Source organism: Mustela nivalis (assembly GCF_964662115.1).
Source record: "Mustela nivalis genome assembly, chromosome: 17".
Classification (NCBI taxonomy): Eukaryota; Metazoa; Chordata; class Mammalia; order Carnivora; family Mustelidae; genus Mustela; species Mustela nivalis.
The window spans coordinates 42274897-42775481 of record NC_139036.1 but is presented as its reverse complement, the minus strand read 5'-3'; the positions used below and the strand labels follow the sequence as shown (position 1 = coordinate 42775481).

The 500585-nt window shown below is 51.3% G+C and overlaps 24 protein-coding genes and 2 long non-coding RNA genes across 64 annotated transcripts; 17 read left to right on the top strand and 9 right to left on the bottom strand.

Annotated features, from left to right (window-relative positions):
* Positions 1–320: 320 nt before the first annotated feature.
* LOC309851221 (signal transducer and activator of transcription 5A) lies at positions 321–21041 on the bottom strand. Its single transcript, XM_082706113.1, has 19 exons — positions 20757–21041; positions 19775–19912; positions 19285–19441; positions 18010–18099; positions 15327–15501; positions 10468–10598; positions 10048–10199; positions 9470–9625; positions 8867–9046; positions 7085–7172; positions 6852–6974; positions 6391–6483; positions 5465–5671; positions 4763–4857; positions 4538–4668; positions 3927–4082; positions 3178–3229; positions 2736–2843; positions 321–1681 (listed from the first exon to the last, which is right to left on the bottom strand). Exons 2-19 carry the CDS (start codon positions 19900–19902, stop codon positions 1519–1521), a joined length of 2385 nt encoding a protein of 794 aa, XP_082562239.1. The 5' UTR covers positions 19903–19912; positions 20757–21041; the 3' UTR covers positions 321–1518.
* An 8869-nt stretch (positions 21042–29910) lies between these two features.
* On the top strand, positions 29911–98352 carry STAT5B (signal transducer and activator of transcription 5B). Of its 4 annotated transcripts, none has more exons than XM_082706114.1 (19): positions 29911–30078; positions 73874–74010; positions 77108–77264; positions 78890–78979; positions 80088–80262; positions 82983–83113; positions 83383–83534; positions 83974–84129; positions 84553–84732; positions 85123–85210; positions 85291–85413; positions 86196–86288; positions 89418–89624; positions 90406–90500; positions 90603–90733; positions 92567–92737; positions 94772–94823; positions 95157–95264; positions 95783–98352. In XM_082706114.1, exons 2-19 carry the CDS (start codon positions 73883–73885, stop codon positions 95907–95909), a joined length of 2364 nt encoding a protein of 787 aa, XP_082562240.1. In that variant the 5' UTR covers positions 29911–30078; positions 73874–73882; the 3' UTR covers positions 95910–98352. The 4 variants fall into 4 exon arrangements, with proteins under 4 accessions (XP_082562240.1, XP_082562243.1, XP_082562242.1 ...); XM_082706117.1 differs by having other exon boundaries at positions 29913–30078; positions 77136–77264; XM_082706116.1 differs by lacking the exon at positions 29911–30078 and adding an exon at positions 30190–30280.
* Positions 98353–105408: 7056 nt separating this feature from the next.
* GHDC (GH3 domain containing) lies at positions 105409–109736 on the top strand. 6 transcript variants are annotated; one of them, XM_082706155.1, is made up of 10 exons: positions 105415–105538; positions 105727–105811; positions 105997–106289; positions 106590–106711; positions 106841–107345; positions 107738–107930; positions 108023–108094; positions 108172–108305; positions 108643–108728; positions 108979–109736. In XM_082706155.1, exons 3-10 carry the CDS (start codon positions 106010–106012, stop codon positions 109195–109197), a joined length of 1611 nt encoding a protein of 536 aa, XP_082562281.1. In that variant the 5' UTR covers positions 105415–105538; positions 105727–105811; positions 105997–106009; the 3' UTR covers positions 109198–109736. The 6 variants fall into 6 exon arrangements, with proteins under 6 accessions (XP_082562280.1, XP_082562281.1, XP_082562279.1 ...); XM_082706151.1 differs by having other exon boundaries at positions 105442–105538; positions 106560–106711; XM_082706154.1 differs by having other exon boundaries at positions 105409–105811.
* Positions 109737–111450: 1714 nt separating this feature from the next.
* HCRT (hypocretin neuropeptide precursor) lies at positions 111451–112673 on the top strand. Of its 3 annotated transcripts, none has more exons than XM_082706176.1 (2): positions 111451–111530; positions 112257–112673. In XM_082706176.1, the coding sequence occupies exons 1-2, from the start codon at positions 111510–111512 to the stop codon at positions 112629–112631; spliced, it is 396 nt and encodes a 131-aa protein (XP_082562302.1). In that variant the 5' UTR covers positions 111451–111509; the 3' UTR covers positions 112632–112673. The 3 variants fall into 3 exon arrangements, with proteins under 3 accessions (XP_082562302.1, XP_082562301.1, XP_082562300.1); XM_082706175.1 differs by lacking the exon at positions 111451–111530 and adding an exon at positions 111844–111967; XM_082706174.1 differs by lacking the exon at positions 111451–111530 and adding an exon at positions 111988–112144.
* A 2198-nt stretch (positions 112674–114871) lies between these two features.
* KCNH4 (potassium voltage-gated channel subfamily H member 4) lies at positions 114872–132428 on the top strand. Of its 3 annotated transcripts, XM_082706091.1 has the most exons (17): positions 114872–115186; positions 117097–117330; positions 117645–117791; positions 117918–118045; positions 118867–119110; positions 119412–119569; positions 122652–122859; positions 123903–124097; positions 124526–124725; positions 126124–126373; positions 126959–127203; positions 127833–127871; positions 128062–128414; positions 128701–128807; positions 129425–129498; positions 130716–131092; positions 132199–132428. In XM_082706091.1, exons 1-17 carry the CDS (start codon positions 115111–115113, stop codon positions 132392–132394), a joined length of 3231 nt encoding a protein of 1076 aa, XP_082562217.1. In that variant the 5' UTR covers positions 114872–115110; the 3' UTR covers positions 132395–132428. The 3 variants fall into 3 exon arrangements, 2 of the variants coding, with proteins under 2 accessions (XP_082562217.1, XP_082562216.1); XR_014304675.1 differs by lacking the exon at positions 132199–132428 and having other exon boundaries at positions 127657–127871; positions 130716–131316; XM_082706090.1 differs by lacking the exon at positions 132199–132428 and having other exon boundaries at positions 130716–131316.
* A 1578-nt stretch (positions 132429–134006) lies between these two features.
* RAB5C (RAB5C, member RAS oncogene family) lies at positions 134007–158566 on the top strand. Of its 3 annotated transcripts, none has more exons than XM_082706169.1 (6): positions 134007–134159; positions 153617–153871; positions 155418–155569; positions 155777–155899; positions 157052–157145; positions 157640–158566. In XM_082706169.1, exons 2-6 carry the CDS (start codon positions 153706–153708, stop codon positions 157753–157755), a joined length of 651 nt encoding a protein of 216 aa, XP_082562295.1. In that variant the 5' UTR covers positions 134007–134159; positions 153617–153705; the 3' UTR covers positions 157756–158566. The 3 variants fall into 3 exon arrangements, with proteins under 3 accessions (XP_082562295.1, XP_082562296.1, XP_082562297.1); XM_082706170.1 differs by lacking the exon at positions 134007–134159 and adding an exon at positions 136487–136636; XM_082706171.1 differs by lacking the exon at positions 134007–134159 and adding an exon at positions 148522–148638.
* Positions 158567–159309: 743 nt separating this feature from the next.
* Positions 159310–159890, bottom strand: HSPB9 (heat shock protein family B (small) member 9). Its single transcript, XM_082706173.1, has one exon. It carries the CDS (start codon positions 159817–159819, stop codon positions 159331–159333), a length of 489 nt encoding a protein of 162 aa, XP_082562299.1. The 5' UTR covers positions 159820–159890; the 3' UTR covers positions 159310–159330.
* A 1174-nt stretch (positions 159891–161064) lies between these two features.
* Positions 161065–169156, top strand: KAT2A (lysine acetyltransferase 2A). Of its 2 annotated transcripts, none has more exons than XM_082706095.1 (18): positions 161065–161480; positions 161621–161744; positions 162086–162231; positions 162338–162427; positions 162716–162897; positions 162998–163189; positions 164023–164129; positions 164318–164428; positions 164520–164656; positions 164742–164950; positions 165122–165248; positions 166799–166909; positions 167318–167461; positions 167728–167842; positions 167934–167970; positions 168050–168113; positions 168230–168314; positions 168432–169156. In XM_082706095.1, exons 1-18 carry the CDS (start codon positions 161142–161144, stop codon positions 168623–168625), a joined length of 2514 nt encoding a protein of 837 aa, XP_082562221.1. In that variant the 5' UTR covers positions 161065–161141; the 3' UTR covers positions 168626–169156. The 2 variants fall into 2 exon arrangements, with proteins under 2 accessions (XP_082562221.1, XP_082562222.1); XM_082706096.1 differs by having other exon boundaries at positions 161112–161480; positions 164517–164656.
* Positions 169157–169809: 653 nt separating this feature from the next.
* Positions 169810–178061, top strand: DHX58 (DExH-box helicase 58). Its single transcript, XM_082706145.1, has 13 exons — positions 169810–170016; positions 170175–170342; positions 170543–170744; positions 171377–171567; positions 172244–172360; positions 172936–173062; positions 173216–173407; positions 173986–174242; positions 174732–174881; positions 174970–175131; positions 175830–176020; positions 177082–177178; positions 177461–178061. The coding sequence occupies exons 2-13, from the start codon at positions 170175–170177 to the stop codon at positions 177644–177646; spliced, it is 2040 nt and encodes a 679-aa protein (XP_082562271.1). The 5' UTR covers positions 169810–170016; the 3' UTR covers positions 177647–178061.
* A 1838-nt stretch (positions 178062–179899) lies between these two features.
* On the top strand, positions 179900–231757 carry ZNF385C (zinc finger protein 385C). 12 transcript variants are annotated; one of them, XM_082706140.1, is made up of 9 exons: positions 179900–179981; positions 203178–203429; positions 222696–222841; positions 224680–224790; positions 226386–226551; positions 228398–228694; positions 229230–229423; positions 229726–229821; positions 230326–231757. In XM_082706140.1, the coding sequence occupies exons 2-9, from the start codon at positions 203180–203182 to the stop codon at positions 230560–230562; spliced, it is 1497 nt and encodes a 498-aa protein (XP_082562266.1). In that variant the 5' UTR covers positions 179900–179981; positions 203178–203179; the 3' UTR covers positions 230563–231757. The 12 variants fall into 12 exon arrangements, with proteins under 12 accessions (XP_082562266.1, XP_082562263.1, XP_082562262.1 ...); XM_082706137.1 differs by having other exon boundaries at positions 229726–229836; XM_082706136.1 differs by having other exon boundaries at positions 228395–228694; positions 229726–229836.
* Positions 231699–235824, bottom strand: NKIRAS2 (NFKB inhibitor interacting Ras like 2). Its single transcript, XM_082706172.1, has 4 exons — positions 235678–235824; positions 234635–234742; positions 233969–234210; positions 231699–233331 (listed from the first exon to the last, which is right to left on the bottom strand). The coding sequence occupies exons 2-4, from the start codon at positions 234726–234728 to the stop codon at positions 233092–233094; spliced, it is 576 nt and encodes a 191-aa protein (XP_082562298.1). The 5' UTR covers positions 234729–234742; positions 235678–235824; the 3' UTR covers positions 231699–233091.
* A 2341-nt stretch (positions 235825–238165) lies between these two features.
* Positions 238166–267635, top strand: DNAJC7 (DnaJ heat shock protein family (Hsp40) member C7). 2 transcript variants are annotated; one of them, XM_082706159.1, is made up of 14 exons: positions 238166–238441; positions 250411–250499; positions 251225–251349; positions 251732–251845; positions 252495–252569; positions 257464–257582; positions 258285–258438; positions 258966–259130; positions 259974–260065; positions 263286–263359; positions 264163–264309; positions 264525–264677; positions 266794–266856; positions 267290–267635. In XM_082706159.1, exons 1-14 carry the CDS (start codon positions 238365–238367, stop codon positions 267325–267327), a joined length of 1485 nt encoding a protein of 494 aa, XP_082562285.1. In that variant the 5' UTR covers positions 238166–238364; the 3' UTR covers positions 267328–267635. The 2 variants fall into 2 exon arrangements, with proteins under 2 accessions (XP_082562285.1, XP_082562284.1); XM_082706158.1 differs by lacking the exon at positions 238166–238441 and adding an exon at positions 242591–242742.
* Positions 267636–268876: 1241 nt separating this feature from the next.
* CNP (2'',3''-cyclic nucleotide 3'' phosphodiesterase) lies at positions 268877–275922 on the bottom strand. 2 transcript variants are annotated; one of them, XM_082706161.1, is made up of 4 exons: positions 275743–275922; positions 273855–274524; positions 271672–271811; positions 268877–270342 (listed from the first exon to the last, which is right to left on the bottom strand). In XM_082706161.1, exons 1-4 carry the CDS (start codon positions 275743–275745, stop codon positions 269893–269895), a joined length of 1263 nt encoding a protein of 420 aa, XP_082562287.1. In that variant the 5' UTR covers positions 275746–275922; the 3' UTR covers positions 268877–269892. The 2 variants fall into 2 exon arrangements, with proteins under 2 accessions (XP_082562287.1, XP_082562288.1); XM_082706162.1 differs by having other exon boundaries at positions 275580–275828.
* A 1096-nt stretch (positions 275923–277018) lies between these two features.
* Positions 277019–300639, bottom strand: ODAD4 (outer dynein arm docking complex subunit 4). Of its 4 annotated transcripts, XM_082706148.1 has the most exons (13): positions 300417–300639; positions 297957–298088; positions 297578–297728; positions 296942–297003; positions 296480–296645; positions 295966–296025; positions 294951–295175; positions 294579–294786; positions 287746–287832; positions 285873–286069; positions 282363–282463; positions 279156–279240; positions 277019–277748 (listed from the first exon to the last, which is right to left on the bottom strand). In XM_082706148.1, exons 1-13 carry the CDS (start codon positions 300528–300530, stop codon positions 277186–277188), a joined length of 2151 nt encoding a protein of 716 aa, XP_082562274.1. In that variant the 5' UTR covers positions 300531–300639; the 3' UTR covers positions 277019–277185. The 4 variants fall into 4 exon arrangements, with proteins under 4 accessions (XP_082562274.1, XP_082562275.1, XP_082562272.1 ...); XM_082706149.1 differs by lacking the exon at positions 295966–296025 and having other exon boundaries at positions 300417–300637; XM_082706146.1 differs by lacking the exon at positions 297957–298088 and having other exon boundaries at positions 300417–300607.
* Positions 300640–310393: 9754 nt separating this feature from the next.
* On the top strand, positions 310394–353853 carry ACLY (ATP citrate lyase). Of its 2 annotated transcripts, XM_082708273.1 has the most exons (29): positions 310436–310618; positions 314818–314999; positions 316114–316236; positions 317935–317997; positions 318449–318639; positions 319138–319217; positions 321097–321227; positions 322018–322136; positions 322997–323133; positions 323893–323954; positions 325186–325303; positions 327014–327168; positions 327941–328031; positions 329023–329052; positions 331541–331682; positions 331936–332104; positions 335137–335241; positions 336048–336244; positions 339235–339316; positions 339969–340079; positions 344041–344168; positions 344768–344861; positions 347424–347578; positions 348851–349001; positions 349202–349345; positions 350495–350608; positions 350973–351055; positions 351786–351862; positions 352885–353853. In XM_082708273.1, exons 2-29 carry the CDS (start codon positions 314841–314843, stop codon positions 352977–352979), a joined length of 3306 nt encoding a protein of 1101 aa, XP_082564399.1. In that variant the 5' UTR covers positions 310436–310618; positions 314818–314840; the 3' UTR covers positions 352980–353853. The 2 variants fall into 2 exon arrangements, with proteins under 2 accessions (XP_082564400.1, XP_082564399.1); XM_082708274.1 differs by lacking the exon at positions 329023–329052 and having other exon boundaries at positions 310394–310618.
* Positions 353854–354863: 1010 nt separating this feature from the next.
* Positions 354864–366383, top strand: KLHL11 (kelch like family member 11). 2 transcript variants are annotated; one of them, XR_014304667.1, is made up of 3 exons: positions 354864–355892; positions 360963–362621; positions 364498–366383. XR_014304667.1 is itself a non-coding variant. In XM_082706034.1 (2 exons), the coding sequence occupies exons 1-2, from the start codon at positions 355348–355350 to the stop codon at positions 362542–362544; spliced, it is 2127 nt and encodes a 708-aa protein (XP_082562160.1). In that variant the 5' UTR covers positions 354864–355347; the 3' UTR covers positions 362545–366383. The 2 variants fall into 2 exon arrangements, 1 of the variants encoding a protein (XP_082562160.1); XM_082706034.1 differs by having other exon boundaries at positions 360963–366383.
* Positions 366384–366536: 153 nt separating this feature from the next.
* KLHL10 (kelch like family member 10) lies at positions 366537–372566 on the bottom strand. Of its 2 annotated transcripts, none has more exons than XM_082708271.1 (5): positions 372234–372566; positions 368986–369475; positions 367650–368267; positions 367193–367342; positions 366537–366968 (listed from the first exon to the last, which is right to left on the bottom strand). In XM_082708271.1, exons 1-5 carry the CDS (start codon positions 372425–372427, stop codon positions 366594–366596), a joined length of 1827 nt encoding a protein of 608 aa, XP_082564397.1. In that variant the 5' UTR covers positions 372428–372566; the 3' UTR covers positions 366537–366593. The 2 variants fall into 2 exon arrangements, with proteins under 2 accessions (XP_082564397.1, XP_082564398.1); XM_082708272.1 differs by having other exon boundaries at positions 369436–369475.
* Positions 372567–373452: 886 nt separating this feature from the next.
* NT5C3B (5'-nucleotidase, cytosolic IIIB) lies at positions 373453–382342 on the top strand. The gene is made up of 9 exons (XM_082706168.1): positions 373453–373535; positions 373780–373878; positions 374475–374544; positions 374631–374677; positions 377141–377226; positions 377797–377886; positions 379839–380001; positions 380789–380989; positions 381837–382342. The coding sequence occupies exons 1-9, from the start codon at positions 373524–373526 to the stop codon at positions 381969–381971; spliced, it is 903 nt and encodes a 300-aa protein (XP_082562294.1). The 5' UTR covers positions 373453–373523; the 3' UTR covers positions 381972–382342.
* A 1867-nt stretch (positions 382343–384209) lies between these two features.
* On the bottom strand, positions 384210–392745 carry FKBP10 (FKBP prolyl isomerase 10). The gene is made up of 10 exons (XM_082706088.1): positions 392108–392745; positions 388954–389099; positions 388334–388523; positions 388071–388216; positions 387540–387729; positions 387215–387360; positions 386453–386645; positions 385927–386069; positions 385561–385724; positions 384210–385275 (listed from the first exon to the last, which is right to left on the bottom strand). The coding sequence occupies exons 1-10, from the start codon at positions 392350–392352 to the stop codon at positions 385090–385092; spliced, it is 1749 nt and encodes a 582-aa protein (XP_082562214.1). The 5' UTR covers positions 392353–392745; the 3' UTR covers positions 384210–385089.
* Positions 392746–393472: 727 nt separating this feature from the next.
* On the top strand, positions 393473–399810 carry P3H4 (prolyl 3-hydroxylase family member 4 (inactive)). Its single transcript, XM_082708270.1, has 8 exons — positions 393473–394014; positions 394285–394437; positions 394536–394707; positions 395548–395676; positions 396540–396685; positions 397337–397420; positions 398902–399046; positions 399360–399810. Exons 1-8 carry the CDS (start codon positions 393535–393537, stop codon positions 399380–399382), a joined length of 1332 nt encoding a protein of 443 aa, XP_082564396.1. The 5' UTR covers positions 393473–393534; the 3' UTR covers positions 399383–399810.
* Positions 399811–401275: 1465 nt separating this feature from the next.
* Positions 401276–404505, top strand: LOC309851009. Its single transcript, XR_014304587.1, has 3 exons — positions 401276–401455; positions 402237–402307; positions 404202–404505. It is a non-coding gene; the product is annotated as an uncharacterized lncRNA (long non-coding RNA).
* A 6027-nt stretch (positions 404506–410532) lies between these two features.
* On the top strand, positions 410533–433330 carry JUP (junction plakoglobin). 5 transcript variants are annotated; one of them, XM_082708470.1, is made up of 15 exons: positions 410533–410713; positions 420786–420998; positions 422568–422827; positions 423016–423254; positions 423965–424166; positions 424969–425113; positions 425256–425359; positions 426489–426827; positions 427969–428124; positions 428324–428443; positions 430858–431008; positions 431119–431240; positions 431725–431764; positions 432025–432190; positions 432488–433330. In XM_082708470.1, the coding sequence occupies exons 2-14, from the start codon at positions 420794–420796 to the stop codon at positions 432174–432176; spliced, it is 2235 nt and encodes a 744-aa protein (XP_082564596.1). In that variant the 5' UTR covers positions 410533–410713; positions 420786–420793; the 3' UTR covers positions 432177–432190; positions 432488–433330. The 5 variants fall into 5 exon arrangements, with proteins under 5 accessions (XP_082564596.1, XP_082564597.1, XP_082564598.1 ...); XM_082708471.1 differs by having other exon boundaries at positions 410553–410713; positions 420789–420998; XM_082708472.1 differs by having other exon boundaries at positions 410573–410797.
* Positions 433331–444583: 11253 nt separating this feature from the next.
* On the top strand, positions 444584–452835 carry HAP1 (huntingtin associated protein 1; the record flags this gene model as incomplete). Its single annotated transcript, XM_082706771.1, is given in 19 exon segments — positions 444584–444687; positions 444904–445168; positions 445392–445601; positions 445603–445687; positions 446369–446578; positions 446655–446694; positions 446696–446750; positions 447127–447243; positions 447361–447405; positions 447409–447513; positions 447742–448088; positions 448656–448717; positions 448720–448775; positions 449159–449233; positions 449533–449634; positions 449638–449688; positions 449820–450179; positions 451117–451431; positions 452537–452835. Coding segments are annotated over 19 exon segments (2865 nt in total). The 3' UTR covers positions 452798–452835.
* Positions 452836–458035: 5200 nt separating this feature from the next.
* On the bottom strand, positions 458036–460290 carry GAST (gastrin). The gene is made up of 3 exons (XM_082708541.1): positions 460257–460290; positions 458479–458694; positions 458036–458350 (listed from the first exon to the last, which is right to left on the bottom strand). The coding sequence occupies exons 2-3, from the start codon at positions 458687–458689 to the stop codon at positions 458247–458249; spliced, it is 315 nt and encodes a 104-aa protein (XP_082564667.1). The 5' UTR covers positions 458690–458694; positions 460257–460290; the 3' UTR covers positions 458036–458246.
* A 10129-nt stretch (positions 460291–470419) lies between these two features.
* On the top strand, positions 470420–473680 carry LOC309851213. The gene is made up of 3 exons (XR_014304674.1): positions 470420–470658; positions 470824–473315; positions 473395–473680. It is a non-coding gene; the product is annotated as an uncharacterized lncRNA (long non-coding RNA).
* EIF1 (eukaryotic translation initiation factor 1) lies at positions 472756–474896 on the bottom strand. The gene is made up of 4 exons (XM_082706079.1): positions 474686–474896; positions 473818–473981; positions 473570–473671; positions 472756–472974 (listed from the first exon to the last, which is right to left on the bottom strand). The coding sequence occupies exons 1-4, from the start codon at positions 474714–474716 to the stop codon at positions 472930–472932; spliced, it is 342 nt and encodes a 113-aa protein (XP_082562205.1). The 5' UTR covers positions 474717–474896; the 3' UTR covers positions 472756–472929.
* Positions 474897–500585: the final 25689 nt, after the last annotated feature.

Here is a 500585-nt window from a genome sequence, read left to right as displayed (position 1 = left end):
CACCCCCAAGGGCTTCAGGATTGCCTAAGCAATAGCTGATTAGGAGAGGCCCAGACTCTGGATCTTAATGCTCCTGGCCCCTGCCCCAGAATTCCTGCCACCCCCCACTCCAACGCCTCCAGCGGTAGTCATTTTGTCTTCTGAGGAGCACAGACTGCGTTCCAGGGCTAGTGGGCACCCCTAATCCACGGAAGAGGGAGCAGAGTGGTAGCTTTGGAAACATGACAGCATCAGCCACACGGGAGGGAAACAACAAGACAGGCCCACCACTGGGGGTCCCCATTACCCAGGTCTGCCCACCCAGGAGCCAGGCCAGCAAATTTATGAAAAAAATACTTTATTTGAAAACACTGTTTACACAAATATGTGGCCTATGTACAAAGTACACAAGGATCCCTCTTCTGGTCCCCACCTTCCCTTGGGATGTTTAAACCTCGGACTCTGAACCTATGCCACCAGCTGCCCCGGCTGTAGGTCACAGTGCCCCAGAGGGACGAGCACTCGAGGCTGGAAGCAAGGCCTTCTCAGACCTCAGCGTTCTGCAGCTGTGATGAGGCCTGGTCCGGGTCCACCCGGCAGAAGGGAACGAGATCAGCTTTCACCCCTCACTCAGCATTCCACAGGCACGTAGCAAGTGGCTCTGCGGCAGTCTCTCACTGCAGGTTTTTTTCCCCAGGAGGAGAGGGGGTCAGCCCCACAAGTCCCTGGCCCTCTGTTCACCGCCCCCCGCCCCCCCCCCCCCCACGTCTTATATCAGCTCCTGCCCCTCTCCTACCTCTCCTGGGAGCAAGGTTGCAGAGCCTCAGGGAAAGAAAGCTGTGGCCTGATGGAGGGGAGGCGATCACGGGAAAAGACAGCAGGACTGGGCAACAGCACCACAGACATGAAGCACAGGTCCCCTGGCTGGAGACTGGAAGGCCCGGAGGCCAGGAGGCCCGGAGACCAAGCAGCTCTGACTTCGGAGCAGCTCTGACAGACCCGAACAAACAGTCTCCAGTCCATATGTCATTAGATAAAATACAAAATATTACTCAAAACAAGCCCAGCCTCCCTCCTGAGGGAAAGAAAACCAATAGATCAACACACGTGCATGACAATGGACAGCACACCCAAAACACGCACACACACGTTTGGGAGCCAAAGCTGCTAACTCCGGAGCATGACTTAAGCTCGGAGGCATTACCGAGCAGGAAAGGACACCCCCCCCGCCCCCCCCCCCCCCCCCCGGCAGGAACAGGGGACCTGCATCGCCTCGAGTACCTGCGACAGCAGCAAAAGCAGAGCCCCTCCCCTAACAGTCACAGGCCCGGTGGGCTCGTGGGGACCTCGATTTGAGCAGCAAGCTGGTGGTTCCTGCCACCGCAGCCCAGGAGGGCGAAGGCGAGGCAGGTACACCTCGTGCGTGCGTGCGCACACACGTGCACGGGCGGAGGCATCAGTATGCACAGAGACACTAAAATCCCCATTAACACGACCCCTTCACACTGTGTTGTTTCCAAATGCGTGGGATTCGAATGTTCATGAGAGCGAGCCTCGGGCCGAGGTGAAAAGACCAGCGGGCGGGGAGAGGCGGGGGTCCAGACCGTCCATCCGGCGGCGCAGGAGTTCCTCCACGTGCCGGGCCACGTCCATGGTCTCATCCAGGTCAAATTCTCCATCCTGGTCGAGGACGGCGTCAGGGCTGGGAGAGAGGGGGAGAAGGAGGTCGGAGGGAGCTAGCATGCCTCTGGCCCCCTCCCTATTCAGACCACGGTCTCATGGGAACAGGACTGGCTCTGGTGGGATGCCCCTCCGCCCCCCACCCCCACCCCCGACCTCAAGCTGAAACCGTGTCATGGCTTATTGACAGACAGATACTCAAGCTCTAGTCTCAACTCTCCCTGCCTCACTGAGGGGGATCAGAGTCCCTCTCCCCTGTTCCTGTCCTCCTCCGCAAAACGAGGTAGTTGGGCCAGTGAATCCTGCCCACTGAGAGGCTAGACCACTCAATCATGGGCTCCAGGTGCCGATCACCTGCAAGGGGCGGGGCCTTTAAACCACGTGACCCCAGTCCTTAGCCTCCCGTTAAGGCCCCGTATTTGCTCAAACTCCACAGAGGGGGGACCTGAGACTCGGCCATGTCTGGAAACTCGCTCTGGGCCACCTGGCTGGCAACTGGATTCAGGACTGGAATTCCAGTCTTTGTGACTCTCAGGCCTACGGTCATCCCAGTGCAGCCTGTGCCTCCCAAGCACCCAAACACCCAGCTGGGGCCACCCACAGCTCAGCAGAGAATGAATTCTCTGGGACCTCCAGAAAGGAGCAAGTGATACCCCGTTCCCATCCAACTCCTGATAACAACTGCCCCCTTCCATAGCTACCTTTGCAACAGCCTCCCAGAGCTAAATGTGTAACCTGACTCAGTCCCGCCCCCCCCACCCCTCCCATCCCATGGGGTAGGTGTTCTTGCCTCCCTTTTACAGAGGAGGAAACTGAGCATCTGGGAGGCTCAATCATTTCCCCAAGGTCACACAGCTAGTCAGCACCAAAGCAAGGACCCTGCTACATGTAGCTTATGCTCTGCATTTTTACTGGCTGATCTCCCTCTCTGCTCCTGAGCATGGGCCTGAGCCCTGCCTGGGTGGTCTCGAACCCACAGGAGCTCTGGGGCCCTTTGCCCACCAGCCCTCTGGGGGCCCGGCCTGAGACCAAGTGCACAGTACCTCCCCGCAGAGCCCCATCAGAACACAACTTACTTTTGGGGGTACATGTTATAATGAGCCGGGGGGCACACGGCTGGGGAGGGGGCCTGGTCCATGTAGGTGGCGCTGCCCCCCGCAGAGTCAGCAGACGCATTCACAAACCTGCAGGAGAAACACGGCAGAGCCTCAGCGGCCTCCGGGCAGCAGCTGGCCTGGGGAGGGTTTGGGTGAGGGGGCCTTTTTACATTTTTAGGGGGGTGTGGAAGGGCAAAGTGCCCACTGGGCCTGGGACTCCAGCTCGAGTGAGGCCCTGGGTCCTGGTCCCATTGAGACTAAGCCCAGTTCCCTCTCCAGGGCTAAGCCAGGTTTTAGGGGGGAAGAAAGGGCTGGGCTACACAGGGCTGGTGAGTGGGCAGAGCAGGGCTTAGCGGTGAGGGGGGCTGGGGGAGAGAGAAAGGAGGCAGCAGGAGACCAGAGCCAGACCCTGGGTACTTACTCAGGGACCACTTGCTTGATCTGTGGCTTCACATATCCATCCACTGCTTTAGCTGCCAAGGGGGGAGCGTGATGAGAACCAGCCTCAGGGAGCTCCCAGGTAGTGGAAGCCCACGGCATGCGGTCTGCCTCCTACCCAATCACTGTGAGGCCTCAGCGGTGATGAGATTTCCCCAGACTCCTATAAACACCTGCCCGTGGACCCCGTCCAAGGGCCACCCAGACCCCTCACTCCAATCTCCTCCTTCCTCCTCCTTTCTTTTCTGGTCCTTTGCTCGCTCTCTCATCACCCCACCCCTGCCAAGGAAGCAGAACCAATGCCAAGCAGCAAACGCAACAGTTGGCTGGGGACAAGTTGAAGAGGAAAAACCTGTCCATTTTGCTTCCCTTATTCAACCTGGGGGCAGGTTTGAAGGTGGGAGCCATGAGAGCAGCTGATGAAGACGGGAGTAGTGCATTATCTGTGGGTATCATTATCCTGGCCAGCTCTGCCCCTTCGTCCTCCAAGGGTGCAGAAGTGAGAATCCACCCAGCTTTCCACTTTACAGAGAAGAAAGCTGGGTCAGAGGTTTTGTTTTCCCTCTCGGTTGTGAGCCCTGAAATCCCCTCTATGGGCCCCACACCAAGCCACCGACCAAGCCCATGGGGGACATGGCTCTGGGGCTCTTCATGGGGAGTCCCTGCTGTCTTGCCCCAAGAGCTTTGCCCACAGGCTGCGGAAGGGCCCAGGAGTACCAGGGCAGGACGCACCGAGCACAGGGGTGTAGTACTTGGAGAAGACTTCATCCTTGGGCCGGTCGGGAAATACGTAGATGAGATAGCTCAGGTCCCCTAGTCGGTCAGCCAGCGACCGAATGGAGAAGTCCCGCGTGGTGAATGGCTTCAGGTTCCACAGGTTGCGGTCAGCTGTGAAAAGAACGAGCTCATTCCCACTACCCACCACCCTCGGGAGAAGGGTCAGGGTTATGGGGTTTGAGATCTGGTGTGTGGAGACATCTGGGTTTTTACTAGTCTGCACTGCAACCCTCCACCTTGTCTGGAACTCCTTGGCACAGGGTGAGCAAGTGACCAAGGGAACATTCTCCCAGCGAACCAAGCAAGTAGACGCCAGCAACACTAGGTCAGAGCAGAGAAGGGAGAACTCAGAACCTCTGAAGGAGTCCCCCAGTGGCTCTTGGAGGCCACAAGGCCAGTGATCTTAAGTTCTCCATGATGGAAAATGGTAGAAAGGGAATGTATTTCTGAGCAACAGTTATCCCCTACTTCTGCGTTCAGTTCCAGTCTTTCCCCTGGGGAAACCATTTAAGGATGCAGACCTGATGGGGAATGGGGAGCAAGGAAATGGGAGCCAGGGCACTCACGAGAGTCAAACTTCCAGGCAATGGTGATGCCCCCGATTTCGGAGTCGCTAAAGCGTAATAAAAAGGTCCCATCGGGCTTGTTGATGAGCAGGTCATGGGCCTGTTGCTTGTTCACAAAACCTAGGATGGCCCTGGGTGCACGGAGCATAGAGTGTCATTACCAGTCCAGCATCTCCTGTCCCCTGAGCCCATGGCCTCCCACTCCTGGGGCCCCCCATTCCTCACCCGTCATTCCAATGGGGCTTGTGATGCTTCTTCAGCACCTCCATGACCCCATCAAACCACTGCCAGAAGGTGTAGTTCCAGCCCGGCAAGTTCTCCTGAGAGTCCCCAGGAAACCCCAAGTCAGGGTTTGTGGCCCCATCATCACGGGTGACCCAGGGAACAGTCTGTGCCAACTTGTCCTCAGGGAAACCTCTCCCAATCCCTCACCCTACTCGTCCTGCACTCCAGTGGGCCATAAATGGACACAGCCCCCAGCCTGCAGCCTGGGAACGAGAGACTAAACCTGCCTCTTGCCTCTCAGGCACAGGGGCAGGGGTAGGAGGTGTCCAAAATTGTGCAAGCTGAGACCTCCAAAGTCACTTCTGTCCCCAGTGGACAGAAGGGGAAACTGAGGCACAGAGAAAGGAAGGACCTGGCCACTTAGTTAACCAACCTAGGGCAGGAACTCAAGGATCCAGACTCCCAGCCCCGGGTTCCTTCCACTGTCCTGCTCTGGCTCAAAGAGCTCCGTGCAGTTTCCTGCTACCCCTGCCTCCGTTCCCTGGTGTATTAGCCCCCGTCTCTCCTGGTTGTAGGAGAGGGCAGGTCAGGATGGAGAGGGGGTTTGCTGACCGAGGCCAGGAACGAAAGTGTCTGTGAGGTGGGGAAAGCCTGGTGGGGCACAGGTGGCCCCGGGCAGGCAGCTGGTGGCAGGTCCCTCACCCTGTTGAACTGGGACCAGGACACGGACATGCCATTATAGTCTTCAAGGTGGCTGCTGCTGATGTTGAACAGTTTCTGGGCCAGGAACACGAGGTTCTCCTTGGTCAGGCCGCGGTTGCTCTGCACTTCGGCCTTGAATTTCATGTTGAGAGCCTCACACAGCTGCGGCCACAGCACTTTGTCGGGCACGGCGAATGGCACCCTGCCCTGAGGCGGAGGGAAGAGAAAGCAGACCGAGGGAGTAGGAAATATTTACACGCACGCGCACCCGTGCACACACCCACACTCTCAGGCCCACAGACACCAAGAGACAAAGAAGACTAAGAAAGAGCCAGAAAAGGAGACACAAATACAAGAAAAAGAAAGGCAAGGCGGTGGGCGCCTGGGTGGCTCAGTCAGTTGAGCATCTGCCTTCTGCTCAGGTCATGATCTCAGGGTCCTGGGATGGAGCCCTGCACTGGGCTCCCTGCTCAGTGTGGGACCTGCTTATCCCCACCCCCTATTTGTGCTTTCTCTCACACATGCGATCTCAAATAAAAACAAAATCTTAAAAAAGAAAAGAAATGAAAAGAAAAAAGAGAAGAGAAAAGAAAAGAAAAGGCAGGGCAGCAGGGGTGGGCAGATGGTGATAGAGACCGAGACCAGGGGCCTGGGATAGAGGTCAGGGACCCAAACCATAAGCAGAAGGAAGATCAGAGACCAGAGCCCAACAGCTAAGCTCATAGACCTAGGAAATCCCCCTCCTGAGACCCGGAACCCAGACGAAGCCTAGGGACATGCCACAGGCAACACGCTCACATGAGCTGTCCCTTACCGCACCTCAGCTCCAGTGGGGCCCTAAGGTTGACAGGGGACCACGGCTTGGGGCCGATCCAGGGAGACTCCAGGATAGGGGGTGCTGAGATGGGGGTCCCATGAGGACTCACCGGCTCGGCAAAGGCGTTGTCCCACAGCACGGTGGCGGTTGCATTGTGGTCCTGGCTGCCGTGAACGATGACAACCACGGGAAGGGACAGAGTCTAACGGGAGTCACAGGAATGAGTGTAGCAGGCACACGACCACACCGAGCCCTCATTCCTCACCCTCGATCCCACCCACGAAACCTCCCAATGACACCAAAGCAAAACTAAACAAACAAAAAAACCCCAAACCTAGTTCTTCTTGGCCCATTACTTAAGCTCTGTGGCCGGCCCCAGATGAGAACACAGCAAGCACGCACCAGCAGAGTGAAACAGGTTTTCTGAGAGCCTTCTGGGCTACATGGGCCAATGGGCCATGACCGTGTGAGCATTCTGAGCTCTCTGGCTTTCCCAAACCAGTCAGGTGGCCTCAGGGAAGTTTCCACCTTTCTGGGTGACCTGTGGGGGATGGGAGAGCGAGGCCTCACCTTCACCTGGAACACAAGCTCATTGCTGCCAACGCTGAACTGAGACTCAAACAGGACCGTGAATTTCTCCTCGGTCACAGACTCCGCGCCCCTCCGGTCAGCCCGCTTAATCCTCTTTAGTGACTGTGGTGGGGGAGGGCAGAGGGGGACAAGGAAAAAGTGGCTGGTTACGGGGACTCGGCCCCGGGGGGCGGGGGGACGGACCCCCCTCAGGGGTCAGGCCCTGGACTCACCATGTTCCTGAAGTGAGCGCTGAGGGTGCCGGTGGCCTGGTGATACTCCATCACACAGCAGTTGTTCAGGATCTCGCCACTGCACTCGCTGCGAAGGAGAGGTGACCCCCACAGCCACGTGGGCCCCAGGCCAGGGGGGTGGCTCTGTGTGTGCCCTGGGCCCAGTGTTCATGCCCGAAAGCCCAGCCATGAGAGGCTGCCCCTCCCCCTTCCCCTTTGAGTGTTCCCCTCTGGGCGCCTGGGTGGCTCAGTCGGGTAAGTGGACAACTCTTGATTTTGGCTCAGGTTGTGACTGCAGAGTCCCAGGATCAAGTCCTGCGTGGGGCTCCCTGCTCAGTGTGGAGTCTGCTTGTCCCTCTCCCCTCTGGTTCTCCCTCTGCCCTCTCCCTGCTCGTGCTCTCTCTCTCCATGTCTCAGGCCTGAGTGTAAAGCAAAGTCTTCAAGGGTGGGCTCTGGGTCTCTATCATTAGGTTAGCAACTCTGTCGGCATTGAGACTGATGCAGGGGCCTTTGGCTCTGACAGCTTCTGGTGCAGCTAAAATAATAACCATGACCAGGGGCGCCTGGGTGGCTCAGTGGGTTAAGGCCTCTGCCTTCGGCTTGGGTCATGATCTCAGGCTCCTGGGATCGAGCTCCGCATTGGGCTCTCTGCTCAGCAGGGAGCCTGCTTCCCCTGTCTCTCTGCCTCTCTGCCTACTTGTGATTTCTGTCAAATAAATAAATTTTTTAAAAAATGAAAAAAAAAATAATAACCATGACCACAGCCTACAAGGACCCTAGAGTCAAACCCAGCCTGGCTCCCTGGCCTCTTGGGTTCCTCTCCCCTCACTCAGGACAAGCAATCCAGGCCGCCTTATCTGTTTGCCGAACACGCAAACAGGTGCTACCTCAGGACTTGGTGCTACCTCAGGACTTGGGCACCCGCTCTTCCGGGTGCCCCGAACCCTCTTGTTTAGGTCTCAACTCAAACATCTCCTCAGAAAGCCCTTCTGTGGCCCCTCATGTGGTGAGGTAACATCCATCTGGATGCCATGATGTCACTGCTTTCATTCTCTTTCTAGAGTCTATCACTTTTTGACACTGCAAGATTACCACAAGCATAGAACTGTCTCCTTCCCCAGCCAAAATGTAAGCTCTAAGAACAGGAGAACCTCTCTGGCTTCTTTATCATCCTATTCCCAGATGCCACAGTAGGCTCTCAATACACACGACCCAGTCTCCCACTTCACCCAGTAACTCCCTCATTCACTGCATCCTTCGTGCGGGCCTGCCCTGATCCCCGGATCCTGCCCTGGGTTCTCCAGCCACAGTCATCTTTCCTACAGTCTCCTTTCGGATAAGGCCCATGTTTTCTGAGAGTCTCCCCGGCCGCCCCCGCACGCTCTCCCTAGCTGCTCCCATTCATCCCACGACCTGACACTGTCATTCTGCCCCGCCCCCAGCGCGACCCACTTCCACGGTGCCTTCTGTCTCCCCTGGTGCACACTCCCCTTCTCATGACCACTGCTAGCTCTGCGGGGGCTAGGCGAAGAAGACAGAGCCAAGTGCGGTGTGGATTGCAGCTCTGTCCCAGGGATTAGCACAGGTACCAGAACAAGCCAGCAGTGCAATCCATGTTGACCTACTACATGTCAAGAAGCACAACGTGTATCCCAGGACAGACAGAAAGAACCGGAGAGACACTGCACCACGGCTGTAGGGAGGGAGGCTGAGCTGCTTCCATCACCCAGAACCTTAGGTACAGAATAGACAGGCACTCCCAGTCCAGAGAGAAACGCGTACTTGCGGGTGTTCTCGTTCTTGAGCAGCGACTTGGCCTGCTGCTCGCTGATGATGGTGGCCTTCACCTGGGGGGGGTTCATGTGCACGTTCAGCTTCCCGCCCACCAGCAGGCGCACCGTCGCTGCAAACTTGGTCTGGGTCTTCAGGACCTGAGGGGGCTGCTTCTCAATGATGAACGTGCTGCGGGGACACAAGGGACCAGACCACACATGATGCTGACTCAGGGGACAGGGTCTGCCCACAGACGTGGGGAGGCTACCGGGGCTCGGCAGGCAAAGGAAGGGCACACGGCACAGCTCCTGTTCCCAGGGAGGACACCGAGAGTCAGAAGAGGTGGTGGGAGGGGAGGCAGTGACATGACTCAGCAGCTGGCCCAAGCTGGGGGGCGGACAAGGGTAGTCCATGGAGCGTCCACAACAGAGACTGGGCAAGGTCAACACCAAGCAGCCACTGCAACTGAGGACAGAGAGGGATGGGGACCCAAGGCAAAAGAGACAAGGATTCCAACGAGAGCCTCCCTACCACAACCCCGGTGGGCAGAGCATCCCTGGCCTGCTCCACGCCAACCACCCAGGAGCTGGGCGTACTGGAGGCAGCAATCACCTGGTCACCAGGGCTGAGATGATGTCTGTGATAGTGGCGTTGACCTCAGCCAGCATCTCCTCCACTGGGCCGGGGATGGGCAGCTGCTGGCAGAGGTGCTCAGCCCTGCGGATCTGCTGCCGGTTCTGCCAGATGATCTCGGCCAACTTCTCACACCTGCACGGGAGCCCCAGGCCACCGGGAGGACAATGGTATCACCCCATGCCCCAGGCTCGACCGAGAGGCCCCAGTCTGGAGAGAATGCCCCAAGACCCAGCTCCTCCCTCCTCCTGGAAGGTTCTGCACCTCAGCCACCACTCCTGACCCCAAAGCCTTTCAGGAACACAGAGCTGCGCGGGACCAGCACCCCGGAACCGGTCTGCTCCGCCTGAGGCTCACTCTGCATACCCAGCCCTGTCCCCTCCCCAGCACAGGAACTCCCTTCCTGGGCACATGGCACATGATGGGGGCCCCAAAGCCAGCATCAGGAGCCAGAATCCTCGGTGAACTAAGCCTTGCTACAGCACAGAGAGAGCTGGCTGCCCAAGGAGTCACCAGAAGCAGCGCCCCTGCCCCCAGCCACCCCCAAACACCATTACCAGGACTGCAGCACGTCCAGGCTGCCCTCGGGGGGCCCTCCGTTCCCTGCCAGCTGTTGCCGCCGCTTCCACTGGATCAGCTCATCGTCCAGAATGATGGTCTGCTGCTTCCGCAGCAGCTGCAGGGTCTTCTGGTGCTTCTCGGCCAGCTCCTGAAGGCAGGTGGAGACAGCAGGCCCTTCTGGGTTCCCACAGAACAGCCCTCACTCGGGAGGCAGGGCTGGGGACCAGGCCCCGTGCACAGGCCCTCCCCCTCCCAAACCCGCTCTGCCTCACATGCTCCCCACAGTAAAGAAGGTTCTGGCCTCCAGCTCTCCAGGGTCCCGCTCTCCTCCTGGCCCTAGCCCTCTCTTGGGCTCCCCGGATGGCCCGGGATGTGGACCTCCGCGCTTGGGAGCAGAGGACGCAGACCGCACTTACCACACGGTACTGCTGCAGCGTCTGGGCCTCATGCTGCAGCCAGGCCTCCAGGGACACCTGCTTCTGCTGGAGGGCAGTCTCCCGGCTCAGACGCTCCTGGGGACTCAGCTGGTTCAGCCCGGCAAACTGAGCTAGAAGAGGCGATGGGACACCCGCGACCATCATTTCCTGGCTTCCTGCAGGAAGCCCAGTAGAACACCAATACCTGATCTGGAGGCAAGGCCCTGAGGGTCTGCCCAACATCGGACCGATGGCGACTTGGGGCTCCAGCAGCCAAGGGAGCCAGACCTGAGCGGGCTCTGGGCCCTGGCCTCTCGACTGTGATCTCCCCTTTAGGGACTGTGCAGATGGAAACCTGGGGGCACAGCCCCCCCTGAGGCCTCCCTTCCATCTTAGTCTACACAGCTGCCTGCCCAGACCTCCTCACGCCACACAGGGGTCCAGTGTGGAGCCTTGCTGCCTGGTTCAATGTATGACCTCACTGTTTACTAACTGGGGAACCTTGGGAAAATCATTTCCCTTTTCTGGGCCTCAGTTTACCCATGTGCAAAATGGGAGAATCTTGGCCCCTGCCTCAGTGAGCCGACAAGGAATAAGTAAGTGATGATCCACCAAAGGCTCAAGGAACCTCCCGGCTCGTGGGCCCTGAAGGTCAGAGCTGGTCCTTCCTGGGCCGTGGTTTCCAGTGCAGGTTACAGGGTGCCAGAGACAAGGGGCTGTTCAGTCCCACCGCCACAGAAGGACCGCCTAGGGAAGCCCCCGCCCCACAGGCTCTGTCCCCCACCAGGAGCCCAGCAGCCTCTCCTCTGGAACAAGGGGTTTCTCCAAGTGCTGGCAGGGGCCTAACATGTTGGTTTGTCCAGGCTGGGTGACCGTGAGCTCAGCGGACCAACCAGAAGGAGATGGAGAGGCACAGACAGGCACACACAGGGACAGAAGGAGAAGGTGGCGAGAGGGAGGGAATGTCCAGCGCCCACTGGCAGCAACACAGAAACAGCAAGATTCTCTCAGGACAGGGAGGCAGCTTCTCTCCACGCTAGCATGGGGCTCTCATCCATGGCACGAAGAGGGAGTCAGGGAGGCCTCCTTACCGTTCAACAAAAAATCTATTATGAAATACTTCAGACCCAGGGAAGGTAGAAAGAGTGATGCAAGGAACACCTGTGTATTGATAACCCAGCTGAAGAAACCACAGGAAAGCCACCTGTATGTCCTTCCCTGCTTGCAAACCTATCCCGGCCTCCAAAGGTAACCACTGTCCTCCACGCTGGGATTATCACGGCCTGCCCAGCGTCTTGCTAAGTATCCCAGTGTCCTCACTTGGGCTGAGACAAGGAGATGGGAGCATCAGCATGTTGTGGTCAAGGGCCATGTCACACTGACCGAGGCCCTGCCTCATGGACACACAAGCTGGGACAGACGAAAGCAACTCAAGACAGCCCGGGAAACCCTAGCACTGGAGGAGAACTAGAAATACGGTTCTGATCCCATGACTGGGGACTGAGAGAGAAGACTACCGTCCAGCCGTGGCACACAGCAGAGTAGTCTGAGGCCACCTCAGAAATCCTGCCACCCACAGGGGGTGCTGGTGATCCCCATACCTGGGCCCAACCTCCCTAAGGCCAGTGACCCACTTAGGTCTCTCCTGGCACTTTGTGGAAGCGGTCGGGAGATGGAAGGCAATTCTCTGCTCCACTGGAGGGAGTTGAGCCTTCTCTTGCACAAACAGAACAATAGTCTGTGTTTCTGATGAGTCAACTTGATAAATGAGACTGAACTGACATTGCATGATGGGTAGAAACCCAAAGCAGAATCTAATGCAAACCCATAAATAGGAAACAGAAAACCCAAGAAGAGGACTGGAAGTACTATCAACCATCAAAGACTGGGGTTAGAACTGACAGCCTGGGGCAGAACGTGTGGCTTTTGCTCAGGTCATGATCTCAGGGTCCTGAGAAAGAGCCTTGCAACGGGCTCTGTGCTCAATGGGGAGTCTGCTTTTCCCTCTTCCTCTGCTCCTCCCCTCACATGTTCTCTCTCTCTCTAATAAATAAATAAAATCTTAAAACAAACAAACAAACCAAAAACCCGACAGCCTGAATTCTCCTGTTCCTTAATCTACGAAGAGGTCCACCCTTTCTCTGGGGTCAGTCCAAGATGGATTCAGAGGAAGACATGCTAGAATCATACCACCAACATTTACTTAACACCTACTATGATTCTGGCAACGCGTTGAGGAATTCAGAGTATGGGAAACACTGACAGAGCAGGGTGAGGAGAACTTAAATAGTTAAATTAAAACAGCATAGGGGCACCTGGGTGCTTCAGCCAACTAAGCATCAGACTCTTGATTTCTGCTCAGGTCATGATTCAGGGTCCTGAGATAGAGCCCTGCATGGGGCTCTGCACTCAACCAGGAGTCTGCTTCTCTCCTTCTCCTTCTCCCCCTGCCCCAAACCCCGCATGCTCTCTCTTTCTCTCTCTCTCTCTAGTAAATAACTAAATAAATCTTAAAAAGAAATAAAACAGCATAACAGCATTCTAAAAAAAAATTCAAATAGTTTTAAAAAGGGAGGAATGGAAGAAAATAATTAAAAATTTAGGGAGAAAACAGAAAATAAACATTAAAATGTTTAATACAGTGCAACTGTATTAAATAGTATGTTAAATATTAGTGGACTAAACATCTCTATTAAAAGCAGAAATTGTCAGAATACTCATAAAAGCAAGAATCAATGATATGGTATCCACATTTTAAATTTAAAAAACATGTTATCAAGATGCCTTGTGGCTATATAGAATAAGAAGGCTGAAGTAGACTTCAAAGCAAAAGGTATTACCAGAGATCAAGAAGGGCATTTCATAGTTATTATGGTATCAGTCAATCAGAAAGATATTATAATCATAAACTTATATGCATCTAATAACAAAGCTTCAAAATACACAAAATATTTACAGAAATAAGAAGCGGACAATTCCACAATATAATAGGAGATTTTGGTCCTTCTCTTTCACCATTTGATAGAACAATTAGGTAAAAAAAAAAAAAAAAAAAAGAAATCAATCAATCAAGACTGAGATCACAGTGGTTCTCAAAGTGTGGACTAGGGATCTCTAGAGGGTTCTCAAGAACTCTACTGGCAGCCTACAAAGTTAAAACTGTTTTTATGAGGTCAGAAGACCTTACTTGCCTTTTTCTCTTTCAATCTCTTATAGAAATACAGTGACATTTTCTAAAGGTTTCAAGATATGTGATATCATAGTAGATTGAAAGCAAGACCCAGGGCGCCTGGGTGGCTCAGTGGGTTGAGCCTCTGCCTTCGGCTCGGGTCATGATCCCAGGGCCCTGGGATGGAGTCCTGCATCAGGCTCTCTGCTCAACGGGGAGCCTGCTTCCCCCACCCACCCTGGCCTGCCTCTCTGCCTACTTGTGATCTCTGTCAAATAAATAAATAAAATCTTTTAAAAAAAGAAAGCAAGACCTAGGTATCTCCTATTAAGCCTCATATTAAAGAGATATGTAAAAATCTAAAGCAATGCTTCTTACTAAACTTTGTTTTGGAAAATACAGACGTTGGTTTGGGTGACTTTTTTAGTAAAACTTTCTTATGTTAACATTATTTAACTTAAAATTGCTACTTTTAAATGAAACAATGGTGAGACATGCACTCTTTTGAAGTCCACAAGATACATTCACCAAGATACAGTATACACTGGGCCATAAAACATGTCTCAATAAATTTAAAAGAACTGAGATCATTTAGAGTATGTTCTCTGACAATGGTGGAATTCAATAATAAAATGCAAACCAAATCAATAACAGTATGACATAAAAGGGGAAAAACCCCAATACTTGGAAATTAAACAATATACTCCTAAATAATGTGTGGACAAAATAATTATTCAGAAAAGAAATTTCAAAACTGAATAATAATGAATATACAGCATCGTTAAAATCATGAAATGCAGCTAAAGCGTTGCTCGGAGGGAAATTTAAAGCTCTGAAAATATGTATCAGAAAAGAAGAAAGGTCTAAAGTCAATGGCCTACGGCTTTACCTTAAGAAGCCAGAGAAAGAAGAATAAAAGGAAAGGCAGCTTGACAATTCCTGTTCTCCAGAGGATGGGATGGAACACCTCTGGAGTCAGTCTGGAGTTGGGGGACGATGCACCAGGTCTCAAGACTCCTCAAATCGTACTGGGAGTTAATATGCTCTGAGTTAAATTTTCTTTCCCCACACACTTATCACAATAGCCACTGGCTAACTACAGACCTAGGAGACAGGACAATGTTTCACTGTCACCTCCACTTCCCAGTTCCATCTCCTATCGGGGAGGCTCAAGAAGGGGCATTTCTGGAGTCCCACCTCTCCCCAGCCTGGTTCAACCAGAAGACTCCCCACCTAAGTCCTCCCTCTGAGTGGGGAACACTTTGTCTGTGTTCATCCAGTCATTGAGATACTCACTGAATACCTACAATCAGGGGGAGAATGTTGTTTAGTAAAGTACTGGGATTTTACGACATTATCTCTAGTTGAGATCTGGTTCTGCAACTTATAAGCAATCCAGGCCACATAACTAGAACCATCTACAAAATAGGAATAATACAGCTACCTACTTCTTGGGACTATTGTAAAGTCTGGATTGAAAAAGCATGCATGCAAAAGAAAAGAAAAATGCACGCAAAGGGCTGAGCTTGGGGTCTGGCCCACAGCAGGAGCTCAGTAAGAACTATTACTTCTCCAGAGCTTTGGGTAAGGCTCTGTGGAGACAGACACAGCCCGGACCCTGCAGGAGCACACAGAGTGGTCCTCACTCCTGGCCTCGTGACACACACCACCTCGGTCGTGCGGGCCTCACCCTGGATCCGCAGGCTCTCCTGATACTGGATGATGAAGTACTCCTGGGTCTGCTGCAGCTTCTTCAGTTCATTCTCTGTGTCCTGTGTGACCAGCCGTAGCTCCTCAAACGTCTGGTTGATCTGGAGGTGTTTCTGGGACATGGCGTCAACCAGGATCCCAGCTGGAGAATTCCCCTGGGGACATAGCAAGGGGAGAGTGCAGGCAGCACGGGTTGGAACTGGTATGGAGTTGGAAAGGAGGGGGACACAAGGGACCTGGCAGATTATGGCAACTTCATAAAGGATAGGGGAAACTTCTGTTGGTAGCTCTGGCCTCCACCAGAGTCACCCAAACAGGGTCCATCTAAGCCCTCTTTGGAGAGAGTAGAACTCAGCACAGCCAGGGGTTATCTGGGTTTGCAGACTAATGATGGTGACCCCTTGTTCCACATTCGTTCATCGACCCGATGCCATGGACCGTGTGAGGTGCTGGGGACACAGCAGGGAACAAGGCTGTGTGAACACACAGCATCTGTGTCCTTACTCAAGACCTTCTTGTAACTGAGGAAAGTTACAGGGGAGGTATAAGTAAGGCCATTTAAGTGACCCAGTCTGCTCTACTACTTCCACAACTGGCTGAGAGTCAGTCATCAGGGCCTGTCCAGTAAACTGTTCTCAGAATAAAATCCAAACTCCTTCCCTAGCTCTAGGGGAGAGCTTCTGCCTACCTCCACCATTCCCCAGCATGACTGTTGCCCAAGCACACCAGGTACTTTCCGTTCCTTGAATACACAAACATGTTCCCGCCTCAGGGCCTTTGCACTTGTTGTTCCTTTTCTCTGGAACATTCTAACACCAAAACTTCCTAAGGCTGGCATTTCAACTGGCACCTTTCCAGATTGGCTTTCTCTGATGGGCCAATTTCAAATAGCCACACCCTTATCTGAAAGTGTCTTATTCCTTTATGTTTTTATTTCTATTTTGTCTGCCTCCACGCACTAGGATATAAGCTCTCAAGTGCTAGAACCTTGTCTGTCTTGTATGCCACAAAATCCCCAAAGGGTAGCACGTCAGAGGTTTTCAAGAACAGCCTGATGGTTTGGAGAAGGAACGATTTTCCTCGTGACCATGACAACACGTATGCTGTAGACATGTATTTCTTTTCTTTTCTTTTCTTTTAGACATGTATTTCTTAACTGGAGTGGAATTCATTTGTATGTTTACAGATAGTTCTGTGGTGGCAACAAGTCAAGGGCTACAACAGTTTTCCCAGAAGACTCTTTGTGACCTGGCTTCTGCCTCCTCTCTGGCTTTACCCACTGGGGCTCCTCAACTGGCTCCCTTCTCCCCAATATCACTGACCCTTTACAGGTCTTCAGATGTGTTCAGATGGTTCCTGCCTTCCTGCCCACACATATAATACTCTTGTTCCTTTTGTTCACCTTTCCTTCTTCCCCTTTCCCCCCTGTTTAGACACTCCTGTCCTCAAGACATTCCCCTGCCAGGCTGCCCTAGTCTGAGTTGGGTACTTTTTCCAAATATGCCCCCTTAGTACCAAGCTCACCCCTACTCACTCCTAGAGAATCTATCATTGCTTGAATCCCTTTTAGGTAGGGACCAGGCTTTGGTCTGTTTGTCCAGTCCTAGCCCAGTGTCAGACACCACAGGACCTCCATACATGTTAACTGAATGAACTGTAAAATTCCTGAAATCAGCATCCACTGCAATAAATAAATATGTTCTGGGCACTATTCTGTGGTCTTTACCCATGTGCGGCCACTTTATGAAATTCATCTTGTGGGGTGCCTGGGTGGCTCAGTGGGTTAAGGCCTCTGCCTTTGGCTCAGGTCATGATCCCAGGGTTCTGGGATCAAGCCCCGAATCAGGCTCTCTGCTCAGCAGGGAGCCTGCTTCCCCCTCTCTCTGCCTGCCTCTCTGCCTACTTGTGATCTCTGTCAAATAAACAAATAAAATCTTAAAAAAAAAAAAAAGGAAATTCATCTTGCTTTACTCTAGATAAGATAATATTTGTCCCATTGTTCAAGCAGATGTTCAATGCCTTCATGATTAGAGAGCTTGGGGGATGAGTCTCTTCTTGCCTCTCTGGACCTCACCTCTTGGAGCTGACCAGGGTTCTCTTCCAACCCAGACCTCAACTCCACCTCCCCTCACAGACACCACCAGAGAACATTTCTCCCTTCAACCCTAGCACCATTTATTAAACGCCAAATACTTCTTCTCCCTGGTGGCTTGTGATCCCATGTCTAATGAGGGTTGAATTTGCAGGGTGTGTGTGTGTGTGTGTGTGTGTGTGTGTGTATAGGGCTTCCTTTTCTGTTTCATTAGTCTGTTTGTCTATCTGTGGCCCACACAGTATCTCATTTAACCCTGACACTAACTCTATAAGGAAGATACTGTTACTAGCCCCATTTACAACTGAAAAAACAGAGGCTCAGTGAGGTTAAGTAACTTGTTCAAGTCACACAGCTAGTAAGTGACTGAGCAGGGGGGCCTGAAGCCAGGGCCTGAAGAGAAGGTACAGGGACTGTAACTACCATGTGCTGTTGCTTCTCTCACACTTGCCCATGTCCCTTATCTCCTTGGTGTTCTCTTGTCAGCATTTATAGAATACAGTTTTGTCTGCAGAAAAAGGCGTGTAGAAGGACTTCCCAGCTCCTCTCCCCACACCCACGGGACACTCACATTGTTGGCTTCTCGCACCAGCCTCTGTTCATTGTACAGAATATGTCGGATGCAGCGGACCAGCTCCATGGGACAGCGGTCGTACGTGTTCTGAGAGAATCCAATAGCAGTTACAACTGGCCTCCTGACATTCCCATCACGGCCCCCCACGGTGCCATGTGGCACCCCCCCACACTTCCTCTCCTCTACCTTCTGCCTCAGCTTTCCTCAAGAAACCTCAGGAACTGTCACCAGACACCTCTATCCCTCCTTGACTCGATTCCCCTCTACCCAGCTCTTCATACCTGGTTTGCAGTGCATTAGAAACCCAGTTTCCAAAGTTTCCAAAGCTCCTCCAGTCTACTTTGTCTCCTTTGACTTTCAGAGCACAGATTCCCTGAAGTCCACAGAAACTATCAGCCCCATTTTGCAGGTGAGAAAACTGATGCTCAGAAAGGTTAAGTACTTGTCCAGAAACAAACAACTGAGCAGATGACTCAAGACTTGGAGAATCCAATGCCAAGGCCAAGGTACTTTCTACTGTTGCCCTGGCCTTGGGTTCCTATTTTGCCTTCCTCTTCCTCCCAGCTTTCTCCTTTTTCCTCCCTCTTCTGTGATGGACTTTTTATCTCCCTGGCACCCTGCTGCTTGTATTTAAGAAGGGTTCTGTGAGGAATACAAGTAAGTTCCAATAAATGCTTGACTTGTGATTACCACCCACACCCCTTTCCTTCTTCCACAAAAACCTCCTCTCTCCCCTATATCATCCCTGGTACCTCTCTGCTTTCCTGCAGATGAGCCACAGAGAAGGAGAAGGCACAACTGAACAACTACATCCTTCATTCAATGCTCTTCTATCTAGCTCTTGCCTCCAGGGCAATTCTGCTCCTTGTCCACCTGACTTCCGCAGCTCTCCCACCTTTAAAAGAGTCCTGACGTCTGCTTGCCTCATTCCTCATTTCTAGGAGCTTTCAGTCTTCCTTTGTCAAACAAAGGACTCTTGACTCAATCTACCTCCATCCCTTTCACTTGATCTGTTTCAAATGCCACTTCACCCAACTCCCTTCTGTTGGGGACAAACATACCTCACCCTTCGCTTTGTAGCATGCTCAAGGAATCTGACAGGTCTGATTTAGAAAGAGGGGGTGGGGGAAATTGAAGAGCAGAAAAGTTACCGATCAGCTCAGGGTCACACGGTGAGTCAGTGACCAGGCCAGGAAAAAACCCAGGGGTTCGGTTGCTGGAAAGAAAAGGCAGACACTGCTTTCCTGCAGATGAGCCCGTGTTCACACCCACCTGGAGCTGCGTAGCATAGTGCCCCAGCTTGATCTTCAGTAAGAACCCATCCTCCCCGACTTGGTGCTCCGCCTTCTTCTGCAGCTCCTGCACCAGGCCCTCCAGGAGCTGGGAGGCCTGGGCTTGGTCCTGGGGATTCTCCGGGTCGATGGCATCCCTTGGGGGCAGGGCAGGGGAGAGAAGACTACCATGGCGTCTCCTTGGGCAAGGAGGTCAGGCACCAAGAGGGAGTTGGAAATCCCAGGCTCCAGACCAAGGGCACTCCAGAGCCCACAAGACTTGTTCTGGGCAACTCCACAGGCATCACGGTCTAGAAACACCCCCTCCCTTCCCAAGGTCCCATTTCCCTGTTCCCCTTTCCCAGGGACACCACCCCTTCTGCAGGAGGGGCAGAAAGGGCTAGAATCACACCAAAACACAGAGAAGCGCTAAAGGTCAAAGGGCCTGTGGTAAGGCCCCCGCAGATGATCGCCCAGGGCAGGGGACTTACCATGGCTGGCTCTCAATCCACTGGGCCAAGTAGTGCCGAACCTCGATGGGGAAGTGCTGCCCGTACAGCACCTGCATCTGGCGCAGCGCATCTCCCTGCAGCTGCTGGGCTTGGATCCAGCCCGCCATGTCCGTTCACCTAGGGCGAGCAGAGGGCTGCAGAGGATTCTCCTCGACAGGAGCGAGGGCTGCGCCCGCCTCTGGCCCTACCATGCCCACCCGTCCCTGGACGGCGGTCAGGCCAGGCTCCTCCCCTCCCACAGACACGCTTTCCTTTGCGGGAAGAAAGGCCGTGAGGAGGGGAAGGCCGCCCTGCCCTCCAACAAGGAACCCGCTAAGGCTTGGGGAGGGGCTCTTGAAAGTCAGGTGCCCTCCCCCTCTTCCTCTCCCCTTGCCCCACCGGGGCTTCCCCCGAGGGGGGACAGCTAGAAAACTGAAAGAGAAACTTGACGCGGAGGCCCACGGGCCCTCTAGGGAGGGCTGCAAGAACCCACCCCCACCCCGGTCCCCCGCCCAGCCCGGAGCCCCGAGTCCCAATTTCTGGGCGGGAGGCGGGAGGTGGAGGTTTATTCCAGCCCAAACTTAGGGCACCGACGGCTCCCACGGAACGGCTCGGTCCCCGCCGGCACGTGGCTGGGGGGGGGGGGTGAGGAGGGAGGGCTGGGAAGACAGAGGCTGCCTCTTCGGAGCCTCCCCCCGCCCCAGCCGGACCCCCGCGTTCTCCCACTGTCCGGCCCGACAGCGCCCCCTGCTCCCCGCGGGCGGGGACGGCGCCCACTCTCGGCTTCTTCCCGGCGTCCGCGTCCAGTGTCCCGCGTCCCGCGCCCCGCGCGGAAGCCAAAGCTCCCTCTCGGTCCCGCACACCGGTCCCCGCGCCCCCGCCGGCCGTCGGGCTCCGAGCCCCGGGGCGCGCGGGCCCGAGGTGGGAGTCGAGTGCCCCATCTCCGCGCGCGCGGCTCGGGACCCGCTGGCGGGCCACCCACCTGGTGGCGCCGAGCCGTCCGGCGACGGGGCCGGCTGTCCGCCCCGCGGCTCTCGCTCCGGGCCTGGACTCCGGCGGCGGCGGCGGCGGCGGCTGTTACTACAGGAAGGAGCAGAGAGCAGCGATTTCCTCCTCGAAGGTCAGCTGCCTCCGATAGACCATACACAGCGCGCGAGCTCTCGCCAACACCCCTCCCAGCCTCTGTCGCTCCCTCCCTGCCTCCGCCCTCGGTCGCTGGCTCCCCCCGTGAGTGCGCAGCGGCCGCGGCCGGGCCCCTAGCGGCGAGGCTGGGCTGCGCCGCGCGTGGGGGCTGCCCCGACGGCGGGGTCCCCCGGGAGTCCCAGGCAGCCCTCGCCCGCGAGCCGCGGACCGTCGGGCAGCAGGCGCTGGAGTGGCCGGGTTGGGGTGGGGTATACGGGGGTGGGAGAGCCGGGAAACCCCGGCCTCTGGAAATCCCAAACCAAGGCCTCAGTTTTCTCACCTGTAAAAAGGGAGGAGGGGAGAGTTGGACTAGCTGGAGATGACTTCCAGCTCTGCGTTTGTCATCCTTTGAGTGTCTAGATTAAAAAAGTAAATGTAAATGTGTGTGTGTGTGTTTCTGTGGGTTGGGGACACAGCTTTTGTGACCTCAGAGGCAAAGCGGTAGGGAGGGGAAAGACTGGGGATTCCAGAGAAGGCAGCTCACCACCAGGGCTCCACCTTCCATCACTCCCACCACCCTGCACTCGCCCCTGCAGTGGAAACAGGAAAGAACCTTGACAGTCTGAAGTTTCAAATCCCTCCCCAAAATTTTGCAGATAAGAAATGGAAGTCCAGAGAGGGGAAGGAGCTTGCCCAGGGTCACACAGGGGGCATCTATGGCCTGGTCTGCAGACTATGATCCCTAAATGATCCTGACCACCCACTGCTCACCGGGTCCAGTCCCATCTGAGGCTGGTCCTACCTTCAGAAAGGCTGTCTTAAAACCTTACACATTCACAGCTGCCCGGAAGGCCTTGCCAGAGCCGGGCACGCCCTCCTTGAGCCTTGCCTGGGTCACAACCCCCTCCCTGAAAGCCCCCTACAGGGCCTGCTGAATTGGGCAAGGCTGGGCTGGAAGCCTTCCATCCCCTTTGCCCAGCTTCCCTCTCCTCTGGGCCTCCCCTCTGCCTGGCAGCTGGAATTGGCAGCACCAAGGGAGGGCCTTGCTGGGCTAGGACCATGTGTCCTGGGGGGAATAGTTTTCATCCGCCTCCCTCCCTCCCTATGCCTTCTTGGATCTACCCTTTTCTCTGCATCCCCTCCCCCCTCACGTTCCTCCCCCACCTTCTTGCCCCTCAGTACCTTCCCCACTTTCGTTCTTTTTCCTTCAGAGAAAAAGCCAAGTTTCCAGCCCCAGAAGCTGGGATCTCTGGGTCTTGCACACGGCTGCATTCTCTTAGTCTCATAGAGGGGGAAGCACATGGCCTCTCCCTCGCTTCTTTCCTCACTCCCGGCAATTCATTTGGCAGAGGAGGGCCAGAAACACAGAGCTAGGTCACCTGGAATGAGAGTCAAGTGTCAGAGCTGGAAGGACCTGTAAGGATGATTTTACAAAATGGGCAACAGAGACTGGAGAGAAGAAATGACTTGGCCAGGGTCACACCACCTGTCAATGGCAGATGTAAACCCATGGAAAGACGGAGGGTTTGTGCTCTCCAGCCTCTTGCTTCCAGCAGATGGGTAAGGCAGTGGTTGGGAGGAGAGTCCTTGGATTCCAAGTCCTCCGAGCCCCATCTGGAAGGCAGGGGGCCACACTTGCCATGCACCCACTTTTGGGCATCTGGAGAAGGTGACATGAGGGTGGCAAGTCTGGAGTGGGAGCCTTGCCTGTCCGCTTTCAGGCAGCCACCTCTCCAGCCTGCTCCCCAGGGCCTGTAGGGACCTGCTGCTCCAGCTGGCAGCTGTACCCACCAAACATCTAGCTAGATTGGGCTGGGCTTGGCTAGAAGGTGGATAGCCCTGGGTCCTAAAAGAAACTAGGACTAAGGTGCCAGTGAACCACACTGGAGGGGTTGGCCCAAATGGATGTGCCTTCATAGCGTCGGGGAGTCACGTGCTGTGCCCCCCACCTTGTGTTCAGTGGCTGCAGCTGCTCCCTGGGCTAACTCTGGCTCTCTCCCCAATGTGGCCTCTGTGTTTGAGGCTCTAAATCCCAGTGTCCTTCATTGCCTGCTGCCTCCTCTTGCTTTTTTATTTCCTCCTCCTTTTGATTCTTTCTCTCTAGGTCTCTGGTCTCTGTCTGATTCTCTGATTCTGTCTGGGTTTCTCCCATTTCCCTGTACCTCTGTCCTCCCTTTGCGATGCAATGGGGAGAAGGAGGAGCTTTGGAGCTTTCCCAGGATGGGCAAAGGCCACCCAAGGGAGTGGAGAAGGGAAGGGTGTCAAAGCTGGGTTGGGGGCAGAGGTGACTGTGGTCGTGGCTCTGGATAACGCAACTCCCCAGAAAATGTAAAATTTGGGGTTTCTTTTTGCTTTCAGTCCCCTGCTTTGGTCTCTACTATTTCCCACCACATAGCACCCTAGTGATTTTAGGGGCCCAGACTATAGAGGAGAAAACTGAGGCCTATGGGATGGAGTTCAGGAAGGTCAGAAACTGCCTCGGGTCTGGACTGAGCTGGGGTCCCAGGCTGACCTCGGCTAATTGCTCCTCAATTCCCAATTCCAAGATACAACATTACATGGGGAGTGAGGAAGGATTATAAAAATCATATGGGAATGCATTCCCCCAAAGAAGACAGACCAGAAAATATTACTAGGAATAGTAATAATCCCCAGCCTAGTTTGTAGTTAGCATACTAAAGACATAGCCTGAACTGAATCATGGCCCATTGGTACACGAACATCGCTGTACCCTTTAACTCAACTGATCCTTGCAACAACCTTGAAGGCAGGCAGAGGTGCATTTGATTAGCCGGGAAAGGAGAGCTGTCCACAACCAGCTGGCCAGTAAGTGCCCACCTGGCACGACGATCCAAGGGGCCCAGCCCCGCGTGCAGGTCTCAGTATAGCCTTCCCGACATCCCCCATCCCCAGCACGCACTCACAGAAAGAAGACGTCTCCTCTGGCTGGGCTAGCCAGTAACGGTGCTGAAGGACCTCCATCTGAACACCAGTCCGTGCCCTGGTTCCTTTGACCTGTGCATTAAATGAAGGTGGGTTTGAACTGATGGAGGAAGGGAAGAATCATCTCGAGTCCCATTTCTGGCCTGCCCTTGCCAACCAGGTTAGCCCAGAATGCTGTGCTCATGCCCCTTCCTTGGGGAGAACAGATTGAGGTCACCTTGACCTAACCGTCCCCGGGGGGTGGAGGGAGGGGGTACAGAGATGTCTTTGTTTCCTCTGTTCTAAGTACCTTCTTCAAGGAGAGTTCCTGGGGTGTGGGAGCCAGAGGGCAGAGGGGAGGCAGGGTGGGGTGTAGAGCTTTCCAGAGAAAGCTGGAGGCATTCCAGGAAGTAACTCTGTGCCCACAGAGGGAGACCTGAAGCCCTTGGGCTTAACTGCCCTGCTCTCCCCCACCTTGCCTCTACTGGGATTTTCTATCTCCTCTCCAGCCTCAGCCCCCACCCCCAAAGCTCTGAGAAGGGGAGCTGTTGGCCATACTCAGCATATACTGCACCCCAAGGCCACTGTCCCTGCCTCTCCCCTGTCTCTCTATCCTGGTTCCTCCCTGTGGATAGGCTGCATCCATTCTTGTCCTTGAGGACAGAACAGGACCTAGGGAAGGGGTGTGTGTGCAGTGAGTAATTCTGTGTGAATTTGGGGGAGGGGAAGGAGCTTCTGGATCCTGGATGAAGCCTGTCTGCCCTTCCTGCCTCTGTCCCTTGTCCTCTACCACTCTTCAGGGAAGTCAGTTTACAGTGAAGTTACCAAGAGAACACAAGGCAAGCCATCCTGCCTGAGGCACAGTGACTCTCCCCGGTTTCTGGGAATAGGGGCGGGAGGGGCTCAGGCCTGACTGGGTGGGTGGGAGGGAAAGCCTGCCTTCCTTGGTCTGGCTGCCCTAGCCACCTGCCTTGGGAGAGCCACCTATGGGACAAGGAGAAGGGGTTTGCAATGTCTGCTGAGCACACATTTTTTCCCCAGTCAGGAGAATGGGGAGGACCCCATCCTTTGATCTTCCTTCTCACAGCAGGGGGAGGCCCTGGAGCCTAGGGGTGGCGTGGGGAGAGGTGGCACAGAGCTGGGCCTCCGAGGGGGACTGCCAGCTGTCGTAAGCAGCCTTGGGTCAAGTTTGGCTCTCATCCTCTTCCACGAGGACTACCAGGCCCCTCTACTCACTCATTTCTCCTTCTTCCACACCAAGAAATCTTTTTGTGCCTGAGCCAGCGCAGTACCTGACCTCAGTACCCAGAGCCCAGTACCTGCCTCTGGAGAGGACTGGGCATCTCTTTGCCTGCCCCCCCACAACCACTCTGCCACTTTCCTTTGTTATGACTAAAGGGGGTTCCTTTCTCCTGTCTCCATTTCTCATTGTTCCTTGGTTCAATATGTCACAAACCTACCCACACCTTCACTGCCCACTCCCCTGCTCCCAGCCTCCAAAATTGGCTCCACAGTACCCAGAGCAAGTGGGGGATGTAAAGCCAAAATGAAGACTGGGCCCCATCTATCATGGGGTCAGGGTGGTGTAGAGAAAAACACAAAGGCTTTGGAGTCCTCAGGACCTGGTGCAAAGCTTGGATCTGCTGTGTGGCTTTGGGCAGGTGAGTCTGCCTCTCTGGGCTGAACCACCACCTGTGTAAAAAAAGGGGTACAGCAAGACCCGACTCCTAGGATTGCTGTGAAGATTCAGTCCCAGCAACTAGTACATAATAGGTGTTCAGGGACCTTGGCCAGTAGAGCTGGACATTTCCTCCAGTGCTGTCCTATAGCCCTCAATCCTAACTGCAGGCCACTCCTGTGACTCTTCACTAGCTGCTGAAAGGCTGTGTTCCACTGCCTGGTTGATAATAAAGGCTTAATGAAGGTCCTTAAACAGGACAGGGCTTCCCCATGCTCCCGCACTTCAGGGGTTCCCTCGCACTAGTACAAGACCCCTGTTTCCCTTTCACATATCCTGACCCACAGTACCCAGAAGGCTCTCTCCTTTGCTACCCTGGCCCCTGCCTTCTCTAGTCCTACTGACCAGCTTTCCTGCTTAGGGCAGCAGCAGCAACCTCAACTTTGCCTGCTGCTGGGTTAACTTTTGAATTCTTAATCCCACTCACCAAGCCTGAAAGACACCGCCTAGAGCGACACTCTGCTCCCTCCTCTGGGTCAGTCCTGTCCTCTCTGGATAATGCGGCAGCACCAGCACCGCCCTAGGGCTCTGGGTGGAGAGGGCACTGTGACACTGTCCCTGGAGGCGAAGCTGCCGTTGGGGCCCCCTTTGGCTTTCCAGAGAGCCACCCCTTTAGTTCTGCCTGGAAGGGAGCCCAAGTAAGTGAGGTGCATGTGAGCAAGACAGAGAGTGTGTGAGAATTCCCAAGCGAGTCCTCAAGAACCTGCACATCCATCACTCACATCCCATCTCCCTGCCTCCGCCTTGCCCCCCATGCTACCCACTCCTGGCCCAGAGAGCTGACTGGGGTTGAGCTGAGGGAAAGAAAGAGTAAATGGGCATTTATCTAGTACCTTCTGCAAGCCAGGCATGACGATTAGCTACTTTCAAAAAACAGGGTCTCTCCACTTTCTCTTTTTTCTTTTTTAAAGTTATTTTCCGTATGTTTTACTTCTTTATTTTTAAAGTTTTATCTGTTTAAGTAATCTCTATACCCCACATGGGGCTCAAACTTGTGACCCCAAGATCAAGGGGTCACATACTCTTGTGACTGAACCAGCCACACGCCCCTGCCAAATGTTCTAATAGGTAGTCTAGCACCTGCTATAAAACTCAGAAGATTCAAAATGGGAAAGAGTCAGTCTTTCACCTTTCCTGTCCCCCCAGAGCCCCTCTGCAGGAACAACCACAGTTACTCGGGTCTTGGGTGCATCCCAGAAAGATTCTATGTATTTGCAAAAGATAGTATACTTTACTTCCCATGACTCACACCTGAGGGAAACTGAGGTCTTTAGACTAAGTGAAGTACTTTAACTAAGTTTCCACAGCTGGTAACTTGTCAGAACTGGGATTTGTACATGCTCCACCCTCCAGATCGAACTGAAAAACTCGGCTTTTTTCAACACGCACGCTCTGGCAGAGGTAAGCCCTAGCATCAACAGAGCCTCTCCCAAGACAAATCTCCATCCTAAGGTCCCGGAAATCTGGAGATCTGCCTTTCCATCTGTTGAGTGCCCACTGCCTGTATTGACTTAATTAGGAGGAGTCATTCCACTAGGAAAGAAGAGAAGCTCCCGCAAGTGTTCTTCCTTGGCTTCTGTGTGGCTGGTGGTTACCCAGGGACAGGCTGATTCCCAGGGCTCAGAGCATTCTGGAGAGGGAAGCTACGTGAGGATGGGTCTCTGACTAGAGGGGATTATGGTTGTGGTGTCAATGATGTTTCCAGAAAGTGGCCTCACATTCTCCCTGTGGCTGGGCAAGGCTGAGGGAGGTGTGAAGTAGGGAGCTGTTGTCTCTTCTCCATGGTAGCCATAAGCTTGTTCTTGAGAGCAAGGGAAGGAGGCTAGAGTCAGTCCCTAGGTAAGAGTAGGTTAGATGTATGGACAAGGGCTGCCCACCACACTTCTGGGCTGTCCTCAAGCCTCTTTCTTTTCTGGGTCAGGACACGGTCAGCTAGGAGATGACCAACTCTCTTTCCAGTCAGTGTCACTGCATCTGTAGGTATGGCTCTGGGAACTTTCTCTGTGGGCTCTCTGTAGAGCTTTCTGGATCCCAGCTTCCTGTTCAGTATCTTTCTTTCTAGGATTCTTTCTTCATTATCGCCCAGTCTAGTGTCCCCTCCACCTAGGGAACCGTGTGGCTGAGGCCCAACAGAAGAGGGTCTCAGCTCATCTGAACTGGCAAGTAGGGAAAGGTAGGTGTTAGACCTTCCTTCCTGTCTCAGGTTGACAACATTCTTGTTTTGCTGAGGTAGTCACCCAGATCATTCCGTCCTTCATGTCTGTGCACACAGCCAGCCAGATCTAGCTTGGTGCTCAGTGGTCAGTCCAAGATGTGCTGTGAGACGCAAGAACAAAGAGGTGTACCTGCTCCACCCTCCAGAGCATTCGAACTAGCCCCCTGTGGCCATCGGTCATTAGCAGTCAAGGAGGTTGGATGGAATTCTAGACCTGACCAGTCCTAGCAAGAGGGGTGCAAACCTTTGCTGTTTGTTAACAACTCAATAGCGCTTAAGTAATTCGAAGCCCTATACCTGTATACATGGATTACATGGATTACCTCACTTAATTCCGACAACAGTGCTGCAAGGTATGTCCTTTGAGTATTGCCACATTACAGTGAGGAAATCAAGGCCAAAAACTGAAGGTCTCGCATCTCAGGGAGCTGACAGCAAGTCTGGTTTTAGATTCTTTGCCCCTGATTACTACACAGTCCCCCTGGTTTCCATTTCTATTCTAGAGTGTAGGGTTTGTTCCTCAAACATTTATCTGGTGTCTGCTCTGGGCTGGGCATGGGGGTGGATTTAAAGGTAAATGGGATATTATGTGCTATCAGGGGTAGAGACACATGTAAACAAGAAATTGCCCTTCAACATAAGAGGTGCCATAATAGAGCCATGAGCCTCATGTGGTGGTAAACAGGAAGAAAGAGGTTCTCACCTCCTGGACCAAGGGCAGCTACCCGGAGGGCAGGATGACAATCCAGGTAGAAGGAACAGCACGTGTGCAGATAGGAAAACTTACAAGAAGGAGAAATGTGGTGTTCTCGGGTGCCAAAACATCTTGCACAGTGATTGTCAGGTGCCAGACAGCTCAGACCTGCTGCTTCCGTCCAGCTTCCTGCTCTAGCCTGTCCTCCTGCTCTGGCCTCCAAGTGCCCTGCACCTATTCTGGGCAAAGCACCTTGCCAGGTGTTGGCCCAAAGTGTGGGATAGAAGCAGTTGCCTGGGTGGGGGAGAAGAACTCTGTTGAGATCAGCTACAGGCACAAAGATCTTTGTTCTTGGTGTTATTCTGGAGGTGAAGGAAAGGCTGCTGGGAAGAGAGCTGCCATAGGAGGATTATGGGAGAACTTGGGGCCTTGCAGATCTTGGTCATCTCTTGACATGAAGATTTTCAGACTGTAGGCAGGGAAGCTCTGTGTGTGTGGGGGCGGGGCGGGGGTCCTTCTCCTTCTGTCCCTGCAGCTAGGTTTCTGGAGATCTGACATGCCTTGCTTTGGAGCTGGCCCTTGGAGGGTTGCTAGGGAAACGGCTGGCCAGCTCCAGAGATGTAGCCACAGGAGAGTGGGTGACTCAGACTGCCTTCTCAGACACCACACCCCCTCCCCATTACATGGAAAAGGCTTTCAGAGACCCCTTTCCCCTGGATCTTATAAAGGTGATGGTGTTTATTCTTGCCTCTCAATAGAGCAGTCAGTTCCTCCCCGTGGCTCTAACTGGTGGGAGCAAGCAAGAGTCCCTAGGGAGGGAAATGGTGTCAGACACCGCTTTCCCCCTTAAACTCCCCACCTCCCCACCCCCCACTCTAGAACTGTGGACGTCTCCGTTGGCCTGGGCGAATGTAAACTCTTGCTGTGTCCATTCAGGCTTTCCGCCCGGGGGTGGGCGGTAAGCAGCAGTCCTGGCTGAAACGCCCTCCAGGGAGCAAACCCGGGATAATTATTGATGGGGCAGCTGTGGACTTCTGACCTGGGCCTGGGAGGGACAGGACCCGGTACGCGAGCCTCAGCTGGGGGTGGGTAGGGGGCGGATGGCGGGCCACGGAGGGCGGCCAATCAACGCCACCAGAACAGCCTGGCGCGAGCCCTGCTCGTGGTGGTCGAGCCGACCCAAACAAAGCAGCATGTGCTCATGGCCCCGTGGGACCCGGCTCGGGAGCCGAGAGGGGACGCCACTCGCCCCGGCGACAAGGGGCTGCGCGCAGCGCCCGCCCCTCCCCTCCCCCCGTGCGTGCCGGGGGATTCCGGGTCCCTTCAGGGCGGCCGCGGACCGGGTGCGAGGGACCGCGGGGCTCACGAGCGCGCGCCGGGCGGAACCAGGAAGCGGCGCGCGCCGGCGCGGGGCGCGCTCAGGTCTCGGTGCGCGAGCGGCGCGCGCGCCCCCGCGGGCCCCGGCGTGAGGAGACTCGGCGGCCGGAGCCGTCACCCCGGGCGGGGACCCTGCGCAGGCTACTACGCGCGGCGGCCCGGCGGAGGGAGGGAGCGAGCGGGCGGGCGGGCGGCGGCGGCGGCGGCGGCGGCTGGCGCCTCAGGGGCCGAGCGAGGTAGGAGCTGCGGAACGAGCCCTGGCCTCGGGGCGGGGGAGCGAGGCCGGGGAGCCCGCCCGGGCGGGGCCCCGCGCCCCGGCCGCCCAGACGCCCGGCAGGGCCGCGCCGCCGCCATCGCTCCCCGGGCCGGGAGGCGGCCGCGGTAGCTGCGCGCTGGGGGCCGGGGGTGCCTGGAGCGCCCGGGGCGAGGGCGCTGGGGGTGAGCGAGAGGCGTCGTGCTGAGGCCGTGGCGGGCGGAGGAGGTCGAGTGTAGGGACTGTGTTGGCGCGTGTGTCTGGGTGGGCGTGTGAGGAGCCCCGGCGCCGACCCCTGCCAGCGGAGGGGGGCTGCTTTCGGCCACCTCACACCTCCGGGTTGCAGTGCTGAGTAGCGCCTGGCGTCTGTTTGCTTTTCCTCCTTTTTCAAATGAGGGATCTGCGACTCCCTTGGTGGGATGAGCTCGGGGGTGCCCGGTGGGGTGGGGGGTGTAGGCAAGCCTCAAGGAACAGTGCCTTATATGGAGTCAAGACAACAAATACGAACGCTTCGATACGGCTTTGGGGTGCGAGAGCCCACATCAGGACCTGCCAGGCCCCGGCTGGTGCGTGTGGCGGTGGGATGCAAATTGCTTTTTTTTTTTTTTTTTTTTGCTAGCCGGGGATAAAGAGTAAAAAAGTGCCCGTGGGGTCGAGGGTAGATAACGGAGAGTCGGAAGGCGAGTCCTGGTGTCACAAAAGCCGGTCTGGGGCTAAAGGAATCTGGCAAGATGGTTAGGCTCTTCAAAGAGGAAAGAACTTGTATGGAGCAAGAGGCGTCTGCAAACACTTGTAGCTAGCAGTGATGGAAAAGGCAAAGACGAAAAACAAGCGCCAGCTTTTAGGAAGATGGGAGCAATGAAAACCGCAAGAATGTGAAAGGCAAAAGGAGATAACGATCCTTCCCACTTCTTTTTCTTCCTGTCCCCCATGACCCTGTCAGACCTTTGATTCAGATAAACAGTACTAAAAGTGGGTCATAGAATGTTGGAGCTGGAGAGGACCCCGGGATTATGCTGCATTCTCTTATTGTACAAATGAGGAAACTGAGGCCCCAGGTAGATGGAGTAAGTGGCCTGCTCAGTTCACACAGCTGTTCAGTCGTTGTGGGACTGAAGTGTCCATCTGAGGACTCTTAGGTCAGTGCTCTGCCCAAAGCACTGTGGAGCAGTAGATCTTTGCCTAAATACAGTTCCATTAATTGTCTCTGAATGTCCTCGGGGAATGCCCCTTGAAGGGCTAGCGTGTCACCAAATTATTAAACTGAGGTTTATGTCCTTTTCTCAGTCTTCAAATGGTGTTTATCTTCTCCTGGTATCTTAGGTTTCCAAAGTGGTTGGATAGCCGCCTGGGCCATAATAAGCTTTCAGCTGTTGCGTATATATTATCTCAAATAATTTTGTTATTGTTCAGTGAAGATAATACAACTTTGCCATTTTGCTCAGCATTGTTCAGTTATTTGTTTATATGATATTTGTTGTTTGGGCTAGTAGAAGAGGATGCATTTTATTTCGTGTACCTTTCATGTTTTTCTGAGTTTATTTTGTAACACCATGAACGTGTTATCGGTTCTGATAATTTCAAATGGCGGAATCCTATTGATTGACTTTCTATCAAGGCTTTGGGTTTTTTGTTTGTTTTGGTACCAATTTCCACCTCAAGGAAGATTACATTTGTTAGACTCAATAGTGTAAATGGGAGAAGGGGCTGCCGATTTTAAGAAAAATTTACCATGTGACCAGTTGTGATGTCTGTCATGTTCAATTAAAGCAACACCACACCTTTGGTCAGGTAAGTGTCATCTAGTAGATTACTTGTTTTCCATAGTCTTCTGGAGGATGAAAATTTCAGGCACCTGGTTGAGAGATAGGGAAGGAATGAAGAGATCTTTTTTCAAAAAAACAAAACCTCAGGGGAAAAAAAGTTGATTTCTATCACCAGCAGTTTGGTTATTGCATAACTTGGAGCTGAACTACATAAAATCTTTGCTGTATACCTAACTCCATAAATTCTCCTGCCTTCTCCCTTGTCCTGGCCTTTTCAGCATTCATGTGTTTGGAAACAGGATATTAATATGGATTGTGTTAAGAAATTGAAGGTGGATATATTTCTTCGTGGGTACTTTGTGATGAATATGATGGCGGGGGGGGGGGATTGCTATCATTGTTTAGAGTGTTACAACATAAATATTTTGGTCAGTACTTCCTATTGTGCCCCAACTTCTCATTTCATCTTCATTTTCTGGCTCTCAAGTGATTTTTTTTTTTTTAAGCGTTATTTACATATTTAGAAACCACATCAAGACTAGTAAAGGGTGCCACTTATTGCTCTTTTGGTACTTATGTCAAGTTTCTGAAGTTATAATAGTAACTTAGTATTCAAATTATTTGTCATTTAAGCTAGGTTTATATTTATGAATGTGCTTGTGGTGGTTCATTTGGCTTGTTTTTGTGTAGGTAGGTGATAGAGGTAGTCTTACAAAGGGAAGATGTTATAAACAGGTAAATAACACATGGAAAATTAGATTGCAGGTTGAAGGTAGAATCTAAGGAGACTTAACTATTCTGGTGCCCTGTAAACATGTATATATCTCAGAAGTGTTCAAAGATTTCTGGATGTTCTAACTACCAGTGAGATATTTTTTCCCCTTCTTTTAGAATATAGATTACCATATTATTCCTACAAAGGGGAGCAAAAAAAATTAATTTGTCTTGAGTATTTGAAACTTATTCTTCTAAAAATTTATCTGACAATTCCAGGTTACTGGGCTCTTCAGGAGAATAATATCTCTTTACTGCATAATAAAGTGTCAGAATACTTTGGCTCTGGAACGGAATAAAAATAATGTTGAAAGTTAGCTCTAATGTATCAGTGTCCCCAATTTTGTATAGTGGTTAAAGGGAAAAAATTTTTCTTTAAATCTTAGCTTTGTTAATAGAAGTGTTCTAAAATCGGAAGTATTTTTTTCCCCTGCAATGTTGGAAATACAACAGTCTTATGTTTATTTCTGGGAATAAGAAAGTCAAATTTAACAATCTAGTTTCCATTGATCAGACTGTTTTTTGTACATTTAAATCATGAACATCACAATGATAAAAACTTTTTTTGAAAATTGTATTCATTTTTAATTATTGTGTCCTTATTTTAAGTAGAATATTGACATTGGATCTTTTCTTGTTAATGATGATCCTTTGTTACCAAAAAACTTAAGCCAGTTTGGAGGAGATTTTACAAATATAAACCTATGCTATTTTTACTAATCAAAGAGAGGAGTAATTTACAGGTGTTAGATTTTTAATTGGTTGAATGAGACCCTCACTTTTGGTGGTTTCAGGGTTTTAGATGACGTTTATTACTTTTGTTAGTTTTGGTCACACCCATGACTTCCTTGGAAGGTATCTTTGAGGTTTGGTTTCCTTTTTTTTTAATGGTAATATTGGGGTGGGGGTGCTTCCTGTTTGTATTTTCAAAATTAGGTCCACATGTTAACTTTCTTGTAGTGTCACATTTTTATTTTAAACATGTAAAGACAAGTATCAGAAGCCATGTGGTTTTTCTTTGTCCGTTTTACTGCTTCATGACAGCCTTAGTGAGCTCAGCCTGAATCCTCAGTTGGGAAGGCAAGGCATTCCTGAATCTTTTCCCAACTCTCTTGAAGGCATAGCAGCCTCAGACAGACTCTTAAAACAACAACAAAGGTGCATTTAACAGAAAAATGGGGCTGTTGCTATCTGTCTCTTTCCAGGTACCTAGATAATGTACAGCATTAAGACAGAGTTGAGGGGCACCTGGGTGGCTCAGTCGTTAAGCGTCTGCCTTCTGCTGGGACCATGATCCCAGTGTCCTGGGATTGAGCCTCACATTGGGCTCCCTGCTCAGCAGGAAGCCTGCTTCTCCCTCTCTCACTTCCCCTGCTTGTGTTCCCTCTCTTGTTGTCTCTATGTCAAATAAATAAAAAAAATCTTTGAAAAATTTTTTTAAAAATTAAAAAAAAAAGAGTTGAAACGTGTTATATGGAGCCTTGATTGTCAAAGTTTTAAAGGGTTGCCTTGGACTTATATGACCTAGAACCCCACATATTAAGTAGTGACTATAGCAGTTTTTCTGATTTCACTTAAGTCATACAGAATGTCTTAAAGGCTTTAAGTAAGAATTTGGACACATTTAGGGTATGGCAGTAGAACTTAGGATAAATCGCCCTCAGCTATAAAACTCTTCTTTGACCTTCCTGGATAATTTACCTGGTATGTCGCCTTTTTTTTTTTTTTTTTTTTTTTAAGAGGTTCTTTATTGTTACGCAGGCGCCTGAGGGTGGTCAGCAGCTCCTGCTAGCTGAGCACCGGTATGTCGCCTTTAATATAAATATTGGAATTTGAGTTATGTGGACCCTTGAAGAGAAGTATATCCTTGGAATGAGTACATATCATATTGTTTTCCTGGTTAAAGCAACTGGCCTTTTCCTGGCCCTCAACTAACTTTATTCTAAGAAGTATAAAGACTAAATACGCTCCTGGGCGCCTGGGTGGCTCAGTGGGTTAAGCCTCTGCCTTCCACTCAAGTCATGATCTCAATGTCCTGGGATCCAGTCCTGTGTTGGGCTCTCTGCTCAGCAGGGAGCCTGCTTCCCACTTTCTCTCTCTCTCTCTGCCTACTTGTGATCTCTCTTTGTCAAATAAATAGTCTTAAAAAAAAAGACTAAATACACTCTGAATTAAATTGGTATTCAAATATGTTTGCAGTTTAGGGATACTTTATCTCTCCTAAATTTTCTTTTGGATCACCTTAGTAAAGGCAATACTGCATTAGCATGTTGCACAGTTACGCATAATGCACTTTGTAGTTGAGCTTAATACCGAGATTTTGACCTCCCATTTCCCCTTCCCCAATATTTGGTAAAGGAGAAAGCATATTTGTTACATACTGGATATTTTCTTTCTTGGACTTATTCATAATAATTACACCTGTTTCCTATGTATTATAATACTATTAAGATGAAAAATAGGGGCGCCTGTGTGGCTCAGAGTGTTAAAGCCTCTGCCTTCGGCTCAGGTCATGATCCTGGGGTCCTGGGATTGAGCCCCACATCGGGCTCTCTGCTCGGCAGGGAGTCTGCTTCCTCCTCCCTCTCTGCCTGTCTGTCTGCTTACTTGTGATCTCTGCCTGTCAAATAAATAAATAAAATCTTTAAAAAAAAAAAGATGAAAAATACATATATTGATTGATAAGAACATTTATCTTTTGGAACCTAGCTTGCAAAATCTACTCTAACACTCACTCTCCATTTATTATTCCATTGCTTTTGGCACTTAAAAAAAAAAATGTTTTTCACACTTTTATTATGAAGAGAGAAATATCTCCACATTCAGGGTACTGCTAGTTTTTTGAGGTGCTTGTGCTGACTCATTTTTTAAAATTATACTAAGATATAGAGTATGGTTTGAGAGCAGCAATGAGATTCTCAGAAAATATGAAAACTTTCCTTTCTGACTAGTTAGAGAAAGGTTGGGGAAGACAAGGGGAAATACATCAATGAACCAATGAATTATTGTTATTTGTTGGGATTAATTTGATGACTAATATTTTTAATGCCCATCAGGCTAGTAAAATGAATTTGGCTTTACCCTGTAATGATAATAGGCAAACTCAAGTATTTTCTAATACTGCTTGTTTTCCCCTGTAGGGGATTTTTTTTTTTTTTTTTTTTTTTGCGTATGGGAAATCAAGCCAAAGTTACCAGTAACAGCCACATCCACTATTTGTGTTAAAAACAACTGTTTATCTCTCTGGGCTATTGCTCTGCCTACCGTGAGCTCATCTGGGAGGATATACTAGTTACCTGTATAAGAATTATGCCATCTTCCAAAAAGTGGTCAGAAAACTAGTTAAAAAGTACTTCAAATTATGTCCAAAGCCTAAAAGTAGAAAGATAATAAAAATAACAGCTAACACTGTCTACATACAGTGTGCTAGGCAGATGCTGTTATAAGCTCTTGCCATATTTTAACTCATGATCCTCAAAGGGGAGGGTATTATTTTCAGGTGAAAGATGAAGAAATGGCCACAGAGAAGTTAAGTAACTTGTCCAAGGTCACATTGCTAGTAATAATGGCAGAACTGGATCCAGACCTAGGCCAAGCTTATTCTGGAGGCTGTGTTCCTAACCACTGCGCTGCAAAAGACAGCAGGCAACGGCAACTTTGCAATAAGACATTTGGTTTCTTTAAGGCTTACATTTCTTAATTTGTATTCCCAAGTGGACTCTTGTTTATTTTTAGTGGAAAATGGAAAAATGTATAAGTAATCAGAAATTTTTAGTTTATGAATGGGATGATAAGTATTTTTCTAACTAAGGGATATAATCCTGGTGGAAATATGTTAAAACAAGGAAGGTCTTAATTCTAATAAACTGCCCTTTGTTGTTTTGCCATTACCATTACCAAATACATCATAGGAGAAAAGCTTTAAGATATCTCCTTGGCCGCTCTTTACAAACAAAAGGATCACTTGCACCAGTTTAGCACATAACTTGTGTTTGTTCACTGAAAATGCAAGTATCTGGCTCATTTTATTTACAACTTTATTTCGAAGGGATTTACAGCCCTTTTCTTGTTTAGCTGAAGCTTTGTAGAGTTACTAATTTTGATTTCTGAGGTAGGGGGACTTAAGATTTTAATTTGGGGGTTATTTTTTAAGGCAACTGAAACAATTAATGTGTGTTTAGATCTATGCGAAGGCTATTAGAAACTAATTTTAGAAATTTATTCCTTTTTATACGTGATGGTCTCAGCATTTTTCCTTGGAGGTAGATTGTGAAGTTAAATCTTGGAGACAAAATTCACTACACTGAAGTGTAGTGATCTGAATTTGAGAGATCAAGTTAAGGAGGAAAGAAACTTCAATTCCCTGAGCAGAGCATATAAACTTGTTCAAATAAACAGAGGATGTTGTCTTCCAGGATTGTCAAACTGTCACCTTTGACCAGGGTTGAATTTTCTTTGAATGTTGACAGAAGTGACAATGTCAGTGGAAAAAAGCTTAATGTGAAGTATCTATCACTCAGAATTTCCTTATGTTTGTGTCAGTGAGATCCTACAATTAAAACTTTTTTTTTTTTCTTCTATGTCTGATAGTTTTAAAAAGCCTACAGTGGGGTTTTCCAGCTTTTAGATGAGAGTAAATTAGAAAGTTTGTGAGAAATTATTTTGTGTTGTCTAAAATTCAGAGCCTGTAACCTGTGGCAGATCATTATGTTTTCATAAAGAAGGGGACTTAATTCAACCTGCAGAAAACATTTTAAATAAGCTACATTCACAAATGCCATTGTGGCATTTATAAATAGAAACTGTTGAGCCCTTAATCTGTTAAAGTACTAAAAAATGGAGTTTTTCAGCTTTATAATACAGCATTCTACAAGATAGTCCTTTGTATTTTAACTGGATAAACCATTCTCAGAAATAATGTTAATTCTGTGTTTTCATTTTGCCTCGTGTTTCTAAAATTTTGGTAATCTTTCAGTTTTGAGAAGAATAACAAACTAGAGATCTACAGAAATATACAGCTCTTTACAAAATGAAACAGTCCACCCTGTGGGTTTATGTTTTTACTATTTGTGATCTCTTTCTGGTAGAAAGCGAGGGAGAATTATAGTGAGAACCGTACTCCAAAAGGTATAGAAGGCCTAATACATAGAGATGCAGTGCACATATTCCTTCTCTTTGTGTTATTGTTAATGTTTGCAATTATGTAACGATATATGGAAACCCCGAACATATCCTAAGCGTATTTTAAAGATAAGTTTATTTTGTAATTAGTTTAAACATCAAGTAAAAATACTTGAGATATATATACATAAACACACACACACATATATATAAAACAAAAGATTATAGGTTAATATTATTATTATTGCTTTTAATAAATATTTTATTTATTTATTTATTTTGAGAGAGAGAGGGTGAGCTCAAGCAAGGTGAAGAGCTTAGGGAGAGGGACAAGAAGAGCTGATCTCAGGGCTTGATCCCATGACCCCAAGGTCACCGCTGAGCTGAAACCAAGAATTGGATATTCAACGGACTAAGCCACCTAGGCGCCCCAGATTTTGGGTTAATATTAATATATAAAAATATATATACCAAAAATAAGGAAAAAAAGGGCTCCCAAAGGGAAGATGAACAGAAGAGTTACAAATGCCCAACGATCATACAAAATTAAGTTCAGCTGCACTAGAAATCAGGAAATACAAACAAAAACAATGACATAATTTTTCCAATTAACAGATTTACAAAACTAAAAATATTGAAAAAAAATAATGTTGTTTAGGAAAGTGGGGAAACTGGCACCTTCCTATTAATTGGTCAGATGTAAATTGGTGCTTAAAAAAAAAGGATTTTATTTATTTGAGAGAGAGGGACCAAGCATGAGCTGGAGAGAGGCAGAAGCAGACTCCCCACTGAGTAGGGAGCCCAAGGAGGGGCTCAATCTCAGGACTCTGAGATCATGACCTGATCCGAAGGCAGACATCAGGTGCCCCTAAACTGGTGCTTCTTTTGAAGGACAGTTTGATACATGTATTGAAAGCCTTGAATGTGTGTATACGTTTTGACCTAACAATTCTGTTTAGATGACATAATCTGAAATATATTCAAAGATTTATGTATCTGTATATAAGGATGTTCCTCATGGTATTGTTTAAAATAGGAACAAATTGGAAACAGCTTTCTTGTTCAGCATTAGAGGATTAATTAACTAAATTGAAGAGTATCTTATATAATGGAATACTATTCAGCCATTTCAGTCATGGTATAAAACAATATTTAATGACATAGTAAAGTTTATAATATATTACTAAATGAAGAGGCACATTTGCAAAACATCACATGTAGTCATGCTTGGAAAAAGTATAGGTATTGAACTGCCCAAATAGAAAGAACTGTGGAAGCACAAAAATTGTAACTCCTGGACCATACTTTTTGAAGGCATAAAGGAGTGTGTTAACAGTGGTCGGGATGGCATTTTAAAATATATTTTCAAAATTCATTTTTGGTTTAAGTAAAAAAATAAGTCCTTTTATCTTGAATGTTTGAATGAATTGATACATATTTAATTATCGGTACCACATTCTTATTTGTATTCAAGCAACTTAAAGAATGTTAAATCCCTATAGTTACTTAATGAGGACAGTGGGCTCTACTACAGCCATTAAAAAATAATTCAAACAACCCCCTAATAATGTTGGTTTTGTTGGAGGAAGTATTTTATAAATACTGTATTCTGGATAAAAATATGTGGATTTGAGCAATAAAGTAGAAACTATTGTTATACTTTACGTTCTGAAATTTGTGTTAATGGATAAAATATGGATCAGATATCCTAAGTATCTCACAGCACATTTGGCTTAAATGCAAATAAAAATAGTGATGTGTTTGTACATTTAAAAAAAAAAAAGTATAGGTATTGAAAAATATTCTGGGTTATAGGATTCTGGGTGTGTGCGTGCATGTGTGGTTTCTAGTGTCTTCCCATTTTTCTATACTAAATAATAAACAGAATACTTTGTAATCAAAAAAGTTATTTTTAATGGATCAATAAAGAAAATATGAGTATTATTTAGCCATAAAAAAGAAGGAAATCTTGCCGTCTGTGACAACATGGATGAATCTAGAGAGCACTATGCTAAGTGAAGTAAGTCAAAGAAAGACAAATGCTATATGACCTCACTGATATGGGGAATCTTAAAAGACCGAACTAAAAAACAAAACAAAACAAAACAAAAAAACAAAACCAGATTGGTGGTTGCCAAAGACAGGGGAAAGAGGACTGTGTGAAGGTGGCCAAGGAGTACAAACTTCCAGTTATCAGATGAGTAAGTTCTGAGTATGTAATGTATAACATGGTGACTAGAGTTAACTGTATTGTATATTTTAAAGTTGCTAAGAGAGTAGGTCTTAAGAGTTCTCCCCAAAGAGACACACATACACAAATTGTAACTATGTGAGGTGATGGATGCACTAACCAACCTAATTTTGGTAAACATTTTAAGAGATATATATATATATATGAAATTACTATGTTATATACCTTAAGTTTATATAATGTTTTATGTCAGGTGTATCTTAATAAAAGATAAAGGTGAGGGAAAGTTATTTTTAAAATGACTTTTGTGTATTAATTTAGAATGAGAAACTTGTTTTTATTTTCAGTTAGTATTTCCTTTTTAGGAGCAGAAAATGAGTAGTTTGTGATGTTTGTGTTAGATATTTGGCATAGTATATTTATTTGGTATCATTTATGACATCTTTTGTTGAAGAACTATATTAAAACCATTCTAATTATATATAACATTTTCAGAGTTAGCATAATTTGAACTTGAGGACTGAGTTATTTCCTGTGCTTGTGGAATGATCCACTTTTTATATATAAGTTGATAGTGAATTATATTTTATAATAAAGAGATTATATTGCTTTATTTGTGTATGTGCCCTGCTTAGTTATCATTCATTTCATATTGAAGATGTGTGTTTGTTTTTTCTTCAACTTAAAAAAAATTAACATATATTATTTGCTTCAGAGGAACAGGTCTATGACTCATCAGTCTTACACAATTCACAGCACTCACCGTAGCACATACCCTCCCCTTTTTTTCAACTTAAAAAAAAAATAGGTCTAGTTTATTTTAACTTCAGGTAACCCTGTGAACATTGTATTATTTCATTATATTTTGTGTATTTGCTTTTGTATTGCTCTCTCTTTTATGATAATACCTACAAAGATTGCTAGGTTTATGGATTTTTTTTCCTTGTAATTCCATTAGTCATGCTTAATGACTTCTTTAAATGTTTATTATGGTATTCATTTGGGAATAGCTGGTAAAGGAAATCTCTAGTGAAAGATACTTTCTCTTGGGTATATGTCATTGCTAATAACAAGAGACTTGTGTTCTGCCTTAATTAAATTCACATTAAATAGTTTCTTCGTAACTAGATTTAGTGTTCAAAAGCTTTTTCACATTTTAAGAACTTTAAAGAATAAAAATGAAAATAAATTACAAGTTGATGTTTTAGGAGAAATATGGAGAACAAGTTTTAGGTCTTAGCACTTTTGCAGCAAATAAAATTACAGTCTTAAAAATACATACATAGGGGCTCCTGGGTGGCTCAGTGGGTTAAAACCTCTGCCTTGGGCTCAGGTCATGATCTCAGGGTCCTGGGATGGAGCCCTGCATTGCATTGGGCTCTCTGCTCAGCAGGGAGCCTGCTTCCTTCCTCTCTCTCTTCCTGCCTCTCTGCCTACTTGTGATCTCTGTCTGTCAAATAAATAAATAAAATCTTAAAAAAAAAAAAATATATATATATATATTTGAGCCCAGCAGAAGACTTACTTACTTTATTTTATTTTTTTAAAGATTCTATTTATTCATTTGAGAGACAGAAGGAGACCTAGTACAAGCAGGGGGAGAGGCAGAGGGAAAGGGAGAAGCAGACTCTCCACTCTCCACTGAGCAGGATGCTGGACATGGGGGTCCTGGGTCTATCCCAAGACCTAGAGATTATGACCTGAGCAGAAATCAGATACTTAACCAACTAAGCCACTCAGGTGCCCCAAGATTTTTTTTTTTTTAAAGTAATCTCTACACACAGTGTTGGGGGTTGAACTCATAACCCCAGGTTCAAGAGTTGCATTTTCTTCCAGCTGGGCCAGCCAAACACCTCAGGCCTACTTATTTTGTAAAAGTCAGCTTGGTAAAAGTTTTCCTTAACCTGGATTATGCCTAGTAATTTATTGTAATGGAATTTGCTGTAACAGAATATTTAAGTCCGTTTTGAGGATACTAAAATGTAAGAGAAATCATATGGTACTTTTTAGTGCTTTGTAAACCTAAATCCAGAAGTAGTTAATTCAAATGTATAAAGATAAATAAATATTTTCATGTATTAAAACCATAAACATATATTGCCCAGTATGCCTTCATAAATAAATCCTGTTGATTTTCTGGTTCTTTTTGCTTATTACTTCTTACCTTCTCTGCCTCCTGAACATGTACTCAATCTTATTTTCCTTTGGCTTTAGTGTATTTATCATTGCTGATTTCTCTCTCATCTGTTTTATCACTGTGGCATTTTTATGACCAATTAGAATAATCCCCTTTATTTATTTATTAATATTTTATTTATTTGAGAGAAAGAGAGAGTATGAGCAGGGGGGACAGAAGGACAAGGAGAGCCTTGCTGAGCGGGGGGCCCGAAGTGGGTCTCTATCCCAGAAGCCTGAGATCATGACCTGAGTGGGATGAAGTCAGATGGTTAACCTACTGAGCCACTCAGGTGCCCCTCCCCTTCTTTTATGTGCCCAAATCATATTTACCAAACCATGAGATATTTTAAAAATCATATACATTTGAGGCCTCAAATTTAACATCATATATTTTATAACATGGCATCAGTAAATTACAGAATATATATATATATTTTTTTTTCTTTTTTTTTTTAAAGATTTTATTTGTTGATTTGACAGACAGAGATCACAAGCAGACAGAGAGGCAGGCAGAGAGAGAGAGAGGGAAGCAGGCTCCCTGCTGAGCAGAGAGCCCGATGTGGACTCGATCCCAGGACCCTGAGATCATGACCTGAGCCGAAGGCAGCGGCTTAACCCACTGAGCCACCCAGGCGCCCCACAGAATATATTTTTAAATTAAGATATAGAATGATTTATGTTTTCTTAATTTAGAACTAGTTACTTGATTGTTTTCTAATCTTTACCAGATTTTGGAGAACTTGGTTATTGTCACAAAGACAAGTCTTTCCCAAGTCTGTAAATCTTAAGATTATTTCTTAAAGGAGCTCAAGTATATGTAACATTCAAAAGAGGATAAAAAAATTTACTTCTTTCAAAAGTTAACATTAGTTTTGTTTGAAACTCTTCCGTCTGCTTTTTGTTTCTTAGCTGCCAGAGGGCTTTTTGGGGTTGTGTATGTATGTGTATTTAAAAATACTTCTGAAGTGAGTAAAGAAATTTATTTCAGGGCCGCTTGGGTGACTCAGTGGGTTAAGGAATTTATTTCAAAATTTTCTAGTAATTGGGCTACCAATCGAGGTAAGACTTAGTAAAGTCTTAGTAGTAGTTAAGTAGTAAGTCTTAGTAAAGACTTAGTAAAATCTGACTGTGAATGAATGGGCTGTACAATCATGTGTACTAAATTAGACAACAACTTGCCCCATTAAACTGTACTTGCCAGTGGTTCTTTTTTTTTTTTTTTTTTTAAAGATTTTATTTATTCATTTGAGAGAGAGACAGTGAGAGAGAGAGCATGAGCGAGGAGAAGGTCAGAGGAAGAAGCAGACTCCCCATGGAGCTGGGAGCCTGATGCGGGACTCGATCCCAGGACTCCGGGATCATGACCTGAGCCGAAGGCAGTTGTCCAACCAACTGAGCCACCCAGGCGTCCCTTGCCAGTGGTTCTTAACCATTTGGGGATTAGGGGACCTTTCAAGGCCCTAATGAAACCATTGACTCTCTTCCCAATAAAATACATATACACATAAAATTTTGCATACATTTGAAGAATTTCATGGACTCCGGTTACAAACCCCTAAAATAAACAACCAGCCCTCTCCATTAATGTAGTAGTGGAGGTGGGGTCATGTGGAGAAGAGATAAATAATCAAATTTACAAAATGTGGATTTATTTAAAAACCTCTAGCCGATCTTGTTACCTGGGGGCTCAGAAACTTATTCCCCCATGCCGGGGAACTCAATAAATATCAATCTGTCTCAGCATTCTGCTTCTTCTTCTTCTTCTTTTTTTTTTTTTTAAGATTTTATTTATTTATTTGACAGAGATCACCAGTAGGCAGAGAGGCAGGCAGAGAGAGAGAGAGGGAAGCATACTCCCTGCTAAGCAGAAAGCCTGATGTGGGACTCCATCCCAGGACCCTGAGATCATGACCTGAGCCGAAGGCAGTGGCTTAACCCACTGAGCCACCCAGGCACCCCTGTCTCAACATTCTTAAGGTCTGTATTTCATTGCATAGTCTTAGCATAATTTAGTTAACCCACTAATATCTATTAATGGTTATTTAAGTTGTTTACAGTTTTTCTTTTTTATAAACAGCACTGTTGGTACAGATTCTTAGGTTGACTGGGGCTTTTTTGCATTTACTGGATTATCCTCTTAATGTAAGTTCTAGAAGTAGACTTGCTGAGCAATTTGCATAGATAGTACACCCTCCAAAAAGATCATCCTAGTCAGCATACCTACCAAGAACTTGTGTGTGATGGGGATGACATTTCCTTATGTCTTCCGTAACCGAGTATTGATAACCTTTGTATCTTTGCTAGTCTCTCATATTTATGTTTAATTTCTAGCAAGGTTAGACAATGTTTCACATGTTTATTGGCCATTTTGTTTCTTCTTTGTTGTTTGCCCTTTCATATAATTAGCCTTTTTCCTATATAGCTGCTTGAGTGTTCTCCAAGATCTTTCTGTCTTATGTATTACAAGTCATTTCCTCCCAGTTTTTTCTCTTTTCTTGCCTTTCAACTTTGTGTAGTATTTTTTGCAGTACCAGTGTTAAATTTTTGTGTTGTCTAATTTAATAGTCCTTTCTTGTTCAGTCTGGCTCTTAAGACGTGCTTAGAAAAACCATCTCTACCCAAAGATTATAAAATTTTCATTTGTATTTTCTTTTAGAATATTTTGTGGTTATTTTTTTGCATTAAGTTTCTCCATCCATCTGGAATCTATTTCTGTGTAAGAAGTTTGGGAATGTAGCTTTTTTTTGTTTTTCTGAAAATAATACTATTTATTTATCACTCACTATGTGCCAGACATTGAGCTTAATGTTTCACATCTATTTACAGTTTGTTTGTTTTTATTTATTTATTTATTTATTTATTTATTTAACAGAGAGAGAGAGATCACAAGTAGGCAGAGCAGCAGGCAGAGAGGAAGGGAAGCAGGCTCCCTGCTGAGCAGAGAGCCCGATGTGGGGCTTGATCCCAGGGCCCTGAGACCATGATCTGAGTCGAAGGCAGAGGCTTAACCCACTGAGCCACCCAGGTGCCCCCACATCTATTTACAGTTTTAACCTAAATCATTTCTAAATGGTGAGCCAGTTATCAAAAGAAAAAAAAAATTCACCGTTTGCCACCAGCTCCCTCTTTTTCTACTGATAAAGTACATGTTTAGTGTATATTCTAAGTCCTCATATCTGCTCAGATTCACTGCTTCTCTGTTCTGTTCCAGAGATTAGTGTGTCTCTGAATATACTCCATTGTTTTAATTATTGGACATTTTATTGGATCATTACAGTTTTTTCAGAGAATAATAGAGGTGAGAATTTTCATGAACTGCCTCTGAAATATGCATTAGTATAGACTTTTAATCTGGCTCAACGTGAATTTCACATTCTTTGAGCAGATGGTAGATAATCACCAGTAGTTCCATTAAAGATACACTAGATTTAGTCTTAAACATGTGTTCCTATAGAAGTAGAAACAGAATAGTAATTTTTAAAAACAATCTGTCCACTTTCAACTCCAATAGTGTAATTTCATTCTCACATTTCAGTTAAGTATAGTAAAACTTTACTTTTAAATTTTAATTTAAAAGTTTAGGATTGCTTTCAAAGTGTTCTTCTAAACAAACAGAAGGAAAGTTATACATGTTACAGATAAGACATATATGAACTAGAAAATTACACAGGAGTTATATAGGGATATGTAAAATATTTATATTATGGATAAGCACTGTCCAGATACAAATATAAATGCAATTATTTAGTAGCTAGCTTTATTTTTTTAATACACTGAACGTTATCAAGATGAAGAACTGTTCATCAAAACCACCAAAGAATAAAAAAGCAAGCTACTGAGAAGATATTTGCAACATGTGTAACTAGTAGGTACCTTTAAAAAAGCAAAGAGAAACAAGTGCAATCAATTTTAATAATATATTTTATTCAAAATATATTATTAAAATATATTTTAATTATATTCAGTATATTCAAAATATTGTCATTTCAACATGTAACAAATATAAAAACTACTAATATATTTTACATTTCTTTTTCTGTGCCAAGTCTTTGAAATCTGGTGTATATTTTATACCTATACCCTATCTGAATTTGGATACAAAATTTTCATCAGAGATGTGTGAACTGGATAAAAAATAGATGCACAAACTGTGTTCAGATTTCATAAGACTTTCAGTTGATGAAGTAGATTCACATACCCAGGTTGTCCTAAACATACTTGAGAGTTTTCCAAGAACTAAAGCAAGCATCAATTTTTAAGTTTACATTTAAGTTTATTAAAGTAACAAACTAATGTCCTCAGTCATATTAGCCACATTTCAAATACCAATGGCGTATGTGGCTAGTGGCTGTCATATTGAACAGTGCAGTTACAGGCCTAGTTCTTAAGAAATAAAATATAGGCTGGTCTCCTACTTTTAACATCTAGTCTACAAATAACTCAAATACAAATAGGGTCTCTTGCCCTCTGGGAATAGAAGCCATTGCTCTATAAGGGTGCCAAAGCTACTCTTACCTAAAGAAGATGATACCCCCAACATTTCCCACCAGACCCCCACCCCAAAATACACATACACAGTTGCACTTCCTTTGTATAAAAACAAAACAAAACAACCCACTGCCCTAGGATGCCTGGGTGGCACAGTCAGTTAAGTGTCCATCTCTTGGTTTCAGCTCAGGTCATGATCTCAGGGTTGTGGGGTCAAACTCCATGGCTCCACACTCAGTGGGGAGTCTGCTTCAGATTCTCTCTCCTCCCTCTCCTGCCCTTCCCTCCTGCGTGTGCGCACATTCTCTCTCTCTCTCTCTCTCAAGCAAATAAATCTTAAACAAAACAAAACAAAACTGCTGCACTGAGGTATGGTTGAAGTAAAGCCCTTCTCTTTTCTGTGCTGTGTGGCAGCCGGGATGGAGAACAGACAGGGCTAGAGAGATTATTTGGTTACTAATGGTATTCCTGACTAGAAATTCTAGCCTCTTTTCCTTCAGAAACAAAATTATAAAAGGTAACTAGGTTTTGTAAGATTGTAGATCTATTGAGGTTTGGGGGTTTAGCTAGGTATTTTTCATCTCTTTATAACTTTGTTCTTACGGGAAAAAGTTCCATGTTCCCAACAACACATGTGCAAATGCATTTTGGAATATGATTCCATTTGTAAAGTGACCAGGAAGAAGATATGGGAAAGATGTTGGGTGTTGCCTGTTGTTTTTTATTACAGAAAGGTACAGGGGCTTGAGTATTGAACTTTGATGCATTAGCCTAAATTCTCTCTTATCACCTATATCACCTTACATAAAATGCTGGAACTAAAACATAAAACAGCCCATTGTTTTAAGTATAACTCAACTATCAAATCACTTTTAGGTAGAGTTTTTTGTTATTTCGTTTTCCTTCTCTGTGTGTGTGAATGTGTGTGTGCGCGCGTGCGCGCGTGTATTTAAAACTGAATTTGCCTAGAAAAGAAAATCTCTTGATCTTGGCTACTATTTATTTTTATGGTATACATAAAGTTGATGCTTGGAATTTGAGATATTCTGGTTATAGATGAAACTTTTTCCTTTCAAAGGAGATACTCCCCTCTAATGTTAGTTTAGTCTTTGAAGATACCTAAGGAGGGGAGTAATGTTTAGTTCTCTGTAGATGAGGTGAGGATAACGCCAACTATGTGTGAAAGACTGGACACATAGAGCTTCAGAAGACCAACATGGTACAGGGATTTTGGAACCTAGGTAATAATACCTGAGTCCCACTTCCTGTTGTTCTTCAGGCCTTTCTGCTCTATCTATCATTAATTATTATTATTATTTTTTAAAGATTATTTATTTATTTATTTGTCAGAGAGCGAGCACAGGCAGACAGAGTGGAAGGCAGAGTCAGAGGGAGAAGCAGGCTCCCTGCGGAGCAAGGAGCCCGATGTGGGACTCGATCCCAGGACGCTGGGATCATGACCTGAGCTGAAGGCAGCTGCTTAACCAACTGAGCCACCCAGGCATCCCTAATTTTTTTTTTTTTGAAGATTTTATTTGTTTATTTGACAGAGAGAGAGATCATGAGCAGGCAGAGAGGCAGGTAGAGAGATAGGGGGAAGCAGCCTCCCCGAGCAGAGAGCCTGATGCTCCATCCCAGGACCCTGAGATCATGACTTGAGCCGAAGGCGGAGGCTTAACCCACTGAGCCACCCAGGTGCCCCTATCATTTATTTTTTAAGTAGGCTCCACAGTGGGCGTGGAACCCAACACAGAGCTTGAACTCACAAGCCTCAGGTCAAGACCTGAGCTGATTATCAGGAGTCAGTCACTTAACTGATTGAGCCATCCCGCACCCTTCTACTTAATTTACCTTAATGGTCTTTTTAGATCTCAGATTTTAGAAGAAACCCTTGAAGAAATGGATAGTACTTCCATGTTGCTTTGAATATTGTCTGACCTCTAAGCCATATTAGTTTTAATATTCAATACAAGCTCTGTAGCTCTTACTCCTTGGTAGGCCTTGGGAAACCCTTTATTTTACTTTGGTGCCCGAAGAGGGTTAATTATATTAATTACACGCACACATACAAACACGCTTAAGACATCCTGATATATTGTTGAATATAAATTATTCCTCAATAAAATTGAGGATTATTTCCATAAAGAAAAATTTCCTGGGGCTCCTGGGTGGCTTGTTGGTTAAGCATCTGCTTCTGACTCAGGGCATATTCTCAGGATCCTGGGATTCAGAGCCCTGCTCAGTGGGGAGTCTGCTTCTCTCTCTCCCCTCTGCCTCTCCCCTGCTCATGTGTGTGTACGCACTCTCTATCTTTAAACTCTTTTTTTTTTTTTAAAGATTTTATTTATTTGTCAGAGAGAGAGAGGGAGAGAGAGTGAGCACGGGCAGACAGAATGGCAGGCAGAGGGAGAAGCAGGCTTCCCGCTGAGCAAGGAGCCCGATGCGGGACTCAATCCCAGGACGCTGGGATCATGACCTGAGCTGAAGGCAGCTGCTCAACCGACTGAGCCACCCAGGTGTCCCTATCTTTAAACTCTTTAAAAAGATTTTACATACTTATTTGAGAGAGAACGAGAGAGCACACGGAGAGAGAGAGAGATGGAAAAGCATACTCCCTGCTGAGCAGGGAGCCCAGTGTGGGACTCTATCCCAGGACCCTGGGATCATGACCTGAGCCAAATGCAGATGCTTAACTGACTAAACCACCCAGGCATCCCAAATAAAATCTTAAAAAAAAAAAAAAGAAAAAATTCCTTTTTTCCAAATATAATATGACAACCTGCTTTGGAATATTAAAAATATTTCCTTAAAAATGAAAATTTAAGAGCATGCACAACAATTGTTATGCCCCATGGAATCTGATTCATTTGTTTAAAAATTCATTTTATTCAGGATGCCTGGGTGGCTCATGTGGTTGGACAACTGCTTTTGGCTCAGGTCATGATCCCGGAGTCCCTGGATTGAGTCCCGAATGGGGCTCCCAGCTCCACGGGGAGTCTGCTTCTCTCTCTGACCTTCTCCTCACTCATGCTCTCTCTCACTATCTCTCTCTCAAATAAATAAATAAAATCTTTAAAAAAATAAAATTCATTATATTCATTATTTTATTGAACAAAAGATGGCTGTCTTGAATTGAGAAACAGGTGGGACATTTTCAGGTATTTCAAAATATTTTTATTATACCTAGGTTTTCCTGTGATGGTACTTGCTGTTTTAGTAGAATTTGACCTATATTTTATCCTGTAGGAAAAAGAAGAAACAAAGTGTTTGTTAGCCACCTTCCGCCTTGTTCTGCTATGCATTGATAGGTAGAAACTTGAGTCCTATTGAATTTTTAACTCTGTGCCCTATATTTTTAGTACCTTGTAGAGAATGAATCTGCAAATCATCTTTGAAAGATAAATGACTTGATTTAATTGTATCAAGCAGGAAAACTGTCTTCCATATAGAACTGTGTATCTTGGAAAAAAGCTAGACTAATATCACACTGAAATGATCTTAACTGTGGAATCCTTGATTAGACCTGATTTGTTTTGCTCATACTATATAGCTCTTTAGAGATGATCAGATTTCAATGAGGATGAACAGATGTCCTGGTTTTATCAGAAATTTCACATTGCCATGCCTTTACCCTCTCTGTCTGATTTTGTTGACATGCTTTTAAAACTTTTTATCCAAATATTGATTTGAATACACAGACTTTGCTCTTTACTTGTAAGATTCTCTGATAGTCAGGTGGTATCCTTACCCCTAACAGAACAAAAAGAAGAAAAAGAAGAAAAAGACAAAAATTAGAAAGTATAGCATAGTCTGTATTTATTTGAACTTTAAAGTGTTTAATAGTAGGACCTAAGTTCCATAAAATGTTTCTCTGTTTTGTTCACTGCTATATCCTCAGTACCTAGAATAGAACCTGGCATCTAACAAATGCTCAGTAAGTATTTATACAATAAATATTAACTGTTTGTGTGAGAGGGTTTATCCACTTTTGTTTAAGGTAGGCAGTTACTCATCTTCATAAGCACTGGCTGGTGTTGAAGCTACCTTCATTCCATTTATTTCCCTTTAATCTCAATATAGAGGGGATATCCAGAGACTGCATCAGCCCTTCAGAAGGGTGGAAAGTATTGTCTTTTACTGTGGAAAATAAACGAAGACAGGGGAAAGCCAGTTCCCATTGTTTCCTTTGCATTTTAGAGTTAGAGATGGAAGAAATGTGAGTTCACTAGGTAAGAATTAGCTCCCCCCCCATTAAAAAATGTTTGTGAATAGAATAAATGTACCAGTTTAACTAGTTCAGTTTCATTAAGTACATTTACATTTTCAGGCAACTATCAGCATCCATCTCCAGAACTTTTTCATCATCCCACACTGGAACTGTATGCATGAAACAATAACTTTCCATTCCCCTCGCCCCTAGTCCCTGACAACCATGATTCTACATTCTAGAAGCTTGACTACTCTAGGTACCTCATATAAGTGTAATCCTATAACATTTGTTTCTTTGTGTCTGGTTCTTTTTTCTTTTCTTTCCCCGGATTTTCTGGGTTTTGCTCTGACCCTAGACCTAGCCAGTGATGGATATAAAATAAGTATCCAAAGATGAGTTAATTCAGCAGCTTGTTGCATACCACTAGGGGGTTATATTAAAGCTTTGAAAATGTGATTCCTAATCTTTATGTCTGTAGGCTTATCTCCTCCAAGTCCTGCTGATAAACCTGCACTGACAGTAATAGCAGAGATTAGTCTTTCTCCATGTTTCATAAAACAAATTGTTCTCCTTCGTTTAGCCTGATGATGAACTGGAAAATTACTAGTCCATTGTTGTAATTGTTTATACAGACACTAAGGCAAACTCTACATAAGGGACAGCAACTGCAAGAGGAGGTTTTGATTGCAGTTTCGTTAAGAAATTATGCTCATAACTTGTTTCTTTTCTATTTTTTCTTTGTATCTTCTTTTTCTTATTAGAAAGTTTTAAAAATTATTTATTTATTTATTTATTTTATTTGACAAACAGAGATCACAAGTAGGCAGAGAGGCAGGCAGAGAGAGAGGAAAGGGAAGCAGGCTCCCCACTGAGCAGAGAGCCCGATGTGGGGCTCGATCCCAGGACCCTGGGATCATGACCTGAGCCAAAGGCAGAGGCTTTAGCCCACTGAGCCACCCAGGTGCGCCTCTTTGTATCTTCTTTATTCCTTCCCTCCCTTCCCTTTCCTTCTTTTTCCAGTCTATCCCTTTGTCCCTCCTTTCTTTCCTTTTCCTTCCTTCCCTCCTTTCCTTCCTTCCTTCCTTCCTTCCTTCCTTCCTTCCTTCCTTCCTTCCTTCCTTCCTTCCTTCTTTCTTTTTCATTCTAATCTTTCTGAGTAGTTGCTACAGAGACAAGCAGACCCTATGGCCCAAATAGAAATAAAATAGTCATAGCTCTCTTATCAGGCTACCCGGAAGGATAGGGAGAAGGAGAGTAAGAGAATGAAACTGAAGGATGAAATATCCCTAATTTTTTTTAAAGGCCAGAAACTAACTTGTTGAGAGGAAAAGGAAATACACTGTGAGATCTAATGGGTAAAGAAAGAAGGAGACAGAAAGCCTTGGAGAATGATTTGAAAAGCAACTTATGCAACTTAGATTTCAAGTAGGATCTTAATATATGGACTATTTTAGAGCCTCTTAAGCAGAACATTAAACATAGGACCAGTGAAGAGATGTTCTACCACTGTATTCCTTGCTCACTGACACTGGGCAGATGATTTCTGCTATCCTTGACTTCATTTTCTCAACCTGTAAAATGGAGGGTCACCATTTAACCATAGGAGTTTGGGCTGAAGCCATTAGAATATGAAAGGCATTTTTTATTATATATATTTTTAAAGATTTTATTTTTAAGAAATCTTTATACCCAATGTGGGTCTTGAACTCATAGCCCTGAGACCAAAAGTTGTGTGCTCTACTGACTGACCCAGCCAGGTGCCCCGAAGGTGTATTTAAATTCAATTTTTTGATGTATATAAATGCAGGTGTTACTGTGCCAGAGACAGAAGTATTGACATGAGAAATTACCCAAAACCAAGATTGGTTTCTATTACAAAGGTGGAAATAGTTTTCATGGAATTCAGTAACCTCAGTGTTCTGGGATTTCTGTGACTTTCAGGATGTTAGGAGAATATTCCACTCCTTGTTTAAATAAGAAGGGATAGGGGCACCTGTGTGGCTCAGTCCTTCAGCATCTCCCTTCAGCTCGGGTTATGATCCCAGAATCCTGGGATCGAGTCCCATATCAGGCTCCCTGCTCTGTGGGAAGCCTGCTTCTCCCTCTCACAATCCTGCTTGTGTTCCCTCTCTCACTGTCTCTCTCCCTGTCAAATAAATAAATAAAAACTTTTTTAAAAATTCATAGCAAAAATGGATTTTTTTTAAATATGAAAGGATATATATTGCCATTATTGCCCTGCCCCCACTTCTAAATTTACATTGCCAGTATTTATAAAGTTTACTGGTCACAAATAGATTCTTGTATCTCCCATTCCTTGTTATAGGGCTCTCTTGCAGTTCAATATGCTTTTATTGGCACTTACTTTGGTTTTCTTTACAGCAGCAGCTGCTAATTAGTGACAGCTTTTGAGCAAGCAGCTTGTCATTTTTGGCAGGGGTAGGGGACATCCATAGCAATTCAAGACTATATTTTCACTTACTAAATTTACTTTGCTTCATGGAAAGACATCTCAAGTAAAAAATAGTCTGTAGTCAAAGGTGGCTGTATTTACTGAAATATCTTCCTGAGTTGGCATTTGGTCCCATGATTGAAGAACTCTCAGGAGATTAAAAAATAGGTTCAGTGTCTATCAGACCAATGCCATTAGTCCTGAGTCATCCTTCTAACATTAATTTACATTCTAGATGTAGAACCTCATCATCTCGTTTTGGCACAATAATAAATCTTTCTGGATTTTATTTGGTAGTATGCATGGTAACCAAAGGAGTGAATTGTTGATAAATGTTGTGCTTTCCGTTTTTACTCAGCTTCTTTCTTGAGACATAATTAAAGGAAAGAAACAGTTTAATTTGCATAAAGGAGAAGCTTTCTTTGGAATTTCAGCTTTTATTAGCACCATCGTATTTCATGTAATTCTCCTCTTTGAAATTTCTGCAATGAGTTGTGAGCTCTATTTTACAAACTTGTCACGATGTTTATGGAATGGTACATTGCAATTATATTTATCTTGATTAGCTACAGTGATGAGTCAAAACCTCCGTCACAGTTTCTATAAAGTGTGATTCAGTCCCATTATTCCTGTAATAAGGATTCAAGTTAATGACTTCCACGGTGTCAAAAATAACATCTTAAAGAGAGTAACTGACCTACCATTCATTTCCCCCAATTTAAGTTCTTTTTGTAACATGGGGGTCTACCAAAATTATATTTGACACCCAGTTATTGATTATGTACCAAGTATTGTGTTGAGGAAATCAAAATGAATGAGATAGTTCCTGCCTTGGGATAACTTCTAGTCTAGTAGTTGAGTAACAGATAACTCAAAATTGCTTTGGATCTTATGCTCAGAGTGTAGTATAAATTCTAATTCCAGAGGGGTAAAGCATTCCATCTTTTTTTTTTTTTTTAGGATTTTGTCTATTTATTAGAGAGATGGAGAGAGACCACAAGTAGGCAGAGCAGCAGGCAGAGGGAGAGGGAGAAACAGGCTCCCTGATGAGCAGGGAGCCTGATGTGGGGCTTGATCCCAGCACCCCGGGATCATGACCTGAGCCGAAGGCAGCTGCTTAACCAATTGAGCCACCCAGGCACTCCAGCATTCCATCTTTAAAAAATGGGATGTTCAAGGAGCTCCTGGGTGGTACAGTCGGTTGAGTGTCCAACTCTTGGTTTCAGCTTGGATCGTGAGATCGAGCCCTGTGTTGGGCTCTGGACTCAGAGCAGTTTGCTTGATATTCTCCCTCCCTCTTCATCGGCTCCCCCCCACCCCCTCCACCCCACCTACTCAAATAAATAAATAAATCTTGAAACAAATGGGATGATCAAAATGATAAAAGGCATGGGATACAAGTATTGTGTTGATTCTTTTTTTAGCTAGAGATATTAAAGATTGTATGAGTCACCTTTAATGAGAGTATGGAATGGCCCAGTGCCCTTGTCTCAGATCTTCCCTTGACATGTTGCACAACACTATTAAATTCAGAAGTTGTCTTCCACATCAGAGTAACTACTATTTCTTGGCATGGATTAGTGAACCAACATGATTTCCTAATATTCAATTAATATTCTGCACTGAGCACAGTAACATAATTATTTCTATATTTTTCATATTAGTGTGCATCAATTATCACAGGGATTTATCATTTACACCTTGTCTGTAACTATGTGCATCGGTGTTAGGCAAGTTGATGTTTAGTTATTGATGTAAAGTGAACAGTTATATTGAGATAACTGACTTCAGTAGCTTTTTTTTTTTTTAAGATTTTATTTATTTATTTGACAGACAGAGATCACAAGTAGGCAGAGAGGCAGGCAGAGAGAGAGAGAGAGAGGAGGAAGCAGGCTCCCTGCTGAGCAGAGAGCCTGATGCGGGGCTCGATCCCAGGACCCTGAGACCATGACCTAAGCCGAAGGCAGAGGCTTTAACCCACTGAGCCACCCAGGCGCCCCAAGTACCTTTTAAGATCCCATCTTACCCCCAGAACTTTTCACTAGTCTCCTTTGTATTAATGATATTGTCCCTTTAATGAGAAGTGTTTCCTGCCAGCAGAAAAACCCGAGTTTAGAATGGTCTCTGGTGATGGATAGTAGTGTATCTAAGGGAAACCCAGTAAGGAATTCAGGAACAAATATAACAAATGTAACCACTCTGCTTCTTATAGGAAATGTCGCAGTGCTAATTCTGACCACAGGTGGTCAGGATCTAGGTTTTGGCCTCATTGGAAAGTAACCCACTTCCAGAACAGTTCTCGTTATTCTCCTCCCGCTCTGTTTTACAATCTAAAGCGTTTAGCTGATTTCTTTCTTTCTTTTTCTTTCTTTCTTCAAGATTTTATTTATTTATTTGACAGAGAAAGAGACAGTGAGAGAGGGAACACAAGCAGGTGGAGTGGTAGAGGGAGAAGCAGGCTTCCGCCCAGCAGAAAGCCCGAAGTGGGGCTTGATCCCTGAGCCAAAGGCAGACATGTAACAACTGAGCCACCCAGGTGCCTCTTGTTTAGGTGATTTCTGATTGATTTCGAGGAGTGAAGGTGAGCCACCAAACACCTAATATGGCTGGCTTCCTTTGATTGTGTTTGAAGGGTGGTCATCTTGATGGTCTCTGATCTTTAGGAAAGGGGAGTCCCATTTAAAACATTTTTGGATTGCTAAGTAATTTTTCATACCTATTTGTGAGTTGTACTTTGTAGTATTCTACTTTGTAGCTTTTATCATAAAGCAGTCTTGAGTTACAGATATCATGTCATGCATTAAGTGAAGGGTCTTCGAGAGCATGAGCCCTGAAGGCAGGCAGCCTACGTGTTCATCCCAGCTCCTTCACTTGCTTGCTGCAGGACTTCAGGCAAATTCCCGAACTCTTAAACCTGTTTCATCATCTATTAAAAGGGGGATTATAATAGGTTTGTCATGAGGATTAGCTGAGGAAGCATATAACGTGCACACAACAGTACATAGTGTAGTAAGAGCTCCTTGAATGTTTACCGTGACTAGTATTGCTCTTATTACTCTTCTTAGGGCTTGTACCCTCTTTTTTTCCTTTCCCATGCAAATTCCTTTCTTATTTTTTAAGGTTTGATGATTAAGTACAGGACAGTCTTGGGAATTTAATAGTTTATTTTGTTTCCAACACGAAACAGTTTCTCGTTGGGTAGCAGCTGTTAATTTAGCATATGTAACAAACTAATAAGTTTTTCCTTAAACCTCAGACTGTCTTCGTTTCAGGCAAGGTATTCTCAAGAGTAGGTTACATACTCTCCATCATCAAAGCCTAGAATCTTTAGAACAAGAGCTTCTCTCAGAAAAAGCCTTCTGTCTCCATTGCCACCACAACCTGAAACTAAAGAGGTAGAAGCCACACAGAGCCCTATGACGTGCTGTAGGAGCCCTTCCGCAGGACCCATCACATTTTCTTGTAAGCTATTTGTAGATAGCTACGCCAGGAATCCATCTGGTTGAGAACATTTAAAATGTCTTCATTTGTCCTTCCTTCTCCTTTACTTTTATACTCTAAAGGACTAATTTTGTTGTCTCCAGGAAGATTGAATGTATGGATGCTTGCTTAATTTAAAGAAGTCTGTGTGGGGGGTGCCTGAGTGGCTCATTGGGTTGAGCCTCTGCCTTCAGGTTGGGTCGTGGTCTCGGGGTCCTAGGATCGAGCCCTGCATTGGGCTCTCTGCTCAGTGGGGGGCCTGCTTTCCCCTCTCTCTCTCTGCCTGCCTTCTCTGCCTACTGAGGTGAGAGTGATCTCTCACTCTTGCTCTCAAATAAAAAAAACTTAAAAAAAGTCTATGTGAGAATGCTGTGTTTTTTCTTTGGGGGGTGGTGGGAGATCTTCAGTGTTATTCTATAACTATTCAGGGTCACTACCTAAAGAAGATTTTTTTTCCCTAAAGAAGATTTAAAATCGGGGCGCCTGGGTGGCTCAGTGGGTTAAGCCACTGCCTTCGGCTCAGGTCATGATCTCAGGGTCCTGGGATCGAGTCCCGCATCGGGCTCTCTGCTCGGCAGGAAGCCTGCTTCCCTCTCTCTCTCTGCCTGCCTCTCCATCTACTTGTGATTTCTCTCTGTCAAATAAATAAATAAAATCTCTAAAAAAAAAAAAAAAGAAGATTTAAAATCTTATTTTCTATCCTCTTCTCCTTTTTGTTATTCGTCATATGGTCTTTTTTCCATGTCTGATCTAAGAAACTATATAATTATTGTATGCATGCTTGTTTATGCTACTGGTGGTCAGCACTGAATCTGGCCAGTGCCTTAGCATTTTTGACGACTAATAGGACTTTAGTTTGAGAGGAGGAAGGCTAAAGATTTATTTTTATATCAATCAACTGGGGACCTCATATGTTGTTACATTTATTATGGCCAAAATACCATTTTATTTTTAGGTGAACTCTTGAGCACTAGTATAAAATCTGGACTGGTTCCAATTCTGTTCTTTTCCTCACATTTAAGTCTGCATTAAATCTGGTAGCTCTTAAAAGTTCCATTGCCGTTTAAAAAGTGTAGCTGCTTGTGATCTTACTGTCTTTTTGTCAAGTGAAACACTTTAGCTTGCCTTGGTTCTGAGTCTCACACTTGGTTTGTTTTTCTCTGGAGCTTTACTGGAAACCAAATGCTCTTGCGTACTAGCTGCAGAAGCGGGAGGGGAAGTTGGCAAGAATTAACTGCTTTCTGTTTGGTCTGTCTGAGGCAGCTGACCTTTTGGAAGGAAATCGCTGCTCTTTGCTTCTTCCTGTAACAGTGCAGCCTGTGAAAGAACATACATACCATGATCCTGGCTGATGTCTTGGGGCACAAGCTGTTGGTTAAGAGGCGGGAGTCTTTCATGGCTTCTGTTCTGTGGTGTAGGAACAAGGATTCAAGTTCACAGTGCTAAGTTGTGTAGATATGGTAGTCGATATGCAGCAAGGGAGAACGTGTCTCTGGAAAAAGTAGTTTGTTTTAGTAAAAGTATTTGTATTGTATTGCAGAGTCCCAATGTTAATGCTGTGGTAAACATGGACAATTACTTTGTGCACAATTTTAGTGCATCTCAATGTTGAATGTCTTGGTATCAGTAGTAACTCTTATACTGTACAGTCTTTTTTCCTGAAAAGCCAAACAGTTAGATTTTTTAAAAATGTGAACTCTTTCTTTCTTTCTTTCTTTTTTTTTTAAGATTTTATTTATTTATTTGAAAGAGAGAGAGAAAATGAGAGGGAACACAAGCAGGGGGAGTGAGAGAAGGAGAAGCAGGCTCTGTGCTGAGCAGGGAGCCCGATGCGGGACTCAATCCCTGGGACCCTGGGATCGTGACCTGAGCCAAAGGCAGATGCTTAACAACTGAGCCACCCAGGTGCCCCAAAGATGTGAACTCTTTTTTTTTTTTTTTTTTTTTTACAGAGATGACAAGTAGGCACAGAGAGAGAAAGAGAGAGAGAGAGAGGGAAGCAGTCTCCCTGCCGAGCAGAGAGCCCGATGCGGGACTCGATCCCAGAACTCTGAGATCATGACCTGAGCCGAAGGCAGAGGCTTAACCCACTGAGCCACCAGGCGCCCTGAACTCTTATTTACATGTCATTTCATGGGGTGTCTGGATGGCTCAATTGGTTAAGTGTCTGCCTTCAGCTCAATTCATGATTTCTGGGACCCGAGATCAAGCCCCATGCCGGGCTCTTTGCTCAGCGGGCTGCTTCTCTCTCTCCTTCTGCTCCCCCCACTCCCACCACTCATGCTCTCTCTGTGTCTCTTTCTCAAATAAATAAATACAGTCTTTTAAAAAATATGTCATTTCAGGAGTGCCTGAGTGGCTCAGTCGGTTGGGCGTCTGCCTTCGGCTTGGGTCATGATCCCAAGGTCATGATCTAGGATCCAGGGTCCTAGGATCGAGTCCCACATCGGGTTCCTTGCTCAGCGGGGAGCTTGCTTTTACTCTCCCTCTGCCTGCCACTCCCCTGCTTGCATTCTCTCTCTCTCTGACAAATAAATAAATAAAATCCTCTAAAAAATGTCATTTCACCTCACAATTAGCCTTTTTTTAAAAAAGATTTTATTTATTTGACAGAGTGAGAGATATAGTGAGAGAGGGAACAAGCAGCGGGAGTGGGAGAGGGAGAAGCAGGCCTCCCACCCAGCAGGGAGCCCAGTGCAGGGCTTGATCCCAGGACCCTGGGATCACAAACTGAGCTGAAGGCAGCTGCTTAACAACTGAGCTACCCAGGTGCCCCCAGAATTAGCTTCTTAATGTACCTGCTACCCATTGTTGGACCATGTTTTCTAAGGACTTGTTTTACTGAAACACAGTGAGTATTACACTCCACACACTGACATTATTTTCAGAAGGCTGCAGATAGGTTAATAAATGGAATATCAGCCAGTGAGTAACAAAGGAACTAGCTGATGGGATGGCCCTCTCTTAAAGAGAGGATTTTCATCTTCCATTATTTTAACCAAAACCTATTTAGGTTCATTTTTTATTTTGTTTTTTGAAATGATTTATATTCAAGTAACTCTCTGTAAGCAAAAATGAAGTCGATTATGATTATTGGTAAATGCAGAGAACACAGCTATGTGAAAAGAGGGCAGAATACTGTGTTCTCCCTTAGTTGGGTTTCACTGGATAGGTGTGCTTTTCCATTATATTATTTGTTTCACTCCTAGTATTTGCTGTTGATAGTATAGGTTGTTGGGTGAGCATTAGTGTGGATGTGCAGAAAAGATACAGAGTAGCGTAGGGAGAATTATCTCAGGGTTTCCTTAGGGAGATTTCCCTACAATATTTCTTCTCTGTTTTTGGAAACTGGTCTAATCTGTTCAGCCTTCCTGAGACAGTGAAGTATCCCAGAGGGTGTGCTTAGGCAGTTTAGCCAGGCTTTGGGTATATGTTCTTGGCACAAAGTAAGTCAGTATTAACGTAACAGGAAGACTATCCCGCAGTTCTGTTGGCCTAGGAGCGAAATGAGGAACCAGTGGCTAAGGCTTTCTGGGATCTGGTCTTCTAACTATAATCTTCAGTGGCCTTGAATTATTACCTTTGAACTATCAAGGACCTTTACGTAGGCCAGTTGTGTTCAGGTGCATCATTAGGGATAAAGGAAGTATAGTTTTGAAAAGCAATTCTTACACTGTTGTGAGTGGTGTTCTGTGTATTTCATTCTGTTTACAATTGGTACAAATTTACAGGGACAGTTAGTCATATCAAGGAAGAAAAAAGAGCCAAATATGAACCTAAGTATGTACTATTTCTTGTCTTGAAATATAACTTTCCCAAACATTTTTTTTTCTTTTCTATTTTCCATGTTTCTTTTAGAAGTCACAATAAAACCTCCTAAATTCAAACTCCATTACCCCTGAGATTACTAATCCTAACCTGGTCTAAGTTATGATTTACCCCCCTTCTTTTTTCCCCTATTGGTATTCTAAACATTTTGGTATTAACATTTTCAAACACACACAAAATAAGAGAATATAATGAATATCTATAAATTCATCCCTCAAGTTCAAAAATACCAAAGTTTTATTAATTTTTTTTCTTCTACTCTCCACAAAGACACTCTTTTGTTTCTTCTGGACAAAGGCAAATACTTCAAAGTATATTTTTGTGCCATTTACTTTTATACTACTTCAAAAAGAAGATTTTACTAAACAAAAGAATAAAATGAACAGTTATTGAATGCAAGGCATTTTAAGGGGTTTAAATGAAATATAAATAGATGGCAAAATTACAAATTAATCTTAGCCATTAATAGTCTTGAACTACTATTTGAAAACATATTATGTTGCTACATATTTGAAAGTGATAGATTCGGGGCGCCGGGGTAGTCAGTTAAGCGTCTACCTTTGGCTCAGGTCATAATCCCAGGGTCCTGGGATGGAGTCCTGCTTTGGGTTCCCTGTTCAGCTGGGAGCCTGCTTCTCCCTTTGGCCCTTCCCCAGGTTCATGTGCCTGTGTGCACCCTATCACAAAATAAATAAATTTAAAAATCATTTAAAAAAAGAAAGCGAACTTTTTTTTTTTTTAAGATTTTATTTATCAGGGTACCTGGGTGACTTAGTTGGTTAAGGTGCTGCCTTCAACTCAGGTCATGATCCCAAATTTTGGAATTGAGCTCTGCATCAGCCCCCACTTAGCAAGGAACCCACTTCTCCCTCTGCCTGCCATTCCCCCTGCTTGTGCTTGCTCTCTCCCTCTTTCTCTGTCCATTAAAATAATTTTAAAAATATTTAATTTATCCATTTGACAGAGAGTGAGAATGGGAACAAAGCAGGGGGAGCAGTAGAGGGAGAAGAAGTAGCCTTCCCACCCGGCACGGAGCCAGATGCGGGGCTTGATCCCAGGACCCTAGGATCATGACCTGAGCCAAAGGCAGGTGCTTAATGACTGAGCTACCCAGGTGCCCCTGTACTACTACTTCTTCTCCTTTTTTTTTTTTTTTAATAAAGACTTTATTTATTTATTTGACAGAGAAAGATACAGTGAGAGAGGGAACACAAGCAGGAGGAGTGGGAGAGGGAGAAGCAGGCTTCCCACCAGAGCCGGGAGCCTGATGTGGGACTCCATCCCAGGAGTCTGGGATTAAGACCTGAGCTGAAGGCAGACGCTTAACCAGCTGAGCCACCCAGGCACCCTGCCCCTGCACTTCTTTTTAAAAAATTATCATTCTGAATTTTTTTTTACTATTTCATGCCCTACTGAAATCAGGACTACCTAATTTGAAAGAAAATGCTATAACCTGGATATTGTTTTGTGGGAAATATTTGTTTCTATGTCTTTTGCATGTCCCTTTATGGAACCATCCTATGGGATGAATTATACTAATTGCTCATGCTCATTAAACTTATATTTCAGATCTTACATTTTAAGCAAAATTTAGTAAATCAAGAACTATTAAAAAAATTATACCAAAATGCCTTCACCTAAATGGAACAACTGTTTATAGTTCTCTTTGACCTTTCTCTGTTATTTGTCCTCTAGCATATGTATTGTATACACTTTTCATTTAACATTCTTTTCTTTATATTTTTAAAGAATGTATCTCCATGGCCTTATATTTCAATATTGCCTTTATATTTCATTTAAATTGCACAATGTTCTATCAGATTAATATGTTACAGTTTAGCCATCCTCCTGTTTTGGATTTAGGTTGTTTCTAGTTTCTTACTATTGTATATTACAGGATCTAACCAATGGTTGTCCCTGGGAGTTGACCTAGTACAAGGTGCTCTTCAAAGCAAAGTTTGCTAAGTGAAAACTTAATACTGTAATTCTCAATGGCAAGAGGGAAGCTATGAACTTGAAAGAGGAAAATATTGGGAACATATGTAGATTTACTAATAAAGTGGCCTTTAAAAAATCAAAACAAGAAGGAAGGGATTATCTTTCATCTCAGTGGTACAGAAAATCAGTATATTGCTGTGGCTGGGGAATTTTTATTTCCTGAACTAAAGGATTCAAACTATACAAAAGCTACATTCTAAGATGAGTTGGTCTTGATTAACAGTGTAAAATGGGTCCAGATATAAAACTTCATTAGAAATTCTGAGGCTGGGCGCCTGGGTGGCTCAGTGGGTTAAGCCGCTGCCTTCGGCTCAGGTCATGATCTCAGGGTCCTGGGATCGAGTCCCGCATCGGGCTCTCTGCTCAGCAGGGAGCCTGCTTCCTCCTCTCTATCTCTGCCTGCCTCTCTGCCTACTTGTAATCTCTCTCTGTCAAATAAATAAATAAAATCTTTAAAAAAAAAAAAAGAAAGAAAGAATTTCTGAGGCTAACACAGGGCTACATGGCAGTCTCAGATCATTTCTTACTTTTCCATAATGCAGATGGGCATTATTTGTGGGCTGCGGCAAATGTTTTTAGTTATCTGGAAAATGGTATTGATGTAGCTTCTTCCCAAATGGGCTGTTCAAGTTGCCTAATGGATTTCAACATAGAGATAATGATAATGCATGTGTATTCAAACTGCAGGACAGCTTGGCATGAAGGAGCCTGATTTGTATAACAGTGTCCTACCAGCTTCAGCACAAAGTCTGAGAAGCCCAGATTTTTATATACTGCCAGGGACAATTTCAAGATAGGACTCAAAACTCTACTCTTACTATTTGTTTGTTTGTTTCTCTTTTCTTTTTTCTTTTTTTTTTTTTTTTTGCAATTTTTGCCCTTGATTTTGATTTTGAAAACTTTTAAATTACTGAAAAATTGAAAGGATGAAACAACAAATGCTCATGTACACCTTGTCTACATTGACCAGTTATTAACAGTTGTTGCCTTTGCTTTTTCAGGCTCCTTTCCACCCCCTCCCCTCTCTTTCCTTTGAAAGTAAGTTACAGCCATCATGACCATGTTTTGCCCTTAAATACTTGAGTACGTATCTACTGAGAACAATCCTGTATAACCTCAGTACCATTATCAATCTCAAGAAATTTAATATTGACACAATAATATCCAGTATATAGGCTGTATTTAAATTTAATCTGAATTTAAAATTTTAATTTTTAATTGTCTTTGGGGTGTCCTTTAGAGATGTAGTTTGTTTTATTATTAAATTATACTCTAGGTAGTTATTGTGTCTCTTTTGTCTCCTTTAATCTAGGATAGTTCCACATTTTTCTCTCTTTCGTAAGAGTTTTGTAATTTGAATTTGTCTGATTCCATGAGTAGAGGTGGAACATTTAGTTTGTGTATTCTTTTCAGTAGATCGCATTCTGAGGTCTATGCAACGAGTCCCCCCTTATCCATGGTTTCGCTTTCTGAGGTTTCAGTTACCCATGGTCCTTCTGACATATTGTCAGAAGGTTCATAGTAGCCTAATGTGTACATGATGCTTACATCATGCACCTCAGCTCACTTCGTCATGTAAGCACCCATCCATATTTCACAGGATGGGTGAGTGCAGTGTGATGAGATATTTAGAGAGCAGAAGAGACCACATTCATATAACTTTTATTGTGTATGTTGTTACAATTGTTCAATTTTATTTTTAGCCATTGTTTTTAATCGCTTACTGTGCCTCATTTATAAATTAAATTTTATCTTAGGTATGTACGTGTAGGAAAAACATACTGTTTGGGGTTTGGTATTGTCTGTGGTTCCAGGCATCCACTGAGGGGTCTTGGAACATATGTCCCACAGATAATGGGGGACTACTGTATTGTCCGTTTGTTCCATGATTGGGGATGTTTAATTATTTTGTTAAGGTGTTGTTCATCACCTCTTCCACTGAAGCTATGCCTTTTCCTCTTTAGGAATAATAAGCAATATGTGAGGTAGTACTTTGAGACTGTGTGAATATCCTGTTCCCAGCAAGTACAAACCGATGGTTTTAGCGGCTGTGATGATCCTTGTCTGAGTCTACTCTCTTTATTTTTGAAATCGTGTTTTTGGCTAAGATATCTTATATTTAGGTGAGAGTTTTAAACATGTGATAATCCACTGACTAACACTTGGTCTGTATAGTTAGAGATAGCTCCCCTCTCCCTTTCCTCCCCTCTCTCTACCTGCTCTCCACTTCTCCCTCTCCACCCTCCCCACCACCCAACACTTTCCCCTCTCTCTTCTTCCCAAAGTAGTATGTAATGGTTTGGCTGTGACGTGAAGATTTATGACTGTCATCCCACAATACTATCATCTCGTGTTGCCTGGGCAAATTTTTCCTTGTTTGTCTCTTTGTGAGCCAAATACTATCATTCTCTCTGTTCTCTTCCCATCTGTTTAATAATCTGATTTTGTTAGAGAATTACCTTTCTGATTCCTTATACAGTACTATTTAGAATTTTTTTTTTTTTTTAAAGAGCAGATGGCTCTGGTATTGACCTACTTCTAGATGGGATAGTTATACTCAAACCTTCTTACTTGATTTTAGTCCAGTTTTAATATGAGCAAAGTCTTAATCCATTATTATTGCTATTTAATATTTTGCCATCCTTCCACGTTCCTATTACTAGGTGACCATGAGCTCTGAGTCTATGTAATAATGTTGGTATTGACAGTAGGGCAGTAAACATAATGAAGGAACTTGCTCTTTATATTCTGTCCAAAGTCTTCAGTCATTAAATGGTGCTGATATGGTTAATAGTTTTGAATCCTGGTTCCTTGCCTTAGACTTTCCTAATCAGAAGCAATGTTTATCTGTCTTCTGTTTCATTCGCCAAGTAGCCCAAGCCTTTGCCCAAATCAGAGCCTTGCCATATTTCTTATTCTTTTTTAAAATTATGAAATATAATAAACATGTAGAAAAATACAAAAAATAATATGACAAACCACCGCAAAGTCCTTAGGTCAGAGGCCTCCTATATAGTGGTCTGCCCAGATCCAGTGTGGATGGTGCCCCTCAGTAGTATGGTACCTGGAACAAAGTTTTCACCCCCAAAAGAAACCCATACTTCTTCCTTTTTTTTTTTTTTTTTAAGATTTTATTTATTTATCTGATAGAGACACAGCGAGAGAGGGAACACAAGCAGGGGCGATTGGGGAGAGAGAAGCAGGCTTCCTGCCAACCAAGGAGCTTAACGTGGGTCTCAATCCCAAAACCCTGGGATCATGACTTGAGCCGAAGGCAGATGTTTAACAACTGAGCAACCCAAGAGCCCCAAAACCCATACTTCTTAAGAGTCACTCCACATTATTGCACCAGCCTACTTTGTGTCTATGGGTTTATCTATTCTGGACATTCCATATAATGGAATTTACAACATGTAGCTTTTTTTGTCTGGCTTCTTTCATTTAGCATGTATCACTATCTCATTTCTTTTTGTGTCTGAATAATGTTCCCTTTTATCCATTTTGTTTATTTTTAAAGATTTTATTTATATATTTCACAGACAGATAACAAGTCGGCAGAGAGGCAGACAGAGAAAGAGAGGAGGAAGCAGAGTCCCTGCTGAGTGGAGAGTCCAATGCGGGGGCTCGTTCCCAGGACCCTAGGACCATGACCTGAGCTGAAGGCAGAGGCTTTAACCCCTGAGCCACCCAGGCGCCCCTCCATTTTGGTTTTTAATTTATATCCATATTATCCATCCATTCATTGATAGGCATTTGGCTTGTTTTTACCTTTTCACTACCATGAATAATGCCACTTGGAACATTTGTGTGCAAATTTTTGTGGACATAGGTTTTCAGTTCCCTTAGGCATATACCTATGAGCGGAACTACCGGGTCATATAGTAACTCCATATTTAACCTTTTGAAGAACTGTAAGATTGTTTTCCAAACCTATACCATTTTACAGTCCTGAGCCTCGATTTCCTCATCTATAAAATAGAGATAATAGGGGCGCCTGGGTGGCTCAGTGTGTTAAGCCACTGCCTTCAGCTCCGGTCATGATCTCAGGGTCCTGGGATCGAGTCCCGCATCGGGCTCTCTGCTCAGCAGGGAGCCTGCTTCCCTTCCTCTCTCTCTGCCTGCCTCTCTGCCTATTTGTGATCTCTCTCTGTCAAATAAATAAAAATTTTAAAAAATCTTAAAAAAAATGAAATAAAATAAAATAGAGATAATAATAGTGCCTACCTTCTAGTATTTTTGTGAGGATTAAATGAGTAGATTCATAAAAGCGCTTGCTGTTGTAAATAATATAGTTAGATATTCAGTAAATGACAGTAAATTATAAATCTGGATGGTGGAAAATAACACTAATAAATGTTATTTAATTCATTTTTAATCATATTTCTGAAATTTTTTATTTTTTATTACTTTTTTAAAGCTTATATTTATTTGTTTGCCACAGAGAAAGACAGAGCACAAGTAGATGGAGCTGCAGGCAGAGGGAGAGGGAGAAGCCAACTCCTGCTGAGCAGGGAGCCTGATGTGGGACTTGATCCCAGGACCCTGGGATCATGACCTGAGCTGAAAGCAGATGCTTAACCAACTGAACCACCAAGGCGCCCCTGAAATTTATTTTCATTTATTGGATGAATCAAAATATTTGTTGCTAATAACTCATAATTTAATTAGTAGGAGTCAGATGTGTCCTTGGAAGGAATAGGAAAAGGTACAGCTCCCTGCTGGGGTACATTGGAATGGATGTTCTTTTCTTTTCTTTTTTTTTTTTTTTTTCCTTTTAAAGTTTAGTATACTTAGTCTTACTCTTGTTACACTGCCCTTCACAATTCTTGGCTCTCTCATTCAGAGGTGGGAGAACAGCTCTCCCAGTGCTTTCCCACCACCATCCTTCCATTCTCATCTATACAAGTCCATCTGCCAATAAAATTGACTAAGAAATGGGAATTCCATCTTTTAAAAGGAAGATGAGGTTTATACTGCTGGATATTGGTTAAGGAGAAAGGTAGCAAGAATTCTTTATGGAGGGTTGACTTTGAAAAGGTTTATTGAAGTGAGTTAAAGTTGGAGATGGGGATATTTCAGTCTCAAGAAATTTAACATTGACACAATACTATCCAGTATGTAGGCTGATGGATCATAATTGCTCAATATTGTTCTGAACCAGGTGCTGTTTTAAGCATTTACATACATTAACTTATTTTTTACAATAACTCCCCAAGGGGCGTATTATTAGTACCATTTTACAAATAAGGAAACTGAGGCACAAAGGTGTAAGAAGTTAAATCTTACAGAACTCTGTAGGTGAGTTCACCATTGTCTTCAAAACTCTAACCTCATTTTAAAGACTTTGGTCCTAGGGTGTGATGGGATGGGGTGGTGGTGGTGGTGGAATGGAGAGTAAGAGTTACAAAATGCTTTATTTTTTTTTTTTAAAGATTTTATTTATTTATTTGAGAGAAAGGGACAGATAGTGATAGAGATAGTAAGAGAGAGCACAGGTGAGGAGGGGAGGGAGAAGCAGGCTCCCACTGAGCAGGGAGCCTGACTTGGGGCACAGGGCTCCATCCCAGGGCCCTGGGATCATGACCTGAGCTGAAGGCAGATGCTTAACCAACTGAGCCACCCAGGTGCCCCAGAATGCTTTAAATTATGCAAATGAGTCCAGGGAAACAAATCACTACACACATTTTAACCCTCCCACTCCCACTCTAAGCTAGAATTCATTCATTCAGTTAGCATATATGTGTTGGGGGCTTTCTATTGTCTTGTACTCTATACTTCCCCCATAGATTAGCTATACCATGACTTTGGCCACAGTGTTCTAGAAGTCTTCAAAGAGTGATGTTTTTCTTTTCTTTTAAGATTCTATTTGAAAAAAAAAAAAAAAAAAAGATTTTATTTGAGAGAGAGAGAGAGAGCAAGAGCAGTGAGAGGGACAAGCTGACTCACCGCTGAGTAGGGAGCCTGATGTAGGGCTTGATCCTAGGACTCTGAGATCATGACATGAGCCAAAGTTAGATGTTTAACCAACAGAGGCACCTAGATGCCCCTAGAGTGATGTTTTTCTTGACAGGGTTTTGTATTTTATTTTTAAAAGGGAAAGCATCTAGGGGCACCTGGGTGGCTCAGTGGGTTAAAGCCTCTGCCTTCTGCTCAGGCCATGATCCCAGGGTCCCACGATCAAGCCCCGCATTGGGCTCTCTGCTCAGCGGGGAGCCTTCTTCCTCCTCTCTCTGCCTGCCTCTCTGCCTACTTGTCTCTGGCTATCCAATAAATAAATAAAATCTTCAAAAAAAAAAAATAAAAGGGAAAGCATCTAATAAAAAGGTATTTATTATTGAGATAAGAATATTCCTCAATCCTACCCACTCCTATCATTTATAGACATTCATTTTTATGGTTTTCAATAAGCCTGTAACATTATAAGCTTAGACTTTGGAACTTTTTTTAAACAAGTGCCTGAAGGTCTTCTTTATTTGAGACTCCTAGGATATATCCAGATATGTAGGGTTGATTTCAGTACCTTAGGCTTTCGGAAAGCACAACATTTTATATCCAACGCTGGTTTAGGTTGTTTGGAATGCTTATGAACATTAAGAATGCAACTAAGCAAAGCTCAGCTGGTTCTCATCTTTGGCTAAAAATAAGATTGTGCATCTATTTCCCAGTCTTTAGAGAAGTGCCTGTGAAGATTTACCAAAGATACAAACCACTTCCTTGTCAGAACATCATGCGTTGAAGATGGAGTTGCCTGTAAATGAGCAAAAGAAAGTGTGTATTGAGGACAGGGGTGCAGTTACTATGTATGTGGAGTAGTAGTCCACAGAAGGATGGATACTGATGAGAAAGGACAGAGACCCAGCTCATGCGAGGGGTAGGCATAGCTTAATAATGGATGTGAAGAGTTTGGGCATGTATGAGGGAAAGTACTACTTAGGTTCTAGCTTCTATTGATGCAGTGGGGGATGGGGTGTTTTTTTCCCCCTCCAAATTGCCTGTTTTCAATTGTTACGTGATAATTTCAGTAACCCATTTCATGTTCTGTGTGTATATAATAGTTAAAATGCAAAATGATTCTGTACTATTTACTATACTTTTTTTTTTTACATTTCTGACTAGTCGTAGGCAAAATCTACTTTCCAGCTCTATCAAAGCATTTTTATGTAGTGAAGTTAAAATAATTTGTATTTTCTAAAATAAAGTGATTACCACCTTATATTTATTAGCTGTTATTCTTCAATGGCATTTTAGAAAACAGTTATTACAACATGTTCATATTTAGAACCATAAAAAATATTCTGACAAATTCTAAGAGTTCAGCATTCCACTCTGATAAAAACTAGGAACTAATAAAAAAGAGAAAATAGTGTGACTTTTTTTTTTTTTTTTTAAGATTTATTTATTTGAGGGGGAGAGCCTGTACTGGGAGAGGAGCAGGAGGAAAGGGAGAGAGAATCCCAAGGGGACTCTGCACTGAGCATGGAGCCTGTCATGGGGCTCAGTCCCATGACCGGTGAGATCATGACCTGAGCTGAAAGAGTCAGATGCTTAACCAACTGAGCCATTTAGGGGCCCCATATATGTGGTATTTGTGCCTACATATATGGCATATTATCATCGTACTGCTTTCTCTTTTTTTTTTCATACTTTTTTCTTAAAGCAATATGACACCTGTAATATGCTCAACCAGCTGGACATTTGAGATATTTACCAGATATGTGTTTATTCACTAGCAAATTATGTCTTGATTACTTAACATGGCAAGCCACTTTACTAGGCATTAGGGACACAGTGGTAAATAAATGTGCTCCCTTCACTTGCTGTCCTTAGAGTTCAGTGGGGAAGGTAAACAAAAATAAATTAACAAAAACTAAAAGAAAAAAATTACAAATTAAAGCATATGTTATTTTTTTTTAAGATTTTATTTATTTATTTGAGAGAGTAAGTGAGATAGTACAAGTGTGGGGAGGAGCAGAGGCAGAGGAAGAAGCAGACTCTCCACTGAGCAGGGAAGTCCGACCTGGACACAAGGCTCCATCCCCCGATTCCAGAATCATGATCTGAGTCAAAGGCAACACTTAACCAACTGAGCCACCCAGGTGCCCTGTGGCATGTGTTCTTAAGGAACAAATAGAATATTGTTAATATAGACTCATCCAAAATTATAAAATCTGTTCCATTTTCTTGCCTTGGTATTTCATACTGATACCTTGTTCCATAATAACTTTGAAAAGAGCTGATGGGCTTGACCAAATTGAATGTACATGTTTTTAAATTCAAAAACAATAAAAAGTTTATAGAATGCTTATGTGCCAGGTACTGCTCTAGGCCCAAGAGAAATAATGAACAAAACAAAGTCATTGTGTTCATGGTGATTTTACCCTAGTGAGAAGTCAGTAAACAAATATATGATAAATGTCAGGAAGTGATAAGTGATGTGAAAAAAAGTCAAGTAGACCAAGAGTTTACAGTGTGACCAGAATACAGTGTTGTTTGCACGGACAGAGAGGTGTCTGAGGAGATCAATGTTTTCCAACAGTTTCTCTTCTTTTGTCTCTTAGGTCAGTTCAGTTAATGAATGTGGGATTCAAGACAATTTTTTTTTTTAAAGATTTTATTTATTTATTTGACAGAGAGAGATCACAAGTAGACAGAGAGGCAGGCAGAGAGAGAGAGAGGGAAGCAGGGTCCCTGCTGAGCAGAGAGCCCGATGCGGGCCTCTATCCCAGGACCCTGAGATCATGACCTGAGCCAAAGGCAGCGGCTTAACCCACTGAGCCACCCAGGCGCCCTCAAGACAATTTTTGTATCTGTTGGTATTGTTCATATAATCATTAATACAGCTATGGTGAGGTCCTACTTCTTTTCAATTCCTTAGCACTAAAAGAGATGAAAACCTGAATTATGTTCTTCATTCCTTCATTGCTCTTCCATACACGTAACTACTTAAGCTTCTCTACCCACCCATCCATCCTTTTATCCAAAAAATATGTCTTGGTCTCTGTTCAAGTTTTCTAAAATCTTGGCATACAATTCATCCAATTAAAAATTATATTGTACAATTAAATGTCTTCCAGGTGTTAGATTATAATGTGCAGTTGCTTCTGGAGAGAGCTCTTTTATCCAGGCCTTTCTCCTAGTAAACTCTCAGCCATTGAAATTTGATGTTTTGGATGATCTCACAGTGATCCCAGCCTTAATGTCCAAAAGCCCTAAATAAAATTGTACGCCACTCAAGTGTTCTATAGCATTGCACAAGTCTAAAATAGGTAACTGGCATCCACCCCATACCTCATTGTTGGCTAACTGACTTGTCCCATAAATAGCTCAGTGTTATACTATCGGACAACTACAACTAGATTTTTATTTCCCAACACACATGTGTAGTCTTTGGTAGTCAACAAAATCAAGATCTGATTTACTGGACCCTAATTGTAACATAGTCAAGAAAATGATGGAAATCAGTAGCCAGATCATTTTGGATGGGTTTCAAGTTAGCCCTACCTTCCAAATTCTACATTATGGACCCTGGTATTAGAGTACGATTCAGTTTTTGTACCCTCTTGTGTAATGAAAGTAACGTTGCCATCCCAATTAGGTTGATTCCAGAGAGTTTCTGCCAACTGAATGAAAAATTCTCAAGTAGGTGTGCCTGGGTGGGTGGCTCAGTGGTTAACTGTCTGCCTTTGGCCCAGGTCATGATCCCACGGTCCTGGGATCCAGCCCCATATCAGGCTCCCTGCTTAGCAGGAAGCCTGCTTCCCCCTCTCCCTTTCCTCTGGCTTGTGTTCTCTCTTGTGGTCTCTCTCTCTGTCAAATAAATTTTTTTAAATATATCTATTTTTTAAGATTTTATTTCTTTATTTGACACAGAGAGAGAGATCACAAGTAGGCAGAGAGACAGAGGGAGAACGAGAATGCCAAGAGGAGAGCCCAATGTGGGGCTCCATCCCAGGATCCTGAGATCATGATCTGAGCCAAAGGCAAAGGCTTAACTCACTTAGCCACCCAGGTGCCCCAATAAATAAAATTTTCAGGTAAATCTGAGAGAAGGCATCATGGTAGTTTTATCAAACTTCTTCTAGACTCAAGGGCATGTTTTAAAAACCTACCTACTATTGGAATATAATGGTTCTTGTTCTCTTAGCTGGAATGTATTGTTTTTATGTTGGAGAGGTCTTTTTTTGTTTTTTGGGTTTTTTTAAGATTTTGTTTGTCAGAGAGAACGCACAAACAGAGGGAGTAGTAGGCTGAGGGAGAAGCAAGCTCCCTGCTGAGCAACAAGCCCAATGCGGGGCTGGATCCCAGTACCATGACCGGAACCAAAAGCAGATGCTTAACTGACTGAGCCACCTAGGGTCCCTGTTGCACAGATTTTTAAATACTGTAATTTAATAGATGATTGCTTCATAAATTCCTTAGCAGTAACTCAGAAGGTGAAACTTGGAGCATTTTTCCAGATAAATCTATACCCTTTCTGCATAAAGCATTGCAGCTTAAGTAACTGACAATAATACTTGGGGTCTAATTCATGTTTTAGATATTTTCACTTTTCTTTTACTGGGACTTTTTCGAAATGGCAGCACATTTATTGCATTTCTAGTCAAAATGCCAAATCTAAAACAAGTGCTTTTTTTTTTTTTTTAAAGATTTTATTTATTTATTTATTTATTTATTTATTTATTTATTTATTTGAGAGAGGGACCACAAGCAGAGGAAATGACAGGCAGAGGGAGAAGCAGGCTCCTTGTTGAGGAGGGAGCCTGATGCAGGACTCAATCCCAGGATTCTAGGATCATGACCTGAGCCGAAGGCACACCCTTAACCAACTGAGCCACCCAAGTGCCCTAAAACAAGTGATTTAAAACAACAACAACAAAGCAGATTCTCCGCTGAGCAGGGGAGTCCGACCTGGACATAAGGTGCTAATTATCTTACAGTTAAAATGCTGCTTATTGTTACTTAAAGTTTGGAATAAAAGTAACTATGTCTGTGATACCAAAGTTATAGGCAGTTCTCCTAATGTTGGCTTTGTACTTTCACTTGGAGGATTTCAATATGTTTTATAGTTGGCACTTCGTAGACCAAGTTATATGCCTTTCATGACCACACTGGATGTGTACATTTTGAAACATTTTAAAGCTAAAATTCAGTTCCAGAATACTGATATCTATTCTACCATGAAGGGCTTAAAAGCATTTATTCTAGGTTTTTAAATTGTGACTATTTATTCTAGTGGATTTAAAGGGGGAAGAAAAAAAAAACCATCCAAACCACTGATCACTTGTTTAACAGATTGAAACCATGGCTGTGTGGATACAGGCCCAGCAGCTCCAAGGTGATGCTCTTCATCAGATGCAAGCATTATATGGCCAGCATTTCCCCATCGAGGTGCGACATTATTTATCCCAGTGGATTGAAAGCCAAGCTTGGTAAGTGAACCCAGTTTTTTCTGTCATATTTAGTGAAGCACAAGGCTTTGGGGGTTTGATTGGAAAGAACATGAAGGAGACTTTAAAAGTTGTACATTTTAAAAAAATGAGGTGACCCATGAAAAGTTATTTGGCCCTAGCTTAGATTTTAGAGAGATGGAATAACTCTTGAGATTTTTAAAATAGGATTTTTTTCCTGTATCTTATTTTTTCTTCTTTCCCTTTAATAAATAATAAGTTGTGGCTAAAAGCTTTGAAGTGTGTAAACCTGGCGATTCACAGACCTGTACCCCTGGGGATAAAAATATATGTTTATAAAAAATAAAAAATTATTAAAAGCATTAGATCATTGCTGCTAATAAACCACAGTTGACAAATATGTTTTGAGTGCCTGTAGGGTATAGAGTTCATATGAACAAGAATAAAGCCCTTGTGTGTCCACAAAGAATTTAGTGCTTAATGGGGCAACTCAGGTATGCATATGCATATCATTTAATAAAATGTATTATTAACAAAGTTAACAATGGTGACATTGGTGTTTTTGAATGTATACATACACATAAAGACCAAAAGACAATACACCAAAATATTAACAATAATTACGTTCCTGGTGGCAGATTTTTTTTTTAAGATTTTATTTATTTATTTGTCAGAGAGAGAGGTAATGCAGAAGCAGGCAGAGTGTCAGGCAGAGGCAGAGAGAGAAGTAGGGTTCCCACTGAGCAAGGAGCCAGATGTGGGACCTGGATCCCAGGACCCCAGGATCATGACCTGAGCCGAAGGCAGTGGCTTAACCTACTGAGCCACCCAGGCATCCCTTGGTGGCAGATTTAACAGGCGTGTTTTTACTCTTATTTGCCAAATTACTGTTTATATATTCAGAGGGAAAATTATTTTTAAATTCTTTCAGAGTTAGTATAATGCACTAGATTGACAACAGAGCTTTCTAATGGACGTTATTGCAGGCTCAGGGCCTGTTCTGCTCAGGGCCTGGGAGCATGTTGGGTAGCCAGCAGCCTGTCCTTCTGATCTGAGGGGCTCATCAGCTGCTTCAGGCCTCTGTGGGGGGTGGCAGGGTGGGCAGGGCGGGGTCCGCCCCTGCAGATCCCAGGACAAGAGGCCACTCTACGACTGTCCAAGCAGGCTTGTGTACCTGTCAGTGTTGCCACCTTGCAGTAATTGCAGTTCTGTGTTAGTAGCAGATTTCTGGTCGGAAACTAGAGAGCACCAAAGGAAGGCAATTTTCTGGGCAATTTAAAAAATCTCAACCTCTTGTAATGAAGTGAGAAAAAAATCAAGCTAAACATAAGCACATCAGCTGCACCTTGTCTAGCGCTTTTCCATTTTTTTCATTTTCTTTTCTGTTTTAATGACTTGGAGAGTTCAGAAAAACATTAGTAGGAAGTTTCTGGTGATTTAAAATTTCATTTAGTAGATTTCCCATGTAGTTTCTTATCGAACGAATGTTAAAAGACTGTTGATATTAAAAAAAAAACCTGATTTTTATTTAGCGTGTTTTTTTTAAGAACATAAAGATTTTAATTAATTAATTTTTTAAAAAGATTTTATTCATTTATTTGACAGACAAAGATCTCAAGTAGGCAGAGAGGCAGGCAGAGCAAGAGGAGGAAGGAAGCAGGCTCCCTGCCCAGCAGAGAGCCCGATGCCATGTGGGGCCTCAATCCCAGGATCCTGGGATCATGACCTGAGCCAAAGGCAGAGGCTTTAACCCATTGAGCCACCCAGGTGCCCCAAGATTTTAATTTAAAAAGATGTTCATTTCTTCATGTTTAAGCTAAGAAAGCCTTCCCCCTTCCCCCACTTTTTAAGTAGAGAGTTGAGTTTTCAAGTGCCAGAACCAGTACATGGTTTCTGTGAGTTTTGCACAGAGACCGGATCTTCTCAAGAGTGGGATCCTCAGATGAGGAGCATTATTGCCAGTGGAAACAGAGGTGCAGGCTGCCCTTCATTCCTTCCAGGCTTTCATTTAATACGTTAACTTTACTTAGTACAGAAAGGATACGTATTTAAAATTTGGCTTTCTCTACTGCCTTCTCAGAGTACAGATGTGGGTATATTCACTGAGCTACGTTATCATCAGCGTTTGGGCACACCTGCTTGAGCCTTTGTCTGAGACTAGTTGCTGACTGACTTCAGGGTGTAGAGGTGCAGCCTTTAGCGACCACCAGATCTCGTACTTGGCTCCAGACCCGGTCAGCAGTAACTGAACGTTACTTCAATCTGACAGCTGTTTCGTTTCTTCAGCGAGCTGAGTTGAGCAACTCAATACTGCCCAATAGCAATTGTTGCCTAAATTGTTTGAAAAAAGAGAGTTGGTGAGGGGAGTGGGGGAAGGAGAGAAGAAAGGAAGGAATAAAGAGGAGAAGGAAGAGAGGGAAGGCGGGAAACTGTCCAACCTGTCACCAGTTCAACGGCTCTGAATTAGTACAAAATCTGTAGAGTAGAGTGGTTTCTCTGCGTCACTGGAAGAGTTAGCATTGCTTGGAGGTCCCAGACCTGCGACCAGTGACTTGTGTCTATGCCTGCAGGCACCTTCTGTCTTTATAACTCATTTCCAGACTTCCTTAGAAATGGCAGTCAGTGTTATTGCACCTGTCTTTACTGTAAGAAGTACTGTGTGAAATTAGCAACACACAGAACTAGTCAAGGCTGGCAGAAGCATGTAGAACATTCTTGACCTTGTGCCCCCTTACACCCTTGAGGGGTAACTATAAATAGGAAGTTATCAGAGCCCTTGTTTCCTTCAGAGTACACGAAGCACTTTCCTTTTCCCTTCATTTCCAGCAGATAGTGTAAGCACCAGAGCAAGTCAATAGAAGGAAGGAGAAAGGGCAGTACATTGTAAAAGAAAGAAAGAGAGAGAGAAGAAAGAAGAAAAGAAAGGAAATATATACAGTGAGGTAATTAGTGGATTAGGGATAGATTAATATAGGCATCTAGACAATTTGAATTGGACTGTTTTCTGAAATTTGCCATTAGCATTATGAAGAAATCACTTCAGCTAAAGAAAAGGTGTGATGCGTTGAGACTGTATTTGCATGTATGTATACATATGTATGTAATTTTTTTCCCCTAGGGACTCAATAGATCTTGATAATCCACAGGAGAACATTAAGGCCACCCAGCTCCTGGAGGGCCTGGTGCAGGAGCTGCAGAAGAAGGCGGAGCACCAAGTCGGGGAGGATGGGTTCTTACTGAAGATCAAGCTGGGGCACTATGCTACGCAGCTCCAGGTGGGTGTGAATGAGGGCTCACGCTCAATTCCCTTCCCTAGGAGAGACTCTCCATTTAGTACTTGCCATGGAGCTTTTCTTTCTCTGCTTCAACCCAGTGTTACATGTTAGGTGTATAAAGTTCTTATTGTATGATTTTGGGATTGTAGCCTTGTATTTTTAAACTTTTTATTTGAAAACAATTTCAAATTTATAGGAAATTGCAGGATTGATACAAAGAACCCCTACATAGGCCCAGAAACACCCTTTGTTAATATTTGCTTTATTATATTCCGTCTCTCTCCACACACATTTTTTGTGACTTGAGAGTAAGCTGCATACATCATGTCCCTTTGCCCCTAAGTGCTTCAGTGTGCATTTTCTCTTCCTGCTTGTAGTACAGTTATCAGTCTCAGTACATGTCACATTGACAAAACACTCTTAGGTAATCATATCTATATTTCCATTTTGTTAACTGACTCAATAATAACCTTTATGGCATTTTTTTCCCCTCTGGCCCAGGACCACATATTGCATCTGGTTGTCCTGTCTCTCTCTCTCTCCCTCTTTTTTTTTTTTTTTTTTTTTTTAAGATTTTATTTACTCATTTAACAGGGAGTGAGAGTACTCTCTGCTGAGCCAGGAGCCAGATGTGGGACTCGATACCAGGACCCTGGGATCATGACCTGAGCCAAAGGCAGTTGCTTAACGAACTGAGCCACCCAGGCGTCCATGTCGTGTCTCTTTAATCTCCTGTAATCTGGAACCATTTCAACCTCTTTGTCTTTCATTACATTGCCTTTTCTTTTTTTCCCCCTAAGATTTTATTTTTAAGTAAACTCTACACCTAATGTGAAGCTTGAATTTACAACCCAAGATCAAGAGTTGCATGCTCTACTAACTGAGTCAGCCAGGTGCCCCTGCATTGACATTTTAAAATAATTTGGCTCGTCTGTTTTTTTTTTTAAGATTTTATTTATTTATCTGACAGAGAGAGAGATCATAAGTAGGCATAGAGGCAGGCGATGGGGTGGGGAGCAGGCTCCCTGCTGAGCAGAGAGCCCGATGCGGGGCTCAATTGCAGGACCCTGGAATCATGACCTGAGCTGGAGGCAGAGGCTTTAACCCACTGAGCCACCCAGGTGCCCCTTGTCTATTTTTAAAGATAAAATGGACCTCCTTTTGGGTTTGTGTGATGTCTCCTCCTCGTTAGATTCAGTGATGTTTAAATTAGATTTAGTGATGTTCTGTCCCTCTTAGGATATCACATCTAGAGACATACACCATCCATGTTTCCTGCATTGGTGGTCGTAATTTTGATTACTCAGTCAAGATGGTTTCCAGTGTCTCCTCTGACGTGGTCCTCTTGAAATTTATGTATCTTTTTTCCAAGAATGATGCCCTAGCACTTTAGGCAAATTAAGAGGCAAGAAATAAAATAATCTTGCCTTCTCATTGTAATTGGGTTTCATATGACATACTTTTCTCCTCCCCCATTAGTATTAGAGGAGCAGCATTGCTTGTGATTATGTCATCATGTCTCTAGGAGTCTCCTCCTTTATAAAATCTCACCCCTGTACCGAGGTAGCGTTAGGCCCCATAACATGGTGTGGAACAAAGTGATGTCTGCTGTTGGATTCTTTTAGAACACGTACGACCGCTGTCCCATGGAGCTGGTCCGCTGCATCCGACATATTCTGTACAATGAGCAGAGGCTGGTGCGAGAAGCCAACAATGTGAGTGTCCCGTGGGTGTGGGGAGAGGAGCTGGGAAGTCCTTCCTTGCCCACTTCTCTCTGGACCCAGATTTCTTAACATAATTTGGTGTGCATCTGTTTGTATCTGTATAACCAGAGCACTGTCCCAAGGGGCACAAAAGTAATAGAATGGTCTCATCTTAACTGATCTATAATCTTGATGAGATTATCACCACAAAACAGTGTGGACAAGTGTGAAATAATTTAATCCCAACTGAATGGTTTTTGAGTAAAGCATGCTCATATTCAGGTGAGATTACTTAAGAAGGATTTTTGCTGAGCCCCCTTTCAAACAAGTGTTGAAGGAGTGGCTGAGACCAGGTCACCTAAATGGCTGGATCCATAAAAGCCTTATTGATGCCTCCCCTGTAACTTCATTTTGGGGGTCTCTACGATGCTGTCTGTGAGAGGTTCAGCCTCTTCCCCCAGTTACAAGAAGGTCTTGAGTGAGGACACAGATGATGTGTGTTCACACAGCCTTGTTCCCCGTTGTGTCTCCAGCACCTCACACGGTCCATGGCATTGGGTCGGTGAACGAATGTGGAACGAGGGGTTACCATCATTAGATAACTCCTGGATGTACTCTCTCCAAAGAGGGCTTAGGTGGACCCTGTTTGGGTGACTCTAGTGGAGGCCAGACTGTCACAGAAATTTCTTTCTTTTTTTTTTTTTTTTAAAGATTGTATTTATTTATTTGACAGACAGATCACAAGTAGGCAGAGAGGCAGGCAGAGAGAGAGGAGGAAGCAGGCTCCCTGCTGAGCAGAGAGCCGGACGTAGGGCTCGATCCCAAGACCCTGAGATCATGACCTGAGCCGAAGGCAGAGGCTTTAACCCACTGAGCCACCCAGGCGCCCCGAAATTTCTACTGTGACTTAAGAAGGTGTCACAGTTGGCCAGATCACCTATTTTCCCTCCTTTTCTCCCGTCCTCCTCATTGGTTCTCACAAATGATGTGTGTGGTTCCTCTGACTCAAAATTCCACTTTTGGGATTTCAGCCAGGTTTGAGGTGCTAGCATTGGCTTTTCCTTCATAAGGCTTTCTTCCATCCTCACTGTGGCCTGCACTCTCCCCATTCTGTCTCCAGGGTACTTCTCCGGTTGGAAGTCTTGCTGACACCATGTCCCAGAAACACCTCCAGATCAACCAGACATTTGAGGAGCTGCGGCTGGTCACACAAGACACAGAGAATGAACTGAAGAAGCTGCAGCAGACCCAGGAGTACTTCATCATCCAGTATCAGGAGAGCCTGCGGATCCAGGGTGAGGCCCGCATGGCCAGGCAGTGTGTGTCACGAGGGCTAGAAGGAAGTTCAGGTCAGATTGGAAAAGAACCAGGTTTCTGTTTAGAGGCTTTCTCCTTTCTCTTGAGTAGCAGGAATTTGCCTAAGGTTGGGGCAGGGAGGAAGAGGCTTAGGAAGGAAGAGAGGTCACAAGCTTGCCTTCAGCGAGTGTGGGTCTCACTCAGGTTTCCCGCACGGATGTTCTTCCTGGTCTGTTGGGGAAGACATTTCCACCTGTGGGAAGAAGTTCATAGTCTAGTAAAAAAAAGTTTTGTGTATAGTTGATGTTTCATAAATGCTGCTTTACTGAAATGTTAAATTCTCTAAGCAGAGAAAGTATAAGGGCTAAGAGCTGTGTTTGTAATGACAAATGTTTAATGCTGTTTTGTGTGGTTATTCAGAGGCTGTCCTGGCACCTAAAGGACAAAGCTCCCCTTCCTTGTGTAAATCCTTCTAGGTACCTGGGTATTGAAAACTTCATCAGTAGATTCTGGGTCCCCACTGGGGCCCCCTACTGACTGTGTAGGAATTTGACAGGGTGACTTTAACCCCTCTCCCTGCAAGCAGGCCCTGCAGAGAATCTCTGAAAAGCCTCTGCTTGATCAACCCGGCTATACAGACGCATAGCCATCTCTATCCAAGTGCTTCTCTAAGACTCTGCATGTGGGTCAGTCTTACAGCTGTCTTGATATGATTTATTAATAACTCCATCTCCCTCAGTAGAATATAGTCTTTGAGAAGGTATTATGTCTTATACCTCTGTACCCTCAGGCTCACGCATACCAGGTGTTGAGTAAATGTTGGTGGGATTGTTCCAGCATGTCTTCCTCCATCTGAATCCATCTCAGACTGACCTCAGAGAAAGGGTGGCCCTCTTCCTAGACTGGAGAATAGGAAAATTCAGGCTGTCAGTTCTACCCCAGCCTTTGATGTCTGATAGTTCTTCCAGTCCTCTTCTTGGGTTTTCTATTTCCTATTTATAGGTTTGCATTAGATTCTGCTTTGGATTTCTACCCACCATACAATGTCAGTTCAGTCTCATTTATCAAGTTGACTCGTCAGAAATGCAAACTTATTGCTCTGTTTGTGCAAGAGAAGGCTCAGCTCCCTCCAGTGAAGCAGAGAATTGCCTCCCATCTCCTGACCTCCCTTCCAGAAGCTTCCACAAAGTGCCAGGAGAGACCTAAGTGGGTCACTCGCTTAGGGAGGTTGGACCCAGGTGTGGAATCACCAGCACCCCCAGTGGATGGCAGGATTTCTGAGGTGGCCTCAGGACTACTTTGCTGTGTGCCACGGCTGGACGGTAGTCTTCTCTCTCAGTCCCCAGTCATGGGATCAGAACCGTATTTCTAGTTCTCCTCCAGTGCTAGGGTTTCCCGGGCTGTCTCGAGTTCCTTTTCGTCTGTCCCAGCTTGTGTGTCCATGAGGCAGGGCCTCGGTCAGTGTGACATGGCCCTTGACCACAACATGCTGATGCTCCCATCTCCTTGTCTCAGCCCAAGTGAGGACACTGGGATACTCAGCAAGATGCTGGGCAGGCCGTGATAATCCCAGCGTGGAGGACAGTGGTTACCTTTGGAGGCTGGGATGGGTTGGCAAGCAGGGAAGGACATACAGGTGGCTTTCTCTGTGGTTTCTTCAGCTGGTTTATAATACACAGATGTTCCTTGCATCACTCTTTCTACCTTCCCTGGGTCTGAAGTATTTCATAATAGATTTTTTGTAGAACGGTAAGGAGGCCTCCCTGACTCCCTCTTCGTGCCATGGATGAGAGCCCCATGCTAGCGTGGAGAGAAGCTGCCTCCCTGTCCTGAGAGAATCTTGCTGTTTCTGTGTTGCTGCCAGTGGGCGCTGGACATTCCCTCCCTCTCGCCACCTTCCCCTTCTGTCCCTGTGTGTGCCTGTCTGTGCCTCTCCATCTCCTGGTTGGTCCGCTGAGCTGGCGGTCACCCAGCCTGGACAAACCAACATGTTAGGCCCCTGCCAGCACTCAGAGAAACCCCTTGTTCCAGAGGAGAGGCTCCTGGGCTCCTGGTGGGGGACAGAGCCTATGGGGCAGGGGCTTCCCTAGGCGGTCCTTCTGTGTGGGGTGGGACTGAACAGCCACTTGTCTCTGGCACCCTGTAACCTGCACTGGAAACCACTGCCCAGGAAGGACCAGCTCTGACCTTCAGGGCCCATGAGCCGGGAAGTTCCTTGAGCCTTTGGTGGATCATCACTTACTTATTCCTTGTCGACTCACTGAAGCAGGGGCCAAGATTCTCCCATTTTGCACATGGGTAAACTGAGGCCCAGAAGAGGGAAATGATTTGCCCGAGGTTCCTCAGTTAGTGAACAGTGAGGGCACACATCGAACCAGGCAGCAAGGCTCCACGCTGGACCCCCGAGTGGCGTGAGGAGGTCTGCGCAGGCAGCTGTGTAGACTAAGATGGAAGGGAGGTCTAGGGAGTGTTTGCCCCCAGGCTTCCATCTATACAGTCCCTAAAGAGGAGATCACAGTCGAGAGGCCAGGGCCCAGAGGCCAGGGCCCAGAGCCCGCTCAGGTCTGGCTCTCTTGGCTGCTGGAGCCCCAAGTAGCCATCGGTCCGATGTTGGGCAGACCCTCAGGGCCTTGCCTCCAGAACAGGTATTGGTGTTCTACTGGGCTTCCTGCAGGAAGCCAGGAAATGATGGTCGCAGGTGTCCCATCGCCTCTTCTAGCTCAGTTTGCCGGGCTGAACCAGCTGAGTCCCCAGGAGCGTCTGAGCCGGGAGACTGCCCTCCAGCAGAAGCAGGTGTCCCTGGAGGCCTGGCTGCAGCATGAGGCCCAGACACTGCAGCAGTACCGCGTGGTAAGTACGGTCTGCGTCCTCTGCTCCCAAGCGCGGAGGCCCACATCCCGGGCCATCCGGGCAGCCCGAGAGAGGGCTAGGGCCGGGAGGAGAGCGGGACTCTGGAGAGCTGGAGGTCAGAACCTTCTTTACTGTGGGGAACATGTGAGGCAGAGCGGGTTTGGGAGAGGGGAGGGCCTGTGCCCAGGGCCTGGTCCCCAGCCCTGCCTCCCGAGTGAGGGCTGTTCTGTGGGAACCCAGAAAGGCCTGCTGTCCCCACCTGCCTTCAGGAGCTGGCCGAGAAGCACCAGAAGACCCTGCAGCTGCTGCGAAAGCAGCAGACCATCATTCTGGACGATGAGCTGATCCAGTGGAAGCGGCGGCAACAGCTGGCAGGGAACGGAGGGCCCCCCGAGGGCAGCCTGGACGTGCTGCAGTCCTGGTAATGGTGTTTGGGGGTGGCTGGGGGCAGGGGCGCTGCTTCTGGCGACTCCTTGGGCAGTCAGCTCTCTCTGTGCTGCAGCAAGGCTTAGTTCACCGAGGGTTCTGGCTCCTGATGCTGGCTTTGGGGCCCCCATCATGTGCCCTGTGCCCAGGAAGGGAGTTCCTGTGCTGGGGAGGGGACAGGGCTGGGTATGCAGAGTGAAGCCTCAGGCAGAGCGGACCGGTTCCGGGGTGCTGGTCCCGCGCAGCTCTGTGTTCCTGAAAGGCGGGGAGCACTCTGCTCCCGGGTCAGGAGTGGTGGCTGAGGTGCAGAACCTTCCAGGAGGAGGGAGGAGCTGGGTCTTGGGGCGTTCTCCCCAGACTGGGGCCTCTCGGCCTCGAGCCTGGGGCGTGGGGTGATACCATTGTCCTCCCGGTGGCCTGGGGCTCCCGTGCAGGTGTGAGAAGTTGGCCGAGATCATCTGGCAGAACCGGCAGCAGATCCGCAGGGCTGAGCACCTCTGCCAGCAGCTGCCTATCCCCGGCCCAGTGGAGGAGATGCTGGCTGAAGTCAACGCCACTATCACAGACATCATCTCAGCCCTGGTGACCAGGTGATTGCTGCCTCCAGTACGCCCAGCTCCTGGGTGGTTGGCGTGGAGCAGGCCAGGGATGCTCTGCCCACCGGGGTTGTGGTAGGGAGGCTCTCGTTGGAATCCTTGTCTCTTTTGCCTTGGGTCCCCATCCCTCTCTGTCCTCAGTTGCAGTGGCTGCTTGGTGTTGACCTTGCCCAGTCTCTGTTGTGGACGCTCCATGGACTACCCTTGTCCGCCCCCCAGCTTGGGCCAGCTGCTGAGTCATGTCACTGCCTCCCCTCCCACCACCTCTTCTGACTCTCGGTGTCCTCCCTGGGAACAGGAGCTGTGCCGTGTGCCCTTCCTTTGCCTGCCGAGCCCCGGTAGCCTCCCCACGTCTGTGGGCAGACCCTGTGCCCTGAGTCAGCATCATGTGTGGTCTGGTTCCTTGTGTCCCCGCAGCACGTTCATCATTGAGAAGCAGCCCCCTCAGGTCCTGAAGACCCAGACCAAGTTTGCAGCGACGGTGCGCCTGCTGGTGGGCGGGAAGCTGAACGTGCACATGAACCCCCCCCAGGTGAAGGCCACCATCATCAGCGAGCAGCAGGCCAAGTCGCTGCTCAAGAACGAGAACACCCGCAAGTACGCGTGCCCTCCCCGTCATGTCTGGCTCTTTCAAGGCTTTACAACAGGAACAATGTGCTCCAGCCTCCTAGTCAGCATTCTGGATGCTGCCAGTCGTTTTAGGAGCCCTGTGAGCCCTTCTAGCCTCTTCTGGCTCAGAAAAAACAAACGGGCTTTCCTTCTGTGGAAAAGCACATGATTTTCATTCATTTGGTAGGAATATATCCAAGAACATTTCTTTTATGTTAATGTATGTTTATATCTTATATATTTTATTGAGCTAACATTTCCTTTAAATGATATCCATTTTTACAACCTTCTTTGTTGGGTCCCCCCTAATATATTTTCTACCCTACATTTACTGACACACTGCGAGGGTATTGTGTCTAGTCTCTTTCTGCTCTGCAGTGACTACAGTGGCGAGATTCTGAACAACTGCTGTGTGATGGAGTATCACCAGGCCACCGGCACCCTCAGCGCGCACTTCAGGAACATGGTGAGCCTGGGAGAAGGAAAAGAACAAATCTTCCCTAGTTGTGTGAGGGCTCTAACCTTTTTTATTTGTCTCCTTTGCAGTCCCTGAAACGAATTAAGAGGTCTGACCGTCGTGGAGCAGAGTCAGTAACAGAAGAAAAATTTACAATCCTGTTTGAATCACAGTTCAGTGTTGGTGGAAATGAGCTGGTTTTTCAAGTCAAGGTAAAGCCCTCCCTCAGCGTGTGGTGTGTGTGTGTGTACTTTGTATTACAAAAGAATTGTTTTGATCACATAGTGTCTTAACCTTCAGTGGACAGAAAATGAGGAGGCGTCATCCTTAAAATTGTGTGTCTTAGATTCTCTTAAGTTCTGCAATAATAGGAAATAGCAAATTGAAATAGCTGGAGGGCGCCTGGGTGGCTCAGTTGGTTAAGCTTCTGCCTTCGACTCAGGTCATGATCTCGGGGTCCTGGGATCAAGCCCCACATCGGGCTCTCTGCTCGGCGGGGAGCCTGCTTCCCTTCCTCTCTCTCTGCCTGCCTCTCTGCCTATTTGTGATCTCTCTCTCTGTCAAATAAGTAAATAAAATCTTTTTAAAAAAGAGAAAAAGAATAAATAGCTGGAGATATTGGTAGGAATGAATCAGGGAAACATCACTCCAGATGACTTCAAGTAACAGTTATAGTAATTTTGAGACATTTGTTACTTGCTATTTTCTTCTAGAAATACTCCATACTCTTTCTCTTTTCTCTCTTCTTCTCCTTTTGAGAACCTTACTGCCTCCTTCAGAAGTATCTAAGCCAACACTTCTTAAAATATCTAAAATTTCTAAGATTGCACCACTGTGAAGGGTCCTGTGATTCCTGGAGCCAATCAGGTTTTCTATTCAAGTGTGACACTTACTGAAACTGAAGAGAGAATGAACGTGTTGTGATAAAGAAAAAGAAAAGCAAGAGAGGAACGTGTCGCTCTTGGCACTCAGCCTTTCTCTTTTGTGTTTCTAGACCCTGTCCCTCCCAGTGGTGGTGATCGTCCATGGCAGCCAGGACAACAATGCGACGGCCACCGTCCTCTGGGACAATGCTTTTGCAGAGCCTGTGAGTGGATTCCCTGAGCCTGTGGGTCTAAGATCCTGACACTGGTGTCATGAATCTCTTTCATGTGTTCTCTCCCAGAAAAGCATAGAAAAGCGCAGATTTCTGTAGTGGGAGGCAGAGTAGAGAGTATGTGGAGAATGGAAAGAGCGTGGGCTTGGAATCTGGCCAAGGGTTAAACTCACGCCCCACCATTTCCTCACGTTGTGACCACAGGGAATTCACTTTCTCTCTTTGAGCCTAAGTTTCCCCAAGTGTCCATACCACAGGGATGGTAGTGGTCCATAGTGCTGCTAGAAAGATGAAATTAGGTAACATTCAGGGGCACCTGGCTGGCTCAGTCAGGAGAGCATGCAAGTCTTGATCTGGGGATCATGAGTTCAGGTCCCATTTTGGGCACAGAGTTTACGTTAAAAAATAATAAATGAAATTAGGTAACATACAAAATACAAAATGTTTGTCACATAGTCACTGTTTAGTGAATAGTGTTTTAAATCCTTGGGTCAGGGACACCTGGGTGGCTCAGTTGGTTAAGCAGCTGCCTTCAGTTCAGGTCATGATCCCAGCATCCTGGGATCGAGTCCCACATCGGGCTCCTTGCTCGGTGGGGAGCCCGCTTCTCCCTCTGCCTCCATCTGCCAGTGCTTGTGCGCATGCTTTCTCTCTCTCTCTAACAAACAAACAAACAAATAAATAAACATCTTTAATAAATGAATAAATAAATAAATCCTTGGGTCAGACCGTGAGTGGAGTTTAGGACTCCAGAAGGTAGACCTCTCAGAGCATTCCTTACAGTTTAGCAGTTGCTTCCTGCCCTCTTCCCTCCATTCGATGAGGGTGCTGTTTCATGTCTTCTCCAAACTTGAGGTTCCGTGATTCATACCAACTCACGAAGAATGAGATGCTTTGTCTAAGGGCAGGAACATGGTTTTGTGGATCTGTGCGTCAAACACTCTCCGACCACTCATGTGCGCTTGATGAGCATCTTTAAAACATTTAATTAGGAAGAGCTCTAGGTATCACACATTTCCAGCAGCACATACTCCATGAAAGCCTGATAAAAGGTTCTGGTTGGCATTCAGGATATAGAATTATATCCTTCTCTCACATACTCTAACATGAAGAGTCTCAGTGAGTTCTCTCAGCAGTCCTCTTTACAGGGGCCCCTGGGTGGCTCGGTTGGGCAACTGCCTTCAGCTCAGGTCATGATCTAGAGTCCCGGGATCAAGTCCCACATCGGGCTGCCTGCTCAAAAGGACTCTGCTTCTCCCTCTGACCCTCTCCCCTCTCAAGCTCTCTCTCTAAAATAAACAAATTTTTAAAAATCTAAAAAAAAAAACAAAAAAACAGTCCTCTTTATAGAACAGTATTTTTGCTGCAAAGGTGAGATTTATAACAGAAATTCTCCCATGCCCATTCTGCAGATCCCAAGTTTGAGGCTTCTCTTAAAACTGCCTGCAGCAAGTCCTCATAAGCCTCCTGGATAGGTTTTGCTGCCTGTCCTCTCATTCCCCTCCCTGCCTGTCCAAGCTCATTCCTCGTGTCACGTTGGCAGCTCTTGCAACATGTCATTGCTAAATAAATTGCCTAAATTTAGGCAATACCTAAATAAATAAGCATTTTTAGCATTTTCAGTTGTGTTAATGACTAGTGTACATCTTATGCTCTTTTAAAATAAATACATACTTGTGGGGATTTATTCTAGAGATATATTTCCATCTGTGTCAGATGACATAAGTACGTTGCAGACTTGTTTATAATAGCTGAAGATCACTGGACTGATACATAGATGTCCATCTATGGGGGCCTGGCTAACTATAGTATTGTTCTTCCATACTGTGGAATATTTAGCAGCCACAGAAGAACATGTGTTTATGTGCTAATGTAAGGTCTTACAGATATTAAGTGAGAAAAGGGAGAGGTAGAACATGTGGATTATATGCTATTCTATATATGTAATATATATAATATATATAAATAATATATAAAATAGGTATATATATATATATTCAATCATTTATTTATTTATTTTGTTTTTATTTAGAGAGAGAGTACATGAGCGGAGGCAGGGATAGCAGGAAAGGGAGAGAGAGATTCTCAGGCGGACTCCCTGCTGAGCATAGAACCCAATGCAGGTCTCAGTCTCACAACCCTGAGATCATGACCTGAGCCAAAAATCAAGAGTCGGGTGCTTAACTGAGAGAGCCACCCAGGTGCCCCCATTTATATTTTTAAAAAGGAAAAGTTATATATATTTCCCAGCATGCATAGAATATCTTTGGAGGCATACACAATAAACTAGATTATATGTTTCTGGGCAGAGGAACTGGGCTGCTGGGACACAGAGTTAAGAAAGTGACTTCATGGGGCACCTGGGTGGCTCAGCCTGGTAAGCATCTGCCTTAAGCTCAGGTCATGTTCCCAGGGTCCTGGGATTGAGCCCCACATCTACCTTCCTGCCCAGCAGGGAGTCTGCTTCTCCCTTTCCTTCTGCTGCTCTCCTTCTCTCCCAAATAAAGCCTTAAAACAAAACAAAACAAAAGACACATCACTGTATACCCTTCCATACTTTTAAAATTTTATATTATGTGATTCTGTTGCCTATTCCCCCCAAAAATGTTGTAATAATGGAAAAATAAAATGAAGTGCCATGTCTGAATGGGATGAAAAACAGTTTATTAAAAATCCATATTATAACCTGCTTCTCAATTACAAGTGGTCCAACTCCGTTTCCATTCTTCCACATAAAATTTTTTCACATTGAGCTGGGTTCAAGGATCACACTTATGCACACGTGCGCGTGAGTATGCACACGATTCTCTCTGCCTGCCGCTAGAGAACCAGTCTGAGTCCCGTTCCCGCTTTGGTTCCCGTTTTGGTTCTGTGGCTCTTAGAATATAGGATGAGACTGGAGGTTCAGCAGCTCATTTACAGAACACCATAGAGAGCTTGAGGGTACCTCCTAAGTTGTCTCACAGAGCTGCCTATGTCAAAAAAGTTAGAATTTATCTTCAGGCTCAGCGAGACAAATGTTTGTAACGGCATTGAGCCATCAGTGTTTTCATTTTGCGGGTTGAGTGAATAAATCATGCAACTGTTTTCTCATAAGATTCTGGCTTCCCTCCGCCTCAGGGCAGGGTGCCATTCGCCGTGCCTGACAAAGTGCTGTGGCCACAGCTGTGTGAGGCACTCAACATGAAATTCAAGGCCGAAGTGCAGAGCAACCGCGGCCTGACCAAGGAGAACCTCGTGTTCCTGGCCCAGAAACTGTTCAACAGCAGCAGCAGCCACCTTGAAGACTATAATGGCATGTCCGTGTCCTGGTCCCAGTTCAACAGGGTGAGGGACCTGCCACCAGCTGCCCTTGGATCAGTCCCTCTGAACTAGATGCCTTCCGGAGGCTTCCAGCCCCGGGGCGTTTGTTCTTCATGACTCTAATAAAATGGGCCCCACGTAATAGGAAGCTCCTGAACAGATGGATAAGCACATAATTTTTTATGTAGAAAATTCGGTCTTTGAATATTTAAGTAAACTGGGCTTTGTGTGCAGCTAGTGGATTTTTTTCCCTTTATAAAGGAAATAGAGCAAAGCAAATGAGAGCATGTCTCACAAGAAGTAAAGCTTTTTGTGATCAGAAGTCCATGGTTCTTTCCCATGGACTCTCTGATGCTCCCTGCTACATAATCCTGCAGAGCCAGGCTACCGTGGGACCCTCAGCCCACCAGAGGGAATGCTGAGGGAGGAAGTGTCTCCCCCAGCATCGGGTCATTGAGATGTCCCACCTTTTGTTTCTCTTTGCGTACACCTCCATCCCCAGGTGTTTTAAGTGTCCTAATTCATAAAAGCAAAGGACAAGTCAGCCCAAATCCAAGTGAAGTTGTTTGTAGCAGGGGGCCACTGGGGGTTGGTAACTTCTCTGTTTTCCCTTCTGTCTTCCTCTCTGTCTGGGTTTTTGACGGTAGGACCATTTGGTAAAACTTGGACAAGCATGTTTATTTGTATGATTCTGACATTGTAGATGTTTGTTTTTCATTTAATTTTTTTTAATTTAAGTATTCGCAGGCAATATTCTAGGTGTTACACTTGGCCTTCTTGTGCTCATTGTTGTATCTCCAACCAGGAGAATTTACCAGGGCGAAATTACACATTCTGGCAGTGGTTCGATGGTGTGATGGAAGTGTTAAAAAAACATCTCAAGCCTCATTGGAATGATGGGTGAGAATTGTCATTTCCTAAGTCAGCCAATAGAGTATAAAGCTCTTCTTTCTGCTGTTAAAACATCACATCTGTTTCTCCTCTTTGGCCTCTGTGATCCAGGGCTATTTTGGGTTTCGTGAACAAGCAACAGGCCCATGACCTACTCATTAACAAGCCTGATGGGACCTTCCTGCTGAGATTCAGCGACTCTGAAATTGGCGGCATCACCATTGCTTGGAAGTTTGATTCTCGTGAGTTCCCTCCTTTTTGGAACATATTTTGGGGATGCCTGGGTGGCTCAGATGGTTAAGCATCTGCCTTTGGCTCAGGTCATGATCTCTGGGTTCTGGGATCAAGCCCCACATCAGGCTCCTGGCTCAGCAGGGAGTCTGCTTCTCCCTTTACCCTCCCCCCATCTCAAGTGAATAAGTAAAAAATCTTTAAAATATGGTTCTAGTTAGCTGCTTTTGCTGTAAAATTACTTCAACAAATGACTTACTGAGCACTAATTATGGGGTCATTTCTGATGAAGGGCCTGCAAATGGGTCACCATGGTGCAGCTGGGATAGCAAAGCAGCTAATAAAATCATACCATGGGGAACACAGTTACTAATTCTGAGAGACAGCTGTGTAACGGTGAAGTAGATACCTGTCATACAGCGTTCTGTCCACAATCTGAGCTGCTTCCCTTTTGAAATGTCTGCCTTCAGCTATGGCCATACCACCCTGAACGCGCCCGATCTCGTCTGAAATGTCTGCCTTCTTATTACTGAACCAGAGCTTATTTCAGTGAAGAATTACTTGAATGATTAGGGAGTCATTAGACTGGAAGTAATGTGCTATTTTATTTTACTTTTTTAAAAGATTTTATCTGAGAGAAAGAAATAGCAAGAGAGAGCAACAGCAGGGAGGAGAGGGAGAAGCAGGCTCCTCGCTGAGCAGGGAGCCTGATACAGGGCTCGATCCCAGAACCCTGGGATCATGACCTGAGCCAAAGGCTATGCTTGACCAACTGAGCCACCCAGGTGCCCCAGAGTAATATGCTATTTCAATTATTCCTTTATCCTAATCAACATAAAGCCATGGCCACTGACTATTTCCATCCAAGAACAATTCTTTTCTCTGATCCTCACAATAAGTTAAGGGTAGCTCACTCATTTTTTTGCAACTTAAAGATACTAGCAGCTTTTCATAGCTCTCGTGCAGCCTCTGCATGACGTGGACATGCTTCCTGGCTCTCATGTACTTTTGTACAGGGGTCAAGGCTTGGAGTCAGTAAGAACTATTTCTTCTACAGAGGAACTGAAAACCATTTGAATGAAACTACCTGAGATCATGGACCTCTAGGGAAGTGCCTACCAGCTTATCTCCCCGTCACTTTCTTAAATAATTGAGCCACAACCTCATTTGGTCTTTTTTTTTTTTTTTTTTAAGATTTATTCACATATTTAAGAGAGAGTGGAGAGGGGTAGGGGCAGAGGGAGAGAGATCCCCAAGCAGACTCCCTGCTATCAGGTGGAGCCCAACATGGGGATGCATCCCACAACCCTGAGGTCACGACGTGAGCCAGAAATCAAAAGTCAAACGCTTAACTGTTAAGACTGAGCCAACGAGGTGACCTACAACCTGTGGCTATTTTTAAATGGAGATCTTTATCGGGACAGTTCTAATATAGAGCTTTGATTTGTAGTATATTTGGGTTTTAAGATTTTCTGTTTAGAAATCTGCTTAGACGGAGAAAGACAACTATCATATGATCTCCCTGATATGAGGAAGTGGAGATGCAACATGGGGGCTAGGAGAAGAATAAATGAAACAAGATGGGATTGGGAGGGAGACAAACCATAAGTGACTCTTAATCTCACAAAACAAACTGAGGGTTGCTGGGGGGAGGGGGGTTGGAAGAGGGGGGCGGGGTTATGGACATTGGGGAGGGTATATACTATGGTGAGTGCTGTGAAGTGTGTAAATCTGGCAGTTCACAGACCTGTACCCCTGGGGATAAAAATATATGTTTATAAAAAAATAAAAAATTTAAAAAAAGAAATCTGCTTAGAATATGATTATTCTGTTTATTATTCTAGAGGAAAGGATGTTTTGGAACCTGATGCCTTTTACCACCAGAGACTTCTCCATCCGGTCCCTGGCCGACCGCTTGGGGGACCTGAATTACCTCATCTATGTGTTTCCTGATCGGCCAAAAGATGAAGTGTACTCCAGATACTACACACCAGTTCCGTGCGAGCCTGCCACTGGTAACGGTGTTTGTGCTCTGATTGGGTTTTGTTGTGATTTTCGTTTTCTTTTAGTTTTACGTGTGTATGTGTGTCTGTCTTGCAAAAACACGTACACAATTAGTATTTAGTTATTGGTGTTCAAGCATTATTCAGGAGAATTGTAAATCCCAGACTATATATATTCTTCAATCATATCTGCTGCTAACCCAAATATCAAATGGAAGGGAATGACTTGCTTTTATTATTATTTTTTTCAAATTGTTTTTAAAACAAGCTTAGATCAAGTAAAATTAGAAAGATAAAATTTGGGGCACATGAGTGGCCCAGTCAGTTAAGCATCTGCCTTTGGCTTAGGTCGTGATCTCAGGGTCCTGGGCTTGAGCCCCATGTCAGGCTCCCTGCTCAGTGCGGAATCTGCTTCCCCTCTCTGCTGCTTTTCCTGCTTGCTCTCTCGCTCTCTCTCTCTCTCTCAAATAAATAAATAAAATTTTTTAAAAAAGATAAAACTTGTTTTTCAAAACAGATGGTTTTAGTGTTTCTGTTCATAAAAGTATTCTGTATTAATTATAAAATTTACAGAAAAGTTTGGAACAGATTAGGCATTTATCCTAGGGAAATAGTCGAACAGGATGCATGCACCAGGTTATCTCAGTGAGTTAGTTTATTTATGTACGTGCACATGTATATATGTACGTACGAATGTATGTAGTAAGCTACCCCCAATGTGGGGCTTGAACACCGGATCTTGACATCAAGAGTTGCATGCTCTGGGGCGCCTGGGTGGCTCAGTGGGTTAAAGCCTCTGCCTTCGGCTCAGGTCATGATCCCAGGGTCCTGGGACCGAGCCCCACATCGGGCTCTCTGCTCAGCAGGGAGCCTGCTTCCTCCTCTCTCTCTGCCTGCCTCTCTGCCTGCTTGTGACCTCTGCCTGTCAAATAAATAAATAAAATCTTTAAAAAAAAAAAAGAAAAAGAGTTGCATGCTCTAATGAATGAGTCAGCCAGGTACGCCAGGTTATCTCAATATTAATTCACAACAGAAAACTGTGAATAACCTAAACTGTAAGTCTCTCAAATAACATCAAATCAACATACAGTGGAATTCTATGCAGTCATTAAAGTGATGTTATAAGATTGTATTTACAGACCTGCTCAGCAGGGAGCCCGTTTCTCCCTCTCTCTCTGCCCACCTCTTTGCCTACTTGTGATCTCTCTCTCTATCAAATAAATAAATAAAATTTTTAAGAAAAAAAAAGAGATAAAGAGTCGATGCTTAACCCACTGAGCCACCCAGGCGCCCCCACACCAGCATTCTTAACCAGCCACAGGGCATGGACAATACAGGATGAGTGACCATCTGATTAACCCCAAACGCAGAGAGTGCAGGGAAACAAAAGAGCACAGATACTTGACTGATACTCCCTTTCGTAAAAGAGGAGATACTCAGAATGACTATGGGGACCATCAAGTCAGATTCATTCCTCTCTGATTTCTCGGTACTACCCCTGACAAGTGTTTGTACATCTTCCGCTTAAAACTCTTCAGTGATGGGAAATCAATTTTTCCCAAGACAGCCCCTTTCTTTTGTGGGCAGTTCTAATTATAACAACATTCTTTCTGTGATTGAAAATTTGTCCTCTTCTGCTCACCTCGATTTATTCCCTGGGACACAAAGCAAATCCTTATCACAAAGCAAATCCTTATCACTCTGCTGCATCTATAACTTTAAACTTTTAAAATATTTTTTCTTTTTATACTTAGTGTACAATTAATGCTTGGTTTGGATTTGTGCTGAAGTATATGTTTTCTGTGGTTTGAAGAATTTATTAACACATCCAAGCCAACTCAGAAGATATTTTAATTTACACTTTTAGTATTAAGGCTTCTAGACCAGGTCCTCCTAACAAATTAAAATATTAAGTGCTTTTATCAGATCCTAAGATAGAATGAAGTAGTTGTGTACTATCCAGAGAAAAGATGTGATTCTTAAGGGAGGTTGCATTTTTATTTCATTGAGAACTTTGCTTCTCATCACTGTTTCCCCCCTTGGCAGCTAAAGCAGTGGATGGATATGTGAAGCCACAGATCAAGCAAGTGGTCCCTGAGTAAGTACCCAGGGTCTGGCTCTGGTCTCCTGTTGCCTCCTTTCTCTCTCCTCAAGCCACTCTCCCCTCAGCCCTGTTCCTCCCACTCACCGGCACTGCGTGGCCCAGCCCTTCCTTCCCTGCCTAAAACCTGGCTTAGCCCTGGAGAAGGAACTGGGCTTAGTCTCAGTGGGACCAGGACCCAGGGCCCCACTCCCGCAGCTGGAGTCCCAGGCCCAGTGGGCACTTTGTCCTTCCACACCCCCAAAAAAGGTGTAAAAATGTCCCCCCAAGCCCTCCCCAGGTCACCTGCTGCCTGGAGGCCACTAAGGCTCTGCCTTGTTTCTCCTGCAGGTTTGTGAATGCATCTGCAGACTCTGCCGGGGCCAGCGCCACCTACATGGACCAGGCCCCCTCCCCAGCCGTGTGCCCCCCTGCTCATTATAACATGTACCCCCAGAAGTAGGTGGTGTTCTGATGGGGCTCTGCGGGGAGGAACTGGGCACCTGGTCTCAGGCTGGGCATCCTGAAGGCTAGTGGGCAAAAGGCCCCAGGTCTCCGGTGGGTCTGAGATCACCCAGGCTAGGCTCTAGCATGTACCCAGGTGGGAGACAGATTTGACCAGAAGATATTGGTAATTTAGAGTGCATTTGGGCAAATGTCTTATACTCTCCTCTCCCAAAGTGGAGATTTTTCTTGTTCTGTGTGAGGGCCAGATGGGCTTTAGGTGTGTGGACAGCCAGCGTTAGGGACAGCTGGGTGGGTATTGTAGTTTGAGTCTCTCTGTCCAGATAGCAAAGGATTCTATTCACCACTGTTTAGATCATGAGTGTCTTTTCCCACGAAGCCTAGGCAGGGGGTATAGGCAAGCCTGGGCCATTCACCTGGTGGGGTTTGGGGCTTGGGTTGGTCTCTGCTGCTCATCATCGAGCCTCTGACAGCCTTTCCCTTCCTGTCTTCTTTTCTGTTTTCCTTCGAAGCCCTGACCCTGTTCTTGACAACGACGGGGACTTTGATCTGGATGACACAATGGATGTGGCACGGCGTGTGGAAGAGCTCTTAGGCCGACCTATGGACAGTCAGTGGATCCCTCATGCTCAGTCGTGACCCCCCCACCCTGTCTCCGTCTGCAGCTTCTTCATCCTCGCCAGAGGAGTTACTCTTGTGGATGTTTTAATTCCATGAATCGCTTCTCTTTGGAAACAATACTCATAATGTGAAGTGTTAATACTATTTGTGACTTTAGTATTTCTGTGCATGGTGGCACCAGTGAAGGGAGTGCGTGAGTGTGTGTGTGTGTGCACACGCGCATGTGTGAGTTTGCACATTGGGCTGTTTCTCCCCCTTGCTGTGCAGAGTTCAGTTGCAGCATTGGGGCCACAAACAGAGGCTGTGGTTGTTTCAACCTTGTGCAAAAAGGCAGTAGTTCCACAAACCTTGGAACTTGGCCATGTGTCTGCTCAAGTAAGAGAAGGACATAGGGAGGAGAAAGTACCTCCTCTCTGTGAGGTTTGTCACTGTGTCTGCCAAGCAATTGATATATAACCGTGATCCTCTCTGCTATCCTTTGAAACGTACAAACTGCCTTTTGAAAAAGAAAGCCGTCCTCATGCCTTCCCTCTCCTCCACCCCTGTTTTCCTGAGTAGGGATGGGTAAAGAGGGAATGTATAGTGATTGTTGGGGCAAGGGAGGTCATGGGTTGTCCGATGGGTAGTGGCTTTTTAAATAACACTTAACCCATCTACATGTTCTCTCCTTCACCCTCCTTCCTTCCACTCTGTGGAATTCTGCTCAGCTCTCTGTGTGTATACACGCACCCACACGTTTGATGAATTAGAGAGAGGGTCATGTAACTACAGCTTACGACACTGACGTCCTTTGTGTCGTGGCTAGAGTGGAAGGCCCATAGGCGCTGAGAAAGTTGCCTTGCTCCCTGGGACATCTGCCCTCCAGTCTGCCCATCCTTCTGCCCAAGTGTGGTTACTGCGAGGCTTACTGATGACGGCTGTTTGCACATGGTGGTGTTTTATTTCTAAATTGAGACTTCTTGTTTTCCTCTTCCCACCCTCATGAGATATCACAGTTCTTTCTTCCTGTGGTGGGTCCTGTGCCATTCATACCCAAGTCACCTCGTTTCCCTTCACTGTTCATACGGGCTGTCTTGGGGAGGGGGTGGCAGGAATGCAGTGTGAACCCAGGGCCAACATGTTCCTCGGTGTCATTGCCCACTTGGTACGGGCTGCCAGGTGCCGGGCATTGGTAGTTTGGGGAAATGCAGTCAGTGGATTTCCTGGGATGTTTGGTAAGCTGCAAAAAACAAAATGAAAACAGCTTCAGTATAACGTTGTCCACAATTTCTTCCATAGCTTTATATCAGATGGAAGGAATGGGCTATGGCAGTCAGGTGGGAAGCGAGGGAAGGAGATCTAGCTTTTGGGGTAGGCCTACAAGGCCACTCACCCCTGCCGCCCCCCCAAGAATCAGTGACTGCACCCAGGAGAGAATGGTCCTAAAAACCTTATTTTTATACATGTGAGTAAATAAACATATTTTTTTTACAAAAATGACTTCTGAATTTATCAGTGTTTTGATGTTAAAGGAAAATATTCCTCTGTAGTAAATTATTTATTGGAAGATGACTTTTTAAAAGCTGCTGTTTGCCCTGGCTTGGTTTCATACACTGATTTATTTTTCTATGCCAGGCAGTAGACTCTCTCTGCCTCTGAGGAGCAGGCCGACCCCTCCATGATACCAGCATTGACATAGGATGCGGCTAAGCCCTTTACATGCCCCTCAAGATTTGATTAAAATTCTACCGTGAGGATCAGAGCGGTGGGGAAAGGAGAAAAGGAAGCCGGACCGCTCTCGGACCCTGACCTGCCTGTCCCACGGGCTTCACCAACACTGGCCTGTGAGTGCTGCGCTGGGAGTTCCGGGGGCCCTGACAGGCGGGGCCTGACACCCCTTCAGCCTGGACCGGACCCAGCCCCCGGGAATGCTGAGGGCAGAGTTTGCCCTTTACAGTTGGCACTGGGGTTGCGGGTACTGAAAAGTGTGGCTGCCCCGAGCGTAGGGGTCCTGTGCTTGTACAATTGCTGAGCTGTCCTCAGTTTTCCTGAGGCGGTGCCTAGAGATGGGAGAGATTTTTGACTGTAAAGGTGTGCTTGCTATCTGCGTTATATTTTCTCTTTTCTCCCTATTCCTGCAAACCACAGAAGAGGCACTGGCAAGTTGTACACCTCTGCCTCTCACTTGCTCTCTCTCACTCACACACACACACACACACACACGTGTCATCAAAATATTTCAATGTGTGGAATGTGCAGGGTTTTGTAGGGGGATGGGGAGACTAAAAGTGAATATAACAAAGTAGAAGTATACTTTTTATAATTTTTCTTTTTAAAACTTTGTGAAATTATTTCAGATATATATTTTAGTGTTGAGGCAGATTAGTATATAGCCATCAAAAAAGTATTGTGTACAATTTGGGGCAGTCACAAAATTGTGTATTTTATGTTATAATAAAGACTTCTTCCTCTGAAGGGACAATACTGAGTTCTGTTTTTATTTTTTTCCATCAGGTGGTGAAAGAGGGTAGTTTTGGTTTTTTTTTTAAGATTTTTAATTTATTTATTTGACAGAGATCACAAGTAGGCAGAGAGGCAGGCAGAGAGAGAGAGGGGGAAGCAGGCTCCCTGCTGAGCAGAGAGCCCGATGTGGGGCTCGATCCCAGGACCCTGGGATCATGACCTGAGCCGAAGGCAGAGGCTTTAACCCACTGAGCCACCCAGGCGCCCCAAGAGGGTAGTTTTGATAGGGAAATATTCAAAATCATCAGTGTGACTGTGAAAAGCAGAACTAGTTGGGAATTGGCCTCAGAGAGAATGTCTTCAGCTTTGATGGCAGAGGGGGCATTTCTGAACTGCCTGTTTTAAAAATTAGAATGATAGTCTGTTATCTCCTGCCTCCTGATACCACACTCTTCCTTTTAGAGAGCTGATCCTTAGGGCGCCTGGATGGCTCAGTCAGTTAAGCGTCTCCCTTCCACTTGGGTCATGATCTTGGGGTCCTGGAATCGAGTCCCATGGCACTGGGCTTCCAGCTCAACGGGGAGCCTGCTTTTCCTTCTCCCTCTGCTGCTCCCCCTGCACATGCTTTCTCTGTCTCAAATGAATAAATAAAATCTTTAAAATAAAAGAAAGTTCATCCTTAAACTTCAGCACATTTCAAGTGTCCACCCTGCACAGGGCATGGTATGTAGGACAAGAAATCGTTCTCAAGAGGATTTTGGCTGGGAAAAGACAGCCACACAACCAGTCATGATAGGATATTGGCTTGTGCCATAGTAAAGTTATCCTGAGGCCGTTACTGAATACCAGAGAATACGGAGAAAAGGCACCAATTAACTTGAGCTGACTCCTCTAAAGAACACATAGAATTAAGAAAAGAGAGGCATTCGGCCAGAGAGACAAGAGCAGGCAGCTGCTGGCGATGAAGGAGGGCAGGATCATCTCCGGGTCCTGAGATCGAGCCCAGCGTTGGGCTCAGAGTGGATCCTGCTTGAAATTCTCTCTCCCTCTGCTTCTGCCCCCACCACCCACTCACGCTTTCTCATTCACTCAAAATATTTTTTAAAAAATGATCAGGGCTAGGAGATGTGTATGCAGAGTAGGCTTTAGAACAGAGAACTTCGAATCCTCCAAGGAATGGACTTCTTTTGCAAGAGAAATTCAAGCTTAAGAGTGCTCTCAAAAACACTGGAGGTTTGGGGCACCTGGGTGGCTCAGTGGGTTAAGCCTCTGCCTTCAGCCCAGGTCATGATCTCAGGGTCCTGGGATCGAGCCCCGCATCGGGCTTTCTGCTCAGCAGGGAGCCTGCTTCTGCCTCTCTCTCTCTCTCTCTGCCTGCTTGGGATCTCTCTCTCTCTCTCCCTGTGTCAAATAAATAAATAAAATCTTTAAAAAAAGAAAAGAAAGGAAAACACTGGAGGTTTGTGATGAAGGGCAAATGGCAGGAGAACAATAGCTTTATCGGAGATAGAGCCTGAAACGGGGCCAGGTAGTGTGCTACAGAGGGATGGGCAAAGACAGCGAGGAGGTTCTTTCTTGGGGTCAGAACAAATCTCAAACCCTGGCTGTCAAACTGTCCCTTCAAAGAAGACTGAACTTGATTGGATCAATTTCTGGAGCAACTTACTCCCCAAAGCATTGTGGGTTTTTTTTTTTTTTTTAATTTTTATTTATTTATTTGACAGAGATTACAAGTAGGCAGAGAGGGAGTCAGAGAGAGGAGGAAGCAGGCTCCCTGTTGAGCAGAGAGCCCAATGCGGGGCTCGTTCCCAGGAGCCTGGGATCATGACCTGAGTGGAAGGCAGAGGCTTTAACCCACTGAGCCACCCAGGCGCCCCGCCCCAAAGCATTGTTGAAAAATAGGTAACAATCAGCTAACAGTGCCCGCGGCTTAACAGTTGGGTGTGGTCAGGGAGACAGACCCATCTGTGAAAACCGCCCTAGTTGTGCTAGGGCGACTGTGGGCATTCTTAAGTCTGTCCCGCCTTACAGACCGGCATCAGGCTTCACACTCTGGAGGGGTGTGGGAAGTAGGCAGACTCCCTAAAATGATCCAGCCACTCATTAAACAAGTAAATAACAAGAACAAGCCCTGGAAAATTCACAAATACATGGAATTTAAACAACATACTCCCAAATAACCAACTGAGAAAGAAGATTTAAGTAGAAATAGTCACATTTCACAATAAGCAAGTCAAAACTTACTACAAAGTAACAATAATCAACATAGTGTGATACTGGCATAAGGATAGACATATGGACCAGTGGAATAGAATTCAGAGTCCAGAAGGAAACCCATGTGTCTATGGTCAACTGATTTTTGACAAGGGTGCCAAGACCACACGCAATGGAGTAAGAATAGTCCTTTCAACAAGCCGTACTGAGATGCTGGATAGCCACATGCCGAAGAATGAAGTTGGAGCCTGACATCAAATAAAAAAATTAACTCAAAATGGATCAAAGGCCTAAACGTAAGAGCTAAAACTATAAAACTCTAAGAAAAAAACATAGATAGCTTCATGACGTTGGATTTGGCAATGATTTCTTGGCCATGACACCATGAGCAATGTAAGATGTATCGGGCCTCATCAAAATGAAAACTTCTTTGCAGGGTGCCTGGGTGGCTCAGTGGGTTAAGCCTCTGCCTTCAGCTCGGGGCATGATCTCAGGGTCCTGGGATTGAGCCCCGCATCGGGCTCTCTGCCTGGCGGGGAGCCTGTTTCCCTCTCTCTCTGCCTGCCTCTCTGCCTACTTGTGATCTCTATCTGTCAAATAAATAAATAAAATCTTTAAAAAAAGAAAAGAAAAGAAAACTTCTTTGCATCAAAGGACACTGTTAGCAGAGTGACTAGGCACCCCGCAGACTGGGAGAAAATATGTATAAATCATATGTCTGATAAGGGATTAATAACCAGATTATATAAAGAACTCTACAATAGGAAGAACTTTTAAATGGAAAGGATGTGAACAGACCTTTCTCTAAAGACATAGTCCACATGTGGACAATAAGCAGGCAAGAGATGCTCAGTCGTTAGAAATGCAAACCCACAATGAGATACCACTTCTTAACCATTGGATTGGCCCTTGTCAGAGCAAAACGAAACAAAAAAGCTGGTAGGGTGGGACGCCTGGGTGGCTCAGTTGGTTGGGCAGCTGCCTTCGGCTCAGGTCATGATCCCAGCGTCCTGGGATCGAGTCCCACATCGGGCTCCTTGCTCAGCAGGGAGCCCGCTTCTCCCTCTGCCTCTGTCTGCCATTCTGTCTGCCTGTGCTCGCTCTCTCCCTCTCTCTCTGATAAATAAATAAAATCTTTAAAAAAAAAAAAAAAAAAAGCTGGTAGGGCATGTGGAGAAGTTGGAACCTGTGTGCACTGCGGGTAGGCCCATGAAAAAGAGGGCAGCTGCTGTGAGGACAGCATGGAGATTCCTCGAAAAGTTAAACAGAATGACCATGTGATCCAGCACTTCCACTTCTGGGTATTTTCTCAGAAAAAAGTGGAAATCAGGGACTCAAACAGATATTTGTGCATCTGTGTTTATAGCAGCACTATTCGCAATAGCTAAAAGATGAAAACAATACAAATGTCCATCAGGGGATGAATGGATAAACTAAATGTGGTCTAGACATAATGGAAGGAAATTCTGATATATGCTACGACATGGGTGAATCTTGAAGACATTATGCTGAATGAATTAGGCGCTAAGGGACAATTATTGTATGGTTGCCTTTATATTAGATACTAGGAGTAATTAAATTCATAAAGACAGAAAATAGAATCATGGTCATCAGAGGCTGGGGTGGGGGAAGAGAAAGGGGGGGTTTTGTTTAATGAGTAGAGTTTCAGTTTAAGAAGATGAAAAAGTCCTGGAGATGAATGATGGTGATGACTTATATGGTTAAAACGGTAAACTTTATGCATATTTCATCACCACAAAAAATAAAGACCTATATGTAAGAGCTAAGACTATAAAATGATTAGAAGAAAACATACGAGTAAATCTTCACGACCCCAGATTTTTCTTTTAAATATTTTATTTATTTTTTTTTGACACAGAGAGGCACAGCGAGAGAGGGAACAGAAGCAGGAAGAGTGAGAGAGGGAGAAGCAGGCTTCCCGCTGAGCAGGGAGCCCAATGAGGGGCTCAATCCCAGGACTCTGGGATCATGAGCTGAGCCGAAGGAAGACCCTTATCGAGTGAGCCACCCAGGCGGCCCCATGACCCCAGATTTGACGATGGATTCCTAGTTATGACACCAAAAGCACAAGCAACAAAAGAAAAAGTAGATAATTGGTCTTCACTGAAATTTAAAATTTTGGGGGCACCTGGATGGCTCAGTCGTTAAGCATCTGCCTACAGCTCAGGTCATGATCCCGGGGTCCTGGGATCCAGCCCTGCATTGGGCTCCCTGCGCAGCAGGAAGCCTGCTTCTCCCTCTCCCACTCTTCCTGCTTGTGTTCCCCTCTCTTGTTGTGTCTCTCTCTGTCAAATAAATAAAATCTTAAAAAAAAAAAAAAAAAAAAAAAAAGAGGGGCACCTGGATGGCTCAGTGGGTTGGGCCTCTGCCTTCAGCCCGGGTCATGATCTCAGGGTCCTGGGATTGAGCCCCACATCGGGCTCTCTGCTTGGTGGGGAGTCTGCTTCTCCCTCTCTCTGCCTGCCTCTCTGCCTACTTGTGATCTCTCTCTCTCTGTGTCAAATAAATAAATAAAATCTTAAAAAATAAAAAAGAAATTTAAAAATTTTGTACTTCAAAGGACACTGTAAAGAAAATGAAAAGACAACCCACAAAATGGAAGAAAATATTTGGCAAATCATCTATCTGATAGGGAACTTAACTGTAAAATATATAAAGAACTCTTACAGCTTAATAATAAAAGGACACTAGGGGCGCCTGGGTGGCCTAGTCCGTTAAGCTGCTGCCTTCGGCTCAGGTCATAATCCTGGGGTCCTGGGATTGAGCCCTGCATTGGGCTCTCTGTTCATCGAGGAATCTGCTTCTCCCTCTCTCTCTGCTGTTCACCCTGTTTGTACTCTCTCCTTCCCTCTCTCTCTCATAAATAAATAAAATCTTGAAGAAAAAAAAAAAAAAGACAAATAGCCCAATAAAAAAAGGGGTAAGGGATCTGAAAAGACATTTCTTCGCAGAAGTATACAAATGGCCAGTAGATAATGAAAAAATGCTGGATCATTGGTTATTGAGGACCATGCAAATTAAAACAGACACAAGGGGTGCCTGGCTGGCTCAACTGGTAGAGTATGTGACTCTCTTCATGTTGGGTGTGGAGCTTAGTTAAAACAAAAAACAAACAAACAAACAAACAAAAAACCCCACCAGACTCAAGTTACTTCACACCCCACCAGGATGGCTATAATCAAAAAGTCAAGTAATAACAAGTGTCATCAATGCTGTAAAGAAATTGGAACCCTCATATACTGCTGGTGGGGATATAAAACGGTACACCCACTATGCAAACCAGTTCAGCAATTCCTTAAACAGTTAAACAAAGTTCCTTAAACAGTTAAACAGCTATTCTATTCATTGGAATGTGATAATTCCTTTGCATTCATTACATTTTTATGCAAGAAAAATGAAAACATATGTCCGAGGAAAAACTTGTACACAAATGTCCATAACAGCATTATACATGATAGCCAAAAAACAGAAATGACCCAAATGCCCATCACCCGATGAATGGGTAAATAAATGTGATATGACATATCCATACAATCAAATAGTATTTGGCCATAAAAAGGGATGAACTACTTCTCCTCGGCACTATATGACAGAAACTGGAAAACATGTTAAGTGGAAGAAGCCAGACACAGGAGACCACGTGTTACATAATTCCGCTTGTATGAAATGCCCAGAAGAGGCAAATCTATAGAGAGAGAAAGTAGATTTGTGGTTGCTTATGGTGGGGGTGGGGAGGGGGGAAGGGACTGGGAGTGATAGCTAAAGGGTAGGGGGTTTCTTTCAAGGTGATGAAAATACTATGAAATTGACTGTTGGTATTCCACAGATCTGTGAATACAGTAGAAACCATAGAATTGTCTGCATTAAATGGGTGACTTGTATGGTGTGTGAATTATACCTAATAAAGCTGTTCTTTAAAAAAAAAAAAATCAAGTAAAAGACCTTAACAAGGAATCAAAAGGGGTGAGATCAAGGTGGGGCATCCTGACAGCAAGAGGTGAACTGTGCGAAGGCGCTCCACTGTGGACGGGAGAGAGAGTCCCTGGGAGACTCTCTGAGAGTCCCTGAGGGGTTGATGGGAGGGGTTTTAGTGTTCAAGAGCCTGGGTCCAGAGCAAAGGAGCAGGGAAGGCTTAATTAACCACAGGCTGCAGAAGAACCTCATTCTAGAACAGAAGTTCTCAAACTTCACAGTGGGAGGGTAGGAGCCTAACCGAGGGGGGGGCCTCGTTCCAAGTTGCAAAAAGTCGTCCTGTCATAAAGATGGGAGAAGTTTGTTTTTCCTTGGCATAAACCCCATTAGCTAACACCAGTGGTAACCCCAGTTACCAGGTAAAGTTGGGTTGAGCTACCGGTGACAAATGGTACTGTCAAGTCCCCTTCCTTGAGAACTAGTTGCCGTTTACCTAAAAAAAAAATTTTTTTTTTAAAGATTTTATTTATTTATTTGAGAGGGAGAGAGAGAGAGCGAGCTTGAGATCAGGGGAAGGGATCTTTCCCTGAGCAGGAAGACACACACATGCACACACCCCCTACCCTGTCTGGGGCTAGATCCCAGGATTGGATTGGATTGGAAGAATATTTTGTTTTTTAAACAGTTCTCGGGCTTGAATCTGCTTCTGTGGGGTGCGCCCTTCCCCCAACACAAGCTGTTTCGTGGCACTCTTTTCCACACTCAGCTTTCTATTCCTTCACCTGCAGGAGTTTGAAGACCACACTGCTCTGGCGGGGAGTTTCCTCCCATCTGCCAGCTTGGGCTGGCTGCCAGCACGTGGGCCCCAAGGCAAACTGCCCCTTTAAGAGCCCCCCCCCACTCCAGCTCCTCCCTCGGGTCTGTGGCCGGATTTCCCCATCAGGGCCCCACCCTTTAAAGCCACGGCTCCATCTTTCTGGCTGGCTGTGTACACAAACCGGAGGGCCCAGGGGTTCCTGGGTGCTGAGAGTGGGCACAAGTGGGCTGTGACGGTGCATGTGGGTCATGGAACCACCACCAGGGGCTCAGGAGGGACCTGAAGCTGGGACAGGGAGGGTCCTGGGCTGAGGCCGAGCCACTGGGAAGTGGGAGTGGGCTGGATGGGGCATTCTGGTGGGGCAGCAGTCTCTGTGTGCCAGGCCCTTTCTGTAGCTTCTGCGGAGCTATTAGTGTTCCCATTTTACAGATAGGGCAACGGAGCCCAGAGCAGCTAGCTGACTTCCCCGGGGCTCTACCGCTAACCAAGTAGCAGCGCCAGGGTCCAAACTCAGGTCAGTGTGACTTCAGAGCCTTGATGTCTTCTCCTTGGCATCATCTGGCTGACGGCTCCTGGCTTCTTCCCAGACTTCCTTTCCCCTTGGTTTCTTGTGTGGTAGAGTGGTGTTGGGGGGGTGGGGAGAGATGGGTTATCCTCTCCTCCCCCAGTACCAGAACTTGGGTCCCTTCCTCCTCCCAGGAGCTGCTTGGAGATGCTGCTGCTGCTGCTGCTGCTGCTCCCCCTCCTCCTCCTTCTCCTGCTGCTGCTGCTGCCACCCCTGGCCCTGCTCCGGCAGCCCCAGGATGCCAGCCTGTCCTGGCTTGCTGGCCTCCAGCACCGTATGGCAGGGGGGGCCCTGTCCTGGGCAGCCGCCTGGCAGCAGCAGAGACTAGAGCAGAGCACACTGCACGCAGGCCAGAGCCAGCAGCAGGCCCTGACATGGTGTCTGCGAGAAGCCCAAAGGCCTCTCGGTCCCCTCCAGGGGACCACAGGTGTGTTTCTAAGGGTCTAGGGAGGTGCCCCGCGCAGATAGAAACGCCACGGGACAGTCAGATTCCAGAACCTGGGAACCTCCTTCTCTCCTTCTACTGCCAGCACCGAGGGGCCCAACCCAAAGACCCTACCCAGGCTCAGGATCGTTCGAGATGCATGTTCCATTGGGAACATGGGCCCTAGTAGCCTTGCCCCAGGCCTGTGCTGGGTTCCTTCCTCAAGGGTCTTACCAATCTTGCCTGAAACTTCTTGGGTAACTGTGGCTTCAGGACGAGTTTATGATGTCTTTGGAGCTACAGATACAAGCACCTTCCGGAACCATCTCCCTCTGATCAAGGCCAGCCAGGCCCAGGAGGAGGAAAGTGGGGGGCAGCTCCTACCCCCTACGTCAACCCAGTGCTACGGGGAAGCATCCCTGCAGGTAAACAGAAGGCTGGAGCCTAGCTCCGCCAGAGACCCCTCCTTGCAGCCAGACCTTCCCATCAGTGTGGGCAAAGAACCCCCAACCTGGGGGCTCAGAGGCCAACACCCTCTCTTGTCTCCCCCTCAGGCTACCTTGCTGGGTCTGGCAGCCCTAAGCAAGGCCTTCCCAGAAGTGCTGACTCCAGAAGGCATTGCCTGTGTGACCCCTACATCTCCCTGGCCTCGCGCCCTCCCCTGGCCTTGGCGCATCCTGGACAAGGTTGTTAGTACTCCTGGGGCCAAGCACCCTGGGGCCCTACTGCTAGAGGCACTGAGGTCCCCAGGGCTGCGGGCACTGGAAGCTGGGACGGCCACAGAACTCCTGGATGTCTTTTCTGGCCTGGAGGCCAATGGTGAAGAGCTGGCTGAGGCAATGGCTGCCGGGAACCCGGGGTCTCCTCTCCCCAGCCGGGCAGCAGAGCTGCGGGAGGCCCTAGACCTGGGGCCCCGAGGACTGGCCCTCCGACTCTGGCCAAAGCTACAGGTGGTGGTGACTTTAGACGCAGGAGGCCAGACTGAGGCAGTGGCTGCCCTGGAGGCCTTGTGGTGCCACGGGCTAGCCTTCTTCTCGCCTGCTTACGCCGCCTCTGGAGGTCAGCAGGAGTCAGGGCTAGTGAGCTGCAGGGCATGGGGCAGAGACCGCATAGCTAGCTGCCAAGTAGTGAGCCCTGCATGGTTCACCTCATTTAATCCCCCCAACCCCAGCAGCTCCGTTTTACAGGTGCAGAAACCGGGGCTTGGGGAGGTCGGGAGACTTGCACAGATGGCCCCAGCATCAGCACTTACCCAAGGGTCCTCTGCCCCCAGAGCCACTGCCCCTTCGAAATCAGGGCCTCAGAGTCAGGGCACTGAGCCTTCGGGAGGGGTGGAAGGGCAGCAGTGGGCTCAGTTGCTCAGAGAATCGGGGCTGGGGTCTAGGCCGAGGGGCTATTCCCTAGCAGACGGCCACGGCACCCCCAGCAAGAGGGCTGCTTGCTCCCCACAGGGGTAGTGGGCCTAAACTTGTGGCCGGAGCAAGCCCATGGGCGCTACCTTCTGCCCCCTGGAGCTCCTTTCATCGAGCTGCTCCCAGTCAAGGAAGGAGCCCAGGAAGAGGCAGCCTCCACTGTCCTGCTGGCCGAGGCCCAGAAGGGCGAGGAGTACGAGCTGGTGCTGACCAACCACGCTGGCCTCGCCAGGTGATCACCTGCCTCCCCCAGGTCACCTCAGGCCCTCTGCGACCTTACCAAGGGCCAGGGACATGAGCTCACCACCACCGCTACCCCGTCAGGTGCCGCCTGGGCGACGTGGTGCAGGTGGTCGGGGCCTACAATCAGTGCCCAGTCGTCAGGTTCGTCCGCAGGTAGGTGACTCCCCAGGGGAGCTGAGGGGCTGTCCTTGTGCCCTAGGCTCCTCTGCCTCCCCCTTCCACCTCCCTAGGCTGGGCCAGGCCCTGAATGTGCGAGGAGAAGACATTCAAGAGGACGTGTTCGCTGAGGCCCTGGGCCGGGCTGTAGGGCAGTGGCCGGGGGCTAAACTGTTAGACCACAGCTGTGTGGAGAGCAGCATTCTGGGTAAGCTGTTCGTCAGCTCCTGCCCCCCATTCTTGAGTTGGCTGCCCCCCCCATACTATACCCATCCTGAAGGAAGAGCTCTAGGAAAGAGGTAAGACCCAGCCTCTTTTGCTGCTCCTAACAAAGGTCCTTCCCCCATATCTGACTCCCATTCCTCCTGACCTCTTTCATCGTTCCTATTAGGCTTGGGGTTCCTCTCCATTTCCCCCCTTCTCGGCCAAGAAAGTCCTTTTCTCCCATGAGCCTCAGAGTGGGGTACAACAGATGGGGGCGCAGGCATTGGTGTTGGAAGCTGCCCCGTTCACTAAAGTGTGTGTTCGTGGGGCTTTGTCCTCAGATTCTTCCCAGGGCTCTGCTCCCCACTATGAGGTGTTTGTGGCGCTAAGGGGGCTGAGGAACCTGTCAGAGGAAAATCGAGACAAGGTAAAGGACACAGGGACGGGACGGAACTGCGTGTCCCTTCCACTCTGCATGCCCGCAGGTGCCCTGGGCACAGTGCAGGGAGGGGGACGAGGAGGACCTCCCTGGGGGCTCAGGGAGGGGAGGGATGAGGTCCTCGGACACATGCGTATGCATGAAACACCTGCCACTCAGCGGCGGCCACCATCAGGCACCCCTCAGCCACAGGCCACAGAGCCACGCACCAGCCTCACTCAGGCCCTTCTGTTCCCAGCTTGACCACTGCCTTCAGGAAGTCTCTCCCCACTACAAGTCTCTGCGGTTCCGGGGCAGCGTGGGCCCTGCCAGAGTTCACTTGGTGGGGCGCGGGGCCTTCAGAGAACTCCGGGCCGCCCTTGCAGCCTGCCCCTCGTCCCGCTTTCCTCCCGAGATGCCCCGGGTCCTCAGGCACAGGCATCTGGCCGAGGGTCTGCAGAGGAGGGTGTTGTCCTGAGCTGAGGCCTCCTCCCTGCCGGCCCAGCCCCCTTCATAGGCCACCTCTCTCCTTCCTCTGCGGCCTCTCTGGATGGGAACCCTCCACCAGGGTCTTCGACACTGTGTCACCTGACAGTGGCTCATCAGAGCTGGCAGGCCTTAGGGATGTGCGACCTGGTCAGCCTGTGCTGAGCAGCTGACATCAGCAGATGCCTGCAGTGGCCTGCCCGGAGCCCGGAGGCCCCCTCCAGAGGACCCTGCTGCTAGAAGTCCTGCACACACCACGCTCCCGTGTCTCCAGCCCAGTGCACCGTGCAGGCCGCAAGTGTGGGCAGCTCAGAGCCCTGGGAGTGGCCCTCTGCAAGAAACAGGAGTGCAAGAAAAGAGCCAGGCGTCATGGTCCCTCGAGCGACGGTTCTGAAGTGTATTCTGCGCGGGTTGCCCACCCTGATAACCCTCTCAGTAACACAGCTCTTCCCGGTTTCCTTCCATCCCTCCCATCCCCACTCCCTTATCTGCTTTCTAAGATCACCTCCCAAATAAACGGCTCACTCCAGATTCTTGACTCAGGGTCTGCTTATGGAGAAGCTGTAAGAGTTGGCTCTTGGCTCTGTTTCTGCGGCCGCCTGGCTCCCTGCACCCCCGCCCGCCTTCTGCTCTGGACACCAGGGCTCTCCTTCCACTCCCCACTGCAGGCCGGGGTAGGCCCCGGTGTGTGTGCACCTCTTTCCACTCCAATTGATCTGAAATGTGGAGGGACTGCTCCCCAACTTCCCTGGCCCTGGCTTAGCACAGGTCCTGTCCGGCCCCACACCCACAAATCACTTCCCTGGCTGGGGGCTGTACTACAAATCATGAAGGATCCCACCAAGAAACCATCCCAGAGACCATGGGGCTTAACTGTGCAGCATACCTGCGGGGAAACTGAAGCTTCCTGAGGCTGTGAAGCTGGCCCAAGGGCCCACAGCACCTCCTAATTAACATGGCCTCAGTTGCTAAGTCTTCAGCCCTGCCTCTGAATTATTTCTGGATTCCATGTACCCCCATCGACCCCACAACTCCTTCCTACTAAAACTTCCCATGGCTTCCTAGTGTCCACTGGACTGAGACCATACAGCCAAGCCTGTAAGACTCTTTGACCCACCCTGGGCCTCACTTACCTGTCCAGCCACCTCCCCCCGGCCTGGGACTGAAGCTGCAGCTCTAACAACCACACCCTACTATCCCACAGGAGCTAACCACCATCACCTCAAAGGCTTTGCCTCCCGTGGCAATGCCTTCTCCCAACCTTCCCTGATGGAAATCCACTTTGCATGCCAGGCCTTTCTGGGGCCTTTTCTCCCACTGAGCTATCACTACACCGGGTTGCCTCACCACCTGAACTTTGGAGCTCCAGGAAACCTGGGTCACGTCCAATGCACACTGCTTCTCCAGCGCCCAGTGCAGGGCCTGGCAGGGAGCAGGTCTTCAACAGACATGCCCCTTATCAAAGAGAGACTCTGCTTCAGAGCTGGCACGGTCCTTCCCCAGGGTGGCTCACTCCTGGCTGATAGTGAGATGGGACCCATCTCCGACTCCAAGCTGCCTGACCAGGAAGGAAACTGGGCAGGTCAGAGGACAGCACCAGGTTTGGCTGCTGTCCTTCCCCTGCCCAGGTTTAGTTTCCAAGATTTTCCACCTTGGAGGTTGGTGGAAGGGGTAGAGGGAAGAAGAAAGCTGGAGAGAAGGGAGAGGTGGCTAAGAAGTCTTTTCCATGAAGGAAGAGGGCCAAGGAGCCTGATAGACCCCAGGGGCAGCAACAGGGAGCAGAAGGGGGAGGCTAGCTGCCTGGCTGCCTACCCCCCCACATACACATGCCACATGGATTGTGGAGCTCACAGCTGCCTTTTCTCCTGCCCTAATTAACAGCTGCCCAGCACCCCCCTCATTGTCCCAGGCCAGTGCCCCAGGCAAGGCCTCTTTTGTGCTCCCAGATTCCTGGGTGCAAGGTGGCCTCATTAGTGCCCGGAGACCGCCCCATCTCCAGGGAGCAGGCGGACAGACAAGGGGGGTGCCAGGGGAACAGTGATCAAACTCCCGCTTCTGAGAGCCTTGGCGGCCATTCTTTGGGTCCAACCTGGAGACGGCCCCCCTGCAGGAGGCTAATCTTAGACATGCCTTTGTCTGGCCCCAGAGTGGACGCAAGTACCCGTCTGTCCCCCACCACCTCAGAGCACTATAAACCCTAGGCCCTTGATCAGGGGTCACAGTCAACAGCCTCAAAGTTCCTGGCTATTCGGACCACTGCTGACACCACCTTTCCTGGCTACCCCACTCTGAGCTCCAGACACCATGAATCCTCTCTCTACAAAGGTAAAGGCCGAGGGAGAGAGGGGTGACTCATCATACCAGATGGGCAATGAGAATGCTTATTCAGGGGGCTGGAAAGAAGACTGAGGGCTCTGAGGCAGGGGACCGGGTGGAGTCTCAGTGGAGAGCGGGGTGCTAGCAGGGAACTGAGAGCTCGTGCCTCCAGGGCTGTTTGCACCTGTCTCATGTCCCCCTCCCGAAGCCTGCACTGTAGAAATGATTTAATACCGGTTCACAAGGGAGGACGTTGTGTCCTCTTAGCGCACAAGTGCGAAGAGACAGAGTGCAGTTTCCCGGGAAAGGGAGAGTGCCACGTGGGACCTGCCAGTCGTTGACTTGCGCGTGTTTGTCCAGGGAGGGACTATACAGGGCCTCTGTTTCCCCGAATGAACAAAGTTCTGGTTCAGACAGACTTACACATCTTGTTTTCAGGTATAGTGGTAAGCGCTTTAATGGGGGTACGAGGGACAAAGAGTACCCAGAAAAGAGGGATTCACTCTGTTGAGGGGGTCTCAAAGGACTTCCTGGAGGAGATGCTGTGCGGGGGCTTGAGAGAGGAGCCACCCTCCGTCCCCCGCAGGCAGCCTTGCTCCGCGGCGGAGAAACCAGCGAACACAGTAGGAGCGCAGGCGGGGAGAGGCGCCGAGCCAGCTGGGCGGGGCCTGGGCGTAGCGGCTGGAGGCGGGCGCGGCGGGAAGACCCCCAGCGCCTAGCCTCGGATCTCCCTAGGTCCCCTGGGCCGCCGTGACGCTGCTTCTGCTGCTGTTGCTGCCGCCCGCGCTGCTGTCGCCCGGGGCGGCCGCGCAGCCCCTGCCCGACTGCTGCCGCCAGAAGACGTGCTCCTGCCGCCTCTACGAGCTGCTGCACGGCGCGGGCAACCACGCGGCCGGTATCCTCACGCTGGGCAAGCGGCGGCCCGGGCCCCCCGGCCTCCAGGGCCGGCTGCAGCGCCTCCTGCAGGCCAGCGGCAATCATGCGGCCGGCATCCTGACCATGGGCCGCCGCGCAGGCGCAGAGCCAGCGCCGCGCCCCTGCCCCGGCCGCCGCTGTTCGGCGGCCGCTGCCGCCCCGTCTGTAGCGCCTGGAGGGCGGTCCGGGGTCTGAGCCCCTGATCGTGCCCTGACCTGGCCCTGCCCTCTCCTCGCTGCCCGCCAGGTGTTAGCCCCCCAAAAAGGGCAATAAAGACGAGTCTCTTAGTGTGGCTAGTCTCTGTTCTGTGTGGTCGCATCCCGTCCTGCAGGGGGCGTGAGAGTCCTTCGAACTATAAAGAGCCCGAGGGCCTAGAAGCCTCGCGCTGGGGCACCTCTGCTCTGGCGTTTTTGAGCTCTAAACACTGCAAGAAATCGTGGAAGGAAGCTCCGTGGCACCGAGAGGACATGTGCATACTTGGAGGAGAGGATGGGGAACAGACACGGCTCTCGATGCTCTGCTGGTCTCTGTATCTCGGCCTTTACAGACAGGGAAGGGAGGGAGAGCAAGGAAGGTTGCACAGAGGAGCGGAGTCTGGCCTGGAAAGGGATAGGAGCCGAGCTTGCCCCAAAGGCCAAGAATATAAGGTTCAACATGAATCTTCCAGAATGGCTGCTGCATGAGAGTTGATGGTGTGGGAACGGGGAAGCGCCGGAGGGGAGGCTGTCAGGTTCCTGCAGCCCGGGTTGTGAAGGCCCTCGCAAATCATCAGGTTTTACATTTCATTTTGTAGGTACCTGGGAGTCAGGAGAAGTTCTTAATCAGAGATGGGGTAAGGTTTTCCTGCAACTTTAACTGAATGCACCCTCCACCCCCAATTCACAGGTTGAAGTCCTAACTCCCTCCACCGCACTTCATAAGATGACCTTATGTAGAAATAGAGTCATTGTATATGTAAGTAAGATGCCGTCATCCTGGGGGAGAGTGGGCCTCTAATCTGATATGACTAGTGTTCTTATAAAAAGGGGGATTTGGATGCACAAAAACGCACACAGGGAGAAACAATGTGAACATAAAGACAGAGGTGGGTGATGCATCTATGAGCCAAGGAACACCTGAGATTGTCAGCAACCCACCAGAAGCTACGAGAGAGGTATGGAACAGATTCTCCTTCACAGCCTTCAGAGGAAACCAACCCTACCTTCTCTTGATCTTGGACTTCTATCCTCCAGAACTGAGACAATAAATTTCTGTTGTTTAAGCCGGTTTGTAGTACTTTGTTATAGTAGCCCTAGGAAACAATTATAACACCAAAATAGAGACACAGAAGGATGTAGCACTTTTAAGCAATCTAACAGCCCAGATAATACCCAGCTCAGACTCTGGGGGTGAGGGTGAGGAGCACTGGCCCGAGATGAGTTTTGTCTATCTTCCCATTCTGGCTCCAGCTCATTTGCCCCAAGAAGCAGCCCCTCTAAGCCACCACACCCATCTGCCCTGTCATTTTCTGCTTTTGTAGTGAAAAAGTCCCATGGCTGTTCTCACATGGGTCCTTCTTGATGCTGTATTGGTTCCCTCTGGGAGATAATGGAGATCAAAAAGACCATCATTACACCTTTGGAGATTTGCAAACTGCTTCTGCCCACCTTGAAACTATCTTGTCTCCCATCTTGCCTCCAGTCTCTTTCCACCTCTTTAATGGCAGAAGAGAGAAGGAGGGCTAAATCAAGACGACAGGAAGAGAGAAATTGCTCTCCAACACACTCACTGCGTACCAAAACCATGTTTGATTATATTAAATTCTCACAACCGCATGAGGTGAAAATTATTAGCTCCATTTTACAGATAAGGAAAGTGAAGCTTGAAGAGGCTAAGTCATACAATCAGTGAGTAGCAGAACTGGCATTTTTACCCCATGTACTCTAAAGCTCTTTTCATCCATTCAGCTGCACTCAGAGGCAAAACTCGCCAGGGTGCACTATCCAAAATGAGACACAATGGAGGGTTAAGCCACTCTAGAAGTTGAGTTCTCAGTCTTCCTGCCGATCCTCCACCAACAAAACTAGTCTCTTTAACCCTTGCTGTCACATACTGGAGCTTAGGAAACTGGGGTGCTGCGAAATATCTTAACTCCAGCAGGCGGCACTGTGATCCAAACACCATTTCCAGCGTGGGCGGCGCGCGGGGAAACCCGTGGGGCGGAGCCACAAAGGAGTCGCCCGGGAACCACTCGTGGGGGCGTGGCCACCCCGGGGGGAGGGCGTGTCTGCCACCCAAGCCCCGCCCTACCTCTTGGGTCTCGGCTCCAGGTGGGCGTGCCCCGAATTCTCTCCGGGAGAGACACGCGTGGGCCGCTCCCCTCTGGGAGGAGGGCAGCGGAGAAGGGTGAGGGTGTCGCTGGCGGCCCCTCCCCTTGCGGGCCACGTGGCGGGCGCGGGCCGAGCCCGGGGGAAAGAACTTGGCCCGTGGGGAGGTGGGGGGACCGAGGCGGCGCCAAGCTGAGCCGAGAGCTGCGGGGTTCAGAGCAGAGAGGCAGCGGCGGCGGCGGCGCCGAGAGGAGGGGAGGAGGCAGGCGGGCGCATGGGGCGCCCCGGCCCCGCCGGCAGCGCGCCCCCTCCCGCCCCGCCGCGCTGAACGCCCCCAGCGCCGCGCCTCGAACCCCAGCCCCGAGGCCATGCCGGTCATGAAGGGGTTGCTGGCCCCGCAAAACACCTTTCTGGACACCATCGCCACCCGCTTCGACGGCACGCGTGAGTGGGGAGAGGCTGGGGCTGGGTGTTCGAGCTGGGGCCAAGTCAGCTTCGGCACCGGCGCGGGTCTACTGGATGTGTTGAGACCCGAGGCAGCGAGAGTGGAGTTGACGGTCTAGGAACTCCCGAAGCCGCAGGAAAGGAACAGGACAGGGAGTGCACTGCGAAGGGGGGCGGGGAAAGGGCTAAGAGTGCGGGGGGCTAAGGTTGGGGGTGTGACTGGAGTCAGGAAAGGCTCTTTGTGCCGCAAAACGGAGGAGAGGCCTTGTCAGCTGCCCGCTCCCGGGCAGAGCTCTGCTGGGGGAGTGTGTGGGTATCTGAGACGCAGAGGTGGAACGAAGTGGTCAGGCGCCCTGGAGTCTACTTCCAGAAGGCTCCAGCATCTCCTCCCCTCAGGAAAAAAAGAAGAAGAAGAAGAAGAAAGATAGAAAGAAAGAAAAAGAGAAAAAGAAAGAGAAAAGATCAGACTTCAGCAGCACCTAGCTTGGATTAAGGTCACGCGCCCCCAAATCTTGGCGCGTCTGAGTCTGAGGGAGGTGAGGCAGGCGGAAGGGGGTGGTCCGTGTGACGGAGGGAACTCTCTGCTCGCCCACCCCCAGTTTGGATTCCAGGTTCAGCACCTTGGACAGCCACACTCCTCGCTCCCAGTCTCTTCTCCCGCCTTTCCCTTTCCCTACTTTGGAGCAGAGCAATCTCCCTTTGGCCCCTTCGGGCTCCCTGGTCAGTATCTGGAAAGTGGGGGGAGCGATACTTGCGGGCGGAAATCGAGCCGCCCGGGCCCTAGCCGCCACCCCCCTCAACCCCCCGCAGACACCTCCCTCGTTTCCATAGCTGCCATCACCGGGGCAACGGGCCCTGGGATGGAAGAAGGAGGCTGCTGCCCAGGGCCCAGAGCCTCCCAGGCACCTTCAGTCCCCATCAGCCTCTCCACTCCTACACACTCACCCCCTTAGCATCCAGCACTTGTTGTGTCTCAGACCCCTTCCCTCAGCTGAGATTCTGCCCCTCGATGGCACACAAAGTGCCCCTGTGGCTTCCACCCATTGGAGTCAGAGGAAGCCAGATCAGGTTCTGGTCATGGGGTTGCTGGACTAAAAACTTCCTTGCTCAATATGCTGTCAGACTTTGAGCACTGGGACAGACCCCCTGATATTACCTAAAGAGATGATAAAAAGAGGACCTTTGCTGGAAGGCAGGGAATAAGGACACTACTCATCGCTGTCTCCCTCCCCCACCAAAGGAGATTCGTGAGTTTGGATAATCTCCATCTTCTGGTTTCCGATAAAAAAAAAATGGGTGTGATATCACCAGAATCTGTGCCCTGTCTCCTTTCTAATAGGAGGACAGGATAGCGGCTATGCATGTGTTTTGAAAGCTGTGGGAACGTGGGGGAGTCATTTTACCTTCTCAGTGTAGCACTTAGTATATGTTAGGATTTGTTCTCCCTAGGTAACTTTCTCCCTATGGTAACTAGTGTAACTTTCACAACAGCCATATAGGGAAGATGTATTATGTCCCACTTTGCAGATAAGAAAGTTGAGGCACAGAAGAGTTCATTAACCAGTGTCCTAGGTTACAGTCAGAAAGTGGCAGAGGTGTCGTGCTGGAGCCCATGCCCAGCTCCCTTGTAATAGCTCACCAGCTTGAAGGGAGAGGGAAGGACAGTGTGACCTTCAACCCCCCCAGTAGTCCCTGTCCTGGTTCCAAGCCATCCTTAAGTCCTTGTCCTTTTCCTCTATCTCTTTTTACTCTCATTTCAGAATATCCCAAAGGGGATCCAGGAATCACAAGGAAGTCTGGGAAACTTCTGGCTCTGTGACCTCTGACCACAGTTTGGGGGAGGTACTACTCACCTTGAAGCTAAGATCCCCTCCTGGCCTTGACCTAACCTTGACCTCTTCTTCTCACAGACAGCAACTTCCTGCTGGCCAACGCACAGGGCCCACGGGGCTTTCCCATTGTCTACTGCTCTGACGGATTCTGCGAGCTCACAGGCTACGGCCGCACTGAGGTCATGCAGAAAACCTGCAGCTGCCGTTTCCTCTATGGTCCAGAGACTAGTGAACCAGCCCTGCAGAGGCTGCACAAGGCCCTGGAGGGCCATCAAGAGCACCGGGCTGAAATCTGCTTCTACCGAAAGGATGGTAAGGGGTAGTGGCCCGCCCTGCAGGCCTGCGCAGATCCTGGGCCATACACAGAGTCTGCTTGGCACAGTGGAAGACTGGATGCTGGCCCCATACTGCCACAAGCTAACTATGTGACCCTGAGGGCATCCCTGGTCCTCTCTAGGCCTTGCTTCTCCCATCGGGAAGGGAAGGAGTCTGACATAATCTCTGGGGTTCTTTCCATCTGTAAACCTTTGCCAAGCCCTTTGATCATGCCCAGGAACCTTGGGTGATCAAAGAGAAGGGGTGCCATGGGCTGCTCACCCTTCCCCTCCATCTCTTCACATCTACAGGCTCAGCCTTTTGGTGCCTCTTGGACATGATGCCAATCAAGAATGAGATGGGAGAAGTCGTGCTTTTCCTCTTTTCCTTCAAGGACATCACTCAGAGTGGAGGCCCAGGACTTGGCTCCCCAGGAGGCCATGGGGACAGTAATCATGGTAACTGCAGGTCTGGGAAGGAGGCATGAATGGTCAGAGGTCCTTGCTGAGGGTCACACAAGACATCTCCCTATCTGGCTTCATGGGAAGTGCCCCCACTTATCTCTGCACCCTTCTTTCCAACAGAAAACTCCCTTGGCAGGAGGGGAGCCGGCTCGAGACTTCGATCTGCCAGGAGGCAAAGCCGCACTGTCTTACACCGCCTGGCTGGCCACTTTGGCCGCCGGCGCCAGGGAGGCATGAAAACCAATAATGTGAGTCCCAACATCTCCATCCCAGCCTCTCCCAGCTGTGATTCTGAGGCATCCTTGCTAATGTTTCCCTGTCTCTCTGATATCCCTCCAGTAGACTTATCCCTCTGTCCACGCATTTCTCATGTACGACTTTCTGCTGTGTCCCATGTGCTCTCACATCTTCCAACCCCATCTCCCTTGCTTCCTTATGATTGATATTACTTTACTCTGACGATGTCATAAGGGCAGGGATCTAGGATCAAGTATATTAGCTACCTCTGAGTGACAGTGTTATCTCACGATGGTAGGGGTGAAATCACAAATTGTGATTCTAGGGAGAGAGCTCCCATTGGGGTCCTGGTATCTAGCCCTAGGACCCTGATAAAGCCACGGGATCGATTCTCCTATCTTCTGTGTAGTTTGTGGGGGCAACAGGGGATGGGATGTGCTGTGTCAGCCTCCCTTCATCTCTGGGATATCCTTATCCTCCACAGGGACCCTAAATTCCAAGTGAAACTTGAGGGAGAAGTTAATGACTCCTAGGGAGGTCTAAAGCATGTGTCTGACTTGTCATAATCTCCTTCTCAAGCAGGGTGAAGGTTAAGCCTTATAAATAACCGCCACAAAACATGATTGATCCAAAGGGGGCCCAAGCTGTAGGTTGGCAGAGGAAGGAAGTGTCAGGTGCCGGCCCCTGAACCCCTCTCCCACACCTTCCATCTCCTCTCATGATCATGCCTGGAGCACCCACTCCCCCCTGCCCCCTCCCCTGCCTCTTCCTTCCCTAAGCTTTGGCTCCCCTTTCCCTTAAATGTCCCCAACCGCCACCCCTCTCCCCCTAGAACGTGTTTGAGCCAAAGCCATCAGTGCCCGAGTACAAGGTGGCCTCCGTGGGGGGGTCCCGCTGCCTCCTCCTCCACTACAGCGTCCCCAAGGCCGTGTGGGATGGTCTCATCCTCCTTGCCACCTTCTACGTCGCGATCACCGTCCCCTACAATGTCTGCTTCTTGGGCGACGACGACACCCCCATCACTTCCCGACACACCCTTGTCAGCGACATCGCCGTGGAGATGCTCTTCATCCTGGGTCAGATCCTCTGCCCTGCATACCCTGGCGGGTGGGCTGGGGGAACCCACACATCTAAGCTTTGCTCCGTCCTGAGCCTGCAGGACCCTGGTATTCAGAGCCCAACCTTTTCTGGGTCTTTAAGTCCTAATGGTCCATATGTCCTGAGCCCCGAACCCTTCAGCCTTTAGACCACTCCTCCCTGAAGAGCGGCCAGAAGCCCAATCTGCCTTCCCCATTTCTGCCTCCAATTCCATTCTGGGTCTCGGGCTTATTCCCAGCTTACTCAAAGCCCCTTAGTAACAGTCTCTTGTACCCCCAGATATTATCCTGAACTTCCGCACCACCTATGTGTCCCAGTCCGGCCAGGTGGTCTCTGCTCCTCGTTCCATTGGTCTTCACTACCTGGCCACCTGGTTCTTTGTTGACCTTATTGCTGCTCTGCCATTTGACCTGCTTTATGTCTTCAACATCACCGTGGTGAGTGACCCCTGTCCCGCCTTGCCGCCCAGCCTCCCAAATTCAGCACAGCATCTCCCACTAAGGGACCGACTCCAACCGAGACTCAGCCCTACCCATCCGTCCAGCTGCAAATAGTTGTCCGGCACCTGCTGTGGGCCAAGCCCCGTGCTAGCTGCTCAGAAGGAGCTGGGAGGGTCTGTGCTCTCAGGGAGCTCAGCTCACAATCACTGAGGGAAGCTGAGACAAATGAAAAGCTAACTAGGGCTACCAGGGCGGCGTTGGTCTGATGCCAAATGAGTGGTACTTTTCACATTTTTATTTAACAAACAACTGATGAGCATTTAGCTGTCTGCAAAGCACTGTGTGGAGCATGGTCACTGTGCGGAAAAGGGACAAGGATTCAGCCTCCAGGCAGCTAAGCTGGTGAGGGGGCAGGACTGTTGGAGGGGACAGCAGGAACAGAAGAGGTGAATGGAGAGGAAGACGCGGCCCAGGTATTGCTGGGGGCTGGGCACGGAGCTAGCTGATCCTGGAGTTCCAGGCAGGAAAGTGGGCATGCGTGAAAGTGATCTGATGCTCTGAAATCTAGCCAGCACCTGGGAGTCCAAAGCACTCCAGCTGGAAAAAAGGCTCAGGTGTTCTGGGAAGGGTTCCTGCGGGAGATAGATCAGGGCTAGACCTTAGACAGAGAGCAGGATTTGGCTGGCAGGGGATGGGGAGAGAGCATCTGGGGGGAACATAGTAAGCCAAGACAAGGAGGTAGAGGCTGTGGGGTGGGTTTGGACGCAGAGAGTGCCAGGACCTGGGCCCTCCCTTCTTCCCAGGGAATGCCTGGAGGTACCCTGGGTGGTCAGCTCTGCACTCAGCCGGTAGATCGTAGGTGCTCTCAAGTCCAGGGTGAGGGAGTCCCACCCTGTGTCCCCAGACTCCCTTGGCTGTTGGGTGGGGAGGTGGAAAGCAGTTTCCCTGTGCGCTCCTCTCTCTGCCACACTCAGCTATAGCAGGAAACCACCTACACGCAGCCGGATTTAACTAGCCGCCAACGGGCTGTGGGCCTCTTCTCCTGGCTGTGTACACGTGTGTGCACGCTCCCACACACGTGCATGTGTGTGTGTCTGCCCTGGGACTCCGGCCACTCGGAGCAGAGCAACCCACCCCTCCCTAGGAGCGCACTCTCCCATCCCATGCCCACGAGGCTGTGTCAGCGGGCAAACAACTGTCCCTGGGGAGTGGGAGAGCGGCAGATGGGCTCCTGTTCCTCTTCCCCAGCAGTCCCCCTCCTCTGGTACCTTCAGGAACACTTTTCACGTACTAAGTCCTTTCTTGCACATCATCTCATAGGTGTCTCCCAGTAACCCCTCAGGGCAGATTCTCTTTTTCAGAGGTAGACACAAAGGCTCAGAGAGGTTAAACAGCTTGCCACAGGTCACACAGCTAGCAGTAGCAGGCAGGAGACTGGAACCAGGTCTCCAGACTCCTAGTCTATTCCTTGTTCCATGACACCGCCCCACTTCCCAGGAACACAAGGCCCCCGAGTGGATGATGTAGCATAAGGGGAGATCAGGAGCAGTGCTGGGCTGGGGGGAGGTAGGGCGAAGAGAGAGGATGAGTGGGCAGAGCTGTGGACTGGAAGGAGCCGAGCCCGGGACACAAGCAAAAGGAGACGAGGGCCCCAGGAGAGTGAGGCACAGGGCCTGGTGACTAGATGCAGCCCTGAAGGATTCAAGTCTGGAGGCAGAAGCTCTGGGAGCTGGGGGCAGGCGTTAAGCCCTGGAGACGGTCCATGTGGGGGAAGCAGGGCCACCTCCTTCCCAGCTCCTTCACCTAAAATTAGAGAAAAGGACAGGAGGTGGCTCAGGAGCTGGGTAGGGCCAAGACTACGGGGGACGTTGCTAGAGGCTTCTGGAAGGGCCTTCCTACTAAGTTCCCCAGGTGCTGCCCTAGAGCCCCCAGCCCTTGTTTCCAAGTTGCCCCCACCCAGAGTACCTGCTCCTCATCTCTAAAATTTGGAAGGCTAATTGAAGTATTAAAGACCACAGTGAAAACAGTCATAGTGGTAATATTGGTAACACTTACAAGCTGCTTACTAGTGCCACGAGTAATCACCCCCCGACCCAGCCCCACAAGGGCTAAGACCTCAAAGCCCAAAGCCGAGGCTCCCTCAATTCCTGGTCTCCTTTCCTCAACATTCCGGCATGCCCCTCTCATTTGCAGCTGACCGAGCCTGGGAACAGCCCCTAACCTTCCCCAGTCCCCAGGACACTGCCTGTTCCCACTCTCCCTTGCCTCTCTGTGTCTCGAGGGATGGCTCCCTTCACAGATGCTGGCATTGCCAACAACCAGTTCTTGTCCACAGCTGATTGCGCTTAGGTCTCCGGATGTGTCCAGCAGGGCCCAGAGCTCATTCCCTACCTCCGACCAGGACTTGCTTTTTCACCAGCCCATGCACGGTGCTAGAGGCAGCACAGCACAAAATGGACTTGGGTAGCCGCTCAGATGGCAGTCCCAGCTCCATCATTTCCTTGGTGTATGACCTTAAGCAAATCACTAGCTTCTCTGAGCCTTAGTTTACTCATCTGCAAACTGGGAATGATGATGATAATTGAACTGAAGGCACGAGTTTTTCATAAGGATTATAAATGCTTAGCCCAGTACCTGACACATACGGCAAGTACATATATAAGTACGCATATAGTTATGTATTAGCCTTTTTTTTTTTAAGATTTTATTTATTTATTTGACAGACCGAGATCACAAGTAGGCAGAGAGGCAGACAGAGAGAGAGGAGGAAGCAGGCTCCCTGTTGAGCAGAGAGCCCGATGCGGGGCTCGATCCCAGGACCCTGGGATCATGACCTGACCTGAAGGCAGAGGCTTAAACCCACTGAGCCACCCAGGCACCCCTGTATTAGCCTTTATGAGCTTTAGTATTACTCTCTCCCCTCTGCATTCCCTGGCCACTTTCTCAGGACAGCAGGGCCGTTTTTCCTGCTGCAACTTCCCCTGGTTCCAGGGCATCTGGTGACAAGGCGCTGGGAGGGGCTGTGGGGAGCTCTGAGGAGGTGTGCCTGCTGACAGCCTCCCCCGCCACACTCCCGCAGACTTCGCTGGTGCACCTGCTGAAGACCGTGCGGCTGCTGCGGCTGCTGCGGCTGCTGCAGAAGCTGGAGCGCTACTCCCAGTGCAGCGCGGTGGTGCTCACCCTGCTCATGTCCGTCTTCGCGCTCCTCGCCCACTGGATGGCCTGCGTCTGGTACGTCATCGGGCGCCGGGAGATGGAAGCCAATGACCCGCTGCTTTGGGACATCGGTGAGCCGCCGACCCCAGGCTTCCACGGATACCCATCCGCCAGCCCTGTCCACACAGGCCCCCGAGCTGATGCCTCCCCCTGCACCACACCCACCACTCCACAGTCTACCTTCCATGCAACAAACGTGCATGGAGTTCCTTCCAGGTCGGGCGTGGAAGTACCTGAGTTGAAGACCAAGGGTCTGCCTTGGGCTGACCTCACAGCCTACTGGCAGGGGAGCCGGGCCAGTGACAGGCAATCAAAAGAGTACTGGAAACACTCCGATGGTGGGGAGGGCGTTTGGGGCAGAGGGAGCAATGCCCTGCCTGGACCCTTTCAGTGGCTCTGCGCTGCCCTCAAAATCAAGTCCACACTTGGCCCGCACCTGTGCAGCCCTGCAGCCTTCTCTCGCCCCACCTGGCCTCCCCTTCTCCCCTGCGCCCTGTGCCGCAGCCACGCTGGCCTCCTTCCAGCACGCAGATGTACTGCTTTCTCACAATGGCCTTGAACAGTGTTTTCCTCTCGGGAACCCTCTCCCTCCCTTCTTCCCCTAGGTGACTTTTCTAGTCCTTGCAATCCCCACTAAAATGCTCTGTCCCAATGGAGCCCTTTAAGAACCATAACGCCCACCCCCGACTAGTCCCCGCAACTGGGTTGGCTCTCCCCAACCCATTATGCCTTATTGTTCCTTTTTAGTAGCTCACTGCCCATCTGCAATGTATTTCATGTGTCTCTCCCCTCCAGACTGTAAGTTCCACCAGCACCCTGCACCCAAGGGGTGCTCAGTAAACTACTTGAGAGTCCTCCCTCAAACGGTCAGCAGCTTAGCCCTGCTTTCTGCAACTGTAACCAGCTCACTGTGGGGAGTCCCAGGCCCAGGCTGCTCCTCACATTTCCTGTGCCTGTGGGTGCAAACCTCCCCTAGCCTCTGTAAATACTTGCCCAAGGTCAAGCACATGCAGCTCAAGGAAGGCCAGCTCTCCGCTGGCCTGGGCAGCTGCTCAGGGAAAGCCAGCTCTCTGCTGGCCAGGGCAGCTGCTCCTTGCCTCCCTCCACCCTCCAGGCTGGTTGCACGAGCTGGGCAAGCGGCTGGAGGAGCCCTACGTCAATGGCTCGGCCGGCGGCCCGTCGCGGCGCAGCGCCTACATCGCTGCCCTCTACTTCACGCTGAGCAGCCTCACCAGCGTGGGCTTCGGCAACGTGTGCGCCAACACCGACGCCGAGAAGATCTTCTCCATCTGCACCATGCTCATAGGCGGTGAGGCCGGGCCTGCCAAGCCCCAGGGTGGCCCTGCTAAGCCCCGCGTGCAGATGGGGAAACGGGCTCAGAGAAGGCAAGATGTCCACCCACGTCCAGACAGTCGTACATTCATTCATTTATAGCCGTTTCCTCAGCATCTACTACATGCTGGCCCCTGGGGTGGGAGGGACGCAGGGGCATGCCACAAAACAGGTGTAGCCTCTTGCGAAGAGGGTGGGAAACCCAAGTCATGACCTAGTTGGGGGGAGGGGGCAGGAGAGGAGCCTCAGGTCTGGCCCCTCCCTGCCCCCACCCAAGCCCACTGGCTCTCCTGCCCCTCCTTCTCCGGGAACCCAGATCCGTGGAGGGCAGGGTGGGTTTGGGGGTACGGGAGGAGGTTGTGGGGAGGGGCGTCCCTCACGGGCTGCCCGCTGCCGCCGCTGCAGCGCTGATGCACGCCGTGGTGTTCGGGAACGTGACGGCCATCATCCAGCGCATGTACTCGCGCCGCTCGCTCTACCACAGCCGCATGAAGGACCTCAAGGACTTCATCCGCGTGCACCGCCTGCCGCGGCCGCTCAAGCAGCGCATGCTCGAGTCCTTCCAGACCACGTGGGCCGTCAACAGCGGCATTGACGCCAACGAGGTAGTGCGCGGGGATCCCGCGGTGGAGGCCGACAGGGTCCTGGGAGGCGGGGGAGGGGGAGGCAGGGCGCGGGGGCGCGCACCCACCAAATCCACATCCCTCTCCCTTTGCAATAGAAGCGCAGGAGCTGAAAGGGAGCTCAGGCCTCAGCTAATACCATCCGTCCCCCCACCCCAGCCCGCATTTCCTGAGCACTTGCTTTGGGCCAGCCTCTGTGCGGGACTGGAGAGCTCAGGAATCATGACACTCAGCCCTTGTCCTCAGGGAGACACCGGTTGGGGGAGGGAGGCAGACAGGTAAAAATAATGATAACAACAACAACACAGTGATTAGGACTCTGCGGGAGGGATGGTGGTTCCAATGAGGGGACCTTGTGTCTGGACCCCCATGAGTCAGGGAAGGTGGCACAGAAGAGGGGATTTGTGAAAGGCAAGAAGGAAATCAGCAGAGGCCATTCCAGGCAGAAAGAGCATTAGGAACCCAGGTCCCGGAACGACACAAAGAGGCTGGTGAGTGGCCTGGGGCTCTAGGAGGTGTTTCTGAGACTTGGAGCCATGGAACCTGGTGATCAGCTGGTGGCAGGAGAGGAGCTCAGAATGAGGCTGAGGTTCCTGATTTGGGCAGAGGGGTGTGATGGAGGCATGGCCGGAGGAAGGCTGGACTTAGGGGTGGAAACGACCAGGACGAGGGTGTGATGCTTGTGGGAGATCCAGGTGGAGGCTGCTCCATAGGCAGGTGAAAACACAAGTCGAGACCCGTATGCAGGGCTCCGGGCTCACCAGGAGTAGGGAAGTCATGACGCTGGTTGCTATGGTGCAGGAAGAATGTGGAAAGTTAGTAGAAGAGCCTGGGGAGGAAATGGAGACAAGAGGGAGAGGTCAGCAAGCCAGAGTGGCCTAGGGGGGCTCTGTAAGATGAGGATGGATCTGGGACCATTAAGTTTGATTCTCTGAAGGTCATTGGTAATGTTTAAGGCCTATGGTAAGCTTGCATCTTTACAGATGACGGAGGCCCAGAGAGAGCAAATGGATTGCCCAGGCTCCACAGGGATGTAGGGCAGAGCTGACTGCTAGTTTCCCGACTCCTGGGTGAAAGGTTGACCCACCAGGACTGGTCCTTGTGTGGGGCTGAGCGACCACACAATGAGTGTGTCTGCATGTAGTCAAGTAGTCATAGGCAGTGGACAGACAGGAAGAGACCTAGTCTCTGCTCCAGAACTTGGGTCGGGAGGGAGGTCCACACACAAGCAAAACTGAGGTCTTCCTGAAGGTCAGAAATGGGTCACCTCAAAGCAAAGGGCACATTGGAGCTCTCCCCTGGGAGACAGCTCAGGACATTTGTAGAACTCAACTAGCAGCCGTAGGGGGATGGCCAGAATGACCTATGCCCCTTATGCAGTTACTGCGTGACTTCCCAGACGAGCTGAGAGCTGACATCGCTATGCACCTGAACCGGGAGATCCTGCAGCTGCCACTGTTCGGAGCAGCGAGCAGGGGCTGCCTGCGGGCCCTCTCCCTGCACATCAAGACCTCATTCTGCGCCCCAGGCGAGTACCTGTTGCGCCGTGGGGATGCCCTGCAGGCCCACTACTACGTCTGCTCCGGCTCACTCGAGGTGCTTCGAGACAACATGGTGCTGGCCATCCTGGGTGAGGATCCCACCACCACCTATGACCTACCCTAGAACCTTGCCCTAGAGGCCTTGGGTGTGGCTGGGAATCTAGGGACTGGGCTACCCCTAGTGCATATGTGGAATTCCTGCTGAGGAGTCCTCTTTCCTGGTCCCTTCCTCCTACTACCATCCCTTTTGACCATACCCTCGGATTCTCCCCTACTCCCACTGGCCATCAACCCATCAACCCTCCCCCAGTGACTCTCCCCCATCTCAGTTGGTCCTTTCCCACTGCACCATCTCCCAACTCTACTGACCCTTCTCATGGACCCTCAACTCCATTGACCTTTACCCTTTAACTGACCTCTCTGGCCATTCTTTACTGATCATCCAGTTCCATTGATAACACTGACAGGCCTCACTGACTGTCTTCCAACTTCATCCGTCATTCTCCACTGACTTTTACCCACCTCCATTGGTTATTTCCACCAATCTTATTGATTGATCCATCTTTGACCACCCTTCCAACACACTGACCATCCGTCAAATCCATTGAGCACCTTCCACTGATATCCTCTTGGTCCCTCTCCCCCAGCTGACTCTCCCCATCCCTTACCCACAGGGAAGGGGGACCTGATTGGGGCAGATATCCCTGAGCCGGGGCAGGAGCCTGGGTCAGGGGCAGGCCCAGGCTACGTGCTGAAGACCAGCGCTGACGTGAAGGCACTGACCTACTGTGGCCTGCAGCAGCTGAGCAGCCGAGGGCTGGCTGAGGTCCTGAGGCTCTATCCTGAGTATGGGGCTGCCTTCCGGGCTGGCCTGCCCCGGGACCTCACCTTCAACCTGCGCCAGGGCTCTGACACCAATGTATGTAGACCCCCTATGGCTTCCATCTCCTCCGAGGTCCCCTCCTTCAGAGCAGACCTCCCCCTGCACCTCCTTCCATCCTGAGAAAATCCTTCCTCAATCCCAGGCACCCCTTTCCCTTGTCCCTTCCATGCTTAACATATTTCACGCCCACCTGACCCTTCTCCATTGGCCATCACCCAATCCCATGGACCATCTCTCACCGCTTCTACTCCCAACCCTTCCGACCCATCATCTCCTGTTGGCTCCCCTCCCCCGCACCCATCCTCACTCCAGACTCCTCAGAGGGCCCTCGCTTTGGGAGCAGACCCCTTGTGGGCTCCTCCTCTGTCAAGTCCCTCTCTGAGCTGGCACATCATCCCCCCACCCCGGTCTCCTCTTCTGCCCTCACCAGATACGTCCGGAGCCCATTTTGGCTTAGGCTCTGGGGCTTTGTCTTTCCCTGCTTTTCAGATTGACTTTGCCCCTCAGACGTCTCTGAGCTGGAGTTGGAGGGTATCTCTGACTCAGTTCCACAGAAAGGCCCCACATTCTCAGAGCCCACAGCACCGATGGGTAGGACTAGGAAGTGCTGCGGCAGGCGAGGGGGGAGGTGTCAGTCAGCTTGAACCCCCCCTGTGTCCCCGCAGGGCCTCAGCCGCTTTTCCCGGTCTCCTCGCCTCTCCCAGGTAACGCCACCTTCCTGGGTCGGGTTGAAGTTGTGTGGGGAGAGTCTGGGAGCTGGGGGCCCCTTCCCTTGGCTCCTTTGCTGCCCGGAGAAGGGAGGGGGATGGGGAGCGGCATCTGCCAGTGAAGGCTGTTGCTTAATGAAGGGGCCTATTGTTCACTGTCCTGACACCAGCTGCCCTCTGCCCACAGCCCCGCTCGGAAAGCCTTGGCTCCTCCTCAGACAAGACCCTGCCATCCATCACAGAGGCTGAGACCGGGGTGGAGTCTGGGGGTGGTTCTAGACCCCGCCGGCCCCTCCTGCTGCCCAACCTCAGCCCAGCACGACCCCGGGGCTCCCTGGTCAGCCTCTTGGGCGAGGAGCTGCCCCCATTCTCAACCCTTGTCTCCTCCCCTTCCCTGTCCCCAACCCCTTCCCCTGCCTTGGCTGGCCGGGGCCACAGCCCCTCCCCTCATGGCCCCCCTAGGGGCTCTGCTGCTTGGAAGCTCCCTCAGCTTCTCATTCCCCCACTGGGAACATTTGGACCTCCGGACCTCAGTCCCCGGTGAGACACCAGCCTCCCCTGCCTTCCCCATACCCCTGCTGGCTTCCAGAACCTTCTCTGGGCTCTGTCCCCAGCATTCCAACTAGAGCTTGTCCAGTGCTCGTCCTGTCTCTGCCTCATCTGTCCATCCGCCCTTCCTGATCCACCCACACTTGCAACCCCACCTTTTGTGACCGCGGCTCCTCTCCAGCTCCCTGGCACTGCTGTCCCCAGTTACCCTCTGCCTGCTCTGCTCTGGCCCTTGCCCTCTCCCCACGGGACTGATGATCACTGCCTCCCATCCCAGGATAGTGGATGGCATCGAGGACTCTGGCAGCACAGCGGAGGCCCCCACATTCCGGTTCAGCAGGAGGTCTGAGCACCCTAGGCCCTGCTCACAGGCCCCTCCTTCAGGTAAGGGCCAGCCATAGACTTCATGTCTCAGTCACCCGTTCTTCCGCCATCCACCCATCCCTTCATCCAGCCCATTCCACACGTAGTAAGGGTCGACCATGTACTGGGCTCTGTGCTGGGCATACACAGATAAGCCGGACTTGCCCTACATCCTTAGTGAGCTCCCAGTCTGGTGGGGGACACAACTGTGTCCTCAGATAAATGATTCCAGAGCAGGGTGTTAAGTACCATGACTGAGGCAAGAGCAAGGCTCTGAGGTAGGAGAAAAGGACACGTCTAACCCTCCTTCTTAGAGGAGGGGACACTTGTGGTGGGTCTTAAAGGTCGGGTGGGAGTTTGAGAGGTGGCGCAAGGCCGTTGCTGGAAGGCGTAAAGGCTGGAGAGAAGAGAACCTCGTGTTTAGGTGCTAAATAGAAGCTTCTGGGTATAAAGCTGGGGCAGGGGTGGAGGAAGGCTAGGGAAGTTACAGGGCCTTGTAACCAGCCTGAAGAGTCTGGATTTTCCATCATCCTGAGCCCAGAGCTCACTCTTCCCTTATTCTCTGCCCGCCCGGCCCAGGCTCTAGACTCCTGTTTCCCACACTCGCCCTGCATTCCTTTACCCTTTTCTGCCTGCAGGGACCAGGCCCAGCCAGGAACTGGCCACGGAGGCTGAGGAGATGAAAGAAAAGGTCTGCAGGCTGAACCAGGAGGTGGGTAGGGGCTGGTTCCTCCCCTTTGACCTTGGAAAATATCATCTTGGGAGATTTGCCTCATAGAAGAACATTTCAGGGCTTAAACCTAGAGTCCTGAGTTCACATATTTACAGTAGCTGGGTGACTTTGGGCAAGTCCCATAATGACCCTGTACTTCAATTTCCTTGTCAAAAAATGGGGAGAAGAACCTGTTTTTGCCAGAGTGGTTGAGGATGAGGTAGGAGTGGACCCGTGCCCGGCTAGTCCCTGGTCCACTGGGAGCCCTCATTGACCGCTGCTTCCCTTTCTTCCCAGCTGCTTCAGGCCTTCCCTCCTTCCATGACCTTGGCATTCTCTCCTTTAGGGACCTGCCCCCTACCAAGTCCCTTTCCTACTCCAGCCCTGGGAAGTGGATGCTCAGCAAACCTAGGGGCAGAGGACAGGGGTGGGGGTGGAGGGAGGCAGAGAGGCCTTCAGCCCTGGGGGAGCTGGATCTTAATGTCTGAACCCTGGTCAGGAAGAGCCCAGATCTTGTGCAGCAAGGCTCTGCCTCTGCCTGCTCCCTGGGGATCTCTGAGCTGTCACCAGGGCACTGCCAGGCCCAGCCCTTTGGGAGCGGGCCTTCCCTGGGTTCTGGTAAACATCGCAGGCATCCCAGGAGGGCAGCCCCTGGGCTGGGCGGGCCCTAGGGTTGGGGGCGGGACCAGGGCCTGGTTTGGCCACCTGGAGGGCCAGTCCTGCTTGGGTCACAGTGGTTCCCACACTTGAGTGTCTGTCAGCGCTTGTAAGATGTGGGCTCTGTGCATCACCCAATTCGGAGTATCTGGGGTAGGGCCCAGGAATCTGCATTTCGACAAATTTCTCAGTTGATTCTGTACTCCCTGAATAGACTAGCAAAGCACTGAATAGACACACTTGGGCATGCGTGCTGGGATAGCCCGAGACTAAGCTTGTGTCTGTCACCTCCAGCTTTGTGGCCTCTTCGAGGCCTGCTTTTCTGCCTCTTGTAAAAGTTAGGGTGGGGTGGGGCGGTTGTTGGAATAGCCACTGTTCCAAATCCTGGAAAGCATCTGAGTGTTTCATCTCGACAAAGAGAACCCCTGCCCTGCCCTTTTTCTTGGGGTGGCTGTGAACAGAAGTGGCTGGGAATGTTTTGTAAACTGTTGGGGGAGTGTGTATCTAGGAGAGTGGTGGTTGTTGTGACACCTGGGGAACCACTGGTTATGTTCCAACAGATCTCCCGTCTCAACCAGGAAGTGTCTCAGCTGAGCCGGGAGCTTCGACACATTATGGGCCTGCTACAGGCCAGGCTGGGTCCCCCAGGCCACCCAGTAGCCTCAGCTCGGCCCCCAGACCCACCTGGTCCCCAGCCGAGGCCTCCGTGCATTTCTCCATGTCTATCTGGACCACCACCTAGCCTCCAGGATACTACTCTCGCTGAGGTCCACTGCCCGGCCAGTGCGGGGACAGCAGAGATGGGAGCCACCCTTCCCAACCTGAGACCCTCCACGCTGTCCCCCTACCCCTCAGAGCCTGAGTCTCTGGGACCCTCCCCAGTGCCAGAGGCCTCACCTCTGACCCCACGCCTCATGCGACAGAGCTTTCGGTCCAGGCCAGACACGTTCCACTGACCCAGGCCCTAGGCCCAGGCCTGTCTGGGGTGGGCACTACTGCCTGCCCTCCAGGGAGGGGCTGGGCCCCTTGGCCTCCTGCCTCGGGTCAGCAGCCACCAGCTGGTCTGGTTGGCTCTGCATTCTCTGGACTTTTTTACAAAGCCTGGTCACTTCTGACCCTGTTCCCTTTTCCAAACCTTCCCCTGTCCTTCCCCTCTGTGAGGGGAGCCATCTGAGGCTGTGGAACCCAACAGGCATGAGACGGAATGCAGTGCCGATTAGGCCAGCAGATGACATGTCCTGCTTTCTCCCCAGGACCCGGAGGCAGGTAGATATGGGGGAGCATCCGGGGCTGAGGGAGGGTCCCCCATCCAGCACGGGAAGTGAAGGCTGAGGCAAGAGCTGGCTGGATCTTGGTGTCTAAGGCAAGAGGGACAGATTGCAGATTTCACTGCAGAGATAGCTTTGTGATATCGGGAGGGCTTCTGTCCCAGCCCCCCAGTCCCCTGGGCCCTGCTGGAGACCTTGGAAGCAATGTCACCTTGAGAGGGATAGGTCTAGATGGCTGGCATCTAAGCAACCCAAGACTCCTTAGACCTCCCACTAGCAGCCAAGGCTGGGTGAGCCCACCTCATCCCTCAGCCCACACAGGAAACAAACGATGAACCCCAGATACGTATTCTTCAGTTCTCGTTGGTTATTACTTTCTTTAATAATATGAATGGGGGGGGGTGGGAAAAAAAATAATAATATGAATGAGTTGCCGGCACTAAAAATCAGGAAAGTTCACATAAATATCCCGATAATCCAGCTTCTCTAAAAAAACATGGGGAGTTCTGGCAGTCCTGGGCCAACATTCCACCTGGCAACAATCAGTGTGGTGTTGAGTGGCCACCATCGTCTGGGGTCACTGGAGGTCATCTCCTGACACCGAGCTAGCTTCCCTCATTTGAATTCTTTGGTCTGTGTAGGTATATTTGGGTTTGCAGTTCCTGCCTTAGAGTTTCCTCCCAGATTCCTCTGCTCCAGCGGGAGCTTTATGGGCCCAGCAGTGTCTGTTTCTATGCCTGGGCCTGTCAACATCTCCGTTTCTGTCTTTCTGCAGGCTGTCACTGAAGGTGGTCTCTTCTGTTGCCAGCAACTTCAAACAGTCCCCACAGCACTCTTTATCCCTCCCCCTGCACCAGAGCTCAGCCAAGCCTGTTCTTCCCACATCCAACACGGTCTCGCCCAGGACCCTGACTTCTCACATACCCACCCTGGTCCCCAACTCTCCTTTACCACCCAACACCCAGGGCTGACTTTTGGATAGGAAATAAATGCTTTATTTTTGTAGTTGTTGGCTGTGGATGTTTCTGGGGGTTGGTCTGAGAGCCCCAGGGCTTTGGAGGAGCCTACAGGGCAGTCACTCCCCACCACACCCCAGGGCCCAGTTGCTGTCTCTAGGAAGGGCAAAGGCGCCAAGCAATCCACTTGGCACCACATTCATGCCACCAGAGGCCCCAGAGGTGAGGCAGAAACCTTAATGAGTCACTGTGGGCCGTTTACACCCCCTCCTCCCCCTACCCATCACAGTCTCAGATTCAGACGCAGTATGTGAGAGGGACAGAGTCCCGGCTCAGGCCCACCTCCAGCCCTGGAAAAGGAGCCCATGGGATGCCCCACAGATCCTGTATAATTGATCCTGTACCTGTTGCAGGATAGGTACAGCAGAGGCTGGGGAAAAAGCTTGTCACCAGCTCAGAACCTGCCAGGAATTCCACTCTGCCTTCCTCTCCTTTGCTCTCCTAAGCCTTTCTTCCATCTTAGCTTTTGCTTCTCAGATGATCACTGCAGGGGTGCAGGGGTGGGGAGATGGGGGTTACAGATATTGTTAGAAAGAAGCACCCTGGTGACCAGATGGATCCAGGTGTGGGCAGGCTGTCCCAGACAGGTTGATTCGCCAGCTCAGGCTCCAAGTATGATTGGTGTTACCAAGTGTCCCAGGAACAACGCCAACAGCGCTGAGGGCCTGAGCTTTGATTCCATACAGGTTTTGAGGAGTGTTCCTGGGAGTGGGACGCCAAAGCAGAGGAGATACCGGCCTGTGTTGGGGGATGGGGGTGGGCAGAGACAGAAGTGGTCCTAATGCATATTGAAGGAAGGAAAAAAATAGAAAAATAGAAATAGTCCTGATCCATATGGAGGTCAAGGTGGGGGAGGCAAACAGAAGTGGTTCTAGTCTGTGTGGATGGGGAGAGCCAAAGCAGAAGTGGTCCTGCTCTGTTTTTGGCATCAGAGAAAGAGCTGGTTCTGGTTGGAGGTTGGGAGTGGGGACAGGCAGAGTTAAAGGTGATCCTGGTGTGGCTTGGGGTCCAGCCAAAGGAGGAGGGTCCTGGTTTATGGCTAACAAGCGGCAGAAGGTCTCCCTTTGATCTCACCCAGGAAGTCTCCACAGAACCCTTCTTATAGCACTTGAATCACCTTCCCCACCACAGAATGTCCCCCACAGTCCGGTTTCCCCGAGCTGACTTGGTCGGACAGGGGCTTCTCCGGTTTAGCCAGCGCTCAGGACTGCGGCCTCATGTGCGTATTCATTCACACCATGTTTTTGCTTTCCCAACTCTGCACACACAGCCTTCTGCCCTCTTCCAGCGCTCCGCCATCCTCCTCCCCTCGGGGCTCCTGGAACCCAGGGTGACGCGGTTGGCAGGCCTGGCTTTAAAAAGTTCCCGGTCGGGCTCCGCCTAGCCGGCAGCCGGCTCCACCCAAAGTCTAAATCCCAGGCGGCCACCGGCTCCTCCCAGTTCTGTGAACTACAAGTCCCGCCATCCCTCGCGCGGGTTCTCCCGCCTCACCCATGCTCCCCACAGGCGTCGCCTGTGAGTCGGCCAAGAGCGCCTCCCATTGGTCTCTCCGCCCTGTCAGTCACCTGGGAGTATTGAGGGGCGGGTCTGAGGTGGAGATCCGGATCCGGAGCGGCTGAAAGGCGGAAGTGGAGGCCGGAGCCTGGGACACCGCCGGGGGGAGAGGAGCGGAGACAGTCTGAGCCCCGGCCCCAAGTAACGCTGCAGCCCCGGAGCCGCCGTGAGTGTGCCTGTCCCGAGACCCAGTGTCTCGCTTGCGTTGAAGCCTCTTCGGGGCAGTACTTCCTCCCGCCCAACCTCAGCTTAGGGGGATACTGACCCCTCCCCCGACCCGTAGCCCCCACTTAAGGGGCTCCCCAGGCGTCGGGCCAAAGTGGGGGCCCTTCTTTCCATTTTTTACCTGCCCTTTATGAGCCTTGGGAAACCGCCAGGGCTCTCCTCTGGACTGTCCAGTCCAGTTGTGGAGGGAGAGACCCCAGATTCTGTTTCCTCTGCTCCCAGAACTGAAGGAATCTTTGCTGGGTATGGAGGAGCCTGTCTTCCTTCTCTATAGAGGTGGCGAGGAGTGCTGTCTGTCGTCGTTTTCCTCTCCCCTCGACCCCGTCCCATAAAAACAGTTGTTCCCTCCAGCCCGAGAGAAATTTTATCTCGATTTCCTGGGGGGCCGAGGGGTCCTGGGTGAGAGCCTGCCACACTCACAGGCTCCCACAGCTCCTCACTTCCTCTCTTTCTTCGAGCCAGGGAGCCAGCCAGGATCTCGGCAGAATTTCAAGTCTGGGCCACTTTTTAGAAACGAGCTGTCTTCTTGTCTTGCCCCCTCCACCCCCAACCCTGTCCTCTAGTTATGTTGTTCTCTAGTTGTGTTCTCTGAGTGTATCTCTCTTCCTGCCTCTGAAAAATTTAGCTGAGGTTTGCTTAATCCTTAGCTACAGATCACAGATCAGGGTGGATCTGCCCATTCATTATCTTCTCTGACCCCTCCTCTCCCCCTCCCCCTTGCTCCAGGCTCAGCCCCGTCCTCCCAGAGCACGTGAGTTGTTTCCAAGCTGCTTCAGAGGGACTGCTTCTCCTGGGACTGCGTCTGCTGGTCTTTAGGGAGTAGGGGAAAGACAAAAAATGAGGAGTGTGGTATTGAAGGGTCCTGGCCTATCTCTTTCCCACTCTCAAAAACACACATGCACCTCCTTGATCAACAGGTCTATGCCACTTCTGTCTAGTCTCGGGGCCTCTTCAATCCCTTCTGGGCTTGGACAAATTGTAGATTACAGAGGAGTAAATTGAGACCACAGTGGCACCTCTGGGTTCTTAATGTGCTAATTTTTGTAGCCCAAGGAATTCCCATGCATGCCAGAAAGTACTGATTCCTCCACAACACCCCCTCCCCGCCGCCTGCCCCCGCCCCCCAGCCTTTCCAAGAGGCAGCCTGTACTGACATCTGATCCTTGTCTATTGCTTGGAACTTAGGTGTGTGAAATGGCTGTTGTCTTAGACCAGGCTTGCAGGTTTTGTTATGTGGAGAAAGTACAGGCCAGAGACTGTACCTTAATGAGAGTAGCCTGACTCTTTGAGGCCATGACTGATCCTTGCTATCCTTAGCCAAGGAAGAGAGAAAAGACCATGTAGTCTTGGGAATTTCTGTAGCTCTTCAGTGTTCTGGGCCATCTTTACTGCCCTTACAGTGCTAAACATTTTTTATCTTGGGACCTTTTTGACTAGTGCCTGACACCTACAGACATTTGAGCTAGACCTGGGATGCATTTATTTCATTGGGGGGGGGGCGGAATGGAGGGAGGACGAACAAGTGGGGAGGGGGTCAGAAAGAGAGAGGGAGAAGCAACCTCTCTGCTGAGCAGGGAGCCCGATGTGGGGCTCGATCCCAGGACTCTGAGATCACGACCTGAGCCGAAGGCAGACGCTTCACCGACTGAGCCACCCAGGTGCCCCCATTCATTTCATTTTTATCAGACAACAAGAAAGCCTTCATTTATTAGGGTCAGCTAATAATGGATCACAAGCTCTCTATCTGTGGTCGTCTTTGGAGGGTCGTTGGAGACTTCTGCAGTCAGCCTAGTTTCTCTCTAGTCTGGTCAGCCCGTGCCTCTGAGGGACAAGGCCAGAGAGGCTCCTGCTCACTGACCATTGGTGTTTGACCGAACTTACCTCCTTGGTTTCTGTGGTTTCTGGAACTCTTTTGGAGTCCCAGGATGAGGCTGCCAGCCTTCTGAGGGGACCTTCTTTGTCTGGACATGCTCTCCCAGCTAGGATTCTGAAATAGGTTTTTTTTGAAGGAGAAGCTCTCCCTTTTAGAGAGACGTGGAATGCATCAGTGCCCTGGGTAGTTAGGCAGCCACTTCTGGCATCCAGGGTTTGCAGAGTCCAAGCAGTGATCTGATGTTGCTTGGCAGAAAGAGGGAGGGCTCTGTGTGAGACAGAAGCCTCTCCTCTCTTGCCTCTTCAACTAGTTGGACTTTCCTGCATTCATACAATAGAGAGGAGGTGGTAACAACTGATTTTTTTTTTCAAAGATTTTATTTATTTATTTGACAGAGATCACGAGTAGGCAAAGAGACAGAGAGAAAGGGAAGCAGGCTCCCGGCCAAGCAGAGAGCCCGATGCGGGGCTCGATCCCAGGACCCTGGGATCATGACCCAAGCCGAAGGCAGAGGCTTTAACCCACTGAGCCACCCAGGCACCCCGGTAACAACTGATTTTTATTTTATTATTGTTATTTCTAAAATTTTTTATATTTTTACTTGAGAGAGCAAGCAGAGAGAGAGAGAGAGAGAGAGCATGAGCAGGGGGCAGGGATGGGGCAGAGGGAGAAGTGGATTCCCTGCTGAGTGGGGAGCCTGACACAGGGTGATCGCAGGACCCAGGGATCATGACCTGAGTTGAAGGCAGACACTCAACTGACTGAGCCACCCAGATGCCCCAACAACAGGTTTTTAGAAATCATTTCAAAGTTGCAGTTTTTTAGTCCATGTTTCTTATAGGAAACAAAGTTCTTTTCACACCTGTTCCTCGCAGAGTCCTGGGAGATAGTGGGATTTGTATCATTTTAGAGATGATGCTGAAGGAATTTAAGTAGCTCGCCTTAGGTCTTCCAGTTAGAAAGCTTGGGCTGTTAGAAAGCTGGGGCTTGGGATTTGAGAGTCGATGTGCCTCGTCTTCCCTGAGAGTGAGCCCTCCTTGGGTCTGTTTAAGGAATGAGCACACAGGGTGAGCAAGCAGGGGCCCTAGTGCAGACCCTTCACCATCCCTCGTCATTGTTGCCCCTCCTCTGCTTCCGTTTTCTTCCCCACCCCCCACTCCACTCTCCTATCCTCCTGGATCCCCATCTCCTCTGCCTCCGTGGACCATGGCAGTTATGAGTCCCAGGTCAGTACTCTCCAGGGCCTGACAGTTTGCTGACATCTGTACCGTTAATTTCTGGGAACCTGAAAGCCGTGATGGCTAGAAAATGAAAGTAAAAGTGAGTGGGCTCAGGGGTCTCTCCAGGCAGGGTTATGGGTGATGGGAGCCAATAGAGACTGCTTCTGCTTCACTCCCCTCCACCACCACCACCACGTTCTCCTTGGTGCTGCTGCTGCTGCTTGCAGCTGGGAAGATGGTGGCTCTCCACCAGGAGCTCCTTTTGCCAAAATTTACATGGAAACAGCAAGGTCATAAATTTAAATTTAGCTCCATGAAGCAAGTACTTCTTAGAGAGAACTTTCTTCCTCTGACCCTTGCCCGGTAAACAGTTGGTATGGTAGGGTGGAAAGCACGGGAGCTTGAGAGTCAGCCCCAGCTGAGTTGTCATCCGGACTCCCCCACTTAACCAGTCACAGGGCCTTGGACTTGCTACATGACTTTGTTGAGCCTCTGTTTCTTCCAGTAAAATGGGGATACAAAGTATTTTGCAGAATTAGAAACAGAGGGTAAAGGAGCTAGTTCAGACCCTGGCACAGGATAGATAGACACAAATAGCAATTTTGTGGATTGGTGAGGTTCTGAAGACGAATTATAATTCATCTCTAGGATTTTTTTTTTTTTAAGATTTTATTTATTTATTTGACAGAGAGACACAGCAAGAGAGAGGACACAAGCCAGGGGAATGGGACAGGGAGAAGCAGATTCCCTGTGGATCAGGGAGCCCAATGTGGGGCTCCATCCCAGAACACTGGGATCATGACCTAAGCTGAAGGCAGATGCTAACGACTGAGCCCCCCCAGGTGCCCGCATCCCTAGGATTCTGATTCAGCATCTGTACCAGGTGTTGCTGTGATGCCTAGTGCTTTGCTTGATGGTTTCGCATGTTGTCTCACCTTGTAGATAGCAATCAGAGTTGTTGTAGGTTGTCTTCCCATTTTACAGAAGAGAATGCTCAGCCTTGACACTGCTTTTCCCATTGGTCTTCTCAGACCCTGCTGGGGTCATGTGCTGTGGAGACTCAGAGCCGGAGACTGAGAGAGGGCTTTGCGTCTTCTAGGTCCTTCCATCCTCCTCTTAAACGTTTTTGCATTAAAAAAGTCCTGGATCTGTTACAGATAATGCAAAGTTTTCGTGAATCTAAGCTAAAACAAGAAACTCAAAGGCAATATTTTGGTTGTGGCAGGCTGCTTCGTGTTCAGTTCCTAGATTCCTGGCGTTTTTGCATTTCCTCTCCTCTGACTTTAGTTGGGGTAGTTTTGTTGGGGCTATTTAAGAAGCCCTGCTTCAGATAGGATTTATAAACTGGGATGGCACGAAGGTCAGGGGCTTTCAGGAGCCATGGCAGAGGAGAATTGGAGTATTTCTTAAGGAGCCCTCCTCATGAAGAACCCGATATTTTAAGAGACTAGTTTTCAGATTATATATCTTCGTCTCCTCTTTGTAGGAACAGTAATACAAGTAAAAGTGCAGCTTTTTCAGCTTTGCTTGCTGTGCCACGTGCTCTCCTTAGCCCTTCGCATGTCGTGACTCCTTAATCCCCAGGAGGGCCGCTCTGTGTTGAATCCCCTTGTTGAGGTGGGGAACCCGACAGCCAGCGGTCACAATCCAGTCTGTACTCAGATCCCCATACAGCACAGCCCTTCTGGCCCCATGTCTGGGCTCTGTGCTCTTCCCTTTGCCCAGAGGGCTCTTCTCCCCCTCCCCGGCCTGAGAGCTGCATCTCCAGACCTTGCTCTCCAAGTGCAGGTGGAACATCACTTCCTCTGTGAAGCCTTCCCTTCCCCCAGGGAGGCTGAGGGCTTCTCCCTGCACTTCCTCTCAGCACCCCTTGTCTACTGCATGAACCCTATAGGGGCAGAGATCATGTCCTGTTTTATCCATGCGTCCAGTCCTCACCTGGTCCCCATCACGGATGCCCCGTCCTGCGGTTGTTAAAGGAAGGGGCAGACATTCCTAGTTGCCCTTGAAGCACATGGCTGGTTCACATCCTTGAACACACACTTTCTGAGCTCACACAGCGTGGACCTGGTGAATCCGGGAGTCACTTGCATCCATCTGACCCCAAAGCCTGAGCTGTATCTTTGGCCTATCCTCAGGCAAGTTGCTCACAGATGGGAGACCAAACAGGTGGTTGGAGTCAAGGTTACAGTGCAGATGACACAGGGGTGGGGACAGGTCACAAACTAAATTGCCAGAGCAATCTGCCACTCTCAGTCTTTCCAGTGAAGGGTTTCTTTTCTTTTCTTTCTTTCTTTTTTTTTTTTTTTTAAATATTTTATTTATTTATTTGACAGAGATCACAAGTAGGCAGAGAGGCAGGCAGAGAGAGAGGGGAAGCAGGCTCCCCGATGAGCAGAGAGTCCGATGCGGGGCTCAATCCCAGGACCCTGGGATCATGACCTGAGCCAAGGCAGAGACTTTAACCCACTGCACCACCCAGGCGCCCCTCCAGTGAAGGGTTTCATCAGGAAAGGTGGCCATGGCTTTGGTCGTCCACAGTCCCGTGGGTCACCTTCTACAGTATGAGTATTTGATCGCTAGGCTGCTGCAGTTTCTCGTGCTGAGGCGGCACTGAGGCCAGGCCGGGACTTAGCCATGATCACTGGGAGTGACTTTAACTCTGGTCTAAGGGTGCTGCTTGGCACATCTGCTACGCTCATTCTCGAAGGAGGGAGGTCTTAAGAGAGTGGCATCAGCAGAGGTGTAGACTGGCAGTGGTGAGAGCAGCCTTGTCTATGGAACCTGCTGGCATGGACTTTAAACTCCCAGGCCCTGTGCCTGTGGAATGTGGTTCTTGGGACTGTTGGTGCAGCTCCTGCTGCCCCTCTTCCCGTATGCCCCTTGGGCAGCTCCCTGTAGAGTAAATTAACTTGTCTTAGGAATGTGAGTTTATGGTCACTGGAGTCCTTGGATTTCATTTTGTCACAGGATGAGCCAGTGCCTGCCTTTTTTTTTTTTTTTCTTCTTTTTTAAAAGATTTTATTTATTTCAGAGAGAGAGCACAAGCAGGGGGAGTGGCAGAGGGAAAAGCAGGCTCCCCACTGAGCAGGGAGCCCAATGTGGGGCTCGATCGATCCCAGGACTCTGGGATCATGACCTGAGCAGAAGACAGACACTTTACCAACTGAGCCACCCAGGTGCCCCTCTTTTTTTTTTTTTTTTTTAAATAAACGTTATTTCAGGATAGTTTTGGAACAAGTGCACACCGTAGTACAGTTTTCTCACCTGCCCAGTGTCCACCATTAACATCTTACGTTAACACAGTACATTGGTCACAATGAATGAACCAGCTTGGATACATAATTATTACTTAAAGGGGCACCTGGGTGACTCAGTCATTGGACGTCTGCCTTTGGCCTTGGTCGTGGTCTCAGGGTCCTGGGAATTGAGTCTTGTGTCAGGCTCCCTGGCTCAGTGGGAGGCCTGCTTCTCCCTCTCCCATTCCCCCTGCTTGTATTCCCTGTCTCACTGTCTCTCTCTGCCAAATAAATAAATAAAATCTTTAAGAAATTATTAATTAAAGGCCCGTACCTCATTCATATTTCCTTACCCTTTTCTGTTCCAAGATCCCCTCCTGATACTATACGGAATTTAGTCATCGTGCGGCCTTAAGGCTCCTCTTGGCGGAGGCAGTTTCTTAGATTTCCCTTGTTTTTGTGAGCTCGACCATTTGAGGAACACTGGTCAGGTATTTCTTAGTGCGTTTTTCAGTTGGGATTTGTCTAACGCTTTCCTCACGGTGACACGGAGGTTAAGAGTTTTGGGGAGGCAGACCACGCAGGTGAAGGGCCTCTGTCATCATGGTCAAGGGCACAGCCAACTACCGTGACTTGTCACTCTTGGTGTCACCCTCGGCCACCTGGCTGAGGTGATGTGGGTCAGGTTTCCCCACTGTGACATCATGGTCTCCATGCTGACCCCATGTCCTGTCCTCTTGGGAAGGAAGTCCCTCTGTGCTGTGCACACTGTAGTGACATCCCTCTCCCTGAGGGCCGTGGATCTGCACGAATTATGTGGAATTCTTGGCACGGGGGAGATCGGTCTGCCTTCCCTCATTTCTTCCTTTCTTCATTTATTTATAATGGTCTGAACTCTTGGGTACTTATTTTCGCCTTCAGTTTATAAAATCCAGTACTACTTTGTCATATTGCTCAGGTTGTTCCAGGTCTGCTTCCTGGGGAGCGCTGTCTGTGCCCTTGGGGCCACCCCCATTTCCTTTTTTGAGCACCTCTTCACTCCTTGGTGGTGTGACAGGATGCTCCAGGCTCCCCTTGTCTGCCTCCTGCCCCAGGCCTAGAATCGGCTGTCTCTCCAGGACCGCACTGCCTTCTTAGTAACCATTTCCGCCAAGTATGTCGATCCAGAGCTGTGTACATGGGTTCAAGTTGTGTCTCCTCTTGGTAGCTAGTCTCTGAAGACACTGGAAGTAGACAAGGTGGAGATGCCCCCCGGGGAGATGTGTGTGTGTGGGAATCATGGTGGTTGACCCCAGTAGCAGGGCCGCTGCTTCTTGACTCACGTTCATACGTCCCGTAGCCCTCCCTGATGCTTGGACTGATTCACAAAGGGTCAGGTGTGGTGTTTACTCTGGAGTTTACTGTCCCGTTGGGAAGATGAGCTACATCATCATCCCGGACTTCAGGTGCTAAGCTCTCCAGCCCAACCTTCTAGGGCTCTGGGTCTTACAAGAGAGCCCATGTGGCCTGGGCCAGCGTTCTTTTGCTGCCATTCAAAAACAGACCTCCCCTTCAGGAGGGTTTCTGGCTCTAGGCAGGCCCAGGGCTGTGGCTGTCACTTTGAGCTGTGATCCTGAATCATTGAATAGCTTAAATCCTTCTGTTGTACTGTCAGCCCTCTGAAGTGTAACTTGAGCCCTTCTGGAAACACTAACTTGGGATCTTAACAGGAGTTGGTTTACAAGCCTCTAATCTTTCTATTCATAGCTGCATGTGTGTCCCCTTCAGGTGGCTCTGTCAGAGCATCCTGGGGCGTGGGGGAGGGCGTGGGTGGCCTTCCTCACCCTGGCTGCTCTCCTAGTCATCACATTGCTCTCTGAGCTGCTCGGAGGCTGTGGTGATTAATGACGCCGATTTCCAAACCTCTAGCATTTCCAGCCTAGTTCTTTAAAAGGAACTCTGGTTTCTTTGTCAGCTGTCCTGGTCCTGTCCCCTCCCCCACTCCACAACTGAACTACTTCTTCCCTTTCCTGAAAGAGGCTTTGAAATGGAAGGAAGGGCATTGGGCTTTAAGATGCTTTCTCTTGTGGGGCTCTTTCTTTCTCTCTCTCTCTTTTTTTTCCCTAAGGGGTTATGGTTTTCTGGTAGAGGGTTCAACTTTGCTAGTTTTTCTGGATCATGGTGGTCCCTCCTCCATTCTTGTGGCTTTGGAAGCCAGTCTCCAGAGAATACGTGGTTATGGTTACTGACAGACACAGGACATCAAGGGTGAGCTGGTCCTTTTTCCAGGACACTGTTGAAAGTCATCGTCTCAGTCTGTTTGGGCTGCCATAGCAAAATGCCACAGACTGGATGGCTTATAAGCAAGGAAATTAATTTCTCACAGTTCTGGAGGCTGGGAGTCCAAGATAAGGGTGGCATCCAGCATGGTCAGGTTCTGGTGAAGGCTATCTTCCAGGCTGACTTCTCGCCTCACCTGGTGGGAGGGGAAAGGGAGCCCTCTGGAGCCTCTTTGAGAAGGGCACTAACCCCGATCATGAGTGTGCTACCCTCCAGCCTAATCACTTCCCCAAGGCCCCACCTCCAGATACCATCACCCTGGGATTAGGATTTCAACATACCAATTTGAGGGGTGGGTGGCAGGACACAAACATTCAGACCCTAGCAGTTGTCCTGTTCAGCGTTCTCTCCCAGGAAGGGGCACTGAAGTGTGGGGTCCAGGGAGAGAGCAAGAGAATGAATGTGTGACCCGTGGATAACATACTGATTGAGGATCCGCTTCCTTCGCAGGGACTTCCAGGGCCAGGGGCTTCCCCACCTCAGCACCGTGGACCAAGTGCTTGCTTGGATTTAGGCCCTCTGCTGGGAGTCTTTCCGGGAGCCTCTTCCCAGCAGCTCTGGGAGATGGGGGCCCTAGTCTCTCTGTTTACATGTAAGGAAGTGGGGGCCGTGACACAATACCAGGTCACCCTAGTACATAGTGGCTGCGGGAGTGGAACTGGAGTCGCTCTGACTCTGGCACTGGTGCCCTTAGCCGCTGTGCAGAAGGAACCTAGTAGGTCCTGTCCGGGGGGTAGTGAGGAGGCTCTGCAGCTGGGTTGTGGCTCTGTGGGGTTGGGGGGTAATGAGCCGACTGGCAGGTGGATGTGGATTTAAACCTTCAGCTGCCCCATCACTTGCCAGACCCAGCCAGGCCTATGTACCACATTTATGAGCACATGCTGCACATCAGGCATGACATTAGGTGCTGTTAAAGGAAACCCAGGGACACCTGGGAGGCTCTGTTGGTTAAGCTCAGGTCATGATCCCAAGGTTTTGGGATCGGGTCCCGTATTGGTCCCCTTGCTTAGTGCAGAACCTCCTTCTCCCTCTGCCTGCCGCTCCCCCTGCTTGTGCTTGCTTGCATTCTCTCTCTCTCTCTGACAAATAAAATCTTAAAAGAAAAAAAGGGGCTCCTGGGTGGCTTAGTGGGTTAAAGCTTCTGCCTTCGACTCAGGTCATGATCCCAGGGTCCAGGGATCAAGCCCCACGTCAGGCTCTCTGTTCAGCAGAGAGCTTGCTTCCCTCTCTCTCTCTGCCTGCCTTTCTGCCTACTTATGATATCTCTCTCTGTCAAATAAATAAATAAATCTTAAAAAAAATCTTAAAAATGAAGGAAACCCGTAGTGCAGCCTTTCAGAATTTTGTTGTGAGGTCCTTCTCATCCACAGCAGTGGCCTTAATTTCTCAACATTTTCACTCCTCATCCTCAGGTCCCCAAGTTCTCCGGCCTCGTGCCACCCTTAACAGCCTCGTGATAATTTGGGGCCATGGATTAGTGTGATTCATTTCACTGAAACTCGTTTAGACCCAATCATTGTCTGGTTTCTTCACCTGGCACTATTTCTGCATTTTGTTCAGCAAAGATTAAGAAAGAAAAAGTCAGCCTAAAACATTGTGCTTTGGTCTCTAGGCTCCTGAGAGCAGCCCCGGTCCCTCAGATTTCACAGTGGGAACTTTGACTTGTTTTTTTTTTTTTGTTTTGTTTTTGTTTTGTTTTTTTAAGATTTTATTTATTTATTTGACAGAGAGAGATCACAAGCAGGCATAGAGGCAGGCAGAGGTGTGGGGGAAGCAGGCTCCTTACTCAGCAGAGAGTCCAATGTGGGGCTCGATCCCAGGACCCTGAGACCATACCTGAGCTGAAGGCAGAGGCTTAACCCACTGAGCCACCCAGGTGCCCCTTTGACCTTGTTTTTTGTTCATTGGGTAGCCTCTGACCACAGCATATGTGATGTCTGAGCAAGAGGAATTTGGTTTGCTGGTGTCTGATACCGGATTCTCTTTTCCCCGTATGCCTCCCAAACACAGCCTCTGTCCCCTGCTCTCTGTTTAGGAGCTGAGGGCAATGAATTAAATTGGCTTTCTTTTGTTTTCAGATTTTCTGGAAAGTCAGGGAGGGTTTGTGAGGGGCATCAGTTGCACTTGTTGGTATGAGTAGCCGGATGAACAGGTGTTGCCGATGACCCTGACATTCAGCAGAGGTTCTTGGTGTCTTTCTGGGCCTCGGCAGCAGCCGAAGTGGCAGCTGTCCCAGCTGGTGCTCTTGGTCCCTGCTGAGACCCTCCCGCGCCAGAGGGGAAGACGGGCCCTGCATTGCTGAGATTCCAGTAGTCCTGTAGTAACTGCAGGAGCAGCACCAGCGCAGCGTGTTGTCTACAGGGACCCCATGCCTGTCCTCACTCGCTTTTACGCTACCCTGGCTCCTCCACCCCCCGGGGCCGCAGCCAGTGTGCCTTGCCTGGCTCTCTTCTTAGCATCTCACCTGGCACCGGCAGGTGAAGAGCTGGGTGGTGGGGTATGAACCACCCCTCAGCCTCAGGCCCATCCGCACCTCATAGCCAGGGGGTGTGGCTTTGTGCCGCAGAAGGTGCCAGACTTCACATGGAGCTCTTGCTTGAGGCTTCTTAGAGAGCTGCCCTGGTTGGGGCCAGGCAGTCTGCCACAGCCTTGCTGACTGGGCTGTGCTGAGTCAGGGACTGGGTCCTCTTAGGGAGAAGAGTCTCTTGGGACTGCCAGCCTTGAGTGCCCAGGGCCCCGGGTGCCTCTTAGAATCAGAATGCAGGACAAGCCTTGTCTGGTCGCAGCCTCACAGTCCCCTGTGTGTCTGGCCTTCCTCACTAACCTGCCACCCAAACACCTGACTCCTCTGTTGGCCAGCAGGACCCGGGAATGAGGATCTCAGAGCTGCCCATTGATTCCTCGGGCCCTTCTGTGGACAGTTACAGACAGTCCACACTGACCAAGTCGTGTCAGCAGATAAGTGTTGTAACCGCATCCCCTCTCCCCCCAACCCACCAGCAATCTTCCTGTGGGCATGGGAAGAAAGGGAGCAGGGACTGGAGGTTTCCATCCTCTGCCTGAAAGTTAGCACTTGCTGAGTCAGCTTCTGTCCACCTCTCGGGGACTGTCTGTCGTGGAGAGCTGAGGAAGTGTCGCAAAGCTCAGGGAAGGCTTTCTTGATGTTCTTGCTGGGGCAAGGCTCTGGGAAGCTGGGAGTCTGTCCCTCAAGAGTGGCTTCTGCCTCACTCAGCTTGGCATCTTTCTGCCCAGGAGAAAGGGGCTCTAGAGCCCCAGGTTCTGCCTGGATGGTAGAAAGGACCACTTGGTCATGCGCATCTAGGGTTTAAGCATCCTGGAGCCCCTGCACTCTGGCTCCTTCTGCAGGTATTAGAGCAGTTGGTGGCCTCAGCTGGAGCCCCTGTGGACCCCACCAGTGCCCTGTGGTGGGGAAGTCCAGGCACCCAGCCCCAGAGGGGCATTCTCACTGAAAGGGGAGTACGATGAAACTGACCAGTTGAGGGAATTGGGTGGGCAGCTGGGGGCAGATTCAAGGGAGGGGAGCCAGCTCACTCAGAGCCCCTATCTGGGCTGATTTACCTCGCTCCCTCCTGGAAAGGGAGTGCTCTTACTCTGACCATGGAAACGTGGCACCCCCTTCCCCTCCTGCTGCCAGCTGTCCTAATCCTGAAGCCCCTACTTACCCGTGGCAGGAGGGGCCCTGGCCCGACTCACCCCATCAGCATTCTCCCCAGATCTCAACGTGCGTGGGCTTTTAAGCTTCTGGCTTCCAGGGCCAAGATTCCTCTGTTGCATTCCAGGTGGGACACAGGTCCTCTGTGTTGCGGTCCCATAGTCCTGGTCACATAGAATGATGTTCCTCTCTTTGATTCCATCTCCCAGCCTGCACCCTTATACCCCTTGTTCTCAGCGCACACTCTCCGGACTGGTTGGAGAGTGCAGAGCCCCACTGGTGTAACCTTTCTCCTCATTGAAAAGACATAAATGTCACCTTCTCTTCTTATTATGAAGCTTGAAACAACTTTAAAATTCTTCAGTCCACAGTTAAGAACAGATACATTCTCGGTATGTGCATAGCAGTCCTATTTCTGTTGAACCGTGTTTGCTTGTGCCTTGTTAGGTGGGTTCCTTTGTTCTGTCTTGACCTTTTTTTTTTTTAATTTATTTAAGTAATTTCCGCACCCAGAGTGGGGCTCGAACTCATGACCCTGAGGTCAAGAATCACATGCTTCTTTGAGCCAGTTCGGTGCCTCTCTCTTGGCCCTCTTCTAATTCAGGCATCATCTTTTTGTTTATCTTTATTATTCTGAATTTTGTCGTACTATAGAAGAGGCAGAAGGTGTCTTATATACCTTCTGACTGGTTTCATGTCATTTATAAGCTTTAATTTCTCACCATTGTAGGCAAAATCCTATGCCAGAAACACTCCTTACCTTTTTATTGACCTGGAACTCACACGTTGTAAGATTAACACCTCTCAGTTGGGCAGCTTGATGGGTTTTTACGTTTATGGACATATGTGTGTCTGCCTCCCAAATCAAAATAATAGAATTTTCCCATTGAGCAATATTTTTTTTTCCGGTTGATACAAACTCCGTTTTCTGTTGTTAGAGGCCATATCCTGTGGAAGCCCACACCGAGGGTGGCCGCCCTTCTTATTTGCAGTGGCTGTAATAACGTTGTCAATATTCTTGGGTTTTCTAGCAGTGTCACGAGTCCTGGGCTTGGACTCTGCCACCACCTGGCTGTGACCCTGGGCAGGCCACCTCAGCTCATCTTCATCTCCTCCGTAATTGGAAAGAGGAGGATTAGGTCTTCAAGGACTTTGTGCTTTGACAACCAGTGTGAGTCAAAACTAGTTAGGCCCGAGTAGTATAATAAACCTGTCATTTGTCAGAGCCTCACCTTTAGCCTCATACTGCACGGTACACACTGTATATTGTTGCACTTAACCTCCACAGCAGCCCCATGTGATCAGTATTAAACAATGCTGTGTTCTAGATAAGAGACTGAAGCTCACAGCAGACGCTTGTCTGACTTGGCCAAGGTCACTCGGCTAATAAACGGCGGAGCCAGGCTTTAACTAAGTTCAGTTTCCTAAGTCCCAAGCTGCCACTTGCCCCGGGGGAAGGCTGACGAGTGTCTCATGTGGCTCATAGCTTGTGTTGCTTCAGACCTTTCTTCCTTCTGGCTCTGCTGCCAGCCAGAGGCCGGGGGAGTCCTGCTGTGAGTCTGCCTTCTGGTCCTGTGTGCTGGTCGTGGTGATTTTCTCCTTAGGGGAAGAGCTGTGTTCTTGAGCCTATGGGTGAATCATATCCTCCCCGGCTGATTTGGGCTTTTCAAGGTCTTCCACCTCCACCTTTGAACCCAATTACCTTTCCTCCTGTGCCTCACCTTTGGATCTCCTTAAGGGAACAAATTGCTTCTGCTCTCGCCTTTTCTTGCCCAGCTCTTGTGGTGTTAAATATTCAGGAATGCTTTCATCTAGAGTAGAGTAGAGCTGAAGAGTCCTTGGCCAGAACCACCTCTAGGGGGCCCTGGGCGGGGCGGGTCACTTGGTTCACAGTCCTTCCCCCTCCCCTCCAAGGGCTAACCTTGAGTGAGCCCTTCTCAGCCTCTGGTCAACAGAGTCTGATTGGTTTCCCTCATCAGCTCACTATCCAGGCTGTGCCAGGACTGTCAGCTAGAGGAAGTCTCTGAAGCAAACAGGAAGCACGAGAGACACCCATCAGCTGGAATTGCTCACTCTATTACCAGGAAGGACAAAAAGTATGAACTGGGTGACTTTATGCTTAGAGAAGAGACGTTTCTGGTGAAGGCTAGAGCAAAGGGCAATAGTCCTGCAGCATCTGGTGTTGTGAAGGCCTCAGTAGTTGGCTCCCACCCCCAAGCTGATCCCGCTCTGTTGTCCATGGCGCTGATCTGGGGGTGTCTTACTGTTTTCTTGCATTCCTCCCTCCTTTCTCTATCAGCTCTAGCTCGTGTGCTTGAGTTGGCTGCCTAGAATCCTTGGGGGAACTTATTTTATAAAAACATTCTCTGGACTCCACTTCTAGAGATTTTAATTCAGGGGGCTAGGGTTATTTTTCTAAATGCCCTGTGTGGTTCTAATAACAGAAAGTTTGGTATCCACTTACCCATAGTGTCCAGAGTAGAGAGAAGCCAGGGTAAGGCAGAGCAGTGTTCTGCTCTCTCTCTGGCACCCGGCCCCAGAACCGGCTGGGTGTATGTTCAGGAGCGTAGGTCCTTCTGCCCTTTCATGTGCATTTCTGGGGAAAGTGTAGTGCACCCCGCAGCCCTTGCAGTCGCTCCCATTTCCTGTGAAGATGATGAGGTTGGGGATAGTGCTTCCTCTCCATGACCTCTGAACAAACCAAGGCTGAGATTTGGAGGGTGAGGGGAGCAGCTCATGTCAAGGAGAGTCTTTTGTCATGGTCTGAAGCTCTACCCATTTGAGCAGCTTCGTGAACATATCCAGGAGGAAATCCATCCTACTTACGTGTTTTTCCTGGTGTTGGAGAAACTGGCTTAAAAAATGAAATCTTTGGCCCATTCTATATCTTGTAAGAAACTGACTACAACTTGGGCTCTTTTTTTTTTCTTTTATCATTTAATTTTTTAAAAAGATTTTTATTTATATGCCAAAAAGAGCGTGAGCAGGGGGGGCAGCAGGCAGAGAGAGAAGCATGTTTCCCCTCAGAGCAAGGAGCCCCATTCGGGACTCGATCCCAGGACTCTGGGATCATGACCTGAGCCAAAGGCAGACGCTTAACTGACTGAGCTACCCATGTTCCTGGTTTTGTCTGAAAGAAGACTTTTTTTTTTTCAACAGTAGTTTTGGTTATAATTCCATCACCTGAGCACCCGTGGATAATTCTTGCCATTGGTTCAGAAGATTCCCAGCAGCAGGCAAGCTCAGTGCATGAACTTACCTCTTTGCCACCTGCTAGGGCGCATCCTCAGCTTCCCAGGCTTGGGAGTGGAGGGCAGAAAGCTTCCTGGGGTTCTGGGTGTGGCCTTCACCTGTCTGAATCACTCCCTGGTCTTCATGTGCCCTTTGGGGCAAAATCAGCTTCCTCCATGGCTTTGTTGTCTGGGAAGTTTGAATACCTTTGGTCATGTGACCACCAAGTGAGGCCAGGAAAACCACGTGGCCACGCAGGCCATAAAAAGTACAATATGTGCCTGCTCAGGTGTCTCTGGAGGGCAGGACCAGCATCCAGGCAGAACATGTCACCAGCCTGTGTGTGCCAGGCAGAGCACCTACAGCACTTTATTATTTTTTTAAAATATTTTGTTTATTTATTTGACAGAGATCACAAGTAGGCAGAGAGGCAGGCAGAGAGAGAGAGAGGGGAGGAAGCAGGCTCCTTGCCAAGCAGAGAGCCCGATACAGGACTCGATCCCAGGACCCTGAGATCATGACCCGAGCTGAAGGCAGAGGTTTAACCCACTGAGCCACCCAGGTGCCTGACCTACAGCACTTTAAAAAAACAAAACAAAACAAAACAAAACAGGGTCACTTGGGTGGCTCAGTGGGTTAAGTGTCTGACTCTTGATTCTGCCTCAGATCATAATCTTAGGGTTGTGAGATCAAGCCCTGTATTGGGCTCCCCACTCAGGGGGGAGTCTGCTTTTTTCCTTCTCCCTTCTCCCACTTCCTGCTTGGTCTTTCTAACTCTTTCTCTCTCTCTCTCTGTCTCTAAAATAAATAAAACATCTTTAAAAAGATAAAAAATTTAAAAAATAAATAGAAACTAAGCCCTCCTCCAGACCTTTATCAAAACCTCCAGGGGCTGGCTGCACAGGTGATTTTGACATGCAGACAAGGTCAGGGACCGCTGGATAAGAGTTATTTGTCCCTCCTCCTGGCTTGTTAACAATACCAGGTTCTGTCTGGGAAGGATCTGGAAACCCACTGATTGGATAGGGACAAGACTTAGATGTTATCTCTGTGTTTCTTGACTTGTGGGTGCTGGTTACTCCCCACCCCAGTAGCCCTCAGCCCCAGCTGCTCTGGTTTTGTTGCAATTGGGGACTTCATCTTCTGTCTCCATTCCCTCATACCTCCTGTAGTGCCCCAGCCACACTCTGACGCCCAGCCAAGATGATGTGTCACGTGGATTTGTGGTAATAACCAACTTGTAATTCCATTGTGGTTTCCCTCTGCTGCTGTCGCCCTGCCTGGCCCTGGGCAGCCCCTCCCACTGGTGGAAGTAGTCAGGGCCTGCAAGATCCCTGTGACTGTTGGCGGGAGCCCCACCTTGCAGGCCAGCAAAGCCACTGCCACGAAAAGGGGGGGCTCATTCACCAGCAACCAGACACCAAACACAGGGTGGGCGTTGTCTCCAGCATTCTTCCCACGGGCAGGGAGATGGGCTGGGAGATAAGGGAGCTAAGGGAGCGTGCAGGCAGCCTGTGTCTAGCTCTGTCACCTGTGTGCCGGGTGGCCGTGAGCTGTGCATATGTAACATCTGAGCGTCAAGCTGTTTACCTGAAGGAAAAAAAAAGGGGGATTGTTTTAAAGCTTAAGGGAGGTGATGGTTGTGCAATCACTCAGTAAATGCTAGCTATCTCTCCAACTGATTTCCTTGGTGAGCACTCTGAATTCCCAGTGTGTAAGTAGGCCTTGTGAAGAAGGCTTGCAAAGAAGCCAGAAGCACTTGGGCCGTGTGGGTGGCGCAGGCAGTTAAAGGGGTTGGGTCTTGATACCAGCTCAGGTCATGATCTCAGAGTCCTGGGATGGAACCTGGCATTGGGCTCTGTGCTCAGCAAGGAGTCTGCTGAAGGATTCTCTCTCTCTCCCTCTGCCTCTCCCACCATGCATGTGGGCACATGCTCCTTCACTCAACGCACTTTCTCTAATAAATAAATAAAACTTAAAAAAAAAAAAGGAAGCCAAAAAAGCTAAAAGCATAGACCCTGCCTCAAAGGGCCATAGAGTCTTGCAGACATCAATGACTGGGTGAAAAGAGAACCCCGTAAACTGTAAAATATGGTGGAACTAGCATTTCTTGTCTTTCATCGAGATCCCCCCCCCAGCAATAGTGCCTTCCTTTATTCTTGGGGAAGAGGTGGCTCCCATTTCAAACCTCTTTTCCTTTGGCGCAGTCCAGAAAGGAAACTGTTGTTCCTGGCTAGTGAATCATTCTTCCTGAAGCTCACTTTTTAAATGAGTTGCCGGGAGGACAGGGATGTGAAAAAAGGATTTCAGACTGAACAAAGCAAGCCCTTTGCTGTCAGCTTCTTGCGTGAGCATAGCCCATCGCTTCCCACATATATGTCCTGTTCTTCATTCACGCCCCCGTCCTCTGACTGTGGGGGATGCACTCCCCTTGCTCAGGGGACAGGTGAGGGCTGGACTTGGGATCTGCTTCTAAACACTCTACCTGCATTGACTCCATCATTCCAAGGGTAGTTGAATCAAAACTTTCTCTTTCAGGGAGCCTGGGTCGCTCAGTGGGTTAAAGCCTCTGCCTTTGGCTCAGGTCATGATCTCAGGGTCCTGGGATCGAACCCCGCATTGGGCTCTCTGCTCAGCAGGGAGCATGCTTCCCCCCTCCCCCCGCCACCCACCTGCCTCTCTGCCTACTTGTGATCTCTGTCAAATAAATAAATAAATAAAATCTTAAAAAAAAAAATTTCTCTTTCCAGCTTAGGTTCAGATGCTGTACAGATGCTCAGGACCAAATACCTCTCTCAGCACTCGTCTGTAAAACATCATGTATATGTTCTGTTATTTTTTAGTGTAAATCTTCTGGAGGCTTCTGAAGATAGGCTCATCCTTCTTTGCGCCTCCAAAGCTATCGCTAACAGTGACTAAGCTGTCACCAGCTGCTGGGGGTGCAGGTCTCGGTGTCCCTTGTCTTTGCCCTCCCGTACCTCCCCAGTTCTTTCTCTGCGTCACCCTCCGCCTCTGCCAGTAGAGAATGGAACTGAGGTCTCTGTTCATAAGGGAAATTTGGCAGCTGTTCCGACCGCCAGCAGAGCTCTCTGGCTTTGGTGTGTGTTTTGTGTTTTAATGTGTATGAGACTTCTGGCCCATCACAAATGAGACACCTGAGGGAACAGGTTCAGGATGGAGGAGCGAATGAGGCTTTGACCCCAGTGCACAGTCCAGCCTCAGACTGAGAAAGTTGGGCGGTCCTTCTCGAGATAGCAGGACAAAATGGCTATTTTGGCAACAACTTGCATTGGCCAGGCCCTCCCTAGTCCCCGAGTGCCCACAAGCACTTGAGCTTGAGCTTGCTACTGGGACTCCCCGTGCCCTGGGCAGTCTCACCACTCACTCTGGCTGTGCACAGTGGTGGGCCGAGAGCTTAGCTAATGGACTGCAAGTTCATTATTTGTTCACCTACATCCTGGCGTGTTCCCAGATGATTTTTTGATACCCCAAGGCGCCTGTTAACTGCCACCAGGCTGCCATATGCTCGTTCTCCTGTGTGTGTTTAATTTGTATGCACATGCACATAGTTGGGATCGGGAAGCCAGTATGTTTGCTCAGAACCATGAGCCTTAAAGTTGGGAGACCACTTTCACTGCTCAGATGATTGTAGAGCAAATGGACATGTCGTACATCCTAGCTAGGGCTCTTCTGCTAACTTCTGGGGCCTGGGGGGCCAGGAGTTGGCAGGAGGGGAGGTAGTTAGGTCCCTGGTCGGGGGGCAGAGGGAGAGACATGTGATCGAAGAAGGCCTCGCTGAGCAGCCGTCTCTGGACTGACCGGTACTGCTGATCTCTCTTGCAGTTGGAGGTCCCCCTCCTCCCTGAGTGCCTCTTCGCACAGCGCCGGCCCCCGCCCCCACGCTCACTGGTACCACTACAGCAGGACGGGCCATGGCGGGTCGGGGAGGTGCAGCGCGACCCAACGGACCAGCTGCTGGGAACAAGATCTGTCAGTTTAAGCTGGTCCTGCTGGGGGAGTCCGCGGTGGGCAAATCTAGCCTCGTCCTCCGCTTTGTCAAGGGACAGTTTCACGAGTACCAGGAGAGCACAATTGGAGGTGAGTGGGCACAGGGGAGTGGGGTGGCCTTGGGAATGCCGGAGAAATAACTTGGCCTTGAGGAGAAAGGAGCCGCTTGCCCAGAGAGACTTAACGTGCGGGGGCGGCAGCACCTCTTCCTCACCTGGGCCGTCAGATTGAATCCAGCAGCCGGTCTCCCCCGCAGTGTCCCAGTAGTTCTCCTTCAGAACTTGGCTCATGGTCACAAACTGGCTGCTTCTCCTAATGACGCCACTGGAATATTGTGTGGCCTTGGCTAAGACCTTCCCACTGCCCTGGCCTTTGGGAGGGAAGAGGCTGGGACTGCATCTCTGAGGGTCCTTCCTGCTGTGCCAGGCAGTGCATCTGTCCTGGCCTCTCCTACTTTCCAGAATGGGGAAATGGCCTGGTGAGTGGGCCAGTGTTCCTGAAGCTGACCTTTACCCTCGAGCACAGAGGCCATCCTTGATTTCCCAGTAGTCAGCATTTTAGCACGGAATGGTCTGGACTCGGTCCCCCGCCTTAGTGGCCAGGACAAACCTTGAGGGGCCAGGGCCGACCTTGGGCTTGAGTCATCCTTTCTCTACCCTCTTGGTAGGAGGTTTCCAGGCAGCTGGAAGCTAAACGGGCCGTGTCAGCAGTCTTCTGCTGCCTCCTCAGCACTCAAGTCAGGAGCTGGAGAGAGGGAAGTGAGGCAGTCCCCAGGCCCCTCCTTGAGCAGTGTGTGTGCGGGGGTAGCAGACAAGGCAAGCAGGCTTCCCCACAGGGCTCTCTGGAAGCCTCTGCTGGGTCCCAGGGCGTAGGGGGCTCCCACCTGCCTTGCCCAGCTCTGGGACTCCTCTGAAGCATATGCACAAGCGCTATGTGGTCCCTCCTTGTCTCCTCAGGCCCAAGATAGGGTCATTGTGTTCCCTGAAGGTTGAGCCACAGTATGGCTGTGGCCAGTCAGGAGTGGGTCAAGGTCAAAGCGGGGGGTGGTAGCTAGCCGGCATGGCTGGAGGTGGCAGGGGCAGCTGGGAAGCCAGCCACCCGGCCTCCGCCTGGCAGCAGAACAGCGTGTACTCTCAGGCGTCCCCAATGTAGCTGAGTGTGTGACAGTGTCCTCAGGAAACCGAAGGCCAGTAACACCCCTGGGCTGGAGCAAACTCAGGGACTGTGGAGGTTTCCAGCTGGACTGTTCTCTGTGAGGGGAGGGAGGAGGGGGGGGGAGTGGGTGGGCCCACCCCACCCTTCTGTGCTTGGAGAAGTTTTGCCTCTCCTTCCCCTTGCAGCATTCCTCTTCAGAGGGTGCTCCCAAAATGGCTCTAGGGCGGGCAGATTTCCCCGCTGCCCTTGCCTGGGTGGGTCTGTAAAGCCTGTGCAGCCCCCTGCCGCCTCAACACGTGGCAGAAAAACACAGACTCCACGTACCCTCCTCGGGGCTGCCTTGGCTGTGGGGCTGAGGGCTTCTCTGGGCCAGTCGAAGCAGGGGGCCTCTGAGTGCCAGAGCCCAGGTATGGTACTAGAGACACCTGGGGGCGGCTTCTGGATTCCTTCCTGCCTTGTAACACCGCTTTCCCTCTTACAGCGGCCTTCCTCACACAGACGGTCTGTTTGGACGACACAACAGTCAAATTTGAGATCTGGGACACAGCTGGACAGGAGCGGTATCACAGCCTGGCCCCCATGTACTATCGGGGGGCCCAGGCTGCCATCGTGGTCTATGACATCACCAACACAGTAAAGATTTCCCCTTTCTTCTTGACACTTTGTTCCTGGATGGGGGTGTGGGCAGATTTCCTTTGTCATTTAGGGGGAGTGTCTCACCAGAATCTCCAGGGCGATGACATCTTAAATGACTTGGCTCTGCCAGCTCGAGCTTCTCTAGTGAATGGCCCTGGGCAGAATGCCTCCTCTGTCTCTGACATTCTGGCCTTGTCTTCCCAGGACACGTTTGCACGGGCCAAGAACTGGGTGAAGGAGCTACAGAGGCAGGCCAGCCCCAACATCGTCATCGCGCTCGCGGGGAACAAGGCGGACCTGGCCAGCAAGAGAGCCGTGGAATTCCAGGTGGGGGGACGGATGGGACTTGGGGCCGGGTCAGCCGGCTCCACTTGCAGCTCAGCCTGGGCTGCTCCGGGCCTTTGCCACGGGCCAGGCCGGGAAGTGGCAAGTGAGCTTGTCTCTGCTGTCCTCTCCGGACTTGAGCGCGGGCCTAAAGCAGTTGTTTGCCTCTCCTTGTTCTTTTTTGTTGGTTGGTGACGTGTATGCATAAGAATCGCTGAAGCTGCTGCTTATTTTTTATGTAAACTGACTTTTTAATGAAATGTACTGAAAAAGAATTACTTTTTTTCCATTTATCACATGCACAAGTAAAATTTACACAGTAAAAGAAGGTATATAGGACGAAATGCAAATCCTTAATTCAGAAACTCAGCTTCCCTTCCCCCAAATGCATCAGTTTCTCATTTTTAGAAACGTACACATGTGTATGAATCTCCTCCTCCCCTTTTTTAAAAAAAGATTTTATTTATTTATTTGAGATGACGGGGGGGCGGGGGAGAGCACAAGCTGGTTGGGGCAGGAGCACACTGCCCACTGAGCAGGGAGTGCAATGCAGGGCTCAGTCCCAGGGCCCTGGGATCATGACTTGAGGTGAAGGCTTGAAGTCAAGCCTTGACTTGAAGTCTTGATCTTGAAGTCAAGATGCTTAACTTGACTGAGCCACCCAGGCGCCCCTGAGTCCTGTTCTTAACATTGATCGGAGTGTGCTCTGTGTACTGTACATTTTTACCAGGCCCTAACTGATGGGTCGTTTGTAATATCGAAAGATAGAAACAGCACTGCGGTCAATATCCACAGACTTTTGTGCTTTTTCCATTTGTGCAAGTGCATTTGTAGGATAATGTTCTAGAAGTATTTCCTGGCTTAGTGATTTTGAAGAGTAAGAAGGCACAGTGGACCTAGGGAAACCTGAGTGAAACGTCTGCTAATGTCTTTAAGCTGAGAGGAGCTGTATGTGAAGCGAGGCCCTTGGGGTTGTGGTGCAGGTGTCTGTAGCGGGAGGCACCAGGCAGGAGAGCCCTCGGCCTGAAAACCCCTGCATTGTGTCTGCTGTGTATAAGGCGACTGTGATGAGGGAAGATTTTTATCCTGGGCCCTGGCCCCTGCCAACTGTCATCATTTCCCTCCTACTCACTTTCTCACCTCCATCCAAATCAGGAAGCACAAGCCTATGCAGACGACAACAGTTTGCTGTTCATGGAGACATCAGCAAAGACTGCAATGAACGTGAATGAAATTTTCATGGCAATAGGTGAGTTGCTCGCCTCCCCTCCGCTGACCCGGGTCCTATCACTTGCCTGCTGTCTGTAGTATGTAGTAAGTAGGTCTTTAGGGTCCCCGTATTTAATTCCCAGATGTAGATAGTTCACCCCAGAAGTTTCTAAAGCCTTCCAAAGTCTCAACATTTTACCTTCTTACCCTTAGCTTATCACCCACCTAAAACCCTGCACGATCCTCCCCCTAACCTACTTCTTAGGATTTTTAGGCTTATCTGGTTCCGTAGTGAGTCATCCTGCCCAGGTTCAAATCCTTATTTTATTACTTAACTCCATGGTCCTAGGCAGGTTGTTTAACCTCTTTTTGCCTCAGTTTCCCAAAACACTCAGAATGCACGTGGCACATAGAAGCAAAGCCCTCAGTGGGCTACCACACACCAGGTGGTACAAAGGCCATCTTCCACTCAAGTGGACTTGGAAGGCTATTGGGTACCCCCCAAACACATTTTCCCCCTCCTCTTCCAAACAGCTAAGAAGCTTCCCAAGAATGAGCCCCAGAATGCAGCGGGTGCTCCGAGCCGGAACCGAGGTGTGGACCTGCAGGAGAACAACCCAGCCAGCCGGAGCCAGTGTTGCAGCAACTGAGCCCCCCTTGCCTGCCCACTGCCCCCACCTCCTCCGCCTGACCGACCCGACTGGAATCCACTCTAACCAATCGCACTTAACGACTCGGGCTACCACTGGGGGGGTTGGGGGCAGGGGGAGGGGTCTGCCATGATTTCTCCATAGAATTTTGATCATAGGCCGGAGTGAGTTATTCCACCTGCACCTTTCTGTACAAATACTAATTCAATTTTAAGTCTTAAGTCACTTTTTTAATATATATGATCTGCTCTTCCCACTTCCAGCCCTTTCTACTGCTCTCCCACTCTTCCTTTGCTGGTAGTAGCCACGTGCCCCTGTTTCCCACCTCCCTTGTATGTGTGGAGGCGGGGGTTTGGAGCAGGTACCCTTCTTTCCATCTTGCTGGTGAGCAGACTCAGCAAGAGCATCCATGTCCTTACCATGTTTGGAATGGGCTTGGTTCTGGGTGGTGGGGCAGGCCCTAGAGGCGGGGGAAGGGAGAGGCAGCTCTTCTCTCAGATGGCGGTCACCAGGGCACCGCCCCCACTCACCCCCGGACTCACAGCTGGGAAAGAAACCACAGCATTATCACAGCATTATTGTGACAGCCACCAACTCCTTGTCCACAACCTGCCCCTTCTCCCCGTGTCACCCTGACCTCTGGCTCTGAGCCCTGTTCTGACCAAATCACGATGATGAGTATTTGGGGGTGGGTGGGTAAGGGGGGGAAGTGGGAGGGGATGGAACCAACTTTTTCTGTATTTTGTATTGTATGTTTTCTTCAACATGTAACCAATCAGTATCTTGTCAATATAGTCAGCCGATCAATCGACCTCCCACTTGTCTTCCTTGTCTTTCTCTGGCAGAGTTTATCAGACCATATCCACTCTAGCTTACTTGAAGTTAATTTAAAATGAACCACTGAATCCTGTGGAACAGAGGCTTCCCCCACACCCCCCCTAATGAGGGGATGCTGGTGGTCATGGTAACCAAGAGAATGAGGCCCTTACTGGTACCAGCTCTAGGGGGGTGGGGGTGGAGTAAGAGTGACCTGGGGCTGAATCTCACCAAGTTTGAAACTGAGGGGCCTGCATTTGCCTTTCCCTCTAGATTGTACTGGGGTGATGTGCAGTTTGTATTTGAAAGTAGTTGGTCTCTGGAAACACCAGAAACAACCTCTTTGGGGTTTTTTGGTTAAGTCTGTACCTTGTGAAGGACTGGGTCCTCTCACCCTCTTCCCAGGTGACTTCTGGGACCTTGGGCTGCTCTTGAGGCCTAGGGACTGCACCACACTAGGTCCAAACCCTCTGTCTGGTCTGTGGGGGCCCTCTGGTGGTGATGGAGCCTGGTCCCCCTGCAGGCCTCCTGGCCCTCTGCTGCTCCCTGCTGGAGCTGCTGCTGTGAGCTGCCAGGGGCTGGGCAGCAGGTCCAGTCCGCAGAGGCCTTATTCTTGGTGGACCAACCCCTTAAAATGCCTTCCCTGCCAACAGGGGCCCTCCACTAGCCCTCTCTCTACCTCCGTTATGCCTTGACCTCTGACCCCGACCCCAAGAAAAGACCACAGAACACCAAGGCTGCTGCTGCACACTTAGTTGTTTACTGGGTCAGGGTAGGTTGGCTCTTCTTGGGGCCACGGCCCCGGACTCTCGGGGATGGACCTCTTTGGGCTTCAGGGGGAGAGAGCGCCTGGCACGGGCCTCGGACGTACAACTGGCCCGAGGGGGTCATGCTGCAGGTCATGGAGGCGGGATCCAGGTCTGGTGGTAGTTGCATCTGCCGGTGCACCCTCTGTGCCACGCAGTAGCCGGCCCCATCTGGGCTGCAGCCCTCCAGTTGCCGCTGGCCGGTCACCACCAGACATTGGCCGTCCACTTGCACCACCAGCTCCTCCGGGGCAAAGCCGTAGGCATCCACCTTCATCTGGAAGCCATCCTCCGCATGAACGTTGTTCCGCGCAGCCACCGCCTCGTCCCTGAGCAGCCGTACCGGCAGCGTGGCCACCTGGTTCTGTTCGGCAAGGGCCGCGCTGGGACTGCGGGACGCCACCTGGCTCCCGCTGGGGAGACCGCTACCGACCCGCTGCATCCGAGTGAGCAACTGTTGCCCAACCGCGCGAGGCGCAGGGCGTGGTGCTGAGCGCGCGGCCGCGGCGCGCACACCCGGAGAGGCCTTCCCGCGAGCCGGCTCCAAGCAGCCCAGCTCCGCTCTCCCGCGGCCGGGGCAAGGCGGATGGCGGAGGGCGGCGGGGGTGGGGGGGCACCGCCACACGCGTCCTGCCTCCACAGGTCTGGTTGCGCTGCTGCTGCTCTTATCCTGGCGCCTGCGCCTTTCTTAGGCCCTTCCCCTTCTCCAGGCTGGGACGCCCCTGCGTAGGCCAATCGGAGGCTGGACGTGGGGGTCCGAGCCTGGAACGCTCACCAGCCCAGGGCAGAGACGGGACTGAGCCGCTGGGCTCTTGCCCTTCCAAGAGTCGGGCCTGAGGACAAGGGTCCGTCCCCTGAACAGGGCCAAGGGCGTGTGACCGTGGGGTCTTCCATTCTCCGAACGTTCTTTCTCTGACCGCGCACAGCCCTGCGACACATGGGCTTGGGAGGTGAACAGGGCTTCCTGGTTCCCTTCATGCTTCGGACCCTGGGTCTACTGCGGCAGGCTCAGGGCTTGGCTCTGTGGCAAAAAGAAGACCCCGGCCCTGCCCTCGAGGTGCCCACACTGTTACAGGGAGAGCAATGCCCGCCCACTAGGATGTGCCCGCCTTTACTTCTGCCTCATCCTCACCTCGGTATCGGGTTTTGTGGCCATGACCATCCTCTGGTGCTTTTACAATAATCCTTTATTGCTGAAATGTAACGTAATACAAAAAAGTGCACCAAAGAGTACAGCTGAATTATCCCACAAAGAGCACAGCCGTGTAACCGCTTCACGGGGCAGGAAGAGGAAGTGTTGCTTCTTCATCTCCACTGTAGCTGCAATTCTGTGTCTGCAGACTGGTGGGACAGGGCCGTTGCCGGTGGGGGGAGGTGTGCCGGGAAGCCAAGACAACTCCAGACCCCAGGCTGGCCCTTCTACCCTGACCCTTGGGAGGTGGGCAGACTCCACAATTCCCCTCAACAGAAGCCTGTTTTCTCAGATGCTTCTCCAAGTCCCCACAAAAACACCAATCCCGGAATCCTTCAAAGAGATTATAAGTAAGGAGAGGCCAATCTAGGGTAATGACTCAGGCTTCACTTGTTTGTCTGGAACCTACAGACAAGACAGAAAAGTCTGGAAGCTGGAGGCCAAGGGAGCGGCCGTGGAAGACTACAACTCCCACCATGCTCCGGCGCAGCGACGCCTGCGCATTGAGCGCCGGTTGCCCATGCGGCCCTAGGGCTGGGAGCGCCGCGCCGCGCTCCGCTGCGGGGGAGGACATGGCGGAACCTTCCCAGGCCTCGACCCCGGCCCCGGCCACTCAGCCCCGTCCCCTTCATTCTCCAGCCCCTGCCCCAACTCCGACTCCTGCCCCTAGTCCGGCTTCAGCCCCGACTCCGGCTCCCACTCCGGCACCAGCCCCCGCCCCAGCTGCAGCGCCAGCCGGCAGCACAGGGACTGGGGGTCCTGGGGTAGGAAGTGGGGGGACGGGGAGCGGAGGGGATCCGGCTCGACCTGGTCTGAGCCAGCAGCAGCGCGCCAGCCAGAGGAAGGCGCAAGTCCGGGGGCTGCCGCGCGCCAAGAAGCTCGAGAAGCTAGGGGTCTTCTCGGCTTGCAAGGTGGGGGCGGGGCCTGGGGTGAGAAGGGGGCGGGGCTTGGGGCATCCCGGGGCTCGGGTGGGAATGGGGGCAAATCTGTGGCTGGGGATCGGCTCCCCGTCCCCAGTTACAGGGCTGTTGACGGAGTCTTCTGCCGCCAGGCCAATGAAACCTGCAAGTGTAATGGCTGGAAAAACCCCAAGCCCCCCACTGCACCCCGCATGGACCTGCAGCAGCCAGCTGCCAACCTGAGCGAGCTGTGCCGCAGTTGTGAGCACCCCTTGGGTAAGGCAGGTAGTGCCCTTGGAGCTGGGGTGGGAGCAGGTGCTGGGTCCTGCTTGGATGGGCTTTTTTAAGTGTCAGGGAGCTTTATCTGTGAAACTAAAAATGCCCCCTTAAGGAGGGATTGGTTTGGGAGCATGTATTCTCCCAAGGGAAGAGACAGGAAATCTGCCAGCCCAGAAGAGACAGGGTCCACCCAAGGGTTGACGTAGGAGCAGCCGGTCTCATTGCCCGTCACACTGGTTGGAGGGACTTAGGTTGTAAATTGGCTGATGATGAAGAGGGGCGGGGAGCTCTGGTGATGTGTCCATTCTTCCCAACCCTACCACCTGTCCTTCTTACAGCTGACCACGTGTCCCACCTGGAGAATGTATCAGAGGATGAGATCAACCGGTTGCTGGGTATGGTGGTGGACGTGGAGAATCTGTTTATGTCTGTTCACAAAGAGGAGGACACAGACACTAAGCAGGTCTATTTCTACCTCTTCAAGGTGAGTTTCATCCAAGTGAGTGTGAGTGAGCAAAGAAGCTGGGGCTGGGGAGTCTGCAGCTCTGAGCTCCACTGACCTCTACTCCTCCCCCTTCCTCTTCCTCCAGCTCCTCCGGAAATGCATCCTGCAGATGACCCGGCCAGTGGTGGAGGGCTCCCTGGGCAGTCCCCCCTTTGAGAAGCCTAATATTGAGCAGGTGGGGTGAGGGAGTTGGTAAGAGAATTGGGGGCATCTTGGAGGAGTCAGGAGCCTGTGTTCCCCATCCTCTTCAAGCTGAGAACAAGGGACCGGTTCAGAGAAGGGAGGGAATTTCGGGCTCAAGATGGACATGGGGGTGGGAAGGGGGGAGAAGTTCTTCTTCACCGAGAGCCCCAGAGCGAGAGGTGAGCTTTAGCTCCCCTCAGGAAGCACCAGGTTTTGGGTAAGAAACCCCTGCTGGCTGCTCACATCTCCTTCCTGGTCTTGTGCCCTGCCCACTTCTCAGGGTGTGCTGAACTTCGTGCAGTACAAGTTCAGTCACCTGGCTCCTCGGGAGCGGCAGACGATGTTTGAGCTCTCAAAGATGTTCCTGCTCTGCCTTAACTACTGGAAGCTTGAGACGCCTGCCCAATTTCGGCAGCGGTCTCAGGCCGAGGACGTGGCTACCTACAAGGTCAATTATACCAGGTAGGCCCAGGCAGGGGCAGCGTTGGGGTGGGGGAGGCCCGGAGGCCCAGCCTGGGTCCAGCACCCCCGTTCTCCCTTCCCACCTCCCTGCTGACCACAGGTGGCTCTGCTACTGCCATGTGCCCCAGAGCTGCGACAGCCTCCCCCGCTACGAGACCACTCACATCTTCGGGCGAAGCCTCCTCCGCTCCATCTTCACGGTGACCCGGCGGCAGTTGCTGGAGAAATTCCGGGTGGAGAAGGACAAGCTGGTGCCTGAGAAGAGGACCCTCATCCTCACCCACTTCCCAAAGTAAGGCTTGTTCTGGCCTATCAGGATCTGCCCCAAGTTCACATCCTCCCTGTTGTCCCCTTTTTTCCAGGAAGGCTTCCTGGAGTGGTCTCCTTCCCCTCCAGGAGGCTTCTGGGATCTGGGTGTCTACCTGGCAGACTTGTCTGGGGCCCAGTTGTGACTTGCCGGCATTTGCCTTTGTGTGTACTAGTCTGGGAATGGCAGGGACATGGCCCGTGTGCTAACTTGACCCCTGCCCACGCCCCTGGTAGATGGGATTCATTGTTTCCCACGGGGCCTGGACACAGCCTCAGAAGCACAGAGCGCCGAGAAACCAGAGCTTACGCTTGAGGGGAAACCGATTTCCACTCCCATCGTGGTCCTATCTGTGAGATTTTCCTCTGTTCTGCTATACTTTCCTCCCGTTTTAAACTTGGCTCATAGCTACCTGGTATAAGAAGCCTCCACTGACTAATGCAGGCCTTTCAGCCCCCCTTCTGCCGCCCGCTGGGACTACGAGGGGGCAGGAGGGGATCCTGAGACCCAGGGTGACTTGTGCACTTCCCACATAGCTCAGGAAGGCACCAGCTCAGACCCTGTCCCTCTGTGCCACACACTGTGGTAGGCTGCGCCTCTGTTCTCTGTCTAGATTGTCCTGTTCTGCCTCTGACTAGGGGCTCCCAAGAAGCCGAGGACTGTGTTTTCCCCTAGTCTGAAGGCTGTCTCCGTTCTTCGGCTCCTAATTCTGTGACAGTTGGGTCTCTCAACCTGCCTCCAGTCCTTCTGACGTCTGGTCCAGGCTGCTGCCTTGGTTGGAGGACAGAGTTGTGAGACAGCCTGTACCCTCCCCACAGATTCCTGTCCATGCTGGAGGAGGAGATCTATGGGGCAAACTCTCCGATCTGGGAGTCTGGCTTCACCATGCCGCCCTCAGAAGGGACGCAGCTGGTGCCCAGGCCGGGTACGTGCCCCAGCAGGCTCTGCAGGCTCTTGGCTTGGCCTCCCTAGCAGAGCTCAGCCCTCCGCCGGGAAGAAGCACTGCGGATGGCAGCAGTGGGGACATGCAGGAGGGTGTGTCTGGGGAATCCTTTTTTGGGGACCTACCACCACCTCTGACCACCCCCCATCCCTGATTTCACTCCCTCTCAGCTACAGTCAGTGCGGCAGTTGTCCCCAGTGCCCCCCTCTTCAGCCCCACCATGGGTGGGGGCAGCAACAGCTCCTTGAGCCTGGATTCCGGAGGGGCTGAGCCCATGCCAGGTACGTACTTGACCCCTGACCCCTGACTCTCATTTGGCCCCCCTAACCTCTCTTGCTGTCCACCGGAGACCCTGCCAACCTTCCCCAGCAGGTGAGAAGAGGAAGCTCCCAGAGAACCTGACCCTGGAGGATGCCAAGCGGCTCCGCGTCATGGGCGACATCCCCATGGAGCTGGTCAATGAGGTCATGCTCACCATCACAGACCCCGCTGCCATGCTGGGGCCTGAGGTGGGCAGCCTGGCTTCCTACATAGTGTGGGGAGGGGGCTCACCGGCCAGAGGCCGCAGCTCACTCCCTTTCCTCTGGTGCCCAGACGAGCCTGCTGTCGGCCAACGCAGCCCGGGACGAGACAGCCCGCCTGGAGGAGCGCCGCGGCATCATCGAGTTCCATGTCATCGGCAACTCGCTGACACCCAAGGCCAACCGGCGGGTGTTGCTTTGGCTTGTGGGGCTGCAGAACGTCTTCTCCCACCAGCTGCCGCGCATGCCCAAGGAGTATATCGCCCGCCTCGTCTTTGACCCGTGCGTCCCCACAAGAGCCCCAGCCCCAGGCACCATGCCCGTCCCCAGCCTGTGGGAATACTTGCTCCTCCGCTTCCGGCTCTGAATACAGCCCTGGCCTCCAAGGCTCTAGGGACCTGGGAGGCATTTGGGGACCAGGTAGGGGCCGTGACCTTTCCCCTCTCCCCTTAGGAAGCACAAGACTCTGGCCTTGATCAAGGACGGGCGGGTCATCGGTGGGATCTGCTTCCGCATGTTTCCCACTCAGGGCTTCACAGAGATTGTCTTCTGTGCCGTCACCTCGAATGAGCAGGTCAAGGTGAGTGCCTTGGCCCCAGCCCCAGTTTGCACAGAAGGGAAGCCACAGTCTCCAGTCCCTCTTTCAGTGGCCGGCCAGTTTCTCCCAGCCCCATAAGGGGGCGGTTGTCCTTTGGTAACTGCCTTAAGAAAACACTTTAGAGTTCCCAAACCAGTAATGCTCTTATTTTCTTTTTTTAAAGGTTTATTTATTTTATATAGAGAGAGTGAGTGAACGCATAAGCACACAAGCAGGGGGTGGGGCAGAGGGAGAGAATCTCAAGCAGACTCCCTGCTGAGCGCAGAGTCCAATGTGGGACTCGATCTCACAACCCTGAGATCGTGATCTGGGCTGAAATCAGGAGTTGGCCACTTAACCGACTGAGCCACCCAGACACCCCTACCAATAACACTTTTATTTTTTATTTTTTTTTTTTTTTAAAGATTTTATTTATTTATTTGACAGAGATCACAAGTAGATGGAGAGGCAGGCAGAGACAGAAAGAGAGAGAAGCAGGCTCCCTGCTGAGCAGAGAGCCCGATGTGGGACTCGATCCCAGGACCCTGAGATCATGACCTGAGCCGAAGGCAGCGGCTTAACCCACTGAGCCACCCAGGCGCCCCCCAATAACACTTTTAAATGAACCTGAATTTCTTTCAACACCGGAAAATTCACATATACTGAGGAGTTACTAGTTTTTATACTATCCTGGTGCTGGGTGATAGTCCTGGGTTCTGTCTTAAGTTGGCATAACAGAACCTGGTAGGGTTCCCAGTTCTCCTGGTTTCTGTAAGCCAGATTTGCATGGTGCCACTCGGTCTTGACCTGTATGGGAGATACTCTCTCTTTAGGGTTCAGATTTGAAATGAGTAGGGCCCTTGTGATTCCTCTTCCCCTTCTCCCCTCACTCTGAGGCCCAGGAACTGGGAACCAGTGACATGGGGAGAGCAACTTCCTGGTTGGGATTTCAGTCCTGGCCTTACCATGGCTGGCTGTCTGACTTCGGACACATTTCCTAACATCGTTAACATAGTTGGGTTGCACGTTTTGGTGTCTTGGGGTTTTGTTCTCTGGGAAATGGAGATAAAAATACTCACCTCATGGGACGCCTGGGTGGCTCAGTTGGTTAAGCAGCTGCCTTCGGCTCAGGTCATGATCCCAGCGTCCTGGGATCGAGTCCCACATCTGGCTCCTTGCTCCGCAGGGAGCCTGCTTCTCCCTCTGACTCTGCCTTCCACTCTGTCTGCCTGTGCTCACTTTCGCTCGCGCTCTCTCTCTGACAAATAAATAAAATCTTAAAAAAAAAAAAAAAAAACTTATAAAAAAAAAAAAAAATACTCACCTCGTGGACTGACTTGAGAGGCGGTCTGTAAAGTCCCAGGCACCACACGAGGCCCTGAGTAGGCGCTTAGAAACCCAGTGTCCTTCACTTTCTCCCCACAATCTCCCATTCTTCTGCCAGCTGCCTTTCCTCCTCCCTGTCCTGGGTCCTTTGGCTGCCCCTACCTCCTATGCAGTCTGCTCTCTCCATTCGAGGCTCCCCTGCTAAGCCCTGCTCCCCTCCCCTGCAGGGCTATGGGACTCACCTGATGAACCACCTGAAGGAGTATCACATCAAACACAACATCCTCTACTTCCTCACCTATGCTGACGAGTATGCCATCGGCTACTTCAAAAAGCAGGTGACCCTTGCCTCAGCCCACACTTGCCTGCTGCCTGGGGCTAGAGGTCATCCTGTCCAGCCTGCTGGTGGGGATGGGAGGGAAGTCTTCCGTGCCCAGCTGCCTGCCTCCCGCTGCTGCCCCAGTGAAGAGTAGGGACCTGTAGGCAGGCTGGAAGAGCTGGGAGACTCTGGAAGAGCTGGGTGGTTTGGGAGGGGCAGCTGACCTGGAGCCTTCCCAGGGACAGATTAATTGAGCCCACACAATACAGAGCCCCCTGCCTGCACACCAGCTACCACAGAAGGTGATCCGGGAACCAGGGAGAAGGGGACATGGTCTGCACGGCCCCTCAGGGGGCTTCTGGGGGAAGGGTGACTCAAGTTGGAAGGGCCTTGCTGGTGGGTCAGGTCGTGACTGTCTACTCCCTAGGGCTTCTCCAAGGACATCAAAGTGCCCAAGAGTCGCTACCTGGGCTACATTAAGGACTATGAGGGTGCAACATTGATGGAGTGTGAGCTGAATCCCCGCATCCCCTACACGGAGCTGTCTCACATCATCAAAAAGCAGAAGGAGGTGTGTGTGTGCGTGTGTGCACGTGCGCACGTACTCAGCCCTGGGACTTTTCACATGCATGGGGGGGTGAGCACACGTGTGTGGATATGTGCCACACATATGTGTACTTGTGAGGTGGGCGTGGGCCAGGATCTTGGTTCTTGCTTTGCCTCTCAGGGAAGTTAGGAGGTGAGGTGCCTGGGCTCAGGGGCAGGGCCTCTGCCTCTGGCCCGGGGAGGGTTGCTGCTGGGGCTGGAGTTGGCCTCTCAGGCCCTGCCTTCCCTCAGATCATCAAGAAGCTGATTGAGCGCAAACAGGCCCAGATCCGAAAGGTGTACCCCGGGCTCAGCTGCTTCAAGGAGGGAGTGAGGCAGATCCCCGTGGAGAGTGTCCCCGGCATTCGTGAGCAGGGGTCTTGGTGGGGGAAGGGGCACCCTACTGGGGGTGTGTTCTCAAATTCTTAGGGATGCTCTCCCCACTCCCCACTTTGCAGGAGAGACAGGCTGGAAACCACTGGGGAAGGAGAAGGGGTGAGTATTGTGTGGAGGAGGCGGGTGTCGGGGGAGGCAGAAGGACCCAGGGCCTCAGACATGGCATCTCTTGCCCCAGGAAGGAGCTGAAGGATCCAGACCAGCTCTACACAACCCTCAAAAACTTGCTGGCCCAAATCAAGGTGGGGAGACCAGGTTCCCTTCCGGGAGCACCTGCGCCAGTGGCTGGGGTGGGTGGTACTCACAAGCCGGGCGGAGGGCACAGTGGGCCTGGCTCCAGCTCGACTTTCCTCTCTAGTCACACCCCAGTGCCTGGCCCTTTATGGAGCCTGTGAAGAAGGCAGAAGCCCCTGACTACTACGAGGTCATCCGCTTCCCTATCGGTGAGGACGCTCCATTCCTGCTCCCCAAACCTGCCCCTGCCCCCAAACCTCCCTGGGCCCCACGGCCCTGCCCTCCCCAGCCTCCTAAAGCTGTGCCCTTACGTCCCACCGCCCCAGACCTGAAGACCATGACCGAGCGACTGCGCAGCCGCTACTACGTCACCCGCAAGCTCTTCGTGGCCGACCTGCAGCGGGTCATTGCCAACTGCCGCGAGTACAACCCCCCAGACAGCGAGTACTGCCGCTGCGCCAGCGCCTTGGAGAAGTTCTTCTACTTCAAGCTCAAGGAGGGAGGGCTCATTGACAAGTAGTCTCCGGCTTTGGACCGCAGCCTTGACCTGGAATGTCTCCACCTCGGGTTCTGATCCGATGGCCAGGAGGTGGCCCTGGCGGCCTGGTGCCTCTCAGCTCCAGACGCTCCAGCCCCCAGCCCTGTGGCCCTTCCTGGAACTACGGGTGCCCCCTGCCTGCACACACAGCTTTCGTTGTATCTGACCTTGGGGAGGGGTCTCCTGGGTCCGGGGCTCAGCCCCTCCCAAGTGGCTGCTGGCCAGAGGATAAGCCCTGACCGGCCCCAGTGGCCCCCCAGCCCTGTCCCCACAGAGCCGTGGAGTCTTGGAGTCCTGGACCTGACCCAGCCCATTGTTTCCTTGAGGGTGGGGACCGCACATCTTAGCGTGAGGGAGGGGCTTCAGTGTTTGAAGTTCAACTGGGACTGGAGGGGCCATGCCTCTCCCCTCACCCTGCACTGTTCTGTCTGTCCCCCAGGAGTGGGGGTCCCGGGACCATTCATTTCCTGGCGTTAATCCCTCAGAGGGAACAATAAAGCTCTTTTTTTTTTCCTCTGTGTGATTGTTTCTTTGGTAGGGTCCCCCAACCTTGGCAGGTTGACCCCATTCCTGCCTGGACCTCCTGCAGAAATGGACCTATTAAAGCTCAGATGGATGGGACACCTGGGGGGGCTCAGTCGCTTAAGTGTCTGCCTTCCCCTCTAGTCATGATCCGGGGGTCCTGGGATCAACCCCCGTTCTCAGCGGGGAGACTGCTGCTCCCTGTTCCTCTGCCACTCCCCCTGCTCCTGCTTTCTGGCACGTGCTCTCTCTCAAATAAGTACATGCTTGAAAAATTCCACTGGTGCAGGGGCTACCCTCCCCCACCAGCCTCCTGCCTAGTCCAGCACCTCTGCAGTGATGGCACCTGTGGGCTGCAGCCCCCACTTCTCCCTGCTCCTGGTTGCTCCTGGTCCAGGTGTGGGGGCTGCAGGGGTCCCAGTCTCCACCCAGCCGCCTCGGACTGGGTGTACATGGTTACAACTGGCTCGAAAGACGTGGGGTCGGGGGTTGGGTGGCTGAGACTGCGCAGTTGGGGAAGGGACCAGCAGGAGCCAGGAGGAGTGAAAGGGTACTTTCCTGCAGCTTTGCTGGGGGAGGGGGAAAGAGGAAAGGGAGAAGGGAGATTCCTAAGGCTGAACTCTGCCGGAGCTGACTCCTCCCTCAGTTTCAGTTTCTGTTTTCGATTTCTACTCAGCCCAGGGGCACCGGCATCGGCAAGGGCGTCTGTCGGCATCCGACTAAGCTAAGCTGGCCCTCGCCTAGGCAGCCTCGGCAGCCTTGGCAGGTGTTGCAGATAAGACCCGACAGGGCAGAAGTCAGATAGAGTTTGTGTTACTTCTGCCTCCTGTCTTGGCCAGATCAGGTTCCAGGTAGATCCCTTCCCTGCCTTGCCCCACCTCCCTCAAGCGGGGATGGGGTGGTCTCGGGCCCCAGACTGGGCTCTCTGGGGTGGGGGGAACAGGGGGGGGATTGGGAGTTGGGAGGGGGCTGGGTGGGCCAGGGGTCAGAGTCTCCTTCCATTCTCAAGATGGAGTTGCGACCCTACCAGTGGGAGGTAATCATGCCTGCCCTGGAGGGCAAGAATATCATCGTGTGGCTGCCCACGGGGGCTGGGAAGACCCGGGCAGCTGCGTACGTGGCCAAGAGGCATCTGGAGACTGTGGACGGAGCCAAGGTGGTGGTACTAGTCAACAGGGTGAGTAGCCCACACTCCCCTCGGAGGGGTCTCAGCTCCTCAGGTGTCCCCAGAGCCCGTCAGGAACTCCGGGGCTGCTGTGGCCACCTCTAAGCTCACCTGACTTTTCTCCCATTCCTGTCCCCAGCCCAGTCCTGGGGGGGGGGGGTCACCTTGCCGCCTGTCCAGCTTCCTGCCCTCACCTCATTCTCCGTCCACAGGTGCACCTGGTGAGCCAGCATTGTGAGGAGTTCAGCCGCATGCTGGACAGACGCTGGGCCATTATAACCCTGAGCGGGGACATGGGGCCACGAGCTGGCTTTGGCCACCTGGCCCGGAGCCATGACCTGATCATCTGCACAGCGGAGCTTCTCCAGATGGCGCTGACCAGCCCCGAGGAGGAGGAGCACGTGGAGCTCAATGGTGAGTGCTGTGAGTGAGGGCCAAGGGTACACACCTGAGGCAGCCTACCTGCTGCCCCCAGGACACCCCTTCCAGTAAAGCTGTGGGACATTTGGTGGGAGTGAGGGGTTCCCCATTCACCATACACCCTCAGGGAAGTCAGCCTGGCTATGCTGTGGGATCTGTGGCAAGTCCCCAGAGCCACCCCCGCTGAGCCTCAGTTACTAATGTGTAAAATGAAGGTAAGTCACCCCTGCCTAGGCTGCTCTCCGGAGCCCTGGTGCAAGTTGAGAAAGGAGGAAGGAGCTCCAGTGGGTGGAGTCAGGGCTCAAGGTCAGGTGCCCTAACTTCACACCAGATGCCCCCCACCCCCGCCCCCTGCCCCACTCACCTGGGTGCGCCTGTGGCAGAGGTTGTACTGTTTGCAGGGCTGAGGCCTGAGCTCCTGCAGCTGGGGGCGGTAGGTCTGCGGTGACATGATGCGCCATGTGTCCAGGTTGGCACAGAGCTGGGTAAAGACAAAAGGGTTCACTCGAATGGGGGACAGTCCTGTGAGGACAGTGTGCAGCCTGTGGGGGCTGCATTCAGAAAAGCTTATGGGGGAGGAAGAGCTTTGCGGGTGTAGGTCACAGCCTTGCCCCTCATGTCCCCAGCCTTCTCCCTGCTCGTGGTGGATGAGTGTCACCACACGCACAAAGACACTGTCTACAATGTCATCCTGAGCCGGTACTTAGAGCATAAACTCCAGAGGACACGGCCCCTGCCCCAGGTGCTGGGGCTCACAGCCTCCCCAGGCACTGGCGGGGCCTCCACGCTCAAGGGGGCCATCGACCACATCCTGCAGGTCAGCTTGGCCCCTGTGGCCCTGCCCCTACCAGAACCCGCCACCCCTGCCACCTGCCCCATGCCCTCCCCAGGCTCTCCCAGGCACACAAGCTCCAGCCTCCAGTGGCTTCTCACTGTGCTTAGATTAGACTCTGCCGTCTCTATCGGGGCTTACAAAAGTTCCATGGACCCAGCCTGCCTCTCCAACCTAGTTTCTGGCACCCTCCCCTCACGCCTACTCTACCAGCCTTCTCTCTGGATCTTGAGCATATCAGGTCCTTCTCAGGACCTTTGTACTCGCTCTTCCTTTTGCCCTGAATGCCCTTCCCCCTGCACTTGACCTGTCTGGCTCCTCCTTGTCACTCAGGGAACAGCTTAAATGTCACCGCCTCAGAACCTTCCCCTGCACCGTAACAAGCCAGCCAATTTTATTGTCCTCAGAGCTCATTAATACTGCCTGAAACCCTCCCATTCTGCTAGCTTCACTGGTTTGTCATCTGTCTCCCCAACTCCAAAATAAGACTCTCTGGATCCCCACTACCTACAACAGCCCTGGGCACAGTGCTGGTGAGCAATAAATATTTCTTGAGGAAGTGAATCCCCACTTCCGGTGGCCCTGCTCCAGTCTCAGAGTTCCGCCCACTGTCCTCACAGGACTGTCCCCCATTCGAGTGAACCCTTTTGTCTTTACCCAGCTCTGTGCCAACCTGGACACATGGCGCATCATGTCACCGCAGACCTACCGCCCCCAGCTGCAGGAGCTCAGGCCTCAGCCCTGCAAACAGTACAACCTCTGCCACAGGCGCACCCAGGTGAGTGGGGCAGGGGGCGGGGGTGGGGGGCATCTGGTGTGAAGTTAGGGCACCTGACCTTGAGCCCTGACTCCACCCACTGGAGCTCTGGGACTTCCGGGTACTTGCTTATTTCTCTGAGCCTCTATTTGTCGGTTGTGTGAAATGGGGAAGCTCCAGCCGGTGCCCACAGCCTCTTGTTTGACTCCCTGATGCCTTCTGGGGCATCTGTAGGGACCCTGTGGAATACTTTGCAAACCCTACACCTCCGGCCCTACACCTAGGGCTGAGGCTTTCTCCTGTGGTGTAGACACTGTCTGGCGTCTGCTAGGACAAGGGCTGCATAAGGACTTAGACATTGCTGTCCCGGGGTCAGAGGTCAAGGGCGCGCAGGAGCTGGAGGACCCCAGCCCCGAGATGGGACTCCATATCCCGGCAGGCTTCTCTCTGAGCTCCCTCTTCTCCAACACCGACCTGGCGGCAGGAGCCATGCGGCTTCAAGCGCAGATCAGCTCCCCCACTGGGTGCTCGAGGCTGCACCCTGCACCCTCTTCCCCAGGTGTATGGGAATCCCTTCACGCCCTCTTCCCCTCCAGGACCCATTTGGGGACACACTGAAGAAACTCATGGACCAAATCCACAACCGCCTGGAGATGCTCGAGTTGAGCCGGGACTTCGGGACGCAGAATTACGAGCAGCAGGTGGTGGAGCTGAGCCAGGCTGGTAAGGGGGGCGGTCGGCGCGGAGGGCCTGGAGGTTGGGACCTGCCGGGGCGGAGCTCCCCCGAGGGGGCGCGGGGCGGCGGAGTCTAATGCGGGAGAAGGCCTGGAGGGGCGTGGCCGCGCAGACCTTGAGGCCTTTCCATCCCTCCCGCAGCGGCCGAGGCCGGGCTCCAGGAGCGCCGGGTCTACGCTCTTCACCTGCGGCGCTACAACGATGCGCTGCTCATCCACGACACGGTCCGTGCTGTGGACGCCCTGGACTCGCTGCGGGATTTCTACGACAAGGAGCGCGCCACGAAGACCCAGATCCTGCAGGCCGAGCGCTGGCTGCTGGCGCTGTTTGATGGTGAGACCCGCGGGAACTGGACTAGACGGGACCCCGGCGCCAGCGCAGGGTGGCAAGGGGCTAACGAGGGTACTGGGGCCCTGTTTTTCTAACCGAGAGTCAAGGACCTGGATAGGACAAAAGATGTATGCCCTCATTTTTAAAGGTTTGTATAGACATGAAAACGAATTCATTTAGTTGGGGGGACTGTCTCTTGAAGGTCTGGGGTGTTGTGATACCTTGAAGCTGGGAAAGGGAGGTGGTCAGCGAGTGGCATTTAAGGCAAGAGGCCTCAGCAAGCCTGAGGGGCGGGGCAAGGACCTTTCTGAACAGAGACACCTGAGGTTGAGTTCATCCTGGGCAGCAGAGGTCAGAGATGTGTCTGCAAAGAATTCTGTACTGTAGGCCCCTGGTGTCAGGCTGGGTCGGGGGGCAGAGCGTGTCCTTGAGTGTTGTCTTGGGGGCCCTTCCGGGGGAATCAGGAACAGATAGCTTCAGGCTCCCTCTACTCCTGTCCCTGTGAGCCACACCCTCTCCCGCCCTGCCCTCCCCACCTCCAGGCCTGATGCCTGTGCCTCTGTTTTGGGCCTTTCTGGCAGATTACAAGAATGAGCTGGCCCACCTGGCAACATGCAGCCCGGAGAACCCAAAACTGGAGACGCTAGAACAGATCCTGCGGGAGCAGTTTGGGGGCAGCGACGACCTACCCCGGGGCATCATCTTCACGCAGACCCGCCAGAGCGTCCACTCCCTCCTGCTCTGGCTCCAGCAGCAGCCGGGCCTGAAGACCATGGACATCAGGGCTGACGTGCTGATCGGGGCAGGGAACAGCAGCCAGAACACCCATATGACCCAGGTGTGGGCTTTGAGGAGAGGAGCCAGCACTGGGGGAGTTCTTAGGGGAGAGGGGTGGGGTAGAGTCTTCACGGAGCTGTGGCGGCCTGGTTTCCCCAGACAGAAGGCAGAGAACAGGGGGAGAGGGGTGCACTCTGAGATCCCCGGTACTGAGGGTTTTCCTAGTTTGGGGATCCCTGGGCACAGAGAGGCTGACGCTTGGGGAATCTGCAGGGAAGGAGGTAAGTGCTGTCTTCAGGACAGAGGATCAGAGGTCTGGAGTCCCTTGCTGGAGAAGAATAGGTCCTGCTACCTCCTACCATAGACAGGTGCAGGCCCTTAAGAGTCTGTAGGGGAGGCAGGGGTAGGTGGTTGGTCACCTGGCAAGACGGGCAAGATGCTGGGGGTAGCGGTGGAGACTCAGGCTCCCTCGGAAAAGGGGCAAACTCTTGAACCAGGTGAGGCAGGCAAACCACTTGGTGCCCATCCTCTTGCTCCTCCCCTACCCCAGAGAGACCAGCAAGAAGTGATCCGGAAGTTCCGGACTGGCACCCTGAACCTCCTGGTGGCCACAAGTGTGGCGGAAGAGGGACTGGACATCCCCCAGTGCAACGTGGTGGTGCGCTACGGGCTCCTGACCAACGAGATCTCCATGGTCCAGGTGCGCAAACCCTGTGTTGCCAACAGCCCTCAAAGGTCCTCGTGGGACCACAGGCCCACTCAAGGCGGTGCCCAATCTCCTCCCTCAGGCCAGGGGCCGCGCCCGGGCTGGTCAGAGCAAATACTCGTTTGTGGCAACCCAAGGCAGTCGGGAGCTACGGCGGGAGCTGACCAATGAGGTGCTGGAGAGGCTGATGGAGCGGGCTGTGGCCGCCGTGCAGGAGATGGACGAGGCCGAGTACCAGGCCAAGGTCTGGGTGGTCTGCATACCATGCGGGCTGGGGGTCGGGGCTGAGGGCAATCCACCTGCAAGGCCTCTGGCTGCACGCGCACACACATGCCCCCTGCCCCCCCTTTCCTGGGGACTGATGTGGCCCGCCTGGGAACGTTTGAATGGCAGGGAGGGTAGAGGCCAAGGCTGGGGCTTCCTGGGAAGGCAATGACCCTTCTCCAAGATGCCATGTCACCATGTATCTGTGAGGGCTGCCTTACAGCGCTTCTGGCACCAGGCTTGGGGGAAACAAACAAAGACATGTGCACAAAATAAGCCCAGAACCAGGAGTTAAATCAGTTTCCCCTGAGGCAGGGTCACCATTGTCCAACCTCACCCAGGACGGTCCCTGTGGATCCCTATCATCCCAGCATAATTATTAGTGATGCCCCATGTTACAGTCAAAGAAGCAGCTTTGCACAAAATCCTCCATAGAGGAGGCAGAGACTCGGCAACAGAGCTCGCCCTACTCCCAGCATTGTCCCTGCTCCCAGCATTGCCCCTGGTCCCTATTCTTTTTCTCCACAGACCTGCTTCTCGAAGCTCCAGGGAGGGTGGAGGGAAGTCCCTTCTGGGTACTAATGATCTGAGGTCTCCGGGAGCCCTTAGACCCTGAGAGTGTTCCAGGGGTCAGGCCTGTGAGGCCCCAGCTCTGCCTGGTGTCCCCTCTGACCCCAGATCCGGGACCTGCAGCGGGGCGCTCTGGTCAAGCGGGCGGCCCGGGCAGCCCAGCGGGAGAGTCAGCGGCAGGAGTTCTCAGCCGAGGAGGTGCAGCTCCTCTGTGTCAACTGCATGGTGGCCGTGGGCCATGGGAGTGACCTGCGGAAGGTGGAGGATGCCCACCACGTCAACGTGAACCCCAACTTCTCGTGAGGCCAGGGGAAGGGGCTGGCAGGATGAGAGGGAGGGAGGGGCGTGGTGGGGGACCGAGAGCGCCTCTCATCCAGACCGTGCCCTGAGACTTGGGGAGCTGAAAGGGCATTTTTGACAAGTACCAAGTCTGTATTTTCAAGCGGCTGGCTGGACAGGTTTTATCACTGCCCCATTTCACATGTAAGCAAACAGAGGCTCAGAGAGGCAGAGTGACTTGTCCGGGCTCCCACGGCCACTGGGTGGTTGGGCAGGCACTGCCGTTCAGGACACCAAATGCTGAGAGGCCACGAACTGGGCTCCCCACCTACCTCCCCATCCAGTCCCACCTACTCTGAAGACAGAGGGGCTGCTTGTCCCTGAAGCATCACCCTCTCATCCTCTGTCCCCTTGAGGGTAACCTTCCCCCATCCTCCATCTGTCCATCCATCCATCCGCTAATTAAGTATTTACTAGGGAGCCCCTGTGTGCCAGGCCCCTGGGCCAAGGTTCTGCACACCAGGTCCTCTCATTTAAGGAGGCAGCATTTTAACGAGTTCTTGTAGGACGGATCAGGCTGGCGGGGGGGGGGGGGGGGGGGGGAGGGGATGAGCCGAGGCAGGGATGATGTGCGAGCACTGCCTCTGGCTGGCTCGTGTGGGAAGGACCGTGAAGGCTGAGACCCCGAAGAAGACAGGCTGGCTGGGGGAGAGCCGTGAAGTTCAGGCCTGAAAGTCTGGCCTTTGTCCCACAGGCAGAGAGGAGTCTTGGGTGGATTTTGAGCAAGGGAGTGTCAAGGTCAGATTTACATTTTTAGAAGGTCGCCCTGGCAGTTATGTGATGAATTGGGATGGAAAGGTGGAGCTGGGAGAGGCACCGGGGGTGGGGTGGTTAGAATCATCTGGGTGTGTAGTGCTGAGGCCTGAGCCCAAGCAGAGGGCACGCAATGAGGCCGCACAGGCAGAACTTACTGGAGGGCAGAGCTCCAGGCTCTGCGGAGTCTCTGTGCCTCTTAGCCGGCAGAAGAGCCCGAGGCCCAGCAAGCAGGAGGGCATGAGGACTGACTCCCATTCCTCTCCAGGATCTACTACAGTGTCTCCCGGGGGGCTGTGGTCATTGACAGAACCTTCAAGGACTGGAAGCCTGGGGGTACCATTCACTGCAGGAACTGTGGGGAGGTAAGTGTTTGGACCTCAGTCCTCAACTCCAGTCTTCAGAATCCCTAGTCTGAGAGAGGAGGCCCAGCCTTCTGCCATCAGGACACCCTCCTGCTCCGCCTCAGGAGCCCCCAGTTGGAGAAGAAGGGTTGAACTGCTAGCTTAGGGAGCCCACGATGTGATTGCGGAGACAGCTCTGAGGTGGGAGACACAGGCCGTGCATTCACAGATCCCCCACCTTGAGGAGAGAAGCCCAGTCTGAGGACAGTGACCCCAGCCCAGCCTTCCCTGTTCCACCCTCAGGCCTGGGGTCTGCAGATGATCTACAAGTCGGTGAAGCTGCCGGCGCTCCGGGTCCGCAGCATGCTTCTACAGACGCCCCGGGGGAGAGTCCAGGCCAAGAAGTGGTCCCGCGTGCCCTTCCCAGTGCCTGACTTTGACTACCTGCAGCACTGCACCCAGAACCTGGCGGACCTCTCCTTGGAATGAGCCCCTTGTCACTGAAGTGCCCACCTCCGCCTGCAGGGGGCAGGAGAGTCCGCAGAAGCCACTGTCTTCCCCCTGGCAAAGCTTGGGGCCCAGCCCCTCCAGCCTGAGTCATCAGCTTGGGGGTGCCATGCTGACCAGCCACAGAGGAACCTGGGGCGCCCAAGCTGGCTCAGACTCCCACGCTGAGGAAGCAACTCGGGGACCACAGCTCGCCCCCAAGCCCCCCTCACACCCACAGATACTCAAATGCACTGGATAGAGGCAGGGTTTGGAGAGGAAACAGAGGCAGGAAGCTGTCCACACTCTACTAGCAATGAACACGGTTTCCCTTGACTCCTTAACATTCCTTCCCCTCTATTTTTTGAGGCTCCTCATAAATTGAAAATAAACTAGTAGAAAATTGCTATAGAAAAAATGTGGTGGGGCGCCTGGATGGCTCAGTTGGTTAAGTGTCTACCTTCAACTCAGGTCATGATCTCAGGGTCCTGGGATCAAGCCCCACCTAGGGCTCTCTGCTCAGCAGAGAGCCTGCTTCTTCCTCTCTTCCCCACTCATCTCTCTTGCTATCTTGGACTCTCTCAAATACATAAAATCTTTAAAAAAAAAAAAAGATGTATTTAAAAAATAGATCTGTTGAGGTATAATTGACATAAAATACACTACATATTCATAGCGTACAGCTTGATAAATTTTAACCTATCTTCCACAATCAAAATAATGAACGTAGCCATCACCCTTAAAAGTTTCCTTGTTCCCAAGTAACCCCTCCCCAGCCCTGATCTGCTTTGTGGTCTATTTTTAATGTTAAAGTTGTTTTGTTTTTTAACCACCCCTCTTTATGGTTCCCATGTAACATTATTTGGAGAGCACATCACAAGTTTAAATTTGAGAGCCATCCAGAAGGTGAGCTGCCCCCCCCCCCGCCCCCTCCACCTCCTTAGAGGCTCCAACCCCAGCAGCGCCCCCTCTGTCTTCCCCTAACCCCCAGGCCACCTCCCCAGGCTGGGGAGAGGCTGAGATCCAGGACTGCAGGCATGGTGCTCAGATAGGCACGGGAGTGGGGGAAGTGGTAAAGGCCTAAATTTTCTGTTCTCATTTTAACAAGAAAGAAGAGAAAGAAAGGCAAGATCTAGGTTGATTCTTCAGGGAAAGGGCTATTTCTGTAGTAAGAGGCCCAGCAGGCAGGAGTCACCTTCAAGAGGAAGGGAGGGGGCTAGGGCAGAGATTTGAGAGCAGGATGGCGGTCCTTCCTGCCATCTAACCCCCTTCCCTCCTGCTACATCCTTGGTCCTGCCTAAGGGCTAGACAGGGAAATGAAGCCCTCTCTTTCCCCCAGCACCTTCTGTCTCCGGTCTGTCTCTTGTCTGATGGAGGCTGAAATTCCAGTTCCAGTCTCTCTGGTCTCCGTCGCCCCAGAGGGTATCCCTTTCCCTAGGGGTCTTCCTCCTAATCTCCAGTGTCCCTCAGCCTTGGTTCCAGGACTCTCCCTTCTCCCTGTTGTCACATCTCCGCCTCCTGGGGCCTGTCTTCTGCCCATCCGCCACTCCCACTTCGCCTTCAGTTATCTCCCCTGCCAACAACGTGCCTTTTACAGGTCAATAAAATTAGCGACTGGGGGCCGAGGGAGGGGGGCAGGGGCCCAGGGGTGCTAAGCTCAGTGGCCTTGAATGCGGCTGGACGCACGGAGTCTGGACGCCTGTCATTCCAGGGCTAAACGGTGACAGCTGAGGGGCTTGAGCTGGCGTTGGGGGGGCAGGGGCTAGAGTTGCAGGGAGGGTTGGATGGAGGTTAAAGACGACCTGGGCACCTAATGGTCCTCTCAGTGGTCTGGACCCCTATGCCGCTCTCCTTTGGATGGGGGGCCCTGACTTTATACTGGGTGACTTGTCTCGCACCCACCTTGCCAGGCTGGGAGAGCTTTCTTGAGCTAGAATGGAAGGGAAAACTCGGGCCACGAGAGGTTCCAAAGCATTCTTTTTCTGGTGAAGCGTCTTCATGTGGACCCACGGCCTCCCGGCCATGTGGGCTAGGCTGCCCGAAGCAGGAGGGTTCGTAGAGTCCTCAGGACGCAGGCAACCTACCTTTTTAGCACTCAAGAAGCCAGAGCTCCAGACCTTCCCTAGTGGCCCTGAAGCTCTCCTCCCTTCCAGCCCACCTGAATGAACCCGCCCACCCGGCCCAACCACGACTCAGGGAGGGGCTCCGCCGCAGCTCCCCCTCCCGGACCCCGCCCCCGAGCCGGGCCCCGCCCCCTCCCCCGGCCAGCCCCAAGCCGCCGCGCTCCGGAGCGCTGCGAGAGCAGGTGGCCGCGGCGGACTCCGTCTCTGCCCTGCAGGTAAGTCAGCGACGCGGACTGGTCCACGCTGAGGACCTCGAGGGCAGCTCGGGGAGAACAAGGCAGCCCCCACCACCTGTCCTGTGCCCTGGTCTCAAGACTGGGAGACCCCAAGGGACAGCGAGGACAACCCTTTGGCTCTGCGCAGGGACGCTGGGCAGCTAGCGGGTGGGACTAAACTCTGGAGAAGTTTGGAGGCTCCCGGCTGGTTATCCTTGATGCCCCGGTGGGCTCTGAGGGGTGAGAAGGGACAGAGCCGGGCATTAGGCACGTGGCTTTCTGGAGAGCATTAGGTTGGGGGTACTGACTGCAAGGCTCCTGGTGACGACCCACTCACTGACTTGGGTTCTCTGGGCCTCATCCAAGTGCGGCATCCTTTCCTTAGGGATCGATGGGGGTGACCCAAACATCGTCTGTTCTGTGGGTAAACGAGGTAAGAGTCCACAGCTGAGCCGGGACCCAGGTTTTCTGGTAAGCCCGGGGCAACCGCATCATTTGTTACACCTGGGTAACAAATATGTGTTATGCGTGGGTGAGTTGGGGTGAGGGAGCCCAGGGATCATTCAGACGATCTGGGGAGCCCAGAGAGCCTGGTGACTGCCTGTATCTTTTCTGTGTTCATGTCCCAGAGCCAGGTGGAAAAGGTGATCACCGGAGGGAGTCTTCCTGCGAGTGCATTTGTAGGCTCCATGCTGGGGTTTGGGTTGTAGGAAAGGGGTTCTGCCTCCTAGTACTCAAGGAGGGTTTCCTGGAAGAGGAGGTCTAGGGCCGACAGCTCAGATGTCATGCTCAGAGCCACAAAGGAGAGTCAGACTTTGGGCCTTGGTGCTGGGCTGGGGTAGAGCAGAGGTCCCCAGACTGGAGAAAAAAGGGAGGTCAGGATGGTGCCCTCTGGATCCAGCCAGGACCCCACAGACCTTCTAGAGATCATCCCAAGCCCAGAGACAGATGGAAATCCAACGGAGGTGGGAGGGCTTCCTGTGTATGTCTAGTTTCCCCATTCCGTTGTCTTCTTCCACCACACAAGCTATCATTGTCAGGAAGTTCTTTCTCATATCTGACCTTCATCCCTTCTGCTTCTGTGCCTGCTTCTTGCTTCTGGGAGGCAGTGTGCTATAGTGGAAAAAGCAGGGTTGTTGTGGTCAGTTAGACTTGAGTTCTATCACCTGTACCTACCGTGTGACCTTGGGCAAGTTTCTTAATTAACCTCTTTGAATTTGCTTCCCCACCTGTAAAATGGGGATAATAATAGAGCCCAACTCATAAGGTGGCCGCAAGGATTAAATGAGAATATGCAGGGAGGGCGCTTAGCATAGTGCTTGGCGCCTGGTGAGAGCTCAACAAGTATGAATGTCCCCTCGCATGTAAGACAGCAAAGCCGATCTGCGGGGGCGGGGGGGGGGGGGGGCGGAGTTTTTTTTAAACTTGGCCAGAGAGAGCAATGCCCTTCACCACCACCCCCCCTCTAGCCCCTGCCCCCTGCTGGTCCCTGGATCTCAGCTAGACCCATCTGGGCTCCCCAGGGCCCCTCTCCTCTTTTGGAGAAGAAGGGGGGTGCCCAGCAGGGCAGGGGCCACTGGCAGCCGGAGCCCACTTGGGGCTATGCCTTAAGAGAACAGAGTGGCTTAGAGACCCAACTGAAAAAAAAAAAAAAAAAAAAAAGCCTGTTGCCATCACTTCCCTGCCCTCCTTGCCACCAGAAATCTACAAGTTGGGATCAAGCTGCACTAAATTTTTCCAGGAAGATAAATAATACAAGTGACTAAAAGTCCTGTTTGGGGATTGTCCAAGCTGCCCTCCAATGGAAAGACAGCTTCAGTCCCTGGCCCGAGCTCTGGAGGCTGCTGGGGAAGGCTGGCTCTAGTAATCACCCTTAAACCTGAGCAGGGGAGGGAGAGCCTGTGTCCCCACTGGGTGATTTCAAGGGCTCTGCTTGCATCCCCCTCTGGCCAGCCCTCTCCCTGTGGGCTGAGGGGTCAGCAAGGCCAAGGAGAAGAGGCTGTATGTCCCCGTCAAGATCACATTCTCCAGGGGCACCTGGGTGGCTCAGTGGGTTAAAGTCTCTGCCTTCAGCTCAGGTCATGATCCCAGGGTCCTGGGATCGAGCCCTGTATTGGGCTCTCTGCTCAGTGGGGAGCCTGCTTCCTTCTTTCTCTCTCTCTGCCTGCCTCTCTGCCTACTTGTGATCTCTCTCTCTCTGTCAAATAAATAAATAAAATCTTAAAAAAAAAAATCACATTCCCCAGATCTGTGACTCAGGAGGTCCCTGCCCAGAGGGTCACCAGCTTGCTGCCAGCCTGTGCAAGCTTCTGCCCTGGGCCAGTTCTCAATGCAGGTTATGTCGTTAGCGTGGGCTCCCCTGAACTTGAAGGGCCACTGATGACAGCTAAGGGGCAGCTCTTTGCCAGGCATGAGGACGGAGCCCGGACGTGAGGCTGGGCATCCACACACATGCATCAGTGTCCCTTGAGGTGCAGAAAGGAGCTCTCCCTGCACAGCATCATTCTCCCGCAAAACTCCCTGGAGTGGGAGAAATCTATATTGGAACCTGGTCTTCCAGGTTGTTGTGAGAGCGTCCTTGTCAAGATGGGAGGTTAGAACACGTTGTCATTGAGAGTGTGTTGGCTCGATTTCTAACTTTTAAATATTTAGTCCTGGATAGATGGGCCCCCACTCGTTCTCCTGCCCCAGGCCCTACAAATGTTAGGAGTGGGATTGGCAGCACCCGTGACTGACGCTGCTGTTCCATGAATTCCCTTCCTGCTCACTCATTCCCTGCCTCCCCCAGCCCCATCAAGCAGCACCCCTGCAAAACCAGGCTTAGGACACACCCCCCTGGACCAGAAAGGAGCTTCAAGGTGAAATGGAGACTGTCAGCTGTCACTAATAAGCAGTCCCCACTTGGGCTCACTGACCTCATTCTCCACCCCAAAATTGGGACAGATTTTTTTCAAATGTCCTGTAATGCTTAAGTGGGAATGGATGAGAGGGAGAGAGTCGGTTGTCTCCTGAGCGCGGAGAGGGTGTGGACACTCTCTGGGCCCCAGGAGCTCAGCCGAGCCGCCGCAGCAGGGGGGGGAGGGCTGTGAGGCTGTAGGGGGGGGAGGTCAGGGTTGGATCCCACCACCCCTCCCACCGCCCTTCTCGGAGAGAGAGATGCCCACAGCCAGGAAGGGCCCGTGGGTCTGTAACGTGGGTCCTCCTGTAAGTTAGAATCTTGGGCTTTGGCTGGAGAAGCATGTGGGGGCCAGCTGGCCAGGCAGTGGGGGTCATCCCTGGTGGGAATGAACAGCACATTGGTCTCGACTCCAGTAGAGTGCCCTGTGGCACCTGGACACGCCGTCTGTTCAGAGGAGAGAGATGCACGGCCTTTTTTGTGGCCATCTCTTACGCTCCTCAACTCTGATTGGACTCTTTGAGGACCAGACCTGCCACCTTGGCCCCCGTTGGCGCCCTGGAGGCCTTGGTGGAGCTGGATGCAGGCACACTGACCCTCGGACATTCTCACACAGCCAGGCACACGTGTCCCCCCGCATGAGCTCGCAGATGGCCCTGTCCGCGCTGGCACACCCCTAAACTCTGCTCCGAGGGCAATGTGAGGGATGGGGCCCCTGCAGGCCCATGCTGACACGTGCACCTGGGCCACCCGCCTGCCTCCACCACAGCCACCATGTCACCCTCCCCGATCGGTGACTTTTCATTCACCTTGGGTGACCTGCCAGCTCCAGTGGCCAAGGGTTGGCTTACTCGGGGGTGGCTGGGGGCCAGACTCCTACAGAGCTTCGGTGCTGGGCACAGAAGACAGCAGCAGTGCCCTCCTGGGGCTCCCTGCAAACCTCACTGGACTCAACACTTGGCTCCTCTGCCCCTCCCCCAAATCTGTCTGGAGTGTCCCCAGCCCCTGAGTCTCACTCCATCCGTCTGTCCCTGCGTAGCTCTGTGTGTCTCTTTCTGCCTCTCGGCTTCTAAGTGCATCTGTCCCTGGGTCTCCTGCTTGGGCCTTCCCCTGCGTCCATGCCTTTCATTTCTTTCTGTCCCTCTTCTCTCCCTATCTCTGGGTCCATCTCTTTTTCTGTGTGACTTTCTTTCTCTCTCTCTCTTTTTCTCTGTGTGTCTCTGCCCCCTGTCTTTATCTCTCTCTCTCTCTCTCTCACACACACACACACACACACACACACTTCTCCCAGGCTCTCTCCTTGTCTCAGCTCTGTGTCTCCAAGTGAACGGCATCTCTTGAGTCCGTCTTTCTGTCTTTACCTTTCTCCCTCTCTGCTCTAAGTCTGAGTGGGTGTCTGTCCGATCCCTGTCTGTCTTACTCTCGGGACGTGTCCCAGAGGAGCAGGACAGCCAGGGTGTATAGAAGGCGACGAAACTGTCCTCTTGTCTGGACCGCTCCACTGCTAGGGGAGGAGAAATACCAGGTTCTGGAGAGGACGGATGCCAGCCCACCTTCCCTAGCTGCTCTGTCAGGAACTTCAGAACTTGGGGGCTTTGGCCCCAGACTTCGTCTTCAGCCACAATGTCCACGGTCATAGCTGGGGAGAAGGGCTGGGGGTTCTGAGTCACAAAGAAGAAAGCCCCTTGTCTGTCTGGTTGGTCTGAGCTGAAGGAAGGGTGTTGGGGACGTGGAGTCTCCCTCAGAAAAGGCACTGACCAGAGTGGGGCTGACTTGATACTTTTCCTCGAAGCAGCCAAGCTCAACGCACCCACCCCAGGCCCCAGCTTCCTGCTCCAAACCACCAGCGTACTCCCCACCCTGTTCCAAACACTTCCGCCAACCGGCCCAGGGCTAGGGGCCTGCTCTGCCTCCTGCCCTCTCCCCAGGCCCCCACCTCAGCCTGGCCTCTCCTTACTGCCTTGGCCTCTTGCACAGGAGCAGCTATGTTGGCTGTTTGTTTTTTTGAGTAAGGTTTCCTTGGGTGGGGAGAGGACCGAATCCACAGATAGTTCTCCCCAGTTCAGATGCCCCAGCGAGAGGCCAGCCTGGGGCCTACCGTGTCCCACCACCGTCACTGCCCTCCCCCAGGTTCCCACCTGCCTCTTCTCCATCCTTGGACCTCAGACTTTCCTCCCCTCCTGGTCTCAGGACGGGCCAGGGTGGAGAGGTATGAGCCATACTGGTCACCATCCCCATTCCTCACCAAGGGGAGGGGAACTACCCGGAGACGGTATTGAGAACTGGACCCCTCAGGTTCTTTGGGGGTTCCCAAAGAGGAACATGTCAGGGGTGGTCTTCAGAAAGTGGGAGAAGTCCGCACACCTGCTTAACCACTGTCAGGCCTGAGGCTTGAGTCAGGGCTAGCGTGATACTCAGAGAACTAGTCCTCTGATGGGCTTGTGGCCTCCAGGGATCTGTCCCAGAACCATCTCCCTGGGACCCTGAGGTCTATTCCTAGACTGTGGTACTGTACTATGTACAGCACCATCTCGTCCTGCTCTCTGAGCACCTGCAGAGTAATGATATCCCCGTTGAGACAGAGTCCAGTCTTGAAACCAGGTCTCCTCCCAGGCTTGGGCCAGAGCTGCCCCCCTGAGCAAACAGAACCCACTTCTCTCCACATCTCACCCTCCCCCACATTCCCTCCATCCTCCATGGCCTGCCGGGGGGACTTCTGGTCCCCGCCCATGTGCCTCCGGTTGGAAAGGGAGTGTAGGGGCAGGTAGCATTCTTGTGACCTCGTTCTGAGATCTGCTGTCCTAGTTAGCAGCCTCCTGAGGGGAGAGGGCCATGAGAAGCTTTTAGACATGGTTTCAACCATCTGGGTGCTAACTGGGAATGCGGCTGTCCCTCGGTTGAGGCTGGGACAACTATTCCGGGGCTTCAGGATGAGGTGTGGAGGTGGCGAGGCCAGAGGGGAGATCAGGAAGTTTCCCCAAATAGCCCAGCCCACAGCCAAAAGTGGGAGCCAGGCGGTGGGGGGGGGGGGTGCAGCCCAGCTGGGGGGCAGCTGGCCAGTTGGCACAGGGACCCAGGCCTTGGGAAGCTGGGCAAGGGGCAGGGATAAAGCAGGTCCAACATTGTCTTCTCTTTTCTCTCTTGCTTATGGGCTCCTCTGGAACTTGGTATCATGAGTAAGGGGGGCAGGGGTGGCAACAGAGGTGAAAGGGTAAGGGTATGTCTCTGTCCTGTCCCTTTTTTCTCCCAAGGCCCATTTCCCTGTCCCCCACTGTCATGACACTGATTTATTCATTCATCCCACAAATGTTTATTGAGCACCTACTGTGTATTACACTTGCTAGGCTTGCCCTGGGAATTCAAGGGGGGGATAAGACAGAATGAGGAAGAAGGAGGTCAAGGAGGCAGGAGAGAGATCCACCTTAAGGAGGGCAGTGAGGGAAGACATCTCATGGAGGTGGCTTTTTGGTATCAGCCATGAGAAGGCAAGATAGGGGCCAGGAGGAAAAGAGCGCTGTTTCAGGCAGAAAGAAGAGTGTTTGAGAATGCTCCAAGATCAGGGGCACCTCGAGGTGCTCCAGGGAGAGAAAGAGCCCAGTGTGGCCAGAGTATCCTGAGCAGGGGAGGGAGGCGTACAAAAACATCAGAGCGGCACAGGATCTTGTGACCTGGACATGTGGACCCCTAGGATGTTTTGAATGCAAACATTTTAAACCAAAACATACCAGCTCTGAAGACTTCTTTAGAAAGTGGTTCCCAGTTTCAACTCTTTTCACCCAACTTAATTCCTTGATCCAACTTTTCCATTTTTTTCTATATGGTACGGCTGAACACATTCCCGTTTTTTCAAAATTCCATTTTAATTTTACTGAAATTATTTTCACCGGCATCAGTGCTGTATACATTTTGCCGTCGAGATTTGTTCCATCAATCAATTCGGCATCCACCGAAGGCTCCTGACCTTAATCTCAGCCATTGTGCGACTAACTGAGTAAATGCATCTGATTTTGGAAGAATTTAAATTTTAAGAAACATCCGTGGCCAACACTGGGTTCTTCTGTCCATTTCAGTCAACGAGGAGTTTTTCCTTTATCTGGTTCTAGCTGTTGTCAGCGTTAGCTCTACCGGTAACATCTGTAGCTGGAGAGGTGTGTTTGTAGCTCAGTAAATCTATGGGAGGAATCCAGTGGAAGAGCGAGTTGGAAGAGGAGGAGGGTTTGGAGGAGATGGTCAGAGGCCAGATCTTCCAGGCTGAGGATAAGGATTCTTCTGAGGGGAAGGTGAGGGAGAAGCCCTTGGAGGTTTAGGGCAGGAGAAGGACATGATCGGATTTCCCTTTTTTTTTTTAAGATTTTATTTATTTATTTGACAGAGATCACAAGTAGGCAGAGAGGCAGGCAGAGAGAGAGGGAAGCAGGCTTCCTGCTGAGCAGAGAGCCCAATGCGGGGCTCGAACCCAGGACCCTGGCATCATGACCTGAGCCAAAGGCAGAGGCTTTAACCCACTGAGCCACCCAGGTGCCCCGGATTTTGCCTTTTTTTTTTTTTTTAAAGATTTTATTTATTTATTTGACAGACAGAGATCACAAGTAGGCAGAGAGGCAGGCAGAGAGAGAGTGAGAGAAAGAGGGAAGCAGGCTTCCTGCAGAGCAGAGAGCCTGATGCAGGGCTCGATCCCATGACCCGAGCCGAAGGCAGCAGCCCAAACCACTGAGCCACCCAGGCGCCCCCCCGGATTTCGCTTTTTAAAGGCTCCTTCTGATGTGTGGAGAATAAACTGGGAAGGTAAAAGATGGAGAAGTGGAGGCAGGGAGGCTGGTGAGAAGGCCATTATGCAGTCCAGGTGGTAAAGAGAAGCCAACAGATTGAAGAAAGATTAGGGAGACAGAAAGGGTAACCAGAATAACCTCCACGTCATTCCCCACCCCTTCAGCCCTGCCTGTCCCTTCCTCTGGGGCCCCAGACACCTTAGAGTCTGGCCACCCGGAATTTGCACAAGGTGGAGACCAAGAAGGGGGTGTTTTCCTTGGGGCTGCCTCCCAGTCTGTCTCCTGGCTGAATGCAGCTGAGGGAGGGTCAGGGATACCCTGCGGAGGCTGGGGGGCGGGTGGGGACCGGCAGGGGTGGGGGCAGCCTTCGCGTCCGCCCAGCCAGAGCACGTGGCTGGAGAGGCCAGGACGACCGCAGGCCTGGCGGTGAAACAGCCCCAGACACAGGGTGCTTGTCTGGCCGTGGCTCTGAGCTCAGGGTGTGACCCTGGGCAGGGGTACAAAGGGTCCTCTGTCAGTGCCGGGCACAGAGCCCACCTGGGCCAGGCCGGGCGCCTGAGGAGTGAGGAGTGCGGGGGGTGCAGGGAGAGAGAAGGCTCCAAGGGCTGTAGACGGACGTGAGGTTTGGGTGTCGGCTCAGGGAGTCCCTTCCTCTCCTTGTTCTCAGTTTCCTCACCTGTAAAATGGAATCTTTTTTTTTTTTTTAAAGATTTTTTCTTTATTTATCTGACAGAGATCACAAGTAGGCAGAGAGGCAGAGAGAGAGAAGAGGAAGCAGGCTACCCGCAGAGCAGAGAGCCCGATGTGGGGCTCGATCCCAGGACCCTGGGACCACGACCCGAGCCGAAGGCAGAGGCCCAACCCACTGAGCCACCCAGGTGCCCCTGTAAAATGGAATCTTAATCCCTGCCTCCCAGACCTGCTGCGTTGTCAGGACCCACATCACTGACGGACGAAGCATCACCTTCATAGAATTGTGTGTTTCTAAAATTATTTAACAGACACACGTAGTGGTTACCATGTGCCTGTTTGCTGAACACTTAATGACTATTGGCTCATTTAATCCCCACGGTGACCCTCTAAGACAGGTACTGTTTATTCTTATTTTACAGAAGGGGAAACTGAGGCACAGAGGTGGCCGAGATCACACAGTTAGAAAGCGGCAGAGGTAGGACTGAACCCAGGCATTATGGCTATACCATGTTGCTTCCCAAAAGAAAGAGGTGGCCACCATGCCAGTCCCCTGAAGTGGGGGGGACCCTGATTCTTCAGCAGGGATAGGGGTGTCTTCGGACACGCCCAAGGCTTGGAGAACACAAGTGTGCAGTGTCTCCCATCCCAGGGCTTGGCCCGCAGGGCAGGGCTAAGGGTAGGAGAGGAGAGAAAGAAGTCAGATTCCACAAGAGGAGATGGGAGGAGGAGACCTAGGAGGAGGGATGGAGCAAGGAGCCCTCGGAGCAGGTCACAACCCTGCTGAGCTGTGGGGACAGCTGTGCTGGGGGTAGATGTATTCCTTCAACTAGGATGAGGCATACCCTGCAGGGTGCCAGGCTGGGTGCCACGTGAGAGAGCCTAGGGTCTGGCCGGGCAGGAAGCATGGGCAGAATGGCACAAGGGTTCTGGCCAAGGGGTCAAGGGCAGCGAGGAAACAGATCCCAAACCCACAACAGTGGGGCCCTTCGGGTTCCATGATCAGCCTAGGAGTACACTCAGGACCTTACTGGGGGAAAAGAGGCATTACCCAGGCTGAGGGCAGAGAGGGGTCAGTGTGTCCCAGAGCAGCGGGTTGTCCCCATGGGGGCATGGCTGGAGTTCGTAGTGAGGGGTTTTCATTGCCAAGCTTGGAGCTCAGACTTTGTCCCCTAGATGTGTTTCTAGACCTACCTGTTCTTCCAAATCACCTGGGTGCTTGTTAGAGAGGCAGATGCTGGATCTCACCCCCGTCCCTAAATCTGACCCCCAAGGGTTGCAGCCCAGCCCAGGATGCTAGACAAGCTCCCCAGGTCCCACTCACATGGACAGACCCCTGGGAAAACTGCAGGGCAAGGGGTTCTCACCTTTGCCTTCACATCAGGATCACCTGGGCAGAATTTAAGATCCCGAGGTCCAGGTGGCACCCCAGCCCCTTCCCGTCAGGACCCCTGGGGAGGGGTCCAGTGATCAGAAGCTTTCAGAGCTGCCCCTGTCTGATTCCAGGTTGAGGACCCTGAGGCAGGCCTGTCCCTCACATCAGCCAGGTCTGGGTTGAACTGTCCCCCTCCTGAGAGAGGCTTTTCCTGGTCACTCATCCTCCCTGACCTCGTGTGGTTATCTCCTTAGAGACCGTGACCCATGATCCCCCTGGATCAAAAATTCCATAACAGGGGCACCTGGGTGGCTCAGTGGGTTAAAGCCTCTGCCTTCGGCTCAGGTCATGATCCCAGCGTCCTGGGATTGAGCCCCGCATCGGGTTCTCTGCTCAGCGGGGAGCCTGCTTCCTCCTCTCTCTCTGCTTACTTGTAATCTCTGTCTGTCAAATAAATAAATAAAATCTTTAAAAAAAAAAAAATTCCATAACAGCCACTCACGACTTTTTTTTTTTTTTTTTAAGATTTTATATATTTATTTGACAGACAGAGATCACAAGTAGGCAGAGAAGCAGGCAGAGAGAGAGGAGGAAGCAGGCTCCCTGCTGAGCAGAGAGCCCGATGCGGGGCTCGATCCCAGGACCCTGGGATCATGACCTGAGCCGAAGACAGAGGCCCCAACCCACTGAGCCACTCAGGCACCCCTAGCCCCTCAGGATCCCCTGGGCGAAGAATGGAGGGCCTGGCTTGTGGCTGGTGTCCAACAGATGTTTATTCCGTGAGTTCCTGAGCCCCAGAGTACAGTTCCTGTACTCTGCCAGGCACAAAGGGATCATCTCCCTACATTATCCCTTACTTTTCCCAAGAACCACATGATGTGGATACCATGGGCCTGTTTTACAGATCAGAGAGGTGAAGCCACTCCCCCAAAGTCTGAAGACTCCTGCCCTAGGCCCCACACTGCCTCCCAGCTCAGACCATTGAGCAGCCCCGGGGGCCCGGATGTAGGGCCTGTGGAGCCTGGGACATGTTGGCGCAGCCCTTCCTAGGGGTGTTCTCGGAACCTCTCGGCTGCCTTTGAAAGGCTTCCTTCATGGCCTGTGAGGGCCGCGTGCTTCCGCCCACCAGCCAATTTGAGGGGAGGACTCCTTGATGTGGCCGGCCCTTCTCCCTGGCCAGCAAGGTAAGACCAGGGCCACCACGCCATCTTCCTCCTTCCTGCTCAGGCTGACCTTGGGATCTCAGGGTCATTTTTAGCCTATCCCTGCCTCCATCCTTCTGGATCCAGCCTCTCACACTGAGGAAGGGGACGGGCCCCAAGGTCCAGTGGGTGGGCCAGAGTGGGAGGATTCTGTTGAACAGACTAAGTAAGAGCATCAGGAAATGAAGGGCGGGTCAAGAAAATTCAAAGATCTTAATTTCTGCAGGGTTGATCCTGGCTGGTAGTCAGGGCCTTTCCCGGCCCTGCTCTGAATGCAAGTCTTTAAGTAAGAGGGAAGGTAGCCAAGGTCCTGGTGAGGACCCCCAGGCCCTCAGCCTTTCCCTTCCCTCCGAGGGGCGGTATGGGGTAGTCCCCCCAGTAGGCCGACTGCCTTCTTGATTGTTGCTATTGAAGCAATATTCGGGGGAGGGAGCCACCCTGCTGTGGGCAACCCCAGTTCCCAGCTTCTTCTCCAGCTCTGGCCTCTCCTATACTACCCGGGCAGCTTTGCCAAGCCGGGTGAGGGAACTGAAATAATTTCCTTTGCGTTGGCAACAAACACGAGTTGGATACAGCCTCGGACTGGGAAAGAGGGCGGACAGGCTGGCAGCCCTGGAGGCAAGATGATGGCCAGGAAGGGAAGGGTTTGGTCTGGACATGGGGATGGGCTCCCTGGATGGGGTGGGGTCGGGGGGGATCATGCGTGATGTTTTTGGCATCCCACCCAGGCCTGTGTGCCTTGGCCTCTCTTCTTGCCCCATTGATTTGCAATGCACAGCTGGGAGGAAGTTCGTTCTGTAGTCTGATTGGAGTCCTTCCCTCTGTAATTAACAACGTCATCCTTCACTGTCATGGCTTTTTCTAGCTTGAAAAGGTTGGTCTGTATGTTGTCTTAGTTAATCTCAGCTGTCAGCCTTGGGTCAGGGGCTGTTCTTATCTGTTATTGTCATGGTTATTCCCATTTCACCGATGAGGAGACTGAGGTGTGGAGCAAAGGGGCATGTTCCCAGGCTCTGGGTAGTAAGTGGCAGAGTTGTAATCTGATCAGTGCAGGTTTGCCTGATCCCAACTTATTTGGGTTCCCTGGAGGCCCTCCAAACTCCATTCCCCAAGATAACACTCACCCCTCTGCCTTGGCTCCTCCCCCTCACCACAACTCAGAAGCAGCCCAGGCCAGGAGAGGTCATTCTGTCCAACCCCCTGCCTCTAGCCCGGTGCAGTGGAGCCTCCAAGTGGCCAGGATCTGGAGCTCATCTGGCCACGGTCCAAGAGAGGTTGACGGTGGCAGTCAGGGGAGTTAAGGGTGTCAGCTGCTGCTGCTGCTTTTTGAGCAAAGACTTTAAAAGATTAATGTGATAATCTCATCCTGATCACTAGAAACTGAGGACCTCATGCTTGTCCAAGAATCCATCATTGGCCTCACATGAGGAGCAGGGAGGCACCACTGGGCCCTCCTGCCTCCCCGCCCTGTCCTCCTGCAGGCTGAGGTGGACTGAGCCTTTTGGTGTGGTTTTAGTGGGAAGAAGATGGTTCTAGATCATAGGAGGGATGAATTGGGCCTCCCTACCTTGAGACCTGGATGAGTGGACCCTGCTCTTCCCTTTTACATCTGAGAAGTTAGCGTTCTGGCCAGGTCAGAAAGAGCTACTGGTGGGTCTGGGTGGGAGGCTGGTCAGAGGGCACAGCAAATGCACCCAGCCAGGGGGACAGGACGTCATCACTGCCCCCCATCCCATTTTGCTGGCTGGGAAACCGAGGCCTGCTGCTGTGACCTCCACATCATGCCTGCCCAGAAGTGAACCAATTAACACCGTGTCTGGTTCTGTGTTCCCAGCGCCTGTCTCATTATTTGGGGATTTATGTCTCGGTCACCGTGAAGGACGACTGTCCTGGTTTCCACTGGGGGGAGCCTGGCCAGCCCTGGAGCTCAGCAGGACAGGAGGTGGTGCCGTCCTGCTTGGGGCAGGATGGGGATTTAATTTCAGGGGGATTTGCAACCAGTGGGGAGCCGCCCTGGACACATGGTGGCTCTGGGCTATTTTAGGAGGCAAAAGGCTGGCCCCGTTGGGGGAGGGATCATGGCGGACTGGTTCAAGTCTTTAGTGAGTTTGCCCTTTCGGTGACGGAACAGAAGGGAGCTGTGATGGATGGGACAGGCCCATCTGAGGTTGGGACTTCTCTTACCCTCCTGGAACCCAGGGGCCCAGAACCGCTCTGCATACCCCAGCCCCGGTTGGGGCCATGAGCAGACTAGAAGCTGCTGGCTGGGCAGGGGTCTAGGGCTCCTTGCCTGAGCCCCTTTGCCACAGGCTTTGCTTCAACGGGAGCTCTTGGTATTATTACTATGAATGATTAGTATGACCATCTCATAATTTTGGGGTAGAATTTAAATTTACTGAGCGCTCAGCGAAGGCCCCAGGGGGCTGGGAAGGTCAACTTAAAGGCAGGCACAACCAAGCTCCTGTCCTGTGTAGGCCAATTCCAAGCGGGTACCATGAGCTACGTAAGTCCCATCCCGGTTCTGAGTCCCAGTGCCCGGTCTCTCAAGCGGGGACCCTAACACCTCATTAATGATGTTCCTATTACTAACTGGATGCCTGAGACATCAAATACTCTGCTGGGATGGGCTCGCATTACACTGGGCTTGGTTGTTATGGATTCATTGCCCCGTTTATAGATAAGGAGACTGAAGCTCAGAGAGGGAAAGTCACTTGTCTCAGCCCACACAGCCAGAATAAGAAACCCAACCCATTTCTGGTCCTCGAAACGAGAGCCAGTTCGTTTCTCATATCCAGCAACATGGATTGGTTGCCTATGGAGTGCCAGGCACTGTTCTAGGGCTGGGGATTCCTCATAGACAAGGCAGAGGAAGGGGAGATAACAGGATGATGAGACTGGGTTATAGTGAGGACTGAGTGCCCAACTAGAGACTCGGTGGCTTTATCTGGACTAAGGGTCATTTTTGGGCAGGGATCGAGGGGAAGGTAATAACCCCAGGCCTGAAGCCCTCCTCCGAGGAGTGGTAGGTGGGCAAGGGAGCGCGAACACCACCACCGGGCGCCTCCAGGTCTCATTATAATGAAGAAGCTTTCCGGGTTTCCTTCCTCTTCCCTCTGCTGGTAGAGGAAACTAATTTGGGGGTGTTTTCAGATAAAGCCTTGAGAGGCATCAGGACCTGGAGCAAAGTGAGCCTAGGGCTTAGAGTCAACCAGATGGGTTTCAACTCCTCCCCTTCTAGCTGTGTGACCTCGGGCAGTTGAACTAACCTCTCAGAGCCTCCCTTTCCTTATTTTCAAAGTACGGAGCAGAATACCTACCAACCTTTCCAGACTGTGGGAGGATCAAGGTGTGGGAAGAGTGCAGGATACAGAAGGCCCACAGTTAAGGACGGTGTTTTGTCTGTGTACGGGGTTGGGTTCTGGGGGGTGTTTTTCCTAGGTGTCTAGGTGAAGCCACATCTCTGCTGTGGCACTATGATCGCACCTGTGGTCCTGCTGAATGATTTCAACAGGCCCTGGGCAGAACGGGAGCACCAGCAAGCCCAAGCCTGGGTCCCGAGCTCACCGTTCAAGAAACCACTTTCTTGGCGATGAGGGGGGGAGGCTGAGCTCGCCGACATATCATGGGACAATAGCCCCATGAAATCCCCCCGGCCCCCCAGTTCTGTACAGAGCTAACTCAAGAGTGCACAAAATTAAGGGGTGGACAGCACTCATATAAAACAGGGTTGAGGATGGGGGGGGCAATGATTCTCTTCCTTGTTCTGTTCTAAGGAGGACATTGGAAGCCTGAATCAGTTTAGAGGGGTGGGACTAGGATAATAAAACCCCCAGAAACACATTTTTATTAATTGCTTAGTTGGGCTCAGTTGGTCTCCACGTAAGGTCCTGGGCAGAAGGGAGTAAATAAAGACCTAGTACTACTCGCCCTCAGTGCAGAGGGGTGGCTGGGGCAGGGTTTGGGGAAGACATTTCAATACAATGTGGAAAGTACAGTGTTAGGGACCAACACAAAATGTCCCGGGAGCACACAGGAGAGGCTTCCTGGAGGAGGTGGCCATGTCAGGGGTAGAATAGCTGAGAGAAATCGGTCTCTTCAGCTGGGAGAAGAGACCCCTTAGGAAGAAGCTGCCAGCCATGCTCTGCGGGCTGGGGAAGGTGATGTGTGTTTCTTCTGCGTGACCAAGGAGTGGATCTAGGACCCATGGAGGAACAGTATAGGAAAGTAGCTTTCAGGCCTGCATACTGATGAGATTTCTGTCACTAAGAACCACCCAACAATGGAATATTCTGTCTTGGAAGGCAGGGAACTCATGGGCATTTGCAAGCAAGCAGAGGCCAGGGGGTAGCTTGTCAGGGACAGGTTACCAAAGGGACAGGATGACCTCTAAGACCCCTTCCAAGTCTGAGCAACTGTGACTCTCCATGGACAGACACAGGATGCGGACTGTGCCCAGCAGAGGTGTGACAGGATCAAGTTTGAGGCCGGACGGTGAGGTGCACTGAGACTGTGTGCCCCACCCTGGGCTTTTTTATTGTAACTACTCTATTAAGATGTAATTCACAGAGCATACAATTCACCCCGCTGAAGTGTGCAGTGTAATATGGATTTGCCTTTTTAGAGAGGGGAGGAACTCATGCATTCCTTCAACAACTGTTTATTGAGCATCTGTTAGCTATCATCATGCTTTGTGCTGGTGCTTGGGACACCTGGGAAATAAAGGGCATGCCCTCACAACGGAGACAGGTAAGTAACCAAGCAGAAGATGGACATCTTGGGGGCTACGCCAGGAGGAAAGTAGCCCAGGGCTAGAACAAAGAACAATAGGGCTGGGACAGTGGGGCCCGGGGAGGGGACATTGGAACCAAGGCCTGAGCTACAAGGGAATGAGCCTGTGAAGGTCAGGGGAGCAGTTTCAGGGTTTCAGGTTGAGGGAACAGAAGGGGCAAAGGCCTCAAGACAGGAGTGAGCTGGTGGCTGTGAGGACCAGAAAGAAGTTCTGTGAAACTGAGTGGCAGCCAGGGGCCCTGCCCCTGGGTGAGGCTTGGGCAGGGCTCCTCGTGCTGGGACTTCCCCATTACGGGGCCTGGTAAACAGGAGGCCAGCCTTGAACACAATAGGGAGTGAGTCCCATACAAGAGCCATTTCTACCCACCCCCCTTTCTTTGAGATTCGCTTTCTTACCCCTGCTACTGCCTCTCCATTAACAGAAAGATAGCAGAGCGCTCTCAGAGGGTCGCGCCTCCAGCCCCTGCCTACTGCCCACCCCGGCTTGGCTTAATGCCCCTGCGTTGTTCCGCCACTCGGGGCCGGACACCATGTACGGATGCCCTGGGAGAAATCAGGAAAGATTTCTCCCAGCCGCACACACCGGTGACGTTTCCCCCGCTGGAAAGGGATCCTAGGAGCAGTCTGGAGTTCTCCCACTTGGTGCTCGTTTCCTGTGTGACTTGGGCCAGTTACAATCTTTCAGTTTCCTGGTCTGTAAAATGGGGATCAAACGAGTTCAGGCAGAGTCCTCATGGGGATTGAATGTCATCCCTCCTGGCACCCAGTAGGTGCTCCCTGAACGTCAGCTTCTTCCTTTTCTCCCAGCTTGCCCCCCAAAACAGGGGCAATTTGCCGGAGGTGGGGAGATCACAAAAGAGCCCTGGGAAGTGACCCCTTTGGGACTCCCTTCCCTGAGCTCTATGGCCCCCCAGACGCCAAGGGGCATTCATGCCTTGCCAGCCAGGGGTAGGAATACTCACCACTGGGCCCAGCCCTTCTGCAGGGAGCACTCCTGGGTCTCCCCTCGCCTGTCTTCCCAGGGATCCCCGCCGTGCAGCTCCCTTCCAGGGCTCCCCTGTGCTCCTTTCCCAGCGGCGCGGCTACTGGGCTACCGGCACCTGCTGGGAGCCGGCCGGCCGGGGGCGGGCTCAGTAGCCCTGCGGCTGCCCCGGGACTCGCAGGCCGGAACTCAACCGCAGCGCACCTCCAGGAGCCAGGAATCCGGATCGCCCCGGGGGCCGTGGGGAGCGGGATGCAGCCCAGATCGGGTCGGGAGCGCCCTTCAGGTAGGCGCGGGCGCCGGCCGCGGGACCGCACTCCCGGCTCCCCATCCCGGACAGAGCTCCGCTGGGGCTGAGCGCTTGAGGGGGCCGCGCGTGCGCCAGCTGGGGGTGGCTCTGAAGGGCTGCGGGCAGCCGCAAGGACCCCGCCCCACCTTGTGCGGTGGGGGGTGGCGGGCAGGCAAGAACCGCAATTTAGCCAAACGCCGAGGTTGGGAGAGGAGATGAGAATGATGGCAAGAAGAACTTTCCAGGTCCCCTAGGGGGAGAGAGGCTGGAAACTACAGGGCAGAGAAGGTGGGGCTCCCACCCTCAGGAGGGGACCATTATCTGGAGACAGAGGGCTCGACAAATAACTCGGCTTCTTTTCTTAAGGAGTTTAGAGAACCCCAGAATCAGTCCACCTAGATCAGCCCCTGGGATTAAGTAGAACAGAAGGAGGAGGGGAGATCTCCTGTTGTCTCTTTGGGGGTGCAAAAAGCACACTCGCCAGCCCCCTCCATTTGCTGTCTACACTTCCCCCTTCAAGCCTGTAGCCTCATCTTCCGCAGAGGGCACAGGTGGGGCCCATCTGGCCTGCCTTCTACCCACAACTCTCGAACAGTCTGGGACTCTCAGCCCTCCTCCCTCTGGCTTCCTGGCTGGACACCCTGGCCCTAGCTTGGAAGTGTTGGTCGTGGAGCCCTCTTGGGCAGGGAATGGGGCTTGAGGGAGCTTCCGCTCAGCCTGTGGAGAGCTGGGCCGGGCGAGCAAGCTGTGGATCTGGGAGCCTGGGGACAAGATCCTGGGCCCTGATGCTAAGAGGGCTGGAGGTAAGGGGCTGCCCTGCACAGCAGTCAGGTTTCCCAGGCCTGGCCCGGCACCAGAGGCTAGAAAACGGGGTGCTGAGGCTAATACTACCTTCCTAACTGCCTGTCCCCCTCACCATCTTCGAGGTAGCTTCTCTGTGTGGTCACTGTGGTCCCTGTAAGGAGAGTTGCAGGTTAGATAGCAAGAAGGACTTCCTTCCTGAGGGTGGCGTGAGGTTCTTTTGAGGGAGTACCACTGCCTAGGAGAGGCAGCCCCCACCTGTGGGGGTGTCAGGATGGCGGGAGGTCCTCTGGGACACCCAGCCTATAGGGATGAGGACAGAGCAGACTGGGGGAGGGGAGGTGGGGAGGTGGGGGGGGGGTGACCTCATCTCCGGGCCATGGCTCTCTCTCACCTCCCATGCCCTCTCTCTCCCTTTCTTGGAGCAAGTGTTGGCTTTCAGCACTTCTTAGCCAGTTTACTCCTGAAATCCCCGGCACCCCGCATCTCCCGGGGAAGGTGATGGGCTGCCTCTGTCACCACTTTGGACAGGAAGACAGACATGCCTGCTTTGGTTTGCCCAGGGGAAACCCCCCCACCCCCCGGGCCCTGGCACCTGGAGCTGCTGGTCCCTTGGCAAAGTGGGGAGGTGTGGGCTGGGGGTTGGCATGGCCATCCTAGACTCCTCTAGTGGGGAGGCTTAGGTGTGACCTGGCTGTGATTCCAGCTCTCTGAGCCTACAGGATGGCGGGGGTAGATGCCACCCTGTGGTGGCCAAGCACTGAAGTGGCTAATTTCCCCCTTCCTCACCCTAGAAAGCTGTCAGCCTTGAGAGAGGGGAGGTGACAGGAGAGCCCAGTAGGCTCAGTGGTGGCCCCTCAGGGGCACTGAGTGGGCAGCTGGACCCCGGAGGGTCCACGCTCTGCTAGAACAGGAACAAACAAGACCTCTCTTCTTCCAGACACTTCTTTCTTCGGCAGGGTTGGTGAGGAGGGGGCTGGGGATCCTTTGAGTGAGTGGGACAGGAACTCCCAGGTTGTGCAACCCCTCCCCCTGTGTCACAGGATGAGAGAGGACTGGCCCCACTCACCTGCCTCTCCTTTCGACTCTGAGCCTCAGTTTCCTCACTTGTAATGCCTCACAGGGTTGTTGTGAGGGTTAATGGAGGCTGTTTGCACAGTGCCCAGAGGGCAAAGGGCACCCACCAGGGGCAGTTCTTTCTCCAAACCCACCCCGCCTTTCCCTGGTGGCTGAGACAGACCAATAACACAGCCAGGTCTTCTCCGCAGCCCCACCTCAGAGGCAGCTGCTTGGAGGTGCCTGCAAAGGACCTAAGAGATTAGGCCAGCCCAACACCCCTCTCTTTAAAGAGGGAAAACTGAAGCCCAGAGGGACAGGGACTAGCCCCAGGGTGGCCAGCCAGCCAGGCTCCCTGCTCAGAGGCAGGGCCTAGGACCTGGCTGGGGAAGGTGGGAGGGTAGAGGTTGGCAGGCATGGGGGATAATACCAGAGTGTAATTGGGCTCATTAAGGATTTAGTGAGGGAGCCCTTCATGCCTTGCCAAAGGCTGGGGACAGACCTAGAACCTTCCTCTCCTGTTAACCCTCTGGCAAAAGTGGCTCTTTCCTGAGGACCCCTTCCCCAAGCTACAGCTGGAGCAGCTCCCCACTCTGTGCTGTATGGCTTCCAGGGTCCCTTTCCAGCCAGCCCTCTTGGGACAGGCAGGCCTAGAGCTCCACTCCACTGCAGTGCCCGAGGGCCCCACGGAAACCCAAGCCCCGAAGTCCATTCATCACTCAGCAAAAGTGGTGGAGGTGGAGCCCTAGAGCCCTGCCTGGGTGCTCCCTCCATCCCCTACCTGCTCCAGGTCCCTAGGAACGGACAAATAGGTAGACAGGCAGCAGCCCTGGCCTCCACCAGCTCTGGTGTGAGCCTGCCTTTACATGGTGGCTCCCTCCCCCATCAACCCCAGCTCCCTGCTGCAGCCTTGGCCTTCTCTTAGGGAAGGTGGGAGCAAGAGAGCTTTGTCTGTGCAAATCACAGACAGACACCTGGGTACGTCCATGCTGTTCTGCGCTTTCACTTGGTCTTTTCCAGAACTCAGTTCAGGTTCAGTTCTCCCCGCTTCTTCAAGTCCCTCTCTCCCAGCCTCTCTGGCTCCAGCCCCTTCTTGCCAGGGTGTGGCCCCTCCCTGCCAAGCACTCCAGCCTGTTAGGGGCTGAGCACCCCCCCGGACCCCCCAGGAGTCTTTCCCAGAATCTGTAAACCCCCCTCCCCACCCAGAAGTTCAAAAGAGGAGTTGGCAGGCTTTAGGGAGAGGAGGAATGGGGCAGTGGTTAAGAACTTGGGCTCCAGGATCAGACAAGTGTAGGTTCCCCATATAGCTATAAAACTTCTCGATGCCTGTTTTCTAATCTAGGAAGTGGGATAATAGGTTAATAATAGTGCCCACCTCACGGGGTTGTTATGATGTTTAAAAGAGATCCTATGTGCAAAGCACCTGGCACGTAGTAAGCTCTCAATAAATGCAGTCGTAGGGGCGCCTGGGTGGCTCAGTGGGTTAAAGCCTCTGCCTTCTGCTCAGGTCATGATCCCAGGGTCCTGGGATCGAGCCCCACATCCGTCTCTCTGCTCCATGGGGAGCCTGCTTCCTCCTCTATCTCCGCCTGCCTCTCTGCCTACTTGTGATCTCTGTCTGTCAAATAAATAACTAAAATCTTTAAAAAAATAAAATAAAATAAATGCGGTCATAATTCTAAAGACGTGGCCTGATCAGCTGGGTAAAGAGGGAGGCAAGGAAGCTTCTAGAAACAGCTCTTCACTGTTTTCCACGTCCTTTTTAATTTTTTAAAAAGATTTTATTTATGGGACGCCTGAGTGGCTCAGTTGGTTAGGCAGCTGCCTTCGGCTCAGGTCATGATCCCAGTGTCCTGGGATGGAGTCCCACATCGGCTCTTTGCTCAGCAGGGAGCCTGTTTCTCTCTCTGTCTCTGTCTGCCTCTCTGTCTACATGTGCTCGCTCTCGCTCTGACAAATAAATAAATAAAATCTTAAAAAAAAAGATTTTATTTATTTATTTGACAGAGATCACAAGTAGGCAGAAAGGCAGGCAGAGAGAGAGAGGGGAAGCAGGCTTCCTGCTGAGCAGAGCCCAGTGCTATTCAGGACTTGATCCCAGGATCCTGAGATCCTGAGATCATGACCTGAGCCAAAGGCAGAGGCTTAACCCATTGAGCCACCTAGGCGCCCCTCTTTCCACGTACTTTGAAGCAAGTCCACTCCCCTCTTCTGGGACTCAGTTTCCTCTTCTGTTAAAGAGAACATGGGAGACAGGTCCTGTCCTCGTGTGGATCCAGTGAGGGTGAGTCATGCTGCTGCTTTAGGGGAGGGAGGGCAGGGGGTGCTGGCCAGCCGAGGCTCACGGCAGGGGTCAGACAGATGCGTGTGTGCCCTCAAAAGTGTCCACCCCTCCCCAGTTTCTGGCTGGGAGTCATAGCTGGAGCGTGGCTCCTCAGGGGACAGCTGGGAAGGCTGGGTCAGGCCAGGCAGGTTACAGCAGGCCGGCAGCCCAGCCAGGGAGCACAATTAGCACTGAATCCAGGCAGGCCCAGTGAGCCCAGAGGCCGTATATCACAGAGGTTTAATCAGCCCCCTGGCAGATACTTGTTGCTCTCTTGGGCCGTGTCCTCAGCCCGCCTGTCATAAATGGCACCGAGATTTCAAAGTCTCCCCACCCCTCACTGGCAGGGCAGGCCCGGCCAGGAAAAGCTCATTCCTCTGAAGCTTCTTCCCCACTGGCAAGCTGAGGACCCCCTCCCACCCCGCTTTCAAGCGGTACTTTTTCTGGCTTCTTCCTCCTGCTGGGAGGGTAGGGGAAGACTTGTGCAGGCAGGAACAGAGCTCTGAGGACCTCCCCGTGGAGGTGAGAGTGTGCTGAAAGTAGGTGGGACTCTGGGCCGCCCAGGAGGGGATCGCTCACAAGGTGAGGGCAGTAACCTCCCAGGATGCCCTCTGTGGGCAGGACTGTGCCCTGCACCCACGACACAGCGCCTGGGAGGTTGGCATGGCTCGGGCAAGGGGCGGCAGGAGTGCGGAGAAATGGGTTCCTCCCCGCCAGGAGGGGTATGGAGTTTCCCCGCTTCCCTACCCGCTAGATGGTCGCTGCGCCACCTGGAGCCTGTCGCTGGTACTGCACCTTTGCCGCTCCACCGGGCTTTGGGGACCCGGGGACCGCTGCCCCTCAAGCCACCAGGCACCTCTGAAAGCGCACAGGTCAGACCTCCCATGCACCCGTTTCCTAGGGTCACAGCAACAAAGTACCACCAACCAGGTGGCCTCCACAACAGAAACGTATTGCTTCACAGTCCTGGAAGCCACAGGTCCCAAGTCAAGGGGCCCTCAGGGTGGATTTCTTCTGAGCGCTGTGAGGAAGTCACATGTCCCTAAGCTTGGGAATTCTCTGTCCCCTCAGAGGAGGTGAGGGAGGCTCAGGCCAGGCCCTCAGGGAGCCCCCCCCCCCCCTACCGTGTGCAGCCCGGGCAGAGAGGACACACACACACACACACACACACACACACACAGATCCAGGAAGTGAAAAGGAAGACCATTCAGTGTGAGGAAGAGAGTTGGCAACCCAAGAAGAGAGCAGGTGAGAGCCAAGGAGTCAGGCAGAAGGTTCCACAGAAGTGAATTGGAACGGAAAGATGGTGTGTGGCAGCTGAGGGGCCTCGAAGGGATGTGTGTGTGTGCACGTGTGTGTGAGTGTGTGAAAAGGCTGTGTTCCGTAGACGCGGGCAGCAGGGCCCAGGTCACCACCGAAAATATCAACTGTTGCCACGGCCTGGGTGGCCCCCACAGCGAGGGACATCTGGAGCCACGTGGGCCAGGGGTGGGGATGGTTTCACACACTGTCAACGTTTGTGAATGTCACCGGCCGGGCACTGGGTGTAGGGAGGTAGGGTTTCTGCAGTCAGCCCTCTGGCTAGCGGCTACAGTAAGCACCACATGCCTGCCTGTCACAGGACTGTCAGCGCCTGCTGTGAGACCAAGAATAGGGCCCTGGCTTCCTGCACTGTGACGACTCCCCTAACCTTACTGCTTCCTCTCCCTGGCTGCTCCCCAACATCCAAGTCTTCCTCTCTGAGCCAAGTCCCCAGGTGTCGGCCTCTCGGTGTGTGGACATTCGTGACCATCTTCCAGACCATTGCAGACATTCTTCCAGTGTTTTAATGCTGCTTTGTTTGAAGCGGACCCTGTCGCGCTCCCTTTGCCACCCTTGGGTTGGGGATGTCCAAAAGCTGAGGAGCTTCATCTGGGACACAGGGGTCTGTCCAGATGTCTGTCTTGGGGTCTTGAGCCCCTCTTGCTCCTTCTGTGTGCTCACAGTACTCAGCCTGTTGACTTGTCTCCCTCTCTCTCTGCTCAGGTATGAAGCGGCCACTGAGCCCCTCTCCCCCGGGTGAGAAAGAGCCCCCCGTATCTGGAGCTACGGAGTGCCCCCCTCGGCCCCCAGAACTGCCTAAGCCCAAGCGGGAAAGAAAACGGCCATCCTACACGCTCTGTGATGTCTGCAACATCCAGCTGAACTCAGCAGCCCAGGCCCAAGTGCACTGCGGGGGGCGCGCCCACCAGCGGCGGCTAAGGCAGCTCAGCTTGGGGAAGACCCCCACCGGGCCAGGTCAGTGCGGAGGGGTGATGCTCCCACAGGCTCCGTGTGGACCCTGTGAGAGGCTCTGGGGCTGTGGGCTCTCTTGGGGGTGGCGGGGATGTTGCATCTGGGGTGCCTTCAATGGGTCCTCATGGTCAGAAGTCCCCCTGATATATCAGGACAGCCCCCCATGGGGTCTCTTAGGATCTGAGGGTCTTTAGGACTGAGGACTTCTCTTGAGGTCTTTTTGGGGTGTGGAAGCTCTCCTTGTGAGGTCTCTGGGGGGTCAGGATCCCTAAGCAGCATTTCTCCAGTCTGGAGCCCAGCAGGGTTAGCCTTTCTGACAAGGGATAGCCTGGACCTCTGCTCTAGTCTCTGAAGTTTGGGGTCAGCAAGGTGCACAGCCCTCCAGCTGAGGGACGGACAGGGGAAGCCACTCCTCCTTTGGCAGCTGGACTCCTGGCCAGGATTTCTGCCTCTCCCTGGCTGGGGTGACTTTGCAGAGGTTTGGCTGTGAGCTGAAGGGGCTGCTGGCTACAAGACAGATTTCTGGGGGAAATGGGTGAATGCATTCATGAGGGTGATTTGAGCTGACAGGCACGTGGGGGCCATGGGGGAAACGAGGAGAGGCAGGCTGCTTGGCTGGCAGGGGAAACAAGTTCAGAACCAGGCCCAGTGTGGGAGGTGGGGAGGGCCAGAACTTCTACCTGGTTCTTGGGAGCAGCCACTGGAAACCTACTTTGCAGCCTGGGTCAGGAGCTTTGCCAGAGCGCTATACTGTTGTTTTGGCAAATAGTCACGGGTCACCCACTGCGTTTCTCTCGCTGTGCTGGGGCCCAGGGACAAATCCCCATCGGACTCCTCACCGTCCTACTCCAAGATGGAGTCTTGTCTTTTGGTCTGAGACAGCCACAAAAAGAGCAAAGAGTGTTGTGGGTGCCACGTGTGGGTACTAAGGGAGAAGGGATGATTATACCTGGGGACACCAGGAAAGGCCTCCTGGAGGAAGGGGGACACACTGAGCTTTGGAACAGGGGCATGGGAAGAAAGGACACTGCAGGCAGAGGTCACCTCATAACCAAAGGAAGGGGATGGCCTGAGGGCTGGTACCAGCTCCTCTACCTGAATGCGTGGGGCTGGACACTGAGGATGTGACTCTGAGTAAGAGTGTATCTGACTATATGGATATTTCTGGAGTGTGTTTGTGTGTGTCTGTGTGTGTGTCTGTGTTCAAAAGTCACTCATTCATTCTTTAGCTATTTGTAGAAATCAACTAGGCACCCTGCTGTTTGGAGGATTCGTATTTTTACTTTTTTCCAGCTTTATTGAGATATTATTGATATGTATGTCAATTTAAGGTGTACATTGTAATGACTTGATACACCTGTGTAATACAAAATGATTACCACAATAAGGTTATTCAACATCTCCATCCCCTCACATAATTGTGATTGTATGTGAGTGTCGATAGCATTTCACAGCTCCCAATGTAAGTGTGTAAAATGGCATTGTTGATTACAGTCACCATGCTGTGCATTTGATCCCCAGATCTTATTTAGCTGACAGCTTGGAACTTATACCCTTGATCAGCAGCTCCTCATTGCCCCCACCCCCAGCCCCTGACCACCATGACTCTAATCCCTATTTCTCCGAGACGGACTTTTTAGATTTTTTTTTTTTTAAAGATTTTATGTATTGATTTGAGAGAGAACCAGAGATAGCAAGAGAGAGTACCAGGGCGGAGGAGAGGGAGAAGCAGTCTCCCAATCCAGGGGCTCGATCCCAGGAGCCCAGGATCATGACCTGAGCCGAAGGCAGCCACTTTATGGACTAAGCCACCCAGGTTCCCTGAGACTGACTTTTTTAGATTCTGCATGTAACTGAAAACATATGGGATTTGCCGAGGAATTCGCACTTTTCAAAGGTGGCAAACCTGCCTGTCAAGAAAGGTCTGAAGACACAGGCAGACAAGTTTGTCCAAGATAATAGCAGGTTCCAAAGAGGTGGGTAGATGGTGCTTGGGGAAGTCAGAGGCAGAAGGGAATTGACAGAAGTCAGGGGAAACTTCAGAGAAGTGATGTTGGACTTTGGAGACGGAAAGGGAATTCCAGGCAGAGAAACAACCAGAGCCAATGCTCTGTGATCTGAGGTCTGTCGTGGCCTTCTGGGAGCGGTGGGCACAGCCAAAGGTGAGCGGGAACCAGCTGGAAGGACCTCACAGCCAGACTGGGGGCTTAGCCTCTGTCCTGAAGGTGGTGGGTGTCCATGAAGGGCTCTGAGCAGGAGTCATTAGAGTTTTTAGATGTCTCTGGCAAGAGGGAAGGTTAAGACTTGGGGGTACGTGAGAAGAAGCAGGACATAGATAGATTCTGGGGTCTTTTCTGTAGCAGAAGCAACAGGACTTGGTGACAGAGAGATGTGGAGAGGGAGGTGTCCAGGATGACTCCAGGTGAGGCGATGCTGTGCCAGGCAGTGCCATCCTCAGAAGGGGGGCACCGACAGGGAAGCAGGCCTGGAGGGCAGTAGGGGGTGGGGAAGGTGAGTCTGGCCTGGGTCTGCCCCAGGATCTGCCGTCCAGCCCTGGCATAGCCTCTTTAGCCCTACTTCTGGATGGCAGACCCTGGGGTACAATCCTCCCTCTTTCCCTTCCTGCCCACCGTGCCCCCCTGGAGAGAGCAGATGGCGTGCGAGGAGAAAAGGCTAAAGCACGAGCTGTGACCAGAGGCAGATGGGCCACAGGGATGGGAACCCCTTCTCTGGGCTTCCCTCTTTCCACAGTCCTCATCCCCAGAGTTCTGGGTAGGTTTGTGGGGACACCAGGAGACGGGATGCCCGCTCCTCCTCTCCAGATTACAAAATGGGAAGTGAGTTGCTGTCCCTGCAGTCATATGTGGTGGCCTGTGCCAGGATTCTTGCTCGGAGGGGTGCCTGGAGCCTGCCCTTGGGCACAAGCACAGCTCAGAAGGGGCGGCAGCCGTGGGGGAGACCTTTCTCACTGCCCTGATGAGGGAGGGCATTGGGCTGTGCGAGCATGGGAGGGGGACAGCTGGCCCTAGGGCAGGGATCAAGGGTCCTCAGATTTGTGGGAACTCGGGAATTTGGGGGCCCCAGCTAAGAACCTGTTGTCCGTTGGCCTCATTATTTCTGAGCCTACTCCAGGCCACTCCACACACTCCCATGGATTTCTCCTGTCTCCTTGGCTCTCTGAGCGCTGGGGGTGGGTGAGGCAGCCCCAGCAGCTGCCCTGGGGTGAGGACTGGGGGCGAGGGGCCTTCAGCCATGCCGAAGGCCTCTCCTAGCCCTTGGTGGGGACTGGGCCAGAGCAGAGGGCCCTGAGGATGTAGCTGACTGGGGGTAGCCTCAGCCTCTGAACGGAATAGTCACACAAAAACCTTCAAGAGGCTGGAGGCAAAGTTTAAGGAGCCTTTAACACATGGCTCTGCAGCTAGACACGTGAGGTCTCAGCTGGGTGGCAGCCAGAGGGACCACTCATTCGCTGGAAGGGTACTGAAGGTGTGGGGGTGGGAAGGCTGCACTGGGAGGCCTCCTGAAGCTGTCACTCTGATTAGGGGTCTGTGAGGCTGGCAGCTTGCAGGGTGACAGGCCATCACAGGCAGGGAGGCGGGGACCCTCTCCTCCTCATGTCCCGTAGGCTACCCGCGGGAGGGGGGGGGCGGAGACTCTTCTTTCTCTGAGCCTCCTTGCCAGTGCTTAGGTCAGAGGCTTCCTTGCTCAGCCACACCTAAATGAGCCTGGAACACTTGGGAGGGGGTACAGGATGGGGAAATGGCAGGTACCCCAGACTTCCCCTAACACCTCCCCCCAACATGCTGCCCCAACTTCCCCCACCCACCCTCCACCCCATCTGTCTCCTATGCAGCAGGCCCTTCCCTCCTGCAGGAATGTGTCTTGAGCGATCTTCCCCTGCCTCCCCTTGCCCTTCCTCCCACAGGGTGGGCTATGTGAGCACCGGGCTCCTCCGCCCCATAAGGTTGAACTCAGTGACCCCGCTGACCACCATGCACGCACAAGCACACAAACAATTTTAGGTTGTTCTTGAACATCTGCAAAAAGGTTTGCTGGCTCGTCTCTCTTAGCCTCAGCCTCTACTGCGAATGCTGGGCCTGCAGAGGGCACGGGGGGGTGGGGGGGTGGGATCTGGAGGCATCTGCTTAGGACCCAAACTGTTTGGGAGGCAAGGCATTCCCCCATCACCCAGCCATGCCAGGAGACGGTGGCGCTCACTTCTCACTTTACACTGGGATGCTGGAGCTCAGAGAGTGTAAGCAACACACCTAAAGCCACAAAGCGGGTTCAGATCCCAGTGAGTCCGACTCGCCCACCCTAGTCCTGCTGCTGCTGAGGAGAGCAGCCTATACGATGAGATTCTGGACCTGGATGTTTTAGGAATGTGGAGAAGGGATGGCCAGAGAAGGCAGGCTGGCTCCCAGATGATGTCACAGCGCTCAGAACCCATGGCCTCTCCTCTGCCTTGTGCCTTGGTACCTCCACTGAAGAATGGGGAGATGCCAGCCATTCCCCCTCTGGGCCTCACCTGGCTGGGGAGGGGAGGGATGTCTCCCAAAGCCAGTCCCTCCCTTCTCTTGGCAGGACTGACCCAGCCATACAATTCACCACCACCACCACCATCCCCTCCCGCCCCCCACATCTACCATCACCAGTGCAACATGACACCGGAGCAGAGAGAAGAGAGAAGGGGATTTTGGAAATGACTTAAGTTCTGAACAGGCCAGGGGGGCCTTGGGTGGGGAGTGCAGAGTAGACACTAAGGTGGAACAGAGATGAACTCAGATGATAATGGATTTCGGGACAAAGACTCCACGGCTTTGGGGGTGGCCAGCGGTCTGAGTGGTGGGTGGAGGCTGTTGCCTGCCCTGTATCCTCAGACCTCCCCTAGCTCCTGTTCTAATCAGACTCTCCATCTCCTCTCTGAGTCTTTGAGACACAAGCCTCTTGCTGCATTCTGAGCCCCAGAGATCAAAGACCTTGAGCTCAGGTCACGCCTGAGTCACCGGCTTGATGAGCTCCTCACCCCCCCATTCCCCGCAGATGGATTAATTTCAGTCCCATCAGGAAGTCCTGGAAACCCTCCAGCCTGTCCCCCCATCGCTTCTGTATCTCCCTGGGCTGCTGATTCCTCGTCAGTGCCCCCCAATCCATCCTGAGGCCTTAGGGTGCATGTTTTGGAGACTCAGCCCAAGGCCACCGGTAAGTTCTTCTTGTAGTCTAACCAGAGTCTCCTGCTGCTGTTCTCCTTAAGTGGAAGGTGATAGAAGTGCCCCTCACTCTCCCTAGACAACCGTCACCTCCCCCTCCCCCAGGTGTGAACCTGACCATCAGACACTCCCCCCCTACCTGAGACCACCAGGAAATGCAAGGTTGTCTGGGTGGAGAATTAGGGGGCTTAGCTTAGATCCCTGCCCTCAAGAAGACAAAGATTCCGTCTGTGTCTGGGTGGGTTAATTAGCCCTGGGCTTGAGTTTCCTTCCTCTCCCCAAAGGAACAGCTCCTTCCCCCAGAGCCTCTTCCTAACAAACCTGTTTTCAGGAGCTGCTGCTGCCAACCCCTCCCCAGACCCTTTGCCGGCTGTACTGGCTTCTCCAGAGATTACAGGTTATTGTCTGGTGGAGACAGGATGCTGAGGGGGTGGGGGTTAGCGCTGGGCCTGGGCTTGGAATGCCAGACTGGATCCAGCTGTGGGTTGGCCTGTCCTCTCCCCCATTCCACCCCCTCCTCCCCACCCCCCCAGCTCCCAGGTGCTCAGGTGAGTAGAGAGCTGGCCTTAGTCTGGAAGAGGAGGGGGAGGAAGGAGCAAATGGGGGGGGGGAGAGCTGAGCCTGGGGGTAGGGAAGGGTCTGGAGCAGGGAGGCGGGGTCAGGAGTTCTAGCTGACCAGATGAACACCCCCACCCCACCTGGCATTGCCCAGGTGGTAGATCCAACAGTCCAGGCTCCGGACTAAGAAGGGCAAGTTGCCTGGGGCTCCCTTCCCACACCACATGGCCAGTGCTCTGGGGTGGAGTGGTCACACCTCCCTGGGCCTCAGTTTCCCCTTCAGCAAAGGAGGTAAAATGTAAGGGGATGGTGGGCCAGAGGATGAGTAAGGCTGGACAGGAGAATGGGGGCTCCTGCAACAGTAAGCCCCACGGCAGAGCTGCAAAGTTCAGCAAGATCTTTCTGGCGGGCTGGGAAGGGGCTGGCAGCACGTCCTTTCTGGAAGTCTCTATAGGCAAGGTCAACTCTGCACTTAAGTACAAGAGGCACTAGAGAGGGATTCTCTGGAGGACGGGGATGGAGGCCGCCCCCTGTCCCCAGTCCCCACAGTTGCCCCATTCTCCACCCTTGGGGCCAGAAGTGCTCTGTGTTTTCCACCCTGGCTGGGATGGGGGAAACTAGGGAACAGGCAGCTGCTTCCAGGCAGGGGGGAGAAAGGACCCTGCAACCGCTGCTTTCCAGCAGGAGCAGGAGTCCCTCCCTCCGCCCTCCCCTCCTGTCCCTCCATCCCCACCCCTTCCCTCTGTCACTCTCTGGCTGGTTTCATTTGCTCCTCAGACGGCGCTCAGCGGTGCCTCCAAAGGCAGAGAATGCTCTTGGGTGAGTGCTGGGGGTGCCAGAGCGTGGGGTGGGGGCTCGGACAAGGGTGGCTCTCTCCTCTCCCCGCCCCATCCTTTTCCTGCTGTTTTTGGCCCCCAAAAGTTGTCTGTGGAGAGATTCTGGTAGCCATTTGACCCTTGGTACCTTTTCCAAGGTCCAGAGCTGAGCAGGGGAGCCCCCCACTGTGGCTGGGAACAAAGGTGGGGGTGTGGGTGGAGGGCAGGGCTGGTCGGAAGACTGGAGAGGCACCCTGAAGGAGGGAGGGGTCTACGCTTGGGCCAGATGCCCATTTGAGGAGACCGTGCCAGAGGTTCCTTGTATCAAATCATACCTTCGACTACTAAGGAGGGTTGTGGGGGGCGGGGTGGGGGGAGACTACTGACGAGGGAGTCATTATTTCAGCAGAGAGGGAGAGAGAGAGAGAAGTGGACAAAGGGAGACAGGCAGAAATCTGGGTGGTCCTATCTGAAGCCCAGCCACTGCCCTGGAGTCCACACCAGGGCCCCCGACCTATATCAGGGTCTCCTGGCTCACCCCTCCACACAGGGGCTACCTGGCACTCTCTGAGAGAGACAGCCATTACCTTTTAGGAGGTATTTTGGGGAACCCCTTCCACAAGGGCAAGGGCTGGAGGGCTGGGGCAGGGTTCTTGTGACTGGTTTGGTGGGGGTCTTCTTCTAGCTGGGGATGGGGGGGGATCTGCAGGATGTGGGAGCGCCCTCTGGCCCACCCTCTGGTGGGAATCTTAAGCCAACTGGGGGGTGAGCAAACAGGAGATCTTGGATTAAGCTCCCATTCCCTGCCTTTGGCCCTCTCTCCCTCCTGGATTCCCATTTTCTTCAGAGTTTTAGTTTCCTCTGTGATAGGAAGGGGAGTTTTAGTCCTTGAGATGTGTGTGTACATGTGTGGGCCTCAGGGAGGACCCTCCCATCTGCCTCTGTGACTTGTGGTGGGGCAAGAGAGAGAGAGAGAGACTCTGGGTCTGGCTACACAAGCTAGTGTGTATGTCTGGTGCATTTAATTTTGTAAGGGAGAGTGTGTGCACGCACCCATCTCTGGGTGACCGTGTCTGTTTATAGACCTTTGTGTCTACACATCTCTTTGTGATGGCATGTGCCGCTCGCTGCCTGTCTGCGGTTTCATATGGTCTGTATATGCTTTACTAGGGGTCTGGGTGTCCTCGTGTGTCTGTCCCTCTGGGTATATATATGATCTGAGCGTGTCTTTGTTGCTCTAGCTTGTCTGTGTGTACGTACATTGTGTACGTGCATGCTTGTGCGTGGCCTCTGGGCCGGCCTTTGCTTCCAGCCGGCCTGGGCATCTGTCCCTCTCTGCATGGATACCACCTCTGTATAGCACACCTCAGTGTGCCTAGATGGTCTGTCTCATCAGGAGGAGAGGTGTGTACATGTATGTCTTGGTGTTTGTGCCTGTTGCCGTCATATGGGCACCTGGGAACCGCAGGGTGTGTGCCCCTGTGCTCCTCAGTATATTTTTCCAAATGATAGCAAAACAGCAGGATGTGGTTTGCCCAGATCCTCTCCCTTGGGCAGCTGCCAGAGTAATATTAATTCATAAGACACCTGCTCTGTGCCCCTGCCCCAGCCTCAGTTGGAGCCTGGAGTGTGGCCTCTTTTCTGCCATTCTTTCTAGTTTGTGTATAACCAGAGCAACAGCCCATCCTCTTGAGGCAGCCGACCAATGAACCGTGGGTCCCAGCTGTGGACCCCTGGCCAGGGTCGAGAAGGGAGGGACTTAGCCAGGGTGTTCTGCTACAAAATGCCATCACAATAGATGCTCCCCCCCACCCATAGCTGACCCTTTTGTGGGTGCCAGGCTGTGCGGTATCCTCCCGGGGCAGGTCGTGGGTCTGCGGTGTCTCCCTTCATTTGAGTGTACCCACAAGCCAGCGGTCACATGTGTATGCATGTGCCATGACTCACGCATCATCCCAGCAGCTGGGGGGGCCCAGGGTTCACGGTGAATGTCAGTGGCAGACAGTGGGTGGCACAGAGCCGTGCTGTGTGAAGGGTGCTAGGAGAGTTCCCAGAAGCCACTGGGGAGGTCCTGACCTCAAATCAACGTGTGCCCTAGGTCTCGTGTGGGAGAAAAGTATACCCAGTGGTGGGGGGAAGGGCACAGCTAGAAGTCATTTCTGGGTGACTTGATGGGAAGGGGAGACCAAATCACCAAGTGCTCCCAGCATCCCCTCTTCAAATAGCCTCCACACCTGGCTCATTTGTTCCTCAGATCCATCCCTGCCCTGCCCTTTCCTCCTCCCCCAGCTGTAATTCCCACTTCACAGATGGGGGAAACTGAGGTTTAGAGGTAAGTGTCCAGCCCAAGGCCTCAGATACCATGTCACTGGAGCCCCAGCGCAGGCCTCTGGACTCCAGGTCTGGGAGGGATGGTCTGCCACAACTCCAATTCCTCCATCTTCTCCTCCCCACTCCTGGGAACCCACACAGAGAACCCCTCCAACCCCTCTCCTGAGGTCGCTCACCAGCCCAGAAGGTCAAACTCCCCAGTATTCACTGTAGATAGAGCCTTCCAGCAGCAGGCAGCACCCCCACCCCTCCATCCCTCCACTCTGCCTTGACCTTTGTGAACCTGCACTGTACTTTCAACTTCTGACGGTTGCAGGGCCAGGCCTGGGATGCCTGGTAAAACTTCACTTATCCTGCAGTGAAACCTTATAGGCTCCGCCTGCTCCTCTGCGATCCCACAGCATTTTGCTGGCGCCTCCCTATACCTGTTTGGCTCTCACCTGGGAGCTCTTCTAGGAACTGGCAGGTGCCCCTGATGAATGAATGATCCTGTCTCTCCCGCCCAGCGGGACAAGCTTAAGGCGGTCTCACCTCCGTCGCCGCCCCCCCGGCCCCCCCCCCCCCCGCACGTGCCTGCCGAGGGTGCGGGGCGGGTGAATGGCTACAGCAGGTGCACCCCAGGGCGCCGCTGCCCTGCCGGCTGCCCAGCCTGCCACCCGGTCCCTCACGGGCTGCTGGCGCCTCTTCGCCCCGGTTACCGCTAGTGGCTGCTGTCGCTCAGTAGAGCCCAAGGAGACCGTGGCCAGAGCGTCCACCGGGCAAGATGGTGGCTCCCGAGTCTCCGTGAGTGTGTGCGGCAGGCGCGTTGCCCAGGCCGGGCGGGGCGCCCCCTCCCGGAGCTTCCGGCCAGGGGGGGTGGGTGATGGGTGGGGGCCCTGCGGGCGGGGCAGCACCGCGGGGGCGGGGGGAGCCTCCCGGACCTTGGAGGGTGCCCCCACCACGCGCCCCCCAGAGGAAGTTCCCCAGCCCTCTGTGTCCTGGTCCCGGTGGAGCAGGGATCCCCCACTTCACCCATCCTCCACCGCGGAGCGTGGATTCCCCCTAGGGGCTCCAGAAGGAAAAGGGCCCAAAGGGGCCAGGGGAGGAGGCTGAGGACCGTCATCCTGGGGCCCCATACGTCCTATGTTTGAGGCTGACCAGCCAGGGTGGAGTGGGCACCACAGATCAATACACAGTCACCCCAGGGGCCCCACAAGCTGTGGCAGCTCACGTCCAGGTGGCCAGGGTGCAGAGAGGTGTGAGGGACCTGGGTCTGACAGGTGGACCGCCCTGGTCAGCCTCGGTCACAGAGTCACGTCTTATTTACACCCCACGCCATCCAGGCTGTTCCCTCAGGTGGAGGTGTAGGAAAGTCAGTGATTTTGGCTGCGTGATTTTAGAGCAGGGTGGTCCAGTAGAACTTTTTGGGATGAAGTAAATGGTCTCTCTCTGGGCCGTTTCATACAATAGCTGGTAGCCACATGTGGCTATCACGAACTGGAAATGTGGCCAGTGAGACTGAGGAATTCAAAAATGTTTTTCTAATCCTGACTAATTACAAACAGCCGCATGTGGTTACTCGCTCCCATATCTGACCGTGCAGTTTCAGAGTCCATCTTCCCATGCATGCTCCCTACCTACTCTTTGATTCTTTTATCGGAAACATCCTGGGGCTTATAGTACTTTTATTCATCTGCAGAATGGGGCAAGATAGCCAGTGTCTAGGTATATAGAAAGGAGTTGACAGACTTTCAAAGGGTACCGCCTTGGACTTGCTCCTCCTTCCCATTTGAAGATCTTTTGGGTGGTGCGCTACAAAGGGTCGCAGCATCATGGGATCTTGGGAGGTAAGGAGGTCAAAGGCAGCTGTTTTAGTCATCCAACAGGTGCCCAAGGCCCCACTCCATTGTTCTCTCTGCCTGAAAGCTGGTGGTTCCTTATTCACTCACTCCCCAAATCCTGTGGAGCTGGGTGCCAGGCAACGTTCCCTTCCATGGGGTTCAGATGTGAACAAGTAGTAAACTTTCCTGCCCTCAGGAAACTTGCATTCTTGAGAGAGAGGGAAAAGAAGGAGGAGAAAGCAAGCGAGCACTATGCAATAGAAATGCAGAGAAAGGGGCGCCTGGGTGGTTCAGTGGGTTAAAGCCTCTGCCTTCGGCTCAGGTCATGATCCCAGGGTCCTGGGACCGAGCCCCGCATTGGGCTCTTTGCTCAGCAGGGAGCCTGCTTCCTCCCCTCTCTCTCTGCCTGCCTCTCTGCCTACTTGTAATCTCTGTCAAATAAAATAAATAAAATCTTTAAAAAAAGAAATGCAGAGAAAATAAGCAAATTTGTAAACTGTGAGGAGTACAGTCAAGGAAGCTGACAGGAAGTAGTGACAGAAAAGAAAGGGACCTCCTGGGAAGGGATAGAGAAGTCTCTTAGAAGAGGGGGGAAGTGAAATAGGCAAAGTATTGAGAGGAGGTGGAGACATTATGGAAGAAGGTACAGCATGTGCAAAGGCCCTGGGGACAGGAACCTCACATTCTAGAGGAACTGAGGGAGGGCTGATGTAGATGGGAGGGGAGAGAGGCACAGGTGAGGAGGTCAGCAGTGCCTGGACATTTGGCAGACCTTGAAAGGGATCCTGGCACTAGCCTCAGAGAACAAGCAGTCACAGAGGGGTTTTAAGCAGTATGTTTTCAAAAACCCACTCCAGCTGCTATTGGTCCAGATGGCTCAGAGAAGCATAAGAATGGAAACCCAGAGTGCCATCAGGAAGTGACTGCTGAAGTCCAGGCAAGTCCAGGTGCCCTGGATGAGGCTGGTGGCAGCAGCATGGAGAGAAGAGAGAAGTTACGGCAGATTTTGGAGGGGGAACCGATAGCACCTGTGGGTAGACAAGGTCCAGGATGTGGAAGAGAGCCAGGGCTGGAGGGGCATCGTCTTGGCCAGAGCATCTGGGTAGGAGAGTGGGTATTTCCTGAGCTGGGGACAACTATGAGAGGAGCATATCTGCACCAACAGATTGACAGTTCCATCTAGAACTTTCCATCCAGGAAAGTAGCTGGATGGAGAGATGTGGCAGCCAGAGGGGTGGCTCAGGCTGGGGTGGTGGTCTATTTCAGGGTGACCAGCAGACATGTTTCTGAATTTTGGGGACAGTTTTAGGTTAGGAAGAGGAGGAGGAGATGGCTTCAGAGGTGGAGGGGTGCTGATGGGGGAAAGGAAAACCAGGGTACATAGGGTCTTGGAAGCCAGGAGAAATGCTTGCTTCATGGAGTGTGGGACGAGCAGTCCCAAGTGCCACTGAGTGTCTAAGAAAAGAGGACTGATGAGTTCCACTGCACGGAGCAATAGGAAGCACCTTCTCTTGAACTGAATAGGCTGCCCCTGGAATTCTGTGCATCTGCCCTTGTTGGACTTATCCACCAAGTGCTAGGTTCCATGAGGCGTACTGGGCACATCAGGAGGTAAAGACAGTCACTGCTTTCTCAGAGCCCCGTCATCTAACCAATAGCCTTAGAAACAGGAAGTTCTTTCTCAGTCCTTCCATCTTCTTAACAAATTTTGCTCAAGGGTATCTGCATGCCGAGCCCTCTGGGGTGGGGGTGGGGGTTTAGGGATCCCCAAATGAACAGATATAATCTTGGCCTTCTAGGAACCAAGTGCGGAGTTAGAGAACCCCTGAGTTTACCATATTGCATTACCAAGACCCACACCCAGGGAATTACGGGAGGCTAGAAGACAGGCATTAGCCCCTGCTGGGGGATCCTCCCGGGGCTGAGAGGATGCAGAGCTGCTCTCCTGGAATGCATGGGAATTAGGGAGGAGGGATAGGAAATTCCAGGCACAGAGGATGAAAGCAGGAGCAGAGTAACAGCTGGGTGGGTGCGGGGGCTGGGGGGGGCAGATGGTGAGCCTTTGGAGCTGCCTGGGCAACCACTTAGAATGGCAGTGAAAAGGGGGAAGCAAAGGAGTGACCTGCATGTGAGCTCGCTTTCTGGATGCTGAGCGAGGGATGAATTTGGGGGCGTGACTGCCGAGGTGGAGGCAGGTGCCTAATCCAAGTGAGACAGTGCAGGCCAGTCTCAGCGTGGCCTTTGGGGTCAAGTGGATGTAGGATCTTTTTCTTTCTTTCTTCTTCTTCTTCTTTTTATTTTTTTTAAAGACTTCATTTTCTTATCAGGACCTTTTTTTTTTTTTCTAAGATTTTATTTTTTTATCAGAGAGAGAAACTGAGCATGAGTGGGTGGTGGGGAGCAGAGGGAGAGGGAGAAGCTGACTCCTCACTGAGCAGGGAGCCCGATATGAGGCTCGATCCCAGGACTCTGGGATCATGACCTGAGCCAAGGCAGATACTTAACCAACGGAGCCACCCAGGTGCCCCTGGACGTACATCTAACTCTGCCTTGGCCCCTTTCTGCTCATGGAACCTTGGGTAAGTCACTTAAGGTCCTCCAGCCTTGGTTTCCTCCTCTCCAAAATGAGGAGGGTACCACCCTCAGAGTACTTGCCACAGCGATCTTGGGTCTTTTCCTGGAGTTACTGCAAAGTCCTTAGCACAAGGCTGGTGCAGTTCACACTTGGCAAAGGGTAGATATTGCTGTGGCCCCAAGTAGGCATCTAGGGGATGGGGTTGAGGGATAATAAGGAGGTAAAGCTGGCTGGTTTTGGCCATTGGCTGGACATAGCCTCTGGTCCTGACCGGCTCACCTAGGCTCATTCCTGGGGTGGTGGAAGAGTGAGCAAGGTATGGGCAGCCAGTTAGCTCCTTCGGTCTGGGACCCACCCCCTCTTCTGAGCTTCCCTTCCCAGAAGCACACCATCAGGGTGCATTTGTGTGTGTGTGTGTGTGTGTGTGTGTGTGTACACCCATGTGTAGGTTTAGGGAAGGCAGGTCTGGCAAAAACAAATGCCATCCTTTGGCCCTGTGGCTCTGGGAGTTCAGCTTTGTGCTAACTTCATTCCAATGAAATGAAGGATGTGGACCAGAGAGACTGGCCATCCCTTGAATGAGGAGTCAAGGTCGTATCCTGGCTCAGTCACAGATTATTCAGGAGCCCTGAGCACCGCTGTTGCCTGGACACCGTGCCCCCACCTATAAAACATGGTTGCACAGATGGTGCCAGTCTTTCCAGAGCTGAGTTCTGACATGTTTCAACCATCAAAGCTCATCAGTGCCTTGTCCTGGATGGAGGGAGACCCTTAGTGTGGGTCCCCTGGTCTCCCCAACTTTTGGATGACATTCTATGGCTCTTTGCATGACCCCACCCATTCCCAGTAGCCCTCCCTTCTCCGTTAGGAGTCATCCACCCATCAGCTGGGGAGTGCTCTGTGGGCAGCATGAACCCACGGTGGACCTCCTAACACCTCTCCCTTGTCTCTTTCATCTCCAGTCTCCACCGGCAGAGCGGGCATAAACTTTCCCAGCTAAGTTAGATGGATGGTCCCCATTAGCCCCGGCGTGCCTTCCCCACCAACTTCCATTGATAAGGAGGTGTCGCTGTGTGTAGGGGGAGGCTGGGGGCCAGAGCGCTTGGGTGGGAGTTGGGGGTGCCCTGCCCCTGGAGCAGGAATGGTTCCCCCAGGGAAGAAACCCGCTGGAGAGGCCTCCAACTCCAACAAGAAGTGCAAGCGTTACTTCAACGAGCACTGGAAAGAGGAGTTTCCCTGGCTGGACTTCGACTACGAGCGGAAGCTGATGTTTTGCCTCGAGTGCCGCCAAGCCCTAGTGCGGAACAAGCACGGCAAAGCCGAGAACGCCTTCACCGTGGGCACAGACAACTTCCAGCGCCATGCCCTGCTGCGCCACGTGACCTCGGGGGCCCACCGCCAGGCTCTGGCCTTCAACCGGGGCCAGCCCACTTTGGAGGGCCAAGCCGAGGGAGGAGGGGCCTACTTGGACCTGGAGACCCCCCCCACCTCCAGGGGCATCAAGGCAGAGGTGGACCCGGCCAAAGTGGCCATGCTGACCACGGTGTACTGCATGGCCAAGGAGGACGTGCCCGATGACCGCTGCTCTGCCCTCCTCGAGCTGCAGAGGTTCAACCTGTGCCAGGCCCTGCTGGGCACAGAGCACAGCGACTGCTACAGCCCCAGGAGGGTGAGGGACATGCAGGTGGGTGGCAGCCAGAGGTGTGGGGGAGGGCATGAGAAGGGAGGACATCAAGCTGTCTGGGCAGAGAGCCAGCATGCCAGGTCCCCAGGCAGCAGCCCGAGAGCTTCATGCCTTCACCCAGCAGAATCTTTCACTGAGGTGTGCTCTGGGCCAGGCCCTGGGCCAGCTGCTGGGGGCATGGCCACAAAGAGGCCAGAGCTGGCCCTGTCCCCGGGGAGGGGCATGGGGCTTTCCCTGAGGGCTGAGGCCAGAGTTTGCAAGCTGGGTAGCCTGGGGGCTTGATTGGCCCACAGACATATTTTGTTGATTTTCACAGTGTTTTTGGAAAACGTCAATTAGTTTCCAATTTAACAAACAAACAAAAAAACCCCAGAGATTACATATAAAAATGTGGATTTGTGACTCCTGAAAAGCTAGGTCCCTGTGCTCTCAGGGCATGAAGACTAGACCCATGGCTTCTCCATTCCCTTTGGTGTATCCCTGGCCCAGGTCAACCCCAGTACCACCCACAAGGCCTCTCGGGCATGCAAGTTGCTGCTCTGTCCTAGGCACCAGGTGTGTGAGTCCTAGAGACTGGTATGAGGGTGCAGGAGTTAGGTCTCATCCTGCAGAGAGATGACAGAGCACACAGTTGGGGCTCTGTGTAACTGGGAGGGAACAATGTCTATCAGTTAATCCCAGAGCAGCAGAGTGAAGGGAGATCCCCAGGAATAAGGCCTGGGGCAATGCTGTAGAAACGCACACAGAACACTATAGAATTTTTATGGTTCCTCAAGCATTTTTACACTTATAAGCATAGCTACAAAAATTTACATTTTTAATTGTCAACAACCCTTTTTTTTTTTTTAAGATTTTATTTATTTATTTGACAGAAATCACAAGCAGGCAGAGAGGGGTGAGAAGCAGGCTCCCTGCTGAGCAGAGAGCCCAATGTGGGACTCGATCCCAGGACCCTGGGATCATGACCTGAGCCGAAGGCAGAGGCTTTAACCCACTGAGCCACCCAGATGCCCCTGACAACAACCTTTTAAGGAGCTGAGAGGCAGGTAGTAGCCTGATTTCAGAGCTGAGGAAACTGAGGCTCGGAGAGGTGAAATGACTTGCCCAAGGTCACACAGCCAGTAATCAGCCATGCCAGGACAGGTTTGTTGTCCCCGAGGCCTATCCCCTTTCTGTCTTATGTACTGCTACCTCCCCTGCTCAGGACAAGCCTAACTCTGTCCCTCCCTTTCTCTCCCTGGCTGTCCCAGGTGGCCATTGCCAGTGTCTTGCACACAGAGGCCTGCCAGCGCCTGAAGGCATCCCCGTATGTGGGGCTGGTGTTGGATGAGACCAGGGACTGGCCTGAGTCCCACAGTCTGGCCTTGTTTGCCACTTCGGTGTCCCCCTGTGATGGCCAGCCGGCTACCACCTTCCTGGGCAGTGTGGAACTACAGGAGGGTGAGGCCACCGCTGGCCAACTCCTGGACATCCTGCAGGCCTTCGGCGTGTCTGCACCCAAGCTGGCCTGGCTCAGCTCGAGCCTCCCCGGGGACCGCCTTGGGCATGTGGGCCCACAACTGCGCGCCGCCTGCCCACTGCTCACGGAGCTACACTGCCTCCCCGGCCGGACAGATCCCGAGCCCCCTGCCTACCTAAGTGAATATGAAAGCGTGCTGGATGCCCTATTCCGCCTCCATGGTGGCCCCAGTTCCCGCACGGTCCCCGAGCTCCGGGCGGCCCTGGACCTGGCAGCTATTGACTTGGCAGGACCACGGCCAGTGCCCTGGGCGTCCTTGCTGCCTATCGTGGAAGCAGTGGCTGAGGCTTGGCCTTGCCTGGTGCCCACCCTGGAGGCCTCTGCCCCCGCCTCCCCTACAGCTAGGGCACTGGCCCTGGCCCTGCGCCAGTTCACCTTCGTGGCCTTCACCCACCTGCTGCTGGACACTCTGCCCACCTTGCAGAAGCTCGCCCTTGTCCTGCAGCCAGAAGAGCCGGACTTGGCCTTGCTGCAGCCCCTGGTGATGGCGGCTGCGGCCTCCCTCCAAGCACAGCGCAGCTCGGGTGGGGCGCGCCTCCAGGGCTTCCTGCAGGAGTTGGCTTCCTCGGGCCCTGACTTGGGCGGCGGGCGCTGCACCTACCGCGGCGTGGAGCTGGTCGGCTACTCCGAAGCTGCCGTGCGGGGCTTGGAACGGCTGCGGGGGGCTTTCTTGGACTCCATGCGAAAGGGGTTGGGGGACTCCTATCCCGGGCCCTCGCTGGACGCCGTGGCCGCCTTCGCGGCGATCTTCGACCCGCGCGGCTACCCGCAGGCCCCCGAAGAGCTGGGCGCGCACGGCGAGGGAGCGCTGCGGGTACTGCTGCGCACCTTTGCTCCCGCCGTGGTGCGCCAGCGGGCGTTGGGCGACTTCGCGCTCTTCAAGCGCGTGGTGTGCAGCCTGGGGCGGCTGGGCCCGCGGGCCCTGTGTGCCAAGCTGGCGTGCGCGCGCTCTGAGCTGCACGAGCTCTTCCCGGACTTCGCAGCCCTGGCCGCCCTGGCCTTGGCGCTGCCCGCGGGCGCCGGCCTCCTGGACAAGGTGGGCCGCAGCCGGGAGCTGCGGTGGTGGGGGCAGAGCGGGGCCGGGGAGGGCCGGGGCGGCCCCGCGATGAAGATTGCCGTGGATGGGCCACCGCTGCACGAGTTTGACTTTGCGCTGGCCGTGGAGTTCTTGGAGAGTGGGTGGGCGGAGGGGCTGCTGGGGTAGCAGCTCACGTGAGGGCCGCCGCCTTCTCTCTGCCCCGCCAGCCTGGGGTCCGCACTCTAGGGCCCCCGAGGCGGATTTGACCCCGCGGCAACCCAGCTGACCGCCTGTAGCCTCCCACCCACCTGCCCCGGGCTTCCTCTGCTGAGTACTGACCCTGCCCGGTGGGCTGTGGAGGAAGGGCTGCATGGAGGTGGGAGCTGGGAGAGCCCGCAGAGATGCTAGATTTGGGGGTTCCCTCAATATCGCTCCTGTCCTTGTCAGAGTTTGGTGAGGAGTAGCTCACCTTGTTCCCTCGGGACCCAGCACAGATTTGGGCCCGAGAAAAACGGAGGAGTCTTTGCTGGAGGGAGAGAAGAGGACTGGGTCTCAGGAATTGAGGGACTGAGTACAGGGCTTACCCAGTACTGCTTTGTGACTGAGGGAAAGGAGATGGGGGTGGTGGCTGTTAGCTCCCCTCCTGGCAGCATCTCTTCTGTTCAGATAGAACTAGAGAGCAGATGACTTCCTTGGTTTTGACACACAGCACACCAACGTCTCTGTGCACAAGCCACCAGTTCAAAGGAGGTAGTGGTGCCCATGGATAGGCTGCCTGAGGCTCTTCTGTATACGGCTGTGTATATAGACATATACCTCTATAAATGTAAAATAAACCTACCTTGTATATTGTTAACAACAACAACAACAAAAAAAAAATCTAAAAGGACTTCTTACAGTTTTGCAGTGACAGGGTCCAGAAAAGTCCCCATGGACTGGATTTATTTCTAATTCTTTTCTTTCTCAGAGTCTGGTTGCTCCCCAGAGTTCCTAGCCTTCCCCTGCCCTTGCCTCAGACCTTTAAGACCAAAGACTGTAAAACCACAGGGCTGGACTGGCCAACTCTGGCCTGACCCAGGGGTTGGAGTGCTTTTTGCCTCCCGGGAGGAGTTGGGGTCTCACCAGAGCTAGGGGAACACATCCCTTCAGATTCCAACAGGTTTCCTGTCCTCTCTGTCAGTCCCTGCTGTGAATGATGTAGGGATCAGGAGAGGGGCAGTTAGTGAGAGGGGAGAGGGCTGGCCTTTTCCCAGGCCTCCCAGGTGTGGGTTTAACTTGCAATAAAAGGAAACCCGGTACAGCACATGGTCTCCATGGTGGTGGTGGTGGTGGTGGTTCGTGTGGTGGTGGTGGTGGTGTGTGTGTGTGTGTGTGTGTGTGTGTGTGTACTCCTCTGTCCCCTCCCTTGGCCTGATTCTCTGCTGGGGTCCATTGAGGATCCATTGGGGGTCTTCAGGGCTGCCTCTGGAGGCGAGGGGAAGTGCATCCTAGGGGACTGGGAGCTGAGAACTGTGGTCTCCCTGCTCCTTCCCCTCACCCCCATTGTGTAGTAGAGGAGAGGCACAGAAATGGACTGGGAGTGCCCAGGGCTTACCCAGTACTGCTTTGTGAAGAGGGAGACGGTTTCTGCCCCGGCCCCACACCCAAGAAGCCCATCAACCTCTTGTTCTGGCTGTGGAGGTCCCTGTGAGCCCTGTGGCTCCCCATTTCAGACCCTGCCCTTCTTCCTCCCGCAGCAGGCCCAGCCTCCAGTGCCCCCAGCCCCCTGCTGGCCTCCCTGCCCCTGCCTGCCAGGCCTCTGCAGCCCCCGCTGGACTTCAAGCACTTGCTCGCCTTCCACTTCAATGGCGCTGCCCCGCTCAGTCTCACCCCCAACTTCAGCACGGTACGGGCTGGGCTGGTGGGTGGGGGCATGCAGCCGAGTCCGGGGTGGGCAGGGAAGGTGGACACAGAGGGTTGGCTCTTAGAAGTTGGGTATAAGTAGGAGCAACATCCCCAAGAGTGACTAGGCACTCCCAAAACAGGGACCCCTGGGGACAAGGAGCGAGAATGGGGTCACCCCCTCCCCTGGTAATGATGCTGGGCCTGTGGCCCAGAGGTCACACTTTGAGTTTTTGTAGAGGGATGTCTGTGGATGATCTGTGTATTTCTGTGTGCATTGGGGGTGTGCCCTTCTGTTTTAATGTATGTCTCTGTGGGTCTTTGTGTGTTACTTATGGTTGTGGATGTGTTGGATATGTGTGTATTTGTAAACAATTCTTTGCGCCTTAATGACTGTATGTAATTAATGTATGTGCCTGTCTCTGAGAGATGTTTTGTGTCTTTGTGTCAACTCTGTAGGTGTTTGGTGTGTGTCTGACCTCTTAGTGTGTGTGTGTGTGGGGGGGGTGGTTGGGTGATTGTGTGTCTGTGAAGCGTGCCATTGGTACTCCTGTGGGTCTGAGTCTTTTTGCATGGCTCTGGGATTCGCACTTGCCTGTAGGCCTCTGTGCTCTGTGTCTGTGTATTTCCAAGTGTGCGTGTGTGTGAATGACAAGTGCAGGGAGCACGAATTTCACTTCGCTATAAGAAGTACCCCCCTTTCTTTAATTCTGAAACATCAAAGGTCATCATTAAGGAGCCCCCAGCCCATCCTAACAAGATGGTGGGAAACTCAGCCTCAGTTATCCTTAGGAGCCCCTTTCTCTCTAACCTCCAGGGTCACACAGAGGTCCATGAGAGCCTGAGCCATTTGGGGGGGGGTCCCTGTTCTTTGGGTCCCTCTGTCACTTGCTGAGGCACCATGCACACAGTCCCTTGGGAGCGGGTAGATCTTCTCTTGCCTGCACCACTGGGACCCTGTAGGCCGTGCTCCTGGCCCCTGTCTGCCCCCAGCCCCAGGTGCTGTTAGGTGAGGGTTAGAACCTCGTTCTGTTCCCTGGGGAGTTTCTCAACCCAGGATTTTCTCTCAAAGCCTCTGTTCTCTTCTCTCAGGAAGGTGTGGAAAGTTCCTCTTGATAAGCAAGCCTAGACAACTGCTTTTGGTCCAAAAAGCAGCCCCTGAGAAAAGAACACAATGGCTTGGATTTATAGAAGGAAAAAAAAAGTTAAAATAAGGAAGAGGGGGGAAAGAAAACTACACAAATTAATATACAAAAAAAAAATAATAATAATCCTACAGCTCAGGGAACCGTCTGGTCTCCACATGCTGCCACCTGCCCCTTCCCGCCCCCGCCCCCGCTCTGGCCATGCCCTCACTCCCCCACTCAGGCCCTGTGACAGTGGCAGAGCTGAAAAGATAAGCCTTCTCTCCCCCAGCCCACAGGCCCGGCACAAGGCTGGGTTATGGAAGAGGATTTCCAACAGAGAGACTCTTTGTCCTGTCCCTGCTTCTCCCTGCCCCCAACTCTGTCCCAATAGTTGTGATTCTTGTGAATAAGGAAAAAAAAAAAAAAAAACCAAACCAGAGACCAGAGGGGCAGCAAGAGATGCCAAGGTGATCACTGGGACATGGCAGTGTTTCTCCCTGGCCATTCCCCTCTCCCTTCACGCTGAAGCCCCTGCGAACAGATTAAGTCAGCCAGGGAGGAGACTGTTTCTTTTGTATCTCCTATCCACAAGGATGGGAAAGTTCTTCCTATGTCTGGATGCCTGCCCTCCTCGATAGGCATTAGTTTTTGGCATTTTGTATCGCCTCCCCTTCACAGCCGACCCCAGCATTGTGCCCTCCCACCTTCTTCACAGATGGACCCGATCCAGAAAGCTGTCATCAGCCACACGTTTGGGGTCCCCTCCCCTCTGAAGAAGAAGCTCTTCATTTCCTGTAACATCTGTCACCTGAGGTTCAACTCATCGGTGAGAGGGAGTAGTGGAAACAGGCTGGGGAGGGGACTGGGCAGGGAGAGGCCTGGACACTGGGGTGCCAGAGACTTTTCTGGCAAAGGGACAGGGATCCATGTTTCCGTCCCTGGGACGGAACAAGTCCCAGAAGACATGCTCCCAGCCCCTCACCCATCCTGTCCTCTCCTTTCTCCAAATTCCTCTGCCTTATCTCTAATGGCCCTGGAGTCTCCATTTCCCTCCGCTTTGCTTCTCTCCTGTGTTCTGGATCCTTCTGCGAGAGAAAAGACTGCCTTTTCCTGCTCTGGGTCCCAAGAGCTCCTATCAGTTCCTGGTCTGGAGCTGAGCTCTTAAAGCACAGGAGAATTGATGTGTTGAATATGTCCATTCCCATCATCTTAATTAGTTCTCCTGATACTTCGTGAGATGGAGAGAAGTGCTATTATCATCCCCACTTTCCACGTAAAGAAACAACCTCAGAGAGGTTAAGTGACTTGCCTGAGGCCACGCAGCTAGTGAGTAGCAGAGCTGGGATTTGAACCCAGGCCTAGCTGACCCCAAGGCCCACATACTTTTTACTACAGCCTACCCCCAGATGGTGGAGAAGCCTCATCCTGGCCTCCCAGGGAATATTTACCTTCTGTCTGGATGATTCTGGGTCTTGGGAGATCTGCTCTGGTGAAAGGGTCTAGGGAGGGGCCATAGGGGCCCATCTTTCCTACACTTGGGAGCAATAAGCAGGGACCCCTGGTTGAAGGAGGAAGGACACCAACAGGCCAGATTCAGGGGCTCCCTCCAGGTTTTTGGGTTATATGAGTCTTGCAAGAGATCGACAGAAAGACTTCACTCTGAGGGAGGGACCATGTCTTCTCCATGCTGGGCCCCTGGCAAAGAGCAAATGCTAAAAAATGATTTGCTGGAAAAAAATGAACATAGGGATGAATGTTCAGGGTGTACATACCCCAAGTATGAGAACTGCTCAATTTTCTCCATTTGTGCATTTATGAACTTGGTAACTAACATCTGTTGAGCACCTGCTGTATGTACTAGGCCCTTGTCATTCGTGTGCTGCTTATTTTTATTTTTTTTCATTTTTAAAAAAGATTTTATTTATTTATTTGAGAGAGAGAGAGAGCAGGGGGAGGGGCAGAGGGAGGAAGGACCTCAAGCAGACTCTAGGCTGAGCCTGGAGCCCAACCCTGAGTTCATGACCTGAGCCCAAATCAGGAGTCAGCTGCTTAACCTGCTGAGCCACCCAGGTGCCTTTCATGTTCTTTTTAATTCCCACAACCCTGTGAGGTCAGTATTGTCACAAAGTTTACGAGTCAGCAAACTGAGGCTCAGAGAGGTGAGGCGACTTGCCCAGAGACGCACAGCTAATGAGTGGCTGAGGCAGAATTTGAAGCCAGAGGCTGTTTGCGTGGGGGCTCAGGTATGAGAAGGAATTCTGTAAACCTCAGGGCCACATGCATGCTATGATGACAAGGACTGCCCTCTTGTCTAGCTGGGGCCCTGCCCCCTCTGACCCGCCCCCTGCTCAGTGCCAGCTCATGGAGGGGGGCATGCAGACTCAGCAAATAAATGGTGACCCCAAGCCCTCCACTCCCCAGAACCAAGCTGAAGCACATTACAAAGGCCACAAACACGCCAGAAAACTCAAGGCTGTTGAAGCTGCCAAGAGCAAGCAGAGGCCACAAACCCTGGCCCGGGATGGGGAGCTGGTGTCCCCAACCCCGACTCCAACCAGTGGATCCCCTGGAGAGCCACAGAGTAAAGGTCAGTTCTGAACTCTCTTTTTTTTTTTTTTTTTTTTAAAGATCTTACTTGTTTATTTGACAAAGAGAGACACAGCGAGAGAGAGGAATCACAAGCAGGGGGAGTGGGAGAGGGAGAAGCAGGCTTCCTGCTGAGCAGTGAGCCTGATGCGGGATTCGATCCCTGGGACCCTGGGATCATGACCTGAGCTGAAGACAGACGCTTGATGACTGAGTCACCCAGGCGCCCCCAGTCCTGAACTCTCCTCCTTCCCCTCCCCACTCCCCAATCCAATTCTGGTTTCTGGTATGGGGTTGGGAGATTTCTGGTTATTATTTTTGCCAAGGTTGGGGTAGCCCATACATACAGAAAAAGGCATACATCACAAGTGTTGTGAGCCTTCCTAGTCTGAATATACTGAGATCAAGAAACATGGCACCAGCACCCTGAAGCCCTCCTAGTTGTCCGCCCCCCCACCCCCCGCAGTCACTGCCTTGTTGTGTTAGCTTCTCAGGACTACCACAGTGAATGACCACACAGTGGGTGACTGAAAAGAACAGACATTTATTTTCTCACCGTTCTGAGATGAGAAGTTTGAAATCAAGGTGTCGACAGAGTTGGTTCCTTCGTGGGGCCTCAGATGGAGAATCCATCCCATGCTTCTCATCTAGCTTCTGGTGGTTGCTGGCCACTCTGCCTCTGTCTTCACATCACGTTCTCCCTGTGTCTCTGTGTCTTCACATGGTCTTGTTTTGTTTAAATTCAAGTTAGTTAACATACTGCATATTACTGATTTCTAGGTAGAGCTTAGTGATTCATCGTTTGCATAGAGCACCCAGTGCTCATTATATCAGGTCGTCTGCTTAATGCCATCACCTAGTTACTCCCCACCCCCAGCAACCCTGTTGCTGTAAGAGTCTCTTGCAGTTTGTTTCCCTCTCTGTTTTTATCCTATTTTATTTCCAAATGGTCTTCTTATAAGGACACCAGTCATTGGATTAGGGCCCACCCCAGTCCACTATGATCTCATCTTAACTACTTACATCTGTGAAGACACTGGTTCCACATAAGATCACATTCTGAGGTTTCAGGCAGACGTGTCTGGGAGCAACACTAGTCAACTATGTCCATCCCTCCCCTAAGTGATCTTGACTTTTCATGCCATTGATCAGTTGCCCCTGGTTTTGGTGAATCCTGTAGTACGGAGGTTTGATGCCTGGCCTCTTCAGTGTTGCGTGTAGCTGTGTAGTGCCCTCTCATGTGACCATATGACTTTTTTTTTTTTTTAATCCACTCTCCTATTGTGAACATTTGGATAATTTCCAGTTTGTCTTTTTTTTTTTTTTTTAAGATTCTATTTATTTGAGAGAAAGAGAAAGAGCATGAGCAAGGGGTAGGGGCAGAGGGACAGGGAGAAGCAGACTCCCCACTAAGTGTGGAGCAGGATGCGGGGCTCGATCCCAGGACCCTGAGATCATGACCTGAGCTGAAGGCAGATGCTCAACCAGGTGAGCCACTCGGGCGTCCTGGATAGTCTCCAGCTTTAAGCTATTATGAATAGTGCTCTATGAATATCGCAGTGCACCTTTTTTGTGACTTCCACTTATTTAATAGTTAGCTAATAACTCTAGGTTAGAGGGCTTTCTGAGACCCCTCTGTCCAAATTTATATTTTCAAATGGGAAGTTAAGCCCCAAAGAGGTCCAAGTTGGCCCAGTGAGTTAGTGAGAGAGTGGAGTCTGGATTTCACTGCTGCTCATTCCTACCTCAGGGACCCTTCCCCTCTGCCATGCCATCCTTAATTTATCACTACTTAAAATCATGGTCTCAAGATGATTCTTAACTGATGCCTTCCATCTCCCCAGCAGTTCCTGAAGCCCCTCCTCCTGGCCCCCAACTCCAGCCACCACTGACTCCGGACCCCACACCCAGAGAGTCGGCCAATTCAGACCTCTTGGATGCTGCCTCCTCTTCCTCTTCCTCTTCTTCCTCTTGCCTACCCTGCTCCCCAGAGCCTGGGAGAGAGGCACCAGGGCCTGAGCCAGCAGCAGCTGCTGTGGGAAGCGGTGTGAGTGGGGAGAGCAGGATCGAGAAGGGGCGCCTCTATTGCCCCACGTGCAAGGTGACCGTGAACTCTGCTTCCCAGCTTCAGGCTCATAACACAGGTCAGTGCGCTGGAGTCTAGGGGAAGAGAGGGGCAGGCAGACAGCCCTCCCCAGCAGCAGGCAGGCTGGAGTTTCTGGGCATTTTGCTCAAGGGCTTGGTGACACAGGTGTTGTGTTCAGCTGTGATTGGGTGGACATTCTGGGTCCTCCAGCTGATGTGTGGGGCGGGAGAATTGGGAAGACAAGTCTCGGGCAGCACGAACTGAAGGATCCCTGGGAGGAGGCCGGAAACACCTCCTCCATCTGTCCTTAGGTCAGACCCAGACAGAAGGCAGGAGATGAGAGCAACGGGAAGCCAGGCAGTTCCTCTGCAAGAAGGCCTGGGGGTCGGGGGGTGGCTGGTGGAAACTACGGAAGCTGGGAGGACCTTGCGGAGGTGGGGACGAGAACTCTTGGGGGGCTGAGGTGCAGGGGAGCACTTGCGGAGCAGCCTGCAGGCTTGGCAGGGCAGCAAGACCCACCTAGTTTGGAGGGTTTCTCATGGTCCTTGCAGCCCCTCTTTGGAGCTGATGGGCTGTCTTCCCTCCTCCCTCAGGAGCCAAGCACCGGTGGATGGTGGAAGGTCAACGAGGTGCTCCCCGAAGGGGCCGAGGCCGCCCAGTGCCCCGGGGAGCTGGACACAAGGCCAAGAGAGTGGCAGGGGGACAGGGGGGCCGACAGGGGCCCAGCCCCCCTTTTCACTGTGCTCTGTGTCAGCTCCAGGTCAATTCAGAGACCCAACTCAAGCAGGTGGGAGAAGAGAGGCCAAGACTGGGGCTAGGGCTGGAGCAGGGCTGAGGGGGTGGGACTGGTGCTGGGTGCAGGGAGGGAGTCAGCGGAGGAAGAGGAGCTCAGGACTGGAGGGACAGTGGGATCCTGGAGGGCAAAGGCCAAATCCCACCTCCCCTTCCCAGGGTGACATTCCATAAACGTATGTCCCACATATGGCTCATGGGTGGAGGGTTAGCTTGTTGAGGATGATTGGGTAGTGGGCGGGGGAGGGTTTCTTGGTCTTTCTCATCCTGTTGCCAGTCTGTCTGTCTGTCCGTTAGCACCTGAGCAGCAGGAGGCACAAAGACCGCCTGGCTGGGAAGCCCCCCAAGCCGTCCAGCCAGCACAGCAAGCTGCAGAAACATGCAGCGCTGGCTGTGAGTATCCTCAAGGTATCTGTCTTCAGGCAACAGGGCTGGGCCCCGGGGCCTGCAGGGAGAGGGTGGGCCAGAAGGGCAAGCTGGGGACTGGGGGAGCGGGGCAGGAAGGAAGCCACCCCCTCACACCCCCTCCAAGGCTGCCTGGGGTGAGGGAGAGCTGGGCTGGGGTTCCCGGCCACCTTGGGATCTGCCTGAGGAATTTCCGGCGAGGTGGGCCGAGACAGTAATCTCAGGGTCATGAGCGAGGGTTGGGTGTGCATCTCCTAGAGACCGTCTCTGCCCCCACCCCCACACCCCCCACAGCCTCCTTCCTCTGGGCAGGAAGACAGGTGGTAGAGAAAGCCCTTTGGAATGAGTGTTTGGGGGTGGGAAGGGAGGACTTAGGTTTGGAACCCTAAAAGGCACGTCTTTCCTGCAGCAGAAAGCCCAAGGATGGCACCCCGGGAGGGGTGGGATTTTCCTGGGTCAGACTGTGTCCATTCCTCTCTCTCCTCTCTGCAGTCAAAACTGGCCTTGCAGAAGCAACTCACCAAGACACTGGCGGCTCGCTTCCTGCCCAGCCCAATCCCCGCCGCGGCTGCCGCCATCTGTGCCCTGCCGGGGCCCCTAGCCCTGCGGCCTGCCCCTGCAGCAGCTACCACCCTCTTTCCAGCTCCCATCCTGGGCCCAGCTCTGTTTCGTACCCCGGCAGGCGCCGTCCGCCCTGCCACAGGGCCCATCGTCTTCACCCCCTACTAGGCTTCCTGGGGGAGCCAGGGCCCATTTTCCAGCAGTTGCTGTCCCTGCCTCCTCTTCCTGAGATGCTGGTTTCCTCCATTCCCCAGGAGATTGCCTTTTACAGCTGAGGGCTTCCTGTCCAATCTGAGAAGAGCTGGGCTAGTTTCAAGGGTACCTGCCCTTTACTCAGTTTGGATTAGGGAGTCCACTACTACCCTCCTGGCCCAAGGACCTTCCGTCCCCACGCTCCTTTTCCCAGCCTTCTCAGACTAGTGCTGGCTTCCCCTGCATTGCCCAGCCTCATTAATGGGGAGCAAACTGAGAAATCCCAAATATCTATGCAAAATCCTAGCCCCAGCCCCATGGTGCTCTCGTCTCCCAGACTCAAGACCTATACCCCCATGGCCAGAGGCCCCAGGAATCTTAACTTTGAGCCTGGGGACAAGCCTGCGGGGGAGGCCGTCTCTTCACTGGATTCTCCAGGGAATTACTGGAAGTGACACACAGGGTCTCAAGCTGGAGAGGGTTCAAGGCCATCTGGACAAGGTGACCCTGGGGGAGTGGAAGAAGACTGTGGAGGAGAAAGGGAGCAGTGACGAGTGGGGGGCAAAGTCAAGATGAGGCTGGGGCTGAAAGCTTTTGGGGTTCCTCTGCTCTGACAAGATGTGGCTAGGAGAGGGGTAGGTGAGGGTGATTTTCTGGCAGGGCCCAGTTTTAACAGAGGTGATCAACCCCACACAAGCTCTCTCCTCAGCCTTTCATCGGTTCCTTATGAACCCCAGCTGGGTGGTGGGAGCACTGGGTCTGAGACTCCGGACCCAGCAAACACAACGCCTCCCACCTCAAGGCTCCCAAAGAGCCTTTCCCTCTAGCTCCTCACCCCAAACTGGTCCCTAACAATAAATCCAGCTTCCCCTCCTTCCAGCCAGCACCCAGCCCCCTCACTGTGAAGCTGAGCGTTGGGATCCAGGATGACATACTCTCAAGAACCATTTTCGTGCTGTCAAAGTCAATGTCACAACCTCCATCCCACCCCCAGCTCTGCTCCTTCACCCCACAATATGGGACTTTACCAGTCTCCACCCGTTATCTGTTCTTTTTTTTTTTTTTTTAGATGTTTCCAATGGGAGGACAAGAAGGGGGGAGGGGAGGGAAACTTTTTGATAACAGTTGTGATTTTATTGTGTCCAATGCATCAATAAATGAATTCAAGCCCAAGCCTGTATATGCCCTACCTCAACTCACCCAGCCTTGGGCGGGCTGCCCTACTCACCTCTCCCATCTTGGGGTGAAGGGGCATGTACTAGAGGTCACTGGCTCCTGTGTCTCAGCTCTGCTGGGTGTGCACACAAGGAGCATGACGTGGACATGGGAAGTTGTGGGTGACAAGTGTAACCACCCTTCCAAGTCCCAACAGATCTGTCAGCTCCTGAGAAGCTGCTACTGGTTTGCCTTGTTCTGTTCAGGCATCTGAGGTAAGGAGGGGCTGGAGGAGCACCTTGTCCAATCTTCACCATGGCAGCAGGCAGAAAAACACAAGTAATTTATAAATACAAGTCCAGCTCTGAGCTGAAAACAACCACAGGAAGGGGTGAAGATCAGGCCCCACCGGTGTGAGGTCCGCGGACTGGACACTGGATGGCCGCTGCACTCCTGCCCCCTGGTGGTTGGGGGGAGCAGTGTCTCAGCCTCCAGGGCCAGGAGGCATAGCACCTTGAAGAGAGAGAAGCCAAGGGCACAGTAAGAGCCAGCCCCAAGCCACAGGCATGATAAAATCTGAGGGCTGGAGAGGATCCAGAAGATCATCTAAGCAACTCCCATCACCTTACAGATGAGAAAACTGAAACCCAGAGAGGGGAAAGTCCTTGCAGGCTTCCAAAGCCAGCTGGTGAAGCCCAGCCATCACTCCATCCCATCTCAGCCAACAGGGGCCATGAGCTCCCTGAGCAGGAAGAGGAAGCAAAACAACTGGGGTGGGGGGGGGGTGGGGGAGAGTGAAAGCAGAAAATTACACCTCCCCGGAAGCTGGCTTCTTCCAGCCAGGGAGAGGACAGTCAGAGCTGGACTCCAGCAGGCACACGCATGCACGCGTGCACACATCTACACACACACACACGCCTTTCTCCAGAGTCCAGGCTGGTGCCGTAAGTGTGAGTGTGTGCGCATGTGTGTGTGCCTGTCCCTAGCAGGAAACCCACAGGTGAGGGGACCCCGTAACTGGAACCAGAGCCTGGACCGGGCACTTCTGCATGGCAGCTCTGCTTCCCACTCAGGGCACGTGGTAGGGGACACTGACCCACAACTGCCCCAGGTCACAGCAGCACAGGGATATGAATGCTGGACAGGAGGGGGCTTGTGGGGGCGGGGGGGGACTAGCCTAGATTATCTGCCTTCCCCGAGCTGAGAGGGAGCGAAAGTGACCTGAGCCTGGGACAGCCCAGCTGCCTGGCCTGGGAAGGATAGCTTTGCCTAACCCCACCCCTGGACACATCTTCCAGAGTCCCAGCAGCTGGAATGAGGCTGGGAGGGTGGAGAAGGGAGGGCGGCTCTTCAGCCATCCAAGGAGCCGCTGCCCTTGTTCTTGCGGCTGAGGGGAAAAGCAGACTTGCTCTGGGGCTGGGTCATCTTGCTGGCCAGGTAGACGAAGGGCTCCAGCAGGGAGCGGCGGTCGGCCACAGACACCTCCCACAGCTTCACCTTCTCGGACTTGGCCCAGTGCTGAGCCACATCTGGGTCGACACGCCGCTGCTCCTGCAGGTCACACTTGTTGCCCAGGACCACGATGGTGACCTTGGGAAGATGGATAGAGTAGAGACCTGGGGTTGTACCGTGGACCTCAGGCGTGGGTGTGACGGCAGACATCTACCTAGGAGTCCTAAGACGAGCAAAAGTCTCACTGGCTAATGTTTTACCTCTTCCTAGATCAGAAACAATGACTAGAGAGAGGGAGATGGTTGCTTTGTCCTCTCCTTCCTCCACTGAAATTCTGGCCTCATTTACCCTCCCTCCAGGAGTTCCCCTACAAGCCCTCTATCTCCTACCCTGCCCAATTACAAGCAATCACTCTGTCTGTCTAAACACCTGGTAAGGGAGCATCCCCCAAACTCCTACAGCTTATAGGGGGATTCAGGAACAGAAGGGCCTTCACAGCTGAGAGCAAGGAAGCATCTTCAAGAAAGATTAGTGGGGGCTTCTAGGGTTAGGTCAGGAACCCCCGAAACTAAAGGAAAGCCTCTCTGGTCAAGTTGCCTCAGCACATGGCTGCCTCCAGGGGGAAGACTGCCTCCTGTGGCCTCCATCCATCCCCGCTCTGGCTCCCACTCCACCTCCTGGGATATGAGTGAAAATCAGAGCCATGCCAGGCTCCCCAAAGCCAGCCCAGGGTCCACTCCTGCTCATCACCAGTGTCCCCCACCCCTGTACATACCTCCTTCTTATCCTTGGATTTGTCGATCTCCTTCTTGAGCAGCTCCACACGCTGAAAGGACTCTCGGCTGTCCGTGCTGTAGACCAGGACATAGCCGTCAGTGCAGGAGAAGCAGTGCCGGGGCAGCTCAGCCCCATCTCGGAGCCCCCGGGTGTCATAGAAACGCACCTGCTCCCTCACACCCCGGTCGGTCTCAATGGAGCCCACGTAGATGTCTTCCTGGGTCTCAATCATCTCAGAACCTGGGATAATATGAAGAGAAAAGTTGTTTGTAGAGAGAAGGCAGATGGAAAATATGAGGGACTGAGTATATCCTAATGAGCTTAACCAGCCCGAGAGAGAAGGGGATGTGGGGTCCAGGAGAGAGAGCCAGGGATGGACAGTCCAGCAGGACTGGATGACTTGGTGGGGGGGGGCAGGAAACAGACATTAACCTCATGCTTATCCTATGCTAAGCAAAAGTGTGACTTGAGAACTTTTCCTCCCTGTCTCAAGTATTGGGTTTCCTCTCTTTGGATTTCAATATGTTAGGGTTGGGGTCATTATTCAGATTTTACTCTGCGGGGTGTAATAACCACTACCAGCAGCTTTTAGCCTTTTCGTGTTGTGATCAAATCCTACTTATTCTTCAACTTGTTCCACCATTCCCCCACCCCCAACACTCACCTACTACATGGTTCCCATACAGAAGCTGCTCCAGGATTGAAGTTTTGCCCACAGATGCCTGGCCACACACGACTACCTTGCAGCTCTTCCCCATGCTTAGCCTTCAACCTTGAAAAGCAGAAGCATACTTGGTGAGGTGGGATGAAAACAGGGCAGATCTCCCGTAATCGAGAGCCCATGATCTGCACAGAATACACGGCCTCAGGGGTTGAGTAACGTCTGTCCCCTCCTAGGGTCAGGGTATACTGGAATGATATGTCTATGTCCACTAATGGACAGTGAGCTATAATTTATTCATCTTTGTTATAAGCAGTACAGGGCCAGTAACTGGCTCAGGGCAGGCTGTCGGTAAATGTTGCCATAAAGGGGGAAGAGTCTCCCGTTTAAAGGAGCCACTGCCCAGGCTCCCTTCTGTGCACAGGATGTGGAAGACCAGTTGCTGAAGGGAGCGCTGGCTCAGTTTCCGATGACTCCATGGAGAAATAAACAGGAATGCTGTTCTGGGTGGATCAAGGCACTCTTCGTAGGTCGAGTGAGCAATTAAGGAGAGTATTTTGCCTTCTTGTATGATTTACCTGGACAGCAACTAATTCTAATTCCCAGTCAAGTCAATGGCTTGAACATCAGACAGGAAAGAAAAGAGTGGAAGAATCTAAGGGAAAAGGCTTTGGAAAGGGGAAAATATGTGCTGCCCTTGGACTGACAAAGCAGTATGAGGAGGCTCAGACGCAGAAACCCCTTCTCCGAAGAGGTCCCAGGGAGAGATCTCGTCGAAGGCATCCCAAACACAGGCCTCCAAGAAGGAACCCCCGACCAAGACTGCCCTAGAGAACAGATGTGTTCCCGAGAGATGTCCCAAACAGAGACCTGTCAAGTAAAACCCTGATACAGACCCTTCCTCCCGCCTGCGGGGCCCGCAACTAAGGGACACCCCTAAGAGAGACTGCCAGAGGGCTTCTGCCACCGATTTCCCCCCGAGGGAATCGGAGACAGAGGCCCGCCACCTAAGGGGGCGCGGACGCAGTGGCCTCCCAGCTCCGTACCTCCCGGAGCCTTCGCAGCACCCCGGCCGGGCCCCCTCCAGACGCGCCGGGACCAGGGGAGGGGCAGCACAGCCACAAAGACTCCGCTTTTCCTCTGGGGTCCTTCCAGGCTCCGTCCGGCCCCGTCCCCCCCAGCTTCCGTCCGGCGTGACCAATTCCGGCGGCGGCCAGCGGGAGCCGGACACACAGCGCCCCCAGAGGCCGGCGGGGAGAATGACGGGACCTGGGTGGGCTGTGCACTTGAGCGTAGGTTCTAGGCTCCCTGGATCGAGGTGCCGGGGTCTCTGATACCCAGATGTTCTTTCTCTAAAGACTACCATAGTGCAGTAAGCTTCTTTTATTCAATCGTTTATTCGCCAGATGTCTTCTGAAGACCTACTCTGTGCCAGGTACAAAACCACATGCTGAGAGAAAAATGGACGAATTAGAAGGTCAGGGTAGGGAGGACCTAGACATCTAAACAGTTACAGTACAGCGCAGTGAGAACTATTACGGAGGTGCTGTGGGAACACAGCAAAGGGCATTTAACTTCAGGGACAGCGGGCATCACGGAAAACTTCCTGGAGGAGGTTATGTCTGTTTTGAGATTTGAAGGGTGTGGAAGGAAAGGGTGGAGGAAACCAGCAAAAGTCATGGCATTTTCTGGAACTACAAGTATTTGGGGTCAAAGTCTATAATCAAAGACTTTGTGTGGTAGGTCAAAGAGTTCAAGCTGTATCCTAACAGCGGTGGAAAGCCATTGACAGATTTTAGGCCGATGAAGTGGCATGATTGCTTTTTGAAAGAAAGTCATTGGTAATCGCCTCTTGGCCTTTTGGCTAAAATCAAGTGTAGAAAGTCATTGGTAGGAGAAGAAAAATGGAGGGAGATGAGACTGGGGGCCTGTTAGGAGACTATGGTAGTATTACAAGTTTTAAAAATTGATGAGAGCCTGAATTGGGATGGAACAGAGATAGATAAATTGAGAAGACACTGGGTAGGAGAATCACAAGGCTTGGTGACAAATTGGGAGTCAGGAGTAAGAAAAGGGGAGTTTATCATGTCTCCTATCTTTCTAATTTGGTGTCCAGTTGCATGTGAATCCATTTGGCAAGATAAGGAATTCTTTATAAAAAAAGAATCAAGTCTTGCATTTGTTTCTTCTTTTGTTGAAAAGTGGAGAGAGAATGACACGTTCAACTTAAATATATTATGTCTCCAGGGTTTGTGAAACACCCAAGAGACCCAGCAGATAATTGGATATAGAGATCTAGAATTCACAAATGAGAAGTCTAGGTTAGAGATATCAACAGAGTTCAGTGTCATCTACAGCTAAAATTTCGAGAGTAAATGAGTTGGCTTAGATACAAAGAATACAGGAGGAAGATAGTCTAAAAACAGGTTGGCTTCCTGCAATAGATGGTAGACTGTGAGCCACGGGAAGACAGGGCAAGTGGTCTGTGAGTCTGTGCCCTCCCAAACCAGCACAAAATAGGCACTTTGGAGAGGCTAGTGAATGACTGGCTGGCTGAATGACTTCTCTCTTCCCACCCACTGTGCTTTCCCATCCTTCCCTGCCCAGTGGTGGGTGTGGTTTCTCCCCCCTTATAGCTCTGTGATAAGCAGGACCTTGGAAGAAGCCTAAGAATGGCACATACTAGGGAGGAATGGAGGAAAGGAGTCCATCCTTTTTAAATTCACTTGCCCCCTTCTTATTTTAGTTCCTCTTAACTCTAAAATTTTAACCTCAAACTCCCCTAATTTAACCTCAGGAAACTCCAGTTTAATTCAAACCCACAAAAACTATTGGTTTGGGTGAGGGAGGTACTACAAAGGTGATTAAGCTGTGTGCTTGCCCTGTCTGAGTTCCCAGTCCAGATTGCATTCGGCAAGACAAGGGTGCTGAGCAGGGTGTTTCTATAAAGGGTGAGAGTACTGGGGACACTATGGAGCAGGGACCTCACCCTGCGAGCTGCCTTATAAACTCCAGGGCAGGGTCTGAGGCGCCGTGCCACCCTCCCTAGACTTAATGCTGAGATGGCACTCCCAGGCAGTTGACATGAAAGCAGTCTCATAAAAGGGTCAGCGTCATTAGGGTGATGAACCAGTTGTTGCTTGGAGATCCAGAGGGGATGAAAGGCGCGGGGTGAAGACGCCCTGCGTTCCCCTGGCTTGGTTGGGCAGGGCTTCCAAGGGCCGATGAAAGCTGAGGGACCTGGGCTCAAAGTGTGTCTTCTTGCCTTTCCTGGAAGGAAGCTGTGGACACACTCCGAGGTCGGGAAGGTAGTAGTGGGAGATCTTTCCCTCCGGAGTCCTGGGTCATCGAGTCCTCAACCCAACTTAGACTCTCCTGCACCTTACGGGAGACGCTCTACGATTGCAAGTTGCTATGGCAACGAAGCTTTCAGCATACTGAGGACAACTCAGGCCTAGAGAGGCGTCACCCTCCTTATCCCCCCCACTTCCGACCCACGGATAAAGTGGCGCCCCCTACGCACAGGAACGGTCCCTGGGTCCCCGCCCCAGCGCGGAGACCACCGTGGACCTCCGGGGGCGGGAGGCCGCTCTGGCCCCAAGCAGAACCTCTCGCTGGTAGACGGGCCCGAGGGGGCCTCTCTGGGCGCAGCGCTGCTGAGCTGCTCGATGCTCCAGCCGGAAGTGCTCTTCACCGCCTGCCTCCCACCCGCCTCTCTGGTCCCGGCGGTAAGATGGCGGCTGCCGCGGAGTGCGATGTGGTAATGGCGGCGACCGAGCCAGAGCTGCACGACGACGAGGAAGCGAAGAGGTAACCGGGTAGCGGGGGAGTGGAAGGAGCGAGCTTCAGCTCCATGACCCCGGGAAACCCTTCCCTGCCATGATGCGACCCGTGTTGAGGCGATGCCCCGCCCTCCGCGACCCGACCCCCCCCCATTTGAGATAAGTCGGGATAGACCCCCTGAAGGGGGGCTCCCGGAGGTCAGCCCTCCCCTCCTGCTTCCGCCTGGTTGGGGAGCGGAGGTACAGCCTTGTTCTCCAGCCAGGAGGAACGTCGCCTTTATTGTAGAGACCGGGTCTTTTAGGGGAATCTCAGAGGTCTGTTGTGGGGTGGGGGACGCGGCGACGATGACGACTTCCTTACATCGCCCCCCAGCCCCCCTTCTCTTGTTAACTTCTGTGCACTGTTGTCGGCCAGCACTTTGCATCTTCAAAGCCCTTGTTCTCTTCGCCTCCTGTTCTCACCCCCACTGCTCAGTAATGTACCCCAGCGACCACTAGGCTGGGTCCGAGTGTGTCTCCATTATTGACCTGGTGTCCCTTCCCGGTACCCCGGAAGTCGGAGATGAGGGAGAAAGAAGGAAGAAGAGTGAGGGCCTTCTCTCGTGCTCTGCACGTCAAACTCCTGCCTCTCCGTCCTTCCGGGGGAAGATCCTCATTCTTCCCAGGGTTGTGCTTAAGTTAAACAGCAAAAGACGAAGGCAACGGTTTGGACCCTGTTCGCACTGCTGGGCAGCCGCAGTGGCTCGAGATTGCCAGTCTGGACTAGCCAAGGGAGCTGCTGAGTGAGTGGTTTTCGAGAACACTCTGGATTCTGGCTACAGCTAAGGCAGGCTGTTGGAAGTGCGTTGGGACACGATTGTGGGTAGTTATACTTGTCCTAATCCTGAAGAATTAAGGAAAAGGTTCGGAAAGCCCGGAGCCCTTTCCTATCAACTGCAGATTAATTCACTACAAGTCCCTCAGTCTCCTTCCTTCATCTTTCATGTCTTTGTACTAAACCCTGTATGGCTTCAGTCTGGCTTCATGAGATTGGAAACCAGGATTCTTGAGAATTTTTTACTATCCAAGTTAGAAATACAGGAGGTACTCACTATGGCGGAATGAATAGTAACCAAGCTTCAGGGTAGTTTACTGCGCCCTGTGTCCCGAGATCTGTTGAGAACTGAGAGGCTTGACAAAGTGTGAGTAAGCCCCAGGGATAATCAGAGAAGGCAGGATACCAGAGTCTAGTCTGTTCCTAGTTTTGAGTTTTCACATGGCACCTAGTTCTTCTCACGTGTTTCAAATTAAGCATCAGTAAGGAAGTACCAAATGGGAAACAACCCCCATCCCAGCCCCCCACAGACAGAGCTTACATTAATTGCAGGAGTTTACTTGGTATTATAAAGAGTTCAGTGGGGGTGTTTTTTGTGCTATAGATAGGGACTTGGGCTATATGTAGTAATTTGGAAAAAAAAAAAAAAAACTCCTCCTACTTAGTATAGATCTTTGTGCCTAATTGGAGTTTTACTTCAAAGTCCTCTATCTAAAGCAGGTCCTTTTTTAAACAAAGAAACAACAGAAGTTATAGTAAATGAACCTGAAGTTGTATTAAGAAATGGAAAATAGGTGATGCTGTAACATGACCACATCACACAATAATACAGTATTTGGTAACAGTACAGCAGAATAAGGAGGGGTGTTGACTTAGGTTAACTGCCTTATTTCGTAGAATTTAAGATGTCCTTGAGTGTAAAATACATAGTTGTTTTATCTACCACTGAGGAAAAGTACTGTAAATTTAAATATGAAAAAAATATATCTCTGTTAAATAGACTTATACATAATACATATTTATATAGATCTCTTTTAGTTATAATAAGACATAGATATTTATTATATACAACTTAGGTGAGCGAATCAAAAGGAAAATATAGTGAAATAAAAATCACATTTTTACTTCCTGTCATATAAGGCATTCTTAGGAGAGTAAACACTAGGCTCTTGTTAATAAGAAAAAGCCTTGTTTATGTATGCTTTTCCAGTGCTGAAAATTGTGTGATGATGTAGAAGTTCGGGAGGAAGGTGGTTTTACATTTTTCATGTATCCTGTAATCCTGTGTAGCCATAGCAGGGCATGGGATGGGGACATCCCTTACAGATGCCGTTTAGTCATTTGGCCAAGTTTGTGTCTCTTGTTACAGTCCTGCTACTAGTTCACTTGGGGACACAGGAGATGATGGGTCTCTTGGGTTGTTTTTGTGCAGTCCAACAAGGAGTCCTTCCTTCCTTGCATCTTGGCTCAAGGGCATGCTGCTGCTGCTAAATTGTTACAGTCCCACAGGGGGCAAAGTGAGAAGAGCTTTCAAGACATGGGGACTCACAGTTGCAGCATTTTAAATGGCTAAATGTTTTATTTCATTAGCTTTAGTGTCTCTAGAGAGAAAAGAAATTGACTTTGTTTTTTTTTTTTTTTTTTTTTTTTTTTGGGCTGTCATTCTGACAAAGTTCTTTTCCCTCCATAGCAGCTGAGAGGCTAAAATAAAAGATGTATTAGTTGGCACTCCAAAATAGATCAGGGTTCTGAACATGAAGATTATTTATTTCTCTTTGCCCACCAGAATAGAGAAAGCTACTTGGGGAGCCAGAGAGCTAAATTTCAGAGGTTTTACAATTCAGCTAATTTAATTTCAATAAATTTCCAATTTAATTTAATTTCACTTTTCTGGGAAGTTGCTGACTGCTTTATCTGATAAATGAATTCCTGTTTCCAGTGAAGGTTCTCTGGTCACATTTCCTGGGCTAGGGAGGTGTCTGTAGGTAGTCTTTATTATGGTAAAATCGAAGGATTTTAAGTTGCTCATCAATAGAGGAAACACTTCTGTGTCTCAGCATGTACCCAGCGTGACTGGATAATAGGGTCTAAAGGAACCAATGGAAGCTGTAGATTTAGGAAATAGAACATACTTATCGGATTCCTTGATCTGATTATCTCTGTGTCTATTTTCATGGTGGACTCAAGCAAGAACATTAGGTCCTTTCTCAGTATCCGGGTATCTAAACTCTGTATAGAGTTTGTCTTTTATTTCTCTCTTCATGTTGGTGGTGGGAAGCACTGAACCCTGAACCCATATCTCCGGGTCTTCTGCAGTTGCTTTTTATTTACTACAGCTTCCTGGGACATTTTGGAGCTCCTGGGCATAACTGAAGAGCTTGTTGAGGATGCCTTCCTCAGCTCTTCTTCCTGTTTTAAATTCTTAGGGATTTGTCTCTCTAAATCTTCTCTTTTTTTTTTTTTTTTTTTTTTTTTAAAGATTTTATTTATTATTTATTTGACACAGAGATCACAAGTAGGCAGAGAGGCAGGCAGAGAGAGAGAGGAGGAAGCAGGCTCCCCGCTGAGCAGAGAGCCCGATGCGGGACTCGATCCCAGGACCCCGAGATCATGACCCGAGTCGAAGGCAGCGGCTTAACCCACTGAGCCACCCAGGCGCCCTCTCTAAATCTTCTCTTGAAGTTCCAGGGTAGGCAGCTAAACATTTCAGTAAGCCCACAGGCTGAAGGGAATATTATCTCTGACCTTAAATTCAAATCAGTGAAAACACTGCTTTCACCCTTCATTTTCATTTTGGTATACTTTAAATGTGGGGTCAGAGGTGGAGAAGTGGGAGGCGGGACAAATAAGTCATGGCTAAGGAAAGGATAAAGCTAGAAATACAGAATCCTGAATACCAGGATTGAACTTGATTAATTGAACAAGTGATGTTAACAAGTGGCGAAATTATTAAATCAGGGGAGCCTGGCTGGCTCAGTTGATAGAGCATATGACTCTTGTTCTTGTGGTTGTGAGTTCCAGCCCCACGTTGGGTGCAGAGATTACTTAAACATCTTTTAAAAAGTTGTTAAATGATAACTGGAGTTAAGGTAGAGTACAGAGGAAGAGTCTCTCTGTCCTTGCTGCTTTAATTCAGGTCCGCATACTGACCAGAACCAGAAACCAAATTGAGCCAAGTCAAATGGCAGTTGCTCTAGTGTCTAGTCCATTCCCAACGACCAGAAATCTGATTGGCTTAAAACCCAGGCTTATTGAACATTCTAGCCAATCAGGGATGAGTGTAGTCATTGAAGCTAGTATTTTAAAAGTTTTTAAAAGCTGAGTACTGGGCACTTGCCTTTGGTTTTTTTTTCTCTAGGACTTTAGAAGATTGGAGAACAATGGTCAGCGGCTACCTAGGTGCCTTGGTCTGATGCACAGTCCCTCTGAGAGCCCATTTCTCCCTTACTCCACTAATGTTTGGTCCCTTTTCTTCAGTGCTGAGTGATGTGGAAGTTACTTAGAGGTCGTTCCAGGTATTCTTTTAAACTCTCTGAATTTCAGCAGTAAGAACAGGATTCATTGCACAAGTTATCTCAATGTCTATTCATTTTATTGGACTGAAAATTTTTTTCCTTCTCCATCTAAATCAAAATAGCAGTTCCTGTGTTTTATCCCACCATTGGCAGAGGTGTGAGTGTTTGAGACTTTTGAGAATGAAATATGAAGAGGAGGGGCACCTGGGTGGCTCAGTGGGTTAAAGCCTCTGCCTTCGGCTTGGGTCATGAGCCCAGGGTTCTGGGATCGAGCCCCACATGGCTCTCTGCTCAGCAGGGAGCCTGCTTCCCCCTCTCTCTATGCCTGCCTTTCTGCCTCCTTGTGATCTCTGTCAAATAAATAAATAAAATCTAAAAAAAAGAAAGAAAGAAAATATGAAGAGGAATATTTGACTTTCAGAGTCTAATTCTGACCCCTAATATTCTGTGTCTCATTTTTGTGGGGAGACCAGATTGTCAGATAAGCAAAGTGTTAACCATCTCTTTTGATTCTATTATTAGGCTTTTGGGGAGGGTATATGAGGCAAGCAACATTTTTCTCTTCTTAGGAGTTTCTGTCCTGCAAGTTCTTCCTCTGACAGTTTGCTCCAAGATAGTCAATCACCTGTTAAAGTAAGGAACCAAGATAACTTTATTTTAGTATTTTTTGTGAGAACTTTAGAAGCCACATACCAGTTGACAATCTAGACTTCCCCAGTCTGGTTCCCACTTCGACCCCTCCCTCCCCCCAAAACTCAGAAAGCAGCCTTTTTCTTAATTATAGTTCCTTAGTTCTAGATTTTTGTTGGGTGCTAATGTCCCAGTGAGGGTATTAGGAGATCTCACAGAATAGGGAACCAAGGGATAGAAAATGGTGGGTTTGGGGGTATGTTATGAAAATAAGACTGACTGTTGCTGAGAGGCCAGGACTTGTGTCCTCAGATGGCTTCTGAGAAGTTTCTCAGAGCCAGCATTATGGTTGGGTCTCCTCTCCCCTGGAGTAAAGGTTAGGTAGATGCCAGCTTGTGACACCTCCCATTTAAGGAACTAGCATAAATATATTGTGGTTGAGTCAGCTGTTTCATGGGAATATTTTTCTGTGGGCAACAATAGGGTTTCTGTCTGGGTCAATTGATTAGTTGATTGCTTTTTTCCCCCCACACTGAGTAAGACATTGCCAATTCCAGTGTGTTGCCTGGTGTCCTTCCCTACTTGAGCAGTAGAGAGTGCTACTGCCTTGTGTAGACTGTTATCTGTGACTCCCCTTGGTCCTTTCTGGCTCTGCCCCTGTTGAGGCATATCCCCACCACCACCACCACTGAATGTCCAGAAAGAGAACAACTTGAACTGGTATGTTAATGAGTTTTCTTCATCTTTGTCTCCTCCCCTGTTTTGGGGAGAAGGATGGGTATTTTAATTGTGCTTTAAAGTGAAAATAGAAGCTGTTTATTCTAAAGCAAAGGTAAAGGAAGGTGGGTAGCTCACTTTACCACCTGGTGGAGAACCCACCCTCTGTTTTCTCTGGACCATTTTGAAGCCTTCATTCATACCCAGTATATAGCACCTTGCATTCAGCAAGCACTGAGTCCGTGGAATTGCTCCACCTACCTATATAGCTCAAACTTGTCATTTCATCCGTAGACTAGTTAGAAAACGAAGAAAGAATAGTATGTGTTTGGTAAGATGGAATAAAAGGCTCCGTGGCTCCTTTTACTTATTCTTTCATGGAGGTCAGAGAGAGTACAACATGAAACAGGCCCTCTGACATGCCTTTGGGGACAAGAGGTCTTGGTCTGTGGGAAGGAGGAAGGAATTTCTACTCTGAGACTGGCCAAGATCCCGTAAATTCTAAAGGGTGGAGGATGTTTCTAAATCGAAGAACAACTAGTATACTTGACTGAATAAGAGAAATGGGTACAACAGTCACAGAGTGAAGGTGACATTTTGGAAGTAGTAAATATGGTAAGAATGCCTAAAGGATATTTGACTTAGGGACAGTATAAAGTGTTATTGTTAATAAGTAGCTTTTTCTAAGATTCTTCCTGCCAGTAGAATGGTCTCCAAAAGCTCTGTGCTTTAACAAAAGAAATCATCTTGTCCTGAGTTGTATTTTTAGCAGTTAGATTTTTCTTCCACATCAAAACTAGCCGAATACATCAAGAAAATGCAAAAAAGAGAAAAAAAATCTCATTCAAGCTTCTGTATCTCTTTTGATTTAAAGATTTTTTTTTTTTAAGATTTTATATATTTATTTGACAGAGAGAGACAGCGGGAGAGAGAATACAAGCAAGGGGAGTGGGAGAGGGAGAAGCAGGCTTCCTGTCCGATGTGGGGCTCGATCCTAGGACCCTGGGATTTTGACCTGAGCTGAAGGCAGACACTTAACAACTGAACCACCCAGGCGCACCTTGATTTAAAGTATTATTAATGGCTATTAGTAGAGCTGAACTTGGGGCGCCTGGGTGTCTCGGTAGGTTAAACCTCTGCCTTCAGCCCAGGTCCTGATCTCAGGGTCTTGGGATCAAGCCCTGCTCAGCAGGGAGCCTGCTTCTCCCCCCTCCCCTCTCTGCCCACCTCTCTGTCTACTTGTGATCTGTCAAATAAATAAAATCTTAAAAAAAATAAGAAGAAGAAGAAGAAAACCTGAGCTTTATCAAAAATATATTATTCTAGCCTAATACTTAAAATATGTAAAAACAGTCAGGTGTGTTTTTCTCGTAAAAAAAAAATCTAATCCACATTTCCTAAGTTGCAGATGTTACAGAATAGTGAACTGTTCTAGTCCCTTTTTTATTTTTTTAAGATTTTATTTATTTATTTGATAGCAGAAGCAGCAAGAGAAGCAGGCTCCCTGCTGAGCAGGGAACCCAGGGCCAGAGCTCCATCCCGGGCCCTGGGATCATACCTCAGCCAAAGTCAGACAGTTAACAGACTGAACCACCTAGGCGCTGCACCTTTTTTTTTTTTTTTTTAATGCACAGAGGTAATAAACCTTAAAGTGACACTGTACAAATACTGAAGCATCTCATCCCCATTTTAATAATTCATAAATACATGGGGCGCCTGGGTGGCTCAGTGGATTAAGCCGCTGCCTTCGGCTCAGGTCATGATCTCAGTGTCCTGGGATCGAGCCCCGCATCGGGCTCTTTGCTCAGCGGGAGCCTGCTTCCTCCTCTCTCTCTGCCTGACTCTCCGCCTACTTGTGATCTTTCTCTCTGTCAAATAAATTAATAAAATCTTTTAAAAAAATAATAATTCATAAATACATGAAATGTGAAGCATTTCCAAAGAGAACTCAGTCATATTGAGGGCATTTTCCAAAACTGCCACCCAGTGAACCCTGCATTCATGAAAGCTGATGAGTAAAATTCTCTAACTCTCTCATTGCTAAAAGATAAACCAGTTGGCCGAAGGTGAAGATCTTGCTTTACCATTAAACTTAGAAGTATTGAGAAAGAAAATGGAGATTTTTATAGGGCATCTAATTTGGGTCCCATTGCAATGTGAAGTGTGGTGTTTGAATGTATGTTTAATTTAGCTGAGCTATAAACGTGCAGAGTTGACTGGTCATCATAAGCCCAAGTCGTCTGAATTGGTCACATGGTGCTGAACCTTGCTAAGACCTGTGTGATACCAAATGGTTCCTTTGGCACTGTTCATTGGAGTGATTAGCGTCAGTGATGAATGAGTGCTGCATTGGGGGAGAGAGAATATAATTGCATGATCAGAGGATATACAGATTTTTAACATGTGTAGTGTAGAAGAGCAGGTGTCAGGCTGCAGTTTTCTGATTGACGAAGTTATTTCCAAAAAAAGAAATACATCTTAAAACAGCAAAGCAGATGAGGAGTGGAATGTAGTCTCCTTACCTGTTTCTGTCAGAGAGAAGGCCGCCCAGGCCCTCCAGCACTGTTTCTGTTGTGGTGGAACACCCCCTGCCCCCCGCACCCCGGTACTTCCAAAGAGGATAGAAGTTTTTGAAAATCTTTCAGTAGCTCTTTTCACAGGGATTTGTTGCTGGCTGTCAAAGTGAAAGGACTGGTTTGGTGGAGGGTAGAGTCTTTCCCAGCATCTCCTGACAAGTCAGAGACGAAGCTTATTCTGCTTAGAGATTTGGTGGGAAACTAGATAAATTAGTTTTAATCCAGAAACCTTGACATTGGCTAACAGGATCTAGTGGGAAAAAATCTGGGACTGTCAGAGTTAGGCCGCCTGTGCAGCTGCCTTGGATACTTCACTGGCTCTTCCTCCGTTGAAGGACCTGAGAGAAGATTGCCGTAACCACTTCAGGAGGCCCATGGAATGCCTTTGAAATCTGAAAAAGTACTAGAGATGTAGTGTAGCTATTAATAGGTCCAGTAGTCAGTTAGGGCCAAGTCTATCTTGATGTGGTATTATATTTCAGGGTTTAGTCTGAATTTTATTTTGTGGCCATAGAAAATAACCTGTAGTGTCATTTAGTCCATTTTGGACCTATTTCTTCTTTTTGGTTGGTCCAGGCGGACCTAATTAATTCCAGTCCTTCCTTTCTCAGTGCTGATATGTTTTGGTAGCTACGTGTTGTAACTTCACTTGGTTATCAAATCCGCTGATGCTGGCGGTGAGTGGAGTGACAGATACCAGCACGAGACTGCCCTCAGTTCCCTCGTTAACCGGCTCTTCTCCTTCTTTTCCAGTCCCACGCCTTTGACATCTCATCCTTCAGTCCCTTTGCTGTAAGGGCAACTTGAACAAGCTTCAGCCCTTTCTCAGACTCCCAGGGCAGGACTTGAATGGATTTGACCCTGGAATTGTTCCTGATGCAGCCTTGTTCAGTTCTTGCTGCTGCCATGCTGGATTCCAAAGATCCACTTTTTCCTCGGCTGGTCTCACAGGGTCAGGCCCATTGGTTAAAGCATGTCGTGTATTTGGTGGGGAGGTTCAAAACGATGGAGGGACTCCACTTTGGGAGTTGGACCTGGAGGCAAAAAAATAAGCATTCAGCCTAAAAGCACTAAGTGCCCATTGTTCAGGCAGCTGTAAATCAACCATGTTTCTATGAAAATAAGTCCTTTTCATGAGGCAGTTGTGTGGGAATAGCTAATTCTGGCCTGATGCTGTGCAGTGTGAGATTAAAAACATGGTAACTTGTCACAACACAATTCTTCTTGTTCTTTCTGCTGTGGGCTGACTCTACATTACTCGCTTTGTTTGCTCTAGAATGGAATCTACTCACCATTTACTAAAATGAAATGCATTTCTTGGGGGAGGCAAAGTCCAGTTCACTAGGTCTTACATCTTAAAGAGAAAGGAGCCCTGCTCTCTCTGTGACTAATTGTTAGGAATGTCATTTAGCTTGTTTAAATCCAGATTGTAGTTCTGGAGTTGGATTTTATATGCTGGGGCTATTTTATGTCTTAGTTTGAAGAAATTCACATTCATTGCCCATGTCTTGTTCTTAGCAGGAGAGATTAATTTTTAGTCTTAAGCAATAGCTAGAGATGAGCATTGGAGAGAAAGCTTAGCATGGTAGACAGTGCAAAAGCTTTGGAATCTGTCACATGTGGCTTGACATCCTGACCCTGGGCCAGTTTTTAATCTCTACCCCTTATTTAACTTCTCTGAGAAATGGGAATAATGTAACACCTGGTAGGAAGATAACGCATGGAAAGTGCCAGGCTTCAGAAATTATTTCTGGCTTTCCACAGAAATCATTTTTTGTGTTTTTATAGAAGCTGGTGCTGAAGTCCCTCGCCTCCATGAAAGTTGGTGTTTTAGGAAAGAAAGGGCACCTTTCTGTAGCTCTGCAGATTGCTTCACCTTTGACTAACAAGCTTTCTACTGCTAATACAGTGTCTTTTCAAGGGCCTAGATACCCTTGGTTTTCCTCAGGGATTTGTGTATTCTTAGCCACCAGCCAGCTAAGGAGAAGACTGGGTCTTCTCAGGTGCACTGTAGGCCCAATGTTTCCTTTGAATTACCACTCCATTTCTTCATAGTCGTCTGACTCAGCTTCTGACATCCAGTGTTGGGGAAGCCCTTTCTTCAGATCTCTTGACATGTCTCCTCTTAAAGGATAGGCTCCTCATAGTTTTATAGTGCCTTGCTTAATTTAGAACTGCAGGATGGTGTACACTATGTAGAAAGGTTGCAGTTGGTCCCGTAAATCTTGCAGTTGTGGGGATCCTTCTTGAGGACTTTGAATAGCAAATGGCCGCTTCATAGCATTGTACCAGTTGGTGTAAATTATTCAAACAGATTTATGTCCATCACAGTTCAAATCTGTCAACATTTATAGATCATTCCCATTTTTCTTCTTTCTTCTAGCAGCCTTTTTATGTTAGTAGGGCTTGCCAGGACAGTACTGGAGAAGAAGGCAAAGGGAGATTGCCTCAATAAAAAGAGGGTGGCTTTGCCACTTTATAGTTTAAAATACGTTAAATAAATAAATCAAATCTTCCCAGTGCCAGTGTCCATAGAATCAAGCTCTAAACTCCCATACCATCACTATGTTAAGAATTAGGTACTTCTGTCCCTACGTCCCTTGCACTGGATTCTATTTTGGGTGTGTAGAGGACAGAAAAAGAAACAGATTCTTCCTTATAGAAAAATGCTCAGATATTTAGTTATGTTGCAGGAATCACTTGGGTACAGAATTAATCTTCGTCACTCAGTTTGGTCATTAAAATGATTTGGTGTATCTTTGGTAGGGGTTACTAGTTCTTCTAAAACATTGTTAGTCATATCTTACCCGATTCTCATTCCTTGATCTGGAATATAATTCTCCTTACATAACATTATTCCTTTCAGAAAGTACAATTTGTCTAATGGCACAGCTTCAAAAATGGATCTTGGAATAGGGCAGAAATTCCGGTATTATGCACTTGGTGGTTATACAAGGTACTATAGGAACGGTAGCGGGGCACAAGTACCCACATAGATTTGATAGGCAGAGAGAACACCAGTAGATGGGTACAAATGAGAGCATGGCACTGGCAGGCTATACCTGCTATCCAAGTTCTTGGTCTCTGCTGTCACTCAGCTCCGTCCTCCATCTTAAGTACCAGAATGCTGTGCTTTTAACTCCTTTGCCACCTGCTTTTGCTCTGCTTGTCCTTTCAGTGACAAATGGAAGAGCCAGTTTTCAAGAAAGTAAATCATTGGAACTCTAAGGATGTGACCCATTTCACATTCAGAAATCATTGCCCCTGAATGGAGTGATCTGTAACTGAATTTTTATGTTTGCTAAAGAGGCAGCAGTAGTGACACAGTGGAAAGGAAATAAATGTAAAAATTCAGGGGCACCTGGCTGGCTCAGAGGAACATGCAACTCTTGATCTCGGGGTAATGCGTTTGAGCCCCATGTTGGATGTAGAGATTATTTAATAAATAAATAAACTTTAGAAATTTCCGTCTCTGTGAGAGGATATCTAAATTTGCTTGTTGTAGGGGATATGACTATAGGCAGGAATAGCGAGGAAAGGCAGGTAACATGAGAGTTTTCTTTGTTTAGTTTGAATGTATCTAAGTGACAAAAAAAATAGCATCAAACAAATCTATAAATTCCTTCAAGTATCACACTAACTTTCAGCTCAGTATGCTTGGGGCTCTAGACCAAAGATTGCTCCCATGAGATTACAGAGGTGAGTCCTTGTGTGTAACATGCTCCTCTTTCTCTTTCCTTTTCAGGGAAGCAGAGTCTTTCAAGGAACAAGGAAATGCATACTATGCCAAGAAAGATTACAATGAAGCTTATAACTATTATACAAAAGCCATAGGTGAGAAGGACCTACTGCTTATATTGGAAGATAAATTTGCTAAATATAAATTCTATTATAAGTAGCGCCTCGTGAAAAAGTAGCCTTTGGCTTAGTGGGTTCATAATTTACTCTGTGAAATCTTTCAAACTTAATTGGCTTATGAGGGATGACCTATAAATGGGTAGTTCTTCATTTGACAAATTAAAGGCAAGTCCAGAAATTCTAGATATGGCAAAAAGATAATCCACCTACATGCATCTCAGCCATTTCCAGCTCATTTAACCGTGTTAGAAAATGGCCCTTATGGATATTAATTATCAGATCTTAACAACTTTCATGCCTCCTCTGCCAGCATATTTTAATCCCATGTCAGCATGTTTCTCACCTAACTTGCTTACAGGCTCTCCAACCCTAATTCAACAAATGCAAATTCATTTTCCTCTCTCATTATCTGTAATACAATTCATTAAGAAGATAAATGTGCTGGCCCCTCCCCTTTAAAGGATAATCAGTGCACTTTAAAGCTATCAAGTTATTTTTAAGTAACTATTTTTTTAATTGGTCATACTGTTGCTGCTCTTTGCACAGGTAGTCAAAATTTCGGCCATGGCCTTTTAGAGTATGTCAGCATTCCTATTATAGTTTGATTGCCTTGATGTAGTTCTGAGGGGAGATGGCCCCTGCGTTTTTGAAGCAGTGACCCATGCTAAGCCTTATTTTATTTTCTTCTGCCTTTCCTGTAGATATGTGTCCTAAAAATGCTAGCTATTATGGGAATCGAGCCGCCACTTTGATGATGCTCGGAAAGTTCCGGGAAGCTCTTGGGGATGCACAGCAGTCAGTGAGGTTGGATGACAGTTTTGTCCGGGTACGTAATGTGACCATCCCTGGGGAGGACTGGTTGCTGCAGTTGCGTTCCTCTAGCCCAGGTCTTCTCCGTCTTGACGCCGTAGACACTTGGGACCAGATAATTCTTTGTTGTGGGGGGCTATCCTGTGTGTTGTGTGACATTTAGCAGCATCTCTTTAACCACTAGGTATAAGTAGCACCCCTTCTCCCCGACTGTGACAACCAAACATGTCTCCAACGTTGCTAACCATCCCATGGAGGGCGGAATCTCCCCTGGGTGAGAACCGCTGCTCTGGCACTTTCATCCCATGCTGGTTTTGTGTGGGTGTTTGTTGCTGCTGTTGGTTGCTCTCTGCTTGGCCAATCATGCTCCTTTTCTTCGCTCTTTGCATTTCTTCTAGGGACATCTACGAGAGGGCAAGTGCCACCTATCTCTAGGGAATGCCATGGCGGCATGTCGTAGTTTCCAGAGAGCCCTAGAATTGGATCACAAAAACGCTCAGGCACAACAAGAGGTATGGTTCTGGTCTTGTCCATATGGAAAGAGACACTGTGGTATAGTGACCTGAAAGTCAGAACTGAGAGCTCAAAAAAAAAAAAAAGAACTGAGAGCTAGTCCTAGTTCTGGCATTGCCACACCTGGGTCATTATAGGCAAGTCTTGTAGTCTGAGCCTCAGTTTCTTATATGTAGACAAAGTTTTAAATATTATTTATAATTTAGAAATTTGTAAAATGGAGGATTTCTGAGATGGCTGTGGAGCAGAGAGCTGCTGCAAGGAATGGATTTGAGTGAGGTTCAAGTATTTGAGTAAATTCAAATCCTGATTAAATCAGTAGCAGCTAAAATGTGTTTAGTTCCATTTCCATTTATTCCCAATTTACTCCTGGATGCGTTTTAGTGAGAATCTGGAAACTTCTGCTCAACCTCTGATGATGCCGTGCCTTGAATTTGTCTGTCAGGTCATGACTCTGGTTTTCCTGACTTGAAGTTCAAACTGAGGTCACAGTTGCATTTTCACCAACTTGATTTGTGAAAAGTCTGTGGTTCTGATTTTCTTGAACTCATATTTCATCAAAACCTTGATTTTTGTGTGTGTTTGTGTGTGTGGTTGTTGAATTTACAACATCATTAAAACTTTCCTTTATCTGATTTTCTCATATAGTTCAAGAATGCTAATGCAGTCATAGAATATGAGAAAATAGCAGAAACAGATTTTGAGAAGCGGGATTTTCGGAAGGTAAAGTACAACTATGGGGAAATCTTACCTACCCTTTATTACAAGGCTCCCCGCATGCGCGCGCATATGTGCGTGGATGTGTGTAGTGTGGTACAAAAGGTGTCTGTGTGTGTGTGTGTGTGTGTGTTGGTGGGTGGGTGTGGGTGTAGGTAGTATGGTACAGAAGATCCAGAATAATAAATTACCACTTCAGTTTGACTTTGGCTTTTTCTTTTTTTTTTTTTTTTAAGAGTTTTTTTTTTTTTAAGAACACGTTCATAGTAGAATTGAGAGGAAGGTACAGAGAGTTTGCATATCCCCCTGCCCCCACACATGCATAGCCTCCCCCATTATCAATATTCCCCACCAAAGGCACTTTTTTTTTTTCTTTAAGATTTATTTGAGAGAGAGAGTGCACCAGAGAGAGCAGAAGCATCATGAGGGAAAGGCAGAGGGAGAGGGAGAAGCAGACTCTCCAATGAGCAGGAAGCTAGGACCCTGGGATCATGACCTGAGCTGAAGGCAGGTGCTTAACTGACAGCCATGCAGGTGCTCTGAGGGGCACATGTGTTACGGTTATGGTTTTGACAGTTTTGAATAGAGCTGCTCTAAACATCTGCGTGCAGGTTTTTGTGTCGATACAAGTTTTCACTTCTTTTGGGTAAATACCAAGAAGGGCAATTGCTGGATCATGTGGTAAAAGCATGTTAAGTTTTATAAGAAACTACCAAAATGACATCTAAAAACTTTTTTGCCAAGGTATTTATTTTCTTTTTTTTTTTTTCAAGGTATTTATTTTCTAATGATATTTGGCTTTATGTTAAAAAGCAGTGTGAGTTTACTCAAGTTTGTTCCTGCTTTTGATATAAGATAATAGCCTAAGAGGGTACTGGCATATAGAGGGAATACTAGCTAGAATTAAATATTAGGTTTGGGTAATCCATTTTAATTTGAATGAGAGCTAGCTTTAACTCCTGCTTCGTGTGAATTAGATGCAGGTCTAAATAAAAAATAGAGGCTCCTTACAGATTTTTGACCAATGTATGTAACCTGTCACCACTACCGTTTTGATGTTAGGCCTTTCTGTGAAAGCACACTGCTCTCCTTTATGGAGCTGTGTGATAGTCCATGAAAATTTATGTGCCAAAAGGGTTCACCTGTCTGAAAGCATGGGAAGGGTATAAAAGTTCTAGATATCTTTGTAGCTGTTGTTAATAGTGGTTATGTCTCATCTGTATAATTCTCAATTCCCGGGGCGCCTGGGTGGCTGAGTGGGTTAAAGCCTCTGCCTTCAGCTCAGGTCATGATCTCAGGGTCCTGGGATCGAGCCCCGTATCAGGCTCTCTGCTCAGCAGGGAGTCTGCTTCTCCCCCCCCCACCTCTCTGCCTGCCTCTCTGCCTACTTGTGATCTCTGTCTGTCAAATAAATAAAATCTTTTTTTAAAAAAATTCTCAATTCTCTGCTTAGGTGATAGCTTTCATCAGAGTTTCAAAAGGGAAGGTGAATAGCCCCCTAAAAAGGTAAAAACCACTGATTAGGATCAATTTTCAGGATCACTTACAAGAGGTTTGTATCATCCAAGGAACAGATTGTTACTTCATACGTGGGAATTTGCTCAGTGCTTTCTGTAGAATGTATTCAATAAACGTTTGATAAAAAGGTACAGTTAAGAATTATTATTTTTTAGAATTATTCTTAATTATTCTTTTTTTTTTTTTAAAAAGATTTTATTTATTTAATTGACAGCGAGATCACAAGTAGGCAGAGAGGCAGGCAGAGAGGAAGGGAAGCAGGCTCCCTGCTGAGCAGAGAGCCTGACTCGGGGCTCGATCCCAGGACCCTGAGGATCTGAGATCTGAGCCGAAGGCAGAGGCTTTAACCCACTGAGCCACCCAGGCGCCCCTATTCTTATTCTTAAGTAACAAACTGCAGGTATTTGGTAATAAATATTTCTGATTAACTTATGCAGAGTCCCAGCATTGACTCCTTGGCATCCCTCTTCTGTCCATTGGTTTTAATAACCACAGTGTCTTTGTACTGTGATTCATAAGTTTTTTGAGGGGTGTGTGTGTGTTTAGAAAGCGATTCTGCTTTCTGTCACGTTTTCAGAGGTTCACATAGGCAAAAGCTTTGTCTCAAAAGGCAGTTTTTAGAGTTTCTTTTCTCTCTTGCCCACTCTGGAGCCAGAATCCCCAGTTTGTGACAGAATCCTCTGTTTGTGACATCCCAGCCCCCCCACTGTAGCTCATGGTGATGTCACAAATGAAGAATTATGATCCTGGCAGGGGAAACAGATGAACTTGGAAGAAACAAAGATCTTCTTTGCCTGCAGCTGTCCATAGTCATGGGGGTTGGGGGGTGGGAAGTGAAGCACTGAGCCTTCAGCTGACACGCCACTGACCCGACGGGTAGAACCATCTCCACACAGAACGTTGCAAATGCAACGGGGTGTGGCTGCTTACATCTGATTGCTTCCCCTCCCTCCCCAGTTCTTTTTCTATTTAAGGGAGGAAAAAATTAGCACCATGACTCCACCCTACATGATACCTGAATTTTCATAGTATCCTTAGAACTTCGAGGATAGTGACCTATGCCCCGAGAGAGAGTTCTTCCCCCACATTGCTCTGTGAACATTGCAGTCTTCCAAGTGGAGCAGCTCTTGTTGTTTTCTTACTTCTGCATATTTTCAAATTTTAGATTTTTGAATAGGTGCTATTCATCATTAAAAATTTGAGAAGTATTGGTGGAGTGGGGGAGGTAGAAGTATAAACAATACTCAGTGATAGGTATTCCCTCACACTTCTGTCTGCCTAGTTCTCACCCCCTCAAGTAATCTCTGGTCTTATTTCTTCTGTTCACCTACAGTTTGGTTGTACATATATAAGCAAAAAGAAATACAGAGTCCTGATTTTCCCTTTTTTATATGAAAGGTTACATGCTTTTCACTGTTGTGGACCTTTTTTTCCATTTAGTAGACCTTGAAAGTCTTTTCTTAGTAATACATGGAAAGTTGCTTCATTCTGTTTTAGAGCCAATCGGTATTCCATTATATGAATGTCTAACCAGTTGCCTGTTGCTGGAATTTGGCCCATTATTACTTCTGAGCTTTCAAACTTCATTTCTTCCTGATCCCCATGGCCAGATTCTTAGACAAAATGGTGTCTCTTTTTTTTTTTTTTTTAAGATTTTATTTATTTGACAGAGGAGAGAGATCACAAATAGGCAGAGAGACAGAGAGAGAGAGAGATGAGGAGAAGCAGGCTCCCTGCTGAGCAGAGAGCCCTATGTGGGACTCGATCCCAGGCCCCTGGGATCATGACCTGAGCCGAAGGTAGAGGCTTAACCCACTGAGCCACCCAGGCGCCCCCAAAATGGTGTCTCTTAATTCCACATTCCTCCTTCGGGTCATGTATCCTTGATGAGAATATGATTCTGCAAGGACCTCCCAGAAATAGCAGCTAAATCAAAAGCGAAGCCTTTGGGCGCCTGGGTGGCTCAGTCATTGTTAAGCATCTGCATTTGGTTCAGGTCATGATTCCAGGGTCCTGGGATCAAGCCCCAAATTGGGCTCCCTGCTCAGCGGGAAGCCTGCTTCTCCCTCTCCCACTCCCCCTGCTGTGTTCCCTCTCTTGCTTTGTCTCTCTCTGTCAAATAAAATAAAAAGTCTTTTAAAAAAGTGAAGGCTCAGAGAACAAACTTATGAAAAGAGAAAAAAGGAATATGTGGAGAGGCTTTATCAAGCTGAAAGATAAGTAATCCCATTGTGTGCAGGTGCGTGAGAGAGAGAGAGAAACGCTTTTTGGTTTATATATCTTAGCATGTGGAGTATAGTAGTCTGATACAGTCTATTTAGGACCATTTTAAACCAATCATTTTATTGGTATATTTCTACTAAAATAGAAGTGGAGGGATGCCTGGGTGGCTCAGTCAGTCCTGGGATTGAGCCCTCTGTTGGGCTCCATGCTCAGTGGGGAGTCTGAGGATTCTCTCTCCCTCTGCTCCTCCCCTCCACTTATACCCCCCACAAGTAAATAAACCTTTTAAAAAATAAATAAAGGGGCACCTGGGTGGCTCAGTGGGTTGAGCTTCTGACTTCAGCTCAGGTCATGATCCCAGTGTCCTGGGATCGAGCCCCACATCGGGTTCTCTGCTCAGCAGGGAGCCTGCGTCCCTCTCTCTCTCTCTCTCTGCCTGCCTCTCTGTCTACTTGTGATCTCTGTCTGTCATATAAATAAATAAATTAATTAATTAAATTAAATAGAAGTGGAAGTGTGGCCACCCGGGTGCTTAATGAGATGTGAGGCTCATGGCACAGGGAGGAGGGAACAGTAAGCACTTTTAGTAATATAGGGAGCAATGATTCTGTATCAGGTAATTTTAGGTATCCTTGCCTTATGTAATAGGCTAAGCATGGTAAGTTATGCAAAGTAGCAAATAACCATATTTCTACACTAGAAGAGTGTGAATTTTGGTCCCAGTCACTGTGGAAGCAGCTTCGCATGGTGATTAACACCTCTGGAGTTATAGTGTCTGAGACCGAATCCTGTTGCTGTCACATGCTTTGCTGACCTTGAACACATTCCTTAATCTCTGTGTTTTAGTTTAGTTTCTCATTGATAAAATAAGGTACTTCATAAAATTACATTATAAAATTGTTGTAGTATTAACTTGGTCAGTATATAAAGTACTTAAATGTTTGTTGTTGTCATGTCATTAGAATCTGGATCAGTTTCTCCCCTTGTTTCAGTGGTTTAATCAAATGAATTAGCTATGTTCCTAGGCTCTGATATTGCTTTTCTTTGAATCTGTCTGTTGCTCATGGCCAGATATTTAATGAATAAGTGAATATTTAATAAATGAAGATACTTCTAGAGTCCAGAATGAAGAGCCTTCTTTTCTTTTTTCTCACCATAGGTGGTTTTCTGCATGGATCGTGCCCTAGAATTTGCCCCTGCCTGCCATCGCTTCAAAATCCTCAAAGCAGAATGTTTAGCAATGCTAGGTCGTTACCCGGAAGCACAGTCTGTGGCCAGGTATGAAGTCAGGCCATTCTGTATTGAACTGGTATTGAGCACTAGACAGGTGCCGTCTGGCAGCTCTCTGTACCACCATATGTCATGTAGGTAGACCAGAGAGCTGAGCAGACCTTCCTGGGACTTAAAGCCAGAGTTAGACAAGATCTGAAAACCTACCAGACATGTAGAAGTACAGTAGGAACTTCAGCTCCATGTGGGAGGACACATGTGTGAGGTGTGGCTTTTTTGTTTTTTATTTGTTTTAATGTCATTTTCTTCCTGCACCACAGGTTTGCGAGCTCTGTGAGGGCCAAGTAGTAAATACTTTAGGCTTTGTAGGTCATACAGTCTCTGTCGCAACCATTCACCTCTGTCACTGTAGTGCAGAAGCAGCCGCTGATAATAGATAAGTGGATGACGTGGCCTGATTTCAGTACAATTTAATTTATATGAACAGTGGCAGGCAGGATCGGGCCCTGTGGGCTGTAGTTTGCCAATCTCTGTCCTAACAAAGACTGAGACACAGGAAGTGTATTAAAGGTAAATGCAGGTGGTTTATTTGGCGAAGATATGGGAAGAGCTCATTGGGATCTGTCTACATTTGGATACTTTTTTACTAGACACAGGGTCAAGAGAAAAACTGGCAAGAGTAATCACAAATGATAATAACGGTGGGGAGATCCAAACTATGCTGAATGTGCCCCTTTCCGGCTATTGCAGTGACATTTTACGAATGGATTCTACCAATGCGGATGCTCTGTATGTACGAGGTCTTTGCCTTTATTATGAAGATTGTATTGAGAAGGCGGTTCAGTTTTTTGTACAGGCTCTCAGGATGGCTCCTGACCATGAGAAGGCCTGCATTGCTTGCAGAGTAAGTTCTAGGCCCCACTTCTGAGTAGGAAAAAAAGCTTCCTTTTTGAGCCTTTAAGAGAGTCGAGTGGAAGATTCAAGGCCCATATGAAATATGATAGCTCCTTTGCCCACCTTGCCAGGATGCTTCATCCTTTCATTAGAAATTAATTCAATAAGAACTACTTTTATTGACCCAAAGGTAAATGTGATCATACAGGGTCAGATCTTCTAATACCTAAGTGTGTTTTTTTCTTCTCTCAGTGAAGAAAAAATAGTAGTGTTTATCCTAGGGAGTGGAGGTAAAACCTGGGTAAACGAGTCTCATTGTTGTTCTTTTGTAAATCTTGGTTTCACCTGTCCACGCTGTAGGAAGCACCAGTGAGCAACAAATAGCCCAAGGGGTTGGTGGTGGGGAGGGGTAGTCAGGGTCAGGGTGATGCTAAACAGCTGGGATCTGAGAAATTGAAAATAGACTTGGACCTCTCTGTTACAGTGGCCTGAGGTTTCCTGGTTGTGAACTAATCTCCCCCCTTGCTTTTCCTGTAGAATGCCAAAGCACTTAAAGCAAAGAAAGAAGATGGGAATAAAGCATTTAAAGAAGGAAATTACAAGCTAGCCTATGAACTGTACACAGAAGCCCTGGGGATAGACCCTAATAATATAAAAACAAATGCAAAACTCTACTGTAATCGGGGCACGGTTAATTCCAAGGTAAGCACCCGGTCTGGGTCTCGGGGCCTGTGGAGATATGTTTAAGGGACATCAAAGAGGGCTTGGGGACTCTGCCTCATGAGGGGAAGCCAGGTGAAAGGAGAAAAGGTGGTTTTGGTGGAAGGCTCAGCTTGTTAGGAACTTCCTTCTAAGAGGCAAGCTTTTACCTTTTCCATGGAATTGAAGGGCACTCGAGGGACAGTTTGAAAGGCTATTTCTACTGGTTCTTCCTCAAGATCCCTTTCCTCCACTAAGAGAATGCCTGGAGGCTTTAGGATAATTTTTTATGCAAATATTATTGCTGATTTTGGCCTAAGCAAGTGATTATTTCTTTCTTAGGAGTGATTTGGAGGAAATTAGAGTATGAGACAGGCTTAGATTTTTTGTCCATCCTAAGTGATACTCACTGCACTCGGCTGGAAACGGCCTGCGGGCCCACTCTAGTCCTTCGTACCGTAAGAAACAACAGCAGGCTCCTTGCTCTTATAGTGTTCCAGTGTTTAGAAATCAGAGCAGTTTTACCCCTCTCGTTGGCCTTTGGGAGAATGGAGGGCAGGAACCGCCCTATTTCTGTGTCTCGTCTGGGCACTATCCCAGAATGGCAAAGGTGCTTTATCCCTGCATGTAAGTGTGCCTGGCTTCCATCCCGTAGAAGAGAAACCAGTTTGGAACCTGGTGTCCTTAGCCCTCTGAGACACTGGCTTTCTCAGTGACCGAGAGTAAGTGTGACAGTTGGGAGACCAGCATGACTGATCCTCTTAGAATTTTGAAGCTGTGCTGACAGCCTCTGGGCTCCCTTGGTCTGCAGAGATGTGAAGTATGACTGCTCTCTCTCTCCTGAAGCTTAGGAAACTAGATGATGCAATAGAAGACTGCACGAGTGCAGTGAAGCTCGATGCCACTTATATAAAAGCCTACTTGAGAAGAGCTCAGTGGTGAGTGCCTCCGGCGGGCGAGGGGAAGAGGGAGTTGCTGCTGGCCTGCCAGGGGAATTGCACTGTGGATGCTGAAGCAGACCCAGGGATGTTGTGAGGTCATTTGGTCCTTCCCCCTGCCTCTAGGTGGGATTGTTCCAGCCCTAGACTATCTTTATAGACCTCCAGCGGAGGAGATTGCACAAGCTCCCTCAGTCTCCCATGCCTGTGTCTTACGCCCCTCACGGTCAGTAAGTTTCCTCTGATGCCTGACCCAAATTCCTTTTGTTAAAGTTTAAATCCATTTCCTTTGGAGATTGTATTTTGTGTTGTACACTTTTGCTCTAACTTGGCACAGTGCTTGGCACACAGTCGGTGCTCACTCAGTAAATGTTTTGTGGAATGAATGTATGGTGCTTGGAAGAGGAAGAAATAAAGTTATCTCTTGGAGACAGTTCACAGTTGTCCTTCTCCCGTTTGTTCTGGGTTAGGGAAGACAGTCTTTCGATTGAAGGGATTTAATCTGGCTCAGCCTCCCAGTATGAAGGAAGCCCCTTTTGGATTAGCTCCGTGGGACTCGGTGATTTATGAGCCAGGATATGCCTACCTAGATCTAGTGCCCAGATTTGTCTTCAGAGTCAGGGTGCTTGCCAGCTTACTTGTCCATCCAGACTCTTCTCTGCAGACAGGAACCTCAGCAAAGGCAAAGAGAGACCTCCCCCAAATCCATCTCTTCTTATTTCAGATTCTAAGCCAGACAGGTTTCCTTCCAAAAGGAAGACCTATGTGGGGTATACTAATCCTCCAACATTCATTCCATTTCTTGTCATGAAATGTCGGAGCCAAAGAACTGGTGCTGTCACAGGTGCCGAAGGAGCCTGTCATTCTTTAAGCTTCTTGGTCTCATCAGTGGTGCAGGGCATGGCCTGCCTCCCGTTTCATTTTTTTTTAAATAGGAAAATTGTTACTGTGTGTGGTTCTTTTATTTGTTTTAAGTGGATTTCTAAGTAGACCAGTAAGTGTCAAATCGAAACATCCATGGAATTGTATTACAGACCGTGACCAGCTGTCAGTCATCTCTTTGCAAACCGTTGGCAAACATGGAAGCTTTGAAAGACAGCACATACCTTCTCGCCCAGCTAATGACTCAATTTGACAGATTCAAAATGCTATAGGCAAGTTCACTGTGGTGTTAGCTGTAATGCTAGCAAAGAGAATCCCCTGAGTATCTAGTGGGGCAGGGGTGGCCAGGGGCATGACACCACATCAGCTCAGTGAACACTCTGCAGTGTCCGAACAAGGATTGGGGAGAGAAGAGAAAATTCTTGGCTTGTTAGGAAGGTAATGGAGTGGATAATTACAACTTGATATGTGTTCAATAAGGAAAAATCAAATGGCTTTAATCAGACAACTCTTTATCTTTGTGGTAGAAACAGAACTATCCCCTGGGTGGCTCTCCCTTTGAGATTCCACCACAGGGAACAGCATGCACTCTAGTGCACAGTTGACCGAAATTTGGCCAGTGGTCCCCTCAAGTAGCTGGGATTGACATGAAGTAGCAGAGATTAGTGCAGGCCAAAGCTGAACCAGGGACAGGGGCCTGACTGCTGCCCAAGTCTTTTGTCAACATACCCTTGAAGTTGGGAACACACCAGATCTTTGCTACAGTTCCTTTCATGGGCTGGAGTTTCCCTTTTCCCTGAGGCTCTGCTTATCTACTTTTTCTTCAACTTAAAAAGAAGATACTTTTTTAATAGCTATATAGTTGACATACAGTGTCCTATCATTTCAGGTGTGCAACGTAGAAAAAAATATAAATATAGATGTCTCTGAATTTTAAAAACATGTTAAATAAAAATGCAAATCACTGTAATAAGCTTGTTTAATATGTTCCAAAAGGGCATGTAAAGTTTGTTAAGGTTGCTTATCTATCAGATCATTCTACACCTGGGGCTATCAGCTTATATTATTCTTGACCCTGTAAATGGGTTCTTTATGCTCCTGGTAGCATTTGTGCCATGTGTCTGCAGGGCACTGGCTTTTCTCACCTTTTTTTTTTAAATTAAGATTATAAATTAAGATGCTGGAAAATCAGAGATGTTTAAGAAGTTGGGCGTCCCAGGGCGCCTGGGTGGCTCAGTGGGTTAAGCCTCAGGTCATGATCTCAGGGTCCTGGGATCGAGCCCCACATCGGGCTCTCTGCTCAGCGGGGAGCCTGCTTCTGCCTCTCATTCTGCTTGTGATCTTTCTCTTGTCAAATAAACAAATAGAATCTTAAAAAATAAAAAAGAAGTTGGGCGTCCCATCTTGCCAGCCACATCAGTACCACCACCCTGCTGTGGCCTCTTAGCCAGGTGGAGCTCTGATGTTTGCGAAGATGGGTCGGTAAGGGGCAGGGTAGTCAGTTTGGTCTTTGTTCTGCAGTGGCTGGCTATGCTGCATCCAGCTGATGCGGTCTGTCTCTGGAACATCTACCACAGTTTAAGTGGTAGGCCAATCTTGGTGCCAGTGATCTTATCAGGACATGGAAAATGCCACTTTGCTTCTGTGGAAGAGAAGGTCTTAAAAGTTCTGGCCATCAGCCTGTCAAGCTAGATTCCTCCCATCTTGGGCCGACCTCCCCTCCCCTGCTTTTCTTCTGCACTATTGAAATATGAAGCAAGCCTGTGTTAAGAGTCTCCTTTCTTTCACCTACCTACATCTCTCAGATTGATTAGTCTTAGTGGAAACATTTGCCAGCAGCCACAGCACCTTGAACTTGATCCTTCAAGTGGCTCACTAATCCCACTTCTGCTCTGGATTGGAGCTGGCCCTGCATGTTTATGGCACTACAGGTTTCAAAGCTTTTCCATATCCGTTGCTCTCACTGGATAATTTTTCTTTGGCATTTCAATCCCAAGTAATCGTTCAAGTAGATGCATTTACATTGCCTTTCCTAAGGCAGTCCAGATGCCCCTTGGGTTGGGGGCTCTGAAATCAGAAGGAACCTTCTCCTGTTGGTTGCATTCTGCTCAGAGCAGAGGATTACTTTGCTGGTTGGATGCAAGTGGCATGAGATATCTCTCTTTACTTGAGAAATTGGTGGTTAATTTTTTCTCACGGCTGGCTTAAGGACTTCTGTTTCATGATGCATCTCAACCAAAAGTGTGTGTCTCTTGCTTGAGCTGTGCCTCTTCTGCCAGAGTGATACCGAAGGCCATTGCTATTTATGTTGCTGTACCCCCCTGTATTTCCTTCTCAGTTACATGGACACAGAACAGTATGAAGAAGCTGTGCGGGACTATGAAAAAGTATATCAGACGGAGAAAACAAAAGGTAAAGGGATCTGAGAGTATGTTTCTCAGGGAACTGTGAGGTCTTACTCTTAGGCCCTTAAAACTGGACACAGGGTCGTTTGATTCAGGGAACAAGGATATACCAGGAGCTTATCGATGGCCAGCCAGGAAGAAGTGAGGCGAGATGCCAAGTGTAGGATAAGGCACTTCTTTTCTGGCCTTGAATCCTCTCTATCATTTTCACTTCCTTTTCTGTGTAATAAGGATGATGGGAGGAATCAAATTATGAGTAGATTTTTTTTTATAATCTTCAGAAGAAAACACCATAACTGCACCTGGTATGATTCTTTTTTTTCTTTTAAGATTTTATTTGGGGCGCCTGGGTGGCTCAGTGGGTTAAAGCCTCTGCCTTCGGCTCAGGTGATGATCTCAGGGTCCTGGGATCGAGCCCTGCATCATGCTCTCTGCTTGGTGGGGAGCCTGCTTCCCCCCCTCTCTCTGTCTGCCTCTCTACTTGTGATCTCTGTCTGTCAAATAAAGAAAATCTTTTTTTTTAAGATTTTATTTATCTATTTCACAGACAAGAGATCACAAATAGGCAGAGAGGCAGGCAGAGAGGTGGGGGGGAATTACACTCCCCGCCAAGCAGAGAGCACGATGCGGGGCTCGATCCCAGAACCGTGAGATCATGACCTGAGCCAAAGGCAGAGGCTTTAGCCCACTGAGCCTGTGCGCCTGGTATGACTAACAAAGCTTCTGACTGTAAGGCATCTATCTGTGTTAGGACCTGTTAAGGGAAACCAGAGTCAGATTTGTCCATTGACTCTAACTGTCCCCTTCTAGAACACAAACAGCTCCTAAAAAATGCACAGCTGGAACTGAAGAAGAGTAAGAGGAAAGATTACTACAAAATTCTGGGAGTGGACAAGAATGCCTCTGAGGACGAGATCAAGAAAGCTTACCGGAAACGGGCCTTGATGCACCATCCAGGTAGAGCGGATGCGGGGAACGGACTTGGGAAGCGCAAACCAGGCCGGCCTTGCCAAAGTTAAGCGAGAATGAAAGGTTCTGGCTTTTCAGCTGGGAAAGAGCTGTTGCTAAGACCCTACCCTCCAAGCTTTGGAAGTGTACCAGATTCTAAAAGTGGTCTTCGTCTTAAACTGTTTTCTTGTGATTCTGAGTTCTTCCCATACTGTTCCCTTTAGATCGGCACAGTGGAGCCAGTGCCGAAGTTCAGAAGGAGGAAGAGAAGAAGTTCAAGGAAGTTGGAGAAGCTTTTACCATCCTCTCTGATCCCAAGAAAAAGACTCGCTATGACAGCGGACAGGACCTGGATGAGGAGGGCATGAATATGGGCGGTGAGTTCGTTGGGGCAGTCTGGGATGAAGCTGACAGCAGCGGGTGGCTAGAATTTTTCTGAAGACTCTCCAAAGGGGAGTTTGTGTAACAGGCAAACACAGTGATGTGAAGGCCCCCTGGATGGATACCTGCAATGTGTGAGGCACTATGTTGGGCGCTGGAAATACCAGGTGAATCAAACAGGTTCCCTGAGCTCCAAGAACCCAGTCTTGGGCTTTGCACAGTGACCGCAGGCCACATCTGACCCCTGAGCCCTGGATGTGGAGTCCCAACAAGGACAGTCAAGGGTAGCAGGAGCTCATGATGCAGAGTGGGTACTTAGCAGGTGAGCACTAGCAAGGGAAGGCTTGGAGATGGAGAAATAATACCTTTGGGGAGCTGCGAGGGGTTGAGCGTGGGAGGATAGAGGGTGCTCAAGGCAGTGGAAGGTGAGACATGAGGCTGCAACGTAGCTGGCTCCCCCCTTGGAAGGACTTGGCAGCCAGAGTAGGGAATGTGGGCTTTTTTCATGACGGCTGGAAGCTTCCTCCCCACTGCAGAGTGTGTGCTGGCTGATATTTACATGTGTCACTCGTTCTCAGCGGGCTTCAGAGTTCAATTTCTCTGAAAGACTTAAAGCATAGCTGTCAGTGTTGCGCTCACTCCTAGCTCCGCTGGAGATGAGACAGGCATACGTCTCAGACCGTGGTCTCTGACGCCAGCCCTCTTTCCTCCATTAAGAAAATCTTGAAATTGGGGTGCCTGGGTGGCTCAGTGGGTTAAGCCGCTGCCTTCGGCTCGGGTCATGATCTCAGGGTCCTGGGATCTAGTCCCGCATCGGGCTCTCTGCTCAGCAGGGAGCCTGCTTCCTCCTCTCTCTCTCTCTCTCTGCCTGCCTCTCTGCCTACTTGTGATCTCTCTCTGTCAAATAAATAAATAAAATCTTAAAAAAAAAAAAAAAAAAAAAAAAAAGAAAATCTTGAAATTGAAAATAGGACCGATGGTGTTACCTAGATAATCCTTGTCACTGGTTCAGGGTGTGTGTGTAACAGATTTACCAGTAGTGAACATTGTTCTGCCTAGCAGTTGAGAGGAGCAACAAGCAGTCAAATGCTACTGAAGGGTTGTGAGGAGGGGCGCCCTGAACCAGACTTTGGCTCCAGAAGTGTATTTGTGATGGCGGTGATGAGGTGGTTTGGTGCTGGGAAGGGGGTGAGAGATGGCAGGAGACTTGGGTAGGAAGGGTCGGAGGGCACGTGGGAGATGTAGCAGGAGGTGGTTGCTGATGTGTTGGAAGAAGGAAAGGATGAAGCTGAGTGGCTTTAGATGGCTGACTCGCTGGATGCAGTCACGGAGCTAGGGGACCCCAGATGAGCAGGCGCACAGGCAAGGAAGAGTCTGCTTTTGGACACAATCTACCTGTTGGATCAACTGGTGGAGACGAATGCTCTGTGTAGCTTAGGGACTCAGTTGGGGACCTGCTGTGGTCCGGTGATCAGGCCACAGCACTAGAGTCAGGCAGGAGCCAGAGTGTTCAGTTCTGCTGCCGTCACTGGCTGCGTGATCTTAAAGCAAGTAACGTGAGCTCTCTACGTAGGTTTTGTTGAGTGTAAATTGGGGATGATGTAAGGTATGAAGAGTACCCAGCACCATGATTGGCACCTAGTAGATGCTTAATAAACCATGGCTTTCCCTCCCCCGTCCTGGCATAGTCTAGACAGAGCATGGAATCAAATGAATACAATAATCTTTAGATCTTGTTCCTATATTTAGTGTTGTTAACGTTGAAGATAGATTTTCGCCCCCTCAGTAGCAGCCCCAGCATTATAGGGAGACAGTGTGGGGCGAATCTTTTAAGTGCAAATGGCATCCCAGTTGCTGAGAAGAAGGTCTCGCAAAGTAGGTTGAGGCAAAGAAAGCTTTGCTTCCAGTCCAGCTGGGGAGGAGGAGGGAGTGTGGGCATGGGGGGCGGGGCAGATAGGCCCACCCTGTCAGTGAGGTTTTGGGAAGGACGTAAGGGATGAATCTGGGAAAGCTTTGGGGACCCATTCTTAGTGTTGTCATAAGTTCCTCTTCAGACATGTCTAACTTTTCCAACTTTTTGTCCCTGCCCCGTTTTCTTGCTCTGCTCCACAGATTTTGATGCCAACAATATCTTCAAGGCATTCTTTGGCGGTCCTGGGGGCTTCAGCTTTGAAGGTAAGCTTCCCGCTCTCAGGAGTTCCCAGATCACAGGCCCATAACATGACTCCCCACTTGGGTAGTTCTTTGAGAGTCAGAGGGGCCCAGGAGTAGAGGCGGCAGAAGGCCCATCTAGCAGGGAACAGGTCCACTCGGGCTGCTGAGGATGGAGGTGGGGAGGCTCCGGGGTGCACTGTGCCTTGGGACCATTAGTCTACACCTCTGCAGCATCTAGGAGGCGTCTCTAAGCTGTCTATTGCGGGGCTTCTCTGCAAGAGTGACGCTTAGAAGCTGCACACACAGCTGCTCACGTGCTCCCCTAAGACCTAGGCTGTTGATGCTCTTGGTGGTTTTTCTGAGTTCGAAGCAGCCCTTGAAGACTTTCCCATAATGAGAGCAGAGTGATCTTTCCACCCAGAGTAAGCTAACAAGCCCTTCTTTTGCCTTACAGCATCTGGTCCAGGGAATTTCTTTTTTCAATTTGGCTAATGAAAGGAAACCATCCAGAACCCAGAAAGTGCAGACTTGCTCAGTGTAACCTTGAACGTGGGCACAGTTCACCACCTCCTCCCTTCATCTCGTCTCCCTGTCCTTAGAGCAGTTTCGTTTTCTTAGTTGGATACCCTGTGTCTGTGTGAGTCGGGGGGAAGGAAAGGGAGCCAGCGCCGAAGACTGCGGGGAGGGGAGGGAGGCGGGGGGTGGACAGGGAGGCAGCTTGTGAATTTTTGTTTTACTGTTTAACTTTATTAAAAAAGAAAAAAAATTAAGAGAATAAAATGTTTTGACCCTTTCTGGCACTTTGCTCTGGCAGCTGCTTTGTGTCACTCCAGAGTTGGTAGGCCAGAGCTGAGCCCCCAGTGTGGAGCTGGTACAGACACGGATTGTAGGCTCAGCACCTGCCCATCTGGGGCCTGATGGCGGGGGGGGGGGGGGTGCCAGCCACCTGTCCCAGACCTATTCAGCCTGGGAGTGCTGAACCGGACTGAGTTGGTGTTGGGACCCTCCTGATGTCAGTCACAGGTGATCTGACGCTAAGGGCTGCTACAGCTCACTAGAAGCTGCGTGTGTCTAGAGCTCACGTGCAGCACGGCTGGCTGCTAAGCCTGAGGCTGGGCTGACCCAGACAGGAGATGTACACAGGCCCTCACAGCCGTCTGGCCACTGCAGGGTAAAGGACATGGAGACAGGGACGAAATCCTGCCTCCTTTCCTGGTGAGACACACAGCTCCTGGGCCCTGGGGTCCAGGCACAGAACTTAAACTCACGTGGTTGGAAACCGCATTCTTAGTAAATACTCCTCACCTTCTCCACTGTTGTCCCCTCTCTGTGGCAGACGAGTTAGGGGAGGAGGCGGTGACCAGTGTCCTGCTCTTCAGGTCAAGCATAGTGTTCACGGGAGGTCATCTTTTTATGAGTTTAGGCAGAGGGATTTGAGAATTCGATGCTTAGATTTTTGGCACTTTGGTAGTAGAGCTGGCTGGGAAAGGACCGTGGACCAAATAGGTAACTTACTGCTTCTCTTCCTTCTGAGCCCCAGCCCCTTTCTCTCCAGTCTTCCCCCACTGATGTCAAGGCCAGTGCGATAGTGTGACTGAGTTAGGCCTGTATGAACTCCTGAATGTCAGGTCTTCCCCTGTGTTTGCAGCACCCTGACCTGAGGGTGGCCTTCCCTAGAAGACTGGCAGAAACCCAAACCAGGAACCATGGGTCTGGCTGAGAAGGCCCTCTGATTGCTGGGGGCTGGCACACCTGTGGTCCCGATGCCACAGTTATTGGGGACAGGCTCTGCTCACTTCCCTCAGACCCAGCCACCCCCCACTTTCCTGTGTGCATCTAAGATCGGCCGCTCTCCTTTCTGCCGCCTCATGAAAGCCAACACTGTTCAGCTGCCCAACCTCACCACAGCTGTGCCCAGCCAGCAGAGGGGAGACAGGACCGATGGCCCCAAGCTGCGGGACAAAGCCAGTCCTGATAGAGCAGCCCTGGCCCCAGGGAAGACTGAGCTGGGCACAGAAGGGTGAGAGAGACTGCACACAGCCAGGATTAACACAGTTTATTTCACGGTCAGTCTTACAAGTCACTGAGGTCGGGCAAAGCCAGGATAGTAACTTAAATCTCAAGCACTTTCGTCCAGTGACAACCTGATTAGCAAGGCCCTGTTACTGAGCAGGGGGGCAGTGGCGGGCACCCCAGGAACCACAGCATGTGTACCAATGTTAAAAAACCCCTTCTCAGAGCACCAGGGGAGCTTGGCCCTTACCAGCCAGGGGTCCACTCCGTTGGCTCTCGGTCCCCCACTGACTAACCCCTGCAGAGGAGCCGCCAAGGCCTCCAGAGGCACCAGGGAGGCAAGTTGGTCTGGGCAGATGGTACTTTCTCTGGCTTCGATTTCCCCAACCCCACAGCCGAGCCACACCGCCGGAAAAGATGGCCAGCCCACCCCTTCCTGGGGCAAGACCTGCAGCCAGCTGGGATGTGGCTGTCAAATGTTCCCTAGTCACAGTGTAAAGGAGGAGGGGACAGGCACTTAGGGCCGAAGGCGGGACGCAAAGCCCCTTTTCTACCCTGGTAAAAAAGCCCCAGCATACATCATGGGGCTGCAATGATTAGATTTGGGGTCAAAGCCCAGGGATTTCCCCACCCTTTCAGATCCACAGCCAGTTTCCCGCAGCCGCTGTGACCACCCGGTGGGGACACACAGCTCTGGGGCATCTCCCCCGCTGGCCGGCTCAGGGCAGGGAACCCGGGACAGGCGTCAGGGCATGGGGTTGTGGCTGCGGCTCCAGGCCCAGCTTGGCTCAGCCTCGTCAGCTTTGCTCTGGGTTCCTGAATGGCACTCCCCACACCCCTCTCATGTTGAAAGCTTGGGTGTTAGAGGGGACAAGGGAGGGCAGGAAAAGTTACTTTACAAGTTTTTTTAAAAAGTTACAGAAAGGTTAACTTTGAGTGTAAAAAAAAAAAATTTTGAAACAAAGGTCAAGCAGAAGGCATGCTTTCCCTTCCCCTCCACCCCTTCCCTTCTGAGGAGCGGGAGGCTGACAGCGGCGAGAACACTCAGATGATGGTGCAGGACTGCAAGGCGCCCCCCTTGCGGCTGCCGTGCGTGGGCACGGGTTTGCCCTTCCCATAGTATCCCGTGAAGATGGCCCTGACCTCCAGCTTCTTGGCCAGGCTCAGCAGCCAGCGCCCATTGCCCAAGGAGTAGAGTTTGCCCCGGCTTAGCTCACCCACCTCCTCGCCTCGGCTGCCCCCCTTCTCCTGCCGCACAATCTCCAGGAGGTCAATGCCTGTCTGCACGGGCTCCACGTCACCCGCGCAGCCGAGGGTGATGTGAGCCCGGCTTCCCCGGGGCAGGCTGTCAGAGGGGGACAGCTTGTCCACGTCATTTGGCCACAATGGCAGCTCCTGCTCGCTCAGCTCCACCCGGGCTCCAGTAGTCTTGGGTGTCACGAAGAGGGCAGTGATGGTCAGCGTGAAGGCCTTGCAGTATGACTTCCTCACCACCTGCGGGGACGGAACGACAGCGCTAAGCTGGACGTGGTAGACCCGGGAGCAGACTGTTGAGCAAGGATGGGCCTAGCAGGGGAGAGCACCGTGAACAGAAGCCTCGGGTAAAAGCCACTCATGGCCCCTATGCTGACATGAGCGGAAGAGCCAGAGGACCCTGGCGGAGCTGAAGGCCAGACTCCCCCAACTCTGAGCCTGGCACCCGACCTCCCAGCAGCCCTTTAACCTCGCCATGTTGGCTCATTCACCTGTTCTTCAGGAATGATGCTAGAACCTACCTCAGTGGCCAGATGAAACAAGTGTCTGGGCACATTGAGAACAGTAACAAGCACATGACAAGCACTATTGTCACTGCCACTCAGCTCACCCCGGTAAAAGCCACCTGAGTGCCCAGGCAATATCGGAGAGGTCAGAAATAAATGCCTCAGGTTAAAATCGACTTCGTACACCCAGGTTTACATGTGGTCATATCTGACTCAGAAAGACCATCTCTCCCGACTGACCGAAACAGTATCTCTTATCTTTGCTCACAATCCCTTGTGTCTGGTGCCTAACAGGGGCTTAATAAACCAGTGCTAAGTGGGTGGCTGAGACGGTGTAGACAGCGTCACCTGTGCATTCATGCAGCTGTGCTAGGGGCCATGGATACGACAGTAAACCGAACTGAGAAATGCAAGCAGGGGAGACCAATAAACGATCAGCAAAATGGATGCTGCATTAGGGCAGCATCCCCCACCAGGGCAGACAAGTGGAGGGTTGGCAGAAGTCCTCACGGAGGAGGCCACCAGAGGCTGGAGACCAGTGCACAGCTGGGCCACGTGCCTGCGGCTTAAGGACTGCACATTAGAGGCTGTGGGCAGAAGAGAGCGGCTGAGTGGGAGCAGGGAAAGATGTGGTACCCCAAAGCCAGGAGCCCCACTATCCCTTGATGTGTGCACCCCACTGCAGGGCAAGGCCAGGCCTGGGACCTGGAGACCAGGACCTCTGAGCACAGGGCTTGCTGGGGGTGGGGGACACCTAAACTTTGGAACTCCAAACAGGCAGGAGCCTGCTGCCAAGCATCAGTCTGCAGCAGGAGAAGGCTCTGGGGGGTGAGCACGCAGGCTGGTAGCAGTGCGGGGGCAGCGAGGTGGGGGGGGAGGCGCATTAAAAAAGGGTGGCTGACAGCTGTGTGACTAAGCCTGTGGCGGTGGGGGTGAACTGGAGCAGGAGATGCCATTTTTCCTGAGGCTGTCTGGTTTCTGGTCCTTGCATTGAGCTGGCCCCCATTTCCAGAAGACCTTGCCCTCTCCACACCTCAGCCACGGGTCCCGGGGGAGCACTCACATCCTGCTGGGCATACTCGTCTGCCCCTGCAGCCTTTCCGTAGTCACAGAACTTGGTTGTGCAGTGCAGCACGCCAGGGGGTCTCTTCCCAAAGTAGGTGAGCAGTTCGAGCTTCTCCCTGGGCTCATCCCCAGAAACAACTGCAGGGAGAGAGTAGAGCAGTCAGGGCAGGAGAGCAGGAGCCATCCTCATACCCACCTCCAAGACCACGGAGGCTTGGAGTGTGGGGGAAAAAAAAAGCAAGCAGGAGTTCTTCAGCAATCCGGTATAATTCATTCCTTCAGTAGCTGGTCAAACTGCCACGTCAGAGCTACAAAAAGGGGTCTAAATTCCCTGGTTTCACGTTATGTAGATTTTTACATCTCTTCCAGATTTGGAAACTAACACACTTATAACCCAGGGACAGGCAGCATAGGCCAAGGGAATCTCAACTTTACCAGCTACACATCTGGAAGAGGGAAGCAGGTCATGAAAAATGGGATAGAAAGGCAAAAGGGTGTTGGAACTATTGTGGTAGGATGGAAGGAGTCAGAGCTACATCCTTTGGCCTGGGGCACATGACTGACCCTGTTCTAAACAAGTACCATTAGGGCGACCATACACCCATTTTCCCAGGACCACCCAGGGGACTCTAAGCAGTGCCCCCTCTCACTCGGGCCTACCCGGACCAGAAGTTACCTGGTCACTGTAACAGGTGCTGTGCAGGCCTGTTTGGTGGATGAGAGCCTATAAAGGGCCTAGAGGAGGAAGGGTCTTGGGATAGGAGATATCATATGGCAAGACCTGGGAAATCAAGACCTGATTTCAGTTTCCAGACATCAGGCCTTGGGCTTGTTTCAGTCACTAAATCAGTCATATTCACTTCCAGAGTCCCTACAAGGAGGTTTCTCACCCTCCACAGTGGAGGGAGTGCTCTGCTCTGAGCACAGGCCCGTTACATTTGGCCTGCTGTGTCCTAGGCAGGAAAGGGTGGCAGTTTTTCATGGTAAAGGCAGCTACAAGAGGCAAAAGAGCTCTAATCAGGAGCTTGCCCTGTAGGGTGCTTTGCTGCCAAGCAGTTCCAGGTGCTGGGCTCACACCTGGGTGACGTCACTGCAGGCCTCATGGTTCCCTGGCTTCCCAGTGTTCCAGCTTTAGGAGCCAAGAAGAGATCTCTGAGCTCTATCCAGGCACAGATTTTGCCTCCGAACAACACACAGACATACGGGTGGGTGGATCATCTAAAATTTGGGGACACCAGAAATTGGCTAAAAGGGATTAGTGGGTGATCTATCCCTAAGAGATCACTAGAGGCCAATGGTCACAGAGGAAAATGAAGGCGTCCCTTACCCCAACCTGCCCTACCCCTTGCCAGGAGAGCTCCCGCCTGGTATGGGGAGGCCCCTGCTAGAGCTGACAGAGTCCAGCGGGCTCTCACCGCAGCTCTGGGCAAATCCTACACCCCTCCAGGGGGTTTCCCCTCTGCAAAATGAGGGGTCTGGACTAGGTGTGAGGCTGTTCTCTGGAGCTGCAGGAAGCCCCTGAAGGTTGCACTGGGCAGCCTCAGACCTGGGAATCATACCCACCGAAGTCACAATGGTCTTAAGTGTGATTTTTTTGCAGCTTAGGATTCTGTGCAATATTTTTTGTCTAGGTTCTTTTATTATTTATTTATTTAGAGAAGGAGGCAGGGAGGGACAGGGGAGAGGAGAAAGAATCTTAAGCAAATACTCCCAACATGGGGCTCATCTCACTCACCCCGAGATCATGACCTGAGTCAAAAATCAAGAGTCGGACGCTTAAACGACTGAACCACCCAGGTGCCCCTTATTTTTTTAGGGATCTCTCCTCCCAGCATGGGGCTGGGATTCACGAGCCCGAGATCAAGAGTCACAGGCTCTACTCATGGAGCCATCCAGGTGCCCCTCTGTGGAATATTTTACTTCAGAAAAATGGCTCTGCTGCTAAAGGCCAGGTGGAAACATGGCCTCATGTCCTCCCTCTGAGGCTGTAGGGAACGTGTCCTCCCACCCCCACCACCTGCCCAGAAGACAGGGCCCGTAGTCTCCATGGGGGTTGGGAGGGGTACAGTGAGCTGAGAGGGCGCCCTGTGCCTCCACCGCTGTGCCTCGCCACCCCCAGCCTCCCCTCTGCCAGAGGACAGCGGCGGTCCCCGCTCCTGCCCCCCATCCCCGGCCACCTACAGTGTCGCAGCTCCTTCTTGAAGGCCTTGTGGTTGCCCAGCTCCTCCAGGAAGGCCTGGCCGGCCTTGCGGAGGCTCTCGGAGCTCTTCTTGGTCAGGAACCAGCCGAAGTAGAGCGGCAGGAAGTCCTTCTCCAGCCCCGGCTTCAGCTTCTTCAGGTCGTCGGCCGACAGCTGCCACTGGTTCTTCTCCTTGAGCTGCGCGCAGTCCAGCCGCCACGCCGTCTTGGGCTCCACCAGCACCACCTGGTACTGGTACTGGTCGGCCAAGTCAAAGAGCTGCTCCAGCCGCTCGCGCTCGTGGTTGGTGTCGTCCAGCACCAGGACGCGCATGTCGCGGCGGCAGTAGGCAGCCAGGTCCTCGTCCAGCCGCTTGTACTCCTCCGAGAAGTCGCCTCGGCCGCCGGGGGTGATCTTGTAGGCGTCAGCGGACACCATCTTGGTGCTGTCCCGGTACCTGTCCACGATGGCCCGCGCCAGGGTGGACTTGCCGCTCCCTGGCAGGCCCCGCAGGATGAAGAGGGTCTTGCACTCCAGCAGCGTGGCCACGGTCTCCTCATCCTGCAGGAAGGGAAACTGCAGCTCCGGCTTGTCCTTGGCCCCTGACGACGACATTTTGCGGAAGAAGATCTTGGGCAGGAACGTGTGGCTCTTTCGGGAGAAGCTTCTATTCTGTGAGGAGGGAAAGAGCGGAGGTCAGCCAGCTCGCAGGTCAGCCAGCTCGCTCCGGGCCACCCCACTGGCCTTGCCCCCTGGGCTCTGGCCTCCTCCTACTCGGGGCTCCCGGCCCTGAGTTGAAAGCACCCCCGGTGCGGTGGGCACCTTCCCAGGCCCAGGACTGGACCTTCTTCTCTTCCGTCCTGGGTGGCCGCCAGCTGCTGGTGGTGGAGGAGGGAGAGGAGAGCTTGTCTGAGTGTTTCCTAAACTCTGAACTCCCTCTGGTCGGGGCTGCGGCTTCAAGGATCCCCCACAGCTACTGCCTCTCAAGGGAAAGTGTGCTGGGCGCGCATGTCCCGTGGTTCTAGGAGCAGACCCTAACTTTATATTCTTGGCATCTATTAAGGATGACCTCTTTGGAGGTGGGGCTGCTATGTCCTGGCAAAGCCACAGCTGCCCTGGCTCTGGGTGTGCAGAGGAGGCTGGGGGTGGAGAAGGGTTACCCAAAGACTGCCTCCCCAACCCCCACAAGGGCAGCAACAGATAATACTCTCTTGTCTGAGATGGGGGGGGGACAATGGTCCCACAGAAGGGCTGGTGGGGGGCAGGGCAGGAGAACGCCGGACAAAGGGCCTCATTCACCACGCCTGCCACCTCCTCTTCTGCCCTCGGCCCCCCACAAAGTCGTGGTCTTCGTGCCTGCCCCAGGACCGGGCGGCCCACGGCACCTGCCTCCAGGGTCCAGCTCTGCCCCCCGCCCCCAACTTTGCTGTGTGTCGGCAGCACGTCTCTGAGCCTGTTGTTTTCCCGCCTGCTAAAAGCCACAAGTGACAAGCACCTGTTGCTGCAAGCGGTCGCTCTAAAGCGGCTCCACCTCCCGGCAGCTCCCCGAGCGCGGTTCTGGCACTGGCTTTTCTCAGATAAGGCCCTCGGGCGGCGGGAGAAGGCGAGGGACGCCCGCCCCGCACTATCCCCGGCCCACACTCCGCGGGCCGAACTCCCGCAGCGCCCGATCCCGCCCTTCTCCGGCGGCCGTGCCCGCTCCCCAACTCGGCCCCGGTCTCCCCTACCTCAGGCTGCACCCCACGGCCCGGAAAGCCAGAGCTCCACACGGGAACCTCGGATCCTCATTTGCATGCCACTTCCTCCCGAAAATCCCCCTGAACTCTCGTTTTCCGTAAGGGTGCTTCCCCGGCCCGCCCCCTCCCGTCCCGCCTCCCCGCGCCCGCTCACCATGATGAGGGGCGCGCCGCCGCCGCCTTGGCAGGCTAACTAGCTCTCCGGGGCCGCCCGCCTGCGCGGAGGGACACGGACCCAGCGGTGGCGCGACCCCCGCCCCGGGCCGCTTTACATAGCCCGGGGGCGGAGCGCGCGCGGCGGGCCGGGGGCGGGGCGGGGCCTCATCGCGCAGGCGCGGCGGGTCGAAACCCGAAACTGACGCGGCGCGGCGCGGGGAGGAAGTCGCCTGGTGTCCTGCCCCGGCCGCCGCGGCGCCCGTGTACCCTTCAGAGTTCCCGAGGAGCTCTAGAAAGAGGGGGGCAGTCACCTTTCCTGGGTCACGCTCCGGGTTAGGATGAGCCCAGGGAGGCTAGGTCATGAACGTGCAAGGTCAGATCCTGTCCTTGTTTAAAATTGTGGTATTTAATTCATCGTGGGGTTTAGCGTTGTGGATGTGTTTTTACATTACATTAGAATTCTACCTGTTGCTTAGTGAGTTTCCTGGAGCCCCGTGAACCACTGCATCTGAAATGCCTCACTCACCTCACATTAGTGGGGGCCTGGTCCTAGCTAGCCTAACTTCAGCCCTAAACCTTCCAAGGACTGGAGAGATGGAACCAGGATGGCAACAGCGGGGACAGATGAGTAATGTAGTGAAATCCTGGCTCATCTTCTGAGGCAGCTGTTCAGCGCCACCTCCTCTGCGAAGCCACCGAAAAAGCTGGGTCGGATTTTGGAGAGCTTCCCGTGTACCAAGTGCTGTGCTGAGCACTCAGAGAAGTCTCCTGCCAACCCTGGGGGCAGATACCGTTCTACGGAGGAGGAAGCCAGCTTGTGGTGTCTGATTTACTTCACTGTACCATCTGGAGGTGGCGCAGGTGGAGTCCAGCTGCCACTCTTCCTAGGGACTGCTCCCTGTTCTGAGGCAGCAGCTCTCTTCCTCTGGGCTCCTCCAGCATAATGCCCATTTCAATGCCAGCATTCACTTCTTTGTGCCTGCCAGGCTTCAGCGTGTCCCATCATCACTTCTTCCATCAAGCCTCCCACAGTGCCCTGACCACAGCAGTCACTCAGCAAGATGAACCCCCATGGCCAGTGTCAGCACAAATGTACCTCTCCTCCCAGGACTTTCTTTTTCTTCCCCCTCTTTAAGCTAGCTTGGTCCCTTGGAGCTCACCTGTTTCTTCACCATCCTGAAATGCTTTTGCTTGGAAAGTGGTATCCTGAGCGGGGGTCCTCATTCTCTAAGGCTCTTGTGGGTGAACAGGGAGGCAAAAAGACAGACTCAGGGTTTTTAAGAGTGAAAGATATCTATTGAAAGGGGAAATAGTAGCAGAAAGAGGCAGAGGCGACCCGTGGCACCCAGTCCACATGTTCTCCTATGAGACAAATCTCAGCTTGAAAATCCAAGTCCAGTTGAATAAGTGCCTAAGGTCCCTGGTCCTGATGCCTGCTGCTTCATTCATCTTTTTCATGTTCTTCCATGTCTTCACCATTTTCTGCCTTTGTCACTTCTGCTGTTTCTCCCAGTTCTGTTTGCCCTATTTCTTCTGACTCTCTTCTGCTGTCTTCTGAAACTTGACTCTCCAGTCCTTCTGATTCCCTTCTGTTTAATTCTCCTGAGGGTTTCTGGTCCAGCTCTGGAGGCCTCCTGTAAATTTCTCTTGATTCCATTCTGCCCACTTCTATCCGTTTCCCGTCCTCCTCTCCCTCGCTTCCTGCACCCAGGTCTCTGGACGTGCTCTCAGCAACATCTCCTGAGTCTCGCCCTGTGGCTCCCAGCCCTATTCTCTTGAAGGAGCTGGCTTCCTCTACTTCTCTCTGCCTGTTTTCTTCTTGTCCACTCGCTGCGACCCTCAGAATTTCCTGAGACAACTCATCTTCTATCTCTTTCTCACTGTCCACTGGCTCTCGCTCCCAGTGCTTCATCACCTTCTCAAACTCATCTCTCCCTCTTCTCATGCTTTCCTTCTCGTTCCCCAAAGCCGCCTCTCTCAAAGATTCCAATTCAGCTGCCTCTTCTGAAAAACAAGAGAAAGGAAGGAAGAAAAGTAAAAGTTTGTCCATCTTTGGGCCTGGGTTCATCTCAACCCCCTGGAGTCTGTGCTTCTGAGAGATAGCCAGGCACGGTTTCCTGAGCACCAGCCCTGATCCAGACATCGAGTGGGCTGCAGAGGCAGTGTCCTGCGGTTGTCATGGAATTAACAGCATCGTGTCAGTGATCTGAGTTTGTCGTCAAAGGACCTGAGACTGATGACAGAGAAATCACAGCCAGTGGTCGCACTGTCAGAATTTAAACCCAGGATAGTCTGCTCTCAGAGCACATTCTCTTTCCCTACAAGTAACACAGGTGCTGGGAAATGACAGAGGGGTTCTTTTCTCCAGCCTCCTCATTCTGCATTACTCTTTGTCCCTGGGAAGCACATTCATCATTTACTGGAAAGTTCCCTATCAAAGTATGAGCAGACTCTTAGCAGGAAGTTCAGCTGGAGAGCTATTTTATTGATCAAAAGGATCCAAGCTCCCTGTTTTTATGAGCTACAGAGAAAAGTCACAATGCCCTCCCCATGAGAGTCTCCCCCATTCTCTCTTCCTGGAAGCTCCTGGTCTCTAAGATGCCTGCAGGGGCCTTAGGTTCTGCAGGAAAGAGACCACCATGTGAAGACCTAGACAATGCTGCCGCCTGCCGTTCCTGGAGGGAAGTGCCTGGCAACTGCTGAGGGCCGCAGGGCCTCCCTGGCACACAGGCTGCCCAGGGGACCAGGGGAAGGGAGGGAGGCCACTGGAGCTTCTGCCCTTTCCTTGCTGTATCTCTTCACACCTATGGCCCCTGTGGCTCCCGAAAGCAGCTCTGAGGGCCTGTGAAGCAGAGGCAGATGCCTTCCCTGAGGTGATCCAGCCACCACATGGCGGGTGCTGGATAATGAAGGGCTGTCATCCGGCTGCTGGGGTGCCCAGAAACCTCACACCCCATCTCCCCCTGGGCCTGGGTCAGAGACGACTTCAGCGTTGGTGCCCGGAGGGGCCACTGCCGCACTGAGGGACTGATACACCACAGCGGGGCAGGCAGAAGTTGTGTACAACCGTCTTTCTCCCTCCGCCCCCAACCCTGTGTCTTCACCCCTGCTGCTCCCTGTTCACACGCAGGAGCCCCTTTGCTGACAGCTCAAATCTCTTGGCTTCCCCGAGGCTGTGGGCTCCTCCAGAGCAGAGGCCAAACCTAAGTCTCCCCCCAATCCCACACCTTCCCAGTGCATGATGAGTGCTTAACTAATATCTGATGAGTTAATTGGAGAAATACAGGAGTGGGCACTCAGAGCAGTGGGGAAGGGCTGGACCTCCTCCTGCACCAAGGAACCCAACCCCAGGACTAGAAGAGCTGCTGGGAAGCACGGACGGGGACCCTGGCGCTCCCTCCTGGCGCTCACCTCTCTCTCTTCTTTCTCTCAGTGTCTCCCTGTAGTCGGTTTTCTTCAGCTCTTCGATGATGCCCTTGTTGGCATCGTCCAAGGCCTGTGGATGGAGAGGAGCTGGTGACTCCTCTTAACCCCTGTTGACCCACACCTTCCCTTTCTTCACCTGAGCCCCAACCCCAGAAGCCAGGGCTCTGCACCAGCCTCGCTGCCCTCCATTTTCTCTGGGCTCCTACGCAAACTCCGGGCCCGGGGTTTAGACTCATGGAGCTGGAATTAGCCACACTAGGTGGCAGGAGATAAACACAACTGCAGGTAACTTGAACTTCAACTCCCTTGGGCTTCGGTATATATTTCAGAGTTGCCTCTCCTCTGCTCATTTCGACCTCTACCAGAAGCTTCTTTCGGTTCCAGCCAATGTGGAGACAGTGAAGCCTCTAAGCAAGGCAGCAAGCCACGGAGGGGACTTGGAAACACACTGCCGGGTGTGACTGGGGTGCTGGCCTGTCTTGAGAGGGGCCCCTGGGGCATCCACAGTTTCCCTGGTGTCCTGGGGCTCAGGCTGTGCCTGTTGTTCCAGGCAGAGCCATGAGAAGCAGGTGGAAACCATCCATGGAGAGACCAGGGGGACTGCTGATCTGGCCACAAGTGCACCTTCCTGCCCAGAGCTGCCAGTACAGGAGGGTAGGATGACAGGGACCTGGTCTCATGAGGGGTCACCAAGGCCATGGGGTCTTTTCCCTCTGCCTCTCATTTTCAAAACCCTGCCCAGCCTTCAGGGCAACCCCAGACGCCCCGCCTTGATGGGACAGCCCAGCCCTGTCTCGCCCACTCAGGTGCTCGCACCCTGGATCCCCTCGTTCCTGTCGCCCTGACCAGGAACAAGGGGTTTTTGTTTTAACCTTCCCGCTGAGAGCAAGCTTCCTGTGGCCCAGGACCGCAATTGTCACCTTTGGGCTGGGCAGCTCAGAGCTAGCCGATGGCCAGCAGAGATTTACTGGGTTGGACTGTGGAGCTGTTGCTCTCCGGTTGCAGGGCAATCCTGCAGAAGGGCATTATTAGGGGGGAGAGATGGTGTGCGGGAATTGGGAGGCAGCCCCATGGTTCAGGGAAGGAGTGCTCTTCCTCCAGAGGACGAGATGCACACTTGGGGAGCTGACACCCCCCCACACACACACACACATAGCAGGAAGAAGACAGCAGCATGGAAGGGCTAAGCTGCCCTGGGAAGGGAGAAAGGGGGGCACAGACTGCCACGAGGTGGAATCTCTCAGGACTGATTTCCCCACCACGACAGGAAAGGGACCCTCACCAGGGTCCTCCACAAACCATGAGCTCACATCCTAAAGCTCTGAGTAGGTCAGGCCACGCCTCTGCCATTCCCAGCCCTCCACGTCCAGGCTGGGCCACCAACTATCTGGGGTCCTTTGGCCCTACTCCTTCTGCCATGGTGAACCGGCCCTCACATCCAGGCCCAGGAGCTCTTTTCTGCCTCCCACAGACCCCTCAGTGCCTGTGGCCTCTGGTGCCTTCAGTGCTCTTGCCCCTTCTCAGCCTGGCCAAACCCGGCTTCCCTGGTCCTTCAAAGCACAGCAGGAGGCCCAACTGGAGAATTCTCCTGTCAATTCCCAGGGTCCCTGCTCCCTTTCCTGAGTTCCCGTTGAACCTTCAGTCTGGTCCCCAAGACAATGCCCCTCATGGTGCCTCCTCATTATTATGCCTGGCCTCTCTTTTAAAGATTTTTATTTATTTATTAGACACAGAGAAAGAGATCACAAGTAGGCAGAGAGGCAGGCCCCCTGCTGAGCAGAGAGCCTGATGCAGGGCTTGATCCCAGGACCTGAGATCATGACCTGAGCCAAAGGCAGAGGCTTAACCCACTGAGCCACCCAGGGGCCCCTCATGCCTGGCCTCTCTTAATCACAGGGGCAAGCTTGCCCAGGACAAGGGCCCTGCTTCATTCATGCCAGTAGATGCTTACTGGGCTCCAGCCACGTGCTGGTGGGAAGCTCATGGCATTTCAACATGGGGAGGCCAGGCCACTCATGCAAACTCTGCATCTTTGAGGTCAGTGTGCTGACCCTCCTGAGGATGCACAGCTGCCTGGAGCGGCTCTGGGAGTGGGGGCCAGTCTGACGCACCTGCAGGCTTCCTCTGGCTTCTCGCCAGTCTGCCTCCCGACGCTTATGGTCTACACCAGCACTATGCAACAGAAATGTCTGCCACCATAAGAATTCAGGGCGCCTGAGTGGCTCAGTGGGTAAGCCTCTGCCTTCGCTCAGGGTCCTGAGATCAAGCCCTGCATCCAGCCCTCTGCCTCAGTGGGGAGCCTGCTGCCTCCTCTCTCTCTGTCTGCCTCTCTGTCTACTTGTGTTCTCTCTCTCTAAAATAAATAAAATCTTAAAAAAAGAAAAAAAGAATCCTCTAGATCTACACTCTTGGGAACCCACCAGCCACAGGCAGCTATAGAGCCTTTGAAATGTGGCTGAGAAACTGAACTTTAAATTTTATTTACTCTTAATTCATTGGCATCTAAATAGCAGTATGTGGCAGGCTGCCTTGCTGAGCAGCAGGGGGCCTCCTCCCTAGGCCTGTGAGGGAGGCGGTCACGCTGTATTTCCTGTTGTCTCCGGGAGGAGGCAGCATTTTCCAAAAGGCAAGCCCTAAAATCAGTTGAGGGTTCAGCCAATATTAAACAAAAGAAAAGGGTGCCTGGGTGCCTGGGTGGCTCAGTGGGTTAAAGCCTCTGCCTTCGGCTCAGATCATGGCCTTGGGGTCAGGGGATCGAGCCCCGCATCGAGCCCCGCATCGAGCGCCGCATCGAGCCCCACTCGGCAGAGAGACTGCCTCCTCCCTCTCTCTCTGCCTACTTGTGATCTCTGTATGTCAAATAAATAAAATATTTTAATAAAAATAAAATAAAATATATAAAAAATAAAAAACAAAAGAAAAGAAAATGGAAACTATGGGAGAATATAACAGGAAATACCAGCATATATAGTTAAGGTAAATATGTTTTGTAAAACTTCCATTTCTATTGTTTATTTCAAATAAAAATAGGTATATTGGGCTGCTGTATAGATTGAGAGCATCAGCGAGCATTTGAAAGGCACTACCCCTGCAGCTGGTGGGTAATAAATCCCCAGGTTCTGGCTGACCCAGGGGCTGAGGACCCCCCCACGCTCTCCCCGAAGCCAGGGCCCAGCAGGGTGGGCAGCTCACGCTGATGATGGCCTGCTGCGCCTCGTTGTTGTGGACCAGCTTCGCTCTCTCCAGGGCTTTCTCAAAGTTGCTCACGGCCGACTCGAAGTCTCTCAGCTTGACTGGAGAGCAGAGAGGAGGCAAGCACAGGGAGACTGTGACACTGTGTGTTGGACAGTGTGACGGCCCAGCCCCTCCCGGGGTCAGTTAGAAGTCCCAGGCCTCAGGCAGCATCATGGAGCTGCCCATCTCCACCCTTACCACCACATTCCTGGGCCAGCTCACCAATGGCTACCAGAACCTAGGAGCCTGAGCCTTGGCTAGCAGCCCTCTCAGAGAGGTCAGAGAGGGAAGAAGGGTCTGGGCCAGGGCCTGTGCGCACACCATGTGTCACCAGGGCAGAGGGACAATCCCATCTTCCCATCTTGCCCCAACATAGGATTGTTCCAGGAATAGAAACCCATATAAATAAATTAATTAAATTAAAAATTTATATATATATATATATAAAATACAGAAATACACACACACACACACACACACACACACACATTTTAAAATAGGCTCCCTGCATGTGGAGCCCGGTACCAGGGCTTGAACTCACGACACTGAGAGCAAACCTGAGCTAAGAAAAAGAGTCAGAGGCTTAACCAACCGAGCCACCCAGGCGCCCCTGGAAACTGGTATTTTAAAAATGTTCATTCAAACTGACCTCACCTATTGTGAAGACCAACGGAGATCAGATGAAAAAGGGCTGGCGGTGACTCACTGGCCAGCAGCTGGAGTCCAGCCCCCCCCCCCCCAAGAGGAAGCAGCAGCTGTCCCAGCTCACTCCCCCAGCTGGTGAGTGCTGCAACTGGGACCTCATTGAAGTGGTGTGACTGACTGCCCATGGTTTCTGACAGGAGGCCCCAGGCCCGAAGCTCCGCAGCGAGACTGGATGGCCTCTAGAAACCAGGGGCTCCAAGCAGCTGCATTTGGTTTTTCCATCCCAGAGTGGGGAAACTGAAAGTAGCAGTGACTGCCTGGCTCTCCAGGGGCCTTTGGGGCCAAGCAAGTCCTCAAGAGGAGACTGAGGAGGAGCGCCTGGGTGGTGCGGTCTGTTAAGCTTGGGTGCCAGTGGCTCAGTGGGTTAAGCCTCTGCCTTCAGCCCAGGTCATGGTCTTGGGATCCTGGGATCGAGCCTTGCATCGGGGTAGTGGTGGTGGGTGAGGGGGGTCTCTGCTCAGCAGGGAGCCTGCTTCCCTCCCACCCTCCGCCTCTCTGCCTACTTGTGATCTCTCTGTGCCAAATAAATAAATAAAATCTAAAAATAAAAAAAAGCTGAAGCGTCAGACTTGTGGTTTTAGCTCAGGTCCTGACCTCTGGGCTGTGGGATTGGAGCCCTGCTCCTGCCTCGGCCCCAAGCATGGAATCTGCTACAGTTTCTCCCCACCCCCTTTAAAATAAATAAATAAATCTCTCTCTTTTTAACATTTATTTATCTATTTTAGAGAAAGAATGCATAGTGGGGAGAGCTGGGGTGGGGAGAGGGAGAGAGAAACTTACCCAGATTTCCTGCTGAGCATGGAGCCCACTTGGGGCTCCATCTCACACCCCTGAGGTCAGCACCTGAACTGAAACCAAGAGTCGGAGGCCTAACTGACTGCACCACCAGGTGCCCCAGTAAATAAATCTTAAAAAAAAAAAAAAAAAGACTAAGGACAACACTGACCCTGAGGGGTACATCTCATTTCCCCCTCAGTTTATACTATGCCCTCCTGAGAACAGAAAAGGGTTCTAGGAAAAGCTCTAGTACTCACGCCTTCCCCCAGTTTCAAGCTTCCAGGGGTCCTGTCTAACTGTGATTTTAGGGAAGAATCTCTGATTTGTAACGAGGCCCATGAGGCCCTGCAGATCTGGCCCTTCCTCGTCCACCCCATCCAGACCTCCTGGCCCTCAAAGCTGACCCTGGTTTCCCTCAGCTTCTTTTTTTTTTTTTTTTTTTTTTGGCAGAGATCACAAGTAGGCAGAGAGGCAGGCAGAGAGAGAGGGGGGGGGGAAGCAGGCTCCCCGCTGAGCAGAGAGCCCGACGCGGGGCTCGATCCCAGGACCCTGAGATCATGACCTGAGCTGAAGGCAGAGGCTCAACCCACTGAGCCACCCAGGCGCCCCTCCCTCAGCTTCTTAAATCCCCCAAACTCCTCGCCACTTTTACATGGTGTTCCTTTGGCTGGAAAGTGCTGTCCTCAGCTTTTAGAATAGTTGGAGGTGCCTTCTCATCCTTAAGGTTTCTGCTTCAAAGTGACTTCCTCAGACATGAAGGCAGGACAAGGTCATCAAAGATTATCCCTACTGTGTGCCCTGCTTGATGCCTCAAAAGTGCCAAGAAAGTATTTGTGGTAAGAATAATGAATGATAATGCCCTTGACCACAGCCCCTGCCGCATCACCTCCCCCACTGGGGGTCCGCTGCACCCCCCGGGGAAGAGGCCTGGGCTCTAGTCCCAGCCTCATTGCTTACTGACCTGTGACCTCCAGCCATTTCCTTCCTAACTTTGATTTATGAAATATTTCAAATATACACAAACATAGACGACATATAGTGAGGCCCTATGACTCGTCACCGGGCTTCAACAATTCGAAATACCACCAACCCTGTCTCATCTGTTCTTGCTCACCCCTGCCCCTTGCTGGGTTATTTTAACAACTTTACTGAGGAGTAATTTAGATATTATAAAATGCCCCATTTGTGAGTATACAGTTCAATGACTTTTAGTAACTTGATGGAGTTGTACAATGATCCCCACAACCCAGTTTTAGGACTTTTCCATCAAGCACCTAACATGCTCTCTCTCTGTCAAATAAATAAGTAATTTTTTTTTATTAAAGATTTTTATTTTTACTTATTTGACAGAGAGAGACACGGTGAGAGAGGGAACACAAGCTGGGGGAGTGGGAGAGGGAGAAGCAGGCTTCCGCAGAGCAGGGAGCCCAATGTGGGGCTTGATCCCAGGACCCTGAGATCATGACCTGAGCTGAAGGAGAGAAGCTTAACAACTGAGCCACCCAGGTGCCCCGATAAATAAAATCTTAAAAAAAAAAAAAAAAAAAAGAACATCTGCATCACTCTGGAAACATTCCGCAAGTGACCTGGCAGTCAGCTAAACCACGCAGTGCCTCCATTTCCCCATCTTCAAAAGGAGGACACTACTACCTTCGCCACTGGCTCACGCAGTGATTAAGTGCAAGAATGCACACGAGAAGGGTTCCAAGGCCAGAGAAGGTGGCCCTGTTGCTGATGATGCAATGCTGGGCTGATCTGCAGCTGAGATCCTCGGGGCAGCTTCTGGGGTGCTCCCGGCTCTCACGCTTACAAGAGGCACTTACTGCACACTAGTCAAAATGAAGGACTCTATCCCCCACTCTCAGGGGCCACATTCATCTGGCCAGGGACACATTGGGATGATAAGTGTCCCCAGCCCTCATCTGTCCCCTCAGCTGGAGGCCTGGGAAAGGTAGTGCGGAGAGTCCTCTCTCTCCATGCCCATACCTTGTGCCTGTGCCACCAGAACGCTGGCATTCAGCTGCCACTCAATGTCTCCTTCTTCCTCGGCACACTGCTGGGACTTCTCACCATAATGCTGGGCCTGCCAGGGCTGGTCCAGCTCCAAGTAGCAGCGGCCAATCTCGTGGAACAGCCAGGTCTTCTCCAGGGTGGTTTTTGCCAGAGGGATCTTCTCTTCCCACCTGGGAATGTGAAGAACCAGGGTCACTTCTTTCCACTCAAACCCATGACTCGGCTGAGCAGAACTCGTTCTCCAGCTACCAGTTCTTTCCCACGCGGGAGTAAAGCCAGTAAAGCTTTAAGAGATTTTGAAATGGCCAGAGCTCCTTTGGTACGTTTACAGATAGAACTGAAACAACAATTGAAAATCCTGTTTGTGGGGCGCCTTGGTGGCTCAGTGGGTTAAAGCCTCTGCCTTCGGCTCCGGTCATGATCCCAGGGTCCTGGGATCGAGCCCCATGTCGGGCTCTCTGCTCAGCAGGGAGCCTGCTTCCTTCTCTCTCTCTCTGCCTGCCTCTCTGCCTACTTGTGATCTCTGTCTGTCAAATAAATAAATAAATAAAAATCTTAAAAAAAAAAAAAAAAGATGAGAGTGAAAAAAAACAACAACAAATGAGATACCAATAAAGTTAGATGAGGATTAGACCTAGTCATCGTCTCTGGGTTGTGAGACAATTTTTCTGCTGCTCTTTTCTTTTTTCCAAATCAATATATATTTTTTAAAGATTTTATTTATTTATTTGAGAGAGAGCATGAGAGGAGAGAGGTCAGTGGGAGAGGCAGACTCCCTGCCAAGCAGGGAGCCCAATGTGGGACTCAATCCCAGGACTCCAGGATCATGACCTGAGCCGAAGGTAGTCGCTTAACCAACTGAGCCACCCAGGCGCCCCTCCAAATCAGTATTTTAACAACAAGCACAAATTTACTACAAAATTTTCTTTTCTAAAAGAGATTTTCTTTTTTTATTTGAGAGAAAGATAGACAGCATGAGCCCAGAGATGGGCAGAGGGAGAAGCAGACTCCCCACTGAGCAGGAAGTCCAATGGGAGGCTCAATCTCAGGACCCGGGACCATGACCTGAGCCACCCAGGCATCCCTGCAAAACATTTTCTAATAGAAAGATACAAACAGGTGAATGAACTCTCAGACTCCTCTGACCAGGGGCCATTCAGGAAACCAAGTGATGTGGAACAGAAGTGTCCCGGTGGATAAGTCTAACTCCACAGACTCACAGAACAGCCTCAGAAGAGGTCCCTGAGGCCGGCTGATCGATCAGCTCCTGAACTTGCTCAAGGTAAGGAATATCTGGTAGTGCTTGTGAAAAATAGATTCCTGAAGGCTCTTGGCTGGGTCAGTCGGTTAAGCATCTATCTTCAGCTCAGGTCATGATCCCAGGGTCCTGGGATGGAGTCCTAGTGTTGCTGGGCTCCCTGCTTATTGGGGAGCCTGCTTCGCCCACTCCCTCTGTCGCCCCCCAACTCATGCTCAGTTCTCTCTCTCTCAAATACATAAATAAACTCTTAAAAAAAGCAAAAAATAAAACAAAAACCAGGTTCCTGGGCTCCAACCCAGACCTGCAGGATCAGAATTTTAGTGCAGAGATGCCCGTAACTCACACAACTGTGCCCCAGGTGATTCCTCTGACTGGGGAATTGTGAGCAGATGCTGATTCAAGTCAATCACCTTAACTGATGAGCCTCAGAGTTGACAAAGGGGTTTGCCCATGGTTACCCAGCAGAGCCAGGAGCTAAACTCAGGTCTTCTGTTTGCCTGGCATGTGGGCCCCAGGCTGGGAGTCTGGTGGGAGGGTGGGAAGTCCTGGCAGTCAGGTGGGGAAGGGGCAGCCGAGGTCACTTACGTGTCAATGGCTTGCTGGAATTTCCCAACTCTGGCAAAAACCCTGCCAATGTTGTCAAGGGCTCTCGACTTAGCATCAGGAAGGTCACTGTGGCGAAGAAGCAGGATATGTTCTTCATTAGAAATTGGCCTAGGGGCACCTGGGTGGCTCAGTCAGTTAAGCATCTGTCTTCATGGGGCGCCTGGGTGGCTCAGTGGGTTAAGCTGCTGTCTTCAGCTCAGGTCATGATCTCAGGGTCCTGGGATCGAGTCCCGCATCGGGCTCTCTGCTCAGCAGGGAGCCTGCTTCCTCCTCTCTGCCTGCCTCTCTGCCTACTTGTGATCTCTGTCAAATAAATAAATAAAATCTTAAAAAAAAAAAAAAAAGCATCTGTCTTCATCTCAGGTCATGATCGCAGGGTCCTGGGATGGAATCCTAGGGTTGTTGGGCTCCCTGCTCAGTGGGGAGTCCTCTTCCCCTCTCCCTCTGCCTCTCTCCCCCAGCCTGCTTGTGCGCTCTCGCTTTCTGTCAAATAAATACATTTTTTAAAAAGATTTATTTACCTACCTAGGTGGGAGGGGCAGAGGCAGAGAATATTTCAAGTAGAGTCCCCACTGAGCAAAGAATCAGAAACGGGGCTCGATCCCATAACCCACGAGATCATGACCTGAGCTGAAACCAAGAGTCAGATGCTTAACCAACTGAGCCAGCCAGGTGCCACTCAGCTCATGTCTTGATCTCAGGGTCATGAGTTCAAGCCCCATGTTGGGCTCCATGCTAGGTGTGGAGCCTACTTAAGAAAATAAGAGAGAGGAAAAGAGGGAGAGATGGAGGAGAGAGGGAGGAAGAAAGGAAAAAAGGAAGGGAGGGAGGGAGAGAGAGAAAAAGAGAGAGAGAGAGAGAGAGGAAGGGAGGGAGGAAGAAAGAGAGAAAGAAAGAAAAAGAAACTGGCCATTCTAGGCACTGTGATAACTGAAGAAAAGCAGACAGGGGCCCTGGCCTCAGGAACTTGGGAGTCCAGTCCAGTTGGAGGGATGATGCCCAGGAGGCAGGGCTGGGGCACACAAGTCCTCTCATGCCCTGTGGCATGAATGAACACCACGGGAACCTTTCCAGAGAATAATCAATCACTCAAGAGTTTACACACATGTCCCTTTGATGCAGCAATTTTCTTCTAGGAATTTACCTGGAGAAGATAATGTAACAAGAACGCTTGTTACAGTAGTGTTTATAATAATAAACCTTAGAAACAACCTTAACTGGTGCCCCAGCTCTGACACTTTCTGTGTATACAAAGTCCCTGACACATTCAGTGAAAAAGTCAGATTATAGGAGTGTGTCATATGACTGTTGTCCCATCTGTACTAAAAATAAATAGGCAGGCTTAAGGCATGATGCTGTGTTCCTGGCCTGATAGTGGAAGAAGGGGCCACACAGGAGGCGCACAGAGAACCGAGTGTGAGTCTAGAAGGTGGAAAAGGCTGGAAACAGGTTCTCCCTGGAGCCTGTGAGGGGCATGGCCTTGCCAATGCCTTGGTTCTGGCCCAGGGAGAATGCCTTCAGACTTCTAACCTTCAGAACTACAAAAGAATGAATGTGGGGTGTCTGGGTGGCACTGGCAGTTAAGCGTCAGACTCTTGGTTTCAGCTCAGGTCATGATCTCTGGGTCCTGATCGCAGGGTTGGGAGACTGAACCCCGCATTGAGCTCTGTGCTCAGTATGGAGTCTGCTTAGGATTCTGTCTGTCTCTCTCGCTTTCCCCCTCTTCCCCTGCTCGTTCACTCTCTCTCTCTTTCAAGTGAGTAAATAAATAAAATCTTTTAAAAAACTGAATTTGTTTTAACTTACCAAAAAAGAAGTGAATGAATAAAAAATGGGCATTTTTTTTAAAAGAATTTATTTTCAAGCAATCTCTACCCCTAGTGTGGGGCTCCAAGTCCAATCTGAGATCAAGAGTCATGTGCTCCACTGACTGAGCCAGTCAGGCACTCCCCAAAATTGGCATTTTTTAAAAGATTTTATTTATTTATTTGACAGAGAGAAATCACAAGTAGGCAGAGAGACGGGCAAAGAGAGAGGGGGGGAAGAGGCTCCCCACTGAGCAGAGAGTCTGATGTGGAGCTTGACCCCACGACCCTGAGATCATGACCCGAGCCAAAGGCAGAGGCTTAACCCACTGAGCCACCCAAGTGCCCCAAAATGGGCATTTTTAAAAGCAGAGAAGATGTAAGTCTAGCTATTAACAGTGACTATCCAAGGGAAATGAAAGTATGACGGAAACTACCCATTTATCCATATTGTTTGAATTGTCTACAGTATTTCTGTATCATCAGAAAGAAATAAAGATATTTTCTTTTTTCTTAAAAGATTTTATTTATTTATTTATTTGAGAGAGAGAGAGAGAGAGAGAGGAGAGAGCAGAAGAAGGGGGAGGGGCAGAGGGAGAGAGAAAAGCAGACTCCCCACTGAGCAGGGAGCCCAATGCGATGTGGAGCTCCACCCCAGGACCCTGAGATCATGATCTGAGTGGAAGGCAGATACTTAACCAACTGAGCCACCCAGGTGCCTATGAGATTAAGATAATTCCATTAAAAAAGGAGATAATTGCTCCCCTTACATCAGTTCTTTACCATTACTACCATATGAACATTGTTCTGTTATAAAATTCTTCCCCAACAAATCAGAAAAATGTCCCCCAATGCACACCCAGCATCTCCTCCCACTCTTCCTCCTCTTTGTCCCTCAAGGCCCTGGCAGCCAGTGGGCTCCTATGTCCCCCATGACACTTTGCTCCCTGGACTCATTCTCCTCCAACCGTGGCCAAAGCTGCCTTTAAAACATGCACATCTCGGGGCGCCTGGGTGGCTCAGTGGGTCAAAGCTTCTGCCTTCGGCTCAGGTCATGATCTCAGGGTCCTGGGATCGAACCCCACGTCGGACTCTGCTCAGCGGGGAGCCTGCTTGCCGCCCCCCTCTCTCTGCCTGCCTCTCTGCCTACTTGTGATCTCTGTCTGTCAAATAAATAAATAAAATCTTTAAAAAAAAAAGAATCCTAGGTATGTGCATAGGTACATAAAAATGTAGGTAAATACATTGAAAAGGGGCCAGAAGGATGTGTGCCAACGTGGCCGCAGATAAATGAGTGGCGTGTGGTGGTGGGAGGTGGGGATGGGGAAGACACCCAAGTTCGGTTTGCATCGTGGTGCCCCAGAGTTCTAGACCAAGTACAACACTAACCCTAGTACTTGTATGAAAATAGACTCCTCCTCAGTCCTCAATCCTCCCCAGCATGGGACCCAGACTGCTACTCCCCAGAGGTCTTGACCCCGCGCCCTGCATCTCTCATCCCTGCCACTTCTTTCTGCCTAGGGTGCCCCTCTCCCTCCCCATCGTCCACTTGGGTGACCTGTCCTGTCTGGAACCCCGAGCTCCTAGCAGTGCTCCCACCTGCCTCTCTCCCTGGACCTATGGCCTTTTTGTGCACCTGGTGCTCCCACAGCTGCTCTGATGGAGGCCCCCCTTATAGAATGGGGACTCAGGTACAGCATGATGAATGAATGAATAAGTTGTAATATGTTAATTGATTCACATTCTATGAGAAGAAATAACAATAGCAAGGAGAAAGCGCTATTTCTCATTGCAATCAAATCACCTAGAGTTTCTGGAAGGGAAAATGAGGGCTGGGGCCACTGGAGATGCTTCTGAGACAAGCTGGGGTTTCATCTGTGCCTTGAAGGCCAGCAGGCTTTGGAGGTGGGGAGCCAATAGGGGGCATGGCTGATTAGAATGAGGGAGAGCCTGAACAAACAAGACCAGAAGCCTTGTGGGTGGTAAAAAGGGACTAACGTTGTCTGAGGAACAGCTTCGTTTATTTAGCTGCTTGGCAGGCATTAATCACCTACTGTGCGGAAGGTGCTGGGAAGAGAAAGAGATGTAAGACAGTCCCTTCCAAAATCCATAGTCTAACAGGGGAGCCATGATCCACATGGAGTGGAGAGAGAGAGCACCCAGGGCGGAGGAGACTTCTAAACCATGTGGGGGACACTTGGAATTTTCCTGGAGGGAGAGACATTTACAATTGTGAAGGACGGGAAGGGGGAGTTGATGAAGAAAGAGAAGGGAGTCCTGTTTAGGGGCTGTAGGAGCAGAGCCACAAGGTGCTGGCGGCGGGGAGGGGGCTCAGGATGCCCAGGGGCCTGGACAGAATTGGGTCCACTAGGGCCAGGAGAAGTCAGATCAGGAAGAGCAGCCTGAACTGAGCAGAATTGGGAGCTGGAACTTTATCCCAGTCCTACCACTGGACTGGTTCCGTACAGAAGGGCCAGCTGGGCTGCAGGAAACCCAGGTCGGAGAAATCGGGCAAGAAGTGAGAAGGGTCTGGACTGAGCTGTGGCAGGGAAACAGAAAAGCGCCATGGAGACAGGAAGGAGGAGGCCCAAACAACGTGGAGGCTGGCTGGGCGTGAGCACGGAGGGAGGTGTCTGGGAAGCTGTCTAGCTCCTTCCTGGGGACTGAGTGACCAACAACAGTGCCATCCTCACAGAAAGGGAGCAAGAGGTTTGGGAGGAAGATAAGGCATTCCACTTTGGACATGTTAAATGTGGGGTTCCTTTGGGACATCCAAGGTGGAAATGTCTTGGAATCAGTTGGATATGCAGGCCTGGGGCTCAGGAGGGAGGTCTGCTGAGAAGTTAAGACTATAAGTGAGTGTTAAGGGCACAGGAGATGGTTGGGCCCATGGTACTGTGCCTACATATTTTATTTAATCCTCATAATCTCTATGAATCAGTATTAATATACCTTCATTAGAGACGAGCAAACCGAGAAGACAAGCAACTTAATCAAATCCACACAGCTTCCGACTACCAAAGCCAGGAATCAAAAGTCAGCTTTGTCTCCAAAGCTGTTGCTTGTTTTCTGCTTCTGGAATGGCCAATACTAGATACTTCTCAGTATGGCAAAGGCCAGGGAGAAATGAACTGGGAATGAATAGCACGTGGGGCTCAGGTGAGTGAGGAGAGGGTGGGGTGGTTAAGAAATACAGTTTGAAGGGCGCCTGGGTGGCTTAGTGGGTTAGAGCCCCTGCCGTCGGCTCAGGTCATGATCCCAGGGTCCTGGGATCGATCCCTGCATCGGACTCTCTACTCAGCGGGGAGCCTGCTTCCCCTCTCTCTCTGCCTGCCTCTCTGCCTACTTGTGATCTCTGTCAAATAAATAAAAAAAGAAAGAAAAGAAATACAGTTTGAGGGCACCTGGGTGGCTCAGTCTATTAAGCATCTGACTCTTGATTTCAGCTCAGGCCATGGTCTTGGGGTCATGAGATTGAGCCCCATATCGGGCTCTGCACTCAGCATGGAGTTTGCTGGAGATTCTTTCCCCCTCCCTCTCCTTTCCCTTCTGCTCCTCTCCCCCAACTCATGCTCACTCTCCCTCTAATTAAGTAAGTAAATCTTTTAAGAAAAAGAAATGTGGTTGGACCCAAATGGAGGAGTGACATGGGAGGACTGCGTGGAAGCAGGTTCAGATAGGACCTTGAGTGCCAGGTGAAGGCATGCGGTTTTAACCTGCAGGCAACGAGGGGCCAGGGCTTGTGTGTCAGCACGGGAAGAACTGCTGGATGAAAGGCAGGCCTCTGGAGGTGGTGCGTGGGAACAGCTGGAGGCAGGGAGAGCAGAGACCTGCCCTGCGAGTGGAAATCGGATGATGGGAGGTAGGGAGAGGCTCAGACTGTGGGGCAACTGGACACTGAGCAGGAGAAAGTCAGGGAGGGCTCCAAAGGTTAGAACCAGGATGCCCAGCAAGGGATGGCACCTTTGAGAGGTACCCTCAAGTCTGGGGAAGAGCCGATGGTTGGTATTAGTATGGTTATGGACACCTGGCACCGTCCTGAGATCTTTACCGGACTTCTGCCTGTCCTCTCCCACCCTCTCAGGAAGGGGGGTACTGTCATGCCCCCTGGACGGCAGAGACCTGGCTGGGAGAGGTGAAGTGACTTGCCCACAACTGCAGGGTACAATTCTGAAGCCTTGCTCACTCTGACTCCAGAGCCCAGGCTCTCAGCCAGCGCCATAGTATCTGAGGCCCTGCTTGATCTGCCCCCTGCCATCTGGTCTGGCTTCCCCTTGGCCACTCTTCCCCTGGCACTACTCTGTGCTTTCTGGCTTTGAGCTTCCTCCTGCCTGCTTCAGGGTCCTCCCACAGACTGACTGCGTTCCCCAGTGCCCAGTGAAATCCTCCTGGAATGCACTTCTCCTAGCCCTGCGTCCCCTACATGTCCTCCGTGACACTGGCCACGATTACTGTCTTTAGCTATGTCACTTTCTGTTTTACATCTGCAGAGAGATGACCCTTTTATCTGGTCCCTGTGGCATTCCCGAGGCTGGCAGCAGCTGGCAGGTCTGGGATTGATGTGTGCTTGTTGAGGTGATTTAAGAATGGACCTGTCCCCTCAGAATCAAACCTCTGGGAGTTTTTTGGCGTTCTAAGCCACTGCCTTCCTCTTTGTGGCAAAAAAAGCTTGGGTGCCTGGGTGGTTCAGTGGGTTAAGCCTCTGCCTTCGGCTCAGGTCATGATCTCAGGGTGCTGGGATCGAGCCCCACATCAGGCTCTCTGCACGGCAGGGAGCCTGCTTCCCCCTGTCTTTCTTTGCCTGCCTCTCTGCCTACTTGTGACCTCTATCTGTCAAATAAATAAATAAAATCTTGGGGGGAAAAAAAAAAAAGCTGACAATCTAGGTCTGCCTCTTCGCCTCAGTCCTGGGAGCTCACCCACCAGCAGCCCTGGCAAAAGGCTCGTGTGCAACCTCTGCCCTGCTCTCTGTAGGGCCCCGCCGCTCGGCCTGCCCGGAGCACTCACTATTGCTTGGCGATCTCCAAATCCTTTCTGTGGCTCTGCAGGGCTGCGACCATCTGCCCCAGCTCGATTTGGGCATTCCCTATGCAGCTGTACAAGTTTCCAACCAGCTCGTCCTTGTTGGGCACCTCCTCTTTGTTCCATTCGAGCACTTTCTTCAGCACTTTCTCCGCTTTCTGAAGGCTCCCATCAGCACTGCCGCTGGTCAGCACTGGGAAGGGAAACGGGGGACATGGAGATGGCAGCAGTCTCCTGAGGCTGATGGGAAGACCTGCCTCCCCCCAGATCCGATCTGCAGGCCAACGGAACCTCGGGCCCCTGTGTGGCTCTCCCACCGCCGGGCAAAGGTCTCGCCCTTCTGAGAACAGCACCCACACATGTCTATGTCCTCGAGGCTCTTGAGGATGTAATGGGCTGTCTGTGAGGGACGGCGTTTGCGGTCCCGCAGCCACTTCTCTTGCATCAGCTTCCGGTCCCGCTCCCTGGCGTAGATGGGCTTCTGCTGCCTCCAGAAGTTACTGCGGGTGTCCAGGTAGTTGATGCCTGTCATGATGAGGTCCTCCACGGTCAGGCCATGCTTGATGGTGCCCTTGATCAGGTCTGGGAAAAATGGTGTGAGGAGGAAGTGACTAGAACTGGCGTCTGAGGGAACCGCCTCCTCCTGCCTGGGGATTCCTATTGTGGGGTCCCCAGTGGGGAGTACTGTTCGGAGCTGGGGAAAGCAAGGGCAGGTAGGTAGCAGAGTGGCTCTTCTAGGTGAAGCCAGATCCCCTCTTTCAGGTATTCCCATGGTGTAGAACTTTGCACACAGGCCTCTTATGGCAAGATACAAGGGGCTAATGGAAGGGGCAGCTGGCAGATGGCTGTCTGGAAGGACCACAGCCCTCGGGCCCCCTTATTTCAGGTTGTGTCCTCTGAGGAGACTGAGTATGAATGCACAACCTGGCCCCGGTTGCCAGTGCCAAGGGATTGCCTGGGTGCCAAGTGGGCCAGGGCTGGCAGGGAGCTGGAGGGTGTGCCCGCCTGCCTGACCACAGAGGTTAGAGCTGGTAGCAAAATGGCAAGGCCTTTTGGGGTAATTTTCCGGCCACCCCCTTCTCCACAGAAGCTCCTCCATAGGAAAGTGTTCAGACCACTGATCGAGAAGTGCTGCCGGCTCCTGAGACACAGACCTGTGGGGAACCCTGCGGATAGCCTCGGGAGGGCAGTTCTGGAGAAAAGGCATTTGACTCAAGGATGATCCCTGCTCAGGCTTAGGAGCTAATGGCAATACTCCCACCCTCCCATTTCATTTCAAGGCTCTGCCCTACTTCCTGTCACTGCCAGCACGGTATAGTGGAAAGAGCATTAGACTGGAGGTGAGGAGGCCAGCCTCTGGGGTCGACTTCACCATGAACTTGCTTGTCATCTTGGACAAGTTGCTCCCCATTCAGGGTCTTTCTTTCCTTATCTATAAAAGGAGGGAGTAGACCAGATGAGATGTCGGAACATTCTAGTACTACTATCGTAGGATCCCCCTCCTAGCACATCCGAGCTGGATTCCTTTGCCCTTTCTACAAATTGAAGGCTCAGGGGATATCCCTCCAGGGACTCAGGTGACAAAGGAACCCCAATTTCTAGGATTCCCTCCCAGGGGTACCATAGTGCTAAGGGCACTGGTTCTGAAACTGGGCATCCTAGATTCAAACCCAAGAGCCATGTCACCGTTTACCAATATGTAACTTTCTCGGTGAGTTACTTAATCTTTCTGCACCTTGAGTTTCCTCACCTATAAACAAGAATACTAGGAAATTCTGTCCATAAACTATTGTTACATGACAGGCTCTCTCTCAGCTCATGTATTAAGCACCTGCCCGGGATTTCTTTTGCCCCAAGTTCCCTGTTGCAAACAAAGTATCTGAAACCTTCATCCAGTAGGAGCTTCTCCAGATACTCCTTGTCCACGTAGAGCTCGCCCAGGAGCTGGCGGACAATCTTCTCACTCTTGAGTGAGCCCTTCCGCTTAGACCCCCTCTCGGGGTGATGTACGAGTTGTCTCACGGGATGAGGCTTCTGCTGGGCTTTCATACTCTGGAAAGATGGAGCAATACCCAGTAGAGCCTCAACAAGGAGCACCGAGCACCTGGACATGCTCCCAGACTCTGTGATCCCAGACATCTCCTCCAGGACCTCTCTGTGGGCCAAGAACCATGGAGTGGTCTGGTCTGGGAACAGCTAGATTCCCAAGACCCCCCCTGGAGCTGGGGCAGAATCCCAAAGCTGCCCATGATGGAGCTGACTGCCCCCAGGTTAGAGGGCCACTGAGACCTCCGGCACATGTGGGCACGTCCTTGGGAGCAATATGACATCAGAACCAAAGCCCTTACCTCAGCTTGCTTGCTTAAGAAGGATAGTTCCCCTTTGTTCTCTAGCTTAACTGAAGAAGGACCTGTAAGGAAAGAGGCTGGGCTCAGGTGTGCCAGGCCCTCAAGCATGACCTATCACATATTTTTATGTAGAAATGGCTGCATTTGGCAGGAAGTGGTAGAGGTTGTGGCAAAGCTGGCTCTGAGGTAGCCCAGCAGGTTGATGGTAGAGGATGTTTGGAATAACACTCTCCGAAGAGCTAGGCAGCCAGATTTCCAAACAAAGGCAGTCCCTGAGCACTGAGGGAGCTCTCCATCCCCAGCAATTTCCACACTCTGCCACCCACAGTGGCAAACTCTTGCTCTCCTCCCTCCTCCCCCTTGCCACTAAGCCAATGGTAAGGCTAGTCCTTGGTGCGTTCAGATTTTGCATCTGGCTTAGAAAACAACCAGAAGTTGCAGAACTGAGCATCAGGATCAATGGCTGGTCCTCTGGGTGGACAGATTAGTTCCTAATCTTCAACAAAATCAGCAGCAACTAAATCCAAACATGAGACTCCCTCCAGACCTGGTGGTAGCTGCTCACTCATTGTACTTCCAAGCCCAAGGATTCCAAGACCCTCCCTGGATAAGGGTATAGGTCCCATGGTCACTCACTTCCTACTGAGTTGTTGATGGCTTCTTGGGCTTTCTGAATTCCAACTTTGAATTCTCGGTCAGGCCGCAGCTTGTAGCCTCGATGATAGAACACCAAGGCAAACTCAAAGTCTCCCATGGTATATAGGGTCTCAGCCTTTTGTAAAATTCCCTGAAATGAGAGGAAATCAAATTGAGGTGGCAGAAAAGGCCTTATAGGACTTAAGTGTGGTAGAGCAGAGGGTCCTGGGTTGAGGATCAAGGTTGGGATACAGGGACAGGTAAGTGACCTAGGGAGAGAAAAAGGCATCAAACCCTAGGCAGTCTGGCTGGTTCCTCAACTTCTTCTCATCAGATGCTGCCACAGGCAATGGCAGTGGGGAAAGCCAGATTGAGTCACCTTACAGAAAGTCGGGTCACCCTGGAGTGAAGCCTCAGCATCCTTCAGGGACTTCTCCAACTCTCCCATCTTCAGGAAGCACTTGGATCGGGCAACCAGGCCATTCTTATCTCCATTCTGAAGGTGAAGAGCCTAAGAAAGGAACCACCCAGGTTGACAGGCATCAGGCAGCACAACGTAGAAGCTTGACAGGAAAGAGCATCCCACCCCCCCACGCCAGCATTTCAAGGGGATTCCTCAGACCAGCAAACAGGTCTCTGTAACTTTCCAAACCAAAAGCAGCACGACACTGATCTTCGTTCAGTTCACTGATTGTCTGCCTGTAGCTCATCTTGAACAAGGTCAAATCACTGGCTACTGTGAAAGCCCCTGGTGGAGATGTGTGAATGTACCACTCGGTGGATATACTGAATTTCTCAAATGTCGGGGATTCCTCCAGTCCACTCAGGCAACAGAAGCTTGGCATTTTTAGCGCATACCCAATTCAACCACAAACCCCAAATGGCTGCACAACACTCAAAATGCATTTCAGAGGCTAAGCATTCTGAAGGCTAACGAAATGGTTTTAGGACATCTGCAACTTGAGTCATCCATTCCCCTAACTCTCTCTTCTTACCTAGCTTGTTGTGAATGAATCATATTTCAGGAGATCAAGATGAAAATGCTAGCAAAACTGAAACTGCGATTTGGTTAGTAAAGTGGGAATGGAACATTTCTCCTGGTCCCTGTGTCCTCTCTTCTGTTTGAAATCATCCCTGGAGGGGCATGGGGGTGGCTCAGTCAGCTGGGCATCTGCCTCTTGATTTTGGCTAAGGTTATGATCTCAGGGTTGAGAGATCAAGCCCCAGGCAGGGCTCTGCGTTTAGTGGGGAGTCTGCTTCTCTCCTTCTCCTGCTCCCTCTGACCCTTCCTCCACATGAGCGCACACACACTCTCTCTCTCTCTCAAAATAAGTAAATAAATAAATCTTAAAAAAAAGAAAAGAAAAGAAAAGGGGTGGCTGGGTGGCTCAGTTGATTAAGCAGCTGCCTTTGGCTCAGATCATGATTCCAAGCTCCTGTCTGGCTCCCTGCTCAGTGGGGAGCCTGCTTCTCTCTTTCCTGCTCCCCCTGTTTGTGCTCTCTCTCTTCCTCTCTCCCTGTCAAATAAGTAAATAAATAAAAATTTTAAAAAAGAAAAGAAAAGAAAATCATCAATAGAGCTGTGATGTACTGTCATTCCTGAGGCATCATACTGTACCCACACCTTTCTAAGACTTTTCTACTTTTCCAGGAACAGGAAGTAGCTACTGGCTTTTGTGGAAGAAGTCTACTTCTCTCACCAAAGCTATTTTCCCTCGGGGTGTTCTTTTCTCTCTGCCAGAAGGAGAATGGGCGGGGGCAGGGCTCCTGAACTCAGCTGTTGATCCATGGGGCCAACCAATCTGGTTTTAGGGTGTGATTGGTGATTGAAAGGGACTCAAGACTGGGTAGCAGTGGAAAAGCTTGACTTTAGCAGGAGTCCCGAGAATGGTTAGAGGGCTATCCTACCACTCCCTCTTGATCAAGAAGTAGGCTATACATTGTAAAAGACATTGTGGTAAGAACAGCTAATTGCTTGGGGGCGCCTGTGTGGCACAGTTTGTTGAGCAACCCGACTCTTGATTTCAGCTCAGGTCGTGATCTCAGGGTCTTGAGATCCAGCCCTAAATGGGACTCCCCGCTCAGGATGGAGTCTGCTGGGGACTCTCTCTCCCTCCTCCACTCCCCCAGCCCCAGTGCACACTCTATCTCTCTCTTTCTCTAAAATAAATAAATAAAATCTTCTTTTAAAAAGAACATCAAATAGCTTACTTGTGGGGGAGTATGTATGATGGTTAGCACCTCAGCACTGAAATCTGAGTGCCTGGGTTTGAAAACTTTCTCTTGCCAGTTCAGTGATCTCGGCCATCTACTCAAGTTCTGTATCACTTTCCTCAACTATAAAATGGAGTAGTAACAGAACCTCCCTCATAGGGTTGTCTAATATCTTGGATATTAGTGCCTGATATCCTAAAACAGCACCCAATCTCCATAGGGTGGCGTTGAGCAATTGGTACTACGATTATATATAATAGTGTTATGTACTGGCCCTCTTCTGCGAGCAGCTGTGTGCTTGAGATTTCACTGCTTGTCCACGCAGCCTCCAAGCCCATTCCCCAGCCAAGGATGGGAAATTGCGGCTGCTCTGTGGGAAGAAGCCAGTCACACAACAGTCCAGTAAAAAAATAGAAGCCGCTCTTAATGCAGAGAACGGTTATTCACAGGCAGAAGGCAAGTGGGAAATGGTAGAAAGTGGTGAGGCAGTGACAGTAGAGCGCCAGTCAGGAACAAATGAATAAGAGAAACAACAGGGCCCTCCGGGTACCATGGGGACCTCGGTGTTATCAGGAATCAGAAGTGATGGGTAATGGGTAGGTTCAGAGCCCGACTCACGACTCACGTTGCTGAAGCTGTGGGCGGCTTTAGAGAACTCTCCGCACAGATACAGCCGCTCGCCCTCCGCCATATAAGAGGGAAAGGTGCTTCGCAAGCTGTCAGCTTCTGGGTCCGACATGGTGGCCGGATTCGGTGACGCTGAAGCAGAAAAAGGGAGGAAAAGAAGCCGGAGAACCTCCGTCGCCTTGTGGAAGCCTCGTCTCTTAGCAACCGGGAAGCGTAAAGTTGCTTCCGGCCCCTCCCCTCGCTCCCCAGCTCCCCCCGGGCGGGAGGCCGCGGTACCTCCGCCGCCAGCGTGCGCATGCGCCGGCCCAGTAGGGCGTGGGCAAGGGCGTGATGAGCGCGTGGCGGTTGACTGCCTAGAGACTGCACTGGGCAGTGTTTGCTCTTGACCTCTCCGTTGGCTTTGTCCCGAGAGTCGTGCCTGGTGTCCAGAATTTACAGCCAGTAAAGGTTGGAAGAGGATTGAGGGCAGAATTCCAAATAGGGATAAGGTATACGTGGCAAGGACATGTGCACCTTGTACCGCCACATTCAGGATGTGAGGATTTGCAAAGGATATCATGAAGACAACGTTGGGTTCAACCTTAATTTAACACATTTACTGAGCACCTGCTAGTGGTAGGCTCTGATCAAGGCCTCTCCGCACGTCTCTTTCTATTCCCTCACTCTCTTGGGCCAAAAAGGTAGACTAGATTCTGCTAGGTTCCTGCGAACACCCTGCCTTTGCGACATTACTTTTAAAAAACATCAATTTCCAAAGCCAATGAGATCTTGACCTCCATTAAGGCAGGAACCCTGTCATAACCTTGTGTTTCCAGAATTCAACCGACTGGCACATAGTAGGAGCTAAATAAATCATTCTTAAAGTTTAAATAGTTAAGAGATGGTTTTAACTCTACACACGTACACACCAATGTTTACATGTAAAGCTGGAGAAATCTGAGTAAGATCAGTGGATCATATCAGCGTCTGTTTTCTGTTGTTCTTGTACTTGAGTTTTTCAGGATGTTACCATTTTTTTTTTTAAGATTTTATTTATTTATTTTACAGAGAGAAATCACAAGTAGATGGAGAGGCAGGCAGAGAGGGAGAGGGAAGCAGGCTCCCTGCTGAGCAGAGAGCCCGATGCGGGGCTCGATCCCAGGACCCTGAGATCATGACCTGAGCTGAAGGCAGCGGCTTAACCCACTGAGCCACCCAGGCGCCCCGAGGATGTTACCATTTTTAGGGGAACCGGGGAAAGGGTACATGGGATCTTTTTATATATATATTTTTAAGATTTTATTTATTTATTAGAGAGAGAGAGGGAGAGGACACAGGTAGGGGGAGTTGGAGAGGGAGAAGCAGGCTTCCTGCGGAGCAAGGAGCCAGATGAGGGGCTCCATCCCAGGACCCCAGGATCACAACCTGAGCCCAAGTCAGATGCTTAATTACTGAGCCACCCAAGCACCCCCTTTTTATTATTTCTTACAACTGACTATGAATATATAATTATTTCAAAATAAAAGTGTAATTAAGAAAAGAATGCCTTTAATGCCAAGATAAAATAATAATAATAATAATATGGTTTCTTCCTTGGAAGTGTCTGGTCTAGTCAGGGAGGAAGAAGCATAGACAATAATGACTTCCCAAAGTGATGTTGAGTTATTCGAAGTTCTGTGTGCCTATGAAGGAGATGAGAACAGATGAGTGAAAAACTCGGTCAGGAGCTCTGCTGGATTAGAGACAGATTTACAGAAGAGGTCACATTTGAGCCGAGGGTGAGTAGGAATGGTGCCCAAGAGACCTAAGTAGGGAAAGAGGTAAACAAAGGCCAGTGGTGTGTAAGGAGCTGCAGCCCTATGCACTGGAGTGAAACTCATCCTGTTCTATGTTATTAAGATGGGCACATGGGTGAGTTGAACACATTGCTGAAGTGACCAGAAGTTAATTGGAAAATCCTCCGGCGAAGAGGAAATCTATAGGTTTAATTCAATCTCAATTAAAAAAAAAAGTTTTTAAATAATTGACAAGCTGAGGGGCACCTGGGTGGCTCAGTGGGATGAGTGTCCGCCTTCAGCTCAGGTCATGATCCACTGAGCCCCGCATAAGGCTCCCTGCTTGGTGGGGAGCCTGCTTCTCCCTCTCCTTTTGCTCCTACCCCTCACTAGTGTTCTCTCTCTTGCTCTGCTCTCTTTCTCTCAAATAAGTAATTTTTTTTTAAACTTTAAAATAATATTTGTTAAAAAAATTTTTAAATATACAATTCTATAAATACATACTTAATCAACCAAAAACAAAACAGTGCCTCCTAGGAATATGGAAGTAGGGCAGGGAGGGATAGAATACAAAGGAGTACGAGAGGATTTGGGGGTTGGGGAGGTGAAGGAATATGCATTACCTTGACTGTATTTTCACGATGTATACCAGTGTTAAAACTCATCAGGTTGTACACATTAATTGTGTACAGTTTATTGTACATCAATTAAGCACCAGTAAAGCTGTTACCAAAAAAAAAAAAAAAAAAAAAAAAAAGGCACAGTTAGGGGACATCAAGGTAGCTCAGTCGGTTAAGCTCCTGACTTGATTTCAGCTCAGGTCAAGATCTCTGGGTTGTGATATGGAGCCTGTGTAGGCTCTGCCCTCAGCAGGGAGTCTGCTTGAGATTCTCTCTCCCTCTGCCTCTCCACCTGTTCGTTCTCTCATACTCTCTGTCTCTAAAAAATAAATAAGAGGGGTGGGAGGTCGGGGTACCAGGTGGTGGGTATTATAGAGGGCACGGATTGCATGGAGCACTGGGTGTGGTACAAAAACAATGAATACTGTTATGCTGAAAATAAATTAAAAAAACTTTTTAACCCCCCCCCCCAAATACAGCTACATAGCAATAATACTGTGTGTTTTTTTTGATGGATTACAGAGCTCTTTGTGATCTTGACAGAATCCTGATGATGGATGGAGTCACACACTATTTTCCTGGTTTCTTAGATGAAACAATGAGGCTGAGAGAAGTGGCAGGGCTTTCCCAAAACCGCATCACCAGGAGATAGGTGAACTGGGCTGGGGCCCAGGCCTAGGTTGGATCGGTTAGGGTCAAAAGGCCTAGAATTTGTTCCCAACCTGTTCCAGCCATTTATTAGCTGGATTCCTTACATTATATCTCCTTTTTTTTCTTTATGTTTCTTTCTACTGTGAAATGTATCCTAGGTGCAAGAACATATATAAAATTTACATATACAGTTTATTAAATAACTATACAATGAACAGCCATGCAATCATCTCACAGGTAAGTCAAGAAACATTACCAACCCGGGGCTCCCTGTGAGACTCCTTCCCAATCACAATCTCATCCCTGCACTACCCCTTCTCCATGTAACCACCACCTTCCTGGTTACTGCCCTGGTCTGAGCCCTCACTGGCTCCCTCCAGGATTACTGTAATATCTTTCTAATTCTCTTTGTTCTACCCTTGCCTCCTTCCTTCTCAGCACAGCAGTTAGAATATTCCTTTAAAGAGGCACCTGGCTGGTTGAGTGGGTAGAGTATGTGACTCTTGATCTTGGGGTCATGAGTCTAAGTAAGTCCCGTGTTGGGTGTAGAGCTTACTTTAAAAAAAAAAAAAAAGAGGGACGCCTGAGTGGCTCAGTTGGTTGGGCAGCTGCCTTCGGCTCAGGTCATGATCCCAGCGTCCTGGGATCAAGTCCCACATTGGGCTCCTTGCGTGGAACAAAATCTTAAAAATAAAAAAATAAAAAATTAAAAAATTAAAAAAAAAAAGAAAGGAAAAAAGGGCACCTGGGTGGCTCAGTGGGTTGAGCCTCTGCCTTCGGCTCAGGTCCTGATCTCAGGGTGCTGGGATTGAGCCCCACATCAGTCTCTCTTGCTCGGCGGGGAGCCTGCTTCTCCCTCTCTCTCTGCCTGCCTCTCTGCCTACTTGTGATCTCTCTCTGTGTCAAATAAATAAATAAATATCTTTTTTTTTTTTTTTTTAAATTTGTCAGAGACAGAGGGAGAGAGAGTGAGCGAGCACAGGCAGACAGAGAGGCAGGCAGAGGCAGAGGGAGAAGCAGGCTCCCTGCCGAGCAAGGAGCCCGATGTGAGACTCGATCCCAGGACCCTGGGATGATGACCCGAGCCGAAGGCAGCTGCTTAACCAACTGAGCCACCTAGGCGTCCCAATAAATATCTTTTTTAAAAAGGATGTTAAAAAAAATAATAAAATTGCCCTATTAAAAAAATATATTTCTTTTAAAATACAAGTCAGATCCTGTCATTTTTATGTTCAAAACCCTACAGTTTCACACAGAATAAAAGCTACTCTCCCCATCACTCCCTGTGCTCTGGCCACCTGGCCTCTTAACTTTTCCTTGAACAGGAAAATAGCAGACATGCTCCTCCTGGGGCCTTCACTCTGGGTGTTCTTGTAGCCCCAAATGGCTTGAAATTGGGTCTGGACTGCTCCCACCTGGCTACTTAACTGACCTTCTCCCCTCCTTCCTGTATTCAAATTTCTCCTCTGTAATGAGGCTTCCCCCAACCACCCTATTTAAACTGTAACCTTGGGCGCCTGGGTGGCTCCGTGGGTTAAGCCTCTGCCTTTGGCTCAGTTTTAGTATATGTGCTGCCGAAGGGAGCACTCTGCCTTCGGCTCAGGTCATGATCTCAGCGTCCTGGGATCGAGTCCTGCATTGGGCTCCCTACTTGGCAGGGAGTCTGCTTCCTCCTCTCTCTGCCTGCTTCTCTGCCTACTTGTGATCTCTGTCAAATAAATAAATAAAATCTTAAAAACAAACAAACAAAAAAACAACTGCAACCTCTTTGTCCTTGTTTACTGCTGTTTCCTGGATAAAATGGGAGCTAAGCAAGACTGAACATCTTTGCTTGTCCGATTCATTGTTGCTCCCGCGCCTACAACAGAACACACTGCAGGTGTTCAGTCAAGATGGATTGAAGGAAAGAACTAGAATCCAGTTTTTTTGTAATAACCATTTCCTTGCTTTTCTTGGCACCTTTCCCACCTATGTATCCATTCCAAATAGTTAGAACTTAGGGGGCACCACAGTGGCTCAGTCATTAAACATCTGTCTTCAGCTCAGGTCCTGATCCCAGGGTCCTGGGATCGAGCTTCATGTCGGGCTCCCTGCTCAGTGGGGAGCCTGCTTCTCCCTCTCCCACTCCCCCTGCTTGTGTTCCCTCTCTCATCATCTCTCTGTCAAATAAATAAATACAATCTTTAAAAAAAATAATAGAATTTAGGTTTGTTTGTTTGTTTTAACTCAATGTAAATTGAAACATACTGCATATGTACCTTCTATGTTCTATTTTCTTTTGCTCAACATTATGTTTTTGGGATTCATTCAAGTTGTTGTGTGTGGCTGCAATTCATTCATTTTCCCCTGCTGTCAAGTTTTTCCTTGCGTGAATCATATCACAGCCTATCCAGCCATTCAACCTTTGAAGGAAGTCTGGGCTCTGCCCAGTTTTGGACAATCTCCCAGGCATTTCCAGGCACACATGTATATGAGACTCTCCTGGGTATACCTAGGAGTGGCGCTGCAAGTTCTTCGTGTATGTGTCTCTTCAGTTTTATGAGATAATGCCAGATGGTTTCCAAAGTGATGCATCCATCTGCCCTCCCTAGGTCTGCCCATCTGCAGCCTGGTCTCTCCTTTGGGCCCTTGTGTCGCCTGTATTACCTTTGTAAAATAAGGATTGGACAAAGGGATTTCTGAGGTCTCTTTTGAGTCTGATGTTCCGTGATTCTGTGATCAAGGAGGCCTAAATAAGCAGCACCACATCCTTGAGGCAGCGCTTAAGTTCCAGGGAGAGAGGCAAGTGCAACTCGTGCATGGAAGGAGGCTTTCAAGCCCCCACGGTTGAGGCACAGTCCTAGACTCTAAAGACTGGGGTCAAGGTAGGGACTCTGGCCCTCACAAGGCTAGCAATTCTCATCCGTACCACAACTTCTGCTTCCGCCTGCCCTTCCAAGAATTTCCAAACATAGAACATGGCAGAGACGCAAGAGCAAAAGTAATAAATTCGTTCAGAGATGAAGTTAACAATGTCAAGTCAAAGTCAAGGGTAAGTGATGTGTTTTGGGGAGGAGCTGCAGGTTCGGTTTGGACAGGAAATGGCATACAGTCTTCCTAAGGGGAGGCATTTTGAAAGAGGAAGAGAAGAAGGAATTTCCCAGGAACACACCTGGTGAGGATGAAGCAGTGTCAATTTTTAAAATTTTTTTATTTATTTTATTTGAAAAAGAGAGAATGCAAGAGAGAGAGCAGGAGCAGGGGGCAGAGGGAGAAGCAGACACCCTGCTGAACAGGGAGCCCAATGTGGGGCTTGATCCCAGGACCCCAAGATCATGACCCGAGCTAAAGGCCGGTGCTTAACCGACTGAGCCACCCACGTGCCCCAATGGCAATTTTTTAAAAAAGATTTTAATCATTTATTTTATAGACAGAGATCACAAGTAGACAGAGAGTCAGGCAGAGACAGAGAGTGGGAAGCAGACTCCCTGCTGAGCAGAGAGCTTGAGTGAGGAACTCGATCCCAGGACTCTGAGAGCATGACCTGAGCAGAAGGCAGTGGCTTAACCCACTGAGACACGCAGGCACCACCACCCCCACCTCCGCCCAGACCCATTGGCAATTTTTAAGACAGAGTGAGGGCAGAGCTGGGAGCAGACTCTGGGAAGAGGTCAGACAGGAGCTGCTTGAGCTGGCTGGAGAATGTTTCCTGTGCCCAGAAGCTGGCTCTGGCCACACCTCCCTGGGGAGTTTCCCCAGGACACCCCGGGGTCTTGGCCTTTGGTTCCAATTGGAGATTGGTCGGTGCTGGGCAAAAAGTGAAAACTGCAAGATTGAGAAGCTGCCTGGTTCTTTACAGGGCAGGTCATGATGGGCCTCCGGTGTAAACCCCTATGTCTGGTTGTTGCTGGGAGACATGTGGGTTTAGAACTGCACATACAGGTAGATGCTTATCCTGGCTGCATCTCTTCCTTCCTCTTCCATCCTCCTATAATTTCTTTCCTTCGTTTACATGTTCATTCCAGCATTTATTCAGACATATATACGGTGAGTGCTTAATGTGTGCCTACCCCCAGGATGTCAAAAGGAACAGGGCACCGTCCTGGGTTTTGAGGCGCTTCCAGCCAAGTGGGGGGAGAATCACTAGATCTGATTTTCTTTCCCTCCTCCTCACCTACTAGGTGGTAATGGACAGGGAGAGACACCTGCCAAAGGGTCAGTTGCTCACCTGCAAACCATGACGAAGCTTGGCTCAAGGGGTTGCCGTGTGAAGTCTGCTTTGGCACCCATCCCTTTCACGTAATAGGTGTTCAATGAATAGTAACTAAAGTGGATTAAATCTAGGAGGGAGGCAGTGGGTAGTCCAGTGCTACTGGGGTGGAATGCCTGTGGCCTGGGCACAGAGATTGTGCCTCTATTCTCCTGTATCTGTTGACATGGACTTGTCTTCCAGCCCAATATAGAAGAAGAGGGAGGTGATTCAAATGGCAAACACAGGAGAGTTTAGAGCTTTTAAGTCAGGAAGGTAAGAAAATGGGGCCCAGATTAATCATTTTGGAGCAGAAAAGTTTCTGCGCAAGCATGGTGGGGTAATGAGACAGTTTTTCCTGGAGGGATTGAGAGCTGTTGGGGAAAGACCTAGGATGGAACCACTCAGAGAACTGAAAAATCCCACTGCTTGGCTGGCTCGTGGAAACTCTGGTCCACACCTCTCCTCTCTCACTTCCTAGGAAGCTCCTTTCTTGTTGCCCCCTTCCAGAATTACTCACATGTAGGCCTGGCAACTCCTATATGGGGAACACAATCTCTCAGCAAATATTTACTGAGTTTTTACTACATACCAGACCCTATTCAAAGTGTTGGAGACACAGCAGTGAAGAAAACAAAGAGCTTGATCTTCAGGTACATATGCACATGTATAGCAGATGGACAAATTGTTAGAACTGGAATTGCTGGGGCAAAACCATGGGCATTGAAAATTATTATCGATATCGGCAAACTGGTGAACATTTTGTTACAGTTTATGTTCTACATAACTCTACAGTTATGGATGAGGCTTTCTAGATGAGTGTATCTTTCTGAGCAGAAGGATCATTTCTACACAAGTGATTCCTCCTGACTACAACCTTCTTGCTAGCCTCCAAACATCTGGAGTTGCTATCTCCCCAATGCCACACATGGAGAACTTTTTTTTTTTTTTGAGTACTTCTACAATTATTATTATTATTATTTTTATTTATTTGACAGAGATCACAAGTAGGCAGAGAGGCAGGCAGAGAGAGAGAGAGAGAGGAGGAAGTAGGCTTCCTGCCGAGCAGAGAGCCCGATGCGGGGCTCAATCCCAGGACCCTGAGATCATGACCCCAGCCAAAGGCAGAGGCTTCAACCCACTGAACCACCCAGGCGCCCCCTGGAGTACTTCTTCATAGGAGATGTTTTCTTTATCTACTGAGAGGTGATCCTTCAAGATTTGTGCTTTTGGGGTGGATCCTTGATAGGGTTGGAGTTCAATCCATACAGGAATAGAAGACTCTTAAGGATTACCAGCAGAGAGGAGGTGAAGAGTTGTTCTTTCAAAAGGATGATTGGGGGGCATCTGGGTGGCTCAGTGGGTTAAGCCGCTGCCTTCGGCTCAGGTCATGATCTCAGGGTCCTGGGATCGAGTCCCGCATGGGTCTCTCTGCTCAGCAGGGAGCCTGCTTCCCTCTCTCTCTCTCTGCCTGCCTCTCTGCCTACTTGTGATCTCTCTCTGTCAAATAAATACATAAAATCTTAAAAAAAAAAAAAAAAAAGGATGATTGGGAGGAAAGGGACCAGAAAATGACATCATCAGGGATCATTTGGTTCAGGTATGGGTAGCAAATTTAGCTGCCTGCCACACTCCTGACTACAACTGGATTGGGGGAAGGAGGGCTTCCATGAGTTTTTGTCCACAAGAATGTCGCAACGTTGTTGCAGCGTCAGTATGACCCGGGTGCTTGGCAGGGGCACAGGCATGGCGATTCTCTGCACACACTGGGCTGACCCTTTCACCTGATCTTGCCACGGCTCCATTGGTTCTCCCTCCTGGGGATAGGTAGCTGTTAGGGTCAAATAAGTGCTCAGAAGACCTACAGGACTGGGGTGAAAGCTCCAGAATCAGGAGCAGTAAATATATGTCCTGGTTTCCAGGACTGCCTGATTTCAAATATTCTGCTCCCCTAGTTCACTGGCACCTGTCAGACCGGGTGATCCAGTTTTTGGTTTGGAAAATAGCCTGTCTCACGGGCAGTGGAGAAAGGGGAGGTAACAGTTCATTCATTCCAGTGTGGAAGCTTGGGATGGGGGGATAAGGGGAAGGAGACCCGCAGAGATAGCCTCGCCCTGCGTTGCTAGTATCTGCTAGTATCTCCCGTTCAGTTCTCAGCTCTGCGAGAAGTGAGCGGGACGCAAAACGGTGTGATAAGCACCCACCAGCCCCACTCACTCCACTCCATTCCGGCCCTATCCCACATTGGGAGGTCTGATCTTATCTCTCAGTCTTGCCCCACCGGCTCAATGGAGAGGGCCCGTGAGCAAATGCAAAAGCAGTCTGCCACAGCTATGTGAAAAGCCGGGCTAAACAACTGGGTTCAGTGTGGTCGATTTTAGGTAGCTGGGATACGGACATTAGTTTCTCTCAAAGGGAGAGAAGGCGGAGTCTCCAGGTCCCCAAAACTGTGCTACAGCCCGATCCGCCAAACCCACCCCCCCATCGCTACCTTCCGAGCGGCGGTCGGCCCAGCCCCTAAGAGATCAGGCCACCGCCCCCTGCCCCGTACTTTCTCCTCGCAGCGTAGCCCGGCCCATCTCCCCACACCGAGGCCCCGCCCCCGTCCCCGCCCCAGTCCTGTGGACTCCGAAGAGGCGGTGCCCGCCAGCCGTCTGGACAGACGCTCCAGATGGACTACAAGTCCCAGCAGCCCTTGAGTCCCACCCCTGGGGGCGGAGCTATACCGGGCAGCGAATTGGGAGGAGCTCTGGCGCTCAGGCTAGGGAACGCGTGTGACCAATCGCGGGACCTCTCGCGCCGTGAGCCGATGGGGGCGGGGAGAAGCCCGTAGGGGCCAGGACAAAAGCCGGATCCCGGGCGGCTGCGTGAGGCTGGAGCGCTCCGGGCTTTGGGCGCTGAGGCGGGGCCTGCGGAGGGAGCGCCGCGCACGGACTCTTGCAGAGAGGTTAGTAGCGGGCAGCTGCTTTCGCGGGAGGGACCCTACTTGCCCCAGGAGCTTCCTGCCTCCCTCCCCCAACCCGGAACCGCCTTCCCGGACGCGGGCTTGGTGCTCACGTGTCGTCGCTGCACCTGCTTAGAAGTTTTGGGGGTCTTCGCTTTAGGTTAGCCTTCGCTCGGAACCCCGGCCGGTGGCCGCGTGTGGACTACCCCACCCCCACACTCCCGCATTCCAGTTTCTGGGAGTTTGCACAGGGTGTGCCGTCGTACTGGCTTCTCTTCCCTCCGCCAAACTGCATTTGCACTATCCAGGCGCCCCTTACCCCGACCGGGGCCGGTCCTCGAACCTCTTCGGGCTTTCGCGGGCTCCCTGTTGTCCCCATCCGGGTCTCCCCACCGGATGCGGGGGACGGGAAGTAGAAAGAGTGGTGGCCACTCGCCCCACTCCTACCCGGGCACAGGCCCTTCCTCTGTTTTTCGCGGAGAGTCGACTGAGTCTCGCGCCGAGAAAGTGGAGGGAGCGAGTGGGGCGCGCAGCCTTGGCGGGCCACGCGGGGCCGGGCTGCTCCAGGGTGCCCGAGGCCTGGCCGCGCCGCCAGGACCTGCCTGTGGGGCAGCGGCGCGGGAAGGACTCTCCTCGCCCTGGAGGTGCCGTCGCGCCTAGCGTCTAAGCGACAGATGGCCGGGGTGCCAGTCCCCCTCCCCACCTCAGGCGCTGACACGGAGCCGGGCCGAGGCTGGATTCTGAAGGAGCCCGAGGATGCTGCCGCCGCCCTCCTGTAGAGCCTGGCAGAGGGCCAGACCCAGTGCCGTCTGCCCTCTCCAACCTTGGCAGATACGGTGCAATACCGAGGACTTCTGCCACTGGGTGGTCCCCTGGGGTCTGCATGGCTGGAGGACTTTGGAGAGTGGGGAGGAGCAGTGCATGGCAGTTTGGCCAGGCAGCCCACTTCTTCCACTCTTCAACTTTGCTCTTTCAGCCAGCGCAGGTCCTTGAATATCTGAAGTACTGGGTGAGGGAAAGCTGGTAGACCCTAGCTGCCCAGGGCTGGTGATTTTCATTTCTGAGCAACAGAATTTCTGTTCAACAGTGTGGGCCAGCGTGACAGGAAGAGCCCTTGGACATGGGGCAGCGGGTGTCTCTGTCTCCATTCTGACACTATGCTTGCTGTAGTGGGGGACCTTCACAGAGTTCTGCCTCTCCCCTTCACCCCAGGAATTGCTTGTCCTCTCAAAAACAAAACCCACACCAATACTATGGAAGCCAATCTAGAGAAGAGTGCTCTTTGTCTTTCCAGAGAGAGACCCTAAGTAGCATCCCCAGTGCTTCCTCTGCACTGGCTGTGTCCCAGCCGTGCGTTCCCCGGGCACAGGCTCCTTTCATTCAGCCTTGCTGTGGGTTGCTTCAGTCCTCAGTGGCTGCCGCGGAGGAACCCAATCCTGGGTCACTTACCTGTCTGCAGAAAAGACCCTATTCAGCTCATAAAGTCCTTCCATCGGGGAGATAGAGTGAGAGAGAAAGAGAGTGTGTATTTGTGGTCAAGTTCCTTGATGTGATTACCCCCAAGTGATTTATACTTTTACTTGTTATTAGATGACCATTCCTGGGGCCCCAAAGCAGACCCCTGGGATCTTAGCTCTGTCCTAAATCCCCCTATCATCAGTTCGACAGCATATTTAGTTCCTGGGGAGGCAGCCTAAGACTTCTGTGGGGTCGATCTCCAGACCCAGATTGGTCTACACTTTTTTTTTTTAACACTTAAGTCCCAGTGTCACTAGAGTAGATGCTCATAGCAGGTGGTCTGTGGTCACAATCATAAGCACCTTAAAATGATATCCAGGGTCAGGTAGGGGCACATTTTTCTGGGCTTCAGGTGCTCAGGAGTCTGAGACCTCAAATGGGTTAAGAGCCACTGCCCTAGAGAGACTTCTGGGACCCCTCTGAACATTTCATTTGCAAGTTTTCTCCACCCCGGCTACTCCCTGGGTTTGTGAGCCTTACCCTCCATTGGTGACTAGCAGAGGCCAGATTCTTTCCCCACGGTTACTCTATGGTAAATCCTGTCTTGGCCTTGAAAGGGTCTGCCCCATCTAAGCCAAAGTGCTCTGGTGGCATATCTGTTGTTTTGGTAAGCTGGCAAATCTGTTCTATCCTGTTTCGTCCCCGTGTTGTGTCTCCTTACCCCACCTCCTTATACGCGGTAGAAATGAACTCTTGGGTCTGAGATTTGATCTGGGGCTCAATAAATTGGAGATTTTTCAGCCTAGAACATCCCTTTTCTCAGCCTTATCCTTTGCCTGCTTTGGAAGGTGCCAGATTGGGGGGGGGGGTTGAGACATTGTTCTGGTAGTGTGTATCAGACTGCTTTCTGCTGGGGAGGCTTAGCTGAGGAGCTCCTTCGTCCTGGAGTTTGATGTGTCTGAACCACTGAGGGTGGTCAGCAGCTGCCCTGAGTCTCCTTTCCCTGTCTGATCTGCCCTGGGTTGCACTCTGTTTGGGAGGTGGGGGCAGGTGTACCCATCTGATTTCAGGACCAGTTTTTCTGGTCTGAAGTCAAGAAGGTTGGGAAATGGAGCTGGAGTGGGTGGGGGGTGGAGGACTATGGGACACTGGGGCCAGCTGAGGCATCGCCTTTGGAAACTCATGTTGAGTTGGAGCCGGAAGTCATCCCAGGGGAAGGCCAGAAAAGGGAACATTTCTTTTGAGCCCCTTCCCAGCTACCCCACTTTGGGCCAGACACCAGACTGAAAGCACCCATTGTGCTAAGCTAGAGACGAGCTGGGAGGCTGAGGGGGCCAGCCAAGCCAGGCTTAGAACCTGAAGCCCCAGCCTGGCCAGTTGGGAGAGAAGTGGAGTGTGTCTTCTGGAACTTTGGCCTTCCCCCGAGCTGGGGATGGAGACCAACCTTCCTGGGTGTATAAACGAGCCCAGTCTCTAACCCCACCCTCCTTCATTTGAACTTGACTTTTTTTCCCCAGCAATTTCAGCAGCTTCAGTTCTGGATCTTTGTGGGAGAGAGTGGAATGACTTTTCCTGATCTGGCCAAACTCTTAGCGTGAATGATGGTTTGCTTTCCCTCCTCTTGCCTCTGTTGCTCTTCCCAACTTGCTTCTCTCTCTCTCTACCCTAGAGAGAATGGATGTGTCAGGGCACAGTGGGAGTGGGGGAAGATAAAGAAATTGTCATCACAGACCCTTCTGTGAGGTGAAGGGGGACCCGGCCTGGCCTTGGGAGAAAAACTCTCAGACTGAGGTGTGAGATTGTCTGGGGACCAGGAATAAGAGGTTTGGGGTTCAAGTCCTGCATCCCCCTGCTTATTAGTTTGACTTTTTGGGCAAGTTACCTTAATTCCTCTGAGCTTTTAGTCCTCATCTAAGAAATGGGTATATTTCAGTGTGCCTCACATGTGACAGAGGATGACTTCTCCCCCAGTTCTGGCTCAGTTAGAAGTGACCAGTATAGGGCAGTCCCTAGGGAGGCCTGTGTTTTGCTTAGAGCTGGGTGATTCAGTGGGGCGGGTGGGATGCACTGAAGGTCACTGTTCCCTTGCCCTGTGTCTGCTCTGAACTCAGGGACGGGAGTCTAGTGTCCTGGGAGAAATAAACTCTGAGATGACGCTTCCTCTTGGCTTCTCGGGGGCTTGATCCTGCTTGAGGTTAAGTAACTCACTGCCTGGCCCTCAGCCTGGTGAGGAGTATAAGTGTGTGAAGTGGGTGAGTCTGGGTGTGGGGGAGACAAAACCTGTAGGGGGAGTAAAGGCAGCATTGCACAATTCTGGCTGGGCGCCCCATAGGTCACAGAACCAAAGGGTGTGTTCCAGTGTCTGTGTGGGACCTCGGGTGGGACCAGTGCTCCGGTTTGGATCACATCACTGATATTCCTGTCTCCCCATCCAGCTGCCTTTTGTTCCAAGATAAATGTAAGCTGGTTTGCTGAGAAGAAGTAAGAGACCGGGTTGAGGCCAAGAGTCCCGGGGAAGAGACCACCTTTGTCTTTCTCCATCATCTTCTCTCTCCCATCATTTCCTGATCCTCCTTTCTTGACCCTCAGAAGTGCTCATTGAGATCTCCCTTCCATCCCTCCTGCTGCGCCAGTCCTCATTCCCTCTCTTGAGGAGCACCGAGATCTGGTTTTATTGTTTGGGGGCCACAAGACATGGGTCTGTTTCCCCTGCCCCCTCCCACCAACTCCTGTTCCCCCACCAGGTAGAGCAGGTCCCTCTGCAGCCATGTCGGCCAAGGCGATTTCGGAGCAGACTGGCAAAGAACTCCTTTACAAGTACATCTGCACCACCTCGGCCATCCAGAACCGGTTCAAGTATGCCCGGGTCACCCCTGACACAGACTGGGCCCGGCTGCTGCAAGACCACCCTTGGCTCCTCAGCCAGGTGAGCCCACCCTCGCCGGACCCTTCTTCCGTGCCCGGGGTCAAAGGAAGAGGTAGGATGGGTTTGGTGGAGACGGCGTAGCAGGTCACGTGATGGCAGACTGCCCACATCGTTGGGCAGCATGCAGTGGGCCGAGCGGGGTTTCATGTTCTGCCGTGGGCCCCACATGTCAAGGTGCCCTGGGAGAGCACGTGGGCTTGGAGCTAGAAAAACTGGAGTCCAGATCGAAGCTCTCTGTTGATAAACCATGTCACCTGGAGCAAGCCGTTTTACCTTTCTTGAGTGTCCGGTTCCCCGTCTGTCGGACTGGTGGAACACTCACCTGTGAGCTGTCCGGTTCAGCAGTAATGTCTGGAAAGCATTCAGTGTGCCAGCCGGCACTTGGTCGGTGCTCAGGGAAAGTAGTGTGTGCCCCATTCCCCCAGGTGGACACAGCAGGAGTGTCACAGGTCTATGAGGAAGCGTGCCATGGGCTCTGTGTAGAGTGGCCAGCAGCCTTGGGTGGCCAGCGTGGAGTTGAGCCTCCTCTGTCCGGCTCCCTGCAGGGCCACTGTTGGGAAGGGGAGACTTCCCGGGCGTGGCCCAGGGAGCAGGACCAGGACCCATGGCTGCTTCCGGGGGTGCGCGTTCCGTCCCACTGTCTCAGGAGGTGATGCCTCCCCTGGCTCACAGTGTGTGAGCGGTGCTTAGGGTCTACTTGCTGGCCTTATCGGCAGGATCGAGGACCGGGATGGAACTGACCAGATCTCTAAGGTCCTTTGTCACCCCAGGGCTATCCCTCTGCCCCTCCTTTTGGAGCACAGGTGCTGGTCCATATTCTGAGGACTTCATGGTTCAGTGAAGCTAAGATAGCACATAGGGAGGTTAGGGAATCACTCATTCAGCTGGTACTCCGTGCCAGGCCCCATCCTAGGCACGGATGGCTCTAGATCCTTGGCTGTCAAAAGAAAGGTGTGGGCTGGGATAGGGGAGGGAAGCTTCTAGGAGTTGACCTGAAGAATGGGTAAGTGGATTGGAAGCCATACAGGCTGTTCTGTGCTTTGGGACCCCAAACTATAGCCTTTGGCTCTCCTTTTTCTTTCCTTGCTCTAAATACAAACCCCTCTCGTTCCAGAGCTTGGTGGTCAAGCCAGACCAGCTGATCAAACGGCGTGGAAAGCTAGGCCTTGTGGGAGTCAACCTCACTCTGGAAGGTGTTAAGTCCTGGCTGAAACCACGGCTGGGGCAGGAGACCACCGTGAGTGCATGGGAACAGCCGGGGTGGAGGCAATGTGGGAACAGAAGCAGATGCGGTCCCCTCCAGATCAGGAGGGTGCGTGGATCACCCCACACCCAGCCACCCTGCAGCGTGGGGAAGGCGAGGGTCCCGCAGGGCTAATTTGAGCAGGAGGGCCAGGCCTGCTGATCGCTTCAAGCTCTGCCATCCGTGAATGGCAAGATGGGCTGCAGTTTCTGGCCAGTTGGAAACGGTCTGTTTCTTAAAGGCAAACATGGAGATGGGTCTCTGAGGCCCTTTCTGGGAACTCCATTCTTTTCAGTTTCCAGAAAGGGCACGGCAGCTCATGACGTGTATATCTAAGAGGGTGGGTAAGAAGAAGTTCCAGAAAGGAGAGGCAGACTCGTTTAGGCAGAGACATTATGGGGCCAGAGCCTCGGATGAGGCTGTGAATACTGAAGGGTAAATTCGGTTCTTGGCTTCTCCCAGCTTGGTGGTTAATGTCAGCTCTGGAGATGAATGCTAGAGGGAGAGATGGTTCGGGAAGATCTAGGAGAGGCTCGGGGATAAAATTGTGGTTCTCCTTCTTGCTATTACAAGGGTCTGGGAAACAGGAAAGGGGGAGGGGGCTGAGGCGTCCCCGAGACCGGGGAGGGTGTGCTGTCCTGTCTTGGGTGACTGTGACCAGGAGTGTGCTGTCCTCTCCCTTGGCTGTCCCAGAAGTAGGATGAGGATGGTGGTGGAGCCAGCTTTCTCTCTCTCTGGTCTTTCTGAAATCAGCTCTTTGTGGTAATTTCCCAGTTTCTGGCTCTTGGAGTAAAGAGGGCTTTTGAAAGTCACCCGTGGACCAGGGGGCGGAGGGATCTTGACTGGCCTTTGTGCTTGCAGGCCTGTGGGGAGAGAACCGCAGGGTTGGGGGCTGAGTGGTACCCCCATGGCAGTCCTCATGCTCCCTTCTCCTTGGCTGGCTGTTGGGAGGGGGATGTCAGCGCCTGCAGGAGCAGGTCATTACCTCTGACAGATCACTGTCTGGTCCCTGACTCAGCAGTGACGCATGCGGGCGGGCGGGGGCTTCGGGACACACTGGGATGAGGGCTGTCTAGCCTCAGCGGCCGCCAGGAACACACTCAAACTGATTAGCTCTGCAGGCCTGTTGTCCTCAGCCAGAAAAGTGTGCGTGAAGTGTCCCCACCCCCCACCCCCACCCCCCCGCCCCGCCCCCACCACCGCCTCCCGCTCCCATCCCTGCTCATTCCTTGGGCCTGGACTTCCGTCCTTGGTCTGGGTTTCTCTGCTTGAGCTCTGGGATGGAGAGCCTTGATTGGTCTGGGCTCTTTAATTTGTGCGACTGATGGCAGGAGGGAGAGGACTCCTGATGTCTGTGCTCCAGGGCTGGGGCAGCGTTGTCAGCCTAACTCATTTTGTCAGCCTCAGAGAGGAGGCAGAACAAGAAGGTGTGAGGTCAATACACTTCCAGGTGTGGCCACCACAGGGGCAGTGGGCGGAAGAGGGGGATCTCGTGGAGACTGCTGTAGCTTAGGGGTCTGGACACATTGCCCTAGTTTCTGGAAAAATCTCTCTCTGTCAGATGTTGTGGCCCTAGTACTTGGGTCCCGCCTCTGATGGGATGGCCGGGTGGAGGGAGCAGAGGGCAGCTGTCCTGCTCTGGGGAGCAAGGCCTGCTGTCCATCTAGACTTCAGCTTCCTCAATCCCCACAGGTGGGCAAGGCCAGAGGCTTCCTCAAGAATTTTCTGATCGAGCCCTTCGTTCCCCACAGTCAGGTATGTGTGAGGTAGCTCCAAGCTGGGTCCTCTCCCTCCTCCCTTTGTGTTTGTTGACCCTAAAATGCGAAAGGAAGAAATCAAGCTGCTGGAGAAAAGTCAAAGGGACCACAGTCTTTGAAGTTGTACCTAGGGTCTGAGGGTGCCATGGAGCAGGGAGGCCAGAGACGGAGCAGGGAGGAGTGGGGGTTGGTCACAGAGGGGGCTGCTCAGTGCTCGGATGAGAAGGACTTGAATTGAAGGCAGGCACCCTTCCCCAGGTCAGGTCCCTGTGCCTGAGGCTGGACTGTCAGCTAGCTAGGCAGTGGCCTCTTCTCTCCCCTTCCTCTAAGGGGAAGATGGTGCACAGGTATCCTCGGTGAGTGCTCTAGGGCTTTAGAAATGAGACCGCAGGGGGTGGACTCGCCAGTTCAGTGCTCCTCAACTGCGTGGTGCTGCCTTCCCCTTCAAGGCAGAGGAGTTCTACGTCTGCATCTATGCTACCCGAGAAGGGGACTACGTCCTGTTCCACCATGAAGGTGGGGTGGATGTGGGCGACGTGGATGCCAAAGCCCAGAAAATGCTCGTTGGCGTGGACAAGAAACTGAATCCTGAGGATGTCAAGAAACACCTGTTGGTCCATGCTCCTGGAGACAAGAAAGAGTTGAGTGAGAGGGAGGGCTGGCAGGGGGCGGCAGGGGGGGCGGCAGGGGGGCGGCAGCGGCTGACAGCTCTGGGCATGGAGCGGGGAAGGAGGCAAGGCCGGCTTCCCTGTGTGGGCGTCCACCCTGCCTCACCCCAGCATCTGGGTGGGAGGGTAGGCACAGTCCTTCCCTGTCCCGAGGAGGGTGTTGGGTGCTGACGGGAGGCTGGCTCAGACTGAAACACGTTGTCTGTGTCTGTCACCTCGCTGCCCCTGTCTGTCTGGCGCCGCCGCCTCCAGCTTCATGCCTGACAGCTCCTTTCCGCCTCAGTGGCTGAAGAGTGATGTCCAGAGAGCAGGGTTCACTGAGGAAAGAGAGAGGGTGGCAGGGCCAGTATGGGGAAGTGGAGCTGTCTGTGGCAGTGAGAGATTGCTGTGGGGCGGGAGTGTTGGGGGGCTGCTGAGCCCGCTCCCTGGCTCCCTGAGGACTGACCATCCCTCTCTCCTTCCTCCTTTAGGATTCTGGCCAGTTTTATTTCCGGCCTCTTCAATTTCTATGAGGATTTGTACTTCACCTACCTCGAGATCAACCCCCTTGGTAACTGGCTGTGTTGGGGGAGGGAGGGTACTGAGCAAGGGGCAGTCATAACAGGGTCCTGGTGCCTGTGGTAACCCTGGCCTTGACCTTGGGAACATCAGACTGGCCCCCCCCCACCCCGCCGCCCCCACTTATAGAGGGCACTATAGACTGGTGTATGTTTGCAGAGGGATATCTGGGCTCATGGAGTGCAGTCTCCTGTTTCTGAGCTCTCAGAAAACAGTGGTTATCCCTCTTCTAAACCAACCCCAGCTTTCTTCGATTTTAATTTCTTCTGTGATGGGGAAAGTCCTGATTTTGACCTGGCTCTCTCCTGTGGTTATTCCTGCCAGTGGCTTAAGCCGAGCTACCAGGATTCGGGCTGCCTCTGCACTGACTTGACCACTCAGGCCCTTCTGTCTCCGCCGTGCCCCTGGAGCAGCTCCCAGGGGTGGGTCTGTCACTGAGCCCCAAGGCTGGGAAGACATTAGTCCCAGCTTCTGGGCTGTGAGGGAGGAAGGTGGTAAGAGCTGGCTATGGCCAGGGCTGCTCAGGGCAAAGTCTGGTTCCAGATTCCAGCTGGGGATGCAGCCCCTAGAAGGAACCAGATGGCTCTCTGCTAACTTCATTAACTAAATGGCCCTGGGGTAAACGGAGGGTGTGCATCCAGTTAGTCAGCAGTAAATGAATCCTGGCTGGGGGCCCAGTGCATCCCATGGCTCCTCACTCACCTAGACACTTAAGGTTTCCCATAGCCAACCCCAGGACACGGATATGTCCACCCCTGGGGGCAGGGTTTGTCTCCCAACAGCAGCCTGTACCTTAACACTTTTCGTTTTAAGGGCAAGGCTGTGGAAGGGTGAATGGTTAGGTTGAAGGCGTGGAATGCAGCATTTAAGAAAAAGTTGAAAAATTGCCACGGTGAGATCATCCAGTAGTGGCAGCCAGCGAGGAGACAAGAGCATGGCTGCGTGACGTCATGCCTCTCTTTGATGCGCAGGGAAGGCTGGTCCTTGACTTAGATCGCTGGGTGACAATCCAGAGTGCTCAGAATCGCGAGATCCCAGGTCGATGTTATACTTTTGAGAGAGAATGAATAGGACGTGCACCTGGAATCTGTGGTCCCCGTACAGAGAAAGAGTTCGAGACAGAATTTGATGATTTCGTAGAATGTCTGCTTCGGCAGAAAACGATGGAACGTCTAAGTGACGTCAGGAGGCAGCAGGATAAACTAATGAAGGAAAGTATGCGCCTCCACCTCCCCACGTGGGATCCCAGACCCGGAGCAGAACTGCTGCTGACGGCTGGAGGCTGATTTTCTTGTTCTTTCTTCTCCCCAGGAAAGTTCAGTTACTAAAAACCTCTTTGTGAAAGTGTCTAAAAATAAAGGATTGCTCTATCCTGTTAAAAAAAAAAAGAAAAAGAAAAAATTGCCGGGTTAGTTAAGAGTCCAACTCCTGATTTCTGCTCAGGTCATGATCTCATAGGTCATGGGATTGGGGGGTGGGGCTCAGCACTCAGCAGGGAGTCGCTTCTTTCCTTCTCCTTCTCCTTCTGCCCCTCCCCCGACTTGCACACCTCCCCCCTAAATAAATACATACATACGTACATACATAAATCAATAGTTTTTAAAAATTGTCATGGCAACTAAAACAGACTTCCCTGTCACTTTACCTATAGGTCAGAGTGGAGGGGGGTGTTCTTAAATTATTTATTTTTCTTTTAATGGGGTACTGTGTGGAAGGGCCATCTGTTTTTTTTGTGGAGCTGGGTAGTTGCTGGGTCGGGGTGGGACCCGGGAGTGGGTGGTTGGTGTGTGGAGAAGCCTGTGGAGGGGTTTGGAGATCGGTGGTTGCCTCCACCCAGGGCCTGCCTCTGATTGCCTCTGTTTTTCTCACAGTTGTGACCAAAGATGGCGTCTATGTCCTTGACTTGGCGGCTAAGATAGATGCCACAGCCGACTACATCTGTAAAGTGAAGTGGGGTGATCTAGAGTTCCCTCCTCCCTTCGGGCGGGAGGCTTACCCAGAGGTAAGGCTGCTGCGGGGAGGAGGTGGTGGGTGAGGGGGCCCTGGGAGAAGGTGACTGGTCTCAGGGGAACATCGGGCACCACCACCACCACCACCCCTGCCGCCATGGGCTATATATTTGGCAGGAAAGGAAGGTTGAGAACCATTTAATTTTCTTAAAACCCCAAAGGAGGTGGGGGTGGGAGTCAGCCAAGCCTCTGAATCCTGGCCAGAAATCCTTTTAGACTTCTCTCTCAATCAACCTCCCTGGGCTCTTAACTTGATTTGTCGATAATTCCAAGTGGCTCTTGCTAATCCTGCCGGAGGAAGGTAGTTCTCTTGGCCACTTGCTGAGAATTTTAATTGCTCTTTCCCACCACCCCATCCTCTCAAGAGGTCCTCAGCAGGATCGGGCCTATGAGTCATAACCCGGGCCAGGGGAAGGGGTTGGGCGGGGAGAAGGGATGGGGCCTGTGATGAGCCAGGCAGGCAGACGTTGGGTGGGGGGGGCCGTGATAGCAGCAGGGTGACCTAGTGAGGCTTGGGACTTGGGCAGAGGGCCAGGGACTTGAGGTCAGAGACAAAGGAGTTGGGAAGTTTGTCCCCAGGTCGTGGCTATGGCCATACGTGATTTCGGTACTGGAGGACGTCCTCATGTTTCACCCCAGGCACTTAGGATCGTGCACAACTCCTCTCCCTGACTCTTTCAAGGCTTCAGGGCCTCTTTATGTATTCCAGGGAAAGAGGCAGGGTCCTGGGACCCAGTGAAGGGGATACCCCCCAGGACCCACCTGTTGCTCTCTGGTCCCTAGGAGGCTTACATTGCAGACCTGGATGCCAAAAGTGGGGCGAGCCTGAAGCTGACCTTGCTGAACCCCAAGGGAAGGATCTGGACCATGGTGGCCGGAGGCGGTGCCTCAGTCGTGTACAGGTGACAGAGGGGCTGCTGCAGGGAGTGGCAGCCGGGTCTGCCCGGAGTCCACATGTGCGTAGTCTGGATCAAATTGCCTCCCCTCCGAGTAGGGGTTGGGAATCTTCATTTTCTCCCCATGGTGCAGAACAGAGGCTCTGGTGAAAGCCTGTCCTCTATGCTGTCTTCTGCAACTTTCTTGTTTGCTTCCAAATGAGGTCACTTTTATTAGTTTTAATCTTTGTAGTTAACAATACATGCTTCATGCAGAGGTATAGTAAATACAGAGAAGAACCTGAAGGTAACCCTTGTCTGGCTGTTTCCCCACCCCTCCTTCCTTTCCAGCTGTTTTAATGCCCGTGTATGTCTTCATACTTTCACACTTTATAGGAATATTAGGCTCATATTCTATACTCTTTGTGCTAATTGGTGGTTTTTGTTTAAAGCACAGTAGGGATCTGCTCATTCCCAGGCAGGAGGCTGCTGTGTTCCCTTCTGTGCCTGGCTCAGCCCTCCTCTGGCTGCAACCATTTCACTCCTCCACTGGGCAGCCCGGCAGGGACTCCTGGCAGGGATTCCTGGACTGCATGGTTTTTCTTTATGTCTGGAAGCGCTCCTTGTTCCCTTGACTTCCCAGTGTCAGTCCTGAGCCCCACGATGGCCTGGGGCTAGCAGAGCTTACTGCCAGGGAGAGCCTGAGGCAGTGCAGTTCACTTTCAGGTGTGACTGTGGTGGACCATGGAGGGTCTGAGGCCCAAGGGGTCAGTCCTGTAGGCTGACTCTAGGGCTCTGGGGGCACCTGCTGTCCTCCTCAGCACCAGGCTGCCACCCTCTGCCACTGGAGTCCGAGCCAGCCTTGACTTCTTGTATCTCCCCGGCAGTGATACCATCTGTGACTTAGGGGGTGTCAACGAACTGGCAAACTATGGGGAGTACTCGGGCGCCCCCAGCGAGCAGCAGACCTATGACTATGCCAAGACGATCCTCTCCCTCATGACCCGGGAGAAGCACCCAGATGGTGAGACACACATGCTCCTTCCCCAGGATGGCCCCTTGTGCTGTAGTGGGAACAGCTCTGGGCGAGGACACACTGGGGTGGTGGTCCTGGTCCTTTGCGGCCTGGGATTAGTCACCTATCTTCTGGACCTCTGTTTCTCCAACTCTGCAATGGGCAGTGTGGCCTCTGTCGGATGGGGAGCTCCGGGGAGGCAAGGAAGTGATGTGTACAGAGAGCCCTACGAGCAGGTGCAAGGGCGGACGTAGCCATGTGCTCTTACTGCCGTAAGCTCAGATCTTAGTGGCCTGCTTTTTTTTTTTTACATTTATTGTTGGGTTTTTTTGTTGTTTGTTTTGTTTGTTTTAGTGGCCCACTTCTATGTTTATTATCTGGGCTGTGGGATTCCCAGCTTCCCTTTACCACCTGTCCAGTATTTGGGGATTAAGTCTACCAGCTCCCCTTCCCTTGAGCCAGAAGAGATTCCGACCGGGGTTATCCACAGACCAAACTGAGTTTCTGAGTGCCAGTCAGGAACAATATAGAGGTTTGGTGGGTTTTCATTAACCACCTGCTTGGTGAGGCAGGTGATGGGAAGCCTAGTTGGTTAAGACTGAATGGATGTTGGGGAGGCCAGACTGCTCCCCACCGCACCCAACCCCTGTACTGATACCTCTTAACGCTTGGGGGACCTTTGCTTAGAGAGGAGAAAATACCCGCGATTGGATTTCTGGTAAGACGTTCAAGTCTGCCTTTCTAATGACCCTTCTCCTCCAAACACAGGCAAGATCCTCATTATCGGAGGCAGCATCGCAAACTTCACCAATGTGGCTGCCACGTTCAAGGTAACCAGCCATGGAGGGCTGTGCAGTTTCTGGGGAATGTAGGTTTGGGGGAAGCCAGGAGGGGAGGTTTCTGTAAGCCAGGTTTGAGGCAGAAACTGGGTACCATGATGTACCCATTTCAGTAGGGGCTCTTGTCCTGGGGTTCCTTGTTGGGGATGCTGAAGACACTGGGATAGATTCGGGTCTTCTCCAAAAGGTCCGAATGAGGAAAATGGTCCAATGATCTGGGGCCCTTGTTCTTTCAGCCAGGGCCTGTCAGCCCGGGTCCCTGTGCACAGATCAGGGGCATCGGCACAAAGTTCAGAGTGTGAGGCTGGTCAGGAAGGGCGACAGCACTAACGGGGCTCGAGAGTCTCATCCGCTTCTGAGCAGCCACCTCAGGAGGCCAAGTCTTGCTCCGTACCATCCAGTGCTCAGTGGGGCTCTTCAGAAGAGCGTGTCCTACCTGGTAGTCACGTGTAAGTTTTGAGAGTTAATGAATAAACAAATGTCAGCCTTCAAAGTGATCCCTGAAGAAGCAGAGGACTAGGCCTCATCAGTCTTGCCTAAAACAGGGTCTCCTTAATTGTTCCTGATCAGCAGACAGATGGGAAGCAGGTGAACCTTCACAGCTTTGTGCTGACTTCCACACAACTGTGTAGTCCAGTGGAGGTCTTGGTAGGTAGGGTGCTCGGGTCTGGGGCTGGACCAGGTTTATAGCTTCAGGTGCAGTGCCATGGGTGACAGATGTCACATCCTGGACCCTGTAAACTTACCTCCTGTCTGGGGGGACAGAACTCCGTACACACCTGTTCTCCCAGACTGTTTCCAAGGTAACTACTCATTACAAGTTCCCCAAAATTGCTGGAGGAAGTTTTAGTAGGAGTTGGATGTTTAAGTGGATCGTGGCCTGATAGCTCGGAAAACTCTTGCCTAGGACCCTGGCCTTGATTTCCCCCGAGACTGCAGTTAGTGACAAGGCTGACAGGAGCCAGCATCCCTGCGCATTGAGGGGTGTGACTCCCAGGTACCTCAGCAATAGCTCGTGTGCCCGCAAGTCCTGGGCCTTCTGGTTACTCGTGGGTGGTCTAGTCCACATGTGTGAAATTCTTGCCTGCCATGGCCTGCCTGCCTTCTTTGCCAGAAGCAGCTCTCATGGCGTACACCCTGGCGTGTTTATCAGGGTTATAAATAATTGACTTAGGACTGCCTGATTTTTAGTCATATGTCTGTTGGCCCCTCATGCTTCCAGGGCATCGTGAGAGCAATTCGAGATTACCAGGTCCCCCTGAAGGAGCATGAGGTCACCATCTTTGTCCGAAGAGGTGGCCCCAACTATCAGGAGGGCTTGCGGGTGATGGGAGAAGTCGGTAAGACCGGGGGGACCTTTTCTCTGCCTCCTTGGGTTTCCTGGAAGCGGGTCGGTCCTCAGACACTTGCTCACGCAACCCCCTTTCTGGATGGGCAGCTTGCTTCAGCATCCACTCTCTCTGCTCCTGCGGTCAGAGCCCCGGCCCTAAACTTCGCAAAGCATTGCTGTTCAGCTGCGTAACAAATATTTGTGGAACACCTGCCCTGTGACAGCAGGCCCTTGTGCTGCTGAGAACAGGGACTGTCCTGTCAGGTAGCACAAGGTACTGGGAAAGCAAACAAAGCCGAAGGGAAGGATAGCGTGTGTGGGAGGGGACAGGGCCAGTTTTAATGGGGTGATCAGCAAATGCTTCACCGAGAAGGTGACATTTGAGCAGTGAGCTAGAGGAGAGGAGGGGGCAGCTCGGTGGTGGCTGTGGTGGGAAAGGCAAGTTCCAAGGGCCCGAAAGGAGCGTGCTGCTCTGTGGGACCAGCGGTCAGGGCTGAGGGAGCAAAGGCGGGGTGTTGGCAGGCAAGGCAGAAAGGCGGCAGGGGCCGTGTGGAGCTGGTCCAGGTGCCGGGAGCACTTGGCCATATCCCTGGGCTGGCAGCCTGTGGAAGACAGGTTGGAAGGGTTGTTTGGCTGCCTGGGGGATAGCAGGTTCAGAGGCAGGCGAAGAGGGAGAGGAGGCGAAGGGCAGGTAACTAGTAGGATGGAGAGCATCGTCTCTCACTGAGATGAGGTGCAAGAGCGTGCTGGCATCTGCCTTGGTTTCCTTTCTTCATTCTGCATTTTTCGGTTCTCTGGCAGATTCATGAGACCTCACCTTTGAGGCTTTCCAGAAGCTGGGGGACCTCCTCTCAGTCTGGACTAAGATTGTGTCTCCCTAAGTTGACCTCACTGAGCCTGAGATGCGTGAACTTGGTCACCAGCAGCTTTGGTCTTTAGTGTAGCCCCCTTTGCTCAGAGCAGTTATGTGTGGGCCAGGGGTTCACCCCTTGAGGTGTCAAGAGAGGGGACAGGATGCTCTTGCTCAGGATACGTGCTGTGCCCTTTGACCAGAAGGGCGAAAGCTTTTCATCCTCCCGTGTTCCCAAATCTGGTGGATGTGGCAAACGGGAGTCCACCTACGTCACTCAAAGGGGTGCCCGTCCTCATTTTCACCTACAGCTCAGTTCCTGCCACGGGGACAGCACAGTGAATGTTCATCACAGACCACTAAGCTCAGAGGACATTAAGCAAGTAAATGATTACTAGAAGATGCTGTCCAGTGGGCATGTGTGCATACAGTGAGGTGGCAGGGTGGGGGGGGGGGGTCAGGGAAGGCCTTCCTTGAGAGGTGGCACTCAGGCTGAGCTGAGAGACGGGAGGGCTCTGAGCAGAGGAAGGAGGAGAAGGGCCAGGGCCCTGAGGAATTGAGCCCGGGAGATCGGGAGCAGGGGCCAGGCCACGCACACGTCGAGGTCAAGGGTTTGGAGAGCCAGTGACCAGAGGCCAGCAGGACCATGCAGACCTTCCTAATTACACTCACAGCTGCTCCTGGGTATCTGGAAAGCTTCTTTCTTGTTCTTAACAGCAGGTGGTCTTTACAAAGAGGTGTTTGGTAGTGAAAATAGGGCATTTGGTCTGCCCTGGATAACTGGTCTTGTGCAGGGGCCTCTACAGAGTCATACGGACTTGGGTGTTTACTTAGAGACTTGAATGACGGACTCTTTTCTTTCCCTCACAGGGAAGACCACTGGGATCCCCATCCATGTCTTTGGCACAGAGACTCACATGACAGCCATCGTGGGCATGGCTCTGGGCCATCGGCCCATCCCCAACCAGCCACCCACCGCGGCCCACACTGCAAACTTCCTCCTCAATGCCAGCGGGAGCACTTCAGTAGGTGCCCCCTGCCCTCTACCTTAAAGCATGCCTCCCTCCCATCCAGAACACGGTGTCCCTGCACGGTCCCTAGCCATCTTGGGGCACTGGGGAAAGACAGATTGGTTTCTTTTTTTACATTTTTATTTATTTGACAGATAGAGATCACAAGTAGACAGAGGCAGGCAGAGAGAGAGAGGAGGAAGCAGGCTCCCTGCTGAGCAGAGAGCCCGATGCGGGGCTCGATCCCAGGACCCTGGGACCAAGCCGAAGGCAGAGGCTTTAACCCACTGAGCCACCCAGGCACCCCGACAGATTGGTTTCTCTATATCTGCCAGTTTTTTCCTGCCCAAGCAAGGTAGTATGATGGAAAGACCAGGGGGTTTTATTACTTTAGGTTTTTAAGTAAGCTCTACACCCAGCATGGGGCTTGAACTCACAACCCAAGATCAAGAGTCGCACATTCCACTGACTAAGCCAGTGAGGTGCCCCTGGACTAGGGGGCTTAAAATCAGACCAGAGTTCAAATCATGTTGAGAGCAGGACCTTGGCGGGTGTCATACCTCTCAGAGCCTCAGTTTGCTCATCTGTGACATGGGACAATACTAATTCCCAACTCAAGAGGGCTGTTAGGATGATAGTTTTGGAAGCACTTTGTAGAGAATAGTTCTGTACATGGTTCGTGTGACCCCATTTCTTTGGGCCTTAAGGACCCAAAGCTTAAGGACCAATAGCTCTTTTTCCCAGTTGCTATCTGTGATTCTTACTCTGTCTCCTTATCCCTCCCCAGACTCCAGCCCCCAGCAGGACGGCATCTTTCTCTGAGTCCAGGGCCGATGAGGTGGCACCCGCAAAGAAGGCCAAGCCTGCCATGCCACAAGGTAACTTGTGAGCCCTCCCCGCTGCCTCCACCCCAGTCCACCTGCCCTGTCCAGGCCCTACAGGGGCACTGGAACAAGGTTGGGGCTTTGCTGTAAGAGTGGACATGGCAGATGGGCCTAAATGGACATGAGGACATGAAGACTCAGGCCTTCCTAAGCCTTCCCAGAAATACCCGGAGGTGGCGAGGCCCTCCAGACTCTGCTTCTCAGTGGAGAGCAGGAGCCCAGAGCTGGGACGGCAGGGCAAGTGCCCATGTGGTAGTTCCTACGCATCCCACCTTCTGGGGTACTTCTGAAGCCCCCCCGCCCTTTCTTTGAGCCCACCATAAGAGCCCATGTTGATAACCAGCCCATCTGCTTGTTGCCTCCCCTGTCAGGGAGGTCAGGGAGGTCAGGTCTGCATCCTCTGGTTGGTCAGACGTGACCCCTGCCAGCTGGCCCTTGCAGCCCGGGTGAGATAATAGGTGTTGATCCGCACAGGGCTGGTGCGGCCTCTTCCTGGTGCAGACAGCGTGCACTTGAGGCATTTTGTGAACTAGCTCCACCGGCCCCAGGCATTTGAGATTGTAAGCTGTTTCTCAGCCACCAACTTTGTCTCCAGCACAGGGACAGACCCCAGTGACCTACTCATCTTACTGTGCTTCAGGGGGACAAACACGGGGCTTGGCTTTATGAGGGTGGGATCTGGCCCGCCACCCCTCCACCAGGCTGGGGGCCTCTGGTGTTCAGCAACCCCTCCAGGCCTTCTTGCCTTTCCTGCCCCCTCTCTGGCCCTTTGGCCTTTTGCCCTTTCTTGCTTCTGCTCTGCCGATCAGTGCTCTCTTCTCTTCTGTTGGCTTCACTCTTGTCTGTTGTGAAACAGATGAGAGACAGTGAGGGCATCAGCCCTGTGAGGCTTGTCCTTGGGACCCTTCCCTCTTCTCACCCTCTCCCTCCAAAGCCTCCAGCCACCAGCAGGTGACTCAGCTGCCTTGGTCATTTTCTTTGACAGATTCAGTCCCAAGTCCAAGATCCCTGCAAGGTAGGATGCCTCCACCCCGCCCCAGTCCTGTGTGTGGCTTTGTTAGTGGGTTTTAGTATTTACTATGTGCTTTGTTTCCCCCACACACCCAAGTCCTAGTCTTTGCTCTCTCTCGCTTTCCCACCCCTGCTTAGTCGCTCCCACCCCTACTCAGCACCCTCCTGGCCAGCTGTCTCTGGCTCCGCACTCCGGACAGGACAGGGTAGGGAGCTCGGGAGCAAGAACCAGGCCCACAGCCTTGGAGAGTGGAGTGGTGCCTGCTGAGGGGGAGGAGCGTCGTGGGAAGGAGGGAGCCATGGAAGCTGAAGGGGGAGTGGCAGCCTCAGCCCTCTGGGATTCCCGTCTGGGTCTCAGGGTCTCTACTTTTTTTACTTTTCCCACCTAGCCTCAGCACTGCGTCCTCATCCCTGAGCTCTCCGTGTCAGCAGCGGGTTGACTTCTCTGGGTTTTGGGTGGAAGACAGGCTAGACAAGTCAAGGAGAGAGGTAGAGGTCCGGATGGATGTGCCAGAAATCTCTAGAGGGGATCTGGGCGTTGGTGTAGGAGGTCACTGCTTACACGAGGGACATTGGCTGTGCTCACTCATATTCACACAAACACATGCCCCCCACCCGACCCCAAAAGCATCAGGGCTTCCACTTAACTTTTTGACATTCACAGCTGTGGGAGGATTTTCCCTGGCGGAAGAGAAGCTTCTGATGGTGACCTTTGATCCCTTGCTAAGGGGAGGGGAAGAGGCAGCTAGGCTAGGCTAGGATATCCCCCTAGAAAGGCCAGGAATGCAGCACTCTCACTATCTGCCTTTGATCCCTATTTCCTGTCTTTGGAAAGATCGTTTGTTACCTGAAAGACCAGAGCTAATGCTGAGCCCTGTGCCAGAAGAACAGGTGCCTACCCCATTCTGCGAGCTCTTCCACCCACAGGCTGGGGTTTTCTTACTGTCAGTCCCTGACCCAGCAGAGGAGCCTGGTAGGGGACGTTAGCCCTGCTGCTGGTGTGCCGAGGAGGACGGCCTTCAGCTCTGCCATCTATGTGCTCAGGAAGGACCACTCTTGAGTTCTGCCCTTTTCGTGCTGGAGGTGTGCGCGGGCTTGTGGAGACTGCAGAAACTTTGTCCCGTTTCTGTACTCTCTGGGGTAGGCAGATGCAGGTTTGTGTCCTTGCTCAATTCTGACTTGGGGAGGCTCCCCTGAGGGTGAGGAGAGGCCAGGCCCTTCTGGCTTGTGTCCCGTCCTCCTCTCTGGTACAGTTAAGCTGCATCGTAATTTACTATATAATCTGGCCTTGATGCTAGGTGACAGGACCTCCGTCATCCGGCATCTCTGAGCTTCATGTTCCGGGGCCTGGGAAGCGAGGGTACTGGATTAGGTGGCTATCTTTGTTCTGTGATCTCATGTCTCCTGAGAACCCAGATGGGTCCGGTGACGGCAAGTCCCAGGTATTTGCAAGAGCAGGAGCCCTCCAGTATGAGAAGCTTACAGCTGAGAGGGAAGAAGCAAGCCTGCGTAGGGATGAGAACCCTGCATGCCTTGGGAGAGTGAGCTCAAATTTATTCAATCAGACCTTGAACCTGATTAGCCAAGCCTGCACTAGTACACTAGGTTAATTAATACCAGATGGCCCCTGAGCTCAGGGCCTTGTTCTCCCTGAAGGAGCTGAGAACCTCCCCTGGGGCTACTTCCCTCCAGCGACTTGCAGGGAATGGGAGGGACGGGTCACCTGTCTGCAGGGTGGTGAAGAGGCCTTTCCCTTCAGGCTGCGCAAGCACTTCCGACAGCTCTTCTCCCCTTCTTTTACCTCTCACTCTTCTGCCTGCTGGAGAACTGCCCAAGAGCCTTGTTTTGAGCAGGAGAGGGCCACCTGCTAGAGGGAGGAAGGCAGGAGGGTTGGGACAGCACAGAAAATGATGAGAGGGTGCCACGAAGCCAGTGTGCTCAGGCCAGAACCTCAGGTAGAAATCGGGCTGCAGCCAGCCTTTTCTGTGGACCTACACTGACCTAGAATCCTGAGGATTCAGATCCTGACCTGAGCTGGATTACATCCAGTTTTAGAATTGATGATTGTCGGGTTGTTTCAAGTCGTGTGGCCACCAGAATCGGGAGTGCTTGATGTTTTTTGTTGATCAAGCCTAATTGATCATCTGCATGTAAGCAAAATGCTGATTACGTGCCTTTCCTATGAGGCGGAACAAGTCCTGTAGGGATTCTCCACCCGTGGTGGGTCTTTTCTCTGCACGGGAGTGCTTTCTGTGCTCACTGCCAGCTACTTACCAGCTAGGCAGGTCCTCTTAGCTTTCTTGCTCTCTCTGCTACCTCTTGACCAAGAAACCAGGGCACTCTTCCCCCAGTTCTCAGAGTCCCAGCCTCTTGACATCCCTTTGCCATGGTGATGAGCTCCCTTCTCTAGACCTGGCGTGGAGGGGCGTGGCAGCCCCTGCCGGTCTCCCAGGAGTGTGTGTTCTGGGACTCGCTGTGTCTTTGCCCACCAGGAAAGAGTGCCACCCTCTTCAGCCGCCACACCAAGGCCATCGTGTGGGGCATGCAGACCCGGGCTGTACAGGGCATGCTGGACTTTGACTACGTCTGCTCCCGGGACGAACCTTCAGTGGCCGCCATGGTGTACCCTTTCACGTGAGTCCCACCACGGCCAGAAACTGGAGATGGCTGCCAAGGGGGGTTTTCTCAGCTCCTCTCCCTCACTAAGATAGACCCTGGGGGAGCCAGCAAGATTATCCCCGTTGCTGGGGATCCATATTCCTGGGGGATCTGCTTCCCACACATGGGACCCCATCTCTCCATCTTCTAGATGAAGCTCCTCCCCTCAGCTTCCCTCTCCCCAGCCCTGACAGTTTGGGGGTATCCTGACCCTCTTCTTTTCTCACAGTGGGGACCACAAGCAGAAGTTTTACTGGGGTCACAAGGAGATCCTCATCCCTGTCTTCAAGAACATGGCTGATGCTATGAAGAAGCACCCAGAAGTAGATGTGCTGATCAACTTTGCCTCTCTCCGCTCAGCCTATGATAGTACCATAGAGACCATGAATTATGCGCAGGTAGGTCAGTGGGCGCTGGGGTGGGGAAGCAGGGGAAGTTCCTGAGTGGTGTCTGCTGGCACTGCCCCCTGGGACAAAGGGGTTGGCACTCAGGACTGGCCAGTGGTGTGGGAGAAGGTCATCAGATACACTCGATCTTTAGAAGGTAGGATGATAACTGAGGGCAGGCAGGCTGGCCAGGGCAGCTTACCTAGGCTCACAGAGTCCATTCAGTATATTCTTCCCCCACCAGGTCCTCTCTGTGCTGCTAAGACCGGCTTTCACAACAGAATCAAAAGCAATTATTTTTTTTTTAAGATTTCATTTATTTATTAGACAGAGAGATCACAAGTAGGCAGAAAGGCAGGCAGAGAGAGAGGAGGAAGCAGGCTCCCTGCTGAGCAGAGGGCCCGACGCTGGGCTGAATCCCAGGACCCCGAGATCACGACCCGAGCCAAAGGCCGAGGCCTAACCCTTGCTCTCTCTGCTACCTCTTGACCAAGAAACCAGGGCACCCAAAAGCAATTTTTTTTTAAAAGATTTTATTTATTATTTATTTGACAGACAGAGATCACAAGTAGGCAGAGAGAGAGAGGAGGAAGCAGGCTCCCTGCTGAGCAGAGAGCCCCATGTGGGGCTCGATCCCAGGACCCTGGGATCATGACCTGAGCTGAAGGCAGAGGCTTTAACCCACTGAGCCACCCAGGTGCCCCCCAAAGGCAATTTCTTATTATAAAATTATTACATGTCTATTACAGAGGAAACTTAAATACTATCAAGTAAAAAGAAGAAAAATTGAATACCTCAGTCAGTTCCAGTTTCCCAGAGACACAGTTGCTAACATTTTAATATATCCTTCTGCGTTCCTTTTTCTGGTTTTGAACATGTGGGAGAACACTGTACGTGACTGGTAGTCCGTTTTCTTCAGTTACTCATTCTACATCCATAAATATTCATTGGCAACATCAGTTTCACCTTTCCAGGTCTTGTGGTGAGCATCTTAAATGGGCATTTGCATATATCCTTAATTATTTCCCCAGAATAAATGTCTGGAGGTCACACTGCTGCATCAGAACTTGCAGATTTGAAAGCCTTTGATCCGTCCTGCCCAGGTGCCCTCCAGAAAAGTTAAAGGACATAAACTCCCATCATTGTTTCAAGAATGCCTGCTTCTCTGTACCCTGGTCAACACTGAATGTTTTTATTTTAAAAACATTTATTTGGGGCGTCTGGGTGGCTCAGTCAGTTAAGAATCTGACCCTTGATTTTGGTTCAGGTCATGATCTCAGAGTTGTGAAATCGAGCCCTGCATCAGCCTCTGTGTTGTTCATAGAGCCTGCTTAAGATTCTCTCTGTCGCTCTCCCTGTGCCTTTCTACCCTTGCTCACCCTCATGCTCTCTCTCTAAGAAAAACAAGCATGTAATTGACAAGTGATAGGCATTCTATTTAATTTGCATATCTTTTTTTAAGATTTTGTTTATTTGAGACAGAGAGCATTAGAATGCAAATGTAGGAGGGGAAGAGGCCAGGGGGAAGCAGGTTCCTTGCTGAGCAAGGAGCCCATTGTGGAGCTCAGTCCTGGGATCACAACCTGAGCGAAAGGTAGATGCTTAAACAGCTGAGCCAGCCAGATGCCCCTAATCTGCATATCTTTGATTATTAATTAAGATGAGCTTTAAAAAACATTTATTGACTATTTATACCTTGGGTTTTTTTTTTTTTTTTTTTTTTAAGACTTTATTTATTTGAGGGGTCGCCTGGGTGGCTCAGTGGGTTAATGTCTCTGCCTTCGGCTCAGGTCATGATCCCGGGGTCCTGGGATCGAGTCCCGCATTGGGCTCTCCACTCCATGGGGATCCTGCCTCCCTCTCTCTCTGCCAGCCTCTCTGCCTACTTGGGATCTGTCAAATAGATAAATAAAATCTTAAAAAAAAAAAAAAGACTTTATTTATTTGAGAGAGAGAAAATGTGAGAGCATGAGAGGGGGCAGAGTTGGAAGAGAAAGCAGACTCCCCACTGAGCAGGGAGCAAGATGTGGGACTCAGTCTGGGGACTCCAGGATGATGACTTGAGCTGAAGGCAGTTGGTAACCAACTGAGCCACCCAGGCGCCCTGACCATTTATATTTTGTAACTTGCTCTCTCTCCCCCTTTTTTTTTCCTGAAGTGTTTGTTACTGAATTGTATGAGTCTTTATAGATTAATATACTGATTTTTCTGTTCAAAATTATTGTTCGATCCCTGGCTGGCTTAGCGCAGTATAAGACTGGAGAATGTAAACTTGTTTTGCCATCTCCGTGAAGCAAAAACCAAAGCATACCTGCTGAACATGAGCTGCCTTTTATACTAGAGCAAAGCTTAGTAAACTATAGCTTAAGGGTCAAACCTATTCCACTGGCTTTTATAAATAAAGTTTTATTGGAACACAGCCATGCTGTGTTCATTTATGTATTGTGCACGGCTGCCTTCATGCTACAAAGGCAAAAGTTAATAGTTACAGCAAGAGATCACATGACCAGAAAAGCCAGAAAAAGTTTGCTGGTCCCTGGTCTAGAGCGAAAGTCATGCCCATGCCCACTCCTCCTGGCTTTCTCCCCCAGTCTGCTCTCTAGTTTGGGTGTGGAAGTAGCTCATTTGTGTTCCATACTAACTGTGGGACATAGACCCTGGGACCCTGCTTTAGGAGTAGGCACCAGGACAGATGGGGAGCAGGTAGGTCCGAGTCTTGTGAGTTTTTGGATGGGAGGGAATAGAGCCACTTTTGATGGTAGGGGGTTTTCAGAAACATTTGCTCCTGCTTCGTTACTGAGTTTCTGTGGTGTTAACCAATGGAGATTGGCTTTAAATGTCTACACCTCTCTTTTTTGGAGAGGGTTGGAGTAGTCGGAATAGGGACTAGGGACAGAGGCTTATAGGAAGAAGGGGGTTGCATACTGTTAACATTACTTGGTTCTTAGAGCCTGGGAGGGGGCGTGGAAGCTGGGTCTTATAAAGGGCGCCACCTCATTGCTTCACCTGAGGCACAGAGTTAACAGGAAGGGACTGTCCTTTAGATCCGGACAATTGCCATCATAGCTGAAGGCATCCCTGAGGCCCTCACAAGGAAACTGATCAAGAAGGCGGACCAGAAGGGAGTGACCATCATTGGACCTGCCACTGTGAGTGTCCTTTCTGTAAAGCCCTTTAAGTTCAAGGCTATCTTTCAAAGTTCTGGACCCACAGAAAGCAAATTTGTTGACTGTTCTGTTTCTCTCTTAGGTTGAAAAGATTCAGAGTACCCATTGAAAGTCAAGTCTGTGTTCATATCCAGTTACTTTAAAGGGCTCTCTCCCCAGTCCCTATCACTTTAGGGGGCTTAACTGGAAGATACTATGTGTGTCTGCCCACCTTTGTGCAACCATAGCATGTTTTTTGATTATTGCTTTAACTGTGAAATGAAGAAGAATCTACTTAGAGGTTTTATTTGCCCAAAGGTTTTCACATGGAAAGAAGTTGCTCTGGGAGTATTTTGTTGTTGTCTTTCCTTAGTTGTGGTACTAAAGAGTTGTCTGAAGGTCAGATTTTTGAATTAAGCAGAGGGCCTTTCTTTCATCTCTGAGGCAGGGGTGATGTTGAGCAGAGGTGCACGCCTATGTTTTACACTTCCCCTGGGTGCTGTCCCCCTTTTAGAGCAAAGGAGGGGACTTAATCCTGAGTCCACATACCGAATCTGCAGCAGTAAGCCGTGTTTTCCCAGTAACGCTCTCTTTTCTTCTGCGTAATGGCTCATGAGGGAGAGATGAGACTCTCCCTAAGCTGGAAGCCTAGCGTGCAGGTGTTAGCTCTCTCAGACCATTTTCTTCCCATCCTGACCAGTTTCGGGGAAGGGAGGTTGAGTAGGTAGTATTGGGCCTTGTGATTTCCCTGAGCTCTGGTTCGTCAGGAGCTTACCCTCCCTCCCTGACTGCTGTTTCTGCTCTCACAGGTTGGAGGCATCAAGCCCGGGTGCTTTAAGATTGGGAATACAGGTGGGATGCTGGACAACATCCTGGCCTCCAAGCTCTATCGCCCTGGCAGCGTGGCCTATGTCTCGCGCTCTGGGGGCATGTCCAACGAGCTCAACAACATCATCTCTCGGACCACGGATGGCGTCTACGAGGGCGTGGCCATTGGCGGGGACAGGTGATGGGCTGGGCCAAGGCGGGCCTCCCCAGCTGGGGAGTGGTGGGCTGGGTGAAGGGGGGGTCGCTGGGTCCTCTAATCTCTGCTCAATGCTGCTGAGTAAAGTCCATAAAACAGGACATTTCGGGGCGTCTGTGTGGCTCAGTGGGTTAAAGCCTCTGCCTTCGGCTCAAGTCATAATCTCAGGGTCCTGGGATCCGAGTCCAGTATGAGGCTCTCTGCTCGGCAGGGAGCCTGCTTCCCCTCTCTCTCTGCCTGCCTCTCTGCCTACCTGTGATCCCTGTCTGTCAAATAAATAATTTTTAAAAAACACCAAAATCTTTAAAAAACAAACAAAACAGGACATTTCTACTCTGTTTCAGGAATGACACTGGCATGAGCTCAGAATAAAAAATAGAAAAAGGTGTTTTCAGAATGTTTGGGCTTTGGGGATAATTTTGTTTGTTGTCCCACTTGTGGCCACAGGGAGGCAGCAGAACGCAGCAGTTGGTGGGACTGATTCTGAAATCACAGCAAGAGGGGGCTCTAATCCCCAATTTCTCTGTTGATTAGGGAGGTGTCCTGAGCAGGTCATTTCCTCCTCAGACCCTCCATCATCCTTACAGATCAAATGGGTAAAATCATAGCAGCCACCTCATGGGGTTGTCACGAGGCTTAAGTGAGGGTAATGTTTCTAGAAAGTGGCTAATACAGGGCCTGCCACTTAGCAAGTACTCAGCAGTTGTTAACTGTAGTCCGTAATAGTGAAAGGAAAAACTGTTTCTCTACTGTCTACCATTACCTCACTAACCCTTCTGGCTGCCAGATGTTGGGATTTTTTTTTTTCCCGTGCCAGGCAGTTCTCCAGTTCTCTGCTGGGTGTCCTATAATGCATTTTAGTTCTGACCGTATCTACCTGGCATTCGTACCAGATCCCCCAGGGGAAGGGCTCAGCCTCACAAGATGCCAGTTGCAAGTCCAGGCTTCCTGTACTCCTAAACAACTGGCTGTACATTGGGGGTCTCCACACCACCCTTCTTGGGTTTGGTAATTTGCTAGAATGGTTCGCAGAACCCAGGAACAGCCAGAGGAAAGAAACACCTGTGGCAGGTTACGGGGGACAGGGCGTGGAGCTTCTGTGCTCTCAGTGGGCACGCCACTCTCCCAGCACCGTGGTGTGCTTATTGACCCAAAAGCTCTCTGAACCCCTTTCTTTAGGGAATTTTTATGGAGACTTCATTTTGTGGGCACGATCGATTATTAATTTAATCTCTAGAGGATTCTCCCCTCCCCAGAGGATGGTGAGTAGAGCTGAAAGTTCCAAACCTCTGATCCTGGCTCAGTCTTCTAGTGACCAGCCCGCATCCAGGAGCTCTGCAGATGCCCACCCAGAGGTGCCTCAGGAGAACAAAAGACCCTCCTGTCACCCAGGAAATTCCAAGAGTTTTAGGAGCTCTGCCTCAGGAACTGGGGGACAGAGACCAAATCCCTATTTCTTTTTATTTCACATATAGTGTATTCATTGTTTTGGTTAGTGGGAATGGTAATCAGTAGAATATTATTTTAGAGTAATGCTTACCATTTAATGCCATAATACATGTTAGCCACTGCTGTTTATTACTACCACCATCGCTCTTTGCCTCAACCAAAAGCTTTTGGGAGAGTGAATTACCTTGTCCGTCTCCTGGCTCTCCAGTATCATCTCAGGTGGGACTTCCTGAGTGAGGAAGATCTCTCTCCCAAGTCTTGGGGGCTACAGCCTGGGGAACCGTCGTCCCCAGGGCTCCCTGACAACGGGCTCCAGCTCAAATAAGTCTGGGCAGTTACACTCTCCCCTTGGGATTTATCATGCTCTTGAAGATCTGTAGAGAAGCATCCTTGGCCTTAAACAATCCTATCGTAAAATCTTGTGGCAGGAGAAAGTAAAAAAATATAGGGGAACCTTGAACAACCTAGGTTTGAACTGCACGGATTCGCTTATATATGGATTTGTTAATCTTTATGGCTTTAATTACATTCTCTTTTCTCTAGCTTACTTTAGTGGGAGAACACAGTGTATAATGTGTATAACATACAAAATATATGAATTGACTACTGATGTTATCTGTAAGGTGCTGGCCAACAGTAGGCTCTCAGGAGTTACGTTTTTGGGGAGTCATAGTTATACTTGGATTTTTGAGTGCAAATGGTGTGGATTGATGACCCTCACATCGTTAGAGGGTCAACTGTGTGTGCAGGCCCTATGTCTAGACCTAGCAACAGCCTGTCAGTCCTGGGACGTCGGTTGGCACGCTGTATTATCTATTGCTGTGTTAAAAAGAAAAAAGAAAAAAAAGTCACGCAAGCCAGGGGATTTCAAACTATGATAGGACATCTGTCCCCATAGTTTCTGTGCATCAGGAATCGGGGGTGGCGCAGGTAGGCACTTGGGGCTCGCGAGGGATGGGCCACAGCAAGGTGTTCGCTGGCCACAGGGCCATTGTGGCGCAGGGCCTACCGGAGGCTGTACATGGCCCATCCACAGGCTGGCGGGGGCTTTCTTGGGGCTTCTCTAAGGGCTGCTCAGTGTCTTCAGGACATAGCAGCCAGCGCCCCCCAGGGGCAGCGATTCAAGAGAGAGTGCCAGACAGAAGCTATTCTTTGTATAACCCTGCCTGGAAGCCATTGTCAGAGAATCACTTCTGGCCCGTTTTGTTTGTGAGAAACGGATGTCTGTCTGACCCATATGCAAGTGAGGTGTGAGGTTCCACCTTCTTAAAAGAATTTTGCAGCCATATTTTGAAGACACCACACGTGTGCTCTATAAGCATCTCTTACTGTCAAGCAAACCTCCCCCTTGTCCTCCCCTTCCCTTGTGCTTCATATTTTAGCCCCCCCACACACACACTTGAGCCATCTCTGGGCCCTCACTGGACACCCACGAGAAGCCTCATGTGTTCCTGGTAGCTTCCTACACCTGTACCTGCACGTCCGCAGGCCTCCCGATCCCATGTGTTCTCTGCTCTCACCAGGTACCCCGGCTCAACATTCATGGACCATGTGCTCCGCTACCAGGATACTCCAGGAGTAAAAATGATCGTGGTTCTTGGAGAGGTGAGTTTTGGTTTTTTGGGTTTTTTTTTTCTGACTCTAAAAGTAATGTGTGATCTCAGTTTTGTTTTTTTTCTTTTTTTTTTTTAAATGTATGCATTTTGGTTATATATAACTTAATGTGCCAGTCGCTGGTAATCCCGCTCCCTACACTCTGGGGCATAGAGGCAATCGCTGTTAACACTGCCATGACTGTTCCCGAAAAGCTTCTTGACTCTTAGTGGCGAAAGATATTCTAGGACCAATTAAGAAGCTGCTCTGGGATGACCTTGGTCTCCTGGGCAGTGCACAGCTGGAGCAAGAAGTGCACTTTTTTCAGTTTGGGAGAGTCTTACAACCCCATTCCTTGCTTGTGCACCTGAGCAGGTCTGATCCGAAGTCATCGTATACCCTTAGATAGGGGAGGGGCGTCCCAAGGACTCCAGAGGACACCCACTCCCCGGTTACAGTTCTTCCTTGCATCCTGTCTTAGTCCTGCAGGCTCTTATTTGGCCAGTGCCCATGTGTCTTCATCTTTTAGCTAAGTTGTAATTCGGGACTCCTGGAGCCTCTGACCCCTGCCTGACTCAGGGCAGATTTTCCAGCGGCAGTGCTGCCCATAGCAACTCGGGACCTGGCTTCACTGACTTAGGGGCTTTTTCTTGTTCCTTGGCAGATAGGGGGCACTGAGGAATATAAGATCTGCCGGGGCATCAAGGAGGGCCGCATCACCAAGCCCGTGGTCTGCTGGTGCATCGGGACCTGTGCCACCATGTTCTCCTCTGAGGTACAGTCCGCGCAGGTAGCTCCTGGCCGGGTGGAGCGGGGTGGGGAGCATTCGAGGTGAGCTGTGTGGTCCCCTGGTTAAGCAGCTCTTTCCTCCGATGCACATTTATCACTCACTGCATTCCTGTAATATCCAGCTGGGACCCTGCTTTCTAGGAGGGTAAGTCCACTGGAGGGTGGGGGGCAGCCATCAGCAGGTAAAGGCCAGAACAAGGCTCTGAGTCCCTGCTTGGAGCTGCCACACTTCTGTCCAAAGGAGCTGAGATGGCTCCACAGGGAAGGTGGAGAAGGGGTTTGCTCTGCGAAAGGGAGGTGGAGAAGGAAGAGGACACATGCCAAGTGCAGAGCTGGGGAGGAGCTGTAGAAGAAAGCCAGGTTTGTTCTGGACAGGAAAGTGCCCGGAGCCCTACAGTGAGCGCGGCAAGGACGGGCAGCCAGTACAAACACTCTCCGAGCCGCCTGCTTCTGCTGGGTATGGCCCGTCAGGCTGTAGCCCAGGACTCCAGCTTAAAGGACCCTTTGTCTTGGAGATGGCCCATCAGTGGTGATGAAACCGGGGTAGCAAAGACTTGTCACCCATCAGTGATCAGTAGGGGGCAGGCTCCGAGGGTGAGGGCTTGTACAGGCAGTTTGTGTGTGCTGTGTACGGATGAGGACAAGACTGGGCCGTGAGGCTTCCCGCAACTGTGCCGATCGATCCCTTTGCTGGATGCCCACACCCTTCCTGCCAGTGAGCCCGTCACCCCGCTCTTTCCCCCTGCACTGCCTGCCTCGCCCGCTGAGATTCCTGATTCCTACCCCCCTCATGATGGCCGTATTTGTGCCCTCCTTTAAGCCAGCAGTTCTGTTTCTGCAGATTTACTCAAGGGGGTCTATGTGCGAAAATACTTCAAAGTGTTGGGTGCAAGGATACCTGTGATGTTGTTGTGGCAGAAAATGGAACAACCCAAATGCGGGTCAGAAGGTGATTTGTCATCACAACACAGACAGGCAGTTGAAAACCCAGCAGGCAGGAGAGCGAGGTGCAGCTTGACATGTTTAAAAGTTTAAGTTATATTAGATTAAAGAAACGGGATGCGGTAATGTGATTTTATATAATAATTATGTTTTGGTTTTTTTTTTCTCCAGTAAGTAAAAGGAGAGGAGCGGGTTACGGGATTGCGCCCATCCCTCAGGCATGGCCTCTGCTCTCACAGGCTAGAGTCAGGTCTTGGTGGATCTGTGTGACCAGGGCAAGTCCTTTGGCCTCTCTGTGCCTCAGCTTCCTGGGCTGTAAAATGGGCATGATTGAGGATTGTTGAGGGGCTCACATAAGAAAGTAATGGAAAGGGTCTGGCACCCATAGTCTTATTAGCAAATGCTCCTTTCCATTCTCCAGTTCACTGACTCCATGAAGCTCTTCCTGATTCTCTTTCTTCTTGACTGCTCTCCCCTCTGCGTCAGCAGCCAAAAATATTACGTCCCTCCCCCTGCACTGTTTCTCTTAACCAGCTCTGCATTACTAGCCCTCCACCTCCCCCCGCCCCACCCCAGCTATGCTAAGGACATTTCCCAGCAGGGCAAGGACCTCGCTCTTCCGTTTCTGGCTGCGTGCCCATCATCACCCCAGGGATAAGACAGGTCCTCAAGGTGTTTTATTTTTGTCTTTCAATTAATTTAAAACCTTATAGAATTTCAAGCATACACAAATGTAGTGGAGTACAGTGACTGCCCAGCTAATAAGGGATTTTTGATTTCCTAATTAGATCACATGACCTTGCAGAACTTTCTCCCCTATAGAGGAGGTAAGGTAGTTTTGCAACAAAATCTCCACCTGTAGGCAAGCGGAGATAGCTCATCAGGAAAACAGAATTAAGAACCGAGCAATGGGAGTAGAGACCAGAGGTATTTGTTAAGGGGGGCGTTTTTTCAGAACTATGTCCACAAAACACTGGTCCTGTAGCATGGGTCAACAAAACAAAACAAAAGCAAACCAAAGCAAACAGAAAGGGAGCTTCTACAAATTAAGAACTTGGAACTTAATCTTCCTTTTAAAAATGTTGGTTTTGAGGGGGCGCGTGGGTGGCTTAATCAATTAAGCATCAACTCTTGATTTCAGTTCAGGTCATGATCTCAGTGTCAGGGGATCAAGCCCTGTGTTGGGCTCAATACTGCTCAGCATGGATTCTGCTTGTCCCTCTCTCTCTGCTCCTCCTCTTCCCCCGCCCCCTCAAATAAATAAATAAAATCTTTAAATTTATTTTGGTTTTAGTGTTGAGGAATCTCAGAGTTTAAGAGACTAGTTTGGCTGCCTGGAATCCAGCATTTTCCATGAATTTGAGTACAGAACCTCTTCTCCTTCCCACCCCATCCACCTGTGCAGATCCGGTTCTATAAAGAACGCACCGGGAGCCTGTGCTTGAAAACTTGTGTTTTTTGAGCGTCGCTAACAGAGCAGAGGGTTCCTGACCTTTTAGGCAGTTAAGGCCCCTTTGGTTCTATGTAGTGGGTAAGAACCCAGGGAGAAGCCACACTGCCTGGGTTCGGATGCTACCGCAGCCTCCCCGTGTGGCCTTGGGCAAGTTATGTGTACATGTATTCAATAACGGCTTCCACCGTGTCGGGCTCGGAGCTCCACTTGCGCATCTCCACCCGGCCCGAGCGGGACTCCGAGAACTGGCCCGAGAGTAGGGGCGTGTTTCCTTTCTCATTGGAAGCAGCCACGGCTACTGGGAGATGAAGTGAGTCAGGTGTGCGGACAGTGTCCGGATGTAGTGTTCCTCAAATAGCTTAGATGTTATTGTCATCACCCACCTCAACCCGCCCTGATCGGGGTTTTGTACCACATCTCGTATGCTTAACCTCATTTTCCCCACTGGGTAGCCAAAAAAGACACTGTTACCCTGTAGCTCTCCCCATGGGCTTTCTCTTCCCTAATGCTCCCCTCCTGTAGCCAGTCACCCCATGCCCTTGGATTTAGAGTTCATCTTACCGCATGCTCGGGTGGGAGGGGGCAGGTGCTAGTCGGCTCCAGGTGGTTGTTGCCATGTGGGAATAGAGACCTACAGACTTTTTATCTTCCGCATGTTTATTAAGATTTATGTACTTCATGGGGAGAGGGGCAGAGGAAGAGAGAGAGAATCTCAAACTGACTCCACACAGCACGGCTACGACCCTGAGATTATGACCTGAACTGAAACCAGGAGTCAGACGTCTGACTGACTAAACCCCCAGGCACCCCTACAATCTGACTTTTTAAAAAGAAGCTAGAAGGAGCTTCTTCTAGGGAGGGTCAGTCAGTTAGCCATCTACTCTTGGTTTCAGCTCAGGTCATGATCTCATGGTTATGGGATCAAGCCCTGAGGTGGGCTCTACACTGAGCAGAGAGTCTGAGATGGTCTCTCTCCTGCCTCTCTCCTGTCCCTCTCCTGTCCCTCTACCCGTCCCCCGGCTGGTCTCTCTCTGTCTCTCTCTCAAATAAATAAATACTTTTTAAAAATAGATAAATCAGGTGGTTAAGCATCTGCTTCAGCTCAGGTCATGATCCCAAGGTTCTGGGATCAAGCCCCCACATCAGGCTCCTTACTCGGTGGGGAGCCTACTTCTCCCTCTCCCTCTGCCAGCTGCTGCTCCCTCTGCTTGTGCTCTGTGTCAAATAAATAAATAAAATCTTAATTAAAAAAAAAACCCACCCCTCTGGCTGCCACAGGGAGATGGGCCGCCAGGCTTTGTGTCCTGGCTCCCCTACACAGTAGCTATGTGACCTCCAGGAAGCTTCGGCGCTTTGGTCTCTTGGTCTAGAGGTCAAGAGTCATTTGGCATGCCTGTTGAGTAAGGCTGTGTGAGGCTTGAATGAAGTGATTCACATGGAACATTGAGCAGGGTCTGGCCTGCAGTGGGTACCGACGTTCCCAGGAGCCTTTTTTGTCCTCTCCTGCCAGGATTGTACAAGCCCAGTAAAGCCTCTGCCCTTGGCCTTCCAGGTGCAGTTTGGCCATGCCGGAGCATGTGCCAACCAGGCTTCAGAAACTGCAGTAGCCAAGAACCAGGCTTTGAAGGAGGCGGGAGTGTTTGTGCCCCCGAGCTTTGATGAACTTGGAGAAATCATCCAGTAAGTGGACTGTGGGGAGGATGCCAGCCTCCGGCTCTTTTTCCAGATACCCCGCGAGGATTGGAGCCTCTGTGACACAGAAGTGTCTGAAATTCCTGGTCCCTTTTAGGTGATGACTACAACCGTACAGATGGTCTGAAATCTTTTCTTTCTTTCCAGTTTTTGTTTTATTTTGTTTGTAGACCTGGCCATTCCAGGCCATTCAGACTGGTATTAAAACATGCTCGATTTCTGAGCCTACCTACTTGGCTGTTCTGTAAATAAGAAATGAGCACAGAAACGGTTAGATAAACGGATTGATAAACTGGTTATTGGATAACCCATTGGATCTTCCCATTCCTCCCCTTTTCCGTAGCCTCCAGATTCAGCTTTCTGTAAAGCTCTGCAGGGTTAGTGGGTGGGTCTTGGCCAGAACTAGTTTTCCTTCTGTTCTCAAGAACCCAGCTGGTGTAAGGCACTGCCAGGAAGGGGGGAGTGCAGAGCCAAAAAACCTGGAGTTTTGGCGTTGGGTGGAGGAGCATTCCTGGGATGGCTTAGCTGTGCCCAGAAACATAAAGTCCACATGGCTGTCTTCTTCCTCCCCTTTCCTCCCCTCCCAGGTCTGTGTACGAAGATCTTGTGGCCAAAGGAGTCATTGTCCCTGCGCAGGAGGTGCCGCCTCCAACCGTGCCAATGGACTACTCCTGGGCCAGGGTAGGTGCTGCGGATGCCTCTGAGGGTGGGTGAGGCAGGCTGGGAGGCCAACGGGGTGGGCTTTGAGTTGGCTTGGCTTGAATCCCTGGAAACCTGGTTGCCTTAGGGCAACCCTGTAAATCACTGCTCTGGCCTCCAGACCCTGTCTCCGAAGGCAGTTCTACTCGAAGGGCATCAGAAGAAACCTTAGACAATTATTCTTGGATTCCAACCCTTCCTTATGAGCTGGAGCTTGTGAGCTAGCCCCTTCTGACCAATTCAGGGCCCAAGAGGGCGAAGGGCAGGGTGTCTGTCCCACCAGCCACGTGGCCTGGCCTGGAAACAGGCTGAAAAGAGACAACGTCCCCTAGAGTTGTTTACACTTGATCGAAGGGGCATCAGGGTGAAGCAGAGAGTCTACTCTGCGTGGTTGTCTCAGCCACAGAGATGAAAAGTAATATTCTTAAAACACAGGAGCTCTCTGAAATCAGTTTTTAAAAGACCAGTAGGAAAAATGAGTAGGAAATGGCCTTTCAACATGAAAAAATAAATGCTTAACCTCACTCATAAAAAGGAGCCAAAGCAAAAACTGATACCAATTTGCCCCTTTTGGGTCAACAAAGAAAAAATTCTTTGATAATATGTTGTGTCTGTGTGGGTAGAGGGAGACTGGTGCATTTTTCTGTTAGTGGTGGGACTGGAACTGGGCACAACCCTTCTGAAAGGCAGCTGTGTAATATCAGGTTTAAAAGTACTGGCCCTTGGGGCTCCTGGTTGTCTTGGTTGGTTAAATGTCTGCCTTCAGCTCAGGTCATGATCCCCGAGTCCTGGGATCAAGTCCCACAGCCCGCTTCTCCCTCTCCCTCTGCCCCTCCTTCCTGCTCGTGTGCTTGCTCTCTCTCTCTCAAATTAAGAAAATTAAAACTTAAAAAAAATATAAAAATAAAAAAGTGCTCACCCCTGGGGCACCTGGCTGGCTCAGTCAATGGAGCATGTGACTCTTGATCTTGGGGTCATGACTTCAAGCCCCTGTTGGGTGTGAAGATTACTATCAAAACAACAACGAATGCTCACACCTGATGGGATAGCGATTCCGTATCGAGAAAGCTACTTCAGGGAAGCGCTTATGCCTTCACACTGTGTTCAAGATTTTTCTAGTTAGGGCACCTGGGTGGCTCAGTTAAGCATCTGCTTTTGGCTCAGATCATGATCCCAGGGTTCTGGGATCGAATCCCTCATCAGACTCCTTGCTCAGCGGGGAGCCTGCCTCTCCCTCTCCCTCTGCTTGCTGTTCCCCCCTGCTTATGTTTCCTCTCTCACTGTCTCTCTCTATCAAATAAATAAATCTGTAAAAAATTAAAAAAAAAAAAAAGAATTTTCCAGTTAATGGTTATCAGTGGAAGAATGGCCGAAACTGTGGTTTTGTCATATGATGATATGATACTTTATAGCAGCTAAAGGAATGAACTAGATATGTGTATGCACTGACTTTCATGGAGTTCGAGTTCATTGAGTAAATAAGACTATTATGGGACAGTATATCGTGATTATGAGAAAAATGTATGTATACCAAAACAGTGTTTTGTATTCTCCATGTGTCTTCGTATATGAACAAAAGTAGAGAAAGAAAGGCCAGATAGATGTCCATTAAACTGACAAACATTAAGGCAGAAAGGCGTTTTTTTTTTTTTGTTTTGTTTGTTTTTTTTTTTAAAGATTTTATTTATTTATTTGACACAGAGAGATCACAAGTAGGCAGAGAGGCAGGCAGAGAGAGAGAGGAGGAAGCAGGCTCCCTGCTGAGCAGAGAGCCCGATGCGGGGCTTGATCCCAGGACCCTGAGATCATGACCTGAGCTGAAGGCAGCGGCTTAACCCCCTGAGCCACCCAGGCGCCCAGAAAGGCGTTTTTAAATTAAAATCAATAGGGCCCTTTTCTGCAGTGCTTAGCATTGAGATTGCAGAGTGTGTGCTCGGGGCTCAGAACACACATATATTATTTAAAAATTCTAAGAAAAAAACCTTTTTTAATCTTAAAATTGATAGGGGACAATTGGAGAAATGAGTTGGTCTGAGGTAGAGTTGGCTTAGGTAGAGTTGGCAATGACGCCCCATTGTGCCCCAGCTCTGGAAGCCACGAGTTCAACCCAGTCCCTTTCCCTGGCTGAAGGACAGATTGAGGGGATCCCTTTTTCCCACAGCCATGTGCTGCCTCCTCCCATTTTGGTGGGGGGTTGGCAGCCGAATGTAGAATGTTAGAAACATTCCCCTTTAGAGACATTCTTGCATTTCTTAGCAAGAAACCCAAAGTGGCCTTGGGTTGGTTTCTGAGCTTCATTTCCTCTCCTTAGGACACATTTGTGGGGTGAAAAACGAAACTGTGGATGGGAGTTGTGGGTGCCCTGGGCATGGCGCTCCTATTTTCTATACAACCCAAATCAGATAATAAAAGGGCTTTTGTATTTCTTTCTTGGGATGAGTTGGTCTGAGGGTTGCTACTTGGCAGTCAGAATTTAAGACCTACCTGAGACATGAGTTCTGTGGTCACATTGTGCTGCTCGCCCCTTCCCCTCTCTCTGCTCAGGAGCTGGGCTTAATCCGCAAACCTGCCTCATTCATGACCAGCATCTGTGACGAGCGAGGACAGGAGCTCATCTACGCAGGCATGCCCATCACTGAGGTCTTCAAGGAAGAGATGGGCATTGGTGGGGTCCTTGGCCTCCTGTGGTTCCAGAGAAGGTGAGGTGTGCAGGGTCCTGCCATCTGTGACTCAGAGTTAAGGATTTTCCTCTGACCAGGGAGAGGGGGTGGGCAGCCTTGGGGAATATGTCCAGGATCAATCTTCATGGCCACAGATCAATTGCAAGGCCAGAGGAAAGAGATACCAGTTGTCCCTAGGTCTTCAAGGACAGAAGGGTCAGAAGTAGAAAGCAATGACCTCATCAGGGACCTTGGTGCGTTTAAAGAAATGAGACAGAGTAAATGTAGGCCTCTTGAGAGAAAGGTCTGGGTGGCTCTGGTAAGTCAGAGAGTACAGGCCTCACGGAGTTCCTAAACAGGCACGAAGTACCTCGTACTGGGTCCTCTCTTATCAGCCTGAGTGTTAGAAAAAATGGGTGTCTCTGCAACTCCCAAACTTAGCCCTCCCCTGGGCCTGACCGTGGGGGAAGGGGCCAGTGAGTACCTGATTCACAGAGTCCTGGTTTGGGGTGGCACTGGGCGAAAGGCCAGGTCAGAGTCTTGGTTTGTGTCATTCCCTAAGTTGCAGAAATGGATCTTGGTCCTGCTTTAGGCCCTTCCTGGGAGGAGGGCCTCAGTAACACCTGAGCGGGTTTCCCTGTCTGCTTTCGCATCCCCTGTCTCCAGACTGCATTCTTAATCAGATGGGGGGTTGAACCCTGCAGACCTCTGAGGCGTCCTCCCCTGGGAAGGGGGACAGTAGTCTCACTTCTCCCTCTGGCACATAGAGGGATGCCACAAATACAGGTTACATTCTGAAAGCCACTGCCTAAAGAAGAATTTTCAAACCATGGCGACTAACTCTACTACTGTTTTAAAAGCAGTATTTGCAGGGTGCCTGGGTGGCTCAGTCGGTTCAAAGCCTCTGCCTTCTGCTCAGATCATGATCCTGGGGTCCTGGGGTCCTGGGATCAAGACTGGCATTGGGCTCCCTGTTTAGCAGGGAGTCTGCTTCTTCCTCTCCCTCTGTCCCTCCCCCGACCCCATGCTTGTGCTTGGTGCTCTCTCTCAAATGAATTAACAAATACTGCTTTTAAAGATTTTTTTTTTTTTTAATCAACAAGTTAGGAGATGCTCAAGAATCTGCAGGTTTTGCCGTGGGATTGCTTGATACTGTATTAGATGTGGGTTGGGAAGTTGCTAACCTCCTTGAACTTACTGAGGGAGGACAGGAGCAAGTAGAAGCTTGGCTCTTCAGGTCAGTGTAGCTCCTGTTCAACTACTCACCTCTGTTCTGACCCTCCTCTTAGTGGCCCTTTCCTCCCCCTCTAGGTTGCCCAAATATTCCTGCCAGTTCATTGAGATGTGTCTGATGGTGACAGCGGATCACGGGCCAGCCGTGTCTGGGGCTCACAACACCATCATCTGTGCTCGGGCTGGGAAGGACCTGGTTTCCAGCCTCACCTCGGGGCTGCTCACTATTGTGAGTACTGGCATCCTGGGAGGTGAGAACTGCAGGGGTCATTTGCCTTTGGCAACATGCACTTGGCCGCCGTGGGGTCCCAGAAGGAGCCTCGAAGTGTCAAACCACATGGCAGGGCAGTTTGGGGCATGCCAGACTGGTCTGCGATGCTGAAGGAGGCTCTTCCAGCTCAGGGCAATGTGGGCTTGCTTGTCCTACAGGGGGACCGGTTTGGAGGTGCCCTGGATGCTGCTGCCAAGATGTTCAGTAAAGCCTTTGACAGTGGTATTATTCCCATGGAGTTTGTGAACAAGATGAAGAAGGAAGGAAAGCTGATCATGGGCATCGGTCACCGAGTGAAATCAGTAAGTTGTGATTCTTCTTAAGGACAAATCTGCAGGTGGATGGTGCCAGGACAGCATTGTTCTAGCTGGGAACACCCAGGCTGCTGACTCATAACCTGCACAGCTTTGGCTGTGTTGACAGATGTCAATGATAAGGCAGCTATTTTTCCATTATAATACAGAATGCCCTTAAACAGCTTTGCATGAGGATCAGGGACACTGTTCCTTTCTAAGGAACATTCCACCCAGGCTTTGCAGCCACAGTGACCTCCTCCCTTAGCAAAGAGGCATGCTAGCTAAGTATGGACTCCAGAAAGGGAACAACCCAAAAGCTTGAATGTGGTAGCAGGGTTCCGACATTGTCTCCAAAAGAGGCCCAGCGCTGTGGACTCGAGCAGCGCCTTCTACTTGGGAGCCGGAGGTCACTTAGTATCGGGAGTCAGCTGATGCCTGAACTCTGATCAGTTATTGCTTAGCCTGGGTCTCTTAGTAGATGGTGTGGCCTCAAGCATGGGAGGTCCAGGGCTTTCCTTAAAATCGCAGGGGTGCTCTGCCGCCCCACACCAGTAAGTGCTTGCTAGTTGAAAAAAGAACTCTGCTGAACTTTGTCGAAGCTTGAGGAGGCTGCTGACCTGTGGGCAGCATGGTTAGTGGCCAGAACCAAAGACTTTCAGTAGGAGAGTAGATGAGCCCTAGCCCCCTGCTGCTTAAATGGAGGCCAAGGCCTGTGGTGAATACAGTTAACATCTCCAGGTCTCAGTTCCTTGTTGGTGACATAATAGACTTTAGAAACCATGTGGCACAGTGTCATCACCTGTGCCACATGGAATCCAACATGCAGGTCAGGTCCCTGAAACATACCTCCCAGTTGTAATACAGTCATTTGTGTTTGTCTGTGGCAGGAGCCCAGACATGTCTCTCTCTCTTTTATTTTTTTTAAAGATTTTATTTACTCATCTAACAGACAGAGATCACACTTAGGCAGAGAGAGAGGAAGGAAAGCAGGCTCCCCGCTGAGCAGAGAACCGACGCAGGGCTTGATCCCAGGACCCCAGGATCACGACCTGAAGGCAGAAGCATTAACCCACTGAGCCACCCAGGTGCCCCGAGACATGTCTCTTAATAGTGATATTAGGGTAGGTTCCTCTGTAACTTTGGGTCACTTTCTAGATAAACAACCCAGACATGCGCGTGCAGATCCTCAAGGATTACGTCAAACAGCACTTCCCTGCCACCCCTCTGCTTGACTATGCTCTGGAAGTCGAGAAGATTACCACCTCAAAGGTAAAAGAGAAAATGTCCCTAATTCCCAAATCATAGACTGTCGGTGCATTACTTGGTGGGAAATAAGAGCCAGCCTACATTTTGTGTGCAGCCAAAAATCAAACCTGGTTTTCTGGGAAATTCTATTTCTGTTGCACTGCTAAGTTCAACAGATACGTATCCTGTTTCAGCGAGGTGTCGGGTTCTCTGCTAGACATTGGGAGTTAAACTGACACTTCCTCTCCTAACCAGCTGGGATGTTTTGGTGGGAGGTTTGTCAATTGTGGTCAGGATCTGTAGTTAGGTTAGTAGTAGTAATTGTGGAAATTTTACAAAGAGAAAATGAGAAATAATGATAAGTGCTTTGACTTTTTTGTCTTCCCAGAAACCAAATCTTATCCTGAACGTAGACGGTTTCATCGGCGTTGCATTTGTAGACATGCTTAGAAACTGTGGGTCCTTTACCCGGTGAGCTCTGCGGCCATTTTCTTCTTAACAATTACTGATGCTTGTTTCCTACCAGCTTTTTTTTTTTTTTTTCCTTCCAGTTCTAAAAGCAGTGAATGCTCATTACAGAGAATACATTAGAAAATATGCTGGGCGCCTGGGTGGTTCAGTAGGTTAAGGCCTCTGCCTTCAGCTCAGGTCATGATCCCAGGGTCCTGGGATCAAACCCCAGATCGCGCTCTCTGCTCGGCAGGGAGCCTGCTTCTCTCTCTCTTTCTCTGCCTTCCTCTCTGCCTACTTGTGATCTCTGTCAAATAAATAAAATCTTTAAAAAAAAAAAAAAAGGGGGGCGCCTGGGTGGCTCAGTGGGTTAAGCCGCTGCATTCGGCTCAGGTCATGATCTCAGGGTCCTGGGATCGAGTCCCGCATCGGGCTCTCTGCTCAGCAGGGAGCCTGCTTCCTTCTCTCTCTCTCTCTCTGCCTGCCTCTCAGTGTACTTGTAATTTCTCTCTGTCAAATAAATAAATAAAAATCTTTAAAAAAAAAAAAAAAAGGGAAAAAGAAAAAGAAAATATGGAGAGGCATAAAGAAAACAAAAATCATCTCTACTCCTACCACCCAGAGCACCCTTTCTTTGCTTTGAAACCAAAGAGAGCTAGTGTCTCCTTCTAGGGCAGAAGTTGTACTGTCTGTGGGGAAGAGGGCAGTCATGTGAGCCGTTTTAAAACCACAGGTTGATTGTGTGTTACAGGGAGGAAGCTGATGAATATATTGACATTGGAGCCCTCAATGGCATCTTTGTGCTGGGAAGGAGTATGGGCTTCATTGGTGAGTTGGTAGTTGTTGCTGTTCTTGAGAATTCAATTTTGGGGGGGAAAAAAAAGAATTCAATTTGGGGGCACAAGGGTGGCTTAGTGGGTTAAGTGTCCGCCTTCAGCTCAGGTCATGATCCCAGGGTCCTTGGAATCCAAGCCTTCGTGGACTTCCTGCTCAACACAACGTCTGTTTCTCCCTCTCCCTCTGCCCCGCCCGTGCTCTTGTGCCATGCTCGTGTGCCATGCTCGCTCTCTCTCTCTCTCGCTCTCGCTCACTCTCAAATAAATAAAATACGGGGGGGGGGGGAGAAGAAAAATTCAGTTTGGTTTGGTTCCCCCCATGGTTCAGCTATAACACTTACCTATGTGGCAAGTTTCTGTGAGTCATATTATCATCATCATTGTTCCTAATCCTTCCTTTCTTACTTTAACTTCCCCTTATTCTTTGTTCCTTTGTTCTCGGACACGACTTACTGCTAGCCAGGAAAACAGAATGAGACTGACTGCTAGCCCAGGAAAACAGAATGAGACTGACTGCTAGCCCAGGAGAACAGAATGAGACTGACTGCTAGCCCAGGAGAACAGAATGAGACTGACTGCTAGCCCAGGAAAACAGAATGAAATCTAACCATTGCCTTTTACTCAGGCTGCCATCCACTTATGCAGTGGATCTGGATTTACTTCCTCTTTTTTTTTTTTTTTTTTTTGGTATTAGGAAGATTTCTTGTCCTGATCCTCTCCCCATTGCCAAACTTTTAACAGACTCAGCAACTCTTAATCAAAAGATGCCTGGGGCACCTGGGTGGCTCAGTTGTAGAGCGTCTGCCTTAGTCCCAGATCCTGATCCCAGGGTCCTGGGATCCAGCCCAGAATCGGGTTCTCTGCTCGTTGGGAAGCCTGCTTCTCCCTCTCTCACTACCACTCCCTCTGTTTGTGTTCCCTCTCTCATTGTCTCTCTCTCTCTCTCTCTGTTGAATAAATAAATAAATAAATCTTCAAAGAAAAAAAAAAAGATGCCTTTGCTCCATATTTCAGGACACTATCTCGATCAGAAGAGGCTGAAGCAGGGGCTCTATCGTCACCCGTGGGATGATATTTCATATGTTCTTCCGGAACACATGAGCATGTAATGAACCAGGACCCCTGTTGCAGTAAAGTGAAGACAAGAACTCCTCCCCTGGGAAACAAACAGTGTGCAGACAGCTGGCACGGGAGCTTGCTCTAGGATGGGCCTGGAATGTAAACAGCACGGTGTACAGGCACCGAAGACAGCCACAGGCTAACACTGTTGAGTCCACACAAAGAAGCTTAGTATTTTTTTTATAAGCATAGAAATAAAAACCAAGCCAATAAATTGTGACTTTTGCTCTGCTACATGCTGTATTTATTACATGGAAGCATCTAAGCACTGTGTAAGGATCGTGTAAGGTGTTATGATGTTGCTTTCTTTTTTCCATTAGCTAAAAAAAAAAATTTACCCCCCTTGGAGGAAGGGAATGAAACTTTTAAGACATCAAGACACCGTGACACCGTCAGTTGAAAGCATCCCTAATGTCTTATTTTTTCACTTCCCTTTCTTCCTCATATAACCCGAAGAGCATTGTGTTAATCTGATTTTTAAAGATCTTTTTATGTGTTACGTGTTAAGGGTTTGTTTGGTATCTCACTGTAATGTACATAAGCAAACCAAACTCTGCTTATGTCAGCCGGGATGGGACCATTGCATCCTTAGCCATTGTCAAAAAATACATGGAGTCGTAATTTAAAATGTAAAGTTGTAACATACGTATGTTTAAAACAAATGCAAAGCGAAAAGCTGTGAAATGTCTTGTGTCTTTTGTTCTATTTATGCAGTTGTTTTATGGGTCTGTTACTGAAGTGTGGGTTCAAGGACTCATCTCCAGCCCGTTGGCATCTGTAATCCACCAAGATTCTGGCAGCTGCCACCTCTGTCTCTTATCTGTATTATCAGTTTGGTTTCAATAAACTATCAGTAACAATGAAGACACACTACTGTCTCGTGTCCTCCATATCCTTTCTTCTGTATTCCTTTGAACTATACAGTTTTCTACATGTCATTTTAAAAAATGTTCATCCAGGGGCGCCTGGGTGGCTCAGTGGGTTAAAGCCTCTGTCTTCGGCTCAGGTCATGATCCCAGAGTCCTGGGATCGAGCCCCGCATCGGACTCTGCTCGGCAGGGAGCCTGCTTCCACCTCTCTCTCTGCCGGCCTCTGCCTACTTGTGATCTCTCTCTCTCTCTGTCAGATAATAAAATAAAATAAAAATGTTCATCCACCTCTTCATACAGACAGAAAGAACGAACTAATCAAAACATTAGCTTCAAAGAAAACCCCTTAAGGGGGTTCCTGGCTGACTCAGTGGAGCATGGGACTTAATCTCAGGGTTGTGAGTTCAAACCCAGGTGTAGAAATTACTAAAAAAAAAAATAATAATAATAAAAAAGAATATGAAATTTAGGGCGCCTGGGTGGCTCAGTGGGTTAAGCCGCTGCCTTCGACTCAGGTCATGATCTCAGAGTCCCGCATGGGGCTCTCTGCTCAGCAGGGAGCCTGCTTCCTCCTCTCTCTCTGCCTGCCTCTCCAACTACTTGTGATTTCTCTCTGTCAAATAAATAAAATCTAAAATACATATATATATATATATGAAATTTAAAAACAAAATAAAAACCCTATCTTCTCCCCTAAATCTGTACCTCTCCCTTTCTCAGTGAAGAGTAACCAAAGCTCTTCCCAGATACTCAAGGCAAAGGGAGTCATCCTTTCCTCCACTTCTCTGGTTGCCACCTCCTATGGGTTTATCCTTTCATTATCACTCTGATCCTTCCATATCTGGTCTAACTAGGGCCCGTAGTGCCACCTTTTCAATTATTTCGTGATATCTTAAAACACTCATCTGATTGAGCCACTCCCTTGCTTAACCCCTGAAGTGGCTTCTATTCATCTTTTTAACAAGATGTATGCAAGAGTAACGATGGATTACTTACGTAAAACACAATCATTTCATTTAATCCGCACAGCCATCTCCCAACACAGATACTATCCCATTTTTATAGAAGATAAATTGGTTCAGAGATACTAAGTAACTTGCTCACCCTCATCTGCTTAGCTCGGTAACGTTTACTCCAAATTCATTTTAAATTTTAAAGTAGAAGTCCACTGTCGTCACCCGAGACACTAACCACGGGTTGATGATCGAGGGTGGCTTTTGGTACATAATGACCAGGAAGAGCATGCCACTCTAAGGGGCAGGAGACGAGCCACCCTCCCACTGAGACTCGCGTGTAGGATGTCGGGGGAGCAGCACGGTTGAGCCCTCTCCAAGGTGGGACGGCTCCCGGCGGGCGCGGCCGCGCGTGCGCACACCAGGGGCGCCCGGCTCCGCCCCGCGCCCACTATTTATTCCCAGAATCCCTCTGTGTCGCACCAGAACGGCTGGATCGTTCCGAGACTGTGGAGGTCGGGCGCGGCGGCGTCAAGATGGCGGCGGCGGCGGTGGCTGCGGCCGCAGCGGCCGCAGCAGCCGCATCTCTTCAGGTGCTGGAGATGGAGAGCATGGAGACGGCCGCCGCCGGTTCGGCAGGGCTGGCCGCCGAAGTCCGAGGCAGCGGCACTGTGGACTTCGGGTCTGGGCCTGGCATATCTGCAATGGAGGCGAGCGGGGGCGATCCGGGCCCGGAGGCCGAGGATTTCGAGTGCAGCTCTCACTGCTCGGAGCTATCTTGGAGGCAGAACGAGCAGAGGCGCCAGGGCCTCTTCTGCGACATTACCTTGTGCTTCGGCGGCGCGGGAGGCCGCGAGTTCCGGGCTCACCGCTCGGTGCTGGCCGCTGCCACTGAGTACTTCACGCCCCTCCTCTCGGGCCAGTTCTCGGAGTCCCGCTCGGGCCGGGTGGAGATGCGCAAGTGGAGCTCCGAGCCCGGGCCCGAGCCCGACACGGTGGAAGCCGTTATCGAATACATGTACACCGGGCGCATCCGCGTCAGCACGGGCAGTGTGCACGAGGTGCTGGAGTTGGCCGACAGGTAGGCGGGATGCGGAGGGCCTCGCGCGGGGAGGTGGAGATGTCCCCCACCTCAGGGTCGCATCCAGGGAGGGGACGGGGGAGGCAGTGCCTACGGGTTTCGACCGGAGGGAGCCCCGAGTAAATGCATTTGTTTGGTACTTATTGAGCGCCAGCTGTGTACTGTTGGATAGCCGCTGCCCTGGGTCCTGAGGATGCAGCGGCCGGTCTGACGAGGGCGCCCTGCTCTTAGGGAGCTCAGATTCCAGGTGGAGGGACAAAGGCAATGAAAAAGAAAGTCTGCGTGTGATCAGTGCTGTGTTGACATTTTAAAAGGATGAAAGGATAAGTGCTTGGGTTGAGGAAAGACCTTTCTGAGGAGGTGACATTAAAACCGACCTCCAAATGGCAAGAAAGCCCTACCGTGCAAAGATGGGAAATGGACATTCCAGGCAGATAGCGCAAAGGCCTTCTGGTAGGACCCGGTTTGGCTTAAAGAACTAAAGGAAATATCCAGCGGAGCTGGATCTAGTCTGTGAAGGGTGTGTGAAACCCATTGAAATAAGAAGCTTGATTTTTTTTTTACTGGGCGATGGGAAGCTGGGTGAAGAAATCTCCTGATTTAATTATTATAAAGGCCGATTTTGCTACTGTGAGAAATAGATTGTGAGGGGTAGGAATGGATGTTTCAGAGAATGGTTAGGAGGCAGGTGAATGCCATTTTTAGAGTTGTGGAGGAGTCTGTTTTGGCAGTATTGTGTTACAGGTACATTATTTTAACAAGTACCTAGTGAGTGCCTGTTATGCATCAGATCAGACACTGGGTTCTCCCGTGCTGGAAATGCAGTGGTGAACAAAACAGACAAAAGCCCCTTTCCTCGCTGCACTTACCTTACTAGATGGACAACAAGTAAGTAAAGTAGATAGCAGGGGACACCTGGGTGGTTCAGTGGGTTGAGCCTCTGCCTACCGCTCAGGTCATGATCCCAGGGTCCTGGGATTGAGCCCCATCAGGCTCTCTGCTCAGCAGGGAACCTGCTTCCTCCTCTCTCTCTCTCTCTCTCTCTGCTTGCCTGTCTGCCTACTTGTGATTTCTGTTTGTCAAATAAATAAATAAAATCTTAAAAAAAATAATAAAGTAGATAGCATGTCAGATGATTGTTACAGCTTTGATGAAAAGTACAGCATGGTAAGGGCATATAGAAAGTGCTGGTTTAGGGGCACCTGGGTGGCTCAGTGGGTTAAGCCTCTGCCTTCGGCTCAGGTCATGGTCTCCTGGTCCTGGGATCGAGCCCCGCATCGGGCCTTTGCTGGGGGGGGGGGGGCTTCCCCCCTCTCTCTGCCTGCCTCTCTGCCTACTTGTGATCTCTGTCAAATAAATAAATAAAATCTTTAAAAAAAAAGAAAGAAAGAAAGTGCTGGTGGAGAGGAGCTGTGTTTTTTAATACATAGAGAATGCCTAATGAAGAAGGCATTTTGCAAAGAACCGAAGGGGATGAGGTGAAGAGTGTTTTAGGTAGGGAACACAGGTTGGAAAGGCCATGAGGTGGAACTTATCTGGATGTTAGAGAATAGCAGGCCAGTGTGACTCCATCAAGTGGATGCAGGTGCAGAGGCATGGGAGAGGCCCCTCAGGGTGGGGATGGATCTAGTTTCCATGGAGCTTGGGTTCCAGAGGGCTTGCAGCTTGTGAAAGGAGTTCTTACTCTGAATGAGTAGGAGATGGGAAGGCTTGGGGGCAAAGGAATGATGCAGTCTGATTTGAAGAATTTTGCTTTGGGGACAGCGGAACAATGCAGTCTGATTTGAAGAATCTGCCGTGTTGAAAAAAGGATGGGGTTCCTGGGGCAGAAGCAGAGAGATTAGGAGGTTGGGATGGTGGTAGAGGCTTGGGTCAAAGAGAAGTAAAGGTGATTAGTGCTTCAATTCCAGATACGTTTTGAAGGTAGAAGGGACCATTTGCTGATGTGTTTGATGTAGAGTATAAGGGAAAAGACTGCTAGTTTTTTTGATCCAAGCAATTGGTAAGATAGGGTTATTTATTTATTTATTTATTTAAACGTGGAAGAGTGTTGGAAAGCAGGTTTGGGAGGAAGATGAGGAGTTTGGTTTTGGCCCAGGCAATGTATGAGGAGGCAGGTGGATGGATATAAGAACATTGGGAGCTAGGGATTGGGAGGAGTATGGCATATAGATGGCGATTAAAGCCATGGAACTGGATGAAATTACTTAGGAAGAGAGTGTAGACAGAGAAGGGGCAAGACTGAGTCCTGGCAGCCGCCTGGGTGCCTCAGTGGGTTAAGCCTCTGCCTTTGGCTCAGGTCATGATCCCAGGACCCGCATCAGGCTCTCTGCTCAGCAGGGAGTCTGCGTCCACCTCTCTCTCTGCCTGCCTCTCTGCCTCCTTGTGATCTCTCCTTCTGTCAAATAAATAAATAAAATCTTAAAAAAAAAAAAAGATTGCATCCTGGGGTTCCAAAATGTTAAGGAACCAGCAGAGGAGATAGGTCTCACAGAGTGTAGAGGAGAGAGTAGCCTGAGCATGTCACCTCTGTCAATCATAATAGATTGTTGAATTTGGCAATAAGAGAGGTCCTTGATCGCATTAACAAGAGCCTATAAAGAGGGTCAGAATAATGGTACACGTGGAAATATTTGGGGAAGAGTCAGGGGAGGTCCCCCCCCCCGCCCAGATAGGAGATACTTGAGCTTGTTTGTGTGCTTAAAAAAAAAAAAATCAGAAGAAGAGGAGAAATTGATGTTTTAGAATTGGAGGAATAATTGCAGGAGCAAAGCCCTTAAAACCAGGAAGGGGACAGAACCCGTATTTAAAATGGAAAAGTTCGGGGCACCTGGGTGGCTCACTGGGTTAGGCCTCTGCCTTCAGCTCGAGTCATGATCCCAAGGTCCTGGGATCGAGCCCCACATCGGGCTTTCTGCTCGGCGGGGAGCCTGCTTCCTCCTCTCTCTCTGCCTGCCTCTCTGCCTACTTGTGATCTGTCTGTCACGTGAATAATAAAATCTTTAAAATAAAATAAAATAAAAAATAAATAAAATGGAAAAGTTGGACTGGGAATGCATAGTTATAGGATAGACCTGCAGGCAGATTGGGTGGTGGGGAGATGGAGTTTCTGCCTGATTGCTTCTGTTTTCTCAAAGCCCAGGGTTGGGTCATTAGAGGGTGAGGAAGGATGGGGGCAGGTATAGATATGAGAGAGGGAGGTTTGTTGAATGAAATGGGTAGATAAGGGTCATTGGAATCACTCAAGCTATGTTTGTGTCTGTTGTGTGGGCTTATTTTTCAAATTTGCCCCTGCTTTATAGGGGAATTGGAGGTGAGGAGAGAACGCCCCAGGCAGTTTACCTAAAACTCTTAATTTCTCTCCATCTGCTTTAGCAGCTGCCTGGTGTTAGACAGTGTTCTAAGTATCTTGCAACCATCACATCTAATCTTACCCATCATCTCTGAGGCAACATTCCTGTCCCTACTACCCATATACTGTTGATCATACCTTCCTTCAAGGGTTCTTTCAAGGAAATGACAGGAAGTATCCAGCACACTGCCCAGAACATGGCACATGCCTAGTATATGCTACCTGTTGTTTTCATAGAGCGGTGTTTCCAAACACCCTGTGCAAGGGAGTATGTGTCAGTGAATTTAGGTGAGCAGACAGCTCCTCCTCAGCTGCATGCCAAACCCTTTCATACCTTTGTTACTGTTGTTTGAGTTTGCCTTGCCACCCCTCCACCCCCCACCCCCGCTTTAGAACCCCGCTCAGGCCACACCCTCCCAGCACCACCCCCAACCCCCATTGGCAGCTGCCCAGGAAGAAAACTGAGTAAGAGAAAAATTAAAATCTCTGACAGGAGGCTTCCACTGCTGTTCCTTCTGATATTTGAGCAGACATAGTCCCCCAGAAGCCACAGCTCCTGTACCACTTAGTCAAGGCCTGAGACCCTGCCTCATTTAGAAAAGGCAGGTGATTGACCAGGGATTAGGACAGGAATGGCATAGACAAATTGGGATTGGGATTTGTACTTTTGCCAATAAAAATAAAGCGTGGGACTATTGCATTTTATTTTTTATTAAGTTTTTTATTTCAGGGGTGCCTGGGTGGCTCAGTCATTAAGTGTCTGCCTTCAACTCAGGTCGGGGGGTCGGGGATTGAGCCCCACATCAGGCTCCCAGCTCATTGGGAAGTCTGCTCTCCCCCTTCTTGTGTTCCCTCCCTCACTGTCTCTCTCTGTCAAATAAATAAATAAAATCTTTATAAAATAAAAATTTTTTTATTTTAATTCCAGTGTAGTTAAATACAGTGTTTTATTAGTTTCAAGTGTACAGCAGTAATTCAACAATTCTATACGTTACCCAGGACTCACCATGATAACTGCACTCCCCAATCCCCCATCATCCATTTCAACCTCCTCCTTCCCTTTGGTAACCATCTGTTTGTTTTTTTTTAAGATTTTATTTATTTATTTGACAGAGGGAGACACAGTGGGAGGGAACACAAGCAGGGGGAGTGGGGGGAAAAGCAGGCTTCTTGCTGAGCAGGGAGCCCCATGCGGAGCTCCATCCCAGGATCCTGGGATCATGACCTGAGCTGAAGGCAGAGGCTTAATGACCGAGCCACTCTGTGCCCCACCATCAGTTCTCTATAGTTAAGGAGTCTGTTTCTTGGTTTCTCTCTCTCTGCACGTTTGTTTTGTTTCTCAAGTCCCACATATGAGTGAAATTGTATATATATATTTTTTTTTTTCTGTTGTACTTTATCGAAGGATATGTTCCGGGAAACCTTACATTATGAAGAAATCTCCACTGTGTGTGTGTTGTATGTATCATCATGTATAATTATATATAAACTATATAATACAAATAATTTAAAGTATATCCTACATAGAGATGACTTTATGCTTTTAAATATACTTTTTAGCATAATCCTTTTTTAATTTGGGGAGCTTTGCCTTTTTTTCAGATGTTGGGCGTAAAGTGAGATAAAGCTTACCATTTTAATTTGTATAATTCAGATGTTCTTAAAATGCAACCACAAAAAACATGCACATTTGAAAATTTCTTTTTCTTGATTTTTAGGTTCCTTTTAATTCGTTTAAAAGAATTTTGTGGAGAATTTCTCAAGAAAAAACTTCATCTCTCCAATTGTGTGGCCATTCATAGCTTAGCTCACATGTATACCTTGAGCCAACTTGCTCTGAAAGCTGCCGATATGATACGGAGAAATTTCCACAAAGTAATTCAGGATGAAGAGTTTTATACTTTACCTTTCCATCTCATCCGAGACTGGCTGTCAGACTTGGAAATTACGGTGGATTCCGAGGAGGTTCTCTTTGAAACAGTTCTGAAGTGGGTTCAGAGAAATGCAGAAGAGAGAGAAAGATACTTTGAAGAACTTTTTAAGTTGCTGAGATTGTCCCAGATGAAACCTACTTACCTTACTCGGCATGTCAAACCAGAGAGGCTGGTGGCCAATAATGAAGTTTGCGTCAAGTTAGTGGCCGATGCAGTAGAGAGGCATGCTCTGAGGGCTGAAAACATACAATCTGGCACCTTCCAGCACCCCGCCTCTCATGTCTCATTATTACCTCGCTATGGGCAAAATATGGACGTGATCATGGTTATTGGAGGCGTGTCAGAAGGAGGGGATTATTTAAGTGAATGTGTGGGATATTTTGTCGATGAGGACAGATGGGTAAACCTGCCCCATATTCATAATCACCTTGATGGACATGCTGTTGCAGTAACAGAGTCCTATGTGTATGTTGCTGGATCAATGGAGCCAGGGTTTGCTAAAACTGTGGAAAGATACAACCCAAATTTGAATACATGGGAACATGTTTGTAGTCTGATGACAAGGAAGCATTCTTTTGGGTTAACAGAAGTCAAAGGGAAGCTCTACAGCATTGGAGGACATGGCAACTTTAGCCCTGGCTTTAAAGATGTGACTGTTTATAATCCCGAGCTAGATAAATGGCACAACTTGGAGTCCGCACCAAAGATTCTTCGAGATGTCAAAGCGCTAGCCATTGAAGACCGGTTTGTATACATCGCTGCCCGCACTCCTGTGGACCGGGACACGGAAGATGGACTAAAAGCTGTAATTACATGCTATGATACAGAGACTCGACAGTGGCAAGATGTGGAATCTTTGCCACTTATTGACAATTACTGTTTTTTCCAAATGTCTGTGGTCAATTCAAACTTTTATCAGACAGCATCATGCTGTCCTAAGAGTTATTCTTTAGAAAATGAAGAGGCAGTAAGAAAAATTGCCAGTCAAGTTTCCGATGAGATCCTTGAAAGCTTACCTCCAGAAGTCCTAAGCATCGAAGGAGCAGCCATCTGCTACTACAAAGATGACGTTTTCATTATCGGAGGCTGGAAAAACAGTGATGATATTGACAAACAGTATCGGAAGGAAGCCTATCGATACTGTGCGGAAAGAAAGCGGTGGATGCTTCTTCCTCCCATGCCACAGCCACGTTGTAGAGCCACGGCTTGCCACATAAGAATCCCATACCGGTACTTGCATGGAACACAGAGATATCCTATGCCTCAAAACTTAATGTGGCAGAAGGACCGGATCAGACAGATGCAAGAAATACATCGGCATGCCCTAAACATGCGACGAGTGCCGAGCTCTCAGATCGAATGCTAGATTCTCTAAAAGGTACAGCTTGAAACAGTTGTACCTGTTTCGTGAGGCTGAGGAGACCCAGACTGTTACTTGAAAAAGTATGTCGATAACTTATTTTCTACCTAAACTGATTATTGCCCCATATAAAGGAAATATAGTTAAAAAACTGAAGAATGGGAAACCCGATTTAGTATATGGTAACTTTTGTTGGTTTGTAGTCTTTTTCTGTCTTTGGTTTGTGTGGGATGTGCTAGCTAAATGAGATCTTACTAATGACAAGTGGAAAAACCAGGGATAGTCACTTGGCTGTTTTTTTGCCAACAAGTTAAAACTCCTTTGTCTTAGGGACTTACTGTTTTGAACATGCTTTAAGCAACAGTTTATTTGCACATTTACTTTGATATTCCTTTTGATTTTTTTCCTGAATGGCTGGTTTTGAAAAGGGCAGATTTTATGCATTGAGCCCTCATCTGCAGGAGGTGTGTGCAATAGTGAGACTGAGATTTGAAGGGAAAAGCACAATATTTGAGCAAGATGATTGCAGAATATTTGCATTGGTATTTCATTGTATGTGTTTATCTAGAAATTCTGTTGTTTCTTTCTAGAAGAGATGACTGATGAAAAATTTGTGATTGGCTCATTACTTTTTGAATATTTTTCTTCAGCAACTGTTACAGACTTGGAGCCATTGCTCTGAGATGATGGTAGTTGACAAGAGTATTGATCTTTAGCTGATTGGTTTAATACAGAGGAAGTTATATATGTGAAATTTGTAGTAGTATTCATATAGACTGAGCAATGAAAGGCATTAAAACATTTAAACACTTTCTTCAGGAGTTGCAGGCTTATTTGAGGATAAATTACTGAGTATAAATAATGCCTATGACAATCGACACTTAATGCCTTCAATTTTAAATTTTGCTCTAATGTATATTGTATAGAATCCTCATTCCTTTCTAAAAGAAATGTTTTCTAAAATGGGAAGGAAGTGACAATTTAGAGAAATTGGTTAAAGAGAAGCCTTATTGTTTCTCAGCCCTGGTTGGTCTATTTTATCCAGTTGCCCTAGACTTTTATGGGAACTTTGACCCTGAAATACCAAATTTAGGTACACAACTATGGCTCTTAAAAATGTATTGCTTTAGTTACCTTTTATTTATTTTATGCATTTTTTGATTCTCGAATGCACTCCAAAGCTTTATACAAATTAGCACTCAGTTAGCTTAGAGGACTCTTGCCCTAATGTGTTGCAAAAGGGGTCCATTTTATGTTTCTTGTTTCTTTCAGAATGTCTCTCTCCTTAGACATTCCAGAATGCTGTTCTAGAAGTATTGAATTCCAAATGAAGTGATTCCCCTAGTCCGTTATAATTAACCTCCTTATTGTATCAAATATCAAAAAAAGCACAACCAGAAATTTTGGCTCTCAGTTTGCTGCAAGACTTTTAATATTTAGCCCTTGAATAATTAGTATTCCTGCCTAGGACAGTTTGTCAATAAATATATTGGAAATCCGCTTTAAAACCATTTCATTTCCATTGGGGTGGGGTAGTAACTTCAAGTCCTATTTCTGTATGAAGATATATTATCCTATGCCACATCTACCATCTTACAATTTCCATTTGTAGTTATTTTGAAAAAAGCCATTTGTGCTAATTCTGAGTTGAGAGAGGTCTGTGCAAATGAGACAGAGAAGCTCACTGAGTGATGTTCTCCTCTCTGATAGACTGTGGTAGCTAGTGCTTCCTTTTCTTGGTGGTGGTGAAATAATTTAGTAGCTCACTACAGCGGCAGTTTCACTCTAAAAGGTGTGATTTAAGGTTTTTGGATCTTAGAGTTGTCTTCTGAGACATTGTTACCAAGTTATTTGGGGGGTGGTCTTTCTTCAGGGGATGTGACAAGTTTTAACTCCTCTAAGATTTAGGTATAATCTGGTTTTGAACACTTGATTGAAACTGTTGTTTTTTTAACTCAGCAGGCTGCCTAGGCCATGGCTGAAAAGAAGGGGTAAGTCCTTCCTTGCATGATGTGTGCAGGTTTTCCTGACTGGATTTCTAATTTTCATATTTGAATTCACATGTGTGACTTCACATCAATAACTTGTGTTTCTGAAATATCCTAACTAACTTGTTAATAAGGAAGGAAACCAGATTTGCTTAAATCTGTTCAAGGCTGACATTCTGAAATCTAAACTAGAAATAACTTCCAGAGTATTTAGAAAGGTTTTGACTATGGTCACAAGCCTAAAATGGCTCTTGGGGAAAGAAGTTTCCTTTTTGATGAAAACTTAAAAGAATGCGTTTGGTATTTTAAGCAGTTAAAAATATAGCTTTAAAAAGGACAGCTTAACACATATTCAGCAGACCTTGTGTGCTCGTTGTTGCTTTTGTTTTTGTTTTGTGGAAGGAAAAAAGAGGAATTGATTATACCAAAAAGTAGTATTTATATATAATTTTGAGTGCTACTTCTTAGAATGGATATTCCTTAACTATACCTACCCCACCATGGTTTTAAGAAAACAAATCCGTGGTATCTATTGAGAATGTCAGTCGTGAGCTTAGTGTTTAAGTAATACCTCTCACTTGCAGTTTGCATGATTAGTCTTGTATATCTTGATATCCAACTTTGCTTTTGCTGTGCCAATTCAAAAATATTTTGCTAACAAATCTCAGTTCATTGACTTCATGATGAAGTTTTGTTTTGGTCACTCAGTTTTATATAGTATTGTTGGGACCAAAAACTTTTAAAATATTGACTTTTATATATATAGAGAGAGAAAACAGAGGTTTGAAGCTGGAAAGATAGTGTTTATCAAAGATTTGTGTGCTTTTGTTTTTTAAACTCTTCAGGCTGCTGGTAAGGCAGTTTCGAGGGCACACTCTTTTCCTCTTTGTTTCTTGACTAGTGTAGCATGTGCGATGTTTTAAATACTTCATTCTCTGCTTCATATTGTTCTAATAAGACACTATTCTTGTAGGTAGACAAGCTAAATTGTATTATTTTAGTTACTTGGCCTAACAAGCATAACTAAAGGGACTTTTTTTTGTACTTTCATCTAATTAAGCTTAAATAAAAAGGGCATGTTGGCCACACTTCCTGTCTTTTGAAAGTCCACAGAATTGTGAAGCAAGTCCTCTGCCTTCACTAGAAAAATAGGGTATTTATAGGTTGCCATTTAACTGTAGAATATTTGAGAAGCAGTTCAGTCTCTCTTTTAATTTTCAAACATTTTGGCACAGTCCCCTCCGGTTTGTCGCTTTCTTGAGAATAGTCCATTTTTGTTGCTGTTATAATGCCTATATTATAATGTGTTCTGGTCATTGGAAACAAAACAGCTCATAGTTGAGTGAGTAATACAATAACAGTAACATAATGTAGTAGTCATCTTGCTTCAAGGAATTTAATTAGATAGCCAAATAACGGCTTTGTTGATTACCTTGGTAGGGCTTTTGTCTTACTCTCTGAGCATCACTACGAATGTCTGACATTGAAGCACATACAGTAGAGCACTTGTTGTGAACTTAATCCTCCTGCATAATAATGCACTTGTGAAAAATTACGCTTGCTTGATGTTTGAAGATTACCATCCATGTGCTAGGGCTCATTGAGTTATTTGTAAAATACATACTTAGTTCAAGTTGGTACACCGTGAGTTTTTTGGGCTATCAGTATCCAAGCCCCTTCTCTACTGAAAATATAATCTTGGCTCTCTCCCTTTAAGTCAGAGGAGATGTAGAATTTAGGATGCTTTGAGACATTATATTGTAAAATAGCTTGTTTTATGTTCCTAAAGCTATCTTGTTCTGTGTTGAAGCTATTAATTGTCTCAATGTAAGTTTTAAATAAACATATTTCTTTAAAGCTTGTTTGCATTGTGTGATTTTTCTTTTTTAATGCTGCACCGTTGGTTGTAAATGCTTTCTTCCTTCCCTCTTACTCCCTCGTTCATCCAACCCTTGGCTCCCTTAAGTTGAACATTTTCAAGTACTCTTACAAGTTTAAACACTGCATTTATTTAAAAAAAGAAGTAATTCTTATTGCTTAGACTTTTTATTAGCTAAATGAAGCAGCTCATACAGGTAGGGTACTTGTCGAAGCGGAGTACTTGACTTCATCTCGCAGTGCTAATCCCGTGAAGTTGTCCCGTCTAGCCGCATATTCCCCGACGTTGGCCAGCCCCGGCACGACACAGCAGCTCAGAGCGCTGCGGTAGATGCTCATGTCATGGGCGTCATACCACTCGTCCGTCTTTTCGTCATAGCACTCCACATTAAAGGTGGTAGTGAAGCCATTAAAGCCGCCCACCACAAACAAGAGGTCGTCTACCACCTCGATGCCAAAATTGCTACGAGGATTAAACATAGTGGGGATTGTACGCCAAGTATTAGCTACTGGGCTGTAGGCTTCTGCACTCCTAAGTCGATTTGCTCCATCAAAGCCACCTACCTATGGACAGCAAGGGAAACACGGTTGACTGTTAGCCATGGCTTCTGTGCACCAAGGAAGAGCCCACCATTGGGGGTGGGGAACCGGTGATTTCATACCTCCCTCTTTCCACTATTTTCCAAAGGGAAAAAAAAATGCTTTTCAAATGCTTACCAGCAGTGTAAACCTATTTGCGAACCAAAAAGCTAGGGTTATCGTTTTGGTGGGATACAAGATAAACTCACCGCATATACATGCTCTCCATAAGCAATTACGCCTATTCCACTCCTCCTGCTTCTCATGGGTGCTATGACTGTCCACTGATTACTCTCAGTGTTGTACACTTCGGCTGTGAACAGACACTCGTTTCCGTTAAAACCGCCACATATGTAGACCTGTGTGGAGAGAGGCGCAAGGTAACTGAAATCGTCACCACCGGGGAGTAGAAAGAAAGGGTGTGTATGTAGCAGTGATGAGGGAACCCTTCTGATGCCAGCCTGTACGATCATTCTTTCTCCTATGTGTGCATACATCGCTTTTTAAGGAGTAAAATGTTAAAGAACAGTTACAAAGGGCCACTTCGTCGTTTGAGGACGGTGTTAGTCCTGCAGAGTGAGTGCTGCCCCTTCTATTTTGCACCTGCCCCCCCAAAACAAAGAAGAACATTCTTCTGGACGTGTTCTTTCCCCCCTCCAGTCCTACCTTCCCGTAGAGTGTCGTGGCACTCGCGTCACTCCTCTGCTCATGCATCGGGGCGATGAGCGTCCACTGGTTGGTCTCGGGCTCGTAACGTTCAGCAGTGTTCAGACGCACATAGCCGTCAAATCCTCCCATGGCGTAAATAAAATTGCTGAGGACTGTCACACTGACGTAGCAACGTCGGGAGTGCATCGGGGCCACCTGATGCCACGTTTTCTTGACCGGGTCAAAACGCTTAACGCTATTGAAATAGTCTACACTATCGAACCCCCCAATGATATAAACGTAGCCTTTCAAATAGGCTGCCCCGTGGTAGGCACGGGGACTCTCTTCCTCACAAGTGACATTCACCCATCTGTCTGCCCGAGCATCGTATGCCTCAATGGCATTGGTGGGGCTCCCACCACTCCAGCCACCAATTGCAAATAGGATGGCATAGGGCAGGCGGGGCCTGGTGAGTGGGTTGGTGAAGTCAGAATTAGAGGGTCCATTCATGTTGAGGTCATACATGGCCTTTAGGGCATTGATGATGACTGGCTTGCATTCCTCACTGTCTTTGACATAGTCGTTCATCTTCACATTGTTCATGAAGTACTCAGCATGCATTAGGGCCAGGCGAACCTAAGAAAGAAATACAGAAAGTGAGATGAGGTGAGGGTACCTGGAAAACCCATCTCCGTATCTCCCTGCTTACAGTCTGCCTTTGCATGGCAGCAAGGTCATATTTTGTGTTTGAAACTTACAGCTCACAGTTAAATACAGCTTGAAATTTACAGCTCACAGTTTTGCAGAGGGGGTATACATTTGGATGCTGAGAATGAGCTAGATAGAAGGGACCTCAAGTGTTCACAGAGCTAGCCCCTTCCTGGGCCCCTGGGCAGTACTCTCAGACCAGAGAAAGCTGTGGTGATTGTTCAGTCATTGAACATCTATGTTTCTCTGTATAAAATAACACAGATTAGCACCAAATGGCTATAATTATACATAATACAGTTTGGTGTCTATCCCACTTCTACCTGGGGTTTGGGGAAACTCACAGAATAAAAATGGGTGAAAGGAAGACCCTTTAGAATTCTTTTGAAGGCCTTGCCATCTCCTTCCCCCACTGCCAGGGAGAATTTTGGTCAAAGAATATAAATGAGGTAGAAGAAGCTAGCAATGTCGAGAAAGAAAAAAACCCTGCAAAATTCCACAGAATAGTAGCCTTCTATATAAGTGTATGTGAATACAGCCCCAGAATCTGCCAAACAGCTGAATGTGGCTCTTCGCACAGTCCCTCCGGGATAAATGAACCAAACATGAGCAATTAAGCATCCCACAAAAAATAACTAAACTTGACCTTGGGAAGCAAAACTGAAATATGCTGCTTCCTATTTTGGGGGTCATGAGAAATCCATTTTAAAATGGCCTCAAATACAGCGTCTTCTTGTTTGACGTTGAGCTCATCTTTCTCAATGATATCCTTCAGTTCAGTGACTGAGAGCTCTAAAAACTCGGCCGAGACTTTCACCATCTCCTCAAAGTTGTGCAGTATAAACATGTAGGCCTTCTGCCTCAGCTCGGGACAGTAGTAGTAGTCCGTGAACTTGCAGATGCCGATACAGTTATCCAAACACAGCTCCGACTTGAGGAACTCACAGCAACCCCTGACAATACCCATGATGTTAAATTGGTCTGCAGCAGCCAGCAGCTTCTCCACATTGTCCGGTGTGATAGGGACGGTCCGGGTGTATGCATATTCAATAATTAGCTTCATCATGTCAGGGGAAATGCCAGGAATGTTGTATACCTTCTTTTCAGTGTTGTTCCAGCCACTTGTAAACAAAGCTCTGGAAAAAAGAAAGAAACTAGCAGCCACTGAAATATTTCTCTCCAGTTTAACAGGTTCTCCCACCGTCTTTCATCGAGGAGAGTTTGGACATTGCCCAAACAGTGCACAGTGAGTATGTTAGAAATAAATTGGCGTGAGGAAGGGGAGGGGGCAGGCAGACTCTGCATCTTATACAGTGGGCAAGAGAACCTTGCCAAGAACTTTGACTTTGGTCACTCTCCTTATCCTCATGAAAAGTGGAACTTTTTCCTATTTTGTGGGTGGAAAAATTGGGATCTAGAGCCGGGAATAAGACCTAGAGCCAGGAATAAGACCTAGATGTCTTCTATCTTGATCTTGCTTAAGAAAATTAAACTTGAGCAAGATGGTTTTTTAATAAGTACTGTTCAACCAGCACGCACCCAGAATCTGATCACTCCTCACCTCTGACTGCTACCTCCTTGGTCCAAGCCCCCACCATCTCCAGCCTAGATGATTGGGAGTAACCCTCTAATGGATACCCCTGCTTCTGCCCTTGATGCTGCCAGGACTTACAGTCATACCCCAACCACCTTATGAGTTTATGTACCCTTCCACCCAAAACCTTTCTTGCTCAGAGTAGAATACAAAGTGCTTGCCAGGGAGTATAAAAGTCCTCTGAGATCTAGACCAGTAATACCTCTCTGGTCACTTCCTCCCACTGTCCCCCTCATTCCATGCCAGTCCCACCAGCCTTGCTTTCCTTGAATACACCAGAGGTGTTTCATTTTTGGTCCTCTTGTACCTGCAGTTGTCTCTGCCTGGAAGGCTCCCTGCTGTGGATCTCCGTATTTCTCACTCCCACATCCCCCTTAAAGTCTTTGTTCAAATGTCACTTTGTCAGCAAACCATCCTATATAAAATCACCACCTTTCTATTTAAAATCTCCCTACCTGGAGCGCCTGGGTGGCTCAGTTGGTTAAGCATCTGCCTTCTGCTCAGGTCATGATCCCAGGGTCCTGGGAGCGAGTCCTGCATTGGGCTCTCTGCTCAGAGGGGAGTCTGCTTCTCCCTTCGCCTGCCCCCAACCACGCTTGGGTGTGCATGCTCTCTCTCATAAATAAAATCTTAAAAAATAAATAAAATCTCCCTACCTTCCTTTTTTCCACCTAGCACTTGTGATCTGCTATTTTTTTATTTGTTGAATGCCTACTCCTCCTACTAGGAGGTAAACTTCATGAGAAAACAAACGTTTGTCTCTTTACTCAGTGTTTTATTTCTAGTACCCCAATAGTGCCTGTCATAAAATAGGCACTCAATAAATAATTATTGACAGTGTACTATTCCAGAACTATTTATTGGGCTTCTACTGTATAGCTACGTACTTTTTTAGGTGTTGAACAGGACAGAAGAAACTGCCCTGACAAGTTTTTCCTCTTTTTTCCAGGTGGTTTACGAGAATATGGGCTTGGAAATGAGATTCTTCCCTAGAGCAGGGGTCTGCAAACCTACAGCGTCTGGGCCAGATTTGGTCCACCTCTTATTTTTGTACCACCTACAAGCTAAGAAAGTTTTCTACTTTTTAAAAAAAATTTTTTTTAATTTTTTTGAATTATTTATTTTTAAAGATTTTATTTATTTATTTGACAGACAGAGATCACAAGTAGGCAGAGAGGCAGACAGAGAGAGAGGAAGGGAAGCAGGCTCCCCGCTGAGCAGAGAGCCCGACTCCGGGCTTGATCCCAGGATCCTGGGTTCATAACCTGAGCCGAAGGCAGAGGCTTTAATCCACTGAGCAAACCAGGAGCCCCCCCGCCTTTTTTTTTTAGAGAGAGAGAGTTGGGGAGGGGTGGGGTTGGGGGGCAGGAACAGAGGGAAAGGGAGATAGATAATCTTAAGCAGGCTCCATGCCTAACTTGGAGCCCAACACGGGACTTGATCTCAGGACCCTGAGATCATGACCTGAGCTGAAATCAAGAGTTTAACCACTTAACTGACTGAGCCACCCAGACACCCGTTTTTTACATTTTTAAGTGGGGAGGTTTTGCAACACCTGGAGATTATAATAAATTCAAATTTCAGCACCCATAAATCATTTGTATTGGAACACAGCCATGCCCTCTCATTTAGTATTGTCTATGACTGCTTTCCCATTATAAAGGCAGAGGGCAGTCATTGTGACAGAGGCTTGTATGGCCAGTAAGCCTTAAAATATTCACTATCTGGTCTTTTGTAGACCCTGTTGTAGGTCTAGAGGAAATGAGAGTTTTTAGCAACAGATGGAACACATGTATCATGTGTTCTTAGTTCATTGGAACTAAGAACTCAAACATTTTCAGCTCATGAATAAAATAGCTCTGCTGCTTCCTGGGTCCCAGTGCTTGTGGCCCAAACTCCCTTTATCTTCTGACAAACACTTCCTTGGGCCTTCCCGCATCCTCCTTCCCATCTGCTCAGTCCTTGTCAACTCATCACCCTGTTTGAGAGAGTCTCTACTGGGATGGGGGCACATCCCAGTAGAGATGTGCCTTAACCTTCCTAAAGATTAGTTTGGGTGAGAATCAAAGGAAAAAAGCACCTGGCCCACTAAGAGTTGGCTGAAATCCAGTTGGAAAGCAGAGAGGAGGCTCCGGCCATAGGCGTACCTCTTCAGAAGACAAAGGAGCCAGGCTAGGGGAGCTCAGAATTTTGACAGTGTCCCTAACTTAAGATGATGGGGTGGGATACATGAAATGAACCAAAATGTCTCAGAATGAGCCCAAGTCCCCCTTTGGCTTAGTTTGGCAACCCTGTTATACCTAAAGTAGGAACTGCAGCTACAGAGGATGTTCTTGTGGGCATTGAACTCAAAGCCATTGACCTTGATGACCACGTCGCAGAGCTTGCCCTCTAGCCTAAGCTCGTTGAAGATCTCACAGGTCATCGCACTCATCTTCCTCTCCATGTGAGGCTGGTGGAAACGTGTGGAGGCCGCCGCGCTCTCCATCTCCATGGCACCCTGGGACCAGCGGAGAGAGGCTGCTCTCCTAGGGTGTTGGGGAGGGTTGTGGGGGGCCCCTTTAGCCTGCTGTCGCTCCTTTTCCCTACTACATCTTTCATATAGGGCCCATCAGGCAGCCCAAGTTCCAGAATCCTGGGCCCGCAGTGAGATCACTCTCAGGATTGTGGCCTCAGGTTCTGGAACTCTCTCCTGTCTCTGTCCTCCTTCCTTCCCCCCTCCCCCACCATTCAGGCTGAAGATCACCCACACCTTCCAAGCCCTTGAATCTGGAGTAGGACTGTGACCACCAACGCCATATAAGAGTTTTTATCCATTCTAGCTCCTGTTGCCCACTTCAGATGCCCAGTTCTGTATCTGTGTAGCATCATCTAGACCTTCTTCCACTGCTGGGCACTTGGCTCCCCAGACACTGAATTCAACGAAACCAAGTCAGAGGAGGCAGAAGGAAGGGAAGCTGATTAGAGCTCACGCTGGCCGAGCTGTCCAGGGCCTTCCTGCCCTGCGGTCTTGTGTTAGTCGCTCATTGTCTTCTGTGATGAGAAGTGGGCCCAGTTAAGCCCCTTCTGAATGTTTTCCATACCCCCTCCCTTCCTGCGGCTTTTGTGTTTTGCAAAATTTGCGTCTGGAAATGACCCCTCTGGCCAGTACTTTTTTTTTTTTTTTTTAAGAATTTATTTATTTATTTGACAGCGATCACAAGTAGGCAGAGAGGCAGGCAGAGAGAGAGGGGGAAGCAGGCTCCCTGCTGAGCAGAGAGCCCGACGCGGGACTCGATCCCAGGACCCTGGGATCATGACCTGAGCCGAAGGCAGGGGCTTAACCCACTGAGCCACCCAGGCGCCCCAAGCCAGTACTTTTGCTGTCGACGGTGGCACCCGGTAACCCCAACTCTTGGGACCCTCACCCTGCTCAACACAGAGCCGGCACTCAGGGTCTTGCCCAGCGCGGGCGCCGCCCTCTCCTGGCCCCGCCCGCCACCGGGTCCCCCGCCCGCTGTTCCCCGGCCTCCCGGGCGGCGGACGACGCCTGCGCAGTGCGGGCGCGGGGAGGTCGTTGTCCCGGCGCCGTCGTCCCGGCCGCGAGCGCCATGGCGGAGGAGGTGAGGCGGGAGGAAGCGTCCGACGTGGGGCGGGCTCCGATCCCCGGGGCGCTCCGAGGCTCCCAGCTGGCCGCCTGGGCCCCGCCGCGCCACCTCGGCCAGTAGGCGCCCGGGTCTGGCCCGGAGCCCCCCTGTGCGCCTCGCGCGCCCCGGCCCTGCCTCGCAGGGCTGCGGAGCCGGCGCCGGGCTCCCCCTGGGCCCAGCGCGGTGCCGGGGTCAGCGCTTCTCTCGCGTCTCGGGACAGGTGAGCACCCTGATGAAGGCCACGGTCCTGATGCGGCAGCCCGGGCGGGTGCAGGAGATCGTGGGCGCCCTCCGCAGAGGCGGGGGAGACCGCTTGCAGGTACGGCGGGGGCGACGTGGGGCGGCTGGGGAGGTGACCGGCCCAAGGGGCCTGCCCGCGCTGCCGCGGACGCTGCCGGCCCTGAGCCCCTACAAATGGCCAGCGGCCGGAGGGCGAACCGGTTGCTCCACCTGATTGCCCTGGGTTAGAGTCCACCTGCCGGAAAACCGACATTTCAAATTTGTCGGTCATGACCAGCGTCTGCTTCCTCTTACTAGGTAGAAGGCACCCAGCACCAGGCCCTGGGGCCTTGTTTCCACACTAGCCGGGTCAGCGGGCTCCGCAGGAAGTTGCAGATGTGATGGGTCACCTTGGGAGGGACCCAAGGCAATGAGATGGCAAAGCTAAGAGTCAGAGAGGGTCTTGATTCTTCAGTCCCGACCCTGCCAGCGACCTCCAAGAGTCTGGGCGTCCTCAGGCATAGCAGGCTGCTACTAACTAGGATTAGTTCTCCCTCCCCGCTCCCAACCCCTTCCTAACTCCTGCAGGGCTTTGCCTACTGGCTGAGCTGGTTTGCCTTTCATAATCTTCCCCTGCCCGGGCAGGGCCACACCATAAGGCATCTGTATGGATAGCATCTCTTTTTTGCATTTTAGGTCATCTCTGATTTTGACATGACCTTGAGCAGGTTTGCATATAATGGAAAGCGATGCCCTTCTTCTTACAGTAAGTCACATACTAGCTTGCTTTTTGGGGCTTGACAAGATGGTGGCTTCTGAGTGGCAAATGAAAGGAGTTTTGTGTGTTTGCAGACATTCTGGATAACAGCAAGATCATCAGTGAGGAGTGCCAAAATGAGGTGGGTTACAGCCCCTTCTTTGTTCAGAGATGGCTGTCATGTTCTACTTGAGATAGTTCTCGGTTAGGACCAAAGATTCCAGGGTAGAGACCTTGGAAGATTAATATTTTTAAAAAATTGTTCTTATGTTCAGGTGGACCTAGTCTCATAGACTGGGGCAGTGTTTCCTTTTTGTTCAAGACATGTGACGATTGGTGGTTAGCATATGGATGTTATGCATTCTGCGAGTTATAGAGTTTACAAGAGACTTCAACATTTGCTGTTTAACCCTCCAGCAACTCCAAAGGGTGGATAGAACCACTATTATCTCCATTTAACAGATGAGAAAACAGGCTTGAAGAGGATAAGCAACTCCTTCAAGGGTCATACAGGCAAGACACAGAGAGCTTGGTTTTCCCATAGATCTAATACTGTCCCAAACTCTTTTCACTACATTATGCTGTTTCTTTAATAATATAATTGGGATGGGGGGGCACCTGGGTGGTTCAGTGGGTTGAGCATCTGACTCTTGGTTTTGGCTCAGGGTGGTGGGATCTGGGATTAAGCCTGCTGAGCAGGGAGTTTGCTTGAGATTCTTTCCCTCTCCCTCTGACAGTCCCCCTGTGCACCCCCCCCCCTCTCTAAAATAGATAAGTCTTTTAAAAAACATATAATTTTTTTGGCAAGGTAAAAAGTATCAAGAAAGACTTCTGAATTAATGTCACTATATGATAACGCTCACTTCCATGAGATGCATACAAATATTATATATAAATCATGCAGCCTTGGAGTTCATTTTACTTTGTTCCACATTCTGGCCTCTTTGCCAGAGGAGAGCCCTGCTGGCTGTACATTTCTCTGTAGTTTGCTGAGCTCTTTCTGCTGAAGAGCTGTATCATTTAGTTTCACTTCGTTATGAAATTCACTAAATTACATTTTAAGCGGTCTGTCAATCTGTCATCTTGATCAGCTTTTCCAATACCCTGTCATGGTTACTTGTTATTAAGATGGGCAGCAAATTATAGATGCACCTTATATTTCTAAAACCCATCTTTCTGGAGATGCACTTTTAGCTTAACGTAAATTCTGGCTCCAGACCTAGTCAGTTGCTTTTGGTAAGTCACTTTTAGTGGTCCCTCACATACATGTCTTATCAGCTTCCAGAAAGCTGCACCCACAAGTAAGACAACAGGTTGGGTGCCTGCTCTAGGATAACAAAATGAAGGCAAACTAAGATTCTGGGCGTTGATGAGCTCCCGAAAAAAATCACAAAGCAAAGTTTATGCATGAAGCCCTTTTTCTTTTTAAAAAAGTATATTCTGTTGAATTCTCTTACACTTTTTAGAAAAATATTCTCACACTCCCCCCAAAATGCACACATTGAGAATCTCAATACATTTTAGGAGTTTTCTCCCTTTGTCAGTGTGTGCTCTTTGCCTTTAACTCTCTTTTGGACCCATGGTCAGGGACTCCACATTGATCTCATAATATTCTGAGACTGGGCATATGTTAAAGTTAAAATTCTTTTGCCCGACCAGTTCCCGTTTTTATTGGGTGCTGTTACTGACTGGCCTGTGTGACTCGTGGTCCCAGATGCGGTCTCCCCAGACATGGAAGGAGATCTTAATAAGAGAAGGTGCACACAGGAGCCGGTGAACTGATTGTCCTGATGTTGGTTCTGTGATTGTTATCCACCGACATGCTGGCTCCCAAACCCACTTCCGTGATTTTTCTACTTCCACTTTCATGATTTTTGCCATATCTGTTAGAGTGGCCAGTAATACATATTTTACTTAAAGTTGGGTCACTATTAAAAATCTGAATGTGGGGAGTCTGGGTGACTCAGTCAATTGAGCATCTGCCTTCGGCTCAGGTCGTGGTCCCAGGATCCTGGGATCGAGCCCGGAAGAGGGCTCCCTGCTCAGTGGGGAGTCTGCTTCTCCCTCTCCCTCTCCCTGCTGCTCCCCCTGCTTGTGCTCTCTCTGTCCCTCTCTGTCAAATAAATAAAACCTTTAAAAAAAAATCTGAGTGCAATTAGAAAAGAAACAATCTTTGTGAGAGCATGAATTTGATGCGCTCGTTTTTTTTTTTCTTAATATGCATTAAAAGGAATCCAAAACTACTAAAATGATAAGTGTGTATCCGTGTGCCTCCTAAAGTGACTTTGCCTACCCCCTGAGAATGTGGACCCCATTTGGGGAAATATAGCTTTAATCCCTTCTTACCGGTTAAGCCCTGTCGACTGAGCTAGAGAATAACAACAAAATCTAGTAACTTCTCACCTGAGAGCAAAAGGTCTTTGTGGATTCTTAGACCTCACCCTCTGAGGGTGCGGATGTAGGGCTGACCAGCTCGGCAGGTCCATCACTCCCTAACACAGAGTTGCCTCTTCTAGGTGATTATTTCCTCACACTCAGCTGTGGGCCTTCGCTGGGGAAAACTTGATGTGGGCTAACGGCTTTTCTCTTCATTTGGATGTCCCAGCTCAAAGCGCTCCTTCACCACTATTACCCAATTGAGATCGACCCGCATCGGACCATCAAAGAGAAGTTACCTCACATGGTGGAATGGTGAGTGACGGTGGTTTTGAACTGCTCCTGGCCCCCATGATGGATGGGTCCGGGAGAGGGGTATGTTTTTCCTGAGCTTGAATGAGGTGGCAGGCCCCCTTACCTTACTGAATTGCCCTGGCCCCCTATTAGAACCAACCGTCCAGCCCCAGAGGGGCTAACTTGTGGCTGCTGCTGGAGTGGGGTTCCACTGAGAATCCTTGGAAGGAGGGAGAAGCCCCTGGGTTTGGGGAACTGCACGCTGCAGGGAGATAACTTTCCTATAGGAACCAACATAGCCTATAGGGGACAGAGCCCTGGTTCTCCAGAACATGGGGTCTCACCAAGGGAGGGATTCAGGAGGGCTTGGACTTCAGCGGTTAGCCCATCCAGTTCTTGTTCCCGTGGCTGTGGTTCGGCTTCCTCACCCTCTTCCTTTTAAGGCCAGCCGGAGTCCTTCAGGAAGTGGCTTGGTAGAAAAGGATGAGGCCTCCATTAATCTTTCCAGAGGGGACTTGGCCCTAAAAAGGGAAAGGATACTTTCCTACTTAGTGATTGGAATTTGGGCTTTTTTGGGGCGTCTGCTTCTAGGTGGACCAAAGCACACGATCTCCTTTGCCAACAGAAGATTCAGAAGGCTCAGATTGCCCAGGTGGTTAAAGAGTCCAATGCAATGCTTAGGTAAGTGGCTTGCTCTGGGAAACATTGGAAACTGGCTTGCTCCCAAAAAGAGGCTGGGAAGGACTGGAGGGGAGTTAGTTGCTAGGGGAATAAGAAGAGACAGACACCATAAGTGGCTGATGTGAAGAAGGCCTTGCTTTTCCTCTCTGAATACAGCTAAAGGATTTCTCACCTGTGAGTGCTTCCTAGGAAGCTGTCTGCTACTAGTGGAGGTAATAGGAATATGACCAAGGCTTCATCTCCTGGAACAAACAGCGTCTAGCTCATTTTCTCCAGTGGTGAAAAGACTTTGGGGTCACCATGATGCCTGGTGTTCTGGATTAAACCAGACATGGGAGTTGACTGGCCTAGGACCCTTGATCATCAGCGGCATTCCTAGTGCTACTCTCTCTGCTGCCATGTTCTTTCTTTCTTCTTTTTTTTTTTAATTAACATATAATGTGTTATTTGTTTCAGGGATATAGGTCTGCGATTCATCAGTCTTACACAATACATAGTGCTCACCGCAACACAGCCCCTCCCCAGTGTCCATCACCCAGCCACCCCATCCCCCCACCTCCCTCTCCTCCAGCAACTCTCAGTTTGTTTCCTGAGGTTAAGAGTCTCTATGGTTTGTCTCCCTCTGTGGTTTCATCTTGTTTTATTTTTTTCCTTTCTTCCCCTATGATCCTCTGCCTTATTGCTTAAATTCCGTATATGAGTGAGATCATATGATAATTATCTTTCTCTGATAGACTTATTTCGCTTTGCATAATACCCTCTAGTTCCATACATGTCATTGCGAATGGCAAGATTTCATTCTTTTTGATGACTGAGTAGTATTCCTGGGTGTGTGTGTGTCTGTGTGTGTGTGTGTGTCTGTGTATCTGTGTGTCTGTGTGTATACACAAGCCCCGCCTTGGGCTTCCAGCTCGGAGGGGAATCTGCTGCTCCTTCTCCCTCTGTCCCTTCCTCCACTCATGCGCATGCTCTCTCTCTCAAATAAATAAAATCTTTAAAAAATAAAATAATAAAATGTTTCTAAAAAGAAAAATTTAGAGGCACCTGTGTGGCTCAGTCAGTTAAGCGTCTGACTCTTGATTTCGACTCAGGTCATGATCTCAGGATCCTGGGATGGAGCCCCATGTCGGGCTCTGTGCTCAGTGGGGAGCCTGCTTAAGACTCTTTCTCCCTCTCCCTTCCCTCCACACCCACACTCTCTCTTAAATAAATATATATTTTTTTAAGATTTTATTTATTTGACAGACAGAGATCACAAGTAGGCAGAGGGGCAGGCAGAGAGAAAAGAGGAAGCACACTCCCCGCTGAGCAGAGAGCCCAATGCGGGGCTCGATCCCAGAACCCTAGGATCATGACCTGAGCCGAAGACAGAGGCTTTAACCCACTGAGCCACCCAGGTGCCCCAAATAAATAATTTTTTAAAGATAGTATTAAAAATACTTTTCTTTCCCAAGATTTTATTTATTTGGTGGACAGAGAGAGATCATAAGTAAGCAGAGAGACAGGCGGTGGGGGCGGGAAGCAGGCTCCCCGCTGAGCAGAGAGCCCAGTGTGGGGCCCCATCTCAGGATCCTGATATCATGACCTGAGCCAAAGGCAGAGGCTTAACCCATTGAGCCACCCAGGCACCCGAATAAAAATACTTGAAAAAAAATCTTTTGTTTATTCATTTGAGAGAGAGAGACAGACAGACGGGGCACAAACGGGGGGGGGAGGGCAGAGGGAGAGGATAGAAGCAGACTCCCCACCGAGCTGGGAGCCTGACGTGGGGCTCGATTTCAGGACCTGGAGATCATGACCCGAGCAGAAGGCAGACACTCAACCATCTGAGCCACACAGGCGCCCCAAATAAATCTTTGAAAATGAAAAATTTAAAAATACATCACCGAAGTAGGAAGTAAAGACGAGGAGCAGAGGCAGTGCCATTGCAGAGTCCGTCTGTCTCTTTTCAGGGAGGGATACAAGACGTTCTTCAACACCCTCTACCAGAACAACATTCCCCTTTTCATCTTCTCCGCGGGCATTGGTGACATCCTGGAGGAGATTATCCGGCAGATGAAGGTGTTCCACCCCAACATCCACATCGTGTCTAACTACATGGACTTTGACGAAGACGTGAGCCTGACCTCCTTTAGGCTGGGAGGGTGGAGGGGTGGGAACCGCCAGCACCCCTCCCCGGCAGCAGCTGAAACCCTGAACCCTGACCTGGGGAGGAAAGGGAGGGAACTCTTGCTGGCTTCTTGCCCTCAGGCCTTTACTTGTTTCTTCATGCCCACTAAAGACAGTTACCTCTGAAGGACTCGCCCTTTGGTGTTTGACAGCTCACTGGGGTACCTAATTTAGGGTTCAGCCAGGCCCCATGTCAGTGTCCCAGGCCATCCTGGGTACTCCAGGGCTTAGACTTTGACTTGTTTTCCTGGAGCCAGACCGAGGTTCTGACTTCACCTCATGCCAACTGCTGGGCCGCTGCTCCGTTCACCTGGGGCAAGACTGCGCCCACCATCAAGGGCAAACACACATGTGGCCTGAACAGTTCCCGTGTCACGGCTTCACGCTCCCGCCAGAGTGGCTGATTGGTCATGTCTGAGGGTCCTTGTGAGTTTTTAAATCAGGGGTTACACACTTTTTGTTGTAAAAGGCCTGGTAGTACCTACTTTAGATTTTGTGGGATGATGGGCTCTGATCTGTCACAACCACTCAACTCTGCTGTGGCAAAAAAAAAAAAAAAGTGGCCACAGTGCTTGCTTCTGGCTACAGGACCTAGTTGGCAGGCCCTGAGTTTGGACTACAAGGAGGTTCTGGCATTTCTCTGGCTGTCGGGATTCTCTTTCCTCTGTGACAGAGACCGCGGAGAACGGGCTCTAGAGGGTCCCTGCAGCCCTTCTGTCTCTCGCTTGCTTAGGGTTTCCTCCAGGGATTTAAGGGCCAGCTCATACACACATACAACAAGAACAGCTCCGTTTGTGAGAACTCCGGCTACTTCCAGCAGCTTCAGGGCAAAACCAACATCCTCCTGCTGGGAGACTCCATGGGGGACCTCACGATGGCTGATGGGGTGCCAGGTGTGGAGAACATTCTCAAGATTGGCTTCTTAAATGACAAGGTAGGTGTGGGACCAGAGCTTCCCAGCTCAGTGGCGTGCTTCTGTTTCGATGCCTGTTAAATGCCTGGCGAACACCTCTATGTGCCGGTCAAGGTCAAGTCGTAGATGCACTGAGGTGTGGCACGAACTATATTCTCATGGGAAAACAGCGATGACAGCTGTCGGGCACATGGCACGACAGCGGAGTTCAGAGACACTATTGGGTGCTCACCACGTACCTGGCATATTGACCCACTTAGTCCTTACGGCAGCCTTCTGAGATAGTGACTCTTATGCCTCGTTTTACAAATGGGGAAACTGAGTCAAGGAGGTTCATCTACCGGTGGTAGATAGTGTAGGAAGTGGGGGGCTGATTACAATCCTAAATCATAGCTTTAAGGCATGACTGAGGTGGGAGATGTCAGTATTCAGGAGGTGGGTTTATAAGTCAGAGAAGGAAAACACAAGAACAGACCAGAGGCCAACAGAGGCGGGGGGGATCACCATCAGCATGAAGGGGCTCGGTATGGTGTCAAGTTAGACCACCAGTTCGCGCATCCTCCCTCCACAGCCAGCCAGCATGTGCCGAAGACCTCTAGAATGCTTGACCCGTGTGAAAATTCAGTCCAGATGGATTAGAAATCACATCTGGTTTTTAAATTTTAATCCCAGTCCTGTCCTCCTGTCACTGACCCGAGGGTTAATCGTGGCGCCCTGTGCCCGCTGCCGTCCAGAGGGCAGGTCTCTGTCCCGGAGCTGTTCTTGGGGAGCTGCAGCTCGAATGCCCTCCGCCCCTTGCCCCGGGTGCCTGAGAGGCAGAGGCAGAAGGCAGGGCGTTCTGGGGACTCTCTGTCCCTCCCCCGGGCAGGTGGAAGAGCGGCGGGAGCGCTACATGGACTCCTACGACATTGTGTTGGAGAAGGACGAGACGCTGGATGTGGTCAACGGGCTGCTGCAGCACATCCTGCACCGCGGGGACTGGAGAGAGACACAGGGCTCCTGAGAGCCAGCAGGCGGCTGGGGGGGCCGGCACCACGGGCTGGAGAGCGGGGAGCCTCACCGGGAGGTCGCCCTGTGGGAGCGCTGCTCGCTGCATGTCCCTGTGCGCGTGGAGTCCGGGATGCAGCTGCTGAGCCTGGGCCTCTCCTCCTCCTCCCCCAGTGTCCTCTGTGGTGTTCTCGGGGGTGGGGCTGGTGGGGGGCCCCTGCCGGGGGGCAGGGATCAGCCAGGTGAAAGCGGGACCCACAGGGTGTTAGTGCCCTAGGGACCATCTAATCCAGGGGTTCTTTCTCCCCTAATTTTTTAAACACAGGAAGATGTTCTTCAAAGAAATCTAATGTGTGAAACAGATCAAAATAAAAAAAGGAGAAAACAGTTGTTCTGATTTGGGGGGGGTGCAGGGCTGGCTGGCTTAGTTGGTGGGGCGTGTGACTCTTGATCTCAGGGTTATGGGTTTGGGCCCTACATGGGGTGTACAGACTACTTAGAAAATAAAATCTTTAAAAAAAATAAAACCAAACACCAAGTTCACTCATGAGACCCTCTGACCCCAGACCCTCCCCTAAATGTGTCTGGGGACCAAGGTGAGTAGGCAGGTCTGGAAGGTGTGTTTCCAAACCCTGACCTGGGATGGTTTCACATGATGCTGAGGTGTCCGTTAAACGTGGAGTTGAAGGGGTCCGTCGGGCCTGGCAAGCCTGGTGTGTAGAGCTCCTTGATGGATCTCCAAATGGATCCGTTTGGAGATTTTCTCTTGTGCCCTGGGCTCCTGCCCTGTCTTCTCTTCCTTATGTGGGCCCAGGGCCATGGAGATGGGTGCCTTCGGGGTGGGGAGGGTCCTGCAGTGGGACCTGAAGGGAGAAGCTGGACTTCTGCTCTGTCGTCTCGCATCACTGGCTGCCCTTTGAGTTCCTTTCCTCCCCTGTTGGCTTGGATGGTCAAGAACTAGCTGAATTCTCTCTAGGGCACCTTTTGAAGGTGTAAAGCAGTCAGTTCCACTGGCGTTTTGCAGCGTGCCCTCAGAAAAACGCACTGCTCCTCCTGCAGAGGGTGCCTGGCTGTGGGACACGGTTCCCTGCAGCTCTGTAGGGGAAGGAAGGCAGTGCCTCCCTCACGAGAGCCCTGAAAGCGGGTGTCACTTCCATCTACAGGTGGCTTGGAAAAGACCAGAAACTTCAACTCCATAGCTAGGAGCTAGTGCCAGGATTTCAGTGATTCTGACCGAAGCCGTAGCGTTTCTTGGGCTTCACGCATTCACACCCGCGCGTGGGCTCCGGTTCCAAGCTTGCCTGTTGGCTTCTGGGGAGCTTGTGGCTACCATTGGAGGCCCATCGGCAGCCACAGTCAGACCCTGAGGTGCCCTTGGGATGCTTTGGGGCCAGGAGTATCTGTGATTGGCCGTGGGGAAAAGCCATGTCTCAGGATCCTGAGCAAGAAGTGGATGCTCGTAGGGGACAGGTCAGTTCAGGGAGCCCAGGACCATCAGTCTGTCACCCAAGCCTCCCCTGCTCTCCTGTCCCCTCCTGGTTTAGGTCATCTTTGTTCTAGCTGGGCGGGAGAGGGGAAGGTGGCTGGCCTGCTGGCTGGAGCAGCTCTTCCCTGAAGACCCTGGAGATGGAGGCCCTGTTACCTTTGCTTCAGACGGGGGGGGGGGGGGGGGATCAGGACGGAGGTGATGGCTGGCAGCCAGGAGCAGGGAGAGGTGGGGCTCGCTGAGCATTGGAACAAATCTACATGTGAGAGATGATTCCGACCTGAGCCGCTTAATTTAATTCTTGAGTTTCTTGGGTCATGTTTGAGGTCAGGGACCTCATCTTTCCATTCAGTTGGGACAGTCTCTCTCCACCCCTCCCCCAGGAGGTCCCTGTATGCATGCCCACTCCCCACCCTCCCTCCTGCAGTTAGGGGGTTCCTCTCCATGGAGAGGGCCCTGATGAGGCCAAAGGAGGCAGGAGGCAGAGATCCAGGATCTCGAGTGTCTACTTTGTGCCCCTTTCTTCCCCAGTCTTTGGGTCCAAAGGCTTCCCTGCATGGAAAGAGCACATCCTGGGGCGCCTGGGTGGCTCAGTGGGTTAAAGCCCCTGCCTTCGGCTCAGGTCCTGGGATCGAACCCCACATCGGGCTCTCTGCTCTGCGGGGAGCCTGCTTCCTCCTCTCTGCCTGCCTTTCTGCCTACCTGGGATCTCTGTCTGTCAAATAAATAAATAAAATATTAAAAAAAAAAAAAGCACATCCTGAGGCCTTTGGTTTAGTCTTTTATTTGGTGCAAAGGAGAAAGGGATCCGACACCAATTTAGTGTTTTGAATATGCAGAGCTCTGCCTACCCCCCTCTCACCCCAAGTGAGCCCTTCTTCCAAGTTTATCTCAGCCCTGAACCAAGGATGTCGTAGCCATCCAAGCAGTTATCCTCGCCCCGCCCACCCCTTCATATTCTTCCCCTTCTCTGTCCCTTAGAGAAAGCAGCCGCCTTTAGGGGTGAAAGGCAATGACAAGCCCAGCCCTGAATGCTGCACCCCAAGGTCACTCCAGCCCCTACTGGCCTGGAGGAGGGTGGACAGCGGAGGTGTGGGGACGCAGGGGACAGGTGGGGCGCTGCCCTCCCTAGATGCCAGCCAGAGTTGAGAGAGAGAGGCTGAGAGTCTGGTCAGTCCTGGTTCATGTTCCTGGGGAGCTGCCATGACACAGGAATAGGGGCCGGAGGGGGGTGGCTGGGGGTGGCAAGGAAAAGTATGGAAAAAAGGGAAATTTGGGGGAAGTGAAAGAATGACAAGCTCAGCCTTGTTCAGTGTCTGGTGACGTGGAGGGGAGGTATGGGTGACACGCCAGTAATGGCCCTGTTCAACCCTCAGGCTCGGCCAATGGCCAGCTTGGCTTTGTGACTCCAAAACTTGTGAGGGAGGGGTTTGGGGTCAGAAGAGAAAAACTGAGTAGAGGTCTGTGCTGTGGGTTTTACTCTGGGACTGGTGGGAAGACCAGAGTTGTCTCCTCTGACCACGTTTTAGATGTTTCTAGACATCATGCCAGCACAGGGGAGGGTGACTCTTACGAGGTCAGCCCCACTGCCCACTGAACTCCCAGAAGTGGGCCTTTGCATCTGGGCCCGGGCCCAGGCCCCCGCCCTTCAGAGCTCCTCGTGGACCCGCTCTTGGTCTTCGTCTGACTTCAGTTTGAGCTCCTCCACAGTGATCTTGCCATCCTGGTTGCGGTCCTGGTTCTGGAACATGTCTGCTATGGTTTTCTCCGGGTCCTGCCCAGGCATGAGACGTCCTTTGCCCTCACTGACTTGAGCCTTGATGAAGGTGGAGAACTGGGAGCCCAGAGAGCCAAGAGGAGAAGGGAGTGAGGGTCTCACCTGAGCGGCCGTGGGTGGCCTGGGGAAGGGCCCCAGGAGCCAGATGGCAGTGGGGGGGATGGGCTGCATGAGGAAGAGGCAGGGACAAGGGAGCTCAAGCACAGGGACCCGGCACAGGGGCAGAAACAGGTGCAGATGGGATGGCAGACGGACTGCATTGCTCGATGCCACCTACACGGTGGCTCGTGCTGGGGTGACAGCGGGGGATTGGTTCTTAGAAGGACTGAACTTCTCACCCACCTCCTCTGGGGGGACCTCGCCATCCTTATTGAGGTCCAGGCCTTCGAACAGGTTGACAGGAGGGTCCTCGTGCCACACAAACAGGTAGCCTGTGGGCAGCCCCTCCTCCCGGGATACCAGCTCCACCTCGAACAGCAGCACCGCACTGCCGGGGACACCCCGGGCTGGAGGCGGGGAAGGGAGAAGAGGAGAAGGAAGGCATCGCCATCAGGCCCGGGGCTGGGCCCGACTTGCAGCCTTGCCCTGGGAGCTCCCCAGACCAGAGGCCTCAGTTTCCCTGTGCCGGGCACATGGGATGTTTGTAGAACCCCTGGGAGGGATTCCTGCACTCCCCCCGCCAGCCCCCAAGGACAGTCAGCCCCTCACCTCCGCTCTCTCCATGTGCCAGGTGCGGGGGCACCACGAGCTGCCGCCTCTCTCCCACACACATGCCCTGCAGGCCCGTGTCCAGGCCCTCAATCACCTTGTTGGCCCCCAGAGTAGCCTCCTGGGGGTCACCGTAGTCGTGGCTGGGGGGAGAGCAGATTCCTGGGTCAGTGCCCATCCTTGTCCCCAGCCAGCTGTTATCCCATCGTCCCACCCCACCCCCGGCCCCCCCAGTTCAGAGGGAGAATGCCCTCCTCACGGAGCCACTGCCCCTAAAGCGTGGCCTGGCGGGCTCATCGCCCCTGGCTTTGGTTTCCGCTCCACAAATGGAGCCAGCGGCTCCCCTAGACGGCTGGCTTCACTCTCCCTGAGCCCACAAGGCAGGAACCTCAGCTCCTCAAGCTCCCCCACCACACTCGCTCGCTGGACGGGAACTTAGGGAAGAAGTACCCTTGGGGGTGATCAGGAGGACTCCCTGCACCTGGGCCCACCCACCTGCCCAGCCCTGGCCCCGCCCCGGACCCACGAGGAGAAGAGCTTGGTGCCATCCAGAAGGGAGCAGTTGTAGTGGTAGCGAACAAAGTCCCCAGGCTTGGCCGTCTCATTGCAGGTCTCCGGGGGCGGGGACAGAATCTTGATTTCCACAGGATCCGCAGGGTTGTGGAAGTCAATGATGTGGACATCGAAGATCAGCACAGCAGAGCCAGGGATCTTGTCTCCTGGAGCCAAAACGGGGAGTGGATAGGCTTGGAATCCAGAAGGGGCTGCTCGGGCCTCCACAGAGGCCCCTAGACCTACCCAGTCCTGTGTTTTCAAGCCAGGATGGGAAGGAGTATTTGTCCCCAGGGTCGATTCTTCTAATACCCTCTTGTGGAGGGTGAGGGGCAGGGAAGGAAGGGCCACGCCAGTTAGAAAGCCCTTTATACACAAGCTCTTGCAATCTCCCAGTAACTTACCCTGCTGGTCAGTGTGATTAGTCCCATTCTACTGGTGAGGACACTGAGGCTTCCAGCAAAGCTGGGGCACAAGTCCACGTCTCTTTGCTTCCTAGGACTACGCTTTTTCTGTTCTTCCATAACCACCCCGCCTCCCCAAACTCAGGAGTCTGCTGCCCTTCTCCAGAATGGAAGGGAGAAGTGGTGGGGGGGGGGGTTGCCCCTGGAGGAAAGGACGGAGTCTGTGTGGCAGGAGGTGGGCGGGTGAGAGAGGGGCAGAGCAGTGGCTGGGATGTCAGGGAACAGACTGCAGAGGAATAAGGCGGTGACTGGGAGCACAGGGGCATGCCTACCAGTTCCATTCTCCCCATAAGCCAGGTGGGGGGGGATGGTGATCCTCCGGCGCTCCCCTATGCAGGCGCCCTGCAGCCCCTGGTCCATCCCGGGGATGATGTAACCCTGCCCCACATAGGTGTTGTAGGTGTGGTTGCGGGAGTAGCTGTAAGGTGGGGAGGGTCAGCAAGGGAGTCAGAAGTGCACCCTGACCCCCTCTTCTCCCCAGCTCGGGGCAACCCCTAGCTGCTGTTGGGGTTGTGGGGGCCCCGTCCTCAGATCCTGCTTCAGCTTCCTCCTCCCTCCTCCCCACCCCCACCTTCCCTCTTCAGGAGTCCCCGGGACCTGGAATCAAAGGGGGTGCCGTCCATCAGGGACCCGTTGTAGTGGTAACGCATGAAGTCTCCAGCTACCGCTCTCCGGACGCAGCCAGGAGGTAGCTCCAGCGTCTCCAGCTGGACAGTGTCCTTAGGGTTGTGGACGTCAATCAAGAGCACGTGGAAGACCAGGGAGGCCTGCGGGGGGATCACAGTCCCTGGGGAAGGGATAGGCTTGAACCATACAAGTGGAGAGCAAACCACAGCTCCTTCTCCATTCAGGAAAGCCTATGTGAGCACCTTGCAAAAAGATGCTAATTCTATTCTCCAGAGACCCTTCCCAAGTGAGGCGTGAGCTGGATCTTCCCAAGACCATCACCAGCCCATATCGAATGCGTGTGAATCAGAATAAAGCACCCTTTTTTAGTGAGATCATCACCAAGATAGATTTCATCTCTATGGGCCTCCTTGGCTGAGTGTCCTTGTGCAGTACACAACCTGAACAACTGTATGTGGCAGCCCTCTTCTGGGGAATCCCCAAGTCCCTGTCTGTCCTCACCATAGCCTTTCTCGCCATAGGCCAGGAATGGAGGGATGATGATCTTCCTTCTCTCTCCAGGACACATGCCCAGCAGCCCCTGATCCATGCCCTTGATCAGCCAGCCAGAGCCAACGTAGGTGTCATAAGTGCCGTCCCTACTGTAGCTGCAGAGAATGAGGTAGAGGTGATGCTGCAGGAGACGGGAGAGGCAGGCTGTGCCCCGGACACCTTCCCCATCATACTCTATTCCCTAGGGCCCCAGGACTCCCTCCAGCCCTTACCTGGTGTCAAAGGCGGTGCCGTCCAGCAGGGTGCCATTGTAGTGGTAGCGGACAAAGTCGCTGTCCTGGACAGTGCGGGGGCAGTGGGCTGGGTGCAGCAAGGTGCTCACCTGCACAGTGTCTGCCTTGTTCCACACATCCAGCAGGACCACATCGAAGTAGAGGGTGGCATCAGGGGGAATGAGCCCCGCTGTGGGAGTCCAACAACCACAGCTAGTATTTGGGGCAGCCTCCAGGAACCCTCCAAACGCCACAGCCCCTGGGGCCCCAGGACTCCCTCTAGCCTTAGCTGGTGGCAAAGGCGGAGCCACAGTTGCACCAGCTCCAGCAAGGTGGATTGAATAGACATTGAAAGTCCCGCTTGCCCACGCCCACCCTGGCTCCCCTTCTCCCCAGTCAAGCTTCGATTCTACCCAGGGCCCTGTCATTTCCTGTTCTCCCACTCCAGGGGCAGGAGACAGAAACTCTGGTCTCAGACCTGCCACGACTCCCACTGCCTGTGCAGTGTGACCTTGGGCGAGTCACGCTCCCACTCGAGCTTCAGTTTTTTTGGTTTTGGGTTCCAGAATGCTGCCTCCTGCTCTCCTTCATCCCCATGCCTGGGCCCCAACCCTTCTCACCCACACCAATGCTGCCATAGCCCAGGTGGGGGGGCACAATGAGACGTCGTCGCTCGTTGACACACATGCCCATGAGGCCCCGGTCCATGCCGGTGATGAGGCGCCCCACGCCCACCACGATGGCCACCAAGGTGCTTCGGTCATAGCTGGAGGAGGGAGGAAACAGCTGGGGTACGGCGGCCTCTGCGCAGGGGCACACATACACTCAGTCCCCCTCCCATTCCACAGGTGTGCGTCCACAGGTCCTGTCTTCTTTCGGAGCCTCCCTCCCCAGTTACACAGGGAAGCCCCTGAGGGAGGCTGGGGGGGGCTTTTATTTGCCTAGGATGGGGGATGGGGGTGGATGGGGGAGGTGGGGGGTGGGGGCGGGGTATCTGTGCAGCAGAGGGAGGGCTACGTGTGGCACCAAGGGGAGGAGGCCCATTGAGCATTTATAACCAGCCAGATGAAATCCTTGGCCTTTTCCTTTCCTTTATTTCATTCTTTCCCCTGTGAACTGGACGTTAGGGTTTTCATTTTTCTCATGATGAAGTTTGAGATGAGAGGCTAACTGACTTGCCCAAGGTCCCTTGGTCTAGTGAACTCTGTTTTCTTGCTGCCACACCATCAATTTTCCAAGGAAAGGAGGAGGCAGCAGAGCTCACGGAGGGTAGGGATTGGTTTCCAGTTTGGGAAAGGCTTGTTTTATTTATTTAGTTATTTATAAAATATTTTATTTATTTATTTGACAGAGAGAGATCACAAGTAGGCAGAGAGGCAGGCAGAGAGAGAGGGAGAAGCAGGCTTCCCACCGAGCAGAGAGCCCGACATGGGGCTTGATCCCAGGACCCTGAGATCATGACCTGAGCCGAAAGCAGAGGCTTAACCCACTGAGCCACCCAGGCGCCCCGGAAAGGCCTGTTTTAAAATTGCTGTGGCCTTTATTTGTTTTTCTCTTACTTTTATTTATTAATTGTTTTATTGAAGTATGATTGACATACAATATGATTATTAGTTTCAGTTGTACAACATAGTGATTCGACATTTAATTGACATACATTACAAGAAGAGCAGAATGATAGATCCAGTCAGCATCTGTCACCAGTTAAGGGAGGGTGGGAGATTTTTTTCTTTATTTACTTATTCATTTATTTTTAAGATTCCACCTATTTATTTAACAGAGAGGGAGCACAAGGCGGGAGTAGCAGGCTTAGGGAGAGGGAGAAGCAGGCTCCCCACTACGCTCGATCCCAGGACCCTGGGATCATGACTTAAGCTGAAGGCAAACAATTCCCCTGAGATTTTTATTTTATTTTAAGATTTTATTCATTTATTTGATAGAGAGAGAGAGAGAGAGATCACAAGTAGGCAGAGAGGAAGGCAGAGAGAGAGAGAGAGAGAGGAAGTGAAGCAGGCTCCCTGCTGAGCAGAGAGCCTGATGTGGGGCTTGATCCCAGGACCCTGGGATCATGACCTGAGCTGAAGGCAGAGGCTTTAACCCACTGAGCCACCCAGGCACCCCAAGATTTTTATTTAAAATTTTTTTTTAAGTCACTTCATTTTTTTTAAGTTTATTTAATTTTTTTAGTAATCTCTAACTCCAACAAGGCGTTCGAACTCAAGACCTCAAGATCAAGAGTTGCATACTCTTCCAGCTGAGCCAACCAGGTGCCCCAAGAGATTTTTATTTTGATCCAAGGGGTTAAGAACCAGGGGTTAGGGAAGTTTTCCAAGCTCAGCACTGCACAAACTGGGACCAGCCAGGCTCCCAGAGTCCCATCATGGAAGTCATGGCCTGCTCCCCGCCCCTCCCCTACTTGGGCTGTGCTCTTGGCCACAGGCCATACCTCATTCTGCCCACTGAGCTGAGTCCTTCACATTGCTGCTGTGAGGCCCAAGCCTGCACAAAATTTCTTCCAGTTAAAAACTATCAGAGCACCCAGTCCTCCCCAGAGTCAAGATTAACGTGCCCTCAACTGGCTTTCGGATCGGTAGGCACTGAGCAAAGTTCGTGTTCATTCATCATCTTACTTGAGCCCTGTTACCAGTCTTAGGAAGGGAGGACTTAATTTCCCAGATTGTTTTTAACCTCCATTTTTCAGATAAGGAACATGAAGCTTCAAGTGGAGAAATTCCTTGTCCATGGTCACAGGCTGGACAGGAATCTGGGGTCTTGGACTCTGGAGTTCATGTTCTTACTCTGTATACTGCCTGCCTTCCAAAGCCAAGGCCACTAATTTCCCGTGGGCTGAGTTGCGTGTTTTGGGAAGGGGTCTAAGTGGGATTGACTTCTTGGGATATGCTGTGTGACTGGGACCCGAGGTTTAACCCAGCCTGGCGTGCAGTCCTGCCCTGTCTCCCCCAACAAAAGTGGCTTGCCAGAGCCAATCAAAGGCCCAATCAGACCAGAAGCCCATCTCTCACATGCCAAGGCTGGCAAGATGGGCGGCAGCCCAGGCCTGGTAGAGCTAAGATGGAGGAAGGTAGGGGTGCAGAGAGACCCGAAAGAGGGGTAAGAGAACCCTCCAAGGACCCCAGGAGGTCAATGGCAGGCCATGTGACACGTAGACAGTTGGGGTCCCTACACAGAGCTATGCCCTACACTCCTGGATCCATTGTGCTGTCTTACTCTAATGCTCCCTGGCTCTACAGGGCTAACTGCTCAAACTGACCACCACCTCCAGAGAGGTTCTACTGCTTCTTTTCCGGTTACAAAGGCGCTAGACCCTGGGGCTGGAACCAGAAGAGATTCAGGCTGGGTAGAAAGGGCAGGGGTCCCAGGCTGAGACCCCTGGAGAATTCACATGTAGCCTGGGGCCAAGCCCTTCCCCCCACCACTGGGGACCAGAACCTCCTCCCTGCCAGGCCTTTAATAAAGCACCGGTGAGTAAACAGAACAGTTCGCCTAGATCACCAAACACTTGGGGGGGGAAATGGGGAGCTTGTTCTAAAAGAAACTGGGTCCTTTGAGAGGCGAGGGCTTGAAATCCAGGGCAAGGATGTCTTTGGGAAGATGGAGGTCTGGGAGTCCCCATCCCCAGGGTGCTGTGTTAGGGGTTAGAAGACTATGGAGTAGGGGATGTGGACACAGCCTAAGGGGCTACAAGGGATCCCCAGAATTAAGAGAGCCTGGCCCTAAGGGGGGTGGCGAGTCTGGGGGCACCCAACCCATTACCTCGAGTCAAACTTCTTGCCATCCTCGAAAGTGCCGTTGTAGTGGTAGCGCACAAAATCCCCCATCTGCACTTCCCGGGGACAGGTCCTGGGAATGTGGTACCTCTCGATGACTACATCTTCCAGAGGGCCCCCGGCCGGGCTAGCACGGCCCAGCCCCCTCCCCACGGCCTGCACCAGCAGCAGCAGCAACTGCAGCAGGGGGAGCCGGGGGAAGGTGTGGCTGGGGGACACCGCGGGGAACATGGTGCCTGGAGCTGGGACGGCCGGCAGTGAGGACGAGCGAGGGAGTCGCCGCCGCTAAACTCCTTCCCCCGCTCCTCCCGGAGCAGGCTCCCCCCCTTCCTGTCCTCAGTCCCCACCCCCGCCCTGGCTGGTACACGTGGAATGGGGGGCAGGGGAGACTGAGCTGGCGGGCCGGGGGGCGGGAGAGCGAGGGTGGAATAGGAGGAGGGGGCAAGACGGAGTGCTGGAGTCACAGGAATGCACCACAAAGAACTCCAGCTTCCCTCCTCCCGCTGTCCCTGGGCTTAGCGTCCAGGGGCCCGGCCAGGGAGGGAGGTTCGGGAAAGCGGAGAAGTCGGAGCTTACTCCCATTTAAAAAAAAAGAAAGAAAGAAAAAAGAAAAAAGTTCTGCGTCTTTTTTTCCGGAGCCCCCGGGTCCTAAGGCCGGGCTGAAGAATCCCTTCCTTCTTTCGCTGGTACCCCCCCAAAATCTCTCCAGGTGGCTGGTGGGGCTCCAGAACCTCGTGGGGCTCCAGAGCCTTGGTATTGCCCCCGCCCACGACCCCCACTGCCCCCAGGGATGGCCTCTCCGGGGACCAGCAGCCCCGGGTCGCTGAAGCTGGGCGTCCAAGACTCCCCGCGCGGGGATGGAGATGGGTGGGCGGCGGCGAGAGTGCTGTGTGCAGGGTGAAGCCGGGTGTGCACCTCCCAGTAGCGGACCGGGGTCGGGGATGGGGAGGGGACACCAGAGGCGACTTCATCAGGGGTAGGGGCGGAGAAGAAGCAGAAGGGACTCTGTAATGGAAAGACCAGGTGCCAAGGTTTGGGCAGAGTGGAAGAGGCGGCGCTCGCTCAACTTCTTGATCTTAAGGTGGGGGATTGTCCTTGTGTGGGGAGGAGCTTTGCGGACTCCCATCCCTGCGGGAAGCGTTCCTCCAGCCGCTTACCAGCTGTCAAGCGGAAGACCACCCCCCCCTCTACGTCGGGCAACGTAGGGGACTCCGGGCACCACTCTGCCCCTCCGGGGAGCTGACCCAGACGGCGACCCCGCCTTCCGGCCCGGCGCCGGGCGCTAAGACCCAGCGGGCGCGCCGGCCCGGCCCCGGCTCCCGCCCCCCGGCTCCCCGCTACCCCTCAACCCCCTCAGCCGCTCCCGGGGCCCTGACGTCTGCTCCGCCCGGGGGACAGCCGGCCGGCGCGGCCATGGGGCGGGCGGCGTGCGGGCTACTGTGGCTGCTGCTGGGCAGCGCCGCGGCGCAGTACGAGAAGTACAGCTTCCGAGGCTTCCCGCCCGAGGACCTGATGCCCCTGGCCGCGGCCTACGGGCACGCGCTCGAGCAGTACGAGGGCGAGAGCTGGCGGGAGAGCGCGCGCTACCTCGAGGCGGCGCTGCGGCTGCACCGGCTGCTGCGGGACAGCGAGGCCTTCTGCCACGCCAACTGCAGCGGCCCCGCGCCGCCCGTCGGCTCGCCCTCGGGGCCCGCGCTCGGCCCCGACGAAGGCCCCGGCGACGAGTGGGCCCGCGAGCTGCAGCTCTTCGGCCACGTCCTGGAACGCGCCGCCTGCCTGCGGCGCTGCAAGAGGACGCTGCCCGCCTTCCAGGTGCCCTACCCGCCGCGCCAGCTGCTGCGCGACTTCCAGAGCCGCCTGCCCTACCAGTACCTGCACTACGCGCTGTTCAAGGTGGGCCTCGCCCCCCCTTCCCGTCCTGCCCCACCGCCGCCGCCTCGCCTGCTCCCCTCCACCACGCCTACCCCCCACCCCCGCCCGCAGCTGGGGTGCCCCCTCCACCCCGGCGCCCCTGCCCTGTGGGGTCGTGTCGTTCGGAGCTGGGGTCGGTTTCTGGCAGGTCGGAAGCAGAGTCGGCCGCACGACCCGGGACAGTCAAGCCCACTCATGCGCTCTGGGCTGCGGGCTCAGGCCCTCCCGACCCACTCTGTCCCCGCCCCGCAGGCTAACCGGCTGGAGAAGGCGGCCGCCGCGGCCTACACGTTCCTGCAGAAGAACCCGAAGCACGACCTCACCGCCAAGTATCTCAGCTACTACCGGGGGCTGCTAGACGCCGCCGAGGAGCCCCTCACAGACTTGGAGGCGCAGCCCTACGAGGTGGGGTGGAGGGCTTGAGCTGGCCCCCAACGCTTGTTAGAGGAAGGGAGATATTGGGGGGGGGGGTGTCTCCCTGACCCTGGCCTGCCCTCCTCCAGGCCGTGTTCCTCAGGGCTGTGAAGATCTACAACAGCGGGGACTTCCGAAGCAGCGCGGAGGACATGGAGCGCGCCCTGGCAGAGTACCTGGCCGTCTTTGCCCGGTGTCTGGCCGGCTGCGAGGGGGCCCACGAGCAGGTGGACTTCAAGGACTTCTACCCAGCCATAGCAGGTACTCCCCAGCCCCTGCAGACCCCTGTGGATGTCCAGCTCACCCACAGGGCCCTGCTTCCCAGAACTAAAGCCCCTTGACACAAGTATTCACTCCATACCCTTTAATGAAGCACCTGGGAAGTTGTTCTTCATAGGCAGATAGGAGTAAGGGGTTAACCTTCCCCTGGAGACTTCAGTTGGCTGAGAGGGACAGGCTACAGTCCTGACTGTCCTAAGTGTGGGGCATGGGTGCGGAGAGGTGATGACATCCCCAAAGGATCTGGGGACATGGGGATCACAGGACTTCCAGGCAGAGGTCAAAGGTGTGAAGGTGGTGGGTGCAGAAGGCATTTTGTGGCGCCAGAAATCACTCATAGTCTGGGGGTCCCTAACTGCGAGGTCCCTCAGCAGGGGCAGAAAGGACTATCCTGAGCTGCTCTCTCTAGGCTTCAGTGCCACCTCCAAACCTCATCTGCCTCAGAATGCCCTGGCTTGGGGAGCCTCGGTGGCTCAGTGGGTTAAAGCCTCTGCCTTCGGCTCAGGTCATGATCCCAGGGTGCTGGGATTGAGCCCCTTATCGGGCTCTCTGCTCCCAGGGGAGCCTGCTTCCTCCTCTCTCTGCCTGCCTCTCTGCCTACTTGTGATCTCTCTCTCTCTGTCAAATAAATAAATAAAATCTTTAAAAAAAAAGAAAAGAATGCCCTGGCTCCCTCTGGTTTGTGGGTGAGGGTTGGGGGGGTGTTGGTAAGTCGCCCTTAGCACTGCCCTTCGTATGCTGAATGAAGTCTACTCAGGCAAAGTCTATGATTGCAGGGGCTGGCCCAGCACTGGTTCCTCACCTCAGTCTCCCACTCCCTAGATCTCTTTGCAGAGTCCCTGCAGTGCAAGGTGGACTGTGAGGCCAACTTGACCCCCAATGTGGGCGGCTTTTTCGTGGAGAAGTTCGTGGCCACCATGTATCACTACCTGCAGTTTGCCTACTACAAGTGTGAGCCTCCTGGTGGGCTTGAGATGGGGGACAGGGGGAAGAGAGAGCACTGCACTGGGAGTGTCAGTCATGGGGAGCAGTCCCTCTGATGTGAGGACCCTGGGTGATGGGAGGGGAGGCTGGGGGTGGTGGGCAGGCAAGAGGGTGGGGAGGAACAGAGCAGCCCTCGGACAATTCAGGGACCTCTTGCGTAAATGACCAGGAGGCCAACAATTACATAGCACTTGACAATTTATAAAGCCCTGCCATGTCTGTTTATCTCACTTGATGAGCGGGGCTCCGTAGCTCAGGGGTTAGAGCACTGGTCTCGTATCTCACCTGATGCTTTGACCAACCCCCACCACCACCTCCCGGCAGCTGACATGACTGGACCCATTTTTCGGATAAGAAACTGAGGCTCATACAGTGCAAGGGGCCATTAATCACATGGCTGATAATAAGTAGCATGGGGACTTACGGCTATCCTTGTCTGGGGGACATTCTGGGCATCAGCTGGGGCTGGGACAGTTGATGTCCGGTGTTCCTACAATGTTAAAATGCCAGGATTTGGATGGAGGCTGGAGTCGGGCTGGAGGAGATGAGGACCAAGGGGCCAGGAGACCCTTCATGGGTTTGGTCGGCAGATAGGTTGAGGGCCAGGCTGCCGGGCTCTCATTCCCCAGTGCAATTATTCTCCAGCTGTGTGAGTTTGGGATATCTAGCTAACCTCTCTGTGCCTTGGGTTTCCTGTCTCTAAAATGGGGATGATACTAACGGTGAGGCTTCAGTGAGGACTGAGCTGGGAGATGGGGATGGGCTAGGAAGACATTGTCCCTGAAGGTGGAGAGGTGCAGGGCAACTCCTCCCTCCTGTCCTGCCCACAGTGAACGACGTGCGCCAGGCCGCCCGCAGCGCCGCCAGCTACATGCTCTTCGACCCTGAGGACAGCGTCATGCAGCAGAATCTGGTGTATTACCGCTTCCACCGGGCTCGCTGGGGCCTGCAGGAGGAGGACTTCCAGCCCCGGGAGGTGGGCACGGCCTTTGGAGGCACTCTCAGTTCAATTAAAAAACTCCTGGCTTCTTTGGAAAGCAGGATGGGAAAGAAAAAAAAAAAAGACTACAGATTGTGGTTGGAGTCCTGGGCCAGCCCCACCCGCTAAATGGGCCTAGGAACCTTCCTGGTCCTTTCGAGTATGTGGCCTCACCTGCATGTTGGGAGAGGTCCCACCTACCGTGACAGCACAGACCCCCGGCTGTGGGAGGCCCCAAAATACCTGTCCATCTTGCTCCTTACCCCTCGCCTGCTCTCCGCCCTACCTTGGTCCCTCTCTCTGCTGCCAGCAGACCCCCAGGGACTCCCTAACTTGGACCAATGAAGGAACCCTTGGGAATTTAGGGCAAGACTGACAGTCATGAGGCATATGATGCCACCCTTGATTTCCTTAGGCGTGGCAAACATTGCTAATGGATTAGGGAACTCTTTCTAATAGAACCCTCAGAATTCTCCTTTAACCCGACATTCCAAGCACCTGTGGCTTTCTCCATCAGCACAAGAGCTGATACCTGTCCCCTGCTCCTTGAGCCGAAAAAGGGTGGGAACCCCCAGATCCTAAAAACTAGGCTCCTCCCCCATGTGGCGTCAGGGTCTGGCTTACCCCATCTTCCTCCCCTCCTCTCAGGAGGCCGTGCTCTACCACAACCAGACCGCTGAGCTTCGGGAGCTGCTGGAGTTTGCACATACGTACCTGCAGTCAGATGATGAGGTAAGCAGCCCCCTGCTCTCTAGGCTGGGCCATGATGGAGACCCTTGAGCTTTTTCTGAGGGGCCGTTGTGCCAAAGCCCAGCCCCACCTCCTGGCAGTCAGCTGCTGTGAGGCAGGGGAGAGATTCACCTGTCCCTCCTCTCCCCAGTCAGTGTTCTCATGCTCCCCTTCTTTATGTGTCTTGCCCACCAACTCCCCTGCCCAGCTCAAGTGGCAGCTCCTCCAGGAAGCCCTCCCTGTGTGCCCTGGCTCTGTCTTCTGGGCTTTCAGTGCCAGCTCTGACCCTCTGTGCCTCCCCGGGCCTGGAGTGATTTGCAGTGCTGGTCCATCTCATTCCCAGCCCCCTTCTCCAGCCAATCTCCCAGAGGATTGGGCTCGGGGATGGGGGACCACATTATTCCCAGCTTTCCCACAGCACCTGCCATAGAGCTGGCATTGAGAAACAGTTTGAATGAACCGGTGAATGAACCAACGCAGGATGCCAGGAAGGAAGGACTACAGGGTGGTACCTTGATTCTGAACGAGGGTTCGAGAGTCTGAATTTTGGTGCGGTGTTGTGCTTGGGGCCGATCTATTCGTTACCCGCTTTGCTCACTCACCCATCTGCCTACTCATCATATACCAGGGCAGGGGGGACCCAGTTTGCACCCTGGCCTTGGCAACAGCTAGACAAGGCCCCGCCATTCACTGGGTGGACAGCCTCCAGGCAAGTCTCAAAGAGCTCTTGAACTTCCATTCCGGCATCTTGCGGGGGGGGGAGGGGGAGATGATACCCACGTCACACCGTTCTGGTGACAATGAAACAAGGTCAAGTGTAGAAAGCACTTAGTACAGGTGCTCAGTGAATGGTGCCATTTTGATGACTCTTTATTCGTGGCCTGCTCTTTGCCGGACACTGTGGGGCTGTAGCAAGGGGTTGAAAGGCACAGCACTTTCCCTGAGCGTCTCGCAGTCTAGCTGGGGAGGCACCAGCAGTGCTCAGGAGAGGTTGGCGTTGGCCACCAGGGGAGAGCTCCAGATCCAATGGGCTTATGGGCCAGGGATGCATCCCGGAGCTGACGCGTGGCATCAGCGAGGTCAGCGGGAGCTATCCAGACATTATCCAGCCACGGGTGGTGGGGGGCAGTAATCGTGTTCCTGGCCAGGAAATCGCATGAGCACACGGTACCCGTGGACTAGCAGATTCACTGTGGAATTCCTGGTTCAGCGGAGGGCCATGGAAAGGGACCACTGAGCTGACATCAAATCTCTGCTGGGGGAGCATCGGCTCCGGGAGCAGCCGTCTGGGAGTGGGACCTTGTGGGAGAAACCCTCAGATAGGTCCCTGGTGGAATCTCGAGACTGGGGAAGATGGGGGCTTTGGAGACCGAGATGGGGTGGTGGCGGGTGTGGGGAGGAGTGGGGCTCATCCAGGAGAGGAACCTGTCTGGGTTTGCACCTGTCGTGACCTTTTTTCTCTCCCCACCCTCCGGCTGCTCTAGATGGAGCTGGAAGAGACAGTGCCACCCGTGGAGCCCAAGGACCTGCCTTCAGATGCCGAGTTCGAGGGGGAGGGGGACTACGAGGAGAGCATCTATGCTGACTGGTGGCAGGAGCCTGATGCCAAGGGGGACGAGGCAGAGGCCGGTCAGTGACTCAAGTCCCGGGGGAGGGTGGGGCTGTAACCTGGGCTGGAGGTAGGCCCCAGAAGGATCCGCGTACTGTGCGGCAGAGGCAGTTGGGGTGCTGGGACCCCTCCTCTGGGGACTTCTAGCCTGTTAGCCAACCCTGTCCCACCTTGTATGTGAGGGGGGTGGCATCCTCTCTGGAGTGGGGACCCAGCTGAGACCTGCCCCAGGGAGCCCCCCTCCTGCCTGTCTCCAGCCCTGCAGGACAGCACCCAGATGCTTGTTGGGAGCAAGTGGGGGGCTAACCTGGTATTCCCTCCTTTCCTTTCCAGAGCTGGAGCCTGAACTAGCATGAGAAGAGGACCAGCCTTGCACCCCTCGAGAGCTGGGGACACTTGGGCCCAATGGTACCGCCCACACCAGCCTGGGCAGCAGCAAGAACTATTTATTAAAAATGTAAAATGGACATAGCTGACCAGGCCTCATCCCACCCCAGCTGTGAGCGCTGCTCCCCAGGTCCGTCCTGTGCCTTCTCAGGGTCTCTGGGCCACAGGACGGTGGTGCTCCAGCTGCTGACGGCCTCTCCTCCTCGCTGGTGCTCTCCTCACTTGGACAGTTTCCTGGAGGAGAAGATTCCTGCTCCTCCAAATTGGATCTCAGCCTGGATTTCAGAGACCGCAGGGGGGCAGCTGGTGTCACAAAGAGCACTGGGCCAGGAGTCCAGTCGTTCCTGGCCCGCTGGCAGCACGTGCTCAATAAATGTTTCTTGTTGAATGAACCGCAGTACCTGGAGTCCGGTCTCCCCTGGGCTGAGGGTGCGCGTCCTTCCCTCCCTCCCTCTGCATCCATCTCCCCTCCTGTGTAAATATGGGGTGGGCAAGGGGGAAAGAGTTTGGCCTCAAACCCTGAGCAGGGTTGGGTTTTTTTTTTTTTTTTAAGATTTTTATTTATTTATTTGACAGAGAGAAATCACAAGTAGATGGAGAGGCAAGCAGAGAGAGAGAGAGGGAAGCAGGCTCCCTGCCGAGCAGAGAGCCCGATGCGGGACTCGATCCCAGGACGCTGAGATCATGACCTGAGCCGAAGGCAGCGGTTTAACCCACTGAACCACCCAGGCACCCAGGCACCCCATGGTTTTGGTTTTTTTTTTTTTGGTTTTTTTTTTTTTGTTTTTAGAGCAGAGTGCAATTGCAGATGCGCCCACCAGGGGGCGTGAGCACGCAGTTCCTTCCTCAGTCCCTGGAAGGCGTGATTTCAGATTTCTAAGATGGGATGTCCTATATTTTCCTGGTTCAGCACTGCTTCCCTCGGGGAGTGTGATGAGCATGGGGAGGGGGCTGAGGACATTTCCATGTTCTTACTTTCTAGGCATTTCCTGACCCAAGTGCTCGAGGGTATGAGCAAGCATGTCCAGTCTCCCATTCTTGAGCAGAGTCTGGGGCTCCATCTCCGGCGCCAGAGGGGCCCTAGGGATACATTTTGATGACCTGAGATCTCGTGGTGGCGGTGGAACTGCCAGATCCTCTTGCCCAATCTCCCATCAGCTCTAGGGGGCCGAGAGTCTGGAGGTGCGGAGACGAGGGTGTCTCCAGGTGGCTGTGCTGCACCCATGTCCTCTCCCACTGTCCAGCGTGGGGGAGGGTGCAAAAGGGGCCTCTCTGGAAAGGGACCCTGGGCTGGGGCCCGGCAGATAACAGTTCTGCGCGACTCCCCATGGTTCAGGCCTCCCAGGGAGCAGGGTGGTGTAGGAAGCTTCTCTTCCTACCAGAGGGTGGAGCTGATGATGCTGGGAAGCCCACACCCCTGTTTCTCTCCACAGGTGTGCCAGGTGACCTGGCCTGGGCCCTCCCCAGCTCTGTGACCAGGAGGACTCTCTGCCTCACCCCAGACCCCGCCCCTGGGTCTCTGGTGGGGACCAGGACAAGAAGGCCAGAGTCAGTCTGGAGCAGGGCTGGGTCAAGGCTGAAGGCACCGGTGACCTCACTCCCTCTCTCCCGTAGGTGGGGTCTGCAGGGGGACCCTCTGGTCAGAGCTCCCGGGTGCGGGGGCCTGGGCAGGCCTGCCCTTCCGCACCCCCTTGGAGCTGCGGTGTCGTCAGCCTCCACGGATGCCCCGCCCCCTGTTTCTGGGAGGGGCTGGCACTTCAGAGGGTGGGGCGCTGGGACGTGCTGGAGCGTGCCTGCTGTGAGTAGGAGCTTTGGAATCTGGACAGCTGGGTGTGAGTCTGAGAGGGTGTGAGTGCAGGAGCAAGAAAGTCTGTGTGCTCGCGTGTTGCGTGGATGTGTGGGTCTGGGTGTGAGCCTGGGCCTCCGTGCACGCGTCTGAGGATATCTGTGGCAGTTTCACAGGGACCAAGCGTGATTCTGCACGCGGGGCCAGGAGAGTGGGTGCCTTCATAAATGTATTTCTGAAGGGGTTCACTCACTCAGTAAGTATTAATCGAGCGCCTACTATGTGCTGAGCACGGTGTAGGTGCTGGGCATACAACAGTGGGCAAAGCAGGCCAAGCACCCTGCCTTCATGGAGCTCGCCTTCCAGCAGAGACCTGAGATAAACAATGGATGTTTTTGTTTTTGTTTTTTTAAACATTTTATTTATTTAGGGGCGCCTGGGTGGCTCAGTGGGTTAAAGCCTCTGCCTTTGGCTCAGGTCATGATCTCAGGGTCCTGGGATCAAGCCCCACATTAGGCTCTCTGCTCAGTAGGGAGCCTGCTTCCCACCCCCTTCTCTCTTGCCTGCCTCTCTGCCTACTTGTGATCTCTGTCAAATAAATAAATAAAATCTTTAAAAAAAAAGATTTTATTTATTTATTAGAGCAGAGAGAGAGAGCACAGGAGCGGTGGGGAGGGGCAGAGGGAGAGGGAGACGCAGGCTCCCTGCAGAACAGGGAGCCATATTCACGACTTGATACCCTGGACCTGAGCTGAAGGCAGACACTTAACTGATTGAGCACCCAGGTGCCCCAACAATAAATGCTATAATCAATAAATTATATGGTTAGTCTGATAAATCAGAAAAATAGAGCTGGAGAGGAGGAACTGGGAGAGCTGAGGGGATGCCATTTAAGAAGTGTGTTGTGTGTGTCGAGTGTGCATCCGAGAGTGGCATGTCTGAGTGTGTGGTGGGGAGGCAGAGTGTGTGTGTACGGGGAGTGCTCTGTGGCCCAGGCCCTGCAGCCCCGTGTCCCTTACTCAGCTCTCCTCTTCTAGGCAACCGTCAGCCCCTCCCGCCTCTTCCTGATGCCAGCGTCTCCCCAGTGCCGGGCCAGGTCCCCAAACCGGTGAGACCGAGTCCCAGCGTGGGCCCTCTAGCCCATTCTCCCAACCCCACCCATTGCAGACACCCTCGCCTCCTCCACATCTGTCTCACCTGGTCCCTCCTTACCCCGCCCCCCAACACCCCACCCAGCACCTCATCAGTCATAGCATCTGTAGTATAATGGGTAGAAGGTGAGGGAAGGCCTAAAAGGGACTGGGCATGGTGACCTCACACAATAGGGCCAGGCTCAGAGGCCACAGAGGTGGCTGGACCCAGAAAGACCCCGTCCTGAAGCAAATGTCACTACTACAGTGTCCTGAGTACCCACCATGTGCTGGGCACTTGGTCTTTTTTTTTTTTTTAAATTTTTTAAAATATTTTGTTTATTTATTTGTCAGAGAGAGAGTGAGCGTGAGCAAGCACAGGCAGACAGAGTGGCAGGCAGAGTCAGAGGAAGAAGCAGGCTCCCTGTGGAGCAAGGAGCCCGATGTGGGACTCAATCCCATGACGCTGGGATCATGACCTGAGCTGAAGGCAGCTGCTCAACCAACTGAGCCACCCAGGTGTCCCTGGGTACTTGGTCTTAAAGGTACTTGTGACATAGGCCTCAGTTCCCTTCTGCTACAGGTGAGGCCGAGGAATGGGAAGCAATGTGTCCCAGGTTCCCCAGATTGAGTGATAGCTGAGCTGGGTTTGAGGCTCTTCTCCCCCCGGATCGATGCTGCTCAGAGAAAAGAGAGGGAGGTGTTGGCTTTGGAGCCGGCTGTGTGGAAAAATAGAGCAGGGGAGGAGCTTACTGAGCTTACTGAGTGAGACAAGGAGTTCTTTTTTTTCTTTTTTAAAATATTTTATTTATTTATTTGACAGAGACCACAAGTAGGCAGAGAGGCAGACAGAGAGAGAGGAGGAAGCAGGCTCCCCGCTGAGCAGAGAGCCCGATGTGGGGCTCGATCCCAGGACCCTGGGATCATGACCCTAGCCGAAGGCAAAGGCTTTAACCCACTGAGCCAGCCAGGCACCCCGAGACAAGGAGTTCTTGAAGAGAGGGAGTAAGGGGGTAGGCAGGGGCAAGGAAGAGCAGGCAGTCAAGTTCTGCCTCAGCCCCAATACCAGATTCTGCCCTCCCCCACCTCCCGCCACCTCCAGCCCATGTTAGGGAGCCTGGGGACAGACTTGCCGGGGTCACTTAGACCAGCACCTTCTTGAATCCTGAGAAGTGAGGGCCAGTGGAGGGGGAAAGTCCTACAGCCTCTTCCAAAATTCCAGAAAATTCTAAGGGAAGAAATCTCCCCTTAGGTTTGAGCAATAGTTCTTAAAGTCCCACCCTGGTTTTCCCCTTTCTCCAGGAGAGTAGGGTCTCCCCTGGGGACAGAGAAGGACCCTTTCCCTGTGTTGGCACCAGCGACAGCAGCATAATCTGACTGCAGGTTCCCACTCTTGGGTCTTTATCCAGTTCTCCCACTCCTCTCCAAGGACAGCCCTGGCAGATGGCCCTACCTTCATGGATGGGGAAACTGAGGCTCAGAGAGGCTAGTCCCATGATGACTCAGGGATTAGGTGGGACTATGTCGGGGCCTAGGGCTGCCCACCAGAGCCAGCCCCAGGCCAACCTGTGGACGCATCACCTGTAATCACCACCAGCCTGGGTCCCACTAGGCGCCAAGGCATCTGGATAGCATCTCTTCTGTCCCCCAGTCAGCCCTTGGGGTGGGAGTGCCTCTCACACCCATGACTCAGGTGGGGAAAATGAGGTAAGGGGGAGAACATGCCTGCTTTCTTACCATCCCCCCCAACACACATATATTTAATCCTCTGAATCTGGGGAAGAACTCACTAAGGGAAGTCACTCCCAATGAAGAGTCAAGGAGAACTTGACATTTTCCATTTGGGATCACCTTTTTCATCCTTCCTTTTAGGAGAAGAGTGGGATTTTATGTTCTTGGAGCACAGTGAAGAGCTGCCACGGGAGATGCCTTCCTTTTCCCTTGACCCCTTGGCTAAATCCTGGTGGTCTTCCTGGAGGAAGCAAGGAAGGAGAGAAGTCCCTCCAGTTTGAGTGGCGAGTCTGGCCTCTCTCTGGTGGGTGTGGGGAGCAGGGGCCTTTTAGAGACCTCACAGGCATGAAGGATATACCATTAAAAGCTTTTGGGGGGCGCCTGGCTGGCTCAGCCTGCGAAGCAGGTGACTCTTGATCTTGGGGTTGTAAATTCCAGCTTCACATTGCCTGTAGAGATTACTTAAAAGTAAAATCTTAAAACAAACAACAAAAAAGCTTTCGGTATCTCCAAATGAGGTTATGCTCACAGTTACAGAGACACAGGGTTAGGAATGAAGTCAGAAAATGCTTGTCGCCGTGACTTTAACCTTTAGCACAATTATTTTGACGAACTTGGTTACTGGTGGTGGTTATGGGGTTTTGCCTTTTTTTTTTTTTTTTGGTAATACATTGGTATCCTCAAAAATGGAAATGTCCCAGGCCTTGGAGCGCCCCCCTCCCTACACACGCGCACACGCACACGCACACATGCAAACTTCCAGAGGACCTGGCCTCTGTCCAGCACCCTCAGCGCCCGCCCAATCCAGGCTTCGCCTGCCCCCACGCTGCCCGCCCCTCCCCCTCACCACTTCCAGGTTCCCCGCCGGCGCCATAAATTATCCATGAGCTGTAAGTTGGCTGCTCCTTCAACTGAAGGCTGAGGTGCCGATGAAATATTCAGGGATCTCAACTCTCAAATTCCCCGGTGGCCGCAGATAGGACTGGGGAAGAAGGGATTCACGTAGCAGGGGGTGGGGTGGGGCTCCAAGCCCTAGACGCAGATCCTGCCCTGCTGGTGTCTGGGGCGCAGAGACTGGAGTCCGGGGAGGTGGGGGAAAGGTCTCTGCGAAATCCACGGACTGTGGCTTTGGACGGTGCCCTCCTAAGCCGAGATTTTCCAGCCCTGGGGAGGGTGGGACAGTCCAGCAAGGCCCCCTGGCCCCCCAACCCCCTTTCTCAAATCCCGATGTTTTTTTCCTTAAGTCACACCACAAGGTGACTTCCCACAAAATTGGTTCTCATCTCCCTGTAATATATACACGGCACCCCAACTTTGCTGAGGTAGAGAAGACGTAGATTGGTGGGACCTGTGGGCTGGGGGGCAGGAGACAAGCTTCAGGTCCCAGCTCTGCCAGGAATTTGCTCGTGTGACCTTGGAGACGTTCCTTTCCTGGTTCTAGCCTCAGTTTCCCTGTATATGCAAGGAAGGAGGCTCTGATTGTTTCTTCTTCCATTTCCCAAGGACTCTCCACAGGTGGGGGAGAAATTCTGTCATCGGTGTGTGTGTGTACGCGAGGGCGCACGCTTGCACACGCGTGTGCCAGGGGAGGGGCACCCTCTCCACGAGAATGATGCCTATCAGGGCAGGAATCTCTTCCAGCTTGCTGGCAGGCGGGTGGGGCCTCAGCTGCGTCAGCCTGTTCCAGGAGTCGCCCAGGCCAGGAGCAGTGAGAGGGGTGACTCAGGTGGCAAGGTTCTCCCTGATGCCGTCCCCCCACCCAAACTCTAGGCAGGCGGAGGGGGTTGCGCAGAAAGCCTGGGAGGCACATCTCAAGAATACAATCCCAGTGCTTGGAGCCCATCTTGTTGGGTTCCTAAAATTCTGGAATCACACCTTGTTGGTGGGGGATGAGGGTAGCGAAGGGGGTACCGAGTAGGGGGTAGTCACTCTCTGGAGAGGTCCCGACCCTCTTCCAGCCTCTCCATCCACCACCACCTCCAGCCCCTGGTATCTACCCCTGGCCTGTGCTATTTCTGGCCCTCCTATCTCTGTTTTCTTGTCTCCCTGTTTTCTTTCTGACATTCCATCCCCGCCCACAGGCCTTGCAGTGAAATGTCTTGGGAGCTACCTCTGTAATTAAGAGCCATCCCCCTCCCGGGCTGACTGGGCACACACCCTCAGGACCCAGCTGTGGGCGGTCTCTGGCGCCCCGGGCTCCGCCCCTGGACAAAGGGCAGTACAAAAAGCGGGTACACCGCTCCCACTCCCCCTGCCCAGGGGCCTTGCACCGTTTTCTGCGCTCCTGCTGCCGGCAGGGGCCCGGCAGGGGCCCGGCAGGAGGTCGGGAGAGCTTGGGAGCCAGAGTCTTCCCAGCCCCAAGGGATCCCACTGAGCCATCCTTCCTCCTGGACACCAGCAGCAGGGGCCAGAGTGCAAATAGAGGCCCACATGCGGTGTTCTGAATGAGCCACAGATCAAGCTAATAAACTGCTAAGTAAGATCTACCTTGACAAGTATACCCCACAGCAACCAGAAAGGCCAGAATGGAACTCAGAGTTCTGATTCTTTCTCAGAACATAGCAGCCTGGGGATAACTGTTCCCCGACCCCCAGCCCCTGGTCCATCTCCCCTTGCCCTCGTGCCCCTGACTCCCCACTCACCAGCACGCGTGTGTGGATCGCCCAGGGGGGATGTCCGCAGCGTCCATCCCTCCCTCATACCTGCCCCTGTCGCCCTTTGGCCCAAGCGTGCACCTAACACACAAGCTGCTGCTTTCCATTCTCAGGAGAAAAAGCCAGAACAGGAGAACCGCAGGCTCTAAAGCAGGGTCAGCTGTGGGCAGGGAATTCCAGTTTCCCATCCGGAGTGTGGTCTCAAAGGGGAGAGTATGAACACAGTGTAGACTCCTCCCCTTATTCCTGTATGGAGGGATCCTCCCCCACACCCTGTGGGAGGACCAGGACGGAGGCCCCTTCCCCAGGCTTGTAGATGGCTCTGCGCCAGGGCCCAGAGGAGGCCTTTTGCAAAATGCCTCTGGCTCTTTGCATTGCCTTTGATTCCCTCTGCTGCCCCCAGGAATAACTTCCAGTTGTCTGTTTCTTTCCTGCTGTGGAAAGGCAACGTCATCAGCCTGAAGTTTAGTCACCCATCTGTTCACCCCATCTTCCTTTATAAGATTAAAAAAATATATATTTATTTGAGAGAAAGAGAGAGTGAGGAATCGTGAGCACAAGCGTGGGGAGGGGCAGGGGGAGAAGGACAAGGAGACTCCCTGCTCAGCGGGGAGCCTGCTGTGGGGCTGGATCCCAGAACCCCAAGATCACGACCTGCTGAAGTCAGATGCTTAATTGATTGAACCACCCAGGTGCCCCCCTCACCCCATCTTCCTTTCTAGAGGTGGCCATCCCTGCAGCCACCTTGGGTCAAAGAGGAAGGAAAGGGGTTTTGTGTGTGTGTGTATGTGTGTTTGTGTGTGTGTGTATGCCACGGACGTGCCTGGCATTTGTGTGTCTGAATCTGGGCCATTCAGTGTATATCCCGGAGGTATGAGTGCAGATGGTTGTGTGTGTATGTGTGTGTGGTTTTTGCACATCTAAATCCCTGACAGAGAGGGGCCTGAGATGGAAGACAACAGCATCTCTTCCGCCTCCTTATATGGCCCAGAGGCCTGCAGGGATGAGCCGAGGAGAGCAGCCTGGCCGTTGTTCACCTTCCCACAAGGAAGCACCTCCCTGGTACCCACCAGTTCCCCCACCCCAACATCCCAACATCGGACCCTCCTCATACTCCTCTTTGCTGGTAATCTCCATCTCTAGGGCAGCTTGGGGATAAGCCCCTTGGTGCCCTTTCTTTACTCTGCCAACCCAAGCTGCACGGTTGTATTAACCATTTGTGTTCTTCATGGCCCAGGAACTCTGCTTCCCCTCAGCTCTGGGCAAGAGAAATGAGCTCAAAATTCAGGAATACGAAGTGAAGCTAGACACAAGAAGGAACTTAGAATAAAAGGAGACAAGGGTATTCATATAAGGGAGGCTGGAGACGCACCTTTCTGGGAGATTTGTCAAACAGAGAAATCCCTGCCTTTATTTATTTAAAGGCTTGGAGGAAGGGGCCTAGGTAGGATGTTCCTGTGGCCTTGAATTCAAGCTACCGGGGAGACTGTGGTCACAGTGACTCTCATCCCTGTCCCTAGGCACCTCTTTGCCCCTTGAGACCAAATCCTCTACCCAGTTAGCTCATGGTAGTAAACATCATTTTCTGATTCTTTTCTGTATCCTACGGATGAATCCTCAGTGCCTGGCAGGCAGGCACACAGTAGGTGCATAATAAATGTGCTAAAATCCCTCGATCTGGGAAGAGTCATAGCTCTTATTCAAGTCTTTCCTGCTACATTGGGTGGTGCCTCCACCCAGTTCCAGCCCAATGCTTAGCTTTGGGGCCAGCATGTCACAGCTTGTCCCAGGTTGACGTGCAAGGAACATTCTGGGGAGACACACACACAGGCTTTATTCTGAAGCCCTATTTGTGCCCCTTTATTCCACCAGGCTCTTCCACTCCTCTGTTATTAACAGCCTGTATGCAGAGAGACGAAGAGAGGAAGAAAAGAGTGAAGTCAGGCTCGGGTCTGGGAAGTGTGTGTGTCTGTGTGCAAGGGTGTGGGTGGGGAGGTGGGCGGGGGATGGGGAGAGCAGCTCTATTCCTCCCAAGCTGAGGGCTGGCTACTGTTCTACCTGGCTGGGGGTTGAGGGGAGCAGTAGGGAGGAAGATACTAAAAAAAGCAAGAGGAGGGGGAGTCAAGGAAACTAAGAAAAGGGCAGTGGCCCTGGCATGTGGAATGATGTCTGGTGAAGGAGGTTGATGTCTCCCTGATCCCCTCCAGGAAGGCTTCCTGGATGGCACTAGCCTCAGAAGTGAGACTGTTTTGGCCACCATTCCTTTCTCTGGTGGGAAAGTGGTCAAGGATACTGCTGGGTTGCCTTCACGAAGCCCACCCTAGGCGCTAGCTTTGGAACTATAGAACTAGTTTGAGGGAGGACCTTTTCCTGACAACTACTCCCCCAATTCCCACATACTCCGAGTGGCTAAGATGACCTGTTTACACTTAGCTCTCTGGGAACCCTTCGGGGATTCGGATCATTTTGATTTTCTGTGTTACCAGGGTCTCATCTGGTGCTGAGCATACAGTTGGTGCTCAATACTTAAGTGCTGATGAATGAATATCCGTGGTAAGTTCAGCAAACCAGACATCCATGAAAGTGGGCATCCATTTCATTACCAACAGAACAGAAAGACCCTTGTCTTCTTGACTTGCTTGCCTATCGGGAAGTTCTTTCTGATAACTAACCCACGATCTTCCACCACCCAGAGGGCTGCTGCCCCGTTTCTTTTATGCTTGTGTTGATTTCCTTTAGATCTGATGCCTGATTTTCCCCCAAACCCACCACTATTTTCTCTATTTTTGTCCCAAATCATCGCTCTTCTGTCTCTGCCAAGTATTTTTTTTTTCTTTTCTCCCCACCCCTCCCCACTGCTTTAACATTTATGTCTATGCTATTATTCCACCAGGAGAACATGCGTTTGGTGGGCCTTGAAATGAGAAGAAAGGGGTTCCAGTGTAGGATATGCTACTTTGTTGTTTTGTGACTTCTCTGAATTTCAGCTTCCCCATTGTCAAAATGATGCTCATTTTGTTCTTAAAATTTTTTTTCAGAATTGTGAGAATTAAATAAACCCCTCCCTATCTTTATATTCTAACTTTTAGCAGTTGTCCTAGTGACTTCAGAAACCTTAATTTTATTCCTGCACCCCCCCATGAGACAGAAACAGCTAATATACCCATTTTACAGATGAAGAGAAACAGGATGAAAGATGAGGTAACTGGCTGAGATCATGTAGATACTAAGTGGCAGAACCCAAACCCAGGCCTTCTAATTCGAAATCTCATAAGCAGTCTGTCTTTGGGGGAAAAATCCCAACCCAGAAAAAAAAGCCTATGAAGTGCTATACAAATATGTTATTATCCCTCTGTGGCAAGGGTGAATAAGCCCAAAGAAGCATCATGCCTGACGCTGAGTTGGCTGGCCTGTGAAGGCGTCTGTCCTTTCCCATGGCGCCTCCTGACTCACCTGTTGGACAGGTAGGGGGAAGGGGAGAGTAATGAGTCTCACCTGCTCAGAGCTAGGGTGGGGCAAGACACACCCCATCCTTCCCATTGGTTCTTTCCTTAGTCTTACTGACAATCCCTTGCCCAATCAGGAGGAAGTAACCTTCTATCTGCCAATAGGTGCGGCGTGAGGATAAAACCTCAAGTTGGAGGCGGTCCCCAGAGCCGACTAGCAGTCCCTGGGGCCAATGGCCAGCGGATAAACAGAGGCGGCGGTGGAAGAGGACTGGGCGCGAGGCTCCGCCCCTCGACGGGACTGCCAGGAGAGGCAGCCAGCCAGTGAACCCTCATCAGCGGGTGGGCGTTTCCCTAGGGGCGGAGCTTCGAGGGGGCGAGAGGCGTGGCTTGGCTGTCAGGTCCCTTCGCCTTTTGTTCGGTTACTGAGTTGCTGCCTTGGCCAGAGTCCGGAGCAGCCGCCGCCCGAGCGCGCCGAGCTCAGTTCGCTGCCCGCGCCGGCTCCCAGCCCGGCCCGACCCCTACACCCAGCCCGGCCAGGCTCCACAAGCAGGTGCGGACGATCGGGGCAGGGATCGCTGGGGCGAGGGAAGGGCGGCGAACGATCGAGAGGTCGATCCCCGCCGTCTCCGGGCAGGTGAGGGAGTGAGCCGCAGAGCGCCACCCTGCACCAGCGGCAGGGGGCGCGCTGGAGCGCTTGGGCGCGGCGAGTCAGGGGGCGCGAGATTCCGGCGGAATGCGCTGGGGGCTGCGAGAGCTGGAGATCCGCGAAGGGCAGGGAGGGATGAGGGCAGGTGCCTCTGGGGTCGCGCCTGACCTGCGGCGGGTGGAGCTCGCCCGACGCGGAGTCCCCGACTCTCGGTCTGACTCTTGCGAGGGAGACTTAGCCTTGCTCCTCGGCGTCCCAGGGCTCACTCTGTAGTCAAGAATGTACAGTTCGGGAAACTTGCTGCCGCTAATGTCTTTGGGGCCACCCTCACCCCACCTCACGCGTCATCCTCGCTTTCCCTCCCTCTCTACTCCCCCAGGCTTGGGTGGGGCCCTATTGTCTGCGCCCGGCTTGCCCAACCTTGGGGGCCGAGCACACGTTTTCCCAGCGACGCGGGCCCCACCTGCGGAGCAGGTGAGCACTCGGAGTCCAGAGGCCCGGCCCTTCAGCTCCCCGACTCGTCCGTACAGTACCTGCCGCGCCTCCCTCCGCCCCGGTGGGTGCCGGGCTAGGGCTCTGCCATCGGAGGTGGGATGGAATGACAGGGGAACTGGCGAAGGGCCGGGGTTGCGCGGCCAGCTGGTGTCTGACGTCCGTGGCCCGGACTGGGGTCTGAGCGGAGGGGTCGTGGCTGGTTGGAGAATTCCCTGGCCCAGTTTCCAGTAGCTGCTGCTACCAGAGCGTCGACAGGGAACAGGACTACTCTTCTTCACTAACCTCTTATTGTCGAAAAAAATCACCCCAAACAAACTTTCTAGGAGGAAGTATTCACCGCAGATTTCTCTGCGGGTTTTCCTGCCTCCTTGTCCAAGGGTTTTCCCCCTGGCTTAGGCTTAGGGGGTCAGTCTTGGAGCAAAGCTTCCTCCCCCAGCCGGCACGGCTGAGCCAGGGCCAGTGCCTGCGCTCTGACCCAGTCCTCCCTGCCCCCACCTCCATCCTGTTTGCTGGGCTCCTGGGACCAGAGGTGGGGGCAGGGGTGGGGGGCGTGGGCCAAAGGGGAAGCCGCTTCTTCCTTCTCTTCCTGCCTCCGGGGACCACCACACCCCCTCGCTTGAGGCTTGTGCCAGTGGCTCTCTCTCAAGCTTTGCCCCCTCCCCAGGAATGGGGGTGGGGCACGGCCCGGTCAAACCAACGAGGGTGGGGGGAGCGATTGTTCTGGCCCTTTTTTTCCACTCTCCCCCATCCCCCACGTTATATAGCTGGATGGTCTTTGAGGCTGAAAAGTGTGGAGCTTGGGGTTTGGTTGCCATTTGATTTCTGGATTTTGAAGGTACAATTCCTTCTGGAGGCTTTTGCAGTCAGTCTCCCAGCCTCCCCTTCCTGAGAGAGTTGGGTGGGGCGAGTGGGACAGGCATGGGGACAAGGTTTCAGGAGAGAGGCATGAGAGCCCCCCAGTTTACTGAGGGCCCCTTCCCTGGTCAGAGCTGGAGATCCCCAGGCTTTCAGCACTGGTTTTTAAAAATCTGAAGTGTGATCTTTCTGCAGGATTTTGGATGCCACCTTCCTTGGGGGAATGGAAGAGCCAGGCTCTCCCTCAGTCCTGGGGTGAAGGGAGTATTGGAAGGAATCAGGGCTGCTTGGCCTCAGTTGGGAAGACCCTACCACCCCTTTCTAGGTTGTAGTTGGGGGAGTGGGGAGGGTTCAGACCCATCCCCCTGAAGTGCCTTGTGGGAGGGGAAGGAGGAGGAGGGAACCTCATCCTTCTTTAATGGGTAGTGTACCTCTGGGGAGCCAAAAGGTCATGGAATTTGGGCCAAAATAACCTGTTTTCCCTCTTCCATGTGCCAGAGTGGAGGAGGGGAAGGCGTTGTAATTACATTGGTTAAATGATAAGTTTAGCTAATCTGGTTTGTGGCTGTGATCAAAAGATAATAGTGAGGAAGTATTGCGAGGAGGTTCCTGGTGGCAACTGGTAGGGTTCTCCCGGCTGGAGGTAGGAGGGGAAAAGGTAGGATCCAATGAGTCATTTCTTGCTAGATGAAGCACTAGCTTGGGTGACAGAAACCCTCTCTCCACCTTGCCCCACCCCCATTCCTTCTGGAGCCTTTGTTGGGGCTGCCAGGGCCAAGGCTTCGAGAATGTGTAGGAACAAAGTGTAGAACGATCCCTTCCTGGAGGCTGGAGGGGCAGGTCCCCCTGAGGGGTAGGGGAGAGGGGCTGCCTGAGAATGAGATGGGGTGATTGACTGTCAGTGGAAGGACTGTGGGGGCCAATTCTAAACACAGTGAACTGGGCGTGGCCTGAGCTGGGTTTGAGTCTCAGCTCTGCCACTCATTACCTGTGTGGCTTTGGGGAGGTCCCTTCATCTCTCTGAGCCTCAGTGACCTCTGCAAAATGGGAGTAATACCCACTGCCCAATACTATTTGACAAATGGTAATTAAGAATGCTTTACAGGAGGGCTTTACAGATACAAGCGTTCTCTTTGAGCGTTCTCGCTCATTCCTTAGGACAGTCCCTAGAGGCAGGTATAATCGCCCCATTCAGCAGACGAGGAAACTGAAACCCAGGGAAGTGAAGTAAAGTGCCAGAGATTGCAGAGTGAGACCCAAGCAGCTGCCAAGACTAGCCTTTGGGTCCTCTGGTTCCAAGCCCAGAGCCCATCTTACCACGTATCAACCCACCGCAGCTCTGGGAAGAATGTGCCACCTGTTTGGAGAGCCTCTGCTTGGGACTTTGGGGAGAAGACAATTCTAAATGAACCAGGAAGGTCTGTGTGGGTAGTGAAGGTGGGGGCAGGTTGGTCAGGAGGGGGTGACTCATGTCCTCGCCTCCAGCCCTCTGAAAGCTCCCTGGCTTGGTTTTCAGTTTGGGGGAGGGGGCCATCTCCCCAAGGCCAGGGCCTGTGGCCATGTGTGGAGGAGGCTGGTGGGGGGGAGAGGAGGGCAGGGGTCAAAGCTGCTGCTGCCTCCTGGTTTGTGCTGGGCCAGATCCTGGCTGCTCTGGGCTTGTCCCTGTATAGGAAGTGGGGCTTCCTGCTTTGCTGGGGGCTGGGCCTGGGCCAAGATCAAGGGGAGCCTGGTCTCTGGGGAAAAGGGAGAAATGAGAGATTTAGGACTGGGCCATGGTGCTGTAGGATTGTGCCAGTCAGTACTGCCTGGCTGCTCTGGGGCCAAGAGCTGGCTGTCCTCTTTCTGGGAGCTGGGGTCAGCCAGAGCCTTGGTCCCTGAGCGGGGGTGGTGGTGTCAGACCTGCCTGGCTTTGGCGCCTCTGCCCACTGGGCTCCAGACACCAGAATGGGCCTGGGATATGGAGCCTCTCTCTGTGTGGGTGCACACCAGGCACTGAGTCTGTCAGCACTGGGTTTTTGGATCCCTTGAGGTCAAAAGGGGACCCTGGGCATGGAGATTATTGATCCTGGAGAAGAGAAGGCTGAGGGGACTTGATGTGACAGAGAAGGAAAGACCACGATCTCAGTCCTGACTGATGCTATAAAGAGGGTGCCATCACCCCTGGGGACACAAGAGCCACTGGGACTGATGTTCTTTTTTTTTTTTTTTTAAGATTTTATTTATTTATTTGACAGAGATCACAGGTAGGCAGAGAGGCAGGCAGAGAGAGAGAGGGGTAAGCAGGCTCCCCACTGAGCAGAGAGCCTGATGTGGGTCTCGGTCCCAGGACCCTGAGATTACGACCTCAGCCAGAGGCAGAGGCCCAACCCACTGAGCCACCCAGGCGCCCCTGGGACTGATGTTCTTAGGGAAAGAATGGTGGCTAGACAGGAGGAAGGACTTCCTGTCTGTCAGAGATGAGATCTTGCATTGCTGAGTAAAAGGGAGAGATGAAAGGTCAGAGGTGACTCTTCTCTGAAGAGGAGGAAGCTGGGCTCTGTCTGCTGGAGCTGGAGGAGCACCATTGTGGCCCAGGAGAGAGTGCAGGCAGGACTCAGTACCTTTGGTGCCAGTCTGAGGTCTTTTGGGGTCCCTGGGGAAAGTCACAGTCTGGTATCTTCTGAGAGAAGAGAGTCCTGGCAGTAAGAGGGACAGGTATCCTTGAGCTGGCCGGCCCAGTGACCCTCTACAAAGAGAAAGAGAGGTGTGGCTGTGGCAGGTCACCCAGCTTTGTGTCCCTGCAAGTGACGTTTTGAGGCCTCTCTCCTGGGACATGGTTGAATCTGATGAAGGTCTGGGGGCATGGGCTGCCCCAATTTCTAGCAACTTCCTTGGCCAGGCCTGAAGAGAAAGTCCTTTGCTCAGCCTCCTGGCACCTCAGCCTTTGGGGGCCCACAGGATAAGAAGCTCAGCTCTCTGTGACCTGCAGAATGTGGGTTCACAGGCCTTGCCTTCTCTCCACTGTAGGGACACTGGGCTGAGGGTCAGGGACAGGCAGAGTTGGGATGGGCTGAGCAATCAGTATGTTTATTTGGGGATGAGGAGGAGGTTGGGCTCTGATTCCTCCTCTCTTTCGATGGAAAAGTAATATCTGATCATTGTAAAAATAATTGAAAGTTTAGAAAAGTTTACAAGAGAAGAAAAAAAAAACCCATAATCCTACTCCATAATCCCGCCACTAACATTTTTTCCCCTCTCTTTTCTTGGTTTCTTAGCCTCTGCCTTGATGATCTCATGCCCTGTATACAATAACACATTTTAACCAAACCTTTATCCAAATCCTAGTTTTCTCCAGCAAATCAGGGAACTCAGGGTTGGTTCTTCCTGTACTTCCTGAGAGAGGGTCAGGCAGATCCTTGCAGAATGAACCCTGGGGGACCACCCCCTAAGGAGGGGATACGAGCTGGGGTCAGGTCTGCCCAGCCCCCTTGGAGACACTGGTGTGTGAGGCCTTACTGACACAAGTCAACCTTTTGCTGTTTCCTGAGGCTGGCTGCAGTGTTTTTCCAGTCTCAGGAGCCCTGGTTTGGGGTGATCCACCGGTTTGGGTTTTTGCCCACAGAGGGTCACCAGCAGAGACTGGAGCTCCAGCTGGAGCCCTCTTCCAGGGGAGCCCGGAGGTTCTTGGGGTCGAGCCACCTGGCCTTGCATTTCCCTCTCCTCCAAGTCCCCTTCATTTTCCCACCCTGATTTGTTTGCTTTGGGAAGGAGCCCAGATGGAAGAAAACAAACAGCAGCTGGGACGGCCTGACCTGAGCCTCCCCCACCCCCATCCAGGCCTGGGCAGCAGCTTGGGCTGTCCTCCAGACCGGAAGTGAGGGTTTTCCTCTGGAAGCATCCAGGAGGATGGGCTCCTCTGTCTTCTCGTGTCCCCAGGGCCCTTGGCCATAGGTGGTGCCCATTTCGGTCTCTGCCTGCTCAGAATCACCATTCTGAAAGGAGAGACTACAGAATCTGTCCAGGAACCTCTAATCTGTGGGGGTGTTTCCTGCTGGAGCCCAGTCTTGACGGGAGAGGCCTATTTGGGAAGCCTCAGCCTGATGGGGGAGACAGGGCTCTCGAGGGAAGCAGTCACGTCTGTCTCTACTTTACTAGGGTCTGTTTCGGTCGGTTCTTGGGACCGCTGGCCAGATCTGAAGTCAGAGACAGTCAGGAAGGGTGGGGGCTGGTGACCCTGCTCAGCCCAGCTTCTCTTTGGGGACTGTTATGTGGGGAATGTCCCAGCCTGACTGGCCTGGCCACCCCTGGCTGCAGGAGGCAGCCCATGTGACCGGGAAGAGGGGAGTGAGGAGAGGGCAGTGGGCAGCACTGGGTCGCCTCTCCTGGACCAGACATAACTTCCTCCCCAGCCACACCCCACCCCCAATATTGTATTGTATTGGGCTTAGGGCTGGGAGACAGACACCCTCCCTGGTCCTGGGTCCCCAAAAAGCAGGCTGGCTGCTGGCCACCTTGCCAGGCCTGGCTCTGCTGGGCTCCTCCTTTGCCATGTCTGCGCTCGGCTAGTAGAAGAAAGCTGGCCTGGGCCTTTACTATTGAAAGAGGGCTTCCCTGGTCACAGTCGGTCACGGTCACGGCTGTGTGAGATCCACCACATGGGGTCTGAAGAAAGGAGTGGCTGGATCATCTCTACTTGGCAGATGGCTTAAGGAAATCAGATGACTTGCCTGAGGGCATGCAGCCAGTGAGTGGCAGGGCTGGACTGATCCCTTCCTCTGACTCCCAGGTTCTCCTGCTCTGCCCAAAGCCCCTTCCCTCTGTCACGGAGCTGTGATCGGTGTCCACAGGGTGCTGGCCCGAGGAACTTCTGGAGGGCCCTGCCTGCTCTTCAAGTTCCCTCATGCAGTGTGTCGAAGCCTCCTTCCCGCAGGCCTCCCGGGCCTTGTCCGTGTTTCCAGGTGTTTCATTGAACCTTGGCATCGTGCTGCCCAGCCCAGCCGTGCCCAGCACTGACAGCAGTGCTGGAGGGGGCAGGGGCCTGAGGTAGCTCTGGGGGCAGGGTTTTTGTTTTTATTTAGTTTTTTTAAAAGATTTTATTTCTAAGCAATTGCTACACCCAACGTGGGGCTAGACACTACAACGCCAGTATCAAGAGTTCCTGGTCCTCCCACTGAGCCCGCCTGGCACGCGGGGGGTGGTTACTTCGAATGTCAGGACTGGACCTCGCTGTGCTGGGACCCACTCAGACTTAGGGTGCCCAGGGACAGCCCGCTGGGGTGGCCTTGCTGGGGAGGAAGCAGGAATGGAGCGCAGTGTATATCCAAAGGTCACCTGCACCCTCCCACTCAGTGTGCACCTCCGTGGGGAGGTTCCTTGGTGCTCCTTCTCCAGGGCCCAGGCTTCTCTTCCTGTCCCCGGTACTGTTGGCACCGCACCCTATGCTCTCGGAGCTGGCTTCCCAGCCTGTGTGGCCCCAGGCCTGCAGGAGAGAGCAAGCTGCTGAACAAAGGCCCCCCATGCCCTTCGGAAAGGAAGGCTGCCCGCCCCGTGTCTGCCTCTGCCCGGCTCTGCCCGGCGCTGAGTGGCTGGAGCTCGGGAGCAGGGCCCACGCCTGTCTCGCCCACTTCCACCCCAGCTCTGTCCGGGGGCACTGTGGCAGGGCCTGCTCTGGTCCGGGGTGGAGAGGGGCGAGACCAAGCTGGGTGCGGCCCCCTGCACCGTGGGAACTGCCAAAATAGCGCTTCTGTTTCTTGGTGAGAGAATTGCCTTGTTTTTCCTGTGAGCCCGTGAGGAGAAAGGTGGGGCGGCCGCACAGTACTGCCTGACGTCTGACTCCTGGCCTTCCTGCTGCAGGAGGAGCTCACTCTGGGATCCATTCCTGGAGAAGCGTTCTGGTGTGTGTGTGTGGGGGGGGTGTCCTCCCTGAACTGTGTGCCGTGTCTCCCCTGGTCCACCCTGAGCCTTCTCTTGTCTGTCCTGGGACGCCTGAGTCTTAGAGATCCCCGTTCCTCTGAGATCAGCTGGGCCATTCTTCCTGTAGATGACACACAGAGGGCAAGGAATCGTCTCAGGACACCAGTAAGCTTGTGGCTGAGCTGGGACCAGGGCCAGGGCCTGGGACTCCAGCTGTGAGCGGTCTGGGCCTCCCCAGCCTCTCTGCCTGCTGGCAAGGGGCTCCACACTTCCCTTGCCCTGGCTGCCCCCTCATACACTGGTGTCTGGCCCCCTCTCCTCCACTGTCAGGAGCCAGGGGAGCAGCCGCCGTGAGTGGGCTGGAGGCCGGTGTGCCGCAAGGAGAACCCCGATCTGAGCAGATCGCTGCCCTGTTCTCAGGGTGGTGTCTCTCTGTCTTTTCAGCTGGAAACTGAGCACCACACATGCCCGCCCAGGTGGCTTTGAGGCCCGCGGGAGATTCATTTGACAGTAAAAGCAGCTGTGTGGCCTCCCCGCCCCCGCCCCGTGGACCCTTTGACCTCTCTGTGGCCTCTGTCTCTCCCTGGGCAGCTGCCAACCATCAGCCCTCAGCTTCTCTTGGCTTCAAGCCTGGGTTGGCAGGGATGCTGAGGGGCCTGCTGGGAAAATCCCCCTCCTGTGGCCAGCCTTGACCTTGGTGGTCCCTGTGGCTATGGGGCCGGCAAGAGGAGGAGGTGTGAGCCCTGAAGTTTGGGGTGAGGCCTGCGCCTCTCTGGCTGGGCTGAGAAGCCCCCAGGGCCAGGCAGCGCTTTCCACTGCGGAGGGCTCTTCCTGGCTCCGATGGGGTGTTCTTACTGATCCTGGCTGGAGATTTCCAGTTCGTCCTGAGCAGATCTGAGGACAACCTTGGGGCCCAGCTGTGGGCTCAGCCTTCTACCTGGTATAGTGGCTAGATCTGTGCAGCTTCTAGAGCTTTACCTCCCTTCGGCAGTGCTGGCATGGCCCAGGGCTCCTCCCCGGGGGCGGCTGCTGGTGCCTGGGAAGCAGCTGGATGCAGCTGGTGGCATGGAGCCTGCTCTCTGGGGCGCTCTGGGCCTGCTTCTGTTTATCATCTCGAAACTCTGAGTCACTTGGGGTGAAGGGAGGAGAGGAAGGAGGTGGCTGGGAGCTGGTTTGGCTCCTGCCTCTGCTTGTTCCAGGTGCGCTCGCAGGCAGGGAAGGAGCCTGTGTTGCCATAAAAGGCAGGGAGGCCTGAGGATCATACATCCTCCCCAAGCCACCCCCCATCAGGGTGGCCCTGGGAGGACAGACCCTGCTGACTTCGTCCTGGGGCGGGGCCAGGCTGAGCCAGCTGAACCGTGCTGGGCCTCACCCGGACCCCCATCAGGAGGGGACAGTAGGTATGAGGGGCTGCGTCGTGTCTACCTTTGTGGGTGGACCGGCCTGGGGTCTGCTGTCTGACGCCACACTGTGTGTGCAAAGGGCACAGACCTGAGTGTCTGTCATGGCTCTGCCCTGTCCCAGCTCTGCCATTTCTTTTCTGTGCCCCTTCCCCCAGTGGAGCCTCAGGCTCCCTGTCCATAAAGGGGGAGCACATGCTCAGGAGGGTGATGGCATTCGAGAATGCTCTAGTTGGGGGAGAGGGGTAGAGGCCCTCCCCGGAGCATAGCTTCCTGGGCCTCACCTCCCAAGGGCAGGACTCTGGAGGTCAGCTCCCGGGACAGGGATGCCCAGCAGACCAGGAGAGAATTCACTACCCTGGTCCACAGTAGGGCCCAGCAATTCATGAATCTCAGGTGCCCCCAAGTTTCTGCAGGGAGAGGGAGGTGTGCCTGAATAGCAGTGACCCCCACCCCCACCCCAGGCCTCCTCTATCCCTTATCTCTAGTCTGGGTTTTAGGACAGGAGGTGAGAAAACCCCCCTGAAAAAGAGGCGGTGTTGCTACATGGCACAGGCAGGGCCACAGGCATGGCCACGGTCACCAACACTGAGCGCCTACGATGTGCCCAGCACTGAGCTGGGTCCTTTACAAATCTGCCCTACGAGAACCTGCAAGGGACGTGGTACCCCATTTTGCAAAGGAGGGTTGGGCTCTACGGAGAGGGGAATTGGCCCAGTAGTGTGTGGCTGATAATGGTCATTGGGGCTTGGAATTCTGGAAAATGATCTAGGATCTGGGGTGCTGGAGAGACAGGGATCTCAGGACTTGGGCCTCTGGGGTATCTTGTGATCCCACCCCATCTTCAGGAAAGGTCCTGAGATCCTGGAGTCTCAAGGGAGACTTTGACGGCTCCCAGTGGCCTCCAGGGCTCTCCGGAGAAACCAGTCTGACTGCTTCCCTGCCCCACCCAGTTTCCTGCTCAATGCTTGAGGTATAGGTACCTCATCAGAGACTTTCCCAGGGAGCCCCAGTGCACGGGGGTGGGTCTGCGGGACCCCAGAAGCTGCTGGAGGCCCTGTGTATCTTTTGCTCTGGGAGTGTTGCGCGGGGACAGCGAAGTGAGCGAGCTCAGGGCTGGGTTGGGGCCTCTGGCTCTTTGTTGCCCCACTGCCCGTGGGGCTCACCCCACCCTGGGCTGGAGGTTAGAGACCTAAGCCCAGGACTCACCCTTGGGTATCCCATTTTGGGCAGTCCGTCCCTGAGCCTGAGGATGGGCTGGAGCTGCGGGCTACACCAGGTCATGGAATGCCTCCCTGGAGCCAGCTGATTTCCTGCCATTCCTGTGTCCCCAGCAGCCGCCATGGAAGTGATGAACCTGATCGAACAACCCATCAAGGTGACTGAGTGGCAGCAGACATACACCTATGACTCTGGCATCCACTCGGGTGCCAACACCTGTGTGCCCTCGGTCAGTAGCAAGGGCATCATGGAAGAGGATGATGCCTGCGGGCGCCAGTACACGCTCAAGAAGACCACCACCTACACCCCGGTGCCCCAGAGCCAAGGTCAGGATCACCGGGGACTCTTGCATGGAAACTATTCCACGGAAATACTTCAGCAGAAAAACAGCCTGGGCCCTAGAGGGAGGGCGCAGCAGAAGGAGGCAGACTTGGTTGGGGGGCTCCTGTCTGAGGGAGGAGGCACAGCTACTTTGGGGCTCCCCCATCTGAGAGAGGGTAGATTCCTTTTCCCTGAACCTCTAGTAGGGCGGGGGGAAGTGAAGACCTTTCCTGCCAGTCTGAAGGCATGGTCATGGCCCTCGAGGCATCCCTATTGCCCTCAGGGGACCCCTGCCTGGTCTGTCGGGAAGGATGGTGCCTTTGCTCTTGGAGCCTCAAGTTTGATGGGGTGGTAGGGCTCCCATTGAGGGTAGGAGGAGACCTGCAGGTAGGCTGAGGCTAGGTGGTGGCAAGATGACCCAGCTGCTGGCTCCCGGGCCTGGGGCTTCTGGCTGGGGTGCTGGCTTCTCTGGGGGAGAGGAGTACGTGGGCCCTAGGACCGCTGTCCATGGTTGCCTCCAGGGCCCCGAACATTAAGCTGTGGGTGCTGGGACAGGTGCGGGGTGGGCTGGGACAGGTGGAGGCCCTGTGGAGCTCAGTCTCAGTGCCCAGGACTCTCCTTCCTGACAGTGGGCGGGGGCCAGCCATTGTGTTAATAGCTCAAAGTACAGCATTCAGGTGGGAAAGCTCTGTGGATATCTCCTCCTTCCTGAATAATTGGAGGGTGGAATGTCCGCCTCTCTCCCTGGGGCATCTGGACACTTGCCCAGGGCAGGGCTGCCTGGGAAGCTTGGGCACCTACTTATAGGACTCCTGGACTCACCCAGGGGGTGGAACCCAGAGTCTGAGCTGAGAACCCTCCTTGTATTTTCTGAAACCCACACTCCCACCTTTCCCTCTGATCTGTATGATACTGGGTGGCCCTCAGGGCCTCTCTTTGCTTGCCTCTGTAATGGGAGACTTGCCTCTTTTGGAGATGATGAGTAATTAGAATCATGAGATTTCAGGGTTGAAAGGAGACCTAGGTTGTCTCCTGCTACCCCAACCTGATTGTTAAAGGAGGGGTATAAGGTTGGGGTTTCGGCTCTGGAGTCAGGCTGAGTTCAGACCCCAGCTTGGGCTCCTAGAATCTCTCTGTGCCTCAGTTTCCCCATGTGTAAAATGGAGCTGATAATAGTACTTATCTCGTAGGGTTATTACGAGATAAGTGAGAAAATATAAGAAAAACTTTTAATTGAGTGAATACTCAAAAGATGTTAAATATTCCTGTGAATAGTAACATTCACGAACAGGTTCATAGTGATGTAATGATCCCTTTTTTTCAGGGGGATTTATAACTAGTATGTAATTCCCCTAAGAATTCTCTATGATGGGCAGACCAGGTGGCGCCCCATTTTACGGCTGATTTAACCGCCCCGGTTAGTGGCAGAACCATGTGAGGGGTGTAACTGGGGCCTTTGTCGGGGTCAGTCCCAAGGACACAGGTGGTCTGTCTACAAGGCATGCCCTGCTCCCCAGTGTCCCCCCACAATGCACCTTGTATGGCTCAATCCCTGCCCATGGCTCATCCCCCAGGTGATCTGGAGTACCAGATGTCCACGACGGCCAGAGCCAAGCGAGTGCGGGAGGCCATGTGTCCTGGTGTGACAGGGGAAGACAGCTCGCTGCTGCTGGCCACCCAGGTGGACGGCCAGAGCACCAACCTGCAGCGCCTGGCCGAGCCGTCCCAGCTGCTCAAGTCAGCCATTGTACATCTCATCAACTACCAGGATGACGCCGAGCTGGCCACCCGGGCCCTGCCTGAACTCACCAAACTACTCAACGATGAGGACCCGGTCCGTGAGGGGCCTGGCTGGGGCGGGGGCAGGACAGAGAGCAGAGAGGACAGGGGTCTGCAGGGAATGGCCTTACCACGGGCCCCATCAGCAGGGAGGGGAGAGTCTGAGCTGGGCCTCTCCATCTCTCTGTGACAGCTGGCCCAGCCCATCTGCTCACTTTTTCCCATCCCTCCCCTCCCGCTCAGGTGGTAGTGACCAAGGCAGCCATGATTGTGAACCAGCTATCCAAGAAAGAGGCGTCTCGGCGGGCGCTGATGGGCTCACCCCAGCTGGTGGCAGCCGTGGTACGCACCATGCAGAACACCAGTGACCTGGACACGGCCCGCTGCACCACCAGCATCCTGCACAACCTCTCCCACCACCGTGAGGGGCTACTTGCCATCTTCAAGTCAGGCGGCATCCCTGCTCTGGTCCGCATGCTCAGGTACCCACCCCTACCTACTGTGGGATCCCAGGGCCTCCCTTCCCTTGGGCTTCCATACAACATTTATGGAGGACCTACTGTGTGCCAGGTGCAACTCCATGCCCAGTCCTGGAGCTCAGCTCCTCACAGCCAAGCAGAGAAGACTGGCACGTAAGGAACGAGCACGTTAATTCCCAGGATATGGTATAGGTTTGAGAGCGGTCTGCCCAACACTGCTCAAGAGCTCTGACCAGCTGTGCACACTAACAGTAGGGTGTTGACAGATGAGCAGGGTTTGGCCCTTGTCAACGAAAGGAAGAGTATCCAGGGCAGAGGGAACAGCAGAGAGTGTTCTTTGCCTTCCAGATTTTTCCCAACCTTGCAAGGTCCCTTGGTCTTCCTCCTTATGTCCATTACAGGCTGTGAGTTCCTTGAGATTGGAGATACTCTGACCCCCTCCCTCCCAGGACCTCTGTAGCACATGGCCTCCCATATGGTAGTAGTCCTACTATGCGCCCAACCCAGGGCTATGAGCCCAGGAGGAGGAGTCATGGTCCCAGTGGGGAGATCGCTAAGAGTGGGGCGGGGCTCAAGGGACGATGAGATTTTTAAGTCAAGGGCTATTTCCACAGGGGTGTTGGTATGGGGAAGGCTTCGTCGGGGAGGTAGCCCACATTCATGCCAAGCCCCTTGGGACCCGACTCACGTTAACCCCTTGCCCATCATCCCAGCTCCCCCGTGGAGTCGGTCCTGTTCTACGCCATCACCACGCTGCACAACCTGCTGCTGTACCAGGAGGGCGCCAAGATGGCCGTGCGTCTGGCCGACGGGCTGCAGAAGATGGTGCCCCTGCTCAACAAGAACAACCCCAAGTTCCTGGCCATCACCACGGACTGCCTGCAGCTGCTGGCTTATGGCAACCAGGAGAGCAAGGTGCGCTGCACCCTGCCCCTAGCCTCGCCCCTAGCCCCGCCTTACAGTCCCCCAGGGCACCGTCTGCCCAGCAGCAACTTCTGGCCCTGAGTCCTTACCCTTTTTCGGTTAAATATGAGTATACACAGCTGGACATCTTTCATCTTAGAACTGAATATTTTGAGGATAAGGAAAAGGAAAAAAAGTCACTGTCCTCATGCAACCACTGCTATCTCCATCTGCTTCCCGCAAGGCCATCCCGTGGGGTCATTTGTACGCGGTTGTAGCCATGGCAAATGTACAACGTTGCATCTGTTTTCTGCGTATTTTTAATCCCCCCCCCATCCTTAAAATCACCCTTTGTTGTGGCAAATAGCCTTTCATGAAGTGGGGCCCCCAGACCTTCTTCTTAGGGAGGGCATTTAGATTGCTCTGGCTTTTCTGCCTTTATGAACAGTGATGTAATGAACAGCTTTGGGCACATGGCTTTTCCCAAAGAGTGGACAATTTTTTCATCAGGGAGGCTGCGGGTTTTTAATATTTGTGGGCTTTTACCCAGATTGCCAAACGCCTTCCGGAAGGATTGTATTAGTTCCAGCGGTGGTGGTGGTGGTGATGGTGTCTGTTAATACAGTTTGACTTTATCCTTGTCAGCATTGTGTATTACCCTTTTTTCAATTTTTGGCGTTTTTAGTAATCACAGGAGCGATTCAGGTTTTCGCCAAAGTTCAGTAGTGACAGCTTTGTCGCACCCTCTCCTTTCCTTGTTTCTTGTCCTGTTTCCTGTTTGTCTCCCACTCACTCTCCACTGTCTCCCCCTAAGCTCATCATCCTGGCCAACGGAGGACCCCAGGCCCTCGTGCAGATCATGCGTAACTACAGTTATGAGAAGCTGCTCTGGACCACCAGCCGTGTGCTCAAGGTGCTGTCCGTGTGTCCCAGCAATAAGCCTGCCATTGTGGAGGCTGGTGAGTGTGGCCTGCGAGGGTGGCCCGCGTGGCCAGGAGGGCCGGGATAGCGGTGGGGGGCGGAGGGGAATGACTTGTGCAGCAGCCAGTCTTGGTGAGCCATGCTCCCTGTGACTGACGTGCTCCCTGTCCCTTGCCCCAGGTGGGATGCAGGCCTTGGGCAAACACCTGACAAGCAACAGCCCCCGCCTCGTGCAGAACTGCCTCTGGACCCTGCGCAACCTCTCGGATGTGGCCACTAAACAGGTGGGGGGGGGTTGGGCCCGGGCCCACCTCCCCAGCCAGCTCATTCCCCTCTTGCCACGCACAGGTTCCTGTCTGGAACTCTGCCCTTAGGAGCCGTGGGGAGCCTGAGGCCCCAAATCTTGTGTGTTGTGGCTGAAGCTGGAAACACCCTGAAATCCTCATCCCTTTAGCTTCAGGCTCTAGGGTCTGATGTTCCTAAGCTGAGTTCAGGTGGTCCCTGGAAAACAGTTTCGACCTAGACCCTGCAAGGAGCAGCAGTGATACACCAGGAGACGTGGGGGCTCTGGTGGCTAAACACACAGTTTAAGGAAAAACGTGGTTTTAGAACAAGACTGCTGATCCCTCCTTCCAGCCCAACTGCCATTCCGAAGAGGCCCCCAAACCCCCATCAACAGGCAGTTTATTCAGCCCCGGCCACATGCTGGGACTGGCTGGGCACTTGTGGACCTTGGCTTGCTCACCCCTTTCAATCGCTAGAGGTGGGCTAGGGGACTCAGGTGATCAGGTGAAGAAACGGGCCCAGGGAATTACGTAATGGCCCTCGGTCACAGCTGGTAAATGGCAGAGCTGGGACTCAGCGATGTCATCCCAGAGCCTGGAGTGTTCCTCTTCTACCACAAGGCCCCTGGGGCTCCCCGTGGGAGGAGTGAGGCTTCTGGGTCAGTGATGGTCCCCAAAACTGGATTTGGCCTGGGGACCCCCAAGGGGGGCAGCACGAAGGCCCAGAAAGATGAGAGGCTGGGAAGAGCAGGCCAGCTGGGCCCCTGAAGCATGTGGCCACCTCTGCACTTTCCTCTTGGCCTTGCATGGGTTTGAGGACACAGAGGGGCAGGAGCACTTAGAGACAGGCCAGGGTTCACAGCTGGCCTGCTGGCTGTGGCTGTGTGGGGGAGCCCCTCGGCTGCTCTGAGCAGCAGTGGCCTGGGGGGCGAGTACCCCCTTCTCCTGGGGTGTCCTCAGCAGTGGCACAGGATGAAGTCTCCGGGGTACGGGTCAGGGCCCGTTGACTATCGGCTGAGTGGGCTTTAGACCCTGTCAAGCCATCTCGCTCCCGTGGGACAGATGTGAGGAGAACTTCTGGGAGTGCAACATCTCCCTCCCTCTCCGCTGTCTCCCCCACAACCCACAGGAGGGCCTGGAAAGTGTGCTGAAGATTCTGGTGAACCAGCTGAGCGTGGACGACGTCAACGTCCTCACCTGTGCCACGGGCACTCTGTCCAACCTGACGTGCAACAACAGCAAGAATAAGACGCTGGTGACCCAGAACAGCGGTGTGGAGGCCCTCATCCATGCCATCCTGCGTGCGGGCGACAAGGACGACATCACGGAGCCCGCCGTCTGCGCCCTGCGCCACCTCACCAGCCGCCACCCCGAGGCCGAGATGGCCCAGAACTCCGTGCGCCTCAACTATGGCATCCCGGCCATCGTCAAGCTGCTCAACCAGCCCAACCAGTGGCCGTTGGTGAAGGTGCCGTGGGGGGCTGCAGTGGGGGCTGGGCAAGGGGAAGGAGCTCTCTGTGGGCAGGCTTCGGTGCTGGATGGGTCCAGGCAAGGCTGCTGTGACAGAGAGGCCCTGAGTCCGTAGGCTGGGGTGGGCTCGAGATGCTGCATTTCTAACAGGTTCCCAGGGGGTGTGGCTGGTTCGTGGAACACATCACTTCCACTCACACTTTAGGTCTTAATCACACCGTCTAGATACAGGGAGGCTAGCCAAGTGTCGTTGGTCCGAAGGCCATGTGTCCCGCTAAAATTCAAGGGGGGATACTAACAGAAAGGGTTCAGGGGGGGCAGTTAGCATCTGCTGTAGTTAAGGGTGTGAAGGGGGCTGCCTGGGTAGAGAAGAGCGAGCTGGCAGGGCTCCCACTGGTGAAATTTTAGACAGTCTGACAGGACAAATAAGAATGAGTCTAAGGAATTCAATCCATAGTGAAGGGGGAAAAAAAAAACCATGTTGTCCCTCCCTGGGGTGGGTCCCTACTGCAAGCCGGAGGTAAAGGGAGCGTTTGACCTAACTGCTCACTGACAGGTGACCATGGCAGGCCATCTATCTTGTGCTCACATCCTCATCTCTCATGACTTTTGTCCCTGCCCTCCTGGCTGCTTTTTTCGAGGGTCAGATGAGATGAGGGACTCTGGGAGGCCAGAGTGGTCCCTGGGAGATGGGGTGCCCCAGGGAAGAGGCTTCTTTCCAGAGCTGCTTTGCTGGGGATTGACTGCGGTGTGCATATCACTAAAGCAGGAAGCTTTGGGGTCAGCCATAGCAAGGACTCCCTGATAATCATGGTTTGGGACTTACCAGAAAAGCAGCTGTCTGGGGGAAGGGAAGCTGTTGAGAGAAGGGACAAGGGTGAGGATCAAGGCATGGGGCTGGTAGAATGTTCTGGAATAGGGTATCATTTTAGCTGGGGCTATTAGATGTGAAAACCCACAGATCCAGTGGAATAAGGGACGTGGGCTGGGAGTGGTCTCATGGTCTGGAGATCTTCCAGCATGTCTGTGTCTGGCCTGGGGCACAGAGAGATGACAAGGGAAGGGGGAGATGATGCTGGAAAGTTGGGATTCTCCAGATGCCCAAGAAATGTCCCTATCATTGTTGATTGTTCTTTCAGGCGACCATCGGCCTGATCAGGAATCTGGCTCTGTGCCCAGCAAACCATGCACCTCTGCAGGAGGCAGCGGTTATCCCCCGCCTTGTCCAGCTGCTGGTCAAGGCTCACCAGGATGCCCAGCGCCATGTGGCTGCAGGCACACAGCAGCCCTACACGGTGAGCCAGCCTTCTGTGGGAGTCGGGTTGTCCTGTTGGTGAATGTATGTGTGTGTGTGTGTGTGTGTAAGCGGGGAGGCAAGTTGTCACTGAGGTGATCTCCAGGGATCTGTGAGGTTTGTTGGGTTGTCATGGTGGGGGCGTGTGGCCGGGTCCAAGGACCATCGGTTTCCACGTCCCAGTGACTCCTCTTGCGCAGGACGGTGTGAGGATGGAGGAGATTGTGGAGGGCTGCACTGGAGCCCTGCACATCCTCGCCCGGGATCCCATGAACCGCATGGAGATCTTCCGACTCAACACCATCCCCCTGTTTGTACAGGTGAGTCTGGGGCAAGTGGACAGGAGAGGACCCTCCAACCCCTGCTCACCCCCTTGACAGAAAGGGGGAACTCGGCAGCCTTGGGTTTGGTGGGTATGGGCCAGGCAGCAAGAGGTCTTTGAAGGAGTGTGAAAAAAGTGGCCACACCGGGAGTGAGTGCTTAGCATATCCCTGCATGGAAGCTTTCCAGGCTCAAACCCAAGGGAAGAGGGACGCCTGGGTGGCTCAGTTGGTTAAATGTCTGGCTTTGGCTTAGGTCATGATCCTGGGGTCCTGGAATCAAGCATCATGGAGCCTGCTTTTCCTTCTCCCACTCCCCTGCTTGTGTGCTTTCTCTGTCTTTCTCAAATAAATAAATAAAGTCTTAAAAAAAAAAAAAAAAAAAAGAAGCAAGAAATAGATCACAAACAAGAAAAATTACCTCCAGATTCGACCACATAAACATTAAAATCAACTGTATGTCAGGGGCGCCTGGGTGGCTCAGTGGGTTAAGGCCTCTACCTTCGGCTCAGGTCATGGTCCCAGGGTCCTGGGATAGAGCCCCACATCGGGCTCTCTGCTTGGCGGGGAGCCTGCTTCCCCCTCTCTCCCTGCCTGCCTCTCTGCCTACTTGTGATCTTTGTCTGTCAAATAAATAAGTAAAATCTTAAAAAAAAAAAAATCATCTGTATGTCAGAAATAGCCTAAAAAGCATGAAAAAGTTAGTAGCACACTTGGAAAATGTTTACAAGTGTCACAATAGGCAAGAGTTTAATATCTTTTATATAAAAAAGCTCCCTAAGACAGGACCCCAGTGGTTAGACAGGCAGAGGCAGAAGCAATCCCCAGGTCCCTCATGACAAGCAGTGCTCAACCCCAGGAGTTGAGAGGCAGGAAGCTGATGCTCCCAGTGAGATTCCATTTTCCACTATCAAACTGGGGTAGGAGGAAAGGGAGTGCCCTGGGCTTCGCCCTGGGCTGGCGAAGATTTGATGAAATAGACAGCCCCAGACTCCGCCAGGGAGAAGAGAAGATGGCCAACCCTCCCCAGAAGGCAGTTCTGCCATCTGCATGGAGAACCTTGGAGATAATCATGTCTGGGGCTCCTGGGTGGCTCAGTTGGTCAAGCCTCTGACACTTGATTTCAGCTCAGGTCATGATCTCGGGGTTCTGGGATCGAGTCCTTCACCTGGGATTTTCTTCTTGTGAAATCATTTTAACATTATTTAAAATGTGGCAGAAATGTATACCTACAGCCAGCAAGCACCGTATGCGACTTACAATAATTGAAAACAAAATGAATGGCCAATGATAAGGGAATGGTTAAAAAAGAATGATTCATTTTATCATATGGCTATATACAATGAAGTTGAAGAATTTTTTGCTTTTGGAATTTTTTCTCTTTAATTATTAGAGTTTAGAGTAAGGGATGCGGTCGGTGCCTAAGCCACCCAAGGCACCCCAAAATAAAATCTTTTTTTTTTTTTTTTCCCAAAATAAAATCTTTAAAAAGAAAATGCTTAAAAAAAAAAAGGGGGGGGGCACCTGGGTGGCTCAGTGGGTTAAGCCTCTGCCTTCGGCTCAGGTCATGATCCCAGGGTCCTGGGATCGAGCCCCACATTGGGCTCTCTGCTCTGCAGGGAGCCTGCTTCCTCCTCTCTCTCTGCTTGCCTCTCTGCCTACTTGTGATCTCTGTCAGATAAATAAAAAAAAAAATCTTAAAAAAAAAAAAAGCAGGAATCAAAATGTATATATATAGGGCCACCTGGGTGGTTCAGTCATTAAGCATCTGCCTTTGGCTTAGGTCGTGATCTCAGGGTCCTGGGATCGAGCCCTGCATCGGGCTCCCTGCTCAGTGGGTAGGCTGCTTCTCCTACTCCTATTCCCCCTGCTTATGTTCCCTCTCTAGCTATCTCTCCCCTTTGTCAAATATAAAATCTTAAAAGAAAAAAAGAAAAAAATATATATATATATAAATAAAACAGGATTATGGTTAAAAAAAAAAAACCTGATCAGTGTATTAACAGAGGGTGGGGAATAATGGCTGATTTTCTTTCCTGTTTCTTTATACTTTTCTTAGACTTTTCCACACCTTCTAGTAGGAGCTTGTGTTAAATCCAGAAAAAGAGGGGGTGCACCTGGGTGGCTCAGTCAGTTAAACGTCTGCCTTCGGCTCTGGTCATGATCCCAGGGTCCTGGGATCGAGCCCCGCCTTGGGCTCCCTGCTCAGTGGGAAGCCTGCTTCTCTCTCCCACTCCCCCTGCTTGTGTTCCCTCTCTCACTGTGTCTTACTCTGTCAAATAAATAAATAAAATCTTAAAAAAAAAATCCAGAAAAGAAAGGCAGAGATGGACAGGGTTGGGAGACTGGCTGCCCACCCACCTAACACCTCACCCACCTGCACCCCTTCCCCACCCCATGCTCCCTCTCCCCAGCTCCTGTACTCATCAGTGGAGAACATCCAGCGTGTGGCCGCTGGGGTCCTGTGTGAACTAGCCCAGGACAAGGAAGCAGCTGACGCCATTGATGCTGAGGGGGCCTCGGCTCCACTCATGGAGCTCCTGCACTCCCGCAATGAGGGCACCGGTGAGGGGCATGCCCTGGATGAGGGGGTGGCAGAGGAGGGCTGGGTCTTGGTCCTCCAGCCAGGGTAGAGGCAGGCGCCTGAACTGGTTTTTCCTTTCCTCTCTGCTCAGCCACCTACGCTGCTGCTGTCCTGTTCCGCATCTCCGAGGACAAGAACCCAGATTACCGTAAGCGTGTGTCTGTAGAGCTCACCAACTCCCTCTTCAAGCATGACCCAGCTGCCTGGGAGGCTGTGAGTATCGTGGGCTGGACTGCAACATATGGTTGTGCAAGTCGCACACTGCTCAAGGACAGCAATTTTAAGGGGGCTCCTACTACACTATCAACTTCATAGATTTTTATTTTATAATTACGGATCTCTGATGACAATTTCTAGCAGATGGGAGTAGTAGGGCAAACTATCTGTTTCTGAGGGGTGGGTGAGCCCCTGGTACCTGTTCTCATTTTGTCCCATGCACTGCTGTCCCCAGGGCTGTTGTAGTTCTGTGGGTTTCCCCAAGCATGAATGGTGGGCCCTTCCACCCTAGGAGGGCATGCCCTAGGAGAGGAGTCCCTTGGGGCACTGTGTAACCCTGTTTCATCTTCTCTTCTTCTGATGGGTCTTTGCTTTTCCCTGGCTCCTTTTCTAGCACCGTCTCTAGCTGCCCACGCCCCAGCCCAGAGCCTATATTGTCCAGCCTTCTCCCCTCCCCCAATGTTTCTCTCTCTTTCCTTAGGCCCAGAGCATGATCCCCATCAATGAACCCTATGCAGATGGTAAGTGTGTGCAGAGTTCCTCGGGGACCACCGGGAGCCTGAGGTGTGGGTTCTCTGTGGATGTGAGCGACAAGAGGCTCTGTGTCTCCAAGGCTGAAGGATCCGAGGCAGCTTCTCTGTGTAGTGTCCATACACACTCCTTTCTAGGCCCCCTGATATGGGAGGTTGGAGAGGGGTCAGGCTCCCTGGAGACGGACTGAGGGCTGTCCAGCAGGGTGGTCTACAGACCGCAGAAGGTCCCCTTGCCTTCTCTTCCCCAGACATGGATGCCACCTACCGCCCCATGTACTCAAGCGACGTGCCCCTGGACCCCCTGGATATGCACATGGAGATAGACCCGGACTATCCCATTGACACCTACAGCGACGGCCTGAGGCCCCCCTACCCCGCGGGCGACCACGTGCTGGCCTAGCGGGCCCTACTCCGGTATGGCGCCTTCCTGCTTCGCAGCCCTCCCTCATGCCCGTGGGCTGTCGAGACACGCTTTTCCTGCCCTCTAGAACCTTCTCCCAGAGGCTTGTCATGTTTCCTCGGAAACCCTGGCTCTTTTTGGCAGGGATCGAGTGTGGGGCCTTTTGCTTTTGAGCTTCCCCCAAGGAAGGGCTGTGCCTTGGCCTGCCTTGGTCCCTCATCCTTCCTGTGGGTAGTGGCTGGGTGACAAGATCCTAGGGGCCGCAGGCCTGCCCTGACCCCTCTGTGTCTGCCCCCCCCCGCCCCCCGCAGGTGCGATTCCTCATCTGAGAGGCTCTCTGTGCAGGCAAAGGGGCGGACAGAAAAGTGCCTGAGCCCCGGGAGCAGGGCCGCGACTTCTCGCCGAACCCCACGCCTCCAGAGGTCCTCTGTAGGGTCTTTCTTGGGATGGTGATCTGCTCCTGCTTTTCTGTCTTGGGCTGTGGGTCTAGGGCCCAACACCCCCTCCCCACCTCTGTGGCCCTGGCACTAAAGCTTTAGACTCAATCACCCACGCTCTTCCCTCCCCCAGTTGTCATCCCCACCCCCAGCCACACCCCGGGTAGCCTGACTCCAGCAGGGCCTGGCCGCACAGTGCTTTGGTTCCTTCTTTGGGCCTGACTGTCTCACCGAACTCCCAACCTACCAGCTGTTCCTGATCCCCTGGGGTGTCCAGGACCCAGGTTCAAGGCCCAAAGCCCAGAATCCAAAGCTTGTTCCGAATAGTTCAGGGACGGACCACGGAGATGGGACAGAGATGCAGAGAGTGAGTCCCCCCACTCCAGGGCCCTGCTGCACCTCTCTCCAGGACGCTCAGCTGGCTTCGGCCCCTTCCCGGCCCCTTCCCGGGAGCCCTGGGGGTGTTTCCCTCACGCCCCTTCCCACCCACAGCTGCCCTAGCTGACTCCTGAGAAGTGCTCTTGGCTGACCCCTCTGGTGTGCGGTGGGGGGGCTTTCTCTTCCCCTTCCTGTTTCAAACCCACCACCACCTCCCGCACATGGGTGTGGGGGGCTGGGGGAGGTCCCAGCAGAGAGTTTTATTATTCTCGCTTTATGTTTTTGGTTATTGGTTTTTTTGTATAGACCAAAGCAAAGAAAATAAAACTAACACACAGATCTAATGGAGGCTGTACAGGGGGTGGGGGGGCGCGGGGGGTTGGTAGGGGTGGGATAGGGATTTGGGGGCTGCCCGAGCAGCCTGGTGCCTCCTTGGCTGGGCCCCACGTGCACTCCTGGCTACCTGTGTGCAGCAGAGACACAGAGAGGGGAGTCAAGGAGAAAGAGTGGTTAAGGATCTGGAGTAGCTTTAATTCAATTCCCACACACTCAAGAGGCCTCCAGCTTGGCACCTTGGAACCTTAGGGGGTGGGAGAGCTGAAGAGATGGCTGGGCATGAGTCCCCCCTTCAGGGACACCAGGTCTCATGTGTCTGTCCAAGGGGTGATTTCCTGGCCGGCCTCAGCCTCCAGTCCTGTCCCGCCCAGCCTTCGCATACATGTGCTGGATTTCTCTTGGGTGGAACTTTCCCTGTGACCTATGGCTTGGCATCCAGGCCCCTTTGTGGTCTGGGGTGGGTCACCCCAGCCCTGCCCCTCCCTTCTGTCCCCTCAGCCAGCATCCTCTTTGCCGGCTCTTGCCTCCTGATCTTTGTGCAGGATGCCTTCCCCCTGCTAGACCTCCCTCTGGGAACACTCCTCCGTGACCTCCCACTGCTCCCAGCCAGGCCAAGCTGGTGGCCCTTCTCTGGTCTGTAATTTCCCCCAACCCCGTTGTCGTGACTGCCTGCTGATGTGACGGTTCCCCCACGCACATCTCCCATCCCCCTTCCCAGGGAGGGCCAGCTGCAAGGCGTCCACCAAGCCTGAGGACCTGGGGCACCTGTGGGCCCACCACTGTGTCATTTCCTCACCTGCCTGAGGTCAGGCCGTGCAGGGAGGCCATGGCTGCGTCCGCACAGGATTTCTGGCACTGGCACGGGTGGGTGGGGACAGGTGCAGGGAGCCCAGTGGAGAGGCAGGTAAGGGGTGCTAGGTGCTCAGCCAAAGTCTGCCAAGGAGAGGGGACAGGACAGAGTTCTCAGAATCACAAGGATTTTCAGCAAAGCCCTTCCTCTGCACTCTGTGTTCAGGTGATCTTCTGCTTTGGCTGCTGTATCAGAATGCCAAAGGCTGGGGGCTTGAATGTCAGGCATTTATTTCTCACAGTCCTGGGGGCTAGAAGTCCAAGGTCAAGGTCCCAGCAGAATCCACACCTGGCGAAAGCCGTCTCCTTGGCCTGGAGACCGCCACCTCCTCACTGTGTTCTCGGTGCAAGCTCAGTGAGAGGGATTGCTCCTTAGAAGGGCACCACTTCCTTCCCGGGGCCCCAGCTTCCTAGCCTCATCTAAACCTAATTACATCCCAAGTGATCCACCTCTAAATATCGCTTTGGGGCCTAGGACTTCAACATATGAATTTGGGGGGACATTCAGGGCATGACGGGGCCCTGGCAAGATCCACACAACTTGGGTCATTTGAGAATTCGGTGAAGGGACAGTTCACAGAGACCTAGGCAGGGGGAGGAACAAACAAGGGAGAAGGCAGCATCCTGGGCTAATTACACAGAGGCCTCGGGCCAGAAGACAGGGAGTGCTCCTTGGGGATGGACCCCTGGAGGAGGTGCTCTCTTCCCACCAGTGATCTTTGTTGGCCAAACCCAAGCAGAAACCAGAGAACCCATCCATGTACATCATTGCTGCCCTGAGCAGGATGGAGAGAGGTACAGGAGCCGAGGAAGGTTAAGCTGACCTACCCCACGCTTTCCAGAGGAGGAGTCTTCCAAGAAAGGGTTGTCCTCAAGTTTCCTAAGAGGCAATGACAAGGGATGGGAGGGGCCGGCCATGTTTTTGCTTCACAGTAGGTGCTGAGCTTCCTGGCAGCCTGGACAAAAAGGGAAAGTTAATCTAGATGATGAAGTGAGTCGACACTTCCAGTTTCCCTGTAGGAGCTAACAGCCTCATAACCTTAAAAAAAAAAAAAAAAAAAAAAATCAATGGATGTCTCTGAACCTCAGTTTCTTCCTCTGTAAAGTGGGGATAATGCTTGCTCTGCCTACTGCACATGAAGACCGAATGAGAGCACAGTGAATCCAGGCAGGAGGAAAGGGGAAAGGCAAAGGCTTCCCAGAGGCATTTTGCCTTTCTGTTTTCCAGAAGGGATATCTACCCCCAGGGACACTGGCAGGAAGCTGTCCCATGACCCTACCTTGCTGCAAGGAAAGTTGGGAAATTTATTTATTTGACATAGACAGCAAGACAGCAAGCAGAGGGAGAGGGAGAAGCAGGCTTCCCGCTGAGCAGGGACCCCCCCGCCCACGAATGTGGGGCTCCATCCCAAGACCCTGGGATCATGACCTGAGCCACCCAGGCACCCAAACCGGGGTGCCGATGATAAGAAAGGAAGGAGGCATGGAAGACAGAGGGTTGATGTCCTGTTGTGTCTGCTGTGATGTGGAACTAGTCTCCCTGGCTAGCCTCTTCCACTTAGGTAGGCTTATTCGAGAAGGCAGCAGAATGGCCGGGTGCCTGGGTTTCAGTGAAGGAGCCGACCAGAAGCGGGAGTTCAGGCTTAGAGGGTGTGGGCAGACCTGACTGAGAGGCACCCCCAAGGAGCAGGAAGCCCAGCCCTGGTGGTCTGGGCCAGTCTCCGTATCTGCCACACACCACAGGGGCGTCTTGACACCACCTCGGTGTCACCAGAACCAATGGAGACTGACCCTCACCTATCACAATGGCAGGTGTCACGCTTCAGGCTGAAGACCAGGGAGGCAGCACCAAGCGCCCCCCAGAAATGGCAAAGAACTAGAATGAGGGGCAGAAGCCAACCAAGTGGTGTTGGGCAGAAGACCTTCCTTTGCTCTACATCTTGCCAGCTGGGCTTAGAATCCAATTGACATGAGACAGATGAACAGAAGAAAATCAAATTTAATAGGTCTACCTATGGGGAATCCACACAGACATGAACTTCCAAAGATAATGAGGCAATGGGAAGCTGATGGGGAAGGCTCTGCGGATTCAAAAGGGAGGAGGCTCACCAGCAGGAGGCTGAAAGGAGAGCTTTGGAAAAACAAGGTTGCCCAATTATGCAGGTAAAGGGAAGTCTGTTAATAGCTCTCTTCCGGGCACAGGCTCTCCTTTTCAATGCAAATTTTGGTAGCTGAAAGGGAGGCTGAGCGTTCCCTGCATCTGCTGGGTTTTGATTCTTCCTACCTGGAAATCATCTTTATGCCCCAGTGGCCCATCTTGGGACAGCCTGCCCTTGGCCCCTATAGTGGGATTTCAACATCAAGTTCTCAGGAGGCACCTGGCTGGCTCAGTTGGTAGAGCACGTGAGGGCTGATCTCGGAGTTCCGAGTTTGAGCTCCATGGTGGGCATAGAGATTACTTAAAAAACCAAACCAAACAAAAATAATCAAGTTATCAAAATAAATCCAAAATGAACTATCATTTGTGACCCTAAAAGTACTGTTCGAAATATAGTCTGTCAATTTTAAGACATTATTAAAAATGTTTTTAGGGGTGCCTGGGTGGCTTAGAGGGTTAAGCCTCTGCCTTCGGCTCGGGTCATGATCTCAGGGTCCTGGGATTGGGCTGTCTGCTCTACATGGAACCTACTTACCCCCTCTCCCTCTGTCTGCCTCTCTGCCTACTTGTGATCTCTCTCTGTCAAATAAATAAATAAAATCTTAAAAAAAATGTTTTTAAAGATTACCAAGGTGATTCACTGGCTTAGTAGAGCAAATGACTCTTGATCTCAGGGTTCTAAGTTTGAGCACCGCATTGGGTGTAGAGATGACTTAAAAACAAAATCTTCAGAGATGCCTGGGTAGCTCAGTTGGTTAAGCATCTGACTCTTGATCTCAGCTTGGGCCTTGATCTCAGGGTCATGAGTTCAGGTCCCTGCACTGGGCTCATGTGTGAAACCCGTGGTTTAGAAAGAAAGAAAGAAAATAAAATCTTATTAAAAAATTAATTTAAAGGAGCGCCAAGGGCACCTGGGTGGCTCAGTGGGTTAAAGCCTCTGCCTTCAGCTCAGGTCGTGATCCCAGGGTCGAGCCCTACATCAGGCGCTCTTCCTCGGATATCCTACTTCCTCCTCTCTCTCTCTGCCTGCCTCTCCCTACTTGTGATCTCTGTTTGTCAAATAAATAAATAAAATCTTAAAAAAAAAATAAAAATAAAGGAGCGCCTGTTGGCTCAGTGGGTTAAGCCTCTGCTTTTGGCTCAGGTCATGATCTCAGGGTCCTGGGTTCAAGGCCTGTGTCAGACTCTCTGCTGAGCGGAGAGCCTGCTACCCTTTCTCCCTCTGCCTGCCTCTCTGCCTACTTGTGATCTCTTTCTGTGTCAAATAAATAAATAAAATCTTTTTAAAAAATTAATTTAAAAACATGAAAAATAAAGTCTTACACTAAAAAAACTTGAAAACATGTCTACACAGCCACATCTAAAAGGCATGTAAGTTGGCTAAAAAGAAAAACAAGATAAAATAACTAGGTAGGAAATATTTAGATGGAATCCTAAATCCTAGATCCAAAGACATCTCTGCACATATAGAGAACATGGATAACATACAGAGAAATTGGGTAACACCCAAGACACATGGGAAAGATTTGAGAAATTCTGTTGTTGACACCTCCCGCACCCGTTCCCGATAATTACTAGTACCATGAAGCTGTGCAAAACGTGTCCAAATGCAGTCCTGGTCTCTGGAAGGAACGGGAACGCTCCTTGTGGGCTAGAGAGGTGGGGCGTTCTTTGTTCATTCCATCACCAAAGCTTCCTAAGGGTCTGCTTTTTGGCAGGCTTTGCTCATGGCCCTGGGGATAGAGATGCCCCACATTCTTGTCTTCCAGTGCGGAAACACACAAGTAAGCAGTGGTGGCAGCAGAGAGCGCATGTGCGTGGGAGTCTCAGTGGGTTCAGCGAGCCCGTGGAGGAAATGGGGGACATTTGAGTCACCCTTCAAATAAGGAGGTGTTCGATGGAAATCATGGAAGGCATCTGGGATTTCCTGGCCGTGGGAGCAGCAAAGACGTGAGGACAGGAGACTGAGCACAGAGTCAGGAGAAATGACAGTGGGTTGGAGGGGTGAGAGCGAGAAACAGGCTGGAAAATGAGGGAAAACTGGTAAAAGGTCTCCCTGGAACCTGGCGCCGTGGGGTATCTGTGACTAGGGAACCCCAGGGCACTTCCTCTGCCAGGGATGGCTGGAATGTCCGGAGTCCTCACTCGCCGCTTGGTGTGCTAACCCCTGTTTCTCATCTATAAAACAGTAATATTTTTCTTCCTTCCAGTAAGGATGAAATGACATACATGAATAGCATATGGGGCCCGGTGAATTTGCGTTTCTCCCTGCTTTGCTGTCCCCCGCAACCCCATCATGAATTGTTCCCAGAAGGGCTCAGAGTCTGGACATGGACCCAAGGTTTAGAAGGAGCCGCTGACTCTGGGGACAGAAATCAGGGCATGAAGTGTTCCTTGGCCTTTTCCTTGAACCTGGTGGAGCAGAGAGAGGCCCCAGGGCTGGAGAAGCTCCTCCCAGGCCTGCCTGCCATTGCCAGCTCAGCAGGCTAGACACAGCTGGTGGCGCTGCCTTCCCTGACACAGGGTGCTGTGGTTCCCCTCCCCTGGCTTCCAGGTGCTTCCCACAGAGCCTCCCAGGCCCTGGGCTGTGACCTGCCACCTGCTGATTGCTCCTATCCCACTTGGGCCTCTAGCTCTGGTGCCTCCAGGAAGTGAGTGAGGGTTGAGCTGAGGGGCTCTAAGTGAGAAGCGGGGAGAGGACTATGCTGCAGCCCCAATATCCCCCACCCCTGAGGGTCTGCTGTCCTTGTGCTCTGGGAGGTTTCCTCGGTGGGGGGGGGGGGGGCTCCCCTGTGTTGGGGAGTGTGGAGCACTGTCCAGGGTCTAGAGCCCTAGGGTCTCGCCCTGACTGAGCAAGCCTCTCTGGAGTCTTTTGGGGGCCACTCCTTACCCACCCCACCCACAACCAGACTCACCCAGAGAATCCATCGTGTGTTCATTCAACAGATACTAAGTGCTTACTCCAATTAAAGCCCTAAGGATACAGAAGTGAGCAAACAGACCTGCTCTCCTGGTTAAATAGCCATCTTATCAGTGACAAGACTCTTAACACTATGAACAATGAGAGGCGGGAAGATGCCAGGAGGAAACAGGGAGGGCTTCCCGGAGGAGGAGGCCAGCCTCAGCAGGAGAGCCAGAGAAGAGCAGAAGTGAGCCTGCGAGCCTGCAGGCCATGTAGGTAATAGATGTTCCTGGATGTTCCTCCAGGTCGAGAGCCTAGCCATCCCTGCTAGAAAGAGCCCGGCCCCCACTGTCACCCCAGGTACTTCCCCTCTGCCTTCTCTCCTTCCCTTGTCCTGACCAGCAAGGGGCCTATACACCCGGAAGACACCAGGCCCAGGGGCTCAGGTCCCCAGCATCCTCACTTCCTCAGCCCATGTCTGGGGGGAGAAGCTCTGAGTGTGCAGTGCCCAGGAGTCTGACCAGGGTCTGCGGAGGAGGAATCAAGGACCGGGGGCTTGAGGCTGTGGAGGGGCCTGGGCAGTGGTGGGGAAGAGGTGCTGCAGAAGGAGGAGGGGTTCCGGGAGGAGCCCAGCAAGAGAGGAGCAGGAGGGGGGCTGGTGAGGCAGCTCCCCTGTCCTGCCCAAGGCACTCCCACTTATTCTGGTCCTGGTGTCTGGCCCCGCCATGATCCCTGGCACTGACCTGACCCTCAGAGGCTCTTGCCATGGGGTAGCCTGTCCTGGGTTCATTTTCCAGGATCAGGCCAGGAGAGGTGGCCTGAGTCGGGGGTGCCCTGAGGCTGGGGTCAGAGTGACTGTGCTTGGCCTCAAGTTTATGGCTGTGGTGGGTCACAAGCCTCTTCCTGTCCTCTTTCTGGTTCAGCAGGGATCAGAGGGTGCATACTGGGAGGGAAGGAGGAGGTCTAGGGTTTCTGTTCTGCCGCTTGGGACCGAGAACGAGGCGGAAGGACACCACTGGAGAGGGACCCTGCAGGGTCTCCTGGGCAGCTGTGGGCTTATCAGTCAGTCCAAAATGTTCATTTGTGGAGTGACCAGGGGTCTAAGCGTTGGCTTCTCCATTGGTCAAATGAAGTCGCCATCCGTACTCTGCCTCTTCTGTGGGGTCACTGATCCCACGGGTGAGGGCTGGCTGGAAGAAGGTAGGGGTATGTGGGCGGACAGTGCCCCCTGGTGGCTGTGTCTAGAGTTGCTTTGCCCGGTGCCGGGACCTAGAGGGTCCCCTTCAACCCTGTCTTCTCTGCTCCACTTTCTCCTTCATCACCCTAAACTTCTCAGGGTCCTCCGCGCTGCTTTCTCATGAGCAGGAATAACTCAATTCAGCAAACATCCATTCAGCAGGCGTGGAATGGGCCCCTATTGTATGTCCTGTTCTGGGGAGATTTGTTGGGGCAGGTGATAAAAAATATTAAATGTTGAGAAATTAGATACTGGCGTTGGTTGCACAACTCCATGAATATACCGAAAACCACAGATTGGACACTTTAATTTTTATTTTATTTTGAAGATTTATTTATTTATTTCAGAGCAGGGGGAAGAGGGCAGAGGGAGAGAGAGAACCCAAGCAGACTCCTTGCTGAGTACAGAGCCTGACCTGGGGCTGGATCTCAGGACCCTGAGATCATCACCCAAACTGAAACCAAGAGGATGTTCCACCAACTGAGCCACCCAGGAGCCCTTGTGATTTTATTTTATTTATTTTACTTTTTATTATTTTTTTAAAAAGATTTAATTTATTTGACACAGAGAGATCGATCACAAGTAGACAGAGAGGCAGGCAGATATAGAGTGGGAAGCAGGTTCCCTGCTGAGCAGAGAGCCTGATGCGGGGCTTGATCCCAGGACCCTGATATCATGACCCGAGCAGAAGGCAGAGGCTTAACCCACTGAGCCCCCCTGGCGCTCCCTGTGATTTTATTTTTAAGTAATCTCTACACCCAACGTGGGGCTCAAGCTTACAACTCCAAGATCAAGAGTCCTATGCTCCACTGGCTGGGCCAGCCAGGCGCCCTAGCGCTCGTGGGTGGTTCAGTAGGTTAAGTGTCTGACTCTTGGTTTGGGCTCAGGTCATGATCTCTATTGGGAGATGGAGCCCCGAGTTAAGCTCCCTGCTCGGTGGGGAGTCTGGTTCCCCTCTCCCTCTGCCCTTCTCCCACCTTGTGCACTTCTCTCTCTGAAATAAATAAGTAGTCTTTTAAAAAAGCTGTTTTGTTTCCTGGTGATGTTAATAAAAAATAAAAAATTTAAATAAAATTTAAATAAAAAAAAGAAATAAAAATAAATTTTTAGGGGCGCCTGGGTAGCTCAGTGGGCTAAAGCCTCTGCCTTTGGCTTGGGTCGTGTTCCCAGGGTCCTGGGATGGAGCCCCATATCGGGGCTGCTCCCCCCCCCCCACAGTGCCTGCCTCTCTGCCTACTTGTGATCTCTCTGTCAAATGAATAAATAAAATCTTAAAAAAAAATAAGTTTTTAAAAAACCTATTTTGTTTCAAGAACAAGAGCGATAAGGTCGTTATGGTCTAAATGTCTGTGTGCCCTTGCAATTCATGTTGAAATGCTAACCTCCAGTGTGATGGTGTTAGGAGGCGGGGCCTTGGGGAAGTGACTAGATCCTGAGGTGGGAACCCCCATGAGTGGGAACTGATGGCCCTTGTAGAAGAGCCCCCAGGAGCTCCCTCAGCCCTTCCGCCATGTGACAACCACCAGCAGAAGACAAGACAGAAGTCCATGGACCGGGAGTGGGAGGTCTCACCAGGCACCACATCTGTGGGCACCTTGGTTTTCCATCCTCCAGAGCTCCGAGAAACAGTTTATAAACCACTCAGTCTATGGTATCTTGTTAAAACCATCCAAGCCAACCAAGACACCACCAAGACACCGCCTACTGTCTCTACTCACAGCCACAGCCGTGTCTCTCTCTCATTAAACTTAAGATGACATCTCTCTGATGACAAGCCGTCCACTCCCTCAGGCGAGGTCTGGTCCATGGGGCCTGCTGCTCCCTTTCTTTCTTTTCTATTTTTTTTTAAAGATTTTATTTATTTATTTGACAGACGGAGATTACAAGTAGGCAGAGAGGCAGGCAGAGAGAGAGGGGGAAGCAGGCTCCGTGCTGAGCAGAGATCTTGACCTGAGTCAAAGGCAGAGGCTTTAACCCACTGAGCCACCCAGGTGCATCGATTCTATGGCTTTAAAAGAATTAGTTCCAAAAAAAAAAAAGAATTAGTTCCACAACCATCTCTTTCTGGCCGGCAGATTCTTCCATATATATATATATATTTAAGATTTTATTCATTTATTGGACAGAGATCACAAGTAGGCAGAGAGGCAGGCAGAGAGAGAGGAGGAAGCAGGCTCCCCGCTGAGCAGGGATCATGACCCAAGCAGAAGGGCAGAGGCTTTAATCCACTGAGCCACCCAGGCACCCCCCCATATATATATATATGTATATATATATATATATACATATATATATATATACATATATATATATATATAAGATTTTTATTAATTTGACAGATACAGCAAGAGAGGGAACTCAAGGAGGGGAAGTGAGAAAGGGAGAAGCAGGCTTCCTGCTGAGCAGGGACCCCCTAACAGGGGACCCACCCTGGGACTCTGGGATCATGACCCAACCCAAAGGCAGATGCCTAACAGGCGCCCCCGGAGGCAATATCTCAGAAATAACATAACTAATGAAGACTGCCCCTCTGGTAAACAGGCAGAGAATTCCCTGGGGGGCTGCTGGGGGTGCAGAGGATCTGGCGCGAGGGAGGTGAACAGGCACCAGGGTTCACTCATCAATCAGGAACAAACAACACTGGCTCCTGAGGAGAGAGGCTGCCATTTCAGGGGGACAGGTATGAGCTGGCTGGGAAGGCTGGGAGTGTGGCCTGAGATGCAAACTAGGAAGCCATTAATGATTTCTCCCCCTCTCACCCAGACCACCCTGTCAGATGGGTACTTTCCATTTTTCTCATAGTTCCTTATTTGTTAAAAAAAAAAAATCACCATGTTCTGTAATTGTCTTGTTTTCTCAGCTATTTGTTTCCCTTTCTAGATTCTGAACTCCAGGAGAACAGGGATCTAGTTTCTCTTACTCTTTGCTGAGAGTCTAGTCTGAGAGTATAGTACAGTGCCTGATGTATTAGGGACTCAAATATTTGTCAAGTGAATGAATGGACCCATATGGAAGGAAACATTTTTTTTTTAAATTAAAGATTTTATTTGACAGAGATCACAAGTAGGCAGAGAGGCAGGCAGAGAGAGGTGTGTGTGGGGGGAATCAGGCTCCCTGCCAAGCAAAGAGCTGGATATGGGGCTTGATCTCAAGACCCGGAGATCATGACCTGAGCGGAAGGCAGAGGCCCAACCCCCTGAGTCACCCAGGCACCCTGTAAGGAAACATTCTTATCACAATGCTTATGCATGGGAAAGCTGGTGGACAGGGCATTCTGATCCTCGTTCCTGGGTTGTGTCTCTTGTTCCATGCTGTGTCACAGACGCCTGACTCCCAAGGCACATTGTCAGCACTAGAAGTCTCTGTCCCAGCTGTCCTTGGGCAGCAGCCTTGGTTCTGGGTTCAGGCTTAGCTTGGTGGCTGTGGGGAAGGGGTGCCTGGAATTCCTTCAAGACGGACTCATGTGGAGGGGGCTGGGGGGTTATCACAAAAATCTAGAAGGGAAAATGAAGCCTGAACAGTAGAGGGACTGAAGAGGCGACTGCACAAATATTGAGAAATATTTAGGCGGTAAATCAAGCGGGACAAGTGATTGGTTATTGAAGGGAAGAAAATTGGGGCACCAAGAATAATTCTAAGGCTTTTTTATAAAAAAAAAAAAAAAGATTTTATTTATTTATTTGACAGACAGAGATCACAAATAGGCAGAGAGGCAGAGAGAGGGAAGCAGGCTCCCTGATGAGCAGAGCCTGATATGGGGCTCAATCCCAGGATGCTGAGATCATGACCTGAGCCAAAGGCAGAGGTTTTAACCCACTGAGCCACCCAGATGCACCAATTCTAAGGCTTTGAAAGAATTAGTTCCACAACCATCTCTTTCTGGCCAGCAGATTCTTCCAATCTAAAGGGACAGAAGTGGCCACCGGACTCCTCTGCCGCCCCATCCAACTCATTCAGGACTTCGGGTGACTCATAGGTACCCCCTCCTGGGCCACACTCTGAGGGACTCGCTTCCTGTGCTGTAGGGGCGCAGGTCTGGTCTGGGAGACAGACACACTCTGAGCACTGCCTGCCACCAGGTAAGGGATGCTCTTGGGGGCACACGGGACGATGTCCGAGGAGTCTTCACTTGGGGAGCCTCTAAGTGCAGTCTCCAGGAAGAACAGGTGTCTGCCAGGGTGGAAAGAGGTGGGCAAAGCGAATGAGGGCTGGAGGTAAAGCACCAGCAAAGGTAATAAGAAGTCAGGTATAAGAAAGAGGGCTGTCCAGCGGCTGGAGCACTGGGCTGTGAGCGCGGGGACCACAGTGTGACGCGCCACACTGGGCAGCGCCTGGAAACCATCCTGGAGTTTGGATTCACCTCCCGGCTACGGAGGTGAAAATACAATACAATACTGCCCTAACTCCCAGGTCATATCCGGGCTGGGCAGCCGGCAACCACACCGGGAGTGGAGGGAGGGGGTGTCCCCATCTAGGGACGTTGAAATCGCCATATCCGAATTCCAGGGAAGCTGCGACTTGGGGCAGAACCATTCTCGGGAGGTGGAGAGGGAGAGGAGAAACCCTGCACTCGTAACCAGAGCCCATGGAACCGGCTGGGATGGCCGCTCGAATCTTCTCCTTATTCCGATTTTTGCGCGCTGCCTCGCCACCAAGAGCTTCCCTTGTGCGCGACCCCCAGTCCCGGACCCACAGGTTACTCCCGCCCGCCCACTCCCGCGCGTTGTACCGCTCGGCGGGCGCCCACTCCGGGCGCTGGTTATCCAGGCCCGGCTGCTGCAGCCGGTTGAGAACTCAAGTTGCGTCCTAAGGGGTCGGGGCCCCGGTACGCAAGACACGGTTCAGACAGGGGGATCTGGCGGGAATCACCCTCGCACCCCCGCCGTTAGCGCATCTCACTCCAGAGCCCTCTGCGCAGGCACCCGCGGCCGGACAGGGAGCAGGATCCGGATCCCCATCCGTCTCGGGACGCCCTGCCCCAGCTCGCCTGACCTCCAAGGCTGGATCGGGGGCAGAAACCCCACGCGCGTCCGCATTCTCAGCCGCCCGGGGGAATGCCCAGTACGTGCCCAGCAGCTCGGACGCACCACGGACCCGCTTCATATTCCAGGGACCCTTTGGTCCCCGGGGCCACTGGCCTGGGGACTGGAAAGGCGCCGGGCATCTGGAAGCGCCTCATCGGGCGCTCCGCCTTTTTTTGGGATCTGGAGGAAGGTAAAGCCGGTCCTCGGAACCCCAGAGCGAGTGGGACGCAGGCATTTCCGTGGAGAGTGGGGCCGCGTCGGTTCCAGGCGCCCCGGCCCTTCTGGCATTCAGTCTTATGGCTCTATCCATTTGTGACGTCACAGTCTGCGGAGCCTGTCCGATCGCCTCTTCTCTATCTCCTCCTCCCTTCTGTCGTCTGCAGATCGTTGACGGGGGGTCAGGTCTAGGGGCTCTGCACGCCCGTTGCTCTGCTGATCTGCGCACTCTCAGCCGCCCCCCCCCCCCCCGCCCATCGCAGTGCCAGGAGAAGGGCAGGTGCTAGGGAGGACGCTGCCTTGCGCCCGCTGGGGAGGTGGGTGGGCGGAGTGGAAGGTTTTGTCAACCTTCTGGCTGCTGGGGGTCAAAGCCCTGCTTTCCCAAGCCTAGGGATGGGCGGGGCCTCAGGTTTCTTCCCCTCATAGCCTCTCCTGGGTGACTGGAGATCCCTGGATTGGGTCTAAAGGCTCAGGGCCCCCCTACTGCAGTGCTGGAAAAGTTTCTTTCTTCTTTTCATACGCAACAGGTGCAGGGTGGGTGCGTCTGTTTTCTGACGCAGGAGGCTCCTAGTGAGTCGGCCTAGGCTGCCCTCGGGGTAAGGAGGAATGAGCCAGTCTGTGGCTGTACTTCCACTAGCCGCCTGCATTCTCCTAGGTACCAGGGACCCAGGCGGCGGAGAAGCAGTTCTACCTGAGCTTGGAGGACTGGGATCCTTCACCTTGCCCAGGCCCCTCCAGAACGAGAGTCCAGCTGGTCCTGGGAAGGGAGTGCTGAGTACTGGGGGGTGGTGTGGTGTGGTGTGGAGAGGATATTGGGGGCAGGAAGGGAGCTCAGTCTTCTCCTCCCTTGCTGCTGAGTCTTGTTTTTGAGGGAGCATTTGGGGATCGGACAGGAAATGGTGGGATGTGGGGTGGGATATGCCCCCCTTTTCCTGACACAGCTGCACGCCCTGCTTTTGCATCCCTGTATCCTGACCGGCCCCCGAGTCAAGATCACCCAAGAAGCTGTCAGGTTGATGTTGAATCTGCTAGAGGACGTGGGTGTTGCCTTCCCGCTGGGGCCAGCCTGAGTCTTAGCCAGGCCTCCCCTTTAAATCTGCCCGGAGGGGTAGGAGGCCTGTCTGTTCCCTGCTTCACTGTTTTTCTGGGGGCCAAGCTGGGGGGTCCCTCTTATGAGGTCCAGGCTGGACTTGCTCTTAGAGCCATCTTTCCCATAAGGGGACATGGAGTCAGGCCCCACAGTGGGTTGACGGCAGGTTCTTTCCTAGTACCCTGGAAAACTAGGGTGTGGAAAGGTTTCCCTTAGTGGCCTGGCTTCCCTTTGACCCCTGTGTACTCCCTAGCTTCTCCCACCTGTCTGGGAGATCCCAGAAAACAAGAAAGTATTCCCCATGGTTGTGGGTCTCTCTGTAGAGAGATCGGGACCTAAATACGGCGGCTCGCATTGGCCAGTTCCTGGCGAAACAGAACCGTGCTCTGATGGAGGAGAACAGCAAGCTGGAAGCCATGCTGGGCTCAGCCAGGGAGGAGGTAGCTGGGCAGGGAGGAGGGGCGCGGGGGGTGCCATCTCAGACCTTCCTGCGTCCCCGCCGTGCCAGGACCTGTGCCTGCCTCTGCCTGCTTTCCAACACGGATCCTTTCCCCCAGATTTTACATCTCAGATGCCAGCTGTGCTTGCGAGGTGACTTCCTCTAGCTCTACTCCGACTCTGATGAGGAGGAAGAGGAGGAGGAAGAGGAAGAAGAGGAGGAGGAGGAAGAGGAGGAAGAGGCAGAGCAGCAGCACCATCATCCCTATGGAGCCCGTGGGCTGTGAGTGTCCTGCCTTTTCTCTGGGACAGTCTCTGCTCTCTGCCTCAGTTTCCCTATCTGCAAACAGAGACATACATGGTGCACCTGCCAGCAGGGTTGCTGGGGCCAAATGAGACCACCCCGCTGAGCCTGGTGGTGGTGGGGTAGACCCTGGGGGAGCTGGGCCCTGGGTCCCCCAGCCCTGGGCCCTGACTCCCCTTGCTCCTGGGCCCGCTAGGACTTCCGTGTGGGAGTTGAGTCGCTACACTACTGCCCCCAGCTGGAAACCCTGCAGGAGCATCTGAGGCAGCTGGAGGAGGAGAACCAGCCCCTGAGTGAGGAGGTGAGGCTGTGGCAAGTGGGCGCACCCTCTGGGGGGGCTGTTGACCCCCCTCTCTTTCCCTCCAGACCTCTCAACTCGATGCCCTTGAGGAAGAGGAGCAAGGGCTCATCCTGGATTGTGCGCAGCAGTTTTGTACGTGAGGTTGTAACTTGGGGGTGGAGGGCTGTCCCAAGGAGCCAAAGGAAGAACTCAGGAATCATAGAGTGGAGACTTGATCTCGAGTCCCAGCTCTCCGGCATTTCGTAGCTGTGGGAGCTTGGTCAAGTTCCTGATGTCTCTGAAACTTTAGAAAGAGGAGGAATTACCTCAGCCCTGCAGACCTCTCCAGAGGCAAAGCTGAGGATGTGCTTTGCACACACTGTAAAGAGCTGTGCAGAAGCCACGGGACCCCTCTAAGCCTGTTTCCCTTTGTCATTCGGGACACGGGAAGGAGGGGCCTGGATGCAAGGAAGAGAAGAAGCCCTGAGCTGCCAGACACCAGGCAGGGCACCGGATCTGGGGCAGGGGCCAGTGCGGGTACCTGTGTTTATGAAGATGAGGCAGGCACAGCATTTGTCCCCGAGAAGCTCAAGTCAAGATGTGAGATGCACGTGCAAGATGGCAGGGGCTGAGCTCCCGTGGCCCGCCCACTTCCCCGCAGGCCTGACCTTCCTTCGCTCTGGGTCCTTGCTCCATATCAGTCAACAGACATTTATTGGGATGAAGACCCAGTGAGAAATGGGGAGTCCTGTGAGCCTCGAGTCCCCTGCCTGAGCTGAGGGATGGGGTGGACAAGGGCCTCCGGAGGGCCAGACTGGTCCCGAGGTCAGTGTGCGGATGGCCGACCTGTCGGAGGTGTTGGCGCTCAGGACGGAGACCCAAGACCAGCGGCGGAGGAGGTCACCCAGCTGCGAACCCAGGTCCTGATGCTGCAGTGCTGCTGCCAAACGGTGGGTCTGGTGGTGTGCGGGGCTCCCTCCTCCCTGCCTGGCCCCATAGAAGCCCAGCCCCCTCCTCCCTGCCCTGGGCTCACAGAGCAGCCAGGCCCCAGGCCCCTCTGTGCGCAGAGTCAGAACTGGAGGACACCGGAGAGTGTCTCGTTCTGCCCCCTGGTTGTCCCCGGGAAGGGACCCAAGCCCAGGGAAGGTCACGGGGTGTTCTAGAATGCCTGGCTCTGCTGCTCTATGGGGCCCCATTTCATGTGACCTCTTGCTTCAGAAAGGGCTGCCAAACACTCGGCAGTGTGCCTGGGAAGACTTGCCGGAGCAGGTAGGGAGGCCTCGGGTGGGGCTGGTGTGTCTTGGGTGGGGCTGACTAGTCTTGGTCCTTCCAGTATGGAGCCCAGATGGAGAAGTTGCAGCGGCAGTTGGCTTTGGAGAAGGAAATCCAGATGAGGCTCCAGGATGAGGTGAAGCTCCCCCTGGGTCCTGCCTGGGCTGTTGAGAGCCCCTGGCCCAGAGCCGGGAACTCAAGCCCTTGACCAGCTGGCTGGCTGTCCTGGGAAGACGAGCTCCTTGAGTAGGCTCTGGGTCTGTCCCTTTGTACACTCTTGGTGTCTGGTGTGGGGCCCTGGCTGTTCAGCTCTTTCTGAAGCAAGAGGTCACATGGAATGGAGCCTGAGTGGAGCAGAGTCCAAGGACCAGCTCAGGGACATCCATCATGTCATTGTGTGGGTCCGGAGCCTGGGCCTGTGTGTGTCTGCAGCAGAACCTGCAGGTGGCTTTCCAGCCGCAGGACCTGCAGGGGAGGTACGCAGAGTGTGGGGGCATGCTGACTGAGGCCCACGAGGAGGTGAGGACCCTCGGCCGGTGAGCCCCCGTGTCCACTGGTCCTGTCACCTGCTACACATACACTGTACCTCTGGTGAGGACCCTCCCCTCCGCCTTCTGCCCTCTGGGTGCTCTCCCCTGCTGGCTGATTTCCATCCCTCATCCCTTTCTGGCCCTGGAAGTGGGGGCTGGGGTTCTGTGGGGATCCCCTGCTCTCCCCTGCAGGAGGCCCTTCTTGGTTTCCAAGAGACCCTGGACGAGGAGCTCAGAATATCTATAAGGAAGATAATCTCAGATTCTGTGTTTTTTATGGAAAGGTGCTCTGCTGGGGCCCCCCTCCCCGGTCCCTGCCTGATCCACACTCACCTTCCCAGAGTGTGGAGAGGGTTTGCTTTTGCTTTCTTTCACTCTTGGCTCCCCACATTAGCTGCCTGGACCCTCTACCCCCCTTTTCTCTGTCCATGTGTGTGGGCCTGTCATTTCCCCAGGGATTTTTCCACACTGGGGCCCCAGGGACTTTGCAGGTTCAGCTCATGTTGTCTTGGGACAGTGATGGCCCTTTTCTCTGTTGAAGGAGTCACGGGATAATTGCAGAGGAGACGTCACACCTGGGGTAAGCTGGCCAGGTGCCCCCCATCACCGGCCTCACTTTTAGCAGCCAGACAGCCACCTGTGACCCTGCCATCCTGGAGAAGGCCCGGCTCCTGGGGCTGGCTGGGCTGAGGTGTTCTGGGAAGGGGATGCCCCCTCTTTCTTCCCACTTGCCCATAGTTGGCCAACTGATTTAGGCTGTTTCACGTGGGGACTGAAGCCTTCCCTTCACCTCACCAGGGACTGAGGGGAGAATGAACCCTGGTGTAGGGCTGGGGACGTCTGAGACTTGAGTCCCCACCTTATTCCTTTATTGACTGTGTATCCCTGGGCAAATGGCTTGACCTGTTTGAGCCTTATTAAAATGGATTTGTTGGGGTGCCTGGATGGCTCAATGGGTTAAGGCCTCTACCTTCAGGTCATGATCCCAGGTCCTGGGATTGAGCCCTGCATCGGGCTCTCAGCTCGATAGGGAGCCTGCTTCCCCTTCTCTCTCTACCTGCCTCTCTGACTAAAAAAAAAAGGAATTTGTTCCTATGGCAGTTAGCTGTGGGCTGGGCCATGAAGGTTAAATCAGGGAGAGGAATATTATCCTTGCTCCTCTGGGGTGTGCACAGGGTAGGGGGTACCAGGGGCCTGTGGGGCTTGTGCACGGTGGGTGACCCTTCTTCTTCCTTCTTACCTGGAAGCCTGGGTGCTGGTTCCCAGCCCCCCCACCCCGCGACAGAAGTGGGGAGGAGCCGTTGGGTCTTGGGGGTAGACTGGGACAGAGAGCAGGGAGCTCCTCAGCCCTGGTGGCCAGGGATGTCCCGCAGGAGCAGATGATGGGGGACCGGGGGCTCTGGCTGGGGTGGGCTTTCAGGGGCACGGAAAGACGTTCCTGTCTCCCTGGCCAGGTTCAAGCTGTTGCGGCAGTGAGGCGTGAGAGCAGGAACGAGGGTTTGAGTCTGAGAAGAGGTTAATGACAGCTGAGGATTCTGTGCCTTCCGAGGAGCTGGGGGCCACAGAAGAGGGGGTGCCTGCTGTGGACGGGTTGACAGAAGAGGCGGAGTTGGTGTTGAAGGAGGCTGAAGCCTGGGAGGAGGTGGAGCTGGAGCTGGATAACAGTGTGGTGACCTCGACGTTGGAGGCCAGTGGCTTGGGCCCCTCTCACCTAAGCATGAAGCATGTCCTCCAGCAGGTGGCTGACTGGTGGGACTCGGGGTACAGGTGGCAACTTCGACAGAAGTTCCAGAAAGGTGAGAAGGTGAGTGTGCTCCCACAGGGGTCACTTTCCCCACCAACCCTCAAGCCTCCCCCACCCCGCCAGTGGGACAAGCTCATGGAGTGCTCACTGACTCCAACCTGGCCCCACCCAGTGTGCTTATTTGCATGGAATTTGCATATCATTTACATAGGCAACAGGGGACTGTGGTCCCAGGGCTCATTTATGTGGAATTTGCCTAAGATTCCAGAGCTCTACCTGCTTTCCTCCTGGGGGGCTGTGCTGGGGGTCAGTACCAGGACTGCTGCCCTCCATGACACCTCAGCTTCCTGTCTCTGCTGCCCCCATCCCCAAGGCTCCCCAACCCTAAGGCAGTGGCAACAGCAGTCCAAAACAGTGTGGGGGGGCGCTATCGCAGAGCAGCAGCCTGGGTGCTGACCCTGGACTTCCAGAGACTGGAGGAGGACAGGGCCAACCACTCTCCCGGGGACAAAGAAGGGGATGTTTTGGGGCCACCCAGGCCCTTGGGACAAAGGCCTCTGCCAGCAAGGGTGGTCGGACCGGTCCCCTGGGTGAGTCTGAAGATGGGCTAGGGTCTCCTCTCCCCAGCTAGAAACTCCACAAGTTTTGGAGAGCTGCACATGCTAAGTGTCAGCTACCTTCACGAAGGTCACAGAGATGCATTGTTTCCTTTAATTGTCACGCCCATAGGTAGAGGTGCCCTCCCCCTTTGTTAGGTGAGAACAGAGCTAGAGTAACTTGGTGGCCACACAGCTGGAGAGGATCTGAGCCTGTTCTCATCAGCGCTGTGCTGAAATGATTCTCCTAGCCTGTCTCTCCCCTCTGACCCTGTCCCAGTGCTTGCCTAGCTTGCTCAGTCAGCTGTGAAATTTAGAGCCTGTTGCTAACCTCACCATTGTAAGTGGCCTGCCCCAACTCTGATGGCTTTTTGGTCACTGCTGGGCAGCTTCATCAGGGTCGACATGGACAGTTGTGCAGTTTGTATATCGAACAGTGACCTCTATGGCCGGCCAGTGGGCAGCTGCACAGTGGTCATCGTGACTGTCTTTCTGATATAGTTGACAAGGCCTCAGCCCTGCCCACCATCCAGGCCCCCCAGTTAACCTCCACTCCCCTTCTCTTCCAGGCTTTGCTGTGTCCCAGCAGCCTGCAGAGGCTTCACAGACAGCCTGAGACCCATCCTTCAGCTAGCTGCCCGGCCAAGTCCCACCTGCTGCAGAAACCTCCTTCCCGGGGCTCCTGGGTGGCTCAGTGGGTTAAGCCTCTGCCTTCAGCTCAGGTCATGATCTCAGGGTCCTGGGATCGAGTCCCACATCGGGCTCTCTGCTCTGCAGGGAGCCTGCTTCCTCCTCTCTCTCTCTCTCTCTGCCTCTCTGCCCACTTGTGATCTCTCTTTGTCAAATAAATAAAATCTTAAAAAAAAAAAAAAAAAGGAATGTGGGAAATAAAAAATTTCCTATACTTCTTCTTTAAAAAAAAAAAAAGAAACCTCCTTCCCACCCTCCCAAATGGGACCCTCCTGTGTCAGCGGCGCACCTTCTGTCCTGACAAACCTGGGACGAACCTGGGCTGGGCCTTGAGGACCCAAGCCTGCAGGCTTTCTCGAGATAAGGGGCCCGAGCCCTCGCTGTGCAGCTGGGCCTGGGATCACGTGCTAGTCAAGGGGGCAGTGGAAGCCCAGGGGGAGGCCGGCCAGTTGCCAGACCTGGCTCTGAGCTGTGTCGGGGCGGGGTGGGGTGGGGTGGGGCTCGGGCCTGGTGCAGGAAGGTGTTCTGACGACCCTCCTAACAACATGCACCTTGACCCCCAAGGTAAAGGTGGCCTCCAAGTCCTTGCTGACTTTCAGGGACCTGTCCCTCTTCCTCCATTCTTGGCCCTTTCCTCTCAGTCCGTCACTACTGTTGGAAACCCAGAGTGTCTATATGTGAGGGTGAGGGACCCCTCTGACCATTGGGGACCGCCTCTCCGCTTCCCTGCCTGTGGCCCTTGAGTATCTCGGCTCCCCGCCCAAGTCATCCTCTCCCTGTTGCCCTCCCCTCCTCGTTCTTCATTCCAGATGTTCTGCCCTTTCCTACTCTTTATTCCTAAACAGCTGGACTCAGGGGCTCAGGACCCCCCTCGGTCTGACCCTACTCCCTGCTGTGCTACTCGCTCTTCTGTTCTTCTGTTGCTTGTCAGCCCACACACTTGCTGGTGCAGGAGATAAAGGACCTGTGTGCTACCAGGCCTGCACTCTGGTATCTTTCTCTGGGAGCGTGTGTGTGTGTGTGTGTGTGTGTGTGCATTCGTGGGTGCGTGCTTGCGCATGCAGCTTTTCCTGGGGCAAAGCTGTGGCGAGACAATGGACTTTTGTTAAACACATGACCTAGTCCCATCAACAACCGTGTGGAGTGGAGTGGCAGGTGATCTGACAAATGGTGTTGGAGGATGAAACAGGCCCAAGCAGATTAAGTGACCCTCCCAAGGGTCTAAGAGCCAGCGGCGGAACTGGGATGTGAACCCAAGCCCTCAGGCGTCCTGAGCCCGTGCTCAGGCAGCCTCCCTTCCCTATTTTTCTACCCCAAGGATTCTGGCCTAGTCCCCTGGCTGTGAGGGGTAAGGCACGGGCAAGAGTCGCCCACTGTCTTAGGTGGAGGTCCCTCAGACTTGGAGTCAGACCTGCAACAGCATTTGAAAACATTAGTTTGTTTGGAAGCTGATCCAGGAAGCACTTCTGGCTGGGAGCGGGGGGCAGGGGTCGGGGGCAGATATTGAGAAGGAAGAAAGCTAAAGGACATGCGAGGCACTGAGGGTTAACCCTACTGGGGAATTCTGGAAACAAGTGTACCCTTTGCATCTCGGGTGTGGCCTGTGGACAGGTGTGATCGGCATCTCCTGGGAGCTTAACAGAAAGGCAGATTCTCAGGTCCCACCCCAGACCTATAGAGTCAGACTCTGCATGGTCACAAGGACGCTGGGGAATGCACGTGCATGGAAAATTTCGGGACCCACCGAGATGGAGGCCCTCTGGGTTATCCCGCCCAAGGGATGAGGAAGCTGGGCAAGCATCTCGCAGCTGACATTTGTTACTGGCAGCCTTGGGCCTTAACGTCACGCTCTGTGCCCCATGCGTGGGTAAGGAAAATGCTGCTGGCAGAAAATTTTTTTAAAGATTCATTTATTTTTGAGAGAGAGAGAGTGAGAACAGGGGGAGGGGCTGAGAGAGAGGGAAAGAGAGAGAAGCAGACTCCCTGCTGAGCGCAGAGGCCAATGGCAGCTGCATCCAAGAGTCAGATGCTTCACCGGCCGAGCCTCCCAGGCGCCCCAAGAATATTGATGCTTCTAGTGGACCATGGCCAGCACATGCAGGAATGGATACTTGTTTTTTTTTTTTTTTTTTAAAGATTTTACTTATTTATTTGACAGAGATCATAAGTAGGCAGAGAAGCAGGCAGAGAGAGAGAGAGAGGAGGAAGCAGGCTCCCTGCTGAGCAGAGAGCCCGACTCGGGGGCTCGACTGCAAGATCATGACCTGAGCCAAAGGCAGAGGCTTAACCCACTGAGCCTCCCAGGCGCCCCAGGAATGGATATTTTTAAATGATTACACTTTTTGTATGTATGTATGTTGCCTCCATGCCCAGCATGGAGCCCAATGTGGGGCTTGAACCCGTGACAATGAGATCAAGAGCCGTGTGCTCTACGGACTGAACCAGCCAGGCGAGGTGCCACCTTGCACTGTCTCTCTCTCTCTCTCTCTCTTTTTTTTTTTTTTTTTTAAAGATTTTATTTATTTATTTGACAGATCACAAGAAGGCAGAGAGGCAGGCAGAGAGAGAAGAGGAAGCAGGCTCCCTGCTGAGCAGAGCTCGATGCCCAGACCCTGAGATCATGACCTGAGCTGAAAGCAGAGGCTTTAACCCACTGAGCCACCCAGGCGCCCCTTGCAGTGTCTCTTTAACGTGGGTGGAAGCATGATGGCATTTGCATTCTCGGCTGTGGCAGCTCAGGCCCTGTGCGTGACAGCTTTGGAATGATCTGGGTGTGCCTCCTGCCCCGTGTGCACACATACCGATAAATGGCAACTTCTAAGCACTGATGCAGACTTGTAAACCAGTCTGCGGATCGTGGTTTTCCATTTGGGCAGCTGACATCAGCTTAGGCTCGTTTGCTCTTGACCTGTTCTCCTTGCCCAAGACCAGCAGGGCTCTTCTTGGCCACCTGTAGGTCTCCAGTTTAGGAGCCCCATAGTCTAAGCTGTTGCTGCAAATCCTATGGGTTAAGGCTGCCTGGTGAGTAGGTCCACCTTGCCTCTGATGGTTAAGTGGGTTAAGTGCTGCCACTTGGTCCCCTCTGCCCTAGAAATCCTGTCATCCCCACTGACACTAAGTAACCTGGGTCCATAGCAGCATCTCCTACGTCAGCCCCAGGCTGCAGAGGACAAGCTCCGCTGGGCTGCTCAACAATGCTTGCTTGTCCTCACCAACACGTTCCTTATGTCCTCCAGAAAAGGACTGGTTTTTGGATCCTTGCAGGGACCGGAGTCACATGGTGGATGCTCTTGTGTGACACGGCAATTCAGTTCAGGGTGCCTGCTCATCTTTTGGCTCCTTCCTCGGTCCTCTGCTGGGGCAGCTGGGGCACTTTACTTGCTCCAGACTTTCAGGGAGTCACGCCCATCAAGGCATGAAGACGGGCTCCGCATGTCCTTGCCAGGAGCTGAAAGCCTGACTCGTGGGAGACAGTCCTCCACTCCTGTATCAACAAACTCTCCCTACCCAGTCCCCAGCCCTCCTCCTTGGTCTGTCAGCCTCGAAAATCCCCTCCTGTGTGTGCTTCCTGGTTCCTTCTGTGCCATGTTTTCCAGCTTCTTCAGGACCTGTAGTATTGTGGGTGAATAATCCCGTTTCTGCCATGTTTGAGACTGTGCTTCTGCACAGCCTAAGACTTGACCCTAGTTTTTGGTGTGGAAGCTCTGAAGGGAGGCAGGGGCCGATTGTGAGAAACATCACTTCGCAAGACCTCTGCCTCAAGGAGGTCTGGGCATGGTCTCCAGGGACGGAAAAGCTGCTTTCCTCTGGCAAGGTGCAGACAATTCCTCCAGCCCAGAAGTTTCCTGGAAACCTGGGAGTTTGAAGTTCTTCAGGGCATTTTCTCAAATGTTCTGTGCATGGTTATCATGGTCCCATGCCTTTCATTCTAGGACTTTGATGGGGAGACTTGTTGGTGCTCCAATGTCTCCACTTTCTTTGTTATCTGACTTCTTACATTCAGATCTTGGGCTTGAGTTAATGGTTGGCTGACCGGAGCCCAACATTTTCTTCCTTCAGAAATCTCTGATCGTTAGCGGTAGCCATAATCATCATTGCTCTTCTGTCTTGAATGCTGAAGCAATCAGCTAAACAGGGCCCCTATACCCTGTCCCGATGCACCAACAATGAGAATCTTAGCAGTGGGGTTGCTACAGTATTCCAGAGGTGGTCGGCACCCTGCTTAATGCCAGCAATGGGTCTGGCTAGTGAAGGATCAAATTCCAGAATCCCAAGATGACAGTGTTGCTTTCTACAACCCTTCTAGGACCACCTGTTTTCAGAGGAGTCCCCTAGCCCAGAGGCAGACTTGGAAATAAGGATTTGAGTTCAAATAGTTTATTTGGAGTGTGGTGATCCCAAAGACCACCTTTGGGAGCGTGCGCATGCAGGACAGGGAAGGGAGGGTGGTCAACAAAGGGTGCCCTCGAGCAGCTTCTTGCTGTGGGTAAGTGGGGCTCAGTCCTGTGGGGGAATTCTGGGAGACAGAGCTGGATACACCTCAGAGTTACCCCGCCCAAGGGGTGAGGAAGCCGGGGTATTGATCCTCCCGCTCTCAACTGTCACCAATGCAGGGCTCCCTCGGGAGACAATCACTCCAGAGCATTTGCAGCCTGCTTTGCCTTCAGAAAGCCCTCAGGGGGAGCAGCGGCACCTGCTTGGGAAGGACGCTGCTGACAGGCAGAGAACTATGAGGGAATATGGGGGTAGCATTGACAGTGCCTCTGCCGGCCACTCATGCACCCATCTGATGAGTGTTTAAGGGATACCTCCTGTTTTTGGAACCAGGGATACAGTAGGGAAGAGGGATGTGTGGTCTCCACTCTTACAGACTTGCCCTGCTACCTGGGGAGGCAGACAATAAACTAGCTGACGAGACAATGACAGGGTGTGAAGTGTGCTCTGGAGAGCAATGTCAGGGACTGTGGGGCCGTTAGAGGACATTGGGCACTGGGTATGAGGCAGGAGGAGCAGAACAGATGGGTCTTTCAGGAGGAGATGTTTCAGCCAAGACCCCAGGGAGAAAAAGGGCAGCCAGGCATGTGGGTGCCTGGAAAAGCCTTTGGGACACAGGGAATGGTGAGGACAGATGTTCTGAGCAGGACCCAGCATGGCGCATTTGTGCTAGGAGAAAGGGAGAGAGAAGGAAGGAACAGGGCACCTGCTGTGAGGACAGCAGGCTGGCTTAGGGCTTTGGCAAGTTTAGGTCTTCTCCTAAGTGTGACAGGGAGCATTGGAGGGTTCAAGCCTGGAGTGGCACAATTTGATCTGTCTTTTAGAAAGCTGACTCTGGTTGCAACCCCACCACCATTTCCCACCTGCATGAGTAGGTTCAGGGTCAATGTTAAGGTCTGGGGATACCCAGAAGAACAGGTCATGGTCCCTGCCCCCAGGGGAGTGCTCAGTTTTTCCCGCTGCCTCCACCCTATCCCCACCAACTCCCCTCTCTTGCCCCACACTTGACACAATGTGATCCATTGGAAGCTAGTTTATTTTGAGTGGTTTTTCATGGGGCTGGGCTGGGCGATGTCTGGGCTTTGAAGCTCCGTTCTAGGGACGCTGGTCCCCTTCCTCAGCACTGCGGCGGCCGAAGTCCATCCATCCGTATGCTGCTTCTTCTTCCTCCACCCACGGTCCCTGCTTCTTGGACAGGTCTGAGGGTCAGAGTGGGGGGCGGGGGGGGAACGTGAGGCTATGGGAAGGACATCTAGCTGCTGGAAACCAAGGCCAGGGCCAGCCCTGGCTGGGCGAGGCAAGCAGGGATGGCTGTCACAGCTCCTACCTGCCACCAGCTGTGGGGGACCTTGGAGCCCCAGCTGCCTTCGCTGGTGAGGGGCAGCACCCAGCCGGTCCAGCCAGTGTGGCGCCAGGACTCTATTTGCCCCTGGACCTGAGGGTGCGTCCTGCTGCTGGGAGCCGGGCTTCCAAGCAGCTTCAGAGAAGGTGGCCAGAGCCAGCGCCAGGATCAGCACACACACACACAGTCGCTGCATCTTGTCTGCAAAGGATAGAGGGGTAGAGCTGCAAGATGGGGCCATCCAGGCACCCAGAGGCTCAGGCCTCGACCAGATGGACTCTAGATCCCTCCCTGCAGGCAGGTACCACGCTGTGTGGGGTTGTGGACTGTCCCTCAGCTCACTTCTCCAGTTCCTGCCAACTCCCCCAGCTCCCAAGCCTTGCCCCCTTTCTTCATTACCTACCTTCATTACAGCAGTGACTTCTCTCGGAGGAATTTACAACCTAGAACAATGGTTTCCAAACTTCTACAGAATTTGAGGCTATGTGAGCGGCTCTGTAGCTGTTTCCCTCTTGTAATTTCAAGTGAGCTTTTAAATAGTCATATCAAGGGCACATTGCAGACGACCTGGTATCTCAGTGGAGACCCCCAGTGTATTCAGTGTGGGGTCGGGTCTCACCGTTTCTGTGCCGCCCGTGGAGGGAAGCTTCTCCCACCATTTTTGCTTAACTGAGGACTATCCTGTGATTGTAATGAAGCAGTTAAAAATTAAGCTGTTACCGTTTGCTCCTGTGTATCAGGGTGACCTGAGTTTGGGGACACCATAACACAGAAATAAACTGATACTCAAATGAATCTAAAATTCAAATCTAAAATTCTATTCTCAGCATTTGTGTTCTTTCAGTCTCATTATTCTGATTGGCATTACCTTCTAGGAACACATTAATAGTAATAAAATAAGACTTTTATCTATTTTTCATAGTGGGGTTCTCTGTTAGATTTCCTTTGGAAGAGAAAGTGTTCTAGGTGTTAAAGGCGCGTGGGTGGCTCAGTGGGTTAAGACACTGACTTCAGCTCGGGTTATGATCTCAGGGTCCTGAGATTGAGCCCTGTGTCAGACTCTCTGCTCAGCAGGGAGCCTGTTTCCCCTCCCCCTCTGCCTGCTTCTTTGCCTTCTTGTGATCTCTCTCCATCTGTCAAATAAATAAAATCTTAAAAAAAAAAAAGATACAAGGTTAAAAAATCAGTAATCTAGAGCTACACTGGCCCATGCTGGCCACGTGTATTGTCCAATGTGGTAGCTAATAGGCAGATATAGCGCTTTACATTTAAATTAATTAAAATAAAAAATTCGTCCCCCAGGCTAGCCACCTTTTCGGTGCACTTGTGGCTGGTGGCTACCATATTGGGTGGTGCAGGTACAGACCCCATCATCATGGAAAGTTCTTTCAAACAGCCCTAGTCTAGGAAAGAGCTTGAGATGGGATCCAGAAGCCCTGGGCTCCAGTTCCAACCCTTCCCAATAATTTGTGTCACTTTGGGCAAGTCACATCTTCTCGGCCTCAGTTTTTTCACCCAAGAGACGGGAGAAGAGACTTTGCTTTTCTCACCTTGCAGGACTGGGATGAGCGTGGAGTAAGAGGATTGAAGTAGCAAGACAGCTCAAAGGAAAGGTATGGGAAGCCAGTGTGGGTTCTAGAGCTGAGATAAAGGAAGGGTGGCAGCCTTGGAGACACAGAGACATGAGCCTGGTACCTTGATGCAGGGAACTGTCCCATCAACCCTCTTCCCCGCCTCTCCACTCCCCTCCTGGGTGCTCTCACCTGCAGAGTTGGGAGGTGGGCGATGCTCTAGCCAGCCTGGTGCCTCTTCCTCTCTCTGCTCCTCCTGGTGCTCCTGCCCTGCCTTATAAAGCCCTCAAGGCCCCTCCCAAACCCCAGGAGGTCAGCCTCCACCACAGCAAGACAAAAGGGCGTGGGCTCAGGTCCCTCGCCTCTGCCCTGTCCTACCATTCATTCAGTCATCTACAGGGGGGAAGGGAGAGGAGTTGACCTTCCTGGCAGTGAGGGGCATGTGCGGGTGGGGGCCTGGCTTCAGCTGGGCATGAAGGCAGACAGGAGACAGGCTTCCTGGGGTCAGGAACAGTGCCCCCCCCTGCCCGGACCTTGGGGTGCATCAGCCCTCCAGCTACATCCCCCTTGGGGGGCTGGTGAGGTAGTTGCACCGAGTGACCTTGGTGAGGAAGCATCTTTCATCAGACACTGGTGTTTGAAGAGCAGGGAGCGTGTGGATGTCAAGTCCTGTATCGATCCCCTGTCCCCTCTGCCCGGCTCTACAAACAGGACGTGAGCTAGTTATCGGGGGCAATGGGCCGTAGGCTGATGGCCCTGCCTGCACCGCCTGGGCGGTAGCCCGGTTGCCTCCGTCACCTCCTTTGCCTGGAAAACCCCAAGTGTCCCCCGCCTTGTGCCCTCTGTGGCGGCTGGGTTCCTGGGTTCCGCTGGCAGCTCCACCTCAGCTCCGCCCGTACCACCAGCTTCTTGCAAACCCCCACCCAGGGCTGATTCTTGCAGCCTTCTGCAGCTGGAGGCTCCCTCCTTTTGTCTTCTAGGGAAGATGGCAATCTGTGTCATCACAAGAGCATTCACCACTTTCCAATATAAAAATACACCTTCAAGTGGTTAGCAAAGAGACTGAATGAAGGGTTTGCCCAAGATGTGCCAGAACACCAAAGAGTACGCTTGTTGACTGATTTGATAAATTGTCACCTCGACCTCTTTTGGACAGACGTAACGAGCTCTAGGCTGCTTTTGACTTTTCCGAGGTTGACGTTAGAGATTTTGCTTTTGTTCATGCGTCATCGGGGCCCCTTCTTGTCTGGGGGATTTCTGATGCCCCTTGGGTCCTGGATAAGGGGCAGTGGTACCCATGCTCAGCGACAGCCTTGCTGAGAATTAACAGGTGATGCCGCAGGCTGTGAGGTGTCCATGGCAACCAGCAGCCGAATGTTCTGGTGAATAACCCAGGGCCTGGCTTGGTGACTCGGCAGATGGAATTAAGCGAAAACGACAAATTCAGTGCAGGGATTGGTGATAAAGAATTGAATCCAGAGTCTTAGAGATGGAAGGGCCTTTGCGGGGGGCTTGGCAGCCGGTGGTGTGAGGAGCAGCTCTGTTCACGTGCTAGAGGAATAGAGATGTTCGTGTTACCATGGTGATGGGAAATAAGAAGCTCTCTGTGGAGCCTTAGTTGTACCAGAACCCAAGATTTCGCCTGTGGAGGGGGTTAGGCAGCCCTCCACCTGCCACCCCGGCTGTTTTTCGCAGGCTGGTCACACCAGGGCTGGTGAAAGCAGCAGACAGAAGCGGGTACCCACTCAGCAGGTGATGGTCCCCGCTGACTGCGGGCACTGGCGGGCGTGCAGGGAGGGCTCTGCTCAGAGCTGAGAGACAGCTCTCATCCGGAGGTGCTTCCAGTCACGAACCTCCATGTTCTGTTCTTAGGGAAACCTTGTTCAATGGGAAACAGAGGGGTTTCCAGGCCCTGCCCTTTTCCAGATGTTGAACTTTGAGCAGATCTCTCCTCCTCTCTGAGCTATTTTCTCCTTCAAGAAACAAGGAAAATAACTTGGGTTGGAGGAGGAGCATCTTGTGAAGGTGATGTACATAAAGCACCATGCACAGTGCCCAGAACATCTCAAGCACCTAATTTGTTTATGGGCCTCAGTTAGCCCCATCTGTGAAATGGCAATCATTCATTCCTACCTCATTGAGCTGATGTGAAGGGGAAATATAACAAGGTCTATGCACACACTTTGCACACATCAGAGAGCTTCTCCTTTCCCAAGATTTAGGAGGGTAGTTCCCTAAAAAGTATCGTCTGTAAATCTAAGTCTTTCCCTCCTGCTGGCCACGACTCAGAGGGACACTTGTCTTGAGTTGCCACTGAAGAGGGAGCAGTGATGGAGCCTGTGGAGGCTGGACATCTCAGAGGCCAGCACCGACTGGTGTACAGAGGATGTGGGAACCGGTGAGGCCAGGATAGACTCCTGGCTCCAGTATTTTGACTTGCTGGGTGACCAGAAAATCCAGTTTCTGAGTCTATAAATTGAAGACCAGATCCCAGACCCTGGGGTCAGTGCCCTCCCTCTCTCTGCGGCCCCTGCTCGTGTTTCCCCAATAGTGACAGTGCTGTGTGACAGGCTCTTTGCATGAATAAATGTGGTTGCTGTTTACCATTGCTCTTGGATGTAAGTACTAATGTGTCCCTATTCCACAGACGAAGAAACTGAGGCTCACATAGGAGAATAATCTCTATCCTGAGTTTACAGGACCAAGGAGACCTGCACCAGAAATCCTGGTTCTGGGATCTTTCTCCTCCCAGGAGAGGTGTGGTAGGCAGAATCATGGTGCCCCAAAGATGTCCATACCCCAGTTCCTGGGAACTGTGAATATATGAGGTTACACGGCAAAAGGGACTTTGTAGATGTAATTATAGACTTTAAAGTAGGGAGCTTGGGGTGCGTGGGTGGCTCAGTGGGTGAAAGCCTCTGCCTTCAGCTCAGGTCATGATCCCAGAGTCCTGGGATCGAGCCCCATATCGGGCTCTCTGCTCAGCGGGAAGCCTGCTTCCTCCTCTCTCTCTGCCTATCTCTCTGCCTACTTGTGATCTCTGTCAAATAAATAAATAAAAATCTTAAAAAATAAATAAAGTAGGGAACTTATCCTGGATTATCTGAGTGGACCCCATTTAACTAGATGAGCCCTTAAAACGTTCTTTGGCAGGACGCCTGGGTAGCTCAGTCTGTTGAGTGACAGGTCATGATCTCGGGGTCCTGGGATCGAGTCCCGAGTTGGGCTCCTTGTTTAGCAGGGACCCTGCTTCTCCCTCTGTCTCTCCCTCTGCTGTGTGCTTTCTCTATCTTTAACAACAACAATAAAAAATAAAAACCAAAAAAACCAAACCATGCCCTTTGGGTAAAAGTGGAAGTGATGTGGCTAAAGGATAAATCAGAGATTCGAAAACTGAGGAGGATTCCACCTGCCCTTGCTGGTTTGAAGATGGGAGAGGGAGGGCACCAGGCTGAGGAGAGCAGGTGGCCTTCAGGAGCTGAGAGAGGCCCCCAGCTGAGGCCCCAGAATGCAAAGAACTGAATTCAGCCAACAATTCGATGAGCCTGGTAGTGGGTTCACCCAGAGCCTTTAGAATGGAACATAGCCTTGGGGATGCCTTTGTTTTGCCCCAGGGACCCACACTGTACCTGGGACTCCTGACCCATGCGACGGTCAGAGAATGAGTTGGTGTTGTCTTAAACTTGTAAAGCTTGTGGTGATTTCTTATGGCTGGAAAATACCCAGGATTCTGGGCTCAGGGAGGTTTCCTTCAGTCAGAACTGGCCCTGTGTGAATTTGTGTGGGATTTTCCAAATATAGGTAAGGAGGGTGTTTGTCAAAGTACTGGGCTGTGGGGCACCTGGGTGGCTCAATGGGTTAAAGCCTCTGCCTTCGGCTCAGGTCATGATCCCGGGGTCCTGGGATCGAGCCCCGCATGGGGCTCTCTGCTCAGTGGGGAGCCTGCTTCCTCCTCTCTCTCTCTGCCTGCTTCTCTGCCTCCTTGTGACCTCTGTCTGTCAAATAAATAAATAAATATTAAAAAAAAAAAAGTACTGGGCTGTTCCCCCATTCCATTTTCCTTCCAGTTAGTGAGCACCTGCTGTAAGTCAGGGGTAGGCGAGGCCCTGGGGATAAGAGGTGACTATGACTGGCCCCTTCATGGCTTGGTGGCACTGAGATTCTGGGGGATAGGGGCACAAACAATAGACACAATAACAAGAGTGGGGAGGACGGTCCCTGGGGAGGGAGAACCCCCCGGGGGCAAGTCTGCTCTCGGGACCACACTCCCATCGGCCAGGACTGGTCCTGGTAAGCAGTGGTACTGGGGCTCCCACCTGTTGTACTGGGGAGCTGCAAACTGTGCGAGGCTGCCCGGGGCTCCTCATTGATTATTGATGGTGGACAAGGGAGAGGCTGAGGATGCCTCTGTGCCTCAGGCAGTGAGGCCTGGGGAGGGGCGAAGGTGCTGGGACAAACAGTGACACCTGGGAGGTGTTCATGGCAGCAGCAGGGGCGTCTGTGGTCCCTCCCCGGGAAGGGGGGCTGCGGAGGAGGAAGTGGGTTCACGACTTCTGGCTTTACCTGCTTTCCCAGGCTGGTAAGGGAACAGGACCAAGAGGACAGCCCACAGGCTGCTCTCAGGCAGAGCTGGAGAGGGTGCCCTGGGATGAGCTCAGGGGCCAGGTGACCTGCTCAGCTGGCTGGGAGGGAGAGCAGAGGGCACCCCACGTTCCAGCCTCGGTCTCCTCTCCCTGGTCCCCCTCTCTCCTTCTCATCTGATGCCCAGCTGTGCCTTTGGAGCGGTGGCTTTCAATCCACTCCTCATGTTAGGATCACCTGGGGGAGTCCTAAACCCACCCCTACACCCAGGGTGCTCATCAGAAGGTTTTTCAAATCAGAAGCAAGGGTGAGACCCAGGGGGTGGCTGGAGTCTGGGTGCGGAATTGGGGTTTGTGCACGTGGGAGGCCAGGACTAGGAGGCTTTGCCATTCTGGGCTGAACCCCAGCTTTGGCATTTCCTAGCTGTGATCTGAGGCAAGTCACAGATTTGGGACACACACCACCCCCCGACATTTACCTGGGAGGGCCATGGTGAGGGATAACAGAGACACCTGTAGCATTCACTTGGTCTCTGCCACATGGCAAGTTCTCTGTAAGGCTGTCATCATTGGTATTTTCAGTACCACAGCCTTACTTGCCCCTCCTCCGTGCTGCTGCATCCTGCTGACTTCCAGAATATTCTACCCTGCTTTCTTTGATTATTTTCTTCTCTACTCTTTCCTGTAATAGTCCCTAGAGCCTTCCCTCACAGAGCCCATCAGAAGCATAGTGGGGGCTTGAACCTAGACAGATGGATTCTGTAAGCGTTAAGAAAATCCTTTCCGGCGGCGCCTGGGTGGCTCAGTGGGTTAAAGCCTTTGCCTTGGGCTCAGATCATGATCCCTGCATCCTGGGATCGAGCCCGGCTTCCGGCTTCCGGCTCTCTGCTCAGCAGGAAGCCTGCTTCCCTTCCTCTCTTTCTCTGCTTGCCTCTCTGCCTACTTCTGATCTCTGTCAAATAAACAAATAAAATCTTAAAAAAAAAAAAAAAAAAAAAGCCTTTCCTTGCTGCTATCCCGCGTTCTCTACAGTGAGCCTTCTCTTCCCTGTACTCTGTAATCTGTGGAGCCAGTGAGTGGGGTTGGATGGAGGGGCAGATTTGGGCCAGGGAAATGAGGGAGGTTTTGGTAGCTGATTTCACCTGTAATCTTACTTTTTTTTTTTCTTTTAAGATTTTATTTATTTGTCAGAGAGAGAGACACACACACAGTGAGAGAGGGAGCACAAACAGGGGGAGTGGGAGAGGGAGAAGCAGGCTTCCTGCTGAGCAGGGAGCCCGATGCGGGGCTCGATCCCAGATCTGCTGCTTCTTCTCCTTCGGCCCCTTCCCACCTCACTCATGCTCTCTCTGTCACAAATAAATAAAAAAATCATTAAAAGATACATATATAAACTCTATTTATTGAGATATAGTGCACATATCACACAATTCACTTTTTTTTAACACCATTCACTCTTTATTTTTTCCATCCCCCCCCTTTTTTTTTTTAGAAAATTTTAAAAAGATTTTATTTATTTATTTGACAGAGATCACAAGTTGGCAGAGAGGCAGGCAGAGAGAGAGAGAAGAGGAAGCAGGCTTCCTGCTGAGCAGAGAGCCCGATGCGGGGCTCGATCCCAGGACCCTGGGACCATGACCCGAGCAGAAGGCAGAGGCTTTAACCCACTGAGCCACCCAGGTGCCCCTATTACTGTCTTTTTTTAACCAGTTTGCAGACCACAATATGAGGCCTGCTAATTTTATGGTTCAAACCCGTGCTTCTCAAGCTTTGCTAAGTGCCAATTGTTAAAATGAAGATGGCTTCAGGGAGTCTGGGGTCGGGCTTGAAATTCTGTCCGTCCTGTTTCGGGCTCCCTGCTTAGGGGGGAGCCTGCTTCTCCCTCTACCTGCCGCTCCTCCTGCTTGTGCTCTCCCTCCGTCCCTCTCTCTCTCTAACAAAGAAATAAAGAAAATCTTTAAAAAAAAAAAAAAGTGTCTGTAGTTCTGTCTCGAAGGTGGACCACGAAACCTAGGTAGGTCACAGCTCTCTGCATTGACTTCATTCTTGTTTTCTCCTGCTGCACAGAAATGGACAATCAATGACTTGACACACAGGGAATGACAGTAGCGTTTATGCCCCGCATTAACATTTCCAACCTCTGTGCTCCCTGTGCTTCCTGTTTTTAGCCGATTGTTCATTCTAGGTATAAATGGACCATCAAGTACTAAGATTAAAGACAATTTAAACTGGGCGACGGCCCGGGCTGCTGAGGCGGGGTGGTGGCTGACGGCTGTGGCTTGCGCGGTCTGTGTACCTTCTGGCCGGCACACAGTCGGTTTGGGAGCTGTTTAGAAATATCTTTAAATAGTTATTCATTTTCAAAGTCAATATTGGAATAGGCACGTTTCTGCTTGGAGTGCTGTGCTTGAGAAAACTTTGTTAATCCTGGGGCTGTGTGAGACTGGGGAGGAAACCACAGACCCGTGAGTCTTAGCTGGTTTGGGTAACGGGCTCTTTTAAGAATCTGATAAAAGCCGTGGACAGTTCTTCTTAAATATTTTTTTTTTTAAAGATTTTATTTATTTATCAGAAAGAGAGAGGGGGAGAGAGCGAACACAGGCAGACAGAATGGCAGGCAGAGGCAGAGGGAGAAGCAGGCTCCCTGCTGAGCAAGGAGCCCGATGTGGGACTCGATCCCAGGACGCTGGGATCATGACCTGAGCCGAAGGCAGCTGCTTAACCAACTGAGCCACCCAGGCGTCCCTTAAATATTTTTTATTTGACAGAGAGAGAGGGATCACAAGTAGGCAGAGGGGCAGACAGAGAGAGAGAGAGGGGAAAACAGGTTTCCCGCTGAGCAGAGAGCCTGATGTGGGGCTTGATCCCAGGACCCTGAGATCTTGACCTGAGCTGAAGGCAGAGGCTTAACCCACTGAGCCACCCAGGCGCCCCATGCCGTGGACAGTCTTACCAGAACATGCCCACATGTACCTCACACACAAAACATCAGGGATTGGTTTCTCAGGTGCTGGTAACCAAGTTCTGACTCTTGGCCACCCCCTTCTCAAACCATCTTAAATACAATACTTCTGATTGCTTTCCCTGAAGCTTAGCTCTGGTAATGCTCTCTCCCGCTCATGTTTCCTCAATAGCTCCCATTAGCCAAGCAGTGTTTCCCAAGTGTGGTTTGTGGCCCTCCCACATGAACTGGCCGATGCTGGTTAAAATGGCAGGTTCCTGAGCCCCACATCAGAACCTCTGGATCAGGGTCTCTGGCTCTAGAAGGAGGGGCATTTCCTGGAACATTGTGGGCCAGGCATTCTGACCTCAGAGGCTCTGTTGTACCTCATACCAAGTGAATAAAATGCAGCCACAGGCCAAATAGACATTTTCTGTAGTATTTTTGGAAAGATGTATAAATTTTATAAATCTGAGTTTTTTTTTTAAGACTTTATTTATTTATTTGACAGACAGAGATCACAAGTAGACAGGGAGGCAGGCGGGGGGGGGGGCAGGGGGAAGCAGGCTTCCTGCTGAGCAGGGATCATGACCTGAGCCAAAGGCAGAGGCTTAACCCACTGAGCCACCCAGGCGTCCCATAAATCTGAGTTTTGTTAAAAATAATATTATTCTTGAGGCGTCTGGGTGCCTCGGTCTGTTAAGCGTCTGCCTTCAGCTCAGGTCTTAATCCCAGGGTCCTGGGATTGAGCCCCGCATCAGGCTCCCTGCTCAGTCGGGAGCCTGCTTCTCCCTCTGCCACTCCCCCTGCTTGTGCTCTCTCTGTCAAATAAAATCTAAAAAAAAAAAAAAAAAAAAAAATATATATATATATATATATATATATATATATATATATATATATATTCTTAGGGCATCTAAGTGTCTGACTCTTGATCTCAGCTGAGACCTTGACCTCAAGGTTTGAGTTCAAGCCCTACTTAAAAAAACTGTTCTTTCTCTAGAAATTTTTATTACATTTACATATAGTTATACAAGAATTATATATCAGTGACAGCCAGTGCTACCTCTTGTAGTGTTAAACACTTGCTCATTCTGAGTCTTACAGTTTTTTGGTCAAATTTTGGAGATGATCAGTTTCTTCCAGTGCCTAGACGTTACTGTAGGCCCTTGAAAAGCAGGTGGGATTATTCAGCTCACACCCAATGGAGCCCTATCCTGGGTGGGGCCTAGAATCTAAAAAATTTTTTAAAGATTTTATTAGAGAGAGAGAGAGCACAAGTAAGCAGAGAAGCAGGCAGAGGGAGAGGGAGAAGCAGGCTCTCCACTGAGCAGAGAGCTTGATGCGGGGCTCAATCCCAGGACCCCAGGACCATGACCTGAGCTGAAGGCAGCTGCTTAACCCACTGAGCCACCCAGGCACCCCTAGAATCTGAATTTTTTAACATGCTTCCCAAGAACTGTGTATTATGAATATTTGAATTAGGAGGATTTAAGAGAGTCCAAGTGAAGAAACGGCCAAAGCCTCACACTATTTGCTAACTCTGAAATAAATGTGTACCTCCTGAAAAGTTAAATAGTCCGGGAGCTCTTCCATTTCAAAGCCTTATGGACAGTCAACTGTGTTTTGACACTCTTGCCACCCGGGGGCAGCACTCAGGCTGGTAAACAAGGAAGCCGGGCAATTCCAGAGCTGGTTGACCGGTTGTTTAGTTCCCAAATATATCGTGTTTCTTTGTCCTATTTATAGGTAAACTTTGAATAGGTTTTAAAGTAGTTTTTGTGGATTCCTGTGCAGTTGTAGCTGACCAGTACTCATCTCGTCAGGAAATGGGAGAGGGAAGGGGAGAGAGGCGACCAGAGGGAGCGAGGAGGCGGAGAGGAGACGGGCGGGAGAGAGGAGCCAATAGCCCAGAGCTGGGACACACTCCTCATCGTGTTCTGCTCTTGGCTGTGACTCTTTTAACACAGACTAACCTCTGAATGTTTTCAGCTTTGGCTCAGCCCACCGCGACCTCACATCAACCTTCCAGCCTTCCTTCCTCTCTGCTCCCTTCTCATCGCCTACATGCTGGCTCATTGCATCACTTCTCTGAATCTGTTTTTCCATGGGGCTGAGTCCCTACTGTTAAATAAAGAGGCCAGTGTAGCTATAGGCGCTTAGCACAGCCCTGGCATATAGTGAGAGACAATACTACATTATTTCTGCTCTGTACAAGGTCTTTGTTCCAGCCAAATGGTCCTACCTTAGGGCCCTGAGACACTAGGTGTTCTCACCTCTGGGTCTTGATTCTGACCAGAACACCCTGACTTAAGATGACACCAATTTTTAAAAAAAATATTTTATTTATTTATTTGAGAGAGAGAGAACTCACAAGCAGGCATAGAGGCAGGTGGCGGGGGTGGGGGGTGGGTGGGTGGGAGTGGAAGCAGGCTCCCTGCAGAGAAAAGAGCCCGATGCAGGGCTTGCTCCCAGGACCCTGAGATATGACCTGAGCTGAAGGCAGAGGCTTAACCCACTGAACCATCCAGGCACCCCAAGATGACACCAATTTTAATGAAGCCTTTCCTGGCCCCCCCCCCCAAGTATGGACCGGGTGGGGAAGATTTCCCAGTCCCAAACACCTGCAGCTCTTTGGACAGGCCAGTGGCAGTACTGGTTCCTTTCTGCCTCATGTTCAAGGAGTGTGCTGGTCCTCCACGCTATTGGGCCATCTGCTTCCCTAACACAGGGTGTCCTCCTGACTACTTTGAGTGGATCCCATGACTCCCCACGCTGTATGCTGCATACAACAGACTCTGTAATATGAGCTATTTAGTTTTAATTTTTAAAGATTTTATTTATTTATTTATTTATTTGACAGACATGGATCACAAGTAGGCAGAGAGAGGGAGGGGGAAAAGCAGGCTCCCTGCTGAGCAGAGCCAGATGTGGGGCTCTATCCCAGGACACTGGGATCATGACCTGAGCTGCCGAAGGCAGAGGCTTTAACCCACTGAGCCACCCAGGTGCCCCTGTAGTATGAGCTATTTAAATTGTTAATGTATAAGCTACACATTAACAAAGCACAGTTGTGCCCATTTGATGGGGGAAATTCGCAGGGCTACTCAGTGGTAGAGTTTCATCTAGAACCCAGGATCTCTGGCTTCTGCCCTTCCCAAATGGGCACAACTGTGCTTTGTATTAGGCCGGAGATACTGAATTAGGGTGTTCCCCAAACTGCCACGCTTACAGGCAGTTGTTGTTGTTGTTTTAAACGATTTATTTATTTATTTGACAGAGATCACAAGTAGGCTGAGAGGCAGGCAGAGAGAAAGAGGAAGCAGGCTCCCTGCTGAGCAGATAGCCCGATGTGGGGCTCTATCCCAGCACTTTGGGATCATGACCAGAGCCTAAGGCAGAGGCTTTAACCCACTGAGCCACCCTGTGCCCCCAGGCATTTGTTTTGATTGGTTCTAGATGGTTGATTTGATACCGATGCTGCTAGCTTAACTCCATCTCATTTCTTTCTAGAAAACTGAAGTCTTTAAAAGGTCAAAGTTTTCTCAATAGCCTAGCACAGGACCTACTGTTATTAACCTACTTGATTCTGTTTTATTTTCTGATTGTGGGCTTCTGTGGGTTTGGCCTCCAAGGTTCCTATTAGAAGTTTCTAAGAGCCCTTCTGCTTTACAGTCAAATCTTAGATTTACAACAATCACCCAAACATTCTAACAATGCCCTCACGTCTGGTAGCAATTGGTTAAGTTCCTGTTTGCTAAACAGAGGTTTTACAGGACCTTAAATGAGACCAGTTTATCTCCCAGATTACAATCCTCTACTCTCATGGCAGTGGCCGCCATCTCAGCCTCCAATCTCATCTCCCCTTCTAGGTTGGCCTCTGTTCAGTCTTGTTCACAAGGCTGCCGGCTGACCATCTACAAGAGGGGAACAAGTGTGGATTCTTCAGGACTCCTCTCTGCAGTTTGCAGCCTTTATTTATGACCTGAAATTGGTACCAACTCATGATCCACATGCTGGGAGAATTTTAGCAGAATTAATGGCACCAGGAACAAACTTCCACATACTCATTGCCCTTTCAAGGGATGGCCTCCAGACTGTACTTCAACTTCTCAGAATACTTCTAATCATTGAATGGGCACATGATAAATCTATTCCCTAGAGAAGGCCTTTTTTGTACCTCATATGGGTGTGAGGATTCAATGAAGTCCTACACTACTGTCTTTGTTACAGCCTTCAAGCTGAGGTCCTATCACTGAGCAGACTCCAAACTGCTCCACAGCACAAGTTCCTCCATAGCCACTGGGAGGGGACAGCCGTTACCACATCTGACCACCATGCCTGCAACACAGCTGACCTGTGGGGAACTTGGGAAAGAAAAAGCTCACTGAAGGTTTTCTTGGCCAAGAGGTTGAGGTCCCAGTTGAGCTAAGGGCATAGACTACCCCTCACTGCCCATTTCTGTGGTTCCTTCACACATATGAGACTGATTGAGAAAATACAATCTTCAAGTCAGGTGTTTCTGAAAACAAGTTTTATTTAAATAAGGGTTTAAATACATTACATAACATTAAAACTGAAGGAAGAAATAAACCAAAAACCAGTCTGTTACTTCACATGGCATTGGGCAGCTGTCGCTAGTAAGTTGCAAGCTCTACAGCTAGCTACGTGACTGACACATCAATTTGAAGTTTGTTCCCTTGTCAAAAGTTTAACTCAGATAGAAGGTTGGCCTCACATTCTGGTGTTTGGACATCCATTAGCTAGGATATGTCTGGTCAAAAAGACCTGGTGGCAAGTCAGATGTCCTAGGACGCTTCACTAGAGGGAAGGTGGCTGCCCTAAGCTCTGCCCACCTGGTCAGGTTGGAGACACCAGGGATCGAGCTTTGACTACCGGTGACTCCCTGTAGCAGCACAGCTGCGGTTGCCGTCTTACCCCATCCTGTCCTCTCAGCTTCACCGTGGACTGTTCAGGTAGTGACATTCTCTTAGAGCAGGGAACTCTGAAGAGGGAGAGCCGAGGAGCTTCCGGCCAGACATAGCCGTCTGTGATCTTGGGGCTCTGTGCTGGACCGAAACCTCACGTTACTGCTTGGTTTCAGGCCAGACACTGCCAGGCGCCTACTGCTTGACCTCTGTTTAAATGAGGGACTTCAAGACTAGACAGCATGGCTCTTTTCAGTTTATTGCATGAAGGAGTTACACTAGTCCAAGTTAAAAGCAGACCCCAAATGGTTACATTATACAAGCTGTGAGGTTTTTAAACTTGTGACAAGGGACAGAAGGGAAATTCTACTCATTGCAAGGAAATCCTCACTTAAGCTTCAGTGAGCCAAAAGCACTTAAAACCCATGAACCTTCAGCTGGTCGTCCTTAGCCAGTCCAATCTGCAAAGAAAAGAAAACAAGGTTATAAGAGGAGATATGAAAAGAATTCAAGTGTCTACTTCTGATGGCAACAACTTTGTTTGCTTGCTTCTACACTGGGCAAAAGTCCCAGACCCAAGGCACACACTTTGAGCACCAGGGGCACAATGGTTTGTTAACTCAGAGTATGCAGTTAGAAACCAATGATGTAACAGGATTTTAGCACTTAGGAACAGTCAGCCAGACATCCTGTTTTATTATCTGTGTGCAATTTAAAATGGCATCTTTAAAGTAGATCCATATACATGGCAACTGTCTGGCTAAGTTGGTAGGGCACGCAACTCTTAACCTTGGGGATCTGAGTTTAGACCCCAGGTTGGGTCCAAGTAGAGATTACTAAAAAAAAAAAAAAAAAAAAAAAATGTAGGGGGAAAAAAAAAGATCCACGCAAACAGTGATATAAGTCAGACAAGTCTACCGGTGTATATATTTCACAACTCAACCACTGTTTTGCTTAGCGCTACAGAACAAACTTCTGTGTCCCCAGGAGAGCTTGAACAGAGGACAGAGATCTGACAGTGGCACAAACGGATTCTGAAGAACTGATTGAACTCACCTCCACCAGGAACTGGCATATGTTCTTGCGTTGGTCACCCTGTAGCTGAATTACTTCTCCATATTCTGGATGCTCAATTACAGTACCATTGCAGGCAAATTTCTGCAAGCAGCGATGAAGTAAAACAAATTAGACCAAGCCAACAGGCTGAGGGCACTTAACAATCCCTAATGAGAAGCAATCCAAGTCAGCACCCCCAACCTGAGCAAGTTAAATATGATTTTCCTACAATCTCATTTAAAACCTACCTTCTTAAACGCCTTCACTAGTTTCTTTTTATCGTAATCATCAGCGATCCCTTGGACAGTAGTAAGGGTCTTCCTGCCGTTTCTCTGTTGAATTCTTATATGGATATAATCCTCAGTGCCAGCAGGAAGCAGATCATCACCCTTACTTGCATCAGCAAAGGGGTCTGGGAAGAAAGATCAAGCTCATTTAGAGCTGTTGGGGCTCGGACGCCACTGCCACCCTTCCAAAACATCTTTTTTGCGCGCGTACAAACTAATACTGAAATCGCCAGGGCTTAGGTCACGTCAGATCTGTCCTTGCTGGCTGTCCGCGAACGGGTCAGTCCTGGGCGGCCGGCTTTCCCAGAGCCAGGGAGAGCCTGGGCCTCCTGCCCCAGGCCCGCCCCCAGAGGATGATCACGTGCCGGGGGAGCCTGGGCCGGCAGGCAGCGCCCCACCCGGCTGATGCAACAGGCCGGAACCCGAGCTCCAAGGCGGGGCCAAGCTTCCCGCCCCATTGGCGCGAGCGTTTGTCACTTAGGGCTGGCGCCGCCTCTCACTCCCAGCTCCGTGACAACGGCGGTGACGTAACGGACGTGACGCAGGGGTGGCGGGAGGGGGCGGGTGTGGCCCAAGGCGGCCCGGGAGCCATTAGTAAATGCGCCACCCGAGACGCCGGGCCCGCCCAAGGGCTGCCTCCCAGCCCGCTCCTTCCGGTCGCGCTTTAAGGGCCGACCCCAGGGCCCAATTCGGGGCCCCGCTTCCTGCGAGTCCACACACCTTCTATCAGCCTGCGTTTATGAAAGCCCGGAGCATCCGGCAGGTGTCCGAGCCCGGACACTTCGCCGCCCCACCCAGGCCTCACCCCTTGGATCTCTCCGCAGCTTACCGAAAGAGTGGAGGTTCTGGATAGCGGACATACGATACGATTCCTTTTCCTCGGTGGAAACGGCCTGCGGAAGGCGGCGGCGGCGGGAGAAGGCGGGCGGGGGGGACGGAGCGTCGGGAAGCGAGGGGGCTCAAGGGGGAGGCTGCTGAGTCCTCGGCGGCGGCTCAGTGACTGGGGCGGAGGGGCGGCGCCTGTATTCACTTATATAGCCGCCCCTGTGACGCCAGCGCGCTGCCCTCACGTCCCGGCCCCACCCACGGCGTCGTGGCCTCCGCGCCCTGGCGCCGCCGCTTCCGATTGGTTCGGGGGCGGGGACGCGGGACGGCGCTTGCGCAGGAACTCTTGCGCTGCAGGAGGGCGTCCTCTCGATTCCCCGAGAGGTGGAAGGGGGAGGGAAAGGTTGGTCCGTCTAGGCGCCTGCGCAGTACAGGAGGAGGGTGTCAGGGTGGCGCAGGAAACTGGCTGAGGCTTCTGGAGCGCGTTGCTTCTTATGTTCTCTGGCACATTCCACCTGGTTGATCCTGTTGCAGCCCTATCTGCTTGGAAAAGAGCGTTTGCATGGGTTAGATCGGCTCTCCTTAAATAAGGCTTAGATGCTGAACCTTCCAGACGCGACGAATTCCCACTGTCTCATACTCTCCCAGTTACCCACGTAATCTTCCTTACGGATATAGAGCAGCACTTTTAAATCAACATTGGTATCAACAGTGATATAACTCAAGCCTTAACTTCATCATTTAGATTAAGTTACTCTTCAGATGAATCTAATCTAAAAATGGATTAATCTACCTTAAATACATCATTCATACAATCTAAAGAAAAAATGTCCAGCTCATTAACCTGGGTTCAAGGGGGAGTGAGGCGGGTTCTGGGGGCTAAAAGAATTCAGGCACCCGAAGGGTGTCCTGTGTGTCCTCCAAGTTGTGTGGGGTAGAACCTTACCAGAGAGGAGTCAAAATATTTTCTTCAAAACAGTCAACCTTTCTTGATCTTTCAATATATAAATTGAAATGTTCTCAGTTGCAAGGGTGAATAGAGGGGATTTAGACACCAAAGGCTTCCAGGGGCCAGGAAGGTAAGATAAAGGAGTGTGATGTGATGGGGTGTGGAGGGGACCGGGGAGAGAACTAGGGGTTATCGAAGCGATGGGCGATGTGAGCCCCAGGTGACGCATAGACGGTGGGAAAGAGCCCATTTGTGGAGGCAGGGTGAGAGCTTGCAAGATGAGGTGAGAAACCCCAAGGAAGGAAAATTTAGGTGTACTTGATAGTTGTTTTTTTTTTTTTTTTTTTAGAGAGAGAGGGAGAGAGCGAGCACAGGCAGACAGAATGGCAGACAGAGGCAGAGGGAGAAGCAGGGTCCCTGCTGAGCAAAGAGCCCGATGTGGGACTCGATCCCAGGACGCCGGGATCAAGACCTGAGCGGAAGGCAGCTGCTTAACCAACTGAGCCACCCAGGCGTCCCGATAGTTTGTTTTGATTGCATATTTACTAAGTTACCTTTTAATAATTTGGCTTTCTTGATACCAGGAAGGGGGGAACCAAAGCTAGAAGTCATGGGCATCTCAGACGTCCATCCCTACCTGCCCTCCACCTAGGAACTTCTGCCCTCATAGACATGGCTGTGCTTGAAAGGGGTTTGAGGAAAGAGAGTGTGAATGAGTTAGAACTAGCCTTCCCAGTTTGCAGACATATTTTGTTATACATATTTTTAAATTAACAACATGGTCTTGCCTATCAATCTTCCCTTTTAGGAAAAGACCCTTTCTGTGCCATTTTAAAGAAATCCTTTCTCTCCTTTGAGTAAATAAAGATACTCTTTTTGTTGTTTGTTTGTTTCAAAAGCTTTTTTTATATTATTTATTATTATTTTAAAAAGATTGTATTTATTTGAGAAAGAGAGCATGAGAGGGGAGGGGCAGAGGGGGAGGTAGAAAGAATCTGAAGTAGACTTTGCACTGAGCTCAAACACAGGGCTCTATTCTGATGCAGGGCTCTATCCAGGACCGCTCTGAGCAGAAACCAAGAGTCAAGAGTTGGTGGCTTAACTGAGTGACCCACCCAGGTGCCCCTCTTTTGTTATTTAGAGAAAGAAAAAAGTGAGAGAGGGGAGAAGCGGTGCTCAGAGGGAAAAAGGCTTTTTTTTTTTTTTTTTGTGGCTGGCAAAGCAAAGTCTATTGCGTGATAGGACAAAGCTCCCAAAGAGGGAGGGAACTCGAGAGGGTTGCCCACGAGAGAGTCTTAAACAGGCTCCACATCCCGCATGGGTCTTGATCTCAAGACCCTGAGATCATGACCCGAGCTGAAATCAAGAGTCAGACACTTGACCAACTGAGTCATCCGGGCACTCCTATTTGCTTTGAAAGTTTTCTTTTCTTTTTAAGATTTTTTATTTATTTGACAGAGAGAAATACAGTGAGAGAGGAAACACAAGCCAGGGCAGTGGGAAAAGGAGAAGCAGACTCCCCTGCTGAGCATGGAGCCTGATGCAGGGCTTCATCCCAGGACCCTGGGATCATGACCTGAGCCAAAGACAGACACCTAATGACTGAGCCACCCAGACGCCCCTGCTTTGAAAGTTTTAAAACTTTACTTTTAGCTTTTACTTATTTTTTAATTAATAAATTAATTTTTAAATTTTTATTTTTTAAAGACTATTTATTTGAGAGTGAGAGAGCGTGAGCGCATACAGGAGAGCACAAGGGTGGGGATGGGCAGAGGGAGAGAAAGAAGTAGACTCCCTGCTGAGCAGGGAGCCTGACAACGTGGGGTTTGATCCCAGGGCCCTGAGATCATGATCTGAGCCGAAGGCAGAAGCTTAACTAACTGAGCCACCCAAGCGCCCCTACTTTTACCTTTTAGGTCTTTAAGGCAGGGAACTGATTTGTGTGTGTGGTGTGAGATAGGGATCTAATTTTTTTCATATATGGATAGCCACCTGTTCCAGCACCATTTATTGAATAACGTATAATTCCCCCGCTGATTCATGCCTTTTTTGTTCTACTCATGTTTCCATTTCTGTGTGGGCTTGTTTTTGGAGTCTCTGTTCTGTTGCACTGGTCTGTTTATCTCAAAGCCACATTCCCTTAATGATAGGATATCTGCCAAAAGTCTTGATGTCCAACAGGATGAGCTCCTCCGTTTTGTTCTTCTTCAGAATAATCTTGGCTCTTGGTCCTAGTTCCCCTTTCAGCCTTGTGGCCTATCACCACGCCCCACATTCCACACCACGGCAGTTCTACGAAGCACCCTGAACTTTCTCATCTCAGGGGCTTTGTGCAAAGGCTCTCCCTTTGCTTGCTACATTCTTCTGTCTTTTTCGTGTGATGTCTCCCACTCATCTGTGGGACTCAGCTGGGACTCAGTTCTTTGGAGAAGACTGTGCTTAGAGCCTTTTCTGGGCCCCCATCCCCTCTATTTTGACATTTATCAAACTGCATTTGGCTCGCCTGTTCCTTGAACTGGCTAGGTAATTTGCTGGGCCCAGGACAAAATAAAAAATGGTTAAGAATTTCAAGACAGTGACAGCAGAGCATTAAACCACACATGCAGTTCTTCCAAGGATGGGGCCCCATGTGACTTTGCAGGTGGCATGCCCTTGAATCGGGCTCTGCCCCTTCCCTTATTTGTCTCCTGCTGGGCTGTACGTGCAAAGAGCAGGTGCATGCCTACTTCCTCTGTAGTCTGTGTGTGGTAGATTCCTGGCACACGGTGGGTGCCCAGTGCTTGTCGAATGAACACATGGACATACATAGTAAGTGCTTAGTTGGAATGGCTGATCCCTGACTCCAGGCTGTGACCTCTGCTACTGTATTAGAGAGTCCTGGGGTGGAGGATTGAGAAAAAAGTCCTTTTGAGAGGTCTGTCTCTGGGCTCCAAAGAAAGTTTCTAGATCTGGCCTCCTGGCTCAGGGCAGGGATGATAGCCCTATGTCAGCCACATCCCCCAGCTTCTCCTGCAGGGACTCGGGATGCCTGGTGGCAGCGCTGACCTCGGTGCTCTGTAAACAGCTATCACCGGGAACACACACAGGCTTTGCCCCAGGCAGGAGGCAGTGCAGAGGGCAGGCCTGGAGCAAGCAGCTGGGAAGCAGAAGACCCAGGTCTGTCTTTCTTTCTTTTTTTTTTTTTTTTTAAGATTTTATTTATTTATTTGACAGACAGAGATCACAAGTAGGCAGAGGGGCAGACAGAGAGAGAGGGGGGAAAGCAGGCTCCCTGCTGAGCAGAGAGCCCGATGTGGGGCTTGATCCCAGGACCCTGGGATCATGACCTGAGCCGAAGGCAGAGGCTTTAACCCACTGAGCCACCCAGGCGCCCCAGAAGACCCAGGTCTTGACGACCGCCAGTTTCCTGGTGATTCTGGTCACCTCTCAGGGCTTCCATTTTCCCCATAAGAGGAGGAGAGGGTGATTTCTAAAGCTTTTGCCGGGTCTAAAGTCCGGGGTTCTGTGTTTCCAGGCTGGGAGCATTTCCAAGGAGGGTCTCCAAGAGCCCACAGTCCAATGTGGAGGTTGTCCCAGACCTGGGAGCTTGGGGAGTAAAGATGGGACCAGGACAAATTTGTCTGAAAGGGACACCTGTGCTTACTGTGAACACTGCTTATTGGTTACTGTGATCCCATTTCTGGTCCCTGCCCGGGAGCCAGGGGGCAGGGACAGTGCATGGGCTCTGGAGTATCTGGATCTGAGTATCACCAGCTTCCTCTTCCTGTGTGGTGGGGGAGGGGGTGAGGGGGATGGAGGGTTGGGGGAGAGGCGGGGATGGGGGCTCCATCTCTCCCAGCCTCCATTCTCTTATCTGTACAAATGGATAATGATGCCTTTCTCTTGTCCTCTCTTTTGAGAGAATTTCTTTCTTTCTTTCTTTTTTTTTTTTTAAAGATTTTATTTATTTACTTGACAGAGAGAGATCACAAGCAGGCAGAGAGGCGGGCAGAGAGAGAGGAAGGGAAGCAGGCTCCCCACCGAGCAGAGAGCCTGATGTGGGGTTTGATCCCAGGACCCTGGGATCATGACCTGAGCCAAAGGTAGACGCTTTAACCCATTGAGCCACCCAGGCGTCCCTCTTTTGAGAGAATTTCAAGAGGAGAATACGTGTGATGGGATAAACATATAGCATTATTAAATCACCGAAGAGTTTACGCCAGGTTCCCAGAAGTGAAAAGGGAGAGAGAGAACCCGTGAGAGCAACAGGGGACAGCATTGAGCAGCTCAGAATGGGGATGGGACAGAGGTGGGTACTTCCTCATGGTCATCTCCTTAGGCCATGTGGCAAGGGCACAGCTGTGCGGGACACCTGGGGACCCTCGCCCCCCCCCCCCCCGAAGAATTCCCCAGGGCCCCAAACTTGGCATGGAAACAGCAGTCTCCCAAGAATGTGGCTTCGGGGAATGAGTCGCATCCTTTGGAGAAATAGGTGTCTTCTTGGGAACTAGGGCCGATGGATGATCTCGTCCAAGGCGTCTACCTATAGCTCTGGTGCTGCAGGAAACCCTGTGACCCAGAGAAAATCCTGGGGCACGCTAGAGCCCTTGCCACATCCGAGATCACATTCAGGGCGGCTGGGTGGGTTGTTCACTGGCACGGGACTTCGCTCGATTTAAAGAAAGTCAAATACATGTCATGTTCCTTGCATTTCTTGCTCTCTATTAGCGAGTCACCACCCACGTATGGAAACAGCTGGAATGCTGCCCCCAACCCCCACCTCTTCCCAGTGAATGAAGTCTGCTATTGTTATCACTTTGGAATGGAGGCAGAGCCGGGCTTGTTTGCGTAAGTTGCACGCATGCTCGGACTAGGCTGCCCCCCCCCCCCCCCCCCCCCGCCCCGCCGCTTGGTCCAGGGTGATACTGGGAAGGGACACGAGGGAACCTTATGGGGTGCTGGAAATGAACTCCACCTTGATCCGGGTGGTAAAAACTCATCGAGCTAACATGCTTTTGAATATATGTCAGGTCTGCTTTACTCCGCTCCAACCTGCCCCTCCGCCCCAATTCAGCCCGGTTTTCTTCTTGCCCTTGCCAGGGACTCACTTCTACCAACCCAAGGTGGGAACCCCCACTCAGTGCGGAGGATCTTCCCTCTGTACCTCACCTTTGCTCCTTCCCCTCCTCTTCTCCTCTGGAGAGTCCCTTATAGATGGGATGAGGGAGAGGTGGCCTTGCTTGGGCAAGGGGATACAGCCAGAGCCCCTGGTTCTCCTCCCCTGGGCAGGGCCACCTGGATAACCAAGTTGCAGACTCAGGAGCCTCTGGTGGGAAGGATAAAGAGCAGCCTGGGTTCCCGGAGGAAGCCAGGAGCCAAACCTGGCCCTGTCCTCAAGGAGCTGACAGCCCAGCAAAGCTTTGGATGCTGGAGGGGCTGCCAGGTCCAGAGGCACAGAGGGAGAGGAGTCGCCTAGGTGGGCTGGGGTTGAGGCAGGATGGACAAACCAGACCAGGAGAAGAGCAGTGGACGTGCTGTAATGGAAATCAGCTCAGACCGGACTTCCTCTGAGACCACCGCTCCTCCAACCTCCTCCTCTTTTATTTTTATTTTTAAAACTAGTGTAACTCATGTAAGGGTCATCTCCAGAAAGGCCTCTGTGTTCACGCAACAGCAATCTGTTGTCCAATCTGGACAAGTCGTTCCCATGGCCTTGGGGAGCTCTCTTGCCGACTGGGAGAGTGTGGGCGGTTTGCGCTGAGGATCCAGGAGGAAACAGAGAGAGGACTGACAGAGCAGGGTCAGGGTGTCCCCACCCCTCCCTACCACTTGCTCTCGTTCAGCCACACCTCTGCGGCCTGCCCCCAGCCCCCAGCTCTTCTCAGCGTGTCCCCTGGAGGTGGCTGGGCCACTCTGGGTGGCCTCTGCTCTCCCCTGCACCCACCCACCTTCCCCCAATTAAATCCAACTCACTAAGGGCCACAGCAGCCACGGGCCACATGTGGGTCATGAGCCCTGGAAATGGGGTTAGCCTGAAGGCAGATGTGCTAGAAGTGTAACACACACGAGTTTTTAATTTTTAATTTAAATTCAATTTAATTAACATATACTGTATTATTAGTTTCAGAGGGAGAATTCAGTGATTCATCAGTCGCACAACACAGCACTGTTCATTCCATCCAGTGCCCCCCTGAATGCCCATCACCCAGTGACCCTACCCCCCCCACCTCCTCTCCAGCCACCCGGATTTGTTTCCTGGGGTTGAGTATGTCTTGGTTTGTCTCCTTCTCTGTTTTCTTTCTTTCTTTTTTTTTTTTTTTTAAGATTTTATTTATTTATTTGACAGAGAGAGATCACAAGCAGGCAGAGAGACAGGCAGAGAGGAAGGGAAGCAGGCCCCCTGCTGAGCAGAGAGCCCCATGCGGGACTTGATTCCAGGACCCGGAGATCATGACCTGAGCCGAAGGCAGTGGCTTAACCCACTGAGCCACCCAGGCGCCCCATCCTTCTCTGTTTTCATCCTGTTTTATTTTTCCTTCCCCTATGTTCATCCATTTTGTTTCTTAAATCCCATATATGAGTGAAATCATATGATATTTGTCTTTCTCTGACTGACTTATTTCACTTAACATAATACAATTGTAAACTATCTCAGTAATTTTTATCTCAACTCCTTATTGAAATAATATTCTGCATATATTGAATTAAATAAAATATATTATTAAAATTAATTTTGCCTGTCTCTTTTTACTTTTTATTTTTATTTATTTATTTTTTTAAAGATTTTATTAATTTGACAGAGATCACAAGGAGACAGAGAGGCAGGGCAGGAAGCAGGCTCCCCGCTGAGCAGAGAGCCCAATGCGGGGCTCGATCCCAGGACCACGGGATCACGACCTGAGCCAAAGGCAGAGGCTTGACTAACTGAGGCACCCCTCTTTTTGCTTTTTAAATAAACAGGGCTTCTAGGACATTTCAAGTTATATAGATGACATATACTCTGTTTCCACTGGGTGGTGCTGCTCTAGATAATTCCAGACGGAAGAGAGGGTTGACTGGGCAGATGCAAACCCATCCTCATACACGGGGCTTGCCACGGCCTTCTTCTCGCCACCATCAGCCTTATTTCTGTCTCCTGCTCCCTCTCCCAGCCTCTCTGGTTCCCTCTGCCATGAGCTTGCAAATTGCAAGTCCGCTCAATGATGCTCATGGACTACTGAGGCCGGCCAGGGTTGTCCAGGGATTCCGCCCCCCGCCCCCCACCTTGAGGGTCCTATGAGCCTTCACCCATCCAAACTGGGTCTCTTTTTGGGCAGGGGGAGAGTTCTACCACCAAGAAGGTGATGTCCTTCTCTTTCTCACTTGCTTAGCCCAAACCGACACTTCCATTGGCTAGTGTCCAAGGGTATCTGAGAACGTTCCAAGGTGGTGGGGGTACTGGCCCCCAACTCAGCAATTATTCTCTGTAACCATACAGAGGACTCTTCCAGAGAGGAATCCTGGACAGTAACTCAAACAATTTAAACAAAAAACATTTTTTTTTTTATCGAATACCCCCTTCATTCCCCTCCATTCTGGATCATGTGCTGAGTGTCTCCCTCTCAGGTCCTGTGGAATCCTGACAAAGTTCTTGTCATTGTCTTCTGCAGGTAAGCTGTCTGGGCTTGGACAAGGACACACTGTGAAGTGGCAACAGCCTTCCTGCTGTGCTGCATGGCCACCGGGAAAAGCTGGGGTCCCGGGAGGAACCTCTGGCTTGCTCCTGTCCTTGTTAGAGGGTTTGCCATTCCCTCAAGGGGCCCACACCTGGGATTGCACCCCAGTTCTCTGCCAGAGCTGGGGGGGTGTGGCTCCATGTTTGAAGAGTGAGTCTGGGTGACCAGTGATGCTGCGGACAGGCAGCCATGGTAGCATACGGACTTGGATTTTTAAAAAAACTGGATATTTAAGTTTGTTCTCTAAACAATGGCTGAACTGCTCTGACCTACACTGAGATGGGTGCATGTCTGGCCCCTGAGGTGTCAGGGAGATGTACAGAGACCAACTGTGGTTCAGAGAGGACTGGGTGTTGTGGTAACAGAGACGTGTGTGTGCAATGTGTGGGCAGTGTGAATAGATATGGGGGTGAGCGCGTGTGTGTGCCCATTTGCAAATCTGAGCCAGCGGGAGCATGTATCTATGTGTACAGTCCTTTCTTCCTTTCCAGATGCTCCGGAGGAACTGAGAGCTTCCTGGGGACAGCCAGGCTTTAGCGAAGGATCTCAGTCCCCACAGGGGGGCCTTGCTGGCATGACTGGGATTTTGGGTCAAGGGACTCTTTGAGATGCTGTCTTGTTACTTGACTCTTCTGTGTCCTCAGGCAACTTGCATAATCTCTCTGAGCCCGTGTCCTTTCCTATATGTATCAGGACTGACTTACTATATCCTCCAGCTCACCTTCTAAGGAGAGCTGCTCCAGGTGCCTTGAGGGCCTTTCTTGTCTGATGGGGGAGGCTGGGTGGAGCTAAGGTGCTGGGGGAAGGATGGAGACCCCCAGGGAAACTTGAGGGGACTGGAAGTGCACCCCAGGGCAGCTGGGGGCAATGAAGTGAAGCTGGGGTGGGTGGTGGGGCTGGGAGAGATAACCGTTCCCTGGGGGCCTTATTCGGGAAGCCTGGTGCGCAGGGATCTACCTGTCCCATCTGCATTGCTCCTGCAGAATCTCTAGTCAACTATCCAGTGCTCACTGGTGCTTCCACAGAGGGGATTTTCTCCTGGGGACAGAGTGAGCCCCGGCCTGGGCTGTGTGTGGGGGAAACTGGGATGCCTTGGTTAGGTTATGACTCATTGTAAAGCCTCTGTTTATTACCTGCTTCCAAGGGCCCGGCATTAAGTACTTTATATTTATTGTCTCCTTGAATCCTCCCGACACCCCAGCAACCAGGAGGAGCCATTCCCTTTTACAGATGAGAACGCTGAAGTTCAGAATGGTGGCATTGTTTTTGCAAGATTGCAGCTGGTAAGTTGCAGGGCTGGCTTCAGCCCCAGCCTGTGACCTTGACTGTGAAGGTGCCCCTGCCCTGAAGGGCTGTCCATACTGACTTCCCCCCAAATGCCAGACATTGCTGGACTCCCCCTCCTAGAGCTGGGAGGAGACACCCCTCCCCGGGTGGGGTGGCCTGGTGTGGCCTTGAGTGAACTCACTTCCTTCAGTTTTATTTTATTCAAAAATAATGATTATAGGGGCACCTGGGTGGTTCAGTGGATTAAGCCGCTGCCTTCGGCTCAGGTAATGGTCTCAGGGTCCTGGGATTGAGCCCTTAACGGGCTCTCTGCTCAGCAGGGAGCCTGCCTCCTCCTCTCTCTTTTCTCTGCCTGCCTCTCTGCCTACTTGTAATCTCTGTCTGTCAAATAAATAGCAATAATCGCGCCTCGGATAAACCTCATTGGCTACGATACTGCCACTGCGCAAAGCTTCTCTGTCAAATAAATAAATAAAACCTTTAAAAAAATGATTTTATTTCCCCATTGTAAAATACTGTATTCTTGTTTTTTTTAACTTCTCAAAATTCTTATGCAATGAGAATATATTATTTAAAGAATATGATATGTTCTTAATGTATAAAAAATTTAAAAGTAGAAAAGTGACCAAAAAAAAAAAAAAATCACCTGTTAAATCAGTTACCGCCTAAGAATGACCAAGATTCATTTTGGCATGTTTCCACCTCTTGATGTGGATATTTATAAAGCTGTCCACTGCTGAGTGTCCTTCTGCTTTGTGTCATGTTAGCCGTTGGTACTCTTGGCACCTGTTCAAGTTCTCCCCCTAATGGACAATGAATCCATTGTTATTTAAAACACCAGTGAAGGGGCGCCTGGGGCGCCTTGATCCCAGAGTCCCGAGATCAAGCCCCGCATCAGGCTCTCTGCTCAGCAGGGACCCTGCTTCCTCCTTTTCTCTCTGCCTGCCTCTCTGCCTGCCTGTAATCTCTGTGTCGCGAGCAAAACCCCTGCGTCCCGCCAGGAGGTCGCAACGTGTAAAGAAGAGATAGAGAGATGGATATGATGTAACTCACTTGACCTTTATTGGGACGAGGTCCGCACCACTATCGTGGTCCGGTCACGGTCCGCTGACGTTGTCACGGAGAAGGAGACGTCGCCTCACAATCTAGACAGAGAGGTCACCGCAGAAGTTGAGACCGAGAACCAGCGAGTGGTCGGCAACGAAACTGTCGGGGCGTTGGTAGCACCTGCGATGATGTTCTCCCGACAGGAAACTCACTTCACCTCAGTCCAACCCCATGCCTCTTTATATACTGTGCTAAGTCTCCTTCATAAACATATTACATCACTTGTTTTTCTTATGCTTACACACCAAAAACATACACACGTCGTAAACATGTTTTGGTTTATGATATTTCGATATTTCGCACAAGTTAAAATATTTACAACTTGTTACTCCGCGCTAATCTTCTCACTACACGCATATGGTCTAGGCTTATTTGCTATGTGGTTAGTTTGTATTTTGTTCCTTTTGCCTGTTTTCATTTAGTAGGGGTTCGCACTTACTACATATTATTTATTTATTTATTTATTTATTCATTTATTTATTACACTTTATTTATTAAAGGTTTGTATTCACTACACTCTGTCTGTCAAAAAACAAAACAAACAAACAAACAAAAAAACCCAAAACCCAGTAGTGAACAATGTGAGCTTTACTCAGTGACCTCTGGGCAGGGGAGGGCACTTACATCCCCCCAACACAGCTCAAGAGTCTCAGCTTTCGAGGACCCCTACTGCTCACTCTGATAAAGGATAGTTGGAAGAAAGGCATGGAGGGACAAGGAGCCTCCCCTTCCCCCTGCAGAGGAAACCACCGTTAAAGGATTTTACAGCACCCTGCAAGGAGCCCTCGACCCTTTTCCACATGATAGAAAGTTGACAAAACCTGATTGGATGATAGGTGCACAGAGGGTTAATTAGATTCGGTCAAAAAACCCATAAAAACCTCTAGAACTTAGCAACTCTGGTGGCCACACTCTTGGGTCTCCTCCCCCTTCAGGAGCTTGTTTTATTTATTTAAGAGAAAGAAGAACATAGAGAGATAGAGTGAGAGGGAGAAGCAGACTCCCATGTGAGCAGGGAGCCTGATGTGGGGCTCGATCCCAGGACCCTGGAATCATGACCTGAGCCGAAGGCAGATGCTTAACTGACTGAGTCAGCCAGGTGTCCCTCTGCAGAAGCTTTGTATTATCATTTTACTATCAATAAACTTTGCTTTGCTGCCCACCACTCTCCGTCTGGTTTACCTCTTCATTTTTCGAAGTGGTGTGACCAAGAACCATGGCACTAAAGGAGAAGAAATCCCATAACATAAGGGTGTCCCTTTCTCCCTCCAGGATCTATCTTTGCTAGTTTCCTCATCTCCCCCTTTGATTCTGTCTCTGTTCCAGACCTTAACCTCTTCTTACCTTGGTTCTGCAATTCAGCTCTGCCCCATGCCTCCCCACACGTGCGCGCAGCAAAGACCGGTCTCCACTTGGCCGAAAGATGTGCTGGCTTGTAGGATTTCCAAGAGCATGGATGCAGTCAGATGCATCATTGTGTGTGGAGGGGGGACAGAGGGAGAGTCACATGCAGAAGAATGAAAGTGGACCATTTTCTTACACCATGCACAAAAATAGACTCAAAATGGATGAAAGACGTAAATGTGAGACAGGAATCTATCAAAATCCTAGAGGAGAACACAGGCAGCAGCCTCTGTGACCTTGGCAGTAGCAACTTCTTGCAAGACACGATTCTCCAAAGGCAAGAGAAACAAAGACGAGAATGAACTATGGGGACTTCATCAAAATAAAAAGTTTTTGCACAGCAGAGGAAACAGTCAACAAAACCAAAAGACAATTGACAGAATGGGAGAAGGTATTTGCAAATGTCTTATCAGATAAAGGACTAGTATCCAAAATATAAAAGGAATTTATCAAACTCAACACCCAAAGAACAAATAATCCAATCAAGAAATGGGCAGAAGTCATGAACAGACATTTCTCCAAAGAAGATGTCCAAATGGCCAACAGACACAAGAAAAAATGTTCCACATCACTCGGCATCCAGGAAATATGAATCAAAACCAGAGTGAGATACCACCTCACACCAGTCAGAACGGTTAAAATTAATAAGTCAGGAAATAATAGATGTTTGCGAGGATGCAGAGAAAGGGGAACCCTCCTACACTGTTGGTGGGAATGCAAGCTGGTGCAGCCACTCTGGAAAACAGTATGTAGGTTTCTCAAAAAGTTGAAAATAGAGCTACCCTAAAATCCAGCAATGGCACTACTGGGTATTTACCCCGAGGATACAAATGTAGTGATCTGAAGGGGCATGTGCACCCAAATGTTTATAGCACAATGTCCACAATAGCCAAGCTATGGAAAGAGCCCAGATGTCCATCGACAGATGAATGGATAAAGAAGATGTGATACACACACACACACACACACACACACACACACACACGGGAATACTACTCAGCCCTCAAAAAGCCAATGAAATCTTGCCATTTGTAACCATGTGGATGGAGCTAGAGGGTATTATGCTAAGCAAAATAAGGCAATCAGGGAAAGAAAATTATTGTATTATCTCATTCATATGTGGAATTTAAGAAACAAACCAGAGGATCATAGGGAAAGGGAGGGAAAAAAGAAAATAAGATGAAAACAGAGAGGGAGACAACCCATGAGAGATCCTAAATCATAGGAAACAAAGGGAGGGTCGCTGGAGGGTAGGTAGGTGGGGGGAATGGGGTAACTGGGTGTGAGGGGCATTAAGGAGGTTATGTGATATAACGAGCACTGGGTATTATATAAGACTGATGAATCACTGACCTCTACCTCTGAAATTAATGATACAGTGTATGTTAATTAATTAAATTTAAATTAAAAAAGAAAAAGTGTGGGCCCCTGGGTGGCTCAGTAGGTTAAGCCTCTGCCTTTGGCTTAGATCATGATCTCAGCGTCCTGAGGTCAAGCCCCACATTGTCAGGTTCCCTGCTCAGCAGGGAGCCTGCTTCCCCTTCTCTTTCTGCCTGCCTCTCTGCCTACTCATGATCTCTATCTGTCAAATAAATAAATAAAATCTTTAAAAAAAAAGAAAAAAAAAGAATTTAAAAACTGTCAAGCTATAAGCAGATGGAAAAAAAAATCAAATCAAAGAAATGAAGAAGGCATTCTGTCATATTGGAACAAAATGGGAAACACCAGCATTCACTCATGACCTTTTTTTGGTAAAGATTTTTAATTTATTTATTTGACAGAGAGACAGCGAGAGAGGGAACCCTAGCAGGGGGAGTGGGAGAGGCAATGAGCTAATCCATCACGCCCACACATAGAGGAATTTCCATAAAAACTTTTCAAACAATGGAGTTTGGGGGGCTTGCAGGTGGGTGAACACATCCATGTGCTGGGAGGGAGGTGTACCCCAGCTTCACGAGGGCACAAACTCCTGAGTGTGGGGACATTTCCAGATTTGTGCCCTGTACCTCTTTATCTAGCTGTTCGTCTCTCTGTCCTTGGTAAGAAACGGGTCATGACTAGGTGTTTCCCTGAGTTCCATGAGCCGTTTTAGCAAATTATCGAACCCTAGGAGGGGCTTAGGAGAACCCCTGATTTGAATGTAGCCAGATGGGACCACTGTGGGTAGCTCTGGAGCACTCCAATTGGATGGGGGCGGGGGAAGACCAAACGTGGGGTGTTCCAACTGGATGGGGGCCGGGAGCGTTGGTCATGAAAGAATTCACCTAAGGCAGAACAAAAGAGAAGTTTTGGGAGCAGAGGGCAGGACAGCAGAGGACAGCAGAGGACAGTCAGGGAGGAGTAGGAAGGGGAGGGGGGAGGGGAGGACGTGGTGGTGGTGAGGGGACTCAGTTACCTGGCAGAGTGAGGGAGTATGAGGATCTGTGGAATTTTTCCTTTTTTTTTGGCAATCTGAGGAACTGTGCCTGGTTGTAACTGCTCAGTTAGGGCTTGTGGTTATTGCAAGGCTGGAGTCCCTTTGCCTTATTCAGTTTTCACGCTCCAGTGTGTGGCTTAAAATTGGCCTCTTCATTAACCAGAGGGCCCACCACTTGGGATCAACTTCTGCAGTGGGGAGGCAGTGGGACTTGCAGGACTGGATCCCTGAGCCCGTGCGGTCTGTGCTAACTCTGGGGAGTTAGCATTGAAATTGCTTGGCGTGGAAAATCCACTCGTTTGGTGCCAGAAGGATTGTGAGCAGAGACATAATTTTCCTTCATTAAGGAATGATGACTCATTATTTTAGGTGTGATAATTGCATGCGGTTATGTTAAGGAAAAAGAGCTCGTATCTGCTAGCTACATATTGAAATATTATGAATGAAATGCTATGCTGTCTGGGATTTGTTTGAAAGTGATGTGGGCGGGGCTCCTGGGTGGCTCAGTCGGTTAAGGGGCTCAGGTCACGATCCTGGGGTCCCCAGTACTGAGTTCTCTGCTCAGTGGGGAGTCTGCTTTTGCCTCTGACCTTCCTCCCTCTTGTGCTCTCTCTGTCTCTCAAATAAATAAATAAAATCTTTAAAAGGAAAGAAAATGATGTAGGAGAAGGGAGGGGGCGCGCGTCGGGAGTGGAGATCAAGAGGATGAGTTGATAATTTTTGACTTTGCAATGGGGGGATGTTACATCATTTTTTTCCCTACTTTGGTGCATTTTTTAAAAAAAGATTTTATTTATTTATTTGACAGAGAGAGATCACAAGTAGACAGAGACGCAGGCAGAGAGAGAGAAGAAAGCAGGCTCCCTGCTGAGCCGAGAGCCCGATGCGGGACTCGATCTCAGGACACTGAGATCATGACCCGAGCCGAAGGCAGCAGCTCAACCCACTGACCCACCCAGGCGCCCCGTGCATTTTTTTAAAAGATTTATTTATTTGACAGACAGAGATCACAAGTAGACAGAGAGGCAGTCAGAAAGAGAGAGGGCGAAGCAGGCTCCCCGCTGAGCAGAGAGCCTAATGCAGGGCTTGATGCCAGGACCCTGAGACCATGACCTGAGCCGAAGGCAGAGGCTTAACCCACTGAGCCACCCAGGTGCCCCTACTTCTAGTTTTATTCATGTATTATTTCTAGTTGCCTAAAGATGTTTTCACTGGGATTTTCTTTTTTCCTTTTCTCAAAGATTTTATTTTTCAAGTACTCTCTTCACCTAACATGGGGCTTGAACTCACAACCTTGAGGCCAAGAGTCATGGGCTCCACAGAAGAGCCAGCTGGGTGCCCCTTCCCTGGGATTCCGGGTAGCGACTCAAAGCCAAGTCCTCTCCTCTCCAGCTTGGCTCTGACTTGTCTAGCTGTCCGCAGTACCCTCTTCAGCACTGAACGTCGTCCCTGCTCTTTTCCCAGCACCGTCTCTGCTGCCCGGAAACCTGTTCCATTTGCCCTATTCACTCCCGTCTCCTGCAGTAATTTTTTTTTTTTCTTCCTGAAGAGACCCTGCTCAAGCTCTACCCTTGTTCTAAGACCTTTGTTGGCTCCCCAGTCCCTAAAATCCTTAGTACAAACTCCATAGATGTCCATCCAAAGACTTGCTCCTTTTCATCCCAAATGAGTTTTCCCTCCCCTCTCCACAACTGCCCTAGGCTTGGGACAAAATGGATTCTTAGAAACCAGAAAGTCTCCATGACTTTGCTCAGGCCAGTGCCTCCACCTGGAGTACCTCCCTCACACCCACTTTGTCAGATCCTACCTGCTGGCCGCAGCCTCTCCAAGCACCTCCTCTAGACCATGCCCCCTCCATCTTTTGGAACCGTTTGCATGACCTATTCTGGTCGGTACCTGGCGCTGAGTTCAGTTTCGGATACGTCATTTGGAGGCTCCTCTGCTAGGCTGTGAGCTTCACGCCACGGACTGTGCTTTGTTCCATTCTACATCCCATCAAGTCCCAGAACAACGTTCAGTTTTGCTCAACCTGAGTGGGCAAAATTTAGGGCTGCCCATTTAGGACGGAACAGGCGCACTTCTCGAAGTGGCCACAAGATGGAAGCATAGACCGGGCATCGGGACAGAAGGGCATGCCCCAAGTTCCAACTCCCCAGGGACCAAAGCCCCGGACAGGTGACCCCATTCCCTTGAGGTGTTGGAGGAGGGTCCTCTCTCTAGGGTTTGGGGCGGTAGGTCTGAGGTGGGGGACACCACCTGGTGGCTTGCTCTGAGTGTGTGCTTATGTTTCCTGTGCCGGCCCCTCCCCAAATTTACTCTGCGGTTCCTTTTCCAGGAGAGACTTTGGTGGGGATGGAAGAAGCACTGGGTGGGGAGTCAGCAGGTTTGGGTCCTGGGTCTGCATTGCAGACTTGGGCCACTCTGAAGCCCCTCCCTCCATCCTTATGGTCTGGGTGGGGTCGTTGAGGCCTGTGTACCAGGAACAGGCCAATCACAGAGTCTAAATACACATAAAGCTTCCTCTTTCTGTTCTCTCCCAGGCTCCCTGCAGTTTCCCCAAATCGTTGTCCTAATGATGGGAGGCTCACCACGTTGTCTCCATTCCTGGAATTCATTGTGGCCCAGAGGAGGGGCAAAGTGAGGCTCATGGGGCCTCGGAGGGCCCTGCACCATCTCAAGGCCCAACTTATTCCCTTTAGTGAGGAGGGATGAGCTCCAACCAAGCTGATGGAAAACACCAGGTTTCTGAAAACTCTTGCGCTGTGACCTTGAGTAAAGCTGCCCCCCTCTAGGGGGACCATTTGCCCTCCCTGGACGGTGGGAGGTTGCAGGGTAACAGGGACCTGCAAATTACAAGTGCCTGGTTAGTGGTAGCTGCAGTTAATAATAAGTAACTATATATATATTTGTTTCCTGCGCCAGCGTTTGACTATTCTGAGACCGACTGAGAGAGCAGGGAAGGATGGTGGGGATTTAGGGACGCCTGAAGTATGTTTGCTGAGGAGCAGGAGAGAGGAGACCAGAAGGACAGAGATGTCCGTGGAGGGCCAGGGATGGTTTGCGGCTTCCCTTAGCGAGGGGGTGTATGGGAGAAGGAGGGCGCCCCGAGGTGGAGCCTCTCTCCCTGGTGAGGCCCCTCGCGGGACGGCGGGGGTTTGGCGGCGATGGGGAAGGGAGGGAGAGGCTGCGCCAGGCCCGCCCAGCAGAGGGCGCCTCGAGCGCACAGGGCCGCGTCCCGGGTTTCCTCGAGCTCCTTATCCCAGCGGTTTGGTCTTCTGAGCTATGGGCCTCTGCACACAGAAAGGCGGGGGTGGAGGGCGGTGCGGTGGGATACAGGAGGGGTGAGGGTACTGCTGGCCAAGTTGGGGAGTTGTGGGGAGTGTCACCATCTGTGATTGTCGGCCTGTGTCCCGAGTGGCGCTTGTGGGTTTGCTTGTAGTCACCGCAGTCATGGCTTATGCATTCCGTTAACGCTGTTGGGCACCCACCAAGTTTCGGGCACTGGACCGTGAGTAAAGTGGCAAATAAGGAGCATGCCCTGGTCACCATCCTCCTCCATGATCCAGGTGACAGAGGTCGGCCTAGTGCGCTGGGGGAGCACGGAGGAGGGGCTGAGTACTTCCCACCGCCATCCCTCTCACCGGCAGCATCTCTGCGGTGTGAACTCTGAGCAGTGTTCCCCTGCTCTTATCGAGGAGAGAATCGAGGTTCAGACAGCTTAAGGAACCAGCCCAAGGCCACACAGCCAGTAAAGGAAAGACTGGGATTGTACCTGGGGCCGGGTTCCAGCCCTTCCTCTTGCCCTGGGGCTGCCTCGGTTAGGGGGAATAGCCAGTGAGGCTGTGATCAGGTGAGGGCCTGGGCTGGGGGCAGGGAGGCTACTCCGTATGTCCCCCAGCAGGACAGGAGTTTGTAGGCCGGGGACGTTCCAAGGTGTGATTTCATCCCAGAATGAGGGAGAACTTTTCAGCAACCAGAGCTGCCCAGTCATGGAATAGGTACGCCCAAGGAACAAAAGTGGCTCGCCTCTTCCTAGATGTTGCAGTGGCCCCCTGTTGAACTTGGCATTCACTCAACCCCGCTTTTCTGCTGGCCCAGACCCTGTCTCGCTCCAGCCTCCTCTTGCCCCAACCCCTCTCTCTACCTTCAGTGTTCCTGCCTCTCAGGCTTCTTTCAGCAGCTTGCTAGGCATACTGGGCCTTTGCACATGCCTATCCCCTCTTTGTCTGGCGAGCTCACCCCTTCTGCAGGCACTGGAAGGCTTTCTTGATGCCCCACAAGGTCAGGTCGCCTTAGATGTTGCTGATTTAGGCATCTCTGCTACCCCCAAATGTACCTCGTCCCGCCATTCTGAAATTACTGGTCTCTTCCACGACACTGGCAGCTCTGTGGCAGGGACCACACTGTCTTCCCTGGTGTTTCTCCAGCGTCCAGCAGTCACCCAAGTACTTCCTTTGGTGCTCAAGAAAAGCTTGTTGAATGAATGAATGAATGAATGAATGAATAAGGAGTGAAGGTAAGAAAGAATGAAGAGTGCATGCAAAGGCAAATGCATAGGCGGGGAGACTTGGGTCAGCAGACCTTCCTGTCCTCTCCTATCACCTTGTGGCCGCAGCCCACGTTCTTCGTTCACCCGCCCCCCCCCCCCCCCCCAAGCAACTGGAAATTCCGACCCACAGCAAACATTTGGTAAGCATCTAGGCACCCTGCTGGGCACTGTCCCCCTGTATTGTCACCCATCAGATGAACAAGGGCAAGGTGACACGTTTTCAGCACACACTGGCTTGTAGGCTTCAATCCCTGCCTGGAATAGTTTGCACCTTGGGGGGGGGGGGGGGGGGAACGCGCCACACCGGCCCCGCCTTCTTTTAGACCCCACCCCGGATGCGCTCCCGGATGCGCTTTCGGAAAAGGCCACCAGATGGCGGCAGACGCTAAAAGTCGGGGCTCAGCGAACGCCGGCCTGTCCCTGACCGCCGGCAGGGGGCACTGCTGCTCGGCCAGGTGCAAGGCTGAGGTCGCTTAGGTTTATCCGCAGGAGAGAGAGGCGGGGTCAGCCTGGACTGGGTGCAAACCGCAGCTGGGGAGCAAAGCTGTGTGGCACCCTCATTCCTCCTCATTCGTACAGTGCGTTCTTAATCTCTGCTTTATAGCCTTCATGGGCAAACTTGATTTGGAAAGGGCCAGATGGCGAGTATTTTAGGTTTTGCTGGCCATATGGTCTCTGTTGCAAGTCCTCAGCTCTGTCCTTGAAGTGTGAAAAAACTCATGGACGACCGGGTATGGTCATGTTCCCATCAATCTTTATAGACATCGAAATCTGAATTTCATGCAGTTTTCATGTGTCATGAAATACTGTGTTTTTTAATCTTTTATAAATTTACTTAAAGACGTAAAAACCATTCTTTGCTCTTAGGCCGGGCCACCCTGGGTCTAGCTAAAGTCCCAAACCAGTGTCTGGTGTATAGTAGGTGCTCAATTAGTGCTAACTGGGGTCAACCATTCAGGAGCACTCAAGAGGGGTCCATGGACCCCTCTGTGCAGCAGCCCTAGGAGTGGGGCAGGACACTCTCCTTCCAGTTTTGCTCCCTGGATCTCCACCACTCCTCACAAAAGCACTCGGTGAAGGATGTCTGTCCCCACTCTTCCTTGGTGATCTACTGGTGGCATTTTCACACCCATGCCACTGCCGTGACCTTTCTGTCCTCTTAAGGAAATCCCAGCCCTTTTCATCTAACAATGGGTAACTTCACTGGTCACTTTGTAAAAAATTGAACTTTATTGAGGGGTTGAGGTGTTCATCTGTTTTAAGTGTGGAGTTAATGAGTTTGACCCCAAGGAACCACCTCCAGTCAAGATAGAGAACATTTCCTTCACCCCCAAAACTTCCCTTGCACCCTTTCTTCATCAATGTTGGCTTTAAAAAAAGTCTCCCAAGGGGCATCTGGGTGGTTTGGTGGGTTAAGCCTCTGCCTTCAGCTCAGGTCATGACCTCAGGGTCCTGGGATCAAGCCCCGCATCAGGCTTTCTGCTTGGCAGGGAGCCTGCTTCTCCCTCTGTCTCAGCCTACTTGTAATGTCTCTTTGTCAAATAAATAAATGAAATCTTAAAAAAAAAAAAAAAAAAGAATTTTCCCAGTTATCATGGGATTTGGCCAGAAATGGAGGCTCGAGCAGGTCCCACCTGTCTCCACCTGGGGAGTGGTGGCTGCATTGGCGTTCCCTTCCCTGCTCTATTGTGAGCTCCTGGAGGTCGTGGAGAGGCTGGACCCACCTCTCCACCTCCAAAAACTTCCCACTGAGTTGAATTAGGAAGAGCAGGAGGCCACCACTCAGGGTGAGGGTTTGGGAGTGGGGCTGTGCATCTCAGGAACTAGTGGGAGGCCTGAGGTCAACAAGCAGGGGGGTGATCACTCCACCTGGAGTTTGGACATCTGGCTCTCCACTTACTCTGGCCACTGTCCAAGTTGACTCAGGGAGTCTGGACCTATTTGCATAAATTTACATACATTAGCATAGGTCTCTGGTACCTTTTCTCCTCACCTTGTAGGGAAGGAGGAGGCTGGATCTGGGAAGTGGGTAGACAGGACAGAGGACTCGGGGTGTTGGGGGAGACCGTGGGCTGCAGGGCCGGGGGCAGCTCCTGGGATGCTGATGCCTGTCCTGGGAGCAGGTCTGAAGTTAAGCCCTGACCCTTTTTGGATGATGAGGAGGGCTGCTAGAGTCTGCAAATCTGGATACTTGCTATGGGAACGAGTCTGGGCTGGGCTCCCCAAGTTTCTCTGTCTGGAATGTGCTAGTCATTCAGCAGAATTTTCTACAGCAATGAGAAGATCCTGCCATTGTAAGATTGAGCCAGAAGACAGAGAAGAAGCCAGGTTACATGAGCCAGCTTCATAAAGCCCAAGGTGTGCCACGTGAAACTCTGCTGCCAGAGATAACACTCAGCCCTGGAAGGGGGTACCTCGGTGGGAGGGGGGGGCGCTCAAACTGTTTTGTGATCCAGGTACGGGTTACACGGGTGCGTTCACTCTGTGAAGACTCACTGAGCTGTACATTTGTGAATTATCTGTGCATTTTTCTGGATACAAATAAAGCATTGAAACAAACAGACCAGATTTCAATTCTGCGAAGAATTCCCCTCACATTCCACTGCTAAGAGCCCCTCCCAGGCTGCTTCCCTCCCTCCTGCCTACCCTTTGAAGCTCCAAAGGCCCCAGCTTCTCCTGACTTGTCTTCCTCTCCCACTGGGCTGTGAACTCCCGGAAAGCCCATGTCCTGGTTGTCTTGTGTCCCCTGGTGTGGGATGGGCACAGAGCTCAAAACATGGGTGATTCCTCAACAGCGCTCGGTGGCCCAAGGGGCTCTGGTGCCCTAACCAACCTAGAAGGGGGTGCTTCTCTTTACTACGTGTTCTCCTCCAACCCCCAAAGGCTGGCATTAAAATACTTGGCTGTGGCCTACGACTCGAAGTGGGCTAAGGGATGAGACAGCAGAAAGTACCAGAGGAGACAGAGGTGAGACTCAGGGGTCACTGGGTGGGCCTGGGTGTTGGAGCTGCTCAAATTCTGGGTCCTCAGCACCCTTGCCTCTCACTGATACTCCTTTTCACATGGCTTGTGATCACTCCTGACCCTGTGGCCACCTGGGTCCCTGCTGAGCCCCCACTTCAGACCCAGGGAGGCAGAGGCTGAAGCCCAGCTTCGCTGGCCTTGGCCTTGTGCTGGGGCTGCTCAGAACCTGCCAAGCCCTGAGCCTGACTCACCCCTGCCCCTCCCTGCCTTGCAAGCTGGGTTCTCCCTGCTGCCATCTGAATTACAGGGATCTGCAAGCAGGGCAGAGTCCCCTTGCCACCTTCTAGAACTTGTCATAGAAGGACTTTGGGCAATGGTCTGGATTTTCAGGCCTCAGTTTCCTTTTTCTGTAGAGTGGGAGAAGAATTCTGGCTGCCTTGATGTCAGACAGGCTGGAGGGTACAGGAGAACTTGGGACCCATACATGTGGGGAGCAAATGGTGGGTCGGGAGAATGACCAATGAGGGCCTTGCAGCCCGTCCCCTCCAGCTGTGCTGCAGTCTGTATGGTGCGGGCAGGGGAAGGGTTGGCTGGTGCTGTTCTGAGTGTTCCGGAGGCCTTGGTCTGACTTGATCCTGCCTACAGGCCTGTTCCCCCTCTGGGCCTCAGCTTACCCTTTTGTCAAGGGGATCACTGCGCTCAGGTCCCCACGAGCTCTGAGGCTCTCCCATTCCCGCATTCTGTTTGGCCTACATGGGTGTTCTTTTGGACTCAGTTTCTAAATCTTAAAGATTGAGAGGCTTCCCAATCAAATCTGGAGTTTCAGCTTCTTGAGTACAGATGAGATCGGGTCATTTTGGGATTCCCACATTTGCAGGCCTAAACTGGGACAGCGCCTCAGGAAGGGGCCTCATCCCACCCGGAGGCGCAGCTCTTCTCACCGTGGGCACGTGGCGTGGGGTGGGGGGGCATGCTGTTCCTGCCCAGGACCCTCAGCTCCCAGCTCTGGCAGTCCTAGGCAAGCCCCCTCCCCAGGCCCAGTGGCCTAGCCCTGGCACTTGCACGGACAGGCCTCTTTTCTCTTTTGTTTTCCCAACTTAAGGCTTTGGAGGGCAGGTCTGGATTGGCTTGGCCTTATGAGCACATATGTTTATCCAAAGCAGAGATCTAGATCTTGGGATTTCTGGGGGGCGGATGGGTGGGGTGGGTACAGAGACTCAGTCGGGGCCAAGGGACAGTGTCTGTTTGTGTGGTGATGGCTTTCTTCCACCTGGGGCCACATCTTTCCCTTTCCCTGTGAGGACCCCTATTTCCGGGGGTTCATCCTGGCCACAAGGCCCTTAAAGGTTAGCTCCTTGCCCGTCTTGGCCTTACCTCCAGGCTCCCCACCACCAAACGCCCACCCTCATTGTGTTCTTTGTGGCATGACCTGTCCACATGCTCGAGTCTGTTCCCTTTCTTCCCCTGGCAACCCCCCAGCCTGAAGACTCAGCTTCTCCACCCCTGTGGAAACCTTCCCTGCTCCGTCTTCTTGGGGCCTGCCTTGGGGCTGTCTGCGGCCTTCTGCACAGGCTGTGTCCCTGACACGGGGATGGGACCTCAGTCCTGCCTGCCTGCGACCTCCAGCAGAGAGCCAGGCACCGAGGCAGGGGACCGAGGCCGTGACAGGGAGCTGGTGAGAAGTCACCAGGGGTCAGGCCCAGATTCTATTGGCTATTGGTTGGCCGTTCTTGGGAGACGGAGCAAGGGTAGCCCCTCCCTTCAGGGACAGCAGAAAAGGAGGGCCCTTTTCTCTAAAAAACCATTCCTGGTCACTGCTCTGGGTTGCCGCACTCAGCTACCCCTTGGAACCTCAAGGGTGCCAGTCCCGGGCTGGGCATTGGGCCTGCAAAGAGGTGGGAGAAGCCCTCAGGGCCAGAGGCTTCCAGCTGGCCACAATTCCTGACCCATAGCCCGACTCCCCAATCTCTCAGCTTGTGAAGGGAGAGCAGAACTCAGGGGGCCCCCTCAGGGACTACCCGGGTTAGCCCCTGACACTTTCCCGATGGGGAAACGGAAGTTCAAGTGACTTGACCTGGTCCTAGGACCCTCTCCTGGGTTGCCTGAACGGGGCTGTGGCGTGGTCAGTCCTAGGGGTCAGGATCTTGCAGGGCCTGCCCCCCCAGCCCCAAATCGGAGCGGCAGAGGAGCCTGCCTTCCCCCCAGCATGCTCTACCTGGCCTGTCGTGTCCGGAAGCCAGCAGAAAGGGGGGCCGGGAGCAAGTCTGAGTCTGCCCAGCGAGCTGCGAGTCTCAGCGGGCCCTCCCTGCCCGCAGGCCCCGGGAGCGGAAAGTGAGGGCTCCACACCCCAAATCCTCTGCCTTCCCTCCCCACCCACACATTCAGCCTGGGGCCCAAACACGGCGGGGAGCCAGCCTCCCTCCTTGGTAACCGAGGCACAACACCCAACACTAGAGACTGTGTGTCCTGCCAACGCCACACCCCAACCTGCGCCTGCACACCAGCTGGAAGCCTGGCTGGGGAGGAGGGGGAGGGGAGGTAAGCAAGAAGCAGCTGGAGACCCCTCCGGCCCTTCCCAAGCTCAGGCTCCCCCCACCCCCCCACCCCAGGGCTATTGCTCCAGTGGCTATTGACTGTGTGGCCCCCAACCCCAGCCCCTCTGCTGTTCTGAACTTCACAGGCCTTAGGAGGGGAAAGGTCAGGGACTGTTCTGAAACACAGGAGAGAAGTGTAGGTCTGAGGAAGAAAACCCTCCAGGGCCAGCCAGGTGGTGGGAAGGGTTCGGGGCGGGGGGTCTGCCTGCCAGGGTCCCTCTGCCCCGGCCGGGGGGCACACGCCTCCTCCCAGGCACGGGAAGGATGGCAGGTTGGCTGGCCCCCAGGTCTAGGCAAAGCGGGGGGCAGTCTGAGGTAGGTCCATCGTGTCTGGGGGCTGGCTGGGTGGTTGAGCAGAGGAACGTCAGGGCCTAGGGAAGTGAGGTTGGCATTGGGAAGGGAAGAGCAGTTTTTCTGGCCTTCGCTCGCCGTTGGCTTTCACAGTCCAGGCCAGAGAATGCAAGGAGAGAGAGAAAGGCAGACAGAGTCTCTGTCCCGAGGCATCCCCCGTCTGAGGAGGGAATGTGGCCCCAGCTATTGGGGATCTCCTAGCTGAGGGAGGCACCCAGCTGCTGTCCCGGGGAGTTGGGCATATCCATGTTGGATGACAGGGACAGAGGCCTGGGGGACTCACTCAGCTCTGCAGGGAGCACGGACCCAATCAAGCTCCCTGGGGTCTTGGCAGATGCTTCTGGGACTTGGGGAGAGGTGGAACCCTGGAATCTTTCTGCTTTTCCTCCCTGAGTAGAAGCACCCTCCTGGAGCTGGGGGGACCCTCCCCCAAGTTTCCAGGCCCTGTTTAGCTACCGTTCATTTTGCCACGGCTCGTCAAGATGCTTTAAGATTCAGCCGTAGCTTCCCCACCACCTCAGCCCCGGGCCCTTTTCACAGAGGAGGAAACTGAGGCTCAGAAAGATGGCAGGTCTCACGCTGGAGTCAC

What these genes read in the sequence shown, in the direction of transcription:
- LOC309851221 (XM_082706113.1), bottom strand. Translation starts at nt 19,902, where the DNA reads ATGGCGGGCTGGATCCAAGCCCAGCAGCTGCAGGGAGATGCGCTGCGC. An exon ending in AGCTTGTGTTCCAGGTGAAG is followed by an intron (nt 6,484 to 6,851) that starts GTGAGGCCTCGC and finishes GACTCCCGTTAG; the next exon opens with ACTCTGTCCCTTCCCGTGGT. An exon ending in GTACTACACCCCTGTGCTCG is followed by an intron (nt 3,230 to 3,926) that starts GTGCGTCCTGCC and finishes CCCCCTTGGCAG; the next exon opens with CTAAAGCAGTGGATGGATAT.
- STAT5B (XM_082706114.1), top strand. Translation starts at nt 73,883, where the DNA reads ATGGCTGTGTGGATACAGGCCCAGCAGCTCCAAGGTGATGCTCTTCAT. An exon ending in ACTATGCTACGCAGCTCCAG is followed by an intron (nt 77,265 to 78,889) that starts GTGGGTGTGAAT and finishes GGATTCTTTTAG; the next exon opens with AACACGTACGACCGCTGTCC. An exon ending in CACTGCAGCAGTACCGCGTG is followed by an intron (nt 83,114 to 83,382) that starts GTAAGTACGGTC and finishes ACCTGCCTTCAG; the next exon opens with GAGCTGGCCGAGAAGCACCA.
- GHDC (XM_082706150.1), top strand. Translation starts at nt 106,010, where the DNA reads ATGCTGCTGCTGCTGCTGCTGCTGCTCCCCCTCCTCCTCCTTCTCCTG. An exon ending in GTCGTCAGGTTCGTCCGCAG is followed by an intron (nt 108,095 to 108,171) that starts GTAGGTGACTCC and finishes CCACCTCCCTAG; the next exon opens with GCTGGGCCAGGCCCTGAATG. An exon ending in TGTGGAGAGCAGCATTCTGG is followed by an intron (nt 108,306 to 108,642) that starts GTAAGCTGTTCG and finishes CTTTGTCCTCAG; the next exon opens with ATTCTTCCCAGGGCTCTGCT.
- HCRT (XM_082706174.1), top strand. Translation starts at nt 112,061, where the DNA reads ATGCTGTGCGGGGGCTTGAGAGAGGAGCCACCCTCCGTCCCCCGCAGG. An exon ending in CGGAGAAACCAGCGAACACA is followed by an intron (nt 112,145 to 112,256) that starts GTAGGAGCGCAG and finishes GGATCTCCCTAG; the next exon opens with GTCCCCTGGGCCGCCGTGAC.
- KCNH4 (XM_082706091.1), top strand. Translation starts at nt 115,111, where the DNA reads ATGCCGGTCATGAAGGGGTTGCTGGCCCCGCAAAACACCTTTCTGGAC. An exon ending in CCATGGGGACAGTAATCATG is followed by an intron (nt 117,792 to 117,917) that starts GTAACTGCAGGT and finishes TCTTTCCAACAG; the next exon opens with AAAACTCCCTTGGCAGGAGG. An exon ending in ATGTCTTCAACATCACCGTG is followed by an intron (nt 119,570 to 122,651) that starts GTGAGTGACCCC and finishes ACACTCCCGCAG; the next exon opens with ACTTCGCTGGTGCACCTGCT.
- RAB5C (XM_082706169.1), top strand. Translation starts at nt 153,706, where the DNA reads ATGGCGGGTCGGGGAGGTGCAGCGCGACCCAACGGACCAGCTGCTGGG. An exon ending in AGAGAGCCGTGGAATTCCAG is followed by an intron (nt 155,900 to 157,051) that starts GTGGGGGGACGG and finishes CATCCAAATCAG; the next exon opens with GAAGCACAAGCCTATGCAGA. An exon ending in TGAAATTTTCATGGCAATAG is followed by an intron (nt 157,146 to 157,639) that starts GTGAGTTGCTCG and finishes TCTTCCAAACAG; the next exon opens with CTAAGAAGCTTCCCAAGAAT.
- HSPB9 (XM_082706173.1), bottom strand. Translation starts at nt 159,819, where the DNA reads ATGCAGCGGGTCGGTAGCGGTCTCCCCAGCGGGAGCCAGGTGGCGTCC.
- KAT2A (XM_082706096.1), top strand. Translation starts at nt 161,142, where the DNA reads ATGGCGGAACCTTCCCAGGCCTCGACCCCGGCCCCGGCCACTCAGCCC. An exon ending in AGAAGCCTAATATTGAGCAG is followed by an intron (nt 162,428 to 162,715) that starts GTGGGGTGAGGG and finishes CCCACTTCTCAG; the next exon opens with GGTGTGCTGAACTTCGTGCA. An exon ending in ACTTGCTGGCCCAAATCAAG is followed by an intron (nt 168,114 to 168,229) that starts GTGGGGAGACCA and finishes TTTCCTCTCTAG; the next exon opens with TCACACCCCAGTGCCTGGCC.
- DHX58 (XM_082706145.1), top strand. Translation starts at nt 170,175, where the DNA reads ATGGAGTTGCGACCCTACCAGTGGGAGGTAATCATGCCTGCCCTGGAG. An exon ending in GGAGCACGTGGAGCTCAATG is followed by an intron (nt 170,745 to 171,376) that starts GTGAGTGCTGTG and finishes TCATGTCCCCAG; the next exon opens with CCTTCTCCCTGCTCGTGGTG. An exon ending in AGGCCGAGTACCAGGCCAAG is followed by an intron (nt 175,132 to 175,829) that starts GTCTGGGTGGTC and finishes CTCTGACCCCAG; the next exon opens with ATCCGGGACCTGCAGCGGGG.
- ZNF385C (XM_082706129.1), top strand. Translation starts at nt 217,745, where the DNA reads ATGGTCCCCATTAGCCCCGGCGTGCCTTCCCCACCAACTTCCATTGAT. An exon ending in GGAGGGTGAGGGACATGCAG is followed by an intron (nt 218,420 to 219,669) that starts GTGGGTGGCAGC and finishes TGGCTGTCCCAG; the next exon opens with GTGGCCATTGCCAGTGTCTT.
- NKIRAS2 (XM_082706172.1), bottom strand. Translation starts at nt 234,728, where the DNA reads ATGGGGAAGAGCTGCAAGGTAGTCGTGTGTGGCCAGGCATCTGTGGGC. An exon ending in GTATGGGAACCATGTAGTAG is followed by an intron (nt 234,211 to 234,634) that starts GTGAGTGTTGGG and finishes ATATTATCCCAG; the next exon opens with GTTCTGAGATGATTGAGACC. An exon ending in AATCCAAGGATAAGAAGGAG is followed by an intron (nt 233,332 to 233,968) that starts GTATGTACAGGG and finishes CATCTTCCCAAG; the next exon opens with GTCACCATCGTGGTCCTGGG.
- DNAJC7 (XM_082706159.1), top strand. Translation starts at nt 238,365, where the DNA reads ATGGCGGCTGCCGCGGAGTGCGATGTGGTAATGGCGGCGACCGAGCCA. An exon ending in CTATTATACAAAAGCCATAG is followed by an intron (nt 250,500 to 251,224) that starts GTGAGAAGGACC and finishes CCTTTCCTGTAG; the next exon opens with ATATGTGTCCTAAAAATGCT. An exon ending in AGAAGCGGGATTTTCGGAAG is followed by an intron (nt 252,570 to 257,463) that starts GTAAAGTACAAC and finishes TTCTCACCATAG; the next exon opens with GTGGTTTTCTGCATGGATCG.
- CNP (XM_082706161.1), bottom strand. An exon ending in CAAGAAGGAGCTGCGACACT is followed by an intron (nt 271,812 to 273,854) that starts GTAGGTGGCCGG and finishes CTCTCCCTGCAG; the next exon opens with TTGTTTCTGGGGATGAGCCC. An exon ending in ACGAGTATGCCCAGCAGGAT is followed by an intron (nt 270,343 to 271,671) that starts GTGAGTGCTCCC and finishes CCGTCCCCGCAG; the next exon opens with GTGGTGAGGAAGTCATACTG.
- ODAD4 (XM_082706148.1), bottom strand. Translation starts at nt 300,530, where the DNA reads ATGTCGGACCCAGAAGCTGACAGCTTGCGAAGCACCTTTCCCTCTTAT. An exon ending in GTGACCCGACTTTCTGTAAG is followed by an intron (nt 297,729 to 297,956) that starts GTGACTCAATCT and finishes CTCTCATTTCAG; the next exon opens with GGAATTTTACAAAAGGCTGA. An exon ending in CATCAACAACTCAGTAGGAA is followed by an intron (nt 297,004 to 297,577) that starts GTGAGTGACCAT and finishes CTTTCCTTACAG; the next exon opens with GTCCTTCTTCAGTTAAGCTA.
- ACLY (XM_082708273.1), top strand. Translation starts at nt 314,841, where the DNA reads ATGTCGGCCAAGGCGATTTCGGAGCAGACTGGCAAAGAACTCCTTTAC. An exon ending in GCTCCTGGAGACAAGAAAGA is followed by an intron (nt 318,640 to 319,137) that starts GTTGAGTGAGAG and finishes TTCCTCCTTTAG; the next exon opens with GATTCTGGCCAGTTTTATTT. An exon ending in CCACCATGTTCTCCTCTGAG is followed by an intron (nt 340,080 to 344,040) that starts GTACAGTCCGCG and finishes TTGGCCTTCCAG; the next exon opens with GTGCAGTTTGGCCATGCCGG.
- KLHL11 (XM_082706034.1), top strand. Translation starts at nt 355,348, where the DNA reads ATGGCGGCGGCGGCGGTGGCTGCGGCCGCAGCGGCCGCAGCAGCCGCA. An exon ending in GTGCTGGAGTTGGCCGACAG is followed by an intron (nt 355,893 to 360,962) that starts GTAGGCGGGATG and finishes CTTGATTTTTAG; the next exon opens with GTTCCTTTTAATTCGTTTAA.
- KLHL10 (XM_082708271.1), bottom strand. Translation starts at nt 372,427, where the DNA reads ATGGAGATGGAGAGCGCGGCGGCCTCCACACGTTTCCACCAGCCTCAC. An exon ending in TTTCAGTTTTGCTTCCCAAG is followed by an intron (nt 368,268 to 368,985) that starts GTCAAGTTTAGT and finishes TTTCTTTCTTAG; the next exon opens with GTTCGCCTGGCCCTAATGCA. An exon ending in ATGGAGAGCATGTATATGCG is followed by an intron (nt 366,969 to 367,192) that starts GTGAGTTTATCT and finishes TGCTGTCCATAG; the next exon opens with GTAGGTGGCTTTGATGGAGC.
- NT5C3B (XM_082706168.1), top strand. An exon ending in GTGAGGAGTGCCAAAATGAG is followed by an intron (nt 374,678 to 377,140) that starts GTGGGTTACAGC and finishes TGGATGTCCCAG; the next exon opens with CTCAAAGCGCTCCTTCACCA. An exon ending in TTACCTCACATGGTGGAATG is followed by an intron (nt 377,227 to 377,796) that starts GTGAGTGACGGT and finishes GTCTGCTTCTAG; the next exon opens with GTGGACCAAAGCACACGATC.
- FKBP10 (XM_082706088.1), bottom strand. Translation starts at nt 392,352, where the DNA reads ATGTTCCCCGCGGTGTCCCCCAGCCACACCTTCCCCCGGCTCCCCCTG. An exon ending in TTATGGGGAGAATGGAACTG is followed by an intron (nt 386,646 to 387,214) that starts GTAGGCATGCCC and finishes TTTTGGCTCCAG; the next exon opens with GAGACAAGATCCCTGGCTCT. An exon ending in GGCACCAAGCTCTTCTCCTC is followed by an intron (nt 386,070 to 386,452) that starts GTGGGTCCGGGG and finishes CTCTCCCCCCAG; the next exon opens with CCACGACTACGGTGACCCCC.
- P3H4 (XM_082708270.1), top strand. Translation starts at nt 393,535, where the DNA reads ATGGGGCGGGCGGCGTGCGGGCTACTGTGGCTGCTGCTGGGCAGCGCC. An exon ending in TGGAGGCGCAGCCCTACGAG is followed by an intron (nt 394,438 to 394,535) that starts GTGGGGTGGAGG and finishes GCCCTCCTCCAG; the next exon opens with GCCGTGTTCCTCAGGGCTGT. An exon ending in GGGGGACGAGGCAGAGGCCG is followed by an intron (nt 399,047 to 399,359) that starts GTCAGTGACTCA and finishes TTTCCTTTCCAG; the next exon opens with AGCTGGAGCCTGAACTAGCA.
- JUP (XM_082708470.1), top strand. Translation starts at nt 420,794, where the DNA reads ATGGAAGTGATGAACCTGATCGAACAACCCATCAAGGTGACTGAGTGG. An exon ending in GCTCTGGTCCGCATGCTCAG is followed by an intron (nt 423,255 to 423,964) that starts GTACCCACCCCT and finishes CCATCATCCCAG; the next exon opens with CTCCCCCGTGGAGTCGGTCC. An exon ending in ACCAGTGGCCGTTGGTGAAG is followed by an intron (nt 426,828 to 427,968) that starts GTGCCGTGGGGG and finishes TTGTTCTTTCAG; the next exon opens with GCGACCATCGGCCTGATCAG.
- GAST (XM_082708541.1), bottom strand. Translation starts at nt 458,689, where the DNA reads ATGCAGCGACTGTGTGTGTGTGTGCTGATCCTGGCGCTGGCTCTGGCC. An exon ending in TCCCCCACAGCTGGTGGCAG is followed by an intron (nt 458,351 to 458,478) that starts GTAGGAGCTGTG and finishes TCTGACCCTCAG; the next exon opens with ACCTGTCCAAGAAGCAGGGA.
- EIF1 (XM_082706079.1), bottom strand. Translation starts at nt 474,716, where the DNA reads ATGTCCGCTATCCAGAACCTCCACTCTTTCG. An exon ending in TAGTGAAGGCGTTTAAGAAG is followed by an intron (nt 473,672 to 473,817) that starts GTAGGTTTTAAA and finishes CGCTGCTTGCAG; the next exon opens with AAATTTGCCTGCAATGGTAC. An exon ending in TATGCCAGTTCCTGGTGGAG is followed by an intron (nt 472,975 to 473,569) that starts GTGAGTTCAATC and finishes TTTTCTTTGCAG; the next exon opens with ATTGGACTGGCTAAGGACGA.